This window comes from Equus przewalskii, chromosome 25 (assembly GCF_037783145.1).
Source record: "Equus przewalskii isolate Varuska chromosome 25, EquPr2, whole genome shotgun sequence".
NCBI lineage: Eukaryota > Metazoa > Chordata > Mammalia > Perissodactyla > Equidae > Equus > Equus przewalskii.
Genome location: NC_091855.1, coordinates 4,745,262 through 5,316,015, shown reverse-complemented (window position 1 = coordinate 5,316,015; position 570,754 = coordinate 4,745,262). Strand labels below are relative to the sequence as shown.

The following is a 570,754-nucleotide window of genomic DNA, read 5'->3' as shown; positions in this document are numbered from 1 at the left end:
GGAGGTGATAAATGCTCACACTCTCTTCTCCTGACTTCCCATCTCAAGCCAGTGCCTCCCACTGGCCCAGCTCAACTGGAACCACAGGGTGACAAGGCCCTGTTGATGCAGTCACAGAGGCCAGTCTCCCAGGAACACAGAGCAGTGCAGACAGAGAGAGGGAGGAGGGAGCAGAACAGACAGGGAGAGTCAAATTCGGGATCACCAGCCCAGCTTCCATGAGCCTTAATGTTCCCATCTGTAGAATGGAGATGCTCATAGTAGTGGTGCTTACCTCAGAGGGTCGTTGTAAACATTCAATGAGATGGTGCTTGTAAAGCATGGAGCACAGTATCTGGCCCATGATACAGGCTCCATTGTTGCTAGCTGTTATTGTTACGTTAACGGAAACCAGCTGAGCTGCAAAAAGGAACGCTTCTTCTGTGGTTGTGGTCCTGATTCCAGGAGGCTCCATCCCCTAGGTCAAGAAGGTTCCTTGTTGCAGAATAATCCAGGCAGGCTCGTGTCTGGCGCACACTTAGACACCTAGTCACGGCCGCTGAGCCATACGCTGAGTCAGAGGAGTGGCAGCAGCTCTCTCTTCTTCCTCAATCTTCTGTTTAGCCTCGTGATACTCAATATGTCAAGCCAGATGACGTCTTCACCTGTCTGATGGAGGTGACCAGCTTTATTTATAGACTCCAGTTCTCTGGGGTGAGTAGTCCCAGGGGTGGGGATAGATCCTCTCTTTCCTTCCTGGAGGAATGACAAATTGGGGTCTTCACAGAGAGTCTGGGACTGGCCCAAACCCCAGATTCAGGCAGCTATGGCTCTGAGCTGCTCAGCACAGTTTTTCTCACATTCTTTTGTGTTGATAAGGGCATTTCCCTCACCGCAACTGTCCGCAGGTGGGGCCCAGGACCTGGCCTGGCCGAGCATAATGCCTTATTCTCTTGGACCTGAATTGATCCAGGAGCCCAGAGATGGCAGTTTCCTCTTTAAAGAAAGGAAATGTGCAGAAATAATTTCTTGCTCCCTTCCAGATCTAGAGTTTCTAGAAATTAAAATAAATGAAAAAAGAAACCCTTAGTTTAAACACCTCAGTGATCAACCTCAGGTCTTATTTCACTCGAGGCAATGTAGGCACAGTGGTTCAGAGGACAGGTTTTGGAGTCCAAAGTCCTGGTTTCCAATCCTGGCTTGTCACTTAATGTGACCCTAGGCAAGTTTCCTAATCTAAGCTCCTCTTCCTGCATCAGCAGAGGGGGTAATTGTTGTGCCTTCTCCCCTGGAACTCAGCAACTGGTGGCTGTGTAGGAACTGGAGGTGATGCAGTCCGGAGGGCATGACGTCCTGGGGGTGGAGTAAATAAGGTCCTGTAAGGAATTGCTTAGCACAGCCCCTGGCACATAGTAAGCACTTAAAAGTGTTAGCTATTATTTGTATTTTGAAGTGAACCTAAAACGCATCGACTCCATGGAAGTGCTCCAAGCCTTTCCCAGCGCACCAAGTTCTACACAGGGTTACGTGGGAAAGGTCACAGAGGTTTCAGCTGCTCATCTTCACCTCCAAAATAGAGTCTAGGCCAGTATTCAGATAGTGACCACAATTCGACTCAGGATGTAGCATGAATCAAGAAATACATTTGTCAGGGTCAGCAGGATTCAGCTAGAGAAGGTTTTGACCAATTAAACTTATCTCCCAATGTAAGAGAAGTAATGGCTGTGTCTGATCCTAGAAAAAAATAGGTCAGTGAGGGCTCAGTCGTCGTCCCCTTCTGGTGTGATGGCTTTGAGAGAGACAGGGAGAAGCTGAGTCAGCTCCCGTGGGCAGGAGTGGGGTGGGGTCTGTGTCTGATCACGTAATGGGGAAGCTCTGGGCATGTTACTACTGTGCTGTCGGGATGTCGCCTAGAGACCCAGCCCTATCCCCTGGCTCTCGCTTGGATGAGGAAGATGCTGCTCCCGCAGCTGAGCTGTGGCCAGGAGGAGCCACGAGCATCTGCTGCAAGGTCTCTCCTCGCTGCGTAAGTGGAATAATTTTCTTTTTGAAGTGCCTGGTGTTACAGAGTGCTTCATTCAGTTGAATTATCCTTAACGCCATAGCTGCTATAATAGGAAAAAAGGAAATAGAGAAAGCCATCGTCACCACCCCACCACTCCTGTAATCTGAATATTTCATTTTTCCTTTTTCCCTTCTGGTCCTTGCTTGTATGACTATGTGATTTTTATATAGCTGAAACCATAGCCGAAACTCTATTTTGAATTTTTACTTCACTGAGCTTTAAAAACAACACTTGTAGACTTTTTCTTCTCCACATAAAGAAAAATTTGTAAGTCTGCTGCAAGATCCCACACCCTCCCCTTCATCATGCTCTCTCATTCGATTATGAGAAAAAGTTTAAAAGCAACATGTATACTTTTGGGGGCAGGTTCTTCACTGGTATTTCCATCATTTTAGAAATCGCTGTTTTGTTTCATGTGCAAAATTTGATTTTACTCTATTCCTCTCAGTCTTGTTGTTTTTTGCCTTTCCCAGAAACTTCTGATCTAAATATCAGATCCTATTGTCTCTGTGAAGCATCAAACTCTCTTGGAAAAGCACCCTTTCACAGTGTGGGTCCTAGGCTGCCCCCCCACTGACAAGAGACAAATCTGGTAGATGCTTTCTGGGTGTGGCAATCAGGGCCACCCTACAGCGGGGGCAGTGGTTCTAAAGCAGCAACAGAGCCCAGCAGAGAGCTACTTGCCTGGGGGGTGTTGGGCCTCCGGAGAAAAGAAAGGGGACCCTGGGGTCACAGGCCCCCAGGCAGAGATAGACTCTTGGACAAAGGCAGGAGGGCGAAGGCAGGAAGGCGAAGGCCTCCCATCCCTTGGAGGAGAGGGAGAGAGTAGTGAACTCACCCTGCCGTCTGGCTGAGCCAGCTAAGCTTCCGGACTCAGAATGACACACCACAAAAAGGACAACGTGTATCCCCCAGGGTGCCCCTCCAACTGCTCTCCCAGCCCGGGAGAAGCTCGCCTCCCCGCAGAGCTGCTCAGAAGCCTCCAAGCTCAGAGGGGCTGTTGTTTTGAGAGGAGGAACATAGGTCTGGTCTGTCAGAGACAGTCCCACTTTATGCCTGCTGTCCTGGCGTACTAATTGATGGTACTCCCTCACTCTCAAAAGCATAAACGATACGGCACAAATGATGTGGTCACCCTAGTTATTGACCTAATATGATTCTAGGACATCTAAGATTGACTGAGAGCTGTCACATTTGGTGGGAAAAATCTGTTTGGGTTAGAAATATGTGAGCCTGAAATTGAGAGGCTGGCGATGAGCTGGCAGCCGCGGTGATGCGATGACGGAGACTGTGTCCCTCCCCTCCGGCCCGTGGGAGCAGGGCCCGAGCAGCAGGGACATCTGATGTGTGGAGGCGGAGCCACAGCAATCAGGAAACTGGGCTGTTGGACAGGGCCAGCAGCAGCGGGGATAAGGGTTGGCATCTACCTATTTCCCATAAATGGGGAGAGAGAAGGGGCTGGTTGAGTTAGGATTCCAAAAAGCCCTGATGGGGCAGGGACCACACATCTCTGTGGTGTTACTGCATGCTTTGACTTTTCCAGTAGCCAGTGTGTCCTCCACAAACAAGGGTATCATTCAAATCAGAAAGCAGGCTACATCTTCTGAGTCCAGCATCACGTTCTTCCCACTGCAAACTGCCCTACCTGTGTCCTTTGCTTCTCCTCAGATCCTGCCCCTTGGCTCTCATTGGCTTTTCTGAATCAGAGGCAATGTGGAACAATCCTTGCCCCAAACAAGAATGCTGGTTCATCAGGGAAGTTGGGAAGCTGAGCAGCTGAGGCCACAGCTGGTGCCTGGAAGCCCTTCCGGCAGGGTCCGGCTCTGTTTTTGCTGAGTATATACTTTTCAGGAGGCAACACCTGTAACTGTTTGGCCACACAAAATCACTAGAACAACATTTAGCTGCTGTTGGCTGGAGCGGGGCTCTGGAAGCCATTTTGTCAGACGCAGCAAGTTTCTGCTGCCCTGCTTCCCACAACTCAGCATTCCCAAAGCACGCTCCGTCTCGCCTACCCACACTTTAAAAATCTGCCCTTTAACACCGCTCATCAGGCCGTGCTGAGGCGGCATCCCACATGCCACGACTAGAAAGACCCACAACTGAAAATATACAACTATGTACCGGGGGGGAGGGGGGGGCGGGGAGGGGGGTGCTTTGAGGAGAAAAAGGAAAAATAAAATCTTTAAAAAAAAAAATCTGCCCTTTAAAATATCTCCCCAAGAAGTGGCAAGTACTCTTTTGCCCATGTCTGCTGACATGGTTTTTGATTTGGGCAAGAGGAGGGGGAGCATGTGGAAGCATCACTCTCTGGGATGTCAGAGTCTCCTTGGAAAAGCCCTAATTAAAGACTCAGAATGATTGACAGGTGGTGGAAGCTCACGAAAAGTGCACTTGACATGCAGCAGAAGTCAACGTCTGAGTTGCAAAAAAAAAAAAAAAAAAAAAAAAAGCAGTTGGAGACCTTGAAAAACCTTTGCAGGTAATACTGTAATTTTGTTTCTTAGTTGTATGTTTATAAAAAGACTCTGAAATAGCTGCCAAATGAACCCAGCATTGACACGCTTTGACTATCTTAAATGGGGTGTAATATAACTTGGTAGCAAGTTATTATTTCAAACTTAATGGAATTTATTTTCTATCCTGTGCAGTCTTGTTGAAATTTAGTCTTTGAATGTATTCATTTGGGATTAGGAATCTGTGAACAGGGAAGTCTGGTTTACTGCTGAGGACACTAAAAGCTTAATGAGAAGGCAGCCCCCCAGAAGATGAAGGGATGGAGAAAGAAAATTAACATGTGCAACTTTTCTCCTGTGCTCCATATTTGTACATGCAATATCCAACTGCACCATTTAGGGTAAGAACGAGGTCACGTTCCTTTTAATATCTAAATTACATGACTATGAAACTTGATCTGCTAGCACAAGAGCGGCCTTCTTCCCAGCCTCACCACTAATGATCTCAGTTTAGTTAATCAGTCTCCCAGAGCCTCAGTGGTCTCATCTCTAAAGCGGGGATAATACCAATAGCATCCACGTCATAAGGTCATTGTTCTGATTAAATGAGAAAATACACGTGAAAAACTTAACATAGTCACTGCGGCATGGGAAGTGATGATAAATGTTGTAATCTCTCTCCAGCACAATGGGCTGATTCTGCTTACATGTGTTCAGAGGACAGAAAACCAGAAACTCAGCTCAGGTCTCCAAGGAGAGGTCTTTCAACTGTTGGTGCTTTTGGTGCCACAAGGCGTCGCGGGCTGGCGGTTCCAAGGGCCAGGCGGTTCTCTCTGGCTTCAGTGGGGAACCGAGCTCACCAGCTCGGAAACAGCATTCCAGGTGTAGGGCACAGAATAGATCCCCTCCTCCTCAGTGTGCAGCTGTGATTGTCCCAGACACTCCAGATCTTGGTTCCAAATGCTTCTGCTCTTTCACAGCACCTTCCTAAAGAACTTTCTATGATGATGGAAGTATTCTATATCTGTGCAGTTCCACATCGTAGCCACTAGCCACATGTGGTTACTGAGCACTTGATTACTTCTTTTTCCCCCAGCTTTATTGAGATATAATTGATATAGAAACACTGTGCAGGTTTAAGGTGTCCAACATGATGATTTGACACATGTATGCACTGCAAAATGATTACTACAATAAGGTCAGTTAACCGCACGTCAATCCTATTTCGCCATTTTGATGTTGTCATTCCTGTAATTACTTCCTAGTGAACACTTGAAATGTGGCTACTTGACTATGGAACTGAATTTAGATTTTATTTCATTTTAATTAATTTAAACTTAAATTTAAATAGTCTCGCGGCTAGTGCCTACCATTTTGGACAGAGCAGCTCTAGGGCTATAGCTTTCTGAGCCTAACACACACATACACATATACATCTAGCCATTTTCCTGAGGGATACGTCCACAAAGCTGCTGGAAAAGTCAGAAGGGGTTTCAAAGTCAGTCACATGCTATTCTTGAAATCAGCCCTCTTTCAACACCAAAGAATCAGCTCAGGTCCTTTGTGTTCCTCCTTGCTGGGGCCAGAGTTCAGGCTTCACAATACCTGACAGAGGAACGAGGAGGATGAACAGTCTAAGAGCAGAGAGATGCTGCAAGTGTAGCCTGCCTCAGGAGAGGACATTTGTCCCTCAACCTCTGCAGGTTTCCCTGTGCAGCCACAAGAGTGGAAGAAGCCCCTCTTGAGTCCATCCTAGTGCCCACCTTGTTTCCTGCCTCAGGATGCCTGGCAGGTGAATTTCCGAGTACTTTGGTCTCATGGTTCTTAAGAGATAATAAAAAAAAAAAAAATAAAACCATCTAAGGTGGTGTGAAACAGAGTAAAGGAAACCTCATTTAAAATGGGGGTGGGGAGTGCCCAAAGGGGGAGCCTTCACACACTGCTATTTGATGTCAATTACAGAGCCCAATAGGAAGATGTTAGTCCTAGACCCGACAGGAAGAATCTCCAGCAGGAGGGAGGGGCATTTCCTCCTTGCCCAGCAACTCAGCCAATGACAAAAGGTCACCACCCTGAACTCGCACTTTCCACCAATGGATTTTCCTTCAAAACACTGCCCCCCAACTTCCTCCTTTTTCTCTATAAAGTAACATTCCTCTCCTCTGTTTGCTGGACATGCCTATGGCTTTTGCTATAGCTTGCTTCTCCTGAATCGCAGTTCCTTTGCTTTTCCTGAATAAACCCATCTTGCTGGTAAGATAGCTGGCTGTTGTATCTGCTTAGGTCAACAGTGGGTGCATTTTTCTAGATCTAAGCTGTTTAGTCTTGGCCATAGTCATGTTGCTGTAATGCTATGCCATTTAAACCTCATAACACCACTATGAGGTAGATACTTGTCTGAGCCAGAACTTTTGTGAAAGTAGAGTCTGATACAAAGTCTTCTGTGCAGGTAGTTTATTTGGTAATGGAACCGGAGGAAGCAGATGTAAGGAATAGAGGGAGTAAAGAAGGAAGAAAGAAAGCAGTGGTGTATTGATAAATGTTTATCAGCCAGCTCTCCGGAAAAAACAGTAGCCCTGATTTGTGACATTTGCATTTTCCATGGCCAGTTTCAATGTGACAGCACTGACTGCGGAGTTGCGAAGAGTTGAGCACACCCAGCTCTCGTGAGTCAGTGTGAGCTGGCTCCAGCACACCACTGAGGGAAAGCCAGTATCAAGATGCATTAGAGTTGGCCGCTGTTATGGGTGACTGCCACTCAATCCTGAAGATGCTTCTGAGGAACGTTGGAAAGTGCCTTTTAAAACTGGCTTCTTTGAACAAAAGGAGGAGGCATTTACCTCTCGGCTTCCCTCCACAATGGTCAGGGACAGCCACGTGGGCATTAACTTCCTTGCACTTCTCCATTACACTTGCTTGAATGCTGAGTAAATTTCTTTGCATGTTTTAGTAGTTTCAGAGAAGTCCTGAAGCAGGAAATAAGAGGCAAGAGTTTTGTACCCAAAACAAGGCACCACCAGGTTGTTTCTGCCTGAAGTTTGGTGAATCCTGGGTAGGATAAGTCACTGTGACAGCAGCGGGGGTAAGAATTGGGGCCGAGGGGAAAAACTGTTTTCAAAACAGTCCACCTCTTGCATTACTCATATTGGCTCCCCCCACCCCGTTGCCTGTTCCCCAGTAAGCCCCCTCCCTTGGGGAGTGAACTTCAAAGTGCCAGCCAGCTGTAACATCTGTAAAGACTTAACGCAATGCATTAGCAGAACTAGCTCTGGGCTCTGCTATGCGTTGTTTCAGAGATCATAACGGACAGCCATCACTTCTCTCTGCTGTCACCCATTCTAGACTTCCCTCACGCTCAGCCAGCTTTTAGCTGGTGTAGGTAGCTTACTTGGTAGAATAACCTAAATGTTCATCTCTGAGGAATTGAGCCCTTATCTGACTTACCCTTGTTCAGACATGGTTGTTGCATGACCATTCACAATATCAGTTAATAAAAGCAACAAGAGATGCCCCAGTGGATCCCCTGGTTCCACACATATTCCTCCACGCTCCCATTGTGTGGTGGCAACCTTTGCTCCTTATAGTAATCAGAGTTAATTACTCCCACCGCTGCAGTATCTCCTTTTTTTGCCTGTTGGTCTACAGTCAGGAGGAGCCTAAGATGACCAAGAAGTAGTCTTGGCTTCAAATTCAGTGGAACTTTTACTGTGTCCCCTCATTTCCAACCCAGGGAGTCAGGACGTATATTTTGGAAGAGATTAGGTTTACAGGGTGAGGAAACACAAATTCCAGAAATGAGTCATTGTGAATATGGTAAAAGAGGCCCAAACTAATTTGTTTCCTAATTCCTTTGCCTGTGTATTTGAGCTGTTATGTCAACCACTGGTTTGGCACATAGATAGCATTTTGGAGGGCAGTGCTCCAGCTCCACAGGATGGCATCCCTGAACTGGCGCCTTAGCTGAGCCTTCAGCAAGCCATTATACGATTCTATTAGGTGGTGGTAAGCCCAGAAGATCTCATGGTCATGCATACATTAGCCTAACTTCTTTATCATAAATTGGGTCCCTTGATCTGAGGCGATATTGTGCAGGATACCATGAAAATAGATCAGACATCCTAACCTGTATGCATGTGGAAGGTGGGGCTGGCAGAGGCTCTGTGGGTAGGAAGGCAAACGCATATCCAGAGTATGTGTCAATTCTACCATGGACAAATCACAGCCACCTTCAGGGTAGAAGTGGTCCCATGCAAAGAAGTGGCTGGCAGATCTCCTAAACGGGTAGTGCTTTAGAGAGGGCTCTGTGTCAGGCTTTTTTTTGCTAGTAGGTTGACTTTTAATAGTGAAATAGCAGATCAGCGTTGGTGAGGGAAGTCATCTTGTTGGGCCCACGGAGAACTCTTATCCCTGCCAGCATGGGGCATGTCTCCTCAGCAGTGGCGCTCTCTTACGGGCATTAATCTGAGAAGATCTGTACACTTCCATAGGTTTATCCACATGCCTGATCTCCAGACTTTCTTGTCTCCAATCTTTCATTCTTGCTCCTTACTAGTCCCTGAACAACCAGCCAAGCCATTTTGCCACTGGCCCAAAGTACAAGAATATTGAGTACATCCATACATCACACCACTTCTTCCTCCTTATAAGGTGAAACCAAGAGCTGTATTCCCAGTTCTGCCAATCGAGAGGATTTCCTTTCACTACTGCCCTTCAGGGCCGCTCCTGAGTAGGAGTTCAGGGCAGAAGTAGCCCATTTCCGGCTGGCACCCAGATACTGAGCAGACCCATCTGTGGATGAGGTCTGAGAATCTTCCTCTTTCATTGGTGTGAGTTAGGGGAGAGATGTTAGTAAAACAAATGTTAGGTGCCATGACAGTCTGGGTCAACTGTTCATATAATTTATTTCTGCTTTCAGAATCTACTTGAGCCTGATCCTGAATGTACAGTTCCCACAACAGTGGACTGCTGCTGCACTACGGACCATGTGATTTGATGAATCTAATCATACCTAGTTCATGATGGGCAACTCTGGTCACATACGCATTCAATTTCTACCAGTGCCCAGTAGCTGTCCAGGAGTTGTTGTTTCTCGAAAGGCAAATATTTCTCTATTAGAGAAGGCATGGCATTGCTCCAGCACCCTAGATTCTCCTGTCGCGTCTTGTCAGACCCCAGACACCATCCCCATCTTCTATGGACATCACTAGCCCATTGTACCCATTGGTCATATGACCTAAGTGGCAGGGCAGCTTATACCATGCTCTTGATTGGCTGTAGAGTCCTCTTTTTCTCTGGGCCCCACTCAAAACTGGAAGCTTTTTCATCACTTGATGTATGAGTTGGAACACTATTTTCGCCAGCCATATTTATGCCTCTGAAATCCAAAGAAGTCCACTAAGCACTATGTCTTTTTCTTAATGATAGAGAGTACAAGATACTACAATTTATCTTACACCTTAGGGAGAATTTACTAGTGCATCCCAGATCACTGTACCTTTAAAAAACGTGGATGTGGCAGGCTCCTTAATCTTTGTGGAGTTTTTCTCCTAACTCCAGGAACACACGTTTCTTTCTAGGGCATCTAAGGTAGTTTATTTCTTGCTCCCTAGGTATAATTGGCATTGATATTATCAACATGGTGGACGAATGTGATGTGTGCAGAATATCAAGACCATTGAAGTCTCTGCAGACTCCACTGTGAAAGAGAGCTCTTAGACTAGAAACAGTGAGTGTACACTGCTCTCCTTCCCATGTTAAAAAGTAAACCACTTTTGATCCTTCTTAACTGATAAGGATCGAGAAGAATATATTTGCCAGATCAATGGCCATATACCAAGTGCCAGAAGCTGTGCGGATTTGTTCTCGTGAAGATATTATACCTGGCACAGCTGCTGAAATTTGGGTCATCTGTTCATGAAGTTTATCATAGTCCACTGTCCTCTCCCATAATCTATCTGGTTTTCGCCGGGGCTAGCCAGGTGACTTGATGGGGATTGCCACTCATACATAATTCAAGTCTTTGATGATGGTCCCACATTCTTCACTTCCACCTGGGATGTGATAGTGCTGCTGGTTTATTACCTTGACTAGGTGTGGGAACAGTTTTAGGGGCAACCATGTAACTCTTCCTCTTATTCTGGCTCTCATTACACAGGTCAGGGAATCAATGTGAAGGTTGTGCCAGCTATGAAGAATATCTATCTCAATTATATATTATAAACAGAATTCCGTTTATCATCTGACACATCTTCCCTACACTCTATATATAGAAACATGACTGTATTTCAGGTAGCACAGACCTACATATTCCTATTTCCCCAGTATATAGTTACCCTAGCAAATAGACACATGTACCTTTAGGGGAAGGATTAGGGACAATGTTTACTATACTTGACTGTTGCTGTAGATTCCTTCCTCAAGCAGACCTAGCCTTCTCTTAAATCAGTAGGCTCCGGGTTTCTGTACTGACCCAGACATGGAAACAGGGTGAGGGATGGTTTTCCATTACTGCAGCTTATGCAGGTTTCTACTCTCCAGCTGTTTCATTTTATTGGTTAAAAAATGTACGTAATCCTCTGGTCTACTCTCGATCTGTCATTCCTCTCTGCCATGCTATGATTGCTACAGATACTTGGTGTTCAAGGCATCCCAATTGCCACTCCAAGTATTACTGACCAGTAGATAATCACATCCACCTTGCCTCTAACAATTAAGCACTGCCATTAGCCATTCCAGAATCCTCTTAGTTCCACTTATTCTGTGGAACCCAGCTCAGTGGCAGATTTTCCCATTTCCAATACTGACCTTCAGAGGACAGCTAACCCAAGCTTTTCGTATATTTCAAGGTCCCTCTCAGCAATATATTCTTCATTGTCTTGGTGAAGGGAGTGTCTCTGGGCACTCCTGGGTTGTAGTCAGTTGGTGGATTTTCAGGTCTCATACAATATATCCTTTCTACCATTCGCACCTTCCTGAGCCTTTTGATCCTGTCAACATTCTGCTAGGGCAATTCCAGCATCTGTACCTCATTTTCTGGAGGCCAGTATTCTGTCTAAGCTTCAAGGAGCCATCCCAGTAGTGTATAAGAACTCGCTCCAGGTGTCCTGCCAGACCAGTGTACCCTGACTTACATGAAAGTGTTGTATGAGCTTTTCATACCAGTGATCTTCCTCTGTAGAAATGAAGATTGATGCTAAGGCAGCTGGGAGTTTGTGGGGCCTTGAAAACCTAATAACGGAATCCAGAAAGCTCAGTTTCTAAGAAGCAGAAACTCGCTTCCGCTTAATAAAGGAGATAAGGTTTGACATTAGGCTGCCCCAGCGATTGATGGCTGGCGGAAGGGAAGCCACTTGTTCCTGGTACGTCAGCTTATGGCAAGACTTCTGCGACTCTGGCAACTGCAAGAAGTGGTCAGCGTCACTAAATGGTCACCTTAGTCACCATTCTTTATGTAATGTGATCATTCCTGTGGTTCATGTAGGGACAGACACCTGAGAATTTTAAAATGACATTATTGTTTTTATTAGATAGCACATTGAAATGAAACTTATTTACTTTGAGAATCCTGAATGAATTCCCATTGCTAATTTGCATATAAATGGAGTTGTTCGGTTTAAACCACATTTCTTTCTTCCTTGGATTTCCTTTATTGTCCCCCAAAATCGGCCTCTGAGGAGTTAAATTTTGATGCCCAGCTGAGGTTAGGAAGTGTTTTGGTGTGGTCCCTCAAGCATAGTGATGATGATGATGGTGAATTCTAATAGGGCGCTGACTATGTGCCAGGCATTGTTCTAAGTGCTTTACCTATGAAGTCACTTCAATCCTCACAACACTATGAAGTAGGTATAATGTTCCTATCCTCTCTTTACATATAATCTTTTCTTCATCACTTCTTGAAGATACCACCTACCGATGAAATGAGCAGGATTGATGGGGGCCAGCTCTTTCACCTGAGCCACCTGGAGGAGAAGTCTCGTCACAGCCCCTGCTGGAGCTGTGTCTTCTGAGTACCCTACATCACTTGCTCAGCCGTTTGCTTCCATTTCTCATTTATCTTTCTCTTGGATCTAAGCAAGCAGTAAATATTTAAGCAGTGTGGATGCTTGTCTAGCAGCCTGTCTGTGGGAGATTAAAGAAGGCCACAAATTAATTAATACTCCTATTGCGAGGTAGAGTCTAATTCACCCCACACCCTCCGCTTGAATCTGAGCTGGTTTCAGTGACTTGTTTCACCATGCAGTGTGGTAGGAGTGTTGTTCTGAGACTTCTGAGCCTGGATCAAAAGAAGCCCTGCAGCTTCCACCTGGGTTTCTGGGAGCCTAAGCTGCCGTGTAAGAAATTTGTCTCCCCTGAGACTGCCATGCGTAGGTGCTCAGCTGACAGTTCTAACGGGCCCAGTCCTACAGCCAGCCCCACCAAGGTGCCAGACCTGGGAGTGAAGCTGTCTTGGGCCCCTACATGAGCCTTCCTGCCAACTGGCTACCGTCAAGTGACCTCCAGTGAAACCACATGGAGAGAGCTCCGCCTGAATTCCTGACCCACAAAACCATGAAATTTAATAAAATGGTTGATGTTTTGAGCCACTAACTTCTGAGGTCGTTGTTCCATAGCAATGGACAACCAGAGCACTCTCCAACTTTGAAGAGTGACCGTGGCTGTTTGGGATGGTGAGGGGAGCGGGTGTGGTGGAGCAGAATGGGTTTGGGGAAGCATGTGTGCACATATGTTGGAGATTTGCTATGACCTTTGTAACTGTGTTGGCCACTGAGCTTCTGGCAAATAAGAGGAGAGAATGCTGACAATGTTCGGTTCCAGTCATGTGTGCTAGTTGAGGCCTCCTTGCATTGCTGTTCTTGGGGCCATGAGATACCCCACCCCCTTTTCTGCTTTAGATGGTTTGAAGTGGGCTCCTGTTCCATGCAGCCCAAAGAGCCTGAATTAAGACTCTGCGAGGCCCCTCTCTGCCCCCATGTGCTGTGACTCAGAGGCTGTGATAGACCACGACATTGAATCCCTAGGAAACAGCACCTGCTTTCCACAGAAAAACGATGGGGAACACCCAGCAGGGAGAAAGATCCACAGGATGCTGCCCTTTCATCCTTAATCTTTCTCTAGAAAATCACTATTATAATTGTGGGAAGAAACTAAGGTGTGTAGACCCAGTTGAAGTGGTGATTTGTGATGGAAATCCATAATTTCTCCTGGAGACAACAAACCCAAGTGATTACAGCAGCCTCCTGGGTTCCCTGGCTGCCTGAGAGTTATGTCTTTCATATCCTGCAAGGCAGTGCTTACAGAAAGACTAATTATTCCCACATAATCACCCACAGAAAGCTTCCTGGCATGCAGCTAAAAAAGAAAATATCACCACCATACAACAGGTAATGTGAGAAGAGCAGGGCGGATGCTGTGGGAGCAATAAGAAGCCTGATCTGTCCCCAGCTCAGAGCTGGATGTGGGAGCTGGACAGTCTGAGGGACAATTCACAGTTTGCATGGGGCTTAGGGAACAGTTTGTGTAACTTCTTTGTGCCTCATTTTCCTGATCTGTAGAATAAAGCTAATAATAGTACCCATCTCATAGAGTAGTTGTGAGGATTAAATCACCTTGTATGTGCAAAGCCTTAAGATCAGTGTCTGATGCTTAGTAAAGGAACTAAAACTTAGTCACCACCATCGTCATTGTATTCCATGTCCATGGCAAAGACTGAGTGACATGATTTTGTCTACAGTGATGGGCAGGGAACAATTAGGCTTCCACGTGACCATAGCATCCAGAGGTGAGGATGGCGAGGATAATAAATGCTGTGAATGTGGCATTCTGCAAACACTCTGCTCTGACTCCGCAGCTTGGGGCAATGGGGGCCCCTTGGGTGCCCTGGGAGATGAGAGGGAAATGGGACCACCAGGCTGACGGCCACCACACTGGGTTTGGGTCCTGGCTCTGCTATGAATCAGCCAAGTGTCTTGGAACCAATCATCCCAACACTTTGGGCCTCTGTTCCTGTTCTGTAAAATGAGAAGATGTTGACTCCTTTCTACCTCACCACGATACTTGGAGATGGTCCTTTCTTTCTTCTCCCTGTTTTTAAAGCTACCTACTATTTAATTATAGCAAGTTTTTGTAGTTTGTCTCCAAAATTTAGCTCAAATCTGTTCACTTCTTTCTATCTCTGCTGCCACATTCTTCGTCCAGGCCACCAGCATCTCCCGCCTGGACTGCTGTGATGGCTTCCTAACTGAGCTCCCCTCGTCTGCTTCCTTATGAACTCTTTCCACATAGCACCCACAGCAATCTGCTTAAAATGCCCTCTCCAGCTTAAAACCCTCAATGCCTTCCCTTTATATTTAATACCACTCCTATGATCTACAGGGTGCTAGGTGATCTGGCTTCTGCCTATATCTCTTCCTCTGAGGCCCCTTACTCCTTCTTCCACTACAATCCAACCCTGGGCTTCTGCTGGTTTCTGGAACACACTGAGCTCTTCTCTGTCTCATGCTATTCTCTTTGCCTAGAATGTTCCTTGCTACCCTTCATGCTTACATGCTACAGAATTGTCCCTTCGTAACCTTCAGTTCTCAGCTTAACTACCAGCTTCTCAGGCAGGCCCTCCCTGACCATCGTAGTTAAAACAGGTTCTCCCACTGTTTTTCCAGCAGAGTTTCTTATTTTTCTTCTTACCGCTTAATCACAATTTCATTCCCTTAATTTGTTTACTTATTTTTTAATTTATTTTCTTCACTAGAATACAGACTCTGTGAACACAGAAGCTGTTTTTCTCTCTTGTTCACCATTTTATTACCAGTACCTAAGACAGGGTCTGATTCATAGAAGGTATGTAATAAATATTTGTTGCATAGATGAATGATTGCTTCTCCTCCTACAGATAAATTCCACATATCCTTCAAGGTACGAGACTGTTGGCCTCAACTCAGGCCTTTCCTGGTTCTGGAAGATTGTGTCTAAGCCTGAACTCAGTCTACGTAAACATTTCAATTTGTATTCACCTGCTGACTACTTGAAATACCAGCTTTTGACAGCGAGCTGGCCTGGCAGCCTGTGAAAACTGCCGGTATACTTTCATGAGCCCTAATGATAGACTTCCATATTTAAGCCTTTTCTAATGTAGGACTCCTTGGGTTACAAGTAATGCAAAACAACTTCAACTAATTTAAAAAGAAGAAGAAATTTTAACCAAAGGCTTTAGGGGCATCTCACAAAACTGGAACGCAAGAAGCAGCGGGGCCTCAGGAAGAACTCGCACAGAGAACTGGATGCCATGGGGAACCCAGGTGTATCCTCTCTGCTTCCGAGTCTGCTCTCGCTGCTCATCTGCTCCTTCTTCATTCTCCATGCACAGCTTCCTCTGCAATCAGGTGGCAGGTGATGGTCAACCCCAGTTCTGAAATCCACATTTCACTGCCAGATTCCTGGGATGACTTCCCGGCTTCTAAGTCCACATTTCTGAGGAGACATTCTGATTGGTTCTGCTGGATCCAGGGCCCACCTCTGGTTGGTTCATCTGTAGCCAGATGAACCAACCAGAGCATGTTTCATCATCATGGTTTCCAGGAGCCGTCCCACATGAATGGGAAGAGGGAACCTAAAGAAGGTCATTATGGCTTGGAAAGACATCCCCCAAAGTGTTACTAAAGTCCTATAACCAACACTCATCTGTCCAAGGTGAGTCCCCAGAGAGCCATCAAGGGGATCTGAGTCTTGAGAAGCACAGCCGCACACAGCCTTGGCCCCTCCCGTCTCTGCGTCTGTGCTTGTGCTGCTTCCCTGCTTGAACATGAGCCTGTGCGCCCTTCAGCCTCACCACACGGCCCTTGTTAGGAAGACTTCTCCCGCTGCTACAATGATCTCAGGACCTCACTGATCTTTCTCCTGGCCCGTGTCGGAATACTTATTTATACTTAGAGAACTGTGACTTGGTCTCAAAGATGGAAAGGACCTCCTGTGGTCGTCTGATCAGGCTCCTTGTCTTCCTGTGATGAGAATAGGGTTATTTATACTCAGATGGGGGTACTGTAACCTAGAGTGGTTCAGTAAAGGCTCGAGCCTACAAAGCTAGCTGGCATCACAGCTTGAGCTAGAATCCAGCCTTCTGCTTGCAAATTTAGTGCACTTGTCTTTAGTTCACGAATTTAAGTCCCATCGGGTCTCATATACTGTGATGGTAATAGCTTACATTTGAACAATTCCCTGGAGCTAACAACTCTGTGAGATAGGTGTAAGGATTTTGAGTCTTTCTTTGGTTAAGAGAATTGTTCAAGGCCATACAACTAAGATGCTAGGAAGTGTCGCTCAGTTAGGATGATGGGAAAACAAAAATGTTGATGTGACTTCCGCTCTCTGCAGCTCCCAACTGAAGAGCTGGCGTGCCAGCCTGGAGAGGACCAAAGCCGTGGTCTGCAGCTGTTCTCACAAGAAAACCGGTGAGGAGACCACGTGCAGAGGGGAGAATCAGGGCTCGCCAGTGTGCTGTGCTGAGGGGCCCGTGCTGGGGCGGGGAGTGGGAGCTGTGTTCAGGGCGGGGAGGGGTTTTTCCCGAGCGTTTGGGAGGAGGAGAATGGGGTAGCTGTGGTTTTTAGGGGCAGATGTGATCTTGTAAGTCTAGTGTGTCTAGTGTGTGAAAGCCCCAGAGAGGTGGAGGAGAAAGAAGGTTGAGAAATTACTACTGGAGAGAGGCATGAGGAAGAAAGGGAGAGAGGCTGGTGAGGAATTACTTGTAAAATGCTTGTTTAGTTTTGGGAGGGTGGGGGAGGTTCAGTTTGAGGGAAGCGTCAGATTAGGGAGTTTTAATGATGATGCTTGAAACTCTGATGCCCACTGTGGGAGCTGGGTTGGGCCTGACAGGGCATTGGCCAGGAGCTCAGGAACTCGGTTCAGTTCAGGTCCTGCGGTAGGGCAGAGCTAGCACAGAGAATTAGTCCCACAAGAGGCAGGAGAGTGTAGACGGGGTCAGAGAGCACTGAGGGCTGGTCGGGCAATGAAGGTCCCTTATCCATTCTAAGAGCAGGACCAGGGCAAGAACAAAGACCAGTCTGCGGTTGGAGCTATGGGAACCAGGTGCACGTGAACTGAGGGGGCCCTGGGGGACTGCTGGGTCTGTGGCTGGCCCTTCCTGGCACCAGCTGCCAAGATGTTAAGTTGGGCAAGCTTAAAGGGACAGGAGCCATGTGCGGAGGCAGAGGGGTGAGGAGACTGCTTCAGGCTGGTTGGGAGAGTCGTCGGCAAGGGAGAGGGAGCAGTGAGAAGGAGGGAATCTCTCCCGAGATGGTACATTTCGAGGCACAGAACCATGAGGATGAGAGAATTCACATCAGATGGATTAGATTTTCTCCGCTGTGATGTGAAGTTATCTGCAGAAAGGGAGCAGGTACGCATGGTTGGCGTTGCATTAATATTTGTTGAGTGAATGAGTTAATGTGGTAATTTACAAAGGAAAGCCACAGCTCTTTTCAGTTTTCTACGTTACTCTGTGAGATCATCTTGTTCTACTTTTATGAAGGACATTTTCCTATTATGTCAAATCTTATGTCAAAATAAAAGATTGATTATTCATATTTTAAAATAAAGTTCTTTATTTTCCAAAATAATTTATGTTTACCTTTCTTTAAGTAAAACAACTTCATAGTGAACTGATTTGTAGAGCCTTATGTCCAAACAAGTATGTAGCGTAGAAGGGATAATTGTAACAATGACTTCTATTTCAAGAGATATGAGGAATTAAGACAAACTCAATTAAAATTTGAATGATTTCTTAAAAAAACAAAGATAGCCCAGGCTAACCCTCCTTTGGGAGCCAGGTGGGATCTGAGAGAGCAGGTGACCTGCCCGAGTTCACAGCCGCTTTACAGAAACGGTGAGAACCCGAGTCTCTGGGCTCCACTCAGGCTTCTCTCTCAGAGAGTTCTCTACACAGATTCCCTTCCCAGTGTCTGTCCAGCAGGCCCAGAAGCCCAGGGGACCCTGACTCTGTCATCAGGGCTTCCCAGGAGTCAGGGACCCCCTGCAACTGAACGCAGCATCTTATGTGGAGACTCAGTTTCTAGAGAGAAGATCCAAAATTTTCATCAGATTCTTAAAAGGTCTCTGGAGCAGATATTCGATTTTGCCACTCCTTTTCTTTTCTTTCATGAGTCATCCTTACTGTTTTTTTTTTATTTTGCTTTCCTTTTTAAAAATTATAAAGTTTAAGAAAAGTTATCTTTATTCTATGCACTTAAGGTAGTAGTATAGTATGTAATGTTAATACTGGCTAACAAGGAGTGCTCATGAAATGCTTGGCTTTATCTATACTTGTTCAGCTCTTTCAGTGATTTACTGCTGTTAGTTCCATCTTGGAGATGAGAAATCTGAAGCTTAGTGAGGTTAATAACTTGTTTTTAGTCCAAAATTGTTAAGCAGTAAAGTCAGAATTCAAACCCAGTTTTTTTGACCCTAGCATCCTTTATTTATTAATTACATTGTATTGCTTCCCTAAAGTTATTAGAAAAGATCTCCAAAAATAAAAAAGTGCATCAGATTTTTTAAAATTATGCCCTCAAGAAATTTGTTTACTTTTTTGTAAAAAATAGTGAAAAATTTCTCCTTTTGATCCCAAAGCTCCTTTGAACTCTAGACTTTTGCACCATCATTAATTCAACATTTGTTGAGAAGATACTATGAGGCAGACATGGTGTTTGTTGCTGGAGATAGAGGAACAAGGTATGTTCCTTATTTATGAGTTTGAAGGAAACAGACATACAAACAGATAATCCAAGCACTTAGAAATGTTTTTCTATATATTTTTTCAAATTTTCTACATGCATTGCTTTTCAAATCTGGGAGTAAAAATGAGTTGGTTGTTTTAAAAACAACTAATTCTATTGCTTTCTCCCTACCTCTTTCAGACGAGAAAAGCATTATAAGAGTTTCAGGTCAGTGTAAAAATTATGTTGAGTAGACACCCACTGAAATAAGGAATGTGCAGAATTTCTATCTTGATTGAAATCTTGTAGACCTTGATAAATACTTGTTGGTCCTTGAATCATAAATTTCTAATTTTTAAAAGCTGAGCAATATATTCTAGAAATATTATTTTGAATACTTCTCACCCCAATGTTTTTTAGTTACAACACAACAGCCTCAACAAGTCAAACAAATTGGATTTGAAATGATACAGAGTAAATGCTATTTTAATGATGATGATAATTAAAATCCTTCAAACTTAAGGAATTCAATTAATGGAGAACTTGAGTGCAGAGTTGGTTAGGGAAATTCAGAGACGGGAAGGGGCAGCCCTCCATCTTTTCAGTGGATAGTGACCAGGAGTACCCATGGAACTGTCTCCATCTTGGCTCATTCTGACGTGGGAGAGCCTGCTTGCTGTATGATGACCCTCGCTTTGAATATGCAAGTGAATCAGATGGAATAGGTCTGCAATGCACTTCAGTGAATAGATTTCATAAACAGACAGCCTCTACCATCAGGGAAACTACCTGTGCTTACAAGTCTTTAAGGGTATTCAGGTCAGATGCTGGGGAGGAGGGTATGTGCTGAGCTCAATAAAATGGCCCTCAGAGGTTCCTCCTTCCCATACTTGCCTGATCACACTCTGGTTTTCTTCTGAGCTGTGTGTGTGGCCAACTATCCTTATATAGCATCTGGAGAATAGGACGACCCTCTTAGCCCTGTTTCCCTTGCATACAGTTGGCTTTTCCTCTAGAATGTCTGGAAAGGTAACACACTTGTGCCTGCCTATCAGAAACCTAGGCTATTTTCACTGCAAGGCTTCATTGCTTGAGGCCAAGTATCACCTCCATCCAATACACTTCTGAGATCTTTATGTAAATGAGTGGTGGAATGGTGATTCACTTACATGAACTCAGTTTACAGACCCCATTTTCAGAACTCGAACATCTGCTTCTCATACACATCTGTGCCATTCTCTATGCACTGGAATGGGTTGCAGGAGTCAGTCTTTCTCTAGAAGGATGGGTGTCTGCAGTGGTTATTAGGGTGGGATCAATCTGGTGATCACCCTGAGTTCTTGTCTTGAGTTGAGCCGTGAAAGTCTTGATATGATATGTAAAATGTTCCTGACCTTGCCACAGGGGAACAGATAATGCTATTTTCTCATGATTCTCTAAGGGCTCAGGCAGCCGGGTTGCTGTCACTCCCTAACTCCTCAGCAGAGATGAGAAGGGTTTCAGTCTCCCACTGTGGATTCAGTTTCTACTTCATTTAATGCCTAAAATCTCTTTCAAATCAGGATTGTTTGAACAATTCCCTTTCTCTATGCCTCTTGTGATTTTTGCCAATGGGCAATGAATAACATTTAAATGTATTCTGAGAAGACTAAAGTGCTCTGAATTAATTTTTTTGAGATATAATTCACATAATAAAAAAAAATCACCCTTTTAAGTGAATTTTAAACACAAGTCACTAGTCTTTAGTATGTATTCACAAGGTTGTACAACTACCACCACTAATTCCAGAATATTTTCATTACCCCCAAAAGAAAACTCTCAACCGTCAGCAGCCACTCTTCATTCTCCCCTCCCCCCAGGCCCTGTCAACCGCTAACCTACTTCTGTCTCTAGGACACTCTGGATTAATTCTACATCTATAATTTCGAGTGAAAAGCAGCTGATAAATAGCTGAAATCAGCTTCGGGGTAAGTTTTTGTGTGCAGCGACATTTTAGATAGAGAAATAAAGTTCCCAGCAAGGGCTGAAATAAAGATGAAAAGCTGAGGATCTGATGGCCAGGTGCTTCAGTGGAGTTATGCTAGAGTGGAGCGTAGGTGGCAAAGAGGGGAGGAACCCACCTTTTACATTGTAATTCTTGTTATTTGTTTATTTTTTTAGTTCATGGAATAACGTACTAAAAGACTAACAGTTTGAATCCATTTAATTCAGGATCTTTTATAATTTAACAGAATTGAATTGAGCTAAAAACTACTTACAAACTTGAAGAAAAGATTTGCCAAAGTAAATTTACAGTTTAAACAAGGTCGCAGGAGTGCAGATTATCTTATTGGAGAGAGGAAACTATTTTGGCATTTTTAGAAGAATCTGTGTACATTCTCGTAAGGAGAAGTCGAAAGCCTGGCAAGGCCTGGCTTGACAACACTGTGAGTTGTTAATTTTTGTATTATTGGCATTGTAAGATGGAGGTAACTGTGACGTAACTTGTTAATTTGGCAACCCGTTAAGCTGAGTGTGGACCATCAATCAACACTAAGAGATGAGAGCAGAGGCAGGCAAGGTTGTCTGTAAAGACATGGAATCATTCCCAGATCAACAAAACCTGCCTGGGACTTGATTTAAGCTATTAACATGTCTGAAGGAGAAGAATGTCCTTCAGAAGGAAGGATGGTCAGTGGTGGAAGCAAATAAAAGGGGAATTGCCAGAGGCCAATGGTGGCAATGGTTGCAACGTTGGCAGTGCCATTCAAGCCCCGTCTAGAAGTTGCCCAGCTCCAAGGACACAGTCTGTCCTGTCTTGGTGGAGATGGATGCAGCAGAGCCTGAAGCTGCCCAACATCTGAGTAATAGAATCAACTCCAAATCTGGTTCCACGCTCACCGAGCAGCCTTCTTCCTAATTATAATCTGGGTTTCAGTGCAGATTTTACCTCCAGGGGCATAGAGCACAGGCCAGATCACTCCAGTATATTGGCAGATGTATTTCTTATTTATGAACTATTTCATATTGTGAATACATGTTAATTCATAACTCTCTGGTGGGGTCACCCATGATCCTAAGGCCCCTTGAGCTCTGTCGCCTGGACTTTCTGAGCTGACAGGGCGGGACCCTGGGACCTGACCGCATCTTGTCGCTGAGAGCAACTTGAACCATTCTTAAAAGTGATTAGGACACATTTTCAAAAAGTCAAAGTATTTACTCACCAATCTCATCTCATTTTTATTTAAATTCCCTCTCCAAGAGAGGCAAATACGCTTACTCCCACTTTGCAGGTGGGAAAGTTGAGAAGTGAAGGTTTTCCAAGACCAATTAATTAAATTTTGTACTAGTTTATAAGCTCTTGAAGTCAAGGATTATCTATCCATTACGTATTTCTATTTTCTCAAGTCACTGAGAAGGATCCTTGGTATTGAGCTCCAGTTAAAGGTAAACAATTGAGAGTATGAATCCAGGTTAGTGTTTTGGGTCTCATTTAAATGGGCTAATCTTCATAATTTTCCTTATTTGAAGCCTGGTTTCTTTCAGACTTGATTTAATTTTGGCCTTGGTTTTCTTTTTTCCCCCTTGAATGAGTACTTGGTGTGAAACTTTTGTTGGGGTTCAGCGAAAATTCTGTCAGAATACCGAGGAGTGGGTTTGCCATTTCCAATGAAGCACTGGGAACACATCCAGGCTCAGTGACTCCTGAGTCTGCTCCTTGGACTTAACCAAAGGAAACGATTCAAAAGAGGAAGAAAAAAACATGTGTAAGAAGTTCATTGTAGCATTGTTTACAATGTAAAAAAGCCCTGAGACCATTTACAGGTCCAAACACAAGCCAAGTAAATTATGGCCTATCTCGCAGGCTACTGACCAGCCATAAATTAACTATGAATATTATGTAGCAACATGGAAATATGGAAGAATGATTACCAAATATTTCAAGACAAAAAACACAGAACACTTGTGTGCCATATATCACAGCTGGGTGAAAATAAGTGTAAATGTATGGAATGCACAGATTGCACAGAAATGTAAAGACACTGGATTAGGGATGTAGATACTTTTAAAAATTTTCCTTTCATATTATCTTATGCATCAATAAACATTATTTCATTTTGCAATAAAAACTGTCAAATAAAATTATAAGACAACGAGAGTGTCATTGAGGAGGTTCATGACTAGCTTTATTTGGACACTTTTGGGGTAGTATTTTCTTTACATTGGAGTCATTTGGTTTCGGGAATATTCTTCTAGAATAAACACTCAGGTTTCATTCTTGTCAAAAGTATTTTCAGGATAATCTATGTATTAAGATTTTGTAAGGTTGAGGTAAACCTTTCTTAAGGGCTCTCTTTGATTAAAGCATAATACTGACTGATGCACTGTCTGGTGTACTGGGCTAGGACCAGGGTCCAAGGTCATTGTTATCACTCTGCCACTAGGCAGTCCACGGAGCTTGAAGAAGATGTTCAGCTCCTGTGGGCTTGGTGCCTTCCTGTGTCAGAGGACCTTCTCAGATGGGTGACCTCTCAAGAACTCTTTAACATTATGTATGTTAATCTTTGAATATAAATTTTAAGTTCAAATTTATATTTCCTAATTCTACGCTTTGTCAGATAACATATTTTAGTTCTGGAACTACTCTTGATTTTTCTAGACAAGTTTAATGGAGTCCCAACTCTGGGAAGCTTTTCCCAAAAAGTCAGATTAAAATCGTAACATTCTGATGTTTCATCTTTACACCTGGCGCTTTGGGACGGTTTAATTTTTGGCGTTCAAAGAAAGTGGCTACTGTGTTCAGCAGCTGCACCACTCTGTTTGCCCAGGGAGATGGTTCTCAAATCTAAGTGTGTATCACAATCCCCTGGAGGGCTTCTTAAAACATATATTGCCAGGCCCCAGCCCCACAGTTTCTGATTCAGAAAGTCTGGGATCAGACTTGAGATTTTGCATTTCTAATAAATTTGAGCTGATGGCAATTACATTAGCCTGGGGACCACACTTTGAGAACCACTGCTCCAGAGAAATACTTCTGTAGCAGCACAAGGGGACGTTTAGAATGAGCATGCTGTCCTTGCAGCACTATTAGGAAATGCAAAGTATTGGAAATCACTGAAATGACTATCGGTAGGTGAATGACCAAATAAACTGTATATTCATTCTATGGAATATTATACAACAGGTAAAAAGAGTGAGGCAGATATAGTTGTGCCATTATGAAGTGACTTTAGAGTTTTACCTCTGCAATCAGAATGTCTGGGTTTGAAAACAGCTCTTCAAATTTGAAGAAAATGTAGAATCTGCTTTATGATTTTAATTTAACAGGTTACAGTCATTTTATTTTACTTATAAAATAACTTTTTAAAGAGAAGAATGCCTTTAGCTATATGCCTAATTTAATGTGGATCTGAACTTGTTGAGTTAATTAGAACCAGATCAATGAAGTCAGAGTTAGTGGGCAAATCATCACGAAGTCAGGGGTGACAGTTCCTACAATAAATGTTCTGACAAATGTATACTTTTATTTTTAGCAAGCATTTATGATCTCAAGGTTATAAGTCAAAGTCTTTGGCTTTATTAAAGCTCTTTGCCTTTCATAACAAACAGACTAACAATTTAAAATGCGTGCTGTCAAGATGCAAAATAACTACAAATTTAATTGACCTTTATGATAACTGGAATGTAAATATTTACTAACCTTCCCTCTTACCCATCATAACAAAGGGTAATTGTTAATTCATTGCATTACGTTTGGAAAGCACTTTCATCTGAAGCCTCTTGCTATCGAGGCTGATGACTTCTTGTCTCAACTTAATTTTGGCCAAGGGTAATTCAAAATATGTGGGGCTATAATTTTTAAGTCTCCAACATCTTCAGGCTGTGTGCCTGTGGAAGTGTGGTTCTTTACCTCTCTCTGCGCTTCAGTGTCCCCATCTGTGAAAGGATGATAACAGTATCCACCTCAAGGGGTTGCCGTGAGGATTAAATTAGATAGTATGTGTCGGCATTTGAAGCAATATTTGGCACACAGCTGCAACTAATATACATGGGAATAGCTCTCTAGGGCACTGTGGGTGAAAAAAACCAAGTTGTCGAAGAATGTCTACAGTATGACACTATTTATATAAAAAAGTATGGTTCTGATGCTTTTCATCGGTGCACGTCCATGCATATCAACAAAAACAACAGGATCTGGAAGAAGATACTGCAGACCAGTACCAGTGCTTACTTCTGGAGACAGGAGGGAGGGACCGCGTGAATTGGGCACATGGTCAAGGAGGACTTCCCCTTTGTCGGTAATGTTATTTTATTTTCACACAATGGATTTATTTAGTAATACTTATGTAATTAAAAATTACTAAGACGACCTACTTGTCTCCTCTCAGAGAAAGTCACCTAGTGAGTTGATTAAGGATTACAAAAATACTTAACATTTTGAAGTGAAAAATGAAAAAAGTAAAGGATTGTTATGTATGAAAATGTTCTTACCTTAATAAAACTGAAATGTTGTTCTTTTTTATTCTGAGTAATAATTCAGACTGCTGTTAACATTTAATTATTTATTTTGACTGTTAATGGAAAACACCAATCTGATCTTAAATTTGTTCTCAGACTTTTGCCTTTTTCTCCCCTTTAAAACAGTTATTAATTTTTTTAATTTCTAAGAAGTGCATTTTCCATTCCCCAGGTAAGTTGTTTGTTATTAGTAGTTTGGCAGAAGTGACATAATATTATTTTCCTTTTGTACTGTATTTATTCACGGCCAGGATCAATCTACATAAATGAATACTGTCTCTTTTACAATTTTTTTTAAAAATTGAGCAACATCTGAATTTTCTTCTCCTTCTTCTCCTTCTTCCTCTTCTCCCCAAAGCCCCCCAGTACATAGTTGTATATTCTAGTTGTAGGTCCTTCTAGTTGCACTTTGTGGGACACCACCTCAGCATGGCTTGATGAGCGGTGCTAGGTCGGCACCCAGGATCCGAACCGGCAAAACCTGGGCTGCCAAAGCAGAGTGTGTGAACTTGAGGAACTTTAAAGTAGTGGCTGTAAAGCTTTAGTTTGCACCAGAATCACCAAGGAGCTCTTTAAAATGCAGGATCCTCATTGCCACTCTAGACAAAATGGGTCAGAGGATTCTGATGCAGGTGGATTGCGGCCACATGTCGAGAAGCATAGCTGGGGCCCCTTTGGTAATTATCTGCTGTGCCAAATGCTGAGCCCAGGAGCTGCCTGGTCTGAAGTGTTTCCTTTTTCTTCTTCATCTGCCCAGAGACTAGGAAACAAAAGAATACCATACTAGAGGACAGAAATCTGGCTGCCTAGGTACTGAGAGCTTCTGGAATGGATAGTTAAAATATCTCCAGGTTAAGAATCTTTGTGCATCCTTGAAGTAAAGAAAAGGGCAAGTAGGATGAAAGGCTGACTCTGTTTTCTTTCTCACATCCTCACACTAAGTATTGGGTCCCCATTAGGACTTCCAGCCCTTTATGTATTCAATGAGATGATCTTTATTCAGTTCCTCCTTTTTAGCAAAATGTACCCGGCCTCAAGAGCTCAAGTTCATGCATTCTTCTGGGCGATAGCTAATTTATTTTATGATTTAATTTATGATCATCTGTTCTAGGTAGCATCTGCTTGCCAGGTGTGGTCAACAGAGTAATGGGCCCTCAAAGACATCCATGTCCTAATCTCTGGAACTTGTCAATACGTTACTCGACATGGCAGAGAGGAATCAGGGCTGCAGATGGAATTAAGTTGCCTCTTTAATTGCAACCTTAAGAGAGGGAGATTATCCTGGATTGTTCATGTGGGCCCAGCGTAATCACAAGGGTTCTTAAAACTAGAAAAGGGAGGTAGAAGAGGAAACCAGAGTGGTGTGCTGTAAGAAGGACTCAACCCATTGCTGCTGGCTTTGAAGCTGGAGGAAGGGCAACACTAACCAAGGAATGTGGGCAGCTTCTAGAAGCCAGAAAAGGCCAGGAAATGGATTCTCCCCTGGAGCCTCCAGATGGGGCTGCAGCCCTGCTGATGATCGTAGCCCTTGTCAGACTCCCGACCTCCAGAACTGTAAGATAGTAAATGTGTGTTGGTTTAAGCCACTAAGTTTGTGGTAATTTGTTACAGCAGCAATAAGAAACTAATACACCAGGTGAGTCCTCCTGGAGTCATAGCACTGCAATTTAAAACAATGTTTTTTTCCTTGGGAACATTGGTCCTTATGGAAGACAAGTTTGGGAGATCCCTGGGGGCATATGGGAGCCCGGTGACATCCCTCAAATCTAACACATATGCTGAGAACATCTATGCAAAGACCCCTCTCCAAGGTCAGTGACCCTGACCTCCTCCCTGTACCCTACCTTCCCTCCTCCAGTGCACCTCCCCCTCCCCGCCTGTGCTTCTGAGCCCCTCTGCCTTTCCCGCCAGCATCCTTTCACATGCACCCAGTGCAGTGTTTCTGCACCGATGTGAGGAATTCTGCACAGCTCCCTCCTCCCACAGGGAATAAGGACGACTCCTTCTCCCTGGGAAAAATGGTAGTTTAGGTCTGCTGAGGTCAGACTTAGAATGAAAAGAACTTGAAAACCACCATTTTAACCTTCCTAACTCCCATGATAAAATTCAAGGTTTGGTGTTTACTTATTTAGGCTACTTAGAAAAGTAGGTTCCACATTTGTAGATTTTGGGGCATTTCAACAGAGTGAAAAGTATTGGTTCTAGTTTTTCTGCAGGAGCTTTGATTTTCTAAAAAAATTCTAGAATGTCTCTTCCTGGGAGGAAGATTCAAGCCACAGTCAAGGCACATCTTTTCCCCCCTCTGCCATACTTTGCTCTCCTCCTCTTGCTTTGTTACTTCTGCAGAAAAGCTGGACACCTACATTGGCAGGAGGTGAGTGGATTGTTACAAGTGGGTGACCCTTCCCCTGGGATCGCTTCACTTGCCAAGCAAGCTAGCTTCCTCTCTTTCCTCCCCACAGCTGCGTCTCCTGAGACTGTTGGGATGACATTCACATTTATCAAGAGGGTGATTTATCCCTCCAGAGTGAGGAGAACAAGATCTCCCCCAAAGCCTGCCTGTTCCAATAAATACTCAAGTTCAATGCCTCCTGAATAGCAACTCTGTTTATTAAGAAGGAGCTGGAATGAAAATTCTGAGGGTTGGGTGGATAGGCAGCCCGCCACCCTCAAAGATGGGCCATGGGTCGCCTGTGCTTTTTCCGGTACCCAGGCAGTTGTGTGTCCGCTGGGAGCCCTCTGTGAAGGCTGACTCCCTCCGCAGAAGTCAGATGGCTCCTTTCTGTTGGGTGACAGCTTGGTTTTTTCTGCCTTCTAGGAAACAGCACTGAGGGACCTGCCATGTCCCTGTGTCCCTTTGTTCCTTTTCTCTAATGAGTCTCCAGCCCCAGGGGCTGCTGTGAAGAAGATGCTGCTGGGCTGCTAAACTGAGGCGCTGTGAGTGAAGGGCTCCAGCGGAGGGCACGCTCCCCGCCCTGCATGAGCGCTCAGGGCTCCATCCGTGCCCCCTCCATGTCTGCCAGTCTCCCCTTGAGTAATCTGATTCAGAGACCAGCAAGCAGCGTCTCTGAGAGAGCATGAGAAGAGCTGAGCACCTGACTAGCTGTAGGCGGGGCCACCATCCGCATGGAGGGGCTGGAAGAATCGAAATCTAACCTAAAGCAAACAAGGCTAGTTTATGCTGAGTTTTAACCTGGGCAGAGGTCAGAGCTCCTATAGAACCTCAGTCCCTCCAGTGAGACGGTCCAGATGAAGGAGTGGCCTCAGAGAAGCTCCCTCCTGCTCGCCTTTCGGTACCTGCAACCTGGACGCCCTGGCAGAGCCCCGCAGCTCACGCAGCACCGCAAACCAGTAGGTTTTCTTTTCCTTTTTTTCCTACTCAGTGGAGAAAAAGCCTCTGCCCAGTGCATTTCTGTCCCCTCAGCCTCCATCACGACACCTGTCGCAGGACTGGCTCTTTCTTAAGGAACAGAAGAACAAAGGAACCTGAGGCTCTGCGCACTGTGCCTGCCGCCTGAGGTCACCACTGCAGGGAGGAGTAGGGCGGGGCGCGCCCAGGAGAGGTGGGAGGAGCTCCTTCTAAACTTTCTCCTGGGAGACAGGCCAGCACCTAAGTTTTCTGTTCACAAAGAAGCGCTGCTAGGCAGGTCCCAGTCTCCTCATGCTTTTAATCAATAACGGACTTACTGACCCCTAGTCCATTGGGGCTGCTGCAGACGACAGTGCACACACACCTTGCTCGGCACGGCTCCAGGGGACGCGCTGCACATCGCAGGCATCCAGGTGTTGGACTGGATTAGATAGTTTGCAGCACGCGGCAGGGACATCTTGAGGAAGGGGCTCCTTTTCCTAATTTAGAGAATCAGGGCCCCAGCCCCTCCTGCCAGACCAGGCCACCCAGAGTCTTTCCGGTGGACTGACCTGGGCCTACTTCCTGCCCCCAGAACAGTTGGCCAGAGGCTGCATGCTCAACATGCCCCCAGACGTCTCGCCTCCTGTAGCCCTGGACTCTTGGCCCACTCGAGCCTTTTCTCCTAACTATACAGATACAATTTTTCTTCTCTTTGGAGAATCTTGAAATGCGAGTGCAGTCATAACTTCAAAGAATTTTTAAACTGCTACTAAAAACATAGTTGTTAGAGTGAGCTTTGTAACAAGCCTGCGTTTGGACTCCAGCGGTCCCTTTCTATGAATCGATCAATCCATCCATTCCTCAATACAGTTAATTCCACAGAAATGTTTACTGAGCATCTCCCTGTGCCAGGCGCCGGGTCGTTCATGTCTCTGCTCTTATGGATCTTAGAGGTCTCTGGAGGAAGGCAGATATTAAAGGGATACTCACACTGATAATTGTGTGCAGCACTGATGAGAGCTGTGAAGGAAACCTGCAGGCAACCGGGAGGACTGAACTTGTCCAGCGAGACAAGGAGGGCTGGGCCCCAAAGAATGAAAAGAATGAAGTTAACCTGGCAAATATGAGGAAACATTCCAGCTGGTGAGAACAGCATGAACAAAGATCCTGGGGCAGGACATTCCGTGAGAGGTCAATGTGGTTGGACATGAAGCGATGGGCAAGGAAAGCGTGCTGGGAGACAAAGCTGGGAGGGGCCTGATCATGCCCAGGTTTAGAGACATGGTGAGAATCTTGCACTCTAACCCAAGAACAGTGGAGGGTTTTAAGCGGATAAGGGACAAAATTAAATTTGGTTTTAATGTTTAAAGCTGTGGCTCTGGCTGACAGGAGGAGACCAGACTAGGGTGGGGACAAGAATTGATGGAGAGAGGAAAAGAGTATCAGTTGCCCTGTGGTTTCATGGAACAGCCAATTAATCCCAGGACTCCCTTCTCTCTCCTTGGATCTGTTTACTTTGTGGCTCTGTTCTGTTCTCTGCAATGCAGCCTGCCAGGAAGTTTCTCTTTTCTCCTCTGGATGTCCTCATTGTTCTACTGGGACTCTATACCCCACCAGGAAGCCAATGAATTATTAAAAACAATTTGTTTTCCAAGAGATGGCATTTGGTCTCAATGCAGATATTTGTGTAGTGCAAGGAAGCCAGAGGGGCGCCCACACTCACTAACTATGGGTCCCAAGGCGCAGCCCAAGTGACAGCAACCTGAAAACCCAGTCTCTCTGCCTCTGAATGGAGGCAGAGGCAGCTGGCTCACCCGCCCAGTGCAGCGCCATGGCCAGAGCCTGTGTCCCGGCCACTGCCAGCACCACGCCCCCAGCTGGACCCTGCTGCTAGCTGCCAGGGAAGCCCTGCTCTTCACACTTGTCCAGGGCCAGTCAGAAAGGCAGCAATGCTCCCCTGCCCCAAGCTCATTCGTTCAGGGTGGAGGGCTGAGGAGATGCTGAGCTGACGTCAGGGGCCGGGGAGTGTGTGTGGGGGGGGGGCACTGTGCCACCTCCCTGGTGGTCAGCCTAACTCCTCCTGTTACCCTCTGTCCCCACCCCAATGTTCCTTGCTTTCATCTGCTGTGGATTTTCTGCCTACCGACCAGGAGAGCTGCTCATGAATTAGGAGAGGACAAACCTCCCAGTTCCCTCCAGGGATCCAGGCCACTCTAAATAAAGTCACTTCTGCCAGCATCTTTGATCCTTTTCTTCCTTCCTTTTAGGGTTGCTGGCAGGACTACCCAAGGCCTGTTGATCCTGTTAGGGTTCACTGTTCCTTATAATTGAGCATTCTTAAGTATCCGGATATACAGTTCAGCAGAATAATAGGGAAAAAAAGAGAGAGACTTGGAGAAATTAAGAAATGTTTGGGGCCAAGCATTTTTTCAGAAAAGTGGATCTCCTGAAGAGGGGAGGGAACCAAAGGGGACACTGGAAATGTCCCACTGGATGTGATGGTCGGATCCAGAGGCTTTTGTCATGTGGCCTCTGAGTGAGCCCCAAGGTGCTGGTCCTTCTTGGGGCAGTGCGCTTATGGCTGACCAGGGTCAGCTATGCCCACAACAGACACCAAGGGCATCTTGAGGCAAGGACATCTTGGTCTAGCGCCAGGGTCTTCTGAGCACACACCACTGCCACCAAGACCAGCTATGCTGGAGACAAAGAGGATCCAGCCAAATTAGCCGGACACTTGCAAAACCCTTACCATGTGCCACATATTAACATACTCTTAATATATGTCACCCTCTAAGGTAACTACTGTTCTTCCTCCAATTTTACAGATGAGAAAACTGAGGCACAGGAAGGACACTGGGCCCCAGCAGCCTGGCTGCAGAGGCGTGGCCGGCGCCCCTGCGTCTGCGTCGCGGTGGGCCTGGAGTGCGCCTGCGCGGAGCCGGCCTGCTGCTCTGGGGGCTCCCCGCCGACCCCGCATCTCTCTCCCACGAGGGAGTCTCAAGCAGGTTCGTGATCCAAGCCTGGCCTGACCAGGAATGCCCCCGGCTTCAGTCGAAAAGCCTGGAATAGCCTTATTATTAGTAGTAACAACAGCCATCCTAAATACCACTTAGGGCGTGCTTGCTGTGTACACGGCTTTCACTAAGCCGGTCATAGGGAAGCCTGCTCACAGAGGGACAGGGCAAGTGTTGTTCCGTCTCCGCTTTCGATGAGGAAAACGCGGCTTGTGGCGGATGTGCTACTTCTCCAAGGTCGTGGGACAGGGGCTGGAGAGCCTGACCCCGGAGCCACTGTGTGGTCTTCTCGCAGGGCCGCTCGCGGCTTTCTATCCCGAAAGCGGTCACCCGTCCCGGCGGGGGCAGGTCTGGGGCAGCGGGCTTTCCCGGTAGGGCCGCGTGTTTTGGAGGTAGACAGCCCTGAGGTTAAGTACTGGATCCGTACTGGCGCCATTTAGGAGCGTTATTTAATCTCAGTGTCCTTTCCTGTCACCTGGGTCTAATTCCACCTTCCTCACGCTGGGTTATTTTGAGATCAAAAGAGAGAATGCTGGATTTCCTAAATTTCGGGCATTCACGTACTGCCTTTACGATTTTTGTCATTATTTAAGATTTTTCGTAAGTTGAGGAAAAATAAATATTTTAAAAAGGAAACTATATTACTACCATAAATGAAAAGCCAGAAATAGAAGACAATTAAAAATTCATAATCCTTAAAGTAAAAAAAAAAAATTCTTGTATATCTTTAAAATGATCCGGCAACACAACCAGCAGTACAGATGCCACAGAAAATACTGGAATTTTGTTATAAAGTGCAGAGGTCAGAGCGCAGCCCACAGCAAGCGCTCATTAAGTGGAGCCATTCCTCCCCTGCCCCTCTGCTTTCTCCTTGTCCTTCTTTCAATGTCCGTTCTTGTCCGTGCACGGTCATGTTGCCCCAATCTGTATGACTGCACTTCTGCCTTGTTTCCTGTTAGAACGTTCTAGAACTGCCACTATGCCATTCTCCTCCAGCCTGTTTGGAAGGGATTCTGACCTTCCAAGCTGTTGTAAGCCTGTCTTTGCAGGGCGTTAGACCCTGCAGCAGGGCCTGCTGTGAGCAGAGCGGTCTTGTGCGCCTTGACGATGTGGCGTGCTGGACACTGAGCATGACCGCGGGCCTGGTCTGCCTGCTATTCTGGCCCTTTTGATTGACCCGGACCGTTTGGACACTGCACGCTGAGCTACTCAGCTATCCTCAAGGGACCAGCCTAAGTCGCTGCTTTGTCAAAAATCAGTTTAATACTCCAAAACAGAAAGAGAAAGAAATGGTCTATAAAGTGATGTTCTGATTTATGAAGTTGGGTTTTTCATCAGTGAGTTTTTAAAAATTTTATTTTTAATTTACATACAATAAAATCCACTCTTTGGTGTACAGTTGTGTGAGGTTTGAAAATGTGTGGAGTCTCGAAGTTGCAATCAAGGTCCGGAACAGTTTGGTCATTCCCCACCCCTCAAATTCCCTCAGCTCCTGCCCCTTTGTAGTGAAATCCTCCCCCACCCTTAACCTCTGGCAGTTGCTGAATTGTTTCTTTCCCCTCAGTTTTGCCTTTTCCAGAATTCCATATGCATGAAATCGTGTGCTATATAGCTTTTTGGCTGCCTTCCTTCACTTAGCACGATGTATTTGAGGTTCATCCGTGTCATCTCATCCAACCATAGCTGGTTTTGTTTAGTTGTGAACAGTATCCCATTGTACAGCTATACCATAAGTTTCCATCCGTTTCCCAGGTGAAGGACATTTGGATTGTCTCCAGATTAGGGTGATTACAGATAAAGTTGCCGTAAACATTCATCTATAGGGTTTTGTGTGAACATAGCTTTTCATTTCACTTGGAAAAACCGAGGAGTGGAATTGCAGAGCTGTATGTTAAGTGTATGTTTAACTTAATCAGAAACTGCCAAGCTGTTTTCCAAAGTGGTTGCATCATTTTACCTTCCCACCAGCACTGCGTGAGAGCCCCAATTCCTCCAGCTCCTTGTCAACACTTGCTATTGTGAGGGTTTTTTTCCTTAAAATTTAGGCATGGTAATAGATGTGTAGTAGAATATCATTGCTTTTAAAAATTGAGATATAATTCACATATCATAAAACATTCTTTTCAAGTATAGAATTCAGTGATTTTTAGTGTATTCATTCATGAAGTATGAAATCATCATCACTATGTAATTCCGGAACATTTTCATCACCCCAGATAGAAACCCCATGCCCATTAGCAGTCACTCTCTGCTCCCCTCCACCCAAAGGCCCTGGCAACCCCTAATCTACTTTCTGTCCCTGTGGATTTGCCTATTCTCGACATTTCGTATGAATGGAAACATACATTCTTTTTGTGACTGGCTCCTTGCACTGAACACCTTTTCAAGGTTCATCCATGTTGTAACATATCCTTCCTTCCTTTGTATGGCTCGATAATATAGCTGATTCTCTTATCCACAGTAGTTGTGTTCTTTAAAGTCACTGCAAACAAAGAATTAGTGAATATCGAACCACTACTCTTAGGAGAAATATGTATACATATGTCTATCTCATAGACTATAATCTTAAATCCTAGAAATAACTCCTGGTAGACTCTGTTTTCTTTATTTTACAAAAAGGAAACTGAGGTTGAGAAGTGTTAAGTGACTGCTCCAGGCCGTCCCGCTCGAGTCGGGTTTCAAACCCCTTGCAGCGGACCCAGACTGGAGCTCCTTGTACGCGCTGCACTGCCCCCTACCGTCCGGTCCTCCGCCCATCTCTGCACGAGGCTGAAACAAGGAGGCGGGGTAGCCTTTTCCCGCTCAGCTGCGAATGAGCGCTTCAGACGGTACAATTTTTTTCGCTGCTCTGCGCATGCCTGAGAATGACTGCGAAATCGCCGTGAATATTGATTTTGAAATTACAAATGAGTTTTAGCGAGTAGGCAAATTTGCACATAGAAATTCCGTGAATAATGAAGATCGATCGTATATCATTGAGGTTTTAATTTACATCTTTTGTCAAATTTGGGAAGTTTTTAGACACCACTTCTTCAAATACTTTCCCGCATCCATCTCTTTCTCCTCTTCTTCAGGGACTCCAATGATATGAATGTCGGGCCATTTGACATTGTCCCACATGTGTGTGACGCTTGTTTGTATTTTTTTCAATCTTTTTCTCTCAGTTCTTCAGACGGGATAATTTCTACGGATCCACCGTTAAGCTTACTGATTTTTCCCTCTGTCATCGCCGTTCTGCTTTTGAATCCACCCAGTGAGTTTTTACCCCCCGATACTGTATTTTCAGTTCTAAAATTTCCATTTTTAAAAATAATTTCTATTTCTCTGCCGAGAGGATCTACCTTACGTTCAAGTCAGGAGTGTCACCTTCGCCGTGTGGAGGAGTTACAATAGCTGCTCAGGACCGCGTCTGGTGATTGTCTTTTCCCTTGCGAGTTGTTCGTATTTCTCTTGCTCTTTATATTTTGAGTAATGTTCGTTCAGTTTTCAAGGCCTTAACTATGCTGTCTGAGTCTGTCTGCCTCTTGCGCCAGCCATTCAGGGGTCAGCCTGGGAGTTGGGTGGGGGTTTATATCATAGTTTAGTTCTTAAAGCCTTTACTAGGCTTCTTTCAGAGTGTCCCCCACACACCACTTGGGGATCAGCTGGGGCCTTGTGTTGGTCCACAAATAGAACTAGGACACATCCTTCTGTAGCTTTCTCTTCTCTGGCTTCTAGACATGGCCAGAAGCTTGGGATTCTCCCAGAGTTTTAGTCTCCTATGCTCTTGCGCAGTTCTGCGCGACCTGGCCCACCTTTGCGGTGATGTGGAGAGAGCAAAGAGAGAAAAAATAATAAGAAGGATTCCACTCACACTCCTTGCGTACAGGTGCCCCGTTGCCTGATTTCACTATTCAGACAGACAGGTTTCCTTTAGGGACTCTGGGTGCCTGCACGGAGGCCACCACCATCCCTGCAGCAGGCAGATGTCTGCAGGGCTGGAAGAGAAAAGAGAGAGGAGAGGTGGGAATTCCCCTCACCTTCTGCAGCTCTCACGGACCCGTTTCTTGATCCTCTGACCAGGAAAATGGGTTTCTCTCAGGGTTTTTGCTTTCTGAATCTGCTCCATGGTTCCCCAATTCAGCCTTCCTTCAGGTCACAACTAGGAGATAAAGGAGAAAGAAAAACCTAAACCAGGAGATGAAAGAGAAAGGAAAACCTAGGAAACTCACAGCCATATTAATCATTCTTTAAGTGGTGACTTCCCTCCCTGTGCCCGTTCTTGTTTACTTTTCAGAGCTCTCGGGTAGTCGTTTTCTGCGTTCGTCCAGCGTTTGGTTGTGACTGCGGCGTGATGGGTTGTATGGGCTTATCCCATTGCAGTGTGGTGAGTGTTGGACTGAAGGATGCGATCAACCCTAAGAACATTTTAACATCACCAGTGTTGAATAACAACAAAATAGAAGCCACTGTCATGAAATCACAAAAACATTCATAGAGAGCAGCACCGTAACAGGTTGAAATGATTTAAACGTTATAAAGGAATGTAAATTGGTATAACTTTTGTGAAGGGTTATTGGCAATATGTATAAAAACCATCTAAAACTGCATATATTTTGGCTAAGCAATTCTATTTCTAGGAGTTTAGTCTAGTGTGACAAATTCACAAACGTGTATTTATTTATAAGGATACTTACATAGTATCATTTATAACAGTTAAAAAATTGGCAACAATTTAAATATGAAATAGGGAAATAAGCAAATTCTGGGATAACTATAAAATGGAAGGTTATGTAGTAACTAAGAATTTCGATGGAGCAATGTGTATATTGATATGGGAAATGTTCTGTTAGAAAAAACAGGCTATAAAGCAGTGTGTATAATGTGATACCAATTTTAAAAAGTGTATATATCTATGGATATATTTATCTATGGAGATATATATATATATATATATATATATATACATGCATACTTTATAGAAATGCATATGTTTCTCTCTCTATATATATAAATGCCTGGAAAACTTAACTGACAATCTCAGTGAATGAGATTTAAGATTAAAGATTTTTCTTTTTTATTCTTTTCCTGTCTCTTTCCATTTTCTGTCCTCAGCATAAATGAAGTGTCATAGCAGAGTCTGATACTGCTTACTAAATACGCATTTGCTTCCCCGCATTTTCCCACCTCTCTTGCATGTCTGAGGTCATGTGATTAGGTTCTGGCCAATGCGATATTGTTGAAGATGATTTAAGCTGCTCCCAGGCCTGGTCCTTAAATCTATGCATGTGGTGAGCTTGGAAGCCACAGATGCCAGACGGTTTAGTTACAAGATGGAGGAGAGGCGCACCCTGTACCAGATCATTCCATGTGCGAGAAATAAGCCTTCGTTATTCAGAGTTGTTGTGGTAACTAGCATTCATTATTCGACTGATACAATAGTGTAATGAGGAATTACTAGAATACATACGAGGAGAGTTTCAGAAACTCTCAGAGCCTTTGAAGTAAAACTCATTTGCCCCAGATGTCAATGGGTCAGAAAAACTTTGAAAAAGTTTTAAAGATTAGGACAAATCAATTTTTTTCCCTTTAATTTAGAAGATACCAACTTGTTAATTTATAGGGATAAATATAGTGGTCAAATGTAGCCAAATATTCTTTTTGGCTGGTCAGCAAATTCTAAACCTTGAGGAAAACCACAAAGGAAGCCAAATTACTACCAGAAGGCTTGTTGGTGAGCACAGTTGGGGCAAAACAACTTGGCTCGTGGTGATGGTAGGTTGGGTGGATGGCAGGTTGGCGGTGATGGCAGGTTGGTGGTGATGGCAGGCTGGTGGTGATGGCAGGCTGGCATAGTGGTCATGCCCGCAGCCTGGGGATTGAGGCCCAGATCTGCCATTTATCAGCTGTGAACATTTGGACGAGGCACTTCACTTATCTGAACGCCAGTTTTGTCCTCTGGTAAAGGGCGGTGATGACAGTAGCTGCCCCTTAATCGTTCCTTTGTATCACAGTGGGAATTCATTTCCACTTGGCAGCAGCTTCTTTTTCTGCTTAATTCAAGGCAGAAATAGCTCCAGGGGCTCTGGGCTCTCTGGTAATTCAAGAACTTGTGGCCTATTTGCCGGTGTGCAGCTTTCGGCAAACGGCCCCTCTGGCTGAATGGTGTGTCATAAAGGTCTCACAAAGCACAATTTTGAAGAGTTCATAATGAACATGAGATGAGAAGGTGGGCAGCCCTGATAAAGAGGAGAGGGATGAGGGAAGCAATGGGGGATGGGGAAAAGTTTAGATACTCTTTATTAGGAAACAAGAAATAGGTAAAGACTTGTTTGTCCAGTGGGGGAGAGCTGGGTAGGACTATTCAGGAGGAAAGCAGTGTGGGGGAAATTGTTGGGTTAACTCATATGTGAAGGGTCACTTATAAGAGGTTTTCTTGTGGTTATGGATATTTGGGAATGTTTGTGTTTATGTTTTCCAGGTGGAAACAGAATGACTTGGATCAGTAGAAATAGAAGAACCTTTTTTGTCCAGTCTGATACCTGGTGATGCAGGTATGACTCAGGAGTGACAATAACAGTGTTGACTTTCCTGTAACTACAAGAGTCACACAGAAACTGGTGTGGAGCCTGGGAGGAGTTTGTGCAGAGGCAAATACCTGAGCCCATTTGGGGAGGGGGTTGAGCTGTGAAGAAAAGGCAATGCGTTGAGGCTGCAGCCAGAGCCCTTGAGGGCATGGCAGCTGCCCATTGTCTCTCCCATTGGCATGGTCCAGAAGAGCAGAAAAGAGCTAAGTGTTTATGAACCTGTTCTCTCTCCTGCCCTGTCGTTCCCTCCCAGCAGGGAAGGAAAGCCTAGAGGGAAGAAAGTGGAGAGTTGATACTGAGTGACTCCATGAGAGGAATTACCAAACCTGGCACTTCTCCAAGAGTTTGAACAGCACCGGCAGTTAGCCAAATCCAATAACGTTAGGGAAGATGTTCAGCTGGGTCCGTCTGAGATCCACACTGACGCTGGGCCTGGGATGGCCATCTCTGGGATGTGCAGTGGGGAAGGTGAGTTGCTGGGGAAGTAGCGGGTTGGGGAAGAGTTCTGTCACCTGACAGCCATCTGCAGTACCCAGGGGCAGGTGAGCGAGGCTGCGGGAACACGCTCCGCGCTTTGCCAGGCTAAAGCCCCATGCCAGGAAACTATTAACTACAGGAGAGAAAGAAGGGAATCCAGGAGCCGGGAAATCACAGATCTCACCGCCCACGACATGACGCCTCTCTCTTTTCAGAGAGGGTACAAACTCGTGCATGGGAGGAATATACTTAATGAAACGAGATTAGGGAATACCAGGAAATTAAAAATCACATCAGGAATAGGATAAGAATCCCACTGCTCTTTGCCAAAGCCTTCAGTAAACAGCAGCTGTGTAGACGCTAGGTGGATAACTTGAAAAAGGAACTTGCTTCCTACCCATGGTGTGTTTAATATTGCGGATTGTGTGCAAAAACTGGGGGGGGCTGTGGCAGGAACTGAGGGCAGAGCAGCTCTTTCTGCAAGGCACAGCGAAGCGCTGGAGGCCAGATCGCTTCAGTAAAACTCTCCAATTATTTTGGTGGTTTACTCATGTTCTTGGGGGACAGGGACTGGCACGGAAGTGAGAGGCTAGAGGTCTGGCGTTTGATGAACTGGATTTAAGCCTGGTCTGTGCTTTTACAAAGTACGTGACCTTGAGCCAATTCTTAAAATTCTTAAATCTCAGTTTGTGAATTTTTAAAATAGAGATAACAGTAGCTGACATACTCATCTCCTTGGATGTTGGAAAGATCGAATTAGATAAGGTCTGTGAAATTGCTTGGTAAACTGGAAAAATCCTATCTGCATTTCTATGATTAGAGCGATAACCACGCTTGAGCTGGATGCTGTATTGTCAAAGACAAGTGTAAGCAGTGGCTTCCAAGACCACAGTTGCAGTTAGTTCTTTGTTTTTTTCAAAGGTATGCTTTCTGGTGAGGAAGTTTGGCCTTGAGCCAACATCTGTTGCCAATCTTCCTCTTTTTTTTCTCCCCCCCAAAGCCCCAGTACATAGTTGTATATCCTAGTTGTAAGACATTCTAGCTCTTCTATGTGGGATGCTGCCAAAGCATGGCTTGATGAGCAGTGCTAGGTCCACGCCCCAGATCCAAACCAGTGAACCCTGGGCTGCCGAAGCGGAGTGCACGAACTTAACCACTCGGCCACAGGGCCAGCCCCAGTTAGTTCTTAATTGTATTTCTCATTAAAACTCTTCTTCCAATAGCATCTCTGGCTTTTGGAAACTGAGTTGTATTAGTTGGTATTGACAAACTTATGTTGAAATTCTGAAATGCCGCTTCACTGAAACAGAAGGCAAAACCTCCAGTGGAACCTGTCTTCATCCCATATTTGGCTTGGGGAAGATGCTCATAATTATTATAAAATGCATAAAACTCAAAAAGTGTTTTTTTATTTTTTTATTATTATTTTTTTTAAGATTTTATTTTTTCCTTTTTCTCCCCAAAGCCCCCCGGTACATAGTTGTGTATTCTTTGTGTGGGTCCTTCTAGTTGTGGCATGTGGGACGCTGCCTCAGCGTGGTTTGATGAGCAGTGCCACGTCCGTGCCCAGGATTCGAACTAACGAAACACTGGGCCGCCTGCAGCGGAGCGCGTGAACTTAACCACTCGGCCACGGGGCCAGCCCCTCAAAAAGTGTTTTAAAGTTATCTCACCTGTAGTCAGGTTGGGCAATAAAGAAGGTACCAGCATGATGAAAGAGACATTAGGACTTGAGATACTGAATGAATTACAAAATAAATTCAGACTGGAATCAGGGCCTCGCAATGAGATGCAACTTATTTCAGGAAATTCAGTTCTGTTTTGCGGTTTTAATGGGTTAGCCACCTTGTATTGCAACAGAGCTATTCCTCCCTCGCAATTAGTTACAACCCTGCATTTTAAGGGGCTTACCGTTAAACTGGAACATTCTCTATAAGAACATGAAAGCTTTGCAGGGAGGAAAATTTTGATAATGAGATGCTGATGTCACCCACTCTTGAGGCAAGATATTTCAGTCAGTGGCATCTCTCTAACCAGGATAGCAAAATGTGCAATTTTAAGTTGAGAAAAAGAATGGCACAGATTCCTTACTAAGTCTCAAAGTATTGGGACACAGGAAAGGATTTTCCAGCCCACAGATATTTTGCGACTGCTACGTGGACTCATTGCCAGGAAAGATGCAGAACTGGCAGCTGCCCTTGGGGGCAGGGGCAGGGCTGGCAACCGCCCGCAACAACATGCTGTATACAACATTGGAAGAGCACTCACCCATTCATTCATTCTGCTGATATTTATTAATATCTGTGTGCCAGGCACCTTGCTTCCTTCTATAGGGGATATAAATTCTCGAGATATAACCTCTGCTCTCAAGATGTTTATAGGCCCTGTATTCTCACTCTGGGTTACTTCTTTTTTTTTGTTTGGTGGTGAAAGATTCACCCAGAGCTTACATCTGTTGCCAATCTTCCTCTTTATTTATTTTTTCCTCCCCAAAGCCCCAGTACATGGTTGTGTATCCTAGTTGTAGGTCCTTCTAGTTCTTCTGTGTGAGCCGCCAACACAGCATGGCAACTGACAGATGGGCAGTGTGCTTCTGCGACCTGCGACCAGGAAGCAAACCTGGGCCGCCGAAGCAGTGTGAGTGCTGAACTTTAACCACTAGGCCATCAGGGCTGGCTCTGGGTTACTTTTTGATGGTCTTAAGGAGACATAAATATTGTTTAAGAAATTGAGGTGATGGGGCCAGCCCCGTGGCCGAGTGGTTGAGTTTGTGCGCTCTGCTTCAGCAGCCCAGGGTTTTGCCAGTTCGAATCCTGGGCGCGGACATGACACCGCTCATCAAGCCATGCTGAGGCAGCGTCCTGCATGCCACAACTAGGACCCATAACTAAAAATACCCAACTATGTACTGGGGGGGTTTTGGAAGGAAAAGGAAAAATAAAATCTTAAAAAAAAAAAAAAGAAATTGAGGTGAAAGTCACCTAACATAAAACTAACCATTTTTTTTTTTTAAATATCTTTCTTTTTTTTTTTAAAGATTTTATTTTTTCCCTTTTTCTGCCCAAAGCCCCCCGGTACATAGTTGTATATTCTTTGTTGTGGGTCCTTCTAGTTGTGGCATGTGGGACGCTGCCTCAGCGTGGTCTGATGAGCAGTGCCATGTCCGCGCCCAGGATTCGAACCAACGAAACACTGGGCCGCCTGCAGCGGAGCGCGCGAACTTAACCACTCGGCCACGGGGCCAGCCCCTAAAACTAACCATTTTAAAGTGAACAATCCAATGGCATTTAGCACATGCACAATATTGTGCAACCACCACCTCTATCAAGTTCCAAAATATTTTTATAACTCCAAAATAAAACCCCACACCCATTCAGCAGTTACTCCCTGTCCCCTCATCCCTCCAGCCCCAAGTATCCTCTAATCTGCTTTCTGTCTCTACGGAGTTGCCTATTCTGAATATTTCATATATGGAATGATAGAATGAGTGACCTTTTGTGTCTGGCTTCTTTGACTTAGCATCATGTCTTCAACATTCATCCACGTTGTTGTAGCCTGTATCAGTACTTCATTCCTGTTACAGCTGAATTACGTTCCCTTTTATGTGTATAGTGCAATTTGTTTATCCATTCATCATTGATGGACATTTCAGTGTCTGTTCTGCCTTTTGGCTATTGTGAGTAGCGCTGCTATGAACATTCACGTATAAGTGTTTGTTGGCACGCCTGTTTTCAATTCTTTTGGGTATATACCTAGGAGTGGAATTGGTGGGTCATATAGTAATTCTATTTTTAAATTATTAAGGAGCCACAATGCTGTTGTCCACAGTGGCTGCATCATTTTACATTTCCAGCAGCAGTGCACAAGGGTTCCAATTTCTCCGCTTCCTTACCAACACTAGTGATTCTTGTTATTTTCCACATTTTTGATTATAGCTATCTTAGTGGGTATGAGGTGGTATCTCACTGTGTTTTTGACTTGCATTTCCTTAATGACTAATGATGTTGAGCATCTTTTCATGTGACACTAAGTATTTTCACAAGGTAACCAAGATACCTATGAGTAATGATACTGGGTCATCTAAAAGGCTTTTCGCTTTTGTCCTTGGGAAAGGGTGGGGCCTGAGATCATGGGACATGGCACCAGCATACTTGGGAGGAGGAGGTGGAGGAGTGAGGTGAGGGCAGGGCTGGGGCATGGCTTGGGTTTGGGGAAGGGAAGCAGCTGTGTGAGAGCATCTGGGAGAGGAGACGCCTAGGTAACCAGGGGTGGGCTGAGGGCTTTGTGTATTGGCGACGTTGGAGAGATGGCAAATTTATGTTGTGTGGTTCCAGAGAGAAAGTGTGGGTGGTCAGGACAAGCCTCCCCATTTCACAATTTCTCTAAGAGCGACTACTCCGCTGTTGAACAAATACTCTGCTCTGCTTAGGGAGAGAATTATGCCCCGGTCATTAGGAAACACCTACCCGGGAGTGTGAATGAAGAGCAGTCCTTATCTGAGGTAAGGGAAGTGAAAGTGCCTTGAGAGAAGCAAGAGTCCTCTCCAGACTGTGACGTGATGAAACCACAATTTGGGGGTGTATAGAATGAACTAATTTTTTCAGGATTGTTTTTAAATGAAGAATTCTTGGCTATAGCTTTGGAGTGTATAATTTTTTTTTTTCATATTTAAGTACCATCTCCACACTTGGCAAAAAACCCATTCTCATTAAGAGAATTGCTTTGGAGCCAATTTCCAGAAATAGGATCCAAACTCCCCTAAGGGATCCTTCCACTCACTGGATGATACCCTGAACTCTGCCCTGGGAGGGAGGATTTCATCTCTACTCTATCCACACCGCTTCCTGCCGCTATGTGGAATGAGAGCTGTGCTGAGTGTCCTGGCTTTCACAGTTAGGCTGAGCATCTTCTGTGGCTAATTCCACCCTTATCATTCTGTTGAAGCCACTCTCCCAAAAGGGAATGCTGTCTTCTTAACTGTGGGATCCAGTGGCCTTTTCTTAGTCCTTACTTAACCTACTTAACCTGGTTACCATCTGTCAATCACTTTCTGTGTAGCCGACACATTGCTGAGCACTTCATATATTTGTAGCGTGGTTGCAAATTTAACTCAGCTGTAGCTTGGATGTTTAGATAAAAATTCATATCTTCATTTTGTCTCTAAGAAGTTTGGCCTTCTTCTCAAGCCTGAACCCACTGGGGGAAATTATTTAACTGTCCAGTCCAATTGCAAGCTTAGTCCAATCCCATAAATTAAATCTCTCCCTTAGGTAGCACTGAGCAATTTCATCTATTGGATGAAAACGCTCAGCTTCTCAGAGAGCCTCCCTCCCTCTGCTGCTTCTTTTCTAAAATGTTGTTAGGGATATGCACGGAGGGGGCAGCTTTCCACAGTCCTAGAACAATATGGAAGAACCAGAGTCCTTAGGGGTGATGTCCTTTTCTCTTCTGGGCTCCAGGCCAATGTCTCTTGTCCACTGGGTGCAGCTTGCTCCTCTGACGTGGATGGCTAAAGTCGGTGGCTGTTCTCTCTAGCTCTGGGTGGGCTGTGATCCTGCTCCTGGCCCACTTAGTCTCTCTTTCCATATAGCTGGTCGAGGGACTCCTTTGAGACCTGGCTGTAACCCCCAGTGGCCCCAGCTCAGGAGGTCTGCTTTGGAGTCCTTCACCACGTCGTGGAGAGCCTCTCTGAATAGCTTTCAGGTCAGAATCTCAGCTATTGTGGAAACCTACCAAACCAATGTGGAAACCCAGGGCAGCTTGGGAAAGCTAAATCTTTCCCTCAGTATTACCTTCATTTACCTAACGCGCCTCCCCCTCTCAGGGGGAAAGCCCAGAGAGAGGAGCAGTGAAACATGCATGCCCCACTCTGCCCTCCCGCTTCCCTCTAGCTTCCTCTTCCCACAATCCTGTGGGGCTGGAATGGAGTTGACTGGCTCCCCTTCCTCTTCTAATCTGGTCATCATTTACATAAAACTCTAGGGTCTAGCCCTGAACCTGCTTACATGTCTACTGTCTCCTAGCAAAACCCTAGTTTTAACCTCAGAAGTTTAATGTTATCTCTGTCTTTCTTTTGCATCCCTTCTGTCACAAACCTTGTCAGCAGTGTGGAATCTAGGTGAGGCTACGTTCCACCCAGTGCTACTGGACCAGAATCTGCATTTTAACCAAGTCTTCAGATGTAAGTGTCAACGTTAAAGTTGGAAAAGCAATGGACTCGGACATAGGCCATGTCATCAGAGACGAAGGAGAAAAACACCTTAATAAATTCAAAACATCTTTCCTGTCACATGTATATCATTTAATCTCACTTAATCGCAATCTCTCAGCTCATTAACCATATCATTCAGTCACAACCGTCCTGTGAAGTGGACATAATGCTCTCTATTTTACAGTTCAGCAGACAGGCTCAGGCAAGTGCAGTGAAGTGCTGGCAACGTCACGGCAGAGAAGCCGGATCCGAGCCTGGTCTGACTCCAGACACCTGTTCTTGACTGGGCCTTACTCCCCACACTGGATTGTTTACCACATTCCTCTTAACTAATGTTTATTTCCCTCTCTGTGACTAACGCTGCCTCGTATCTTACCCCTGTGTTTCCCTCCGGATTTCTTGAGTTTCCTGGCTGTTTGTCTCTGGCATCTAGGTTTTCTTGGTACTGAACTGTTTGGCTGGATTTCTGACCCAGGCCTTCCTGGGTTCTAGGCTATATCTGTAACCTGTAAATATTCATGTCTCCTTAGCTTCATGTCTTTTTGTACCATTCTAGACTGAATACTGGGCAATTGTCTATATTCTTCTTCTGCAGTGACGTGGAGAGTATCGATGAGGAAGATATGTCTTAAGCTGGGCCTCAAAGGTGGGTGTTAGTTGGAAAGTGGAGAGAGAGAGGAGATTATTACAGATGAAAATTCGAATGGGAAAAAGTTCAGAGGAGGAATGTGCATGCGCTGTTGAGGAGACAAGAATTTATTGCTTTTGCCTAGCTGAAATCTGGCGTGATAATGCATTACTCTGAATTCTGATTCAGGCGCACTTCTTTACCCTTTACCACCTATCTGGTTGTTGATTCCCACCCTGCCCAGACTGTCAGCTTCAGAATATTCCTGGTTCTCTTAGTCCCAGCTTCCTACTTCCAAATCCCTTTGTTTACCATCACCAAACTCCCTGAGGAATAGCCAAATCTTTTGTTCTTTGTGATATCTTCTTTTTTCTTGTCCCTTTCTTCCAGGACAATCACTACTATAATTTCGGCTCATATTGTTTGGTTATTTATGATAACCTAGTAAGTGACTTCTCTGTCTCCTGCTTTTTCATCTCTAATCTGGACTACCCACTATGAGACCCTTGGAACTAGTTCTGGGCAGCTGCATTTCAAAAGTGGGTAAAACATATGTTCATTTCCTGTTCTAAAGTTGCCAATTTTGCACTACTAAATATAAGAATAGAGTTCAATTCCTTAACGAAACACATTTAAGTTCTTCCCAAATGCGGCTTCCCAAATGCCGCTTATCTTAGCATACCCAAAAGCAGGTTCTCCTTTTAAGAAAGGCTGACTTGATCATTGTTTTCTCAGCATTTCATGCATGTGCCTGCTTATGGACCCCTTTTCCTACCTTGAAATTCTCTCCTGGAATGCCCCTCCACTTATTTAAATCAGACCCATCTTTTTAAGGCAGAAGATCTATCCATCCTGTGACTCCTCCCTTAGTCACCCCACAGCACAGATCTAGAAGATTGCTCAGTATTAAGAGTCAAGTGCAGAGTTTCCCAATCGTGGCATTATTGACATATTGGGATAGATCATTCTCTGTAGTAGGGGACTGTCCTGAGCATTACTGTCTGTTTAGCAGCATCCCTGGCCTCTACTCACTAGATGTCAGTAGCACATTCTCCCCCAGTTGTGACAACCAAAAATGTCCCAGACTTTGCCAAATGTCCCCTGGGAAGGACAGATTCAATATTGCCCCCATTAAGAACCGCTGGTCCAGTGTAATGAAATATCTGAACCAACGGGGCTGTCAAAATTTGCAGAAAGGTTAGAGAAAGGAGTTATTTTCTGGGACACAGAAGTCATGTCACAGGATGTCTTCCATCCTAATTAGAATATTGACTAGGAGGACACCATTATATGCCTATATTCTGTATAAGCTTCAAAATCTGTCTCTACAGACTCATCCTCTTTGTCTGTCTGTCACAACCTTTAGAAATAAAAATACATCTGATCCATGCCTACTGCTAGCTTATAGTTTCATTATCATGTTATTTAAGTTTAAAAATGGTCCTTTTTGTATATGAAATTACTAAAAGAGAAGGTAAAATGAATATGCTGAACATTTTCTAGAGAATATCTAATTGGTACAGAATTTTAAAGAAAGAAAAAAGAGAAGGCTTAAATTGAGGTCTGCATTCAGCATGTCTGTCATTCAGAGATACAGTAAAGAACAAAATTGAAACTTAATGTATACGTCGTCGCGGAGATGCTTCCATAGCTCCCAACATTTATTCCAAGCACACGCGCCACTGATTTAATCTATACTTACTTCTAGATCCATTTTTGATATTAAAAATTGACTTTAATACCATTACTTTAAAAACAAAATCCTAATTTTAAATTGGATTTTTTTCTTCCTCAAGCTAGTACAAAGCATTTGGAATGTAGAATGAATTAGGAATTATTGTGATGGTAGAAACGTATCCAGTTGGTTTATGTCTCTGTGAGAAACAGGATATATGGACGTGGGAAAGTATTAACAATAACGAAAAATAAGACACCACATAAACTGTAGGGGACGTGGTTCCTAGAGCTGACTGGAGAATACACTGCTCTATGCTAACACCTGTTCTTAGTCTTTATTGTGGAGACTCTAATAAGGACCAGACTGGCGGGGGCCATTTTGTCCGTGAGAACCCTAGGTCAGTAGGATTGGGTAACTGGCCGTCTTTCGCCTAAGCCTGAGCAAGACCCCAGTCGAATGACGGGGTCCAATCAACTCTTTCTAGACTCTCCCCAAGACGTCTTGTATCTTGGGTGCTTTGACTACTCTTTTAAGCCACCAAGACACCCTGCAACAAGGGACAGACAATGCTACTCTTTAGATCTGGTACTTCCAATTGAACAAACGGGGAGCTAGTTCAGCTGTGGAAATAATTTCAAAGAACTCCTTATTGTTAGGGAAAATCCCGTTCCCAAGTTCTCATGTTTCCATTCATTCTTTCTTTTAAATTAATTAATTTATTTTTATTGAAGTGTAATTGACATACAACGTTATATTAGTTTCAGGTGTACAACAATGATTCGATACGTGTATATATTGTGAAACGATCACCTCAGGAAGTCTAGTTAACATCTGTTACCATACACAGTTACAGAATTTTTTTTTCCTTGATAAGAACTATTTTTATACTCTTGACAACTTTCAAATATCCCCATCAGTATTGTCAACTATAGTTGCCATGCTGTACATTACATCTCATGACTTGATTATTTTGTAATTGGAAGTTTGTACCTTTTGTCTCCTTTCACCCATTTTGTCCCTCCCCCTTCTCCCACCTCTGGCAACCACCAATATGTTTTCTGTATCTTCGAGCTTCTTTTGTTTTTTAGATTCCACATATATTTGTCTTTCTTTGTCTGACTCATTTCACTTATCATAATGCCCTCAAGGTCCATCCATGTTGTCACAAATGGGAGGATTTCACTCCTTTTTATGGCTGGATAATATTCCATTGTGTATATACCACATCTTCTTTATCCGTTCTTCTGTCCACGGACACTCAGGTTGTTTCCATACCTTGGCTGTTGTAAATGATGCTGCAATGAACAGGGGGTGCAGATATCTTTTCGAGTTACTGTTTTCACTTTCTTCAGAAAAAGTGGGATTGCTGGATCATGGGATAGTTCTATATTTAGTTTTTTGAGGAACCTCCCTACTGTTTCCCATAGTGGCTGCACCACTTTACATTCCCACCAACAGTCCTCAAGGGCTCCCTTTTCTCCACATCCTCTCCAACACTTATTTCTTGTCTTTTTGATAATAACCATTCTGATAGGTGTTAGGTGATAACTTGTTGTGGCATTGTGGGGTTTTTTTTTCTTTTTTTTTGGTGAGGATGATTTGCCCTGAGCTAACATCCGTTGCCAATCTTCCTTTTTTTTTTGCTTGAGGAAGATTTGCCCTGAGCAAACATCTGTGCCAATCTTCCTCCACTTTGTATATGGGATGCTGATGAGTGGAGTAGGTCTGTACCTGGGATCTGAACCCGCGAATCTGGGCTGCCGATGCAGAGCGTGCGGAACTTTAACCACTCGGCCGTGGGGCCAGCCCTCATTGTGGTTTTAATTTGCATTTCCCTGTGATTAGTAATGTTGAGGACCTTTTCATGTACCTGTTGGCCATCTGTATGTCCTTACAAAAATGTTTATTCAGATCCTCTGCCCATGTTTTGCTTTTAAAGATTGGCACCTGAGCTCACATCTGTTGCCAATCTTTTTTTTCTTCTTCTTCTCCCCAAAGCCCCCCAGAACATAGCTGTATATTCTAGTTGTGAGTGCCTCTGGTTGTGCTATGTGGGATGCCATCTCGGCATGGCCTAATGAGCGGTGCCATGTCTGCACCCAGGATCCAAACCAGCAAAACCCTGGGCCGTCAAACCTAACCACTTGGCCACGGGGCCGGCCCCCCTCTGCCTGTTTTTAAATCAGATTTAAAATTTTTTTTCTATTGAGTTGTATGAATTCTTTATATATTTTGGATATTAACCCTTTCTCAGATATATGATTTGGAAATATTTTCTCCTGTTCAATGTGTTGCCCTTTCATTCCTTTGCTGTGCAGAAGCTTTTTAGTTTGATGCCGTTCCACTTGTTTATATTTGCTATCTTGCCTTTGCTTTTGGTGTCAAATCCAAAAGCCATTGTCAATATTGATGTCAAGGAGCTTATGCCTGTGTTTTCTTTTAGGAGTTTTATGGGTTCAGGTCTTACATTCAAGTCTTTAATCCATTTTGAGTTGATTTTTGTGTGTGATGTAAGAAGGTCCAGTTTAATTCTTTTGCATGTGACTGTCCAGTTTTCCCAACACCACTTTTTGAAGAGACTATCCTTTCCCCATTGTGTGTTCTTGGTTCCTTTGTCTTAAATTAATTGACCATATATGCGTGGGTTTATTTCTGGGCTCTCTATTCTGTTCCCTTGATCTATGTATCTGTTTTTATGCCAGTACCATGCTGTTTTGATTACTATAACTTTGTAATATAGTTTGCAATCACGGAGCATGGTGCCTCCAGCTTTGTTCTTCTTTCTCAAGATTGCTTTTGCTATTCATTCATTCTCCAGTGGGTATTTACTGAGATCTAGGGATTTGGGATTCGGGATTCAACGATGAACAAAATAGAGAAATCCTCAAGGAGGTTACATTCTGTTTCAATAAGGAACGTCTAACTCCAGGAGGCAAAAATGATGGGTACCGTTTGCTCTTCGCTCTGCCACTCTCTCTCGCTCCTCTACAAGGGAGGCTGTCTGACTGCTGAGACCAGGGAATGGGTGTGAACGTGGGCCTCTGCCCCCTTCTCTCTGTCTGAAGCACCTCTGGCTGCTCCTTCCTGTAGAGTGCTTACCTGGGAGGCTGTGTCTCTGCAGTTTGGGTTGGTAATTCAGGGCACAGGGAAAAGTATTCAAAGCCCCATTGTGACTGCATACCCAAGCCCCGTTCTCCGTATCAGTAATCCAGGTGATCACTAATAAAGCTGACATGTTGATCTTCCATTATTTTTCTGTCTTTTTCTTACTTGGTTTAAAAGTCAGAGAAGAAAAAGGGGTGATTAATTATCAGCCTCAAACTTTCCGCACCCAGCCTCTCAGTCAATATCACAAATATTGTTAAGAAAAAGCAACAGCTCTGCTATTTGTTACCCATGAAGGAGGCTTTGGGAGGACCTGGCTCCGTTAGGGGACAACAACCCTTTTCTGCTGTGTATGAGCAGATGACAAGTGCTTAGAAAGCCTCATCCCATGCGGTCCTTCTGGCCAGGAGTTCTGGCCACGTGCTCGCTGCGACAGAGTCAGCCTGAGTGACTGCATGTTCAAATCCAGAGGCCAGGAGTTCCCCTGCGCGGGGACGGTGAACGATGGGGCCTCTTAGTATGTACTGACCTCTCATATGTGGCACATAGCATGCACGCGGCTTGCTCTTTCACGCAACGTCCCTCTTCCTGTTCTGTAAGGGTTCTTGGTGGCGTCTAGTCAGCTTACTTATTTTACAGATGAGGAAGCTGACCCGGAGAGATTAAGGTTTCAACGTTTACTAACCACTGTTCCGCCTCCCTGTCACCCCGCCCCCTGCAACCCCGTTAACAGGGGGCAGAGGTTGGGCCAGCACCTGTCCCATCCTCTTTCTGCCACATCACAAACTTCTCGTAAGAACAAGCAATGTTGGGATAGTCCTTGGAGATTATTTTGATATTGTAAAAATGTAATTTAAAAAACACCTTTCTCCCCTCACAAAAGTAATACTCTTCACTTTGAAAAGTTTAGAAAACACAGACAAGATAAAAGGTGGAAGTAAAAACAACCCATGATCTCTTTACCCAGAGGTAACCACTATAAATATTTTAATGTGTTTACTTTCTTTTTTTAATGTATGCAGATACAAATATACACCTGTGAAATACATTACAAAAGAATTGTACTACATATACTGTTTTACAACCCACTGTTTTTTCGTTTAACAAAATATTTTGTAAATCTTTTCATGTCACTAAATAGTATTTTCACAGCTCCATTTCTGTGTTTGCTATGGTATTTCATTGTGTGGATATGATTAATCTCCCAAGGTTGAATACTTAGGTTCTTTTCAATGACTAACTGTAATAAACAACAGTGTGATGAACATCCTCATAATTAAGTCTGTACACACTTGCCTTTACTATACAGATAAGAACACTAAGGCCAAGGAGGCGTAGTGACTTTACTTGTCTGAAGTCACGTGGCTACTAACGCCAAGTTTACCAGCTCCAGATCCTGTGCCTATTTCACACTCACATTTCCTTCTGCCTTCTAAGACAGGGTCCAAGGACTAGCCCCTCCTCTGGGTCCCACGCTGTTGTGTAACATGTCATAGCATGTCAGCCTGGTTCATTCATTTTTTCAACAAATATTTATTGAGCATCCTGTGTTCCAGGCAGTGGTTCTATGCCTGGGGGTGGACAGTGAACAAGACAGCTGGATCTTTGCTTTTATGGAGACTTTATTCCAGTTGGGAAGACAGACGGTAAGTAAATACCTTTGTAAACAAGATAATCTGAGATAGTGATAAGTGCATTCAGGAAAATAGAACAAGGGTGTATGTTTGAGAATGATGGGGGTAGAGGGTGAGCGGATGCTGTAGGTGCCTTGGCTGGGTCTGTGTGCCCATCCCCTGCTCCTGAGTGCCTTTGCCCTCACACAGCCTGCCCCTGTGACTGTCTTCAAAGGTCTGCCTTTGGGCCTTGGAGCCAGTTCATGGGCAGGTGCGAGAGCTGGGAGTGCCTGGGAGGTCATGTTCACACGATCCTCCTCCGGACAGCCTTACCCAAGGACTGACTGGGGCAGGAGCGTGAAAGCCCAGCTCCCCTGCAATGAATCCAGACAAACTCTCAGTCCTAATTTACACCAGCACTCCTGTGGGATCAGGCTGAGGCTGGCACTTTGCCTCAATTCACACCCTTGCATGGTTTCTTCTAACATCTCATCCTGTGTCACCCACTCCCTAACTGGATTCCCCAGGCGGTGCATTCTTAATAAATCACCTGCACACGAATCCTCATCTCAGGCTTCGCTTCTGGGAAACTTAACCCAAGAAGTGGGGATTGCTTGATCAGACTGGTGGGCAAGGAAGATGATGCCATTTGGGCTGAGGTCCAAATGACCAGAAGAAGCCAGTCGTGAGAAGACCTGGGGGCAGAGCATTCCAAGGGAATGAGCCAGTGCGACTTCAGAGTGAGTTAGGGAGGGAAAGGCGGGAGAAGCCCCCCATTCACTCGGCTCCAGAGCTGGAGGCTGGTCTGCAGTTGGTACAGTTTTTCTCATCTCCACTTGGCAGAGGCAGAATTAGGGGGAGTTTCTTGGCCTTGCCTCCCCCAACACTCCAGCACAATCTGTGGAGTGAGGCCTGAAAATGGGAAAAGCCCATCTGACAGATAGTTGGCCCTAAAGGAAACTGAGGCCAGTTTGTGTTTTTCTGCTGCAGCCCCTGAACAGCATCCTCGCTGCTTAAGAGTTGTTTGCAATGATCAAATATAGCCAACCACTGGAGGGTGGCGAAGATACTGGGAGAATCAGGCTCAGTTTCTGTGTGTACTTGGTGTTTTAATTAAAGGAAGGCCTCATGGCAGAGCCTGGTAAGAGACTGATACGATAGCAATTTCCTCGTCTTGAGAATCCTCTCATTTTAAGTGTAATTGTGTGTCAAGATACCTCACAAAGCATGTGAGTGTGACCCTGGCCAGGGCAGTGAAAGAAAGCAGATAAGACTCTGGATACCCCTGTTAGGAAAACCTTGCTGGGCAGACGGACGACCTGTAAAACTGGGATCCAGATAATGCTACTGCGTGTCTTGGATGGGGAAAGGAAACTGCCTTCCTAAGTGAAAAGCAGGAAGAAGGAAGCTCTTTTTTGCTTGAGCCTCCTTGGAACTGGTTAATAAGGACGCCCTGAAACCTCAGAGTGTGGAGCTCAGCTCACCTGGGATGTGGCCATGAAGGCCCCAAGGCATTAAATTCATCTTCTTTGGTGATTCTTCGTTAGAATGAATCAGTGACCCTTCATCATTCATGTAATTGGGCTTTGATTTAAATGTATAGAAATAAAAGAATGACATAAATGAGACTGAGGGCAAGCCCCTAGTGACCACGATAAAATATCACGTTCTTTAAATGAACCTACCCTTCTTGGATAGTTAAGGTATTCTGATTATATTTTCATGCCAAGCCTTTATTTCTTGCTCCAGGTGCACTCAATGAGGGATAATCGGTGCAATTTCTTCCTGATTCATGTTATGCTTTGTGCTTAATGCAATTTTAAAAGGAAAGTTTTAACAGAGTATTGATCATCTAGGCCTAGAATCCCCTAAGATTTTTTCCCATTTGGTTCTATTTCATTTTGTCAATATTTCTGTTAAGCAATCTGCATTAATTTCAATGAGGAGATGCTATCCAGTGACCTTTCACAAACAAATGGCGACGTGCCAGAGCAGAAAGGAGTGTTCTGCCAAACTCTTCTTGGCTAACTTAGCCACTCAGTCGACTGGCATCAGCGTTGTTCTCTTATTTTCCATAAGAGGAGAAGCAGCCTACAAGGAGGAAAGGGCCCCCGCTGGTTAAACAAGGAGACCAGTAACTTGCTTTAGTCCCCACGTAGCTTAGGGCCTCTGTGCTGTAAGTCACATGCCACCAACAGTTTGTGGGATCTTCGCATGAGATACCAAACTGACTGCACTGAACGCCCGAAGTAAATAGGAGAGAACTTTGTCTCATCAATCTCTGAGGTTGAAACCAGCAGGAAAATGGGGGAACGCCATTTTCCCATGGCAGAGTGGATGACATATACATTGCATCAGAGGTACAGAGCTTCTCTTTAATCTACGTTCATGACTTTCTGCTCAGTTGTGAGTTCTACATGGTTTATTGTGTGCTGTCCAGAGTTGCAGCCAGAGGAAAATCAAGCTGTGTGTGCATCTTGAGGGGAAAAGTAGTCAGGGAGGGAGAGAGGAGTGAAGGCTGGTCACCGGCACTGTGGGGCGGGGCACCCACCCCAGAAAGCAAAAGATAGTTTGCCACCAGAGGCTGGGGTCAAGCCCACCGTGTCACCATTCTCTAGATTTACCAGAGAACTTTCTTCTTCTTCCTTTATCTCCCTTTTTTTTTGTCTCTTCCTCATGTAAGAGGAGGGGAAGAGGCCCGAAGATGGGGATTGCGGTGGGAAGAGGAACTCTGAATCACGCATTTCATGGTACTGGCTGCTGCTACATAGTTTTTGATTGTCACCATTTCTGGCAGGTAAACAAGTTGAGAAAATAATAACAGTGGTAAATGGAACCTTAGAAACCCCTTTGCCTTACAGGAATTCCACACTTTGTCTTACAGGTCATTGTTTTATTATTATAAAGTAAATTCATGCTAATGGTAAAAATATCAAATAGAAAGACACAAAGTGAAAAAAAAAATCCTCCTCACCATCCCCCACCCTCAATTCTCATTTTCTTAAAGTAATCATTGCAAAGTTTCCTTTGGCAATTTGCTACATACATATTTTCAAGCACCTATATTCGAATTGTTTTTACACAAACAGGATCATACTTAACACGCTATTAGGCAACTTGATGTTTTCGCAATCACAGTTTTGAGATCTTTCCAAATCTGTGCATACAAATAATAGGTTGACCATATACTTTATCCAAAAAAAGATGCTTGTTGAGTGATGGGGGTGCTATTAATAATTCAATAGAGGGGCCGGCCCCGTGGCTGAGTGGTTAAGTTCACGCACTCTGCCACGGTGGCCCAGGGTTTCTCTGGTCCGGATCCTGGGCGCAGACATGGCACTGCTCATCAGGCCATGTTGAAGCGGCATCCCACGTACTACAACTAGAAGGACCCACAACTAAAATATACAACTATATATTGGGGGGATTTGGGGAGAAAAAGCAGAAAGAAAGAAAGAAAGAAAAAGATTGGCAACAGTTGTTAGCCCAGGTGCCAATCTTTACCATAAAAAAAAATTCAATAGGACAACACGCAGGAACTGGAAGTGTTCTGGGTGAATTAGAACATTTGGTCAGACTATCTATAGGTCATGGTTTGAATCTCATCTGAGTAAGTTTGTCTGTGAATTTCAAGGTTGCGAGAGGGAACAGAGGTGGAAGAATCCTCAGAGAACAAGAGCTAGAGATATTTTCATAAAAACCATGGAAGGCTTTGGGAAAACAAACAACTAACATTGCTGAACTCCAGCAAGTTGACAATTTTTGTCTTTGAGCTATATGCGTGGGAAACTGGGGGAAGACGTTAAAAGGAGGACACATTCCCTGTAAGAGATACGAATGTTTTAACAATGTCAGCACGGCAGCAAGGTGGACCAGAGAATGACCAAGATCTCCTTCAAGGACACAGGGGATTGGCAAGAGTAAATGAATAGATTAAGGGCTCTTGCCCATCCTATTCCTATGTAACTCTGTCTACCCTGCAGATGGAGTTTACTTCTCATACCTCAGGTAGAGTTTTGCATGCACTGAGGGTGCTGGGGTGGGGATTGGGGAGACTAATACTGGCTTTCTTGTCCCAGGCTTGAACAATCTCCTTAGGGCATTTTTGGTCCTCTGTTGAGTTGTGCTTTGTGCTTCATTTAACGTTCAGACAGAGAGGAGCTTGGGGTGTTTTCTTTGATAGAGAAGCAGCTGTGAGCTAATTGGTGACCAGAGATTGGAGGAGCTTCAGATCTCTGGCAATTGGAGCTCTCCCAGGCAGGAGGACACAATGTAACGTTCAGAGGGGAGGATGGGTGTCACCGATCTCTGTTTGATGCAGCAGATTGTTTTTTCCCCAGCTATGTGGAAAGCACTAATTTCATTTTTATGTGACTTGCACTTATAGTTTCTCGTTTCTAATGGGATATTTTCCAAATTCCCATCACCAAGCCAGCTGGCCGTCACACCTGCGCATGCCTTTTAGAGAATCTACCTAGCCCTGTGTCCTTCCTTTTAGTTTGATCTTTGTCAGACAACAATTTTGTTGACATTGATTAGAGATCCTCTTTTAACTCTATGACTAGAAGGGGATGAATCGAAGTATTACAAATTCAGAATTCAAGTATGATGATGTAAGAAGTATGGATAAAATTATTGGGAAGTTATTTTTCTCATCTCTGGGTATCTAACCAGATACAAGTGTTATGTGACTATCCATGAAATTGGACACCACCAGTGAGTTATACTGGAAGGATTGGGGATCCAGTAGACCTAAGTTCTGATTCTGGTTCTCATGCTGATCACTATACAATCTTACGCAAGTCTCTGGGCTTTAGTTTCCTCCTTTGTAAATGAGAGACGTGGAAACAGTTGATTTCTAGGGTTCCCTTCAGGTCTAACATTACCTGTGATTTTGATACTTTGTTTTCTCACAAAGTGAAAAATCACAAAATGTTTTTCTTGACTTCACATTCAATTTTTTTCTCTTTTTTTTCTTTCCTGATTACCACTTCAGAGTTTCCCTGAATGAGGCACAATTTGGGGCCCATTACTCTTCCTTTCTTCACCGTCTTGACAGGCACCATTAGTCTTGAGGCATGAGCAGATTAGGAGGCTGCCTTTTAAACGTCAGTTGAGAGCTACATCCAGATGTTACCCACATTGGCCTGCCTCTGAAATCTGAAATTTTATCCTCAGGAATTTGTTTCCTGCAGATCAGTCACCTGCGCTCTATTAATACACATATGCCCTGTGAGAGGCAACACATTAAGCTTGTTTCAGCTTAATTAGAATGCATTTATCCAGGTTTTTGAAATGAGCTGGCTAACTGACCACAGCGCCCTGGAGCAGGAGAGAGACAACAGGAACATTTTTATAGGGCAGAGGAGTGAATGATACACGGGAAATCGGGGCAATGTCTGGTGTTGCTACCTGGTGGGAGTCAGAGTCAGAGACAATGGGAAGCTGGGCAGGGGCTGGGCGGACGGGTGGTTATTAGAACGCTGGAATGGAAAAGACTGTGGCTGCTGGCAAACAAGGAAGTCAGCAGACCTCAAGAACCCTCAAGAACGAATCTGCCTTGCAATTGTCCTTAGCCTGGGTCTGTCCATGTTAATCTGTATGAAATTAGTGCATTTCCTTCTTGCTCAGCGAGCACTTGAGAGCAAGAACGCATGGAAGGGAATCACATTGTATTAACTTGTGACATTTCCCCGTGGCTCCTCTGGAATCTCTTTGTTTTAATTTTGCCTCAATTTCAGATCTATAATTAGAGTTGAGAAGAAAATGTTCTGCACAGGAGTTTTGCTAACACCACCGTTTTTGGAGAGGAAGTTTTTTTAGAGGTGAAGAATACGGTAAATTTTCCCCCATCCCTTTATAAAACACGCTCTCTCTTAAGAATCTTAGAATGGCAGCTTGCTGCAGTACTTTCTAAAAGAACTCATTTCTGTTAAGGGGGTAAAAAACCACCCAGACTCTCTGTCAGTGTTCCCGGAGCCCACCCTGAAGCCTCCGTGAGAGCACAGGGTTGGAGGTGTGTGCTGGGGATCCACTTTTCTTCAGTGCTATGCTGGCTGAGGGGAGGTTTCATTTATTTGATGTGTGTCTTTGTTTCATGCTGTTCTGACATTTTATAGGACGTGGCTTTCTTCTGGTGAAAGTAGACTCTACAGTGTCTTTTCTCTCTTCACTAATTCATCTTTCTTAACCTTACAAGCAACTCTGGGTGTTTCAGTGATGGAGTGGTTAAGGAAGCTTGGTGAAAGTGGTATACATCAAATCTCTGTGTTTCCTAAAGAAGTGGTACTTATGAGAGGATTTTGAAAAGGTTGGATGCAAAAGTGAGGAACACTCCTCAACATTTACAGATTCTAGAGTCACTATCTCCTGAATGGAAGTGATTCTTTCCTTCTGATCCCACCAAATTCAGATGCCATATTCAGGATGAAAAGTATTCTGTTTTCACTCTATCTTGCTTTGTTTACTCTGCTTTCATTAATTCTTCCACCTTGTTCACTGGACAAAAAGAGGCCAAGGGACTAGACCAATTCGTTTGGCCAACTAGTGAGGAGAGCAGAGCAGACAGGGAAATAGAAGCTCATCTTCTAGACTTAGGTTGGGCAGACACCCTTCAGCCCAGGCCCACTGCCCTTACGGTGGTAACATAATCTCTTACACCTAAGAATTACTTACATTTCAGTCCTTTTTCCCCTGCAGGTTTGGCTCTGTTGATTTTTTTTTCAGTCTCTTTCTTCCCTATTGTTCAGATTTGTTAATTTCTATTTTTCTACCTTCCAGTTCACTGATTCTTTCCTCTGTCTTCTCTATTCTGCTGTTGAACCCCTCCATTGAGCTTTTTTATTTCAGTTATTTATATTCAGTCATTCAATTATTGGAATAATGGAGGAGAATAGAGGGGACAGAGGAAAGAATCAGTGAACTGGAAGATAAAAAATAGAAATTTTCAGTTCTCAGTTTCCATTTGGTTCTTCTATTTCTTTGCTGAGGCTTTCCATTCTTTTATTTGTTTCAAGCGTATTCATAATTGCTTGTTGAAGCATTTTTATCATAGCTACTTCAAAATCTTTCTCAGATAATTCTAACTTCTCTGTCATCTTGGTGTTGGCATATTTAAATTTTTTTTTTTCCTTCTGTTTGAGATCTTCCTGGTTCTTGATAAGACTAGTGATTTTCTATCGAAACTGGGCATTTTAGATTATGTTGTGAGACTCTGGATCTTGCTTAAACCTCCTGTTTTCACTAGCTTTATCCGACTCCATCATGGCAGGGAAATGAGGGCCTTGCCTCGTTATTGCCAGACTGAGGTGGAGGTCCAGCTTCACACTCTGCCACAGTTGACACCTGATGGAAGGGGCTCCTCATTACCATTGGATGGGAGTTCCAGCTCCCCTTGTGGTCTCCAGTGACACTGCAGTTGGGGTGATCTTGTTACCACCAGGTGATGGTGGAAGTCCTGACTCTCCATTAGGCCACTTCTGACACCCCCAGTGTGGAGGAGGAGAGGTGCCTCCTTCCTGCCTGGTGGAGGTGGAAGTGCAGGCTCTCCACGTGGTCTCCACTAACACAACGGGGGTAGATAGAAGAGGAGAGAGAAGACTCATTGCTGGCAAGGCTAAGAATTCTGGCTTCCTACTTGGCCTCCTCTGACACCACCCAGGCGGGGATATTGGGGTCCTCATTAGAGCCTGGTGAGGATGGAAGTCTAGGCCCCTCATTTGGCTTTTGCTGGTATGGATGAGGGTGAGTTCACAGTTTTTCCTGTGGTGCTATGTTGGAGTAGAACAGTTATTTCCCAAAGGTTTCCTGTCTTAGATCACAGATTTAAATGTAAAATCTAAAATTTAGAGAGCTTTTAGAAAAAACATTGGAGAACTTATTGGGTATCCAGAGCTAGACAAAGAGTTCTTACACTTGACACCAAAAGCATGATCCATAATAGGAAAAACTGGTAAATTGGACTCCAGCAAATTTAAAAACTTTTGTTCAGTGATTCTGTTAAAAGGATGGAAGACAAGCTATAGACTGGGCAAAGATATTTTCAAACCATGTATTTATCAAAGGAATAGTATCTAGAATATAATAAAAAAATTGGAAAATGGGCGAAAGACATGAAGAGACATTTTACCAAAGAGGATATACACATGAAAAAGATAAACACATGAAAAGATGTTCAACGTCATTAGCTATTAAGGAAATGCAAATTAAAACCTCAATGAGCTATCACTACAGGTCTACCAGGATTGCTAAAATAAAGAATATCAACACCACCAAATGCTGGCAAAGTTGTGGAGAAATTGGATCACTCATAAATTGGTGGTAGGAATGTAAAATGATACAGCTACTCTGGAAAACAGTTTGGCAGTTTCTTAAAAAACTGAGCATGTAACAACCATACAACCCAGCAATTGCACTCCTGGGCACTTATCCCAGAGAACTGAAGAGTCATCTTCACACAAACCCCTGCACACCAAGGTTTATAGCAGCTTTATTTATAATAGCCCCAAACTGGAAACAACGCAGCCCTTCAGGGAGCGAATGATTAAATAAGCTCTGGTACATCCATACCACACAATACTACTCAGCCACAAAAAAAAAAAAAAGAAAGGAAAAAGAAACAAAATACTGATATATACAACAAGCTGGATAAATCTACACATAATTACGCTGGAGGAAAAAAGCCAGTCCCAAAAGTTTACATACTATATGATTCCATTTATATAGCATTCTTGAAATGACAAAATTATAGGGATGGAGAACAGATTGGTGGTTGTCAAGGGTTAAGGAGGGCATGGAGGAGGAAGGGAGTGGACGTGGTTATAAGAGCGCAACATTCAGAGATGCTTGCATGATGTTCTGTGTCTTCACTGTATTCTAGTCACGATATTGTGCTACACTTTGGCAAGATGTTACCTGTAGGAGAAAACTGGGTAAAGGACACAGGGGATCTCTTGGTTTTATTTCTTACAACTGTATGTGAGTCTTCAATTGTTTCAAAATAAAAACTTTAATTAAAAAAAACCCTAAACACCTAGTGACTCAGACAAAGAGGGCAAAGGTTTTCCAGACGAAGGTAACCAGTCAGAAATTCTGGAGGTGAGACTGAGAGATTGAGTGGTTCCAAACCTTGGGTCTTTCTGAACCACCAGGAGGAGCCTCCGGTTATGCCCACGTGCTTTGGCAGGTAAGGAATTGTGCATGTGAGAGTCTTTTTAGAACTACAGGCTCACACCCAAGGCAGGCATCAGTTGACTGTGTTACTAGCTACCACTCTTCCAGGGGAACTGTGCACTCCAACAGCAGGAGGACAGCTTGCCAAATGGCAAAGCCCCTACAGAAAGGGCTCACCTCGCCAGACCTTCAAATGTAGCGTGGGTGGGGAGCTGCTTGGAGGGGCTGTCTCTGGGGTGGCTGGCTTACACCTCCTGCACCTTAAGGAAGGTCAGAGCTGACGGCTTCCGGATGCCGCCTTCATTCTCAAGTCTGGTCACTTGGCGGTATTTCTTTTTATTCTTTCGTTTTGTGGCTCATTTCAGCATTGATTCTCCTCTACTCAGCAGGACAAAAGAGAGGCCAGAGGGGGGCTGTGGGGTCACAGCAGCATTTAACCAGTCTCTGCTGGAGGGGAGGGGAGGACGCTGATTGAGCCTATCTTTTGGGAACATTAGGAATCTGAAACCAGGCTTACTTGCCTTCTGTCCCCTCTCCAAGGCAGCACTGTGCCGTTTGCTACATATACCACCCACCACGCAACTCCATTGTTAATGTTCCTTTTTTTTTTTAAGGTGTGACTAACCTTCCCCACAGAAGAAAATGATATTAGTTGTTCAATTTGTTAGCGATTTCCCTATCCCTGACTTTTGGTTTGCAAGCCCAGCGTGCAGTCGTGGCAGAGGTACATCCATATAGATATTTCCCCAATATGCATCCAAATTCCTTTCTAAAGAAACAATGGAGGTATCCTAACAGTTGGCCACCAGCAGGTTGCAACAGCAGGCATTTATGGGTCATCTGCCAAACGCTGGGAGAGGTGCTAGGGTATAAACTGCTTAGTGACACAGGCTGTGCCACAAGGGCTTTATGATTTGTTAGTAGAAAAGGGAGCTGGCCTGTTTTGAGTATCTGCTGTGTGACAGGCAGGGCATTAGTAGCGTTACTCAATGCTCTCCACCTTTCTGCAAGGCGGTGAGAACCATTCCCACTTTACACACATGGGAACTTGTGCTCAAAGAGATCAAAGAACTTGCTCAGGCTCACAGAACCGGTAAATGGTGATGCTCAGGTGTGAACCAGATGTGCATATGTCATACTGTCTCTAAACAGAAAAGAGAACAAATCAGTGAATGGGCAGGTGCTAAGTAAATGCCCAGGAAGTGGCAGATGACAGGCGGTGAGATACCTGAGGAGAGAGAGATGGCTACCTCAAGAGTGAGCCCTTCGTGAATACGAATTGAGAACTCTGTCTAAGCCGTGGGGTATTTTCCGTATTGTTTTAATTGGATGTGAGAGCTCTAACAGCAAGTCAAGTCAAGTCCGTCTACATACTTTGGAATGGGACACAAATTATCCTGTTGACAAAACAGGAATCAATGCTCTCCTTCCGTTTATATTAAAGGAAAAGTTCCTTCACACTTTGCTGAGAACTTTCCACTGAAAAGAAGTGTTTCTCTGTTCCATCTCACTCCAGGACAGTCCTGCCTGTTGTCTTCCTTCCTTCTCATTTCCCAGGAGAATTTGTTCTTGCCAAATCTTGGTCTTTGAAGTCAATCAATCCTCCAAAATGTAGAAAATACAGAGTGAGTACTAAAATAAATTGCTGACAATAAGCCATTATGCAAAGAAACTCTTCATTCTTTGGGCCTCGATATAGCCTAAGAAGAATGAATGGGGAAAACAAACCAACCAGCCTGAGGTCTGTGTTAAAGGGCAGACAGGATTAACGTGGGAATGTTCAAACAACCCACCTCCTTCCAGCTCTCCAACAAGACTCCTTCAGTCGCGAGCCTAGCTCCCTTCCTCTTCCCCCAACTAAAGAGGGAAGATCCTTTCTTGCCCCCAGAGAAACTAGGTCAATCCACAAAATGAAGGAATGGCCAGCAGGAGAGAGGAGAGGGGAGGATCAAAGCGTGGAGAGGGAGCACGTGGAATGGGAAAGCAGTGTGGTTGGGTGGGATTATGGATTTGGATCTCCTTCACAGATTTCAAGGAAGTTGAGGGAGGGATTTGAGCAATTCTGTCGTTACTTTAGGTTGTTGGTGGATAGTTTCTGCACTTCCAGGAGCCGGAGTCACTTCTGAAAGCCCCGTCAAGCTTAGTACATTCCAGGACGTAGAGATCAGCAAGGATTGGCTCACCTGGCTCCCTGGGTGGTTGGAGGGAGGTGGGAGAGCAAAGTAAATCAACTCAAAAATAGCCAACGTGCAAGGATCACCTGGGAGTGAGCTCTCAGTTTAAACTTTTGAAAGTGCCATTTTTAGAGGAAAAAAAATGTTGACTATCAGCAATTTCATATGATTCAATCACATACATTCTCCTAATCTTAAATCCACTTCTGCAGTGTTTTAAAAGGATTTTGAACTGAAAACGTTGGAAGGAATGGACTTTGGTGTCAGAAGATATTTGAATGCTAGAGCTTTTTCTTACTAGACGTATGATCTTGGACAAATTAGCTCAACTCCTCTGAGCCTCAGTTTTTGCATGTGAGAAACACATATAGGAACGCATACAAACCTCATAGGGGTGGAGTGAGAGACTCTAAGGCATACAGAGCTTTTAGCCACATTGTAGGCGCTCGTGTTAATTTGTCCACTGAATCCACTTCATGGAGGTCTTCAGCTTTAATTGCTTGAAATGTTGGACCACAGAGTTCATCCCCTGGATTTTCACTAACTCCAGCCTCAAAATCAGTTGTCTTAGAGGAAGAAAGGGCCCGATAACTCATCTAGCCCAATGCTGCATTTTACAAGCGTGGAAATCGAAGCCTGCAGACATTTCCCTAGGTCACAAAACTGGCCAGGGTCAAGATCCCTGCTTCCAGGTCCAAGCCGCCAGTTAGAGACGACTGACTCAGTTGCCCAGGATATTTGGTCTGATCTTACATCTCACTATGCTTTCATCCATCTGCCAGAAATCCAGGGCAGGGAGGAGGGCGACAAAGAGAACCCTGAACGTGCCCAAAAGTCCGCTTTTCTTTCAGGCACAGACGACTAAGGGCCTGTGTAGACTGTGTGGTTCCTTCCTCCCAGGAGACCCAGAGCTGCTCTGAGGCTTAGGCAGGAATGGCAGATTGATTTCATCTCACCACCAATTAGTATTAGTTGCCTGAGGAGCTGCGTTGAGAAGGATTCTGTGACTATTCCCAAGTTCAACAAGACAGAGTTCTATGATTGATTAATGGTGTCTGCTTTGGGTGTGGAGGGGGACGGTAGTAACACGAATTCCTGGGCCCTATCTCAGATGGGTTCTGCTGAATGAGACTCTCCAGGGGTGGCACTCAGGCATCCGCATCTTTAATAAGCTACCTGGATGTATGAAGTTTGAGAACCACTGACCTAAAAGACAAAACAAATTTTCCTCAGAGCATGCCATAGGTCCCCTGGGACCTGGCCCAGAGGGTTCCGCCCTGCAGTGGGACCAGTTCACCAGATATGTGTGACTCAGGGGAAAAGATCCCATACAGCAGTGGAGGCTGGGCAAATGCCAATTGGGCAGAGCCCTCCTCAGTCAGCCATCAGTCTAGCTGGAACTGTCCTTGTGCCTTGAAACGGTACCTAAGGCACTGCGGTAATCACAAGAAAAGCAGCAGTTAACATCTATTGCAAACTGGTTGTTCTGGGTTGACTCGTGTCCCTCCAAAAATTCCTATGTTGAAGTTCTAACACCCAGTACCTCAGCATGAGACCTTGTTTGAAAAATAGGGTTGTTGCAGATGTCATTAGTTAAGAAGAGGTCCCACTGGAGTAGCGTGGGCCCCTAATCTAACATGACTGATGTCCTTGTAAAAAGGCAAAAATTTGACAGAGAGATAGACACATGTAGAAGGAAGATGGCGCGAGGTGACACAGGGAGAAGACGGCCATCTACAAGCCAAGGACAGAGGCCTGGAACAGATCCTTCACTCGCAGCTCTCAGACCCTACCAATGCCTTGATTTCAGACTTCCAACAGTTTCTGAACTGTGAGACAATAAATATTCTGATTTTTAAGCCATCCAGATAGTGGTTCTTTGTTACGGCATCCCTAATATACTGGTCAGACTAGTGCCTAATACATGGCAAACTAATACTCTGGTTGGAGGACCTCAGGTACTGTTATCACCCCAACTCCAGAGATGAAAAGGCCAAGGTGCAGAGAAGTTTTAAGTAACTTCCCAAGATCATAGAGCTGGCTGTGGTGGGATGAGGATAACATCCAAGTGTAGCCTTCTCTGATCCCAGGGCTGGCTGAACTAGTTGCCTCTCATGGGAACAGCTTCCAACTCCTTGATACTGCACCTCCCTTGCCCCATCCTGCCTCCCTGTCCCCTGGGGGGTGCACCATGCTGACCTGGGTTCTAATAGCCAATAGCCAGCCGCCTCACTTCTGTGCTGTCACTGCCTTGGGTGCTAGTGAGCTTACCTCCACCTGAGCTTCCACCGCATAGATGTGTGTCCTGGTTCAACGAGATGAATAATTTACTGAAATAAACATTATAATAGCTGAAAACATGAAAGAGGAACAAAGTATGCTATAAAGATGATCCATGCCTAAAATATTAGGAGAACAAAAAATGAAATCACCTTTATTTTTTCTTTTCAGTGGGGAGTGAGGCTTATAGCTGTAATATGGTTGTTTATACTGCTATAAAAAAGAGCTTTGTAATCTGTACATTTGCTGTAAAAATGTTCCAGAGGCCTCAGCTACTGTTTTTTCTTCTCAAGCTTCTTTATGCCAATGGGATCCTTCAAAGACTCAAGCTGAGTAGACTAGAAGGTCTCTCATAAGGGGAAGAGCCCTGATTATAATGTATTGCTATATTCATTTCTATTGACCTGCGAATTTTACAGCTGTTAGGACGCGACCTAAGAGCTAAGGCTGCTCCTTGGGGAGGAGAAATGGTGGCTATATTAATTGGACAGAGACTTCCAAAGGCTTCCAACCCCATGTGAAGTAATTGGTCTGATTTTTATATATATTCATTAATGTTTTATATCTGATTCAGAAAATACAAAGTCAAAAGAATTTAAAAAATTTTTTTAAATTGCAGTAACATTGGATTATAACATTATATAGCTTTCAGGTGTACATTGTAAAATATTTCGAATTCTGTGTAGACTACATCATGTTCCCCACCCAAAAACGAATCACAGTCCATCCCCTCACGTGTGAGCCTAATCACCCCTTTTGCCCTCACCTCCCCTCCGCTATGGTAACCACCAATCCAATCTCCATTGCTATGTGTTTGTTTGTCATTGTTTTTATCTTCTACTTATGAGTGAGATCATATGGTATTTGACTTTCTCCCTCTGACTAATTTCACTCAGCATAATACCCTCAAGGTCCATCTATGTTGTTACAAATGGCTGCATCTCATCATTTCTTACGGCTGAGTAGTATTCCATTGTGTATATATACCACATCTTCTTTATCCATTCGTCCCTTGCTGGGCACCTAGATTGCTTCCAAGACTTGGCTATTGTGTATAATGCTGCTATGAACATAGGGGTGCGTGTATCTTTATGCATTTGTGTTTTCAAGTTCTTTGGATAAATACCCAGCAGTGGCATAGCTGGATCATATGGTAGATCTATTCTTAATTTTCTGAGGGTACTCCATACTGCTTTCCATAGTGGCTACACCAGTTTGCACTCCCACCAGCAGTGTATGAGGGTTCCCTTCTCTCCACATCCTCTCCAACACTTGTTCCTGTCTTGTTAATTATAGCCATTCTGACCAGAGTGAGGTGATATCTCATTGTAGTTTTGATTTGCATTTCCCCAATAGCTAATGATGTTGAACATCTTTTCATGTGCCTGTTGGCCATCGGTATATCTTCTTTGGAGAAATGTCTGTTCAGATCTTTTGCCCATTTTTTAATTGGGTTGTTGGTTTTTTTGTTCTTGAGACATATGAGTTATTTGTATCTTTTGGATATTAACCCCTTATCTGATACATGGTTTGCAAATATCTTCTCCCAATTGTTAGGTTGTCTTTTCGCTTTGTTGATGGTTTCCTTTGCTGTGCGGAAGCTTTCTAGTTTGATCTAGTCCCATTTGTTCATTTTTTCTTTTGTTTCCCTTGCCCCGTCAGACATCAGACTTGAAAATATGCTGCTAAGACTGATGTCAAAGAGTGTACTGCCTATGTTTTCATCTAGTAGTCTCATGGTTTTGGGTCTTACATTCAAGTCTTTAGTCCATTTTGAGTTGACTTTTGTGCATGGTGTAAGGGAATGGTCTACTTTCATTCTTTTGCATGTGGCTGTCCAGTTTTCCCAACACCATTTATTGAAGAGAATCTTCTTTCTCCATCATATGCTCTTGGCTCCCTTGTTGAATATTAGCTGTCCATAAATGTGTGGGTTTATTTCTGGGCTCTCGATTCTGTTCCATTGATCTGTGTGTCTGTTTTTGTGCCAGTACCATGCTGTTTTGGTTACTATGGCTTTGTAGTATAATTTGAAACTGGGGAGTGTGATACCTCCAGTTTTGTTCTTTTTTCTTGGGAATCCTTCGGCCATTCAGGGTCTTTTGTTGTTCCATATAAATTTTAGGATTCTTTGTTCTATTTCTGTGAAAAATGTTGTTGGAACTTTGATAGGGATTGCGTTGAATCTATAGATTGCTTTAGGAAGTATAGACATTTTAACGATGTTAATTCTTCCAATCCAAGAGCATGGGATATCTTTCCATTTCTTTGTGTCTTCTTTGATTTCTTTCAACAATGTCTTATAGTTTTCAGTGTACAGATCTTTCACCTCTTTGGTTAAATTTATTCCTAGGTATTTTATTCTTTTTGTTGCAATTGTAAGTGGGATTGTATTCTCGATTTCTCTTTCTGCTACTTTGTTGTTAGTGTATAGAAATGCAACCGATTTTTGTATGTTGATTTTGTATTCTGTGACTTGACTCTATCCTTTTATTGTTTCTAAAAGTTTTTTAGTGGATTCTTTAGGGTTTTCTATTTATAAAATCATGTCATCTGCAGATAGTGACAGTTTCACTTCTTCTTTTCCAATATGGTTCCCTTTTATTTCTTTTTCTTGCCTGATTTCTCTGGCTAGGACTTCCAATACTATGTTAAATATGAGTGGTGACAGGGGGCATCCTTGTGTGGTTCCTCTTCTTAGAGCGATAGCTTTCAGTTTTTCTCCATTGAGAATGATATTTGCTGTGGATTTGTCATATGTGGCCTTTATTATGTTGAGGTATTTTCCTTCTATCCCCATTTTATTTAGAGTTTTTATCATAAATGGATGCTGTGTCTTGTCAAATGCTTCTCTACATCTATTGAGATGATCAGGTGATTTTTATTCCTCATTGTGTTAATGTGGTGTATCACATTGATAGATTTGAGGATGTTGAACCATCCCTGCATCCCTGGAATAAACCCCACTTGATCACGATGTATGATCTTTTTAAAGTCTTGTTGTATTCAATTTGCTAGTATTTTGTTGAGGATTTTTGCATTGATGTTCATCAGTGATATAGGCCTGTAATTTTCTTTTTTTGTCTTGTCCTTGTTTGGTTTAGGTGTCAGGATAATGTTGGCTTCGTAGAATGAGTTAGGAAGCCTCCCCTCCTCTTCAATGTTTTGGAAGATTTTGAGAAGGATAGGTGTTAAGTCTTCTTTGAATGTTTGGTAGAATTCACCAGGGAAGACATCTGGTCCTGGACTTTTATTATTTGGGAGGTTTTTGATTGCTGTTTCGATATCCTTACTGGTGATTGGTCTATTCAAACTTTCTACTTCTTCTTGGTCCAGTTTTGGAAGGTTGTATGTTTCTAAGAATTTATCCATTTCTTCTAGATTATCCAATTTGTTGGCATATAGCTTTTCATAGTATTCTCTTATCTTTTGGATTTCTGAGGTGTCCATTGTAACCTTTTCTCTTTCATTTTTGATTTTATTTATTTGAGCCTTCTCTCTTTTTTTCTTGGTGAGTCTAGCAAAGGGTTTGTCAATTTTACTTATCTTTTCAAAGAACCAGCTCTTGGTTTCCTTAATTTTTTCTATTTTTTTTAAGTCTCTATTTCATTTATTTCTGCTCTGATTTTTATTATTTCCTTCCTTCTGCTGATTTTGGGTGTTGTTTGTTGTTCTTTTTCCGGTACCTTTAGATGTGCTTTTAGATTGTCTATTCGGGATTTTTCTTCTTTGTTGAGGTATGCCTGAATTGCTATAAACTTCCCTCTTAGAACCACTTTTGCTGTATCCCACAGATTTTGGCATGTCGTATTTTCATTTTCATTTGTCTCCAGGAATTTTTTGATTTCTCCTCTGGTTTCTTCATTGACCCAATCGTTGTTCAGTAGCATTTTGTTTAATCTCCACATTTTTGTGGCTTTTCTGGTTTTCTTCCTGTAGTTGATTTCTAGTTTCATACCTTTGTGGTCAGAAAAGACGCATGGTATTATTTCGATCTACTTAAATTTATTGAGACTTGTTCTGTGGCCTAATATGTGATCAATCCTGGAGAATGTTTCATGCGTATTTGAAAAGAATGTGTATTCTGCGGTTTTTGGATGGAATGTCCTATATATATCTACTAAGTCCATCTGTTCTAATGTGTCATTTAAAGTCAGCGTTTCCTTATTGATTTTCTGTTTGGGTGATCTATCCATTGGTGTAAGTGGAGTATTAAAGTCCCCTACTATTATTGTGTTACTGTCTATTTCTCCTTTTATGTCTGTTAATAATTGCTTTATATATTTAGGTGCTCCCATGTTGGGTGCATAGATATTTACAAGTGATATGTTTTCTTGTTGGATTGCTCCCTTTATCATTATAAAGTGCGTGTCTTTGTCTCTTGTTACAGTTTTTGTTTTAAAGTCTATTTTGTCTGATATAAGTATTGCAACCCCCGCTTTCTGTCCTTTGCCATTTTCATGGAATATCTTTTTCCATCCTTTCACTTTCAGTTTGTGAGTGTCTTTAGGTCTTAAGAGTGTCTCTTGTATGCAGCATATACTTGGGTCTTGTTTTATTTATCCAGTTGGCCACCCTATGGCATTTGATTGGAGCATTTAGTCCATTGACATTTAAAGTAGCTATTGATAAATATGTATTTATTGCCATTTTGTTACTTTTTTTTTCTGGGTGTTTTAGTAGCTCTTCTCTGTTCCTTTCTTTTTCTCTTGCTCTCTTCCCTTGTGGCTTGATGGCTTTCTTTAGTAGTATGTTTGATTTCTTTTGTCTTATGTTTTTGCTTTCTTATTGTAAGTTTCTGATTTGTGATTACCATGAGGATCCTATTTAATATTCTATGTATATAACAGTCTATATTGAGTTGGTAGAATCTTTAGCTTGACCTCTTTCTAAAAGCTTTACTTTTTTCAGTCCCCTCATCCCACATTTTATGTTTTTGAAATCATATGTAGTCTCTTGATTAGTGTGTGTCTATCCATTACCCTCTTATCATTGAAATAGGTGATTTTAACCTTCATATTATCTTCACAGGTAGTTGATCTGCTACCTTTACTATACTTTTACCTTTACCAGTGATTTTATTGCCTGGTTTTCCTTTTGATAATTTTTTTATGTCTATTTGTGGTCATTTCTTTACCACTTAAATAAGTCCCTTCAGCATTTCTTGGTGATAAACTCCTTTAATTTTTACTTGTCTGGGAAGCTCTTTATCTCTCCTTCCATTCTGAATGACAACCTTGATGGATAGAGTATTCTTGGCTGTAGGTTTTTTCCTTTCAGCACTTTAAATATGTTGTGCCATTCTCTTCTCGCCTGTAGGGTCTCGGCTGAGGAGTCCACTGATAGCCTTATGGGCTTCCCTTTGTATGTCACTTGTGGCCTTTCTTTTGCTGCTTTTAGGATTCTCTCTTTATCTTTTAATTATAATATGTCTTGGTGTGGGCCTCTTTGGGCTTATCTTGTTTGGAGCTCTCTGTGCTTCCTGTACTTAGATGTCTGTTTCCTTCCTTTGGTTAGGAAAATTTTCATCTATTATTTCTTCAAATAAATTTTCTGTGCCTTTGTCTCTCTCTTCTCCTTCTGGGACACCTATAATCCGAATGTTAGCGTGCTTGATATTGTCCCAGAGTTCCCTGAGACTGTTCTCATTCTGTCTAGTTCTTTTTTCTTTTTTCTGTTCAGCTTGGGTGATTTCTTCTAGTCTTTCGTCTAGCTTGCTGATCCATTCTTCTGCATCCTCTACTTTGCTATTGAGTCCCTCTAGTGAATTCTTCATTTCCAGTATTGTATTCTTCATTTCTGATTGGTTGTTTTTTATATTTTCCAGTTCTTTGCTGATGAGCTCACTGTGTTCATCTGGTCTTCTCCCAATATCTGTGAGCATCCTTATGATATTTTGTTTGAACTCTGTCGAGTAGGTCACTTGTTTCTGTTTCATTTAGTCCTTTTTCTGGGGTTTTGTCCTTTTCCCTTGATTGGAAAGTATTCCTTTGTCTCCTCATTATGCCTCTTTCTCTATGCTTATTTCTATGTATTAGATGAGTCAGCTATGTCTCCTGATCTTGGAGAAGTGGCCTTATGTATGAGATGCCTTATGAGGCCCAACAGTGTGCTTCCCTCTCATCACCAGCCCAAATGATCCAAGAGTGACCCCTTTGTGGGCTACTTGTGTCTTTTTGCAGTGGCAGGGTTGCTCTTACTGCAGGTACCCAGGGAATCTAGACTTTCCTTCCTTGGCCAGCTATTTGTAAATCCGGTTTGGGGAGCCTCAGCACTGTTGGCTACAAAGGCTATCAGCACACTCCTGTTGCAGTTTTCCTCTTAACTGGGTTGGTACCCAGTGTAGCTGATTGCTAGACTCAGGGGCTTACAGTTGTGATAGCCTTCAGGCCTAAAAGGCTGTTGTCAGTTCTTTTAGGAGTGCAGCTGAGTGGGGCTAGCCCTAGGCAAGGGAGCACTCAATTGTTTCAGGCTTTGGAAGGTGGGGCTGATCCTTTTTCTGGCTATTTGAAACACAGGTCTTCTTGCCGCTAATAAGCCTCACCCCCCACAGGACCACAAATACCATCAACACAGTCCTGGTCATGCACACTTCCCAACCCCCTGGAGCATACCCCAACACCACACTGCAGAGGCCCCCTACCTCTCCACCAATGCCCACCACAGTTCACCTGGTCCTCACACAGCCTTTGCCCCACAGAGGCGGACACGCTCTCCTGCCTGTAGAGGATCAAGGCACCCAGTCAATGCAGGCCAAAAAGTAGCCTAAGGGCTTGCTGTTGGGTGGGGCCAGTCCGTAGGACAGGTTGCCTGCCCTGGCTGAACTGGATTAAATCTGTGCTCTAGTGGTTGTGGCAGACCCTTGGGCTAACAGGCCAAAGGAAGAAACTCAGTGGTGCCCACAGGGGTCTGTGTCAGCATGCGAGGACCAGGTCAGAACAACGGCCCCTACCAATGTCTCAGTCTCCAGAGAGGCCCCTCCTCTCACCAAGATGCCCCAGAGCCCACAAGGTGAGTCTCATTTCACCAAAGGACTGTCAGCCTTCTCTCTGGTGATTTTAGGTTGCTGCAATGAGTGAGTTTGTGCGTGGGCCCTTTAAGACCCGGGTCTCTTCGGCTTTCGGCCGGCCGGCTGATAGCTTTTCTGCGGGTGTCCTCGCGCAGTTAATAGCCAGCAAAGCCAGACAGTAAGACTCCCGTCTCAGTTGGGCTGAGTCTGAAGGATGCTTATAGCAGTATTGCCCCTGCTCTGGACCTCACTCCTCCAGGGAGGGCTCGTACCTTAAGGTGGCTCCCGCCTGGCCAGATAAGAAGCTCCGCTGCTCCCAAAGGGGGCTATTTTCCTTTCCAGCAGGAATTTCTGCCTCTTCTGCCTTAGTCAGGACTGTCCCTTGTTGTGGGGGTTCTTTTTATCCGGTTTTCAGTTTTGTATCCAGGGTAATTTTTCCAAAAATTGTTGTAACCTGGTTGTGTTCGTGGGAGGAGATGAGTTCAGAGTCTGCTTATGCTGCCATCTTGACGAGATCTCTAGTGAAAGCCTCAAAAGAATTTATAACCAAAAGCAAATGTAGAGTGAGCCTGTTGATAGTAATTCAATTGAACTAGCATGGTTAAATACATATAATTGGCTTTTGGAATACATCCATTTGACGCAAGAAGGGATGTGAGTGTTTAACTGAAGGACGAGGGAACAATGACAGGCATTTTGTCCATGTCACAGCTTTGCGAGGGCAGATGGAGCAGGAGGCTCCCTTCCAAGTGTTGTGAGCAAACATGAAGAGAGGTGAGGCTTGGGAAAGTGACCTGAAATTTGCTGAAGTGGTTTTTAGAGGCAAAGAATGAGCATTTCCAAAAGAATCACCATTCCCTCACAGGGCAAAGCCCTCATCAAAATCATGCTCTGTCCTCAGAGTGAATCTCCAATGCTCTGCTCTTCTCAGCCTTCTGTGGCCTCCTGGGTCTGTGACTTCTTCCCCCTCGAGTCCCCACTGGCCCTCGTGGGACATCTAGGCTGGCATCTCACTCTGCCTGGTGTTGTAGTTATCTGCGGATGCTCTCTGACCACCCTTCCACGCCCCCAGATTCTACAATTGCAAACTCCTTGACCCGGTGGCCTGGTCACTGGGCTGCCTGGGGAAAGTGGAGCCCCTGTTTCTCAGAGGAGCCTGCAGGAGGAGCCAGCTTTCTCTTCCTGGCTTTCCGACCACTGCTCACCTGCAGACGTCAAGTATGACGGGAAACCAGGGAAACAGAGAGTCGACTATTTACTCCGAGACACTGAACTTGTTCACGCTCACCCTGACATGTGTTAACTACTTGTTAAAACCCCGATGACCTTGTCCTTCTAAGTGTTAGGCGTTAGAAAACTTCCAAATGCTTTTTTCCTTGAAGGCAGAGTGTAGGGAGCAGATTCTCACCCCTTATTGCATGAGTTCAGTTGCCTTTCTCTGTTAGTTAGGGTAAAACTAGCTGCTATAATCAATAAACCTCAAACGTTTAGTGGCTTAACACAAGAAAAGTTTATTTTTCCATCATGTAGCAGTCTGGTGTGTATAATCCTGATCACCGGGAGCTTTCTTCCTTATGGTAATTCAGACACCCAGCTTCCTTCCATCCTGTGGATCTTCTGTCTTCTGCTTCCAGCTAATGGCAAATTCTGAAAATGGTGCACCTCAGTTCTACTTACTCTCCGTTGGTGAGAACTAGTCCTGTGGTCACACCTGGATTCAAGGGGTACTGGGAAATAAACCTGTGGTTGGACAGTCACCTCCCAGCAACAAATTCGCACTACAGAAGGGAGAGCATAAATTTTGGGGGTTAGCCAGCAGCCTCTGTCACAGTATGCTGTCTTGGTGTGGGTGAGAACCATGGTGTTAGCACACGTATCCCCTTCTGCTTGTCTCACTCCAGTCCAGCAGGTGGAGTTTCCAAAGCTGTCCTCGAGTCGTTCTGGAGCCCGGTTCTCTCTCGTCTCCACCATAAGACCTAAGCCACGCCTTTGGGAGCTTTGGCAGGGTGTGGCTTGGGCTGTTGTAGAAGGGTTTGGGTCACGGTCCCCATGCACCGCCTGCGGCCCTACTAGCCCTTCCCTACTCTGCACCTTTCCTCTACCTAATTACAAGTTTGGAAAAGGGTCTGCTTATTTCTTCCCCTGTTGACTTTGCTAAAATAAGTATCTTTTTATTTTTTTAAAGATTTTATTTTTTCCTTTTTTCTCCCCGAAGCCCCCCCGGTACATAGTTGTATATTCTTCGTTGTGGGTCCTTCTAGTTGTGGCATGTGGGACGCTGCCCCAGCGTGGTTTGATGAGCAGTGCCATGTCCGCGCCCAGGATTCGAACCAAAGAAACACTGGGTCGCTGGCAGCGGAGCGCGTGGACTAAACCACTCGGCCACGGGGCCAGCCCCAAAAATAAGTATCTTTTTAGAAGACCGTGTCCTGGTCATGCTTATTTCTCTCCCGGCACTTAGGATTGTTTCCACAATAGCTCTAACACAGAGCCTTGCTCATCCAGCTTCTCATAACTGTGTTGAATGAATAGATGAACAAACATTACCAGCTTAACAATGTCCAAGGGAAGTTAAATGTCAGGGTCCTAAACATTTTATACACCAACTAACCCATGCCCCCCAAGTAAGGAGAATAGGGCTTATTAGTGCTAACATAAGATGGGGACCACCCAATGAAAGGAAGCCACCCCACCCATGTTCTTTGACTTTAATGATCATGAAACATTATTTTTGATGGGTCTTTTCCAGGTGCTATTTGTTAAGAAGAGAATTTTTTTCCCCTGGCAACTGAAGTAGCTAGTTACTTAGGATTGTAACTAAGTATACTGGTTTTCCAAATTGGGCTGGCGTAGTGTGAATCACTCTACAGGAAGCTTGGTTCTTAAACCCATTATCCTGAAGATGGGCCTAAATGGAACTTTAACCTACTCAGCTAGTCCTCAGTTCCTAGTAAGGTGGAGCTGCTTTTCCTTTCCCTTCAGCCTGGAAGGCATCTGGGAGGTGACCTGCAGTCAAGTCCCTGGGGGAGCTTGATTGCGCCCAGAGTGCAGTCTTTCCGTGGATTCTGGAAGTGGAGGTCCCTTCTCGCTGTGCTCCTCTGCCTGTTGTGGAGCCTGGCAAATGAGGTGGATGGGGGGTGGGGGAGGGGCTCAGGAGGGCAGGGGAAGGAGAAGGTTGGCTGTTAGTAACTATTTTAGAGATCTACCAGGGAAATTGAAAATATTTAATAGTAGATGCCAATCTGTGGATGGGAACCATAAACGTGCTACCACTCACATCTGAGAGTGAATAGTAGTACCTTTCGTTCGTTTACTGGAAGTAGTCTCTAGGCAACTGAGGTTGTCTTTAGTGACTTTCATCTCCCCTTCTATTCATTTAAACCCCCTTTAACACTTTCATTAGGAATAATACCATGATACATTAGTTTCTCTGCATTCAACTCTAAAATGCAAATACTCCTGAAAAGGGTCACAAATAAAGCTAATACACTGTAAAATGATCCTGGCTTATTAGATGCTTTTTCTTGATAGAAGGAACTCCTGATGAATGCTGGGATTTTGGAAGTGGGGGGAAAATCAAGGAGATGTTGTGGCTTCTGGGCTGAAGCCGTATAGTAGCTGGGAAGCCTTTAACCTATACTTCCAGTCTGGGGAAACAGATGCATAATTACTTGGGTAAGTATAAAAAAAAAAAGCCTTGCTCATCTGACATATTTTATCCTACAATATAACGACTCTTTCCGAATGGATGGAATTTTCACCACAACACACTAGGCTTAGAACTATTTGACAATAACTTATTCATATTACGAATAAGCATATAGTTGAGTTTGGTTGGAAGTTAAGTTAATCAAAAAAATCTGATGTAAAATACACACATGCAAATTGGTACAACCTTTTGGGAAGGCAATATCCATTAAACATTGGAACGTGCGTACTCTTTGATCCAGCAGTTCTACTTCTGGGAAATTTTCCACTGAAATGCTCCCACAATTATGGAAGGATATTGTCGCATAGGATGTTTCCTTAAGCATTGTTTATGGTAGTGAATAATTAGAAGCAATTCAAATGTCGCTTTTTAGGGAATTGTTTAAATAAGTCATATAACAGTCAAAAAACAGAATACCAAGAAACGAAAAGAATGAGACGTTTCTGTAGTGACTGATACAGAAAGAAGTCAAAGCCATGTTATGATGTGAAAAAGCAAATGCAATACAATATGTACAGGGAAGGTGATATATTTCCCTCTATGGCTGTCCAATCTCAGAAAAGGCCTGCAAGGACATGAACCAAATTGTAAGTGGTAGTTGTCTTTAGGGGATGGGACTTCTAGGTTCCATTTTTATTATTTCTGTACTGTTTGAGTTTTCAACATGTATTACTTTTGCAATAAAATTTTTTTGGAAAACACACCCTGTTGAGGTGTGGGCTTAGTTTTGGTCACAAGCGCTCTTCACCAGGAAATGCTGTTTCTTCTCATGCCTGCAGTGCTGGGCGTGTGTCCACTTCTGTCTCTGTGTCCTCCCTCTGATCTCCTGTCCTCGTGCTGTGTGGGGTGCTCTGGGGACCCGATCTCCTTCCCGCTGTCAGTGCCTCGGTCTTCTGGGATTTGATGCCTTTGCTTTAAATCCTCTTCCCCTTGCTCTCCCTTCCTCACGCTCGCTCTCCCTGGTCCTCAGTTTTCACTGTGCTCTTCCCGCCTGTAGTTCGCGCATGCTCTATGCTTTATGCTCCACTGCTTTTTCATGCTTTCTTTCTCTGAAGATTCCATCTTCTAAAAGCCATTTTTCTCTAACAGCTGTTGTTTACTGCCCCTGACTCTGAGTGGGGTAGAAAACTCCCCCTCACGTACTGTGGCCGAAAATCTCAGCTCGCCGGCCTTCAGCTGCTGGCAGGCACACCACAGCTAAAGAGGCTCTCAGGTGCCATAGTTTTGCAGTGATTTCTTGACTTTCTAACTGTGCATAGCTAGAGAGACAACTGAAACACTGTCAAGGTGGAATGTAATCTGCTACCTGCCAGAGGAACAGCCGGAGGATTGAGGTGACGAGCCTCCAAGATGGCCTCAGGGATCCTTACCCCCTGCTATCTACACCCTTCTGGAGTCCCCTCTTACGCTGAATCAGGGTTGACCTGTGTGAACAATAGCACACTGAGGAAGTCATAGTGTATGATTTCTGAGGCTAGATAGTAAAAGACATCGCAGCTTCTTCCTTGGTTTCATGGACTGCGTGTTCCAGGGGAAGCCACTCAGCATGCTGTGAGGACACAAGCAGCCCTGTGAAGAAGCCCACATGTAGACGGACTGAGCCCTCCTGCCAAAAGCCAGCACCAACTTGACAGCCATCTTAGTGAGACACCTTGGAAGGAGATCCTCCAACTCTAGTCAAGATGGTGAAGTCCCAGCGGACATCTAGCCTCATGAGAGACCTGAGCCAGAACCATATAGCCAAGCCACTGCCAGGGTCTTGACCCACATATATGAAGTTATGAGATAATAAATGATTCTTCTTATTATAAATCACTAAGTTTTGGGGTGATTTGTTCCACAGCAGTAGATGAATAAGATAAAAGCCACATCCCAAAGACACGAACTAGCCCATCTCTCCATGGTCTTTCTGTGTTTACTTTTTGTAAAGTTAAGGCTATAGAGAGAAGTAACTGAGAGCACAGGCTTTGGCAATAAACTTGGTTCAGATCCCAGGACCATGAAATCCTAGTTTTGTGACCCTGGAATTAGCTATTTAACTTCCCTGACCCTCAGTTTCCTCATTTTTGAAATGGGGAAGCCTGAAACGATAAAACTCCTAGGAAAACATAGAGGGTATGTTTGACATTGACATCTGTCTTGGCAATGATTTTTTGGATTTCCCACCAAAAGCAAAGGCAACAAAAGCAAAAGTAAACAAATAGAACTACATTAAACAAAAAAGCTTCTGCACAGCAAAGTAAGCCATCAACAAAATGAAAAGGCAACCTAAGGAATGCAAGAAAGTATTTGCAAATCATATATCTGATAAGGGATCAACATCCAAAATATATAAGGAAGTCATGAAACTCAATAACAAAAAACCAAACAATCTGATTAAAAATGGGCTGAGAAACTGAATAGACATTTTCCAGAAGAAGACATACAAATGGCCATGAAAAGGTGCTCAACATCACTAATCATCACGGACATGCAGATCAAAACCTCAGAGAGATAGTACTTTACACTTGTTAGAATGTCTATCATCAGAAAGACAAGAAATAAGTGTTAGCAGGGCTGTGGAGAAAAGGGAAGCTTTGTGAACTCTTGGTAGGAATGTAAATTGGTGTAGCCCCTATGGAAAACAGTATGGAGCTTCCTCAAAATATTAAAAATAGAACTACCAGAGGCCAGCGCAGTGGCACAGCAGTGAAGTTTGCACATTCTGCTTCGGTGGCCTGGGGTTCACTGGTTCAGATCCTGAGTGTGGACCTACATACCACTTATCAAGCCATGCCGTGGCAGGCATCCCACATATAAAATGGAGGAAGATGGGCATGAATGTTAGCTCAGAGCTAATATTCCTCAAAAAAAAAAAAGAAAAAAAATAGGACTACCATATGATCCAGAAATTCTACCTCTGGGAATATAAGCAGAGGAGACAAAATCGTTCTCAAAGAGATATCTGCATCCCCATGTTCACTGGAGCATTATTTACCATAGCCAAGATATGGAAACAACCTAAATGTCCGCTGACGGATGAATAGATAAGGAAGATGTGATATATATACAATGGAGTATTATTCAGCCGTAAGGAAGAAGGAGATTCTGCCATTTGTGAGAACATGGATGGACTTTGAGGGCATTATGCTAAGTGAAGTAAACCAGACAGAGAAAGATAAGTACTGTATGGTCTCATTTATATATGGAATCCAAAAAAACCAAACTCATAGAGACAGGGAACATATTGGCAGTTGCCAGAGGCAGCAGATGAGGGTTGGGGGAAATGGGTGACAGTGCCCAAGATGGACAAACTTCCAGTTACAAGATAAATAAGTTCTGGGAATGTAACATACAGCATGGTGACTATAGTTAACAATACTGTATTGTATATTTGAAAGCTGTTAAGAGTAGATCTTAAAAGTTGTTATCAAAAGAAAAACAATTTTGTAACTATGTGTAACTATGTGAGGTGATCTGTGTTAACTAAATTTACTGCAGTGATCTTTTTGCCATATATACATATGTTAAATCATTATGTTGTACACCTGAAACGAATACAATGCTAATCAATCATAGCTCAGGAAAACTGGAAAAAACTGAAATGGGGGATAACTATGGTATCCATCCAGCAGAGCTGTGGATTAAAATGATATATGTAAAAAAAATTACCCCAGATCCTGACACAGAGTAAATTTTTAATAAATATCATCTTAAAAAAAGACAAAGAGATCCAACAGCATAGGCAGAAAACTTCTCTCCATGTTTCTCCTATTGATTATTTTCTGGCCAGATGTATCTAAAATTAACAACAATTTGAATTCAGTTCAACTGTGCTTTGCTATTAAATTCATTGCTCATTCACTGTCTTGCTTTTATGTGAATGGAAATATCCTAAGCTTAGAACGGGACACAGGAGTCCATGAGAATGCCTTGACCAGTACATTGAATGAAGAGAAATCCGAGAATGGTGCCTGCCTTCCTTTACAGATATGACAACACTGTTCGGATTTTCATTATGAAAATGGGCACTTTCTCAATAGACTTAAAATTTTCTCTGATTCAGAGTATCAGAGACACAGTTGGCAATGTTTCTCCCATTACTATAAATGCACATTAGTGGAACTTTACTACCAACAGATACATCTTCCAGAGATGCTGTGCAGTTTCACGGTGGAATGAATAATTCAGAGCTTATGTAGACCCCAAATTCCAGGCTTAAATTGTTAATGAATTTATCAGTGTAACAGATTGATGCAGAGTTGCATCAGAATATAAAACTACTAAATATTTATAGTGATTCGGTATTCAATTACTGAGTGATTCCACTTTCCCAAGCTAATAACTTGAGCTTTAAAGGGAGTACGTTTTGTCTTTGTAAGAATATTTTTCAATCTTGCAACCAGTTAATTAAGTTGTTTAGGAATAGAACTTGTAAAATTCATGTCAAATGGCAGAATCAAAAGATTTATTGAAATTGGAGATATGTTCAAGAAAATCTATTGCTGGGTCAAAAGAAGTCCTGCAAGAACTAGTTTTAAATAACCCAGTAGGATAGATATCCAGCATTACTAGTAAGCATTAATTTTATTTAGAGTAAGTAATTGGAGAAGTTTTTACATAATCTTTCTTTTTTTGAGGAAGATTATCCCAAGCTAACATCTGCTGCCAATCCTCCTCTTTTTGCTGAGGAAGATTGGCCCTGAGCTAACATCTCTGCCCATCTCCTACTTTATATATGAGATGCCTGCCACAGCATAGCTTGATAAGCAGTGCATAGGTCTGCGCCCGGGATCTGAACCAGCAAACCCCAAGCCACCTAAGCAGAGTGCTTGAACTTAACCGCTACACCACTGGGCCAGTCCCCATAATTATTTTTCTTGTTAGGGATTTTTCTGTTACTGAACTTTAGGCTATTGTATACAAACTTTGTCTTGTGGGAGGAGACTAATACTTAAAGTAGATATTAATTAAATTATATTAGGTGTCCATAATGTGCAGGTTTTTAATGTTTGTTGAGACAAAATTTACCCAATAGTAGACTTTGGCAGACAAAGTTAGTCCTTCAGCCAGATCCACTTTGTGTCAGTCAGCATATTTCAGTTACAGAAATAGAACCAGTAGGATACATATACATGTATGTGTGTGTATACATATCCATGGTTTGCATACATGTATATATGATTTTTAAAACAGAGATTTCACCTTATACAATTGTGGGAGCTGATTAAACAGCCTCTGTAGGGGTGTCACCTCCTATCTGATGGTGCGTCCTGAAGTCTGCAGGACAGGCAGTTGGGAAGGGAAGATGGATAGAAACGAGGGGAAAATAAGGACCAGCTGGCATCCATGAGCATAAGCTGGAACCCATGCCAGTTCTCACTGCCTCCCACCTTGACGTCATGAGTGTCCTGCAGGAGGAGCTGGTGTCCTTCGTGGAGCTAAACGCCCGTCTGACTCAGGAGTGGGAGAAGATGCAGGAGGATCCAGGACAGGGTGGACTTATCTAGAAGTTACTTTATCCAAGGGTAAGTTATAGGCCTGGCCCCTGCCTCACATCAACGAGGTGAACCAACAGATGAGCAACAACGTGTGTGAGCTACAAAAAATGCCTGCCTCCACCTTCTGAGCAAAAACAATAAAAATGGCCACTGCTCCACTTTCACACTCCAAATCTTGCATGAAGTATAATTTTTGGCCCTCCCTAACTGGAAACCTAGGTGGATGGGAATTCTGAGAAAGGTAGTTCAGTCTAGCCATGTCGCCATATCTCAAAGCCGCCACATCCTTGGATCACATGTACAATTTGTTTTTGTGCCTGCTCTCCCTACCTAGTTTCAGTGTGCTTGAACCTCTCAGCCAGCACCTGCAGCTCTTCTTTTAGGGGGATGAGCTCAGGCTACTGGAGTTGCCTTCCTCGGAAGTGCCTGGGAATTTACTTCCCTCCAGGGCAACTCTTGACCTAAGACTGACCAGTGTATCAGTCTTCAGTTTATCCCAATAACTGGGTCCCTGCTTTGGATCTAAGTTTCTCAGTAATAAAATTCCTTGCTGGTATCTCATATGGTTCAGTGGCTGACATTTTTTTCCAGAACATTATTTTTCCTATGGCAAAATCACTGAGAGAGGCTGTGCCTCTCTGAGATTGATTGACCATCTTTATTGCTGGCCTGACCTATACCTGATTTGACAGACACCCTAGGTCCTAGATCCCCCATGCTTTTCTTGTGAGCTGATTATCCAGGTCTGGGCTCACCATAGCACTTAGCTCCTACATGCCCCTCTCCAGAATATCAACTCTGGCCTCTGCTTATATGTTCAGATCTTGGCCCTTTGGCCAACCAGCAGGGCTTCTGGACCTGCTTGTCTGGGCCTTCCCCAGGCTGATCCATCCTGCTCTGCCTGAGCCCTGTTTCTGACCAAAAAAAAAAAAAGGAGTTGGTAAAATAAAAACTTTTGGTAAGTGAAGAAATATGGAAGCCAAGGGTTGAAGAATAAGAATAAAGACAGAAAAAATATTTGTTCAGCAGTTTCCAGGTATCGTTCTAGATGTTGGACACATTGAAATGAACTAACCGAAGTCCCCGCCCACATGGAGCTTACCTTCTCATGGGGGAAGAGAAAGACAATGACAATAAACAAACAAAAATATAAAATATGAAGTAGAAATATCTGCTAAAGAAAATAAAGCACGGTAAGGAGGTAGAAAAGGACGGTGAGGATGTGGTATTTAGAGAGGGTGGTCTGGAAAGTCCTCTCAGGTGGGGTCACATTTGGGCAGAGACCCAAGGAAAGGAAGAAGTGAGTCCAAGGTATCCGGGGAGGAAAATTCCATGCAGAAAGGACACAGTGCGAAGACCCATTAGCATTCAGGGCTAAGCAGGGAATTCCTGCAGCCTCCGGGAATTTGATAGCGGGCCCCCCGCTGAGCACTTCACATACATTATCTCTTTGAATTCCAAAACCTTAATGTTATGATTAGTGTTGCCACGGACGTTTTTATAAACATGAATTTTTCTTCATTTATTTCAATCATTTTCATAAGATAAATTCCCAGGAGTAGAATTTTAATTCAAAGAACATGGACATTTTTATAGCTCTTGATATTTTATTACCAAATTGCCTTCCCAAAGGAATGGCCCAAGAATTTACATTGCCACTGGGAATGTCCAATATAGCAAAGAAGTTAAGTATTAGAAAGGCATGTTTTGTTGCAAATGTCCACCCTCAGGGGGAGAGTTTAATATTTCCCCAAAGTATAGGGTGGAAAGATGTTGTTGGCTGAACTTTTGTGCTTAGCAACGCCTTCTTTAAGGCAAATTCACTTCCAGTGCACATTTAATCAAAATCCACAGTATTAAACCTACACTGGCTTCTCAAATTACTGAATTGGGATCAGAAAAGGTTCACGTTCTGCCTTCGCCTCTTAGCAACTCAGTGGCTTTGGGCAAATTTTTAACTGTGCTGAGACGCGGTTTGCTCATCTATAAAATGGTGATTTGTACTTGTAAGGGTATAATGAGAATAGAAATGGTATAGTGTACATGGATGCGCTTTCTAACTTTGGAGCATTCTAGCTCCAAATAATATTTGCTAGGCATTCTCCATCATTGGTCTGCAAACAAATACGAAGCTCAGTGTTTATTATTAAAATATTTTAGTGGATGTCTTTCTGTGTGGCTTTCTCTTCTGGTAAGTGAACTCCAGTTTCCTTGGGGCACCCTCACCCCTACCCCCAAGCCCCACCCCCACTCCCACCCCCGGAACCCTCCACCCAATCCACCCCCAATCCAGGTGGTATGTGGCAAGCTGACTTGGGGCTAGGCTCTTGAGGTGAGCACATGCCTTAGACCTAAACCAATCAGCATCTCACTCCACCCTCTACCCCAGTGACTGGTTTGGGGATGGACATGTGACATAATGAGAATAATCTTGGAATATTCACTGTAGCACCCAGGAGAGTGTCCTCCTTTTTCTGCTCTAAGAATAGGTTGAGTACCTTGCCACCACAGAGGAGGAGCCTGCATGATGATGCAGCCAAAGCAGAAGAAAGTGGAGCCAAGTGATATGAAGAGAAAACCCTGACAGCATTCTCTGAGCCTCCGAGTCCAGCCCTGCTTGCCTTGGACTTGCCAGTTACATGAACCAATATATTCTTTTTGCTTAACCCAGTTTCAGATAGATCTTCTGTAATTTGATGCCCAAAGATTTTGGAATTATACAAAGCCTGTACGTTCGTGTAGCACTTTTTGGTTCCCAAAGTGTCTTACATATTATGAGTTTACCATTGGTTTCTCCCATCCTTCTGGTGAGATAAGCATGGAAAGTGTTATGATGTAATTTCAAAGGTTGAAGACCTGGGGCAGCGTGTGTGGTGAGCCAGTTCAACACTCGGGTGGACCTACTGTTTCCTCCCTGTGGGACTTGGGGCAAGTTACCACCTTCCCTGAATCTCAGATTTCTTGCCTGAAAAACTGGGGAAACAATGAGGCCATCGAGATTCTTCAGTGGATTAGATGAGACGGAGAGTATGAAGCGCTTAGTGTAGTACCTGGTCATGGCAGGTGGTCAGCTAGAAAAAAGTAACCAGTATTTTAATTTCTGCGAGATCCCAGAGCTGGCGATTGCAAGTGCAGCCACCCAAACCAGGCCATAGTCCACTGTGTCTCCTACCCATGGTACTCTCTCATCCTCTCATGGGCTGGGAATCCGTGAATCACCACAAACTTCTGTGAGTGCTTGATTCTGGGGAGCTTTGGAGTAGTAGAGAAGCATTTTGATGGCTATTAGGACCAAAATAGGCACAAAGTTCCCCCAGGAGGCATGGACTTGCCATCTTTCTGGAGTCCTCCAACCCTTTCCCAGAGTGGTTTTATACCATGAATTCTGATTTATAGAAATAGTGAAGGATATTCCTAGAAAACCTATTAAGAAAACTCATAAAGATTAACCAAATCAATAAGGCAACATGGGGGAAATGTATCAAATAACTGGATATTTATCTCCGTGTTGAATAAGTTGGCAAAAAGCAACAGGCCTCTTACTGAAGTTGCTGATGTCATTTTTCTTTCCTTTAATATAACAGAAACGTTGACATGCAAATTGAGTAGTGGGACAACTGCCAGATATTTTAAGTGCTTGTTGCCTCGCTTGAAATGGATGAATAATTGCATCGTATGCCTATAGATTAGACAGGGGGTGTTTTCATGGATCTGTTTCCTATGTCTCTGTTTTCTTATGGTTTTTGCCCAACAAACTCATTAATGTTTGTGTTTAATGATCTGATTGAGGCATCCACATACCAACTGGTTAACGTAGTTATTAACTTTCCATTTCCAAGGCAGTAAAATACCCCAATACCGTGTATCTTAAGTCCAGAAGGAAAATCATTATATGTCCTAAACCTAAGGCACTCAATGAAGAGTGTTTAACTTGCTGCATTCAAGCATTTCGCTGTGGTGACACAGCATATATGCAAAAAATGAGGAAGATGCAACATTATTATGAATCCGATATGCCCAGTTTGGTTATTGAGGTAATTGCATTTTTACTCTGCCACCACTAATCTTCTTGTTTTACTAGTTTTGGTTAAAGTGTCGGGAAAACCCAAGATGATATACATGCTAATTGTTATTAAAGGTTTATACAGTTTCTCTTTAGAAAAAGCAGTCTCCAGGGATGTTTCTGGCACCATCACATGCATGGAGATTATTCGTGATTTTGCTGCCTCTGGTTCCTTTGCTCTCTGGAAAAGTTATATTCAAAGCCATTTGAATCTTTTAGCACTTCAGTAGTCATCTGTTAGCATCCATAGAATCAATATTGCTTTTAATATTGGCATTGTTACCTGGTGACTCTAAATGAGATTCATTGGAACTCGTTCCAAAATCCAAATATTTAGAAACCGACTGCCTATGCTCTGTTTACAGAAGACGTCATTAGTGGGGGCTAAATTTAGAAGTGGGGCAGTGATGCGCTTGGTGACTGCTCTCTTGAGATAATTGTAGTTGAAGAGCAGTAACCAAATTATTTTCCATCTCAGAGATATTTATTTATTTATGTAACCAAAGGGATGCACAGAGTAACCAGCTATCTAGATACCATCTTCTTGCACAAACTGGACAAGGTGTGTTTTCAATGAGCCCCCAGAGACCTGGTTGGAAGCAGAGATGGAACTGCTGGAGCACGCATCACTGATCTGCGCCCGCAAATCAGGGCTGAGGGATGACTGATTGTCTTACTGCCTTCTTCTTGGACCTAGGAGTTATAGTTCAGTCTCTCTGTTCCCTCTTTGCAAGTGAAAATTGTATTATAAAGGATGGTTTGTGTATTTGCCCTAAATCCTTTTTGGTTCTTTTTGTTTTATGACTACAGTACTTCACTGTAGATTTTCTCCTGTTCCAATGCCTTCTCTTTGTCATTTATCATGCTGACAGTTTAATAGAATTGCAGGCCTGGCAGATGGTGCTGGGATGTCCTTTCCTACACAATGCTAAGGAGCTTTAACCCTATCAGGGAGTCTCCTGACACACGATTGCAAGAAATGGTGCTAACAATCCTGATATGATGAAGCAGCAACCAGAAGGAGAGTAAAAGCTTACATGCATCAGCTTCCTGTGGCTTTATCTCCAGTGGTCCTGGGGAAGCTGATGAAGGGGGCTTCCTTAGGATCCCTTGGGAGCCAATATGTAGGTAGCTATACTATAGTGGTACACTTAGGCTAATAAAATTCATTAGAGGGGATGAAATGGATTTTCTGGGAATCCCTTCATAGGGTACGGGTTATCTTCCAGATAATACCAAGAAGAACAGGGTTTAATAAGGCAGAATGAATATGAAAAGAGGTTACAGCCTAATCAATTAAAAAAACTTGCTACTCATTGAAAATTTACTATATCCCAGACAAGGATCTAAGTACTTTATGGGCATTAGTTAATTTAATCTGCTCACGAACTTTTCAGGCAATTATTAGAATATACATTTGCTGAGCTTTCCTATATACCAGGTGCTGTGCTAAACACCTTACAGGCATTAGCTCATTTTTTCTTCTCAATGACTTTACCTCTCAAATCTCTTTCCAATATCTATCTGCTTCTGCCAGTCCATACTGCCACCACCCTAGACCAGGCCACCAACAGTATTTTAAAACATTTTTACATGAAATAAAGAGTTTATGGAAATGATCACAATACAATAAGGCACCCATATTTTAAGTATGCATACATACGCACCCCCATGGGGTCTGCCCTGATTAAGAAGGGAACATTCTCCCACAAGCCCCCTCCCAGCTGATATCTTCTCAAAGGAAACCCTTATTCTGACCCTTATCACCATAAATTGGTCTTGTCCTTGAACTTCATATAAATGGACTCATACCGTATACATCTGGAGTTTGGCTTCTTTCTTGTCACATCGTCTATGAGAGTCATTCATGCTGTTGCGTAGATCAATAGTTTGTTCTTTTTCTCAATTGTGTAGTTTTCCATTCCATTCCATTATATGAATATACAACAATTATTTGTCCATCTACAATTGTTTCTTGCCTAAATTAGCAATTAGCCCCTTAATTTGTCCACTTGCGTCTCCACTTGCCTTCTAATTTTTTCTCCACTCCATAGCCAGAATGGTTTACTCTGTCCTTTCTAAGAGAGATGTGCACATTGACTCTGGCAAGTGCTCGTATTCTAACTAGTCTGGGTTGCGTTTTGGGATGAAGAGAATCCAACTTAATAATTTCAATGCAACACACGTTTATTGTGCAGCCAAGACACGGCTTCTGTTCTTTAAGAGTACATAGGAAGTTCCTAGGAAGACAATTGTATAATCTAATAAATTCCGTTCAGTGTGATTGGTTGCACCATAGTGGCAGAACACTAGGTACAGGGGGATCACAAAGAGGGTGAAATACTCCTCAAGATTCCCTTCCTTGGTGCTGAGTGCACTCTCACTGAGAAACCTTCTAATTACTGGTTGGCCTCCAAGACGCCTCGATATCTGGAAGCGGGTCCTTAACAGGAGCAGAAGCAGATCAGTCAAGAACATCATTGTTAAAACAACGCATTGGGTTTCTGGGTCCACGGATTGGTTTGTTTTGTTGCCATGTCATGTGCTTGGCTCGTATGATCCCATCCATGAGAAACGGGCCAATTCCACGTATATGGACAGCAGTGTGCTCTGCTTTGAAATGCTGAGAATCAGACCCCACAAATGCAGTACTGCCAGGTGACATTGTTGGGCACCAGGAGCCTCCCTTTCTGACATCTGCAGTTCTAGAGCTTTCAGCTGTGTTCAGTCCGGCACTCTGCACAAAGTAGGCCCTCAATGCGTAATTTTCCATTTGACCCGACAGTGAAGTTGAATAAAAGGCTTATCTGCTTACTTAGAACGGGTGTTGAAGAGAAGACATGGTCAGCTTCTGATTTACATAGCAAGATTTTTTATTTAGTTGATGATGCCAGGTAAATCTGTCTACTGAAACTCTCAAATAGTTTCTTATTTTTTTTCTAATCCTGTCGAGAAGATGAGGTTTTCCTTTATGACCAGATTCAGTTTACCAAGTGGAATCATATAAAAAATGGAAATTACTTGTTGGTTTTATTTGTCATTAGTTTTTGGTGAGTGAAAAGTTAATTTTTTATTTCCGTGATTGTAAATAGCTTTGCTCTGAATTTGGTAAAAATTCAGCAATAGATTTTAGAAGTTCGTTTATTGAAATATTTACAGAAAAGTACACAAATCCTATACAGCTCAGCAAATCATCCTGAGACTATGCCAGTGCAAAGTTGAGCCACAATACATATTTCACATTGCTTTTTGTTCTGCTTTTTTTCCACTTACTGTCATTTCATATGTCTAGGTACTAATAGAGTCTAAGTAACTCTCTTTCAAAGTTTACCGTGTTTATATGTGTAATAGCCATGGGACCATTTCTTCTCTTGTTTGGCCACTATTTGTACAATTGACTTCTTTCTTTCTTTTGATTTATTTTCTGGGAATGTGAAATTACCAGTTCAAAAGTCATGCATTGTTTTAAGGCTCTTTTTATTTAACTTCAGATGGCTTGCCATAATATCAATGAATAGTACCTTGAAAAATACTTATATATACTTGCACACTAATGCTGACCATTGAGTTTTATAATTTTTAATTTATTTTATTTTGTTTGATAGGAGTAAAATTGTATAAGGGACTTGATGTGGTCTATCTCCATTCATTATTTTCCTATGAGTTGGCTAATAAAACTTTGGCAAATTAATGTAAGGATATCTTCTAACTATATTTAAGGTTGTGGTTGTGTGATATGTTAGTGTTCAAGTATTTGAATTTAAAATTAAAGCAAAATATTTTTGAATTTTCATGAAAAATAAAAAGAATCGTAGTGATTATTTTGGTTTAGGATCGGGTTTGAACTGTCATGTGCTTAAATTGAAATTCACTCAGCACCTACTTTGGGGGTTGGTTAGTTTTGTTGACATGGAGAAGAGGGTCCTATTAAACCCAAGGCCCTGTTTAGCTTTTTTTTTCGATTTACCATTTTTTATTGAGCTATAATTGACATATAACATTATATTAGTTTCAGGTATACAATACAATGATTTCACATTTGTATATATTGTAAAATGATCATCACAATAAGTCTAGTTAACATTCATTACCACACATGGTTACAGTTTTTTTATGTGTGTTGAGAACGTCCAAGATCTACTCTGTTAGCAACTTTCAAACACACAGTATAGTTTTATTAACTATAGTCACCATACCGTATGTTACATCCCCGGGACTTATTTATTTTATAACTGGAAATTTGTACCTTTTGACTCCCTTCACCCATTTCCCCCACCCCTACTCCATTTAGCTCTTTAAAAAGCAGAGTAATAGGGCATTTACAGAGCAAGTTTGATGGGACTGAAACCTTAAAGCTTGGCCTGGTTCGCTTGCTGGTTGGCTGTTAGTGTCCCATGGTCCAGGGAAGAGCACGTATGGACATGTTGCTAGGAACAACATAGCCTCATCCTTTGTGAGGGAAAAAGCTACCAGGAAAAGAGCTGAGGCCTCTAATAAATGATGGGAAATGGGCATGGATTATGAGTTAGGCCTTTGGACATGAAGAGCCTGACTGAGTTGCCCACAAGTTATCTCGACTAGTTTTACCAAGGAGATCAAGCTTCTAAAATAAGGTAAATGACTTCTTGGGAGGCAGCGTGGGGCAATGATGGAGAACATGGGCTCTGGAGACAGATAAACCTGGATTTGAATCCTGCCTTTTTCACCTACTAGTTACGCGACCTTGGAGAAGATTCTTAGGTTCTCCAAGCCTTATTTTCACAGTCTGAAAAATGAGAATCAAATCTACCTCAGAGAATAATTGTCAAGATAAAATAAGATAATATACATAACACTTGACACATCACACGTGCTCAGTGTATGTTGGGTATTGTTCTTTTTCCCTGGAGAGACGTACAGACCATCGCTTCATGAAGACAGTGAGGGCTGCCCAAAATGGGGCACTAGAAGAGAATTTGTTGCTTCTGTGTCTTGCAAAAGTAGCTTCAGGAGAGGAGACAAGCCTGAATTCCTCCCTTCCATGGAGCTTCTAGAACGTTTCCATAGCAGATGGCAGAGATGTAAGCAGCAACTCCTGACAAAGAGTGTTTAAAACCATGACTATTTTTTCTATCTTCAAAAATGTCCAACTCTATTGTTTAGGTGTTTTTCTTTCTTTTAAGCAAGAAACAGGTAATATAAACTAAATATAACCTATAATAAAAACTATTCACTCATCTTTGGCTTTTGTTTTGCAAGTCAAGTTTTAGAAAGCCATGTGGTCCTTGCAGGTTTGCAGGCTGCTAAAACCTCAGAGCAGTGCCCAGGGAGAGCACTGCTGTTGTGTAGAAAGGAAGGTGACCTTGAGTTCCTGCCTCTACATACTGGGCTCACTGGATGAGGATGACCACTTTCATGACTTTTGAGAAAAATGGCAATCGTGGATACTACTTCTAATACCAAGGTGCTAATCCGAGTCATTTTGTGTCTCAGATGTAAAACAAAAAATTGTAATCCATGCTTAATTCCTCACCAGAGTTGAGGTATTGGGTACTGATAACTATAATCAGCTTTGAAACTTCAAACGAACTGTTCTTGTAACATCTGCTGGGTAGGTTTCTCTCCTGGTTCTGGGAGCTATGGATGGAGGAGTGGAATTCTTTTCAGCACACCTTTTAGCTGCCTGTAATGTGTTAGTGGATGTGGTCAATAGGCAGCCATACCCTCTGCACGCCGACCGCAGCTGTGCAGCCAGAGAGCCACTCCTGGAGTCCTCTGGAAGACAGCATGGAAAGGATGTGAGGAAGCTCTTCTTCTCATGAGACCAAAAGTGTCATTGACTAATGTGTCTAGACACAGTTCTTCACAGAATGAGAAGCCCGGTGTCCATGCTTAATCTCAGATCCTCCCGACAATATGGCATTGTGGAATTGCAATGAGCTGTTCCTGCCACATTTGCCTGATCTTGCTCCTCATTGATTAGAAATGAAAAGATGAAGGAAAAGGCACTTAGACAAGGACATGAGAAATACCTCCCAAACTAACTTTATCTTAAAATTTTAGAATATCACGAATAATAAATGTACACATGGATTTTTGGAAAATGGTATCTATAATCATATTCTTGTTTTTTTCCAAAACTCTGGATACTCTTTGTCTTTATTATAATATGCACAAGAAACTATAAATTCATAGACCTTTTCTATAGTGATCTAAGAACTATAGACCCAGAAAGAGTCTTAAGCATTCAGTCCAATTTACTGTATTTATATTATTATTTCTACTCATTTATTTATTTTTTATTGAGGTCATATTGGCTTTTAACATTGTGTAAATTTCAGGTGTACATTATTATGTTTCAGTTTCCATATAGACTGCATTTTCTTCACCACTAATAGTCTAGTTTTTATCCATCACCATACATATGTGCCACTTTACCCCTTTTACCCCTCCCCACTCTCCTTTCTCTGGTAACTGCTAATCTGTTCTCCTTATCTACGTGTTTATTTATCTTCCACATATGAGTGAAGTCATATGGTATTTGTCTTTCTCTGTCTGACCTATTTCGCTTAACGTAATACCCTCAAGGTTCATCCATGTTGTTGTAAAAGGCATGGTTTGGTCTTTTTTATGGCTGAGTGGTATCCCATTGTGCATACATCTATATCTGTATCTATATCTAGATATATATATACACCACTTCCTTATCCAGCCATCCGTTGATGGGCGCTTGGTTTGCTTCCACGTCTTAGCTAATGTGAATAATGCTGTGATGAACATAGAGGTGCACATATCTTTTTGAATTAGTGGTTTCATATTCTTTAGATAAATACCTGGTAGTGGAATAGCTGGATCATATGGAATTTCTATTTTTAATTTTTTGGGACATCTCCATGCTGTTTTCCATAGTGGCTGCACTAGTTTTCATCCCCACCAGCAGTGTAAGAGGGTTCCCTTTTCTCCACATCCTCTCCAACACCTGTTATTTCTTACCTTGTTAATTATAGCCATTCTAACAGGTGTAAGGTGATATCTCATTGTAGTTTTGATTTGCGTTTCTCTAATAATTTGTGATGTTGAACATCTTTTCATGTGCCTATTGGTCATCTGTATATCTTCTTTGGAAAAGTGTCTGTTCATATCCTCTGCCCATTTTTCGATTGGGATTGCCCATTTTTCACTTTTTTGTTGTTGAGTTGTGTGAGTTTTTTATATATTTTCAAAACTGACCCCTTGTCAGATTTCTACTCTAAAACTACCACACTTGTGATGGAGTGTAAACTCCATGAGGGCAGGTGATTTGCCTAGTTTACTGCAGAATTATGAATAAAAACAGCGCCAGGCAGAGATTAGATACTTAACAAAAATTTATTGAATGAGTGAATGAATGTCTTTTTTTTTTTAAATGAAAGATACCATCTCAAAGGTAACTTTAATTTTCCCAGTAGATCTACTAGGGTTGTTTTTTAAAAATCTTTTTTGATATCTGCAAATCAATCAACGCGATACACCACATTAACAAAATGAGGAATAAAAATCACATGATCCTCTCAATAGATGCAAAGAAACATTTTACAAGATACAGCATCCATTTATGATAAAAACTCTAAATAAAATGGGGATAGAAGGAAAATACCTCAACATAATAAAGGCCATATACGACAAACCCACAGCAAATATCATTCTCAATGGAGAAAAACTGAAAGCTATCCCTCTAAGAACAGGCACCGGACAAGGATGCCCACTTTTACCACTGTTATTTAACATAGTATTGGAAGTCCTAGCCAGAGCAATCAGGCAAGAAAAAGAAATAAAAGGGATCCACATTGGAAAAGAAGAAGTGAAACTGTCACTCTTTGCAGATGACATGATTTCATATATAGAAAACCCTAAAGAATCCACTAAAAAACTTTCAGAAACAATAAAAGGATAGAGTCAAGTCATGGGATACAAAATCAACATACAAAAATCGGTTGCATTTCTATACACTAACAACGAAGTGGCAGAAAGAGAAATTAAGAATACAATCCCATTTACAATTGCAACAAAAAGAATAAAATACCTAGGAATAAATTTAACCAAAGAGGTGAAAGATCTGTACACTGAAAACTATAAAACATTGTTGAAAGAAATCAAAGAAGGCACAAAGAAATGGAAAGATAATCCGTGCTCTTGGATTAGAAGAATTAGCATCGTTAAAATGTCCATACTTCCTAAAGCAATCTATAGATTCACTGCAATCCCTGTCAAAGTTCCAACAACATTTTTCACAGAAATAGAACAAAGAATCCTAAAATTTATATGGAACAACAAAAGACCCTGAATGGCCGAAGGATTCACAAGAAAAAAGAACAAAGCTGGAGGTATCACACTCCCTGATTTCAAAATATACTACAAAGCCATAGTAACCAAAACAGCATGGTACTGGCACAAAAATAGACACACAGATCAATGGAACAGAATCGAGAGCCCAGAAAAAAACCCACACATTTATGGACAGCTAATTTTTGACAAGGGAGCCAAGAGCATACGATGGAGAAAGGAGAGTCTCTTCAATAAATGGTGTTGGGAAAACTGGACAGCCACATGCAAAAGAATGAAAGTAGACCATTCCCTTACAGCATGCACAAAAATCAACTCAAATTGGACTGAAGACTTGAATGTAAGACCTGAAACCATGAAACTTCTAGAAGAAAACATAGGCAGCACGCTCTTTGACATCGGTCTTAGCAGCATATTTTCATACCATGTCTGACCATGCAAGGGAAACAAAAGAAAAAATGAACAAATGGGACTACATCAAACTAAAAAGCTTCTGCACAGCAAAGGAAACCATCAAGAAAATGCAAAGACAACCTAACACTTGGGAGAAGATACTTGCAAACCATACATTGGATAAGGGATTAATATCCAAAATACGCAAAGAACTCATATGTCTTAACAACAAAAAACCAACAACCCAATTAAAAAATGGGCAAAAGATCTGAACAGAGATTTCTCCAAAGAAGATACACGGATGGCCAACAGGTACAGCAAAACATGTTCAACATCATTAGCTATCAGGAAGATGCAAATCAAAACTACAGTGAGATATCACCTCACTCCTGTCAGAATGGCTATAATTAACAAGACAGGAAACAACCACAAGTGTTGGAGAGGATGTGCGGAAAAGGGAACCCTCATCCACTGCTGGTGGGAGTGCAAACTGGTGCAGCTGCTCTGGAAAACAGTATGGTTTCCTAAGAAAATTAAGAATAGATCTACCATATAATCCAGCTATTCCACTGCTAGGTATTTATCCAGAGAACTTGAAAGCACAAATGCATAAAGATACATGCCTCCCTATGCTCATCACAGCATTACTCACAATAGCCAAGACTTGGAAGCAACCTAGGTGCCCATCAAGGGATGAATGAATAAAGATGTGGTATTTATACACAATGGAATACTACTCAGCCATAAGAAATGATGAAATCCGGCCATTAGTGACAACATGGATGGACCTTTAGGCTATTATGCTAAGTGAAATAAGTCGGAGGGAGAGAGTCAAATACCATACGATCTCATTCATAAGTAGAAGATAAAAACGACAACAAACAAACACATAGAAGCAGAGATTGGATTGGTGGTTGCCAGAGGGGAAGGGGGCAGGGAGGAGGGCGAAAGGGGTGATTAGGCTCACATGTGTGGTGATGGATTGTAATTAGTCTTTGGGTAGTGAACATGATATAATCTACACAGAATTCAAAATGTATCATGATGTACATCTGAAAGTTATATAATGTTACAATCCATTGTTACTGCTATAAAAATAAAAATTAAAAGAAAAAACTAAAATCTTTTTTGATGCTTACAGGAATTAACAGGGGATGTGGTCTATGGGGTTTTCACCGCATCAGAGGGATCTGCAATATGGAAATACTGGGCAACAGTGATTTCGCACCTTCCTCTGACTCTGGCCAGGCCCCAACATCCCCAGCTTCTCCTCATGTTAAAGTAGTTTGCGAGAGCAGGTTTCCAGCTTTCCCTAGAAACCTGTTTCCATTGACTTTTTTTTTCTCCTGCATCTAACCTAAAACTACCCTTCTACAAAGAGCTGGCTTAGTTTTGTTTGAGCCTTAGTGCAGAAGCAGAAAGAGTATGTCAATATATTTAAATTTCTATTTTTGGGAAGACTACATTCATATTCTTGGAAGAGCTATCTTGCTCCTCCAATTTTTCTCTGCTAACATCAATCACCAATATTTACAGAGTCTCTATCATGAGCCGAACACTCTGCTTTCCCACAGCTTCATGCATTAGTTACAAGGCCTTTGATAACGTTTTCCATACTTTTCTAAATATCCTCTAATTTGTTCACAACTTGCTTAAAATAGGAATCCACACAATTAGGCATACAATGGTGAGTGCATTGGGAAGAAGAGCTTGTGCGTGAGTTTTTCAGGAAGACCCAGACTCCCTTTTATTCCCACCCAGGAAAAGGGATAGTGGTGAACGAAGCCCCTATGCAGATGTGGCACGAGGAGAGTGGGTCATAACCCCACAGACAGAGTAAGAAACTTGATGTTTTCCAAAATGTCTCTGCTGGGATATAATTTTTCTTTCATAGAAAATAAATAGCACATTATAATCAAACTTTCAAAATGTTGGGAATTTTCTTGCTTTGTTTGGCTCTGTGTTAGAGAGTTATTGCCATAATTACGCTGTGCAGCAAACCTCCCCAAACTCAGAAGCTTACAAAAACCAGTGCTTACTCTCACGCTCACGGTTCTGAAGGTCGACCAGTCAGCTGATTCAGCTTAGCTAGGCCGACATTAGCCTAGCGTGGAGTCAAGCCCGGGTGACCAATAGCCTTTTAGCTCTTGGTCAATATATAGCTATTGGTCACCCGGGCTTGACCGCAGCGTGTGGGTGGGTTCCTATCTGCCCCATGTGTCCTGTCATCCTCCTTGGCAGTGGCTGCCCAGAGCATGTTCTTATGAAGAAGGGCAGGAGTGAAGAGGCAAGCATGTTGAAGACCTCTCTGTTCACATCTCACCTGCCAACATTCTTTTGGTTAAAACAAGTCACAGGGCCATGTCCAATGTCAATGGGGACAGAGGAGGATACTGTACCCATAGTGGGAGGAGGCAGGGAGTGACTATTTGCTGAACAGGAATCTACATTATCATCCAGCTCACCTGACTGCAAACTTTACAAGGGCAGGACTTGTGTCTGTGTTGCTCACCACTGTATCCCTAGGGCCCTGCAAATGTAATGGCTCAATGAACGTTTGTCAGATGAATGAATGAATGAGGAAGCCGATAACATAGACCCGGCAATAGCAGACAAGGAATGGTATTAATGACAACAGAGTACATATTCTCCTTATAACAAAGACATTCATTTTAATAAAAGACATTTTAAAATGTATGACACAATTTGTACCAAGATAACTGTAATAAGCACACAAATATCCTCATGTGTCTTATGCCTGTGTCTTTTGTATTTGTCTTACCATCAGCACTGTTATGGCCAGGAGCTCCTTCCCCACTGGATAAACGTGAAGGTGTCCTGTGACTTGCTGTGACTGAAGAGGCTGCCCAGTGATGAGCTGTTCTGCCTGGAGCATCCTTGCCTGACCAGCGCGTCTGCAGAACATGAATCACCAGCGGAGATGGCCGCAGGCCAACCTCCCCTGTTACTGTGGTCCTGACCAGCTGGGTCACATGGCTTGAAGCTGTGCTGCAGGGAGTGCTTCAACTGTCTCTGCTGTCCACCCTAGTTAGCATCAGCCAAGACGGCTCGAGCTTCCCCATGGCCCCGTCCTTGCTGATCCCGACACCTGGTACTGGGAGCTGAGCCCGCCCGGCTGCAGCATCACCTGGCAGTATTAGGGATTCTGCTTGCTTATCCACGTGGACTGTAGTTTCTGGGAGCCACTGGCAAATTGCCTCAGGAAGCCAAATAGTTTATCTAGGGAAGCTCCAGTCTGGCTGCTTAAATAAATGGTTGGACTATCTTAAATTTGGTCTAGATTGAAACCTCGTGCAGAAAAAAGCAGAGTGATTGATTATTTCAAACATCTCAACAGAATGTAAATTTGGTGCAGGCAACTTGTCTGTCTTGTTCAACACTATCATCCCAGGGACCAGCACCAGGGCTGGCTCAGGGCACATATTCAGTTAGTATTTTCTGAATGTAAGAAAGAAAAGCATATGCAGTCTCCAAATTATTTATATTTGGCTTTACAATAAGTTTTTCTATATGCTATAATCCTTCTTGGAGATCCTTCTTGGCTCAGACTCTGTCTTGAGTAAGTATGAAAAGAGATGGTAATAACGTCTACAGTGAGGTTAATTGAGCAGAGCATATATCTCCTACAAATAAAAATTCCATGGAGGACTTTTTAGAGAGTTTAACTGAGATGCCAGAAGCTACTGTGTCTCTTCGGACAAGAAATCTGCACCATTGGCATCTCTATTGCCATGGTTTACTGCAGGGAAATTTTCTGGAGCATGTGTGTGTGTGTGCGCATGTGTGTGTGTGTTGCTGTCAGCTGACACCCAAGAAGCAGGCAACTGCAAACTTTGCATAGTTAGCCATGACTTTGTATCACTCTAGAGAAGGTGATGTGTCGAGGTTCCCCCTTGAGAATAATGCCCAGAAGAGGCTGTGCTCAGGCTGACGGCAGCTCTGCTCATCCTTCCTTTGCCTTACACTTTCCTGGATGGATTCTGTTCATGGAGCTCTGTAAGCAGCCGTTCCCTTGACAGCTGGAGAGAAAAGGGACCCAAGCTTGCAGCTCTCTGATCACTATGTAACTGCTCATTGAGACGATGGGATGCTCATCCTTCAAAGTGACATTTGTGAAAGCCACGTCTGTCACTCACAGAGAGGCTGCCCAGCAGAGGGCAATGAGGAGCTCTGTTTCCCAGTCTTCAGTCTTAGCAGACAGCACAATTCCAAAGGTGATGGCACAGCACCCCACTTCTCCAGTTCAGTGGGACAGCTGCAGAGAAGAGCGTGTATTACCTGACTCCCAGCAGAATGGTTGTCCCAGCATGACTCTCCCACATAAAGTGTGGGGAAAGCATCCTGGCCCTGGAGAGTCTGAATAGAGCCCAAGAGTCTGCCTGTCACCCTTCAAGAGTCACCTTCCTCTATCGTACTTGATGAAAGGTATTGTCAGTTCCACTGGGTTGCTACCTGGCCCTTAACCATCTTTCTCAGCGCTGCCCTGGTTTCTGCTCAGAACGACAGGACTGTGGGCCGCCCTGCAGTGCTGGTCCCTCAGGGAAATTATAATTTCCCTTACTGCTGTATCCCTAAATTAACCACAGAGTCCCTAACTGAAGGCAGCTGTGTGTACAGACTTTTAGCAATGGTTTTTGGGTAACAGAGGGAAAGTATAGCACAGCACGGCACAGGGTAACACTAAAAATGGAAAAACAAGGAGCTACTAAAGAACAGTGCTATTCTTAAATGCTTGACCATTTACCATAGGGAATGTTTTTTCTGGCTTCCTCACCTTGTTACGGGTTCTCCCTCTTTGCTTCTCCTCACTTCCTACACGAACCTGCAACACCCATTCACTATTTCTTTATTATGCCTAGTAACTTAGCTTTCCATACCTCCCTTCTCCACCCCAAACTATTTCCTTGGCCTGCTTTTGTGAGGTCAAAAGCTTAATAAGAGCTTTGTTAAAAGATGAGGCCTTATACACAGGCCTCTACCTCCAGCTATACAAAGAACCAGCAGGAGCTTTGAAATTACATTTTTTTTCTTAATAAGGTAAGGGTTAAATTCTTTGGGAGGACTCCCTGACGAGTTTGGTAAGGGGAAGGAGAATAGTGGGAAAATACATTAATTTCCTCTTTCTTCCTATGTCTTTCCTGCTATCTAGAGGATGCCTCCAGGAATAAAGTGTTATCTTCTACCTCTGAGTTATGTTAAGATGTTGACCTTTAAAAATCCACATGTAAGCTTAGGGCAGAGATTGATCTCATTTAGGATGTTGCCCACTCTGATAAATCCTGGGAAAGATTCTGCCAACAACCTGAGTGAACTGGAAGCAGGTTCTTCCCCAGTTAAGCCTCCAAATGAGAACACAGACCACAGCGTGTGAGACTCTGACCAGGACTCAGTGAGCTACGCCTGGACTGCTGACCACAGAAACTGTGAGATGATACACAGTTCTTGTTTTAAGCCACTCTGTTTGTGGTGACCTGTTATGCAACAATAGACAGCTCACACATGCACTGACCTCATGGAGTTGTTAGAATTAAGTGAGTTAAAGCATGTAAAGTGTTCGGAATAGTGCCTGGCACACAATAAGCAGAGGTTAGTTATTAAAAATATTTTAAAATTTTGTAAATTTCTTCTCACAGTCAGTCAGTCAACAAATATTTATTGGGTGCTTACTATGTGCCTACATAATCCCCCTTTTCAAACTCCTTACAGCCTACTTGGAAAACACTTCATTAAAAACATTTACAACTAGGGGCCGGCCCGCTGGTGCAGTGGTTAAGTTCACACGTTCTGCTTCTCGGTGGCCCGGGGTTCGCTGGTTCGGATCCTGGGTGTGGACGTGGCACCGTTTGGCAATAGCCATGCTGTGGTAGGTGTCCCATGTATAAGGGAAAGGAACATGGGCATGGATGTTAGCTCAAAGCCAGTCTTCCTCAGCAAAAAGAGGAGGATTGGCAGTAGTTAGCTCAGGGCTAATCTTCCTCAAAAAAAGAAGAAAAGAAAAAAAAAGAAAAAAATTTACAACTATAAGGAGTGTTTTGAAGGAAAAATCCAGAAGGCTGTATAAAGATAGCGGGAGACCTAAGGTTGACTTAGGGTGAGGGAAGTTTCCTCACTTTCATTGAGGAAGTGCTCAACAAGCAGCAAATAAAGGCTGAATAGGAGGAAGGGATAAACAGTGGGAGAAGATTAGAACAGCACTGTTCAACAGAACTTTCTGAGGTGATGGAAACGTCCTGTCAGTTCTGTCCAACCTAATAGCCACTTACCACCTATGGCAATGGATCTCTTAAATGTGGCCAGTGCAACTGATGAACTGACTTTTAAATTTCATTTAATTTAATTCATTCGCGTTTGTCTTCCCACATGTGGCTAGTGGCTACCGTATTGGACAGTGTAGGGAAAAGAGAATAACATGTGAAAGGATCCTAAGGCTGGAGAAAATATGTTTTATTTAAACAACTGAGAGAAGTCCAGTTTGACTGAAGCTAAGACTATACATATTTATAGTTCTGTTATTCAGTCAAGCATCAACAATACTAGTGAACACCTGTATGGCACTTATTCTGTGTCAGCTGCTGCTCAGGGCGTCTTCCATATGCAAACTTATTTATACCTCACAACAACCCCATGAGTGAGAACGTTCGGTACCTGTAATGTGCTACCTGCATTACAAAGGCATGGTGTGGTTCGACAAACCTGCCCAGGGTGACATAGCTAGTAATTTGCTGAGTTGGGCAGGCAGGGTCCAGAGTCTACGCTTCAACTATTGCATGATGATGTCTTTCATACAAATAGAAAAGGATCGTAACCTGCGTTTGTGGGCAGAAGATGCTGTAGCTCTCTCCTTAGGCCACTGTGCCTGTGTATATTGTAGGCATGAAATATCTTCTGATGGAAAAAAAATATTGCAAAGTAATAAAAACCAATATGAATATGTAATGAGCTCTTTTTCAGAAAACATGTTGTTATGTGCAATTGTATCCTTTGGAAAATCTTCGGTATTCCTACCGTTTATGACATCCTTACCAACGCATGGAGGAAGGAGAGGTTTTCAACACGGAATTCACCTTCTGTGTTTTGCTGTAACTTGATCAATCATTTAATAACTGTTTCCATGAACCTGGAGAGTTTATGCCATAGGGCATAGTTATGATTTTTTGTTTTATACTGGTCATAACAACAAAGCTATCTTTGTATAAAGTCTTAAAACTTTAAGAACCGCATTTCTGATTTGCCAAGGTAAACAACGGGTGCTTAGATCTGTCTTAGGTTCTCTTTGTATACCTCAGCATGATGCATGTGAGACATTAAGGACTATGACAAGAAGTGGCTGCTTCTTTCGTCATGGATTTTTTGAAACTCGTAGCACTAGAATATCTCCTCTGGAGGGATGGTGTACTGTCAGCACCTCTGGGTGAAAAGGAGACTAACTATAAATGAGTCCCAATCCATTTTGAACATTTTAACCAAATTGTGAATCCAATAGATATTTGGAGATTACGCCACCAGAGGGAGTGGGGTTACATTTTTTGAACTTTCAATCCCATCACTAAACATACTCTACTGGTTGATTGCGTTACATTAAAGGTGATTTCATACATGATTAAAAGCCAAAATCTGGTGAGGAGGAACAGATGCTCCGATTACCCTCGGCTTTGTGTGATTGGATTCCTGAAAATTAGAGGTATCTAGAAGAGTTATTGTCAGTGTTTGATATGAAAGAATTCAGGATTTGTCAATATTACCAAAATGCCAAGGAAATGCTATAGTGCTTGCTAAATTTAGGACATTTAGAAAAGCAACTTAAATAGTAAAAGAACCTGGGGCTATAATTTGGAAGTTATTTTTATCTACTACAATTGTTAACTCTATCACCTCACCTGTTAGTTGGAGAAGATTCCTTTCTCTTGTATTTGTGATTTTAAATTTCGAGATTGGTTGAGCTTGTAAATAACACAGACAACCAAATACAATTCTTCCTAAAAATTTAGAAAGGAATATTGGTTTAGAAAGTAGATGAGCTTAGAGAGACCAAAAGGAAAACAGCTGAAATGAATTAGTACATTCAATGGCGTCCAGGAAAGAAAATGGCCAAGTGAATACAAACCTGATCTTCCTCGCTGACGTCTCAACTCTGGCTGTACCTTAGAATCACCAGAGAAAAACCAAAAAAATACCAGTGGTGAGTCCCCATTCCAGAACAATTAAATCAAAATTCCAGAAGGTGTGGATTCAGTTAAAACAGAGAGAGCTTATTAAAAATTACATCTAAATTATTAAATTTCCTGAAATCGTGTACTTGTTTGTGCCCTGTGCATGAATGAATTAGTCTAGTTCTTTCTCTTTTTCATTTGCAGACTTCAGTTCATCCTTCTTCACCTAAATTAGAAGATCCTTCCTAATTCTACAGGTTAAAATCCTAAAATGATGATGTACGTCATTTGTAGAGGTTAAATGCTAAGATGACAATGGTATTTTAAGATTAAGTTCATTCTGTGGTGGTAACTTTTGAGTGAATAGCCTATTGCAGAGTGAACACACCAGGGCCTTCGTGACCTAAAAACTGTGAGAATGTGACAGAAATAATATTTTACAAATATTAAACTGATGTAGCACAACTTCCATCTTGAATCAGTTGGCTCTTGCCACAATAATGCTGTGTAACAAACTACTCTCACAGGCATATAACAATAAGCATCTATTTCTCACAAGTCTGCGGCCCCCTGGGGGTTGGCTCATGTGCACCGGGCTCTTCTGGGTTACTCTGCTTCAAGCTTAAGGTCTACTCCCCATCTCAGCCTTCTTAGATGAGTGAGCTAATTACTTCTTCTCTTTCTCTTATCTTCCTCCTCCCCTTTCTCCTCCTCCTTTTTCTTTTGAGGGCGAAGAGTTTGGGCCACTAATTCAATCTATCACGTGCCTGAAATCATGTTTTATTGTAACCATTCACCTCTAACTCAAACCTGTGAGGCCTCCAGGGTAGGAGAGGGTAGAGGCCACTTTCTTGACCTCTTTAGCAAGAAAATGGTCTGGAAAACTATGATTTGCAGAAAGAGAAGATTCACTTAATTCCCTTGACTTCCTGTTAACAAACAAATCCTAGGTTTGATGAATATAGAATGTTCTTCCACAGTGTAGGGAAGATGGCCTCTCTGTCTTTAAGAGCTTGGCCATGAAAACTACTGCTTCATAAATACTGGATATAATGTATGTGAAGTTATAAGAAAAGCCCACTTTTTTCCAGCCCAAAGCACAGTGGGTATGAGAGAGAGACAGCTGTAGGAGGAGAGCAAGGCTGGGGCGTGAGCATTCTGATTCTCCTCTCTGGAGAAGTATCAGACAGGGCGAAGGGGTTGGGAGACCGCGGGGCAGAAAGACTGATTCTCATTTAGGATCTGAAAGGGATCTTGCGCTGGCTGCTCTGCCCTAGCTTAAGGTAAGTACACCAAAGTGGGCACCATCTAATTAGGCAGACAGCGACCATGGAGTTGAGTTTCCCTGGGGGCTCTCCATTCCTGGGTAGCATGGAAGAGACTCAGGAGTTCTTGAAGTTTCTCCACGGGCAGAGGGGTAGAGGAGGAAGCTGGGATCAGAGCTAGCATACCTGCCCTGAGGCCAGCAGTGGGGAGAGGAGAGCCAGAGGCTACAGGAGGACTGCCTAGTCCAGGTCTAGATCAAGGGCATGTCGGAGACTAAGGGTGTACAGAGACCCAGCAAAAGCCAAGAGAACTCTGCATCTCCACTCTCCCAGGGGGTTGTGCAAGCCACATTCCTCCTTAAACATATACCCAGATGCTGTCTTACATGTCAGGGAAGAGGGATGGAAATAAGGAAGATGGACCATTACTCCTAAACAATGAACAGTACCTATAGGCATTACTTAAATTATATATCTTTATTAAGCTTTAAACTAGATTGGACTAAACAGACATTTTTAAACCACAAATCCAGATGATAGGGGCTCAAGAAGGAGACCAGATTATAGACAAAATAGAGAACTGACATTTTCCTCTGCATGTCTGAGTTGCAGTGTAAGTGAAATTTGCAACCATATTATTGCAATAAATTTCTTAATTTTATTAAGGGGAAAGGAATTAATATTTGTTTAACATTCAGTTTATACATTGGGCTTGTTTTTTTTTCTTATTTAGGCCTTACAAAAACCCTTTCAGATAGATATTATTATGCTAATTTTAAGAAACAGAGCTAGAGGCTTAAAGAAGTTAATTATTTGGACCATACCCACACTAAGAGGCACAGCGGGGGTTCCAATTATGTTACTTATGTGCTCCTCCTTACATGCATATATGGAATGTACGTATATGGAGCACTCCATTTATTTACAAATACAGGTGTTGCTTCTAACTTTTTTTTTTTTTAAAGATTGGCACCTGGGCTAACAACTGTTGCCAATCTTTTTTTGTTTTTTCTGCTTTATCTCCTCAAACCCCCCTTGTACACAGCTGCATATCTTAGTTGCAGGTCCTTCTAGTTGTGGGATGTGGGACGCCGCCTCAACGTGGCCTGACGAGTGGTGCCATGTCCGCGCCCAGGATCTGAACCCTGGGCCGCCACAGCGGAGCACACGAACTTAACCACTCTGCCAAGGAGCTGGCCCCTGCTTCTAACTTTTGTTTCACAACAAAATCCTGGTAGAGGGAAGTACAGGAAGGAGGCATCCATAGATGGGGTGGGAGGTCCCTCATGATCTGGAAATGCCAGTCAAAATCAACACATAATAAATGAGTTCAGATTGATGTGGGGTTGGTGAGCCGAGGAGTCGAAAGAAAGATTTCTTGGACTCTCAAGATCTGGCAGTAGTGCTCTTTTATTTAGAGAATAGTGTGGAATAGCATGCGGACATGACCCACGGGCAGGCAGAGCTGCTGCTGCTGCTGGCATGGGGACAGGACCCACGGGCAGGCAGAGCTGCTGTGTGGGGTCAGGACCCACGGGCAATCAGAGATGCTGCTGGCATGGGGAGCTGCTGCTGCTGCCCCCCTGGGTAGAGAGTAAGGCTAAATTTAAGGCATAGGTATGTGAGTTATCTCTTTACAAAACAAAGGAAAGAATACGTAAAAAGTTAAAATGGTATCAGTGCAGGTGGGGTCTGGCTATTGGGTGGTCCTATAACTTTTAGATAAGAATCAAACCGGATTAAGTAAATGGCAGAAGTCACCTCTTAAATATTACCTTCAGCTAAAGACAAAGGAGAATGTTGGTGGGGGGGGCGGGGGGGAGTCAGTTACATGAGATTGCCGGACAGTAACCAACCTAAGTCCTTGCCTTCTCTATTAAGAGTTTCCAGAGATAAGGCCATCTCGCCTTCCTGGCACCGAGAGGGAGGCATCTTTACAGGTGGAGGTTTCCCTTACAAAGGTAAATGTTTCCCAACAAACGGCGAGCAAACTCTGCTCCTCAGAGTTGCTTTTATTAAAGGTAACCAGCTCCCTTCTCATTTGCAGTTTTAAAAGTAACCAGCCTAAAATAATCCTCATCAAGATGTTGCAAAAGGCACTTCAGATACAAAGTGTTTCTAAGGTCAGAATCTGAAAGTACGGTTATCTGACCCTAAAGCTAACTAACAGTATTCATATATATGTTTTCTTCTTGGTGAGGAAGATTGGCCCTGAGCTAACATCTGTGCCAACCTTCCTCCACTTTATACGTGGGTCACCACCACAGCACAGCCACATGAGCGGTGTGTAAGTCTGTGCCTGGGCTGCCGAAGCAGAGTGCGTGAACTCAACCACTATGCCACTGGGCTGGCCCCGATAATATTCATATTAAGGAAAACATGTGTGAGTTTAAAGTGGAGGTGGTCAGCATGGGCTCTGGACAGATCGGAGTAGAGAGGGCATCTGCTCATAGCCTCAGGGATGTCCTAACTGGGATTGACTTCATTAAATTTTGTAGCACACAACTTTCCTTGCTCTGAATCTAGATTCAGCAAATTTCTGATTTTGTCCTGGCATTCTATAGATCTGAATATAGGCTGAGAAAGTATTCATCTTGCCAACTTGCATGTTCTGGTTCAACTACTTTTCCCATTATGAACGAGTCTTTTAGCAATCCAGCTTTTTCATCAGTGGATTGTGAGTTTGTTTCCTGAGAGCTCCTCCCAAGAAGACTGCTCTACTCCTGGTGTACCAAAAAATTCACATCGCTAGACCTGCAAGATTGAGATTCAAACTCTGAAACGCAGAGAAGCCCCAAGGTGGGACCTCCAGACAACATGCCCAATGTCCTCCTGGACACATTCTGAGCACTCCTACAAACTTCAACAATGTAAATGATGTTTCACTGTTTTATTTAATATATAAAAATTAATGTCACTGCCCAAATTCAAAGAAAATTAGTTTAAAAAAATGCTAGATGTCAATGTCTAGATTTTAATGAGATACTTTGGCACCAATGAATCTCCAGAGAGAGGAAAATGTTAACTTCAACCTATTTGCGCATTTCAGGTGGGGATTCCTGATCAAACCACTGCCAGGTAACTGTCCAGTGTAGGCTGGAGTTCTCCGGTGTTGGAGAGATTGTACTGCTTCCCGAGGCAGGAAGCACCTTTACACAGCTGGGACCACCAGGATGCGGTTCCTAAACTGAGCAGAAGCCCTGGGTCCTTGTTCCATCCAAACATCATATTTCATTTTCATATGATAATAATGCTTTACTTTTATTGAGTTCTTACCACATGCAGACAACATGCTAAGTCCTAAGTGCACCATCTCATTCATTCTCATGACAACTCTAGAAAATAAGCTATCCATTTACTCCTATTTTACAAATGAGGAAACTATGGGGACTGTGAAGACCTAAAAATATTTGAAGGATCTAGTGACCTTTTTGCGTCCTTCCCCCGTCTTCCTTCCGCATTTACTCTGTGCTAGCTACAGTGATTGGTGTGGGATATAAATGCAGGCTGGATTCTTGCCGCTTAGAACATATTGACAATAGGGAAGACAGCCTGTAACAACAGAGTGCCAGAGGTGCCATGAGGGAAGGAGGTACCAAGCACAAGGGGACACAAAGGAGGGAATTTCAATCCCACCAGGGGACCCAGGAAATATTTTAGTGGAGGTCGTGTTTGAGCTGAGACATAAAAGAGGCTCTCCTGGCAGAGAAGGATCATGGAATTGGGAGGGGTGAGGGCAGTCTGAGCCTTCTAGGCACAAGGAGCAGCCAAGTCTAGAGGTGAGAAACAACCAGGAGTATCGGTCAGCTTGGGAGAAGTGTAGGGTTGGAGGGAAATCTCAGAAAAAACCAAGTCTGGAAAGTAAGAGAGGGGTGGTTTGACCGTGAAAGGCTTGGTACTTACACTAGAAAACTCACCTTAATCTTGCAGATGATGGAGAATTAGCAAAGGATTTTTCATTGGGATAGTGATGTGATGACACTTGTGTTTCAGAAATATCCAGAACAGTGTGGAAGGCAAATTGGAAGGGCATGAGCCTGGAGGTGAGGAGCTCCATCAGGACACTGGGCATTAACCCAGGTGAGAGATGGGGAGGCCTGGGTCACAACAGGTAGCAGTGGGATGCCAAGGAGAGAGGTGCTCCTCACCTAACACTTCTGCAGGCAGCCCAGATTCCCCGATGGCCTGAGCGCCCTTCCTCTCTCAGAGCTCTGCCTGAGACCTGAGGGAGTTTGGTCTGGTCCTAGCTCTGTCTTCACACAGCTGTGTGCTACTGGACACATCACCAAAACTCTCTGGATCTCAGTGTCCTCATTTGCAAAATACCAAACATGCTGGATGATCTCCAAAGCCTCTTTGAGCCCTGAGGCTATAAGCCATGGTTTGGGACCTATCTTCATTATCCCTGGAGAAGGCCTTAGTTTCTTTGCATCGGTCTCAAACTGGATACTGTGAAATGTGCCCCAGACTGAATCAGGACCTCTAGTGTGGAGTGGATAACTGAGCAGAAAAAAAGCCTTAAAGATTAGTTAGACAACAGGTTTTCATATTTCTTTTTAGCTGTGGAATGTTTCCTTCAAATGAAATATAATGCAGAAGCTCAATATGCAAAATAGATGAAAGTCGACAATCTCAGGTGATGTAGAGGTGAGAGCAGGGACCCCTGCCTTGTTCAGTGTGGCAGCTCTTGGGGGCTCACAGGGCCCGGGGTTGACTGTTCAGACCCCGGGCAGAGCCAGGCTTGGGTAGGGCGTGAGGTCATCCAGCTCCAGGGCAGGGAATGAGCCGTATCACGACCTTCATGGTCATGCGGTCGGTGACAACCCAGGTCCCCTGACTCTTTATACTGTTGCATGATGAGATAAAATCCACAAACTAATACTTTCTTGAAAAGTATAATGCCAAATACCTTGCAAAACTCCTTGGCAGACAAAGTTTGGCAACACTTGCTTTAAAGTTTCTCCCACATTAAAGGTTATGATAATGTTCTAAGGGCATAGAAGGTTGAGGCCTCAATCGCCCATATGCCCTTGTTTGGAAGGGGATCACGACTTGTTTTCTGAGGAAAATTTTGACCCTGCTTGGATGGAGGTGTCAGAGATGGTATATTCTTCAATGTAGGCATGAGTGCTGTCAATATCCATTAGATAACATCAAAAATATCTTTAGACTTTTGCTTGCTAAAGAAAGTAAATGGATCTTCCTTTAGGGAGTAACACAGAATAGTTGGCTCCAAGGACTTGTCTATGATAACCAATATCAATCAATTAATAAGTCAATCAGTTATGCAAATATCTATGAAACACCTATTGTGTGCCTGGCACCATGCTAGGCATTGTGAGTACAATGGTGAGCAAAAACAGAGCCAGGAGCTGCCCATATGGAGCTGATGGTCTAGTGAGAGAGACAGACAAATAAAGAGACTTTCCTGAAGAAGCAGCTTCTAGCTGAAGACGTGAAAGAAAAGTCCCAGACAAAGACAAGGTCAAAGGATTGAGAGAGAGAGAGAGAGTGTTCCAGATAGAAGGAATAGCATGTTTAAAGATCCAGAGGTGAGAGAGAGTGTGACTTTTTTGTCAGTCTCACAGAAGTTCATTTGAGACAGCTGGAATGAAGGGAACAGAGAATCGAGGCTGGAGATGTAGCTGGCCAAGGGTATTCAATGATTAAGGGTCTGGAATTCAGGCTAAGAGCCCTGTGAGCCATCCAGGTGTTTTAAGCAGAGCTTTGTTTTAGAGACAGCAAGCTGACTGTGGTTTGGAGAATGGATTCGCATAGGGCAAGTTAGAAAGCTGTCCATGTTCCAGGCTAAAAGGAGTGTCTCCTGACCTCGGGTGGTAGCACTGGAAAAGGAAAGAAAAAGACCAATTGGGAACTACTATCTACAGGATTTGGGGATACTTACCAGTTTCTCATTTGAGGACTCAGTATATACAGAGACTTCCCTGAAGGAGAGATAGCCCATGAGTCTCCAAACATTGGTTTGGGATTAGTTAAGAATTATAAGAGGGTACTGTATTTGAAGTGCATTGGCAGTGTGACTTGACTCATGAGTGCTTTCACACTGTGCCACCAGGCTATATGTTTTTATATCTTCCTGTGGATGTTTTTCAGGCTATTGCTAGAATAAGACATGGGACCCTCTTTAGGAACATCCCGGGAAAACTTGCTCTCAGGGTGCACGCCAGGAATGAATTGTGCTTCTCCTGACTTTGTTATGAGCTCTGACCGGGATGAGTAGTGTTAGTGACCACAAGCACCTCTTTGGTTGGTGTCTAGGAAGTCCCAAACCAAATTATTGTTGCTTCTAGCAAGGTATACTAGCCCTCCTGGCATTTGTCGACCTCATTCTGGCTTCATTTTCTGGTTTCTATTTTTGTTTACTTTCTTCCTAGTTCGTTACTTGCTTATTATTATTATTTTAAATCTTGCAATGTAGTATCTTTACAAGCCATCTCAATTCCTTTTTGGAATGAAATTGAGTATAAATAATTATAATAATGTGAAAAGCACTTCTTGGATCTCTGTGCCACCGAACAGTTAGGACACTAATATTGGATCTATCCTCTCGAGTGCTTAATTATGAACTGAAAATTTAGATTCAAGTTTTTGGAAATCTAAGGGTTTCTCTTCACTTATAAACAAAAATATGCATTTCTTGGTCCTCTTTTCTCTGGATTATAATTTGAGCATCACCAACTTCTTCCTTCTGATTTAAGCTGAATAGTAGTGTTTTCTGTTTTTGTACGGAGTAACTTATCTTCACCAGTACTTCCATAATTTTTCATATGGGAGAATCTTTGAGTATTTGCAAAGATTTGTTTAAAAATATAAATGTGGTTATATTGAGTTAGTCTTTTTCTGAGTCACAGAAATAACTCTTTCTCTGTCTCTTTCCTTCGATAGTCAGGCTCTGTTTTATATACCAGAAATATGGATTTAAAAGGTTTATTCATGTCCCAAAGAAACTAGAAATCTTGTGGGGAGGGAAGCCAATCAGATCTTTGCTGTATAGTACAATAAATGGCCCTGCAGCAGCTGAGCACAGTGAATGCCTGAACCTTCCAGGTCCCCACTTTTTGTCTTGGTTGTGGGAACAGCTCTGCTGAGTCAAATGCACTGCATTTCTTTGTTCTGTGTCTGATTGTACCAAAGTTCTGCAGACCTAGCCTGTGTGGGTGCCTAATTTCTTGCTCCCCATTTCAAAGTCAGAATGTTTGGAATTAAATGTCATGCAAAAGGCTGCCGCTTCAGACAAAACCTCATCATGGCAGGTAACCTTTTCATGGCAGATTTTGCTTAATGAAGTCACTTCCACATTGCCTTAGTTAAGCCGTGATTGGAAGATTGCTCTGCTGATCTGGAATCAAGGAATTCTATTAAAGCATACGTTCCACAGAAGGGACATTCTCATCAAGTCTCTGATTATTTACTTTGCAACACTGGCGTGGATTTACATCGGTGGATGTGGTAGAATCCAAAAATGGCCACAGTTTTTTGCAGCAATCCCTTCAAGAAGCAGAATCTATTTCTCCATCTCTTGAATCTGGGCTAACCTTGTAACTTGCTTTGGCCAATACAATACGGCAGAAGCAACATAGTGCAAGTTCTGAATCTGGGCCTCCAGAGGGCCTGCAAACTTGACTCTTACTCTTGGGACTTCACTGGTGTCTCAAACAAGCCTGGACGAGCCTGCTGGATGATGGGATATGTGGCCCAGGCGTTCTTGTCTCCCCATCCACTAGACATGTGAGAGAGGCCATCCTCTAGACTATTCAGTCCTCAGCTGATCCGCCCGCTGACACAGATGCACAAGTGAGCCCAGCCAAGATCAGCCAAGCCTGGACGGATCAGGAGAACCACCCAGCTAACCGACAGATCATGAGAAGTAATAAATGGTTGTTATTTTAGGCCACTAAGGTTTGAGGTTGTTTGGTGTGCAAAAAAAGCTAGACAGCAGGAGTACAATTGCGACTTTACTGCAGTGGTATGCAGGTGCTAGTCGACTTGAGGGCACAGCAGAATGAAGCCAGGAAGGGAGTTAAAAGAAAAGGAAGAAGAGTAACAGGCAGTCATCACCTTCTGTATGCCCAGACGATGATTTTTGTAAAACCTAAATCAATGAAAAAACAAGTAAACAAATCTTCTGAACATTATAGTAGGTTACAGATAAAGGAAGTGATTCAAACCTCCTAACTGATCATGATTCCCAAAAGGTTTGTCAAAATGAGCCCATGATATTTATCGCAGTGAATTTTGAAAGTATCAACCGTATAATAAGAAAATGTATAACTCTATTTATTTACTCACATCTAAAGACAGCACAAGCCATTTATTTACCCCTGCCACCAGCACCCAAAAGATGAGGGGTAATAGTTCAATTTGACTGGTTGCCAAATTGGGTAACTAACCAGGTACTGATTATACCAGAAATGTAACTCACATAGACTCTGGAAAATAGGTATCTTCTTGGGTTTCAATTTCATTGAACAGAGCCCTTGATGGCATCCCTTCTGTCTGCTGAGCCCGGGGTTCAACTAGGGGAAGATAGAAGGCAGAGAAAGAAGAGTGCATGATCAGCTTGGGAAGGAGGGGGGGAGGGATGGGGATGGTGGGAGCTGTCAGAAGGCCACCCATGAGAAGGTGGCAATGGGAGTGTCAAGGAAAGGACAATGCACTGTGCAGGGGAAAGGCTGCCACCAACTCACCAAAGGGCCCTTGGCCCACTGACTTAGCTCTCCAGCCTCAGTTTCTTCATTTATAAACTGTGTGCTGGGCAAGTAGTTACATTTCTGGTCTTGAGACAAGTCAACCTATCCTGGGGAGTGTGTGCGCCTTGGTCCTTCTTCAAGAAAGTGGTCCTAATGAAAGGTTTTGTTTACTACAATGATTCCTTCAGTCCTGAACATGTTTTGATTGTCTGGTGTGTGCCAGGCACTCTGAGAAGCACCGGCCACACAGTAGTGAACAAAAATGCAGTCGCTGTCTTTGAGGACTTAAGGATACAGTGTGGAAAAGACCACGCAGTGTGGACAGTGCCCTAATGGGGCAAATACCTGGTCCTTTCGGGAAGGGGCATGCTCAGAGAAGGCTTCTTAGAGGAGAAACTCCTTTAGAAATAGCTGAGGGATGAGAAGCACTGGCCAGATGAAGAAGCATTTGTAACAATTATCCAAGCATGGATGGTCTTACCACTTGCTTCTACTACATAGAGCCAAATGATACATATACCCAGACAACTGTGTGCCTAGAGTACTTTATTAGCTTAAGAATCTGAAGATTTCAGGATTACTTTGAGATGTTACAAAACTTTTCATGTACTCGTTGTCCTGGAGCCCTGTTGTATTATTTATGAGAACATGGAGAGCCAGAAGAATTAGAGACCTTTAGTCAGACTTCATCACATTTGCTGGAAAGGAGATAATTGCAATTACTGAAGAGATTAATGTGCAGACAGGCGGCATTCTCCAATACGTTGCATATAAAACCCCAGCCACACTGGAGAATAAAGAGCTAGAATGGGTCTTAGGGTTTGTCGTGTGTACATGTGTGTGGGTGCATGTGTGTGTGTGTATTCGTCTTAAGATCAGTAACATCCTATTTCAGAAAATTTGGAAAACGAGAGACTACTCATAATCCTATTACGCTAAGAATCACTTTTTGAATTTTGAGTATCCTAACAATATTTTTCCTAACAATTCAAAGGCACGCTACTGAGCTGACCATCCTTTGGATCTGACTGACTGATCTGACTGATTGCTCTATCTTGTGGGTGAGAGGCTGCATAAGCCCCAGCTTCTCAGGGCAGTCCATCCAGAAGAGAATAGAAAAGAATTTATACGCCACTTTGCTGTCCTGTCATCACAGGTGTGCCCTTGTTGCATCTATCCCCAGCACTTTCAGCCTGCACACGCTTGATGCAGGCGGATGCACTTTCATGTCCCAGGATCAACAGGGGAGCCCTGGGGCAGGAGGCTGGAGGTGCGTGGCGTTGGCAGGAGGTGAGGCACTGCCAGGCTGTGTCTATGTGAAGTCAATGGGAACCCACACAGAGTTGGTCACTGCAAAGGTGAAGCAAGAGGAAGTGAATTGGAATATAAAATGTATTTGATACAACCTTTTAGCTTCTCTCTTGAGAGGTGTACTCTTTCTGATAAGTTAGGAGCCTCTTCTAATGCCAGCTGGGCTGCCAGGAAAAAAACAGACAAACATCTACTTCAGTCCTGATGGTCTGCACTATCTCGGGGTATTTGAGGAGCAAGCGTTATTGATGGGTATCACTGACATGGAAAATAATGAAGAAATAAAACCTTGTGAACGTATTTCTTGCAAATTAATAGTTCTTGAAGCTAAAGGCAAAGTCATTCCTGAGATTACTTTTGGCCGTAATTTTTCAAGATGTGGACGTATTGAACTGTGTTTGTCTTCTGGACTTTCTTTGTCTTATTTATGCATTCTGATGAGTTTTAAATTTTCTGTTCTCTCTGATTTTCCATCCCACTCATAATGTTTCTTTCCAACAATTTATTTTGTCTTCAGTATTGTTTATTGACAGATTGCTTCAGGAACTGATGATACTTAAACATGCATAGTATGCTCTTGGAAAACAAAAGATAAAGAGAATAAGATTTGAGAATTAAATGTAGTGTTTACGGAAGGAATTCAAATTCCTTTTGATTTAAATTTTTTAGTAGCTTCACTTTTCATGTGTCAAAGTCATCTTGAATTTTGGTGATCGTGCCAGAGGGAAAGTGAGAATTCTGAGGGGATTGTATTAGCTTTGCCACGACAGGATCACTGTCCTTTTTGTTCAGAGCTAGAATCAGTCAGATAGCTCCGTACAACCACAAGGGGGCAGGAAGTGCAATCCTGTGGTTTGTCTAAAATGGGGGAGAAACATAAATATTTGGCAAACAGTATCAATGACTACCACAGCAGGTTTGGCATTGTTAACAGGTAATGTTGCAGAAAGCCTTCTGTGATAAATAATCTGCAGTAGGTTTGAGGTTGTGACATGCATGGCATTTTTAGACGTTTAAATTACAGAATGTCTTATATGTAAGATGAATATACAAGTTTGAATGTATAAACATCAACACAGGTGTTGAAAAATGTTATAAAAATCTTTAATAGCTTTAAATTACTGTAAATCTTACTCTGAGTCCCCTTTCCCCATAAGAATGGCGGAAAATGCCATCTCAGTGTGATTGGGGCTCCCCTGCTGCAGGGTTATGAGTCAGGGGAGATCCTTGGCCAAGCTCGAGTGTCAGGGAGACACTCTGTCTTCTGTCCTCTGGTCACTGCTGAGATGTACACTAGTCAAACCCCCCTTGCATCTCTCTCGGCCTGGTGGCTCTGCTGCTTCTGGGCCAAGCTTGGAGGCACCAGAATCTCTGCTGAGATTGGGAAGCCCAGGGCTGATGGCCTAGCCTCCCTCAGGGCACCACCCTGTGACTCCTGTGAGGCCACCTCACTTGCTGGGGACACTCTCGTCAAGCAGGACCCTAGTCCCTACCATGACAGACTTTGTCGCTTTCTCATTCTGAAGCAAACTCTCTGTGTCCTCAGGTCTTCTCAAGGGACGGGAAGAACTGGTGACCCTGGGCTGCTTCTCTCTCTGCAAAGCACTTATGTTCTGCAACCCACCTGGTCCTTTGGTCAATGTGATTCCAAGATTTGCCTCGAGCGATCATTGTCATGGTTGAAAGGATTAGAGGAGACTTGTGAAAGCAACTGCCACAGAGAAATTCCTAATAATGTGAATGAAGTGTTAAAGTGTGAGTTAGTTTTAGTAATAAATAGTGGACAGGGCAGGGGCAAGGTGGCGAGAAGGAAATTAGTATTTATTGTGAGATATTTTCATGTGTTATCTTACTTAACCATCACAGGAACACTATTAAGTAGACAGTATGAGCCCATTTTTACAGAGGAGAAAACTGAAGCTCAGAGGCTATCATTCTGATCTCTATCATTCTCTATTCTCTGATGTCTGGGGGACAGCAGCCTTAATTTGTCACCATTCTTTGGAATCACTACACAACCTCAAAGTTGGAAAACTCATGTCTGTTTCCTGGACGGATTCTAATATCACAGGCAGTGGGACAGGGATTGGCCACGGTGGAGTGTTAGGTTAGGTATGTGCTATTGTTAGGTGAGGGAGTTAGGACATAAAACATTTGGGTCTATGTATGCATAGAACAAAATAATAGTAATAGCTAGCATTTATGATGCTTATGATATGCCAGCTACTGTTATAAGCTCTGTATGAATATCAATTAATTTAATTTTCACAATAGTTCCATGAAATAGGTACAATATTCTTACTTTACAGACGAGAAAACTGAGTCAGAGAGTTTAAGAAATTCATCCAAGGACACACAGCTAGAAAGTGTTGAGGTCAGATTTGACACCTCGCAGTCTGGTTCCAACATCCACACTCTAAACCACTCTACCATATGGCTAAGGGAGACAGAGAGGAAAAGAGGGAAGGGAGTGATGACATAGGGAGGGTGGGAGGGAGAGAGAGAGAGAGAGTCAGACACAGAGACAGAGACAGACAGACACACACAAAGACACAAACACAGAGGTCATAGACACATTCTAAAATTTGAGTGTATTTGTTGAAATTACTTAAGACTTTCTCCAAAGGATTTCTAAGCATTTCCAAGGAAATGAGCCTCAAACATAGTCCTATGATGGAGCTTGCTACCAGAGGTCAATGGAGAGTGGACTCTGCCCTGACTTCTTAGAGAGATACTGAGTGCTGGGCCCCCAATCCCTTTCAGTCCTGCCATCAGCTGAAAGGTAGATCAACAACGCCTACCGTTGCCTGAGGATGGAATAGAAATGCAATGTCAGCATTCCAAATGGGGCAGCTAATGACTGGGTGGTTAAATACTCAAAACGGCTTTCCTGAAAGTGCAACATGAAGACTACATTTTTTTCTTCCCGGATGCCAGGGCTTATCACCTGGTTGGCTAGACGCCAGACACTTTTAAACACAAACACTGTGCAAACTATGTGGGGTCAACTCTTCGTAAATAGCGCTGATGTTTGTACAAAGCAATGTTGGCCCTGGGGTATTAAAGCTCAAACATTCTTGGCTCTCCAAGCAGTCAAATTAGTCTTAACTCACGGGAGTAGGGACACTATATTATTTTCCCAGAGGAAAAAAATGATCATTTTCCCTTCTGTCAGCGTCTTTCATTGGTAACTCCAAGTAGGTGGTCAAAAACATCGGGTGACTTGTTCCTGCCATGGACAAAGGACTAAAACCCAGATTTTCGGTGCCCTAGCTGCTAATCAGAGTAAGGAAGACTAGAATCCACAGATTCTATTTTACTAACCCTTGCAAAGTATGAAGGCTGAGATGGTATTTAAAATGAGTTTATGATGGACCATACATCTTTGAACAGAATTTATGCCCAGTGATTATCTTTAGTTTTTAATGTTATTCCTTGGTATAGTTATCGTAGCATTAGACACTAAGATTGTAAGTGACTATCACCTGAACTATTTTACAAACGATTTGGCATTTTTTTTTACAACACAAATAGCCAAGTTCTGTTTACTCAATTAGTATTAATGTCTAATCTGACTTGATTAGATGATCAAAATAAATATGGTCCATATATTAAAACTCATCTGGAATCACAGACAGATGCCCTGTGCTTAATGAATTAGAAATATTCCTGAAAAGTTGTGTGCAAACCACATTTTTGTAAGTCAAGTTAGGATTTACTCAGAAAATTGATTTACCAGGGAAACTGGCAACATGAAGCTGGATACTATGAGGAACCACTTTGTGAATCAAACAACTACCTTTGATCTCCACTTGTTGAATTATAACTTCCCTCATTTTTTCAGAATAGATTTGAGACACACTGATAATTCACACTTTGGAAATTTGAATTTGTGTATTTGGGTTTGTGAGAACTGGTAAACTTAGCAGGCAAACATATAAAAATGTTTAAAAAATTCTCCTTCCCTCAAAACAATTTCTATGAATTTTTAATGATGTCTAAAACGACATTTGGAAGGTTAAAAAACTCGTATCATATGCACCAAAGAGTGCTTATCACCAGCAGAAATTTATTTTTCATTGTTGATTAATTTGTAATTGTAGAATTTCAGTTCCATTAAAAAAAAGTGTGTCCTAGATTACAGCATCTCATTGCATTTAATGTTTTAGTCACCCAATTACAGAGGATTACAGAGGTATTTGTAAATGCTCTGCTATTTTAAAATTAATTTCCAGGTCAGTCTGAGAATTTTTATAATTTCTTTTAAAAAACATAAACTCCTGTGGGTATAATATTTACATTATTTAAATTTATGCTGAATTTGCTGTTTGTACGAATGATGAGATCCACTTAAAGACATTTCTACCTATTTCTCTGGAAATTTCTGAAAACAAAACAAAACTAGGAAGAAGGCAACAACTTACACAATAAGTGTAATTTAGAACTTAATACATTAATTATGGTAAGATAAGTTATAAACATTAATAGGACAAAACCACTTGTCTTTAAAATCTGTGCTCATTTGTATTCCTGTTAGAAGGTTGTGGCTTGAGTTGTTTTTTAATTTCTCTCTTATTGAATTTATATGTCAATATGCTATAGATTATGATATCAAGTACATATTAGACATCATATAGGCAAATTTGTTTTCTAGAAACTTTGAACAAAAGGGACACAAACTAATGTGATCAACCCATTTTACCCTGTGCAATGCGTACAATTTATATAAGGTTTGCCACAGAAATAAAAATAATGAAAATAATGAAAGTGTGCTGAAAATCCCCTGGGGCTGGGGGCAGTGGAGTGTAAAGGCATAAGGCTTTCATTTTGGCCTTAAATGTTCGGCTCCCCTCCACTGCCCTGGAGCTGCCTTTTGCTTTAAGTTCATTCTGACCTTTCAGTTCCTTCTACCCTTCCTTCTCTCCTAGCCCAGAAAGCAGGTGTGGGAGGAAATTGGTTTCTTTATGAACTCTCCTCCCAGCCACAATCATCTCAGATTCACTCCACTCTCAAGATCCTGTGCTAGGCTTTGTGTCTGGATGAAAACCCTTAAGACGTGAAATTTAATACTGCATTTTCATATGCTCAATCTAATTCATCTTTTAAAAAAAGTTTTCATATTTCTTTCCTCTTAAGGACCCACACACAATGTGGAAAATGCTTGAAGGCAGAATGGTGTGTTAGATTCTTTGTTGGTTTCTGAGGGGGCAGTGAAGTCGACTTGATTTTGTCTTTTCCCCCCTAAGCTTTAGAAAGGTGAAATCTATCAGGGATGTCTTAAACCGGCTCTGGGTGGAAGGTGGACATAATGCCCTTCATGCTGACACCCCGCTCCGACTCCCACACACCCTTTAGTTTCTAAGATGAAACTTTGAAGATTATTTTTCAGGAAGCTGTGACTGCAAGTGATGAACAGAAGAATCATGCCCATTGCTCACTAATTCTCACCCGCCGAGTCTCTCGCCAAAGCAGAAGAATCACACTCGAGGAGAGGGTGTTCACTCTGAATGCACAGCTTCAAGGACGTTTTAGACTCTGATGGAAAGTCTCTAGCCTAGCTAAAACTTTCACCCGTCCAGATATTTACAGTTTGAAGAGCTTCCCCCCTGATGTTTTTGGCAATAAAGGACAAAATCATTTCTCCTGAGGGCATTTGGAATTGGCAAAATAAACATGCTGTGCTCAGCTACGTCTCCAAGCCTTTGAGGTTTTCCCTCGGAGGGTGGAGGGTCTGGATGTAGACTGTCAGACTTGAGGGTTTGATCTCTTAAAGTCTTTGTGTCCACAATACTTAGATAACCACTTCACGTACCACCTATGGGGTCTCATTTTCTTGTCATTTCTTGCAAAAAGACTCTACGTAGTCTAGGCAAGTTTCAAAAATTGATTAACGCCTGGGAACGCTTGCAGATCAGCAGACCCCAGGTGGTGTAGATGCGAGCGTAGACCAAGCCCTGGGGGCGCCCCCAAGGTGTCATCTCCCCAAGCGACAGTGTACACCTCTCGCATTAACAGCCCTTGGTTCCGCTTGGGTCTCTCCACCTACACCGCTCCTCGCTGAGCCCCCGCCACCGTCTCACCTTCTCCCCCCACGCCCCTGGACCAAGCGTCCCTTCTGGCAGGAGGGGTTGGGGGATGTCTACTCTTCGGGGAAGGGGCGCAAAAGGGTTAATGATGAGAGTCGGCGGCCAGGTGGGGCGCGCATACCCGCCCCCGGCCGCGGTGGGCTTCAGAGGTGAGGGGGCGCTCTTCCGGCAGCATTGCGCCGGGTGGCGGGCGGGAGAGCTGCCAGGCTGACGGAGAGGCCGGCCCGCGTGGGGGCCGCTCCGCCGCCGCCGCTGCCGCCGCCGCCGCCGCTGTGATGCGGAGCCGGTGCTGCGCCGGGCGGTGGAGTCAGAGCCTGGGCACGGAAGCACGAGCTGCAACATCAGCACCGGCGGCGGCGGCGGCGGCGGCACCTGCACCAGCTCGCGGGCCCCGCGCTGCGCTCTCCGCCCCGCCGCGCCCGGGGCCGCCGCCCCGCGCTCTCTATGGATGTCAAGGCGGCCCCCAACGGGGTGGCTACCATCGAGGACCGGATCTTGCGGATCACTGGCTACTATGGCTATTACCCGGGTTACTCCAGCCAGAAAAGTAAGACGCCGAGAGGCTGCCCTGCTCGAGGCGCCGGAGGGGGTGGCAAGCGGGAGGGCGCGCGGTCCGGACACCTGCAGCCCTGCCTGCGCCGCCAACGCCACCCCCTTGGCTTTGGGGCCGCTGGGCGAAAAGTAAGCCCGCTGTCCTCGGTGCTGAACCATGAGAGAGAAAGGGGGCCCGGGCCGTTTGCGCCTAGGAGTTTGGAAACAGTCGCAGCCTCGGGGGTGAAAGCGCAGAGGGGACCCCGTGAGCGCTCCTGACGGCCGTCGGCCGGCTCACCCCTGGCTTATTTACGACCAGAGGAGGCTAACATGGCTGTTTACTTAGCGGAAAGCCATCCTTTGGGGCTGTACTCCCCGAAAGCCCCCACTGAGTGCCAGGCTGCGGGCTGGGCGGTGGGGACGCAGGCTGGATGGGCTCGGGGGTGGGGCTGGCGGGGGCGGCCGACCCAGACATGGGTCCCGGCGCCGGCTGGGTCAGCTGGTTCACTCCGGGCTGCTGAGACGTGGCCAGCGCGGGAATTACTTCTGTTAAAAGGTCTTTGGGAGGTTCTCCGCCCCGGGCAGGGAGTGAACCTGCTTAGGTCTCCAAGTCCCGGAGCTTGGAGCCAGAGACCCGACTCTGCAAACGACTGGCGGTGGGGTAGGTGGGAGGGGGAGGAGTGCCAGGGCCAGCCGCCCGCGCTGCCCGCCGCACGTCGCGGCTCCCTCTGAGGCTGAGCAGGCTGTTCTGTTCGGTCCCGGCTCGCTTCCGGCTAAGCGAGGTCATGCGGCGCGGATGCTTTCACGGTTCTGGAGCAGTTTGGAGGGAGGGCGATGTAGGTGCGCTCTACGCTGTCCCCCTCCCCCAACACACAAACCCACTGGCTGTATGTGCTGGCATTAGTTCTGCCAGTGACCGAAGTGTAGCTCGTTTTTCTCTGAATTGGGGGAGTAGCTGCGGCTTAATTCCCATGCAGGTGGGATTTCGCTTTTTCTATATCAGTGCATTTCTGTCGCAATAGATGGAGCTTAATTGATGTTTTTGCTGTTATTTTTAACCAGAAGTCTTGGAAGCTCCTGGATGCATTTCTGATCGATATTTTTCTGTGACATTTTGGGGTACAACCAACGTTACAATTTCTCTGAAGCAGACAAACCCTGACACATACCCGAGAAAACACTTTTTTTTCCCGCGTAACTTTCTCCCCCTCTGTGCTCCATGGCTACTGAATAAAAATTCAAGAGCTTTCTTCCATGGGCTGTCTTCAGACAGATATTTTCTAGTTTAATATTTCATTTGGCTTCAGGAAAGGCCTATCTGATTTGGATGGTTTCTGTCTAGCTGTTTTTAGCATTAGAGGCTTACATTATTCATTTTCCATACAAAAGTAATTACATAGTGCTAGAATTTTCTGGAAAGAAAATAACACACTATGGAATGCGGTTTGAAGTCTTTGTACTCTAGACTCGAAAACTTATTTTTTTCCTATTGGCAAAGGGCTTCTTTTTTTAACCCTAGAAACTTAAATGAAGGCACTAGGATACCATGTGGAAATTACTTAGATTTTACCTTTGAATATTTTGATTACGAACCATGGGATTTTGATTGCTTAGAGTATGTAGAAGCTGTCTGTGAAATTACAAGACTCAGGGCAGTATATTATTATAATTTTTCTAACAATGGAGCTTTGGTTAATAAAGAAGAAACCAAAAAGAGTACTGGAAAAGTGACATTTTAAATAAAGACGTGTTCGTATGATCTTTTTGTACTTGCTGAAATAGCTGCACGTGTGTCATTTGCCATATAATAACAGGACAAAAAGAGGCAGACCATTGGCCGAGACAGTAACTGAAGCTAAAGGGATAAAGATGCATTTGGCGTAGTTATTTGTGGTGGGCACTTCCCTAGCTTCAGGCCACAGAGTGCAAACAGTGGAGGCAGAGAGTCTCACAAGGACAGAAAATTATGTGATAGTCAAATAACTTTCAGAAGGTTCTCGGTTTCAGAGGTAGAAAGAGATTGCCATTTTGCACAGTGAGAGACTAGGAGAGGAGAGAGCTGGAAGAGGGCCAGGCAGCCGAGCGCCATGAAATAATCCTGCCCTTAATGCAGCCTTCAACTAGTAAACAAACACACTGAAGCAAACCAGTGCAATATGGTCAATTGATTTAGCTGTTACCGGGAATGAGCAACAGCTAGGGGGACGTCTGGAGGGATATATTTAGGAAAAGGCTGTGCTGAGGGATATATGATATGTGAAGGCAAGGTGACTTTCGCATTTTCTGACTGATCGTGTATGAAGCCTTAAGGATGGGATGATCTGTCTATGCCATTTAGCTTTTCAGAGGAAGGTGGGGACTTACCTCTGAGAATGTCCAGCAGTGATTAGCCTCGGGTTAATGCATCTTGCTGCCACCCCTGCCGATCAGGAAGATGAGTACACAGTCCTGAAAAAATTCTAGTAGTCAGGCTGATACAAAAAAGAAATATATTTATATACACACACACACACACACATATATATATATACACACACACATGTATTTATATATAATATATATTATATATGAAATATATACAAAAGGTATATATATACATATATATATATATGATTAAACATGTTGACAGAGATGGTTACAGCATTTGTCTAGCCTCAAGTTACTTATGGTCTGGTAGGGGAAATAGATTCATTCAGTCAACAGGTGTTATCTGGGCACCTCCAACGCACCAAGAATACATCAGTGAACAAAACAGAGAAGAGTATTTTCTTTTTTTAGAGCTTAAGTTCTAGTGGGAGGAGACAGACAATAAATAATAACCAACCAAATAAATAAATAATGCAGTATATTTCAAAGTGATAGCTGCTTTAAAAGAATTGTAACAGGGTAAAAAGGATAAAAAATTCTGAGAGGGTAAGCAATTGTGGCAGTTTTAAATAGGGTGATAGGTAATGCCTGCCTGAGGAGGTCACCGCTGAGCAAAGGCCTGAGGGATGTGAGGGAGTTAGCGAGGTGGACATTGAGAGGAAGATGATCCAGGCAGAGGGAGTGGTTCCGAGGTGGAGCATGCCTGGTGTACCAGGGAAACAGGAAGCAGGCCTGCATGGCTGAAGTGGGGTGAGCAACTGGCAGAGTGACTGGAGACGAGGTCACTGTAGATACAGAGGCTCAGATGAAGTAGGGCCTTATAGAGCATCGTATGTCCTTTGGCTTGTACTCTGAATGAAATAGAGGAGCCTTTGCAGGTTTTAACAGAGGTGTGATGTGACTTGACTTACCCTTCAAAAGAATCAATTTGACTGCTCTCTTGGGGCCAGGGTGGGAGCAGAGAGACTAGTTAGTGCGTTGTGGTAATAACCTAGGTGAGAGAGGGTGGTGGCTTGAACCAGAGTGGTAGCAGCAGAGGTGCTGAGAGGTGGGCGGATTCTGGATATATTTGAAATTGGAGCCAATAGGGTTTCCTGATGGATTGGATATGGTATCTGCAGGAAGGAGAGGAGGCAAAAGTGCTCCCACTTTTCTGGTTTGACCAAGTTTGAGTTGCTGATGGCTGAAGTGTGGAAGGCTTCAAGGTGGAGAAGTTTAGGGGGTCAGGGGATAAGGAGAACATTTTGGAAAGGCTCAATGTAATTGGAGATGTAGAATAAGCCTGGAGTTCAAGACATCTGACTGGAGATATAAATCAGGGATTTTCCAGCATTTGGAAGTTATCTAAATCCTAAGACTGTTGAGATCTTCAAGGAGTGAATATATAGAGAAGAAAAGAGGAACAAAGACTGAACGTGGGTGCACTCAGACAGTAAAAGGTTGAGGAGGAGAGGAGGAACCATTAAAAGATACCAAGCAGGACTCCCAGGGAGGTGAGAGGAGAACCAGGAGCATGTGATAGCCTGGAAGCCCCTGAAGAGTTTCAGAGGGAAAAGATTAGCTGAGACCACTGCTGCTGAAAGGTCAAGTAAGATGAAGACTGATAACTGACCATGAATCTGGCAACTGGGCATCACTGGTGACCTTGACAAAAGCGGGTAAGGTGGCATAAAACGGATTAGAATGTGTTTAAGACAGAATTAGAGGGAGGAATTAAAAACACAAGTATAGACAACTCTTCATGGATTTTTGTGCAAAGAGGAGCAAAGGAAATGCGAATAGTAGGGTTAAAAAGTTTTTTTAAAGATGGGAGAAATAACAGCATGTTTGCATGAGTATGAGAATGATTCGATAGAGAAAGAAAATTAGTAATGTTAGAGAGAGAGGGTATCGGGTCTAGGGCACAAGGGAAGGGACGGTACTTTAGACAGGAACATGGATAGAGGGCAAAGTGTGTGGGTGAGGGTTCTGGAAGGTGGATAACTGAGGTGGTGGGAGTCTGTTGAGATTCTCTTCTGGTTGCTTTGGTTTTCTCCAAACAGGAAGTAAGGTCATCAACTGAGAGTGAGGAGTGGGGAGGAGGTTGTAGAACAGAGAAGGAATGAATAGTTACATAGGGAGAGTGATGGACTGGGGAAATACAGTAGGTTGTCTGGCTGCCTTAAAGAGCCCATTTAAAGTTTCTGGTCACAAGTTTAAATGGAGACCAGTCAGTAGGTTGTTGTATTCATCGACACAGTGGAGGCATGGAGAAAGTGAAGAGAGGGATTTAACCAGAGTTGCAGATTATCCAATGGGTCTAATAAAATAATAGGGACAAGAGAGTTGTGAATGTATGCAAGGAAGGTGTTATTGTAATGATTGACCGTAGGATTTAAAGCTGGTAAGTAGAGAAGAGAGGAGATCAAGGTGATTAGGGAGAGTGAAAAGGTGGTGGGATCAATGGATTGGAAATCTCAGTGGGATCAAGGGCTGGCGGAAGTTAGCTGGCAGATCAGAGGTGGTGGTCAGAGAGAGGGGTGTGCTGTAAGAAGTTATTCGTTTCCATAAGTCAAGACAAAGGATAAATCTGTGTATGTTTTCCTATATTCCATACTCGATATTTTTGGGGAGAGCCTTCTTTCTGTGTTTGTATAAGGAGGCAGTATGTTGATGTACAGTGAATTAAACTGTAGTGGTTTGGAAATTGATTCTAGTCTTAACCCTGCCAGCAACTAGCTCTGAGACCTGGGACACTTCTGTGTGGACATCAGTTTCCTTGTTTGTAAAAAAGAGGAGAGAAGTCACTATCTCAGAACAGCCACACAGTAGGTCAGCTTTGACAGCTTTCAAAAAAGTCCCACCCTCCACGGTAGCCTCTCACTCAGTGAACTCTGGTATATTTTCTTCACCCCATCTTCCGTCTCAGTGGCCAGTGACTCTCTTTGTTCCATATCTTTTGTAGCCATTGGCCTTTTGTTTTTTCTATACCCCATTGAGGCCAGGTTCTGTGGTTGTTTTCTATTGGTAGCTGCAAATTTATAGTAAAACTTCTTCCCCTTGCTCTGATCCCGGGTCTGTTCATCCCATCTCCAAAAAGAACTCTACCAACTTCTGGCTGTCACAGCTCTCTGACTTCTCCCACTGCTGCGATGACTTAGCACCTCTCGAGGTTCCAGCCTCAGTGGTCTCTTCTCACTCTTGACTTTCCCTGAGGGAGCTCATTCGTCCCACGGCTTTCCTATCTTCTATGTGTCTGCATTTCCAGGTCCACTTTTTCTGAACCCAGACCCATATTTCAGACTTCCTACTAGAATTCCTACTTGGATGTCCTCTGGGCACATCACACATAAAACTAAATTCATCATCCCATCCTTAAAAGTCTGCCTTTTCCTTCTTCTTATGCTTGTTAGCATCCTGTATCTGTATCTTACCAATCGCTCAGAAACCTGGAGTTATCCTCAAAGTCTGCCCTTTCCCCTTACCCTACATTCAATTAACAAGTCCTGTCTATTCTACCCCAAATAACTGCTTTCCACCCCTCTGGTCTCTGCCTTAGTTCCAGCCATCACATCTTTCACCCAGCCTCAAATCCTTCTAATCCAGTATGCACACCTTAACAAAACTTAATTCTCTAAAATGCAAATCTGTTCATCTCACATCCTTGATCAAATGCCTGGAATAAATCTTCATTTTCTGTGGAATAAAGTCCAAACTTCTAGTATGCCACAGTCTGAGCCCAGCTTACATTGTTCTATTTTAGCACACATTTTCTCCCCTAATTGCCAAAGTAATGCACGCTTAATGCAGAAAATCTGGAAGGCAGAGAAGCAAAAAGAGATTAAAACAAAATTACTCATAATTCCACCACCCAGAGGTGATTAGTGTTAATATTTTGGTTAACACTATCCTTTCAGTCTTTTTTATATCCATAGACACATGCAAATGCTTTTTACTTCATACTGAACATTTCTCTCATTGGTCTATATATTTTTTTTCAAAGAGGAAACTGAATGAATCAAATGGCTTTGTTTTCTCCCAAAGACCGCTCCATGATGCTTTTTTTTTGCAGGGGAAGATTCGCCCTAAGCTAACATCTGTTACCAATCTTCCTCCTGTCTTTTTCTTTCTTCCCCCTAACCCCCAAAGCCCCAGTACATAACTGCGTATAGTTGTAGGTTCCTCTGGTTCTTCTGTGTCAGCCACTGCCACAGCATGGCTACTGACAGACAAGTGATGTGGTTCTGCACCTGGGAACTGAACCTGGGCCGTCAAAGCGGAGAGCACTGAACTTTAAACACCAGGCCATCAGGGCTGGCTCTATATTTTTAACAACTTATTTTAATGTATGCATAGTCTTCCATATATTTAAGCACCTTAATCTACTTAAGTTGTTGGACTTTTAGTCCAATTTTTCTTCTTAATTTCATATCCCACATGGCCTCCACAAACCCTGGTCATGGTCTCGTCAAGCAGCTCGTTGTTTTAGTAACGTTGTTGTCCCCGTGCCCTTCTGCTGCTCACTGCCCTTGTGCACTGTGCCCGAATGGCTTGCCTCCCTGAGTCTCCTTCATCTCTCTTTGGAAAGCTCCTGTTTGTCTTACATGCACTGTCCTCTGCAAAGCTTCCTGATGGCCCCAGGTTGGGTTAATCCCCCCTGTCCTGTGGCACTGCGTACTCACCTCTGCTCCAGGACTTAGCACACTATTTTGGGCTGTTTACTTTACACAAAACTGTCTCACCCACAGAGCCTGGGGAGAGCAGGGGCTTATCTGTATTTTCATCTTAGGCAAAATGTCTAGCACATTCTGGATGCTCAATAAAGTTCATTGTACTAATGAATCAATGATTATAGTGTCCTTTGAAGAAATTGGAGAGAATTATTTTCACACAGAAAGAGTGCACAATGGTAGTGATTCGAGGGAAAGAAAGAAGTCACCAGCTATGGAGGAATCAAGCAGATGTGCCTATTCAGAGAATGAGAACACCAAATGGATTTTATGATCACGTTACCTTTATGGCTGTAACTTCTGCGTTTGCATCCTTCTTATTTCCTTAATGACGTTTTCTGTACTTGAATGGAGAAAACAGGCAAATTTTTATACAGAGTAGTATAAAGTTACTAGAATTATAAGCAATAAGTTGTGACCCCCCCCTCCCCTTTTGAAGTGGTTACCATTGGTTTTCATGGTACAATATTAATATAATACAAGCCCTCTAACTGGAGTAAGTTATAAAATTGTCTCTTACTAGAGAAATGAATGCCATAAATATTTCTCCTAGTTCATATTCTGTTTATACCCTAATAATAAACTTTATGCTTCTTTTTATATGCGAGGTAGTGTTTTGTAAACAGTTATAAATAATTACCATTGATACATAGTATTGAGAAGACTTTGTAATACAGTTTTTTTGTGTTTTGTGAGGAAGATTGGCCCTGAGCTAACATCTGTGCCAATTTTCCTCTGTTTTGTATGTGGGACACTGCCACGGTATGGTTTGATGAGTGGTCTGTAGGTCTGCACCTGGGATCTGAACCCACGAACCCCGGACCACCAAAGCAGAACGTATGAACTTAACCACTATGCTACTGGGCCAGGCCCCATAGTTTTAAACTGTAATGTGTAAGGGCTATGTTTATACTGAATATAATTGTACATATTATTGACGTTGGATAATGTGGTAGTTTCTATAGTGTTTATTCTGATCTGTTTTTCATTTAAAATATAAATTTATGTATAAACTGGATATTTGTATTATAAAATACTACTACTATTAGCTAACACGTGGGTTTAACATTAAGTTTCAGATACACGTTCTTTAGAAAGCCTGTCTGAGAGCTGTTTGAGGCCATGAGGTCTGGTGCAAAGGCCACAGGACTCTGTTCTGCTTCTTGCTAGCCTTTTAAACTTGCATAAGTAACTCAACCTCTCAGATCAACAATTTTGTTCCTGTAAAGTGGGAATAATAATAGGTGCTTCACAGGTCATTGGGAGGATAATGTAAGATAACGTATATAGAATGTCCGGCATGATACCCACTTCAATGTATGGGAGCTGTTAGGATTATGGAGGAAACCAATAGAATCAGTTTCATGATTTCAGAGAGCCTTGCTCACTCCTTCTTTGTCAATAAATGGTTTACCACTTATTTTTTTTCATATTCAATGCTGTACTTTGGATTGTTATTGAAAATTGTGTTTCAGCAATGTTAAAGATAATTTACAAATTATCCAAGTTCCCAGTGGTTTTTATTTTTTGCATGTTGTTTTCTACTCCTTACCCATTTCTGGCTTGCGCGGTGCTGTAATTGAAAGGGGCTGTCTTACCTGGATCGCCCCTGGGATAGTTTAAAATGGGCTGGCAGTCATTTGTCGCAAGATTATTCCCAATGGGTAGATGCAAAAGAGAGGAGACAAACTTAGGGCCTAAGGTTGACGGGATGGATCTGCATGGCTGGAGATGCAAATACCCAGACATCAAAGTAGAGGGGATTACAGGGATGGGGGCGGGGTGCTGGGAGAATGGGGGGAAGAGAGGGAGAGGGGAAGGGAGGAATTCCAGCTGAAGATAGACGGCAAGCCCTGGGTTGGGAAGGGTTAGATAGGATTGGGAGGGCAAACAGGTGGAGCAGAAGTGAAGGCTGAGATTAATTTGGGGCCAGTCTGTTGTAAACTGCGTTGTTCCTTTTATATGTAGAGTCTTAAAGGAGAAATTCCTTTTTGGGCAATTTGTATAGCAGCAAACATAACAGATAGGGTATTTTATGTTCTACTTAAAAAAATGCATCATTATTTTATAAAACATTTACAAACTCCACATAGTCTTTGGCATTATAACTTTTTAAAGTTGTAAAGTATTTAACTACTTACGGACATAGAGGAATAGAGAGAAAAAGGAAAATAATCTTGTCACCCTAATACAACTGTTATTTTGGTTAATTTCCTTCCAATCTTCCTAATGCATATAGGGCTTCACTTCTTGATTTATTAACAACATAAACTATAGTGTAGTCACAATTCTGATAAATATACAATTTTGTGCCCTGTTTCTTTTCCACTTAACATTTTAGGATAAGCGTTTTCATTTTCTTGCATTTATCTGCTGTGAGAAGCTGGAATTGGATTCCTGTTTCTGAGGTCTTGGCTTGAAGAATTTGGGCAAGCTGGTTCTCAGTTATTCAAGGCTACGTGAAATGGACAGACCTGGAGTGTTAGTGAGGGCTTTGGTTTCTAGTCACAGGATTCCCCTTGAACTGGCTTAAGCAAACATGGAAGCGATTAAAAGGATACTGGGAGTCTCCCATGGATTTTAAGGGCAAGGACAAGGTGGGATCAGCTAGCTTCAGGTCCTGGAATGTTGTGGGGAAAACAGGGAACTCTCTTTCTCTGCCTTTTATCTCTTTGTTCTGGCACATGTTCTCCATTCTTTTCTCTTGCTGCAGGCTGGCTTTCTCTATTTCCTCTTCCAAATGGTTCAAAATAGCCTCTGTGAGCAGTTCCAGTGTTTACATGTCCTCTATTCGAGAGAGCAGACAGACTGAGCAAGAACCTCTTACTTCTAGATCCAGATTCTCAGGGAAAGCGACTTGGTCCAATTTGTGTCAAGTGCGCACTCTTGAGCCTATTGATTGTGGTGGTTTGGGGCAAGGTCAAGTTCCTCAATCATGGCTGCCAGAGGCTCTCTCCTGTAACCCTGTTGACTGTGGGGGAAGATATAGTTTCCAGACAAAAGGAGCGATTGGCTGGACAGTCAACTTAATAGCTATTGGGTTCACAGAGCTTTGCATAAAAAGTTTTTCGTATCAAATCATAGGCTTCAAGCAAGATCCAATCTTTTGTTTCTTCTAGTCCTGATAGCCCTTAGAGTGTATCTAGATGTTGTTTAGTGAGGTTATAGATACTGTATTCCTACAAACTGAGAAAATCCAAGTGTCTTTAGGGTATAAGTCCCTAGGGAGTTCTGTTTAAAAGTAGCCAACCAGCACTATAGACTGCTTAGGGTTTTTGAAGTGCTACTGGTTACATCAAGTTTGGAAGACATAATTCTTTTTCTAGGTCAGATAGGGGGACACACCAATTCTTTCATACTCAAGGTATGGTAATTGAGGATGACATTTAACATTGTATATTTTAAACAGGGATTGAAGATTACACTATTTTGCAGTCTGGGATTTTCTATATTTAGTCCTGGGCTCATGCCAAGATGGCACCAGTGAGGTGTCAATAATGGTTTTATGGTCCTGAAAACCAGACATGCTAAGAATTCTTTATCTCTTGTGACAGCTGAAATTCCTAAGAGTGTTAGAGCCTGTAGGTTTTTGCTGCTGACCTTGCTAAGCTCCAAGTCACGTGACTTTGGCGTCTCTCTCGTGTTTTGTTCATATCCATGTTGAATCATAGGCGTTCTAGAGGAAGATCCAGATTGAGTGGTTTGGGAGCCACTTTCAGCCCCATCTTCCCTGCCGGAGTTAGGGTGGCAGGTTCTAAAGAAGGAATGTGCACGTCTAAAATGTAGTACTATTTCCAAGGGGCTTTTTCATTTATTTTTAAATTTATTCTTATTATTTATTATTTTTTTATGGAAGTAACATTGATTTATAACATTATATAGGTTTCAAATGTACAGCATTATAATTCAACATCTGTATATACTGCATTGTGTTCACCACCAAAAGTCTAGTTTCCATCCATTACCGTATAAATAACCCCTTTACCCTTTTGCCCTCCACCCCACACCCTTTCCCTCTGGTAACCACCACTCTGTTTTCTGTATCCGAGGGTTTGTTTTTTATGTTTCACGCATGAATGAAATCTTTTGGTCTTTATCTTTCTCTGTCTGACTTATTTCACTTAGCATAGTACCCTCAAGGCACTTCCACTTGTTGCAAATGACAAGACTTCATCTTTTTACGGCTGAGTAGTATTCCATTGTATATACATATCACATCTTCTTTATCTATTCATCAGGCAGTGGGCACTTAGGTTGTTTTCAAGTCTTGGCTGTTGTGAATAATGCTGCAATGAACAAAGGGGTGCACATGTCTTTTCAAGTTAGTGTTTTCATGTTTTTTGGATAAATACCCGGAAGTGGAACAGCTGAATCATAGGATAGTTTAATTTGTAACTTTTTCAGGAATCTCTATGCTATTTTCCATAGTGGCTGCACAAGTTTACATTCCAACCAACAGTGCACAAAAGTTCTCCCAGGGACTTTTTAGAACAAATATATTTAGAAGTTGAGCACTTTTTATTTCTCTTTAATTTTTTAAAAAAATTGTGAGCACCTGCAGTGGGAGCTTTTTTTCTCGCTCCTTTCTATTCCATATCCACGTTGCAGCCGTGGTGATCTTTTAAAAGTATTAACTAGGTGATGCCATTCCTCTGGTTCAAGTGTTTAATGGCTTCCTGTATCTCTTTGGAAAACTATAGAACCCTGCACCTGGCTTGCAAGGTCCTACCTGGTTGGGTTCTTCAGCTGGCACCGCCCTCCCATGCCCTCCCATGCCTTCCCTGTGCTCTGGTTGTACTGGCACCTACTCCAGGCCTTTCCTCCCTCCAGGCTGACGAAAACCTCTTCCTCCTTCTCGGTGCTGTGACCTGGCTGGCTCCCAGCCCTCCCCAGCTCTCATAGTCAGTGCCACTGCCTCAGGGAGGCCTTTCCAGCTTGGCAACTCTCTCATCTCATGTGCTTCTCCTTTCCAGCACTTTCTACAAACTGCAGTTACAATTTGTGTTGAATCTGTGACTGTTTAGTGCCTTTCTTGCCCACTGTCTATCTGCTCCCTCAGGGAAGGGATGGATCTATTCTGTTCAGCACTGTGTACCCAGCACAGAGAACGATGCCTGGACACTCCATGAATATTTACGGAGTGAGCAAACCTTGTTAAAAATTTAAAGTAGATTTTTTTTAAAAAATCGTTTTATTTGGAATATTTTTAGAGTTACAGAAAAGTTGCGAAGATAATACAGAGAGTTCCTGTACACCCCTCACCCAGCTCCCCCATCATTATCACCTTATATTACCCATGTGTATTTGTCAGCACTCAGAAACCAGTGTTGGTACATTACCATTAATCAAACTCTAGGCTTGCGTTGGCTTTCACCAGTTTTTCCATTAAGGCTCTCTTTCTGTGCCAGGATCCAGTCCAGGGTGCTGCATTGCACTTAGTTGTCACGTCTCTTAAGTAGGCTTCCAATCAATGTATTGAACTTGAAAAGATAATTTCAATTTTATAGGAATTTCCTGGCTGATTTTTTAGGGCCTGCATCAGATCACATTGGAGAATTTAACTACTAGTTTTCAAGGTGACATTGGATTAAATTCATGTTAGAAATGACCTGTGACTATACATGGTAATTACATACCATCTTAGAGGACTGTTCTGTAAGATAGAACAGTAGTTTTTAGCGTTTCTGGTTTTTAATATTTTGGGGGACACAGAAATATTTGAAACTCTAAATAAAGCTATAAATTACTCTTTCCCTCCCCAAGATGCACATATACACCAAACGTTTTCATGCAGTTTATTTTATTACACTGGAAATTTATTACTTCACAGGAACAGGCTATAAAAATGATAATTCCAGTGAATTGTATCTGTTTTTCTATTTTATGAGAAAATGTGCAAAATTTAATGGGAATGTCTGAAAAAATTGAAATAATTCAAATTTGTTAACCAAAATAAAAATGAACTTCAGTTTTATTCAAAAGTGAATTTTAGTGATAAAGCTTTTATAGTTTGGATTGAATAAGAAGCTGAAATTTTGGAGTGGTCTTAGGCATGGGAATACGCAGCTCATCTTTGGCATCCAGTTGACTTCAACTTGATTAAAATATTAACACCTCCTAAAGACTCTGACTCCCAAGGGAATGAGGTAGCAAATGAAGTTAGAGACCCCATAGCTTCTTTTGTAGGAAGAGGGCGGATTTGTATCAAGAAACACCAGACTTCTCAAAAACTCTTCACGTTGAATTAATGTCACATCATTTCATTTGTCCTCAAGTCAAGGAGATCGTCTTTGAGGCGAGATCTGCATCATTCGTGCTGTCTTTGTCAGCAAAGGAAGGATGATGAATCTACGTTTCAATTTTAAGGTTGTCTAAGCAGAATTAGCTTTCAAATACATCCTGCTGTGTATCTAGATAACTCCAGATTGTCTGTCTGCACTGACATCTTATGACATGTTGTCACTCTGGATCCTTATTTTCCTGAGGACTGTGTTTCCAAAAGAACTTGTGGTTTTCAGCTGTATTATAATAGAGACTTTAAAGCTTTCAATGAAAAAGTGTACCATGTACATAGCTATAAAGTAGCAAAGTGAAGAATGAACTTCTCCTTACTGAATTTTCTGTTCTAGGGATGGGCTTCCCTTTTCTCTCCAAAGTGGTGCAAATGTCTTCCCAAATGTCATTCAAAGATTTCAGGTCATGGTTTCTGGAAAGATATTAGCTTCCAGGTAGTTAAGGAGAACCCTACACTCTCTTCACTGGCCCTGATGGAATTGACTTTCAAGGCAATAGAAAAGGCTTCTTGTGGGATCATTGATGATATTTTGGGTGCTTCTACATGCTGATGTATAAGGCAGCAAGTTACACTAATATGCAAAGCTACTTTCATCACCAAAGCAGCACAACCTACTTCTCTCCTCAGGTTCAGTTTGACATTGCAGCTTTTCATGTTTCTTAAAAGCTCACAGAATAGGTATTCTCCTTAGATTCATATACAGATAACAGAAAATCAGCAGTTGGAAGAATTAAGTATATAGCTATTTGTTAAAGGGAAATAGCATAGCTGCTGGTATCTGCAATGTTTGCATCGAAATTATGGCAAATGAGCAAGTTTGGGGAGACGACTTCATTTGATAAAGGCACTGATCCATTTTTATCCCTGGCTGCAGACCACAAACCAGTTTATCCTTTTCCAAGACATGCTAGTTACCAAGATCTCCCCAGGATGAATTTGGCTACAAGTAAAGAAAACTGAGCTTTTGGCTTAAGTAATGAGGACATTTATTCTCTTTTATAGCAAGAAGTTGAGAGGTGGGGTGGCTGACTTAACGGCTAATGCTGTAATGAAGTGCCTAGATTCTAATCTTTGCTTTCCTGTTTTCCATCTCTTTGTCTGTGTGTAGTACTTTGTATGATATTTTCTTGACTTTATTTTCAAACTCGTTTACTACGTTTTTCACTTAAAGTTTCATTTAAAGTTGTAATGGCTCTCTTTTGTTTTCCTAATATTTCTTAAAAAAATATGGTATCTTGTTCTTGTTGTATGGATATAATAGCTTCTCTTATTCCATGAGGATATTACTAATATGTTTTTTGAAGTTTTCTTCTCTTGAATGGGCTGTTTATTCCAAGTTTAAATTTAAAAAAAATTTTTATTATTGTTAGTCAATATTCTTGGATGTTTTTTGATTTTTGTGTATCTGCTTATATTTTAGAGTGGAAAGCCTTCAAAACTATATGGAAGCTGTGAGAATGGTTAAGGAGGTCAAGAACTATGAAAGGTCTTGCCCCACTTTCAAGCTAACGGATTAGTCAGCTACAGTTTCATGGATGCTAACAGAAGACACGAGAGTCCTAGGTCGCATACCAAGGACTTTATTACTCTCAGTTCAGCAAGCAGCATGAGCTTCATGCTCACGGTGGTTCTCCTTGCTCTCCAAGTTCCACAAGGACAAGACAGAGCAAGCAAGGTGGATCCTTACTATGTACTAGGTTTGTGTCACAGCTGAGGAATCCTGAGCTTAGGAAATCCCAATCATTTATTACGGCCTGCCAGCAAACCTACCCAACATTTGCTCCAGAGGGAGACGTTAGCAAATAGACCTGCCTTCTGTTCTAGAGGGAGAAATTATCTCTAGCTTCCAAAGTGTTCATTGTACAGGATTTTTAAAAGGTAGTCCAGGATAAAAAGCTATCGGATCCTGCACAAGGTGTTCAGAAATAGAAGAGAGATCCATGGAGAATTGTCTCCCAACAGGGGCTTGTCTATTATTACTTTACTGTCAAACAGCTGGGCTGTATCCTTGAGAACCTTCAATCTTGTTTTCTTTTTTTTTTTTTTTTTTTTTTATTTTTTTTTAAAGATTTTATTTTTTTCCTTTTTCTCCCCAAAGCCCCCCGTACATAGTTGTGTATTCTTCGTTGTGGGTTCTTCTAGTTGTGGCATGTGGGACGCTGCCTCAGCATGGTCTGATGAGCAGTGCCATGTCCGCGCCCAGGATTCGAACCGACGAAACACTGGGCCGCCTGCAGCGGAGCGCGCGAACTTAACCACTCGGCCACGGGGCCAGCCCCTCAATCTTGTTTTCTTAAGAAAATGTTCCTTTGGACCATGGAAGGCTTTTCTAACCCTCTGACTGGCTGCTAGCATTCTGGGAACCAAGTAGGAAAGAAGACTTGGCATCTTAGTGAGCAGTTTCATAAGTTCACTTAATTCCTCCATGATTTTGGTATGGTACCTCAATCTTCTACCGTGTCTGGTCTTCCTGTAAACTTCTGTTTGGGCCTTTCCAGAGAACAAAGCTCTGCTCTTTGCCAGAGTGAAGGGAGGCATAGTCAAATGCTGTACAGAGTGAGGGTGGGATTAAGAAGCCATCAGCCTTCTTAAACAGACTTAACCAAGGCTGCTGATTTTAGCCTCATTGTCATCCCTCTTATAGTGGTAACTGGTAACTTTGGAAAATTCTGTGTTGTAAATTGGACTAATATTCATTTTCTCTACCCTCAGCATAGGTTTCAGTTTTTTCAGGCCTGACAAGTAATTTTTAACTTTTCAACTTCTAAAATGTTGTTATTGGCTCCTCTGCTAATTCTCATGGATTTATGCCTTTAAAAATTCACTTATTGTCATTTTAGTGAAATTTCCTGAATGAACAAATAAAGATTGTGTATTCAATCTACCATCTTTACCAGGAAGAATCCTTGTAATTTCTGTTTCTATTCTTCGAAATCTTCCAATTTAAACTAGATCTATTGTAAACCAAGATAAATGTCATATTCATAGTGGCAGAGTACATTATATTTATTTCCTCCCGGGGGAAGCTATTTTAGCTGTCATAACATGGGGGCAAAGAATATTGTGCATTATCTGTTTCTTGATCCAAACGCTGGTTTGATGATGTGTTTACTTTATGAAAATATCATCAAGCAGTGCACTTAAGGTTTGTGCACTTTTCTGTGTGCATTTATATTGCAATAAAACGTTTACATTAAAAATTGTATATAACATGACTATATATCAGAGCATTCCAGTCCATTTTACCCTTGTTTTTAATAAAACATTGAATTGTAACTTAAAAATATTTTTCAAATTTTCAAAGTAACGTAAAATAAGTAATTACCTTTGTGTGTTCCAAATTCACTAAGTCCTAAGTGCATCCCCTAATCCCTTTCCAGTGTGAGGAAAGTAGTTCTTGAACACTTTGCTGCATATTAGCAACACCTGGGAGTTCTAACGACCATCCCAGTGCCAAGGCTGCATTCCATTCCAATTAAAACAGATTCTCCGGGATTGAGACCCAGGCACCAGCACTTTTTAAAGCTCCCCAGAAGAGTCCAATGAACAGCCAAGACTGTGTACATGGTCAAGACTCTTGCAAAATCAATAAAAATGAACAAATAGAAAAAATAATCATGCACTGAAATATCACAGTAATGTCAACTTGCTGTAAAGTTTTCTCAGTCCTTACTCTCAACTTCTGTATTATCTTGTCACAGACCGATAACAGTTCATGGGCAGTTCCGGTCTGCAGGGCACACTTATGTAGCACTGACTACTCAAAACCCTAGAATGCTCTCTCTCTTTCCTGGCACAAGCTGGGTGTCCATATCCTCTCCTCTCTGTGGGAAGACTCTTTTTGGAGGTTGAGGTGGCTTTGGACTTGCGCCTGTGGTATGTGCTCCCACCATTCTCTACAGCCCCACTGACACATTGCATCTACTCTGATGCATTTCTGGGCTCTGAAAGCATGGGGTGAAAACCATTGTTAATAACTTGTGAGCTCGTTTGAGGTTTTCCAAGTATTGTTTCCCTTCAGCTATGTTAATTCAGGAAAAGCTCTTGACTACTAAAATCTTAGCATGTAACCTCATGTATATTTGTAGTGGATCTAATCTGAAGTTATATGTACAGGTGAATTTCAGGGGGAAATCCACTAAAGAGTCTCAGGAAGAAAAATTCACTTTGCTCTTAGTGATTTTGCACCATAGGCTAGACCGCAATGATAACTCTCTTTCCACTTGGGCTGGAATCTTCAAAGGACAAGCGGAGTTTCACTCAGAGGTGTGTTGGGGCTGCCTGTTTGCAGGACTGATGAGAGGAAGTGGACTGCCCTAATCTGCTTCTCCTGGACACTTGGCCCAGCAGTCTGGCAACATGGAAACCTACCCGTGTGGAAGGAATCCCATTAGTTTTAAGAAGCATGGAATAGAGAGCAAGGTTTGGAATTGGTGGGACCTTCGTCCTAGAGAGTCATTGAGAATGACTCAGATGAGTCTTCTGATGAAGACATCTTCTCCCCTTCCATTTGGGAGGTTATTTTGATGGTGATGCAGTTGAATTCTGGTTGAAGCAGATTATCTGATTGCCATGGTCCAAGACCTCTCTTGCTTTTTTTCCTTTCTAAATACTGGTTCACCTGTTTCAGAGAAAATGACACAGTTATGCTTATTAGACAATCAAAGGCCGCATCAGCTGTTGTTAATTCTACTCTTGAGCAGTCTTTAATGGAGTCATCTTCAATGTCCTTATTACTCATCTTGACTTCTGTTACATTCTCATCGTATTTGCTAGGAGAGTGGAATTTCATGATGGCTCCCCCAGGTGTGACTTAGATGTGTCTCTCAGAAAGGAAGCAGAAAGGAGAGAGGGGATGTGCGCTGTGGCTTTGAACTTCAGTACCCCTCCCGACTCAGGTTGCTTACGCGATAAGGGATGGAGAATGAGGCAAAGTGTCTGATGTACTTGTTTATAGAGTTCTATCTTCTTTAAGGTTTTATACTCTGTGTAAAGCTCATGCTTGTAAACCCCCTAGCACACATCACACCTGGCACATGAAAGCTTATTAGGGAAGAAAATCAGGAACAGGAATCTCAGCATATGCTATAACTTAAGAAGGAGTTACCTATCCTGTGGCTTTTAATATAAAATCAGACTCAAAGGTGTGCTATGTACAGCCACAGCGGGATTGTAACCAGCATAAGGCTGAACTGTGTGCAGAGTAATCTTTGAGGATTGAGTAGAGATGAAATGTTTATGAGACTTAAAACAAGCACTGAAAGAAATAGCAGGAACCTTAACTTATCATAGCACGCGAAGGATTGAGGCTGTGAATTCTGAGCGATGCTACTACCACTGTCTGAGAGTTGTACAGCCTTTTTACACTTGAAGAGGCAATAGCATACATGGTTTTACAAAAACTCACAGCCTCTCTGTAAAGTGGGTGTTTCCACTATGTTACAGATGAGGAAATTAAGGCCCAGGGAGGTTTCCTTGCCCAAGGACGCAGCTCCCAGGTGTCAGGGCTCAGGTTTGAACCCAGAGCTGCCTGCTTCCCAAACCATACTCTCCACTACAGAGAATAACAAGAAATTGTAAAATTCAGATCGTAAAATGGTCAAATTCAGACCCTCCGGTGGCTCATCTCCTCCACCTCATCCTGAAGTCGTGTAAGAAGATAATGAACTTCTGCTTCATTTTTAGCCATGCCCTGAACACGGAAGCACAGCTCTGGTAAGGGGGTTAGCCTCAGGACTAAAGCGGGCCTCTCCCTCTCCCCCAGGTCTGAATTTTAACTCAAATGGATGCTGTGCCTGAAAGCTCTTTTTGGAAAGAAGAGGAAAGATAGCAAAAGATGGCCTTGAGAATCAGGCTGCGTGTGTGTGTGTGTGTGTGTGTGTGTGTGTGTGTGTGTGTGTGTGTGTTGGGGGTGGCGAGGGGGGAGAGAGAGAGAGAGAGCGCAAGCTCTACTAACATCCAGTTGGTATCTGGAATCTCACCTTTTTCTGGGGAAAGAGGGAGGAAGCGCAGTGGAGAGAAAGGAGGAGACTGCCCCCTCCTGAGCCCCGCCTGGCTCCTTCGGGATTTTGCCTGGATATTTGAGAGGTTATCTTTCTGGTCACATCGAGGAAATTTACTTCCAGAAGGCAGCTTTTCCTCTTGAGAAAGAGTCTCTATTTCCTGCATCCATAAATTATAAATAAATAAGCCAATTCAGAGGAGGGAAGGAGAGAGGACGTTGTCTATTCCTGTGGCAAAGTATAGAGGTCTGTAGTTTTGAGTCATTGGTGCCTGGCACAGTACCTGAGAAGAGTGTAGAACAGTATTTGTGAAGTTTTAGCTATGCATCAGTTTTAACTGTCAATGCTTGCTCTAATATCTGATGAAATTTCTCTAGTTACAACTTCAATCATTGGAATGTTGGTACTGGCTTTGCTGTTGTCCTCTTCAGGAAAAAAGAGTCCAATATTGCTTTAATATTAGCTCTATGGGTCTGGTAGTCTAGCCTTTCATTATTTACATTACTGAGGCTTCTTCAAGAGGCAATGCACACCTCTACCAATGGCCCTGGAAATGCAAGTGTGGGTGTAGTGATGTCTCATTCAACCAGGATTTGAGCATCGTTAGATCCACCCCCGTTGTGGGTAAACCGTGCTTGTTTCCAACACTTCTGGATGAATGTCTTTAGAAGGACCTTTCCAGCTTTCTCAGCTGTGGCATTAATAAGGTCAGTGGTTTTAAAAAAAATAAGTCAATTGTATTTATGCCTAGTGGGGAAACATTTATCTTTTAAGATGAATTATTCCTACCTTTTTCTACCTTCAGTGAGAGTTGAACATAAAGTCCCTGATACTTGATGGCAACCCAAAACAGAAACTAAATTTAAGAGAAGCTACCAAGAGGTTATAACACCCTACAGAGCTATTGAAATTGCTTTGGAGTTTTGAGGTTGTTGCAGGAATATCTTATTCTAATTCCTTTGAGAATCTGACAAGTAAAGAGTGCAAATTCAGTTTTAAATTTTTTTTGTTATACACTTGAGAGAAATGTTCTAAGTACATTAGGAAAAAGCCCAGATGGGAAGAAATCGAGCTTCAAACCCTGTCTACTCCAGCCTTTTAGCTCTTTCTCTTGGTTGCTCTGTTTTGGGGAGTTGCTAGTGGCTTAGGTGAGACAAGTTTTGGTTCCTCACAAAACCCAGAAACCGAAATCTCTCAACTTCTTGGGCTGATTTAGGGGAGACTGAGTTTGGCTCTGCCCTCAGGATGCTCAGGCAAGTAGAAAGAGCAGACCCCCTCCCTTTGTACCCAGGACTGAACCTTTTTGACACTAACCCAAACACCATTGCCAGGGGAGGTCACATTACCCCCATCGGCTGGAGGGGTGGCTGTGGAATGATGATATTCAGTCCGGGTCACACACCCTAGTTGACAGAGGAGGGATGGGCAGGGTGTAGGGAAACCAAAAGGGTCAAAAGCCCTGGGGCTGGTAGAGTGGGCTGCGAGTGCAGGGGAGTGAGCAATGCCTGCAACACAAGGAGAGTGATGGCTGTGTGGAGAGGACTGACTGACACGACCTGGGTTGAATGGAGGACAACCTGTGATGACTTTCAGGGAGGGAACTGGGTGCAGATATCTTGATATCATTCTCCTCTGTCCTTCCCATCTCCTGCACGTGGGTCCTCTCCATTGGCTGAACAGCACGGAAGCCAAAGAGCAAGGAGTCCCACACCTGGAGGCACGTAGCTCAGCCTCCAGGCCACAGAGCAGGGCGGAGAGGCACACAGACTATGACCAGCGCTCCAGCATGGGATATCTTTTATCCTGCTCCTTTTAGGTTTAGCTGGCTTAACTCTCTGCCCTGTGTCCGTTCTAGAGGAGAAATTAAAAATTTCTCCATATAGCTGTTGTGAACGCATATGTGGAAGGGATATGTGAAAATGTGAAGGAAACAAATGTTTTGTGATTTTTTAAAATGGCTTAGGTAAGCTGTCAGTCACGTTAGTTGTTTATCGTTTTTAGCTAGGTTATTTTTCTACCCTCTTGCACACTCTCAGAATAAGCAGTAAGCAGCCCAGTGCTTTGTTATAGAGAGAATGATGAGAGAAATACTACAGTGTATAGAATTACCTATCGTGAAGAATTTGCTTTAACCAGAAAATAGATCATTAGTCCTGCCAACATCTGATAGGGGCACAGCAAGAACTTGGTATTCTAAATATTTCCTTTATGTAATTTCTAAATATCAAGATGCCTGACATTCAGTAGACAAAAATTTCCAAGTATTTAGCTGATTTTTTATTCCAGTTTTTTATCCTTTTGTTTTCAGTAGAATTACATCTCAGAATTTCAAGATAACTGGAGAAGTCTTGTGAAACATGGTTATGACTTGTAATGATCTCTTGGCTCCTAGTCCTTGTGGATTCATAATCTCCACAGCTGGATTTAACCATTTGACCCTCATCTCTAGATTTTCGTTTCACCAAGGTCCTCGCACCCATCCTCTTTCTTTAGGGGGCTGGGGAGTGGATGGAACTGAGAAATAGGCAAGTGGCTCCCAGGCTCTGTGCCCTGTGAGTCTTATTCTGATCTTGTGTTCATTCCAAATGTGAAGCCTTGGGCTGGCTGGTGGTGCAGTGGTTAAGTTCACACGTTCTACTTCGGAGGCCCAGGGTTCACCGGTTCGGATCCCAGGTGCGGACCTACGTGTACCACTGGTCAAGCCATGCCGTGGCAGGTGTCCCACATATAAAGTAGAGGAAGATGGGTACGGATGTTAGCTCAGGGTCAGTCTTCCTCAGCAAAAAGAGGAGGATTGGCAGCAGATGCTAGCTCAGAGCTAATCTTCCTGTCCATGTAGGGGCCAGTTTCAGATTATAACCGGGAAGCTCCGGAATTTGTGAACCAACACCCCTACCTACTTTTCCAGTTCTTTTATTCATGCTGTTCTCCCACTCAAATTCCCGATTATAGCCAAATTGATTTACTTACTAATTCCTGAACTTGTCCTCTATTTTTCTGCTTTTCACTGAACCCTTCTCTGTACACATCCACGTGTCCGTTAAGTTTCCCTGACCCACACAGGTAAAGTGATCACTTTCAAAAAAAATTCTCATGTTTGCATTAATTTTGGCACCAGATCATGTGCTACTTGTGTCCCTTTTTCTATTATTAGACTTAACTGTCAAATCTTTTACTGTTGTTTAATGCTCCTTGCTTTTATATATATAACACTTCAGCTAGACTGCATTTAAACAAGCATTGGACCTTGACGGCAGGGACAGTATTAAATTACATTTCACATAGCAAGAGCATTGATTTGGAAAAATTTGCTTGAACCCAGTTTCTTTTATGGGTTTTTGATAAAGAGTTGTTTTTTTTTTTTTTTTTTTTTTTTTAAACTCTTAGACATATGTATTGCTGGTCCCTGACTAGAAGATAATTTGGGCACATGGAATGTTTACGGAACAAGCTAAGTTTGGGGGATCCTAGGGGTATACAAAGGAGGAGACATTCTCCTTATTCTTCATTTGCCTCCCTGCTGAACTCCCACTTGCTCTTGAAGCCTCGTGCCTGTGCCCCACCTTCCCAGAGCTACCTGGGGAGAGTGAGTTCTTCCTCCGCTTGAACTCAGAACCTCTGTTCTGGAACATTGCTTTGTTTCTCTTTGTTGATTCATCTGTTACTCCCACTGGCCTGTGAGTTGCCAAGGACATAGATTTTGGCTTAGTCATCCTGGTATCACTGGCATTAAGCACAGTACTTTACCCATAGGAAGAACTCATTAACTATCAAATCAGTGTGAAAACACAGGGACTCATATTCAAGCTATAGAATTAGCGTTGCTACAAAAGAAGGTTGCTACAAAATAGAAAGGCATGTATTAAGTTTCCAATGAGTGGTGCAAACGACGAGCTGCATGGATTGGGAAAGAGTGTTTGAGGAAACTTAAGGGAGAAACCTTGGACGAGGCAGAACTTGATGGAGGGGTTAGATTTGGCTGCATGTATGAGACTGAGGAGGTTGTTCCTGGCAGAGGCAATGGGCTAAATGAAGGAACGTGGACAGCGCATCACTGAAAGTTTGGGGTTGCACATAACCAACTCTAGCTAGTTGAAGTCAAAAAGGAATTTATTAAAGGACTTAGCTCACACATCTCTGACCAGAGAGTAATACTTAGATGCTAAGACACATGCTCATATCCTAATATTAAGGAGTCTAGAGATGTGAGTTTTCTAGCTTTTATCTTGGGAAGGTGGAACAAGTAATGAGTGAAATAATCAGAACATAGGGTAGTACCTAACTATGTTAGGCGACGTAAGTGATTTTGTGCCTGAGCGTGTTGGAGTGACAGAGATTAGATCAGGTAACCTAAAGCAGTGGCCTCTGGAAGAGTATTAGGAATTGAAATTGGGAAGATCAGTAAGAGCCAGATCTGGGAGATCCTTGAATAGCCCAGCAGAGATGTGAACTTGTCTCCGTGTGAAAAGGGAGGCATGGAAGATACTTGAGTGTATGTGTGAGGGGGTTGGGAATGAGAAATATTCTGGAAAATGTCATGTTTTGGCATTTCTTGAGGGCTTGGTGATTTAGTCACAGGAGAGAGTGCTCATGTGGAAGGAGGACCTGGGACCTGGCACTAAAGCCCCTTCTGAGGAAGACTGGCCTTTGGGGAGGCAGAGGTTAGCTTGGGGGACAGGGAAGTTTCAAGAAATGATATGGGGGAGGATGTGAGTGCCATCTGGCTGTGACATCAGTCACCTCATTGATTGCCAGGTTTGATTGAGCTGACCTGGTTGGCTAGATGGTGTCCTCTTCCTTCCTCCCTCCACATTCATGTGCATCCCCTCCCCCTGAAGCTGTGAGATCAGAGAAGAAAACATTCCGCAATAGCGGAGGTCCTTTCTTTGGTCAAGGGCATGTAATTGCGTGTGTCCTCTCCCACAGCATGAGGAGAATCCCTCTACTAGAATCAAGCACGCTCTCAAGAAGTAGTGTGACCCAGTAAGAGGCTGTCCTCTCCTCCTTCGTAGCTCCCTTCTGTTCTTGAAATTGCTGCTAGAACGATTTCCCCAAATCATGAATTCCATCAAGCCCAGCATTCCTACACGCTTCCCTGTTTCCTGTAGCAGTGACTCCAAAAGTGCAGGACAAGTAGTCCTGGTGAAATGCAAGATTATTCAGGTGGTACATGAGCAGGGCATTAAATAACCTTAAAATACATAGTGAGAAATTTAGTCCTTTTAAAATTCTCTTTCAATCTTTCTACTTTGGACACTGAGGAAGTATAAGACTAGTATATGTAACACTTTCTTGTCTCCATTTTTAATAAAGAGAACAGGCCTCAAGCTAAGTGTTCCAAAGGCAAGAACATCATGCCATAATTTTAATAGCATCATTTTCTTTTAAAAATTTGTGGCACATGATTTCAGTTTTTCCTATTATGGCAGTGATGTAAAATTTTAATGTTTTGGACGTTAGATGATATTTAGGAATTATCGTTGATTTTCTTGGGTGTGGTGATGATATTATAGTTATGTTTTTAAGAAGTCCTTATCCCTTAGAGATATGAAACGATATAGTATCTGTGAGCTACTTATCACGGATGAAGTAATTCAGGGTGTGTGCTGGGGGAGGGGTGTGGTAAATGGGGAATAGAGGAAACAAGATTAGACATGGGTTGTTCTTTGTTGTGCTGGGTACATGTAGGTTTATTTCATTATTGTCTCTACTTTTGTGTATGTTTTAAAATTTCCGTAACAAAATGTTTGTAAGTTAAAAGAAAATTTCAATGTTAAATAAATTGATGAATATAGAAAAATAAGTCAATTCATAGAAAAACTAAAGCAGATAATAATAATATAAGTGGTATGTGGAGAAGGAATTAGTCTAACTACCGAAGTTGACAAATACCGGCCTGGAAACAGTTCAAGCTCCTCACGGGGGGATCTGACGTCCTTCTTATCAGAGCCCTTTCTCACCTCCTTTCTTGCCACTCTGGACGCAGGAACAATGGGCCACCAGGAGTTTCCCAGTGTGCCATGCTCTCACACACCTACGTCTGGATGCAGACTATTCTGTTTCTCACAATGCCATCCAAACATGTTTGCTTGGAAAATTTCTGCTCCTTCTTTAACTCTCAGCCCAAACAATGGAATCAAAAGAAAAGAACATTATGAGAGGCTCTGAAGCAAGAGCTGAAATCACTTGGGACCAGCTGTGACTTGAGACCAGGATAAGAAGGAGTCAAGGGTGACTCCAAGGGTTTAATGGTAGAATGACGGCAACATTGACTGACTAGGGAGTCCGCAAGGGGGAGGTGTTCTTGGATGATCACTGGTAAGTGAGGTTTCAGGCATGTGAACTTGGGGTGTCCTCCAAGACTCAGAATGTCGATAGCAGCAGAAAACTGGGCAGCGGTCTCATCTCTCCAAACAACTCTTGAATATTCAGTGGATAATTATATGGCAGAAATATTATAAAATCATTTTGCTCTTCTCTCTCTTTCTTGTCAGTCACAATTGGAGTATTATTCTACTGGCAAACAATGAGACGGAGCAAAAAAAAGGAGAAGGTGTGAAATGCAAATCAGTCATTTACTGCTTTTTAGGGGTGTTAAAAAAGGCTCAAGGTTGGGAGAGTTAGAAACTATTGGTTTATGTATACTTTTCCATTATTACTGAAGTGTCATTATATTCCTAATCCATTATTTTCTCTGACTTCAGCTTGCTGAGAAGTAGCTGTGGTTAATGTGGCTTCACCATGGCTTGTCAACTGCGGGACCAATCGGGGACATCCTACGAGACCTGTCTGGACTTGATGGCCTTTTAAATAGCTTGATCTTTAATGAGGAGCAGCAATATGATTACAGCATCTGAGAGGATGGGGTGGGCCCTCTACTCCAAGCCTGGGTCACCCCGTGGGGATAGTGAATAACACTGGTTCTGTCTTCGAGTTTCTGCAGCAAAAATCAGCTTCTGTATTAGTTTGTTAACGTGTCAACCATTCTATTTTGGTTCTTTGAGAGGCAGTTCCCTGTACTGACATGCGGGACGAGAAGGATTTGATCTAATTTTAGTTGGAGTAAATATGATGCTGCTTTCCCTTTGTATTTGGACTTTCCATTAATAGAATGATGGTTTAGTTAGCCACTCTTCTTTCTTACTCCTGTCTTATTGTCTCACCTCTTTTCACTGGCAGCAGAGACCAGGGATCAGCCCTACTGAGATGTTTTTGCAATTGTCATCATTTTACTTTGTGGGCAAGAAGCATGTTTTTCTGCGTATTTAAAACTGAGAAATACACGATTACCACTTTGGGCCTCCTTGTGCATACAGGATTTGACGCTCTTTGCACTCTGTAATTTATGACATTTTTGTAGCTCACTGTTAGGGCTTGCACAGAGCAGAGAGGATGAATCTGTAGAGGAAAAAGAAAAAGTATTTAAGTACACCAACATGCGGCAGTTACTCAGTGAAGTGCGAAATCTTGCGGTGGTTTGTTTTGTTTGAAACAGATTTTGCTTATCAGGACCCACGTGCTCTCAATTTGTACCAACTCAGTGCTTTGGTATTGACATTTTGAACTAGGAAGTTCTAGGATGTCGTGTTTGGTTCCTCATTCTCTGGTAAAGTGTTTCTTCAAATGCCAGATTGCTCTCGTCTTAGACGGATCTTGGAGTCTGTCTCTGAGGTTATTTTAACTTAGAAACTTTTAATGATATGTGTTATTTCTTTCATGTTTCACTTAATTCAGCCCAACATTTTATAAGTAGATTCAGATTTATTTTAACATGTGAAAAGAGAGAGAAAAGAAAAGAGTCAGTAAAATTAAACACTTTTTCAAATTGAGGCAGTTACTTGGTTTGTGTTCTTGTTTAATGTGCATTTTTATTATTTGGTATGAGCCTAGTGTTCATAAAGTTGATTTGTGAATATATGAAAAAATAATAAGAGATGCATCAGAGTTGTGCGTGCAATCTCCATGGTACACTTAAACACACTCAACAGCTGCCCTAAAGAGCAAATTTAGCATTTATCCAAATTGGAAAGCCAATGAGAGGTTAACGATGGGCATGGCTGGAGTCTGCCTGTATTCGCATGTTCATTTAACAGAGACTGTTGCTCCAACGTATCCCCTGGTGGTGTGGATAGATTTATGCCTGTCAGCTGAGGAGAGCGTTTCTCATTTTTCGGTATGCATCAGAATCATGCCAGGGCAGCTTTTCCACAACACAGATCTCTCAGGCCTTGAGCCCTGGAGATTCTGGGCCAGTTGTTCTGGGACAGAGCCCGGGCATCTGTGATTTGATTATCAGAATCACCCGGGGAGCTTTCATAACACACTGATGCCTGGGCTGCATCCCAGGACACTGACTCAGCCTCTGGAGGCGTGAGGCCTGGGAAATCTGTACTGATGTTCAAAAAGAAGGAAACCCCTGACAGCTAGCAGGGATGGTCCTTGACACACATCGTTTAATGTCCCAGAACATGCAGAGCTAGGGTGGAGTGAGGTAAACTCAGGAAAGACCATGGAAAAAGATGCGAATTCTGTCTGTCTCTAGTGAGATTGCCCTGACGTTGGAGGAGGCGGTGGAGGGCCAAGTGGCTGTGAGCTTATGTCAGTCCTGCTTCCATTAGCTCTAAGTAGAGGACCCCCGGGCTTGTACGTCTTCATGGGTATGTGATTTTCGTCTGCTTAATTAACATCATTCAATGCATATCCACTCTCATGTTCTTAAAATATTTATCATGAACTAAACAAACAAATTCTCCAAAAATTATTAGGACTTGGAAAGAACAAAAATCCTGGGTCTGTGTTGGCCGTGCTGACAGAAACCAACACGTGATATATTTCGTGATATTTTCTGAAGGAAAAATTTGCTATGAAATATCTTTATCAGTGAGTGCAATTTTATAGCTTATTTTCAATTTCAGTACGCTATTTACAATGGCCATAACAGTATGTTTATTTCTGTCAGAGACGTATGGGGAATTTGGGTTCCCTTTTCCCTCATCCCATTTATAGAACCAGACCATGAAAAAGTTAAAGTCAGTAAAAGCATTGGGCTAGGAAGATCAGACTTGAGTTCCAGGGCTTTCTCTTTGTATTAGTCCTGTGATCTTGGCCAAGCCACTTAAAGTCTCTGGGTCTCATATTTTTCACGTATAAAACGATAATAATTTATCTACAAGCAGGAGACTAGACCAGTTAAACTCTTGAAGCCCTTTCTAGCTGCAGGTTCCTTACTGAGTCTGAGAGGAGAGAGCAGTGGCTAAGGCAGGGTCCAGTCCCAGCGAGTGGGCCGGGAGGGAGCCGGCTTCTGAGCTCGGGAAGGCCGCGTATCCCTCCCAGTTGTGTCCTTCAACCACAGGCGCCTCTCCAGTCTTGCTCCTGGTTGCTATGGTTTTCCATGTCTCCTGGTTAGTAGACTCATGGATTTACTATATAATGTGTGATAAAGCCTCAGTGGGACTCCTGAGTCATTTGTGAGGAATTGAAGACAATTTTACAGAGTTGCTTGCTGGCTTGAAGAGTTGCTCTGCTAAAAACTTGTACTTGTTAAGACATGGATATACATTTATGATTAGGAAGAGTTTTAATGAAACATTCATGACTATTTCCTGCATTTCTCTGGAAAAATAAATTCCATCACAGTAATGTTTTTTACTCAATTGCTTATTAGAATGCCTTCTTTTGCCTAGGTAATATAAAAATATAGTTAATGTTTCTTCTATTTTGCAAAGATGTTATTGAACCCACAAATAAACTCTGGTCTCTTGAGAAGAAAAAGCTTCAAGATTTTTACTCTTTAAATTACTGAAGTAAAGGGAAATGATTACATTGTAATATTCTTGCTGCTTGAGAATTCCGTAGAAAACAATAACACTTGATGGATTATTTCCAGTGCTGGTTTGTGAAGCATATACTGTTGCCATGCTGCAAACCCTGTATATCTCTTGTTAGCTGTCTGTGCTGGATGGCCTGGATTTGCCCCTGCAGATCCACTCTCTGCCTTTTTCCACCCTCCTCTGTGACATGGGAGGCTGAACTGTATTGTATGACTTTATCTACCAGTGTCTCAGTCTGCTCCGGGTGCTATAACAAAATACCGCAGATATTTATTTCTCAGTTCTGGAGGCTGGGAAGTTCAAGATCAAGTGCCAGCCACGTCTGTTTCTGGTGAGGGTTCTTCCTGGCTTGCAGATGGCTGCCTTCTTGCTGTGTCCTTACATGGAGAGAAAGGACTCTGGTTTCTTCCTCTTCTTTTAAGGGCACTAATCTCATCATGGGGGCTCCACTCTCATGACCTCATCTAAAACTAGGTACCTCCCAAAGATCCCACCTCCTAGTACCATTATACTGAGGATGTTGAATGTTACTATGCAACATTCAGTGCATAGTAACCAGGTTCCCTAGTCCTGCCCTCTGGACTCGAGCTGTCCTCGTTCAATGGAAGACATTAGTAGGCAGGACTAGAGAGTGAAGTTAGGGTATCCTTCTCCTGGCTCCCACCTGTTGGGCTGCATCTACTGCTGGGCATCCTCCACTCTTCAGCTTTTGGTCCTGCTCCCTTTCCCTCCGCGTTAGGCCTGGGGTGGTGCAGCTCCGTCATGCTGTCTCATTGTCCTCCTGCAAATCCTGACTCTGCCCCGCTCTTCTGTAAACATTCACTTATCAAACACTCTTCAGCTCTCCATTCTAGAGCCCAGTCTAGTTCCTTCTGGAATCCTAACGGATTCACTGTCTGAAGAGTTGATTACAAAAGATCGCTTAGCACCTCCTTGCAACATCAGTACTCTGTTTGTTGCACTTGGTGCTATTATAATATTTACTTTATGACTTACTCAGGGGAAATGGCTACTGAAGTGATTTGGCTGTGAAGCCACAAACTGCCTTGATTTAAAAATACGTTTCCCTCTATTTTCTTCTTTTAAAAATAACAGTCATTGCATGTGAGAGTGTGACATTTTGTATCTTCTGGTAGGATGATAAATTGCCATAAACTTGATGGAAAGAAATTTGCAGTTTATAGTAAGGGCCCTCAAAATATGTAACTTGTGGACCTAATAATTCTATCTATGTGTATCTATCAATCTATCCATTTATCTAAGAGAAGAAGTCAGAAAGAAAAACTACATATCAAAAATTCTTCGGCAATTAACCTTTGAGAAAGAGATTATGGATGGCTTTTTTTTTCTTATTCTTTTCCATATTCTACAAATATACATTCCTTAAAACTAAATATGACTTATCTGTATTTAGGCACATACATTACTATAAATGAGAAAATATTCTTTAATGTAATACCTTCAGAAAAACAAAGACTATTTTTAAAGAGTGTAGCACGATCATGATGTTATTGGGTAAACCTTTTTGGTAGCAAAACAAAGGAGCTGAGAGGGGAGTCCAAACCCTCAGAGCAGGGTAGGGGTGGCGGGCAGGGGACAGGGCTCTAAGCCCGTGGCTGGGGCATTTCACACCCGTCAGGGCATGTCTTGGGTGGCTGCCTTTCCTGACCTTTGTTCTCTTCTTGCCAGATGGACCTGGTTGTATATTGCATTTTCGTACTTATCTTTAAAGAGAGAAATTTGCTCTGCCTTCACATCTACCTAATGTGTTGGTTTGTCTATGTCTCTTTCAGGAATCCATTTTTTCTCTTGCCACAATCTTTTTTCCTTGCCAGGCAGGGATTTTTAAAATATTCTTTCAGATCAGGCTATGGGAAATCAACTTTACTGCTCACTCTCCCTCAAAATTATGCAAAAGCTGATCCGACCTCCTGGTTCTCTGTGTTCTGTAGACTTTCAGATGTGGAGTTATAGAGCCAGATCTGTAGGAAGCAGGGCCACCCCTATGGTTTAGCACACAGCCTGTGTGCCTCCGGGTCTCCTGTTGAGAGGAAGATATCTTGTTGGGGGCGGGGGGAGTAGTGCACTCTCTGATTTTAGCAATCAACGCTTTAGTAGATTAGTCTGTCAGGTAATTAGCTGTTGCTTTGGAAAGGAGAGTGCAGAGTCCAGAAGGAATGTGACACAGTCGAGCCTGAGAAGGAAAAGGAGGGAGAAGGCCAGGATGCTCGGGATAGTACCCCAAGCCTATGTGAACATGAGATTCCAGCCCAGCAGGTGAAATCTGGGGAAGAAGCGCTTGGAAAGGGGAGTGGGGAGATGTTGAAGACGGATCCTGCCTTTTGTTGGTGAGCAATCATGACCAACAAGCCACTAGAATTGGGTGTTGTCTCATTCAAGGAAAATGGCACAAAATGGTAACAGTCATCATCATAACTTCCATTTACTGAGCATTTGCTATGGGCCAGGCACTGTGCTGAGCATTTACATATGTTATATCTTTGATCCTCTCAATGATGCCATGAAGTGGATTTTATAATTCCTGTTTTATGAGCGAGGAAGCAGAGACTCAGAGAAATGAAGGAACTTATCCAAGCAACACAGTTAGTAAGTGATTTAGCTGAGGTTTTTTGTTTTTTTGGTGAGGAAGATTGGTCCTGAGCTAACATCTGTTGCCAATCTTCCTCTTTTCGCTTGGGGAAGATTGTCACTGAGCTAATATCTGTGCCATTCTTCCTCTGTTTTGTATGTGGGATGCTGGCACAGCATGGCTTGATGAGCGGTGTGTAGGTCCAAACCTACAAACCCTAGGCCACTGAAGCAGAGCACACGACCTTAACCACTATGCCACGGGGCTGGCCCCTCGAGCTGAGTTTTGAACCCAGAGCCTGTCTTCTGGCTGACTCTGAAATGGGCATCCCTAGTATGGGGGTTCCTGGGTTTGAGTCCCACCTCTGATAGTCACAACGTTACCTTTCACAAGCATTGAACATCTCTACTTACCAGCTTCTTGTATTAGAATTCATAATTTTCATGTAATTTACAATGTGTTAGGTGCATTAGAGTTTGCAAAGTGCTTTCTAACAGACCCTTTAATTTTATCCTCACAGCAATTCTGGGCAATATCAAACATAATACCTATTCTGTAAACCTGCTTTATTATTAGACTTATCAAATTGTCTGAATAGGAGAAACCTCCATAATCTCTCTACATATAGAAGTTGCTTTGAGGACAAGACCTGTAGCTTGCCCTGTTCAGCCTGCTCACAAACCTGGACTCAGAGAAAAAATTCAGGAAAGAGACTCCTTTGACTGTTCCCAGAGGCAGACACACCATGAAGCTGGAGCTTCACTTGCATGGGCTCTTCCAAGGCTTGGGAGTGGCCCTAGAAATGAGTGGGCCTCCTCTCTCACACTCACCCTCATTCATTGCAAATGGTGTTGGAGTGATTGTGGAAGTCTGGGGATCCAGTTCAGGACAAGCTGAGTTGAGGATACATTTAGTTTATGTCTATTTAACTACTTATTATTTTCTCTATATATGTTCTGGCCTCTCTGGTTTTCTTAAACTATTTCTTCCCAAATCATGCCTCTCCCTCAATGCTTTATGGCAAAATTCTCACTGATAATTGAGGTTCATGTCAAATGCACTTCCCTCCAGAAGCGTTTCCTGATTATCTTACCTGGAACTCATCCGCCCTCCTCTGCATTCCTACAGGTCTCTCCTTTGCCTTGTAGCATTCATTTGCTACCAACTTAAGTGTTTTTTCCTCAGGGCCCCAATGGACTGTAAATGCCTTCAGCATCCTCTCACGTGCCCCTTTGAAATCTCTTTACTCTGTGGTTATGCTTTCTAGTATGATCTCTCTATTCAGTCTACACATGCACTGAGAGCAGGCATCCACTCCTCTTCACTTTGTTCTCCTCCTCCAATACCTTGTCGAGCCTCGCACACAGGAATCTCTCAGCAGCTCTTTGTCAGTGGAATAGGTCTTCTTTTTAGCTTTCACTTTCAAAGAGAAAATAGAAATGGGAAGAAATGTTATTTATTATAACATCAAATTGTTTTTCAAAAGATTATGTGCTCAGCAAAGGTGATTGTATTAATTACCTATTGCCACATAATAAATGATCCCAAAACTTAGGTGCTTAAGACAAACAACCTTTATTACCTTACAGTTTCTGCGGGTCAGAAATACAACTGAAACTTAGCTGGGTCTTCTTGGTCTGGGTCTCTCATAAGACTGCAATCACCTCAGGGCTCACCTGGAAAGGATTTCCTTCCTAGCTCAGCCCCATGGTTGTTGGCAGGATCATTTCCTAGCAGGCTATTGGACTGAGGCTTCAGTTTCTCATGAGCTTTTGGCCTGAGGCCTCCTCTGGTCTCCTGCCACATGGGGCTCTCCATAGAGCATCTTGCAACATGGCTTTGCTTCATCAGATCAAGCAAGCAAGAGGGAAAAAGAGAGAGAAAGAGCAAGCTGGAAGTCACAGTCTTTCATAACCCCATCTTGGAAGGGAATTCCATAAATTTTCTGCCCTCTATTTGTTAGAAGCAAATTAATAGTTCCAGCCCATACTCAAAGAGGTGGGGACTACACAAAGGGCTGACTACCAGGAGGCTGGGGTCGTTGGGGCCATTTTATTTTATTTTTATTTGTTTATTTTTAAAGGTTGGCCCTGAACTAACACCTGTTGCCAATCTTCCTCCGTTTTTTTTTTCCTTTTCCCCAAAGCCCCCCAGTATATAGTTGTATATTCTACTTGTAGGTCCTTCTAGTTCTGCTGTGTGGGATGTCACCTTAGCATGGTTTGATGAGCAGTGCCATGTCTGCACCCAGGATCTGAACCCGTGGAACCCTGGGCCACTGAAGTGGAGTGCGTGAACCTAACCACTTGGCCACGGGGCCTGGCCCAGGGGCCATTTTGGAAGGCTGCATGTTGGGTAGATAATTGTATTTGTGTATGTTGCAACACTTCAACATACAGTTAAGTTATTGCTAGCTGTCCTGTGCAGACTGGCTTTCAGAAGTGGGAATGCAGCAACGCAGTGGAAGAACAGATATGAAAAGTAGTTTGAGGATGCATCATCTGGATCCTGAATGTCAAGCTAAGAAATTCAGATTTTGCCATAAAGCCAATGGGAGCCACAAATCCATTTGAGCACAGGGCTGATCCCATTAGAGTTGTGCTGAAGAGACCAATAACAAATAAGGAGATTGAAGTAGGAATCAAAAGCCTCCTAACAAAGAAAGGCCAGGACAGGTGGCTTCATGGCTGAATTCTACCCAACATTCAAAGAAGAACTAATACCAATCCTTTTTATACTTTTCTAAAGAAAACAAGTAGAGGGAATACTTTGAAATTCATTTTATGAGGCCAGCATCACCCTGATATCAAAGCCAGACAGAGACATCACAAGAAAATAAAACCACAGGCCAATATCTCTGATTAACAGAGATGCAAAAACACTCAATAAAGTACTAGCAAACTGAATTCAACAAGATCATCAAAAAGATTATACACCGTGATCAAGCAGTATTTATCCCTGGGATGCAAGTTTAGTTTAATATGTGGAAATCAATCAGTGTGAGACGCCACATTAACAGAATGAAAGATGAAAACCATGTGTCTCAATAGATGCACAAAAAAACCTTTGACAAAGTTCAGCATCCATTTGAGATAAACACTGTCAACAAAATAGACATAAAAGGAAACTTCTTCATTATGATAAAGCCCATGAGAAGGCCACAGATAACATCATAATCAACAAAAAAAAAACTCTAAAAACATTTCCTCTAAGATCCCGTGCAAGGCAAGGATGCTCACTCTCACAACTTCTACTCAACAAAGTCTTGGAAGTACCAGCCAAAGCAATCAGATAAGAAAAACAAATAAAAAGTATCCAAATTCAAAAGAAAGAACTAAAATTATCTCTGTTGGCAGCTGACATGATTCTGTATGTAGAAAACACTAAAGACTCCACAAAAACATTGTTAGAACTAACGAACAAATTCAGTAAAGCTGCAGGATATAAAATCAACATACAAAAATTAGTTGCATCTCTTTACATCAACAGTGATCTATCTAAAAAGGAAATCATGAGAAAAATTCCATTTATGATAGCATCAAAAAGAATAAAATATTTAGGAATAAATTTAACCAAGGAGGTGAAATGTCTGTACACCGAAAACTATAAAACATTGATGAAAGAAATTGAAGATGATACAAATAAATGAAAAGATCTCCCATGTTTATGGATCAGAAGAATTAATATTGTTCAAAACGTCCATGCTACTCAAAGTGATATATGGATTCAGTGCAATCTTTATCAAAATTTTAATGGCATTTTTCACGGAAATAGAAAAAACAATCCTAAAATTCATGTGGAACCACAAAAGACCCAGAATAGCCAAAGCAATCTTTAAAAAGTAGAACAAAGTTGGAGGCATCACATTTCATGATTCTAAATCATATTGCAAAGCTATTTTAGCCAAAATAATATGACACTGGCATGAAAACAGACACATAGATCAATGGAACAGAATAGAGAGCCTAGAAATAAATCAAAACATATATGTTCAACAATTTTCAACAAGAGTGCTAAGAATACACAATGGGGAAAGGATAGTCTTCAATAAATGATGCTGGATATCCACATGCAAAAGAATAAAATTGGTATCTTACACTATACACAAAAATCAACTCAAAATGGATTAAAGACTGAAACATCAGATCTGAAATGTTAAAACTCTAGAAGAAAACATAGAGAACAGGCTCCTTGACGGTGGCCTTGGCAATGATTTATTGGATATGACACAAAAGCTCAGGCAACGAAAGCAAAAAGTAAACAAGTGGGACTACATCAAGCTAAAAGCCTTTGGTCAGCAAAGGAAACAATCAACAAAATGAGAAGGCGAGCTAAGAATTGGGAGAAAATACTTGCAAACCATATATCAGATAAAGGGTTAATATCCAAGATATATAAGGAGCTCATACAACTCAATAGCAAAAAACAACCCGAGAGAAAAATGAGAAGGATCTGAAAAGTTATTTTTCCAAAGAAAACATACAGATGGCCAACAAGTATATGAAAAAGTACTCAACATCATTCAGAGAAATGAAAATCAAACCACAATGAGAGATCACTTCATATCTGTTAGGATGGCTACTATCAAACAAATAAAAGATAAGAGCTGGCGAGGATGTGAAGAAAAGGGAACCCTTGTGCACTGTTGGTGAGAATGTAAATCGGTACAGCCGTTATGTGAAAACAGTACGGAGGCTCCTCAAAATATTAAAATAGAGTACCCATATTAAAATATGGTACCCATAGTACCATAGGATCTAGCAATCCCTCTTCTGGGTATACGTCCAAAGGAAATGAAATCAGTATCTCAAAGAGCTATCTGTACTCTCATGGTCATTGCAGCATTTTCACAATAGCCAAGATGCGGAAATAATTTAAGTGTCTGTTGACGGATGAATAGATTAAGAAATTGTGGTGTATATATACAATGGAATATTATTTAGCCTTAAAAAAGAAAGATATCCTGCCATTGCAACAACGTCAATGAAACTGGAGGACATTATGCTAAGCGAAATAAGCCAGAAACAGAAAGAAAACAACTTCATGATCTAATATGTGGAATCTAAAAAAAGTTAAATGTATAAAAGCAAAGAGTAGAATGGTAGTGTCCAGGGGCAAGGAGGTGGGGAGAATGGAGAGATTTTGGTCAAAAGGTACAAAGGTGTAGTTACGTAGGATGAGTCAGTCTAGAGATCTAATGTACAGCCTGATGACTGTAGGAAATAATATTGTATTGAATACTGGAAATTTGCCAAGAGAGTAGGTTTCAGGTACTCTCATCACACACAAAAAAGGCAACTATGTGAAGAGATCATATGGTAAGTACCTGACTGATCATTGCACTATGTATATGCATACGAAATCATGTTGTACACCTTAAATACATACAATTTTTAATTTAAAAAAAAAGTAAGGAGTGGAATGGGAGAAATCAAAAATGAGCTCAGAGCACTAGCCTGAGAGACTGGTTTATGGTTATACTGTCGTAAGGGAGACTGGAGCACAGCGAGGAAATCGGGGCTGGGAGCAAAGACGATAAAGTCTGACAGAACGTGTGTACAGTTTCCACTGGCAATGAGAGAGCAGGGATGTATTTTTGTGCCCCCAGTGCCTAGAATAATTGGCTGCTCCTCTCTACACACGCGCTACTACACTTTCTCCACAGGCAGTTTGTGCAGAAACGGGCACCAGTTTGGTGTGAGTCTCTGATGAAGTGGCCTTCGGTTTTTGGCTTCAGAGTCAGATAGGAAGGCTAAAAATAGGGTGTGATTCCTTGTCTTGTGACACCACCAGCCACTGTCTCCTGTGACCTGTGTTCTGACGGCTCCTCTCCTCATGGGTGCTGTTGCTATTTTCCAAAATGCACCAGGCGGTTGGCATTTTCCCATTGAAGAAGGCACTGGTTCAGATCCTGGGTGCGGACACGGCACTGCTCATCAAGCCATGCTGAGGCGGCATCCCACATGCCACAACTAGAGGGACCCACAACTAAAATACACAACTATGTACCCAGGGGCTTTGGGGAGAAAAAGAAAAAATTAAAAAAAAAAAATCTAAAAGCAAGCAGTTGTGTAATATGGCTAAAAAGTGTCCTGTGGGTGAGCTGGGGCTACGGAGAAATTGTGGTTATTGTTGCTGCACAATATTGTTCCCTTTTCCATACGCTGTTGAAGCTCCGCTCACCTTTGTTTTCTAAGACAGAATTGCTGAATTACATCCCATGGCATACCTCATGCTGCCCAGAGAACTTCTGCTGTTTTCTGGAGGAACAGCCCCCTCTCCTCCCCAGTTCTCTGGGTTACCAGCGACGTGTGGAAGGAGCTGGCTGCCCAGACTCGGAGCGGTTCTGGGCAACTTGCTGCGTCGTGATGGATTCCTCGTGCATCTTCCAGAATTTGGCAGGGAGCACAGACTACTTATATGGGATTTAACAGAAAATTGGTCTGAAAGGATTGCGGGGGGATGTGTGGGAAGGATAGGTCTGCCAGTGCCATAGAAAGGTTATCTTTCTAAACCTAAATATGCTCATTGTCTGCGTTTTCCAATTCCACCCCCCCCCCCACCACCATTTTCCTATCCCATGAGAATGTGGCCCAGTGTGTCTATTGGATTGCCGAGTACTATTATTATTTAGAAAACACTCTTTCTGTTGGTGTTGAAATTCCTTGCAATTCTAGTGTGGCGGTTTCAGTCCTTGGTACATGTTACAATATGTAGGGAGCTTTAAAAAATTCTTTACCCTTTCCCAGAGCAATTAAATCAAAATCTCCGGTGTTGGGCCTGGGGCATGGGTATTTGTTTACAAAGCTCTCCCAAGATGCCAACACACATCTAAGGTTCTGCCAAGACTCAAGTGCGCACCTCGGGCTGGGGACTGCTGCTCCGGCGGGCTCCCTGCCGTCCCAGCCGGAGCCTGGTAGAAGGTGCCCGCTTGGCGACGAACGGCCGCGTTGATTTTTGCCTGACTCAGTAATTCTGTGTTTCCTTTTTACAGAAATTCTGTGAGAAGAAACTTGGGAGGCGAGATCGTTAGAGGGGTTTGGGATTCGTCAGAGAGGTCCTTCCCGAACAAAGCAAGTGGAGATGCGGGTTGTTAGTTGGAAGCGTAGTAATATCGTGCTGAGGGTCAGTTATGATTTGTAAAAATCGTCCGTGCATTTAGGAAGATAGAAAGCATGTCCAAGTGCCTGGTAAACAAGTTGTTTATTTGCTGTTTTCTCAAAAAAGTGAGGGGGGACTGCCCAATAATTGTGTATTAGACAAGGAATTAACAAAATGTCACCACCGTACGGCTTCTGTGGAGCCCCTTTTGGGGGTCTCACGTCGGCCTTTTCTCTCACCCACCGTCAGTGGACAACTGGACACTACTTGCTGCAGAATTCTGGGTCCTCTTGCCTTTCATTTTTATGGACATCTGGAGAAATATTTGATGAAGATGGAAAATAACTTCCTCAAGAGAAAAATCGGTGATTACTTTCTTGTTACTGAACATGCTTTAAAGCCTGTTGAATTGTATTTTATTGAGGGTGAATTGATCCTTTCTCAGAAACTCTTCTACAGTGGGGCATGGGGTGTGGGATCCCTCTGATTGCTGCTTAGAGACTTGTTTAAAGGAAATACATCCAGTATCAGAACAGACCCTACCGATCCTATTTATTAATTGTATTAGCACTTAAGCCTCCCACTTAGCTTCATTTATTATTCACTGGTTCCTGCTTTCTCTTTTTTAACACAGCTAAACAGTTATTTCCTATACTTTTATTTTTTTGGTGAGGAAGATTGTCTCTTAGCTAATGTGACAATCTTCCTCTATTTTGTACGTGGGATGCTGCCACAGCATGGCTCGATGAGCTATGTGTAGGTCTGTGCCCAGGATCTGAACCTGTGAACCCCCGGGCTTCTGAAGTGGAGTGCGTGAACGTAACCACTAGATCACTGGGCCGGCCACTCAGATACATTTTTGAGCCTTAAACTTTTGTTTGTTTGTTTAAACAATTTTTTTTTTTGCTTGGTCCTGATATTCCCCCTGAAACCCACTGCTCCCGTGGTCTTTCCAAACTTCTGTGTAAACGGCAACTCTATCCTTCCGGTTGCTCAGGCCTCAGACTTTGGGATGGTCAAGATCCCCTCCTAAGTCCTGCACAAGGACTGTTAGCTCTTCTGTCAAAACACATCCCGAATCTGGTCTTTCCTGCCACCTGCACTGCTCCCTTTGTCCAAGTCACCTCTTCTCTCTCTTGGAATATTGCTATATCCCCCTGCCTCTTCTTCCTCTTTCTGCCCTTCATCCTCAGTCTATTCCTAGCTCAACAGCCAGAGAAATCCTTTTAAATATTTTAAATATTAAGCAAGGTGATAGCATTCTTAAATCCCAAGTCCTTCAATAGCTTTCTGTTTCACTGACTGTAAAAGCCATAATCCTTACAATGTCCTCTAAGGCCCTGAATAAGCTGGCACTTCTGTGACGAGGTCTTCTATTTCTTTCTCCCTTCTCTAGCCACACTGACTTTGTACTCTTTCTAGAACAAATCAGACTTTCTCCCACTACTGAACCTTTGCAATGAGTGTTTCCTCTGTCTGGAACACTCTTCCCCCGGGTATCTCTATGCTGGCTCCCTAACCTCCTTCAGGTCTCAGTGAGGCCTTTCCTGATAACCCCAATTACAAATTAAAATTGCAACCCCTCCATCATTCTTCCCTGCCCTATTTTTCTCCAAAGCACTTGTCATCATTGAATACACTACATATATCATCTATCTATCTATCAATCTATCATCTACTTTCCTACCTTCCTGCTATCTATCTACCATCTCTCTATTGTCATACAGCTAGACCAAGCTCTCGGGTGGTAGAATTTTGGTCACTGCTGTGTTGCTAGGGTCTAGAACATTGCCGACACTGCAGATGCTCAGTAAGCTTTCGTTGGTTGAACACAATGAATGTCTGCTAATTTTTAACTCTAGTGATTCTGGCTTGTGACCTAGTTACTAAGCTTTTGTGATACGTGCAAACAGAATTCCAGATTCTAGGAGTAGTGTCTTGTTGATTAACTGATTACAAATCTTTTAAGGGTGATTATTTATTCCAATGGGCTAGTAAAGATCATCTGAAAGCATCAAAATGGTCCTCCAGGTTTCCTCAAATTATTGCCAGTTGTTAGAATATTGTTCTTTTTTTCCTGATTCCAGGAAATATAATATAATATCAGCTGAAATTTCATACTGAGAAATGTCTACAAGGTAGAGAAAAATTTCAAAAACTACAAGGAAACAAAATAGTAAATGATACAAGGAAAAAAATAGTAAATGATTTTGTTATTATAAACAAAATAGTAAATGAAATGTAGCATTTCATTTCATATCATTTCAGATGGATGTCACCCATCTGAAAGGTGAGATTATGAGTGACATTTTTTCTTATTTTTTCATGTCTGTACTTAAAAAATTTTGCACAACAAATATAAATTGTATTTGAAATGATTACAAAACCAAACTGATTTTTAAAAATTAACTAGGAAAAAGATGTTATCTATCAGGCTTTTAACAATGTGCTTTCAGTTTTTACGTATAAACACATATATCTAATTTTTTTTTTTCTGAGGAAGATTAGCCCTGAGCTAACATCTGCCAGTCCTCCTCTTTTTTGCTGAGGAAGCCTGGCCCTGAGCTAACATCCGTGCCCATCTTCCTCTACTTTATATGTGGGACGCCTACCACAGCATGGTGTGCCAAGTGGTGCCATGTCCGCACCCAGTATCCGAACCAGCGAACCCCGGGCCGCTGAGAAGCGGAACGTGCGAACTTAGCCTCTGCGCCACCAGGCCAGCCCGTAAACACATATACCTATTGAGAGCAGAATAGATGAGCCAAGAATCATTAGTTCATTCATTCACTGAAAAATATTAATTGAACACCTACTAGGTACTAGGCACTATGTCAGACACTGGTGACAAACAAGACAGCAGGGTCTTTCAGCACCTTTGCATTGCTTAAATTTATACCAGTCCCCCAGAGCGTGATCCAAATATGCTGTGCAGTAATACCAACTGAATTCATGGAATTTATCTTCTAGAAGGAAATACAGACTATGACAATCAAATAATAATGAGCTTATTACAGATTTTGCTAAGAGCTACGAGGGTGGGGTAGGTGGTCACAAGACTGATGCAGTGTCGTTTACACCAGCGCCTGAAGAGTGAGGCTGAAGCAGCTACACAGGAGTGTTCCAGGCAGAGGGGGAGAAAGGGGAGGCCAGGAAGGTTGGACCATAGTGAGCAAGGGGCAGCATCCAACAAAATGACGCCAGAAAGGCAGTTGGGGCTAGCTCATGGAGGGCCTGGGGCTGTGATCAGGAGTGTGGATGGTGCTCTAAGTGCAATGGGGGCTGTGGGTGGTTTTCAAAAGGGAGGTGTCATGATCTGATTCTGTTTTAAGGTCTCTCTGGCCACTTAAGGGCCACTTATCCCTATAAGAGTGGAAACAGAGTAAGCTTTGGGAGGTTTTGTTGCAAACCAGTCAAGAGATGGAAGTGCAGATGGATATCCTAATCCTAAATAGCTGGATGTAGACACATTTGGGAGGCAATGACCAGGGAATTTGCTGATAGATTAGATGTGGTGGGTGAGGGAGGGCGGGGGTGAGAGGGTGATGGGGCATGGGAGGCGAAGGAAAAGGATCAAACTAAGGCTGACTCCTAGGTCTTTGATGGAGCAGCCAGGTGCCTAGGAAGGACTATGGGAAAAATAGGCTTTGAGAGGATTAAAAGAATTTTGTTTTGATAGTATTAAATGTGAAATAGCTATTTCCATCCAAGTGAAAATGTCAACTAGGCAGTGAGAAACATGAGCCTGGTGTTCACAAAAGAAGTCTAGACTGGAGATTCAAGCTCGGAGGACATCAGTATACAGACTTTGTGACGCACGGGAACACAGCCCAGGGCTCAGCTGAGTTCCAGGAGTTTTATTGACTCCACTCAGGTAGCCCAGGTGTGTAACTCCTCTGATTCCCTGAGGAATGGTCTAGCCCTCCCTCTCTACTTTAAGGATGTTGAGGAGTAATCGTGGACACAATCCAAAAAGACAACACAAAATGTACTCCATGGGCGCTGGCCATGTCTGGCACTGCTCTGATGAGTTACAACTCCTTTGATGGAAGACGCTTAGGAGCAGCAGAATCAAGTTGGCCAAAAGCTCTTTGACACGCCTCCCATCAAGAGGTGGAGTCTGTCGCCCTAACCTTGAAACTCTTCAGGCTGTACGGCTGCACTGACAGAATAGAGCAGAAGCTTAGAAGTGGTGCTGGGCCAGTTTCCAGGCCTGGTCTTAAGAGACTGGCCCCTTTTCCTTCCTGTCTCCCGGAACACTTGCCTTTGCGGCCCTGGGACACGTGTAAGAAGTCTGACCACCCTGCTGGGGAGACTACACAGAGGGACCCTGACGCTGCATGGAGGACAGAGGAGGCCAGCTGAGCCCAGCATTCTAGGCTTGTGAATGAAACTGTCCTGTATCCGTCAGACTAGACCAGCTGTTAGGTGAATACCCTCTCATGACCCCGTCTGATGATCCTGGGGCAGAATTCCCAGCCCACAAAATCAAAAGGTATAGTAACATGTTTATTGCTTTCAGCCACAGAATTTTCGGGTAGATTGTTATGCAGCGATAGATAATGAGAACCCTAGGAGGCCCCTGGGCGTTCAGGTCAGTTGTTCTTGGGCAGAAGACCCACTGCCCTTTGTACAAGAACAAAACTGTTTCTTTGCTGGTATTTGAATTACTCATTTTTATTTGCAGCTAGTAACATGTTGATTTTTTTTTTTTTAGCATATAAGAGGCAAAAAAGAAAACTTATTTAAGAAACTGTCAAATGGCTAATAAACAGAATTTCTTTTTAAGTGAATGTAGAGAATAACCCCGTTTACCTAGCCGTCTTCCCACAGGTCTGCTATTGTCTGCTAACCTTTATACTTGCAGTGCAATCAGTGCCGTTCATAATGCTGACCTTAATTTCCTGTACTTTGATTTTGAGTCTTATTTTAGTGTTAAGTGTTGCGTAGGTGATACCGAGGACAATGATGTAACTGATGGGAAAGTGCCAAGAATCACAGTTAAAGGATGTTAAAGCTTATTTAATTGCAAAGGATGCAGAAATTTACCTCTAGACAGGTAACCACCCAAGTCAGATAATGCGCCCCGTTCCCAGAGAGAGGCCCAGGCCTTCCAGATCCCCAAGTTTCCCACAGGGACTTCGGCTGCTGGAGAAGCCTCAGCAGGGCCTGAGGATGTCACTGGGTTCACACTCAGGTGTTGTTGCCTCTTTGTTTATGTCCTCTTCGCCAGGGCTAGGACTAGGGTGAGGGAGGGAAGTGGCCAGGGCACAAAATTTAAGGAGGCACTTACTGTCAGGGCATGCAATGCAGGCTCCGTGCCTGAGCGTCTCCTTAAATTTCGCACCAAGGCCTCTCGCTCCCCTCCCCCTAGTCCAGGCCCTCCTCCCAGCCCCTCCCTCCCGTTCTGGATTTCCTATATGCCAGCCTCCTCACCAGGTCCACAGAACTGATGCAGAACAACTTGGATGGAGTCTGGCAGGTCTGCTTACCATGTGGCCAGATACATCGTTGCTGTGGCCCAGAATCACCAAACAGCTCTCCAGGCCCACCTGTGCAGCAGCATCTTCCCTGTGGCGTGTAAGGACTGAGTGCAGGAGGCCTGGGCAGAGGATGTGGACCTCTGGGTGAAGTTGGTCGTGAATCCTGGCAAGGCCCAAGGCTTCTTCATGAAGGGAGATGTGGTTCTCATGCTGACCCGGTGGTATCCTTGCTCTGGCTTCACCAATACCATGCACGTGGCGCCTGTGCCTTGATGGGTTCCAGAGCCCCTGTCCCATCCCCTTTCCCCAACCCAGCCATTTGGCCAGCAACGCTTGTAGTACTCGCTTGGGGCTGTCGTGTGGCCCTGGTGGGCTGGGGCACCAGGGAAGAAGATTAACGCCTCTGTGAAACATGGCTGTTTCTAAGATCCCACCTGGCCCCCGCCCTGAAAACCAACTGTGTCCACACAGATGAGGTGCTAGTCCTTACCCGGCTGCCTACCCTGCATGCCTGCACAATTGGCCAGAGCCAGACACTGGAAACAAGCAGTGGCTGTCTTTGTCCAAGATGCCTTCTCCATCCACGTCCCCCTCTGGTGATCACTCTACAGTGTGTTTATTCACAAGTTCATGTTCCTCGCCCCCCTGTCTTCAATTTGGAATTGGTAACTTATTTGTCTGGCTTCCTGGAGGTACCTCTGTATGTTCGTCCTCAGGTCATCTTACAGATGTCTTTAGAAAATGGCTATTTTTATGTGATTTGCCACGAAATTTGTTGTAATAAATCATTCTATCATGTGGCAACAACAACAACAAGTTTGCTAAGAAGATACTATTTCTGAGCATAACTTTAGCACTGGGTGAAATGGAGGTGGGCTTCCCGGCGTCCCTGGGTCTGAGGGCAGAACCAGGCTTTAGTCTCACAGGAAGTCCATTTCTGCAAATGTGGTTTCCTAATGTTGCAGTGGGCCAGAATAGGATGATTTACCCAGGCTTCCCCAGCCATGGAGGAAAACAAAGAATTGCCTCTACTTGAGATGCTCGTGGTTGTCTGCAGATGAACTTGACTTGAATGGACAGATTATTGCGTGAACTTCCCTCCTGAGTTTGTATCTCCAGGCCCCTTGAGGTCTTGGTCTACTTTTAAAATGCCCTTATTACCTGCTGTTGCTGTTAATAGGGTGCATGAACACATCCTTCATCTTAGAAACCTGTTGATTATTTAAAATTTGCTTTTGCCCAGTGGAGACTGAGCTGTAAAGCGAATTTCTATGGTAAATTGTAATCACTGTTTGCTAAAAGAGCTACCTTTAGAGTCTGGACTCTGGTATAATTCGATGCGCTATCACAAGAATCTGAAAGCCTGGGAAAAAGTTGCAAGTGTGACTTTGAAACTGTGGCTGAAATAGTTTTGTTTTGGCCCTTGACTTGTTCTTATAAGGAACAAATCAGGTATACAACAGATCAGGCAACAATGGCAATCGTGAGTGAATTAGGTCTTAAAAAGATGAAATAGGGAAAATACGAAAAATGAAATAGGACTAATAACTGGTATAGTAAATCAGGCTGAAAAAATTAGGTCACATTAAGGAATAAGGTGTTTTATAAGCTTTCTGGGATAGTGAGCTTCTGTTTTTGTCAACACACGTCTCTAAGGTATTAGCCATATGATGAGATATCTCAGTCCTTTCTCTCTTTCAGATTTACATCTTTGCCAAGTATTTGTATTACTTCGATCAATTTAAATTTGTGAGACTGATGATCCTTATAGAAGCCAGTGCCTTGTCATGAGATCCGACACTGAAAATACCATTCTCAGGGGCTTACTGTTTCATACTCTAGAACTCAAGAAGTTTCATATGTTACCAGAAAGGAAGTTTTCTCTCTGTTCTATTCACACTCACCTGGCAAATACTTTCAAAAGGGAAGACATATGAAGTGATTTAGGCTGCTGTGTTATTGATACTCTGGAGAGAACAATTAACTGAAGTTCAGAATAAAACATTAATTACTGAGATGTCTGTAACTGTTGAGTCTCCTCTGATCATTGGCGAGACACACACCTTGCCCTGGCTTATAATTTATCTCACCTATGGCTTGTTTTCTGTGCCATGAAGAATTCCAGTTCCTACATAAAGTTTTCTCTAACTTACCCAGGATCACATTTTCCCCTCAACTGCTGCCCTGAAAACTCTTGAGCCTACTATTAAATATCTCAATTTATTTAGAACAAAGTGGCACAGATGATGTGAAGATGTGTGTAATTAATAATAATAAGCAAATACTGAAAGATGTCTATATTATAGGCAGAACATTGTGCTGGTCTTTTTTTTAAATGTAATTTTTTTTTTTTTGCGGTAGATTAGCCCTGAGCTAACTACTGCCAATCCTCCTCTTTTTTGCCGAGGAAGACTGACCCTGAGCTAACATCCATGCCCATCTTTCTCTACTTTATACGTGGAATGCCTACCACAGCTTGGCTTTTGCCAAGCAGTGCCATGTCTGCACCTGGGATCCAAACCAGCGAACCCCGGGCCGCCGAGAAGCAGAACGTGCGAACTTTGCTGTGCCACCGGGCTGGCCCCTAAATGTAATTTCTTTGTGTGTGTGTGTGTAAGTGTGATTTTTTTGCAGGAATCTTTTCCTAGCAAAAAGGTCATAAGAATTCTATATTTTCTTCTAAAAATTTCAAGTTTTGTTCTTTCGTATACAAGTCTTTGATATACCTGGGATTAATTTTTGTTTATGATGTGGTATTGACATCCAAATTTATTTTTCCCACATGGATAACCAGTTATCCCAGTGTATTTATTGAATTATTCATCCATATATTTTCCCAGTTATTTGCAGTTCCACTTCGCCCATATATACAGGCATGGGTCTATTTCTGAGTCCTTTATTCTATACACTTTGCTAATCCTCTTACCAGTATCACACAGTCTTAGTTATTATCGGTTTATCAGCAGCCTTGATATTTGTCAGCGTTGATTCTCCTATCCTGTTGTGCAAAATTGTCTGTGCTATTCTGGGCTTTTTACTCTTCCATATAAATTATAGAATCAACTTATCAAATTTCTTGAACAATTTTGTTGATATTTTCGTTGGAATTGCATTTAACTCAAGAATTAATTGATTCTTGAACATGGTTTATCTCTTTGTTTATTCATGTATTTTAAATTTCCCCATAATGTTTTTGTAATTTTTCCCTTATATCTTTAAATACTTTATTGCGAATGAAATCTTCTTCAAATTTTATTTCCTAATCCAATATTGTGAGTATAAAGGAATGTTATTGATTTTAGAATGCAGATCTTGTATTTCACAATTTGGCCAATCTTTTTATCAGTTCTAGTAATTTATTCACAGAGTTTCTTGGATTTTCTATATTGACAATCATATCATGAACAATAAAGGACAATTTTAGGTCTTCCTTTTCAATTCTTATTCCTCTCAATATTTTTCTTGATTTAATATATTGGCTAGAATGTCTGCAGGTCTTAATTAGCTGTCTCAATAGCAGGGATCCTTGCTTTGAAAATGAATTTAAAAGGAATATTTCTAAAGTGTTACCATTAAATGTGATGCTTGCCATAAGTTTTTGATAAAGATCTTATCAGTTTATCAGCAAAATTGCTGCAATCCTAGGAAAGGTATACAACAGCAGGGTTATGGGCAGAAGCTCCAGTCCTCACTTTGCGATTGGTCGTGATGTTTGTCCTCACACTCCTCTGTAACCCATTTTAGAGTCCGTTCATGCTTGGGCAGTGTCGAAGCAGGTCTAAGTTGCTTACCTGGTCAATGACCCAGATCTTCATCCCTCTGAGGTCTGAGCCTTTGTCTATTTTTATTTTTAACACCTGTGGGCCATGGTTACTGAGATTTCCCATTTAATATGATTGCAGGGCACAGAAACACCCCAGTGGATTCCCTGGTTTCTAGACACTCTCCTTGATTGAATAGCAGCAATCCTAGATCTTGATTTATCGTGATCAGGGTCAATAACTCCCCGCTTGACAGTGATCCTTTCTTTGGCTCCTAGCCTCCTGGAATGAGAAGTTCGCTATGACTAACTGGTTGTCGTAGCTTCAGGTTTGCCCTGCCTCCTCTGGTGGAAGCTTCCCCTCCCCTGGGAACCAGGAGGTTCACACGCAGATGCTGAGGTTGTGGCGAGGAGAAGCACACACTCAGCAAGTGGGTCACTGGGAAGAATGGTGACAGGGCCCCATCCTACTTCCACTGTTCGTTTCAGACCCATGTATTCTAGTTATTGCAGATGAAGCCCCCTGATTGCCACTCCAGGCTTGATGCCATGAGGGTAATTGTTTCCACCTTGTCTCTGATAATTAAGTGCGACCATTTGGCCTCTGCCATCCCCAGACACCATCAACACCACATATAGATTGTGTTGAAGTCAGAAGCCCAGTTCCATGGCAGTATCTCCTACTGTCAATTCTAACCTACAGAGGACAGCCATTGCCTAGCTTCCCAGTGAGTCTGGCAGGCCTCTGACCTGCACATTCTGCCTTTGGGCCTTTCTGGAGACTACATTCAGGTGGTAATTCTCCAGCCTCACTTAAATGCATTCTAATATTCTCACCTCTTGGAGTCTTCTAACGCCTACTCAATACTCTGCCAGAACAATTCTATCATCTCTACCCCTTCTACTGTAGGCCATTGTCATGTTCAGTCTTCTAGGGGCCATTCTAGGCACAGTTTTGGAATCATCTCAGGTGATCTTGCTGGAACATTAAGCTCCCAAATCATAGGAAAAGGCTGTTATATCAATAAATTCGTCTTCATCTCAGCTATATTTGCTGTCTCCTATTCCAAACCCTGAAGATCCATTCACATCTGTATCATCCATTCTCTAGGTTCCTGCTTGCACACATTGGCAGGTTCTGCGATTCTATGAGCACGGGTCCTCCTTCTTACTGCAGCAGGGGCTTTTGTTCCTTGGGCTGTGGCGCAACCTAGTATGGAGGCAGTGAGGGGAAGTAGGGTAGCTCTTGAGGTGGACAAACCTTATCACGTGAAGCACCTGTCCTGCCTCAGGTGAGTTACTTTGCAGATCTCCAGCTGAGAGGAGGCTGTTCTCCAGAAAGAGGGAGGGTGCTGCTTCTTCCGGGGTGGGGGAATTCAAAGAATTCTAGGAGTACAAGACTCCCAGGTCTTTCTACATCCAGATCTCAGGGGATCACTCTTATCCTATCAGGGCCCTGCTCTAGACATAGGAGACATATCAAAGCCCTCTTGTAGCTCTGCATCTTTAATAATAAGTTCTATTATTTATTTAGAGATGGTGACATTCTTGGAAAGTATGCAGACTGAAAGAAATCACTTTCAAAATGGTATCACATGAAACTGCCCATTCCACTGAAGTTCTGAACCTAACTTTCAACACAATCTGCCCTATGGTTGTCGTTAACTAAAGCCAGCCAACCCCAAAATCCTTATAATTCCCAGTCCCCCCATACTGTTCGCCTTTCACCTGTGCCTCATTTCCATCTGCTATGGGTATCACATGATGGTGATGCTGATCATTGGTGAGCCACTCGTTCCAGAGTCCCATCCTAAGCATCTGCTTCCTACAGCAAATCCTGACACCAGTTCTCTGAGGTTGGGTTCTTCCCGAGAGTGGAGGCGGGGTTCCAGGCTTACATTTAGGCAGTGGTAGTTGAGAGGTGATTCCATGGAGCTGGTGTGAAAGTTTCAAAAGAATGAAAGAGGAGGAGGGAAAGGCAAATGCAAATGTTTATCATCAAGTGGTCACTGCTGTGGGCCACTGTCAACACAATCATCCCATCCTTCTGCACGGCCTATAGGACACAACTCAAATCGTGCACTTGGGGGATGCAAGGGAGCATTTATCCCATTGCTTAGAGGTTGCTGATTCTGTACTTACACGACCCTGAAGGTGAGTGCCTTCCTGAATTTTGTGCTCCAGGCACCTTACATGCCTCATCCTCATCCCAGCCCTGCCTCCCAGTCTGTGAATATGTAGAGTTTGATGTCTATAGAGCAGACCCTACTGCATTTTTTGTTACTATCAATAAATTCAGTGCAAGAAATTAACATCTACTGAATGTTGGAAGATAATACATGTTTTCTGATTTTGAGATAGTAAACAGACGCATTGTTCAGGGTTTGAAGGGAGGGATCCCAAGTCAGGCCACCCTGAGCTAGGCTTCTGAATAGCGGAAATGTGGAATACAGGGGGATTCGTTTTCAGCATGACTTGGAAGTCTCCTGGAAGAGTTGGGGTAGATTCTGAGCTGGTGTCTGAATTTGCACTACTTGATTTGGTTATGCTCAGCAACTATCAGTAGACAATCGCCTCTTCTGCAGTGTAGCCATTTAGCTCCATTTAAGGAGAAGTAAAACAAAGACATTCCAGTGTGCTATGAAGCTTGTGAAATGGGATTCTGCGTGCGTGGGGTTTAATAGCTGTGCAGAGAGAGGCCTGCTGCTATCGCTGTGACTCTCCCTGGATCGCCAGTGTGTGAAGCACGGCGCGCAGTGCACCCTCTCTGAGAAGGCAGAAGATGCGCCTGGACAGAACAAGGTCAGTTGGTAAAATGAAAATGCCCTGCACCGGGCCACACCATCAAATTTTGACTCCTTCTCTTCTGACAGCCTGGCTCCTTATTGCTTCTTCCTCGTTCTTGCCTTCGGTGTAGTCCTGCACTTCCCTTTCCCCTTTCTGACAACTTTTTCCTTTACCACATGTTAACTTCTCACCACCATCTTTTTCTTTTACTTTTTAAATTTCTTTCTTTCTACACTTTTCCTTTATTTATGCTTCTGAGGAGGAATGTAAGAAAAATGAGTTATGGCAGGAAAAAACAGTAACACTGCTATTCTCTGCTAGTCAAGCATCCAGGGAGATGTAGTAATTTTTAGGGGAATTTGGAGTGAGGGAGGAAAGTGTGGAGCAGGGAGTAGGGGGCTCCTGCAGGGGGCGTTCACACGTCAAGCAAATGCCACCTGGCATGGGAGTTGCACTGGGAGCCAAGCTAACAAGGCGTCAAAGGTGGAGATAAGAAGGGTCACATCTTAAGAGCTGAGGGGTCGATTTTTCAATTATATTTTTTACTTATGCATTTTAATGTTTTAGAGTTTGTCCCATCCCTTGAAGTTAAACGACAGGTGAGACACTCACATATGGAAGGAAATGCAGCAAGAATCACACATTTGATTTTCTGCATGGGAGTTAGATGCCAATTGCCAATAACAAGGGCGCGACCCATATCTTCTACTTCCCCTGTTACCACCTTCTGGCAAAGTGTGCGCCTCGTTAATAAGCATCATGTTGATGATTCAAAGAGTAAACTATATAAATGCTTAAAAAAACTTAAAGATCCTGATTACATTCAGATGTCTTAGGGGGTTGGGCTGTGGATTGGTGAATTTTGGTATCATTCTAAATTGTCACTGAAATATTGGTATCTGTGACTTTTGGTGTTATTCTAATCAGGGTTTGGCAAACTTTTCTGTAGAGGACCGACAGTAAATATTTTGGGCTTTGCAGGCCGGTGGTCTCTTTTGAGACTAGTCAACTCTGTGGTTACAGCTGCAAAAGCAGTCATAGACAAATGTAAATGACTGCGAGTGGCTGTGTTCAATAAAATTGTCTTTACAAAAACAGGAGGTGGGCTGAATTTGGCTCCGGAGCTGTAGTTTGTCGACCCCTGTTCTCAGTTGTCACTGAGATGCTGGTGTCTGGCAAAGCAATGCTAAATCACATTAGCTATGTAGAACAGGGATTTTCAGTTTCCATGACAAGCATTTCTAGGCGTTGCATGAAAGAGAGTGCAGTCTCATTTAATTTATGTTCATTCCATCACATTCTGGCCCTATTCCACCCCCACACCTGGGGTCCAGATGTTGGAACATGACAGCCCGTGCTCCAAGCTGACCTGAAACCACCTTTATACGTTTGAAAACCATTGACTTAAAGAGTTCTGGCACAAGCTGCCGCAACTTTTCCTGACTGAGTCCCAGCAGCAATTCTCATTTCATCAAAAACATTAGGTTTAATGCGCTCAGAACTGGTCAAGCGCTAGCAAGAATAATAATGGTGATAATAATGATGATAATGAACAGCGCTGCTACCCCTAAGTTCTTTGACTCAGGCGGGCCACAAGATGGAGGTTGCAAGCAGCGTTTTTGGCTTTTATACGCCCGTCTCTGCGTGGGAAAGACTCACCTTCGCATTTAGAGAGAGTCTTGCATAGAGTTGGTGTGCAAAAAATGTGTTCAGAGTTTGGTCTAGGTCTTCAGTTTTGCCGCTATGGGTTATCCTATCCTTACCTAAACTTAGAGCAGAGAAATTGGTTTATGCCATTGCCTGTGCAAAAGAAAATTCTGAAGTTGAAAGTAATTGTTTTAAGGGCTAGCCCAGATAGTAATTTATTTAAATATTAAATATATTTGATTGACTTTGTTAAATATATTTGATTGACTAAATCACACATTTATTGATGGACTGTTATGTGAAAAAAGGCCTCTGACAACTGCTGGGGGCTATCAAAGTGCGAAAGACGCCTTCTCTGCTTTTTGGGGATTTACAATTTATAAGCAAGACGAACTTTTGAAGTTCAGCTGGTGCTTTGAGCTGCAGCCTGGGCCTCCTCGGGCAGGCCAGGTTAGGGGTGACTGTAAGAGTATCACCTACAGGTAAAAACAGGGTGGCTGTAATTCCTACCACTGGTGCTGGACTTCCAGCTCCATTCAGGGTGTCCCGCAATGACTTACTGGAGAGTGCTACAGCCCCAGGGCCCTCCCCACCATGGGGAGTTGACCAGTTCCATCCTCTTCTTCCCCTCCTGGTGTGGTGTGCGGTGTGGTGTAGCTGGCTGTTGAGCCAGCTGTGACTGTCTCTCTGTGATTCCTGTCACACCTGGGCCAGTGCCCTCTGCCCTGGACTGTCCTGTTCTGTCAAACCCACTGGTACTGTGGGTCTTGTTGGGGCATCTGGACACTGGATCAAGCTGCTCTTTATAAATCCTAATGTTTGTTAGGCGTTGTGTGCCAGGTGCAATGAGAAGGGTGTGCTTCAGAGCATCACAGTGGGGTGCCACGTCCGGGTCGGAGTTGGGCCATGATATGGAGAGGCTGTAGTGCATGAAAGCCAGGATTCTGGTTCTAACCGCCTGGGTTGGACCTGGCGCTGACACTCACAGGTTATGTAATCTAGGGCAAATTACTTAGCATCCTAGAGCCTTGGTGTCCTCATGTGTGCCATGAGGATAATACTAACACTCTATTTCATAAGATTGCTGTGAGGGTCGAATGAGTAAATCAATGTAGAGCCCTTAGAACAGCACTTGGCTCGTAGGAAGCACTATATAGCTGCTATTTGCTCTTACTGCCTGATTGTTATCGCTTCAGCCCTCAGGGGGAGTGGACAGGGTCTGTGGTCCAACGATCTCTAATGCTGTTACCTCTGGAATTAAGCAGTTTCATCACATCAGATGATTATAATGTGCATGTGTCATTTTCTATAACTGCCATGACTGGAAAAAAGTTGGTAGGCACTGCTTTTACATGGTTCCCATATAAGCCTCAGAAAGACTCTAAGAGATGCTTCTATTTTTGTGTCCATTCTATAGATGAGGAAACTGAGGTTAACAATTTGCCCCAACTCATACACCTAGAAAATGGCAGAACCTGGATTCAAACCCAAATCCATCAGGCTCAGGAAACTTGATTTCTGGATGAAATGCCACACCAGTGATGTGGGGACAGCTTCTTTTCCCCATTCTGTCTCACTTTGTCATATGCTCCCAAAGTTCTGCTGCCTGCTGTGGCCAACGCCTCTCGATATTTGTGAATACAGATGGTCCCCGACTTACAATAGTTCGATTTATGATGTTTCTACTTTATGATGGTGCAAAAGCAATACTCAATAAGTAGAAACCATACTTTGAAGTTCGAATTGTGGTCTTTTCCTGGGCTCGCGATGTGTAGTCCGATCCTCTCCCGTGAGTCTGGGCGGCAGCAAGCGCAGCTCCCAGTCAGCCACGCGATCACAAGGGTGAACAGCCGACACACTTACAACTCTTCTGTTTGTCACTGTCAGTACAGTATGCAGTAAATTACACGAGATAGTCAACATTTATTATAAAATAGGCCTTGTGTTAGATGATTTTGCCCAACTGTAGGCTAATGTAAGTGTTCTGTGAGTGTTTAAGGTAGACCAGGCTAAGCTACGAGGTTCGGTGGGTTAGGTGTACTAAACGCATTTTCAACTTATGGTATTTTCAGTTTACAATGAGTTTATCAGGCTGTAAACCCCCTGGAAGTTGAGGAGAAGATCTATGTATTTTGTGAATGTCTCCCCAAGCTGCTCTTTGTCAATAACTTAGTCAAAGGTCAGAGGGGCAATGCTGATGGGGGACTGACGTGTCTTCTTTTAGCCTGACTTACGTCTTGGAAGATACCAAGTGGCTCCATGTAAGTAGATGCTGAAAGGGAGAGGGGGAGGGGGAGGGGCTCCAGCTGGGCCCCAGTTCTCTCTGTACTGCAGGGTTGCACTTGCTTTGGATCCTGACATGTCAAAGGGTCCAGCAAACATTGTACCACAGAGGCTATATTTAGGAGGTTTTAATAGGAAGCATGGCTCCGCTGTGTCCCTTAGGGTCCCACTAGGGAATACACATCATGATTAGCAAGGCCGAGGGCTACACTGTTGCTCCACTTGCAGGCGATTGGAAGAGCAAGTCTTCTTTCTTCTCAAAAATTAATTTCTGGGTCAAATTCACAACAAACTCAGATGCTCAACTTACATTATTTTAACTGGAGAGCATTTCATGCAGACTTAACTTGCTGTCAGCTGCCCTTCACCTGCCCTGGGAAAGCCTCTGACAGTCACATGCCACATCCATGTCTGATGGAAATGTAGGCTTTCGTTTTTGTTTTGCAATGTCCTGTGCTTCTTCCATGGTTCCCTCCTTCTGTATTTCTTTTTTTTTTAATTTTTATTTTTTTCGGATGTACATCGTATTTCAAATTCTGGATACATTACATCATGTTCACCACCCGAACACTAATTAGAGTGCATCCCCTCACATGTGACCCTAATCACCCCTTTTGCCCTCCCCCCTCCCCCCTTCCCCAATGGTAACCACCAGTCCAATCTCCAATGCTATTTGTTTTTTTTTTTTTTGTCGTTTTTATCTTCTACTTATGAGTGAGATCATAGGGTATTTGACTTTCTCCCTCTGACTTATTTCACTCAGCATAATACCCTCAGGGTCCATCCATGTTGTCACAAATGGCTAGATTTCGTCATTTCTTATGGTTGAGTAGTAGTCCATTGTGTATAAATACCTCATCTTCTTTATCCATTTGTCCCTTGATGGGCACCTAGGTTGCTTCCGAGTCTTGGCTATTGTGTATAATGCCGCAATGAACACAGGGGTGCAAGTATCTTTATGCTTTTGTGTTTTCAAGTTCTTTGGATAAATACCCAGCGGTGGAATAGCTGGATCATATGGTAGATCTATCCTTAATTTTCTGAGGATACTCCAAACTGCTTTCCATAGTGGCTGCACCAGTTTGCACTCCCACCAGCAGTGTATGAGGGTTCCCTTCTCTCCACACCCTCTCCAACATTTGTTTCCTGTCTTGTTAATTATAGCCATTCTGACCGGAGTGAGATGATACCTCATTGTAGTTTTGATTTGCGTTTCCCTGATAGCTAATGATGTTGAGCATCTTTTCATATGCCTATTGGCCATCTGTATTTCTTCTTTGGCGAAATCTCTGTTCAGATCTTTTGCCCATTTTCTAATTGGATTGTTGGTTTTTTTGTTGTTGAGCTGTATGAGTTCTTTGTATATTTTGGATATTAACCCCTTATCTGATATGTGGTTTGGAAATATCTTCTCCCAATTGTTAGGTTGTCTTTTCGTTTTGTTGATGGTTTCCTTTGCTGTGCAGAAACTTTTTAGTTTGATGTAGTCCCATTTGTTCATTTTTTCTTTTGTTTCCCTTGCCCGGTCAGGCATCGGACTTGAAAATATGCTGCTCAGACCAATGTCATAGAGCGTACTGCCTGTGTTTTCTTCTAGAAGTCTCATGGTTTCGGGTCTTACATTCAAGTCTTTGATCCATTTTGAGTTGATTTTTGTGCATGGTGTAAGGGAATGGTGTACTTTCATTCTTTTGCATGTGGCTGTCCAGTTTTCCCAACACCGTTTATTGAAGAGACTCTCCTTTCTCCATGGTATGCTCTTGGCTCCCTTGTCGAATATTAGCTGTCCATAAACGTGTGGGTTTACTTCTGGGCTCTCAATTTTGTTCCATTGATCTGTGTGTCTGTTTTTGTGCCAGTACCATGCTGTTTTGGTTACTAAGGCTTTGTAGTATAATTTGAAATTGGGGAGTGTGATACTTCCAGCTTTGTTCTTTTTTCTCAGGAATCCTTTGGCTATTCGGGGTCTTTTGTTGTTCTATATAAATTTTAGGATTCTTTGTTCTATTTCTGTAAAAAATGTTGTTGGAACTTTGATAGGGATTGCGTTGAATCTATAGATTGCTTTAGGAAGTATAGACATTTTAACAATGTTAATTCTTCCAATCCAAGAGCACGGAATATCTTTCCATTTCTTTGTGTCTTCTTCAATTTCTTTCAACAATGTTTTATAGTTTTCGGTGTACAGATCTTTCACCTCTTTCATTAAGTTTATTCCTAGGTATTTTATTCTTTTTGTTGCAATTGTAAATGGGATTGTATTCTTAATTTCTCTTTCTGCTACTTCATTGTTAGTGTATAGAAATGCAATGGATTTTTGTACATTGATTTTGTATCCCGCAACTTGACTGTATTCCTTTATTATTTCTAAAAGTTTTTTAGTGGACTCTTTAGGGTTTTCTAGATATAAAATCATGTCATCCGCAAAGAGTGACAGTTTCACTTCTTCTTTTCCAATGGGGATCCCTTTTATTTCTTTTTCTTGCCTGATTGCTCTGGCTAGGACTTCTAATACTATGTTAAATAAGAGTGGTGACAGTGGGCATCCTTGTCTGGTTCCTGTTCTTAGAGAGATAGCTTTCAGTTTTTCTCCATTGAGAATGATATTTGCTGTGGGTTTGTCATATATGGCCTTTATTATGTTGAGGTATTTTCCTTCAATACCCAATTTATTTAGAGTTTTTATCATAAATGAATGCTGTATCTTGTCAAATGCTTTCTCTGCATCTATTGAGATGATCATGTGGTTTTTATTCTTCATTTTGTTAATGTGGTGTATCACGTTGATAGATTTGCAGATGTTGAACCATCCCTGCATCCCTGGAATGAAACCCAAACAAGTCTCAATAAATTTAAGAAGATCGAAATAATACCATGCATCTTTTCTGACCACAAAGGTATGAAACTGGAAATCAACTACAGAAAGAAAACCAGAAAAGCCACAAAAATGTGGAGATTGAACAAAATGCTACTGAACAATGATTGGGTCAATGAAGAAATCAAAGAAGAAATAAAAAAATTCCTGGAGACAGATGAAAATGAAAACACAACATGCCAAAATCTGTGGGATACAGCAAAAGCGGTTCTACAAGGGAAGTTTATAGCAATTCAGGCATACCTCAACAAAGAAGAAAAATCCCAAATAGACAATCTAAAAGTGCACCTAACGGTACTGGAAAAAGAACAACAAACAACACCCAAAATCAGCAGAAGGAAGGAAATAATAAAAATCAGAGCAGAAATAAACGAAATAGAGACTAAAAAAACAATAGGAAAAATTAGTGAAACCAAGAGCTGGTTCTTCGAAAAGATAAACAAAATTGACAAACCCTTAGCTAGACTCACCAAGAAAAAAAGAGAGAAGGCTCAAATAAATAAAATCAGAAACGAAAGAGGAGAGATTACAACGGACACCTCAGAAATACAAAAGATAATAAGAGAATACTATGAAAAGCTTTACACCAACAAATTGGATAATCTAGAAGAAATGGATAAATTCTTAGAAACATACAACCTTCCAAAACTGGACCAAGAAGAAGTAGAAAGTTTGAATAGACCAATCACCAGTAAGGATATCGAAACAGCAATCAAAAACCTCCCAAATAATAAAAGTCCAGGACCAGATGGCTTCCCTGGTGAATTCTATCAAACATTCAAAGAAGACTTAATACCTATCCTTCTCAAACTCTTCCAAAAAATTGAAGAGGAGGGGAGGCTTCCTAACTCCTTCTACGAAGCAAACATTATCCTCATACCAAAACCAGACAAGGACAACACAAAAAAAGAAAGTTACAGGCCAATATCACTGACGAACATCGATGCAAAAATCCTCAACAAAATACTAGCAAATCGAATACAACAATACATTAAAAAGATCATACATCATGATCAAGTGGGTTTCTTTCTGTATTTCTTTTCTTCACATCTTCCTTTCCCCTACTGAAAAAACAAAGAAAACAGCTGTGAAGGTGCTTTAAAAGTTAAAGAGCTTTACAAACCTGAGGTGCCTGCAGATACCACGTGTCTTCCACATCTGTGTGGTCCTGGAAGAGAAGGGGAATATTTGCTCAGTCCCTGTTAAATGCTAGGCACTGGGGGCCGGCCCGGTGGCACAGCGGTTAAGTTCGCACGTTCTGCTTCCCGGCAACCAGGGGTTCGCTGGTTCGGATCCCGGGTGTGGACATGGCACCGCTTGGCAAGCCATGCTGTAGTAGGCATCCCACATATAAAGTAGAGGAAGATGGGCACGGATGTTAGCTCAGGGCCAGGCTTCCTCAGCAAAAAAGAGGAAGACTGGCAGTAGTTAGCTCAGGGTTAATCTTCCTCAAAAAAATAAATAAATAAAATAAATGCTAGGCACTGCATTAAGCTTTTTGGTATATATTTTATTTAATTCTCACAATAACCTTGCAAGAATATTATTCTTATCCTTTTCTAAAGATGAGACAATTCAGGCTCAGACAGATTATGTACGTTGCCCCAAGTCACACAGATAGTCAGTAGCGAATCTGAAAATGAACCCACACTCTGAACTCTTTGCTCTTTCCACCCTTCCTTCCCAGACTTTCTAAGCTGCAGTACTCACTTATGGTGGGAAATGCGCAAGAATTACCCAATTCAAGGGATAAGTAATACAAACCTGAATTTGGAGAAGCTGCCGCTTCAGCTGTGAGTCCAGACCCCTAATGGCACTTCACGGAGCCCTCCTCCAGCTTGGCTCGGCTGGAGGCTTCTGCTGCCCACGCTGCCCTCTACCCTGAGCTCACAGGTTCCTGGGAATGTCTGTCTTGTTTATTGTCTACAAAACTGGGATTTGGAACAGAAGTTTCTCTAATAAGTCAGTTTATCGCTGACTGAGGTGATTAGAATCATCTAATACTGTGCAAATTCATGCAGAGCATCCAGCTGCCTTAGAGGAGTTAAAAAGAAAGTCGGGGCCGCGCCTTCCAGGTGTGTAGTCTGAATGGTCATTTTCACCTCCAAAAAGGTGGAATGAGCCTTTTTCTCTGAGCCTCGCTGAGACTTGCACAGTTCAGAGTCCTTGACCCCAAGCGCAGGTCTGGCCCTTTTGCACAGTGTTCTCTGAAATAAGGCCTAGATCATGAACAGACTCTGACAAAGATCAAAGACAGAGCTCTCCTTTTTCAAGTGGAAACCTGCTTACTACGGACAATCGCAGAGCTGTGAGCACTCAGGGACTTTGTTGCAGGAAGGATGGACTCACATGAACCCGAGTGTAAGACACTAGGTATTGATGCCAAGAAAGGCGAGAGCAGAGGCTATATTTGGGGATAGTCAGTGGTGGTGGCAAGGGACAAATTTTGAGAAGCTCCCTGCCCCATAATATCAGCCTCCCTAAACTATTGTAAACAACAAATAAACAAGCAAAAAGTAAAATTCATTCAACACACATTTCTCAACCTTGCTACTCAGAGTGTGGGTGTCTGCAGACCATCGGCATCACCTAGGAGCTTGCTAGAAAAGCAGCCTCTCCAGCCCCACGCCAGGCCTGCTGAGTGAGAATCACGCCCAGCTGAGTCTCATGCTCCCTGCAGTTTGAGAAGCCCTGGTTTAGAGCGTCTTCTGTGTCACAGTCGTAGGCACTGGGGATGACTTACAGCAGTCACCTTGATGGGTGGGCTCTCTGCTGTCATGCGCTGACATGCTCGTGGGGTGGGGGTAGGGTGTGCGAGGAACAGACAACAAACAGTAATAAATTAGCAAGATAAATATGGACAAATGAACCTCGAATCTTGTGTGACGTGTGAAGAAAAGCATCTTTAGAACACTGGTGTTTTTATTGATCTGCGACCTATAATCTGAGTAAAAATTAAGCAATCACCACTTCAGGACTAGGCCCTTAGCCTGCACGTCCAACCAGCTTGCTGTTCTATGAATATGGAAGAATAGGAACTTAGACTGACAAGGCTCCGCAGAAGTGGTCAGAAAAACATTAAATTGTGTACTTGAAGGAAATGGAAGTGGAATAGCTGTTGACCCGCCAAAGCAAGCAACTGCTACGTGCAGGAATCAATAGGCAAGCCACACTACAGTGTAGACATGTTAAATAAGGTGCCAGGAGCCTAAAAATGTGCACTAACTGGAAGGCCTGCTCACGAAGAAGACCTTGATTTAACTGGGATAATAGGATTGTGAAGTTCTGGCTGAGGTACCAAGATAAATAGAAAGTCTACTTCAAAAGGAATTGTTCAACCACAGGCAGAATTTAGGAAGGGAAGTCTGAAAATCACTTACATGACTCATTAAGCCCCTCACCTAAGTCAAGGGTAAGTGAATTGACGATTCAAAATGTAAACAATTCTGTGAGGGGGATTTCTCTGGGGAAAGCTGTGTTGTGATTCCACCTAAACTAAGCAAAAGGAAGGAGTAGGGAGGTGCTCACCCCCCTTATCTCAAACCTGAGGAGAAGACTCCCGGAGAGCTTAAAGCGTGACCCTTGTGCATAGACAGTCTTGGTAGACTGCTGTCTGTCACTCACTCACCCATCCCCGCTGGGAAATCAAAGGAGCCAGAGAGAGAGGATGGGGAGTGCTCTGGCAGAGGAATGACGACCTGCTGGTGTGTCTGAATAATCACTCTGATGATGGAGATGGAATGTGGATCCTAGGGACCACATGTGCAACCAATGGCCTGGAATAATTCTACTGAGATTCTCCGGTCTCCTGGGAACCCATGAAGATACTCACAATAGAAAATGTCAGCTCTAAATGTCCACCGACACCAGAAGAAACAGCACTGTCTTCCTATAGTATTTGTCAAGTGGGAATTTGCCTGCTCTTTTTCTTCTTCCCCCTTGAAGCTTCAATCCTGGGTGGGACACAGGTCAGAAATAGCTGCTGGCAAGTGAGGGAGAAGGAATTTAATACAGAAGATGTATTTTTGCAGACCATCTTTCCCCAAAAGGGGGCGGGAAGAAGAGCAGCTTGCTGCTGGCCAGGGATCTGGGAGGGGCGCGTGGAAGAGAGGAGTCTTAACTTTGAATGACAATTGGTCTGTTGATTACCTTATCCAACTAGACACTTTTAAATACTGAATTTGGATTGCAATTGTGATTTTAAATGACAGTAGATTGTTTTTTAACCTAAGCATAACCTTAAAGTCAGGGGTAAGGAAGGACCCGACTGGGTTTAAAAAAGGACAGTGGGTTTGCGACAACATGGATGGACCTTGAGGGTATTATGCTGAGTGAAATAAGTCAGAGGGAGAAAGTCAAATACCCTATGATCTCACTCATAAGTAGAAGATAAAAACGACACACACAAAAAAACCACATAGCATTGGAGATTGGACTGGTGGTTACCATTGGGGAAGGGGAGAGGGGGAAGGCAAAAGGGGTGATTAGGGTCACATGTGAGGGGATGCACTCTAATTAGTGTTTGGGTGGTGAACATGATGTAATGTCTCCAGAATTTGAAATATGATGTACATCCGAAAAAAATAAAAATTAAAAAAAAAGACAGTGGGAAAAACAATTTCTTGCGATTAAACCCCATGAGTCCTGCTTATTCAGGCACCGATTATAATGAAGAATTAGCAGAAAGAGAAAAACTAGTAAGTTCCAGAGAAGAATTAGCTAGAAGGTGACTTGGTAGAATGCAGTCTTGGATGATTTTTGTCCGCATCTGGAAGCACATTTTCTGTGGAATGACCAAGCTGTGTAGGTGGGGGCGGTGTTGCCTGTATCAGTGTCTACCAAAGAGTGGTCACTTTAAGGGATACCCAGAGGAACAATTTGTTTTAATATGTTATATTAATCAGAATAAACTAATTCCTATCATAAACTATCTCGAAATCGAAGTGAGTTAAGACAGTCAACGGTTATCTCTCATCTCACTTGGCAGACCACTGTGGGCTTTGGCGGGAGCGGGTCCTCTGCTCCACAGTCCTTCAGGGCTCAGACTCCTTCTATTTGGGACTTGAGGTTCCTCTAGGTCCTTGAGTCCGCTTTCTCCAGCCACAGACAAAGAGAAGGCATTCAGGATCACTAATGTGCCGCCACTCACTTCTACTCACATTCCGTTGGCCAGAGTCAGCCATGTGACCCCACCTAACTGCAAGGGAGGCTGGGAAATGTGGAGCAGCTGTGTGACCGGGAGGCAAAGGGAACGGAGTGGGGGAGACAACACTGTGTCTCTTCACGAATACTTGATGAAGAGAATAACTCATCGCATCCCTGATTTCACAGATACAGTATGACTGCTTAGGTGGAACTCCAGTGGTGGAGGGGAGGACTATAACTGACTTCCCGCCAAACTGCCACAGGGATCACCTGAAGGCAGGTTCCTGTGGGGAAAGAGGTGGGGTGGGGGGTAAAAATTACTGCTCATAAGGACTTTGGAGAATGTGGTGGGAAAACGCCGTTATGTAAACTCAGTGTGGTTCAGGTCTATTCAACCTCTGTAGCTTTCTGTGCAGGACATAGCAAAAGAGGGGCAAAAACGAACTAAAACACTCTTTCCCTTCAGGGCATTTTACTTTAATTAATCTTAAAATGAAGCTACATAAAAGGAAGCCTTTATTGTTGACTTATCATTAACAGTTATTTTTTGCATGAGAAAAATAGTATTTTCAGGAGCAAATGTTTATAAATCAATCGGTCATTATTCTTTGTATTTTATTTTCATTGTTAAATTTTATTAGTTACTGATTATTAATATTTATTTCTTGTGCAAAAATATTTTCAGAGGTGAGTTTTTATCACTTGGTTATTACGCTTTGCATTTCCTTTTCAATTTCATGCTGTGAGAGCACTGATTTCTTTCCACTGCCTTTGTCTTTATGGTCACTTCCTACATTTGACGCTGACTCTGGAGCCAGGACACCTGGGGCAGAGCCCAGGCTACCCTTCGCTAGCTGCCTGACTTTGGGCAAATTTCCTAATCTCTCCAAATGTTCTCATCTGTAAAATGACAGCAATAACAGTACCGACCTCACAGGTAGCACTTATAAATGGTGCCTGCCATAGGCTAAGTGCTCTGTATGTTTTTGGTGTTGATCCTTGACAAGTGGGACTCATTTTCCTTTCACAATGGTGACATAGTTTTCTTTTGGCATAATACTTTAAAGTAAAAATCAATGAGCCTTTGAAAAGAGAAACATTAATGCATAATAGCCCAAGCCATAGAGCGCTGTGACAGAACTGCGATGTTGGTAAGCAGATTATCCAAGTGTAGACTCACTCTCTCGTGCGATGATTGATGGCTTCCTTATAAATCAAGCAGTAGATTTGGCTTGAGTTTTTGCAAATCAATCAGCAATGAATCGAAGCCCTTTACTGCGAGTAAGTATAGTGATTTGCTACGGCACCATCAGAACAAAACCGCTCTAAAACTGGTACTCAGAGAGGCTTGGTTTCCGAACAAAGTGAAATATGAAACAGCGTAAAGACAGGCACCAAATCTCTCCTGTTAACTGCGGGAAGCCAGGAGGAAGGCCATGGCTTTGGCTCTGCTGGCCACGTGGGTTGCTAACAGCTGAAGCCCCGAGTTAGGCAGAACTGCTCTATGCCCCAGGTGGCATCCAGCTGGGTGGATTCCCCTCGAGGAGGATGCCTGCCCGGGGAAGCTCTGGGGCTGGAAGAGCAGTGAGAACATGTGCTCGGCGTGACCAGGCGCATTCTCAAGGGGAAGGAGACTAGAGTGGAGCGGAGCGTGCCTCTCCATTTGCCCCAAATTGACCAGTCCCATCTGTCACTCTTCTTCCTCAGGGGCAGAGAGTGTCTTAAGAAAAATTCCTTTACATGGAGGCAGACAAGCTGTTCCTCTCTAATAAAACCCCAGATTGTTAGGGTGCTCTATTGTTTGGTCGCCTTTGTTATCTTTTTATTGACAATGTCTGCACTGCTCTTTCTAGTATTAATTAACTGCGTATGACATCGCTCACTGGAAGCTCCTCCACAAGTGTGTCACTCTTCCAGTGATCCTGGCGAGGTTCCGCTTCTCCCCTCACAGACAACCCAGGGCAGGCTAAGGCATGTTTTCTTCATGAGGGGAAAACAGTGTAGTGGAGCCCTGATTTAAAACAAAAAATCAATTCATGGGTGATCTTAGTTGCTATGATGTAGCTGGTGTGTGTGTGTGTGTGTGTGTGTGTTGGAATAGACAGGAGGTAATTTTGCTGTTTCTTGGCCCTTACAAATCATAAGAGAATTTACACATTAAGCAAACTTTCAAAATTGTTCTTGAGCCTTCCTAGAAATTTAGGTAAATCTTTGAAGTAGGACGTAGCAGTCTTTCACTGTTAATTTTACAAAATGCCAACAGTCCATCTTCCATATCTTTTCAAGATATGCTTGTATTATTTATGATACGAGTATTTAATTTTTAATGAGTCTTTCTAGATTTTAAGTGCACAAAATTATCAACTAATAAAACCGTGTATAATTTTCTGAAGCTGAAAAACAATAGCATAGAGTTACTTATTTATGCTTTGTTCTGCTAGTCTTATTATCAGGCAATGAAAAAGCGTGTCATATTTTTGCAAACTGTTTAACAATAGTCATTAGTAGTAATTCCCCACAAGGCCAAGTGGGAAGTAGTTTTATGTTTTCAAACGTTTCCTTTGGAAATGAAAACACTAAATACTGGCTTATACAAAATTACTTTTGCAACATGGGAATTTTGATTAGAAAAAAAAGCCATTTTCTGTACACAGCTCAGTGATAGCATATGTTTTCAAGATTCTAATGATATACTCAGGAAACATTCATTAATTAGCATCTAGCACAGTCATATTTTAACTCTGTGTGACCCTAGGAAAATCATTTCACATTTCCAGTTTCTACTTGTCTTTGCTGAAATAGAGATCATGATACGTTATTAAATAAAATCTTTGAAGTTCTCTGGGATGAAGAGTATGCTAATTCTTTATTCTTTTGAGATTATAATATTTATAATTTATTTAAGCATAACTTTTGAATTAGTCCATTCTGTTGAAATAATTACAAATTTGGGGATCTGATTGGTGTCTTTGGGACCCAATGTTTTCATGTGCTTTGTAATGTCAAAATGTCCCTGGTCTTGCAATAAGAAGATGGGATCTTCATTTTTAATGACCATGCTGTTAGGCACTGTCAACTCTTTTGTAGAGATTATATCATTTCATTGTTCTGGTTAGCATTGGGCTTAAAAAAAATTGCAGCTGTAATTTTAGCTGTGGGACCAAACATTTGTGTCATTGGTAATTCACAAAACTTTTGAAGATCAGATATAAATACATAAACTTGATGGCAAGATGTGGAAGAAAATAAAACAAAGTGTACCAAAAAGAAAAACTACATTTTGAAAGAGTAAACTTGTAATGTAGGAAAAGTAATCTCACAAGATGTTTTATTTGAGTAGTGCAGAGTCAATATGGAAAATATGGATAATGCAGGAAAATAGAAAAAAATTAATCACTCAAATGCTCTAGCACTCAAACAGAATGTGTTAACAATGCTGAGAATATTCCAAATCTGGTTTTCTGGCGCACTTTCTTTTTCCATTGTTGTGAGCTTACTATGGATACTGTTTTGTATGCTGCTTTTTTCATTTAATGTTACAGCATACGTCATTTATAGATTATCCCAAACTTTTCAGAAACTATGTTTTCATTGGCTACATAATCTATTATGAGGTGGTATAAGATAACAGAGACTTTATTGTTATTAGTGTGACTGCTGCTCAGATGTTGACTGAGCTTTGGGAGTTTATCCTCTCTTCCCAGTTTATTCTCTGGTCCTTTCTGCCTAGTCTGTTAAACAAAACTAAGACGTTGGTACATTTACCATAAAAATCCTAAAGTTGGCTGAGCAGGACTCGTGGCTCTGATAGACAGAGCAGCATAAAAATCAGATGGTAACATGGTAATTATATTATTTAATTACAGGACAGGTGGGTGCATATTTCTCTTTAAAGCTGATTTGTTCAGATTCAGCAGCTTCTGGATCCTAGGAGAACTTGAAACATTGTAGAATAAATAAGTGGAACTACACTAGACTAAAGAGCTTCTGCACCGCAAAGGAAACAATCAATAAATTGAAAAGGCAACCTACAGAATGGAAGAAAATATTCCCAAGCCATATTTCTGATAAAGGGTTAATGTACAAAAAATATAAAGAACTCAACTCAATAGAAAAAAGCAAATAATCCAATTTAAAAATGAGGAAAGGACCTGAATAGACATTTTTCTAAAGAAGACATACAAATGGCTAACCAGTACATGAAAAGATGCTCAACATCACTAATCATCAGAGAAATGCAAATCAAAATCACAGTGAGATATTACCTCACACTTGTTTGAATGACTGTCATCAAAAGGAAAAGAGCTAACTAGTGCTGGTAAGGGTATAGAGAAAAGGGAATCCTTATGCATTGTTGGTGGGAATGTAAATTGGTGCAGCCTTTATGGAAAACAGTATGGAGGTTCCTCAAAAAATTAAAAATGGAACTACGCTATGTTCCAGCAATCCTACTCCTGGGTATATATCTGAAGGAATTGAAATCAGTATTTCAAAGAGATATCTGCACACCCATGTTCACTGCAGCATTATTCACAGTAGGCAAGATATGGAAACACCCTAAGTGTCCATCAATGGATGAATGGATACAGAAAATATGATACATATATATATAAAACGGAATATTAGTCATCCATGAGAAAGAAGGAAATCCTGCCATTTGCGACAACATGGATAGATCTTGAGGGCATAATGCTAAGTGAGTAACGTTAGAGAAAGACAAATACTGTATGATCTCACTTACATGTGGAATCTAAAAAGCCCACTCAAAAACACAGAGAGTGGACTGGTGGTTACCAGGGGCTGGGGTGAGGAATCAGGACATGTTGTTTAAGGGCACAAACTTGCAACCAGTAGATAAGTTCTGGAGATCTAATGCACAGCATAGTGAAGATAGTCAATAATACTGTATTATAAACTTCAAAGTTGCTACGGGACTAGATCTTCATTGATCTCACCACATAAAAGAAATGATAATTATATAACGTGATAGAGGTGTTAGCTAATACTTCAGTGGAAATCATATTGCTATATACAAATGCATCAAACCAATATGTACACCTTAAACTTACACAATGTTATAGGTCAATTATATCTCAATTTAAAAAATAAAAAATAAAAGTTCATTTGCAAAGAAAAAAACAAGGTGTGCCTTTGACATCCCCATGGCTTATGGTGATAAACACCAGCAGCATCTGCAGGCCGAGCACAATGTGAAAAGACAGAAGGTGGTAGTTTGTAAAAACCAATGTCCTAAATGAAGTTTCAGGAATTTAAAATTTTTCTCTTACCTCTTTCCCAATAAATGTCTAATTTTGTTAGTAAGCTAACCACTTACGGTCATTGTTTATATTTGTTTTAAATTTAGCGTAGAAAGTCCTGTTGTAATTTGGGTGCAGTTTTCAAATCAACGTGACTGTCATTCTGACACACTTGTGACCCTGTTGAGTACACTTGGTTCCAGGCTCTGTGATACATAGACAGATAGTCAGGGGTCTGTCTTCTCAGGTTCTCTAGGCATTTTCTTCTTTCTCTGTATATAATTTCCTTTCAGGGTTTATCAGTCAGCTTTTCTTGTAGTGATGCTCTGTAACAACCTCAAAATCTCAGTGGCTTACAACAAAAATACCTTTTGTCTTGCTCATGGGGCTGTGGTACTCACCTGGACTTGGTTGGCTTTCAACTATAGGCCTGACTCAGGACTGCTGCACGGGTCTCTTCTGGGGTTCAAACCGAACAGGCAGGGACCACCTGTGGTACATTTTCCCTGTGGCAGAGGCAGAAGTTCAGGAGAGCGACCCCCATGCACAAGCGCATCTGGAGTCTCTGCCTGTAGGACTTTCACTGTATCCCACTGACCAGAGTGAGTCATGAGGCGGATCACAAGGTCAAGGGGTGGGGCAGAACATGCCACACACTATCAGGATATGGCAAGGACATATACTACTGCGATGGGGGAGTGACAAATTGAGCCTGATAATTCTATTTACCATACAGTGCTTAACATGTTATGTTTGGGGCTGAGATATTTTTCTCTCTCTTGGCTTCCATTTTTATAAGGCAACTCGTCTTTTCTGTGCATTTTTAGATGTCTTTTTCATCATAGACTCTTCTGCCTTGATAGCTTTACACAAATTTTATAGGCATGGAATTCTTCACAGTGATTCCTCACAGGATGTTTGAGTCGGAAGGTACCTTAGAGTTTCAGTCCTATCGTTTTGCAGATAAGAAAACTGAAGTCCAGAGAGGTTAAGTGACTGGCATAAGAACACACAGCTAGTCAGGACAATGTATTTGAATGTGCACATGGGGGGCAGGACATTCTAAAGTTCCTGTCTCATTTTATGCCAGCTCAGGGCCACTTCCCAAGGATTCCAGCTGGCCTGCCTGCACTGGAAATACTAAAAACAGAATAATAGATTACCTGCTGCAGAGGGAGTACAAACAAGTCCCACTGGCAAGCTGGCCAGCAGGCAGCCAGTGGCTCTCCTCCCCCAGCAGATGTGACAGAGCTCGGGACTGCCGGGCTCTGGAGAAGTCTCGGGTCTTCTCAATGTCAGATTGACAAGCTCTTTCTAAAACAGTTTCACGAATCGCCGCAGTGGCTGGGAGGTTATAGCAAGGTATTTTGTGTGGAAACCTGGGCATGGTTCTGGAAGCCCTTCTGAGCAGGAAAGAGGCATGAAATTAGGAAGCTGAGATGATTTGTGTGTGTGCAAGTTAATGTGCTTCCACATTGTAACTGAGAGCAAGAGCACATCCACCTTGTCAGTGTTTATAAAGTTGTTAATAATTTCATTAGTGTCACCTACCATCGGAGACGCCCAGTGAAACTGAGTACTTCATCGACATCCGATAATATTTATTAGGAGCCTGTGTGTGTGTGTGTGCGCACATGCGTGTGTGTGTAAGCCCCTCAGCTTGATGCTTAACTGCTTCATTGGTTTCCTTCCATCTGCCATGGCCAGGAGCCAGCTGTGTCTGCTTGTTTCATTCTACACATATGGTGCTTTAGAATGAAACTATTTACATGAAAATTTAAAAAAATATTTTTTTGGAGGGAAGAACTAAAATTTAGTTAGCTGCTTTTTGCTGCCTGAGAAGTTGGTTCCATTATCTACTCTGTTCTTTTTTATTATTATTATTTTTTAAGATTTTTATTTTTCCTTTTTCTCCCAAAGCCCCCTGGTACATAGTTGTGTATTTTTAGTTGTGGGTCCTTCTAGTTGTGGCATGTGGGATGTCGCCTCAGCATGGCCTGAAGAGCAGTGCCATGTCTGCGCCCAGGATTTGAACTGGCGAAACCCTGGGCCACCGAAGCGGAGCACACGAACTTAACCACTGGCCCACGGGACTGGCCCCTCTACTCTGTTCTTGATGCTACTGTTTATATGATTTTGATATGTTACATTGATGTCAATTTGAATCAAGTTGCATAGATAGAAATGCATTAGCTTCATCTTACTTGATAATACTTCTAATCATTTCTAACTTTGAAAAAGTTATATAAAAATTAAAATTCATAGTTCAGAATCAGCAGCAGTTTATTCTGTAACTGAGGTGATCAAGCAAAGGGTCACCAACCTGGTGAAAACAGCAAATGGTGACTCTGTATCAGAAGTGAAACCTTCAATGAGGGGTGGAAAATTCTTACTCGGCAGAAATTAAAAGTCAAAGATTTAGATTAGTTTATAATTATTCATAAGTTCACTGCAGAAATTTGTATACTATAATTTATGTATCACTTTCATTTAATTCCATTTGGAAATCAACCCCATATTTCTTTGTATTCCTTTTTCAAAGGGTGAGCTTTGGTCTTCTTCATCTAGTGGCTTCTAGACCATTGGATTTCTGGGTGACTTTGCTGTGGCTGATATTCTGACTGAATCTATGATGCTGTATCACGGCTGATTTGGGATTTTTTATTATAGTGGGTCACCACATGCCAGACTGGTTAACGATTTGAATCTGTAAAGTTGGCCAGAGACTCTGACTTCACTGTGATCAGTGGGCCGTTGGGAGTAAACGTGGCGGGAAGATCTTGACTCTTTTTTCTGTCTTTACACTCATTGAGGCCTCAGCGAATGCTTCCTCAATGAATGAAGTCTTTTGAGTTTCTTTTAGATGACTTAAGAGAAACCTGAGGGCTGAGCACACACATGAAAACCAGAGATACAACGTGAAAGCTTGTTTGCCAAGATTTTTCTATGGATCCAAACCTGGCAAATATTCTAAGTTGTACTAAATGTATAAACTGACTAGGGAAAGGTATGATTACCTTTAAGGGAAGTATTAGCAACTAACATTTATTGAACACTTACAAAATGCCAACATCTCTGATAAGCATACATCACCCATTTAAATCCTCGTAACAGCATTTTGAGGCAAGGAGCCCATTTTTTCTCTGATTAATAGATGAGGAAAGTTTCATTTCCATAAATAATGTACTTGTTCAAGGTTATATAGCTAGTAAGTGGTGGAACAGGAATTCAAAGATCAATCCTCTGAATTCCAACAACATCTTCAAGATTTCTGGTCTTTTCATTAATCTGCAATGTATGACAGTTGAATCCTTAAAAGGTCATTTTTTCAGAATTTTTATCTGTGCATCTGAGGCACATAATCCTGAGGAGTTTTATTTATATATTATCTGAAGGATGCTACAGTCAGAACATTGAGAACATGCCCAAAAAGACCTTTTTGTCTCAGGTCCAGTGGCCAGAATGGTGAAAGAAATGGGAAATTTAATGAAGTCCAAGCCTGGAGGGTGAGAGACAATGAACCAGGTGGGCCCACAGATCTGGCGATGAGGTCATGGCTACTGTAAGGAGAGAGTGGAAAAAGAAAGTTTAGAAAATGAGCATGGAAAGGAGGATCAGATGTGATTTTTCCCAGGTACCCCCCCTTTCACTATTAATTGATTTGTATTCTGTCAATCAGAGGTCCCTGGCCGTGTTCTCAGGATTTGGGAAGTTAGACAGTTATACAAAAAGATGGGGTCGGGCCTCGGAGAATTCCCTCCCCTGCTTTCCAGACATCAGCTTCTAATTTTTTTTTTTAATTCATATACCTTGGTTTGTTGGGTGCTTTTAAAAAGGCAGTTTCTCAACTATGGCCTCATTCCATCATCAGGGAAAGCAGGCAGAGGAGCTGCACAGTGAAGTAGCTCAACCATCTGGCATCGAGGAGAGGAGAATGGTGCCCTCGGCCGGGAGCCAGTGCACCGCCACAGCCAACTTCTAGGCTAAATTGTGACGTCTGGCATCATCTCAGAGATGTTTCACATGGTGTAACACTCCAGGTAGCTGAGGTCTAATTTTCCAATCATCAAAACATTTAAACTACTTGTAATCATTTAGGTGAATGTGATTGACTCATATAAATTAATCATTTTGATTACATTTCTAAAAAATGTTTGCTTAGTCTGCTGGTGATGGTTATGGGTAAACTGTTCTTGATAACAGAGGGTAGTTGTGATAAACATTAGCTACTTGAGTTACTCTCTAGTACTACATGGATGGCCTCGCAGAGATTACCAAGGTGTGTTGGTCTTACCTGGGTTGCTTTGCCTCCTGAACTCTGTTATGATTTTCCTCCTTCCATCCTTAGGGAAGATGAGTTCTGGGAGATATATTAACCGGTGGCAGGAATTTAACACTCGGCTTCTGTGACTAATGCGTACCGATTTCTCAGGGCCTAGAGTCAGCACTGGCTTCTGAGAAGCTCCATTAGAGATCCGGGCCACATGGCAGTGACTGTGTGCTGTCCGCTTTCATGTTATCCCGAAGGAACTGGCCATTGCCGCAAACAATGAAGGAACTGTTAATTAGTTTGATGTTTCAGGTCAGGTTAGAGGGATTGTTTCTCTAAAGCCACTTTTGTCATAACTTCTATTAAATAAAAAAGTACTATTCTTTACACAGCCTGTTTTTTAAAGTTGAATAGCCAGCATCTATGGTGGAAAAGTAAAGTAAAGCCAAATATACAGGGCTGGCTTTTCTAAGAAAAGACGTCCCTCAACCGTGGCAGAGAGGAAGAGCCAAGCCTTGATGGCAGCCAGAGCTGGATATGAGTTCTGCCTTCATCTCCTAGTAACCGTAAGACTTTACGGTTTCCTGGCTTTGTCCCATACTAACCGGGAGACTCAGCAGGATGACGCCTGTTCTCTCATCATAAGATGGGTCCAATGATAACTTCCTTGTGGGGTTGGTGAGTTATTTATGCTGTACGTGCATAATGCATGTGCCTAGCACATAGTAAGTGCTCAGTAAAAATGAGTTGTTATTTAACATGCATGTTCATCTTCAAGGAAGACAGTTGTCTTCAGGGAAGCCACAAATAGGCTGGTTTCACCACAGTTTTTATTGCAGGAATTATTCTCTGAATTTGATCTTGAACATTACATTTACTTCCATGATCCGGAAGAGAAAATTTGAGAAAAATTTCCCCCCTCCTGCTAATTCACTGTTCAAGGCATTTTGCTCCCTGATGGTGAGAATGTGGCCGAGACTACGTGTGGTACAGCATGTTATATAAGCCTCAAGTGTATTTCTTTGGTGTTGCTTCCCGGGTGGGTTTTCCTGTTTCTAAGTGTCATTATGCAGGGAGACACTGGGATAGATAGGATTGGAAAGGGGATTATAGGGCCAAAGCTAACACATGCTACACAAAGTGAGGTTAATTATGAGCATGTCCCGTGAAGCACACATACTCACATCTGGAAAAACATAATTATGTGATATACAAAATCTTGGACATTGTATAAAGTGACAACGTATAACTTCAGGAAAACAACGGGCCCCAGACGACGCCCGTGGAACTAACTTTAGCTTCCCATTCCATGTTGACAGGAAACATCACCCTGCTGGTTTCTCCATGCACATTACTGCAGTATTTGTGCAATTCCATGTTGGTGTCCAAGCCCCTTTGGTCTGAAGTGACTTGCCGGCTAGGAAGCGTATTTTCAGCCCCACTTATGGAAGGCAGGGGAATTTGAGACTGCGTCAGAAATTAGTTTCCAGGGTTATTAAATGGAACTATGGGGTATGAACACAAACGGAGGCGAAGCGGGTGAGGTGAGATTTCCAGTCAGGTAGATTTACAGTTAAGAAGGGCAGAGCCAGGAAGAGATCTGACTTTATAGGCTTGGAGGAGCTAAAGCTCGGAGAAAAGTCGTTAGAAGAACATGAGGGAAAATTATCCTCTCGCTAAGAACCATCTCTGCCGTAAAAGCAGTCAGAGGCCCTGAAATGACGCTGGAACTGGGGATGAGATGGGGAGCAGCAGCCTGTGGGGAATCGGTGCGGGAAAGCCTGACCGGAGATTTAAAACTGGCCAGTGGAGTTTGAGCATGTGGAATCTCAGGGCCTCTGTTTTTCACACTAGAAAGTCTGAAGTGAAGAAATCCTGTCCCCTGAGTGTGCAGGACAGAACAGTTTTCGGAATAACTCCTTCCCATGGTTTTGTTTTGTTGCTTTTCGTTATTCTTCTCCCCAAAGCCCCCCAGTACATAATTGTATATTTTAGTTGTGGGTCCTTCTAGTTGTGGTGTGTGGGACACTGCTTCAGTGTGGCCTGATGAGCAGTGCCATGTCCATGCCCAGGATCTGAACCAGCGAAACTCCAGGCCACCGAAGCAGAGCGTGCAAACATAACCACTCGGCCATGGGGGCCGGCCCCTTTCCCATGGTTTTAAATGCACCAAGATGGCGATAACAACCAGGTTTTACTATTCTATGCTGTGACTTATGGGATTATAAACTGCTGTGAAAGCTCCAAGCATTCACCGGCTTGGGAAACGTACCAGCCCCGTATCCATTTGCTGGGCTTGGAGAAAGGCGCCTGTGAGATTTGACTTGTCAGTCCTTGCAAAGTCAAACTTGACAGTTTATATGCAAACCCCCTTCCCACTAGCCCTACCCAGAGCCAGGGATTCCCCCACTTGACAGCTCAGGGTGCTTGGAGAGCTCACAGGAAGGGAGAGGCCACAAAGGTGGCAGAGTAACCTGAGAGCTCAAGCCCTGGCCTTGCCTTTGTCCCCACCCTCAGAGCGCTTGATGTCATACTTTGTTTTTTTGGGAACCTTGATCATCAGTTACGAGGTGGTGTTTTCTCAATGATAACGACTAAGTTGGAAATGCAATATTTCTGGTTTCTTAATTGCTAAAGCAAAACAAGCCATGCCCAACACCCCACATCCTTACCCCACAGCCCCAAGCGAGCCCGAACGCTGCAAGCTGGCCAACTGCCACATTGCATGGTGAGCGAACCAGCAGTTGTCCTGTCTCGTGGCCCTTGCACGGCCACCGCTCAGCAGATGGGAAGAGCCTTGTGCCCCCTGTGCCCTGGCTGGTGAACTGCCCCCTGAAGTGCACCCCGTGCCGCTGCTGGGAGGCGTTTTAACATTCTGTTCGCGCAGGCAGTCTGTGCAGGTTTCAGTTTCCCTGTTCTGGATGCGTCCCCTGGGAGCCCGCGCGACTGCTACGGAGCTCAGCGCTGGGTTAGCGGTCGTACAGTTTAATTTTTGTTCCTGTGGCTTTTTCTGCTGTACTTTCTCTTCTAAATTCAGAACTGGAGCCCTTGGCAAAGGAGGCAGATGGTGCTTTTAAATGATTAATGCAAAGCATCAGTAAAATACTGAAAAGATGGCTGCTTTTTTCAAAAAAGGCTCATCCTCAGAGTCTGGGAAATTGTGGTAAAAATCCATTTAAAACTTATGTTACATCGGATCTTATAAAAAAAGGGAAGAAAATTCATTTTCATTTCTTTCAAGAGGTGACAAAGCACTGTTAGAGAATCTCTAAGCACCCAGGCGACATTGTATCTAGTGTCCTTTGTCCCCTTTCCATACCTTTCAGAGGGGCCCTGTAGTAGGTGACAAGCTGGCTCTTCCAGCACTGACTTAGTTTTTCTGGCTGAAGGCCTGCCATTGTGGTTATGTGCAGCCTTTGTTCAAAGAAGGTATTTCTTACTAGAATCCACGAAATCACCTTCCAAAATGAGAAAGGCATGTTGCCGTGCAATAAATGTTAAAAGAAATAGGTAACATGATGGATGTGTGACACTAACATTATGGAATTATTCTATGAAATTTGGGCTGATTGCATCTGCATGGATTCAGAGCCTGATCTTGTATTTCTGTGGAAGAACGTTTACTATTCTGGCATGTACTCTTCAGAGAATAAAGTCACCTAGCTCGCATAGAGGCAGTTTCAAGGAAAACATGCACATTGGGTTCTATGGCTGAACTCAAAGAACTCAGTTGTGAAAAGGATGGGAGCTGCCCCGCCCCGCCCTGCGGGTGAGTTGGGCCCCTGGCTCCTCTTGCTAATGGAAGCCCAGCAGGGGTGCTGGGGTCTGTTAACAAGATACTGATGCAGAGCAGCAAAATGGCTTAGTAGGAAAGGCTGTGAGTTGTTCCTACCAGGGTTGCTGCCAGCGAGGACTGATGCCAATATTCTTAGGATACTTTAGCTGCCCTGCTCTCTGAGTCAGGGGTGATGTTTCTTGGAAATTCCTCAAAACTTAGGATTCTTTAGAGTAACTCAAAAATGAGAACCAGGGTTAACTCTTCTAGAAGTATCCCCCATAGTTGAGATATTTAAGTTTCCTTTTTCCTCTGTGTATCTTTTTCCTGTGTATAATTTGTGGTAATCCGCAACTCAACGAAATGGAGACCAATTGTGATGTGCCATTGATGCAAAGGGTGTCCTTTAAGAAGAGCTATTTCGAGAATTTGGACTTGAAGGAAGGATTATTCATGGGGGATGGTTAGTGAATCCATGAGTACTGCTGACCAAAAATAAGAAATTAGCTTTGTGAATTCCCTTCCCCAGGCGGTTTCACGGCTCACTATTCTATGGGCCTTGCTGTTCACAGGACAGTTTTGGAGAACATCATTGCATTTTTGGAAAGATATTTATTTCTTTCCTTGCCTCTTTAACCAAAAATAGGATTCTCATTATATTCTCTTAGAAATAGTTTCCTCTGAAGAGTGGGACTAGGAGTCTAAGCTGGGAAGGCAAATTTATTTTTAAAAATATATCCCTATATCCTAGTGGATAAACTGAAAAAGGCATTTTGGTGTAGGTAAAGCCAACAGAAAACCCTAAAAATTTACTGTTTCATCCTTTTTTTGTATTGTCTCTATCTGGTTTTGGTATCAAGATAAGACTGACCTCACAAAATGAGTTGGGAAGTGTTCTCTCCTCTTCTATTTTCTGGAAGAGATTATGCAAAATTAAATGTTTGGTGGAATTCTCTGGTGAAACCATTTGGGCCTAAAGATCTCTTTCTCAAGAGTTTTTAAATTATGAATTCAATTTCTTCAATAGTAATAGGACTGTTTATATTATCTATTTCATCCTGGTTGAGTTTTGGTAGTTTGTAGTTTTCAAGGAATCTGTCCATTTCCTCTAAGTTGTTGAGCTTATGTGCATACAGTGTTTTGTAGTATTCCCTTTGTATCCTTTTAACAGCTGCAGGCTCTGTAGTGACAGCCTCTGTTTCATACTTGATATTGGTGACTTGCGTCCATTCTCTTTTTATTTTTGTTGGTCTTGCTAGAGTCTTATCAATTTTATTGAGTTTTTCCCAAAGAACCAGCATTTTATTTCATTGATTTTTCTCTATTGCTTATCTACTTTCGATTGCATTTACTTCTGCTATTGTCGTTATCACTTCCATCCTGTTTGCCTTTGGGTTTATTTTGCTCTCCTTTTTCTAGTTTCTTGATTCATTGGAGACCTTTCTGCATTTCTAATGTAAGCTTTTCTTAGTACAATAATTTACCTTCTCAACATGGCTTTAGCTGCATCCTACATATTTTTATCTGTTGTATTTTCATTTCACTTCTTTTTAAAAGTCTTTTGAGACTTTCTCTTTGTCTGATGGATTATATAAAAGTGTGTTGTTTAACTTCTGCACATTTAGAGATTGTCTTGTTTTCTTTCTGTTATTGATTTTTAGTTTGATTCCATTATGGTCAGAGAATACACATTATGGTCAGATTTCATTTCTTTTAAATTTGTTAGGTTTGTTTACGGACTATCTTAGTGAATGTTCCTTGGATGATTAAAAAAAATGTATTCTGCTGTTGTTGACTGTAGTGTTCTGTTTACAGCAATTAGACCATGTCAGTTGATTGTGTTTTTCAGATCTCTGTGTCCTTGCTGATTTTCTGTCTAGTGGTTCTATTATTTGGGTAGAGGCTGGTGTTGAAGTCCCCAACTATAACCGTGGATTTGTCTATTTCTCCTTTCGGCTCTGTCAGTTTTTGTTTCATGTTTGTTAAGGCTGTGTTCTTTGGTGAGCACACATTTAGGGTCATTATGTCTTCCTGGTGGATGGATCCTTCAATCATTATGTAATGCTCTTCTTTGTTTCTAGTAATTTTCCTGAAGTCTACTTTATTGGATATTAATATAGTCACTCCAGCTCTTCAAAATTAATATTTGCATGGTATATCTTTTCCCCCATCCTTTTACTTTTGACCTACATGTTGTTGAATTTAAAGTGAATTTCTGTTTTTTTTTAAGATTGGCACCTGAGCTAACAACTGTTGCCAATCTTCTTTTTCTTTTCTTTCTGCTTTTTTTCTCCCCAAATCCCCCTAGTACATAGCTGTATATTTTTTAGTTGTGGGTCCCTCTAGTTGTGGTACATGAGACGCTGCCTCAATGTGGCCTGATGAGCAGTACCATGTCCACACCCAGGATCCGAACCATTGAAACCCTTGGCTGCCGTAGCGGAGTGCACAAACTTAACCACTCAGGCACGGGGCCGGCCCCCTAAAGTGAATTTCTTATAAACAGCATGCAGATGAGCTGTGTTTTATCATCTACCAATCTCTAAGTTTTGATTGGTGTAGTTCGGCTGTTTACATGTAAAATAATTATTAATATGTTAGAACTTAAGTTGGGAAGACAATTTTTATTTTCTTCTGAAGATTTTCTTATTCTGCCTAAATTTTTTGTTAGACTAGAGCCTCTGTGAAGCAAAAAAGCTATCACCTCTGTGCCTTGGCTTCACTAACCTGTAACTACAAAATAAATGTGGACTTTATTTTAAGGACCCAGTCACCTGATTATCACATGCTTTGCTCATACATGTCCTCCACTTATTTCTGAGGGCTCTGTAGTACCTTCTCATGCTCAGGATGGGTTTCCATGCTCTTGGACTCTCGCCTAACCTGCCTTGGCTGCCAATGACTCTCCCCGTATCTCCACCCAGCAGCACACAACTATCTTTGGTTACACCAAATATAGCATCTAACCCAGGAGATACACAGAGGTTGAAATCTAGTCCACTCCCAGCTCCTCATGTTCTGTGGCCTGGCTGAGGCCGCACCTACTTGGAAGAGTCACCATTTTGTAAATCACAAGGGCACTGTATGGGTTTAGAGTGGCCCTGGGCCCCTTGCTAATACCCTCCCTACTTAACAATTAGCCTGATTCAACATGGCCAGGAAACCACTTACCCCCCATCATCCAGAGGGCTCTGGGCAATCAAACCTTTGTTCGGCATTTGAGACCTTTGTTGCCTATAAATTCTCAAACTTTTAGAGATCATACTCCACTTTCTGTCAAATACATGGACACATGCTCATATCCCATATTAATTTAATATTAACTGTATGAGAGGATTTTTGTAAATTTCCATTGGAAATTATTTGGCAACTCATTTGATTTATGATTAGCAATGATTTCTTGGCAATTGTGTATATTTGAGAATTTTTGCAAAATGAGATAATCTGACCAATTATTTCCAAATGTAATGACATTTTAATGAATACTAATTTTAACAATTAGTGCTGTTGACACAATTTTACATTTTGAAGACATTTAATTAAAGATCTATTAATACTGACTTAGCAGTTTGCTTATTACTTATTTTGGAGCCAATAATCTTCCCCCCAGTTTTCAAACACTTTTATAGGTTCTTAAAGTGCTTGCGTCTGCAGTTCCCAATGCAGAATGGGCTTTCTGGGCAACTGCCTCACAGTCCAGATTTGACTGATGGGAATCTGGAGAGAGGTTGTCTTTACCTCATCTGTAAGGCTGTTTGCTGAATCCCCATTTCCTGCCCCTGGTTTAACCCTTTTCCAGGACATGACAGCATGCACACTGACTCCCTTTCAGGGCCTCTCTACCCCTGTCCACACATGTGTCTTGCCCGTTAGCCTTCCAGAGACATCAGATTACAATGTTGCAGCATTTGTACATTTCCCCAAATCTGGATTTTTCTGTCTCAAATAATACCAAGTGTAGAAAATAAGTGGTCTGGTCCACTATTAATCATTAACTCCCTGAGGCCAGGGACATGGTCTGTCCTCAGTGCCTAGAATAGTACTTGGTGCATAGTAGGCCCTTAATATGTATTTGTACATATTTAAATAATTTTATAATAAAAATAACTTAAAACAGTGCTGAGGATTTCCAAAATTTTTTCTTTTAAAAGTGGTTTCAAGTTTGAGAATGACTGCTTTGAGGATAATATTCCCCACAAAGCTGTAACTCTGCTCACCCATGAGGCAAACCTTTACATTCTTGTTCAGATCACTTAGCTCCTTGGGGTGGCAGCCTCAATCTGCCCTGTTTTTAGAAAGGGATCCTTGCAATCCTTTTGCCCAACTGAAGGTCCATTGGCTTTCCTGGCTCTAAACCAAACGTTCATCTGCCACAAAGGAAAGTCAAGGGTTCACACTTTCCTCAAGTGGCTTAAAACTTCTTGCAACTTTTAAATGGTACATTTGCCAGTTTGACTCATGTAGGGTTTTAAAAATCTTGGAACTCAGTAGCAGCCGGGGACACTTTGAGAAAAAGGCAATTTAGAATTCTTGAAGGGAGGGGAGAGCTAAAGTTAAGAAGTTCAAAGACTTCTCATTAATTTCAAATATTTATGCTGAAAATCACTGTTCTGTAAGTGAGCTGTGAACTTGTAGCCTCCCTAGGTCATGTTCAAGAGGACTGACGGTTTGAAACAGCTAGAACTTTAGTTTCCTTTTGCTTATAGCATAAAGTTTTAGGTAGGTCAACTTACAGGTGAGATAAACCAAGATGGTCTTGTTCTTAGAGCCACATGGCAGGGAAACCAAAAGGGTCTGTGTTTTTGTTGTCCATTGCTACGTGACAAACCATCCCAAAGCCTAGTGGCCTAAAATAATGATTTCTTATTATCTCTTATGGTTCTGGGTTGCCTGGGTTTGATTGGGAGATTCTTGCTGGGTATCTCATGCAGTTTCAGTAGGAGCTGGGTTGGCTGGAGTCATTTGAAGGCTCAACTGGGGTAATCATCCCAAATGACTCAATGACATGGCTGGCAGTTGATGCTGGCATTTGGTTGGGAATTCAGTAAAGCAATTGACTGGAGTGCCTACCTGTTGCCTCTCCATGTGGCTCAGGCTTCTCAGGGCATGGTGGCTCGGTTCCAAAAGGGAGCATCCCAATAGCAAGTATTCCAAGAGATGCAGACGGAAGTTGTAAGACTTATGACCTAATCCCAGAAATCACAGAATGTCACTTCTGCCATATTCTGTTGGTCAAGTAAGTCACTAAGAGAGTCCAGGTTCAATGGTAGGTAATTAGATACCAACTCTTGATAAGAGTGTGCCAAGGTTACCTTCAAAAGTAGAAAATGAGATGAGAAATAGCATTGTGTCTATTGAGATGTTCCCTTTGGAAAATACAAGCTACCATAGGGTGGAATGCAGATAAGATGCATGTTTAGAAAGTGTATCATTGACTATTAAAGGATTTTAAATCTGTACATTATAAACCTGAAGCACAAACATTAATAATAATATTAACTATACTTGTTAATAATATAATATATATAATATAATAATGTAGTTAATATTATTAACTATACTTGTATACCACTTTGTGTGTTTCACACACTAATCTAAATTTTTTGTAGGTACCAAGTCATTTAATCCTCATAACAACCCAGTAGATGTCATTATCACAAATTTATAGAAAATGAAACCAATGCAGGGAAAGGTTGAGTAACTTGCCCAGGGTCACAAGGCCAGTAAGTAGCAGCTATTCTGGCTCTAGAGTTTGTACTCAATCACAATATCATCCTGCTTCTGAATATTTGATATTCTTTTTGTCTTAGTTTTTTTTTTTAAGTTAAAAATATTCTCCAGTATACCTAGTTGCATTAAGGAGAAAAGATTTCTTTCTTTACATAATTTTTGACTACAAATGAGCTAGAGAAAGTAGGAGTGGCAGGGTATCTCTTGCAGCGGCTATTTTGATATTGGCAGAATGCATTATCAAAGTATAAATTCCAAAAAGTTAAAAACGTGACTCATACAAACATGAAATGAACACATGTCAAAAACTTATTTAACTAATTAATGACAGAACTAGCAGGATGGGAAAGCTGGTTCAGAGAGAACTGGAGAAACTGAAGTGTTTATATTACTTGAAAGAAAGGATGTTTGAATAAGATTGATAATTTAGATTTAAAAAGTGGTTAATTTTCTACGAGACAGTGAAACCACAACTTTGAGGTTCTCTTCTCTTACATATTATTTGTGTCACTGGAATAATTCATTTGCATCGCTACAGGACAAGTTACATCACTGTTTTCTGCAGTTAACATCTACCTTTATAGATCTGTAAACTATCCTAATCCATAGCAAGCAGCAGGGCGAACAAGAGTGCAAATCCCTGGAAAATCAGATAATCCCGGGCAGTGGTCAATAATGCCTAGCACTGCACAGAATGGGTTCTCAGAATCCCTTTGCTCATGTCCAAGTCTATTCTCTTTGTTCAGGGAAACCACCACTGGGTGAGTCTTGGGGAGAAGCAGGGTTTCACGCTCTCTCTGAATCCCAACAGCAAGGGTGCAGGCACATGAATTAGCTTTGCCCAACTAGATGCTCTTGCTTGAGACTTTGAAACTTGAGTGAGTCATACAAAGAAGCGATGCTGGCTTGAATTCATTTCACTGCTAGTAAGCGTTTTGCCAGCAAAGACCCTCTAAACCAGGCTGTTCTTATGGCATGCCTTAGCAGTGCCATATATCTCCCAAATATCTTGCTTTCAGCCTAGTTTCCTGGCTAGATACTACAGCTCTTACATCAATTCTGTGAGGTGCCTAATATCCCTTTTAACAAGTTTCGTTTCTTCTTCAGTAGCAGGAGATGGTTTCTGTTGCTTACAATCAAGAACGCTGAAGCATTAGTAGATAGACTCACCAGGGTTAACCAACATTTGCACAGTTGTCTTCTCCTGCTGAAATAGTTCCCTTCACAAGATCTTTTGTGCCAATCTTAGATCAATTTTTGTGTTTTGTTTAAGGGAAAATTCCCTTAGTCTTTGGTTAAAAATACGGGCTGATGGTAGGTGTTTTCTTTTCTATTTTTAAAAAATCTACCTTATTGACTCCATGTCTCTGTGAGTGTGAGAATTAGTTATGTGATGATGTATGTATAAAAGTCTGCACAAAATAGATACTTTAATATACAATGGAGAGCTTTAATATTTCACAAATCAGTGTACATCAGAAATTATTGTAATAATTTACTCTTCCTGAAAGTTAACTTTGTAAACAACTTTTGTTCTAAGTCTTCACTATCCAGATTTTTATAATGACATTTGAAGGTTTTCCTGCTTGTAGCCATCAACAATCTTTCGCTATCTATCCCTGAGTCCTTTTACACATTTATGAAATCATGATTTATGGAGTCATGTTAGGATCTTCTAGAGAGTAAACAGAGCTTCTCCTGCCAGGAGAACTCGCACAAATGTACACATCAAGAATGGTGGGAGAGGATGTCTGCTTCCAGCCAGAATGGAAGCAATGAGGACCAGATTTATCCTTTAGCCTACAACAATTAAAAATCAGATAAAACCTGTGCAACCACTGTTTTCAAGACCCTGGATTTCAGCTAACGAAGGACAATGATCCTTGAAAGAGGGGAAACAAATGAGTCAAGTCCCGGAATCACCCCAGCTTATTGCCTAGAGAGAATTTCTGGTGTGCAGCGTAGGAAGAGGGAACCCACACAAAGTCTAACAGATCCCCTGAGCCAAGGAGATGGAGTTAAGAATCTGGAGAACTGGGGGAAACCCATTTGGCTATATTTCAAAGGACAGAGTGCCAGAGAGGAGAGACATAAAGAGATCTGCAGAGGATCCCCCTTAAGTTTTCAACCAAGTCCTGATCAGTACACATATTTGAGGAATCTACCCAGGGCCAGGGAAAGAGTTTCCACAGGATTCAAGTGTCTGAGGCTCACACGGGACTGGGAATGGCGCCTCTTCACAGCAGCTGGTCAGGAGAGCTTCATAATTCATGGGCATTGGAGAGGACTCAGTAGGGTCTTGCCTCAAGAGTAGGAAATAATTAGCCCTGGATAAAAACTCTTCTGGTCTTGCCTAACAAATCTTAAAAGCAAGACTGAAAAAAAGATCAAACTGTCTCCAAGTACCTGAACCATGTCTCTGAAAAAAAGCTCAAGTATATTTGGAGGAATACAAAAATATCCGTCACCCGACATAACTAGGAAAAGAAATGATAAAGTCATACAGAACCACAAAAGACCCCAAATAGCCAAAGCAATCTTGAGAAAGAAAAACAAACCTCGAAGCATCATACTTCCTGATTTCAAAATATATTACAAAGCTACAGTGATTAAAAGTATGGCACTTTAAATCTACTTTAAATATATGGGCACAAATAGATTAAAAGTAAAAGTATGGAAAACCATATACCATGCAAATGTTAATCAAAGGAAAACTCAGTCAAACTCACAGACAAAGAGGAGAATGGTGGTTGCAGGGACCAGGAGGGGGAGGAATGGGGCTCATTGTTTAATGGGTGTAGAGACAGGTCAGTTTTATAGGATAAAAAGAATTATGGAGAGATGGTGGTGATGGTTGCACATTTTGAATATATTTAATACCACTGAACTGGACACTTAAAAATACTTAAGATGGTAAATTTTACATTATATGTATTTTATCACAATAAAAAAACTGGATAAAAAAAGAAAACTCAAGTAGCTGGCTATATTAATATCAAACAAAGATTTCAGAGCAATGGGTAATACCAGGGATAAAGAAGTTCATTTCATAATGATAATAGGGTCGATTCAGCAAGAGGAGATAACAATTCTGAGTATTTATGCACCTAATAACAGAGCTTCAAAATATATGAAGCAAAAACCAATAGAATTGCAAATAAAAATCAAAACATTCACAATTATAGCCAAATATTTCAGTATCCCACTCTAAATAATTCATAGAACAAGTAGGTAAAAATCAGTAAGGATACAGAGGACTTGAACAACACTATTAACCTAATATGGTTATGGCCAAGTATGACCTAATTGATATTTATAAAGCATTACACCCCAAAACAGAAGGATACACAGAGAATATTTACCCAGATAGACCATGTTCTGGCCATAGAAACAAGTTTTAAAATAAAAGGATTTAATTCATACAGAGTATATTTTCTGTTCTCGGTGGAATTAAATTGGAAATCAGTAACAGAAAGGGATCTGGAAAATGCTCAAATATTTGGAAACTAACACATTTCTAGAAAAAATGGATCAAAGATTTCTTCTTATAAATTTTAACTGAATGAAATGAAATGAAAACACCCCAACTCAAAATGTGTGGGATGCTACTAGAATAGTACTTAGGGGAAAATTTATGCACTAAAGGCTTCTGTTAGAAAAGAAGAAAGGTCTCAAATCAAAGACCTCAGCTTCCATCTTAAGACACTAGCAAAAAGGAGAAAATAGAACAAAGTAAGCAGAAGACAGGAAAATATAAATGTCAGAGCAGAAATCAACGAAATAGAAAACAGAGCAGTTGCTCAGAAAATTACCCTGACCATGAAGGAAGTGGATTAGCAGGGAGAGAAAGAGGAAGGCATCCACTACATTTGTCCCATTTTAGCGGTATGGTCATAAAGCATGGGACAGGCGTGAATGGCATGGTAGAAAGAGAGCTGGATGTGGAGTCTGGCCTGGCTGTCGGGTCTGGTACTGCTTCTAATGGCCCTATGACTTTAGACAAGTCACTTTCGTCTCCGAGTCCCATGCAAAATGCGGACATTGGTACCTTTCCTACTAGCCCTGGAAGGTTGTTGCGAGGGCAAAAAGACAATGCATATGAAAGTACACAGAACTGCTAAAAAAACATGAAGTGTAAGGTTTGGTAAGTAGAACTTTGGAATTACTAGATAAACCAAAGCTTGGGGATTGTATGTGTGGATTTCATTTACATATGTCATCTTTGTGTTCTTTTATAATGGATAATAAAAGTTTTAATGTAGCACTTGGGACAACACACAATGTAGTGGGATTATGAGTTTGCATGTGCAGAGGACATGTAATTCTTTTGTTTTTGTTTATAATCAATCTGGTCTTTCTTAGAAACTCCCACCTGCATGGGAGGGGGAATGAGAGAGTTGTCCACTCTCCTTTGAACTGATTGGACTGTCATTTAAATAGGCCATCTAGATCATGCTTGCCTCTCCTATGTCTGTCCCCTTTCTCTGACGTGGTCTCTGGATCGGGTGGGAGGGCGGCTCATGGGACCTTGTCACAGCAAAGTGCCGGGTCCTCAGATCCGCCATGCATGTTGTTTAGATTTTGGTGCTGGGGCCCCTTAGTCCCCGCCCAGCTAGCTCAGACTCACTGATGGGAGCTGTGTGTGGGTTTCTGCCACGTCAGCCACTGCCTGGAGCCCTGCCCACACAGTGAGCCCCATGGCAGGCCCAGGATAGATTGGAGGGTTGCTGAATTGGGGTCCTTTGGAGGCCTTTCAGGCTGTTCCTGGGGGCCCAGGGAACATCTGGTTCCAAACCACAGGGCACAGGCTGGCCAGGAGAGCTGGGCGCTGAGTCACCCTGCCTACCCACCCCACAGCACCGAGCTTATACTGCTGGGCCAGCCCCTTTGGTAAGGGCCAGGCTGAGTCTCTCGCCAGATTTCTGGTTAGCACTGGGAGTGAAGTCCCTCTTCCATCTGGCTCCCCGTGCTAGGTACCACTCCTGACCTTGTCTGGGCTTCAGTCCCCAGAAGAGGAGTTGAGAGGAATCAAGACACACTGCTGACCACTTTGCTTCCCTCCATCCCCACCTCTTGCTTTCCTCCCAGATTCTTCTGACCAGAAATGTTGACTTTTACTTCCTTTTTTTTCCACTGCTTCTTATCTTCGTTTTCCCTGGAGGCCCTGAGGCCTATGTTAGGTGGGATATGCTCATGACAGAAGGATGGCTGTGAAATTCAGGCGACCCAGTGCAAGATGAAAATGCAGACCCCCTTTTTCAAAATATATTAAGAATTTCAGGACAACAACATCAGAGCATTGAGCCAACAAGCACGGCGCTCTGTGCCACTACACTGGTCACACACCTGGGAAGCTGGCCCTGAATGGGCGATGGAGGAATTTAGTCAATTTGGTTCATCTGCAAAGCCTGGAGCCTCTTCCACCCTTGGGTGATAAATCGCACCTGAAGAAGGATGCAAGGGGTCCAAGATCTAAGTTAAGGACAATGAAAATATGTTGGTTTAATATTCCCAAGGATCTTATCTCTGTGTAAAGGATGTTCAGAGGGACTTTTCCTATTATCCTGGTCATTTCACCAAACCCGAGAGAGAAGGGAAATCTTTGTTGCATGCATTCTAAATCCACATAGGTGCCTGTGAGCTGGCTCCATTTGGGAACAGACAGCTTCCTGCCAAGACCACCCAGAGACACCAGTTACACTGGAACCAGCACAGGCACTTCCCACCCCAGATAATAATAGAAAAGGGCGGAATGGAGGAAGTCTAACATGGGGAGAGGAGCCATTCTCTCTCCTCCATCTGAAGTGTGGGGGCAGCAGGAGAATCACCAGAGGGTGGGTAGCCTGGAAGAAGGGCAGCTGGCTGGACTCTTACCATTGCCATCCGTTCCTGGTGCTTCCCTCAGGGTAGGGTGTGTGAGAGGATTCTTTGGTGGAAGTTTAACATGGTTTCTCTGAAGCTTGAAGGCATAAGGGGAATGGAGCAATGGATACCTGCATCTGGTCGAGAGATGTCTGAAGGCCCAGTGGGATAGCCCGTGCCAATGGGGTTTGAAAAGACCATGGCGTGAAGTATCTGGGAGGAAGAAGGGAGCAACCTCCACCCCACACCCATCTCCTCAGCCCTCAGAGGATGTAGAAGAATACCTCTGAGGCACCTATGGCTCCCTGTAAAGGCTCATGGAAGTTGGTAGAGAGTCAAAAACCATGGGGTGCCCAGGTGCTGCTGGGCCAAGTGTGGGGCATCCAACCAGGAGAAAGAGGATATGGCTGCTCCTGAAGGGGAGTCCTCAGTGATAGCGGGGGCTTGGGTGCAGCTGACTACTGTTCCAAGACAATTGTACATAACACCTTGCAGAGACCACCTCTTTATTGGAGGCTTCCAGTATTCATCAGAGATGGTCCAAATCATAAGGAGGCCACAGATACAGCCCCACCATGATCATGTGGCTTTGTCATGTGAGCAAAATCACTTTTCTATCCCTGCTGTCCTCAGTGTTAAAGCAAAGCCCCTGAGGAGCCTGAAGTCTAAGGGAGGAGTGGAGGCAATGTCAGCGGCAATGTGCAGTGCTCAGAGAGAAACAGCCCCTGGTTAGATGACCACTTCTTGCCATGGGGCTTTTACCTGACTCTCAAGGTAGTGCGCCTCTGCTCTTCCACGTCTGCTCTAACCACAACAGGATCACATGTGCTTTCCTGAGGTCTCAGTGTCTCTTAAGCAAGATAGGAAATGGCTGTTTCAGATCCTGATGAGTAAAGGCCATTTCCAGCTCCCTATAAGATGGAGGGTGTCTGTCTCAGTGCTGGGTATCCACCTGGCAGGAGCTGACTGCTGGACTCCAGAAGGCTGCATCTCCCTCCGAACGCCTGGAGCTGCAGCTAGGGGTGATGGAGGGAGGCGGTTAATAAGGTTGGGGACTCCTCTTGGGGACAGCAAGTTTGAGTTACACTTTTAGGTAAACTCTTAAGTCAGCAAATTGTCGTGAAACAGGATTAGGAATTAGAACAATAAAACCAAAACCATAGGGGTCAGCCTCATGGCCAAGTGCTTAAGTTTACAGGCTCCGCTTTGGTGGCCTGGGGTTTGCTGGTTCAGATCCTGGATGCAGACCTACACACGGCTTGTCAGACCATGCTGAGGTGGCATCCCACATAGAAGAACTAGAAGGACTTACAACTAGAATATACAACTGTGTACTGGGGCTTTGGGAGAAAAAAAAAGAGGAAGATTGGCAACAGATGTTAGCTCAGGGCCTCACCAAAAGAAAAAAAATCCCAAACCATCAAAATGTAAGATATTCCCTTAGGAACTCTCTACCCCTCAACGAACTTCATGTCTCTCTCGAGAGTTACTTTCCCGGGATTTCAGTGAATGCCTTGGCTCCATCTCCATCTGAGAAGTGGAAGTGATGGGAGGAACTGTTCTGGGAGCCTGGAGCGGAAAGGTGTAATTAGAAATTGCTTTCCCTATCCATGTATCTGGAAAAAAGTAATGGATTCCTGGCCGTGAAGGAAAAAATACACAAGCAAACAAACTCACACATACACATATACACACAGAAAATGTTTTTTAAGAGCTGACTTTTAGAATCTCAGTGTTTGGATTCTGTGTTCCATATTGACTTATTAAAATGGTAATGAAGACCAAATTCTATACCTCAAAAAACTGCCAATCCCCTCATAAGTGCTATGTGATATTTTCAGTGTGAACATAGGATTTTTAATATATCCACTATCATGTTTGAGAACTAACACCCTTCCATTTTTTTCTGTTTTATTTTTTATTGAGATTATGATAGTTTACAACCTTGTGAAGTTTCAGTTGTACATTATTATTTGTCAGTCATATTATAGGTGCACCACTTCACCCTTTGTGCCCCCTTTACCCCCTCCCCCTGGTAACCACTAATCTGTTCTCTTTGTCCACGTGTTTGTTTATCTTCCACATATGAGTGGAGTCATACTGAGATTGTCTTTCTCTATCTGGTTTATTTTGCTTAACATAATACCCTCAAGATCCATCCATGTTGTTGAGAATGGGATGATTTTATTCCTTTTTATGGCTGAGTAGTATTCCATTGTGTGTGTGTGTGTGTGTGTGTGTGTGTGTGTGTGTGTATACCATATCTTCTTAATCCAGTCATCTGTTGATGGGCACTTAGGTTGCTTCCATGTCTTGGCTGTTGTGAATGATGCTGCAATGAACATAGGGGTACATGGGTCTCTTTGAAGTGCTAATTTCAAGTTCTTTGGATAGATACCCAGTAGTGGGATGGCTGGGTCATATGGTATTTCTATTTTTAATTTTTTGAGAAATCTCCATACTGTTTTCCATAGTGGCTGTATCAGTTTGCATTCTCACCAGCAGTGTATGAGGGTTCCTTTTTCTCCACAACCTCTTCAACATTTGTTATTTTCTATTTTTGTTATTTTAGCCATTCTAACAGGTGTAAGGTAATATATTTTAGTGTAGTTTTGATTTGCATTTTCCTGATGATCAGTGATGATGAGCATCTTTTCATGTACCTATTGGCCATCTGTATATCTTCTTTGGAGAAATGTCTGTTCATATCCCCTGCCCATTTTTTGATTGGGTTGTTTGATTTTTTGTTGTTGAGTTGTGTAAGTTCTTTATATATTATGGAGATTAACCCTTTGTTGGATATATGATTTGCAAATATTTTTTCCCAGTTAGTGGGTTGTGTTTTTGTTTCAATCCTGTTATCCCTTATTCTTTCTGTTGTTTCCCTTGTTTGAGAAGAATTGGTGTCCAAAAAGATCCTTTTAAGACTGATGTCAAAGAGTGTACTGCCTTTATTTTCTTCTAGAAGTCTTATGGTTTCAGGTCTTACCTTTAAGTCTTTGATCCATTTTGAGTTTATTTTTGTGAATAGTGTAAAAGAATGATCTATTTTCATTCTTTTGCATGTGGCTGTCCAGTTTTCCCAACACCGTTTGTTGAAGAAACATTCTTTTCTCCATTGTATCTTCTCAACTCCTTTGTCAAAGATTAGTTGTCCATAGATGTGTGGTTTTATTTCTGGGCTTTCAGTTCTGATCCATTGATCTGTGTGCCTGTTTTCATACCAGTACCATGCTGTTTTGATTATGATAGCTTTGTAGTATATTTTGAAGTCAGGGGTTGTGATGCCTCCAGCTTTTTTCTTTTTTCTCAGGATTGCTTTAGCAATTTTGGGTCTTTTCTTGCCCCATATGAATTTTAGGACTCTTTGTTCTATTTCTGTGAAGAACGTCATTGGGATTCTGATGGGGATTGCATTGAATCTGTAGATTGCTTTAGGTGGTATGGACATTTTTAACTATGTTTATTCTTCCAATCCATGTGCATGGAATGTCTTTCCATCTCTTTATGATATCATCAATTTCTTTCAGGAAAGTCTTATAGTTTTCATTGTATAGGTCTTTCACTCCCTTGGTTAAATTTATTCCAAGATATTCTATTCTTTTTGTTGCAATTGTGAATGGCATTGTGTTCTTGAGTTCTCTTTCTGTTAGTTTGTTATGAGAGTATAGAAATGCTACTGATTTATTAAGTTGATTTTGTATCCTGCTACTTTGCTGAATTGTTGATTTCTTCTAATAGCTTTCCAATGGATTTTTAAGGGTTTTCTATATATAAGATCATGTTGTCTGCAAACAGCGAGAGTTTCACTTCTTCATTGCCTATTTGGATTTCTTTTTCCTGACTAATTGCTCTGGCCAAAACTTCCAGTACTATGTTGAATAAGAGTGGTGAGAGTGGGCACCCTTGTCTTGTTTCTGTTCTCAGAGGGATGGCGTTCAGTTTTTCCCCATTGAGTATGATGTTGGCTGTGGGTTTGTCATATATGGCCTTTATTATGTTGAGACACTTTCATTCTATACCCATTTTATTGAGGGTTTTTGATCATAAGTGGATATTGCATCTTGTCAAATGCTTTCTCTGCATCTGTTGAGATGACCATGCAGTTTTTCTTCCTCATTTTGTTAATGTAGTGAATCACGTTGATTGACTTGCGGATGTTGAACCATCCCTGTGTCCCTGGTATAAGTCCCACTTGATCATGGTGTATGATCTTTTCAATGTATTTCTGTATTTGGTTTGCCAATATTTTGTTGAGGATTTTTGTGTCTATGTTCATCAGTGATATTGGCTTGTAGTTTTCCTTCTTTGTGTGGTCCTTGTCTGATTTTGGGGTCTGGGTGATGTTGGCCTCGTAGAATGTGTTAGGAAGTGCTCCATCTTCCTCAATTTTTTGGAATAGTTTGAGAAGGATACATACTAAATCTTCTTTGAATGTTTGGTAGAGTTCTCCAGAGAAGCCGTCTGGTCCTGGACTTTTATTTTTGGGGAAGTTTTTGATTACTGTTTCAATCTCTTTACTTGTGATTGGTCTATTCAGATTCTCTATTTCTTCCTGCTTCAGTTTTGGGAGGTTGTAAGAGTCTAAGAATTTATCCATTTCTTCTAGCTTGTCCAATTTATTGGCATGTAGTTTTTCATAGTATTCTCTTATAATGTTTTGTATTTTGTGGTATCCATTGTGATTTCTCCTCTTTCATTTCTGATTTTATTTATTTGAGTCTTCTCTCTTTTTTTCTTAGAGAGTCTGGCTAAGCGTTTGTCAATTTTGTTTATTTTCTCCAAGAACCAGCTCTTTGTTTCATTGATCCTTTCTACTGTCTTTTTTGTTTCTATTTTATTTATTTATGCTCTAATTTTTATTATTTCCCTCCTACTGACTTTGGGCTTTGTCTGTTCTTCTTTTTCTAATCCCGTTAGGTGTAGTTTGAGATTGCTTATCTGAGATTTTTCTTGTTTACTGAGACAAGCCTGTATTGTGATGAATTTCACTCTTAGAAACACTTTTGCTGCATCCCAAATGAGTTGGTATGGTGTTTTTTCATTTTCGTTTGTCTCCAGATAATATTTGATTTCTCCTTTAATTTCTTCAGTGATCCATTGGTCGTTCAGTAGCATGATGTTTAATCTCCAGATCTTTGCCCCTTTCCCAGCTTTATTCTTGTAATTGATTTCTAGTTTTACAGCATTATGGTTGGAAAAGATGCTTGATATTATTTCAATCCTCTTAAATTTGTTGAGGCTTGCTTTGTTTCCCAATATATGGTCTATTCTTGAGAATGTTCCATGGACACTTGAGAAGAATGTGTAATCTGCTGTTTTTGGATGGAGTGTTCTATATGTATCTATTAAGTCCATCTGGTCTAGTTTTTCATTTAATTCTACAATTTCCTTGTTGACTTTCTGTCTGGATGATCTATCCATTGGTGTTAATGGGGGTGTTGAGGTCCTCTATTATTATCGTATTGTTGTTGATATCTCCTTTTAGTTTTGTTAGTAGTTGCTTTATGTACTTTGGTGCTCCTGTGTTGGGTGCATATATATTTAAAAGTGTTATGTCTTCTTGGTTGAGTGTCCCTTTTATCATTATAAATTGCCCTTCTTTGTCTCTCTTTACCTGTTTTGCCTTGAAGTCTACTTTGTCTGATGTAAGTATGGAGCACCTGCTTTCTTATATTCACTATTAGCTTGGAGTATCATCTTCCATCCCTCCACTCTGAGTCTGTGTTTGTCTTTGGGGCTGAGGTGTGTTTCCTGGAGGCAGCATATTGTTGGGTCCTGTTCTTTAATCCATCCTGCTACTCTGTCTTTTGATTGGAGAATTCAATCCATTTACATTTCAAGTGATTATTGAAATGTGGGGCCCTAATGCTGCCATTTTATCACTCATTTTCTGGTTCTCCTGCATTTCCTTAGTATCTCATCCCGTGAATTTTGGACTACCAATTCAGTTAGGTAGTTTTCTATGTTGGTTTTCTTCTTATTTGTAATTTGTATGTGTTCTAATTATTTGTTTAGTGGTTACCATGTGGTTTGTATAAAACATCTCATTGATGAGATAGTCCATTTTCTGATAGGCTGTTATTTCGCTAGACCAAGCCAGTTCCATCCCTTTCCTTTGTGTTTGTGTGGGGGTCTTGTGGTGATGAACTCTCTTAACTTTTGTTTATCTGGGAAAGGTTTTATTTCTCAATCATACTTGAAGGATATTTTTGCTGGATAGAGTGTTCTTGGCTGCAAGTTTTTCTTTCAGATGTTTGAATATATCATTCCACTCTCTCCTAGCCTGTAATGTAGCTGCTAAGAAATTTGTTGACAGCATGATAGGGGTCCGTTTGTAGGTTATTTTCTTCTGCTTTTCTGCCTTTAACATTTTCTCTTTGTTGTTGACTTTTGCAAGTCTCACTACTATATGCCTTGGGGTTGGTCTTTTTACGTTGGTAAAGTTTGGAGAACTATTAGCTTATGTCACATGGATTTCCAGCTCTCTCCCTAGGTTTGGGAAGTTCTCAGTTATTATTTCTTTAAGCAAGCTTTCTGGTCCCTTCTCCTTCTCTTCTCCCTCTTGGATATCTATAATCCTTATGTTGCATTTCCTAATTGAGTTGAATATTTCTCAGAGAGTTTCTTCATTTTGTTTTAGTTTTAGTTCTCTCTCCTTCTCTATCTGAAGCATTTCTATATTCCTATCCTCCAAATTGATAATTCTTTCCTCCGTATTATCAGCCCTACTGTTCAGGGAGCCCAGATTTTTCTTAATCTCCTCCATTGTGTTTTTCATCTCCAACATTTCTGATTGGTTCTTCTTTATACTATCAAGCTCTTTTGTGATGTAGCTCCTGAACTCTTTGAGTTGTCTATCTTCTCTTTTAACTCATTGAATTTTTTAATGATAGCTATTTTGATTCTTTGTCATTTAGGTGATAGATTTCTGTGTCTTCAGGATTGTTTTCTGGGTACTTGTCATTTTCCTTCTGTTCTGGAGATTTAACATATTTTTTCATACTTCTTGATGGAATGGATTTGTGCCTCCACATAGAGATGGAGTTTAGTTACTGCTTCCACTTGCTGCCACTGAGGGGGAGGGGGCAGCAGCTGTGTAATCTTCACTGACCAGAATCCCTGTCAGCTGTTCCTGACCGAGCCTGTGGCCCTCCTTGGGATCAGAGTGGCCCTTTGGGGTCTCCCATCAGCTGTGGGAACAATCACATGGGGGCTTCAGATTGCTGCTGCCTGCTCCCACAGACCTGCCTAGACACACTCCCTCCTTAGGGTCTGCAGTGGTGTTATGGGCTTTCATGGCAGCCCAGAGCTAGTTTGCCCAGACTGACAGCTCTGCCACCATCTGGTCCTGCAGGCTCTCACTTGCCCCCACAGGGCCACAGCAGAGCTATGGGTATTTAATGTAGCCAGCAGGTAGCTCACCCAGCCACGCCACTTCTGCTCCTAGGTGATCCAGCCTTTGTGCTTGGTGGATGAGGGCCTCTCCACTAGGGCTGACCAGAGAGTCTCTGTGTGGCCACTATGGGACTGTGGATTTTCTTACTGGTCCACAGGACAATCATGGGGGCCTTTGGACTGCAGTCACCTGTTTCCAGAGTCACGCTGAAGCGCACGCCCACCCTCAGGGCTGTGGCAATGCTATGAGCATGTCAGCCAGGAGAGAGTCACTTGCGGGTACTAGGCTGTCTGGGGACTGGAGAGTTTTCACCTATCTCTGCCTCCACCCTGGGGGTAGTCCATCCACCTTCCGATGTATAGCAGTGCAGGGCTCTCAGGTGTCCTGAGGTGCTGTGTGAGTATCCTCCATTGATTAATGAATGTCCTTTTAGTTGTAGTTCAAAGGGAGAGAGACAAAGAAAACTGCTCACTCCGCCATGTTGCTGATGTCACCAAATCCTTCTATTTTTATCCTATTCCTTGTAACATAGTTCAGTTTTCTCTCTTTGCATACAACCTTGTTTTGCCTTCACCTGCAAGGAGCCTAGATTAAACGTTAACCAAAATAAAAACTCAGCCCAGATGCTCTAGGCAGTCATAAGCTTAAGTGAAATGATTTGTTTTGCTTTTGCCTTTTCTAGATATTCAGTTAGAGTAAATCTCCACGTATGTAGTACAAGGAATGACTTTAAAATAGCAGAGTGGAACTTTTTGGAATGTAGTAACCAAAGGAAAAGCAGGATTTTAAATGAGTATAGTCTGCAGGTCATCACTCTGAGTCATGAGGATGTGCTCGTCTTGTTAGCGGGTGTCTGACTGTCTCTGTACCTCAGTTTTCTCATGTCTAAAGTGGAGCTATTTACTACTAACTACATGGAGATGTTAATAATGTCGAATGTTTATTTATCTAAAGTGGTTAAGAACAAAGTGTTTGAAATGAAAGCTTTGCCCTACCTCTTATTAGCCATGTTATTCAGAGAAAATAACCATCTTAAGCTTTGGTTTCTTCTTATGAAAAATGAGGATAATTTTATGTACTTTATGTAGTTTTTATGAGTTAAATGAGATAATTTGCATTAAGTGCCTTGCACTGTGTCTGACACATAGGTTTTTAGTATATTCTGACTTCTATAAACATCCTGCTGAATCAGGTATACTAGGTAACAGGAGACAGAGGAGAGCTGGGCAAGCGAGACAAGGGATGACAGATTCCAAGTTAAAAGGCTTCTGGACCGAAGTAAAAGCAGGCCAAAAGAGGGACCCACAATAACAAAGGAAACTGCCCACAAATGGACACCAAAGCTGCAATACAGAGGCCACTGCAAGTCGTGTTGGAAGGACCCGGGAGTGAATTTTGAGTTCCGATTCCTCCTCTCCTACGTTCTCCAAGGAAACATGCTGAGCACCCACATTTCATGCAAGAACATGTCATGGACTACAGTTGGCGTTATGGTCATGGTAGTTTGGGGAAGCTTTGGTGTGTCACCAAGGGGGACGACTGTAGGCGCTATAAGGCTTGGGCAGTTTCTGAGAGGCTGGTCAACTTATGTCCACAATGAACCCTGGGCAAATGGGAAGCAAAGTGCATTTATTATGCCTTTAATATTTTCAGTTGCAAAACACTATGCTTTTCAGATTATCTCTAGGGAAGGATGAGTTCTTTGTTCCCAGTCCATCACAAACCAGGACATAGTCTTGCTGCATATAACGAGCATGTGGCTTGAGCTACATGGGACTCTCCACGTGAGCTTGGCATTCTGAATTGGCCTACATTCTCTGCAATAAGGGAGATCCACTGATCACTCACTTGGATGTCACAGCAACGTCAAATTGCTATGAACGTTTCTAAATTCTTACTCTCAATTTCTATACTTTGTCGCAGTCTGATAACAGGTATTTTGTGTGGTGCTGCCCTATCCTATCATAATCCTACTTCCAAACAAAAATGATAGCAATGATAGCAACAAAATTGAGTGAAGATAAAATTTCAATCACAACAATAGGAAATTCAGCGAGTGGTCATATCAACCTAACTGACTGCCCTTCGTTTTATATCTAAATCCTCTTGGCACTGTGGAAGGAGTGTGGGTACCGAAGTGAGACATCCCAGTATTTCAATCTCAGCTCGGCTGCTTACCAGCTGTCTGTCTGTTGGATAAGTTGTTTCTCTGAGTCTCTGTTTGTTCAACTGTAGAATGTGGACCTTTGGACCCACAACATAGAATTACAGTGAGGATTAAATGCCTGGTGTTGGTGAAGTAACTGGCACAGTGCCCAGGTAGGAACCAGCGAAAAGGATGGTTTTATATTGCATATTTGGGAATTTATAGTCAAAACTTTGCAATTTTAGTTGACTCTCAATGCAGCCATGTAAACTATAAACATTGTGTTTCTCCCCAAAATCCAGAAGAGCCTTTCCATATGAACTTGGACTAGGTTCATTCTATTTAGAAGCAACACTTCTGATTGTGCCTTAATTTAAAAGTTCTAGAACTCTTCAGACCTAGTTTTACATAAAATATATAATACAGCCAGAACACTGAAAACAACAAAGTTTCCCAAAACTTAGTATAAATAAAAACTTCTTGCGCAGCTTGTTAAAGTGCAAATTGCTGACCCAGCCTGCAGTACCTTTGACACAGCTGTTCTTGAATGAGGCCCTGGAATTCACAGGCAACACCTGGCCCCCACCCCAGGTGATTTTGACACGGGTGATTCGTGAATAATACCTCAAAAAAAAAAATCGAAAAATCATTGTCTATACAAGGGTAGCCTGAGAGATTCTTGTAATGGACCTGTTTTGTATCTTGACCGTGGTGGTGGTCACACAGATCTACACGTGATAAAATTGCATAGAACTAACACACCACACACACAAGATCTGGATCGTCAGTGGACTGGGGAAGCAATGTCAGCATTCAGATATATTTGATATTTTGAGCTCCAAGAGTTAATATGCCTGATTTTTCTTACCTACCAGTGAAAAACAGTTTTTCTTTAATAAACCAACAAATTATCCAACTGTTGGCTTGGTCAAGCTGGCTTCATTAAATTTCTGTGATGTTTTCTTGGTCAGACATAGAGTTCTACAACTTGAGCCTAAAAATAACATGCTTTCAATTTTCCATGTGCAGGCACTCCATCACTTTGAGTTAAGCGGATGGATTAAATGTACTGTTTAAGTTCACTGGGGAAAGCAAATGCTCCTAAAAGTGGATCGCTTTCTTCACTGAAATAGGCTTTTGTTCTTGAAGCTTATGCTAGACACTCTCCGCTATCAATAATTTAATTCTGACGAAGGATGTTCAAAGATTTTGGGTCGTCTCTACCTATGGCAGCTGTCATTTTCACGTGAATGCTTTGACTTGTGTATAATTAATTTGCATATAATTATACAAAAGGTAGAGTTGGATATTTAATGACATCGAAGAGTCACTATAATGTTTTTCAATGGCCTAATAGTATTGTGGTTATGTATAAGAATAGAATTCTAATCTTTTAAAGATACATGCTCAAATCGTTATGGAAGAAATGATATAATGAATTGGGATTGACTTCCAGATAGCCCAGGGAGAGGGGAAATAGATCCGGGTACAGATGGAGCAAGATTGGCCATGGGCTGCTACTTGTTGAAACTGGGTGATGTTACCTGAGTGTTCATTATACCATTTTCCTTACTTTTGCATGCTATATGAAATATTTCATAGGAAAATGTTAAAGAAAAAGGTACTCAAAATTAGAAGCAGCCTTAGTGGTGTACATAAGACAAAGTCCAGTGTTTTGGGGTTGTGCCTGGTGGAAATGTGAGCTAAACCAATAGACCATCCCATTTTCATCCACGGCCATACAGCACTCCTGACTTTCTCCCCAAGGAAGGATGCACTGACACTCGTTAGCAGTCCCTGATGGCATGGTGTCCAACACTGCCCCACGCAGTCACCACTTGCCCTCTAAAATTCTTGGCTTTACATCTTCAGTGTCTTTATTTGAGTGTACCATAACAGCAGGCCTTTGTTCTGAGATAAGCTTCAAGAGAGCAAGACAGATGTTTTAGGGGGCATTATTGCTCACATGTTAATTTCCTTTTTGTTTTATTTATTCTCCAAGACTCTCAATGTCCTAATAGAATGAGTAATATCTTTTTTTAAAAAATTCAGTTATTTAGTGAAGTGGAGTATCTCAAAAGCTTCCATGCTTAGGATTTCTTCCAGGTTCTCTTTCCCTGTGTGGGGCAGGGGGTGAAGGCAGCCGCCAGACTGGCTGTACCAAGCTGCTGTGGAGCCCTGAGAGACAGGCTCGGACCAGACACGGCCCACACCCTCCAGAGTGTGCCCCTCACCCCTTCATAATACCCTCCTGTATCTGTAAAGCACAGTCTCTCTATCCTTGCATTTCTGGATAGTAAATCGTGCTTACATAGTATCTATTCCTTGAGTCATTTTGAAAAGACACGAAGTTTTGGAAGACAAGCCCCCCCGCCCCCCAGGGCACACACATATGCAAAGTCCCACAAAACAAACAAACAAAACACTAGAATCACTAAACATCCTCATTCTTCCAGCACACATTCCTTGTGGACCTCCTGTGGATGGAGTTTACGCAGCTTAGGGGTTTCAGCATGTTTGGAGACAAAATATGCATGCTTTTGGAAAAATAGGGAAACCATTAAGTAACTTATCCACAGTCCCGAAATAAGTGGCCCCAAATTATGTCAGTAAGTACTTGGAAAATGCAATATATGACTAGTAATCATAGTTTTTAAAAATCTCTTAAAAATAGAGTTCTGTGGCTTTTTATAAATTATCTAAAATAGGTACAGTAGTCTCACAGGAGTCAGATTATCATTGCCTTGCATTTTAAGTGAAAAATAATAATAGCTCCTGTTTGCTGAGAGCCTGCTCTGTGCCGGGTGCCCCGCATCGATTATTTTTTCTTGTCGCGCTGAGCCTGTTGGGCAGGAATTATTACCTCTGATTTACAGGTGAGGAAACTGTAAGGTGAGGCTGCAGAATGCAGTAAATGGCAGCGGACCCTGCAAGCCCGGGCCTGGGCTGAGACCCCACGCTGCCTGCTCGAGCATCCCTGCCGGGCCCAGTCGCAGCACAGCCCACGGGGCCGTGGGATCCAGGAGGAGAGGGTCTTTGCATTCTGGCTTTTTGCTTATTAAGGCATTTGACACCACCCGTTCTGGGGTGCAGGGCCCACAGCAGCTTGTGGAAACCAGGCACTTCCCAGTTAGACCTGGGAATGTGTGGTTAGGACTGATAGTTCCCTAAACCAAGGCTGCGTTATTTCACTCCTACCACCCAAAGAAACCTTCCAGTAGTCAAAGGCCGGGAGAGAGAAATGTGATTAGCAAAGTGCTAAACCTTGATGGGCTGGGGGTCCTTCTGCCCCTTGGGTCCCTAAGGGCCCTGCAATGGAACTTCTCAAATGTGGGACCCCCTGGTGTCTGGTGGTGGTGTGTCTCATTGAGATTTTACAACACTTAGAAGTCTAAATGATTCCATTTAGCACCTGGAGCCACCTGAGAAGTCTGTCCCGAGCATCTCTGAGTCCTGTTCTCAGAAGCCAGGAGCCTCACCTCCCTGCAGGGTGCGTAAACCATGAATGTTCCCAGGACAGTCTTGTATAAGAAGAGACACAATGTCACACACACAAACCCTGGCCATCATCATCATCTTCATCATCATCATCAGTGAACTAATTACAAAAGAAATTTTCATTATATTTTCTTTTTTTGTGTGTGTGAGGAAGGTTGGCTCTGAGCTAACATCTGTTGCCAATCCTCCTCTTTTTGCTTGAGGAAGATTGTCATCGCTGAGCTAACATCCATGCCAATCCTCCTCTGTTTTGCATGTGGGATGCTACCACAGCATGGCTTGATGAGTGGTGAGCAGGTCTGTGTCTGGGATCCGAACCCAAAAACCCTGGGCCACCAAAGTGGAACACGCAAACTTTACTATGCCACCAGGCTGGCCCCTATTGTATTATTTTTATAAGTTGAAAAATGGGAGTGAAAGTTGCTTGTGTGTGTCCAGTTTGGAGGAAAGCTGTCCACAACACGGCTGTGAGATTTCTCCCCAATCACACCAGGGACAGCAACTTAAAAAAAAAAAATATATATATATATATGAAAATTCAAACATGCATAAAACAAAGCCTGTCTATGTATACTAATGAATTTGGAAAGGTAAATCTAGTGGAATTAGGCAGACTTTCAGTGATTTTTGCAAAATGAAACAAAAGTTCATTTGGCTGAAAAGGTTAATTAAATCTACCTGTTCATTATTTTTTTCTTAAACATCTTTGCATGTAATAATATTCACCAGAACATGGGCAGCCAAGAGGACGCCAGAACAGTACGTGGCAGGATCCAACTAGGAAGGCAGTGTCAAGCCCAGGGGCGGACGAGAACCCACATACAATAGGGAAGTCGAATCAGATAGAGGAAGAAGTGCACAGAGGTGTAGGTCCAGGTGGCCAGTGTCCAGGAAGCCCGGGAGAGTAGAGAGGGGTGGGGAGCCAAGTAGACTTGCTCAGAGGAAAGGCTGTCTTAGCAGAGGTTGTCTGGACCACTTCTCTGCCTAAGACAGAGGCCATTTTGCTTTCAGTTCAGATTCTCACTCCCTGTGGTACTCACTGTGGTATTGAGATGGATGTGGGCCATATAGATAGGAGATCAACAAAAATTTGTGGAATCAGTAAGTGAGTGCAGGTGAGGTGGTGCCTACCCCTCGGGTATCAAATAGATCCTAATGTCCTCCAAGGTGGGGAGGTACCAGCATTGCTGGAGGGGGAAATTAACTTCATAGATTACTGAACCTTCATTGCAGACATATTACAAAACCTCAGATTTTCTTATGTGGAAATTAGTTATGTATATTTTTTCCTTGCTCAAACTTTCAGCAATTTTAAATCTTTGCTCTAATAGAATTTCTCTTTTCCAGCCACCCCTAGTATGTGCTGATCCTTCCCCACTTATGAATATTATAATCTAATAAGCCTTATCTCTATTTACTTTGGAGTTGAAGATCCAATTAGTTGCACGTGGAAAAGATTAATTCAACCACTCCGCCCTTAGAGGTAGGGAGTGCCAAGCAGTGGGTGTGTTCCCATTGGTGTCACATTCTGCTGGAGCAGTTAGCATTTCATCACCCTTTGAGAAAGCCCAATCTAGCATGGCTTACAGTAATAAAATGTGCATTATGAGCCCAAAGGAGAGTGTAGAGAGAGGATAATGTGTTAGAAGCTGAGGTCTGAACATGAATATTCTAAAACCGGGAGCCTTTGGCAAGTACTGCTGTCCACAGCCCATGCATTTGACAGCTAACTGGGTCATTTTACCATCGCTGCCACCTTGCTATTAACTCTTTTCCAGTTGTCTGTTCACAGTTCTGGACATTGTACATTCTGTAAGTGCAATAATTCACAGCCTAGAGTCAAGAGATGATGGCAGAGCTTATATCCTTTCAAAGTAATGAAATGTCAATCATCAGTTAACCCCAGAAAAGGAGGAAGAAAATAAAATGAGGAATCCGCGAGCAGGTGCAGAATAGGGAATAGGTTGGAGGAAAAGCGATCGACCGCTGTGACATATCGTCCCAGGTATTGCTAATCACTGACTGTAGCCAGTTTGGAAGACTGACAGCCGGACAGTCAACAGAAGCACATATTCTTTGGACGTTAGATGGAAGTGTTCTTCTAGGGTTCCTTACACGGCGTAGATGAATAAGATCTCTCTCTCTCTCTCACACTCACACAGATGTCATCTTCCTCTATCTTTTACTCACGCAAAATGTGAATCTAATTCACAGACTACAAAAAACAGCAAGTGAGCATCTGACACAAAATATCTTCCATAAAATCTTTTAAGAAGATACTAATCATTGAATTGTAGTGTTTCTGATTATAACTGAGTACAATGACTACAGAACTAAATTTTGGCTCTCAAAGCTCTGAATAACTTGATGATAATATTTTTTCCAAATGAAATAAATATTTTAGAACTTAGGGCAAATCCCCATTGGACTCCGATTTCTTAAAATGTCCCACTGATTAGCAGTTGCCAGAATTTTGGGGAAAATCATATTCTGATATTTTTCCATTTTATCTCATCCGAGACATCTAAAATGCTTTCTGCATATCCTGTGGGCAATTGCAATATTGTCACACAGAGAGGGACACGAGTCATGTTCATGGTCAGGTAACAACTAGCGATTGGAGAGGTCAGAGCCCCAGGTTTCTAGGTACCAGTCCAGGCATGACCCCCCCACTCGCTGCTGCTCATTTGCCGCTTGGGTTTTGTCGCGGCGAGCTGAAGGTAAAGCAGGCTGCTCTGTGGTCACTGCGACATCATGGGGATGCACTATGGCCACTGAGTCATCTCAAGTTCTCCAGCTGCGAATCTCAAAGATTTTACTGCATAGACTCTCTCTGAGCACAGCAGCTGTTCGTATTATAAATAATTGAACTCTTTTTTTCTACATCATTTTCCCATTTGGAAAAAAAATTGTTACTGTGAAAAACAACTACCCCTTTTCTTTTCTTCCTCAAACTTCTGCTTGCAGGTGGGGATACAAGGCTTATTAATGCAGCCGGAACTCTGAGAGATGTGTTGCAGTTCTAAGCAAAGGCTTCGATTCTGACTCTCAGGAGATCACAGCCAGAGGCATCGTGCTGTGCCTGAGTTTTAGAGGCAAGCTTAGTTCTGAGAAAGGCAGGACAATTAATTTGATACCATTGTTTAGAACCTTCCATGGCTGATTGTTTTCAAAGATGGCTGTAACATTTCTTCCTCAACTTTTCCGCAATGTGACTTTCCTGCTTCTCCCATTGAGAGGTGGAGTCTATTTCCCCATCTCTTGAAGAAGGGCTGAAGTTTTGACTTACTTTGATCAACAGAATACAATGGTATTAATGTTAAACAACTTCCAAGGACTTAAGAGGCCTTGCGCTTTCAACTTTAGACCTGAGGACAAAGACCTGCCCTGAGACCATCCTGGAGGAATGCCAGGCCGGCCTCCTGGAGGATGAGAAGCGAAGCGGAGGAGAATTAAGGCACCCCGGCCAGCAGTCAGCATCAACTGCTGGACATACCGAGGCCATCTTGAACCTTCTGCCCCTCAAGCTCCCCCGCTGAAGGCAGCTGCATGCGTGAGCTCAGGTGAAACCAGCAGAGGAACTGCCTGGCTAACCTCAGAATCATGAGACAACATAATGCATTGTTGTTGTAAGCTGACAAATTTGGGGCTGATTTGTTATACAGTATAGGCTAAGGATGTCTTTGAAAAGAGGGAGAGAGAGCACAATATTTAAGAAGAAAAAAATCTACAGTAATGTCACCAAAGCCCTATGCACCATAGATGAGAAATCAAATCCAGAGAGACTCCCAAGTGCCCCAGCATGTTATATCATATATGCCGCAGATGTCAGTACTTGTCATATGGCAGACATGTCTAGGAAAGAGTCCTTTTTCTAAAAAAAACCATTGGTTTCATATGGAATAATAATGATACCTTACATAGCTGTTAGAAATTTTCCACACTGGGAGAAAGTATTGGAAGGCAGAGAGAGCCAGCCATTTCTCAGAGAGATGCTGATTCTGGGCACAAGACTACACAAGGACTTATTGTTAATTTATTTTTGGTGAGGAAGATTGGCCCTGAGCTAACATCTGTTGCCAATCTTCTTTTTTTTTTCCATACCAATCTTCTTTTATTTTGTAAGTGGGAAACTGCCACAGCATGGCTTGATGAGCAGTGTGTAGGTCTACGCCCAAGATCTGAATCCCGGAACCCTGGGCAACTGGAGCAGAGTGCACAAACTTAACCACTATGCCAGGCCTAATAACTTATTTTATACTAAAGGCTCATAGGCATTGAAACGAAGTGTGAGTCAATTTGAAATATTATACCATTGAAGCTGGATATTAAGATAGTGAAAGAAAGAATAATTAAGAATTTATCTCTTTGGGAATTTTTTCCATTTCTTTTTAGTGGGGTTCTCTTCCTTTCTATCAGATTTGGAAAAAGAAAACTTTTCTTTTTCCAAATCTGATATTTTATCTATAGCATAGGAATGTGACTGAAGAAAAACAAGTGATTTAGTTCTTATTGCTATAAATGTCTAGAGTGATTTGCCCTGTGTTGTCCCAGCTTAACATACTGATATGAAGTCACTATCTTCTCCACCCCTTTTTACATGTGGATCATCTCGGGAGAAGTCTAGCCATGAGAAAAACTCTACCAATTTAATATTTCAGTAAATGTTCTCCCATAATAAGACAGTGACTGAAAAATTATACAAGTGTGTGACTTCATTTAGTAAAATACTTTTGTATCTTTATGTGTGTGTTTTTTCTGTTATTATGCACAACTTATTTTGGGAGAAAAAGGAGCTGAAAGAGAGAGATATCTATTAAGTATCTCCTGTGTGCTTGACATTGTATTTGTGTCACCTCACTGGATCCTGACAGCAACCCTGTGATGGAAGGGCGAGACTCAGAGAGGAGGCACAACTACCAAGTGGCAAAGCCAGCATTCAAACTCAGGTCTGTGTGCTCCCCAAGCACACACCCTTCCCACTATACCATGATGTTAAGTGTTTGCAGAATGCCAGCCTATATGGCAACCTTCCCAGAGATGGGGCACCCACTGCTTCATAGGGCAACTTTCTTGGATTTTAATGATTCTTATGGTGACTAGAAAGACTTTCCTTATACTGTAGAAGGATATATGCTAACAGGGTCTTGAATTGAGTGGGGATCTGGTTGATTAGATAATGATCTCTCCTGTTTTTCGATTCTCAAAGTAGCTAGCTGGATTTCAAAATAGGGGTGATAACCATGGAATAGAGTGAAGCTAAGCAGTTCTTTTGGAAAATTAACAGTATCTCCCTTTATTACATATTGAGATTGTTGTCCACATCCTAGGCTATGGAACTGATAATCACCGAAGCGTCTTAAAAGGTACTTGAAAGTTCATTGCAATGATATAGCAGAAATGTATTTTTAAAAATCCATAGTCAGATTTCTGTCTTGACTTCTGAATATAAAACTTTCATTTTCAAAGCGCATCTTTCCAAATCAGTAGGTTGAAGAGCTAGGATTTCTGACATTGCCTACACAAACCTATAACATGTCAATTGGACTGAGACCCAAGCTAAACAGTAGCAAAGCCAAAGCAGCGTGGCTCCTGATGTTAGCAATTTCTGGAGTCAAATTATCTATGTTCTAGGAATCTGGAGGCTGAGTCTTTTTCATATTTACATATTTATATATCAATCAATGCCCTTCCTGTCACCTTTGGTTCTGAAGTTCACTTCATAGCCTTTTCTTTAAAAACTTAAGCACTTTTCATACAAACAACAGATAGCTTGTTTTCAAAATGTAATGTGGATTTTGAAATAAATTTTTTATTTTCCGTGCAGTCTGTGAAAATGGTTTTTATGGTGTTAGAAATGAGTGTTGGCTTTTATCTGCTTGCATGAATTTTCTGATGTAGGATTTTCTGGATGACTCTTTGTGGATAGATTTTCCTTCCAACTAAGATAAGAGGATTCTTTATTGCATTCCGCTAACCCCATTTAGCTCAGCCTGGGTTTTCTTCATCCCAACTTGTAAAACCTGTTACTCTGACAGAAGCTCTTTAACTCTATCTGTAGTGCCATCTGCCTGGTTCCTACAGTTGGAGGACTCAGCTGCTGGTTTCCACAGAGCTGTTGGCTCAACATATTGATTTATAAATCTTAGGATGAAGAATATGACACACAGAGCAATGAGGGTGTCACAAGAACATTTACCTTGCCTTAATTACCACAACCAGAATTTTCACTCCCGCAGTATTTCGGAACTAAAAAGCTTTTCCTCTAATATGAAATAATTTTCTTTTCTAATTCACATATAAATCATAACTTTACTGCCTCTGTTTATTATACTCTGGTTGTAGCGTCAGCCTTTCAAAGAGTGTAGTATGAGAAATGAAACCTGCAATTAAAGGATACCACCACAAGGGGGCGATCATGCTTCAATAGTGGCCATAGTTAGGCCTGAGCATATAGATAGAGGTGATTTTTTGCCTGAGAATGATTTTTTCTTCCTCATTTTACCACTTTGTCCACTCTGTGTTATTTTTCAAAAAATAAAACTCAAACGTGAAAATTTAATGTTATGAAACAACACTGAATTTAAATAAATATAAAGATTTGAAAAATAAACATTTAGATATAGACAATGCCTTTCACACTGATCTTACTGTTACCTCTTAAATTTTAATATAAGCCTGCTCTTAGCTTCAGACTTGTGTGTGTTGCTGCTTCATAACTCATCTTAAATTTTATCTTGGATTGAAACTTTCTCTATTCTCCTAAAAGGCTCTAGGTTCAATGATTTTAACCCTGAGATAATACCAGTATGACATCAAAACTTTATCAGCTCTTTAAACCCAAATCTCAGCAGACTTGTAGCTTTGCTCTGCTTTTGCCACAAGTAAGAATGTTTAATTAGAGAAGTGCCTTCGATGTATGTTTCCAGTTTCAGAATTAAACTCATTATCTCTTGGACTTCTGCATTCTTTTCTTCTTAGAGGTTTCAGGTTATAAGTAACAGAAACCAACTCTGACTCTAACTTAAAATAAATGAGATTTTGTTGCAAAGATACAGGAAATTCCCTAGATTGAAGGCAGTGCTCAAATCACAGACTTAGGAAAGATAGGTATTGAGTCTTAGGAGCACGAACTGATCACCTGACAGTCTTGCCTGGGTTGGCTGCTGGAACCAACGGGCCCCGTCTCATGTCAGCCCCGGGCTGCTGTGGCGTGGGAGGAAAAGGCTCTGGCGGAAGAAACTCAGGAGTCTGCTTTAGCCTCCACAGTGGAGGGGCAGGTGTCTGGACTGACCCTCCCACCAAGACATCTCTCAGTAAGAAAGGTGATTTCACACAAGAAGTCAGAGTACTTGAGGAAATAATGCTGGCTGGTCAAAAACTGACTGGTGTTCACGATCGTCCTGGAGTGTTCAGCAGAAACCCCTTCTGTGTTATCTCCAGACACGACGTCACGACGTGGTGACCATTTATTAGAGAAGAGGCTGTGTAAGGTCGTGTGACCCCTCTCCTGGGGATTCTGGTTTTTAGGTCTCCGGGCTCTGCTTCTGAGTCTTTGAACAGGCCCAAAACTCTGGGTTGTCATCCTTTCCTCAGTAAAATTAAGAGGTTGCACTAAATGTTCTCTTCTGTCTTGTCAAGGTCTCCCCTTCTATGAATCTAAGAGAGAAAACGTCCCTTCTCAAGAGGCATCTCCCACCCTGCTTTAATTTAAACAATATACTTTCTTAGCATTCCACAGCTGACTGTCGCCACTGCCCCAGCACCAGCTGCATTCCCAAAAGCTCTGTGTCTTTCACCGTGCAAGATGATATTTTGATCTGAAATTTAAAATCCTTTTAAAAGGGTACTGGTGTCTTATATGTATCGGTTGGCTAAACTCATAGTTGCAGCTGCAATGTTTTTTGACAGATTTATGAGATAAATATAGATAGCTGCCACTGTAGAAGCTTGTGGATCTAAATAATGAAACAGGGAGAAATAAAATAATGCACGCTCATATTGCTACCATTTTTCAGGGGTGCCCCTAGCTCAGACAGAGGTGTTTTTATTAAGTTTAAATTATGCACCCAGAAGAGTGTTTCATGAGAACAAACCAAAATAAAAGTCACCTTCCTTATTTCTATACAGTTGGGGACGTCCATTGCAATATTTCCGTTATCTTGTCTGATATTTAGACTGTGGTTGACCCAAAGAAAAATCATGGAAACACGTAGACGGCTGATGAGATGAGCCTCTGGAGTCCTGGGCCCGAGGACCACCACCCCAAGCAGCACTTGAAAAGATGGAAACACTTAAGTCAGTCCCGCATGGACAGGGCCTTTTTTGTCCCGAGACTCGAGCTGTGTGCTCAAGGCGCATCAGGGCTCCCAGCCGCTGGGCCGGCGTGGCAGGCGGGGCGGGGGTGGGGGCGGGGTCCAGGGCCTGTTTCACTGGAATGGGTTTTGGGAGGAGCCTTTCTCCAACTCCTTTTACAGTCTCTCCCTTTTCTCCTGAGTCAATCAGTCCCGCATTCTCCCATTGTTTGTTCTGCACCCTACCTCAAACTGTGATGTAAGGGCAGAGGAATGCAATTTCAAATTTTTCTAAAAATGTCGAATTTGATGAAGTTCTTTTCATTAAGTTAAAACATTTTGAGTTTTGCCTTCTTTGTACTTGCTGATGAAAATTTAATTTGCCATATTAAAGGATAAATATTTTGAAAATATCTAGTATGCTGTAGATTTTCAGGGACTCCACAGTAATCTGTGGGTGATTATTTGTTGAGGTGGCCTCTGTGCTCCTCACAGATGGGGAGAGACACGTTGGGACAAGCTGCCGTTCTCTCCCCAAACGACTTAGAGAAACTGCTGTTCAAGATACACACGTGGGAAGTGGAAATGACTGGTTTACAGTCATGAGGCTTTTTTCCAGTAACTGTTAAGTAACAATGCACAGTAGCATAAAGGACCACTTTAGCCCAGAAAGGTTGAAGCAGGGAATCATCTTTGTCTCCTTATCCCAGCCCTTCCAAGTATAGGTTAGGAGACAAGGAAAAAAATGATATGTGAGAAATTACCTGGTACCCTCAAACTTCCTTTCACGGTTGGAGTTGGGTCTCCGGACCTATTTTGACCTCAGTCGGTTCCGTACATTGAGAGAGTCCACGCCTCTCCCCTAACGGGGTCTTCGCTGCGCTCTCCACAAGGCGTGGAGGCCGTCCCGGTGCTGCTCGCCGTTCCTCTCCCCTGCAGACAGCGCGTCTTCTGCAGCTCGCACTAGAGAGTCGTCTTATGCTCCCACACCCCACAAACTGCCGGCTTGCCTCTGACTGCTGTCTGATCGTTACTCTTCCTCCCTTTGTTAAAAGTACATTTTTATACTGCATCTCAGGCGCACGTCTACGCCACCTCAAACTCCTCTTCATTTCTGTCTCTCCTCTTCTGGCCAAATCCCTATTGTCTGTAACGTTGGGACCTGATTGCTAGTCTCCCTTCCCGCTTCAATTCTGCCGTATCCTCAGACATTTATTGAACATCTGCTAAGTGCCAGACGCTGATCTCAGCGGCCATGAGAATGACCCATCCAACCAGTTAGCTTCGTATTTCCTGGGCTACATTAACTCTAGAGACTGTCCTCTCTGTGCCATCACAGCCGCTCACTCCCGGGACCACACCCTTTCTCTTCTCATTCTCAGGAACCCCTCCTTTCTTGAATCATAACTCCTTCATTACTCTCTTCCGACACAACACACCATTCCTTTAACCTCATAGAGACTCATTCCCATATTATTTCTTCCAGGTCATCATTACGGACCAGAAAATTTATTATACAACAGGGATTCTTAAGCAAGTGAAAGCAGACACTACAATAATTACACCAGCATGGTCCTGGGCAAACAGGGACGTGTGAGCCTGTGTGAAGATTACCTTGCTGAGTGAACTTCCTTTCCCATCCAGCCTGTGGTCAGCCGTCTACACTGATTTCTCGCCAGCCCCTGTGACTCCTCCCTCTTGCGTTCTTCTACAAAACCCCAACCTGAAGCCTGTGGCTGGTTGCCTTTTCCTCACCTACAGCCCTGCAGACGGGTTTATCTGCATATTCGGTCCCCTCGCTGAGCCCTCAGAGCCACTCCATGGCTCCCTTTCCTATTCCTCTACGCAGTGATTGCGCGTCGTCGCTACTGTCAGAAGAGATCCCGCAGCTCAATACTTGATCCCCTCTCCCAGCGGTGAGCTAGAACCCTCCACGACTGAAAGAACTGAGCGTGGGAGCTGTGAACTCCCTCATCTTTCCCTTCCTGACGTCTCATTACGCATTCACTTCTAACATGCCTGTTCTTAGTCCCTTATGTCTCAAATATGTGTGTCTGTTCTTCTGCTCAGCCGCCTGGGGGTTAGATCTTCTGGTCTTGCACCAACCCTGTGCACATCTCCATGACTAACCTCCCACGTGGTTTCACAATTACCTGAGTAGGTGTCATAGCCCTACCAAGCTGGAGCCTCTCAAAGGAGAGGACTGAATTATTCATCTCAGTAGCCTCAGGGCCTAGCAAGGCTTTCCTTAGATGTTTGCTGAATGAGTAAATGCACACGGGCAGGCAATATCTTTGTATTCTTTCTTGGTAGGTCATCTTATTTATAGACAGTAAGAAAAACAAACACTTCAGGGCAATTTATATCCTTGGTTAATTAAACTAAACAGAGGCTGTGTGATTTTACTTGTAGGCAAAGTCAACAAATACAATGGTTTCATTCTATGCAGGGACTGGATTCACAGCGTTCCTGAGTTTATAGTTTATTTTTAACGCTTTCAGTGGGGAAACACATTTTAGCTGGTCTGGCGGAACATCTTAAAAGAGTAAATAATAAATTAAAACATTACTCAGGCCTGGGACTTTTATTTGTTATTGTGTTTTGAGGCGAAACTCTTGTAATTTCTGGTTTACCTTGTGGTTGTGTCAGGTCTATGACCTGAGCGATTTTGGGGGAACTCCTTCTTTTGAGATAAGTCAAAGAATACTGATATTTAGAAAAATAATCTAGTTTTGTATAAAGAAAAGCTGTCAAGTTGCTTCTTGACTCGGAGTATGTAGTCCTCCTCTTGGATGCTAAGTTTATATCCCCAAATGTCATGTCTTATATATAAAGATCCTGCTACGGTCCTTATGTTAGGTATGTTACGTGAAACTTTTTCTCTCTGGGTGATACATTTGTGCCTAGTCATCCTTTGTAGAAACATTTGTATGATTGGGAATCAGAGATTGTGGCTTTTGAGCAGAGAGAAACAGACCCCTTACCGGGGGAGTAGAGCAGTGGGGCTACAGTTCAGTGAAGATTGGGCAACATTTTACAATTTATTTGTAAAATGTATTTGAAACAATTTCCTATATTCTTATAGTAGAATAACGTTTATTATTTTAATTCTTAAAAAGTTAGGCAAATTCCATTTAACAGCTCATCCCTACATTTATTGGTCACGTACCATAGGTCAGGCACCATCAAAGTTGGACTGAATAAGCAAACCTCCCTGCCCTTCTTAGGTTCTACAAAGGAAGGCAGCCACAGAAACGGAATTGTTATATAGTGTGATAAATGCAAAAATAGAGTATCTACCTAGTTTGATGCTGGCACAAAAGAGGAAAAATTTAACTTGGCAACAGAGATTCCTATGTAGAAAGAACAAAATGTATGATGGTATAAAGGCGTGAACCAGTATAGAGCATATTCAGGAACCTACAAATAGTTGGTCATGGCTGGTGCTTAGAGAGAGTGAGGATGGGGAAGCGGGGAAAGGCTGGAAAGGGAGGAAAGAGCCATGAGATGGATGACGTTGCGCGTCAAGCCAAGGACTGTGAACTTTATTCTACAGGCAATGGAGTGAGCATCACTGAAGGGTTGTAACAGGAAGGAAATGACCAGGTCTGTGTGTTTAGAAAGGTTATGCTGGATGTATTGGGGGTTGCTTGAAGGGGGAAATCATCAAAAGCAGGGGACAGAGTGGGGAGGTTCTGGCGGTTGTACAGGTTATAGATTTTAAACTTAAATCAAGGTAGCAGCTTTGAAGATGGAGCAGAGAGGAGAGATTAGAAAGATACTTAAGAGGGAGAAGGAGCGGAATTTGGTGACTTCATTGAATCTGGGAGGAGGATTGGATGAAGGAAAAGAAGGCATTCTGGATATTTTCTGGGTTTTTGGCTTAGATCATTTATATGAAAATGTGTCTGTGCCATCCCTGAGAAGGTGGAGGTGGTAGGAAGTATAAAATCAAACCAAAAGCTGTTAGTTTTGAAACTCCCCAAAGGTGGGAATTACTGCTCTAACCAACCACAACCAACTAGCCACAGACGTGTCTATAAAATTTTTTAAAATTATTTAAAAATTATTTAAAATTTTTTTTAAAACTATGGTATATAAATATGCAATTGTTTTCTTGAGAGAAACTAACAAATGTCATAGAAATTAAAAATACTCCTCTCCTACCTTTTTTTGAAAAAACGCTATCTATTTGTTAAAGCAGTTCAGAAATAAAATGAGCAAAGAAGGTCATTAAAATGGGTGTAAATTCCCCTCTCCCCTGCTCCAGGGTTGGGGGGACATGAAGATGACAGCCAGGTACCGTTACAAACCTGGTATCGAGACTTCTCATGGAAAATATTGTGTGTAAGGAATCAGCTTGTTAATATCAATTGATATTGATATTTTTCAACCTTGAAAAACGTACTCTAGGCTAATATTAACTTGAGCTAGGAGCTGGTGTATTAGATTCGAGTCTTGTAAAGTTGCAGTTCTGCCTTTCACTAGCTGCATATTTCTCTGTCCCCTATTTAATCATGAGTAATACTGTAACACCAGGCAGAAACAAGGTGAAGTGAATCGCTAATTGGAAGTGACCTTCAGGGTCAAGCTGTGCTCCGTGAAAATAATCTCATAGTGTGCAGACAATTGATGCCGCCTCCTGTTACAGTCATGATTTCACTTTAAGATAAATGGGCTCTGAACCTTGGCATCCAATAGCAGAGGACACAGCCTGAGGAGCAGGCATATTCCTCTCAGAAAGTGCAGTGAGGAATGCTAGACCCTGGTTAATACACCTTATTGTCCCTTACGGGGCTTTCACACTCCAGATATGAAAGAAGAGCTGTGCCTTCAATCTACGGTAGAGACCGTTGACATTGATCCAAGATCTAGGGTGGAACGTCCATATGCTGTGCTGTGTACCTGTTTCTCTAAGTGAACTCCAGAGCGAGAAACCTGGATTCTTGTTTAAAATTAGAAACAAACACAGATATTTCTTGCCTGCTTTTCCCAGTCTTATGGAGAATAAGTGTGAACGAGTTTTTAAACTCTAACTTCACTGCAGGCTCTAAGTTAATTAGATAAGTGTTTTTCAATAATCCTAAAATAGCTCTGGGGTGCATTGGATTTATTTGATCTTATAGTCGTGCTGCATACAGCTTAATTTTCTTTCCTTGGCTTTGATGAGTCTGTGCCTTTTCATACCTTGATTTAAGCCTCTGTTGATGTGTGCATGTACCTCTGTGCCTCCCTTCTATGGCTTCTTCTTGACTATGGTTATAGACATTCCTGACCTAGTCTTGAAGAAAGGCTCATAGTGGTTCCTTAAACATTATATTAATTCTGAAAGAGAGGCTTTTGTACCAGTGTTGCTGCTATTAGGCTGGACCAAATTAAATTCTCATTTTTGTAGATCAAAAATAGCCTCATATTGACCATTTCATACGATTCAGTCGATAGTTTAATTCAGTGGTTCTTAGCCAGTTTTCTTCATCTAATCTGGTGGGCGAGGTTCTCATACCCCCAGCCTTGTCTTTATCTTGTGTTCCCTTATCTGAGAAGTGGCATCATCATCCATCCAACTCCAGAACGAGAAAACTGAGAGTTGTCAAAAGTCTTACCTTCTCCTTCATTCTCCACTTCTCACCGATTTCCAAGTCTTACTCATTGTTTTTCTCAATACTTTTTGAATCCAACTACTTCTCTCCGTCACCGCTGCTCTCTTGGTTCAAACCAGTGTCATCTTTGGCCTGGACTAAATACACTAGCCTCCAAACCAGTCTCTTCCCCTCCATTCCTACCCTTATTGCTCTAGCATTGCTGCTGCAGCTAGAGAGATCTTTTCAAAATCTGGAGATGACTCTCTCCTTCTTAAAGCCCCTCAATAGCTTCCTCTTGGCCTTAAGATAAAATCCACGTTATGCGACCCACTTCTACATCTCATCTTCTACTCTTTCTACTATAGTCACACTGGTCTATTTCAACTCCCATAAATATGTGACCTTCCTTCCCATCTCTTGGTCTTTGCACATTCTGTTCCATCTTTCTCTCACTCTCTCATCTAGGCAATGCCAATCTTTCAGGACTCAGCTTAAACTTTGCTTCCTCAAAGAAGCCTTCCTTGACTACCCAGGGTAAGTTGAGTTCCCTGTCATATGCTCAAATAGCATCTGAATCTCTTTTTCATGACACTCATCATTCTTGTGAACTTAGTCAATACTATCTTTACCGTCACACTGTAAGCTCCTTGAAGGTAGAGACCATTTCTGTCTTGTTTACTTGTTTACTGCTTGGCACAGGGCCTGCCACATGGCAGAATTTAAAAATGTGTTTTAATGAATAAATGACACTCTCATAAACACTTCCAGCTTTTGAAATAAGATTCTTAGCTTTTTCCTGTAAGATTTTCATTGCCCTCTTAGTAATTCCACTCTTTTTCTTCTCTCTTTTTAAAGAGAAAACTAGTATTTATGCTAGGACAGTGATATTATTTTTGACAAAAACTTGAATCTGTTCTAAATTTTTTATGCAGATAGACATAGACATAATGTCTATAACATGCAGATACTGTTATTATTAGTAACTGATGATTGTGGCAGAATTCACAGTTGATTCAGCATTCTATTGAAGCTGACATTGCAGTTGAGAACAATTGGTCTAATCTATCTAGAACATCTCAGTGGTGAAGCACAAAGACACATTGCAACAGGCACATCAAGTTTTAGAGATGATTTCTTTAGTTAGTGTCTTCATTTGGGGGAAATGTGGAATGGAATGGATCACTAGACGTGCCAGCCATATTTTTGTGCCTTGAGTACATTGCTCATTGTGTTTGAGGTGGGAGAGGCAGGTGAGGTGGAAGAGATGAAGCATGGAAGGACTTGAAGGCAACTCTGCTAACTTCTAGTTGGGGAGAAAAGACTGACTTCAAGGAAGCATCTAGATAAGAAAACAAGACAGTGTTTCACTTAGTGTCTCAGTAGCAAACAGACGCTACTTTGAAACTATTGAACATAAGAGGGTGTAACAGGCTATTTTCAGAGGTGTAGACAGCATTGAGGGGACCAGCAAGGGATGGTGAACTCTCCAGAGTCTGGTCAGAGTGGAAAACTCTTGTGACTCCTTGGCCTGAAGGGGCAGAGGGACGGAATGGTGTTACCCAAACCCTGAGAGAGCCGGGGTCTTGTCAGCGGGGCCGCCAACAAGAGCTGTAGCCATGGAAGAAGAGCTCTTTCCGTCTCTTGCTGGAGGCTCCCATGTCCAGACCCAGCCAGGCGTCAGCTAGTGAGGGAGACCACGTGATAGAGTGGGTGGAGGTCAGCGTTCCAGGATACCAGCGTAGAGCAGAGAAAGGCAGAGAATGTATCTGGGTGGGGTGAGGTCAAACAGAGAACCAGCACAGATAGTGTATAACTAGTGTTAGGTTTTATAATAATAACTGTTTAGGCATTAGGATTAGTATTTCTTACTATGGTAAATAAGTGAATTAAGGACTTAGCATATCTTCTAGTTCCTGGCGTTTTTTATCCCATTATTGAGTAAAAGCTATTTTTGTGATTCCATATGTATGTACTGTTGGGTTGAATTCCAGTAGTTTTTTTTCTTTGTCAATTAGTTTTTTGGTACTAATAGCAAACATTTATTAGCAAACAGTCTTCAAAGTCCTTTACATATGTTAATTCATTTAATTCTCAGAATAATTTGACGAGCTAGGTATTAGGTAATATTGCCTAATTAGTAGGCAGCGCAGAACTATACCTTATTCTTTATCCTTTATCCTTCTTCCCTGTGCTGCTGAGGTACTGCTGGTGACCTTCTATTGCTACTGCAGAGGCCACTGATGTCTAGCCCTCACTGGGATGAGGCACTGGCTCTTCAAACTACTGCAGGAAGCCCTACTGGGGAATTTGCGTGCAGAGTGAGTTTCTGCCAGAGTATCCCTAGGTCGGGAGTGACTACAGGGCAGGCTGTCTCTCTCATGCATGTAACATCCTCAATAGATGAGACAGTTTGGCTGACTTTCTATATAAGTGCACCGAGAGCTGCAGAAGCGAGCTCTTTCCTTGCACAGAGGCCTATGTTTTTGTAGCGAGAGCACATCTCGCTACTGATGTAGTCCTCCCACCTCACCTTGGCCCTCTCATGCTTCTTTCTTCTTAATCCATTCTTCCTTGTCTCCTGCCACCAGAGCAACAGGAGCCAGAGGGTGAGGCGACACCTCTTCTTGTCAGGGAGGTGAGTCCTACTGTGTCTTGTCAGGATACATAAGAACAGTAGCCAGAGTCCTCAAGGAGGGAGGCCCATCCAGCCCTGGGGGTCAGGGAAGCTCTGATATTTTGTGCCAATTTTTGTGACTTATGAGCACTTTTCTGGAGCAACAGTCCAGCTTTCATCAGAACCCCTGATCTAGTCATTGACTCTGATTGTATAAATGGAGAAGCTGAAGCCATCGGAGTCAAGGTCCCACACAAATGTCATCAGAACCAGGACTGAAACCAGGCCTTCTAACTCCTAGTTGAGAGGTTCCCCCACATAGGAAACCATGAGTTTGGTCGAGATGCCAAACTTGCTACCAACCTCTTTGTGATCCCGAAAAGTTAAAACACTTGTTCAAGGTCATGCAAGGAAATTTTGGATCCCTACATCTCTTCACATCAAAAAAAGAGAAAGTTTTGAGCTCTCTATTTCTAAGTCCAGTGTGCTGGAGAAAAGGTGAGGGGAAATATTTGGGAATCAGGGTCCTAGTGTTTGAAACTGGGGTGGCAGCAGTGGAAAGTTCCAGCAGGGAACCTCAAGGATCTTTGGGAATCTGTGGCTCAGTGCATCATGCCCACATTTGCTTATCCAGAGAACAAGACATAGCCTGTTCTTTTGAAGGAGAGAATGAGCCCTTTAAGGTACCTGTTAACAACCTGGCAAAGAGTCACCATAAGGAATACTGAAACAGTATGCAAGTCATTTGAAAACACATCGTGATATTTCCAGCTTCTTAGAGCAATTCTCTTTGGAATGAATGGCAGAGAATTTCCTGAGTAGTTTTTGAGGCTAATACTAATAAATAAAAAGGAGCAAGAGCTAAATTTAACATTCATGAGAGAGAAAAATGTTTAAGGAGGGAGTTGTGCACAGATTCAGCCCCTAATTATATGAGAAGTAATTATCTGGTATTGTGTTAGTCCTGTCCTAATGGCTCACCTCGCCCACTGCCCGCCTGTTGGCAATTGCCACCACCATTAGCCCTTTGGGCAGAATAGGTAATGAAAGGGACAAAGGAATTACTCACATCTGTCTATTTGGCCACTTGTGAGCAGTTTTTCTGAGCATTGCACACAGCAACTTAGCCCTGTGCTGGGCTGTGCGCTGTTTGTCACTTATTCAGGGTAAGGGGCAAAGGACGCTCATTTAACATAATTTGCCACCTACTATCTTTTCTAATGAGATGGCGAAAAGAAGAAGGGAACAGATATTTAAGCATCTATTATGTGCCAGTTACGATGCTCACACTTGCTCTGTTATCTCATTTCCTCTCTGTGAAGATGATACTATTAGCTTCATTTTACGGATGAGGAAAGTGACCTCGGAGAGGGTTATAGAAGTGGTGGGTGGCAAAACCAGGATTTAAATCTGTCTACTTGACTCCAAATTTCTAGTTTCCTTTTACTTTGATGTGACATCTGCCTCAACTGAACGGCTGTTGGTTTGTTCTGTATGTGTGTGTGCAAGGCTGATATAAAGTGTAGCTTGATATGAAAAATATGTGCGTATGTGCGTGTGCAGTTTGTAAAAGTAAAGACAATGTATCCCAACAACCCAAAGAAAATGTAGGATTAGGACTCAGAAAATCCTCCTCCTCATTGGTTGTGGCCACTGTCCACTGCCTTCATTGCATACAGCATATTACTTGCATCTCATGTGCCCAAATGTACTCATCCATAAAGTGAGGATTAGACTGAATCAGCCGGAACGTTGTGCAGATAAAGTGATTAATAATAGAAAAGCTCTTTGAAAGGAGAAAATGTTCTACTGGCGCTGGACTTTGCTGGTCTAGAGCAAATGAGTTTTGAAATGTCTCAGTCTTAAGTTGTTTAAATTAGATGAGGAGTTGACATTATATGTGTATATATGTGTGTGTGTGTATGTATATATATATATTTTTTTCTTTTTTTGTTGAGCAAGATTCACCCTGAGCTAACATCCGTGCCAATCTACCCCTATTTTTTAGTATGTGGGCCACCAGCACAGCATGGCCTGACACACAGGTGTAGGTCCGTGCTCAGGAACTGAACCTGGGCTGCCGAAGTGGAGTACGCTGAACTTAACCACTAGGCCACCGGGGCTGGCCCGACATTATATTTTTCACTATTGCTGTTAATGTGCATACTTATGAAAGAGGCACAGAGCAAACATTTTGATAAACTATCATTACCAACTTGTAGAATGAGATCTTTTATTTGACTAAATTAAAGATGCCAAACAGTTGTATGAATTTTCACTTGAGGACCTGTCTTATGTGAGGACATATCCAGTCACAACTGGTAACAGAATTATTATTATTACTTAAAATAGAAGGAAGTAAAATGAACAGAACAGGCTCAGGTCTGATAGCAATTTTCTATGAAGCATTCTGTTCTCCAGACAGACTGTAGTCTCATCAAGTTCATGGACACAGCTCTGTCTCTTGGTGGCTGTGGCATATTTGGTCTTCTTCACATGTCTGAAATATTGAAGATATACTAAATTTTTTATTCTGTGCAATTGAACCTTTCATTTTACATAAAAATCTCACATACTCTGGACTCAAAGAAAAGTTAACTTTGGGGTATAGATTATATTTTAGAAGAATTTGTAATTATTTTTAAAGAGAGCTTTTTCTTTTTTAAAGATTTTATTTTTCCTTTTTCTCACCAAAGCCCCCCGGGACATAGTTGTGTATTTTCAGTTGTGGGTCCTTCTACTTGTGGCATGTGGGATGCCGCCTCAACACGGCCTGATGAGCAGTGCCATGTCCACGCCCAGGATCCGAATCAGTGAAGACCTGGGCCACCGAAGCAGAGCGTGTGACCTTAACCACTCAGCCACGGGGCCGGCCCCTAAAGAGAGCTTTTTTAATGAACAAAACTTTGTGCACCTAATTTTTCCAGTTTTCTGGATCTATGCATCCTTGAAATAGATCAGCTTGTTCTCTATTAATTGGTTTGTTTACTGCAAAGAAATACAATTTCTTCAATTCTTTCCCCAAAACAGAGCTACCTTTTTGTTTTGCTATAGTTTTCTTGAGATACAATGGCTTCTTTTACCAGGCTTATATTTATCCTATGGCAAATCTTAATTTGTAAGAGAAAGCAGTTTACCTCTAAGGCTTGATTAAACATGTGAGAATGTCTGGCCTGCTTTCACAAGCCACACTTTTCTAGCTGAGATTAAGAGATTCTTGCGTTTGGTTGTGTTTACTTGCTGACCAGAGTTTTCTCGAACATTTGCTATTCATGTTGGAAAAATGGGGTTTAACGCAGAAGAATACTAAGATAAACCTTTGAAGTCCTCTTTATACCATATTCCTCATGTCCCTAAACACTGCTATTTATGATTTCAGTGCTAAAACATGGAAGAAATTGTCCCCAAATCCTCCATTTTTGTTCTTTTGAATCAAGTGCACTTTTTCATCAGGTCAGGAGGCTAAGTATTCACGGGTGGAAAGAACATCCCTCTTTATATATATATATGAGGAGGAAACACTTCCCAGTTCATTTTATATATACGTATATTAGTATATAGTATATATATAGTTTATATATTATAATATGCATGTATTATATATAGGGAGAAATTTGTAAACGTATATTTCTAGTCACTCTACATACTATTAAACATTTTCCTTAAAAAAAGGTCTATATCATCTACATGCACACAACATGGATTTACATCTTACTTAAAAGAACTATAAATGCCTAAAGGGCAATTTTTCTTAATCGGCTCATTGATTCCCCACTTTAATTAATACACTTAAAAAGCTTGTTCAGTGGAGCAGCACATTCTCCTTTGTATTCTTGGTTGGCATCTGCTGTCGTCCTTCTGGGATTCATTTATAAAAGCAGCATGTTCATGCTCTGAGGTCCTGGGATGAACTCCTTTCTCTGGGTAGCTCTTTGAAACTTAACCTATCAAGTAGTCTTCTAATGCTTTTATCTACTCAAACCTCGACAAGAATTATTTTGGAAGATTTTAGGAAATACTTTCTAAAATGACACATTTGTACACTTTGTTACGTAACGGTGGGTTGGTAAATGAATTAAAAAACAAAACCAAAAACCTCCTCTGTGACTTGGGTAAGGCACCAAAAACTTAAAAAAATATGCCTATCCTTCAAGATAGCAATTGCACTTCTGTGAGTTCACACTAAGGAAGAAAATAATCATGAATGTGCCCTAACAAACTCTTTATCACAGTGAGTTTATAATAATGAACATTGAAAATATCCAAATGCCTGTTGCTAGGCTGTGAGCTAAATAAACAGTGGTGCATCTTGACACTGGAGGCACGATGAGGGAAAGCAATCACAGAAAATAGCCAGTATTTATGTAACGCTAGCAAGGTGCCAGGTACTGTTCTAAGTAGTTTATTTATACTAAATCAAATAATTCTGTTAACAATCCCTATGAGGTAAGTGCTGTTATCATCATCCCCATTTTACACGTGAAGAACTGAGGCACAGAGAATTTAAGGACCTTGCCAAAGTAAATGGTGAACCCGCATTTGGATCCAAGCAGTGTGGTTTAAGAGCTCATATTTTACCCACCAATTTATGCTGCTTTATGTAGATAAAGTAGATTACAAAGTATCTATACAGCATCATTCTACATTTGTAAATGTGTGTATGTCTATATATACACACAAACACATACCCATACATATATGGATTTTTTAAATGTTGTTTTTGCTTATGTGAATTTTCTAAGTGTTCTATAATGACCATATTCTTGGCATTAAACAAACTTTAACAAATTTTTCAAAAATTGAAATCGTGCTAAATATGTTCTTCAAACATAAATGAATTAAACTTTAAATTAATAACAGAAATATATCTGAAAAATCTCTCAATATTTGGAATTAAGCAACACACTTCTAAATGATCAGTGGGCCCAAGAGAAAGTCATAAGGGAAATTAGAAATATTGAATTGAATGAAAATAAAACACAACAAATCAAAATTTGTGGGATGCATCTATAACCACCTTTAGAGGGCAATTTATATCATTAAATACTTGTATTAGAAAATAATAAAGTCTCAAATCAATAATCTAAATTTCCACCTAAGGAACTTAAAGAGAAAAAGAGAGAGAAAGAGAAAATTAAACTCAAAGTAAGCATTAAAAGACAATCATAAAAATAAGAAATGAAATTGAAAACAGTAAAATAATAGAGGAAATCAATGAAACCAAAGATTGGTTCTGTGAAAAGATCAGTAAAACTGAGAAACCTCTGGCCAGACTGACCAGGAGAATAGAAAGAAGACACAAATTATCAATATCAGGAATGGAAAAGGAAACATCACCTTAGACCCTTGAGACATTAAACAAATAAGAAGGGAATATTACAAACAGGTTTATGCCCATAAATGTGATTAGATGAAATGGACAAATTCCTGAATTATCAAAGCTCACAGAAGAAGAAATAGAAAATGTGAATTGTCTTATATATATTAAAGAAATTGAATTCATATTTAGAAAACTTCGAGGCCCAGATGGCTTCACTGGCGAGATCTATCAGTCACTTAAGAAATAAATAAGACAAATTCTACCCAATCTCTTCCACAAAATACAAGAGGAAGGAACACTTTTCAATTCATTCTATAAAGCAAGCATCATCCTAACACCAAAATCAAAGACGTTAAAAGAAAACCACAACCCAACATCATTAGTCATTAAGAAAATGTAAATTAAAACAACAATGAGATACTACTATATACCTATGAGAATGGCTAAAATTTAAAAAAAAAAAACCTGACAATACCAAGCGCTGATGAGGATGTGGAGCAACTGGAATTCTCATCTGTTGCTGATAAGAAGGCAAAAACGATGCAGTCACTTTTGGAAATAGTTTGGCAGCTATCCCACATCTAAATTTACCCAAAAGATATGAAAACTTGTGTTCACTCTAAAGCTTGTACATGAATGTTTATAGCAGCTTTATTCATAATTGCAAAAAACTGGAAACATCCCAATGTCCTTTAACTGGTAAATAGAAAAAGAACTATAGTACATCATACAGTGGAATACCGCTTAGCAATAAAAATAAATAAACTACTAACTAATGCAACAACATGGATGAGTTTCAAGTGCATTATGCTAAGTGAAAGAAGCCAGATTCAAAAGGTTAAATGCTATATGATTTCATTTGTATGAGTTTTGGGAATGAACAAAAATTATAGAAACAGCAAATCAGTGGTTTTCAGGAACTAGAGGTTAGAGGAGTGGTTTACTACAAATGGGCACAAGAAAAATTTGGAGAGTCATGGAATTGTTCTATATTTTTATTATGTCAGAATGGTATTGATTGTTACACTTTAGCCTCGTAACCAGAAACTTTACTGAATTCTCATTCATTTTAATTGTTTGTGGATTCTTTGGGATATTTTATGGCACTCACAAATAAGAACATTTTGTTTCTTCCTTTCTAATTCTTCTGCCTCCTCATTTATTTTCCTTATCTTATTTCACTGGAAAGGACCAACAGTATAATGTTAAGAGTAAGAGTGATAGACACCATCCTTCATTCCTGACTTTATTGGGAATGTTTCTAAAGTTTCACTATTAAGCTGAGGATTGTTGTCAGTTTTTGATACATATCCTTATGGAGTTAAAGAAGTTCCTTTTGGTCCTTGTTGGTTAAGATTTTTTTTTTAATTATTACAAGTGAGAAATTAATTTTTTTAATGAGGAAAATTGGCCCTGAGCTAACATCTGTTGCCATCCTCCTCTTTTTGCTTGAGGAAGATTGTCACTGAGCTAACATCTGTGCCAATCCTCCTCTATTTTATGTGAGATGCCACCACAGTGTGGCTTGATGAGACGTGCTAGGTCCATGCCTGGGATCTGAACCCACCAACTGTAGGCCTTCTGAAGCAGAGCATGCAAACTTAACCATTATGTACTGTCCCTCTTTGTCTCTCATTGTCTTTTTTATCTTGAAGTCTGTTTTCTCTGATATAAGTATGGTAACACCTGCTTTCTTTTGTTTGCCATTAGCTTGGAGTATCATCTTCCATCCCTTCACTCTGAGCCTGTGTTTGTCATTGGAGTTGAGATGTGTTTCCTGGAGGCAGCATATTGTTGGGGCTTATTCTTTAATCCATCTCATCACTCTGTGTCTTTTTATTGGAGAATTCAATCCATTTACTTTAGGGTGATTATTGATATATGAGGGCTCAATGCTGTCATTGTATCACTTGTTTTCCAGCTCTCTTGCATTTCCTTTGTTTCTCATCTTGTGTGTTTTGGTCTACCATCGAGTTATGTGGTTTTTTATGTTGTGTTTCTCAAAAGAGAGGCCATGTGTTGGGAAACAAGGGAAACCTCAATAAATTTAAGAAGATTGAAATCATATCAAGTATATTTTCCAACCACAAAGCCATGAAACCAGAAACCAATTACAAGAAAAAAACTGGGAAGAAATAAAAGAGGAGACATTACAATGAATGCCTTAAAAGTAAAAAAGAATCGTAAGGAAAAATTACAAACAATTATATGCCAACAAGTTGTATAACCTAGAAGAATGGATAAATTCCTAGAAGCATACAACCCAACAAAATGGAATCAAGAAGAAATAGAAAGCCTGAACAGACCAATAATAAATAAGGAGATTGAACCAGGAATCAAAAACCTGTCAAGGAAGAAAAGTCCAGGACCAGATAGCTTTGTGGGTGAATTCTACCAAACATTTAACAAAGAATTAATACCAATTCTTAAACTCTTCCAAAAAGTAGAAGAAGGGACACTTAAAAACTTATTTTATGAGGCAAGCATCACGCTGATGCCAAAGCCAGACAAAGACACCACAAGAAAAGAAAACTACAGGTCACTATTCCTGATGAACATAGATGCAAAAATACTCAATAAAATCCTAGCAAACCAAATTCAACAGCACATTAAAAAATCATACACCATGATCAAGTGGGATTTATCCCTGGGATGCAAGGTTAGTTTAATATATGCAAATCAATCAATGTGATGCACCATATTAACAGAATGAAAGAAAAAAACCACATGGTCATCTCAATAGACACAGAAAAAGCATTTGACAAAATCCAACATCCATTCATGATAAAACCTCTCAACAAAATAAGGATAGAAGGAATTTGACACAAAAGAGGCCATGTATGAAAATCTAACAGTTAATATCATGGGGGAAAAAATGAAAGCTTTCGCTCTAAAATTCAGTACAAGGCAACATGTCCACTCTTGCCGCTTCTATTCAACGTAGTACTAGAAGTGCTAGCTAGAGCAATTAGGCAAGAAAACAAATAAAAGTCATCCAAATCAGAAAGAAAGAAGTAAAATGGTCTCTGTTTGCAGATGACTTGATCAAATATGTAGAAATCTCTAAAGTTTCAACAAAAAGCTGTTAGAACTGTTAAATGAATTCAGTGAAGTGCAGGATACAAAAACATATAAAAACCATTGCATTCTATACACATGCAACACACTATCTGAAAAGAAAATTAAGAAAACAATCCCACTCCCAACAGCAACAAAAAGAATAAAATACTTAGGAATAAATTTAACCAGAGAGATGAAAGACTTGTACATTGAAAACTATAGAACATTGATGAAAGAAATTAGAGAAGACACAGATAGGTGGAAACACATCTCATGTTCACAGATTGGATGAATTAATATTATTTAAGTGTCCATACTACCCAAAAACATCTATAGTTTCAATGCAATTCCTATAAAAATTCCAATGGCATTTTTCACAGAAATAGAAAAAACAATCTTAAAATTTGTATGAAACCATGAAAGACCTTGAATAGCCAAAGAAATCTTGAGCAAGAACAAACCTAGAGGCATCTCATTTCCTGATTTCAAAGTATATCACAAAGCTATACTAGTCAACACTGTATGGTACTAGCATAAAAACAGACATGTAGACCAATGCAACAGAATAGTGAGCCTGGAAATAAACTCATGCTTACACAGTCAACTAACATTTGACAAGGGAGCCAAGAATACTCAATGAAGAAAGTATAGTTTCTTTCATAAATGGTGTTGAGAAAACTGGATATCCACATGCAAAATGATGAATTTTGACCTCTTACGCCACTCACAAAAATTAACTCCAAGTAGATTAAAGACTTAAACGTAGATCTGAAACTTTAAGACTCCCAGAAGAAAACAGGGAAACAGCTCCTTGACATTGGTCCTGGCAATGATTTTTTAGATATGGCACCAAAAACAACAAAAGGAAAAATCAACAATTGAGATTACATCAAACTAAAAATTGTGCAGCAAAAGAAACAATCAACAAAATGAAAAGGCATCCCATGGAATGGGAGAAACATTTGCAAACCATATATCTGATAAGGGGTTAATACCCAAAATATATAAGAAACTCATACAACTCAATAGCAAAAAACCAAATAATCCAATTTAAAAATGGGCAAAAGACCTGAATAGACATTTTTTAAGAAAAGGTATACAAATGGCCAACAGGTACGTGAAAAGGTGCTCAACATCACTAATCATCGGGGGAAATGCAAATCAAAACCACGATGAGATATCACCTCACACCAGTTAGAATGGTTATTATCAAAAAGACAAGTGATAACTAAGTGTTGGTGAGGCTGTGGAGAAAAAGGAACACTTGTGCACTGTTGGTGGGAATGTAAATTGGTACAGCCATATGGAAAATAGTATGTAGTTTCCTCAAAAAATTAAAAATAGAACCTCCTTTTGAACCAGCAATCCCAGTTCTAGTTATATATGCAAAAGAAATAAAATCACTGTCTTAAGGAGGCATAGCACTCCCATGTTCACTGCAGCATTATTCACAACAACCATGATGTGGAAACTAAATGTCTTCAAAAAAGGCTTGGATAAAGAAAATGTGATATGTAAATATACAATGGAATATTGTCTAGCCTTAAATTAGAAGGAAGTCTTGCCATTGTGACAACATGAATGAACCTAGAGGACATTATGCTAAGTGAGATAAGCCAGACACAGAAACATAAATACTGCATGATCTCTTATTTGTAGAATCTAAAATAGTTGAACTTGCAGAGGCAAAGAGCAAATTGGTGGTTGCCAGGGATTGAGGGGGTGGGGGAAATGAGCAGATGTTGGTCAAAGGGTACAGAATTTCAGTTCTGCACAATGAATAAGTTCTGGAGATCTAATGTACAGAATGGTGACTATAATTAACAATACTGTACTGAATACTTGACAGTTGCTAAGACAGTAGCTGAAGTGCTCTCACCACAAAACAAAACTAACTATGTGAAGTGGTGGATATGTTAATTAGTTTGATTGTGGTGATCATTTCACAATGTATATATATATATATCAAAACATCAAGTTGTATAATTTAAATATATACAATTTTATTTGTCAATTATACTTCAATAAAGCTGGAACGAGTAAATAAAAGTGCTATTGGGATATATTTTTCTCATGCTATCCTTGATTGGTTTTGGTATTATGGTTACACAAGTCTCATAAAACATGTTGGCTATCCTCCTCTTTTTTCTAGTTTGCTAAACAACTTATACAAGACAGGTATTGTCTATTTAAAAAATTTGGTAAAACTTGCCAGAAAAATTGTCTAGGCCTTTTATTTTTTGAAAGTGTGGAAGTACTTAGAGAAGTCCTTTGACTACCAATTTAGTTTATTTGGTAAAATTCAATATCCATTTATGATTTTTTTAAAAAAGAATTATTTTTGGAAATAAAGATTCATAATCTGTTAAATACTGTAAACAAAAAACCTACAGCAAATATCATAACACAGATGAAATGTTCAAAGCTTTCTGTCTACCCTGAGAGTGAGAATAGGCAAGAACATCTCTATTACTACTTCTATTCAGCCTTGTACTGGAGATCCTAGCCAGTGCAACGAGACAAGAAAAAGCATTTAAGATATAAAGATTGGAAAGGAAGAACTAAAATCTTTATTATTTCCACATGATAAATTAATATGAGAATTTATCAATGCTGTTATATTATAAATATACAATTAGGTCATTGCAATCCTATATGTGAGCAATATGCAGAAAACGAAAAAAACACCCTCAATATCATAAAAAATCAAATATCTAAGAATAAATCTAATAAATTACATGCAAGATGTCTGTAGAGAAAACTATGTAATATTATTGAGAGAAATTAAACAAGACAAATAAATGGAGAGATATGCTGTGGAAGACAATAGTGTAAAGATGTCAATTCTTCCCAAACTGGTTGATAGATTCTGTGAAAAACCTATTAAACTCCCAATATTATTTTTAATAGTTCCAAATGAGAAAAAAAATAAAAGTCTATTAACACTAGAAAGGATAATTAAATGTAGTGTATTTGTAGAATGGAATACTATTCTGTGATGAAAATGAATACACTACAGCTTTACTAAATGTTTGTATGAATCTCACAAACGTTATGTAGAATGAAAGAAGCAAGGTACATAAAAATTGCTGTAGCATCACATTTAAATAAAGTTCAAAAAACAATGAGGCAAAACTAAACAATAGAATTTAGAGATGCAAATTTAAGTAGCTAAACTACGAAGAAAACCAAGGATGTGGTTCTATTTGGAGGGAGAAGATGATGATTGGGAAGGAACATGAAGGGGGCTTCTCAAGTGCTTCTAACGTTCTATTTCTTGACTTGGGAAGTGATTAGATGGTATTTACTTTGTTATAAATTATTTATGTCTTTAGTTTGTGCACTTTTCTAAGTCTATGTTATGTTCTATGATTTTCAAAAATAAGGGAATTGGAGGCCAGCCCCATGGCTGAGTGGTTAAGGTTCTGCATGCTCCACTCTGGTGGCCCATGTTTGTGGGTTCAGATCCTGGGTGCAGACCTACTCCACTCATCAGCCATGCTGTGGATGTGTCCCACATACAAAATAGAGGAAGATTGGCAAGGGATGTTAGCTCAGGGTGAATCTTTGTCACCAAAAAAGAAAAAAGATGAACTGAATGAAATTCTTTTCTTTCTGAAGTTTGACTCCAGGTCCAAGCATCACAAATACATCAGATTTAAAGCTCTTGGGAAAGGACATATGTCTGGTCCATGCTCAGATCCTGATCAGGATTCTAACCAACTCTACTGAGTGACCATAAAACCTTGATATACTGACAAAAAATGTTAAAGAACAAACAATATTGTGTTGTTGGAAAACACTACTCTTATGTAAACCTAGTCTTAATACCCAACTTATTTGGTAAGCTCAGTGCTTTGCAGAGAAGTATAGATATTTTTAAATAAAGTTGAATCCAAAAAGAAGGCACTGTTGAACTTCTTGCTTTTATTATTTCCCCTGAATGGTCTGTTCTTTGAGAATCAAAGTAAGCTCCCATCCTCATTGTCAAAAAAATTTTAAATTAATAAAACAGCCTTTGGAGGAATGAAACATATACTATTTTCTTATTTTTATCATGTTTGGAGTACTCTAATAGGCAGTTACAAAAAATTGTGTGATATAGTTGCATAGATAATGAGCCTTTCTGGAAGCGTTTATCTCAATAGACTTGTCTGCATTTCCCGTGACTTCCTAGAACACTGGCTCCACCTGGAGGTGGAGATTTGCACACAAATAATATGAAAAATGAGTAACTGTAGTCTAATACAGGACACTTCCTTGGGCTTTTGAGTTGTAAGTGAAGGTTTTACACTTAGGTTGTGTCCTCTTGCTGGTGTTCAGGTATGAGCAAAGAAACATTGACCCCTCTCCATAAGGGGGCTCCAGAGAACCTCTTGAATAGGAAGTGAATGTAATTTAACACCGCAGAGCAGGGAAACTTGTCAAAGTGGTGAAGCAAAATGGATTATTGACAGACAAACCATATTTTCCAAACAATAAGTGAGAAGCTGTCTCAAAATCTTTTTTGGAAGGTAAGATGATTATAAATTAAAAATTGATAAATAACCAGATACAGGCAGTAAATGTGTGAGAATTTTTAAGTGGTTCTACTAACCATATATAGCTCAATTGATGACAATTTGATGTTGAGACTAAAGGAGTGAAAGGCACTTACTTCGTGAAAACTAAATGGATTTGCCATGTATGAGCAGCTCTTTAGGAATCCTTCCATGTTGGAACTTTCTTGTACTAAGGGCTTTAATTGGGAACCAGAAAACCTATTGGACACAGTGTAGAGAATTCCAAATGCAGTTCATTGAACTTTTTCTGGAAATTAATAAGGAAGTGGACAAAATGTAAACTTTTACTTGGCTGTCATGTTTCATCTTACTCCGCTTTTCCATTCTTACCTACTATTCCGCTCCTTTACATATTTTACTTTTCTGTCAGACTGTGCTCGTCGTAGTTTCCTTGACACAAACCATAGTGTCCCGCATCTGAACTTTGTTAACTCTAGAATACCCTTTTTTCCAACCATCTTCTTTTTATTTCTTAATTTTTTCCAGCTTTATTGAGATATAATTGACATATACCATTGTATAAGTTTAAGATGTACACATGATGATTTGACATATACCATTGTATAAGTTTAAGATGTACACATGATGATTTGATATACATGGATATCACAAAATGATTACCACAATAAGGCTAGTAAACACATCCATTACCACACAGTTACCTTTTTTTGTGGTAAGAACATTTATGAAGAACTCTCTTAGCAACTTTCAAGTGTTCAATACAGTATTGTTAACTATCGTCACCATGCTGTACATTACTCATCATTACAGAACTTACTCGTCTTGCATAACTGAAATTTTGTACACTTTGACCAACATCTGCCCATTTCTCCCACCCTGCAACTCGTGGCAACCACCATTCTACTCTGTGCACCATTCCACTCTGTGCAATCAGGAAGTGTGATGCCTCCAGGTTTATTCTCCTTGCTCAAGATTGCTTTGGCTGTCAGGGTCTTTTTTGGTTTCACACAAATTTTAGGATTATTTTTTCTATTTCTGTCAAAATCATCATTGGAATTTGGATAGGAATTGCAATGAATCTATAGATGACTTTGGGTAGTATGGATGTTTAAACAATATTAATTTTTTTGATCTATGAACAGGGATATCTTTCCACTTATTTGCATCTTCTTCAGTTTCTTTCATCAATGTGTCATAGTTTTCAGTGTACAGATCTTTCACCTCCTTGGTTAAATTTATTCCCAAGTATTTTATTGTTTTTGAGGCTAATGTAATGAACTTTTGTCTTTATTTCTTTTTCAGAGAGTTCATTGTTACTGTATGGAAACACAACTGATTTTTGTATGTTAGTTTTTTATCCTGCAACTTTACTGAATTAATTAATTAGTTCTAAATGTTTTTTTGAAGAGTCTTTAGGATCTTCTATATATGAGATCATGTCATCTGCAAAGAAAGACAAGTTTTACTTCTCTCACCATCTTCATCTGACCAAATCCTACCACATCCTTCCAGACTAATCTCCCATGGGGCCTCCTTTGTATGACCCACACCTCCTGTAGCATTGATTATCTCTTATGAAGAATCTGTCACATTTGCCATCATATTATATGAGTATTTTTTCACCTCTATTTGATTGTAACTCCTTAAGAGAAAGGGCTGTTCTCTGAACTTTTGCATTGCCCCAACAGAGCCCAGCTGAATGTCTTTCACCTGGTGGGCACTAGATAAACATTAGTCGCATAAGGTAATAAACAAAGATAGTCTTAAGAGTGTAATGTTATGTGAGTAAAAATTACCATTGGGCTACAAGATAATTAAACATAAATGGTGAGTAGTTCACATAAATGACTGCAATTAATATTACTTTTGCATCACCAACATGAGCTTCAGGTTTTCTGTTGATTATGCACACTCTAGCAATGTAGTCAGCATTCGTGTTCTTAATTTTCCCAATAGCGTGTCCGTCATTACACCTGCCCCAATAGCATTTCTGAATATGACCCCACAACATCTATGAAATCTGTTGCTAACCCTGAGCTCCCACCCTTGGCTGCGGACTGCACTTCCCTTCGACCTTCAATATATAAAAAGAAGTTAGGTGTCAGTTCATCATAGTGAGTGTATATGATCTGCTAACTTCAGCGCTTAAGTTTTCTGCCTTCAGTATAGTTCGTTACCCAAAAGCCGACATGGCAGAAACTGAGTATGAGGTTTCATCTTTTTGTTCTCTTCCTTCTTTCCTTCCTTCCCTTATTCTTTTTTGTTAATCCAACATTTACTGATTGCTTAGTATAAGCCAGACACTGTGCTGTGCCCTCATTTACATCAATGAATAAGATGTCATTGCTCTTTCCTGGGTCGCAGTCTAGAGGACAAGAAAGACATGAAAATGAATAAAATCCCCAAAATGTGCTAAGTTGTCTCTACTTTCTCATCTGCTATTCTGTCCTCAATCTATCCCAGTTAGATTTCTGTCCCGCCATCACTATAGATACTGCTCTTCTTGTATTTATTTTCTCTTCCTCCCCACTAGAATATTAGTCACATGAGAACATAGACCTTACCTTTCTCATTTGCTACTGTATCTCCAGCTTCTAGAACACAGTAGGTGCTATAACTTACACTGGTGAATAACTTACAATGTGAATTTGTACAGAGTGTTAGGGCTGTTGATAGGAAGAATCAACAATTCATTCCAAAAGACGCTGACTGGGCTGGGTGGGAACGCTTGATTTTAGGCTTAAAAGTTGAGGTAGAGAAGGAGTTTAGGATTGCAGAGAGGGAATGCTAAAGGATATTCTAGAAAGAAGGAGCAGAGTGTGCAAAGATCTAGAGGGAAAAGAGAGGATGGCTTGTTGAGAAGTAAATGGTATCACCCAGTGTGGGCAGGGATGAAGCTGTTAGAATGCTCTGAAATTTGAGCCATACCTTTAAAGTATTGAAAGGTCTTAAGCAAAGGAATAATATACTCAACTTTTATTTTCAAAAGATACCTCTGGAAACATTATGGAAAATGGCTTGGGGGGCAGGGGTGGGCAGTGAGGCCAGGGACAGTGTTTTTGGTTGTTTTGTTGTTTTTGTTTTAATAACTGCCTCATTCCTAAAAGTATTTTAGCGTTGGAGACGGCTTCGCGCTCCATTAGAAGATTCACGCAGGTCTCCAGGTCAGTAACGATGCAGACCTGGAGTAAACTCGTGGCAGAGGGCTAGAGAGTGGGGGATTAACTCCAGAAAAACTTCGGCAGTAGAACTGGCTGGATCGAGTGAGTGTGTTGGGGTGAGAGGGAGAGAGAGGTGTTGATGGTGGTGTGGAGGTTTCTAATATGACTGGAAGATGATTCTGTTAACTGAGGCAGAACCAGCAGGTTTTAGAGTGAGAAGATATTAGTTCGTTTTGAAGAATGTTGAATTTGAAACACAGGATATTCAGATGGAGAAAGAGGGGACACAGAAAAACAATGGTTTTTTTATGATGTAATTTCATTTAATTTCTTCATAAAGATAATCTTCATTGCAGCTAACGAATAATAAGCACCCAGTGTAGTTTGATGTCATCTCAGCTGGCTTCCCTATGTATGGTTACTTTCCCTCATACTAAACGTCAGATGGCCACAGCACTATTTAACCAGACTTTTCTTGCTGTCTATTAGATTTGAGAATGGAAAAAATTAAATTAATTAACTTACAATGGTAAATAATGAGAAGCCCTTTGTAATAACTCACCATCCTACTTGAATTTTCAACTCTTTGTCACTTGAGGACCTCAAAAGATCGACAAATGAATACCACCCAGTAGGAAGAAGAGCAGGGAAAACCAGCTTGCAGTTAGGTAGCAGCCCAGTGGTTACCCCTAGATGGACTCTTGCCCACCTTGATGTCCAAATGTGGTTGCTCGGATTAAGAGGTGGTACCAACCTCATTATAAAGAAAACATACCTCAGAGATGCAATCATCATTAATTTCATCCTGGTGGTCTTTAAGGGCTTTTTCAATAGAAACTATAAACATACATGGTTGTATTCTGTTATTATCCTTGTCTGAGTAAGAAATATAAAGAACCCATAATCTCATCAAAATAACCCATTGTACCCTGTAATTTATAAAGCTGTCTCACGGTGATGCCACAGTTAAAGATAAAATCCATTCTGCAATGCAACAATTTGAGTTGTTTTTCCAAGGTTTTAATACAATGCTCTTAGCTGCAATCAAACCTAATTTATTCCAAATTTTGCTTGCAAAGGAAATACTGAGTCCTGCGTGGTAGTTAGGAATAAAAAATAAACCGATGCTTTTTTTTCCTCTCCATCTATCTCATAATCTCTCTTTTCCACTAACTTCTTTTTTTCTCTCTTTTCCTCATTAATAACCCCTCCTTTAAATTCCTGATGTATTTTTAAAATACCAATGAATGGGCCATACCCCAGACCAGTTAACTCAGGAGCTCTGTGAATGAGATCTATCGGGAAACTCACCTCGAGTCGAGAACCACCCCTCGGTAGGAGCAAGTCTGTGTGATGACTCCACAGACTTGCAATGTGACAATTCATCTCTGTCTCTACAACTTTAATCTGAATGCACAGCTGCTTCAGTTTTCAAATATTGTTGAAAATATTTTTTTCCTCAAATTAGGGTTCTCTTGTTTATGTTTTTCATAAATTACATTTTAGTATATTGATGAATTTTTTTCTTTTTGCAAGTAAAGAAGGACTCTATCACTAATAGCTGATCAATTCCTGGTGACTAAGTTAAGGCCACTAAAGGAGATAACCCAGAAGGCATTGAGAAACAGCGCCTGCCTGTGTGTGTCTCACAGGAGGGTAGCTCCTTTTGGCTGGAGAAGAAAGGGATATAGGAGATGGCGGGAGAGGCCAATTAGCTGATCCTGGGAAGGCGGAGGGTTAGCTCAACTGACACACAGACCCTAGAGGAGGAACGAAGGACAGAGCCTGGAATTCAGAAGAGCTCACTGGGTTCTAGATGAGAAAGGTGTTCAGAGTGAGGAAGGTGTTTCATGTTTAGAATAGGACAAAGAACACCTTGCTCAAAGAGTTACTATTTCATGGAGACCAATCACGGGCGGCTCAAAATTCTACACACAACCAATATCTAAATAGGGCCAGTTAGAGCCAAAAGATATCCTCAGATTGTAACTCAAGTACTATCCTTGGTAGCACTGCTGCCATGTGGTTACGAACTTTCTCATACCTCATGGTTTATGGTATGATTTTCAACCAGGAAAACTTGTGCTAGTTTGCTAGGCCTGCTGTGACATAGACTGGGGGCTTAAACAATTATTTTTTATTATTATTTTATTTTATTTATTTATTTTTATTATTTTTTATAACTTTTTATTATGAGAAATTTATTTTCTCACAGTTCTGAAGGCTGGAAGTGCAAGGTCAAGGTGTCCACTGGGTTGGTTCCTTCTGGGGTCTCTATTCCTGCCTTGTGGATGGCAGTCTTCTTCCCATGTATTCACACAGGGCTCCCTCTGTGTCTGTCCGTCCTAGTCTCTTTTTATAATAACACCAGTCATATTGGATGAAGGTCCATCCCAATGATCCAATTTTAACTTAATTACCTCCAAATCTCCAAATACAATCACATTCTGAGGCACTGGGGGTAAAGACTTCAACATATGAATTTTGGTTAGGACAAAATTCAGTCTGTGACAAACCTAGACAGAAAATAATTCTTAATAAGTCTGAAAATATAATTAATAAAGACTTTAGTATTGTTTTTTGTTATCTTGGGATCTACATTTTAACATGGATATGAGGTTATCAAAAGCCATGAAAAATAAGTGAATATCCTCGACATGGGTCAGAGCATAAGGTCTTGTGCCAAAATGGAACTCTCCTTTTGACTTTTGGAGCCAAGATCAGCATTGTCATATAACTTTGATTCTGGATGAGCTTCTGACCGCAGGCTTGCCTGCCTGCAGCCTATGCCAAAAGCAATTCGGAAAAAAGGCACTCACACTGAACATCCGTGGTTCCGAGGCAGGAAGCGTGCAGGAGACTAGGGAGCTGTTAAAAAGGCAACCAGAGTCTTCTAATGGCTTTTGGTAATCGGCCCAGCTATAGTAATTTGATTTTTTCAACTAAAAACCCCAGGATACTGCCCTGAATGACTGAACTCATGCTGGAAATAGCATCCTTTAAAGTGTGGCTCCAGGGACAGCCCGCAAAGTATAAATAGCCTTAGGAATTAATTTTGAGATATGGGCCAGGTAAGTAAGTAACTGACTCCTTGGTAACAGTAAAGCATTTTTAGAGATGTAATGACTATTTTCATCTCTTGATAGATTTCTTTCTTGAAATAATGACCCAGTGATATGAGAATTAACACCTCCTTACAACGTCCAATTTCTATCTAGAAACTATGGTGCAATATAACTTATTTGGAACGCTGATGTCTGGTAACCTCACCCATCCTGAAAACAGCCAAGAACCAGGAAAGCACCTCACATGGGCCCTGAGCAACGCACCTGATGTCACCTGCAGTGAAGAGCGTGCACTTGGTCTCCTGGAGATCTGCCCTGACCCACCCTCATAACTGATTCACTCCTGGTTTTCATGCCGTTCAAATGCACGTGCTCATCTAGTTTCCAGGCCCAAAGACCAGGAGCATCAGATTGTAAGGACGTCTACTACACAGCCTGCAGCCGGGAAGGGTCATCTGGCTGATCAGGAGGAAAATTTCAGAAAAGTCTGTAACAAAACAATAATTTAAAAAGCAATGAATTTGGAGGTGTTTAGCATATGGGGCAAAGAGCCTGCTCCTGCCAAGTGGCTTGTGAGTCACTTGTTACATCCTAGAGCACCAACTGGGATTTGCAATGTCGACCATGAATAACGAAGGAGTGTGTCGGAATCAGTTCGTTAAGCAGTATATGAATGCTTTGGAAAGGTTCCGTCCAAATAAAAGAAAATAAGAAGAGCTTTAGTACTGAAAAAGGTAATACTGTGCTACTTGAGGAAAGTCATTCTTTTGCCAATGATGCCTGAGCCAAAGATTTACCATAATTGTTCATTTCTAACCAAGGACATTCTCTGCTCTCTTCTTCAAATTCCCTCAAAGTCTTATCCCTGGGGGTCAGGTCAGGAGAAGGCCCTGACCTTTCTCGAAGGCCATACAACCTGGACTTGATTTCCCATGTTACTTCGACTTTCCATCCAGCCGGGCAGGGCAAAGCCAGCAATAGCTGCCACGAGAGACCCAGTGGTGGGAGGCCTAGGGGTCTGTTCAAGGTCTTTGTCTTTGCTCAGAGTCAATGATAATACTGCCTACTCTTAGTTGCAATAAACATGTAACTAACCCCCCTCACCCGCCTCTTTTATAGCATTTTGAAAATCTGGGGTTCTTCTTGTATGGATAATGTATACTAATTCATTTGTACTCTTTTATCCAAATTTCTGGAGGAAATATACATGTTGCATGTAATATCAAAGGAATTTGCACAGTGTTCTAATTTACAGTTAAGGCCTAAAACTCAAAACAAAAGACCCTAACCCATGACTGGGCTGGGCATCTCCCCCCACACCCCCCAGGCAGCTAATGAAGGAGTTACAGAATCTGCCCACAAACCCTCTAACCCTGAAGAGACCCCCAAGAGAGAGGACAGAGGTATCATTGTCTTCCTCAAAGCCGAGCAAGATAAGGGGGCTCCTGGAGAGTTACTCTTAGAGACTGACAGTGCTTTCCAGAAGGGAAGACTGGCAGATGGGTTTTTACTCAACCCACAGACCCATCTTAGTGTCTCTGCTAGGAGAGAAGCTGGGAAGAGCCCTTCAGGCACCAGAGAGGAGGCGAGGGGTGGGAGCTGTGAGCATATGGACTGGTGCTCGAGTCTGATCTAGAGACCCCCGCCGGAACAGCCTGTGCCAGCAGGAGATGGCACCAACCACCCCCAGCCCATCCAGTTTTCCAGGGCCCCCGGGGGACTATTGAAGAGAGATGCTGAGATTGTGGCGGCTCTCCTAGGAGTACCAGAAATAATGGAGGAGAGGAGATGTAAGAAGACACGGGTAACCCTACTCCAGGGACCCGGAAGGAAAATGAACACCACCCAGAGAAAACTATCCCCAGCCAAACCCAGCTCCCCTGGAGTTGGGGTAGGAGGAAACGATGGGGCAGAGTCTTATAGAGGAGTGGTTGGTTGACCGTGGGCGCTGTCTCCGATCTCCAGCCTGGTTTACTTGGGTGCCACCAGATGCCGGTGGGAGAGGAGGAATCTCAGAGGCAGGTGCCCCTGCATGAAGCCCTGTGAGCCCCTCCCAATCTAGTCTATGATGAGGAGAAGGCTGCTGAATCAGATACTAGACTGACGTTTTTCAACCGGAGTGGACTCATTTCAAAAATCAAAAGTGACAAAAAATTATGTCATTAAGATATAGAAAAAAGAAAGAGTAGTTGAAAGCAGGAAAGACAGAAGATGTCTGTGATTCTAACTGGGAGCCGATTTGCAGGTTGCCTCAGCCAGGTCTGCACTCAGCCCTGAGACGGGTAGGAAGAGCTGGCCTTCCAGCCCCAGACACTGACCCAGCCCCGAGCCACTGTGCTTGCCAGGAAAAGGTGAGCGTGGAGACCGACCCAGGGCTGCTCTCGGTCGGAGATATTGACAAAATATTTAGGAACCCAGCTTTTAAATAATCTTCTCCTTCCATTTCATAGTATTTTTTAAAAACTTGCCACAATGGTAGAAAAGTCTTTTGCTGAAATGATTTTGATAATTTTTGTTCTATTTCATTTATAAAAGGAAAAAATTCAAATACGACTCTGTGGAGTTTTCTTTAAGATGTGCATTCCTTTCTGCTGGATCTAGTGGATGTTTTACTTCTTGGAAACATAATAAAGATACGTCAGTTATACACTTAGATGCCTCTACAAACAAGTTAGTCGTAGATTTATCTGAAGAATGCCTGAGCTATCTTTTTCACCACAGAACAGGGTTCCTCCCACAGTGATTGAGTTCATGATTGGGGCCCTGTTGGTTTTGTGCTCCGACCTTCCCGAAATCTAATTTTTTTTTTTTTACTATTGCCGTATTCTCTGTGCCCAGATATACTCTTAAAATGTAGTGCAATCAACTTAATAGATACTATTATTTTTCCAATATTATAGATGAGGACATTGAGACACAGACAGGTTGAGTCCTCTGCCCAAGCTCGCTCAGCTTGTTTATCGGAGGAGCTGAGATTCAGGCTCATGCAGTCTTCCAGTTAAATCAGCTGTGTCTGCATCAGCGTTGGTGCAATTGTTTAAACGTTCTTTGCCAATGAAGCAGGCAAGAACGGCAGCTCACTGCTGTGTGAGTTCGCACTTCTTCGATTACTGATGATGCTGCGTGTTTTGTTTGTAATAGAGTATTAGTGTTTGCGTTCCTTGTTTGGGAACTGCCTGTTTATGACCCTTGCCCATTTTTCTATTGGTATTAAGCTTTTCTTTTTGATTTATGAGAACTCTGAGTTTTCACCACTTGACTATGTGCATACCTGTGGGGGAAGAAGGGAGTGAGTTTTGCGTGTATGCCAGTTAAGAAAAATTATGTAGTCATCTCTATCAGTTTTTCCCTTTCATGGCTTTTTTGTGTTGTTTTATTTAGAAAGGCCCTCTCCTCACGTCCATCCGTGTTTCCTTCTTATTCTTTTAGACTTTCATTTTTTTATTCAACATTTTAATTATAAAAATTTTCAAGCAGTAGAGTTGAAAGAATTGTCCAGTGAACACCTGCATACGCACCATCTAGATTCTACCACTAACATTTTACTATGTTTGTTTTATGCATAGCTGTCCATCTATTTATCATCTTTTTATCAATCCGTTAATCCAGCTTATTCTGAGTGCTCTTCAAAGTAAGCTGCAGACAATACACTTCCCCTTTAGGTACTTCAGCATGCATATCATTAAATTCTGTACTTGCTTACACTTTCTTGTTTTGCTGTAAAATTTGCCCACAAACCCTGTGTTCTTTCAGTGAGTTGACAGATGCATACACTGTAGAACCCAAACCACATCAAAACCTAGAGCCTCCCCACTACCTCAGAAAGGCCCCCCACGATGCCCTGCCCCCACTCCACCAGAGGAAAACACTTTGTAAATTTCTTTCCGCCATAAAAGTCTTGCTTCCTCTAGAATTTCACGTGACTGGAAATATACAGTGTCGAGATACAGTTTTCCACGCGTTGCTCACATTTCTGCTTGCTACCAGAAGCGCTGATGGCCTTTGTCCCAGCCTCTTTTCAAGGATGTTTGTATAGTGAGCGGCTTTGGGTGCAGAGATCGCGTCCGCCTGGTGAGCAAAGAGCCGGCGTGCTCAGTGGCCGCAATGGAGGATGCAGCTTCACCAAGCTCAGGGTCTCCACTGCCCATCAGTGTCACCTAGCTCTTCACGTCACCCTATGGGAACTGGGCCTAGGAACCCTGTGCAGGAAAATGCGGATGCTCTGGCTACTGCTATACCTGTGAGTAATAGTCATTTGTCACTGATCCAGGAGTCTGCGTCTTCTAGCAGCTTCCGTGAAAAGATGGCAGGCTAATTGATTAGCTTCCAAACGGGGTAAAATCTTCCATCTTTCATCGTTCTCAGCGTGTACTCTAGTTTCTTCCTCTCAGCGTGTTTTTGAGATTCACCCACAATGTTGCATTTATCAGTAATTCTTTTCTTTCTTTCTTTCTTTCTTTTTTTGGTGAGGAAGATTGGCCCTGAGCTAACATTTGTGCCAATCGTCCTCCATTTTTGTATGTGGGGCGCCTGCCACAGCATGGCTTGATGAGCAGTGTGTAGGTCTGCACCTGGGATCTGAACCCACGAACCCTGGGCTGCCGAAGTGGAGTGCATGAATTTAACCACCACACTACCAGGCCAGCCCAAGTAATTCTTTTCTTTTTATTGCTGAGTAGTATTCCATCATTCCACAGTTTATTTCTCCATTCTCCTGGGCTATGTCCAGTGTTTTTGGCTATTATGAATAGAGCTGCTATGAAAATTCTCGTGTAAGTCTTTTTTATGAATATCTGTTTTCCATTGGGGCAGGAGAAAGTACCATGGAGTTGAATTGCTAGGTCATAAGGCAGGCATACGTTTAGTCTTATTTTAAAAACTGCCAAACCTTTTTCTGAAGGGATTGTGCCATTTTACATTCCTCCCAGTATGTATGAGAGGTCTGCTTGTTCTGTTACTGCCAACATTTGGTGGTGTCAATCTTTCTTATTTTAGCCATTCTGGTGGCTAGAATAGTGGTGTCTTACAGTGGTTTTAATTTTCATTTCTCTGATGACTAACGATGTTGAGTACATTTGTTTGGGTTAATTGGCCATTTCTATATCTTATTTTATAAAGTGTTTAAATTTTTCCCCCCTTTTGGGGGTTGTTTACTGAGTTCTTTATTATTTCATTGATATCAGTCATTTGTTAGACATATTTCTGTCAGTCTATGGCTTGCCTATTAATTTTCTTAATGGTATCCTTTAATGAGCAGAAGTTCCTAATTTTGATGAAGTCTATCAAACTTTTTATGCTTACTGTTTTCTGTGACTTCTCTAAGAAACCTTTGACTATCCACAAGCCACAGAGATATTTTCTCCTGTGCTTTCCTCTAAAAACGCTTCTAACGCTGGCCCCCGAGCCTGCCTCCCTGGCTCTGGACCCTCCCCACATCAGTCCTTCCTTTGGAAAGCATCCAGCCCTCCCCACTTCCTCTTGGAACTGAGGGTGGAGGAGGGGAGCAGCCGCATCAGACCAGCTTAGCCTCCTCAAACCTGCTGGGGTCCTGGGGAATAAATGCTTCTCCATCTTCTTAACATACATATCGCCTTTAATCCCCAGCCTGACCCCGTGAAGGCATTATTAGTTCCATTTACAGATCCAGAAAATGAGGCTCACTGAGGTGCAGTAACTTGCTCAGAGTCCCCCAGCTCCACAGCCGGAATAAAACTTGCAACTCCCTGATTCCAAAAACCGTGCTCCTCACCACTCCCTTAATCCTGAGACCATGCTGTCTGCTCTTTGTGCTCTATTGTTACAGACTCGATCGAGCTTTACTCCCGTTTTGTTCAGCTCTCACTGTAATCCTCTGAGGCTTCCCGGTTGTATTGCTCATGTTTCCTAATTGGTTTGTCTTACAAAACAAAGTGACATATTGAAAGTAATATGAAGATTAAACAGGGGCCGGCCCCTGGCCTTGTCGTTAAATTCGGTGCACTCTGCTTCAGCAGCCTGGGCCTGGTTCCCAGGCACAGACCTACATCACTTGTCAGCAGCCATGCTGTGGCAGAGACCCACATAACAAAACAGAAGAAGATGGGCACAGATGTTAGCTAGGGCAAATCTTCCTCAAGCAAAAAGAGGAAGATCAGCAACAGATTTTAGTTATGGGCTAATCTTCCTCAGCAAAAAACTAAATAAATAAAATAAACAGGCTTTGTGCAATAAATTGCTGACTCAACTTTGAAATACCTTCTTGTCTTTTCTTTTTTGTGTGTGTGAGGAAGATTGTTGCTGAGCTAACATCTGTGCCAATCTTCCTCTATTTTATGTGGGACACCGCCACAGTGTGGCTTGAGGAGTGGTGCCAGGTCTGCACCTGGGATCCAAACCTGCAAACCCCAGGGTGCCAAAGCAGAGTGTGTGAACTTAACCACTACGCCACCAGGCTGGCCCCTTTTTGCCTTTTATTGAAGGATTGTTTTAGGCAAATATTAATTTCTGTTTTCCTTAAAGAAAATTTTAAATTGGCCCTGCAAAATTGTGAAAGCTACTTGGTGGGAGGGGTGATGTGGTTACAAGCCTCTGTTCCACATGACGGAATCCTGCCTTTGCTAGTGGCCCACTTTCTGTCCTAACTCAACTATGTTATTCCAACTCTTAGTGAAAAAAAATAGAATTTACCTTCTAGATCTGTCTTGCCATGCTGGATAAGGATCCAAATAAGGAAATATGTTATTCATTTATTTTTTCTCTTTGGTTTCCAACTCTAAAAAGCATATGTCAAGTTCTCTTAAGTAGATTTAAGCATAAATGAATCTGATATATGATACAGGAGAGAGCTGTCTATTTTTATGAGAAAGAGTCATTTTATAATTATATAGCAGTAGTGTTAATATCACCCTGATTTAGCATGTTTCACAGGGGTCGGTAGCATATCTTTGTGAGCGTAGCAGGGGAAGGTGCCAGGGGCCGATTTTTCCTCCATAAAAGACCGTTACAGAGCATGTGGGTCATGATGCATGTTGTCACGGCGCAAGTTTTGGGTTAGAGCGTGAGATCACTGTTCCTGTTATAGTTTTTTTGAGATCACTAGTAACTGGCATAATTCTTGATTTTTCATTTTTAAATGTGGGTGTCAGAGCTGGGCCAGAGTCCCCTGCCCGGGCCAAGTAGAATGTTTGCAGGATCTTTGTCCACAAGTGACCTGGCTGAGCTTGGCCAGCTGCAAGGTGGTGGCAGGAGGTGAAGGACCTTAGGAGTGGGCAACAGGTAATGGAGCACTTAGGAAGAAGTACGTGACCTCAGGAGGTGGGCATGATGCTGTGACTCAGCCCACCTCAGAGAATGTTCTAGACATATTCTCTAGGCAAAGTAGATCACTTAGCTCCAAAATGCAGCCAAACACCACATGTCTAAAACCATGGGATGTTTCTGTTTCTCTTTTCTCTTAAGTTGGGTCCTCCTCAAAGCAGGTCCTGATCTAAGGATTGCAGTAAAAGGAATTATTAAGGAAATGTTCCAAGGAGCAAAGGAAGCAGGATAGGGAAGGGGAAGAAACCAACAAAGGATGTGGTTTCAAGTGATGTCCCTCACTCAGCCTGATTCTGTCAGGAGCTCTGCAGAGTTAATCGTACCAGGGTTTGTCCTGCTTCACAGGAAAGAAGCTGGGCTTTTAGACTTCCACATCATATCCTTGGCTCCCAGCTGGGGGCACTGAGGTGGAATGGGAGGTCGGTCACCTCCCAGGCACTTCTGGTTCTCTGCACGGGCAAGGCAGTTCCGGTGCTCAAGGGCAATCCTCTGAAGGTCAAGGTGCTTGAGGATGGGTGCACAGAGCTGATGAAAGGAATGGGTGGGTTACCAAACGTAGCCAGTGTCCGGGGCCGGCCCAGTGGCACAGTGGTTAAGTTCACGTGTTCCGCTTCTCGGCGGCCTGGGATACGCCAGTTCAGATCCTGGGTGTGGACATGGCACCACTTGGCAAAATCCATGCTACGGTAGGTGTCCCATGTATAAAGTAGAGGAAGATGGGCACGGATGTTAGCTCAGGGCCAGTCTTCCTCAGCAAAAGGAGGAGGATTGGCAGTAGTTAGCTCAGGGCTAATCTTTCTTAAAAAAAAAAAAATGTAGCCAGTGTCCACTACAGCTTCTGTAGCTTCCCAGTCTTTCTGGGATTAGAAAATATTAAATATGAATCAATAGAAGTCAGGGAGGGCTACGTAGGGTATCCTCGGATCTGCTTGTTCTTCTTCACCAAGGAAAATCAGAATGAGGCCTGTTTCCTTCACCAATGTAATGGTAGAATGCTTTGTAAGGTGCTCTCAATTCTCTTCCTAGAAGGCCTAAATCAAAGGTTACTCTTACCCTTGCTTCCTCCCGTTGAAGAGTTAGTAGCTCGTGTTCTAGCCCCGGAGGACTACATGGATCCTGCTGTTCTAGAACTTTCTGCATCACAGTTCCCTGTTTGGAGTCTCTGTTGCCCTGGGGGCAGTGTTTTGGGCATCTCTGTATCCTCTGCAAGCCCAGCCTCCCCTAAGCAGAGTGCTGTGCGCAGACCAGGTTCCCCAGAGTGGAGCATTTTGAAACCACGTTGATAGTTTTCTTGCTTCTCTGAGTGACTGCTATCAGTTGAAAAAAAATTAGACATGCGTTTTTTGGCCATCATCCCTGTTTTATTGTTTGTGTATCAGTTTTTTCATTGCTATGCAACAAATTACCACAAACTTAATGGCTTAAAATAACTTACATTTATCATCCAACGGTTTCTGTGGGTCAGGAGTCTGGGCACAGCTTAACCGGGTCCTCTGCTCGGGGTCTCCCAAGGCTGCAATCAAGATGCCAACCATGCAGTGTTCTCAGCTCGAGTGGGGAAGAACTCGCTTCCCAGCGCATTCAGGGTGCTGGCAGAATTCCTTTCCTTGTGGCTGTGGGGCTGAGGGCCCCGGCTTTCTGCTGGCTGGGGGCTGAAGGCTGCCCTCAGCTCCTGGAAGCTTATAATCATATCTAGAGTGACGCCTGCATGATACTGTGCTCAATGAAGAAAACAAAACTCGGCAGAACCTGGGGAATAGCCCAGTTCAAGTTCTGGGTTTCTCGCTTCACATATACTCATGTAGAGACTGGGATATGAGGAGACTGTTACCCTCTTTGTGCCTCACTTTCTGTCTGTACATGCACCAAAGGACTTTTCCATGACCATCTCTGAGAAAATCACCTTAGTATGTTCAGTGTCACTCAGATTCTGGGATCAGAGAAATCAATTTTGAATCCTGGCTCTGCCACTTACCGTCCAGATGACCTTGAACAAGTTACTGAACATCCCTGAGCTTCAGTTTTTCAGCCTTGGAATTGAGATAAAGTGGTGCTTGCCTCATAGGATTGTCAAGAGAATTACATGAAGAGGTCTAAATAAAGTGATATACATGGGCCATCATTATATGGCTGGTGCAGTAAATGTTAGGTATTATTATTATTTAGAACTTGAAGTTGTGGTGTGTGTTAAGCAGACATTAGGGTGACGAGAAGAGTCTGGCTAGGCTGCCTGGGAGGCCTGAGCTGAGGAGTGGGATGTTTTCAGTCTGGCAAGCGTCCTTTTCTCTATAAACTTCTGACTGTTTTCAGTCTTTAAGGTGGTGTCTGTGTGTGCATGTTTGAAAGTGTAAGGAGTGGATGACAAAGGGGAGGAAAGGAGAAGATGAAAGAAAGATCCTGGAATGGTTTGACCCCACACTGAAGCGGAAACGTGTCATTAAGTCGGCCCACAGAGGAATGGGGTACACATGACTCTGCCTGCCACCTTCTTGGCAAACCAGGGAAGCCAACATCACTTCTTGCTCTCACTGCTTGATTAGGCTCTGTTTGCAGACCTGGAGTCTCATGTGTCACTGTGGCTGAGTGCTTCCAGGTCAACGGGACAGGCCTGGAGGTCAGGAAGCCTGGTTTTCATAGAAGCACCTCCCTAGTACCTGATGCATTTATTGCCACACGTGGAGGGAAGCGTGGTTTTCATTAAGAGTTCAGTGTAATCCGTGGTTCAGAGCTGGGCTTTCCAGCTTCCTGCCCCGTGCTACCTGCTAAAAGGGTGTCTCCCACCATTCCAGTGATAGAAGAGAAGACAATGGCCTTGGACATAGTCGTTCTTTAGCAATTTTGAGATCACAAGCCAGGTGCTTGCTGAACCTCGTACATCCTTTGTACAGTTATCACCAGTAGCTGCCTTGCCAACCAGATACTTGCTTATTAGTAACTGTTTCTCTAGGTGATGGGCAACACTGAACCATCCTTGTTCTCTTTTGTGTTTATAGACATTTATATTTACACCAAGTTTTATCAACATTCTACTCTATGTACAACATCATATTGCTACAACAAAAATTATTTCAATATAAGCTGAAAATCCAAATGTTTATTTGAAATCTCCAAAATATTGAATGTTGGCAACCAATTGACAAAATAAAAACACTGTTTGGGCGGAACAAATGAAACTTACCCATGGATTATGTGGTGCCTGTGAGATGCCAATTTGCCATCTCTCACAGCTTTGCCTCGTGGCCCAGGACAGTTTGTATTCTCTTGTCATGGAATAAGAAGTGATACTAACCTGTCACTCCTAACGATGGCCACAGCCTGATTTCACCAGCAGGCCAATTTGTGGAGACTGTCAAGTTCTGTTTTTAGTTACCTGTGGCACTTTCCATTGCCAGAACCGTGCAGAACTAAAGGGTTGATGCTATCCCAAATGTGTCACTGACAAACTGGAGAAATCTGAGCAATCGTGTCGAGATGTCAGGTGAGTGCAACTCGGTCCTGGCTCCGTGGTCCCTGCACTGTAATGACAAGGCTCTTACTGCGGGGTTCCCCCCACTGCTTTCAGAGGTTGCTGAGCCAAGGGTCCCTTGGCAACAATAACAAAGGGTTAGGAGGCTTCAGCAGCAGCATCCCTGCTCTTGGCAAGACTGATACTGTGCTTGTCTGGCCTTCCCATGAACAGCATGAACCTGGGCTCTGGCAGCAGAATGCTGATTGGTACTTGGACAAAAGTGTTAAGTCTGTAGTTGGGCAACATTTAGTGCTGAGTTTTACCAGAGGACAAATGACCCCTGTCCTGCTATTTGCTTTGCTGCTGCTAAATTGTCTTCTGCAATTTTGACACTGCTGAGGAATATTCTACATCTTGCCCAGTAAAACTGTGAGTCAGGGGGGTCAGCAACATAGTGGAGTGAGCTGTTCCCTTTGTCCCTCCCTCTTTGAACTACAACCAAATGGAAGTTCATTGATCAGGGGAGGACGCCCAAGAGACCCGCACATCTCTACATCTGAAGGGAGATGGAGTACCCCTGGGGAGGTGGTAGAGATAGGTCAGCACTCTCTGGCCCCCCCACAGACCTGTACGTGCATGTGACTGCTCCCTTGGCTGGAGCACCCATAGCACCACTGCGGCCCCACAGGCAGGAATGTGCCTCAGCGTGACTGCAGGAACAGGTGACAGCAGCCCTGAGCCCCCATGTGATCACTTTCCTATCTGGTGAGAAAGCCCATAGTGCCACCACAGTCCCCAGAGAGTGGCTCAGGCTCGGACTCATTGGGGAGGCCCTGCAAAATGGCTGCTGTGGCCTAGGAGGAGATGGTAGCAGATCTGCACGCCCAAGCAAAAGAGTTCCTGGCTGCTGCAAACAGCCATAGTACCACTGCTACCCCGAAGTGGGGAGCACGTCTTGGTGGGATTGTGGGAGCAGACAGCAGCAGCCCTGAACCCCCACGTGATCACTTTCTCATCCAATGGGAGAGCTCACAATGCTGCCGTGGTCCCAGGCTCAGACCCAATGGGGAGGCCCTGCCTACCAAGGACAACAGCTGGTGTGACCTCGGAGGAAGCAGCAGTGGATATGTGCACCCAGGTGAATGAGTTCCCAGCTGCTGTGAATGCCCATAGTACTGCTGTAATCCCAAAGAGGGGAGCACGTCTTGGTGGGATTGTGGGAATAGGTGGCGGCAGCCCTAAGCTCTCATGTGATCACTCTCCCATTCAGTAGGAGAGTCCACAGGGCCGCTTCAGTTCCAAGAAGTGGCCCAGGCTCCAACAGGCCCAGCTGACAGGGATCATGATGGGCTCAGAATACACAGTTCCTGCCCCCCACCCAGTGGCAGCAGGTGGAATCTATGACCAGATACTATCAACGTGCAAAGGCACAAATCCATCCTGTCAAATAATATGAAGAAGTATATTAATACTCCAGACCAGAAGGAAAAAGACAACCACCTGGAAATCAATCTTGAAGGCACAGAAATCTACAATCTAAATGACAGAGAATTCAAAATAGCTATCATAAAAAAACTCAGCGAGTTACAAGAGAACTCAGAAAGGCAGATTAATGAAATCAGGAACGAAATTAAGGAACAGAGGGAATTATTCACAAAAGAGATTGAAACTATAGAGAAAAACCAATCAGAAATGTAGGAGATGAAAAACACAATGAATCAGATGAAGAATCTGGAATCCTTAAATAATAGACTGATATTTTGGAGGATGGAATTAGAAATATAGAGGATAGGAATATAGAAATGCTTCAGATGGAAGAAGAGAGAGACCTAAGACTAAAAATAAATGAAGAGATTCTCTGAGAAATATCCAACTCAATTAAGAAATGTAGCATAAGGATTATAGGTATTCCAGAGGGAGAAGGGAGGGAGAAAGGAGCAGAGAGCTTGTTCAAAGAAATAATAGCTGAGAATGTCCAAAACTAGAGAAGGAGCTGGAATTACAAGCAAAAGAAGATAATAGAACTCTTACTTACATCAGTGTAAAAAGACCTTCTCCAAGGCATATACTAATAAAACTGGCAAATTCAATGACAAAGAAAAAATATTAAGGGCAACAAGGCAGAAGAAAACAACTTACAAAGGAACCCCTATCACACTTTGAGCAGATTTCTCAGCAGAAACCTTACAGGCTAGGAGAGAGTGGAATGATGTATTCAAAATTCTGAAAGACAAAAACCTTCAGCAAAGAATACTCTATCCAGAGAAAAATATCCTTCAGAAATGATGGCGAAATAAAAACTTTCTCAGGTAAATAAAAGCTGAGGGAGTTCTTTGCCAGAAGACCCCCCCCCCGCCCCCCCACACACACATAAGATATAATCAAGAAGGTCCTCATACCTGGAAAAAAGAGGAAAGGGTTTACAAAGCCTTGAGCAAGGAGATAAACAGGCAGACAAAATCAGAAAATTGTAACTCTCTAGGAGAACAGATTAGCGAACACTTAATTATAACATTAAAGATAAAGGGAAGGAAAACATCAAGAATAAATACAATCACTTCATTTTAACCACAAACTCACAACACAAAATGGAATAAGTTGTGACAACAATAACTTAGAAGGGGATGAGGAAAGGGATGTAATCTGCTTAGATTAATGGAATAAAAAGCTATCAGAAAATGGACTATCTCATCTATGAGATCTCTTACAGAAACCTCACAGTAACCACTAAACAAAAAATCAGAACAGAGACATAGATGATAAATACAGAGAAAACCATCATAGAGAGCCACTAAACTGAACTGGCAGTCTGAAATACACGGGATAAGGAACAAGGGAAATATAGAACAACTGGAAAACAAGTGATAAAATGGCAGCGTTAAGCCCTCATTTGTCAATAATCACTCTAAATGTAAATGGATTGAATTTCCCAATCAAAAGACATGGAGTGCCTAGATAGATTAAAAAACAAGACCCAACAATATACTGCCTACAAGAAACACATGTCAGCTCTAAAGAGAATCATAGGCTCAGAGTGAAGGCATGGAAGATGATACTCCAAGCTAACAGCAAACAAAAGAAGGAAGATGTTGCCATACTTATATCAGGCAAAGTAGACTTCAAGATAAAAAGGACAATGAGAGACAAAAAGGGACAATATATAATGATAAAAGGGACACTCTACCAAGAGGACATAACACTTATAAATATATATGCACCTAACACAGGAGCACCAAATACATAAAGCAACTATTAATTGACCTAAAGGGAAATATTAACAGTAACACAATAATAGTAAGGGAACTTAACACCTTAATTTCATCAATGGACAGATCATTCAGATAGAAAGTTAACAAGGAAATAGTGGAACTAAATGAAAAACTAGACCAGATGGACTTAATAGATATGTATATGGAACACTCCATCCAAAATCAGCAGAATACACATTCTTCTCAAGTGCACATGGAGCGTTCCCAAAGACAGAGCATATGATGGGAAACAAGGCAAGCCTGAACAAACTTAAGAAGACTGAAATCTTATCAATCATCTTTTTCCATCCATAATGCTATGAAACTGAAATCAACTACAAGAAAAAAACTGGGAAACATGTGGAGACTAAACAACAGGCTACTGAACAACCAAAGGATCATTGAAGAAATTAAAGGAGAAATCAAAGACTATGTGGAGGCAAATGAAAACACACCATACCAACTCTTATGGGAAGCAACAAAAGCAGTCTTAAGAGGGAAATTCATAGCAATACAGGCCCACTTCAGCAAAGAAGAAAAATCTCAAATAAGCAATCTTAAACTACATCTAATAGAACTAGAAAATGAAGAACAAACAAAGCCAAAAGTCAGCACAAGGAGGGAAATAATAAAAATTAGAGCAGAAATAAATGAAACAGAAACCAAAAAAAATCAGTAGAAAGGATCAATGAAAGTAAGAGCTGGTTCTTTGAGAAAATAAACACAATTGACAAACCCTTAGTCAGACTCACTAAGAAAAAAGAGAGAAGGCTCAAATAAATAAAATTAGAAATGAACAGGAGAGGTTACAACAGACATCACAGAAATACAAAGGATTATAAGAGAGTACTATAATAAACTATATGTGAACAAATTGGACAATCCAGAAGAAATGGAGAAATTCTTAGATTCATACAACCTCCTAAAACTGAATCAAGAAGAAATAGAGAATCTGAATAGGCCAATCATAAGTAAAAAGATTGAAACAGTAATCAAAAACCTCCCAAACAGTAAAAGTCCAGGACCAGTTGGCTTCTCTGGAGAATTCTACCAAACATTCAAAGATTTAGTACCTATCCTTCTCAAACTATTCCAAAAAATTGAAGAAATGGAGCACTTCCTAACACATTTTACAAGGCCAACATCACCCTGACCCCAGAGCCAGATAAGAACAACACAAAGAAGGAAAACTACAGACCAATATCACTGATGGACATAGATGCAAAAATCCTCAACAAAATATTGGCAAACCGAATACAGCAATACATTAAAAGGATCATACACCATGATCAAGTGGGATTTATATCAGGGACACAGGGATGGTTTAACATCTGCAAATCAATCAATGTGATACACTGGGTTAACAAAATGAGGAATAAAAACCACATGATCATGTCAATAGACACTGAGAAAGCATTTGACAGGATCCAACATCCATTTATGATAAAACTCTCAATAAAATGCTTATAGAAGGAAAGTACCTCAACATAATAAAGGTCATATAAGACAAACCCACAGCCAACATCATACTCAACAAGGAAAAACTGAAAGCCATCCATCTGAGAACAGAAACAAGAGAAAGGTGCCCACTCTTGCCACTCTATTCAACACGGTAGTAGAAGTTTTGGCCAGAGCAATTAGGCAAGAAAAAGAAAAAAAAGGTATCCAAATTGGCAAGGAACAAGTGAAACTCTCACTGTTTGCAGATTACATGATTTTATATATAGAAAACCCTAAGGAGTCCATCAGAAAACTATTAGAAATAATAAACAACTACAGCAAAGTTGCAGGTGAGAAAATCAACTTAGGAAACTCAGTTGCATTTCTATAGTCTAATAACAGACTAACAGAAAGAGAACTCAAGAATACAATCCCATTTACAGTCACAACAAAAAGAATGAAATATCTAGGAATAAATTTAACCAAGGAGGTGAAAGTCCTATAGAATGAAAACTATAAGACATTATTGAAAGAAATTGGTGATGACATAAAGAAATGGAAAGATATTCCATGCACATGGATTGGAAGAATAAACATGGTTAAAATGTCCATAATACCCAAAGTAGCCTACAGAATCAGTGCAATCTCAATCAGAATCCCAATGATATTCTTCATGGAAATAGAACAAAGAATCCTAAAAATTCATGTGGGGGAACAAAAGACCCTGAATAGCTAAAACAATCCTGAGAAAAAAATCCTGAGTTCAAAATATACTACAAAGCTTTAGTGATCAAAACAGCATGTGCTGGTACAAAAACAGACGCACAGATCAATGGAACAGAATTGAAAGCCCGGAAATAAAACCACACATCTACAGACAGCTAATCTTCGCCAAAGGAGCTAGGAACATAAAATGGAGAAAGGAAATTCCCTTCAATAAATGGTGCTGGGAAAACTGGACAACTACATGCAAAGGAATGAAAGTAGACCATTATCTTTCACCATACACAAGAATTAACTCAAAATGAATTAAAGACTTGAAGGTAAGATGTGAGACCATAAAACTCATAGAAGATAATACAGGCAGTACACTCTTTGACATCAGTCTTAGAAGGATATTTTCAAATACCGTGCCTACTCGGGCAAGGGAAACGAAAGAAATAATAAACAAATGGGACTTCATCAGACTGAAGAGATTCTGCAAGGGAAAGGAAACCATGAACAAAATGAAAAGACCACCCACCAACTGGAAGAAAACATTTGCAAATCATATATCTGGCAAGGGGTTAATCTCCAAAAGATGCAAATAACTCATAACAAACAACAAACAACAAAAAAGCAAACAACCTGATCAAAAAATGGGCAGAGGAGATGAACAGACATTTTTCCAAAGAAGATATACAGATGGCCAATAGGCACATGAAAATATATTCAACATCACTAATCATCAGGGAAATGCAAATCAAAACTACAATGAGACACCACCTTATACCCATTAGAATGGCTATAGTAACCAAAACAAAAAACAACAAACGTTGGAGAGGATGTGTTGAAAAGGGATACTGCTAGTGGGAATGCAAACTGATGCAGCCACTATGGAAAACAGTATGGAGATTTTTCAAAAAATTAAAAATAGAAACACCACATGATCCAGCTATCCCACTACTGGGTATTTATCCAAAGAACTTGAAATCAACAATTCAAAAAGACTTATCTGCCCCTGTGTTCACTGCAGTATTATCCACAATAGCCAAGACGTAGAAGTAACCCAAGTGCCCGTCAACTGATGAGTGGATAAAGAAGATGTGGTATATATATACAATGGAATACTACTCAGCCATAACAAAAGACAAAATCGTCCCATTTGCAACAACATGGATGAAACTTGAGGGTATTCTGTTAAGTGAAATAAGCCAGACAGAGAAAGACAAACACTGTATGATTTCATCATATGTGGAAGATAAAAAATACATGGACAAAGAGAACAGATTAGTGGTTACTAGTGTGGAAGGGGTAGGGGAGTAGGCATAAGGGGTGAAGGGGAGCATTTATATGGTGACTGACAAATAATGTACAAATGAAATTTCACAATGTTATAAACTGTTCTGACCTCAATAAGATTTTTTTAAAAACCTGTGAATCAGGCAGGGTCTAGGGAGGGAACACATGACACCCTCAAAGGGGTGATTGAATGGAGTGTGATAAAGGCATGAGTTACAAAGGTTTGGCCAGGGCTGAGGGAAACCAAGAAGGAATGGTGAAGCAGAGAGCTGTTTGTGCCCTTAGACATGAAGCTACCAGGGACAGGAGTGGCTTCCTAGAAAAGGTAGCTGTAACTCTAGGAGAGGGCCACCTAATGGGAGCTGTGGTCTTAGAAGAGCAGAAGCCCTGAGAACCGTGGCCCAGGGAGGTGGCCTCTCGTTCCTCCTGCCTCCAGTCTCCTATCAGTGCTTCACATTGGCCAATCCCAACCAGAAACTGGAAGGCACGGGAGCCTAGTACACTCCAGAGGTCAGCATCTGGGAACACAGCAGATTGGAAAGGATGGAGAGTGAGTCTGGAGGGGAAAATAGAGAATACCTAGCACACCTTGCCAACTCTTAGAAGATGCTCCAATCACAGCATTTCCCAGGGGGCAATATCAGTTCATTTCTAAAGGGCATTGGTTAGTATGATGACATAATTATTAATGATCTATAACCTCCACAAAAAGACTAGGGAAAAAAGAGGCTCAATCCAAGTTATAGAACTCAGACTATGGTATGAGTTTCTATGCTTTTTTAAAAGGTGCATTTAGAGCTGTTGGAGTGAACAGTGGCAGCAAACCCCTGAGCCAGAGTCCCAGATGTCTGCCTTCCTGCTGTGCTTAAAATAATGCTTTTGATTTGAATGGGTTTTAAATCATGAGTATACTTTGCAGCTCACCACAGGCCTCACCACTCCCTAACGTTACACCCAGTTCTTTATGTTCCTGTCTGGCTGTCGAACATCCTTGAGTTTGTGACCCTAAATTTAAATCTCAGGGAAGTGGTTCTCAAAGTGTGGCCAAACTGGGAACTTGTTAGAAATGCAGATTATCAGACTTTACTCCAGATATACTGAATCAGGAACTTCGAAAGTAGGGCCAAGCAGACTGTTTTAACAAGGCTTCCAGGGCATTCTGATGCTCGCTGAGGTTTGAGACACTGCTCTAGAGGTCAGGGCCCTTATTATCCTGTCGTATAGGGCATGTTCAGTCTAGATCCGTAGCCTTTCTATTCCTGCACACGCAGTAGCTACTAGCTTGATGTCCTGACTCAAGTTCTTTAGGAAGCTGACCTCTATTATCAGTAGTATTGGGACTGATTCTTACTGATTTGTTGTTGCTGCAGCTATTTACTGGCTTAAGATCATTGCATTGCCAAGATCATGTTGAAAGGTCCATAAAAGGTGAGAGTGGAACTCAGAAGTGAATAACATTGGGTCATGTGTCTGGCTTCTCTACTTTGGGTGGTAAAACACTGTAATAAAATAGATTCTGGAAATTCTAAACCTTGAGAGCAAGAGCTGACCTGACAGGCATGAGGAATACATGAGGTAGGGCCCTGAAGAAGACGAGAATGCACTGTTTCCTCATGTGCCAGGAGGTCACTGTCCCCTGCTGGGGGGCTGCTCTCTGCCTCGGGAGCCCAAGCCCTAGAAGCCTTTGCCCAGCCAAGCAGAAGAGAGGCCTTGGTTTGGTGCATGGTTCTTCAAACCATTTTGTCTTGGGTACCTGGAGACTAATTGTCTTAGGGAAATAGGCAGCAATAAGCCCGTCAGGGATCAAAAGGCTCCTCCCAATCCCCACTCACTGCTGCCTCAGCCTGTGATCCCAGGGGGTAGCCGTGAGCCCCAGAGACGCTTGGTGGGTTTTGAGGTACCTGAAAGAGCAAAGACATGACGTTGCCCAGCTGGCCAGGGACAAGTCATTTCACGTCTGTGGACCTGGATCTGTAAAAATAAAAAGCCCGAGAGGGCTGCTCCAATACCCTGTAACTCTGTGCACATGGTACAGGATTGGTCCATCCGATTTAATTTTGGGTGAAACTATTGCCTGAGAACATCTCCAGTGCAGAATAAATGGAGCGATTCAAATTGGCAAGTGTTAGCCAAGTGGATGCGTTAGTTCTTTATTGCTGCAACAAATTACCCCACGATGTACAGCTTACAACAACAGATATTTATTGTTTCACACAGTTTCTGAGAGTCAGGCATCTGGGAGCCGCTTAATTGGGTGGTTCTGGCTCTGGGTCCCTCATGAGGGTGCAGTCAAAGTGTTTGATGGTTTGATTGGGCTGGAGGAGCTGCTTTCAGACTTACCCATGTTGGCAGAAGGCTTCAGCTTCGTGCTACATGGGCCTCTTCTCGGGGCTGCTTACGCTACCGTGGCTGGCTTCCCCCAGTTCCAATGATCTGATACAGAGAATGAGCACAAGGACAGGGTCATTTATAACCTAGCCTCAAAAGAGACATGCCATCAGTTCTGCCATGTGCTATTGGTCATACAGACCAACCCTAGTTCAGTGTGGGTGGGGACTACACAAGGGTGTGAACACCAGGAGACAGGGACCATGTAGTTCCTGATGGATCTGCTCCCCAAATTGTGACTGGTGCAGGTGTCAGAACAGCTGTGAACTATAAATGCAGACAGTGGGAGCCAGTTGAGAGCTGAAGCTTTTTTGTTACTTGTAATGCCTTCAAATGTATTCCAGATACTGCTTTTTGATGTTTCATTTGCATACGACTGTGACAGCATGGATCAGTTATATGTGCATATGTACACATGCCTGAAGATAGGGGCCTGCAAACGTTCAGCAGCCAAAAAGACTTTGCACGTCGTGTTTCATCTATGCTTTCTTGCCATGCCTATTCCTTCTAACTGAGTCCCACTTTTCTAGGATGCTCAAACGTATTTGGTAATGCCTCACAAACACGTACGCAAGTCAAACCAACAGATCTTCTGCTTATTTGCATGTTAGCATAGCTGAGCGGAGACATAGAGCTCCCCACGTTTGGCGGCCTATCTCTCGGTGATTTGAGATGGAGGCAGCAGCGACGTCTGCCTACAACTGTGCCTACACCGACCCAGGGCACCGCTTCCTGCTGCTTCAGCAGCTTCTTGCAGTGACTTTTCATTTATAGTAGATCTGCTCTGTCACGAAATTAGATGTCTCTTATTTTTTTCATGATCATATTGCCAAAACACTTTACTCTTATTTTGAGGGGAAACAGTTTAGTAAGCTAAGACCTTAATTGTAATTTGTCACTGAATTGTTTATTATTCTCGAATTTAAGTAAGCAGTGATGTTATAGCTGAGGTCTGTACCCTCAGCTGTATCCTAATTTACAGAGGAAGAATTCGTGGGGTGACTGAATGCCTTGGCACTGAGATTGATCACTTAGGATCAAATCCTGCTTCCCCATTTACCAGCAATGAGATGTTGGGCAAGATACTTGAAAATTGTGCCTCGGTCTCCTGACCTGTGAAATGGGACTACTGCTAGCGTGTGCGCCATAGTCAGGATCCGGCTCGCAGGAAGCACTGTCTGAATAACCTGGAGCTGCAGCTGTTCTTCAATTCCAGCTGCTCCCTTTGAGGCCTCTGAGTGGTGCAGACACAGCTCCTCGGAGGAAATTACACCCTCCACTGCCGAGACCCAGGGGTGCTGCCCTGGCTTAGGCCATCTTCAAGACTCCTTTGTCCCTCGTGGTAGACTCTGGGGACCCGGCCTGCTTCCCTTTCTTAATTACGCCCCACCTCCTTTGTCCCTTGGATTCCTTCCCACTCGTGGCCAACTGGACCGGGAGAGGCTCGAATCCCACCCCTCTGCTGTCCTGCCAGCCAGGCACGCTGTTCCTTCTCCTTTTATGGATTTCCCTGCTAATCCCTGCAGGGAAGCAGTCCCATATGGGGAGGTAGAAAGCCAGAGAAACCTTCCCAAGGTCATGTGACTCAAGATCCTGCTCTACAGTCTCTTGGCTTCCCTTGGCCTCCCGGTCCATGATGCCCAGGAGCCCGGCAGTCCCGTCTCCTCTCTGTCCTTGGGAGGGATATCGGGCCTGCTCATCCTCATCTCTTCCTCTTCCTTTCCGGGTCTTGCTGACCCCATTCTGCTTGAAGGCTCTCCTTCTGGATCTATAATCCTGCAATGTTCAAACGGGGAACAGGGGTAGAAATTAGCCTGTTTATGTGTTAGAAATGTATATTGGGTGTCTGTTATGTGCTAGGCACTCTTCTAGGGTTTCTTTGCCTGTCTTTGCATCTGGGGCTGGGGTGGTGGGGACAGGTGACATCCACGTCTATGGAGCCTTGCCCATGGAATCAGCCTTCATGACCCTTAATGTTTCTCCAGAGAACCCTGGCAACCAGAGCCATCACTGGATTTAAACTGGATCTCAGTTTGGGAATTGGTGTTGGAATTAGGAATCAGTGATGTGCCCTTAAATTGAAAAAAGAGCAAAAATGTCAGAAAGTCCCTTGGAACCTGACGGATAAGGGCTCCTCTTTTCCTGTCTGTTCTCTTCTTTTTACTAAAGGAGTTCTTCCCTCTCTGATTAATCGTGAGCCCATCAAATACGTGCAATCATGCCCAGGAATCTATTGTAGATCTGACAAAGACCACTGTCACCGTGACGAGCACTGAATCAAAGTGGTTCCACACAGATGTTTCCATTTGATAAAGAAGCACTTAAAGTAATGAATCGGAACATTTAGAAAGCTTGCACAGTTGGCATCAGTTTTATTAATAAAGCATTACAAGAACAAATATTTCATATTGAATCATAGCTAACTGCTTCTCTGAAAAATAGTCTAAATTTCTCCCCTCAAAGAGAGGCCTCCATCTGAGACTCTGAGTGCATTTAATGGGTATTAAGTTATAAAGTGCTCTTACTCGAGGGCGCTAGATGACTGTGATCTCTGCGGGTTTTTTTTTTTTTTTTTGAAGAAGAAGATTAGTCCTGAGCTAACATCTGCTGCCAATCCTCCTCTTTTTTGCTGAGGGAGACTGGCCCTGAGCTAACATCTGTGCCCATCTTCCCCTACTTTGACATGTGAGATGCCACCTCAGCATGGCCTGATGAGCGGTACATAGGTCTGCACCTGGGATCCAAACTGGCAAACCCCGGGCTGCCGAAGCGGAATGTGTGAACTTAACCACTGTGCCACCACCAGGCAGGCCCCTGTGATCTCTGTTTTGAAGAGGGAAGAATGGAGACACCAAGGAGAAAAGAACTTGCCTGAGTTTTCATAATCATAATAGCTACTTCTCATTGGGCATTTGCCATGTGTCACACACACTGTTAACATTTATGTGTATTCTCATTCAATTCTCAAAAATCTCCACAAATAGGTACTATAATTGAGACTCAGAGAGGTCAAGTAACTTTCTCAAAGTGACACAACAACTTACCCAAGTTCATACCACTGTGCTCTATCTGTAAATTAGTAACAAACACAGAACTGAAACCTTTCTCTTTCGGTACCTCTCCAACTCTAGTTTTCTTTATCTAATTTTTTCAGAATGCTTAAAAACCTCAAATTCCCCAGAATAATGAGTTATCCACCAGTATTATTATGCCAACTAAATCCTAGTCGGGACCTGTTTTCTGAGTTGGGGCTGCAGATTGTGTGGAGAGCTATCCAGCCCCAGGTGGTGGTGTGAACTGTCTGCCACTGCACAGAATCTCCTGTGTAATGCTATTTGTGGCAGAGTGGAGAAAAGCAAGGGCCAGCACAAATCTTGTATTTTGGGGGAAACGATGCATGCATGATATTGTGACAGTCTTTCTAGCATTCTAGCATCCCTTAGCCTGAGGTAGTAGGGTAAATTATCTCACACCAAAAAAGAAACCCAAGTCACTGATGGCAATGTGTTGTTAATATAGAAAGTTCTTGGAAAGAAGAAAAGACCCATAGCATGAAACAGCCCTCAGTTCTGACTCAAAGCTTAAGTTGATCTGTCAGAAGGATCAGTGCTGGAAAGTTGAGCTCAACACATTCTAACAAAGACGACATCCTGACAAGATCAGAGCCTAGGGAAGGACTGAGCAGCCGTGGTGGCAGTCTCATTCCCCTGCCCTCTCCATTCCCCAAAGGGGAAAGATAGAGGGAAAAATGCATTCCTAGAAACTGGTTCCTATGGAAAAGACCCGGGCAGAGAGGAACTCAAGGAGAGTGAACAAAAGCTATTTGAGTCAAAGACCCAGATGATGCTTAAACTTGTGTTTTATGATTCCTTGACAGCTTTGGCTTCTAGTCGAAACTGAACTGGGACTAAGCACCTGCCATATGTAAGTCTCTGTGTGCGGTGCTTTGAGGAAATAGATGTGTTTATCCCTCATGAAGCATGCTGCCTAATAGCCAAGACAAGATGCACCAAGAAGGGAAGTCACGGTGGAATGCTATAATTGTGCTAAGTCATTTATACTAAGAATGTCAGGAAGCACAGAATGGGGGGAGGATAAACTCTTACTGGAGGATTTGGATAGGATTTGGCACATGTCATTGGGGCAAGGAATATCAAGAGAAGAAGTGAAAATTAAGGCATAGAAGTGGAAAGTAAAAACAAACAACAACAACATTTAGATGAAACCAGTGGTGCCATGTGGCTAGAATGCAAGATGTGAAGGGAGAGTAGTAGAAGATGAGGGTGGGAACGCAGGTAGGGAAGAGAGGGAGCAGAGCCTATAATCTGCCCGGGGGCAGGCAGCACTTATTCCGGACACCAGGGGAAGCTCTTGAACAGGAGAGCGACAGGATCAGCCCTGTGCTCTAGGAAAATGATCCTGGCAGCAGCATGGAGCAATGCCCTCTTCTTTTGTTCCTCAGGGATGCTCCTCATGGATTATGGGGTTAGGGGATCTCATGCATTAGGATATAAATGGGTAGGAGGGTCACCAAAGAAATAACCATACTAATCTATGACAGTGACCATTTTTTTTTCTTTTTTTTTTTTTATTAATGTTATGATAGATTACAACCTTGTGAGATTTCAGTTGTACATTTTTGTTAGTCATGTTGTGGGTACACCACTTCCCCCTCCGTACCCTCCCCCCACCCCCCCTTTTCCCTGGTAACCACCGATCAGATCTCCTTCTCAATATACTAATTTCCACCTATGAGTGGAGTCATATAGAGTTCGTCTTTCTCTGACTGACTTATTTCGCTTAACATAATGCCCTCGAGGTCCATCCACGTTGTTGTGAATGGGCCAATTTCGTCTTTTTTTATGGCTGAGTAGTATTCCATTGTGTATATATACCACATCTTCTTTATCCAATCATCAGTTTCTGGGCATGTAGGCTGGTTCCACGTCTTGGCTATTGTAAACAATGCTGCGATGAACATAGGGGTGCAACGGACTCTTGAGATATCTGATATCAGGTTCTTAGGATAGATACCCAGTAATGGGATTGCTGGGTCATAGGGTATTTCTATTTTTAACTTTTTGAGAAATCTCCATACTGTTTTCCATAGTGGCTGTACCAGTTTGCATTCCCACCAACAGTGTATGAGGGTTCCTCTTTCTCCACAACCTCTCCAACATTTGTCGTTCTTGGTTTTGGATGTTTTTGCCAATCTAACGGGGGTAAGGTGATATCTTAGTGTAGTTTTGATTTGCATTTCCCTGATGATTAGCGATGATGAACATCTTTTCATGTGTCTATTGGCCATATTCATATCTTCTTTTGAGAAATGTCTGTTCATGTCCTCTGCCCATTTTTTGATCGGGTTGTTTGTTTTTTTGTTGTTAAGCAGTGTGAGTTCTTTGTATATTATGGAGATTAACCCTTTGTCGGATAAGTGGCTTGTAAATATTTTTTCCCAATTAGTGAGCTGTTTTTTTGTTTCAATCCTGTTTTCCCTTGCCTTGAAGAAGCTCTTTAGTCTGATGAAGTCCCATTTGTTTATTCTTTCTATTGTTTCCCTCAACTGAGGAGTTACAGTGTCCGAAAAGATTCTTTTGAAACTGATGTCAAAGAGTGTACTGCCTATATTCTCTTCCAAAAGACTTATTGTCTCAGGCCTAATCTTTAGGTCTTTGATCCATTTTGAGTTTATTTTGGTGTGCGGTGAAAAAGAATGGTCAATTTTCAATCTTTTGCATGTGGCTGTCCAGTTTTCCCAGCACCATTTGTTGAAGAGACTTTCTTTTCTCCATTGTAGGCCCTCTGCTCCTTTGTCGAAGATTAGCTGTCCATAGATGTGTGGTTTTATCTCTGGGCTTTCAATTCTGTTCCATTGATCTGTGGACCTGTTTTTGTACCAGTACCATGCTGTTTTGATCACTGTAGCTTTGTAGTATGTTTTGAAATCGGGGATTGTGATTCTGCCGGCTTTGTTTTTCTTGCTCAGGATTGCTTTAGCAATTCGCGGTCTTTTGTTCCCCCATATGAATTTTAGGATTGTTTGTTCAATTTCTGTGAAGAATGTTCTTGGGATTCTGATTGGGATAGCATTGAATCTGTATATTGCTTTAGGTAGTATAGACATTTTAACTATGTTTATTCTTCCAATCCATGTGCAAGGAATGTCTTTCCATCTCTTTATGTCATCGCCTATTTCTTTCAAGAAAGTCTTGTAGTTTTCATTGTATAGATCCTTCACTTCCTTGGTTAAGTTTATCCCAAGGTATTTTATTCTTTTCGTTGCGATTGTGAATGGGATAGAGTTCTTGAGTTCTTTTTCTGTTAGTTTATTGTTAGTGTATAGAAATGCTACTGATTTATGCACGTTAATTTTATACCCTGCTACTTTGCTGTAGTTGTTGATTATTTCTAATAGTTTTTCTGTGGATTCTTTGGGGTTTTCTATGTATAAGATCATGTCGTCTGCAAACAACGAGAGTTTTACTTCTTCGTTCCCTATTTGGATTCCTTTTATTTCTTTTTCCTGCCGAATTGCTCTGGCCAGCACCTCCAGTACTATGTTGAATAGGAGTGGTGAAAGTGGGCACCCTTGTCTTGTTCCTGTCCTCAGAGGGATGGCTTTCAGCTTTTGTCCATTGAGTATGATGTTGGCTGTGGGTCTATCATATATGGCCTTTATTATGTTGAGGTACTTTCCTTCTATACCCATTTTACTGAGGGTTTTTATCATAAATGGGTGTTGGATCTTGTCGAATGCTTTCTCTGCATCTATTGAGATGATCATGTGGTTTTTGTTTTTCATTTTGTTGATGTAGTGTATCACGTTGATTGACTTGCGGATGTTGAACCATCCCTGTGTCCCTGGTATAAATCCCACTTGATCATGGTGTATAATCTTTTTGATGTATTGCTGTAATCGGTTTGCCAAAATTTTGTTGAGGATTTTTGCATCTATGTTCATCAGTGATATCGGCCTGTAGTTCTCCTTCTTTGTGTTGTCCTTGTCAGGTTTGGGGATCAGAGTGATGTTGGCTTCATAGAATATGTTAGGGAGTTCTCCATCTTTCTCAATTTTCTGGAACAGTTTGAGGAGAATAGGTATTAAGTCTTCTTTGAATGTTTGGTAGAATTCTCCAGAGAAGCCGTCTGGTCCTGGACTCTTGTTTTTGGGGAGGTTTTTGATTACCGTTTCTATTTCCTTACTTGTGATTGGTCTATTCAGATTCTCCATTTCTTCCTGATTCAGTTTGGGGAGATTGTAGGAGTCTAGGAATTTGTCCATTTCTTCCAGGTTGTTCAATTTGTTGGCATATAGTTTTTCATAGTATTCTCTTATGATCTCTTGTATTTCATTGGTATCTGTTGTGATTTCTCCTCTGTCATTCCTGATTTTATTAATTTGCGATTTCTCTCTTCTTTTCTTGGTGAGTCTGGCTAGGGGTTTGTCAATTTTGTTAATTCTTTCGAAGAACCAACTCTTTGTTTCATTGATCCTTTCTATTGTCTTTTTTGTTTCAATATCGTTTATTTCTGCTCTTATTTTTATTATTTCCCTCCTTCTACTGACTCTGGGCTTTGTTTGTTCTTCTTTTTCTAGTTCTGTTAGGTGTCGTTTGAGGTTGCTTACGTGAGCTTTTTCTTGTTTAGTGAGGTGAGCCTGTATTGCGATGAATTTCCCTCTTAGGACTGCTTTTGCTGCATCCCAAATGATTTGGTATGTCGTGTTCTCATTTTCATTTGTCTCCAGATAATATTTGATTTCTTCTTTAATTTCTTCAATGATCCATTGTTTGTTGAGAAGCGTGTTGTTTAGTCTCCACATTTTTGCACCTTTCTCTGCTTTTTTCTTGTAGTTGATTTCTAGTTTAATAGCGTTATGATCAGAAAAGATGCTTGATATTATTTCAACTCTCTTGTATTTATTGATGTTTGCTTTGGTTCCCAAAATATGGTCAATCCTTGAGAATGTTCCATGTGCACTTGAGAAGAATGTGTAACCTGCTGTTTTTGGATGAAGTGTTCTATATATATCTATTAAGTCCATCTGGTCTAATTTTTCATTTAATTCTATTATTTCCTTGTTGATTTTCTGTCTGGATGTTCTGTCCATTGGTGTTAATGGTGTGTTGAGGTCCCCTACTATTATTGTATTGTTGTTGATGTCTTCTTTTAGATCTATTAAGGGTTGCTTTACAAATTTTGGTGCTCCTGTGTTGGGTGCGTATATATTTATAAGTGTTATGTCTTCTTGGTGGAGAGTCCCTTTTATCATTATATACTGTCCCTCTTTATCTTTCTTTATCTGTTTTGCTTTGAAATCTACCTTGTCTGATATTAGTATAGCGACACCTGCTTTCTTTTGTTCATTATTAGCTTGGAGTATTGTTCTCCATCCCTTCACTCTGAGTCTGTGTTTGTCTTTGGGGCTGAGGTGTGTTTCCTGGAGGCAGCATATTGTTGGATCTTGTTCTTTGATCCATCCTGCCACTCTGTGTCTTTTGATTGGGGAGTTCAATCCATTTACATTTAGAGTGATTATTGAGACGTGGGGGCCTACCACTACCATTTTGTGTCTTGTTTTCCGGTTTTCTTCAGTTTCCTTTGTTTCTCGTCCCATGGTTTAATCTGTTCTGATGTAGAGCTGCTACTCTCTGTTGTTGTCCTTCTACTTATCTCCTCTGCTCTTGGTTTTGTAGCCCCTTTCCTTTTTTGGATTTTTCAGGAATGAGGGTTTTCCTGAGGATTTCCTGAAGAGGTGGTTTTGTGGCAATGAACTCCCTTAATTTTTGTTTATCTGGGAAAGTTTTTATTTCTCCATCATATTTGAAGGATATTTTCGCTGGGTAGAGAATTCTCGGCTGTAGATTTTTGTCCTTCAGATTTTTGAATATATCATTCCACTCTCTTCTAGCCTGTAAAGTTTCTGCTGAGAAATCTGCTGATAGCCTGATGGGGGTTCCTTTGTAGGTTAGTTTCTTTTGCCTGGCTGTCCTTAATATTTTCTCCTTGTCATTGACTTTTGCTAGCTTCACTACTATATGACGTGGAGTTGGTCTTCTTGCATTGATAAAGTTTGGAGATCTATTGGCTTCTGTCACCTGAAGATCCATCTCCCTCACCAGATTTGGGAAGTTCTCAGCCATTATTTCTTTGAATAGGCTTTCTGCCCCTTTCTCCTTCTCTTCTCCCTCTGGTATACCTATAATCCTTACGTTGCATCTCCTAATTGTGTCTGATAATTCTCGGAGAGTTTCTTCATTTCTTTTAAGTCTTGCTTCTCTCTCCTCCTCTGCCTGCAACAATTCTATATTGCCATCTTCCAAATTGCTAATTCTTTCCTCCATATTATCGGCCCTACTGTTCAGAGCATCTAGATTTTTCTTAATCTCCTCTATTGTGTTCTTCATTTCCAATATTTCTGTTTGGTTCTTCTTTATCGTATCAAACTCTTTTGTGACATAGCTCCTGAACTCGTTGAGTTGACGGTCAGAATTCTCTCTTAACTCATTGAGAATCTTAATGATGGCTGTTTTGAAGTCATCATCATTTAGGTTATATATCTCATTTTCTTTGGGATTGTTTTCTGTGTATTTGTTACTTTCTTTCTGTTCTGGAGATTTAATGTATTTTTTCATATTGCTTGATGTTGTTGATTTGTGCCTCCACATGGAGATAGAGTTTAGTTGCTCCTTTCACTTGTTTCAGCTGCTGCGGTGGGGGGAGCAGCTGTTTATACTTCACCAACCAGGAACCCTGTCCGTAGTTGCTAACTGGGCCTGGGCCCCTCTCCGTAGCCACAGTGGCCCTTTGGATTCCCTCCTCTGCCGTGGGGGCCGTCACAGGGGGGCTTCAGGCTGCAGGTGCCTACTGTTGCAGCCCACCTAGATGTGCTCTCTCCTTGGGGCCTGCAACGGTGTTATGGGCTTTTCCAGTGGCCAGGGGTGGGATCACTTATATTTGTCGCTCCGTTGCTGTCGGCACCCACCGAATCTCACTTGTCCTCTATGGGTCGCAGGAGAGCTATTGGCATCTTCTACAGTCTGTGGTTAGTACACCTAGCTATGCTGCTTTTGCCCTGGGGTCTTCCAGCCTTGTGGCTGGTGGCTGGGTGCCTTCTACTGGTGCTGTGCAGAGGCTTTCCCTAAGGCTGCTGTGAGCCTGTAGGGTTTCCCCCTAGGCTACTAAGCTGGGTCTCTGGAACTCTCTCCAGCCCCAGTCCTCTCTGAGATCTCCGGCAATCCCTAGTCTCACGGGGCGGGCAACGGCAGCTGGGGGTCGCCCCGCCCTCTGGGATTCTCTCTGGGCCTCTCCCGGAGCCGTGAATGCTCAGCGTGGCCCCTCTGCTAACGGCAGACAGAGAGTTTTGTCTGCTGCCCGGGCGGAGCTCCGGCGCTTCCCCTCCGGGTCGCAGAACCGGCCTTTGAAAGTTCCCCCAGCCCCGGTCCTCTCCGAGATCTCCGGCAATCCCTAGTCCCACGGGGCGGGCAACGGCAGCTGGGGGTCGCTCCGCCCCCTGGGCTTCTCTCCGGGCCTCTCCCGGGAGCCCTGAATGCTGGGCGTGGCCCCTCTGCTAATGGCAGACAGAGAGTTTTGTCTGCTGCCTGGCGGAACTCCGGCGCTTCCCCTCTGGGTCGCAGAACCGGCCTTTGAAACTTCCCCCAGCCCCAGTCCTCTCCGAGATCTCCGGCAATCCCTAGTCCCACGGGGCGGGCAACGGCAGCTGGGGGTCGCCCCGCCCTCTGGGATTCTCTCCGGGCCTCTCCCGGAGCCGTGAATGCTCAGCGTGGCCCCTCTGCTAACGGCAGACAGAGAGTTTTGTCTGCTGCCCGGGCGGAGCTCCGGCGCTTCCCCTCCGGGTCGCAGAACCGGCCTTTGAAAGTTCCCCCAGCCCCGGTCCTCTCCGAGATCTCCGGCAATCCCTAGTCCCACGGGGCGGGCAACGGCAGCTGGGAGACCTCCGTACCCTCCGTGACTCTCTCTGGGACCCTCTGGGCGCCCCGAGCACCAGGCTGGGTCTCCCCGCCAATGGCGGGGAGAGACTCTCCCCGCGGGCTCAGGTGTGCAACTCCAGAGTTTCCCTCTGCGTTTAGGAGTAATTGCGGGGGGTTTAGGTAGGGTTCTGGTCACCTGTTTCCACCGTCGCTCCTCTGTTGTGTTCTCGCTCCTGCCCTAGATGTGTGTGGATCCTCTGGGGGCGTCCGTTGGAAGAAAGCCGCTTGCGGGTACTAGGCTGCCCGTCGGGGTCGGAGAGTTTTCACCTATTTCCACATCCTCCCGGAGGAAAGTCCGTCCGCCTTCCGATGTATAGTCGCGTGGGTGTCTCAGACGTCCTGAGATGCTGTCTGGATATCCTTTGTCAAGCGATAAGTGTCCAAATAATTGTAGACTCGAAGGGCGAGAGACAAAGAGGACTACTCATGGCGCCATCTTGGATCTTCCTCCGACAGTGACCATTTTTAAATGTTGACAGTTTATTATGGTGATAAATGGGAAGTGACACTGTTGATAACTGGTTGTGACACTCAAGCATGTGGTGAGAGCCATTGGTGTAGAGTGCGAGTCTACAGGTGTTGGCAACAAGGACTAGGACAGGGTCATGGAAGCCTGTGGGGAAGGCATTGGCGGGAATGCAGCTGCCCTCATCTTTTAGGGCTGCTGTAACAGAATATCCTAGACTAGTGGCTTACAAACCACAGAAATTTATTTCTCACAGTTCTGAAGGCTGGGAAGTCCAACATCAAGGCACCAGCAGGTTCCATGTCTGGTGAGAGCCTGTACCCGAGTACACAGATGGCTGTGTTCTCTCTCTTTCCTCACATGGTGGAAGGGACAGGGGAGCTCCCTGGCATCTCCTTATAAGGGCACTAATCTCATTCATGAGGGCTCCACCCTCTTGACCTAATCACCTTGCCTCCAAAAACCATGACATTGGGGATTAGGTTTCAACATATGGATTTTGGGGGGACACAAACATTCAGTCCATAGCAACAGCTTTGGATGGGTTGTACTACAAGGACCAAGGAGGTGAAGAGACGATGGTAGGTAGCACAGAGCTGTGGAGTGTGGTTGTGTGTAGGATAAGCTTTATAGGTACCCTCTGTGAGTGGCAGCCCCTGGAATGATGTCACACACTTGGCCGCAGCCCTAAATACCCACCACTCTGCACCACTCGGGGTTTCATGACACTTCTGGATACTGAAGCCCTAATTTAGGTCCCTAGACCACTGGATGTGAAAATGGCCTGATGCCTCATTGCTATGCTTCTCAGCAGTCACCTCATAGTGTGCTTGCTGAGGACCGACGCCTGTCTATCTGAGCTCCTCCACAGCTCTTGGCACAATGCTCCCCACTTCCCCAAATAGAGCAGGCACTCAACTATTTGTTGAATAGCATACAATTTTAGAAAAATAATATTTATAAGTTGTTTATTTAACATTTATTTTATTTTTATTTTTGACGACGAAAATCGGGAGGTGGTTCAGTGTCAGTTCGACCTTTCTGATACATGCTAAAAACACACTGAATTAAGAGGGTGACTCTACACAGCGGAGAAAGACATTTCCAGAACAGCTCAGGTTAAGCTCTGAAGAATCAGAGCTGCCCTTGATTTAGCTGTAGGGGCCACGATGGGGCACAGAATCAAGGGCTCTGACAACACCTTAAAACATCCTCTGGTTTGGAGGCATCTGGTATCATCAGCAGATCTTAAAATAAGCAAGAATACTGGGAGCTCAGAATCCTTCCCTTCTCTCCAGCTTCCTATTATAGGTTGAATTTCATCTCCCAAATACTCGTATGTTGAGGTCCCAACCCCGAGTACCTCAGAGTGTGACCACATCTTGTAACAGGGTTGTTGCAGATGCCATTAGTTAAGCTGAGGCCATACTGGAGTAGGGTGGGCCCCTAATCCATTATGACGAGTGTCCTTATAAAAAGAGCGAACTGGGACACAGAACACACACAGGGGGACCACCATGTGAAGATGAAGGTAGGGATGGGGGTGAAGCGTCTACAGGCCAAAGAACTTCACAGATTGCTGTTGAACCATCAGAAGCTAGGGGAGAAGATGGAACAGATTCTCCCTCGCGGCCCTTAGAAGGAACCAGTTCTCTCGACACCTTGATCTCAGACTTCTAGCCTTCAGAATTGTAAGACAATAAATTCCTGTTGTTTCAGCCACTCAGAGTTTGTGGTGCTTTGTTACAGCAGGCCTAGCAAACTAAGACACTAACCAAGAGTGGCCCCAGCCCTGATAAGGTGACCACCCCCGGAGGGGCCTCTCCTCTGCACAATGGCAGCAGGCACCATCTGCTCCCTGGCACCTAGTACTTCAGAGCAACATTTGCAGGAGCTAGCCAAGGTCTTGAGTAGGAAGCAGGCAAGGAAGCTAAGTGAACTTGCATTTCCAGCCATTTTGTTTGGTATCTAAATATGTGGTGATGGAAAGCGAAGCAAAGGTCCAGAACTGAGCTGCTCTCACTACAAGGCTGGACACGGAGCGGGCAGCTTGGGCGGTGGTCCCAGGGGCTCCCCTCCTGACCCCAGTGAGTCTCTCCACGTTAACCGCAGGAGTAAAGTGAGCCATGCCAAGGCGCCCCCTTGCTCTCCAGTCGCTGGGTTCTTTAGCAGCGGAAATAGCCTTGTTGCGCTGGGTCCTCTCTTTGAAACAGGCTCCCTTGTGAATTTTTCCCCCGTGAGACCTGACTGTTCTTGCCACAGTTAAGTCCTCTTTCCTGCCTTATTTTCCGGGGTCTTGCAGGCGACTGCAAGCACTTCAGGGCAAGGGTTCTACTTCTTCTCTTCCCTAAAGCTCCAGTACACTGAACACACAATTTATTTAACAGTAACCATAAAAGGCCTTTGAAAGTAATCCTTGTAAATGGCCTTGTGATTTGGTAATATTGAACTTCCAAAGGAATGTGTACTTGAGGCTTTTTTATATTGGAGGCAAATGCTTCTAACAGTCTGAAGGGGTTGCTTGCAATCTAAAGAGGTTACTCAATGAAGGGGAAAATGCCTGGAGAAACGAATCTTCCATGAGGCAACATTAGCACTAAATAAAAAAGGAAATTAGTGCTTAAACTGCTCTAGATTAGACCTGTTTGCAAGGTGAACTGTCAGCTTTCGTTCAATATCACAAATCCTTCCCCCTTCTGCCCGCACTCAGAATCACAGAGCCACAGCAGAGAAGAGATGTGTGTACATTTTAGTGTAAACCAGGACTCTCAGACCCAGCACTGTTGACATTTGTGCAGGATGGTTCTGTGGTGGAGGGCTATCGTCCCGTGCTTGTAGGATGGTGAGCAGCATCCCTGCCCTCCACCCACGGGATGCCATAGCACCCTGCCCCCTACGGTTGCGACAGCCAACAGACATCTTCAGACTTGACTCGGTACCTCAAGAGGCTAAATCCCCCGCTGTGGAGAGCCCCCGATCTAAATGAGGGAAGAATGTGCTTCAGAAGCATTGATTTTTTGGATTCCTCCTGGGAAGGAATGAGGACACATCATAGTTGGTTTTTAGTTACCAAGAGCAAGGTATGTGGCTTAGATATTTCTGAGGAAACTGGAGGCACCAGGAAAGAGCACAGGATACCCCAATACCCATCCAAGGGGTTTCTTATCATTACTTCTTACCCATGGTTTACTGACAATCATTAAAATATTAGCCCTGTGGAGTTCATAATCAAGCTTGCAAAGGCTTCTAGAAAATTCTGGTCTCATCCACACTAAACTTATGTATCTGATTTTACCCATGTTGGAAATGAAGTGAGGTCACATCCCATTTAAGATTCACATTAGAGACTCAGAGACCCCATCTGCCTGTGGCAAGAACATCCTTTTCTCCCGCTAGAGCTTCCTTCCTGGGGGTCCTCCAGGAACCTAGGATGCTTCGCAGTCTAGTGTGCCAGTACGGTTTATCATTTCCTCCGGGAGAAGAGACCTACTCTCTGGCTGTTGCTGCTGTGTAGCCCTGCCCACTGCTTCACGAGGCCAGGGTCCTACTTAGCAGCTCTTTTTCTTGCTACAGGAGGACGGTAAGCCTCTCTCTCCCTTAGTGTTGCACTCACCCTGGTCCCTTAGCCCCATTGGGCCCAGTGTCTCAGAACTACAGAACTTTAGGTAAGCGGGGATCTCAGCTCACTCACATACAGAGACACTTTCCCAAACCACAGCCACGGAGCGCGAATGGCTGGTCTAGCTGGCTGCTGTGCCTGGAGCACGCCCCTCCTTTGACTGTGAGGAGGAACACTGCTCTCCTCATGTCCAAAGAGCTGTTCTGCTTCCTCTTGCTGCCTCTGTGGAGAGGCTGGTACTCAGACAGAGGTGCTCCTTCAGAGAACACTTTCAGTATCTGCAGCTGCTGCTGTCCCTTGCCTATCAACGCTCTGCAGAGAAAGGTGGGGACATCAGACACTCACCAGTGCTGACTGGGGGCGCTGGCTGGGCTCCATGAGGCTCAAGGTGGTTCATGCCCCCTCCACCATTCCTATTCACTCCTAGGACAACTCATTTCTCAGAATGTCCCACTGGAGACTCCCCAGTAAGCTACTTCAAAAGTAAAACAGTCTGGCGTTGATATAATTGGCAAGCTCTGGGCTATTCAGTCTTATTAAACAATTTGTTCGCTTATTCAGTCAGTCCACTGACATTTTTTGAGCACCTACTATGCGTGAGATCCTGACTATGCATGTGGCGAACAAGACTGACAAGCTCCCTGTCTTCACGAGCTTGCACCCTAATGGGAGAGACAGGCCATACATGAGTAAACACATGAATGAAGATGGTTTCATACCGTGACATGTGCCTAAAGGAAATAAATGAGGTAATGTATGGAGTGAGACCAAGAGGGGAGCAACTTCAGACGGAGGCTTTAAGGAGGTGATAGTTGATCTCTGACCTGCAGGACTGTGAATTCCCAGCCAGCCGAGGAGCTGGGGAAGAGGTCCCGGTACAGGGGGTGCTAAGGCTCTGACACATAAACAAGCTTGGCCAGTTTGAGAACACTACAGGGGACCAGAGAGTGGGCGGAGGGCCATGAGATGGGGCTGGAGGGGCGGGCAGGGGTCTGACCACGGAGGGCTTTGAAAGGCAAAGAAAAGAGTCTGTATTTAAGCACAGGGAAAGCCATTGATAGCATCTAAGCACGGGAATAGCATGATCTGGCCGACATTTAAAAAGACCACACTCTGGTTGCTGTGTGGAGAATGTGCGGGAGGAAGGGCTGGAAGCAGAGAGATCTGTTGGCAGATTAATATGGCGGACAGTCTAGAGATGATTGATGTATGGATTAGGGCAATGGGCCTAGAAATGGAGGGAAGTGGATGTGTGTGAGGTACTTTTTGGGCAGAATCAACAGAACTTGCTAACGAATTAGATGCAGGGAGTCAGGGAGAATGTTAACTGGCTGCATGGTGATCCTATTGGTTGAGACGTGGATGTCTGAGGGGAGAGGTGTGTTTGGAAGTGAGAAGAATAAAAAGTTCTGTTTGGGACATTGTAAGTAAGATAATATTAGACATTCAGGTGAGGGTACCAAGTAGGAAGCTGGATATGTGATTTTGGGAAATCCACGGCTGGAGACGATTTGGAGTCATCAACAGGTAGATAACATTAAAGCCACAGGCCTGGACAAGGTCCTCTGGAGGAGGGAGTGTGGTCAGAGATGAGACGGGGCCCTGCACCAAGGCCTTGGACACCCCAACATTAATGGTCAGGTGGAGAAGTCACACTAGGACAGCACACTAAGAAGAAACTGCTGGAAAGCGGGAAGGGAAGCCAGGAGAGCATGGTGTCCTGGAAGCACGGAGGTGAGTGTTTAAAGACGGAAGGAAGGTCGAAGGCATCCAGTGCTCTGAGTGGGAAGGAGAGATGAAGGAAGGCATAGAAACATCGGGGCACACCTGAGGCCGCCTGGGCACAGGAGAGATTTCTTACCTGCCTGCCTCAGGAAACACTTTTGAAAATATCAAATCTATGAATTAACTATTCATATTAGTTCTATTTGGTAAACTGTGTGTGTGTGGAGCGGGGGTTGCTATCTGCTTTTGAGTAGGGAAACAAAAAAACATATATTCATTCATTTCACCAGCATTTATCTGGTGTCCATTACATGCCAGTCCCTGGAGATACAGTGGGGAAAAAATAGACATGGTCCATTTCCACAGTCCATGAGATGCTATGGTGGGCGGAATAATGACCCCTCAAAGACGTCCACATTCTAATCCCTGAATCTGTGGATGTGTTACCTCACAAGGCAAAGGGACTTTGCAGATGGGAATAAATTAAGGATCATGAAGCAGAGAGATTGTCCTGGATTATCCAGGGGGTCTCCATCCAAACACAAGTTCCTTATAAGAGGGAGGCAGGAGGGTCGGAGTCAGAGACAGAACTGTGAGGATGGAGGCAGGAGTTATGTGGCGCCATGAGCCCAAGAAGGCAAGCGGTACTAGAAGCTGGAAAAAACAAGGAAACGGTTCTCCCCGAGAGCCTTTGGAAGGAATGCTGCCCTGTCAATCAATTTTAGACTTCTAACCACCAGAACTGCAAGGTAATAAATTTGTGTTGTTTTAAGCCACTAACTTTTGGTAATTTGTTGTAGCATCAAGAGGAAACTAATAGCTATGCTAATCATATTAGCACAGGGACAAAGTGAGGAATTACGAATTGTGCTGAGAGCTGTGAAGAGAAGGAAAAGGCGTGGTAGACGTTTCTCCTGACTAACGTTAGGGAATCAGCATGGCGTCTCTGAGGAGTGACATGAAGCTGAGGCCTGAAGGACAAGGAGGAGTTAGGCAGATGCAGAGGGGCACAGCTCGTGTGAAAGGGCTTGGGCGGTCAGGGAACAGAGAGCAGGCAGGGGCGACGGGAGCAGAGTGAGTGACCGGTAGGGTTGTCAGATTTAGCAAATAAAATTACAAGATACCCAGTTAAATTTGAATTTCAGCTAAACAATAAATAATTTTTAGCATAAGTATATCCCATGCAATGTTTTATCGGATGAGTAGTGTGAAGGAAACTGGAGATGCAGAGGTCAGATCATGCAGGGCACTGGTGAAGAGCTTGAATAAAGCTTGGATTTTATTTTTCAGGGAAAAAATGCTTTGTACACTTTTTTTTTTAAAGATTTTTATTTTTTCCTTTTTCTCCCCAAAGCCCCCTGGTACATAGTTGTATATTCTTCGTTGTGGGTCCTTCTAGTTGTGGCATGTGGGACGCTGCCTCAGCGTGGTTTGATGAGCAGTGCCATGTCCGCGCCCAGGATTCGAACCAACGAAACACTGGGCCACCTGCAGCAGAGCGCATGAACTTAACCACTCGGCCACGGGGCCAGCCCCGCTTTGTACACATTTTTTAAGAGCTCAGTTTACCCTCTCCTTTTAAAGAAATGGTCACATGCCATTCATATTTATGTTTTTAACTTGAAGAATTTTGAAAAGGAGGAGGAATATTGTTTTGAGGAGAGGCTGAACTAGAAAAAAATGGGGGGCAGTCCCCACTTCTCCCTGCAGTTTTCGTTGCAGACGTCTCTGAGCACCCTCCTTTTCACTGAGCCTGACTATGTTCTCAAAGTCCCTCTCAAGTTTGCCTTTTAAGCAGCCACTGCTCATTCACCAGATGTGGCATCCAAGCTGAAACTCACTGTATGTCATTGAATCGAAGATTTTAAGAGGCACCAATATTTTCTGTAGCTCTCTGAAAGTAATGGTAATTAAATCATGACACATTATTTTCTTATTGTTTTGAAATTTTATTTTTATGTTTATTGAAGAGCTCTTTGGGGCTAATTTAGACACAAAGCATTAGCATCTATCTCTCTTGTGAATATATGAAAAGTTAAATGCCTGAATTGTCCAAATCACTCATCAATGCAGTTTTTAAAGTCCATAGCTTCTATGCTATACTGTCCTCTGTGCCATCAAGAGTGATGGGGGGTAGGGGGGCTGGCCCAGTGGCGCAGCGGTTAAGTGCACACATTTTGCTTCTCGGTGGCCCAGGGTTCACTGGTTCGGATCCCGGGAGCGGACATGGCACTGCTTGGCAAGCCAAGTGGTAGGCATCCCGTGTATGAAAAAGTAGAGGAAGATGGGCATGGATGTTAGCTCAGGGCCAGTCCTCCTTAGCAAAAAGAGGAGGATTGGCAGCAGTTGGCTCAGGGCTAAACTTCCTAGAAAAAAGAGTGATAAGGATGTATCATTTCTTCACTTCATTATTGTCCCCCAAATTTTCTTCTAAGCTGTTTCCACTGTAGGGAGGAAGAAGTATCCCTTTAGGTCCTTCCGGCTGGTATAAGAATTAAATTGACATGAGACAGAATAACAGGAGAAAATCAAAAAAGTTTAATAACATGTATACATGGGAGAAACCCAGGAAAACTAACTCTCCAAAACAGCAGAAGCCACCACTTAAATACCATTTTCAGCTAAGGACAAATAAGGATGTTGGGGATAGTAGTTTGAGACTTCAAAGGGGAGGAAGGCAATTTACATGGAGATGGAAAAGCAAATGTTTGATAAACAAATGTTTGTTGGGCCATCTGTAAACAATGAGACCTGAAAGAGAACTTTGATAAAAATGGGCTTGCTGGTGCCTTCCTGTCTATCACACCTAGTTTATATTATATTATAGTTATCTTACAGGACAGGTCTTCTATCTTAAATTCTTTTAGGTTATGGGGAAGGTCGAAGTTCCTTTCAGAGTCTTTTGTTCTTAAAAATAATCAAGCCAAAGGGACACATTTTGAGGTGGCAAATTCTGATCCCCCACACCACCCATAGTGCCATATATGATGTTGGCAGTTTTTTTATCTTGTATCAGTGGAAGGTTTTCAAGCCACAGTCAGGATTCCTTTTCCTGCTCAGATAGTCCCTAATGGTTTATTGACTGAAACATCAAGAGATTGAAGTTGTCCAGTCATGCCACTAGGAATTACACCACAATTGCCACGTGGCTAACAATGATTATAAGATGCCATTAACTCTAAGACAAATCCTGATTTCAGAGGTGTTAGACTGTGAAAAAAATCTACATCTTATGAAATATGGTAATCACCATTACTAGGATGATCTTTAATATTTCAAACAGCTATAATCCTCTAGAAAGATGAAATTATCTGTTAAGCATGAATTAATTTGTTGTTTATACGAAATCATCCCTGAAGGAGAGATGTCTTTTTTATTAGCACCCAGTTATCAGTGAAGATACCTTTATCAGCAATGATGAGAGTTGAGCATAGCAAGAAGTGGCGACTGGAATCAAGGTTAATTAGGGGTTTATCTACATAAGGTTAAAAATCACCTCCCAGTTTCACCTTAGAAAGTGGCCTCATTACAATTTTACTTATTAATGGACAACTGTGGGATAAACTAATGAAATGAAGTAAGGCAATCAAACTCTAATGAAGCTCTAAGGTCAAGCATTCCAGATATGTAGATGTTCCAGAAACAGAGACTGTGTAATTATGTTAACACAATAGTCATTTATATTTATAGATTAGAGTTGATTGCATAATTCTCAATTAAGGCCCAAATAAGATAATATTTAATAATTCCCAAACAATGACTTTTAGTAAAACAGAGGCTCATAAACCCAGAAGTTACTAATACCCACCACTTTTAAGACTGCTCTGTTCCTCAGTTAATCTAGACAAATGAGTGTTATTTATCTTCATAAAGATGTCCATGTCTTCATAAAAAACAGTCAAAGATGTTCACAAATTGTTACATATTAACATGTAGCATCTTGCTCTATGTAATAGCTATAGCGTTAAAATATTATAGGTGATCCTGTTCTTTTTTATAAATCAAGTCATGTTTTAATTGTACCACAGGATATTGACCTTTAAAAGAACCATGGGATGAGTCATTTTCTAATAACTCCTAGTTTATTAGATTTTGTGAGTTTGAAGGCTTAAGTATTGAGTTTTCTTGAAATAGGTCATGATTATGACTGGCTAATTACAAATCTTTAGCTAGAAAGTGTATCTACATTTCCACCTTTGTTATTTTGGAGGGGTTTTTGTTTCATTGTTGGTTTTTGCTGTCCGGGCTCATCCAGTCCAACATGCTCATCTTACAGATGAGGAAACTGAGGCCCAGAGAGATGAGGCTCACCTGGCGGTTCAGGTCCATAGCGTCTTATTCTGGGGCCATCTCTCTTGACTTTGGTAAGATTTTCAGTGAAACTGAGGACGGTATTGTTTATCACCACCTTATTTTTAGAGTAATTTCTATTTTTAAAGTTAGCATCTCCATGATCATCTTTCCTCTGAGTAAACAATATGCAACATGTTTCCGATATTGAACAGAAAAGGCTTATATTTTATAACTAATTACCTTTGCTTCCTCTCTAAGCCTAGTTAGTATTTGTTTACACGGCATCTGTTTCTTTACATCACTGTATTGATTTTCACTTCTGTGGCAACGCCTTCAGGCAAGAAAAAATGAACTTTTTAAAAGACCAGAAAGTCATTATATTGGTGTACACAGTCAGCCCCATTAAGCAATTAATTCATAGCTCACATAAACTTTTATTTTCTATCATTTCATAAATTCCAGAGTCTACCACTTGTCTGCCTTCAGTCCAGTCCATGTAAGCTCTATTTTTATCTTACTATCATTTGTAAAACTTCACCTGATTCCTTTTGAGTCTCAAGTGGTTCTTTTTAAGAACATAAAAATGTTTATCTTTTCTAGGTACTATTTTGATAGAGACAATCTATGTTTGGTTCAAACTTATAGGAAGTATGTTACCCAGAATGATATATCAGGGCTCTCTGTGATTCTACTTGCCATATAACCTTGGTTGTTTTACTTAACTCCAATTTTCCCATCTATGCAATAGGGATAATGCCTCACTGAATAAGGAGCAAATAAAATATCCTTTTCAGTACTCTGAAATAGTATTTAGCTCATGTCAAAAGAAGATGTTACTGGAATTTGTTGGGTGTGAGGGACTAGTACCCAAATTAAAAAAGAGTGTTACTCTGAGTCACATTTAAGAGGTAGAAAATGCCTAAGTCTGCACTTGGTTCAAGCCCCGTGTGTCCATGTGTGCTTTTGGCTTGAAGCTTTCTGACATTTTCTCCTGCCTTTCTAAAGTCTGGAGGCATTTTATATTTCTTTTTTGCTTGGTACTTTTTGTGATCAGAGTTTAGACAGGCAGAGATGGATTCTTTATCTTTCCCTTATTACTCAGTCAGATTCATGGAATTTCAGTTGCCAAGATGTTGAGAACACCATGAAGTCAAGATGTTGGAAACACACAGACCCATCCGGAACATTTACAGTGCATATCAGAGGATAAGGAAACCAGAGGAGACCCTTGGAGAGAAACCTTGCCCTTCCCTCCTCTCTTGTGCCTGCCTTTCCAGATTAGGGACTTAATGATTTCTTATGAGATATGGGTTGTTATGGTCAAAGGAAGGGATTGTATTGAGAGGAGAGGAGAGAAGATTTTAATAGAGAAGAAGGATCTGGCTTTTGTCAGCTTTGAGGAAGAGTTTCCTGCTTAACCTTGGACTTGAGATGATGCCTCACACACCCGTGATGTCAATGGTACCATGAGCTGAGAAGAGTTTCTGAAAGTTCTTCTGGCTAGATCAGCCTGTGTCTTCCCTTTATTACTCCCAGACATCTGAGAGGCCAAGTTTTTAAGGCAGGAGGTTTGCTGGTGGAAATGGTAGACTCATGTATGGGTAGACTCATGATGAGCAGACCCAGGAGACTAGCAGATTTAGACCATTGTCATTTAATGCAATAAATTGAGGTCAGCACCTGTCCTCTGCTGCATCTCCTAATAAATTATCAGGACTCTCACCAAGATGGCAATATTGTTCCTGAAATTATTTTAATATGAAATTATAGAAGCCTCAATATGAGATCATATTTCAAAGTTTTATCTGACACTGATGAAACAAATAAATATGTCCTTTATTCAACTTGTGTTCTGGTGAATAGTAAACGGAGCATCACCATGAACCAACATGAAATGTTATAGATCCAAGCTCATCTCAAGCAGAAGATACTGTACTAACATGGGGGTGGGGAGAGGGGGGATTTCTCAATGAATCTTCTGTCTTTTAAATTTACACACATAAAATAAAAGAGGATGAGAAAATGGTTTCACAAGAGAAAAATGTGAAGTGGGATAGCTTGTGTCATTAATGAGGCAAGATACATTTGGGGCAGAAAACAGGCAGTGTGTTGATTCGGGGCATCTCTCATTATCTCCTGTCAGGTCAAACTGTGCAGCTGACTTAATCTTCCACATAGCTAATGAGGTTGTTTTTCAAATTGTTTTCTAAGTGCTTGCAATAGCTGATTAGGTCAAATATCATCAGCTTCCCTTGCTTAGGGCCATTGAAATGGTCCTGATCCCTTCATTTACAAGTGACAGATCCTTATATCAGACTGGGGAGGGGGGTGGTGAGGGCGGGGGGGCGGTTCAGAAAAAACAAAACAAAACAAAAAACCAGAATTTATAGGCTCATGAAACTGAAAAGTCCAGGGGACCTACTGCGTTAAGGTGAGTTCTGATATGATTGCCAAAACAATCATGGTCCTGTATCTCTCCATTTCCTTTGTGCAAGGATGAGCCCAACAACTCCAGGCTCATGTTCTATCAATTTAAGCAGTTTCAACAACTAAAGGATATTTTTCCCATAAGGTTCTGGCAAGAGTCCTGGAGCCAGCCCTCCCTGGTGTAACCCGAGTCTTGTGTGGCTGAGTTCTGGAACAGACTGATTGGTCAGTACTGGGTCATGGGTGGGGCATGGGGAGGGGTGTCCAGCTTCACCTAAACCATATTGACCTAGGGTAGAACAGAGGTGGTTCCTCATGGGAGAATCATAGGCCTATCGTGAAGAAGCGGTTTGAGTCGGGCGAGAGTAACATGTTCCCTCCAGCCACCTGCCTCTCTTTACAGTAGCCCTTTTCCTATCAGAAAGGCTCATTTTTGCTTTAGTCCCACTTAACTCTGTAAAGCACCAAACCAGCTGGCTTCATGTCCTAATCTCCTCAGGAAATGTTTGTAGGAATGTTCATATTAAATTTTATTAAAACAGTAATTTCAAACCTGTATGATGGTATAGTCTAATGGCGCTAATTCCTTTTAGAGGCGATTTTAGCACCTCCATCAGTTAGCCTGGAAGATTGAGGCTGCTTTTAGTACAGTAATCCTGGCTGGAACCTTCCTCAGGAGGATCTCATTTTATATATATTCATATATTTGCATGTGTTTGCATATAATGTGCATAAGACTGCAGGCTTTTCTATAAATTAAAATTTTTATCATCCAGCGAAGGTCAGGATTTCTTTATTTCTTGTCTCTTCTCTTCTGTCTACCACCTAATACCTGTGACTGAGTATCAGAAGCTTATAGCCAGAGACTGCACATGAGGTTCAATGTTTCTGCAGCACACTGCACTGTATTGTCTTCCATCATTTCTACTCTTTGTAAATGATCTCCAGAGCCTTTGGGAACAGGGCATGGGGAGTATGGCCTGAAGTAAACATATGTATCACATCTCCTTTGTTAGTGTGTGGTGGTGCAAAATCAAGAAAAGGACAAATTAATTTTTTTGTTCTCTACGACAGTGTCAATAGTTTCTGAGAAACTTTCATCTCATATCCTCTTGACCTAGCTAAATATAACCATAGGACAATAGTAGGTTGTTTGAGAAGTAAATAAAATAAGGACCTAACGGAATCAGTAGAGTGCACCAGTCTGTCTCTGGAGCTAGACTTCCTCAGTTTACATTCCAGCTTCATCGCCTGTATGAACTTGGGCTGGTCATTCACCTACATACACGCTTGAGTTTCCTTATCGGTAAAATGGGATCATAAGAGTACTTAGTTCATAGGATTGTGATAACAATTAACAAAAGTTAATGTATATAAAGCAATTCAAAGAGTTCCAAGAAATTGCCTCTGCCACACAAAGGGGCTGATTATGATGCCCCCAACCCTCAGTGCCTGGGTGTCCCATACCCCTGCTCTGTTGGGGTCATGTCGCCCCTCTTGGCAGCCATCTTGGGCAGGATCTCTTCTAAGACCACCAGGCGCCTCCCTCCCTGGTCCCCAGCACATAGCGTTTTGCGCAGTGGTTGGATGAAGGGCTACTTACTCCCAGTGCTACTCCTTCTAACCTGCTGACACACGGGGCCATCTCCAGCCGCAGAATTCCGCCTTGGAACTTCTCCTGGGGAGACTCAGGCTGTGGTGCTCATGAGCTTCAGACCCCAGAGGACACATCCCAAGTGCCCCATTGATCCCTGTGTTGCCCATCCCCCCCCACCTGAAGTGAGGGAGAAGCATGTTCCTCCGCCACTGGGGGCAGGGGCGAGGGGCCACACAGCACATTGACAGCTCTCTCCAGAGCCATCTCTTCTACAAGCAGGTGCAGCTCACGCGCCCTGACTTTAAGATCTTGGGACATTTGACAACTTTTATATTGTTCTCTGCCATTGTGACCTCATCCAAAACTGAGGGAGGATGAGTTCAAGTTTAGGATTCTACTTTAGCAATTATTATTGTCATCAGCATCCAGAATCTTACAGAAAAAGAAGCACGTGAGCTGGAAATGCATTGACTAGTTTCAGAGCACCACGAAACTATTTGCTGTTTACTCTCAAAAAAGTCACATGGCTTCTCTAAGCCTCGGTTTCCTCATCTACAAATTGGGGTTAATATCACCTGCTCTGTGTAAGGTCCAATGAGATAATGTACGCAAAACTCATTATAAACTAAAAAGTACTTTTACATATAACGAATTGCGAGGAAATTTTTCTTAGAGCCTTACAATTTGTTGTCTGGTTATGCTGTGGTTAATGAACATTAGTCTGTGTTTTGTATTTTTTTGGCAGATATAATTTTTCTGGAAAACAAAATATTTAGAATCATTTTTGTATAACGTAAAAATAACCAAGAGAGCTCTTTTGGTCTAGGTAGTTCATAAAAAGTTTCGATTAACTTGTAAGTTGCCAGATTTTGCACATAAAAATACAGAACGCCCATTTAAATGTGAATCAGATAAACAATGAATAATTTTTAGTATAAGTCTGTCCCGCATATTTCACGAGATCTTATGTGGTAAACCCCGCTAATGAGTATCAGTGGGCTGTGAGCCGAAATCATTACCTAATTTATTTTTATATTCCCAGATCCCAGCACAATGTGTGACCCACGGCAAGTGTTTAACAATGATTCTGGAATAAAACAATCGTTAGAATGTGTGTTTGGAAAACTATTAGTCACGTGACAAATTACTTTCAGCAATCCTTCGAAGCTTTGGTTTCCTCATTGGTTAAGCAAAGATAATAGTAAGAGCCTCTCCGATTAACAGCAGGGTAACATGAAAGAGGGTGTATGAGCAGCCTTTACAAATTATTACAGCATCTACAAATGTGTTATAAAAGCACAAGGAGCAGAGCCGCTGAGTGAGGTATTTTCAGTGTAGCCTCTGCAATAAAGAGCAGAAAGGAGTTTTCAAAACGTTTAATTAGAATCTACAGAAAACAGTTCCTCCTGGGCTGCGCCCGTTTTCCCCCAGGGGAGGCTGCGCCCAGTGTTTTCACTCACATGGGAGCCTGCAGGGGAGTTAGCTGTGCCAACCACGTCTAGTTTCCCCGCATCCCTACGTGCCGCTCTCTGCTCCCGTCACGTCTCTGGCTAATTTGGTGTTTGTGAAGCAATCATGAATGTTTACTGTAGAAGTTCCAGATAATTTTCTTGAAGCATCTGTTAAAAGCATGCAAAATCTGCTTCAACAAATCTACAATAAAATCCCGAATGGAAGTAGAATCTGTTTTTCTTCACCAGGTGTAGCCAGGACTGTGAGTGAAGCCCCGACTCTCCTGGCTTTGTGACCATCTTCACAGGCGTGGAAGCCGTGAGCAGCGTTTAGGGGCCGTGTGTTGGTGTAATTACGCACGCTGGCTTAAATTGTTTGATGCAATTTTTCAAACATTTAAATTTGTTCTCAGAAATCAAAACAGCTCATTAGCTTCCAAGAATGCATTTGTAGTTTCTGGAAAATAATTTCTTTTGGCATTTCGAATGTGGCATATTAAGCTACCATCCTTGAGGCTTAAATTTCTGAATTTCACGTTCACATTTGCTTGCTTATTAAGCGTCTGTCTCCTTTACTGGCTCCATTTGGACCTCATCTCTCAGTGTTGGAGGTTTGGGGGTTTAGTACTGTTTCCTCTTGTAGCTCTCTCGGGTGTTAGCTGATCTCACACAAACTTATAGCTATTTTTCAAAATCTCTCAGCTGACGATTCCCATATTTCTCCAGCCCAGTGTGATCTTCTGAGCAACAGATCAGGCATCCAACGGACTTTCTGACATCCCCACTTGGCTGTCTCATCGACTTCTCAAACTTAACACACCCAAGTGTCTCACTTAGTCTCCCGCCCGCCCCCTCAATCCGCATGGGGCCTCCCCTTTCCCATACTTGTTCTTCCTCAATCGTTTAGTGATATCCACCTGGTTGCAAAAATCAGAAATTTGGGGATTATTCTTAACTCTTTCCCTCCCTCATCTCCTGCCTTCTACCCCTCTCCTGGCTCGGGGTGGATAATCCATCACCAGATCTTGTCAGGTCTATCTCCAAAACTGTCCTGTCTCTGGCTGTTTACCTTCATTGTCACTCCACCGCTCTAGCCGAAGCCTCGCTCATGTCTCATCTGAACTGCCCACCTTATTAGAGTCCACTTTCCACACAATTATCCCAGTGGTTCTTTTTTTTTTTTTTTAAAGATTTTATTTTTTCCTTTTTCTCCCCAAAGTCCCCCGGTACATAGTTGTGTATTCTTCGTTGTGGGTTCTTCTAGTTGTGGCATGTGGGACGCTGCCTCAGCGTGGTCTGATGAGCAGTGCCATGTCCGCGCCCAGGATTCGAACTAACGAAACACTGGGCCACCTGCAGCGGAGCGCACGAACTTAACCACTCAGCCACGGGGCCAGCCCCCCCAGTGGTTCTTTTAAACCATAAACAAAATCAGCTGACTTCCATGTTTAAAACCACCCAACAGCTTTAAATTACACTTGGGAAAAAAAATACATAAAGATGGCCTTTCCAGCTTTATCTCACACCCATATGTTTCTCACTCACTGCATTGCAGCCACATGGGAATTTTCTCAGTTTCTCCAATGAACCGTGCTTCACTCTGCCCCAGGACTTTTGCATATGGTTCCCTTTCTGTGGAATAGTCATTCTCCAGCCCCTTCACTCCTTATCATTCAGATCTTTCAGTTCAAACATCACTTCCATACCTGAGACTGTAAGTACCACAAAGATAGGAGCCTTGTCCATATTGTTTGCTGATGTATCCCCATCACCTTGCACAGAGCTGGCACATACTAGGCACTCAATACATTTTGCACAATGAATGAAAAAAATGAAAGAAGAAAGGAATGAATGAATGAACTCTAGATTAGGTCTGGTCCCTCTGTTATACATTCTTGTAACAGCCTTCCCTTTCTTTCATCCACACTTATCACAATTTACATTTTATTAGTGAGATTACCTGTTTGGTTTCATCTCCCCGTCTAGACTCACAAGAGCAGGACCATGTCTGTTTTGCTTCCCACTTTGTCCTCAGAGTCTAGCACGTTCCTAGCACAGGGCGGGTGCTCACTACCTTCTCGGTCGTGGTTGTCGCTGCTAAATTTTCAGTCCTTGTCGCACTCAGCAGCCTTGGGTCCAGCTGAGCATGCCTGCCTTCTTGGAGCACTCCCTTCCCCTGCTCTGGGCTCCAGCTCTCCTGCCGCCCACATCTCTGGTCTCGTTTTCTCATTCTCATATGTGGGCCTCTTTTCTTCTCTCATTCCCTTAAAAGTTGGTGTTCCAGCTGGGGTAGATCACACCAAGGAATCCTACTCAGCAGTAAAAAGGAACAGGAGCAAACTGTTGACACGCACGACCGCCTCGGGTGGATCTCAAGGGCATGCACTGCAGGAGTTTTGGACGGTGATGAAGCTGTTGCGTATCCTGCTGGTGGTGGTTAGACAAATCTAGACGTGATAAAATCCTGGGTGAAGGGTCACAGGATGTCTCTGTATGCTTTTTGCAACTTGTATGTGTTTAAAATTATTTCAAAATTAAAAATTTTTTCAAAAAAGTATTCTTCAGAGCTCTGCAAAGGGCCTGCTTTACTTTACTTCCTGCAGCCTCTCCCTGTGAGTTCTCAGCTCCTCCCGTGGCTGTGGTCTCCGCAGTGATGCTCCTGGCCTCCATCCCTCTTTCCTGGGCTCCAGTCTTGGCCATTCAACTGCATAGCAACCATACAGATCTATCTGTGCTGGTCATGAGTAGATTGATGTGTATGTGGTGGTAATTTCTGTGATCAGTAAGTGAGAAAATTCTGTTTCGTTTCTATTTATGGAACGGTTTTAATCTTGAAGATTCTATACAAATTAATCACCTTTCATCAAAGTCAGGTTGTATACCCTGGTTTCACAGTCTTCCCATGTATTTGCACAATGAAATCAACATTTTTCTATGGGTTGTACTGCATTTGCTTCCTTCCGGTTGCTCTATAGAAATACTATGCCTCAGTTACATTTACATAGATAGATAGATAGATAGATAGATGGATGGATGGATGGATGGATGGATAGATAGATAGATAGATAGACAGATGGATAGATGGATAGATGGATAGATGGATAGATGGACTTCTTTAGAAAGTTAATGTTTCAGTTTAGCAACGCTGCTGCCCTTAAGTGGAAAGCCGTCTTGATTTCCCCATTCATTTTTCATAGTTTCCTACTATGCCTAACAATTGATTAAGAGAAAAATTTTAGTGGAGGTGAAACATTGTTTGAATGTGTGGCAACTGGTTTCCCAGGGAAACAGCACTTCAGTACTTGTAGCTTTCAGCAGCATCTCCAGAACCGCCTCTAGACACCAGCCACAGAAGAGTGTTTGCTGTAGAACAGAAGACTCAGAACAAACTCAGAGAAAGCCTGTGGACAGCAGAGCCATTTCAAAAGATGAAGAAGCATTCTGCAAGGGGGGGTGCGCTCAGCGTCCTACAGGGTTTCTGAAGGGAGCTCGCCTCTATCAGACGCTGAGGCTATTTACTAGGCATTGCCCTTCCCCATGTGGCTGGATTCGGTGTTCCCCGTGCTCACCGTTTCCATCACTGTGTTCATTCTCTATAGAAATCCTTGAAATATAGCTGAAATTAGCCGTTGCCTTTATACGGGTGTTATTTATATAATTGACAGTTTGGAGATGAAAATTACCTTAGGGAAAGTTTGTTAGATTTCTCCAAAGGTAAAACTCTAAAAAATTGCTTAGATTTGACTTCTTTAGGTGTCATTTTATTTGGAGCCTGAGGCTCCTGTTACTGCATTCTTGTTACAGAAGTCTCTGTCTTTGACTTCCGTAATGTTCCCGTAATTTACTTAGCTGCTGTCCTTTTAACAATGTAGATTGGGAAAGTACTTAAAGGAAGATTTCTATACTAGAGTCTAGAATTGAAGAAATAAAGGAATACTAAGGGAATTGAATAAAGTGTACATTTTTCTACATAGTAGAATTGAGACCCTCGTCAGCCTAACTGACATTCCATGTGAACTTGGGCTGAGTCTAATTCTAAAGAATGAAGGAAAACAACATTCATTGTTTAGGATGAAACTGTCAGTCCTTTTGACTCACAGACGTTAACTAATATTGAATCTTATAGACTAATACATTGAAGTCTGGTTTCTTTATTTTTTAGGAAAAGAATTAAAATTCTCTCTTTACCAACACTACCTGTATTAGGTTAGACATCAGATTTTTAAGTTGTGGGTTGGTAAGCAGGTAATGTTTTTATTTAATTAGGAAATATTTTAGAATTAGTTTTGCTAAGAACTGCTTCATAAATATTGTATTCAGGAATGAGTAGTAATTATTACTCAGTTCATCTTAGAGACTGTATATTTCATTCCTATTTCTGTAATGAATAACAATAAACATGAAACTAAATAAGCAAAAAGCTCAAGTAAGCTGTAAGGTAATGTAAATTTACATAAGGTAATATAAAGTTTACTAAAAAATGCTTCTTTTTAAAAAAGCAGTTGAATTATTTCAAGTAGATATAATTTCGTAAACAATTAGCTGACAAAGTTTTGCTTAGACCTGCTCTAAGGAGTAAATGCTATTGCTGGATGGCGTAGTCTCCGTCAGAGGTTGATATATAGAAGAATGCTTGCAAAGGGGTCTGGTAGGCTAAACGTTCTTCCTCAATCTTATTTCATTACTCCAGATGTATTCGCCAGATGCTGTTTTGAGACAGCAAAGCTAAACTCCAATCTGGCCTATGTCCACTTGATCACAAAATGTGAAATACTTGAATGCCAAATAATGGGGTTTTATGTCCATCCTAAATCGAGTTATGGGGCCTAACATCTTCCATTACCTCCAACTGGCAATGCTGGAAAAGTAAGCACACTGCTTTCCCAGCTGCTGATTTTACACAGAAAAGGCAGCGTGTTGAAAACCCTCCGTTGCATTTGCCTTTGGATCGGCTTGTGATCTAATTTGCTGGAATGTTCGATACCACAGATGAGCAAAGCATTTGAGGACTGCATTGTTACCTTGTCCATTCTCTTGCCTTTAGCCAGGAGCCCCCCCACCAAACTTTTCCAGGGGATAAAACCCTCACATTTTTCTTAAAAATCTTTCAAAGAGGAAAGTTCTACACTCCTCTTTAGAAACACCACTCTACTGATTATCTGTCCTTATTGTTTGGAATTCCTTCCTTAGGCTTTATGTTAACCAAAATCTTGCCTGTCACATTTGAAGTTGATGCTCTTGCCTGGAGAACACGTTCGGTTTGAATATGAGTATGAAGTTGTACCTCCGTTTCTTAATCCACAAATGACTAATCCATGTTTGAGGATCTCTACAGTTCCATCCAGCTCTAATGGTCCTTTTGGTACTTACCACCACACTACGCAGCGGTGGTTCTTGAACCTTTGGGGGACATGGATTTCCTGTTGAGTAGCCACGTAAAGTTATGGAACATCTCTTCAGTAATGTATACATACACACAATTTTTGGATATAATTTCCCATTTGGGACCTCCTGAAATCCCAAGATATCCCTGGACCCTGGGTAAAGAGCCCCTGACAGAGCACACATCTTTTTAGGTGTGGTCGGGTGGAAGCTGTAAAGGCATTACTGATACTTCATACATGACTGAGTTCTTTAAATCAAATATATAAAGTCTTTTAACATTTTATTTTACAATCTTGGGCATGTGATCAATCTGTTTCACTCATGTACTAAGAGTAAAGTAAATGTCAGACAGAAACACTTAGGGCTAGTTTTAAATCTTCTTCTGGATCCCACTTGATATGATTTTATTCCTAAAATGCAAAAAGAAAATAAATTTCATCATAAGACAGCATCATTATTTACCCAAGGACAAGCAGACTCCACTGTATTTAGATGACATCTTTAAAGTCCTTTCTGTTGCCTACACATCAGGTAAGAGTTTTTATTTCTGGATAACAGAAACATTTAGTTTTTGAAAAACAAATAAAATCATCATGATCTATAAATGCATGCAGTGTGTCCCAGGTTCCTTACTACACCACCTGGCTAACTCCGTCCCCCCTTGGGCTTCTGGTTAGACATCACTTCCCCAGGAAGGCTTGTCTGAGCCCCACGCCTGGTTAGATGCTCCTGCCATGGCTCAGGCAGACCCACTCTACCTCTCCTATCACAGAGTTTATGTAGACCATTGCTACTGCCCATTTTCTGGTCTATATTTCCCAAAAGGCTTTAAACTCTGTGCAGGCAGCAATATTCTCATTCACAATTATTTTCCAGGTACCTAAGAATGTGCCTAGCACATGCAGGGTATTGAGTAAATATTGAGCAAATGGATGAACAAATGCATAACACATTGTAGATAAAGGACATCTCTGTTTTCTTAATTTTATTATATCGAGGCCACATGGTTTATAATATTATGTAAATTTCAGGTGTACATCATTATATTTTGGCTTCTGTATAGGCTGCATCATGTTCTATCCATCACCTTACATATGTGTCTGTTTACCCCTTTCACCCTCTCCCCACCCCCTTCTCCTCTGGTAAATACCAATCTGTTCTCCTTATCTATGTGTTTGTTTGTTTTATCTTCCAAATATCAGTGAAATCATATGGCATTTATCTTTCTCTGTCTGGCTTATTTTGCTTAGCATAATACCCTTGAGGTCCGTCCACGTTGTTGCAAATGGCATGATTTTGTCTTTTTTATGACTGAGTAGTATTCCATTGTATACATATATACACCACATCCATAGCTCTGTCTTTCTTTTTAAAGAATAATTGCAGTTAGAATGAGCTCAGATTTCCAATATGGGGTTTCTGTGCATGGAAGTCTGACCTATGTATCATATATCTAACCTACATATCAGCATCAGAAAGTTGAGACTCAATCAAGTTATCTGATTTAATATTGACATTGTTTTTGCAAAACGTGGAAGACCACGTTTTCATAACGTGCAAGGCAATGGCTGTAGCTCTGGTTGGAGATGAGAGAGGGGGTAGAGGGAAGAGAGAAAAGGGGCTAAGGCCTCACCAGCTATGACCAGGACAGGAGTGGAAGAGGCTGACCTACAATGGCAAGATTAAGCAAAAAGGAATCTAGTCTTTCTCCAAGATTGGGGGGGGCCTGCAGATGAGAGGTAGGGGGACCTGGAATATATGGGCGAGGAGAGGCAGGGAAGCAGGGATGGTCCAGAGCAGCAAGAAAAGGGAGTTGGATTCAAAATGAACTGCAAATAATGGAAAGTGGCCAGGTAAGATGTGGAGACTGGGAAACCCCTGGATGCCATGGTGCAGAGGGGGGTCTCTTCTGGGGAGACACAGCCAGCCTGCCTGATATCTGCTTCCCTGGACGGCTCATCTTCTGGAGATGCTTAAGTCACATCAGTCTTCTCACGGAGTACCTGGTGTTTTTCACCACAAGTGACAAGAATCCTCTTGGTGTGCTTTTCACAGGGGGCGTATATACATCACAGAGTTCAAGTGTTCACACTTTTGAGGGTAACCCAAGGGGGCTTTTAACTATCACAACTTGATGTGTAAGCCTTGCAGCACATTTGACATCAAACTAGCCAGTCTGCAGTTTTCAATTTCTCCTTCGTAATTCTGTAAAATTATTTTCTCACCAGCACGCTAAAGCAGTGCATGGTATAAGAATGCTCTTGGTTGATGCTCGGAGTAGATCAAGAGAAGTCCTATCAAAATAAGAGAATAGGTCCAGAGTTTCAGTTTGGGAAGATGAAAAAGTTTTGGAGATGGATGGTAGTGATGGTTGAACAACAGTACCAGTGTACTTAATGCCCCTGAAGCGTACACAATAAAATGGTAGATTTCATGTTCTGTCACAATTCCACAATAAAAGGATATAAGAGAATAGCAATAAGAGCTTGATATGAGGAAATGGTAGTTATTTCCCAGTTTTATATTAAAAATGCAGAGACAGAATGACAGAAGAAACATCCAGAGTCAGACGCTCAGTTAGGAATTAAACCCACCACTAAGCCCTGGGAATCCTAATTTCTGGTACAGTGTTCTTTTCAGGCAAAACTCCACATCCAACCCTACCCTTTCACTCTGTGTAACTGCAATTCTAAAAGCCTCAGAAAGCTGTTTTGTGAAGAAGATCGATTTCACAATGTGCACAGTGGATTTTTAAAATTACGTCCTGTGATAGAAGCCCTTAGTAACAAATTCGTCATATGTCCTACTAGATTTTTTCTTGAAAATACACCCTTTAAAGCAGCATTTAACACTGAAGAATATGAGCAGTTTTTATATTTTAAAAGAAAGTTTCTGTTTCCTGTTCTTTCGGGGATTCTCACTTAGATCTTTTATTTGGGACCATGGTTCCAAGTGCATTGATATTTCCTGAAAGCAACTTTTTAAGGAAGTGAGGGTGAAAAGCCATAATGCGTTTCATAAGCAAAGTCTATGATTTTGGTCTTCATGAAGTCTTCACAAAATTTAAAATTTTTACACTGAAATTTCCCGTAGAGTGTCTAGTCCCACTTTCTCATTTTACAGTTGAGAACACACAAATCTAGGAAGGTTAAGCGGCTTCTCAAGGTCACCCAGCCTCCTCCCTTCATGTTGCCTCACAAACTCTCCTAATGCAGTTGTTTAGAACAAGAACCAAGTTTTCAAACAGCTCATATACCACCTAGAACGCCTTGTGGGAACTCTCTGTTCTGAAATCTCCACCACGCTCCCATTTTCAGCCCTAGAGAGAGCGGGACAGCGCATATGCCATTTTCCTCTGCCGTGACAGCTCACCTCTTCGTGACAATGATTGCTGAGGTAGAATTGTCACACAAACACACGTACACACGTGTACGCACACACACACACACACACACTCTGCTACTTTTAACTCTGTCTACTTCCGATATCTTTTTCAACTTGTTCTTAGAGTTACTGTAAAAATCTCTGTTGCTGTTCTGTTTCTCTCTCATTCCTCCCTTTTTTTCAGTTTTATTCCTTAGGAAATAACAACTGTACTCTTGAAATTCCACCATTTGTGAGCTAAAAGAAATGTTTGTCACTGTTGATGAGCAAGGAATTGATGCCAATGGTTTACCTGCATCGACAAAAGTAGTCCTAAGGTTTGATGGGAAATTAAATGAAATACAGATGAAGGGTGTCAACACTGAGAGTCTTTGGGAAATACACACTTTCCCCTCAGGATCCCCTCCTATAATTGTCTACAACTTCTTCCTCTTCCTTAAATTGAATCTACTTTCGCTCAACCGCAAGCTTTCAAGGTAAACATAAACTGGTTTTAGGCAATGTTCTCTTGTTTGCTTAATGACTCTGCTTCCCCACTGCAAATGTACAGTATTTTACAATATTATCCACCAAATGGGATTTTAGCACCAATCTGCAGTCAAACCACAATTTACAACCTTGTGTATATGTGGAAATGCATTTAGAGTTGAGCAAAACTCCAGTTCATAAGTCAGATTCTGCCTATGGCATATGCCTTGAGTTTACTAAAATTCAATCAGTGAATAGTTTTTGAGAGCCTCCTAGGTGGCAGGCACCGTTCTGGGGCTGTGATATGCTGCAAATAAAACGACAAGATACTTTATCTCATCTAATCCTTACAACAACCCTACTAGGTTGATGTTACTTTCCTCCTTGCCAATGAAGAAACTGAGGCTTGAGAGGAAAGCTCGCTTGTTCCAGGGCACAACACTGGTGAGAGGCAGAGCAGACGTTCCATCCTATGTCATCTGACTTCCAAGTCTGGGCTCTTTCAAAAGTGCTGTGGTGCAGAAATTGTGCTCTAAGGAGACCATGCCAGAAACCACTCTGGACCTTAGAAGATCTTTGGAAACTATGCTGTCAGTAGCTTCTGGGGAAAGATAAGAATTTGTGCTAAATCTCAGATGGGAAAAAGTTTCCTCTGCCTATTGCTACATTAGAAATGTCTCTGAGTGAATGCAATTCCAAGTTACTGGGAGATCAAAAGCTATCAGTGGGGCAACAGAAACTCCAGGAGGACAGGGAAATACTGGAGCTTGTGACTGTGAGGGGCCCATGGGTGAGGAGAGAAGGGGAGGTTGGGAGAGGCACAAACTGCCATCTGCTCAGAGGCACAAACTGTGTGTGACAGACTCTCCTGTTGCCCCTCAACAAGACTTTGTAAATATCAAGCCTCAGATATTTCACTTTGATCTAAACCCCTGATGGAGGCAGACACACAATAAGTTAAATAATTACTCTATTAAGATTTGCCAAAAAGCCTGGAGAGCTGATTTTATTCCATGCACCTGCTGACCAGCCCAACTCAGCGTGTCTGTTAAGGTCTCCATCCAGAAGTCAGAAACAGGGACACGAAAACAACCCTGTCCTTGCCCAGATCTTAAATGTGATAGCTCCCTACAGTCAACAGCATCCGGTATTCATGAGAGAACTCAAAGTAATTGCCAGTGCAGTTTGCATTCCATGCTCACATTTCAAAGACGCAAAAATGAGGAAACTGTTGATGCATCTGGCGTTTATTGACTTTTCTGCTGATCACCCAATTTTACAAGTATTTATTGAATAGTTATTTTATGTACAACATCTTTTCATAGAGGCATATGAGACTCAAAACAAGTAGAAATTGGTTCTTGTTTTTAATTAAGGCATTTCTAATCTTGTCAATTTATTCATTTCATCATTAAACAAATGTTTCTTGAGTATGTGCAAGGATGCTATACATATACACATTAAAGTTATTGAACATAGTAGAGCATAATTAGGTGCTACACTTAGTTTCTCCTCAAGGGCCAGGCAACTCAACAAATGTTCATGAAAAGCTAGTAAATGCCAGGACTGGGGATACAGAAATAGCCAAGACAGAGCCGATGCTATTGAGACACTGACAGCCACGGAGAAAAATAAGTAAACCAGAAATTAAATACCATATAGTGTAATTAGGTAAGTGGAGCATGCACAGAGGAGGGCAAGTGGTCAAGGAACGCCCTTGAGGGAGGGCAACACTTGAACTTAGTGTTAAAACTTAAATATAAGTTCATAGAATGTGGGCCCGGGGTCTGGATGGAGAGAAGTGGTCAATGGCATGGCTAGAGAAAAAGGCAAGCTTGTGACCTGCTGTAACAGTCTCAGAAGTCACAGCTCCCTCCTCTCCGACTGCCCCATGAATTCCAGCAACTTCAGATGCCCCAAACTTTGATCTCTACTTCCTCTACTCAGTGGTACCTCAGGGCTCTGCTCAGATTCAGCATTCTGCACCACAGGGAGGAAATGGTCCCCCAACAGAAGCTAGAGATCATGGGCAGACCTTGGGCCTTTCTTAGAGATTGCACTCTTGCGCCACCTGTTGGCCAATGATTGAAAACAGTTGCCTCATATGGTTTGTCCAGTTTTGTTTTGTTTGCAGTCAGAGGGAGGACAAGTCCTGTACAAGTTACTTCATCACAGCTGGAGCTTTCTCTTATCTTGAGTCCAGCTTCACTTGACCCTGATGCTGTGTACCTTCCAATTTCTCAAACCTCTGCTTCCGTTCCTATTGCTTCCTCTTCCTTCACTTCCTCTACTGAGGACACAAGTCCCCTGTGACATCTTTATTGCCATAGTCAATGGGTATTTCTTCCACCTTCAGTCTCCCTGACCTCTTGGTAGTATTTCAAATTACTAACTGGTATCTCCTTTTGAAACTCTCTTCTCTCGGATTCTCATCTCTTTGACTCTGCTTCTGTCTCTGATTCCTCCTTCTGTCTTCGGTTTGCTGGTCTCGCTTTCTCCATCACCTGGTGGCAGGTGTCCCCAGGACTATTCCACAGGGGGCTTATTCTGGACCCTCTGGGCATCTACTCTATGTTCATAGCTTTAGATAGTTAATTTCTTGTCCTTTCATTATCTCTTTTATGCTAATGATTCCAACTTTGTGTGACCAATCCTGTCTTCTTCACCCAAATTCTTGTCAGAGTTCTCCAGGTGCCTAGTAGATATTTGTGTTGGATATCCCACCTCAAACTGACCGGGCTTCTGTCTCCTTTTTCACCTGATCTTATGCTCTTCTCTCCTTTGTCTACTATATTCCATCTACACTGACCAGCATTTAGTTCCTAGAACAGACCAACTTCTTTCCCACCTCAAGGTCTTTGCATATGCTGTTCCTGCTTCCTGAAGCACTCTTCCCTCTGTTTTTGCATGTCTCTCTTCTCCTCATCCTAAGGTCTAAGTTTACCTGTAATCTCCTTGGAGAGACTTCCCTTGACAGTCTACTTAGACACGACTCTGTTATTCTCTATCACTACTGCTTCTTGCTTTCTTCATAATATGTAGAATTTGTAATTATTTAATGCTGTATTCACAGGTTTATGTGTTTGTTCACTTACTCTAAGCTTCACAAGGACTGAGACCATGTCTGTTTTATCAGTTAAGCCCTGCTTGGCAACTAGCATGGTACCTGGCGCATAGGAGGTAGTCAGTAAATATCCGTTGGATGCATGAGTGAGCTCATACCCAGACTCACTACCCTCTTCTTCTCTATGGAAGGATCCTCCACCCCAGCTTTCCAGTGTTAGGCATCGATGTTGGAGACAGAAACATATAAACCACAGTCTTCCATACTCCTGCAACCTTTTGTTCAGATATTAGTAAAGAAAAATAAAGTTTCTGAGACAAAGTGAAGACTGAGCTAAGAGAAACTGAGGGTTAGGTTCTGTGGGATGGGGTTTTGGGCAAAGGAGCTGGCTACAGGGGTTTTAAAGCTGAAAACCACAATTGGTCTCACAGCCTAAATAGCACTTCGTTACGGCTTAGCTTCACTGTTGTTGAGCCCAGATGGTACAGGCGACCCAGAGACCACAAGTAGTCATCAGGCTATTTTCCAGCCGGTTTTGACCAGTTTCCCAAGAAGCGATCACCCTGGAAGTGCTGTTCCTCTTCTGGGGCTTGCAGTTTCTCGTACCCTCCAGGCCCAGGTTCCTGCAGATTCTCCTTTCCGTCAAGCCCAGGATTTGTCAGTTTATTAGCGCTTTCCGTGGTGGGTTATAATTGACCTGTTTTCCAGCCTCTTTGCCCCAGTATACTGTGAGCCAAGGCAGAGAGACTTGGTCTTCACCCTCTTTGTAGCCCACGGAGCCTGGTTCAATGTCTGGCACCCAGGAGACCCCCTCAGGAAATGTTGATGGATGAATGACTACGGGTTGCCAGATCTCTTCTAGCCAAACAAATAGTGGCCAAGAAAATTAGTCTCGGAGCTACAAGTTTGTGGGTTAAACCATAGTTTTCTCTCTGATATCAGATAACTTCCATCCTCACGTAGCAGCAACTCTGTGCAATCCTGGGGCTGAGGAGCACGTGGCAGTCAGTTATGCAAGAACACGGGCCTAATGTGGAAAACTGGAGGGGTAAGGATGGCAAGAGGAGATGGATTCATGGAATGTTTATCAGGTGATGCCAGCAGGACCCTTGGTCTTATTCCAGGGCCTGTATAGTAAATTTAAGTCATCTTCCAGACAGGGTGAACATCAGGGGAAGCAGCTTCCACTCAATTAGATACATTTAGGGTTGCGAGAGGAGAGCATGCCTAACAAACTGCAAGTGCTGCCTCCACCAGAGAATTTTTAAACGTATTATGCTCAGCTGTCAGCACCAGCGCAGTAAGCGTTCTAACGCTTGCATGGCTCGTGTAATTTGCCTCACATGGGTGAGTACAGTGCTCCCGGGGGATAATTTACTCTCGTTTGCTTACCAAAGGAACAGAACAAATACTTTAATGTTGATCCCTCATCTTTGGCCAAGAAATAACCTTTATGGTGAGATTTTGATTGAACATGTGCAATAACCATGGGAGTCAGGGAAGTGATTAACATGCTAAATCAGTTCCCCTGCATTCTGGGTAGGAAGAATTCAGGGAGCTTAAAGAAAGTTTCACATCTTCTCCCATTACCTTACAAACCCATCCATGATTTTTATGAATCTTTTGCACTGTGAATAAAGGATTATCTTTCTTCTAAACAGAACTACCCTGAATTACCTGGCTTTGCCGTCTTTTCTTCCATCCATCCATCCACACGTGTCCATCCTCACCTCCCACATAACAGATTTGGGATGGTTTGTCTGCTCCCTAAAATAATACGATTTCTGCATTTTCAAAATCTCTGTATAGAAAATACTTCCTTTCTCTTTGTATTTGCATTCTGTCGACACTTCCTGCATGAGCTTTCTCACCTCCCACACCTTCCTCAGTAAACGCCAATCCTTTTGCCCCCACTGCTCCAAACAGTACTCTCTCCATCATCAACAATGACTGTCATGTCACTAATGCCTTACTTTGTACCATGGGACTTCTCCCACTCTCTTCCTTCAGCTGCCATATTGTTATATGCTCCTGGTTTTTCCCCCACCTTTTTGGCTGCCTTTTTACAGGTTCATATCCCTTTAGTTACTGGTTTTCTTTAATCTCAGCCCTGGTTATCTGCTTTCCTTAGTGAGCATTCTCCCTCTGGTTGAGCTCATCTCCTCCTGTCTTAGTTTCCTAGGGCTGCCATAACAAGTACCACAAACTTGGTGCCTTACATAACAGAACTGTATCATCTCACAGCTCTGGAGGCTTCAAGTCTGAGATCAGGTGGTCTCAGGCTCACTTCCTTCCGAGGCCTGTGAGAAGGAATCTGTTCCGTGCCTCTCGCCCAGCTCCTGGTGATCTGTTGACAATCTTCGGCATTCTTTGGCTTGTAGAAGAGAAGCATCACCCCAGCATCGGCCTTCATCTTCAAATGGTGTTCTCCCTGCACGTGTGTCTGTGTACAAATGTCCCGTTTTTACAAAGACACCAGTCATATGAGATTAGGGCCCAGCTAACTGACCTCATTTTAATTTGATTACCTCTGTAAAGATCCTGTCTCCAGATAAGGTCACAATCTGAGATATGGGTACAGGGCTTCAAGATGTGAATTGTGGAGGATACAGTTCAACACAGAACCTCTCCCATGGCTTCAACGACTTGTCCATATACAGGTGACTCTCAAATCTGTGTCTCCAGCCTAAATCTGTCCTCTGAACTCCAGATCTATGTGCCCAACTGCCCACAGTCCATCTCCTCTTGGGTGACTCTCATATACCTTAAACTCAACATGTCTAAGACTGTATTCATCACCCTCCTGGCTAACTAGGTCCTTCTTCTCGCTCAGTGAACGGTGCTTTATCAGTTCAGTTGTCCTGTACAGAAACTGATAGTTAATCTTGACTCCTCCTTCACTCTCATTTCTACAACCACATCTAATAATTTCCCAAGTTATGCCAATTTGATCTCTGCAATACTTCTCAAATCTACCTCTCTTTGACCTTACTGCTACCACCTCTTCAAGGCCACTATTATCTCTCGCTCAGACCACTCCAGTGGTCTCTTAAGTCCTTCTGCTCTGATTTTACTCCCTCTCAATTCATTTTCCACATTGCAGAGCAAACTTCTAAAAACCAAAATCCCGTCATTGTTCTGCTTAAAACCATTCAGTGGCAGTGAGTGCCGTTGGAAATAGACATTGGGCCCAGTTGGTGTTAGGCCTTGAACTGGACATTGAAGGACGAGTAGATCTAGGTAAGTGAGGTATGGGGCTGGGTCTCCCCATGGTGGGTTTAGGTTCAAGGATTGTGCCAGCCTACCCAACTGGTAGGTGTGGACACCATAACAATTATGAAAACAACTTGATGCTAGTTGTTTAGGCTTCTCCATATTGCCAGAGACAGAAACTCGGAAATAGTTGTATTTAGATTGGGGCTTAAATCACAGCAGAGCTGCTTAAGCAGCTGCCTCTGTCAGTTCCTGCCTTGCCCTCTTCCCCAAGTGGCAAATGTGTGTGCTAACAGCATTAGCTGTACCCTGGCGTGCTTGTCTGCCTGTTTATTTCTTTCTGCTCATGAACAAGGCATAAATATTTTGTGAACTGATCCATAGGCTTATGGTTTAAAAGCCCAGTTCCCAAATGGGAAGATACTGTGGACCATTGGCAGTGGCAAGAGGCTGAGCAGTCGGCTGGCTCCCGGATTAAAGGCTGGCTTGTCCACCCACTCAGCCCTCAGCGCTCTTCATAGAAATGACTGTGTAATTGGCTGTTTCCCTCCTGGACCATAAGAAAATGAGGGCAGGCATCATCCTTCTTGTCTTCCTTGTACTTAGCAGAGGGCTAGGTACATAGAAGACATCAATAACTTGTTAATTAATGGGTTATCACAGAATTAGGTCAATAGCCACAGGTCTTTTGGTTCCAAAAGAATTGGTTTTTGGACTCTGATTAATTATAAGCCTGCCTTATTAATGCTTTGTCAAATCCATCAATCAAGAAACTCACCAAGGCCATTTGGAAGGGAATGTATTCCAGAAGCGCCTACCAGGAGGGAATTTGTAAGCAGAGGGTTTTGACAGTCAGTAGAGAATATTTATGAAGATTTTCAGGGCAATAGTGATGTTGCAAGAGGGTGGTAGTGATGCTGCAAAGTACCTAGGGATCTTAGTCCGCTTTATATGCGCCTGTCTGTGGGTAGATACCTTAGTTCAAACCAGAAGGAAATGAGGACTTTGGGGGCAGAAGAGACAAAGGCTCACCTGGAAGAAAGTCAACATGAAGGCTTAAACAGAAGCAAATGGGACAATTCAAAGAAGCAAGCTCAAGTTGTGAAAATCCAGAATTAGAAAGTAAGTTAGAACCAGTTACTTCTTTTAACAAGAAGTTATTATTTCAAGCATAAACATTCTCACTGCACCTGAAATATGATTTGAAAATACCATTACATTATTTGTGTTTTAGGAATAATATATATGGTATGATAAAAAGCAAAATAGTTGTATAGTCTTAATGCCAGCATCTTACCAACCAGGAGAAGGGGGTGTGTATCCAGGCATATAATTTCCAGAACTGCATTTTCTGCTGTAGGAGGAGCTGAGCTGTAAATTTACACCAGACCAGGAGGGCGCTTTTAGTTGTATTTTCTTCGTACAGCACAGCATTTTCTTAACTATTTTGCTTCAATTTATTGAGCTGATCTCTTTGGGAATGTTCTAAAGTGGATCCTAAATTTCTTTGGGTTTTCCTGGGTTAAAGAGAGTATTTCAGAACCATCAGGACAGGCCTTTTCACCATGTGGCCAGTGACATTCCATTTGCTGTTGGTGTCAGAGGGACAGGAGTGACATGAGGGAGAAGTGAGGTTGGTGCATCTTAGAGATGCTCCCTTTCCAGCTTCCCCTGGGAATCAGCCAGCTCTCTTCGGGGGGGAAAACTTGTCCCCAGCTGTTCAGCAAAGGTCACGGTCAGCTATACCTCCTTGAGAATGTCTGCCTTGGGTTCTTACAGGGAGGCTGGCAAGAATTCCAGAAAATCTCCCTAAGTGCTTTCAGTGGGCCCTTCTCTGAGGACAGAGATTGTCACCCATAGAGATAACTGCAATACAAACAGAAGTAGTGAATGAAGGCATGGAGAGAAAGGGGAAAGGACAGGTGAGGAGGGAGCTGGGGGTGGGCACATGGGAAGGCCCTGGAGAGTCGGGATCAGACAGGGCTCTCGACTGGAAGCCTCAGAACTCCGTTATGACCAATTGGTTAGCAAAAGGGAGATGTACGAGGTGGACTTGGGAGAAGAGACTGGCAGGACCTTGGGAAATGTGCAGGAACGAGAGGCCTTCAGAGCCAGGACAATCTGCCAGGACGTGTGTGTCACCATCACCGCCCGACACCTGATCCAAAGCCTGCTGCCTCCGCTCGAGGCACTTCCGCCTTTCTGGCTTCCGGGAGGTCCCACCTTTCGGAGAGGCGGGTCTGATCCGCGGCCACAGAGGCTCCGGCTCGCCTGCGCCTGCTGCCAGGGGCAGGGAGAGTTATTTGGTTTCCCGCAGCTTCCACTGTGGGCCATGGGACACTTTCCCACAAAATGTAATAGGGGGAGCTCCCCCTGAATGGGAAGGGAACGGGGTGCTGGGCAGTTAAAAATAGGACAGAGGGCCAAGGTGTGCACATTAAAAACACTCAGGGAGTTGTTAACTGAGCTTGGAGATTTTAAAAATTATTTGTTCTTTTGCAATGAAAAACGCTTCATATTATCTGGGAAATTATTTAAGACCAAAAAAGTTTTAAAGGCAATTTTGTGGTACTTCTGCTGATTCATATCTAGGATCAGCCAAATAGGTTCAAAATTCTTTCTTAGGTACCTTAGGAATACTCAAAAATCCATTTCAGATTTCTATGAATGTTCAGCCAAAATCAAGGTTAACCCATAATCTCATTCTACAGATGACAAGAGGTGTAAGGAGTAACAAGGCTGGATAGTCAGAGACTGCGGATGGGCAAGATAAGAGGCAGCTGGAATTAGGAAAACAACTTCAGACCTAACAAAACATGCCTGTGACTAGGGCCCGAGCTGCGGGAAGGGGGCCGTCCTCCGGCAGCACTGAGGAAATAAAGGCTTGGTGCTGGAGGGAGACAGGCCCAGAAGTGATCTAAACAAGCAGGTGTTGAGGTCGATATTTGATTTAGGGGAAGGCAGCCAGAAGAAATGCATCTTGACCCCAACCTCTTCCTTAGAATATAAATCTAGAACATGTGCCTGACAAATATAAGGGTTGCCTAAGCAAGAATGGAGCTCCTCTGGCATACACAGGCCCAGGGTAAGGGGTGCTGTGTTTGCCTTGCACAGGGGTGAGTTCACGACCCGAAAGAACAACTATGACCAGTTTACATGCATGAGATACTATCATTATTGATGTTCTCTATACTCTTACCATGTGAATTCCTGGATCTTAGCGGGAGAAAAAGGGTCCTACTGCAAGACACGTTTCTAAACAAACACGTTTTTGTTTGAACAACTCCTGAGTAGGAGCCCTCCTTCCAGGTTCTCTGGGTTCTGTGCATCCTGCCCTCTCCTGCCAGTTTTGCCTTCACGAGTTCCCGCTTCCACACCATCGTCCCTCTTCACAAAGCCTCCTCTGCTCTCAATACCTAAAAGGGCTAGATCCCCATTGGCCGTTGTTGGAAGCTGCTCCAGGCTCTCTTCCTATCCAAACCCTGCCTTGCTCTGGGATCTGCTGGAATCCATCGTGCTGTACTAAGCATTTTCTAATGGTCCAGGCTGAAAGGAATCTCATCACTGTCTGAACAATAATTGTCCTTATTTTCTGTACTGCTGACCTGCTTCCCCTTCATGTTCTTAGGTATTCTTGTGAATGAATATCCTCTTATCTTCCCAACAAGACTGTTAGCTTCTTGAATACAAACAGAGCTCCACCGCACTGGTTAGCTGAAATGGGAGGGCAGCGAAGAACACTGGAAAGAACAGGGGCTTTGGAACTGGGCGTGCCTGGCTTTTAAACTTGGGCTATTGGAGACTCACTTTCCTTGCCTGTAAAATGGGGATAGTAAAATCCACCCCATGGTATTGTTGCGATGTCTGAAGATCATATATGTAAAGCTCCTGGCACGTGGTAGGTATTAAATACATGTGAGATGTTATTTTTACATTGTAAATATAGAGAGCAGTGATATACTTTTTAGTTTCAAAGTCAGTTATAAATAGAGAAATTAAGTCATATTCCAGATAGAATGAATTAATACTGTTTTAGGGACAAGATGTGTACAGCAGAAGTATAACAATTACTAGTCCTTTCTTCCAAGTACAGATTTTAAGTAAATAAAAATGAATTAGCTTTTAAAAGGTTTTTTAACAAGTCACTTTAATATGCATGTATAAATACTCAACTATTTCTGATTTACATCTTGAAAATCTAGCTTTTAGGTAATGGGCATTTGATTATCATTTGCAATAAGATAATTAGCAAGTCTTAAAAAAATTTTTTTAATATGAAACATGTAAGTCATACCAAAAATATGGATAATAATATAACCAACAGCCAGGTCATTTTAAAAGATGTTTCTCTGTGAAATCATAGTGTTCAGAGCTACAGAGAGTGGATAATACTTGGTAAATAAAACGGTACTATGCTGGGGGTTTCACTCTTTAGAGAATAAAGGGGTACAGACTGAAATGGAAAGTTCGCATATTGCTTGTGCATTAACCATGCAACAGGCTGACCTCTTTCAATAATTCTAGGGCTAAATGTTTACCTAAGAAGAGAGTAACTTTTTGGCAAATCCCTTGTGGACTTCTATGAAAACTCAACCAATACTGACGACAATAAATATTCCCTTACTACAGGGAATATTTGCTGCCATTGTAATTCAATGAAATATGAGTTTAAAAATAAGCTTAAATCCAGCTTTTCACATAATCTTTTGTTGATTATTGATATCTTATCTCTTTTTATAAGAAAAAATGTCAAAGTGCTAATAATGGCTTCCAACCAATTCCAAGCCAAAATTCAGAATTATATGTCTATCTTTGATGCTTCTTCAGTGATTATAACATGTTCACAGGAAAGAACGTGGTTATTTAAAAGAAACACACATAAAAAGTTAGTTTAAAATAGTCAGAGGTGGGTTTATGCTTAAAATATGATTTGCAAGAGATTAGTTGGAAGAATCGTCAATGGGGAGTCCCCACAGGATATCAAAGGAAGGGAGTATTTTCAGAATCCCCCTGCTGGAAGCCTACCTTAATGAAAAGTCATAACTCAAATCAGGCAACCTTCTCCTTCCAGATTTTTCTAATCACTCCTTCCCTTCTCCCTTCAAGAGTAGTGAGAGCTGTTGTATACTTGGATACTGCCCTAGCCCCTGCGGTTTCTCATGCACAGCAGTTCTCACATGTTCACTTGCATTGGGACCACCTGAAAGGCTCCTTAAACCACAAGTTACCTCCACTGCAGAGTTTCTGATTCAATAGATCTGAGGTGGTTGCTGAGAATTTGCATTTGTAACAAGCTCCTAGGTGATGATGGGGCCAGGCGCTTAGAGAGCCACTGCCCTATAGCTCTATACCTTGACCATCTTTTTATTAATTATCCTAATTTGAGTTTGCTATCTCTTCCTTCTGGAACCTTGACTACTATAAATGGCTATAAAAAATTAGTTGAAAACAGATGAAGTTTGTTTTATAGTTGAACATAATTTGCAGGTGCTTGTTTGAAACATCTTTAAATCAAAGAAGAGAAAACTGTAGGAATTCAGGAAATCATTTTGTCCGATCCTTAAATTTCAGAGCAGAAAGAATGTAGTCAAAGAGAGGTCAAGTGATTTACCAGAGATGACACAGCCAATTGGTGTCCTGCCTTTCAGGGAAGTCTTTCCAGAATACTCTGCTGCCTCTTGTCATACAGCAACTCCCACGGACCTGCCTCCCCACCCCCACAATCCATCCCCTGGATTGTGTAGTTGCCCTTTGGATTTCCACGATCTCTGCTTGTAGGTTTGGGCACCAGAGCTACACGTGGTTTCTCAGGTAAGCATGCACCATAGTTTGGGACAAGTCGGGAAAAGATCTCTAGCTCAGTTTTCAACATAGTGCTGGGTAGAACGAAACATTTCATTGGCTTTCTGTGCTCACAGGAGATAAGAGTCAATGGCAGGGCCCTTGTTTGAGTGATATGTGAGAGTCTGGTCTATCTATTATCTTCCAAGTCATCTTGCACTCACTCACACGGAAACTTACCTGACACTTTGCTTCTCCCCATCTACTTTCCAAAGACCTTTTTCTAGTTAATCTTTCTCGACCTGGTTTCTCAGGTTGTTATCTGAGAACCCCACAGTCTACACTCCATCTGTTTAGGCCATCACTTCCTCAGCAGCTGTAGCTCTTCTTTGCCCTTTTTCCTCTGAAGTTTTAAGTGGACACCCAAGGGACTCTGTGCCCAGCTCCGTCCATCCTTTCCTGGGAGCTGCAGCCTGTTGCAATGTTTTCTAGTCGCAGAAATTGGACCAGGAGTTGGTATAAGACACAAATTCCATCCTCAAGATCTTTGACTCTGGGCAACTCGATTTCTCCCAGGAATCTACAGCTGTGAGATCGGACACTTGGGAACTCTGAACAACCGAATTTTCTGCAGAGAAAGGCAAGCGGCAGCCAAGCGAGGAGAAATGAAGCTAGCACCCAGAAGAGAGAGATGGGGAGACTGTTCGACTCCACCACACCCAGGGGTCCAGTTATTGCTGAGGTTTAGGGACATTCCTGGCTGTCCTGTCCCTTGTTTGTTAAAAACTCCCCATTTTTGCTTAAACTAATTCACTGTGGATTTCTATTATATGAAGTCAAACAGTCTAACTGATAAAGTATCACTAATGGTCATTTTTGTTTACCTGCTCATTATTAGTTATAATAGTCTGGATTTACTGGGTACCTTCTTCGGGCCATTTAATCTGCACAACACTCCTCAGAGGTGGGTATAACAGGAGAGAAAACTCAAGCTGAGAGAGATTACGTGGCCATTTTCTGGCTCAGTATCATAAAGCTATCTACATGCCTGGGCCCAGATTCCTACCCGGTCTCCCCAGATTTAAACAGTCTGAGTTCTTCACCACTTCCTTCTGTCTGGATCTCTGATTGACCAAAGTTCCTTTTCAAGTAACAGGCAAAGGTAAAAGGGCGGGATTTTCAATGCTCTTTTGTACTCAGAATCCAACTCTTACAGCTGATCATCTTTCTAAGCCTCACAGTGTGTACTCTGCACCTCTGAGTATTTGCTCCCATGGTTTCTTCTGACTCTATTGCCTGTTCCTCAGCCTAAAACTCTACCTGGCAAAGTCCCGCTCATCCTTCAAAGCCAACTTTGCTGTAACCTCCCATAGAGCCTTCCCTGCTCCAGGCTGAATGGATCACTCCCTCCCTTTCTTCTTGCTCTCCAGTTCACGTTCAATTATGGTTAATTGGCTACACGTCTCATGCTATTACTATGTTGAGAGCTCCGTGCAGGCACGGACTGTGTATTCTTCATTTGTCTAACTCCTGCTCCTGACTCAATACCTGCCCTGGAATAGGGGCTCAATGTCTACTTGTTGAGTTAAATTGATCTGGGGAGCTTGCAGAGCCTAACCAGTGCAGATGAAGAAATTGTATTCGTGTGCCTGGACAAATATGAAAAAGGGCACAAGATGGTCCTACTGCTATGGTTCAGGTGAGACGTCTTTACAAAAGAGAGGGGGGACCATCTGATGTGACTAATGAGAGACTTCCAACCCATCACACCTAATACAGTTTACTCTCAATACCTATTAAAGTCTGAACACTGTTCACTAACTGAATTTGCAATGCCCAGGCACTCGCTGTGGCATATATAATAGAAAATAGATATGATTTATTTATGATCCTTGACTGCATCCCAGGCAACACTCTGAATATTTATTTTTTTGTCGGGGCTGGCTTTTTATTTATTGAGTGGCATAAGACCATATAGGATGGGACGCTGTCTTTATTTCCAGGCTTGGAGATGGCTGTTTCATGGCCAAGCCCTGAACACGCCTCTGGGCCTGGCTCTGAAGTTTAAAGTTTGCCTTTTCAGGACAATGATTAAAATGTCTCCAGTCACTGAACTACTCTTGGGTCTCTTCCACAGATCAGCCAGTGGGAGGCAGGTGGCAGCAGGCAATGGGTGTTAAACTAAATTGCATAAGGTACAGGAGGTACAGGAGGCAGGACATAATACCCCAGCAAAAATGAGGAAGCAAGAAAAATCATTAGTTTGGCTTACAAATCCAATGCTTGCTAGTGACACACAATTTACCAATATTTTAGGTAACTATGGCCAATGTTATATCTCAACGTACTACCCAACCTATTTCAGACTTCCTCCTTTCCACCTACAATTACCAAATGATCACAAAATGAAATCTAATATTAACCTAAGAAAACATGAGAAGGCACACCATGTAAAAATATAAAAGATACTTGAAAGACAAATTTAAAATAACTCTCAGAGTATTTGAGTGTCAGCCCCTCTTGAAGAGCATGAATAAATGAGAGTTCACTGAATTTTAGAAAGCGTCCTGTTATTGAATTTGAAATATTCAAATAGAAACATACTTATGAAAGTTACAGGAAGCATTTTGAATACATAAAATAATCTTATGTATTTTTGACGCTTTTATAATAACAATATTAACATAGCATTAATTTAAGCATAGTAATCGGTATGTAGTGCTTCTGTTGATTTTTTTAGTAGCTGTGCACTTTATATTTTTTATCCAAGATTAAATAATAAATTTTAATTGGTCAACATGAGACACTTAATAATAGATGGTACAGCTAACTACACTTTTATATACCTCTACTTATTTTTCCCAAGATTGAGGGGAAAAAAAAAGAAAGAAAAAAAACCAAGATGCACTTTCGTCCTAGATGAAGAGGCTGAGTTGTGGAACTGACACTTGCTTCTCAGTTACACTGCTATTCTACTTTGTTCTCGTTAGAGATGATGGTTCAGGAACTGCAGCTTTCTTTTTGGGGGCACCACTGCTTTTTGAGGTTCTGATTTGAGTGGTTAAGTGATTACTCACATTGTACAAAACATGATGTATTCGAAGCCAAATTAAAGCCAAGATGCCACTGCTATTTCAAGAGGTGGCTCTTCATTGGACAGTTTCTACCTCCTCTCTACCATCTCGGAAGCACCACACCAAGACATAGCCTCCATGTCCCAGAAGGAATGATAGCCTCTGTTCTCTACCTCATATCAGTGAGAATAAGGAAACTCACAACTTACAAGGAAGAACAAACACAAACACCCCAGAAAGTGGTCAGAGCAATACAGCTATCTTGGAGCTGATGCCCAGCAGTGTCCAAGTTTATTCTGGTATTCTACATCTAATCATCCCAACTGATCTTCATCCAAGTCAACAGATATTGTCTGAGGTCACATAGAACATTTTATCTGGTACTTAGAGATTATTTTAAAGAAGAGTAAGAAGACAGATACAGAATAATTATGGACATAGGTATACACAAGGATTGACATACACATACACATTTCCCAGCTCTGACAACTGAGATGACCTAGATTCAGGGGAACCCCAATAACAATGAGCACACTCACAGCCAGATGTTGGTTTCTAAACACCATTCTCCAATAAAAGGAAATAGGAATCCTTGGAGAAATGACTGATTCTAGGATTGGGGCAGGGAAAATGAAAGATAAGCCTGGAGCATTTTGTAGTGCCAGAAAGTAAGGAAGAGTTCAAAAAACAAAAGAATGGGGACATGTCAAAGGAATTCAGAAGCCAATCTGAAAGGACTCCCAACAGCCAAAGCTGGAGTAATTTGAGCAAAAGAATAAACAATCCAGTTTTGATCATAAGCCAAAGTATGAAATAAATATACATGGGTCCGTACTGATATAAATAAATGATTGAGTGGATAAAGGAAAGGAAAGACAAATCTTCTCAGAAGAATTCCAAATAATATACGTAGACCTTCCCCCACCAGAAGAGAAAGCTGAACTTCCCCATCCCTCTCCCCAGACTGTGGGCTGGACTTAGTGACTTGCTTCCAAAGAACAGAGTGGAAAGGGGGAAAAGACAGTGGAGCATCCCGGCGAGCACTCCCTAGGCCCTGTGACCAGGGTTCACATCGTCACTGATAAATCATATTGGTAGCAGATTGTGGTACGGACACTTCACCTTTATGATACTCTTCCCCAAAATGCATAATCCAAATATAACCAGGAGACACACCATCTGAAAAACCCCAATTGAGGGACAGTCTACAAAATAGTTCAACAGCACTTCTCAAAACTGTCAGCGTCGTGAAAAACCAGGAAAGACTGAAAACCTGTCACAGACGCTAGACGGCTAAGGAGACATAATGACTAAATGTGTTGTGGTGTCCTGGATGGGATCCTGGAACGGAAATAGGGCATTCATGATAAAAGTAGTCAAATCCAAATGAAATTCGGAGTGTGGATAATAGTAATGTGCCAGTGTTAATCTCTTAATTTTGACCTTAACTGTCAAGGTTTATTTAAATGTACCAGGGTTATGTAAGATGTTAACATTACAGAAACTGGATGAAGGGTATATGAGAACTCTAACTATCTTTGCAACTTTTCCATAAATGTACAATTATTCCAAATTAAAAGTGTATTTAAAAAGAGAGACAAAGTGAGTTTGTGTGTGTGTGTGTGTGTGTGTGTGTGTGTGTGTGTGAGAAAGTCTCTGACATCATGCAGCTTATGCAGGTGGAGACAGTCAAAGCATTCACAAGAGAGAAAGTTAGGTATTGAGGCAGCTGGTGCATGACTGCTGTCAAAATGAGCTCAGATGTACAAAGTACAGATGCACGTGATCAAACAGCAAAGACTGCACGGACCAATCAGGACCTGATCTTAGCGTTCAAGGATTTGAGTAGATCCTGTGTTCCAGGTAGAGAAACTGCCCAGTCAAAGGCTTAAAAGCCATCAGTACCGAGAGTAAGGTGTCAGAACACAGCCAGAACTAATTTGAGGTCCCAGTACCAAATGAAAATATAGGGCCCCTTATTCAAAAAGCAGAAAAATGGCTTTTTCCTTTCTTATTTTCTCTCTCTCTCTCTTCCTTCTTCTCTTCCTCCTTATTTCTTTCTTTCTCTCTCTTTCCACCCCCATGCCACAGCGTTTTTTATTTGCTATTTAAAGTCTGCTCCCTTGGACATGGGGATACTCGCTGGATAAGTGCAGACCCCCACAGACACTGGGGGCCTCACCCTGAGACCCCAACCTTCCGCACACCAGTGCCTAGGCCCCTATAAGGTTGCTAGGCAGGGACAAGGGGTGAGCAGCTGAAAACCCAACCCAGAAGGCGGGGAGACAACAGGAAGCAAGACCATTCCCAAGCTGAGGCTCCAGGCCACCTGTGTGCGCTCCATTATCCCATCAGAACTCACTTACAAAACACAAATTGAAAGATAAACGTATTTCAAATTTCCAGATGATGACTGTGCATAATCAATCCCCAGGTGTGTGTGCCTGGCGGGTAGGGGGACTTCTGAGCACAGCACCGTGTGTGACTGCCCTGGTCGCAGGCCCTGGAGCCAACCCTGGGTTGGGGGTTCACGGAACGTTAATCAGGATAGGAAGGGACTTAGCCTGTGGAGGATCCTGAAGGCTGGCTTTTGGTCTATAACTGGATGGAGGCCAGAGGTGACTGAGGAGATATAAATAAGTTGGATTTTAGTCATCAATCTGATGGAAAAGTGTATAGTGGATTTGATAGGTGACGTTGCTGGCAGCTTTACCAGCCAGAAATTCAACAGCCAGCCTTAGGAAGAAAAGGGAGGAAGCAAGCATAAAAAAAATTCGGCTTTCCTTAAGGTAAACTATTCAACTGTGTTGACAGTTCTAATTCAGAACAGATTTATGAACCCAAACACCATCTTCTGATGTTCATTTCTAGTTAATGACTTTATCTAAAAAGACCCTTTATCTTAGGAACACAGACCTGGTAGCATTTTCTTCTTAGGAACCCCTTTTATGAGATTAGAAATGAGCTCAATGGATGTTCCATCAGGACCGTGATGTTGCCACTATACATTTCACTGCCAAGGCATTTCAATCTGTTTCCGATTTTTCCTACAGGCAGTTCTCACACGGGTGTGAACTCTTTCTTCTCAGGTACCTCCAGATCATCAGCTACTCGGTGTAAACCAGGAGCCAACTGCCCCAGTTCACACAGTGGCATCAGTAGACAACTGTCCCCTCTGTCTGTTACTGAAGATTCTTCTGCTCCTATTCTTGAACTTCAGAATCGCGGATCCTCTGGAGTTTGTGGACACAGAGTGGAGAGGCAGAACAGATCAGGTATGCTGGTGACCTCCTTTTAATTAGTAGTATGTCCAGGTAACCTTCCAACAGCCATGACAGATTTCGCCACTGGCACAGAAAGCAGAGATGCTGCGTGGACTCTTAGGAGTGGGCGTGGGGAAGGTTTATCAAGTGGGAGGAGCAGGAAGAAGGGAAATGTGCAGATTCAAGCTAGTAGTGCTGTTCAGTGTAGCAGAGAAACCGAATACCCAAACCTGTCTTTGAAGAGCTCAACACATGGTTAAACAGTGATGTCTAAGGAAGCTTGTAAAGTAACTAGTTTTCTCATCTTCAAGATGTCAAGGGGCCGGCCCAGTGGCACAGCGGTTAAGTTCACATGTTCTGCTTCTTGGCACGGTGGCCCGGGGTTCACTGGTTTGGATCCTGGGTGCGGACATGGCGCCGCTTGGCAAAAGCCATGCTGTGGTAGGCATCCCAAGTATAAAGTAGAGGAAGATGGGCATGGATGTTAGCTCAGGGCCAGTCTTCCTCAGCAAAAAGAGGAGGATTGGCAACAGTTTGCTCAGAGCTAATCTTCCTCAAAAAAAAAAATGTCAAAAGCCAGCATCTTTTGCCTCAACACTGGGATTCAGTAAGAGCACACACTGTGCCCATTCTGAGAAGAATAAAAGTACCAGTAAAATCACAGACTCTGCTCTTATCCTCATCAGGACTGCCAACCCTGGGAGTCCTTCTAGTTTTTCCACTTTTACATCTCCTTCAGGACCCTTCACTTGCCTCCCTGGTCAGCGTTTACTGATCAGTCGAGACCTTTAGCCTTTTCCTCATATCCACCTGACCACTCATCAGCTCCTGAGTTACTTGGGTTACTGGAATTACTAGACAAATCTTGTAACTATATCCATGAGTTTCCCAGCAAATTTATAATTTTCAAATGAAGCTGGGTCCACTGGGCTGCTGCCCAATACTGTTACTTTTTGGTAGTGGAGATCTATTGCCTTCCCCAGAGAATGCTCTCAAGCCCCGAGTCCATACTCACTTCTCATCGTATGACCGCACTTGTACTTCCCGAAAAGAGCAAAACAATTGTGTGCCAGCAGATGCTTCCCTCTCTGACTCAGTCCTCTCTGGTCTTTTGTTTGCCCGTTACCATCATTGCAGGACTGCCTTTGACTTGTGTGTTTTCTACCGTTCCAATGTTAACTCTTTTCCTGTATCCATGATCACTGCCTCTCCATCTCTTCACCTGCATGTCCAATCTCTCCTTCTCCATTTGTTCCTTCAGCTTGACCAGCAACATATTAAAATCTCTTGCGTCCTTAAAAACAATTATAACAACAGCAAAACAACAAAATACTCCATCCAAAATAAATGGGTAGTAAAAAAAAAAAACAAACCCCAATACTTTGAGAAAAATGGATTAAAAACAGAAGAGAAATGGCAATTCAGGGGACACCGTGAGGGATGGGGGGCAAACAAGGGTATAGAGGAGATATGAAAGCTTCTTCTAGGGGCCTACTGATTACTAATTCAAGAAGAGGTTTTTTATATGAGAAAAGATATTTTTCAAAAAAGTGACAATATTTTAAAATGGTATCTCAGCAATTATGGGCGCCGAGGCTAAAACTGTTTTAAAAAAAAGTAAAGAAAATTATATCTTAAATCTTCAGGAAGTTTTAATTGGCTTTAATAAGTTGCAGTAATATTCCTATTATCCCAGTTATCTGCGGAACAGAATGTTCCAGTTAATTGAATATGCTGGTTAATAAAGACTTGCCTTATCTATCATATGTAGATTACAAATTTCAAAGACTATACTATTAAAGATCACATGGGGCATAATTTACTCTTTCTGTGATGATTTGGAGGCACTTGGGGATATTCCAGGGCACCACAGAGAAAAGAGAAAAGGAGAATAATCTCAAAAGCGGATCACCATGCTTCATGAATGTTATGGTGCTTAACCTCAGAACGAATCCTGTGAGATGGATATTATCACTGCTTGACAGAGAAAGGAGCTAAGACTGGAATCAAACCTGTCCTCAGGGCCATAGACTGGCAGGGCTAGGACTTACACCCGGGGTTCCAAATTCCTGTGGCCTCTACCATCAGTTTGTATGACTCCAACCAAGGTTCATAGACATGGATGGAACTTCTGGTAAATCAGTTTTAACGACATATACAAAACTGTAAATCTAAGCAGGACTATAGAAAATCATGTTAAAAATGGTCAGAAAAATAAAAGACCTCTGGAGACCCAGTTGTTCTATGGTATCTCTGGGTGGTAAAATGAAAGAATTGGCAACAATGAAGTCTAGTCATCAGAGGAAGAATGGGTCACTAATATGGAGGGGTGTAGGGGATTTTGGTGTCATCAAAGGTACTGCCCATGGTTTGATGGTGGGTCAGAAGCAGTCTTCAAAGAAGGTGACGATGCAGGCAGGTGTCCCCTTAAAGGGATCCTTAGAATCTCTGTAGAGTTGTCTCTCCTCTATGAGACAGTCCCTGAGAATAACGTGGTCCGAAGTGTAGTAGGGGCCGCCTTTCTCCTAAGAGTACACTTTTCTCTGAACCCTCATGGAAGACTGCCATTACCGCCAGGAAACAGAACTTTTTCTCCAAACCACTCCTGAAACTTCCAGCACTTGAACAGAGATCCCAAGCCTGAAACCTAGACAGAATGAAATTTAGAATAAAAACTTTAGGCCCTGGGTTCAACCTTGGACAACTGTAACACAAGCCTTAGTTTTTGCATCTGTAAAATAGGAATGATAATACCTACTTAACTGGGTAAGTTTGTGTTCCCTTCCCAGCCTCCCAACTTATTCTACCCACTCATTCATTTGAGCTTTTTACTTCTACTCATGCGTGGCCACATGGTCATAGAGGGAATGTGCAGAACAGTTATCAAGAGCAGATATTGTCTGTGCACAATCGAGGGAGCTGGCTAACTCCTACTTCCAGACTCATCTCAATGTCACTGCGTCATGGAAGTTTCTCCTGATCATTTCCCGCCCCACCCCTTAACAAGTGCTTCTCCTCTGCCTCCACAGGGCCTTGTATCTGCCATAGTTGGCCCTTACCACATTGTATTAGGTGTGTGTGTTCTGGCTTTCCACTGGGCCGTGAGCTCAAATCTTTCATCTTTGAACCCCTGCCACCTAACTAGCTCTTGGTAATCTCCATGGAATTTTGTTGAATAAGCAAATAACAGAATATCAGTTTTCATCTTCTGGAGGCCTAGGCCCTGAGAATTCAGCGCTGTTTATAAGACTTGGGGGTCATGGGGTAATTGCTGTGTTCATCCTTACTTGGTTTATATTCCCCAATGAAGAATTCACTTTCAAGCCTTGGTACCCACTGTCCCCAAATAATTACATCAGGAAGCCTTAGCTGGGAGAAAGTCTTTACCCCAGTGGGGCAGTTGCACCTGGCCCATTAAGCAGTAGGAACACGTTCAGAAGAGAGCCAGCAGGTTCTGGAAAGGTAAAGTGAGAAACCCATCCATGATCACTTGCAATCTGTGTGCTGCACCACTTTCTTAACCCCCACGATAAATCTTGTGCTTAAGGGAGGTACCTGGAGACACAAGATAATCTTGCAGACAATTCTGCCTCCCTTCCCCTAGGATTCTCCCATTTGGGATCTCAGCATGGGGACTCAGGGTGACCTCTGCTAAAATTTAACTTCCTGATAGATACATAAATTCATTGTGTTGAACTTGTTTTCTCTATCAGGGAGAAGGCCTTTGTGATTGTCACTTTCAGAGAGCTTTGACTATTTTAGTGTGAAAAAAATGCTGCTAATTTTTCTCAGTAAATATAAAATTACAAAGCAGAACTCATTGTGCTCTCCGAAATACATTAGACAGTAATTTGTTCTGAGGTGGGAGACGACTTTGTGTAGTTAGGACTTGCTCTGTTCTTGGGTCATGTTGCTTTTCAATTTAATAGTCATCTTTGCTGTAAAGAAAAAAAACAGCTCAGTGGAATATAACAAGTACTTATTTTTCACTCTCTTTTTATGTCAGAAGATACAGGCTGCTTTGGCTGGATTCTGCTCATTCTCCTACGTAGACCAAAAAGACAGCTCTTTTGGGGATTTTCCATTCCACTGATAGAGAAGAAGAGCAAGAGAGCTGGTGGGACCTTATGATGCCTCTCAAAGCTTCAGCTGGGAGGTGGGACACCTCACATCTGCTCATGTTTGATTAGGCAAAACAAGTCATGCTGCCAAGGCCAAAGTCTTGGAGCTGAAATGTGTGATGCTTTTACAAGGAAGTGGGTAGGGTACACTGGAGAATGGCATAGCATCCACCAAGTTCATGAGCATAGTCATGGCCTGGTTGAAGGTCCAGACACCTACTATACCTTATAGAGTAGAGATTCCAGAGAGAAAATGAGCCAGAGTTATCAGTCTCTTCAAATGATGGTAAAAAAGAAAAACACTGATGGTTCTACTGTCTGCCTCTTTGATTGCTGTTTTATAACCTGATTTCCAGACATTTGTATTCCTTTCCTGATTTCAGGGGATGATGGAACACAGACTCATCCTGAGAACAGCAGCCAAGAAAACAGAATCAAGGCTCGCTGCCGGTCCTGCACGTCTGCGGTTTTGAAGGCTGTCTGGGGACTCTTGATCATCTTGTCAGTGTCATCATCTTGGGTTGGAACCACACAGATTGTAAAAATTACTTATAAGAACTTCTACTGCCCATTTTTCATGACTTGGTTTTCAACAAACTGGAACATTATGTTTTTCCCAGTCTATTATTCTGGTCATCTGGCCACTGCTCAAGAAAAGCAATCTCCAATGAAAAAATTCAGGTAAGTTTCATGTTAACTGGCCAATAGGAGATGTTTTAAAATAATTTCATGCAAATATCCACAATTTCGTCTCTTTGGAATGTGAGCTGAGTCTACTTGAGTAGTGGGGAGAGGAGGATCTCAGGTCAGCAATGAACACATGAAGGCTAAGAAATAGAATCAGTTCCACCCTAGAAAAAAGAAAATTTGAGTGTCTTCAACATGCCAGGCATTGTGCTGGTGCTTTTGTATCTTATCTTATTTAATCATCATTGGTGGTAACATCTACCTCTTAATGTGGTGTTTTTTTATCCCCATTTTAACAAAAGAGGAAATGGATTTAGAAAGGTTAAATGACTTATCCAAGGCCACACACTTATAGATAATGGAACCCAGATTTAAATTCAGATCTATTTGTCTCTGAAAGTCATATTGTAAAAGAATACCCCAGATTAATTGTTACAAAAACATTTTCTCAGTATTCTGGGTACTGAGGTGCCTAAGCAGATGAAATGACCTCGTTTCACGCAAAGGGAAGTTTGACCCTGGGATGGTTTAAAAGATGCCATTCTTTGCTGGCTAGGAGCACGTGGGGCCACGTCTGTTGGTCTGCCACCTGCGAATTTGGTAATGCCATGGTTCTAGTGGTCGCTCTGTGCTCCGTGCTTCTTCAGCCCCATCACGGGGAGCTCAGGAAGCCAGCAGGCCGAAATCATGCAGACCTGCACAGGATTCAAGGAAGGCAGAAGCAGCATTTGGGTCAAAGCGCCTTTGCTAATGGACAGCTTCTTGAAAAGGAAAAACCCAGAGCTAAGGAACAACTTCCAGAACAATCACTCTGATCACCGAGAAAAAACAGTGGTCAGGACCTCAGAGGGTGGCGGGGTGAGTAACAGTTCTCCACCAGCTTATTGCTCCTCAGCAGAATGACAGTAAATTTGTCTTGCAGGAGCCAAAGTGACCTTTCTTTCTCGCTCCTGTACCTAATGAAAAGAAGGAACGACTATTAGAATTGGTGCAGTATAAGATTGCTCTTAAGCACTTGAACTGTGAAGGGTGTATCTCCAACTTCCATTTTCTATCACTGTTTGGAAGCGCCCGGGAATATTAGAGTCATGCTGTGAGGTGATTTGGTATGTGCGCCCGTAAAAATTCAATCATAATTAAAGAAACAAAAAACAATTTAAAAATAATAAATGTTTTCTGGTTTAGAGGAAAGAAAAAAGCCTTATGCCTTTTTGTAATTACTGAAGATACTTTGTACTTCCCATCAAAATAGGCATGATCTTGGGGCATAAGGGCTTTTTAAAAAATTTTTATTAAGATTGTGATAGTTTACAACCTTGTGAAATTTCACTTGTACATTATTGTCAGTCATGTTGTAGGTGAACCACTTTACCCTTTGTGCCCTCCCCCAACCCCCCTTTTCCCCTGGTAACCACCAATCAGTTCTCTTTGTCTGTATGTTTAACTTCCACATATGAGTGGAGTCATGCAGAGTTTGTCTTTCTCTGCCTGGCTTATTTCACTTAACATAATTCCCTCAAGGTCTATCCATGTTGTTGTGAATGGGACGATTTTATCCTTTTTTATGGCTGAGTTGTATTCCATTGTATATATATACCATATCTTCTTTATCCAATCATCAGTTGATGGGCACTTAGGTTGCTTCCACGTCTTGGCTATTGTAAATAATGCTGCGATGAAGATAGGGGTGCATGGGACTTTTGGAATTGCTGACTTCAAGTTCTTTGGATAGATACCCACTAGTGGGATGGCCATATGGTATTGCTATTTTTAATTTTTTGAGAAATCTCCATACTGTTTTCCATAGTGGCTGCACCAGTTTGCATTCCCACTAACAGTGTGTGAAGGTTCCTTTTTCTCCACAACCTCTCCAACATTTGTCACTTTTTGTTTTGGTTATTTTTGCCATTCTAACAGGTGTAAGGTGATATCTTAGTGTAGTTTTGATTTGCATTTCCCTGATGATTAGTGATGATGAGCATCTTTTCATGTGTCTGTTGGCCATCCGTATATCTTCTTTGGAGAAATGTCTGTTCATGTCCCCTGCCCATTTTTTGATTGGGTTGTTTGATTTTTTGTTGTTGAGCTGTGTGAATTCTTTATATATTATGGAGATTAACCCTTTGTTGGATATATAACTTGTAAATATTTTTTCCCAACTAGTGGGTTGTTCTTTTGTTTCAATCCTGTTTTTCCTTGCCTTGAAGAAGCTCTTTAGTCTGATGAAGTCCCATTTGTTTATTCTTTCTATTGTTTCCCTCATCTGAGGAGTTATGGTGTCCAAAAAGATCCTTTTGATACTGATGTCAAAGAGTGTACTGCCTATATTTTCTTCAAGAAGCCTTATGGTTTCAGGTCTAATCTTTAGGTCTTTGATCCATTTTGAGTTTATTTTTGTGAACAATGAAAAAGAATGGTTAATTTTCATTCTTTTACATGTGGCGTCCAGTTTTCCCAGCACCATTTGTTGAAGAGACTTTCTTTTCTCCAGTGTATGCCCTCAGCTCCTTTGTCGAAGATTAGCTGTCCATAGATGTGTGATTTTATTTCTGGGCTTTCAATTCTGTTCCATTGATCTATGCACCTGTTTTTGTACCAGTACCATGCTGTTTTGATTACTGTAGCTTTGTAGTATGCTTTGAAGTCAGGGATCGTGATGCCTGCAGGTTTGTTCTTTTTTCTTAGGATTGCTTTAGCAATTTGGGGTCTTTTGTTGCCCCATATGAATTTTAGGGTTCTTTGTTCTATTTCTGTAAAGAATGTCATTGGGATTCTGATTGGGATAGCTTTGAATCTGTAGATTGCTTTAGGTAGAACGGACATTTTAACTATGTTTATTCTTCCAATCCACGTGCATGGAATGTCTTTCCATCTCTTTATGTCGTCATCAAGGTCTTTCAGGAAAGTCTTGTAGTTTTGTTGTATAGGTCTTTCACTTCCTTGGTTAAATTTACCCCAAGGTATTTTATTCTTTTTGTTGCTATTGTGAATGGGATTGAGTTCTTGAGTTCTTTTTCTGTTAGTTCATTGTTAGTGTATAGAAAAGCTGCTGATTTATGTATGTTGATTTTATACCCTGCAACTTTGCTGTAGCTGTTATTTCTAATAGTTTTCCTCTGGATTCTTTGGAGTTTTCTATCTATAAGATCATGTTGTCTGCAAACAGTGAGAGTTTCACTTCTTCATTGCCTATTTGGACTCCTTTTCTTTCTTTTTCCTGCCTAATTGCTCTGGCCAAAACCTCCAGTATTACGTTGAATAAGAGTGGTGAGAGTGGACACCCTTGTCTTGTTCCTCTTCTCAGAGGAATGGCTTTCAGTTTTTGCCCATTGAGTATGATGTTGGCTGTGGGTTTGTCATATATGGCCATTATTATGTTGAGGTACTTTCCTTTTATACCTGTTTTATTGAGAGTTTTTTATCATAAATGGATGTTGGATCTTGAATGCTTTCTCTGCATCTATTGAGATGATGATGTGGGTTTTGTTTCTCATTTTGTTAATGTAGTGTATCACGTTGATTGACTTGCAGATGTTGAACCATCCCTGTGTCCCTGGTGTAAATCCCACTTGATCATGGTGTATAATCTTTTTAATGTATTTCTGTATTTGGTTTGGCAAAATTTTTTTGAGGATTTTTGCATCTATGTTCATCAGTGATATTGGCCTATAGTTTTCCTTCTTTGTGTTGTCCTTGTCAGGTTTGGGGATCAGGGTGATGTTGGCTTCATAGAATGTGTTAGGGAGTGCTCCATCTTCCTCAATTTTCCAGAATAGTTTGAGAAGGATAAGTATTAAATCTTCTTTGAATGTTTGGTAGAATTCTCCAGAGAAGCCGTCTGGTCTTGGACTTTTATTTTTGGGGAGGTTTTTGATTACTGTTTCAATTTCTTTATTTGTGATTCACCTATTCAGATTCTCTATTTCTTCCTGCTTCAGTTTTGGGAGGTTGTAAGAGTCTAAGAATTTATCCATTTCTTCTAGGTTATCCAATTTGTTGGCATATAGTTTTTCATAGTATTCTCTTATGATCTTTTGTATTTATGTGGTATCCGTTGTGATTTCCCCTCTCTCATTTCTGATTTTATTTATTTGAGTCTTCTCTCTTTTTTTCTTAGTGAGTCTGGCTAAGGGTTTGTCAGTTTTGTTTATTTTTTCAAAGAACCAACTCTTTGTTTCATTGATCCTTTCTACTGTCTTTTTTGTTTCAATTTCATTTATTTCCGCTCTAATTTTTATTATTTCCTCATTCTACTGACTTTGGGCTTTGTTCTTCTTTTTCTAATTCTGTTAGTCATCGTTTTAGATTGCTTATCTGAGATTTTTCTTGTTTATTAAGGTGAGCCTGTATTGCAATGAATTTCCCTCTTAGGACCATTTTTCTGCGTCCCAAATGAGTTGGTATTGGGTGTTTTCATTTTCATTTGTCTCCAGATAACATTTGATTTCTGCTTTAATTTCTTCAGTAATGCATTGTTTGTTCAGTAACATGTTGTTTAGTCTCCACATTTTTGCCCCTTTCCCAGCTTGATTCTTGTAGTTGATTTCTAGTTTCATAGCATTATGATCAGAAAAGATGCTTGCTATTATTTCAACCCTCTTGAATTTGTTGAGGCTTGCTTTGTTTCCCAAGATATGGTCTATCCTTGAGAATGTTCCATGCACACTTGAGAAGAATGTGTAACCTGCTGTTTGTGGATGGAGTGTTCTATATATATCTATTAAGTCCATCTGGTCTAATTTTTCATTTAATTCTATAATTTCCTTGTTGACTTTCTGTCTGGATGATCTATCCATTGGTGTTAATTGGGTGCTGAGGTCCCTTACTATTATTGTATCGTTGTTGATGTCTCCTCTTAGTTTTGTTAATAGTTGCTTTACATATTTTGGTGCTCCTATGTTGGGTACATATATATTTTGGTGCTCCTGTGTTGGGTACGTATATATTTATAAGTGTTATGTCTTCTTGGTGGAGTGTCCCTTTTATCATTATAAACTGCCGCTCTTCGTCTCTCTTTATCTGTTTTGCTTTGAAGTCTACTTTGTCTGATATAAGTATGGCAACACCTGCTTTCTTATGTTCATTATTAGCTTGGAGTATCATCTTCCATCCCTTCACTCTGAGTCTGTATTTGTCTTTGGGGCTGAGGTGTGTTTCCTGGAGGCAGCATATTGTTGGGTCTTGTTCTTTAATCCATCCTGCCACTCTGTGTTTTTTGATTGGAGGGTTCAATCCATTTACATTTAGAGTGATTATTGAAATGTGGGGGGCCTAATGCTGCCATTTTATTGCTTGTTTTCTGGTTCTCTTGTATTTCCTTTGTTTCTTGTCCCATGATTTTTGGACTACCAATGCAGGTAGGTAGATTTCTATATTGGCTTTCTTCTTATTTGTAGTTTGTGTCTTTATTCTTGTTATTTGTTTAGTGGTTACCATGTGGTTTGTATAAAACATCTCATAGATGAGATAGTCCATTTTCTGATAGCCTCTTATTTCCTTAGATTAAGCTGTTCCATCCCTTGCCTCTTTCCCTTCCAGGTTGTTATTGTCAGATTTTTTTTCTTCCTTCTTGTGTTGTGAGTTTGTGGTTAAAATGACAAGATTATGTTTATTCTTGGTGTTTCCCTTCCTTTTATCTTTAATGTTATACTTAGCCTTTGCTAACCTATTCTGATGGAGAGCTGCAACTTTCTGATTTTGTCTTTCTATTTATATCCTTAGCTCTGGGTTTTGTAACCCCTTTCCTTTTTGTTTTTGATTTTTCAAGTATGAGGGTCTTCCTGAGCATTTCTTGTAGGGGAGGTCTTGTGGCAATGATCTCCCTTAACTTTTGTTTATCTGGGAAAGTTTTTGCTTCTCCATCATATTCGAAGGATATTTTCACTGGATAGAGTATTCTTGGCTGCAGGTTTTTGTCCTTCAGAGTTTTGAATATATCATTCTACTCTCTTCTAGCCTGTAAGGTATCTGCTGAGAAATTTGCTGACAGCCTTATGGGGGTTCCTTTGTAGGTTGTTTTCTTCTGTCTTGCTGCCCTTAGTATTTTCTCTCTGTAATTTACTTTTGCAAGCTTCACTACTATATGCCTTCTTACATTGATAAAGTTTGGAGATCTATTAGCTTCTGTCACATGGAGTTCCATCTCTCTCCCCTGGTTTGGGAAGTTCTCAGCCATTATTTCTTTGAACAGACTTTCTGCCCCCTTATCCTTCTCTTCTCCTTCTTGGATACCTATAATCCTTATGTTGCATTTCCTAATTGAGTCGGATATTTCTCGGAGAGTTTCTTCATATCTTTTTAGTCTTAGTTCTCTCTCCTCCTTTATCTGCAGCATTTCTATATTCCTATCCTCCAAATTGCTAATTCTGTCTTCCATATTATCGACCCTACTGTTCAGAGAGTCTAGATTTTTCTTAATCTCCTCCATTGTGTTCTTCATCTCCAATATTTCTGATTGGTTCTTCTTTATAGTATCAAGCTCTTTTGTGACATATCTCCTGAACTGATTGAGTTGTCTATCTGTATTCTCTTTTAACTCATTGAGTTTTTTAATGATGGCTATTTTAAATTCATTGTCATTTAGGTTATAAATTTCAGTGTCTTTGGGATTGTTTTCTGGGTACTTGTCATTTTCCTTCTGTTCTGGAGATTTAATATATTTTTTCATACTGCTTGATGGCATGGATTTGTGCCTCTGCATAGAGATAGAGTTTAGTTCTTGCTTCCTCTTGCTTCTACTGGATTTCGTGGGGGCGGGGGGCAGCAGCTGTGTAATCTGCGCCAACCAGGATCCCTGTCAGCTGTTGCTGACCAGACCTGGGCCCCTCCTCGTGGTCACAGTGGCCCTGTGGAGTCTCTCATCAGCTGTGGGGACAGTCGCAAGGGGGCCTCAGGTTGCTGGTGTCTACTGTCACAGACCACCTAGATGTGCTCCCTCCTTAGGGTCTGAAGCAGTGCTATGGGCTTTCACAGCAGCTGGGAGCAGGTTCACCTAGACTTGCAGCTCTGTCATTGTCAGGGCCTGCAGGATCCCACTTGTCCACTATGGGCGACAGCAGAGCTACAGGTATCTACTGCAGTCTGTGGTTAGCTCACCCAGCTGTGCCACTTCTGCCTCAGGACCTTCCAGCCTTGTGATTGCCAGGTGGAGCCTCTCCACTAACACTGCACAGAGGCTTTTCCTGTGGCTGCTGTGGGACTGTGGATTTCCCCTTGGACCACAGAGCAGGCTTGCTGGAGCTCCAACTTTCCACTGCCCACTCACACGGACTCACTGGGTCTCCCTTGCCCGCTCTGGGCCACAGCAGGAGTTTGTGAGTCAGAGGTGGCTGGCGGGTTGCTGCACCACCCAGGATCCTCCCGCCCTGGGACCTCCCAGCATTCTGAATGCTGGCCAGGGCCTCTCCGCTAATGCGGAGTAGAGGCTTTCCCTGTGGCTGCTGTGGGACCGTGGATTTTCCCACTGGGCTAAGGGGCAATCGTGGGGGGCTTAGGTAGGGCTGTAGTCACCTGTTTCCAACCGTGACTCCGCCAATGCGCACACATGCCCACCCTTGGTGCTGTGGCAATGCTATGAGTGTGTCTGCTGGTAGAAAGTCACTTGCAGGTACTAGGCTGTCCAGGGGTCAGAGAGTTTTCACCTATCTCCCCCTCCTCCTGGGGGGAAGTCCGTCCACCTTCCGATGTATAGCAGCACAGGTCTCTCAGGTGTCCTGAGATGCTGTGTGGATAGCCTTTGTTGACTGATGAATGTCCAATTAGTTGTAGTTCGAAGGGGGAGAGACAAAGAAAACTGCTCACTCCACCATGTTGCTGACATCATGCAAGATCCATAAGGGCTTTTTTTAATAACAATATTTAATAAATGATTGCAGGGAATGTGATTATCAGATTAAAATTCTCCCTGTTTGAAAATGCCTGCATTTACCCATAGCATGTGTGTTTTCCTCAAATGCTCACGTGGCTTAGACAAACAAGCTGATAAAAACAACAGAAGTTTTGTATGGGAAGTAGTGCCTTAGAGCACCTCAAAGGAAGCCAGGCAGTTTGGTTTAAGATAACACATTTACAACAAGGGGCTGCTGCTGCTGGAAATGTCGTTTTGGGAATGAGCTTCATCCTCACCACATTTCTCACGTCAGACTAACTCTGAATTTAGTGAAATCTGTGATTTGACAAGACACCTCCACCTGTTAGTGCAGGTAGAGGGAAGTTGACCATTTCTGAAACCGAATCAAAGAGCTTTTATTGTCAAGCAGAAAACACTCTCTTTGAAGGGAATATTCTCCAGAGGCCCCTTGCATATGACAGCCAGACAATTCTGAGATCCTTGATGGTTTAGTCCCTGTAGACTCATTAACACCATCTGCCAAGAAGTCACTCCCAGAAGCTCCCATGCAGAACGAGGGGAAGAGAGGTAGTGTGAAGACTGGAAACAGAATTCATCCCTTAGCACCAGGACCTCTGACTATTGTCTCCTTTTCTCTTGAATGGTGTGAAAGCATCTCCAGTTGTCTTCTTATCACTTAAATCAAAAGAAGTTTCAGTAAATTATCAAAACTAGATGATAAGGATTGTTCCTTTGGAAGTCGTTTTTTGATATTTGAATCATTCCATTTACATACTACCAAGAGACTTCAGTTGCCTCAGGTGAATTGGAAATTTAAGAAGAAAAAAATTATATAACATAGCTTTGGCAAGAGTATTTTCTTAACGAAAAAATCTCTAGAAAGCGTGAAAGTAGAGCCAAAGATAAATTCATCTATGTCAGGCACCTACGGAATGTGCTTAAAGATGCCGCGTGACATACAGAAAGGGTTCTGTGACTGGTAGCTGCTGTAACAGGATGAGCATAAGTGAAGTACTAGTGTCTACCCGACTTCTAAGCTTCAGTCCAAGTTATGCCACCTGTCAATGCCTCGTCCAGAAATTCTGATCTCATCATCCCAAGAAGAGACCTACTGTTATTAGTTTCTCCATAGAAATCCATTCTCTTTTGAATTTTTGCATTTCTTAGCACTTAGTGCTTACATAGGATAAGATTCTACACAGGTGACCTGGCATTTGAAGGAGAGCACTTTTAATTCCTGCAACCGCATTGACAAATGGGGAGAAGGTTGGCAGTGAGACAAGGAAAAAAGAGAGGAACAATGAGGAAGTCAGTCTCTGGGCAGGCAGCAGCGCTTTGCCTGGGGAATCTCCCTGTCCAGAGGCCTCTGCTGGTCTGTGCCAGGGTCGGAACATTCACTCACGTGCATGTAAGTCTTGGCTTGAGAGCACTCAACCTAGCATGATGGTGGGCTCTGGGAAGAAAGAACCAGCACCAGCTAGGGCCAGTGGTAAGAAAAGAAATCCTTGGGGCCGCCCCGAGGCTAAGTGGTTAAGTCCGCTTGCTCCACTCTGGCAGCCCAGGGTTTCACCAGTTTGGATCCCTGGCAGGGACATGGCACCGCTCATCAGGCCATGCTGAGGCAGCATCCCACATAGCACAACCAGAGGGACCTACAACTAAAAATACACAGCTATGTACTGGGGGGCTTTGGGGAGAAGAACAGAGGAAAAAAATTGGCAACAGATGTTAGCTCAGGTGCCAATCTTTAAGGGAAAAAAAGGAAGAAAGAAAAGAAATCCTCTAATCGGAAATGGGTTTGTTGTGGTTCTTCATAAATGTGTATTTAAAAAGTCATTTATTAGTTGTCTACGTCAGGATAAACCCACAGCTCTCAGCTTTGCTCTTCCTGGTAGACTCTCACAGAGAGAGAATACAGAATACAGGTGCCTCCTTTCATGGTGCCTCAGTTTATTGCAGATATTGCTTTTTTTTTTCCCACAAATTGAAGGTTTGTGGCAACCCTGTGGCAGGCAATCTCTTGGTGCCATTTTCCAACAGCATTTTCACTCTGGTCTGTGTGTCACATTTTGGTAATTCTCACAATATTTTAAAATTTTCCATCATTATTATATTTGTCATGGTGCTCCATGATCAGCAATCTTTGATGTTACTATTGTAATTGTTTTGGGGTACCACAAACTGCATCCATATAAGACAGCAAACAATTAATAAATGTTGTCTGTGTTCTGACTGCTCCACTGACTGGCCAGTCCTCCATCTCTCTCCCTCTCCTCTGGCCTCCCTATTCCCTGAGACAGCAATATTGAAATTAGGCCAATTAATAACCGTACAATGACCTCTAAGTGTTCAAGTGAAAGGAAGAGGCGCACCTCTCTCACTTTAAATCAAAAGCTAGAAATGATGAAGCTTAGTGAGGAAGGCATGTTGAAAGCTGAGACAGGCTGAAAGCTAGGCCTCTTGTGCCAAGCAACTAGCCAAGTTGTGAATGAAAAGGAAAAGTTCTTGAAGGAAATTAAAAGAGTTACTCCAGTGAACACACAAATGATAAGAAAGTGAAACAGCCTTCTTGCTGATGTGGAGAAAGTTTTAGTGGTCTGGTTAGAAGATCAAACCAGCCACAACTTTCCCTTAAGCCAAAGCCTAACCCAGAGCCAGGCCCTCACACTCCTCAATTCTGTGAAGGCTGAGAGAGGCGAGGAAGCTGCAGAAGAAAAGCCTGAGGCGAGCAGAGATTGGTTCCCGAGGTTTAAGGAAAGAAGCCGTCTCCGTAACATAACAGCACAGGGTGAAGCGGCAAATGCTGATGCAGAAGCTGCAGCAAGTTCTCCAGGAGATCCAGCCAAGATCATTAATGAAGGTGGCCACACTGAACAGCAGATTTTCAATGTAGACGAAACAGCCTTACATTGGAAGATGCTTCATCTAGGACCTTCATAGCTGGAGAGGAGAAGTTAATACCTGGTTTCAAAGCTTCAAAGGACAGGCTGACTCTCTTGTTAGGAGCTAATGCAACTGGTGACTTTAAGTTGAAGCCGGTGCTCATTTACCATTCCCCCAATCCTAGGGCCCTTAAGAATTATGCCAAATCTACTCTGCCTGTGCTCTGAAAATGAAACAGCAAAGCCTGGATGAGAACACACCTGTTTAAAACATAGTTTACCCAATATTTTAAGCCCACGGTTGAGACCTACTGCTTAGAGAAAAGATTCCTTTCAAAATATTACTGCTCATTGACAATGCACCTGGTCACCCAAGAGCTCTGACGAAGATGTACCATGAGATTAATGTTGTTTTCACGGTTGTTAACACAACAGCCGCTCTGCAGCCCATGAATCAAGGAGTAAGTTTCACTTTCAAGTCTTATTATTTAAGAAATACATTTCTTAAATATAGCTGCCATAGAGAGCAATTCCTCTGATGGATCTGGGCAAAAAAATTTTTAAACCTTCTGAAAAGGATTCAGCATCCTAAATGCCATTAAGAACATTTGTGATTCATGGGAAGAGGTCAAAACATCAACACTAATAGGAGTTTGGAAGAAGTTGATTCCAGTCTTCATAGATGACTTTTAGGGATTCAAGACTTCAGTGGAGGAAGTAACTGCAGATGTGGTGGAAACAGCAAGAGAACTAGAATTAGAAGTGGAGCCTGAAGATGTGACTGAATTGCTGCCGTCTTGTGATAAAAGTTTAATGGATGAAGAGTTACGGTTGAGCAAAGAAAGTGGTTTCTTGAGATGCAATCTACTCTTGGTGAAGATGCTGTGAAGATTGTTGAAATGACAACAAAGGATTTAGAACATTACATAAACTTAGTTGATAAAGTGGTGGCAGGGTTTATGAAAACTGACTCCAATTTTGAACTAAGTTCTACTGTGGGTAAAATGCTATCAAACAGCATCACATGCTATAGAGACATCATTTTGAAAGGAAGAGTCAATCAATGTGGCAAACTTGTCTTATTTTAAGAAAGTGCCATGGCCACCTCAACCTTCAGCAACCACCACCCTGATCAGTCAGCAGCCAGCAACAGCAAGGCAAAACCCTCTGCCAGCAACAAGACTATGACTTGCTGAAGGCTCGGATGATGGTTAGCAATTTTTAGCAATAAAATATGTTTTACTTAAGGTGTGTACATTGGTTTTTTACACAGAATTATACTGCACACTTAATAAGTTACACTATAATGTAAATATAACTTTTGCATGCACTGTGACTTGCTTTATTGCGATATTAGCTTTATTGCGGTGGTCTGGAACTGAACCCGCAGTATCTCCAAGGTCTGCCTGTACAGAAACTCGTGCCCAGGATGGTCTATGAAAACTGCTGCTTGATCTACGTGTGGTTCTGATTCAGAGCAACTCCACGGCTGTAGGCTTGAGAGAGGCCATCCATTTTCCTGTGTGTGTGAGCACATGTGATTTGTTTACTTTGCAAAAGATTTTGTCTTTAGTTTATTTAGTCCCTTCATTGAATTTTTATTTCTTTCAAGTTAAAATTTACCTTTGAGGGGGCCAGCCCAGTGGCACAGTGATTAAGTTCACACATTCTGCTTCCGTGGTCTGGGGTTCGCCAGTTCGGATCCTGGCTGCGGACCTACACACCACATGTCAAGCCATGCTGTGGCAGGCATCCTACATATAAAGTAGAGGAAGATGGGCATGGATGTTAGCTCAGGGCCAGTCTTCCTCAGCAAAAAGAGGAGGATTGGTGGCAGATGTTAGCTCAAGGCTAATCTTCCTCAAAAAAAAAAAAAATTTGCCTTTGGGAAGTCACATTTTCATTTTACAAAAATCTTTCCTTTTTGGTTATCTCCCACATAAAAGTAAAACCACTACATGGGTTTCTATGTATGCAATATACATTTTCCACCTCTCTGGATTTGCTGACCTCCTGCCCGGAAGCATGTTTACTGTGAGGTTGGATATTGAAGGCCACACCCCTGTGCTAGAGCCTCACCACTTTGTCCCTCCCTCCCTCTACCTGGTCCTCCTGTGGGGGGCGGGGTGGGGGGGGGTGGTAAGTTGCTTCGCACAGGTGAGGCAAACTGGCTAGAGAGCACCTTGGTTTGTGATGCTTTGAGGCAATTATTTCTCTTCAGCAAAACCTGGAAGAGAAACCAGTGCTGGTGCTATTTAGAACCACATAAATGGATTTCATTATAAATGAGCAAGCATTAGTAACTTATTGCTTTGAACAAGATATTTATACTACCCTTGAAAATGCAATGCCTGGCACATAATTGCCCAATAAATGCTTGGATGTTAGTGAATAACTGAGTGAAAAGAATACAGCTGAATTCTCCCAGCAGCAATTCTCCTCCTAGTCCACGGCCGACTAAGCACTAGTCTTCTAGCCCTTCCATCCTTGCCTGTCTGGATCTCTAGCTTAAATATTTTGATTAAAATGGCCCCTTGGGTTAAATAATAAATTTAGTCAGAAATCAAACAAATCACAGATTTAACTGAAGTGCCTATTTTATACAATGAATTGAGAGAATTCCTCCAAAACAGGCAAAAGTTTGTATATAAATACAACCTGAATTTTACTTTTATTTTTATTTTTTTGCCTTTTGGGGTTATCACAGAAGCTTTCTCCATTTTTCCTGCCTTCAGAATGCTAGATGAAGAAGAAATTGGTTAATTAGGCAGATAGATAGAAAGAAGCATAGTGCTGGAGGAATAAGAAAACCCCAAGCTGTGTGTGGCTTTCCTGAAAAGTGAGGCGGCTGGTTGGTCTCTATCCGATTCCCATGGTACCAGCCATCTTGATCCTGCCGCATTCACCCATTGGGAAAGAATCTTCTTTCTCTTCCAATAGCTAGTAATTCCAGCAACTCCTCGTGTCTGTATTTCCCCAGGCTTCTCTGAGAATGTTCAGCAACAACCAAATGGCTGCCCAGCAATCTCGAGAGAATAGGTAGGAGAGGCCTGGCTCTGGGCCTGGGGAGATGGGGGCAATTTTCCATGGAACCCTTTGCACTTGTGTGGCCTGTAGGTGGCGGAACTGGGTTGCATAGGTTCCACAGATGAACGATGGGTCTTGAGTGTTTGTGCTCTTGCCTGAAAATGGCTGTCAAGAGTTAAGCAACAGAGAGGTGTCACAGTTAGTACCTGACTATTAACCTCTTTTTCTTTCCTAGGGAATGCAGTCGGATTTTTGGTGAAGATGGCCTGACGTTGAAGCTCTTTCTTAAAAGAACTGCTCCCTTTTCTATTCTGTGGACTTTGACTAATTACCTGTATTTACTGGCTTTAAAGAAGCTGACAGCCACAGATGTCTCTGCTCTGTTCTGTTGTAACAAAGCCTTTGTCTTCTTGCTGTCGTGGATCGTGCTGAAAGACAGGTTCATGGGCGTGAGGGTAATGGCACACTTGATTCAATGCGTGAGGCCGCCCTTAACGTAAATCCTGGGCGTCAGGAGAGCTGCTTTGTTTCATGGACTTTCTGTAAAACTTTTCCCATTGGTTCTGAGTACGAATTGGAATTTGAAGATGCATTAAGATGCCCAGGCAGTTACAACAACATGAAAGGACAAAGAGATTGTTTTCATTGGGCAGTCTGCTAATTTCAACAGGAGGCACTAAAACTAAAGGGAAAATAAGTTCTTTTTTTAGAATTAATGGTGTGATCAACGCCTTCTTTCCTCAGGAAAGAAGAATCTGAGAAAATTAGCCACAGTAAAGATTATGATTTGCTTTTTTCCGATCAATATATGTTGGGACAACTCCCTCGTGCTTTTTTCTTTTTGCCCCCAGAGATAGATTTAATTAATATTGGTGTAAGCAGATAAAATTACCAAACAGTAATTAAAGTCACTGGTGATGGCACAATGCTGTTAAAAGTGGCTATATATCTCGTGTGACTAATCTAGAAGTGGAACTAAAAGCAACAACTTGTCCTTTTGGGTACAAATCCTTAATTGAACTGTATTAAACTTCCAACCACTTCAGTTCTGAGTTTATTCCTTTCAGAAGTATCATAGATTTAAAAATAAATTTTTTTGTATGCTTGTTCTGTTAGATTGATTGAAAGCCATGCTGCTTTAAGGAGCCAGATCTCACTCATATAATCTGGCATGCTCCCATGATGAAAATATTGAGAAAATCATTCTTTAGAAGGTCCAGATAAATAGCTTTTTCTCAGAAGATAAACGCCACACAATTATTGTTCTCTGAAAGAGATGTCCAAGATTGGATTTGAAACATACTTTGCTATCAAAATATTGCTCTATTTGCAATGATTCCGGGGTCCTTGCCTCCATAAATGCTGAAATTAATGTCCATATTAGAGAGAGAGTTTGTGATAGCCATTAACCCTGAAAACTCTTTTTTCAAATAACCCATTAACAAATTCTGGTTGTATCTTTGGAGATGCTGCTCAGAAATTCAAAACTGAAGCTTGACATGAGCAAGAAGTAGAAAGTCATTGTAGAAGATAAGAAAGTGATTCAGTCCATGATATCATTAAAATATACCCAGATGTGGTACCACACTCTCCACCAGCTGATCTTAGATTTGACCACCAAAGGGCTTAGCATCATGTTTCTATATGTGGACCATTGATGCTGGCTGTCAGCATTAGGTACCCTGACAAGTCCTTGAGAGCAGGGACTTCCCAACATTGCTCACTGCTCCATCAGAATGGGCTACATAATTTGTGGGGCCCAGTGCAAGAAGAAATGCAGGGCCCCCTGTTAAAAAAAATTATTAATAATTTCAAGATGGCAACAGCAGAGCATTAAACTGAGGTTGGGGCCCTTCTAATCATGGAGACCTGTGCATCTGCACAGATCATATGCCCACGAAATCAGCTCTGCCTCTGACACCTAGAGTATACAGGGGACAATCAATAGATATTTGAAGATATAGTGAATGAACTCGTGCGTATGAGATCACTCTCTTTTCTCTCTACTACCCCTGTGGATCACCCATGAGAATTTGAAGGGCCTTGTTAGAAGAGGGGGAAAGAGAGGAGATTTAGGGGCTTTTCTGCTCTTTTAGTGGCTTCTGAACACCAAAGGAAATATACATTTACTATTAGATTTACCAGTGAGAAATCAATTGTATTAGAATGAATAAACGCATTTAACCATGAAAGTTACTGATGGAAGAGGTCATATCAAAAGAAGTTCAATATTTATTTGAGATCTTTTAGGGAAAAAAAAAGTCAGCTGTGTAACTTGTATTGAAATCACAGATTTAGGAAATCTGCCTAGAGGCTATAAACCGTTGCCTCTCTAAAACTGGCCCCCAATAAAATGTCCACATCCTAATGCCTGGAACCTGTGAATGTGACCTTATTTGGGAAAAATGGTCTTTGCAGACATACTTAACTTAAGGATCTTGCAGAGAGGAGATCATTCTGGATTATCTGGGTGGCCTTAAATCCAATAACAAGTATCCTTATAAGAGACACACATAGGAGAGACACACAAAAGAGAAGGAGGTGATGTGGCCACAGAGACAAAGACTGGATTGAAGTAGGCGCAAGCCCAGGAAGGCCAGGGCAGCCACGGAACCTGGAGGAGGCAAGGAGTGTATTCTGTCCTGGAGCTGCCATCGGGAGTGTGGCCCTGTGGGTTCTGAATTTCTGGCCTCCAGAACTGTAAGAGAATAAATTTCTGTTGCTTTTAGTCACCAAGTTTGTGGTAATTTGTTACAGGAGCTTCAGGAAACTAACACAGCATCTGGGACTAATAAGACCTGAGAGAATGAATGCTAAGTAGCCAATAAGTGCCAGCCCTGGTGGTCTAGTTGTTAAGATTCAGCGCTCTCACCACCACAGCCCAGGGTTTGTTTCTGGTCAGGGGACCACATCACCCATCTGGCAGTTGTCATACTGTGGTGGCTGCCTGTTGCTGTGATGCTAAAAGCTATGCCAGTGGTAGTTCAAATACCAGCAGCACCACCCATGGGGAACAGCTTTCAGCAGAGCTTCCAGACTAAGACAGACTAGGAAGAAGGAGCTGGCTACCCACTTCCAGAAATATTGGCCGTGAAAACCCCATGAAGAGCAGCAATAGCAGCAGAGGATCAAATGATACAGTGCAGGAAGGTGAGAGGATGGCCCGAAAAGACCGGTCAGGGTTTCACTCTTCTGGACACAGGGTCTCTAGGAGTCAGAATCGACTCCATGGTGCTAACAGGAAAGCCAGTAAGTACTTGTTAATGAGTATACACATAAATTAAGACATCATAAGTATATACGTAAATTAAGACATCATAAATGGCACAATGGTAAGCAATCATGTCAGACATGCTGGTAGAAGTCAGATATTTTTTGATTTAAATGACAGGAAGTGTTCCACTTCTTACTGTGAAACATTAGAAAGTGTTTAATGGAATGTTCCAGAAGAATGTCAAGGTGTAATTTTAATGATGCCTGTAATCAGGCCGTGGTATATGAGAAGCACCAAAACATATTCAGCATTTTGCTGTTTCACAATATCAGCAATTCTTTCCCTCCTGAGACATGCTGAGAACGTGTATAATTAGGTCATTTGAGAAATTAAAGGAGGGCAAATAGAATACTGACAACATAAATGCAGCTTTTAGTGCCGACATCCATAAATACTCTAAAGCGCAGCCTGTAGATGGCACCCTGCTTGGATTACTCTTTTTTTCAAAATAGTTGAAGGGTTGCTTTCAGTCATCAAATTAAAATTTATACTCTTGACTCTTCTAAGGCTTTGGTAGTTTAAAAGCAGATCATTTGGGATTATAATTCTCATTGCTTGAGACGAGAATGATCGCATTTAAGATGAACTCTATGGCCTTCTCTACTTCTATTTTTCATGTAAAAATAACAGTATGAGCAGAATGAGGGATGCTTGACGTTATCATATCAGTAAATGTGAGTTTATCTGGAGTACTAGTTGGCCAGAATATCAGCAATGTTCACATAAAAACTAATTATGTATTATGAATAACTTGTTAAAAATATTTTGTTTCCTTGGACTATTTATTGAATTACAGATGAAAAGGTAATGCACCGTACATTTAGTTTTCTATTATGAAATCATTTCAACCAATTTGCCCATAAACTTCGATGTGTTAAAAAAACTCTTTCATGAGTAGTTGCTTATAGCCGATGTATGGTCATTCCACGGAAATTAGTAAACTTCTTTAAAAGATCATTTTTTTTTTAATTGCAAAAATGTTGGTGAGACTCCAACTCTTGCAGCTTTGAAGATGGGTGTTTTTCCATCTCCAGGATCCTGTCCTTTTTACTAAAGTTCTTAAACCCATGAGCACCAGAGAAACCATTTTAAGAAAAACACGTTCTCCTCAAAGAAAATGAGCCGCTGGCTGGGGTGTTTTCTCTGTTGCTGGCATCTATTTCGCTCCAATGAAAAGTAAATGTCAGACTAGAAAGTTAAAACCCTTTCTTTCAGATCTCGTCCCTCTCTTATTTTTTATATTATTAATTGAAATTTTTCTTTCATTTAAAATTTCCTTGAACATTCAGAGAAAATTGATGGATGGTGAGTAGTTCAGCAGACCCCAACTTTTTTTTTTTAGCAGATTTAGGAAATAAATTCATGTCCCTTCAGCTTGGCACCCATGTATTTTTTAGCTGTAATTGGGTCCCTATGCAGTTAACTTCCCAAGCTGTGGCTCTTTTGGAGACTTTCCAAGATCCACCAAGGACCAACTAGAGTATATCAGTTACACTGAATCTTTTCATTGCTTGAACTGCACTTCTCTGAGTTGAAATTGGGCTCCAGAGCTCTCTAAATCAGGACAGTGGAGCTGAGCTACTGCTGATTAGTGACAATATTACATATTTAGATAAGATTCAAGATCATCTCTTGTTTCCATCTTGCCTTTGGTTGACATTTATGTAGTAACTGTTCCTTCGTATGCAGTGCGGAATCCTCTATCCAGAATCTTCATGCTTCCTGGAGGAGGTAACAGAGGATGGGTAGTGAAACTCACCACTTTCATTCCCCTCTTGGCAGGAAGATGACTCATGAATACAGAGAAGAGAAATCTGGGTTGTAATGGCTCTCCAATTTTATGCCCACAAGGAATCCATAACCCCCTTAACAAGGTGCAGTCAACAGCTCTGCTTTATCTTCCGCACACACTCGTCAGTCTTTCCTTATGGGATTTCTTTCCTTTTCCATCTTGGTCTCCTTTTGAGATCATTTTCAGATGGATTTTATTTATATAAAAATAGATGTGTCTGGGGGCTGGCCCCGTGGCCGAGTGGTTAAGTTCGCGCGCTCCGCTGCAGACGGCCCAGTGTTTCGTCGGTTCGAATCCTGGGCGCGGACATGGCACTGCTCGTCAGACCACGCTGAGGCAGCGTCCCACATGCCACAACTAGAGGAACCCACAACGAAGAATACACAACTATGTACCGGGGGGCTTTGGGGAGAAAAAGGAAAAAATAAAATCTTTAAAAAAAAAAAAAAAAAAAAAAAAAAAATAGATGTGTCTGTGTGGCGGGGGGTGGGGGTAGGAATCTTAGTCTGAGGCTCTGTACCCCTTGGCTTTGACCTGTCCTGGGGATGACCCTCATCCCCCTCACGCACATGCAGTATCTGAATGTCTAGAGACTGCTCACCTCTTTCATTTCGCACACTTCAACTCTTGTCCAGTTTCATGGGTCTGAGTAAGACAGATGGTTCTTCTTCATGGAACCTTAAAGGTAACATGTGGATAAATTTAAAGATTCTGTATAGCCATGATTCCTTGAAAATGGACTCTGTCTAAATATACTCAGATAGAACAGGATGATCATCAGTGCAGGTCTCATTAGCCAAGCTCCTAATGTGTGTCCCATCTTCAGCTGCTGACGTTTAGTCTTGAACTTGAGTACAGCCCTGCCCCTGGCAGCTGAGCTTTGAGGGCCTCCATTGTAGAGTCAGCTGTAGGTATTGTGATGCAAGGGTCCACTGTGAGTCAATGAAGCTCCCCCATGCTCCACCCAGCTTCAGAAACAGACTTAACCACAAGGTAAATTAAGGAAAGATGTTTGGTTACAATTAGAAAAAGAAGCAATTAAAGGTTCATCTCAATATCCTGAACCCTAAGAGCTGGTATTGTCATGTGAATAATAATTCTAGAAACCATTTGTCGATGGGAAACACAGTGAATGCAAAGAGACTGGTAAACCCTCATGGAGATCCAGAGAAGGGCCAGGCTCTTGTGGATTTTGAGGGCCTGAGCCAAAAGAGGAAAAAAAGGAAGATACAAGAAAACAAAATCAGCCAAAAGCCATGTGCTTCTCTAGCCTTTATCTGGACAAACTAATTCTTTGAGAGGTGAAAGAAACCTAGCTTTCAGGGTCACAGGTGGTAAATAGCACAGTGGGGTCACCTTTAGATGCCGCTTTAGGAACAGGCTCAAACAGCCTCATGGTCCCCTCTGATTGGCCCTGATAGGCTCTCAGAGGGGCCTAGGCCTGCAGAGGAAGGCAACTGGCTCAGGTGATGGCGTTAAGTGGCATGCTGGGGTGATGGGCGAAACGGATCCTCTTCCTCAGGACACTCACCCCAGGTGGGCACACCGTAATGTGAAAGGACAGAGAGGTTTAGGAAGTTAAAAATGAGGCATTGGCACTCCTGTGGTCACTAGGGTTACTAACATGCTAACCCAGATCAGATTCAGGTAATGGTAGCAGTGGGTTTTCCTTCTTATTTAGACACGGCTGGTGGGCTGTGGAGCTGGAACTGGAATGGGTGGTGAGGTCACGTTTCTCCAAATCCAAGCAGGTGGTGCCATGAGACGGTGCGTTTTGATCAGAAGAGTCCCTCATGGATGCTAATGTTCTCAGAAGCATTTTTGTAGTTGTCAGCACGAGGATGTGCAAATATGAGCACTTCTGACACAATATTTAAGGCACAGGCTTCCTGCTGACATATTTCCAGTGTCCTGAGCCGGAGAAGAGTCATTTTATGTTTTTCTTTTGAGAAAAACAGAGTATTAATACTTCCTTGATGACTGATTAATTCTGAAAAGGCAAGTGACTCAGATCTGTGTTTAGGTTATCATTTTCTGGAGATTTGCACAGTGTTTCCTCTGCAGTTAAGCAATGGTGCCAAGGAGGGCCACTGTGGGATCATCTGAGTGACCGCTCCAAATAAGCCTTCCACCCATTTTCCTGCAGTTTCTAGATTAGCTGAACTCCCTTCTCTTAGTTCCAACTGTGTAGATAAGAAACATATTGAAAATTTCTTAAAACATGGCCCTAGAGAATTGTTCTATCAGATAGTTGTGAAATTTAAATAAAAATGTGGAAAATAGTTTAACTTATCTCTTCCCCCCAGGAAACCTATATAACCTGTAAATTATTAACCTATATATTACCATTTGTACCACAGAGAAGAATTTTTCTAACGTCTCAAATATTCAGATTTTCATGCTTTTAGAACTTAGCTAACAGCATTGTCTGGCCCCCTGAAGTGAAAAATGCTTCTCTCCATGAAGGCAATTGAAAGAGACACTGGTGTAATTAATATGTCACTTCAAGTGCTCTAGGCTGATATTTTCACAAGCACTTGAATATAAAATGTAATGGAGATCTTAAGAGGCTCATCATGGTTATAATGTTGAATTGCTAGAAAATTATCTTTGTCCATATTCAATTCCTATCTTAAGAAAACTTACAATCGAAATATTGTGCCTATATATTTTTACTAATGGATGTCTCAGAAAAGGGCGAGTTCCCGACTAAGGCCATATCCTGGAGCTAATAGTATTAAATGATCATCATTTTCCAGACAGTATTTTTGTTTTTGCCTTTTTCTTTTTGGTATGGGCTGTTTGTTTTCATAATTTCCTAACCCCAGAATTATATATTATATACAATTGCCTAAACTCAGAAATTATAAATTATGGAATAATTTTAATAATTTTAAATATGAAACAGCACATCATGCTGAAGTTCATTAGGCTTAACACTGCGTTCTATTAACCCTGTCTTGGAGAAACAAACTGTTTATTTGACCAAGAAAATACAACTGATGCTTGCCCAAAAGAAAGCAAATATTAATTTAAATTTACTATCCTACAAGGTCAGTCTTATGAGGGAAACCTGTTGGCACACTTGAATACTGTAACCCATGAGAGTTATGGAAACACAAAAACAAGCCAGAAAATGCCTGTGTCTAATGTGCCCTTTCATTTCTCTGAAATCAGACTGCCCAAAGAATTGTTGCAAATCCCTGGCTGAACCGTAAATCCCCAAATCAAAGAAAATGATAACCCCTATGTAATTTCCAGGGCTAGATAACCCCTTCGCCATGTTTATTTATGAGTCTATTACTTCTTGTTTGGAAAATTCCTTTGCGACTTCATAGTGTGTGTATTAAATTCCATTCCCTATAGTTTGAGGCAGAGTCTGACTAGAATGCACGCCTGGCAGCTTTAGAGGATGGATATGCACTCAGCAAGAGAAACGCCTCCCATCAAGCAGCCGCCCCGGAGAAGGCTTTATGAAGACAGTTTTTCACTGCTGACATGTCAGCGTCTGTTCTCAAGTACTCCTGCTGTTTTTCATAAAAGACGCTTTAGTATGGAGCTGGCTCTGAAACCAACTGTGCGCTTGCTTTTGGTGGTCATTAACAAAACAATTGCTTTAGCAGCATCTAAATTATGTGTGTCATTGTTATCACACTTTGCACTGGCCTGGAGCGAGTCTACAGTTATGTGTTAAAGATCTAGAGTTTGCTGTCATAAATATTTCGCTGATAATGTTCGCAAGAGCCCCCCAAAAATCACATATGTAAAAAAGCCATCTACAGAGGAATTGACTTACTGGGGAATACTCAGAACTGAAGCCTAACAAAATTAATGGCCATGTGTGTTTAAATTTCTCACAAAGGTCTGTGTAGATTTTAAAGTCAATGAGACTATTTCACTAGGAAGTGACTTATTGTTCCCTATTCCAGGGTTATCTTACATGTACTGTAGCTTTGACCTGTTTTCCAGTAGAACCAGTTCAAGATAATTAAAGAAATAGATTCAAAGCAGCATTTCACTAAGGGAGCGGACTCCTGTTTTGAATATACCAAGGATCATGTCAATTTACAGTAAACCATTAATATTTCAATCAAATTATGAATATTTCAGTTATGCAGTTAATTGAATGAAATTATCTTTCTGTGGTTTAATTTGCATGTAAACAAAAAGAAGAACTGGCCTCCATTTGACATTCCAAGTGACAGTGCAAACTCGGCTCACGCCTTATGGATCACTCTGAGAGATTATTCACTTTTTTTCCCCTTGGCCTGAAATTTGCCTCTTAGCGGCGTCAATATGGTGTCTCCCCAGTCAAGTCCTGCTTGTGTGGAGAGCTTCAGACACATGCACTGATCTAAAGAGCTCATTAAAATGTATGCTGAATTGTTTGAAGAAAGAGAATACAGTACGGATGAAAATGCTTAGAAGTGACTTCCTATTAAATTTATTTCAATAATATGGGTATTAATCTCTAGGAAGTTGAGATAAAAAGTTAAACAAAAATTACTAGCCCTCAATTAGTGTGTGAGTCGCTTTTATGTTCTCTGCCTGGAGGTCTCACGAGCATACTGATTTCTTGTTAAAACTGACCCTTCCTACATTTAAACATGATGTATAGGAGGTAGCTGGGTTTGAGGAAGCATTTAACGACTCTCATGAAGTCTTCAATTGCTTGCTCTAGGATATGAAAGCATCAATTTTTTTATTTCTTTGCTTTCTCTTCGACAGATAGTTGCCGCAATAATGGCGATCACGGGCATCGTCATGATGGCGTATGCAGACAACTTCCACACTGATTCCATCGTTGGAGTGGCATTTGCCGTGGGCTCAGCCTCTACTTCTGCGTTATATAAGGTATGCTGTGCACTTTTTATGCAGTTAACTGTCATTCGTAGCTTAGACAAGTAATAAAGTAAGGAAGGACAAAGAAAATCTTTGCTAGAAAAAAATAAGATAGTTTAAATAATAATGAGTACTTGCTGCACGCTGGACACTTACCAGAAAATTTCACCTGTGTTAACACACCCTTATGAAGCATAGGTAACCATCCTCGCTTTCCAGATGAGGAAACCGAGGCTTTGAAAGACTAAGTAATTTGCCCAAGGTCATACAGCCAGGAAGTGATAGAGCCTGGATTTAAACTCTGGCCAACCCCAAAGCCTGCGCTCCAGCCCCAGCCCCTCACAAACCATGGAGCAGCTGTAGCGGGCCTGAGGAAGACCTCTCCTCTCTTGATGTTTCTTTACTTTAACTGTCCATGGTCATTATTTTAACTCCAATGAGGTGTTCAAAATAATGAACAACCTTGAGAGCTGAGCATTTGCTACATGTTAACCCCTTGCCACAGGGGCTCATGTTATGGGCAAAACAAAGAGGCCCTTCTCCTCTCTGATGGGTGCTCTGTGTCTGCACTGTGTACTCACTGCTCTCTCTCCACTGGAGCTGCCTGTCATCAGTGAACATTCTATTCAGAGTCATCGCCCCTGACTTCAGAAGTGAGTACTAACAGAGCAGATCTAAAAGGTTATTCCCTAAAGCTCCACTTTTCAGAGCCAACTTTCTGGATGTAGCTAAAGGCCCGCTCCACTTTCACCTCTCTCGCTGTTTCAATGAGAAAATGCTCTCTGAAAGGCAGAAAATGCCCTTTGCATCCCTCCTGGATGCCTGTTCTGATTATTCACCAACACTGCGGCTCAGAGGGCATTGAGTCTATATCCATATTGACATTTCCTGGCCCATTGATTCTGTGACAAGCTTGACAAGTGTTCACTCAATCGCCGTTAGTGTCTAACTTGCCCCCAACTGAGACTCCACTGACATGTCTGATCTGACCAAAGACTAGCATGTGCTCGGCTCTCTTGATTAAGTCTCTCAAGAGAAAAAATAACAAGTTCAGTTGAAATTGAAAGCGATAACTGGAATTGTTATGTGACTGGGATGGCTATGTTATAGAGAGAATTCTCCTGACCATGTTACAGATGTATTCACTCTGGGAGTGGTAATATTTGCTGACATGCACAAAATCATATGTGCACCATAGAAAAGATCTGCTCCATCCTACATTGTTCGAGGATTAATATAGGAAGCAGAGGGGTTAAAAAGCCAAGAAATATGGACTAGAGACCCGACTCCTCCCCAGCCTGATGTGTGACTGTAGGTGAGCCGTTCACATATCCTTGTCATTTTTCTCTGTACACAGATTTATAATCCAGAAAAAAAATGTTTTAATCTAGAGAATAAACATAGTATTTGTGAAAATATTTTAAGCTCAGAGAGAAAAGCGTTGATAAATCCAAAGCATCATTATTATTTCTCTCAGCAAAATAATGCCAGGCTCTCCCTGTCCAATTTATTTTCCAGTATCTGTCAAAATAAGGGTGAAATGAATCCCATGCTTGAAGGGAAGAATTGATGGCATCTCAATCCTAGAAGTTTTTCTGGGCTTGTCTGCACTCTTATTTATCATTCACCCTATACCCCTCACTGATGGTGGTGCTTGACACAGTATACGGTCCCCCAGCAGTTTTCAACACCATAAGGAATTCATTTTCTGGCATTTGCTCGCTCATATGAAGGCTATAGGGCTTTTTAATTCCTTATCTCAACAATGCATTAGGTGCCATGGCGATGGCAGAGTAAGAGAAATGGAGGATAAGCTCTGGGCTGGTGAGTTCACTGTGTAGAGGAATAGAGCTCACCTTTCTGACCCAGCTCTCCAACCGTGTGGCTTAAGAGTCTCTTTCCCATTCCAGGTTTTGTTTAAGATGTTTCTTGGAAGTGCCAACTTTGGGGAAGCCGCACACTTTGTCTCCACTTTGGGTTTCTTCAATTTGATCTTCATCTCCTTCACCCCGGTCATCTTGTATTTCACCAAGGTGGAGCACTGGTCCTCTTTTGCAGCTCTGCCGTGGGGCTATCTCTGTGGGATGGCAGGGCTGTGGCTGAGTAAGTGGTCCCAACTTGCCTTCCATTCCCTTTGTCACTCACCTTTTCTTGGCTTAAATTATCATAGTAGGATTATTCCCTCAGGTACCTCTGTCCTCTATTTCCCAAACTTACCTAAGATTGGTTAATGGTGAGAAGGTTCTTTGTAGGCTATTTCTTGATTAGATCAGAGTTATCCAACTGGTATGTCTCCCATGAGTTAAGGTGTGAGCCGGAGGCCCAGACCACTCTCATCACCAGTGGTCTCCGAGCAGCGTTGTCCATTCTGCATGACGGACTGTATGATGTTATTGTGTTCCATGCACAGTACGTCACGCAGAGGGAGAGAGGGAATGGTATATTCAAGCAACTCGAAGTGGATCCAAATGGCTGGAGCACTGAGCGCAGGGAGAATGGGGAGGGAAGTAGGAGATGACATTCAGGAGGGAAGCAGGTCGTGAAGGGCCTGGAAAGCCATGTTGAGGGGGTTGGATTTAAAATCCACTTAGTAATCTTTAAGCAGGGAGGTGACAAGCTCACATGTGCATTTAAACAGCCCCCTGTGGCCGTGTGTGGAGCACAGGTTTGAGATAGGAAGCCCTCATTAAGCAAGGGAAGAAGCAGAGTGAACTTGGTGGCTGTGCCTGATAAGGAGGCTATGCCTACCTAGTAGACGACCAGTAAAAAGTCACCTGGAGTCTTTTTAATGTCCTGTCTCCAAACTCCCCATAACTCTGGGGCTGTCTGCTTCACCTGAGCAACCAGGGGGCTCCCCCTTTCAACTATGTTGTCGCTGTCACTTGATGTGAGAGGAACTGAAAAATAACAAGCCTGCTCTTCTCTCACCAAGCAGTCAAACAAAAATCACCACCCAGTGACTCAGCGTCTCTTCACTCAGGATCACATCATTTTCGCTCTGCTCCTCTTTCCTCAGACTTCCTAAGGATGGCCCCCTCTGCCTGTTCCACGTTTACCCACCACATTCAACCTGCAGGACCTCTGCCAACCCTCAGTTGACTTCTTTATCAATGTGACGTAATCCGAAACATAATCTGAAACAGCACTGCAATTCCTGGGAGAAAAAAATGCCCTTATTGCATTCCCACGTAGGCATTGAGTCACCTTTTTCTACTCTGGCCTCAGCACGTAAGGGGAGGTCTTACACGAGACAAGAAACCTTCAAGGGAAGGATCAAATGTTAATTGTTAGTCCTTTGAATTCTACTTCTGAAGCCCAAAAATATGTGGTTATGACCTCTCATAACCTCTGCTGAATTGATAGAAACCAACAGCCCTGTTTCCGTAAGACCAAAACATCCTAATTAAAAATGCCTAGTAATTTCCTGGCCAAAAACAATGTAACTGGGAACAAGCATAACCAAAATTTCACTGGCTCTTGGCCCCAGCTGTGTTCACGTGATCTCCAGCTTACCGCAGTCGCCCTCTGCCCGCGTGTATCCTTTGGCGAGTCTAATACATGCTCCTAAGCAAGCCTGCTCAGGGTGGGCATCACCATGCTAGCTGGACACTGGAGTTCTCCACCAGCAGCGTGGTCTGCACACTCCATGAGAGCCGCTCCACCAGGCCCACCCCAGGGCCCTACAGTCCTCACTGTGCCAAAGCTGCTGTCTGACACAATGAGGAGATAGCCTCTCTCCTGACTGGGTCACACCCCCTGGTTTTCACAACCTTCAGTGCTCCTCCGTAACTACAGCTTCTATTTGCTTAGGTTCACGTTGCCTCACTCCTCTCAGGTTGGCCTTTCAGGCAGTGCCTTCACCCACATGCAGGTCGGCCTCATCCACTCAGCTGACTTATTTGAGTCCCACTTGAACTCGGGCTAGGCCCCAGGCCACAGATAGCATGTTGAATGATATATTCTTGTCCTTAGGTTGTCAAAAGAGAATGTAAGTATTCCATCCAAAGAACTAAGGAAAAACAGACAACACATTTTGGTAAAGCCCCCTGATTCTTATTGAGTGAGAAGGTCTCAGTTCTCACCCAAGTACCAATACTTTCATTCAATCCGCTAAAATCTCCAGTCCAGCCAATCAAATCACAGATGGGGTGTTGAGCAGAGTCTGTGCTGCATTTATCAAATCCCTGACGTGTTAGAATGTGCCGTATTTGCTTTCAGGGATCTGAGGAGAGAGTGGAGGTGCCCACTGCAGCCCTGCCCTGAAGGAGGAGCAGTTATTAACTTAGAAGCCCCTCTCGCTTGATTGCCGCTACTATTGTATGAAAATGATGAAGGAGCCCAAATCTTGTGGAAGTCAAACCCATTGTCTCTAACTACCAAGCTCAATTGTCTCTAACTACCAAGCTCAAGTGACTCCAGATAACTAAGTTAGAGAGCTGAAGTAAAGCAAGAACTATGGATAACAATAGAAGAATAGACATTGTCCTAACCAGAATTGTTCTAGAACTATCTTTGGTTCTACACAGATATGGGCAATGTAGTTGAGTCATTTCCATAGAAATCCTCTCTGAATTGAGGACCTTTTGTAGTTATTAACACTCATCTCTCTGACCCCTAAAAACATTGGATTGAAATCTGTTAAAGTAATGCTATGTAATTTACAATTGTTTTTCTTTTTGAAAATCTGTATTTTTGTAGAGGGCAGATGATTGTTTTAACTAACTTTATATTTAACCAAAAAGGTCCAAATATATTAATTAAGGGGTATCAAGTTACACCTTCTGTTGGTTCTGTGGTCCTGCCACAAATCAGGATGTGGAAAAGGCTCCTGGGGGTCGGTGAATTACATTGAACACACCTTTGTGAGCCCATGTGATGCTCATCACAAGAGAAGAGGATGAAAAGGCATAGGCTGTCCAGCATAGGATAGAACTTCCTTTAGGCAGTAACACTAGAGCCTTTTAGTCATGCGGGAAAATGGCATAATATCGCAAAGTAACAAACTGATAAAGCCCAGATTCAATCGATTGCCTGCTTTCGCCTTCTGGCTGGCCCCAACCTACCTTTATAGTGCTAACAAGTGGTGAAGTGAAGTGATTATTTCACCTCTTTGCATTTCCTCCGTACCCCTTTGCCAGCCAATTGGCAGGAGATTAGGGAAGCCAGGGTGGCAGAGGAGGAAAAAAAGATTACGCCTTATTCAGGTGCGATAATGCTTGCATCCATCTCCAGAATTAGAGGATTAATTGACCAAAGGTGCGAAGAGTCAGAAGGCATGTTTAACGACGACATTGATTCTTTTACATTAAGAAGAAAAGAGCCTAGCCTACCAACTCCCTTCATCCTGTCCATCCTCCTTTACTTTATAGCCTTCAACATCCTGGTGAATGTGGGCGTGGTGCTGACGTACCCGATCCTCATCTCCATTGGGACAGTGCTCAGCGTTCCTGGAAACGCAGGTACGGGTACGGTTTGACACGTGCACAGTAAGTCTCCTGCTTGTGTTTGTTTTACACCCTCAGTTGTTTCTTTGAGCAGTTGTGAATTATGTCCCTTGCCTGGGAAGATGTTTTTAAATATCATGAAGGTGGCAGACAACAGAATAACTATGCAGCAGATTTTAAATTTGCAGCTACAAACACTGTTTTCACTTGGTCGTGCTTTCAGAATTAAACACCAAATGTATCATTTGGGCTTCATGTAATCTCCCTGACAACCTAATTTTGTGGTATTTTTAGAGGAAGTCCCGAGGAAACAAAAGGCATCCCAGCATAGGACTCGCAAGTAAACGTCACTAATGAAAGTGTGGGAAATGTACAGGGTGTTGGCTCCCCATCAGACTATCCATGGGGAGCTGCAGAAGCTTCTCCCAGGGGCAGAGCAGATGGCCCTCTGGGACAGATATAGGAAGAGCAGTTTGACTCACTTCAGGGACAAGGGGAGAAGCTATTTTTCCAGGATAATCTTTCTAGTGAAAGCTGTCAGTGGAACAAGTAATGAAAGTGGGTTATCTAGGTGACTGTACAGTCCTTCTAACTTTAAAATTCAATGTTTCCAAGTCTTAGGTAATCTCCTTTCTTTGCCCCAGGACAATCAGCAAATGTTGAGTGAGCACTTACTATGTGATCAGGACTGTAGGAGAGACAGGAAAAAAAAAATGGCATTATATAAGAAGCTTTCACTGAATTTGGAAAACAAGACCAACATACATGAAATAACAGAACTCTACAAAGTAATTTATTAGTAAATGCCAAATTGTGGGAGACAGACTCCAAGGACTATAAGATATTCAGAGGAAAGGAACATCAGGGAGGAGTGGAGTTATCAAGAAATTCATTCATTCATCCATGGATTCATTCATTCATTCATTCTGAGCGCTTGGTGTATGCCAGGAACTGTGCTAACATTGTTGATAGATGCCACCTGAATAACACACTCCCTGCTCCCAGGACCACGTAGTAGAGAGAGGGAGACAAAAGGAAATGAGTAATTACAGCGTAGAGAGAGAATTGCTTTGCTGGAGGGATGGACTGAATGCTCTGAGAGCACACAGGAGGGGCATCCAAGGCAGCTTCCTGCAAGAAGCCTAAAGGGAGAGACCTAATGAGGGTTTCGCTGGATGATGTGGACATGAGGAGGAAGGGCATTCCATGCAAAGAGAACAGCATGTGCATGACCAACAATTCCACTGCTAGGTACATACCCGAAAAAATGAAAACAGGGACTCAAAAAGATACGTGTGAAAGTGCATGGCAGCCCTGCTCACAACGGCCAAAAGGTGGAAACACCCAAATGTCCGTCAACTAATGAATGGATAAACAACCTGCGATATATACAATGAGATATTATTCAGCCCCAAAAAGGAGTAAAATACTAATACAGGCTACAACCTGGATGAACTTTGAAAACATGATGCTAATGAAAGAAGCCAGGCATAAAAGGTCGCATGTTGTGTGATTCCATTTAGATAAAATATCCAGAATACGTAAATCCATAGAAACAAACAGCAGATTGGTGGTTGCCAGGGGCTAGGGCGTGGGGGTGGGTGCTGCTTAATGGATGCAGAGTTTCATTTTGAAGTGACGGAGATGTTTTGGAACCAGATGGAGGTGGTGGTTGTACAAAATTATGAATGTACTAAATTCACTTTTAAATGGTTAATTTTAAATTATGTGAATTTCACCTCAATTAAGAAGTTTTAAAAGAACAGCATGTGCAAAGAACTAGACATTAACAGGTTTGGCTCATTTTAAACATCTTCAGTGGTCCAGTGAAACTGGGCAAGGGTGAAGGTGTGCAGAGGAAAGTCTTAAGAAATAGAACTGCAGAGGTAATTAAATCAGGTCACGTGAGCCTTGAAGGATAAGTATGATATAGACAGAAGGAAGAGAAAGCAAATGAAGGGAACAACATAGGTAATGGAATAGAAAAAGGAAGATGAGCTTGAAAGAACAAGGGAGACTTTTGGAAATCTCTGGAAGTAGCAGTGACTTTGTTCATGTGTTTTCAGAGCAGCTTAGAAACAGCCATAGACTGTGTCTGACTGGGTATTTCTGCCCTAGCTGTGGATCTCCTGAAGCAGGAGGTGATATTCAATGTTGTCCGCCTGGCTGCTACCATCATCATCTGCATTGGGTTTCTGCTGATGCTATTGCCTGAGGAGTGGGATGAAATTACCCTGAGATTCATCAACAGCCTGAAGGAGAAGAAGAATGAGGAGCATGTGGATGACATCACTGATTCCAGCGTACACCTGCGAAGCAGGAGCAGGGCCAATGGGACAGTGTCTATCCCACTGGCTTAAAGAGGACACATTTTGAATGCACGTGTATGTATATTCTGTGAATATAATAAAATTTTCTCGCTACCAGTACACTCAAATGACAGTATTAACTCTGAATTTGGATAAGTCATATGTGAAATAACGCCAAAATAAAAGTTTACATTTCTATGCTTATCAAGGAACTGGTGTAAATAATCATAATAAATTTTTTTATTAAAACATTTTTATCTTGCTCTATTTCTTCTGTTTTGGCGGTTTTCCCCCTTATTCACCAAATTTCCTGGAAACATGAGATTCTGTTAAGTTATTGGCTTGTCGTTACCATTTCTCACCTGGAATTGAGACCTTTTTGTTCCATCAGAGAATGTTGCATAAGAGGAAACCACAAGAAAAAGAGACACGCCTTGTATATATGTAAGTCCAATAGGAACCTTAAACTTGAAAGCTGGAAAGTAATTAAATATCAACAGTGTCTTCTATCCGCAAGACCCACACTAGGAACAATGAAGGTGTGAAGATATAGAAGACCCGTCAGTCCTTTCAATGTGCTTACAGTGGTAAGAGCCTATGAGAGTTTACAAATATCTCTAATATGAGGCAGACATTTGAAAATGGCACAGTGGTATGGAGAGGACAGCTGTTACCAGTCATCTCTAAAGTCCCTCACCACCAAGCTTTTTGAAAGAGGTGTTCATATTTGCTGTCACTTCTTCCTCCATTCCCGTTCATTCTTCAACCCACTGCAATCCACCTTTAGCCCAATCATCCTCTGGGAGTGCATGCACCAGTCACCAATGACCTCTCTCTTGCAAAATCATATTGACACCGTTCAACCCTTACTTTATTGTCCACTCTGCAGCATTTGACACAGTGACCACTCCTTTTTCCTAAAATATTCTTGTCACTTGGATCCCGTTACAGTCCCCTGGCTCTCTTTCTGCCTCACTGGCTGCTTCTCTGGGTTCTTCTTTCTAGGCTGGTCTCATCACTGTCATCATTGTCTTTGGCCTTCTTAGCATCTCACTCCACACTCTCTCCCTGCAGAATCCCATCTGCTTCCAATGTCATCCATGTAACGACGGCTTCAAAATCTTCATCTCCAGCCCGGATTTGTCCCTGAGCTTCAGATCTGACTACCCAAATGCCTTCTGCAAGCTCACTGGATGCCTCATTGTTCACACCAAATTCAAGACCAAAGTTGAATTTATCATCTCTCCATCCCAGATCTATTTCTTCCTCTTTCTTGTTCCCTGTCTAGGTTAATGATAATATCATTCACTAGCTGCCCAAGCTAGGGATCAACCTGTTAATCTGCCTCCTCCTAATGAACCTTCTGCCTCCCTCACCCTCCACACCTAAACCGTAAGTCCTATTGATTCTCTTTCTTAACATTTCTTGAATCTATACACTTCTCTGTATGCTACCTGTCCCAGGCCCCCATCATCTCTTGCCCTGATTAATGAAATATTCTCTTTACTGGTCTCTCTAAACTCCTGGTCTTGCCTCTCTCTACTCCCTTTGTAGCCTGCAGAGTGACCTTTCTAATAATAAATTTGATCATTCTACTCCCTTGTATAACACCCTTGAGTGGCACCTCATTGTCCTCAGAATAAGGTCCAAACACCTTGCATGTCATTCAGAGCTCATCACCAACTGGTGCCTGCCTGCCTCTAGAGAGGCATCATCTAATAGGACTTTCAGTCACGATGGAAATATTCTATGTCTGCACCGTCCAACATAGTAGCCTCAAGTGGCTACTGAGCACTTCAAATAAGGCTAGTGCTGTTGGGGAACTGCACTCCTAATTTTATTTACTTTCAATTAATTTGAAATTGGCTATCACTGGAGAGTGCAGCTCTAGAGCCTCATTCCACCACACCACGCTCTGCAGGCCTCTGGAATCTCTACGCTTTAGCGGCACTACACTTCTTGCACTTCTTCAATCAAGACACGCTCTCTTTATATTCTCTCTCATCACCTGAATAATCCTTACCCGAGCTTTACAACATGATTTACTCGTATTTTCCCAGCAAGTCTTTTCTTATTCCCCAAGCTGCACAATGGGGCTTCCTTAGAAGGCTGTGCTTACCCCCATTATAGTACTGATCGCCCTGTGGGGTAATTGTCAATCTTCTTTTGGAGTTCCCCGTAAACCATGAATTTCTTGAGAGCAGAGGCTGTGTGGCCGCCATCGTTGTGTCCCAAGCATGGTGCCTGGCACTTACAGACATTCGGTAAATGAAGTCATGGGTTGCCTTTCACTGGAGATACACCCCCTCCCCCGAGTTAAGGACAGGCACTCGCATAGATGGGATTGGCTACAGTAAGGACCAGAAGGGGTTAAATGTGCCACGGCCTTTGTCGTGTTTCCACAAAATACCAACTTGCTGAAAGGATAGAGGGCACTTCCTCCCTGAGAGGCTGGGTAGGACATCTAACAGTCTAAGTGAGACACTCCACTTTCTGGGAAATTTTGTGTGAGAAGCCAAGCCTTTCTGGCATCTGTTTTACTATTCTCTTTTTATTCAAGTGTCCCCAAAAGTGTAGGTGAGACAATCCCAGGGCAAGAAAAGAGGACCCAGGACATCATACCTGGGCGTCATGGTAAATAAAAACCGTAATGTTTTTTCATTTCTCTGTCCCTTTTTGAAAAGGCAATGCCAGTCTCCTGGCATAGATAGATGACATGATATTAGCTAAAATAATAACCATGACACACTTTAAGCTTCATGAAAAATGGTACAAAATAAATGAAATATAGCATTAGTAAATATGAATTAATTCATTATCTAAGTAGAGTTGGCTTTGACTATTTAAATGCCATATTGGGACATTGCCCTCGCCTTGTTTTTAAATTACTGTTAAATAGCAGTAATCGCTGACTAACCCACTCCAGCATCTCGCCATTACTTAGCATGACATTTAAAATTGCATTTTGACACCTTTAAGAAATGAGTTGTTTTGCTCTTTTTGATGATTCATTTTGAAAAATGGAGTCAGCTACCCTGGAAAGCACTAATTCAACTTATGACTGATCACTGTAATTAGCTCAATCTATATTAAGAAAACACTCCTATTATGGTATTCATTCATTTATTCATTCAAAAATTATTCAGTTCGACTCGCAGCTCTGAAGTAAGGTATTTTGTTAGATCATCAGCAACTGGCCTCTGCCCGCCTCTAGAACAGCACTGTCGGAGAGAATTTTCTGCAGCCAGAGGAATGTTGTCTCTCTGCATTGTGGGGAAGGGGGTGTAAAATGCATAGGACGTGGTCCCTGAGTCCAGGAGCTTCAAACTCTAGGGGTAAGTTATTACCATGACAATGGAAATAATAACAACAACTCAGAAATTTACTGAAGTTGCTTTGGGAATGTGAGATATTCCCTTGAATTCAGGTAAAGTAATCATAAAGATGCTATCTTTCCTTGCTAGTCTTATGTTCATTGTGGGAGTCAGAGGGTATCATGTATTCCAGTCACTGAATGAATATGGCTGTGCCTCGCATGTGCCTACAATGTGCCTTCAACGAGCCAGGTTCAGCCAGGTTTTGAGGATACTGACAAAGTCTCTGCTCTCTAGGGCGGATGGAAGTGCCTTGTTGAGGTTACTATTATCTTGTCTCTTTCTCCAAACCTCGTCCCTTCCCAAAATCCAGGAGGCAATGGCTTCTGTGGGTGACTGAATGGCAGCTCAGTTCAGGGACTGAGAGCCCCCCACACTGCAGCCCCCACTCCACACCCGTTAGACGTGCAACTTTGGCTGATTACTAACCTCTCTCTGCCCCTTGATTTCATCATCAGTTAAATGAGGACATCAGTACCTATCATTTGAGGTCATTGGGTATATTAAATAAAACCATGTGTTGAAGAGCCTAACACACTACCTGACAGCCCAGAAGTGCTAACTACTGTTACGGTTTCCTCTGTCCATTTGCCTCCCTCCAGGTCCGTATCCAGAGCCCTTATCCACAGCCCTCAGCCAAGCAAAGTCACAGAGCCTGGTGCCAAGCAGGGAATTGTACCCAAAATAAACCAGAGAGACAAAAGAAGCCTGGCATGAGGGACACTCGGAGGAAGCAAAAAAGGGTACCATGGCTCCATTTGCCTGGTCCCCTGGGCACCCAGCATGCGGCATTCTGGCCCAGTCAGTGGAACTAATTGCCTGACAAAAAGACAGACTGGCGACTTGGGCTCTGAAATTAAAATCACTTCAACCACGTCCTGGGCGCTTCACAAACAAATTATAGGCAAATCATTTTTGTTCATCCAGGCTTTGCATGCCTATTAATTTTGTGCAGGCACTTTGTCAAGATCCACCAGAGGACAAATGATTTGGAGAAGGACAATGCAAGCGATAAAAGAGTGAACAGTATAACCAGCCAAGCGTTAGAATGTTCCTGATATTTAAGTACAAATCCTCTTTCTTACCTATCCATAAACCCCTGTCACCAGTACAAAGAACACGTAGTACAGGCGATGCTGGTTTATCTGGCTGGCTAGAACAAGAAGTCTCTATTTCTAATTCCTTTTCTTTTTCTCCACCGACCTCCCCCCCCACCCCACCCCGCCCCACACCTGTAGCAATTGGAAGAGAAGTAAAAACGGGAGAGTACAGGAGGTGAAGGTGGGGCGTGCCAGTGCCAAGAACTAGAGGCAGAAAGAGCAGAAGCCCGTGTTTTAAAGCTCTGATTGACCAGTGTGCCCACACCTGTATGACACAAAAGCACAGGCTATTTTGTCACTGCTTGCTGGAGACGGGAACACGTGATTCTCCAGGAGTTTGAGCGATCTTAAGAGCAAGAATTCTAACTTGGGCTCCAGGGATGGGCTCAGGGGTTGTTCCAAAAATCTCTAACAGAGTTTTCAAAATAGTGTCAACTTAGCTGCTTTATTCTGGAAGGATAAAATCAGAGAATTCGGAGGCTCTAAAACCACACTGTTCCCTAAGTTAGCCACTACCCACGTTTGGCTGTTGAAATATGGCCAGTCCCAATGGAGACGTGCTGTGTCAAACGCTCTTGACTTTGAAAACTTACTATGAGAAAATGAATGTAGGCTACTTCATTAATAGCTTTACACTCATTACATGTTGAAATAAGAATATTTTGGTTATGTTGGATTAAATAAAATATATTCTAAAATCCCATTTCACCAATTTCTTTTTACTTTTTAAATGTAGCTACTAAAAATTTTAAAATTGTATATAAGCCTTGCATTGATGGTTCACGTTGTATTTCTATCGGGCAGAAATTCTCTGAAAGGTTAAGAATGACTTGCTGAGAGGGATAAAGATGGAACAGTGAGGGAAATTTAGGAGGAGAAAACAGCTTTGGAAAGAAACAATTATTTGCTCAGATTCTGTCAGTCAAGACAAAAATATACTAAGTGTTTTTTATGTCATGATACAAGTTCATGCTTCCAGCAATGGACAGAGAGAGGGAAGGAATAGGAGCAAGGACAGCAATTTGTACTTGTGAACAATTGGAAAACTACGTGAAGACCTGGAAGAACGAGTAGGTTGAAACTAGCAAGGAACTTTCATCTGACACCAGGTTTTATTGATGTGGACGTGATGGACACTGCTTTGAATTCTGGAAAGTGAAAAGACAGTGATGAAGATCATAGCGGAAAAGAATAAATTATGTTGGAAAAGACTAATTTGACTTTTAGATATTGTAATCAACTTGCAGAAAAGAAGCTAGATCACGTTCTTTAGAAGGCAATAATGGAGTTGCCTACTGTTGTGACATTAGTAAATAGGAAGTAATAAAAGTGAAAATCAGGAATTTATTAATGTAAACAGTTTCTGAAAAAATCATAAGATTAGAATAGATTTGACCTAAAGGTAATAACTTACTCTGATCAGTAATTAAAAGATGCTCCCCAAGCTAGGGTGGTCTCCAGGGATGGGACAGTTAGCTAGTCATCAAGGAACTTCCATAAAACAGCATCTCCCTAGAAGTCACCAACGTTTTGGGTCTGATCCCCTGCACTGTGAACTCAGAAACTAAGTCTTGTAAGTGCCCTAAAGAGTAGCTCAGTGACTGTCAAATTATGATGCTGATACAGCAGCAGCAGCACCTGAGAACTTGGTAAAAATGCAAATTCTTGAGCCTTATCCCAGACCTAGTGGAGCAGAATCTCTGGAGGTGGGGCCCAGCAATCTAGTTTTAATAAGCCCTGCTTAAAATTAACTAAGCGCATGCTCAGGTGAAGAAGGTGATTCCAATGCATGCTAAAGTTTAAGAACCACCAGGCTAATGACCACTGGACTGCAAACAGAATATGTAGTCACTGATAATCATAAATTGAGCTGTCATATGGACTCAAACTCTCACATTCACAAAGCTAGTACAACCTTTCCCTAAGAGACAACCCTACCTGGCAAGCTGAGCAGGTAGATTTGGTACCTGAAAATGAAAAGGTTGTTGGTGATCCTGAAACCAAAGCAAAGAGGGTCAGATGTATGATTCAAACTCTTCTGTTCTGTTTTCGATTTCCATTTTAATTCCCACTCCCTGTGAGGATGGGTTCATTCCTGCTGGACAATAGCAGGTGGGAAGGAGAGGAATCCGAACAATCCTCTGGTATTATTGCTCCCATCTCAAGCCAGTTGCACAGTCCATTAGCAGAACGTGTTCTCCCAAATCCTGGATTGAAGTTCCCTCCAGTTAATGATGTTAACAAGGATACATCATAGACTTGCCAGCATTTGATTTACAGACACTGGTTATGACCAAAACAGTCAATACAGGAACACATGGTACCCAGAAGTGTCCAGCAGATAGACCAACCAATTTATGAGCTTATTCTTTGCTACACAAATCCCTTCTAAACTCCTTTTCTCTCAAGGGAAAAGCTAACAAGTCTGGAGTTAATCCTTCTCTGATTACTTCTCTCACATATGGATTTTCTTGTTATAATATAATTAGGGATTCAATTTATGTATGTAACTGCAAGTGATGCACTGAAATTCAGTCTTTTGCAAGACCTCTGCTCTACCTCCATCAGTGTCCTTGGCTTATCTCACTCTTAAATTCCCAAGAAGGCAGAAACAAGGTACTCTCCATCTTCTGTATCTTGTTGGTTACGTGCTTTATCTGGGCAGGTTCGACCAAAATTTTCATCTTGTTATATTTTATTTTCATTAACTCATGTTAACGTTAAAATATTTCCAGTTTTCATCTTTCAAAAGCCTTCTATAGAAATCAAACTTTGACTTGCAATTTTTAAACTTTACCTATATTTCTATTTTTAATAATTCTAGTTTTTGTCAGGTAACACCAGTCCAATTCCTTTCTTTTACATAAAAATTTCCCCTGTCCTTCAACAACCCTGAACATGATCCCATATCTCTGATCAGTGCTGACTGGACACTATAATATGTTCTGTTTCATGTTGATCACCTACCTGTGGGTGACAGGGTTCTTGTCTTGGAAATGTTGACATCATCGATTATATTTGAGCTGGACTCTGAAGCTCTTCCTACTCCTGGGCTTGAAAAAGTACTATCTTCAAGATGTCACTGCTATTACCTCATCTTAATAATGGTGTTAACTCCTGTCACTTAACTCTCTGTGTCCCCAGAGGCTCTCTGGCACATCCGTACCACTTCTTCATCCTTATCTTCTCTCTTTACATCTACAATAATACAAAAGTCCACACTCACAATATGGATCCTGTGGTTCTGTGTATTCTACAGTGTCTTCTGAATCATCAGGAAAAACCGCTGTTCGATATGGTTTGGAGTGAGTATATATGAACGGACTATGATTCTTAGAAAACTGGCAATCCAGCTCTTCTAAATGAGAACAATATATTAACAGGTATGTATATTTAATGAAGACAATCTATTGCTAGACCATAAAAATGACAGCTCGTGTTGTAATTAAATAATATAATTTATAGAATATATCAAATGAAACCAAGACTCAATCATCTATTTATTCTGTCAAATAGTAATATCATTTCTGGTATCTGTTGACAAATCATCAAAATCTTATGGAACTAGGTAATTCAAGAAAGCATTCATGAGCTTTTGAAAACAGAGTCTGTCCTGCTCATCTTTGAATGCACAGCAATAGGTATTCAGTGGGAGGAAGGAAGAAAGGAATCTCAATCCTGCCAAGATAAAGATTTACTCATTTGTTAAACAAGTACTTATTGACATATTTTTAAATTACTTAGAATTCCATCTCTCGATGTGTTGGCAAGAACCAGTATCACTGGGAGGGAGAGAGATTAAGAGCACTGGCTAAAAAAAATAAATCAATGATCTTGGAATATTCTGTTTTTCCTAAAGTATATGACTGAGGAGTGGCCCAGGCTGACGTGGAGGAGAGAGGTGTCCTGATCTCTTTACAGATACACCCTAGCTTTGTACTAGAGTCAGAGTCTTGTGAACCAGCCCAGGCCACAGGCAAATTCTGTTTTAGATATGATATTTTGTTTAGCTACTTCAAGAAGAGTTCTGGTTAGAGACATGAAAAGATGAGGAAGGGAAGAATAATTCACTTGGATGATGGCCAAGAGGTCTGGGCTCCTCATCATAATTCAAATCCATGTCCAGCATCACGAAATCTCAGTTGGAAAAGTCCTCATGGAACTTACATTCCAGCCCTGCCCAGTGCCCACATCTCCTCTACCCCGTCCCAGAAGAGCAGCCATTGAGTCTTTGCCTGAGCACCCTGGGGAAATGCAACTGTTGTAAGGGGCCCATCCATTCCAAACTCTTGTTACTGTTGGAGGTCCTCCCTGAAATGAGCTGACATTTGCCTTTTTGAGACTTCCACCTGATGATTCTGTTACCTACACAAGCAAGTCAAATTTCTCTTACACAGAGGTATGTCATATTCCTCCTGGATTTTTCCTTTAAGCTAAATAATCATATCTCTATGGGCATACCATTGCACTTCGACTTATAAAAATCCTTTTTCAAGTTAATTAACACATCTATCACCTCACACATTTACCTCTTTTTTTTGGTGAGAACATTTAAATTCTACTCTCATAGCAAATTTCCATTATACAATACAATGTTATCAACATTGTGGATACATTGTATTGTATACAATAACATAGTCAGTATGTTATATATTAGATCCTCAGACTGTATTCACCTTATAACTGAAGTTTGTACCCTTTACCAGCCTCTCCCTATTTCTCTCACCCCCTAGCCTGTGGCAACCACTTTTCTACTCTCTGTTTCTATGAGTTTGACTTTTTTTTAAGATTCCACATATAAGTAATACTATGTGGTATTTGACTTTTTCTGTCTGGCATATCTTACACTATACACGAAAATCAACTCAAAATGGATTAAGGACTTGAATATAAGACCTGAAACAGTAGAACTCCTAGAAGAAAACATAGGCAGTAAGCTCCTTGACATTAGTCTTCACTATGATTTTTTGGATTTGACACCAAAAGCAAAGGCAAAAAAAGCAAATTAAACAAGTGGAACAACATCGAATTAAAAAGCTCCTGCACAGCAAAGGAAACCATCAACAAAATGCAAAAGCAACTTAGGGAATAGGAGAAAATATTTGAAAACCACATATTCAATAGGGTTAATATTAAAAATATATAAGGAACTCATACAACTCAATAAAAAAACAAATAACCCAACTAAAAAATGGGCAAAGAACCTGAAAAGACATTTTTCTAAAGAAGACATACAAATGGCCAACAGGTGCATGAAAAGATGCTCAATATCACTAATCATCAGGGAAATGAAAATCAAAACCACAGTGAGATATCACCTCACACCTGTTAGAATGACTATCAAGAAGATAAGAGATAACAAGTGTTGGTGAGGTTGTGGAGAAAAGGAACCCTCATTCACGTTGGTGGGACTGTAAACTGGCGTACCCAATGGAAAACAGCATGGTGGTTTCTTAAGAAACTAAACATAGAACTACCATATGAGCCTCCAATCCCACTTCTGGGTATATATCCAAAGGAAACGAAACTATTATCTCACAGAGATATCTGAATTCCCATGTTCATTGCAGTATTATTCACAATAGCCAAGGGAGGGAAACAACCTAAGTATATATATACGCTACATTTATATGCCAAGTGATATAAAAATACTTTTTAACATGAGGTGCCCCAACGCAAACTCACTACTTACTTTGTGGTTTAACTAGCTCATGGTGTAGTGATAGTATCACTTCACTTGCCAATGTTACTTTATCTGCACTACTCATTTATTTCATCTGTATTTGTGTGTGTTTGTGAGGAAGATTGGCCCCGAGCTAACATCAGTGCCAATCTTCCTGTATTTTGTATGTGGGATGCCACCAGAGTGGCTTGACGAGCAGTGCTAGGTCCATGCCCAGGATCTGAACCTGCGAACCCTAGGCCGCTGATGTGGAATGGCGAACTTAACCACTACGCCACCGGGCTGGCCCCTATTTCATGTGTATTATTTACCCTCCTGAATTATTACCATCCTGCATTATTTACCCTCTCCAAGTTTCAATTCCCACATCTGTGCAATGAGAACAATAATACTACCAATCCTTAAAGAAGTGCCACAGGTATTAGCACACAACGCTTAGCACAGAGTAAATGCTCGATAAGAGTAAACTATTATTATTTTCTTTAAAAATTTAGGGCAAAAAAAGGATGATTTTCCATTTCTAACATTGTCTCCAGGCTTCAAATAAACTCAATTTGAAGATGGAGAATGAAATCTCTGAAATGGTATTGAGAGACATGTGTAAGTTAGAAGGCAAAGACTTTGATGAGTATATTAGTTAACTAATGATGCATAAAAAATTACTTCAAAATTTAGTGGCTTAAAACAACATACGTTTATCATATTAGCGTTTTGAGGGTTAGGAAGCCAGGTGTTGCTAAGAGAATCTGTCACAAGCTCAGTCACGTAGTGGCTGGCAGGACTCAGTCCTTACTGGTTGTTGGACAGAGACATCAGTCTCTTTTCCCATACGTGAGCCTCTCCTAGGGCAGCTCAGTACGTGGCAGTTGGCTTTTGTCAGAGCGAGTGAACAAGATGGAAGCCACAGTCTTTTTGTAACCTAATCTCAGAAAGCATACCCCATCAATTTCACTGTTTTCTATTTGTTAGAAATGAATCAATAAGTCCAGCCCACACTCAAGGCAAGAATTGAAGGGGCTACACAAAGGCATGAATAGTAGGAGGCAAGGATCACCAGCAGCCATTCAGAGGCTGCCTACCACAGTGAGGTTATGCCATCTTGTCAAAAGGGGCTGAGGAAGGGAAGTACGAGGGCACACATGTGCGTGCACACACACACACACTAGCTGTCTATTCCCGGATTCAGCTTTGAGTCTGAAAGGTAGGGGCCATCACTGATAAGGTCCTATAGAATGTCAGAGTGGGAAAGCATCCTAGACCTTATCTAAGTCAGCACCCTCACTTTACACTTGAAAAAGACAAAACCCAGAGGAGTGAAGTGTCCTGCCCTAGATTGCACATCAGCTTGTGGTAGATCTGTAGCCTGAACTCAGGCTGACTCCTGGCCCACGGCTCTTTTCACTAGAGTGAACCTTCCATCTCATCCTGGGCAAGGGCATCAGTTTTCACAAAAGTAGTAGCTTTTGTTCTCTCTTTCCAAAATAGTGAATCACATTTGCCATTGAATTTCAAGGCCAGTGCCTATAAAAAATGGCAAATCGATAAACAGGTATCTTTGGTTGTTCTAACCATTGTTCTTCTACTATCTTCATTTTTATTTGGATAAGAAATTAAAAGAAGATTCTCCTATTACAAGTAAATCAGGAAAGTTTCATGCCCAACAGTGTAAGTAAAGCACCATTTCCCTAAAAAAGCACACAACTTGTTAAAAGAAAACACAGAAAAGTTGAAAATTAAGCCAGAACCCAGAGCATCATTTTTAAAGTGCCCATTTGCACAGTAGTAATTTGTAAAAGTCTTGCAATTTGTGAAATGAATGTTTTTCTTCAATGTGAATGCCTTGATTCACGAAACATTCCAATTTAATTTCACCATCAGCTATCTTTTAACCTAGGTGCATGATTAACTGAGGGGTCAATTGATCAAATAATAGCTGACTGGCCAAAAAGTCACTCTTAGGTTTGGCTGATGGAAAAATGAACTGTTGCATGCTTTCCTCTGTGTTAAGTGCAACACAAATTATTCATAACACTGCTGGGAGGTACAGAGAGTTAATAAATCATAAGAATGCCTCAATGCTAGTTGCTCATATTCATGACATCTGACTTGCTGCAGTTGATGGTGGGGCTAGAGAGAATCAAGAGGACTTGATATCAAAAGCAGTGAGATTAAATCAGAATCTTACAGATCTATGGCTGTTTTCACTTTGACACATGAGGTTTCTTTTTCTACTGTAACCCTGCAACTATGCTCTTTATTGTAAAGGGAGGGGTGGTTAAACCTAAAACAAAATGGTCTTATCATCAGCCAGTGAAGCATGCACACACAATACTAGAGAATGTTGGGCCATGCTTTAATTCTGGTCCAGTGAAAAATTCCTAGCCATGTCAAGTCGATGGTGACATCTCTAGTCTGTCCAGTATGTCTCCAAGTGCTCTCTCCTTGGTACTGGATCTTGATCCCGTCTCGTGAGCAGGATCTCTCAGCAGAAGATTCCCCTTACTCCCTCCTTCTCACACCCTCTGTCTCTCCCACTAACCCCAGGTCCTTTTTACCCCCATTTTCCCTCATCAAGGCCCTGTCTTTCCTGTGTATTACCTTTGTTGTGAGTTATACATCATTCTATGTCTTTCCCTGGTCTTTATCCCCAAATGGATAAAATTGGAAGGGGTCAATTCATATCCTCACTGTAGTAAAGGAGAGGAGAGAAACCATCAGATAAAGTCTCTAAAAGACAACTAGCACTTTTCAGCTATAAGGGTTAAACCCCAGCCAGCACATTTTTTGTAATGTACTTTGCTAAGAATATGTATCTCCTTCCTAGCATTGTGTTATGTTCTAAGGGTTCACCTATCTTCAGGGCCTTTGGAAGTGACAGTCTCCATTTGGGATAAACAGAGGGGATAAAAATCTCCATCTAGGACTCAAGGCTGCTGGGTCCCTTACATTTTGAGGAGCCTCATTCAGCATGAGAGGGGCTGTATTCAGAGAACTAGGAGAGTCTGAGATTCAGATGGGGAGGAAGGGGGAAGGGGAAAGATGCTCCTTCCCCAATCTCTAGTCTTCTCACCACTCCCTCCACTGCCATTGCCTTTGCAAACAAAGAGGAAAATAAAGAAACCCGAGTACAGGTTACTCAAGAAGTGAAATGGGATCAAAACTGTCCTTCTCACTGAGGATGGAATGAATCTCAAATTCTTCAAATAAACAAAGCATTGCCTTCTCCCATCCCCAGTTTTAAGGAGGACAAGAAGGAAGAAGAAAGGAACAAGAGGAAGATTATACCCACTGTAGAAAATAAACTATACATCTTTGCATATCTGAGGGTAATGAGCAAATTCTGGCTGAAAAGAGTGTTGTATGAGGAGAAAGAGGCAGACTCTGGGGGAATGAGGAGAGGCTTCTCCAAGGAAATCTTTGAAATGATCTTTAAGGATAGATGGGAAATTATTTATTCAGAGACTTTGGACATAAAAAACATGATTGTATAAAGGATGGACTGTAATTTTCCTTAAACTACACTTAGGGGCCTTTCTAGTCAATAGGGTAGATTAAACTGATGTGAGAAATCTCCCTTTTCTTCAAATGCTGCATTACAATAAGCTTCAAACCAGGAAAGATAAATCTTCCAGTGTCAGAAATAATGAACTAAAAGTTAGAGGGGTGAGAGAAAGCTGGATCCAAACAGCTCATCAAATTATCAGATGAGCCAATAACATCTTAGGTTGGGATTCTAAAGCTCTGAGAAGGGGATTCTGGCCCCAGGTTCTGTGTGTGCTCAGACCTAGAAGTGAACCACCTGAATGAAGCTGAGAGTCACACACAGCTGCCCCACGCGGGAATGCCAGATAGAAGTACTCTGTACACTGACTTGAAGATCATGGGAGGAATCTGCCCATCTGCCTGGGACTGTGTGAATGGGAAAGGAGTTGCCATAAATATTGGGAGCCAAGTTGGTGACCTACATGGGTGAGGCATCTGAATTCATACTCCCTGCAAGTTGCAGGCATTCAAGGGCAATAAATCAGTATGAAAAATGGTCTGGAGCTGGCAACAATTTCACTATGGAGACAATTCAACAAAAGGATACTTCCGCCACTCCAACCACACAGACCTCCACAGAGAACAGCTACTGCTGAAGCGGAGTTCATTCTCAAAAGGTGCACCCACGTGAAAAAAGACGTACCAACGCAGCAAATGGGAGAATTTGCAATCAAGAACTCAAAATAAGGGAATCATTTCTGAAAGACTCCCAAATAAAAATTTTCAAATGTTCAAAGAGATAAATCAAGGAATAGAATAGAACCATAAGGCAGGAACAGAACAGTTTGAGAAAGTGCACTTTGTAATCAGGGGACAAGTTGAACCCTCAGGTTCAACCAAAGAAGCAGAACGAGTAGGAGACAATATATTAAGAGATTTACTACAAGGAATTGGCTTACGCAATCGTAGGGGCTGGCTAGGCAAGTTCAAATCCACAGGAAAGGCAGTAAGGATGGGAAGATCGAGAGCACCTGGAACCCACGGGCACAAAGTGGTTGTCCACAGGTGGAATTTTCTCTCTCTCTCTTTCCTTCTCCACCTCTCTCCTCTCCATGCCCCCTCCTTTCTCCCTCCCCTCCTGAAAACTCAGGCCCCCTTTTAAGGCTTTCCAACTTTATATTCCTTTTACTTTAATCACACACTCTTGAGATCCATTCCCACACACAGTCTCCAGATTTCTGTCTATGTCAAGTGGAAAAATCATGCAGTTCTTTATGTGTGTATTGCACCTCCCCATGGGAAGGCGACAGAGATAATAAGTAACTTCACACTTGTTCAATATGTACTAAAATGTTGGAGCGTGCAAGTGAGGGACTCTGAGCTTCAGCTTCATTAGCATAATGAAAATCTACCTCTATACCTCAGGAAAAAATGACAAGTTGGAACAGTGGCTGCCTCATTGGAGGACAGAGCACTGGGAATCAAATTTAAGAAGACTTAACATTTTCTTGTATCTGGGGGAAGGAGGAAGGAAGGACAACCACTGAAAGATTATGAAGAGTATGCATAACATCCAAACCAAGAGAAAGAAACAGAAAGAATGAAGGAAACTCAACCGGTTCAATCCTGTTTAGGTAGAAGAGAAGAGTGAATCAGCACAGATCATTCACTGATTCATGCATTTGCTCACTGGGCAGAGTTTTATTGAATATCAGTCAGATGCCGGACACAGTGTCCCTGCTCACACTCATAGCAGAATATTCAGGAAATGCCTGCTCCCTAATCCAGGAAAACAGGAATAATTACCTCCCAGTTTATGTCTCTCAGTCTATCTTGTAATGGATTAAATGAGCAATATTTTCAACAGTGGGTCTAGTCTATAAACCCCCAGGCTATTCTGGTTCTCTCCTTCCAAAATCCTCATTCTTTCCAAGATTTGGCTGCATAAAATAAAAATGAGCCACAAGGACCCACACTCAATACTTACCATGAGGCAATATACTTCTTCAGTTCAAGTGTAACTTCCCAGTCAAGTCTCTCAAGGATCTCTGACTGCTTCTTCTTCTTTTAGTAGGAAGGTTTAAAATCCAAAATTCAAAAAATGAGAAACTGATGCCAAAACTTAGAAAACATTGGATTGAAGTACTTTTTCCCATTTCCTGAACCAGTGCAATATGAAGGAATTACAGAATTTTGGACCTGGAATGAACACAAGAGATTGTCTTCTCTAACCTCATTCTGGAGGTGAGAAGTGAGGCTCAGGGAGATTTGCATAAGATTATAGGGCGGGGCAGAAGAGGCCAGCCTGGATACCAAGGCTCTACTAACCCACGGCGAAAGCCGAGAAATCTCACTCAAGGAATCAAAAAAGATCCCCTCGTGCTTTCAACTATTTATTAAACACCGACTATTTTCTACTCATTCTTCAGATGCTGAGCAAATGAATGACCTGGTCCCTACTCTCTAGGAGTCTATGATGCAAGATGGAAGACATATTCTGCGCTGTTCACACAAAGTAATATTGCTCACTTGAGTTCCATATTTGCTTTTATTGTTTGCTTTAAGATAACAAGTGAAGTGACTCATGGGGATCTGTAAACAACCTCACTCGCTCAGGGTTTTCAAGGACACCAGATGAAGTCTGCTCTGTACTTAGGGGCTGAGCTTAGGGAGAGTCCAGATGATCCCCTAGAATCCCTGTAAAATGCTGGCTTAACATGGGGAACAGCAAATACTCTTCCTTCCTTATGCTCCAGGCCAACCCTGCACGCCATACTGAAAAGTCTTCTGGAAGGGAAACCAAGACATCGAGGCTGTAAGGCCTTTGTTGACACCCAAAATATTGATTTCCTCATCTATGAACTCTACCACTGGGCTGTTGAAAGGACAAGAAAAGGTAATAAATGAGAAAGCAGAGGTTGGGGAGTGTTTTCTTCTACTTAGTTTAGAGAGGTCAATCACCTCACCTCTCTGGGGCTTGTTTCTCTGACCTGTAGACTGGGCTTATTGAGCTAGATCAAGGGGGCAAACATAAGTGCCCTCAGGGGCCTGGCAGATAACAGAAACAAGCAGAATGGAGCAGCCTTGCTGTAAAACAAGAGAGTTTGCTGGGGGCCAGTGCAAGTCTGTATGAAGAACACAAATCAAACAAAACAAAGCAACACCCTATGAGAGCCAAACCGTGGTCCCCAGATGACACACTCTCTAATGATCCGTAAAAGGACAGCCTTGAGTATGCATGTGCCCAGGTATTTAAGTTGCAGATGAAGACAACTCCCCACCAGATCCCTCACCCTACCCCAGGAAAAATCACATAGCTCAAGGAGAAGGGTTTAGAGAGCCAATAAGAGTGGGGTGGGGGTAAGAAGTGGGGAAGTGGTACAGGGAGGAGCAGGAGGTAAAGAGAGGAGAAGGACCTTGTGGGGTGATGGTGATACCTTAATGCAGACAACTGGTAACAGTTAATCTATTCTGCCAATGCATTCCCAGAAACCCGTGGTTTTCTCAGGAGTTGAAGAGTCTCTAAGGAGATCTCTGAGATGGAGCATGCTCAGGGACCCTGAGTCTTCTGACCTATGCTGTGTTCCTGCATCGCCAGTTCTCTGTGGATAGTTTCCTTCTCCTTTTGCAGATTGTTTCTAAACATGGCATGCTGTGTACTCTTGCAAAAGTGGTTTTGCCACTACTCCCATCAAAAGGCAGAGGAGTCAACTTCCCCTCCTCTTGAATCTGGGATGGCCCTGACTTGCTTTGACCAATAGAATGCGGGAGAAGGGATGCTGTCTGACTTCCAAGCTGAGGCCTTAAGAAACCTTGCAATTTGCATTTTCACCCTCTTCAAAGCTCTGAGCTGTCCTGAAAAGAAGTGGGGGCTACCCTGCTGGATGGAGAGACAAGTTGAGGAGAGCTGAGATCCTCAGCCAATAGCCAGAACTGAGGCCCTGGTATGTGAGTGAGGCCATCTTGGACATTCTAGGCCCAACTAAAAAGCTAGCTGAATAAAGCCACAGACTGACCCCAGAGGGAGCAGACGAACTGCCCAACTGAGCCCAGCCAACCCACAGAGTTGTGAGAAATACTAAATCATGTTGTTTTAAGCCACTACTCTTAGGCTACATAGCACAAGATAACTGAAACAGACACACAAAGTTATGGCCACCAGACACCACAAGGGGTCTTTGGACAAATCTTTGACTTTACGAAAGTCAAGCCCTGACGAGGCATTCAGAACTGGAGCTTGTGTTTCAGAAAGTCTGCCTTCAGTGGCACCTGTATGGTTTTCCGCAATAGGATGGGGTTCACTTGAGAATTGGAGAGCTTAAAAAGTAGCATAAATATCATCAAGTTTGAGCTCTTGTTCAATAGAATCTAAGGCCAGAGAGGTTGCGAAGCTAGCTCAGGGTCACACAGCCATCCAGTGGCCAAGCTGGGACTTGAATTCAAGGCTCATGAGTTTTAATCTAGTGCTCTTTCCAATAAGATATGCTGCCCCTACCGTTCCACGAAAAGATTCCCACCGCATCAGAATTACAAACAAACTCCCAGGCAAAATAATAGACTCAGGAAAGAATGATTGGCCAATATTTTGTGATCCATTAGGCAAAATGTAGTGTGCTATGGAATAAAAAGCACAGGCTCTGGGGTCAGAATATGTAGGTCTAAGTCCTGAATCCTCCACATACTTCCTGTGTGATCTCTTTGAGCCCACTTCTCATCTGTGAAGTGCTCTCAGGGCTGTATACATGAAAGTGCTTTACTACTGCTAAAAGCACTCTACAGATGTCAATAGGAACTATTAATAGGAAAGCAGCCTGTACTTAAGACTGTATGCTATTTCCTTGGACTCCCAGGAGAATTTTCTGAGCATTGACTTTGGAGTTGAAATTTGCCTGCACTGCGAAAATCAGACTAGAAATTACTCGAAAGAAAGCTTAAGCCTGACCACCTTGCCTGGAAACCTTCTCCTGGACCCCCACAGCAGGCGGTATGACAGTGAGGACTGACTGAGCTGGGGGAGGTGGACAGTCAGCGAGGCCTGAGTCAGTTCCACACCAGCTGCACACCCCACCCCACACTGGTGTGTCATGAGGCAGTGTTGGTACCTAATCACCCTGGGTAACAGAGTTGGACAAGATTGAAAGCGTGATCCCAGGCTGCAGGGCAGGGCTTCCAAGGCTTCAGACCACGTGCCGCCTCTAGACTTTGCAAGCGCACACAGAACATCTATCAATCTCTTGGACCCCTGGATGTAAGGAAGGGTGGTTCCTAAGACGTCTGTTCCCAAACCATGACTAAGCTTGCCCCTGTCCCAGGCACTGGGGAACAGCAATGTCTCCAGGAAGACCATCGGATCTGCGCCTTGATGATCACCCTTTCTTTCCAAGGCAGAATAATATGACAATGCTGTTAGGGATGGGGGATGAGACATGCTAATTTCTCCAAAGGAAAAGATGTGACGTCCACTTGCAAACCATCACCCTGCCCCAGCTCAGTCTATTTTCTGCAGCCATTCTTGTTTATATTTCCCAACTGTGAACATTCTCTGTGCCCCAGCAACCTGACACATTTTTTTGTCAAGTGAGATATTGCTTCACTTCACTCACCCTGATCAAGATTCACCCCGTGGAAAACGTAAATTTGCAAATCAGGATCAGAAGCAGTGGCTGTACTATCAGCGCCGTGTGCATGTGAGAGAGATGAAAGGGGTCTGGCAGCAGAACGAGGGGATGTGCTAGGAATACATGAGGCTGAAAACTTAGCTTGAGAATGCGTCAGAGCCCAGAATCAAAGAGGGCAGCCTCAGGGAGGCACCCACAGAAACTGCCGCAGGGGTAGGGACGCTCAATTTTCAGGAAAGACAAGGCTTGTTGAAAGAACAGGGAGAAAGGACTCATTTGATAGGAAGGCAGGGTTAGTGCTGGGGAGCAGTGAAAGACAAGGGTATGCAAGTCAAGGCTGGGCAAGACTGTGGTTGCCAACAAGGCTGGGTGCACAAACACCCATTTGGGGGGATATGGGTCCCAGGCTTGTGGGTCTCCCTGTCAATAGCCCCTTCTCTTCATCTTCCAACATACTCTAACAGCTGAATCGCTTACTTTAGAGCCTTCCTTTATCAGAATGCAAGCTCCATAAGGCATGGGTTTCTTGCCTATTTTGTTCAATAATCTGTCTCCAGTTTCTAGATCAGCAAGTGCCTAAGAAATATTTGTTGAATGAATTAACAGATTCAATAACTTGTGGCAGGTTGAAAGGAAAAAGAAGACAACGTCTTTTCATCTCATTAATAGTCTTTAACTTTGCTGTGGAAACAAACTAAAGAGCCACAAAATACAACTTCCTCTAGTGCCTGGATTTGGAATGCAAGAATGTTTTTGGATGATGGATACAACTTGCTGTAAAAAATGGAAAGGCCATTGCCTTAGGAGGCAACAGGTGCCTAAGTGCCTTAGGAGGCACTTCCAGATCTTCACTTTCGTATCTCCCTCCCTAATTATGTTCGGGTCTAATTCCTATAATAAATCCCTTGTCCCACCATTCTCATAAGGACTCTGTTCTTCTGCCTAAACCTGGATTGAAAGTTATTGATACCAGATGTGGTTCCAGGAAAACAGAATGGTGAGGATGAAAATCTAGAATCAGTTCTCTAATTGGCTAGATTTAAAGGTATTGATGGACATGTTTCCATTCATAAAAGGTACACAGATAGTAGAGAGTAACAAAATGTTTCCTAAAGTACTATCTATAGTCACCTGGAGTCAAGTCCCTATAGAAGGTAAAGGCTTTGGGTGACAAAGTAGCTGCTGCTACAGAACATTTTCATGGAAATATTGTATAAGGACCACAGGCTTAGTTGCTTGCTTCTAAGTGAGATGGAGAGCTTGGAGGGAAAAAAAGATGATGAGTCTAGGGTTTTACATTTCCAGCTAAAGGTCTGCATAAGTTATCAGAAAGCTTCTATGACTGCTCTGAAAGAAACTAGATCGCCATAGCCACAGGGCTGAGATTTCTGAAAGTCAAGCTTAGAGGCTAATCCTGTAGGTGGGGTGCCTGCCTACAAGATAAAGTATATGCAATAAATCAGAGGCAAATATACAGTGCCAGCTCCTCATGGCTAGAATGCTCTTCTCTGGGAAACAAGGGGTGAAAATGGGAGTGGCTCCTCCCACTATTAGATTTAATAACCCGCACAAAGAGTTTTGGTTCTTTATGTTGATGCTGCAACTTTGAGCTTAATGGTTCTGTAAGGCATCCTGCTCAAGGGAGAAGTGGTTCCACCAGTAAACACAGTCAACGTGTCATTAAATTGGAAGCTGAGATTTCGCTCTAGTCAATTTGGGTGCTTCATGCCGATGAACCAACAGTCAGCTCTGAAAGGCTGATCTTTACAGGCTGCATCAGCTGAGCTTCCTTGCCGTTTGGCTTCCAGTTGATTTTGGCCAATGGGAGCCACTGGCAGAAGATTCAAAGGATGAGAGGAGAGAGAGATTGGAGTATTTATTCACCTGACGCCCTCTCTCCTGGCTCGTGGGTGGACAGTGACTGTATTCCTCTGGTAAAGACCACAGCTTCCATCAGATGAACCTCTCCTACAGCTGTAAGTCTCCCTGGGTTCTGGAAATTGCATCTTTCCTTTGACCCTTCAGGCCTAGAGTTAGGAATGGCTTCCTGCTATTGTTAGATCCCAGTGCTTAACCCCGCCCACACCTGTGCCCCTTTGTCAGACTCTCTTCAGTCACCCCTTTTGAATATGCCAGCCGTCCTGCCAGCTCGCTGACTAATATACATACAGGAAAGTTGAGATCTGAATCTCATTCTGGTCACCTTATTTGATTCTCATTAGCTCTTATAATTGTTAAGTTGATTGCCTTGGTCTTTCTAAGTACATAGTCATATCACAGGTGAATAATTCATTTTGATCAGTAAAAGAAAAGTTTTTTAAAAAGTAGCAGAACAGTTAGACAAAGATTTCTCAGAATACAAAAAGCAAAATGCATAAACAAATTTGAAAGGTTAGACTTCATTGAAGTTTAAAAACTGTTTCTTTTCAAAAGATATTCTTAAGAAAATGGAAAGGCAAACCATAAACTGGGAGAAAATGTTTGCAAAGCATATATCCAATAAAAAAAAAAAACCTTTTCCCAGAATACATAAAAAACACTTATAACTCAAGAATAAGAAGACTTAAAAAACAAAAGAAAGAAATTAATGGGCAAAAAAAAGTAAAATAGGCAAAAGACTTGAACAGATATTTCACCAAAAAAGATAGACGATGTAAAATAAGCAAATCCAAATCCAAATTAAAATTACGAGATACCACTACACACCCACTAGAATGGCTAAAATTTAAATGGCTGAAAATTCCAAATGTTGGCAAGAATGTGGAACAGCTGGAACTCTCGTATATTGTTGGTGGGAATGTAAAATGGTACAACCACTTTCAAAAGCAGTTGGCAGTTTCTTAAAAAGTTAAACATATACTCAACATATGATTCAGCAATTCTGCTTCTATGCATTTACCCAAGAGAAAAGAAACTTGTGTCCACACGAGGCCTTGTACACAAATGTGCATAGCACCTCTAGTCATAACAGCCAACAGTTGGAAACTATTCAAAACAATCCCATCAACAGTGGATGGATCAATGAATTGCGGTGTAGTCATACAATGGGATATGATTTAACATCCCAAAGGAAGTAACCGCACATACACGCAACAAAATGGACGAATCTCAAAAACATTATGCTGAGCTATAGGAGACAAACACTGTATGATTCTATTTACGTGAAACTCTAGAAAGGACAAATTCAATCTACTGCAACAAAAGGAGATCAGCTGCCTGAGGTCAGGGGTGCAGGAAATGGAGAAAAGAATGACTAGGATGGGGCAGAAGGGAACTCTGGGAAGACAGAAACGTTCTGCACGTTGACTGAGGCAGTAGTTACAGAGGTGTGTACATTTGTCTGAACTTGTTGAAATGTACAATTAAAATTTATGGGCTTTATCATTTGTAAACCATACTTCACTAAGCAGGTCAGAAAAAAAAAAGAAGCAGGACAAATTGTTGTAATCGCAGCCTGCTCTGACACTCTTCACAAATCATCTGTGGAGTGCAGTCACAGTTGTTCAGCAGCAGCCTCTGGAACTGGATTAGAGCCAGTAAACATGCTCCCGGATGCTGGAACGTCAGTCACGCTGAACAGACCATACTTCAACTCTTGTTTGGGGGATTTGATATATCCCTGACCTTAAATAGCCCCTCCTACCTGCAGTGGAATACTGCATTCTACAGATAAAGAGCTGGAGACAATCTATTATCTTACTTTCTCTCACACACAGTTTAACATCAATAATTTTTCTTCTGTTATCACACAAAATTCAAAACTATAGGAAAGTTATGCAGGTTAAAGATTACAAATGAGGAAGTGCACCCAGATTTAAAGGTGGCTAGTTACCTCCCACACAAGGAATTCCAAAGAGACAATCTTTAAGTTCCAGTAGAAATAGCCAAAACTCAAGTTCTGTCTCTAACCAAGCTTCACCAACACATACAAGAAGAAATTTTGCAGCTCTCAAGACAAATCAGTGGCAACGCTACTTTTTCCTTGCTACACTCAGCAAACAAGTGTCATCCTGAGCCAAGAATTTGTCTTTGACTAAACAGTCTTTATTTTTTAGTTATTTCCATTTTATCCTCCAGGGGTGAAGCGAGGAAGCAAACTCTCTGCTAAACAGACCGTAAAGTGTGTCCCTAGTCCAAGACTTACACAGCCACAGCCTAGACAATGTCAGCTGGGGGTTTTTAAAGCTTACCTAGGATCTGGACTGAGGCCAAAGGAATGATATTAAAGTGGCACAGCATGAGGCCCTGAGGAGGATGGCATCGAAGAGAAGAGGCTTGGCAGAGAGGCTGGTGAAATGCCTAGTGTAGACTTACTTCCCTAGAATCTGAACACCTGGAAATTCAAATAACAATTTTTTGCTGTATTATTCAAGGATATCTGAAGTTCATGCTAAAAAGGCAAAGGTATTCAAGAGTGTAAAGTGTTGTGTGAACCAAAGAAAAGCTCGGGTTTAGTATAATTTAACACTGAATCTATTTATTGTACTCTAATTCTTAGAAAAAAATAGTGTTTTATGATAATAATCTCAATAAACCAGGGTATTCAATTTATTCATCTAGGGGCTCCTTGTAAGCAGGGACTATATAACTTTTATTTCACCCCAATCCCTAGCACAGTGCCAACCACAAAACGTGCTTTCAAGAAATGTTCATTGAATAACGTGAAAACATGCAATATGATTCAATTTTTTTTCAAAGGAAAAGAACCCCATATACATGTTCACATGAACATGCAAAAAATGCAGCAAGATGCACCCTGAACTGTTACCAAGGAGTACCTCCTGGGTTTGAGGAAATGGGGGAGAATGTCACTTTTCCTTTAATACATAGCACAGTGCTCACGCTCATAGGCTCAGGAGTCACTGGCATCAAATCCCAAGCCTACCACTTCTCACATGCGTCATTGGGAAGTTCTTGACCTCTGTGCCTCATTCCCACATGTGCGAATGGAGATATGATAGTTTCAACCTCACAGGCTGAGGATGAAGATTGACATAACACATGTAACACACCTCAGGGTGCTTGACACTTAGCAAGTACTTGATTTCTGTTAGCTATTATTAGCATATTGTTTGATTTGTTACAGTGATTAAACAGTACTTTTGAAATGAAGGGATACTATTTCACAGCAAAAAACCTTTTAAAGGAACTAAATTATAACACAAAAAGAACAAGGAAGAGGGGGAGGAAAACGACAAGAAGAAGGAAAAAAGGAGGAGAATGGGGAGGAGGAGAAAAATAGCTATCGATTTCATCCTGGCGGAATCTCTCCGTGAGCCTTCTGACGTGCTCAGATGGGCTGGTGCTCCATGCTTGCTGCACAGCTGTCATCTCGGATTTTCCTTTCACCTTCAACTCCAGGATTTCTCTTGTCTATCACTTCCATTGAATCACATTTTCCTGGGTCCCAGGCTTTCACCTCTCTTCACGTACTCTCATTTTGGTGGGTCATAGCCACCATTCTCTTCTTAAGAAAGGGCGCATGTCAGGTAAAGTTTTTGAGACATGGCGTGCCTGAAACGGACTTTATTAAACTCTCATTCTAAATTGTGCTGGTTTGATTAGGTATAAAATTCTACACTGGAAATCATATTCCTTCAGAATGTTAAGACATTGCTGCATTGTCTTTTAGCTTCTGACGGTCCTGTAGGGGAGTTTGGTACCATCCTGATTCTCACTCTTTGTTTAAAACTTGAGTTTTCTCTCTGGAAGCTTCCAGGCTCCTCTCTTTGTCCCACGTGCTCTGAAAGTTCACAATGACTGGACTGAGTGCTTTCACCCTCGTGCTAGGTGCTCAGCGGAACTTTCCAGTCTGCCAACTCATGTCCTTCAGTTCTGGACGATTATCATCCATTATTTCTCTGATAACTTCCTCCCTTCTGTTTCTGCTGCTCTTCCTCTTTAGAACATCAATTTTTTGTTCTCTATTGTTCCCCATTTTCCATCTCCTTATCTTTATTTTTTGCTGAGATTTCAAACTTATTTCCCAAAATTTCTAGTTTTTTTCCTCCTATGATTTCTTCAATTTCCAAGAACTCTTTTACTCTCTGTTCTTTTTTTACATAGCATCTGTATTCTTTGCATAGATGTAAAGTATTCTCTTAGATCTTTGAGAATATTAATAGAAGTTTGAGCATTTTTCTCCAGTTTTCTTCTCCCTGCGAGGTCTTTGTTTCCTACAATTTATTTTTTGTTTGGGTTTCTATCTTTCATGTTAAAGATTGTCCACAAATTTCTGGAATCCTTCCCTGTCTGTCCATATTTAAAAGTGGGGCACGAAAAAGTTGATTAGATGGGCTTTCCTGGAAGATGATACGGCCCAGCCATGTCACTGGGGACTCTGGTGTCAGTATCTCTAGGCCTTTTCTCTTGAGCTGGCCAGAGTCCCCAGAGATGCCTCTTCCATTTCCTGTGTCAGAGAAGCTTGAACTCTAGGCGGCAGCAGGGACAAAGTCTCAGCTCTCAATATATAAACTTTTAATTGATCACCCTGTTTTAGGTACAACATACAACAGTTACTGGTGTCCCCAGGCCAGAAACCCACTGTTCCAGAGTAACTCTCTAGTCTTTTTCTGGGGTGGGGAGGATTGGGGAAGGGCAACAGAATTCTAACTGCCTTAAAAAACCTTTCAAATTATTCTTCTCTTTAGCCCTGCCTTCACTCCCACTTCTTGATGTCTCTAGCACCTCCAAACTTCTGGGCCATTAACTTGTTTAGAGATGGGAAAATTGGGGTGCTCCCAGGTTCTTTTTTTTGCTCTTTTCTTATGGTTTAGCTTCTTCAGGTGTGCTAAATAAGTTATCATTCATCCATGTACTTTCCAATTTGTGTTTTTCTCCTTTCCCTGTCTTACGTGGGGTTTTGCTTTTAAAAACATATCTTTACCGCTGTTTAGTGACATTTCAGAAAAGAGCAGAGATACATGTGTGTACACAATCTACTTTTCAACCAGAAGTCACCCACAAAGTTATTTTCAAAGAAGAAAAATTCAGCAGGATTCAGTGATATGTTGTATATAAGAGGTGAAGAAAGAAATAAATCAGACGTAATTCCAAGATTTCTAGTGTAGCTGATCAGGAAAATGTGATGCTATTTACAGAGACAGGGAAAACTGGAAAGAGAACAGATGGGGTAAGATGATAGCAGATGGTTCTGTTGGGTGTAGACATATTGAAATTGAAGTGATGGGAAACATCGAAATGGAGATGTTATGTAGACGATTAGAAACGCAGTAATGGAGCGTGGGGAAGGGTGAAGCTGGATACGTAGATTTGGAAATATTATATTTAAGTCTGTTAAATTAAGTAAGAATAGGAAAATATTGAAGAAGTAAGCACTTAGAAAGAATAGCAGGGTCAACACCCAGTCTTGAAGAATATCAAAGAAAGAGGAAAAGAAAAAGAAAGGAAGTCTTTTCACTGAGAAAAAAACAGCCATATGGTTAGAAATGAAAGATAATCAGTATTGTGTGATGTTGTGAAATCCAGTAACAGTGTGTGAGCTTCGTCCGCCACCAGGCCAGGAAGTGGCTGAGTCCAGGCAGAACTTTGGGACAGGGCAGAAGGCAAAAAAAGGGTCATTTTAGGGTATTAATATCCCAACTGGAGCTCAGGAATATGGACTCTACTGGGGCCTGTGACATCAGTACACTAGACTAAGGGAAAACGACAGGTGAGATCAGAATCCCACATCTCAAGGTCAGAGCAGAGGCCCAGAGCTGGCGAGTCCATGCAGGCCCATGTGCTGCGAGAGGAGCGAAGGGCAGTAATTGGTGGAGGTTCCAACAGGGAGGTATTGGCTATCTCAGAAATACAGGTACAGGGTTCAGAGACCCAGAAGTGGAGGAAATCAGGGCAAGTTGCTGAGACAAAGAAGGAAGCACACAAAAGCAGGAGCTCAGACGTTGAGTTGCCATCCTCAGAGGTGGAGCAGCAGCGAAATCAGCTTAGGGTGAATGATAAACCGCTGAAGCAGGATCTCCTAAGAGCCGCCCTCCCAGGAACAGGCCTTAATCCTGGCTTTGAGCTGGACTAAGCTAAAAGGCGGCAGCTGAAATGAAGACAACTGATCTATTAAAATTTAATATCCTATAACCCGGCAAGTCCAACTTGGCATTTACCCTAGAAAACTACTCACACCTGTGCCCAAAGAAGCATATTCAAGGATGCTCATTGAAGTGTTGTTTGCAATCAAAGAAGTGAAAACAAACTGAATGTCTATCAATTAGGGAGTAATTAAGTATGTGTATCCATACTGAAATAACGCATAGCAATAAAAAAATAATGAGGTAGTTCTTAGTGATTGACATGGGAAGATCTCCAACACATAATGGTGAGTAAAGGTGGTAAAAATGTGGCACAGGGGCCAGCCCTGTGGCTGAGTGGTTAAATTTGCACACTCTGCTTCAGTGGCCCAGGGTTTGCTGGTTCCAATCCTGGGTGCGGACCTATGCCGCTTATCAAGCCGTGTTGTGTTGGCATCCTACACAGAAGAACTAGAACATACAACTTGCGACTAGGATATACAACTATCTGCTGGGGCTTTGGGGAGGAAAAAAAAAGGAAGATTGGCAACAGATGTTAGCTCAGGGCCAATCTTCCTCACCAAAAAACCACAAAGCAACACAATATTATGAACTATATGAAATTGTTTATGTTTTTGAGAGAGAGAAAAAGATCTGCCAAATGTAGAGGGTTCTGGAGGAGTGAAACCTGTCAGTACAGTTTGATCATTACATTTTGACATATTGCATCCTGCAAAGATGCTGAGACAGAAGAAGTAAGAAAAGGTGAATGGGTTTGGGTAGAAGGAAGAGAAAAAGACTGCAGAGAGAGGGAGCTGGATGGGAAGTCAGCGGGAGGGTCTCTACGCCTTTTAACTTGGGCTTTAAAGATAGGAGAGGGACCCTGAAGCTGGCACTGAAGGAAAGGCACAAGGAAGACTCTTTAGACCAAGGGACAGCTGGGCGTATCTGAAGGTGGAAGGGAAAGTCCTCGGAAGGAGGGAACTGCCAGTGCTGCGGAGGACACGGGGCGGAGGGCAGGGGCTATAGGAGGCGAGGGTCTGAGGGGCAGCCCACGGCCCACCGGCCCCCTTACTTTACAGTCGAGGAAACTGAGGCCCGTGGAGGTGCTGTGGCTGAGATCACGGTTAGGAGTTTCCACTCCATCTCTCAGGAGCTCAGAAGCTGCTTTGAGCTGCTATTTCCTCATCCTTGAAGCAGAAATGAAAGCTGCCTACTTCCCAGAGTCATGAGGCTTTACTTCTATTTCTATGATTATTGTTATTAACACTTATAAACATCGACCGTGCCAGGCGCTCTTCTAGTGCCTCGCACATAGTAACTCATTTAATCCTCATAAGAGCCCTCTGAGGTGAGAACTGCTCTTATCCTCTTTTTACAATGCAGAACTGAGGTGTAGAGAGACATTAAGTTACACACCAAAAAGTGGTGGAACCAGGATTCAAAGCAGGCAGCTGCTTCCTGAGTGCAAGCTCTCCATCTCTCAGTCTACTGCCTCTAAATTAGGCCGTGTAAAGTGCCTGATACCACACCCCGTGTGTGGCAAGAGGTGAACAGAATAGTAGCTATCAGTGCCGGTTAGAGAAGGAGCTGGCGCCAGAGGGCAGGCTTCTTGGTGTCCGGGCTCGTTCCTTCGCACCACGCTGTATTGGTCACCTTGTTCTGAGCCACCCTGGAGAAGAAGGGAAAATGACAAAAAGAAAGAGCCACTGTCTCCGCAGAGGAAGTCAGGGCCCAAAGGACTCACAGTGAGAACTTCCCAAGCACCGGGGCCTTGTGGCCATAAGTCAAACCCCATTTCAAGCAGTGTTCCAATCTCTTTTTGTTCTCCTGGAACTGGGCTATGTCAAGTATTGCTTAACACAAAGAGATCACGAGTCACCATTTGGTAACGTGGAGACTTTTCACTCCATTTTATAGTTGCAACACGATAGATTTTTGCATCTTCTGTTCTGGACCTCATCATGATGTTCAGACCCAGGACAGCAGCTCCAGACCACGCTGGCCTTTCAATCGGCTGCTGCATCCTGCTCAGGAGCAGCTGGAAATCATCTCCAGTGAAAGGCTGTGAAAGGCACTGGAGCGCTCCTTCCCCTTCTAAGTGAGGAGGTCACCACTTCGGCAAAACAGATGTCCTCATTTGGAGTCTCGGTGAAAGGCCAGAGATCGATTAGGATTGTAACCGGGCATTCAGGACAGCTGCAGCTCAGACCAGCCCCGGGAGGCAAGTGGTCCTTCGGCTGTGTGGGTGAGGGGCTGCCACGGACCTCATGGCACACTTCCCCCAACACGCATTTTGGCTTTTAAAAAGCTGCTTCTGCATCCAAGATTTTCTTCAAATGGAGGGACTCGAAATGCGTCACTTGAGTCTTCATGATGTACAGGACGATAAAGACAACGCAGATCAACGGCTGCAAGATCCGAAATGGTCACTGCTTTTCATCCGATAATAAAACTCATTAGGGGCTTAATGAGAATTTAAGGGGTTTTTTTCTTTATGTTGTTCTGAAGATCTAGCACTAATTAGAAACCCAGAGTTCTTTCCCCAGAGCCTGGGCAGCAGAGAGGGGAAGTCCAGTAAGATATCTGTTCTTCTAATAAAGACTCACGAGCGCCTGCTATATGCAAGGGACCACATTACCTGTGAGGAGGGTGGGAGACGGTACAAAGACGAGGCTGAGGCGTAGCTGCTGCTCTTCAGGAATTTATTTATTTATTTATTTTTTGAGGAAGATTAGCCCTGAGCTAACTGCTACCAATCCTCCTCTTTTTGCTGAGGAAGACTGGCCCTGAGCTAACATCTGTGCCCATCGTCCTCTACTTTATATGTGGGACGCCTACTACAGCATGGCTTGCCAAGTGGTGCCATGTCCGCACCCAGGATCCAAACCAGTGAACCCCTGACCGCCAAAGCAGAATGTGCACACTTAACCGCTGCGCCACCGGGCCAGCCCCTCCAGGAATTTATGATTCGTGACACAATACACGACAGAGCGAGGATTCTAGACCAGTCAAAGCGCCTGAATTCATATCCTAGTGAACACGTGCTCCGTGACTTTGGGTGAGCAACTTGGTCTCTCTGAGCTTCCATTTCCTCATTGGTAGAATGAGGTTAATGATAGGACTTCATCAGAGCGTTGTTGCAAGAATTAAACGGTAAAATACATTTAAGAAGTGTCGTAGAGTGTCTAGTACACAGTTGGAGCTCAGCATATGTTATTATTGTTATCGTAAATAACCAAGAGCAGACAAGAATCACATTAATCATGGTTTTCATAAAGATAAAATGCAGTGTTTTGAATAGGAATATACTTTGAGGGGTTTGGCTCCCTATAACATTGGAAGTTTCACAAAACATTTGACAAGAAGGAAAGCTCTAAGTCCTCCCAACCTAAGGATTCCTCCTCTCCTCAGTGCCACCTACAGTCCCTGCGTGTCCTGACTGCTGCGGGCCCTAAGCCGCTGCGGGTCTGAGCTGGCCCCTCCTCAGCTTTGGCCCTGACTTCACGGCATGGATCCCCAGGGCCGTGTCCCTCCAGGTGCAGAGCAGTCTTCCCGGATCTTAACTTCTCACTCCGACTTCCCCGCTCCCCTGACCACACGGCTGCCCAGGCCAGTTTTCCACTATTCACACTGCACCCTCATTTAGCCTTGAAATCTTTCTTTTTTACTTAAAAACTTGCTTCTTTCATGCAGACCCTCTTCCTGTCCTGCAGAAACAAAATAAGATCGGAAAAGACGCCAAAAGTCTGGCAACTCCTTTTCTCTCTCAGGGGTATTTCCACGTGTCCTTCACTGACCCGGCTGGACTGGGGGTTGGGGAAAGCAGCTTAGGAGTCCCTTCGGGGTGGGGTAGCCCCGCACGCACATGCTCCGAGCCCCTGTGCCTGCCCTTAAGAGCAAACCACAGTTATTATTGGCTGCATCTCACTTTTTCAAAACGGAGCGGCCTATAAACTTTTTCCCTGGACCAGATGTCAAGGAAATGTAGTGACAGTGCAGAGAACACGACAGACACTGCCGGAGGAGTCTGCCTCCGGGCCCCCAGGGGAGCAGCAGCAGCAGTTCAGCCCTGGGCTCTCCCTGCAGAATTCCAGTTCCCGGGACACATCTGGATGTTTTAGAGTAGCTCACCAGGCCAGGCAGAGTGCTAGCAAGAACAGATTGCGTGGGAATGTCATCAAATCACTTGGTGCTTTGGGGTCTATTCTGGGGCTCAGCCAGATCTGATTGCATAATAGGCCCATTTGACATAAGTGGAAGTGGAAGCTGGCGTTTCTTTGCTTGTTCGGAACCTTCAGCAGCTGGCTTGAAAGACAAGCAGCGTCTCAGTATCATCTGGGAGGAATGCGGGCAAGTGCAGGAAAGGAGGGGCCACCCCTACCACTTGGCCGGCCCCAGAGGGAAGCTGGGAGCCCAGAGCTGAGCCGGTGCCCTTGGCTCCATGCCGACACCTGGCCACCCTCCTCTTGCTCCGCCTCTGCAGTCCTCAGGCCTGATGGCTCCTTCCACGTGGAAACTGCAAAGGCAAGGTCAGAAGCCTCTACCAAGGCCGAGTGGAGGGAAATCTGAAGGAGGCACATCAGCCTCTTCTCCATCTCTTTTCAAATGAAGGCCAAGGGTCTGGAGTCTGAGGCTCCTCTGTCAGCGAACGCTTGGCCTCTTTGGTGGGAGTCAGATTTGGCATGGTCACATCTAATTTGAAACTTTGGGGTTGAGACAGTTCTATTACATTATAATTAAGAGCACAGGCCTTGAAACTATCACGCCACGGATTACTCACTGATTCTAAGGGAAAAAAGCGCAGAATCGACTGTCCCCTCCTGAGCCCATGGATTGAGCTTGGCATCTGGCCTCCGCATGGATGCAGGGTGCCGGGTACAGGACCAGCTGGAATCCGTGCTGCTGAACCACTGAACCTGCATCTAACAAGCCTTTAGACCTAACTCCCAGTTTACAGAAAATCCAGGGCTGGAGGAACAAGCTAAGCCACACCAGGAGGAAACAATCAGATCCAGAATATGGCACATGCCACCGGACAACTGATTCCAGTCCTTTCAGCAAGTTAGTGGCATGTAAAAGGTGGGAGGATTGCTTTAGATGAAAAGATTTGACATTTTAGAGACACAACAACCAACGAAACAAAAGGCTGTGGAGTTAGACAAGTGGGTTTACGATTGTCTTTACCACTTACAGGTACGTGGCCTCAGACAAGTTACTGAACTTCTCTGAGCCCTAATTCCTTACCCACAAAAAAGAAAACAATGCATTCTACTTCAGGGCTGTTGTGAAGATAAACAGAAAAAGCGTGAAAGCCTTTCGCCAGCGCGTGGGCATACAGAGTCCTCAAAAACAGCAGCTGTTCGCGTCGTCCAGGAGATCTGACGATTGAAGAAACTGCTACTGGGGAACGCCGGGCGCCCGCGGCGATCTTGCTGCTTATCGCTCACCAGCCTCTCTACATGGTGATGCCTAACCCGCCCGATGGGAAAGATCAGCTCCCCAAACACAAAGCCTGTCCCTGAGTTCAGACTGGAAAGGTCAGCAGAGGCGGGAACGTGTGAGAGCGTGGAGGGCACCGGCCGGCACTGCCCTGCCGCGTCTCCCGGGCCTTCACCGGGTCGCGCCCGGGACCTACACCCCCCGCCCTCCCCTGGGCGGTCCTCCCCAGCGACAGAGAGGCCGGGAATCGCTATCCCAGCTGCCCGCCCCTCTGGGGAGAGATCTCTCAGGTGTGTTTTCCACACTGTTTCCGGAAACCCACAGCACGATTAAGCTCCCTCACTCGCCCTGGGGCGAGCTAGATAATACCCCCTTATTAGCCTTTCCCTTCCCGGAATTACTTTCCCACCTGCCACCTGTGATTTCTAGGATCGCCTCCCAAATAAACCACTTGCACTGGAAGCTTTGTCTAAGGGAGCCCAAACTAAGACACCATAACAATGAATTTGAGGTCCCCAGTTCAGATCCCGGGTGCGGACATGGCACCGCTTGGCACGCCATGGTGTGACGGGCGTCCCACATATAAAGTAGAGGAAGATGGGCACAGATGTGAGCTCAGGGCCAGTTTTCCTCAGCAAAAAGAGGAGGATTAGCAGCAGATGTTAGCTCGGGGCTAATCTTCCTCAAAAACAAAAAGAATTTGGATTTTACCCAAAGGGCGGGAGGAAGCTGTTGAAGTGCTCGCTAAACGGCAGCTATCAGTGTCATTCTAGAGCTCTGAGCTCTGGCCCTCCCTTGCCATTCCACCATCAGGGCTAAATTTTGAATCCAGTAGGAGCAGTAAGTGTTGCATCTCCTTGCGGTTAGATACTTCCCATGTAGTACCTGGCACTGTGGGCTGCCTCCAGCTTCTCCTCCCCAGCAGCCTCCCCAGCCTGCTTGCCACCAGGAGCGACGGGTGAGGAAGCTGGAGGTACCCGGAGACCTTGGTTACACAGAGCCAATGCATTGTAGCCATCTTGGCTGCAAACAGTTAAATAGAAATCAGCTGCTTCTTTCTGCTTGGAAATATCTGAAGTCTAAGTGTAACATCCTGCAGAGGGCATCATGCTAGTTATAGCAGGAAACATCTAGAAGGGACCAAGGTCTGAGGGAGCATCTGGCTGCCGGTGAGTCGAGCCCCAGGGGACCTGCCTTCCACAGGATAACTGACAGGGCCCTGGAAGAGCCACGTGTGACCCACACCGCTCTAATAGAGAGAATCCTACCCCCTGCCCGGCTTCAGCGGCTGTGCCTGCGAGCATGCTGGCGAGACCCACAAACCCTGGGCAATAAGCTTAGGCAGCTGCCAAACTGTTGCAAGGCTTCGCATCCTGCTCTTGGACCTGCTTCAGAGAGAGTAGGCCAAGCGGCTGTTGCAGTGGCAGATCCTTGGGAAGATGTGTCCACTAGAACACCTCTAGTAACAGTGTTTTCCCCTTCTCGTGAGGAGCAGATGGAGTAAACAGACCGGGCCTGTTGTTCTAAAGCAAGAGCTCTGTGTCTCACTAGGCTACGAACTGGCAGCAAGGAGGCAAGTTTAAGATGAGCAAATCCTTTGCCCGTATCCCTTTGTTTAGCAATTATGCTGATTTGCTTTTTACTTGTATTTAAGAAAGAAAAAATAAAGCAGAAACTTGCCCTACAGAGTCCCAAAAGAGAGCATAGAGTTAGGATTGGATGTCATCAGGACACATCATTTCTGCCGCAAGGAAAGCGTTGAACGAGGTCAGAGTGGTCACCTGACTCTGCTGGCAGGGGCTCAGCCACAGGCAACAGGGGGCCCTCTGTCCTCACTGCGCTGCCACGTGTCCTGAGCCAGATGGGGTTCTGGGTACCTGGAGGAATGAGGAATCTGTCAGGCAGAGGGCCTGAGCAGTGAGGGACGTATCTTGGTCTGCTTGGCATTGCATTTCATGGGAAATGAAAGTAACAAAAGAGGGAATGAAGGAAAGGGAAATCTTTGGGGAAGGTGTCCTCTAAATTTCATCTCAAAGCAATTTTTAAAAATCAAAGTACAGACTTTCCCCAGGCAGGGAGACAGCCTTGGTCTGGGCAGGCCGCAGAACAGGTGTGCTTTAAAACCCATCTCTGATGACCGAGATTTCTGTGGTCGGGCACTGGCACTGGCGGGGCTAGTGTTCGGTTCAGTGACACCAGCTAAAGCTGCACCCTGGGCCCCTGTGGCCCACTCTGCACTTCGGGGCAGCTGGTTCCTCATCCTCTCCACCATGTTCTTACGCTGCCTTGAAATCCAGAAGCTTACGTCTTCACCTATGGGTTCACAATTTAAATTTCTCAAAAAGAGGAACTCCAAAATTTGTTTATAGTAGGCATCACTAAGGGTAGGCCTTTTGTCTTAGTAAAAAACTGCATATTATTTGATTTAGGCCTATATCCTGATTGTTTAAACCAGACAGAGACCATGTATTAAAGATTAAATTTCAGTGTAAATTCTTGAGACAAACATCTATGGACAACAGTTAAAATGTCTTATTTTAAGGAAAGAAGGAAGGAAGGAAAAAGGTTTTTCTAAAGATGTCTTAAAAAGGATTATTATAGCCAAAGGTTGATGTTCTCCCAATGAGAGAGAGAACATACAGAAATTCTTTGTCCTAAATTAAATCTGTTAGCAACACATTTTAAGAAACTCGTGCATGGCTGTCTTTGGAGTAGCAGGTATGTGATGGTTTGGTTTCAGCATTTAATTCAATGATGCCCTTACAGATTGTAATTAACCGGTAAAGATATACATTTGATTCAACGGATCGCATTTGACAGTTTTTACAAGAAGCTTCAATTCACATTTTTTCCATTTGTTTTGCTTCAGCACTTCCAAACCAAGCCGGTTGGGTTGCACCATCACCCTCACACCCAATGTGAGGATAAAGATAGAGTGAAATAATCAGTGGGAGGAAAATGAAAGTTTGGGTCATACGTCAACTCTGCTTAGTTGGCATCCAAACACGTAGTTCACATTGCTGAAAAGCCCCCGGTGACTGCTTATCCATTACAGACCAATTGCAGAAAAGGCTGTAACTTTATTAGAAGCATAATTTAGGAATCCTGTAAACATTTAGGATTTAAACCCTACTTGCTGAATGACCAACTCAGAGTAATTAACACGTGTGAAATTAAATCCAACCCTAAGGAATATTTATATACGTGTCATTTTCAATGCTTTCTGAAGCCTTTCCCAGAAGACTGTGTGCCAAAGGATCAAAAGGCAATTTAACCAACCTGACTCCAGCCTGCCACCATCCTATCCTAAGGAATATTGCCTTAGCGTTTGCTTAATATAGACCATCCAAATGTGTATGTCCATGGCCCATTGCAAGCCATTTGTCCAATATTAGATTGTTTAATTGTTAAAATTTACTTCTCATTAATGCACACAGCCATCGAGCATTTGGCTGGTTTTCGACTTGTCTGTAGCTGCTTAGAACCTCCTGCTCCTGCTCCTGCCCCTGCAGTCACCATTTCCTGTTTGGTTCACATCGTCCCAGGTGAGCTACCTCAGAAAAATCTGCATTTCTTCAGCCCAGAGCTGTCTTATCAAGGTGGGGGAACAAGAGAGTGTGGATGACCCTGGGAAGTTCATCAAAACTTGGGCAAAAGCTGGCGAGTGACATCAGCATCATGGCAGAGTGAGGTATCCCAGAAATCTTTCCCCTCCAATATACAATAACAAAAAAAAATCCATAATCCAACAGAGGACATCCAAACAACACAAAAAATGCCAGAGAAGGGCCGGCCCCATGGCCAAGTAGTTAAGTTCAGGCACTCCGCTTCAGCAGCCCAGGGTTTCACCGGTTCGGATCCTGGGTGCAGACATGGCACTGCTCATCAGGCCACGCTGAGGCAGCATCCCACATGCCACAACTAGAAGGACCCACAACTAGAATATACAACTGTGTACTGGGGGCCTTTGGGAAGAAAAAAAAATGCCAGAGAGACCCATGCATCCATACGATGGAGGGTGGAGAGACTGGAGCCCCCCTCAGAGGAGGTGGAACAGGGTAAGAGAAATCTTCACCCCCTCCACAAAAGACTGTGATCTGGGACTGCAGGAGGCCTCCGAGACAGACAGAATGGGTGAGGTGATGGTCGTTTGGGGGAACATCAAGGACTCCCAAGGGCCCTTGCAGCCTAGAGGGAAGCCCTCTACAAGGGCAAAAGCTTTTGCAAGGGGGGTGACCTCATCAAGCCAACACTCCAGGTGAGCAGAGGGAGACAACCCCGAGAGCACGCAGGAGAAAGCACCCCTCCCCCAGCCACTCAGTGTGGCTCCAGCTCCTGGGATTTTGGCTGAAAGCAGAGGACTCAGAATACATGGCTCTTGACCCCACCCAGTGGTGATGGGCAGTAACTGCAACGAAATAACACCAGGATGCTAAAGAACAGGACAACTCCCTCTAGCAATATCAAACACTATATTAGCTCTCCAGACAAGAGAGAAAAATGACAAATGCCCAGAAATCAGTCCTGAGGACGCATAAATATGTAATCTAAATGACAAAGAATTCAAAACAGCCATCATCAAAAAACCCAACGAGGTAAAAGAGAATGTAGAGAAACAATTCAACAAGTTCAGGAGCTACTTCATGAAAGAGATTGAAACTATAAAGAAGAATCAATCAGAAATGTTATAGATGAAAGACACAATGGAAGAAATAAAACAAAATACAGATTCCCTGAATGCTTGAGTGGACATCATAGAGGAGCGTACCAGCATTATTGAAGATAGACATGTTTAAATGCTCTAGTTAGAGGAGGAGAGAGAACTAAGACTAAAAAGAAATGAAGAAACTCTCCAAGAAATATCCAACTCAATTAGGAAATGCAACATGAGAATTATAGGTATTCAAGAAGGAGAAGAGAAGGGGAATGGATTAGAAAGCTTGTTCAAAGAAATAATAGGAGAGAACTTCCCAAACCTAGGGAAGGAAATCCATGTGGAAGAGGCTGCCAGATCTCCTAAATATGTCAATATAAAAAGACCTACTGCAAAGCATATGATAGTGAAACTGATATCGAACCTGAAGTGAGTTTGCTCACCCGTTGCACAGCAAGGCAATCTCTGATGCCGAGTTTAGTGGAAGAAAGTAGGAATTTTATTATTGCACAGTGCTGAGCAAGGAGAGAGGGCAGCTAATGCTGAAATCCCAAACTCCCTGAAAAGCTAAAAGGAAGGGTTATTATTTGGGGTTTTAGGTAGGGGAGGGGGAGCATATGGCCTTGCTGGTTGGAGCTTTCCCACCAGCCTGTCTTTGGCCCTGAGACTACTTGCAGAGGGGAGGGAACCATGACCCTGCTGGTCAGCAGCTTTCCCACCAGCCTGTATCTCTTTGCTGGGTGGAGATAATGAATCCAGGTGCTTATCCTTGGCAGTGTCTGTCTCCATGGAGGATAGTGGATTCTGGAGCCAGGAAGCCAGAGAGTAAGCAGGGAATGAGTGTTTTGGTTTTAACCCCATATATACTGGGTTTAATTTAGGGAAACTGATGTCAGGGTAGGTATCAAAACTGAATGACAAAGAAAGAATACTAGGGGCAGCAAGGCTGAAGAAAATAATCTACAAAGGAACCCCCATCAGGCTTTCAGCAGATTTGTCTGCAGAAACTTTACAGGCTAGGGGAGACTGGAATGATATACGCAAATCTTTGGAGGACACAAATTTTCAACCAAGAATACTCTATCCAGTGAAATATCCTTCAGAGATCATGGAGAAATGAAAACTTTCCCAGACAAACATAAGCTAAGGGAGTTCATAGCCATGAGACCCGCCTCCCCCCCAAGATATCCTCAAGAAGGCCCTCATATCTGAAAAAAAAAAGGGGGGGAGAAAGGGGTTACAAAGCATGGAGTAAGGAGTTAAATAGGTAGAATCAGAGGAGGTTAGCAAATGCTCAAGTATAGCATTAAAGAGAAAGGAAAGAAAAACACCAAAAACAAAGATGATCTTGTCATTTTAACCACAAACTCATAACACAAGATGGAATAAGATGTGAGAAAAACAACTTAGGAAGGGAAGAGGAAAGGGACTGAATTGATTTAGTCTAAGGAAGTTAGAAGCCATCAGAAAAGGGTCTATTTTATCCACAGGATCTTGAATACAAACCTCAGAGTAATCACCAAACAAAAAAGCAGAAGAGAGACAAAAATAATAAATAAAGAGAAAATAAAGAAACACAACATAAAAAACTACATAACTCGATTGGTAGACCAAAATACACAGGATGAGAAACAAAAGAAATGCAAGAGAACTGGAAAATGATTGATAAAATGGCAGCATTAAGCCCTCATATGTCAATAATCACCCTAAACCTAAAAGGATTGAATTTTCCAATAAAAAGACACAGAATGGTGAGATGGATTAAAGAACAAGCCCCAACAATATGCTGCCTCCAGGACACACATCTCAGCTCCAATGACAAATACAGGCTCAGAGTGAAGGGATGGATGACAATACTCTAAGCTAATGGCAAACAAAAGAAAGCAGGTGTTGCAACACTTATATCAGACAAAGTAGACTTCAAGATAAGACAGGTAAAGAGAGTCAAAGAGGGGTAATCTATAATGATCAAAGGGACATTCTATCACGAAGAAATAACACATAAATATCTATGCACCCAACACAGGAGCACCAAAGTATATAAAGCAACTAATAACAAACCTAAAAGAAGACATTAATAATGTCACAATAATAGTAGGGGACCTCAACACTCCACTGACATTAATGGATAGATCATCCAGACAGAAAATCAACAAGGAAACAGTAGAATTAAATGAAAGGCTAGGCAGATGGACTGAATATACATCTATAGTTAACATTCCATCCTAAAACAGCAGAATACACATTCTTCTCAAGTGTACACAGAACATTATCAAGAATAGACCGTATGTTTGGAAACAAGGCAAGCCTCAATAAATTTAAGAAGATTGAAATAATAACAAGTATCTTTTCTGATCACAATGCTATCAAGCTAGAAATTAATTACAAGAATAAAACTGAGAAAAGGATAAAGATGTGGAAACTAAACAACATGCTATTGAACAACCAATAGATCATTTAAGAAATTAAAGGAGAAATAAAAAAAATCTGGAGAAAAATGAAAGTGAAAACATACCATACCAACTCATATGGGGTGCAGCAAAAGCTGTATTAAGAGGAAAATTCATTGCAATACAGGCTCACCTTAACAAACAAGAAAAATCCCAAAGAAGCAATCTCAAACTACACCTAATTCAATTAGAAAAAGAAGAACAAATAAAACCCAAAGTCATCAGAAGGAACAAAATAATAAAAATGAGAGCAGAAATAAATGCCATTGAAACAAAAAAGACAGTAGAAAGGATCAATGAAACAAAGAGCTTGTTCTCTGAGAAGATAAATAAAATTTACAAACCCCTAGCCAGATTTACAAAGAAAAAAAGACAGAAAGCTCAGATAAATAAAATTAGAAATGAAAGAGGAGAAATAACAACATACACCACAGAAATACAACAGATTATAAGAGAATACTACGAAAAACTATGTGCCAACGAAATGGACAATCTAGTGGAAATGGATAAATTCTTACACTCTTACAACCTCCCAAAGCTGAATCAAGAAGCAATAGAGAATCTTAATAGACCAATCACAAGCAAAGAGATTCAAACAGTAATCAAAATCATCCCAAAGAATAAAAGCCCAGGACCAGATGGCTTCCCTGGGGAATTCTACCAAACTTTCAGAGAGGACTTAACACCTATCCTTCTCAAGCTATTCCAAAAAACTAGGGGAGGTGGAATGCTTCCTAACACATTCTACCAGGCCAACCTCACTCTGATACCAAAGCCTGACAAGGACAACACAAAAAGGAAAACTACGGGCGAATATCACTGATGAATACAGATGCAAAAATCCTCAACAAAATATTGGCAACCCGAATATAGCAATACATCGAAAAGATCATATACCATGATCAAGTGGGATTTATTCCAAGGACACAGGGATAGTTCAACATCTGCAAATCAATCAATGTGATACACTACATTAACAAAATTAGGAATAAAAACTACATGATCATCTTAATAGATGCAGAGAAGACATTTGACAAGCTCCAACAGTCATTTATGATAAAAACTCTTAACAAAATGGGGATAGAAGGAAATTACCTCAGCATAATAAAGGCCATATATGACAAACCCACAGCCGACATCATACTCAATGGGGAAAAATTGAAAGCCATCCCTCTGAGAAGAGGAACAAGACAAGGATGCCCACTATGACCACTCTTATTCAACATAGTACTGGCAGTTTGGGCCAGAGGAATTAGGCAAGACAAAGGAGTAAAAGGAGTCCAAATAGGGAGTGAAGAAGTGAAACTCTCACTGTTTGCAGACAACATGATCTTACATATAGAAAAGCCTAAAGAATCCACTGGAAAACTATTAGCAATAATTAACAACTACAGTAAACTTGCGGGGTACAAAATCAACTTATAAAGATCAGTTGTGTTTCTGTACTTTAATAAGGAACTTACAGAAAAGAGCTCAAGAATATAATTCTGGGGCTGGCCCCATGGCCAAGTGCTTAAGTTCTCAAGCTCCACTTTGGCAGCTCAGGGTTTCACTGGTTCGGATCCTGGGTGCAGACATGGCACCGCTCGTCAGGCCACGTTGAGGTGGCATCCCACATGCTACAACTAGATGGCCCTATGGCTAAAATATACAACTATGTACTGGGGGTTTTGGGGGAGAAAAAGCAGGGAAAAAAAAGATTGTCAACAGTTGTTAGCTCAGGTGCCAATCTTTAAAAAAAGAAAAAAAAGAATACAATTCCATTTACAATTGCAACAAAAGAATAAAGTACCTAGGAATAAATTTAACTAAGGAGGCAAAGGACTTATACAATGAAAACTAAAACCACACATATACGGACAACTAATCTTTGACAAAGCTGCCAAGAACATAAAATGGAGAAAAGACAGTCTCTTCAATAAATGGTATTGGGAAAACTGGACAGCCACATGCAAAAGAATGAAAGTAGACCATTATCTCACACCATAAACAAAAATAAACTCAAAATGGATCAAAGACTTGAAAATAAGTCCTGAAACTGTAAAACTCCTGGAAGATAATATAGGCAGTACACTCTTTGACATGGAACTTAAGAGGATCTTTTTGAATACTGTGTCTTCTCAGACAAGGGAAACAAACAAACAAAATAAACAAGTAGGATTTCGTCAGACTAAAGAGCTTCTGTAAGGCAAAAGCAACTAGGATCAAAACCAAAAGACAATCCCCCAACTGGGAGAAAATTTTGGCAAATCATATATCTGATAAGGGATTAATCTCTATAATATAAAGGAACTCACACAACTAAACAATAAAAAAACAAACAGCCCGATCAAAAAATGGGCAGAGGATATGAACAGACATTTTTCCAAAGAAGATATACAGATGGCCAATAAACACATGAAAAGATGTTCAAGATCACTAATCATCAGGCAAATGCAAATCAAAACTACACTAAGATACCACCTTACACCTATTAAAATGGCTATGATCACTAAAACTAAAAATATCAAATGTTGGAGAGGGTTTGGAGAAAAAGGAACCCTCACACACTGCTGGTGGGAATGCAAACTGGTGCAGCCACTATGGAAAACAGCATGGAGATTCCTCAAAAAATTAAAAATAGAACTACCATACGATCCAGCCATCCCACTACTGGGTATTTATCCAAAGAGCTTGAAGTCAGCAATCCCAAAAGTCCTATGCACCCCAATGTTCATTGCAGCATTATTTACAATAGCCAAGACATGGAAGCAACCTAAGTGCCCATCAACAGACAAATGGGTAAAGAAGATGTGGTACATATATACAATGGAATACTACTCAGCTGCAAAACAGAACAAAATCATTCCATTTGCAATAACATGGATGGACCTTGAGGGAATTATGTTAAGTGAAATAAGCCAGCTAGAGAAGGATAATCTGTGTATGACTCCACTCATATGAGGAATTTAAAATTATGGACTAAGAACAGTTTAGTGGATACCAGGGGAAAGGTGGGGGGGAGGGGGGAGTGTGGGCACAAAGGGTGAAGTGGTGCACCTACAACATGAATGACAAACATTAATGTACAACTGAAACTTCACAAGACTGTAACCTATCATTAACTCAATAAAAAAAAAAAGAAGATGTGGTAGATATACACAATGGAATACTACTCTGCCATAAGAAATGATGAAATCTGGCCATTTGTGACAACATGGATGGGCCTTGAAGGTGTTATGCTCAATGAGGTAAGTCAGAGGGAGAAAGTCAAATACCATATGATCTCACTCATAAGTAGAAAATAAAAACAACAACAAACAACAAATAGCAACAGAGATTGGATAAGTGGTTACCAGAGGGGCAGGCGGGAAGGAGGAGGGTGAAAGGGGTGATTAGGCACATGTGTGTGGTGATGGATTGTAATTAGTCTTTGGGTGGTGAATATGATGTAATCTACACAGAATTTGAAGTATATTACAAGGTACACCTGAAAAAGAAAATAAAGTTTTCTCTGGGCGTTATCTTGAGCTTTAGAAAAGTTTAACTAATCCCTTCTCTGCCTTATCTTAACAGATTTATAAACTTAGATTCTCATTTCATATTCACAAATTCTCTTACAAATAACATCATATTTTATCATCTTTACACACAATAATGCATATTCATAACCATTCTTGAACTAGGAAAGAATCATTATAAAGTATCACCAGCAGTCTGAGAAGAGGTCAAGGTTTTTTGGTGGGTGAGAGCTTCTTAATGTTTTCCAACTCTTCCAGTTAAGAAATTATGTCTGGGGCTGGCCCCGTGGCCGAGTGGTTAAGTTCGCGCGCTCCGCTGCAGGCGGCCCAGTGTTTCGTTGGTTCAAGTCCTGGGCGCGGACATGTCACTGCTCGTCAGACCACGCTGAGGCAGCGTCCCACATGCCACAACTAGAAGAACCCACAACGAAGAATACACAACTATGTACCGGGGGGCTTTGGGGAGAAAAATGAAAAAATAAAATAAAAAAATAAATAAATAAAAAAAAGAAATTATGTCTTACATATAACTATATAGGTGAGGTTAAATTCTCCTTTTCCCCTTTTAATGAAATTGAAGTTATTTTTCAGTATCAATCTAATATAATCCTTTCGGCACACGAAGATTTTTAGTGATCGACCTTAGGCATCACTGTTTTCTCAGTCAATAGGCCCAATTAATTCACTCCTTCTTCACTGGTCCGTTCTATACTAAGTGTAAACTCCTTTAGACAGAGCTATGTCTAGTTAATGGATTCTGACCGATGGGTAATAAGGACCGTCCTATTACATGTAGACGTGTAGCAATACTTCCTCAGGAAGAGAACGCTGGCTGAGGTTTACTCCGAGCTTGCCGTATGTCAGGTATTATTCTAAGAGCTATAAACGGAATCAATTGATTCATTCCTCACAAAGTACTATGATTAACCACATTTTACAGATGAGGACATGGAGGCATGGAATACATAATCTGCACAAATTACAAAGCTTGGAAGTGGCTAGAAATAAAAAGAGAAACACACATGGTGTAAATCTTCAGTTCTTTAACCATGTCCTCAACAACTAACCAACTTCCTCTACAAAGGCTCATGTTCTCCATAGAAATAGTCTCTCAAAATTAAATAATAATAAAGCAAAAAATGAGAGCTGAATCCTTCTCACTGGTCCAGATCCACGAAGTGCACAGTTTCCAGTATAATTTCTACTTCACTTGTTAGTTTGCAATACTTCCCCCTGCCCTTAGAAATACTTAAACTGATCGTATTCAAAAATAAATCCGACTAGATATTGTGCAAGAATTGTCATCTTTATAATTAAGATAGTCTCTAGTTACCAGAGGTAATTTTGTTACAGCTCCTACTAGTATATGATTCTTTCTTACAAGTCTCTCTGCCACAGAGAAAATTGTGTGTAAAATGCCACACAAGTGGAGGAAGATTAAGCTCAGACATCTTTTCAGATGAACTATATCGGTATCAAGACTGTCCAAACTCATGTTAGCTTCCTAGAACACGGGTTCTGCAAAAATGGAAAATGAATGTCTTTGAACTTCTCTACGGTGATATGACGAAAACAAGTAATCTGTGATCATGAACAATTAGAACTGGAAAGTGAGTTCTGTTTCTAAACCTAATAAATAAAATAAAAGTCACCTATAATCCCAGTATTCAAAAATCACTACTCAACATTTCAGCCATTTCCTTCCAGTCTTTTTTTTCTGTATTTTTTTTTAACATAGTAAATGGCTATCTTTGAAAGCTCAAGTTTTACGTGAACCATACATTCAAGAAGTTTGTTCCCTTGTCCCCAGGAAAAGATTGCTGTTGCCTCCCCACACTCCCATAACACGTCCATCTCCCTCAAAGGTTATTCAAGTTTTTGACAGAAAAATCAAATTATTTTAGCCACTCTGCTGTTTCCTTTCCTATCTGGAAGATAAATTCTCCATTTAAATTAAAGATTAACAAAGCCTTCAATGATTAGCACGCACCCCTGTTTCCAAAGGTGACTTGGCTGTTCTCAGTTGGTAGTGATTGCAGATGGTGATTAAAGGTGCATGCAGGGGAAGGGTCAAGTTTAAGACTTCTCTAACCCTCTGCACTCCATCTCTGTTAATGGCCTTCCTGGTGTTAGAGATTTGTTTAATGATCAATAGTGGCTTCTATTCCTACCACTGAGTCTTTCAGAAAGCAGTATAACTAGTCAATGTTTAACTGGATTCTTTGGGTCTGAAATGGCAAAGTAGGAGTTGAAGGGAGGTCTCCATGGAAACAGGCCACCAGGAAGTGGCCAGAGGGTCAGTGTGTGGTGAAATAGAGCCAGAAAGATGTCACGAAGGAGATGACTGCTTTGTAAGGCAGGGCTAAACTTCTGAGTACCTTGATTACAGCAAGCTGCATGAGTGGCCCCCAAACCACATCCTTCATGGTTTTCCTCTGAATGTCTTTAACGTGAAATGGGCCTGAGCCACTCGAGGGCTCACCCAAGGGTGACCAAAGTAGCACCTTTGCAAAACAAAGAGGAAGAGCCTCGCTCAGCTGGCCCTGTGGACGTTGTATTCAATCAGAAGCTGGAAGAAAAGAGTTCATATTCGTTGACGAGACTGCAGGACCGGAGTAAAGCTTTGGAAGGGCAGCTGCCACCTCTACGAGAGACCTGGTATGGAAGGTATTCTGCAGGTAAACGTGAAACCCCACTTGATATTTGTGTATTTGGGCCAAGGAGAGCTACTGATAGATTTACCTGTCTATCTCATCATCTTAGAAAGTTTCTAAATTGCTGAAACGTAAAGGAAAATCTTTCAATGGGAGGCTGAATATTTGTCAGTTCTAAGTATTCTGGGTACGTTAGAATGGTACCTTAGATGGGGTACATTACGCTGTATACAAGGGGCTTTCACCATTCCACATGAGAAGGAAAAAATCATTTTGTTTCAGCTTAGTTTATAGTACTTCCAATGTTTATACCTAGCATTGCCAGACGATTAAAATTGTATAAAGATGTGATGAGTTATAACAATCATATGTTTCAGTTAGATTCTAAATTTAAATCATTTTCTCCAGTGCTGTTGAATGCATCAGGCTTTGTTGTTTTGAAAGCAGCGCTTTAAGAGTGAATCCATTCTAATGTGAATTTGGAAACCACCTCACACAGAACTGATTGATTGCAGCACAGATGAGTACATGAATCACCCTCTCGCCAATCTCATATTCTTCATGGTCATCTGCAGAACTGAGAGAATTTTTTCCCTTTATGATTAGAAGCTCTGAGACTGAAGTGGCTGGGATAAATTTTCCTGGGATATTTTACAAAACATGTAAAATGTTTTATGACAATCACAATGATAATTAGTGATGAACACAATGATAATTAAATAAACATTCTAACTAGGGAAGAGAAATATACGCGTATAATGTATACCTATGTATATATGTATGTAATTTCCTCTTTCCTTCTCTTTCTGGATCAGTAACAAAACTAAGTTCCCACTATAGGTCAACTTGACCTCAAGGTCTTGTATTCTCTTTCAGTAACTAGGAGACCTTACCTAGAATAATTTTCATGGCTACTTTCTGTAGAACTGACAATCTTTGATTGGTTCTATATGGTCTATTGTGTTTTTTCGTGAGGAAGACTAGCCCTGAGCTAACATCTGTTTCCAATCTTCCTCTTTTTTTGCTTGAGGAGGATCAGCCCTGAGCTAACGTCTGTGCCAATATTCCTCAACTTTATATGTGGGTCACTGCCAAAGCATGGCTGACAAGTGGTGCAGGTCTGCACCTGGGATCCAAACCCGTGATCCTGGGACACCAAAGCAGAGTGCACCAAACTTAATCACTATGTCATGGAGCCAGCCCCAATATATGGCCTATCTTATGTTCAACTTCCTAAGCACATGAGTGCAAATTTTCCTCTTAGTTTCATTGGAGAATTCCTTTTTTATTCAAACCCGCTATCCAGAGCCTTAAGATTTTGGTAACTGAATGGTAAAAGCTGATTCTAATGCATTAGAGTCCCAACTGGGAAATGTTCTCTTTTTTGAAATGGTAAAATCACATTAAAAATAAATAACAAAGGGATGGTGGGCATTCTGATCACTATTTTCAAGGGGCCCATATTCTATCCCCAGCTCCACCAAATGCCAAATAGCATAACTTTGGGCAAATTACTTCATCAATCTTCTTCACCTGTAAATCAGGTAAAAATAACTGCCTGACACAGCCTGTGCCATTTTGGGAGAATCAAATTAAACTATGGGGTGATATCACTCAAATCATAGTATGACAATAAGGAGTAGTCATGCTGCTGAAAAAAGTTTTGCTGAAAATATTTGCATTTTTAAATCCAACATGTTTTTTGTTGTCATTATTGTTGCTTCTGTCTTGCTCAATGAGCTAGCATCTCTTGAAAGAAAATAAGAATACAGTGAAGTTCTTAAGGAGGTCATTCAAATGTCTTAAGGATAGAAACACATAACTACCCAGGGATTTTTCCATTTGAAATGTAAAGTAGGACTATAGGATAGTCTACACAACAATCTAGAAATCAGAATGCTCCCAAATTGTTAAGAGGAAAGGACGAGAGAGAAAGCTTCATTCAAGCAGGGTTGGTCATGGTAGTAGTCCCAAGGGCCCAGGACAATGAAGCTAAAAAATCAAATCCATAATAGATCTCTCAAGGCTCTCTCTTTCCTAATGAGGCTTAACTCTGTAGCCCGGGTTGTTGTATCAGGAAAGAACATTGATCCGTTGTATGATAGTGGCAACTTGTGGGAATTTCTTTCCCTGGTTGGGGGGCTATTTAATTGGGCAGATACAACGCTAAGTATTGTATACTCCTATGACACACTCATGCTCCATTTCTTTATCATCTCTCTATCTCATACCTATCATCTATCTATTTCATCTGAAGAGAGAATTTGTTTTCATTTCTTAAAGCTGTATTTTTTCTGATTTTCTATATTATTTGGGGGAGATTTCATGAAATTAAAACAAATCATTGTTTCTATTTTCCAGGCCAAATTTTATGTTTGAATAACATTTGTAGTCAAACACTGTTAATTGTGTGGATCATCCTCTAAATATCAATCTGGGAGGGAAATGAGGAAAGCAGAAATTAAATCCTAGGTCTAGGCTAGTATTTTATCTTCTGCATCCATGTAGGGGTGCTGCTTTATGTGTTTCATCTTCACATTCAACCCATAGGTTAGACACATACAACTGAAAAGGCCCAAAATTTTATTAACAAAGTTTAAAAATTAACAATCAGCCTAATTTAATAGTAAATTGTTTTTAATGGTTTGTTCTTGTTTCTCCCCTAACCCTTCAAGTGCCCAGGGCCATGTATTTTGACATCCCACTGGAACAGGGAGAAACAAGTATTATTAAAAGGCATCCACCCCGAAGACTTCAAGTAAGATGAATTTAAAAGGCTTCATAAGGAATTTCTTGGATTTAATGGTAACATCCCTTTTTAACTCTAATCATAAAAGAGGGATATTGATAATGACCATGCTAATGAGAATGAGAATGTTGTCAATTGCAAACACCATATTTCTTCCGTATTTCCTTTTGTAATGGTTTAGAACATAGGCATGATGGGATTCAAGGGACCTGAATCTTGCCCTAGTTAGTTGGATGACTATGGGAAGTCACTTGTAATAAACAATAATAACAATAACACCTACTGTTACTGTTTAATTACCACCTACTGTAAGGCAGATACACCCTAGACAATTTGATCTGGATTCATTTAATCCTCATACCCCCCTATAAGAGAGGATGTATTATTTTTGTTTTATACATGAGTTCAGAGAGTCAAGTCACTTGCCCAAGGACAACAGAGGCTGGATGTCAACCAGGTCTTTCTCCAGAGCCCACGCTCTTAACCATCAGCATAGATGATCTCCATGGCCCTCTGTCCCTAACCTTTTATCCTTCTAAATGTTAACTGGTTGTTGAAATTGAGGACATTGGATTCCAAGGCAGCAAAGCAAGAGCTTTAAGTGCATTCACCTTAATAAATATTTAATGAATTCTCTCTAGAGAACCATAAATTCCGAGAACTCGCATCCTAGAAGGGGAAAGAGATCTGCGTGGGTCCTTGACAATGAGCATCAGCTAAAAAGAAGACTGGGGGCTCTCTTGTGTGCAGGCTCTGTCACTGACATTTAAAAAGGGAATTGGAGCCAAATCCCACCTGTCACGCATTTCACCGGGGTGTCTGGACCAATCCCAGGAGTATTTGAGCTCATTTGTTGGGGATTATTTCTGTTTCAGTCAGTTTTCATTTACTTGTCTTCTTCAGAGGCTGATAATCATTATTTGAAGTGGTTATATCCTTTGGGTACAAAGAGAGCATCTTCTCCCAAAATATTAGAAACCTCAAAATATTGTTTGGCTGATAAAAGATAAAATATAATTCTATCAAATTAATATCTAATTTTTGAATTTTTGAGCATATCTCTAGCTAAACTGGACAACTTAAAAACTTATGTTTTATTTCTGAATCAAATGCGTGCTTTCAAAGGAGTGTCTTGATATATGTTCCTGTGGAATTTCTGAGCTGAATAACTCAGAGCCATTACTATAACTGGTGAAAAGTATTGAAGTAGCAGTTGACAGTTTATAAAGTACTTTCTACATCTATAGGCTTTGATACTCTTAAGTCAATTAAGCCCAAAAAGAGACCTTTGGTATTTCAGAGTAAAATACTGCACCCCCACATCCTAATCAACCACCTTAAAAATGAAGAATCAAAATAAATGAATTGTTTGAGTGCAAAGACTATGTCTTATTCAGTCTTATATCTTCAGTCACTAACACTTAATATCTATCCCACAAAAGTTTGTGAATGAATGAATAGATGATTGAATGACAATGAGACCCATTATCCCCAACAGGAAAAAAAATCAAATGCACTCCTTGCTATTGCAGACCTGAAGCATCACTGTATGGGAAGTCCGGTTGACTAGCCAAAACAACCATGTGATGAGTTATAGGGATAGAGGAGTGTTTTATTGAACCCAAGAGTTGGGAGGTACCTGGACTTCAGGGAAGAGCTGTGCCTTGGAACCTTAAAGGCAGAGGAACTCTGTGTGTGTCTCCCCTAAGCTCTTCTCCCTGCATTTGCTTTACTCTCTCCCTGCAGATTGACTTTCTCTGCTCCTTAAGACCACTTGGTGAAATATGGCCACCCTGAATTTGCACCTTGTAGTTTCAGTCAAAGGACACACTGGCCTGGCCCTCTTGGCTCCAATTCCAAATTCCTGAGAGAAAAGATCTTATTGGCTCATTTTTCTCGTAATTCCAGTTCTGGTCCAACGAGCTATGACCAGCGGATATGCTCATGCAGTAGAAATGTGGGCAGAGAATCCCCCCGCCCCATAGGTTCTGGAGACACCTCCTAGAGAAGAGGGAAATCACTGGGAATTTGGCAGACACTCCCAAAGATATCAACTATAATTATCTTCACAAATAAGGCTCAGCACATTTTCTACCACAAATGGGTTTTTGAGAGAATAATAAATGCTGGGTTCCCATGACATGCTAATTAATAGCCTAATCTCTGCCAAAGAAAATTCTAAAAGTATTTCTAATTATTAAACCAAATCTAATTGTATCCTAATAACTTGAGTGCATATTTGGCATTCTCCACTTCCTGAACATCTACTCCTCAAGTAAAGAGCAGGTCATGCACTGAGGTCCCCCACGCAGAGCTGCTGAGAGCTGAGAGCCTCTGCCAGGGAACTTGAGTCAAATGTGCTCCGTCGAAGAGCTGATCATCACTGTTCCTCCGGCTGATTCACCTTCTTGTCCAACCATCTCAGGTCCTACCTAAAGTGGAGTTAGGTCCCCTCCTGCCCCATATCATGTGTCCTCCGGTGATTCCTCAGATGACTTCCTTGTCTCCAAAGATTTGCTTAAATTTCACCTTCCCATAAGGCTTATCATGACAACCAATGGACAGTTGCAACTCTTACCCTGGCACTCCTGATTCCCCTGACACTTCACTCTCTTTTCTTTTCCCCAGAGCACTTATTTCCATCTAACACCAAGCAATTTACTCATCTATTATGTCCATTGTGTATTTTCTTCACTGCCTCCCTGCCAATACTAGAATATCATCTTTATAGAGGCAGAGATTTTGTCTGTTGTCTTCACTAATGTATCCAAGTTTCTAGAACAGTCCCTGGCACGTAATAAGTGATCAATAAGTAGGTATTGAATAAATGCTGGACGAATGAATGGAGAGGAGAGAAAGGTGAGCATGAATACTGCTAGTAAGGGATAAGGAGGGTGGTTCTGACCTGGATGGTTTCATTATGTCATTTAATCATTAGACAAATTGTTACCAACTTATTCCCTTTCCTTGCCTTTTCTAATCCTTTGCCCATTTTCTATTATCTTTTTCTTTGTGATCTGTGAGAGTTCTTTATATATCTTAGATGAGTCCTTTGTTAGTTATATATATTGCAAACATCTTCTCTCCATATGTGATTTGCCTTTTCATTTTGCTTGTGTGTGTACAAAGATTTCCACTTTTACTGTTGTCAAATTTCTCAATCTTAATCTTTGTGTTTTGTATTTCCTGTATTTTGTCTAAGAAATTTTCATCTTCCCCAAGGTCATGAGGATATTCTTCTTTCTTTCCAAAATGTATAATATTTAACTTTTCACATTTAGTTCTTAATCCATCTGAAATTCATTTGTGTGCAGGAGCAAAACTGGAATCTAATTTTACTTTTTTTTCCATTGGGTTAATCTTTTGCACCAGCGCTCTTTATAGAATCATCTATTCTTTGGCCATTGAATTAAAATGTTACTTCTGTTATATATCCAATTTCCAGAGCTTCATGAATCTGTTTCTGGGCTATCTCTTCTGTCACATTGGTCTATTTGTGTCTTTCCACAGGGATTCCAGACTGTCTTAATTATGTACCTTTAAGCTAAGTCTTTATATCTAATATGGCAAGTCCCCTCACATCCTTCTTCTTTACAACTGTCTTTGCTATTTATGGTCCTTTGCTCTTCCATTTGAAGTTTGGATCTTCCCATTAGTATTCTGATTTAATGCATTCATAGATTAATTTGGGGAAAATTGATCATGTTTACAAGATTGTCTTCTGAACCACAAGCATAGCACAAATCTTCATTTTCACTCAGATTTTATATCTTTCAATAATGTTTCATCATTTCTTTACAGAGGTGTTGTGTGATTTTTTTAGGTTTGTTTCTAGGTACCTGTGTCAGTTGGGGTCCAATCAGAGAAACAGAATGGTTAGGAGAAACATATATTAAGAGACTTATTGCAAGGAATTGGTTTACATGATGATAGAGGCTGGCAAGGCAAGTTTGAAATCCATAGGGCAGGCCGTCAGGAAGGGCACTCTCCAGGATGAGTGAAGCTGCCATCCACAAGTAGAATTTCCTCTTCTTCAGGGAAGCCTCGGTTCTGTTCTTAATCCTTTCAATTGATTGAATCAGGCCCACCCAGATTATCTGAAATAATCCTCCTTACTTAAAGTCAACTGATTATGGACTTTAATCACATCTACAAGATAATTTTGCAGCAACACTTAGATTAGTGTTTGAATAACTGGAGACTGTAGCCTACCCAAGTTGACACTGGCCAACAATATACATTACAGGGGTTTTTTCCTCCTGTTATGAATGAGGTCTTTTTTCCCATTTCATTTTCTAAATGATTATTATTTGTGAATTAAAAAGTTACTGATTTTTGTATATTGAATTTTGTGTTCCACTACTTTATTAAAATACCTTGTTAATTCTAATTGTCTATAGAGTCTTCCAAATTTTCTACATAGACAATATCTTCCATAAATAAGAATAATTTTTCTTCTGTCTTCACAATTCTTATTGCTTCTACTTGTTTTTTTTTTGGGTTTTTTTTGTTTTTTTTTTTTTTACTTTTGCATTGGCTAGAACTTCTCTTGTAATGTTGAATATAAGCAGTGATAATGGGCATCCTTGTCTTATCCATGACATAAATGGGACTGGTTTGAAAACCAAGTACATTTGCAATAGGATTTTGATAGATGCTACTTAGACTCCCAAAAGGAAACAGATGGCACACTCAAATTAGGATATTCAAGAAAGTTTTCTTTGCAAACAACTATTTGCAGAGATTTGGATTAGGGGAACCACAGAGGACATTGCAATAACCACTATTGGCAGCTGAGGGGTAACCACCTCTAGGCCAAGGGACTGGGAGAGTGAGAGATTCCTGGAACCTGGAGGAGAGAGTCAGGTAGAGGAAGCTCCTTTGAGAAGAGCAGTGGGACACAGCCAACACAATATGACCTTGCAGGGAGGGCACCAGAGGAAGAAATATCCCGATCTCATTCTCTTTCCTCTCTCAGATCTCCTGCCAGGGCTCCTCAGTGGCTGAATCCAATGGAAATCTAGAAGGCAGGAGAAACTGGTTAGTCCTTACATGCAGAGAACAGAGTAGAGATATGTGGCAAGTGGATATGGAGAAACAAATGGAAGATCTCTGGCACAAAGCTGTTTATTAAATTATTGACATTCCCTCTATTCCTAGTATACTAAGAGTTTTTCTTAGGGCTGAGTGTTAAATTTTATTGATTTTTTTTCTCCATCTATTAAAATAATCTTATGGATTTTCTTTTTTAATCAGTCAATATAATGTATTACACTAATAGATTTTATGATATTGAACCATGCTTGCATTCTTGGCGTAAATCCTACTTGGTCATGAGATACATATATAAATACAGTGGTGAATTTTATATGCTTGGGCTTTTTGTATCTATTTTTGTAAGTGAAGTTGTTCTATAACTTCCCTAGACTGTCTTTTCTCCAGTTTTGCTCTCAAGGTTGTACTAGTTTTGTAAAATGAGTTGATTACCCTTCTGTCTTTTCTATTCTCTAAAACATTTGATATAGTTGCTGTTGTTATCCATTCCTTAAAAGCTTAATGAAACAGGCCTGTGAAACCATCTTTGGTCACCTGGAGTTTGGAAGCGTAAGAAATTTTCCTACTAAATTTTTTAGTTCATTTAGGTATCTTATTTTCTTCGTGATTCAATATTGCAAATTTATATTTTTCCAGAAAATTATCCATGTCCCTAAGATTTCAAATTTATTGTTCTAAAGTCTTACCTTCTTCATAGTCAATGTTTTGATAATGCTTGTAAAACAAATCTTCCAGCTTACATTTTGATGGAGCTCTTTTATCCCAGGTAGAGACGGGGAGAACAACTCAGCCCCTGATTTCAAGCTGTGGTCCTGGCTCTAGTTTCCCATCTTATATGGAGCATTTTTAGGTCCCTTTAACCTAAAGAAATAACTCACAGCCATCAGGAGCCCTAAATGTGTTTTGAATCAGCTGCCCACTAGTATGGGCTTCTGTTCTATGAAGATGTATGTCTTGTATCTTTTTGGTTTTATGTTTTATTTTTCATTGCTAGATGTTTGGAGCAAAGAATGTTATTTCAGTATGAACTCACTGCAATGCCTTGACCAGAAATTCCTCCCAGAACCTTAAAGGACACATTTTTAAGTCATTTTACCAAACAAACTGTAAAGTTTCTTTGAGTGGCCCCTGCCCACCTTTCTATCCCGCTGGTAAACAGAAGCAACCGTCTCAGGTTAGTGTGTCACCAAGCTCAGTGATTTACGCCTGATTTAATCTCCAGTCCTGCTTCCCCCAGCTGACACTTCAAATGATTATCCAACTATTTGCTTTGTTTGAGAAGCCAAATAACCCAGAAACTGTTAGATAAACGATACATTTTTTTATAGCATGATATGAATAAAGGTGTCTTTCTACCAATTCTCTAGGAATTCCTTCCACTGTGTTCTCTTTGAAGATGACAAAGTGAGGCTTCTTGCTTCCCAGGTGGGGAGAAGGATCATTGATATGAACCCAGAATTCTGAGTCTATTTAATTTGGCTGGTTTGTTTAGAGAAGCCAAATTTCCAACAGTTTTTTTGCAGTGCTTCCCAGGCTGAGTACAAATGATCTAGTGGAGGGACCCTATTTGCAATGTAAGTTGCTGCCATCTAGTGTCCCTGGTGGAGGAATAGTGTGATTCTTAAGTTCTTTCCAAAGGCTAGGAATAAGGTAGCTGCCTGGAGAGAGTTCTTACAGACATCTACTATTTAACCCCTATCAGAACCATGAATTTAAATAAAATGAGGCTGAAAATAGAAGAATATATATTCACCCTTTCAAAGAAAAACCTGGCCCTAAGAACCTATGGATAGATTATTTTAGATAGCTGAAAATATTTAAATAGCTGGCTTTTTCAGGCTCAATTTTGCAAGAAGTCTCCACAAACAAATCCTCTGTGGTCTACTCTAATGTAGTTCCTTGATTCACCTGGGCCATTTGGAAGCCAGTGGACCCCACCCTAGGAAATCATCAGAATCCCCTAGAGAGTTTTGAAAAAATATATATTCCAAAGAAACAATTGATAAGCTGGACTTCATTAAAATTAAAAACTCCTGCTCTGTGAAAGATAAGGTCAAGAGAATAAGAAGATGAGAAGAGAAGATGTACAGATGGCAAGTAAGCATATGAAAATATGTCCAACATCATATGTCACCAGGGAAATGAGAATTAAAATAACTATGAGATATCACTATATACCTGTTAGAATGGTCAAAATCCGGAACACCAGCAACACCAAAAGCTGGTAAGGATGTGGAGCAACAGGAACTCTCATTCATTGCTAGTGGGAATGCAAAATGGTACAGCCACTTTGGAAGTTGGTTTGGCAGTCTCCTACAAGCTAAACATAGCCTTATCATATAATCCAGCAATCATGCTCCTTGGTATTTACCCAAATTAATTGAAAAGTTATGTCCACACAAAAACCTGCACATGGATGTTTATGGCAGCTTTATTCAAAATTTCCAAAACTTGGAAGCAATCAAGACGTCCTTCAGTCATGGAATGGATAAACTGTGGTACATTCGCATTACGAAATATTCAGCACTAAACAGAAATGAACTATCACTCCATGAAGAAACATGGAGGAAACTTAAATGTATATTATTAAGTGAAAGAAGCCAATCTGAAAGGCTACATACTATAAGATTCCAAGTATATTAACATTCTAGAAAAGGCAAAATTGTGGAGACAGTAAAAGATCAGTGATTGCCAGGGGTTGGGGGAGGGAGGGATGAATAGGCGGGACATAAAGAATTTTTAGGGCAGTGAAAGTGCTCTGTATGATACTACATTGGTGGATACATGACTATGCATTTGTCCAAACCCATAGAATGTACAGCACCGAGAGCGAACCCTAATATAAGCCAGGTACTTTGGATGATAATGATATGTGAATGTAAGTTTATCAGTTATAACAAATGTACACTCTGGTGAGGGATGTTGATGAGGAGGTTTTGCTCATGTAGACACAGGGAGTATATGGAAACTCTCTGTACTTTTGCTGTGAACCTCCACCTTTGAGTTCTTCAGAGAAGAAAGCCAGACACACCTTTCTCTTACGGGGATTGATCACCTCCCATTACCTGCTTGCTAAGTCATTATGTTTAGAAAACCCACTTCCGCCCCTGAGGTGAGAATGGGACAGAGAACCACCTCCCACCACAAATGCAAATTGCCTGGCACAAAACTAACATAAAGATGAGCTCTGCCCCTTTGTCTCTCCCCCCGTCTCCATATCCTGTGCCCTTCTTTTCCTCCTTGCCAGGTGAGCTTTGGGCTGCTCCAGCAGAAAGGACTGCTGGCTGCTTTCCCTGGAACAGCTCAGGCCCAGGCCCAGGGACCAGGAAATTGCTCTCCAATGAAGTAGTGGGAGGCACAGGTCATGCCCCCACTGTGAGTACTGGATGCTCAGCATCCATTTTCCATGGACTCTCCCTTTCTCTTCTCACTCTGGTCACCTTGAAAGCCAAGCTAGCTTCCAGGTCTACCCCTTAATAATATGACAAATGAGACTAAACTTAAAAATAATTTTTAAATAAATTAGCATTTACCTTTAGTGTTGGACTGATGTGAGAGTGGTGCTCACACTGTCGGCTATAGCATGGCATCCTCCCGGTTTTCTTCCTACTCCTGGAGCCGTGGATTCTCAGTCTCCTTGGCAGCTCATCCCCGTCCACCAGCCTCTCTGTGTTCCACCTCCTCAAGTCTTCAGTCTCTGGCTCTGCTCTTCTCGCTCTTGACCTCCCTCTCACTATAGTTTCAGTTGTTCTCAGCCCAGGGGTGATTCTCAGGTATGTGTCTCCAGCACAGACCTCTCCTCTGAGCTCCACGCCTGTATATCTAATTATCTACTCAGCCTCTACACTGCTATGTCTCAAAGGCGTCTCAAACTCAATCTGCTCTAAACCGAATTTGTGTCTTCCTGCTGTATCCCACCCAAACCCAGTCCTCCTCTAGGATTCCCCATCTCAGTGAATGATAACATTATTCACCCCTTGTGTTTGGATGTCATTGGACACTTCACTCTCTCTCGCCAGCCATAACAATCTTGTTTGATCTGTTTTAAATGTTTGTGGAGCCCATCAGTTTCCTCTCTGGGAGCCCCCAGCCTCCTAACTGCTCTCTCCACACCCATAATTGCTCTTCTCTAGTCTAGTTTCCACACTGCAGCTACTGTGATTGTTTGTTAAAAAGCAAATGTAATCATGTCACTGCTTTGCTCGACACATGTCAATGGCTGCCCACTGCTCTTAAGGAGACCAAGGTCTTCAGAATGCCCCATGAGGTCCTGTGTGAGCGGGCCCCTGCCTACCTCCCCAGCCTCCTTTGAGCCATTCTTTCTCTCACTCTGAACTGCAGTTGACTGACTTCTTGCAATTCCTTCAACAGATCATGCTGTCGCCCACCTCAGAGCTATTACTCACGTTGCTCCCTCCACCTGGAACACCTTAGTCCCCTAAAATTTCCAAACTTCCAACTTCTGCTGAAAAGTTACTTCCTCAGGAAACTTTCTTGGGCTACTTCCTTACTCCTCTCCCCCTTGTATTAGTTTTCTAAGGCTGCCATAACATAGTACAACAAACTGTGGGACCTACAATAGAAATGTATTATCTCACAGTTCTGGAAGTTAGAAGTCCAAGATCAAGGTGTTGGCAGGGTTAGTTCCTTCTGACTTCTGAGAGATAGAATCTGTTTCATGCCTCTCTGTTAGCTTCTGGTGGTTTGCTGGCAATCTTTGGCATTCCTTGGTTTGTAGAGGCGTCACCCCAATCTCTGCCTTTTTCCCATGGTGTTCCCCCTGTGGGCTTGCCTGTGTCCAAATTTCCCCTTTTTATGAGGACACCAGACATATCAGATTAAGGGTCCACCTGACTCCAATATGTCTTCATCTTAATTAATTACATCTGCAAGGACCTTATTTTCAAAATAAGGTCACAGTCTGAGGTACTGGAGGGTTAGGACTTCAACATATGAATTTGTAGGGGGACACGATTCAACTCATACCACCCCCATTTCCAGTTGTACCTCCAGTTATAAATTGTCATAGTCCTGCCCTGTAGACTTTTTCTTCAAAGCACTGATCACAGTTTGTAATTATTAATGAAATATTCACACGAACAAAAGCGTATTTGTTCCCCCCCATCAATTTTTTAAAAATTATTTTATTGAGGTCACATTGGCTTATAACATTGAGTAAATTTCAGGAGTACATGATGATATTTCAGTTTCTGTATAGACTGCGTCGTGTTCACCACCCATAGTCTAGTTTCCATCCATCGCCATACATATGTGCCTGCCCCTTTACCCTTTTCACCTTCCGCTACTCCCTTCCCCTCTGGTAACCATCAATTTATCCTCCTTGTCTATATGTTTGTTGGTTGATTTATCTTCTACATATGTGAAATCATACAGTATTTGTCTTTCTCTGTCTGACTTATTTCATTTAGCATAATACCCTCAAGGTCCATCCATGTTATAGCAAATGGCACGATTTCAACTCTTTTTATGGCTGAGTAGTATTCCATTGTATGTATATACCACATGTTCTTTATCCATTCATCGGTTGATGGGCACTTGGGTTGCTTCCACATCTTGGCTATTGTGAATAATGCTGCAATGAACATAGGGGTGCATGTATCTTTTTGAATTACTTATTTCATGTTCTTTGCATAAATACCCAGAAGTGGAGTAGCTGGATCATATGGTATTTCTATTTTTAATTTTTTGAGAAATCTTCATATTGTTTTTCCTAGTGGCTGCAACAGTTTGCATTCCCACCAGCAGTGTATGAGGTTTTCCTTTTCTCCACATCCTCTCCAACACTTGTTATTTCTTGTCTTGTTCATTATAGCCATTCTGATAGGTGTGAGGTGATATCTCATTGTAGTTTTGATTTGCATTTCCCTAATAGTTAGTGATGTTGAACATGTTTTCATGTGCCTGTTGGCCATCTGTTCATCTTCTTTGGAAAAATGTCTGTTTATATCCTCTGCCCATTTTTTGATTGGGTTGTTCATTTTTTTGCTGTTGCATTGTATGAGTTCTTTATATATTTTGGAAATTAATCCCTTGTCAGATATACGATTTGCAAATATTTTCTTCCAGTTGGTGGGTTGTCTTTTCATTTTGTTGATGGTTTCCTTTGCTGTGCAGAAGCTTTTTAGTCTGATGTAGCCTCAATTGCTTATTTTTTCTTTTGTTTCCCTTGCCTGAGCAGACATGGTATTCAAAAAGATACTGCTAAGACTAATGTCAAAGAGCACACTGCCTATTTTTTCTTCTAGAAGTTTTATGGTTTCAGGTCTTACTTTCAAGTCTTTAATCCATTTTGAGTTAATTTTTGTGTACAGTGTAAGATAATCATCTACTTTCATTCTTTTGCATGTGGCTGTCCAGTTTTTCCAACACCATTTATTGAAGAGACTTTCCTTTCTCCATTGTATGTTCTTGGCTCTTTTGTTGAAGATTAGTTGTCCATAAATGTGTGGTTTTATTTCTAGGCTCTCAATTCTGTTCCATTGATCTGTGTGTCTGTTTTTCTGCCACTACCATGCTGTTTTGATTACTACAGCTTTGTAATATATTTTGAAATCATGGAGTGTAATACCTCCAACTTTATTCTTTTTTCTTAGGATTTCTTGGCCTCTTTAGGGTCTTTTCTTGTTCCATATAAATTTCAGGATTCTTTGTTCCATTTCCGTGAAGAATGTCATTGGGATTCTGATTGGGATTACATTGAATCTGTAGATTGTTTTAGGTAATATGGACATTTTAACTGTTTATTCTTTCAATCCAGGAGCATGGAATATCTCTATTTCTTTATGTCTTCCTCAATTTCTTTCAGTAAAGTCTTATAGTTTTCAGTGTATATGCCTTTCACCTCTGGTTAAATTTATTCCTAGTTATTTTATTCTTATTTTTTGTGATAGTAAGTGGGATTATATTCTCTTTATTTTAAGATTGGCACCTGAGCTAACAACTGTTGCCAATCTTCTTTTTTTACTCCCCAAATCCCCCCAGTACATAGGTTTATCTTTTAGTTGTGAATCCTTCTAGTTGTGGTATGTGAGATGCCACCTCAGCATGGCCTAATGAGCGGTGCCATGTCCATGCCCAGGATCTGAACTGGCAAAACCCTGGGTCACCAAAGTGGAGCGCCCAAACTTAACTGTTCAGCCACGGGGCTGGATCTGGGATTATATTCTTGATTTCTCTTTCTGCTAGTTCATTATTAGTGTATAGAAATGCAGTTGACTTTTGTATGTTGACCTTGTACCCTGCAACTTTACCGTATTTGTTGATTATTTCTAATCATTTTTGGTGTGTTCTTTAGGGTTCTCTATATATAGAATCATGTCATCCACAAATAGGGACAGTTTTACTTCTTCCTTTCCAATTTGGATCCCTTTTGCTTCTTTTTTTCTTGCCTAATTGCTCTGGCTAAAACTTCCAGTACTATGTTGAGTAAAAATGGCAAAAGTGGGCTTCCTTGTCTTGTTCCTGTTCTCAGAGGAATGGCTTTCAGTTTTTCATCATTGAGTATGATGTTGGCTGTGGGTTTGTCATACATGGCCTGTATTATACTGAGGTACTTTCCTTCTATACCCATTTTATTGAGAGTTTTTGTCATAAATGGATGTTGGATCTTGTTAAATGCTTTCTCTGCATCTATTGAGATGATAATGTGATTTTTATTCTTCATTTTGTTAATGTGATGTATTACATTGGTTGGTTTACAAATGTTGAACCATCCCTGCATCCCTGGAATAAACCCCACCTAACTGGTATATGACCCTTTTAATGTATTGTTGTATTTGATTTGCTACTATTTTGTTGAGGATTTTTATGTCTATGTTCATCAGCAATATTGGCCTGTAACTTTCTTTTTTTGTGTGGTCCTTGTCTGGTTTTGGTATCAGGATAATATTGGCCTTGTAACATGAGTTAGGAAACATCTCATCCTCTTCAACTTTTTGGAAGAGTTTGAGAAGGATAGGTATTAAATCTTCTTTGAATGTTTGGTAGAATTCTCCAGAGATGCCATCTGGCCCTGGACTTTTGTTTCTTGGGAGGTTTTTGATTACTGTTTCAATCTCTGCTTGTAATTGGTCTATTCAGATTCTCTCTTTCCTCTTGATTCAGTTTTGGGAGCTTGTATGAGTCTAAGAATTTATCCATTTCTTCTAGATTATCCAAGTTGTTGACATATAGCTTTTCATAGTATTCTCTTATAAGCCTTTGTATTTCTGTGATGTGTGTTGTAGTTTCTCTGCTTTCATTTCTGATTTTATTTATTCAAGTCTTCTCTCTTTTTTTCTTAGTGAGTCTGACTAAGGGTTTGTCAATTTAGTTTATCTTCCCAAAGAACTGAGTCTTAGTTTCGTTGATCCTTTCTATTGGTTTTTTTTTTTTTTTGCCTCTATTTTATTTATTTCTGCTCTAATTTTTATTATTTCCTTTCTTCTACTGACTCATTGCTTTGTTTGTTCTTCTTTTTCTAATTCTTTTAGGTATAGTGTAAGATTGTTTATTTGAGATTTTTCTCATTTCTTGAGGTAGGCCTCTATTGCTATAAACTTCCCTCTTAGTACTGCTTGTGCTGCATCCCATAAGTTTTGGTATGTTCTGTTTTCATTTTCATTTGTCTCCAGGTATTTTTTGATTCTCCTTTGATTTCTTCATTGATTCAGTAGTTGTTCAGTAGCATGTTCTTTAGTCTCCACATATTTGTGATTTTTCCAGCTTTTTTCTTGTAGCTTATTTCTAGTTTCATACCATTGTGGTTGGAAAAGATGCTTGATATGATTTCAATCTTCTTAAATTTATTGAGGCTTGCTTTGTTTTCCAACATATGGTCTACCTTTGAGAACGTTCCATGTGAACTTCAGAAGAACATGTATTCTGCTGTTTTTGGATGGAATGTTCTCTATATGTCTATTAAGTCCATCTGGTCTAGTGTTTCATTTAAGACCACTGTTTCCTTGTTGAATTTCTGTCTGGATGATCTATCCATTGACATAAGTGGAGTGTTAAAGTCTCCTACTGTTATTGCATTGCTGTCAATTCCCTTTAGGTCTGCTAATAGTTGCTGGATATACTGTGGTGCTCCTGTGTTAGGTATGTGTATATATATATAAATAATTGTTATGTCTTCTTGGTACAATGTCCCTTTTATCATTATATTATGCCTATCTTTGTCTCTTATCTTTTTTGTCTTGAAGTCTGTTTTTCCTGATATAAGTGTGACTACACTTGCTTTCTTTTTGTTGCCATTTGCTTAGGGTATCATCTTCCATCCCTTCACTCTGATCCTATGTTTGTCCTTAGAGCTGAGATGTGTTTCCTGGAGGCAGCACATTGTTGGGTCTTTTTTTTTTAATCCATCCAGCCACTCTGTGTCTTTTGATTGAAGAATTGAATTTATTTACATTTAGAGTGATTATTGATTATATGAGAGCTTAATACTGAGATTTTATATTTTGTTTTCTGGTTGTTCTATATTTCATTGTTTCTTTTTCCTTGTATTTCTGACTGCCATTTCAGTTTGGTGGGTTTTGTATGTTTTTATCATTTTTCTCTTTATTTATGATTTGTAACTCTGCTCTGATTTTTTGTTTTGTGGTTACCATGAGGTTTGTATAAAAGGTCTCATAGATAAGATCGTCCTTTTTCTGCTGATAGCATCTTATCGTCATTTGCCTATGTAGGTTCTGTCCTTTTCCTCTTTTCTGTCTATGTTTTTGTTGTCACTAATTATTCTTTTTTGTGTTGTGAGTTTGTGACCAAATTGAAGTGGTTATAGTTATTTTTGATGCTTTCTTTCCCTTTATCTTTTCTGTTATAATTAAGTGTTTACAAACCTATTCTGATATAGAGCTGCAATTTTCTGATTCTGCCTATCTATTTATCTCCTTGCTCAGAGCTTTGTAAATCTTTGCTTTTTTATTTCAGGTAGGAGGGCCCCATTCAACATTTCTTGTAAGCCAGGTCTAGTGGTGAATAACTCTCTCAGCTTTTATTTGTCTGGGAAAGCTTTTATTTCTCCATAATATCTGAAGGATAATTTTGCTGGATGGAGTATTCTTGGCTGGTAATTTTTGTTTTTCAGTATTTTGAATATATCATTCTACTCTCTCCTAGCCTTCAGGATTTCTGCTGAGAAATCTGCTGAAAGCCTGATGGGGTTCCTTTGTAGGTTATTTTCTTCTCTCTGGCTGCCCTTAGTATTCTTTGTTTGTCATTGACTTTTGATAGTTTTAATATTACAAACCTTGAAGAAAGTTTTTTTTTTTTTTTTTTTGCATTGAGGTAATTAGGAGTTCTATTAGCTTCATGTACTTGTATGTCCAGTTCCTTCTCCAGGTTTGGGAAGTTCTCAGTTATTATTTCTTTGAATAAGCTCTCTGCTCCTTTTCCCCTCTCTTCTCCTTCTGGGATACCTATTATCCTTAAGTCAGTTTTCCTAAGTGAGTCAGATATTGATCGTAGAATTTCTTCCTTTTTTTGAAGCCTTAGTTCTCTCTCCTCCTCCACCTGAATCATTTGTAGGCTTCTATCTTCAAGCTCACTAATTCTCTCTTCTATATGGTCTGCTCTATTTTTAATGCTTTCTACTTTATTTTTCATCTCATTAATTGTGTTCTTCATCTCCAGTATTTCTGGGGTTTTTTTCCTAGAGTTTCAATATCTTTGGTGAAGTATTCCTTCTGTTTATTAATTTTATTCCTGAGCTCATTGAACTGTCTTTCTGAGTTTTCTTGTAACTCACTGAGTTTCTTCATGACACTATTTTGAATTCTCTGTCAGTTAGATTGTAATCTCCTGTGACTTCAAATTTGGCTTCTGGAGGGTTGTCATTCTCTTCCTGTTCTACTGTGTTATGGTAGTTCTTCATGATACTTAATGAATTGATTCTCTGCCAGCACATTTGTGGTAGCAACCGCCTTTCTTATTTGACTATGGCTTTGGTTACTTTGGTTCTGAGCTGCTTCTGGTTGTATTTGCTTTCCATCATCCACTGCCTCTGCTAGAGTCATTGTCAGTGCCTTCTTTGTGTCACTTATGCCTCTGAGGTTGCTGGTGCCTTGCTGCTTATGATGTCGCTGCAGTCTCAAGTGTTGCCACTGGGGTCACCAGGCCATGAGCACTTCTGCTGCTTCCGGGATTGCCTGGGTCTTATGTTCCCCCACTGGCTCTCTGTGGGATCTCCACAGGCTCAAGTGCGGGTGCCCAATGTACCACCCACACTGCCACTCCTGGGTTATTTAGGGGTGCTGGCAGCACTGCTGCCAGGGGCCTTGGTTCTTGTATGAAGCCCCCACCGCTGGTAGACCCAGTGTTGGGGGTGCCACCACTGGGGGCTGAGTCACGGTTTCTGCTGTGGTTCCTGAAGCCTCAGGTCACAAGTGCCACGTGCCACCATCGGGGGAGGGACTGGAGCTAATCTGCAAGTGTTGTTGCTGGTCCTGCAGCCTCTGGGCACTGGTGCACACCAGTGTGCTTTTTGAGACCTCAGCTCAGGGCACACTGCTCCTGCAAGGGAAATCCACATTTCGGATACTGTCCCAATGCTGGAAAGACCAGGACGACTGCCAGGGGAGGAGGAGGCTGGGTCACTGGCACTGCTCTGTGTCCTGCATCCTCAGGACATGTGCACCATCCATCACCACTGTGGGGAGCCAGGGGCTAAACCACAAATGAGTGTCATTGCTGCTCATGCAGCCTCTGGTCACTGGTGCTGGCATGTGCCAGTGTACTTTGAAACCTCAATTCAGGGCACCCCACCCCTGCCGGGGAAATTCAGGTTTTGGATGCTGTCCCCACTGCTGGAAAGACCAGCACTACTCCCTGGCGGTGGGGGGCGGGGGGGGGGGGCGGCAGGGGCTGGCTCACTGGCTCCACTCTGTGTCTTGAATCCTCAGGGTGTGTGCACCACCCACCACTGCTGGGGGGTTGGGGGCCAGGATCTAAGCCAAGAGTGCTGTGTTTGCCCCTATAGCCTGTGGCCACCAAAATGCACGACAGTGTGAGGATCCACATTTTTGATCATCACTGCTGGGGAAGAGCCTGTTCCCCTAGTTCCACTGCCTCTGGGAGGTCCAGTCCACCCACCTTCAGATACATAGATGCATGGATCTCTCAGGCATTCTGGTAGCTGTGCAGGGACTCCTTTGTTGGTCAATGGATGTCTGAGTGGTTATAACTTACAGGGGAGAGACAAAGGGAACAACTCAGTCTGTCATCATGCTGACATCACTCTATGCCTACCCCCATTGGTTTTAAGCTCCATAGAGACCATGCTCATTTCTGTTGATCGTTGCACCCCCATGCCTGGAATGTAGCAGTCATTCAGTAAGTACTCACTGAGTGGACAAATAAACTCTGGGAGCCTCAAGGTCCCTGATTGCATGTCAATGTGAAGAGACCAGCCTCTGTCTCCCAGGCCTGCTCAATCACTTCCCAGTACTCCAGCTTCCAGAGCACTGAGTCATCAAGGCAAGTAGGACTGAAGGCAGATCCACCAGTTCATCAGTTGTGCCCAGTCTTAGTGACCCCTTGAAACTCCAGCATGACCTCCTCCATAAAGGCAAGCCCCTACTAGAAAGAGCCATGTCTCATATTTTTTAGCACATTGCACTTCCATTTTAAATGTGCCTCATAGGAACAAGTGATTACTACTGAGGAGGCTGAGGGGGCTTCTCTGGAGATATTACAAATGAGTCACTTCCCTAAGGACTAGAATCGTTCGTCTGGGTGGTCAAGGGATGAGTAAAATAGAGTAACTTCCTGGTACCTCTTTCATCTCTAATATTTTAAGATGCTTGTTGTTTGATAACTTTAGACATGCTCCCTCAATGCAGACAGCAAAGGATTCTTAGTCTTTTAACTCTCTATTTAGATCAATAAGTCACTGGCAACAGTGCAATAGAACAATCAAGAACCCGGGTAGGTTGAAAAGCCTTTTGCACAGACATGACCGTAATCCTGTTGAAATCGCCTTGCCTATGTGCTCTCAGGAGTAAGTGCTACTTTTATAAAGTGTTAAGATAGTTTAATGTCTGGCTTTTATGTTTCATCGTCTCATGGCATGAGGAATGCTGAACGCTCTAAATGTTGGACTTCTAGAAGCTTGAACCCGTTGACCTGCCACATGTAATTACTTCTGAAAGGCTCCTGAGCCAGCAAGAAGCCTGGACAGCTCACAAAGCAAAGGTGAACTGCAGTGATAGCCGAGGGGTGGGGACAGGCTGGCTCTCCCTTTCACACACCCCTGCACTGAGGACTTCCAAGACACAGCAAACTATGAAGTCAGTCAGAGTCAGAACTTTCCAAAGCTATCCATTCTCTGCTGGGCCCGCCTCCGACTGGCAACTACTCTGGCCTCTCAGATGATCTCTGGGCCCTTCTCTGCTTCCTGTGAAAACAGGCAGATGTAGGTGAAAGAGAGGAATTTTATTTGGAAATTGGTGATTCTAGAAGTGTTCAGATTTGTGAAAAATCCAGCATAACTCTCCCCTTTCATTCTTCCCCTCAGTTTGAAATTTCTTCTCATTCTCAGTTTTCAAGGAAAATCATATCTATAAGTTGTTCTTGACTTATTTACCACAACCTCACCAAACAGCAATCCTGGAAAGGGTCTTCTCTAGAGCGTTTTCCTTTTATAAACTTGTCACACTCTGCTGAGAAAACTGCCTTCATGTAGGAATCAAAACTGTGAGGTAGGAGTAGACGTTTGCCACTTTCCACTCCTGATTCATTGTGGAGCCAGCTAGATGCTGCTGCGTGGCTGGTTGGTTTGGCAAAAGATGTCCAGGTGCTTTTAGATTCTCAGGGCCATGACTGTGATGCTGACGATGCCTGTGGAGATGGGCCCCTCCCTGAGGTTCTCATCAGCCAACACTGTCATTGTCCACAGGGCAACATAAAAGATGTCACTGAACACATTTGACTGCCACATCTTCCCTTTCCTGGCCACAGCAAGTGAGGAATGAGAGTATATCCACCCTGGTTGCCCTCAATAACTGTCTGTACACTCCCACTGGAGTTTATGAGGCTCCAGGGCGAGATCACCAAAGTTACTGATAATCAACTTCAAATCCTTCCTAAACTGCAACATACCAGGGTTTGTATTGGTATGTGGGATACACGTTATAGAAATAGCTTCCATTTAACCATGCAGTGGCTCCTCTCTAATTTCACAGGCAGATAACTAGTCAACGGCAGAAGAGGCAGGAGAGAGAGGCAGGCCTCATCAACCAGAATACATTTCTGGGGAGATAGTAATAAGCATCTGTTGACAGGGGAAGTGATATCTTGTCAAAATGAGTTGTGGAAAGATATTTCCATTCAAAGTTTGCAAAACTCTACAGGAACCTTAAAAACTACATTATATACACAGCAAAGCTCCACTTCATTCACTGATAGCTACACAAAGGACTTGTCGGGGAACTGCAATAATCCACCTTTGATATCATGAGATCTCTATGGATTATGATTAATGATTGATTAAGATCTCACTCTCTTCCAAAAAGGATTTCAAGCTATGGATTTCAGAGTCAGTAACAAATTACCCCATAGTAATGAGTGTGTCATCTTTCATAGCAGGAATCAGAAAAGAAGATGCAAACTCCAATTCATACTTCCGGGAAAAGACAATATTTACATAAGATGCAAATGCTGGAAATGAACCGTAAAAGACAAGAGGTAAATATGAACAGAGAGAAGAAGAGTGTCATATTTACCAAATTTACTTGACATAGTCACTGCCCTGGCACATGAATATGGTTAAGCATTCCTCTCCAGTCTTTACTTAGCACTTTAAATATAGTCATTGGAGCCCAAAGTTCAACTCCTGGAGCTGGGAAGAATGGGCAAGATCCCTTCTGCTACCAGCCCCGCTGAGTCTGTTCTATTTTCACTCCTCCAAGGGATGCGCCTGTGTTGCAAGGCTCCCTCTTTTTTTTAAACAAATTCCTACTATGACATTCTGGCTCCAGTAGGAAATTGGGGTCAAATAATTTTTTCTGGTTTAGTAAATGGAGGGGGGTGATTTGGTCTTTTTGATACCTCGGCATCTCTCCACAATTCATCCCATAGAATTATCTTACAAGAAAGATCTCTTGTAACAAACCCCTTTACAGTAATGTCTTCTGTGACTGTTGTATTCCAAATTCCTCACTCTAGCAAATAAGCCTAAAGTCATTGTCTTCTGCAATTCCAAATAGATCAGCTGGCCTACAGGGAAATGTTTTTACAAAGGTCTTCATCTCAATACCTTTTTGATACTGTGGGCATGCTCTCCATTCTCCTAACAAGCCTGTGCATAAAGAGAGTTTCCATATCTTCTAATGGGAAATAAAAAAAAGTGTTCTGGTTAGGGGACCACTGATGTGTGCAGATAAGCACACAACTTGCAAAGTGGCTCATCTGTTGACCTATTCTGGTGGAAGTAGCTCAGGGGGAGAACATTAACCATTTATAGCTGATCATTTTCAGGCCCAAGTGGAGTTGAAGAAAAGTCTTCACAGGGAGGCGAGAATTAATAAGCAAAATCTGAGGGACCATAAAGCCAAGAAAATCCTTCAAAGCATCCCAATAAATGATGGTGGTGAACTCCTAACCTTGTTGCCTGATGAAACCTTGAACAGAAGTCTAGGTGAGTCACGTAATTTTTTTAGCAAAATAAAATATTTGAAGTGTTTTTAAAATTTCATCAAATAAACTTCCGGTAGCAGGGGTGGATAGCAAATAGCCTGCTGACATTGTACTTCCTGGAATGTAATGATCATATTGTCACGTAATTTTGGGTGGCCAAGAGGAAAAGACAGAAGCTTAAGCACTGTAATAAGATGTGTCTTTTCAGAAGTTCACTGTCCTTTCCCTGAATTGTTGCAATCCCTGCTCCATCCTTAGGAGGAGAAAAGGCAAAGAGCCTCATCTTGTAGTTAAAGAGAATGAAGCACATGGAGATGTATTAAATGGTGATTGGGTATCAGCCAGTTTGGTGCCATTTGCAGCCACTCTCTCTCCTACCCGCCTCTTTCCCCTGCAGCCCTCTTCGGCTCCTTCAGAATGTCTAAAGCTGAATCCAGTGTCACTGCCCACCCCAGCTTGCTCCTGCTGCACGCACTGTCTCAGTCGGTGAGGTCTCCATGCTGTCCGTCACTCAGGCCGAGACCTGAGCCTTTCCACCTTTCTGCTCCCTCTCCTTGCACTTGTTTACTCACAAAGTCCCGCTGATGTCACCTGGCACTGAAACGTCCGCTCTCTCTTCCATTCCCAATGCCACCCTTAGGTCGTCATGCCACACTAGGGCTACTGCTACGGCCTCCTGACTGCGCTCCTCCCCCAGATCTTACCCTCCTTCCATTAACCCTCCACCTTGGTGGTTCTCAGTGTGGTCCACAGACAACCAGCACCAGCATCACCTGGGAGTAGTTAGGGCTCTTGCCAGAATGACTGAATCGGAAGCTGTAGGGGTGAGGCCCAGCAATCTAGGTTTAACCCCCCGCCCCAGGTGATTCTGGTGCCTCTAAAGTTTCAGAACCACTGCTCTGCTTCTGTTCAAAGTATTGTCCAAAGACCACAGCATCTGCATCACCTGGGAGCTTATTTGAAATGCAGAATCTCAGGCTCCACCCCAGACCTACTCAATCAGGATCTGCATTTTATCAGGATCCCAAAGTGATTCTCATGCACAATAAAGTTCTGGAAACACTGCACTAACAGCAGAGTAATCTTATAAAATGCAAATCTGACCATAGCACGCTTCTGCTAAAATTTTTAAAATCCTTCAGTGAGTCTCCCTCAGCTGAGGACACAGTCTGAACTGCTTACCCTGGTTCTCCAAGCTTTCAGCGTCTAGCCACTGCCGCCCTTCCTGGCTTCATCTCCTGCCACTCTTGCGCCCAACCCCCACACTCCAGCAAGGCCAGATTGCTCAGCGACCTCAGATTGCTCTGTGATTTCCAACAGAAATCAGTGTTCATAACCTCTGTGCTGTGTTGCCTCACCAGTTAGCATCCCATTAAGCTTCCCCTCTGTGTATTCCGCAGGGCAAGCTCGCAGTTGCAGATGTACAGCATTGTTCCGTCACGCAGATTACTGTGCTGTGGGCCAAATCCCCACAGCAGCAAGACTGACCACTGAGCGAGAGGGCTACAGAGATGTTGCCTGTGCCCCTGGAGGTCTCGAGCTTCTAGGATGCAAAATTGCCAGTTGAAAGAGACGCTGCTTCTGCTCAGAGGAACAAGATGCTTAATCAATAAGTTGGTTAAATAAGAAAAGGCTGAATAATTGAAAATCTACCTGGGGCATCTATTTAACCTATACTCCCAAGTCCAAGAATGAAATATGTGCTGTCGTCACATAGACAAGCAACTTTTGCAATTTAAAAAATACTGGCAAAACAACCAAGAAAGGTGTCTCAGCTAAAGGTAGACACTTAGAGTCATCACTTGAAGGCAGGCCAAGAAAAATCAATGTTGGTGAAGCTTTTAGAAGACACGCAGGTCTGGGGGAGGGCGAGGAGAGCCTGTGGCACATGGGGAAGGTCGTTTCCTCTGCTCTCCTGATGCTTTTTAAAGCTGCTTCATTTCGTTCCAGCTACAGTTTACCAAGTGCTCACTGTGAGCCAGGCCCTGTGGTCCACCCTAACAGGCATTATGGTGTGCAATCCTCACACTGCCTGGAAGGCAGGAGTTACTATGAGCCCCCATGTGACAGAGCCAGGATTCACGGCCAGCTCCTTCTGACTCCAAAGTGTGCACTCCCTCCCACCCCCTCTTATGGCCTCATCAGTACTCCAGGGACTCGCAGCTCTGTCCAGGACAACAGGGGAAGTGTCTGCAGATGTACAGGTCCTGAGTCCTCAACCTTATCTTGCAAGAGAAGGCTGCCCTCTGCAAAGCCTACCGACCTCACCCCTACACCAGGCATGTCCTCGAGCAGTGGTTCCTTCCTGCTTATTCCCAGAGAGCATCTTTGATTTCTCCCTCTGTCTCCTCAAAGCAGTTTACTTTGCTTTCTCCTAAAAGGGGAGCATAGCCAAGATCATAGACTTACATGAGTGTTCTGCTAGTCGGGTGCTGTTAATTAAGGCTCCTCTGTCCCCGTCTCCACTCATTTAATGCTGTATTTGCCCCTTCTTGTTTCCTCTTTTGGAAGGTGGGATGAGAGTTTAGGCCTCCTGTGAGATAAAGTTGGTCTTTGTCTTCTGCTGCCTCTTTAAAATGAAATCAGCCTCGCTTTACATAGCGTTTGCATACTTCTATATAATTAATTACATATAACATATAGTGACATATAACTTACACAGGTGAACATAACTCTTTTGGGTGTACAGTGCTATGAGTGTAAACATATTTATGTGGCTCCTGCCCTTTCCAGAAGCCATGATATGAGTATAGAGGGTAGAAAAAGCACTCGCCTGGCAATCAAAGTCCTCATTTGAGCCCCAACAGTCCACTTACTAAATTGAAGCTCCCTGGGGGCAGGGACCTCTGCTTGTCCTAGAACAGTGCCTGGTTCAGAGCAGCCTCTCAATAAATATTAACTATTTATTTGTCTACATAGCTTTATTCTATATAGAGAGTATAGCTAAATTCCAGTTATTTAACCTCTGTGAGCCTCAGTTTCCACATCTGTAAAATGAGTATAAACCATCGTCTACCATGTAGGTTTTATGCAAAAATTATTCTAATATGTATAAAGGCACATATGAAATGTAAATTGCCGTCTAACTGCATGGGAATATGGACAAAACTGAAGGAAGATGGAACTGATGTCTTACAGTGAAAATAACTCCATGCTTCGGGGAAAAGCCACCCTAAACACATCATTTGAATGTCATCTTCACAATTCCGGTCTTATCTGGCCACCTGTACCATTATTTACTTAGTATTTTTCTTCAAGATATCTTGTTTTGTTTTTAAAATTTAGCCTTGGGGGCCGGCCCTGGCCGAGTGGTTAAGTTCGCCCACTCTGCTTCGGCAGCCTAGGGTTTCGCCAGTTTGAATCCTGGGCACAGACATGGCACCGCTCATCAGGCCATGCTGAGGAGGCATTCCACATGCCACAACTAGAAGGACCCACAACTAAAAATACACAGCTATGTACTGGGGGGCTTTGGAGAGAAAAAGGAAAAATAAAATCTTTAAAAGAAAAAATTTAGCCTTGTCTGTGAAATAATCATGAAATTATGAGTTTGATATAGTGGCAGCACATTTTTCTAAAACACGTTATGAAATGCACAAACGTGAAACATTTTCACTGTTTTCCATGATCCTTGTACTACCTAAGATCACTCCTGCTTTCCCCACTGACCTCTGTTGCTTCTCTCTTCCTCCAAAGTAATTTTGAAGTAGGATTCACTTTCCTCTATTCTGCTCACCTAAAACCCATCTAGGTTTTTAAAGGCTATGTTTTTATTTTTAGTTTTTTCTTAAGTCTAGCAACTACAGAGAAAAACAGATTTATAAAAATGTAACACATAATAAGACGTCACTAGCTCAGAAGTTCTCAAATGTCAGTGCTTTGTCTACAAAACTTTATATACAGGACTTCACAGGTGATCTAAGGATTTTCAAGGATGAAACTAAACGTGAATTTTGCCTTACACTCTAACTTTAGATCTGAATTATCTTAATACTAAGAGAGTTGTGGGACTTAAGCTATTGCTAATATTACCCTAGATCCCACTGTTAACAAACGTTCTCTTCCGGTTTCAAAGCTCCTGCCTCTGGCCGGCAGGAAATTCCTGTTCCCAGTCTGAGCGATGCCTCCAGTAGTTCTGGGCTCATTTGTAGGGCAGAGATGATTGTCACCATCTGGCCCCAAGGAATGAAGACTTTCCCAGGTCCTAGTTAACAATACTTCCCGCCTCCCAAAGTTCTCTGATGGCTTACCTTTCATTCATTTATTCATTTACTCATTCAACAGATACTTACTGAGCAAGGTAGATGTGGTTCCTGGCTTTGGAGCTTATACAACTGTACAGACAATAAATGGGAAGTCAAATGAGAGTATAACTGGGAGACCTAATAACCTGAGGAGTTGGAAGTTTCCATGAGGAAGTGATGTTTAAGCTGAGACAGGAAGTAGCTGGACCAGGGGGGCAGGAATGCATGTGAGTGTGAGGACCAGAGCACTGGAACATTCAACTGCAATTGATAACAGCACGTGCAAAAGCCCTCAGGTGGGAAGGAGGCTGACGGATGCTAGACACTGGTGGAGAAGAGAGATCCAGATAGAGAATGACAGGTGGTGGCTCTGCAGGCATAGGCAGAGCCCAGAGCACACAGGGTCTTCTAATCATGTCAAATTAGGACTTTGAACTCTATCTTAAGATCACTGGGAAGCCATTGAAAGGGCAGGGGAGCAACACAATCAGGTTTATATTCTAAACATCACTCTGTCTACACTGTGGAGAATGGATAGGATAGGAGTGCAAGAGGATGTGCGGAGCCAGGGTAGAAGGACAGAGCAGCAGCACAAGTGAGAGACGGTGCTTGGACCAGGAGAGTAGGGTGACAATGGGATGGAGACAAAGAGCCAGATACGAGATATTTACAAGGTAGGATTGGCAGAACTTGGTGATGGAGTAGACGTGGGTTTGTGGAGGAAGCGAGAAGGCCGGGAGGGTCCTTGGGTTTCTCTTGAAGGACGAGGCCGATGACAGGGCAAAGGTAGGACCATTTGCTGGATTAGAGGAAAAGAGGAAAGGTGGGTTTGTGAGAGAAAGAAAGGGTGAGTCCGATGTATTGCCAGGAAACGTCAAAGTGGAGGTGACCAGTTGTACAAAAAAGTTTACTACAGCTCAGGAGAGAGATTAGGGCTGCAGACATAAATTTGCTATAGTTTTCTGTCAGTGCTGTGTAAGTAGACAATGATAGTAATTATAATAATACTCAAGGGAGAGGAGGGCAGCCCCTCACGAAGGCGGAAAGGAAACTAGTGAATCACAAGGGGGAATCCTCACATTGAAATGCTTGATTTTCTTCCACAACAGTATGCAACTTTAGATAGCAAAGGCTTAAATAAAATCTGCCATAAGATTTAATAAACAGGAGCCAGCCCCAGGACCAAGGGGTTAAGTTGCAAGCTCTGCTTTGGCAGCCTGGGGATCACCGATTTGTATCCTACGAACCACTCATCAAGCCATGCTGTGGCGGCATCCCACATAGAAGAACTGGAATGACTTGCATCTAGGATATACAGCTATGTTCTGGGGCTTTGGGGAGAAAAAAAGTAAAAAGAAAGAAAGAGGAAGATTGGGAACAAATGTTAGCTGAGGACCAATCTTCCTTGCAAAAAAAAAAAAAAGATTCAATAAACAGTGTCATTAAGATGACATCCAGAAAGTTATGGCTGGTCCAGCCAGGCTGAAGGGAGACTCTGAGCCTTGACTCAGGATGGTTTCCCCAGCTCAGGAGTGGTCGTTAAGATTTTGTTTTCTTAAAAGCGGCCTTCCTTGAATGAAGCGCCCTTTGTTCTGAAGTGCGTTCTAAAAGAGCAGTGAGGACTGCTCAAACAAAAAGCTAAAGCGAATGCAGACAGACATAAAATTCCACACCAAAAAGTAAATTAAACAAATAAATTAAATCTCTTCTAAAAAGAAAATAGGAAGTAAAATAAAACGCCTGACCCTTTGAACTCCCCGGCTCTGCAGGTCTGGGTGCAGCCCAGTCAGCTGTGTTTCTAAGAGGCTCCCTTGGTGATTCTGCTAAGAAATCAGAGTTGATGTGAAGGTTAGAAAGTCTATACATCATGCGCCTAGCACGCAGTAGGTGTTCAGTAAATCACACTCGGTGACATCGCCTGTGCAATATTCTCACCAAAAATGCTTAACCTTGATTTAATCACAAGGAAACAGACAAGCCCAAATTTAGGGTCATTCTGCAAAACTATTGACTTGATTATTTAAAATAGTGTTAGGAAAAAAGAAGATAATGAAGGTGGAAGAGGAGATGTTCTTAAATAAATACCTCATTGTCAGGGAAAAAAATTAAGTGAATTTTTAATTTTTTGTAGGAAATTCACAGAATGCAGAACTTTTGGAACATCAAGCAAGGAATGACTGTTGTCCCCGGAAAATTGGCAAAATGGAAACATGGCTCCGTGAACAAGAGGCCCGGGGACAGCTGCTCGGGGACAGCTCCAGCTCTGACTCAGACGAGGTGGGGAAAGTTGAGAAGAAACCGAGAGCGCTGGTGAGGACCAGGACAGAGAGAATCCCACTTTTTGATGAGTTTTTCGATCGAGAATAAGAATGCTGTTCACTCACCGAGACACTGAGCGCATGGCAAGCTTGCTTTCCTGTGAAAATTCTCCAAGTTAGTATATGAATTGTTCTGAGGAAACCAGTTCACTTTCTTTTCATTTGGAGTCTTACAATTTACAGATGTGACATATATTGTTAATTATGCTGCATAACTGCCTCAAAACTTAGGGGCTTAAATAACAGCCACTTATTGTCCCCCTTTTCTGTGGGTTGCTGGGCTCAGGTGGGTGGTTCTTTGCTGGGGTCTTGAAGTCTTTCATGTAGATGAAGTCCAATGGCAGCTAGGGCTGGAGTCATCTGGAAACTCAAGGACACTGAGACAGCTGGAACTTGCCCTTCTCCATATGGTCTCAGAGCCCCTTCACATGGTTTCCCCAAGTGCTATCTCCAGCAGGGGAGTGAGTTTTCTTTTATATCAGCCCAGGGCTCCCAAAAGCAAACATTCCAAGAAGAGAGAGTAGAAGCCACCCTCCCCTTAAAGGCTAGTCAAGGAAGGGGTTCCGCGTCATTCCCACCACGTTCTATTGGTCAGAGCAAGCCACAGGCCAGATAGCAGTCAGTGAAAACAGCGTGAATTCCAAAGCATGGTCCACTGGTGCCCATCTTGGAGACTTGCCACCCAAAAAAAAAGCAAATTAGATCTTATAAAACTAATAGATGAGAGAGTAGATTTGATACAAATAAAAATGAGTTTTTAAAGAAAAGTCACAGTAATGCCATATCAGAGACTAAGCTCACACAGGTCACTTTCTTGGGAGTCAGCAGCTTATCACCTCATAGCAGGTGACAGGAAAAGAGGTGGAACAATGGCAGGTGTGAAATAATGGTTGTTGTGAATTAAAGCTCAAAATTAAATGATCTCTTAGATTATGAGGTAGATCTTAGGTCTTTTCAAAACTAAAAGGAACTTTATGCTCAATCCAAAAGTTACTCCATTTACAAAAATCAGATTTTTAGGCAATTTTAAGAGCTTTTGTGTAAAATTAGGCTGTACTTTTAGCATAATCTAAAAACACTTAAGCCATCCAGAAGCTTCTAAGGATTTAGTGAAACTTTAAAACAAAGCCAAACAAAAATGCCCTTTTAAGCTTTCTCTAGGAAATTCCAAAAAAGAAAAAAATAGCGCGCCCCCACCCTGAATTTGACATTCTGTGCATTCAGATCAGTCACTAAGAAGACAGAAGGACAGCTGTGTCAAAGGATGGACATGCGCGTTTCTCCCACGAATGGAAGGCCATTAAGTTACCGGGGGTACTTCTACTCCCAGTTCTTTGTGAGAAGTATTCTTACTTTTCATGTGGTAGGCCAAAAGCATATTTCCTGCAAAGGAACACAGAAATTGTTTGACCAGTCAGCCTTCCTGAAAAAATAAGATCCTTGAGAGGAGAAATGAGTCTGACCTATTCATAATGTCCTCACATATTATGGTTTATCCAGAAGGTTCAAACCAAAGTAGACAGTCGGCTCCCAATGCTGAAGACAGCAGGGTCTAAGCAAGTCTTCATCACTCTGGTGTATGGCTTGAAATTGGACGACGCCTCATTCCAGACGCTCAGGGGCCTGTGAGCTACATGAGGGCACGGACTACGTCTCCTCCCTGTGGTATCCCTGCTTCCTGGCACTACATCTGGCCCAGAGTTTACTATTAAATATTTGTTGAATTCATTAATTTATGCGTTGAGTGAACTAGCGAATTAGAGGGCGCGTGTTTCTCTCCAGCCGTGCAGCTGCTCGCTCTCATTTCCATCATCTCCCAAATCTTAGATGTACGAGGTTGATTATACAGTAAAGAAAGGCAAGTTTTTTCAAAAGTTCTTAGAATTTATCCATCTAATTGGATGGCATAAATTAGACATTGCCTTGGGATGCATGAGCTAGACACACCTGTATGCCAATGAGTACACCATAGCTCAAAATATATTTTGAAACTCTATCAGTGTGTCAGCCGCAAAAGAAAATCTATCACAATGACTTCTCTGTTTGAGTTTATTTGCCTACTCCATATGGAACTCTCCCTCACTCAAGTATAAATTCAAGATTGTGAAGTAATATTAACAATAATGGAGACAGCAATAACCGCTAATGTGCATAGACTACTTATTGTGTATCAGGCACGCTTCAAATGCTTTACATAGTTAATCCTCACAACAACTTTGTGGGTCAGTATTAATACCACCCCATTTTACAGATAAGAAAACTCAGGCACAGAGAGGTTAAATAACTTGCCAGAGTTCCTTAGCCGCCCTTTGGAGCAGACCGCTGCTTACCAGGGGCCGCTTCCCTCCTCTCCCTAATTTCACCTCCACCCCCCCAGCTGTGTTATGTGGCATTCCACAGTTTTTTCCTATTATGTGGTGGATTTCTTGTTGTTCTTATTGTTTTTGTTTTCATTTTTTGGTTTTTTGGAGAGAGAATGCTACACCGCAAAGGGCGAGAGCTTTGTGGGGTTATTTTTTTTTTTTAAAGATTTTATTTTTTTCCTTTTTCTCTCCAAAGCCCCCCGGTACATAGTCGTATATTCTTCGTTGTGGGTCCTTCTGGTTGTGGCATGTGGGACGCTGCCTCAGCGTGGTCTGATGAGCAGTGCCATGTCCGCGCCCAGGATTTGAACCAATGAAACACTGGGCCGCCTGCAGCGGAGCGCGCGAACTTAACCACTCGGCCACGGGGCCAGCCCCAGTGGGGTTATTTTTTAACAAGGAAGAATTTCCTTGGAGCCTGATAACTTAGCTATGGGCACAGGGGAGATAAGAACACCTGCGAAATGTCAGGAGGGGATGTTTCCCAGGAATGGGGAGAGGGGTAGGGAAAGGCAGGTAAGAGAGGACAGACAGACTCAACCATCTTCACAGTGCTGCCTGGGAGCAGGGTCGGTGAGCAGTCCCCGCCGCCCCATCCGGGATGGACCTCAGCTGCACCTGCGCCTGGGGCTGGGGGTGTGGGTCTCAAGGCTGGCCACCGTTTGCAATCAATCACCTGGCAGATGATCAAAAACTAGTAACAGTTAGGACTTACGGGGTCCACCTTTGATGCAGCTGGGTCGCGGTAGAGTCCTGGCACCGGGCTGGTGTTTTCTCCTTAAGTTCCAGGTGAATCTAACGCGCAGCTAAGGGTGAGACCACCGCTTCAGCAGTGTGAACTCTACCGGATAGATAGATCAACCGCTCTCTTTGAAAGCAGCAACTTTGGGGGTAATTTTTCAAAGGTAAGAACATGAGGCCTGGAGCACCACAAACAGAAAGAGAATGTTCGTTTTGCTGGTAAATGTCTGAGAACACCCATCCTTGAGTTAATCTTGACTCTGTTGGGGGAACGTGAAGCCATCAGTAAACACAGCAGGTGCTGGTGAGAACTACAAAATTCAGCCTGCAGGCAAAGTTGTCAATTTTCTTCAACTGAAAATCTCCTCGGCTTTGGAAAGAAAAAAGCTTGTTTCTGGCCAAATGCATGCTTTCTCTTGTGAAAATAATATTTTCCTTCTTGCTCCGAATTTTTCATGAGAAAGAGAAATGTCTTTTGTGGGGGGCATATCTTTTGGGCATGCTTTTCTCAGGCAGAGTCATTCTTCCTCTTCTATCTAGCTTGATAACTGTGAGTTACTTTACCAGGATTTAACTAAGGACGACTCTTGCAGGAGTCATCTGTGAAATAGTCTTGTAAACAAATAGACAATGTTTTCTGCTTACACAGAGTCTGTAAAAACAAAACAAAACATCAGCTCTTCACGCCGCTCCCTTTCTTACCAGGAAAGCATATGGTCACCAAATCTAATTAATACCAACTATTTCCTACCTTGAACAAACAGCAAAAGTCTGTTTCCACATTTTACTGCAAAACCTCACTGGTTTAGAATACTGTAGAGGGGGTTGGGAGAAAGTGCACTGAGGGGTAGATTAGGGAAGGTCACACCATTAAAAACCCGAATTGCATCTCATTTTTAAAGAAATGCTATTTTATTCAAGTACAGAGTAAAGAAAATTGAAAACAAGGTCAACAGTTAAGGTTTGCTTTTAAATATATACTTCACGATAAGTCTGCCACTCACTCATTCATTCATTCAATCAAGCATTCAACAGACAGGTTCTGAGTATTTACTACTACATGCCAAGCGCTGTTCCAGGTGTGAAAATACAGCCATAATAAGACAAAGTCCCCACAGCCATGGTTACATGCCGGTGGGGAGACCATGAGCAAACGGTTGAATAAGTGATACGATTTCAGGTACTATCAGGCATGACGAAGAGAAATAAAGCAGGCAAGATGACAGGCAGGGAGGGACTGCACTGTTTCAGGCAGGATGCTCATGGAAGGACTCTGTATGAAGGAAGCGTGTGAGCCGTGAGAGGAGCTGTGAGCGGAGCTGTGAAAAAAGTTTTCCAGACATTGGAAGAGCAAGTACGAAGGCTCTGAGGTGAGATGAGCTCGTCATACTCTAGGGCCAACCAGCAGACCAGAACGGCAGAGTGAGCACGGGGAGACCGACGGGGCTGACATCAGAGAGGCTGGCAGGACCTGGATGGGGAGGAGCCCAGATGACCCCAGCAAGACGACGGGTCCCAAGCGTAACAGAATTTCACAGACAGAGGGGCTGGTCCTAGTTCAGACTCCAATATGATCATGAACAGAGGCGCATGGCGATAGATGGTGGACCTGGGGCTGACCCTTGACCCAGCTGAGCCAGGCAGAGAGGACTGCCGTCTCTGCTGGCGGCAGGAACCGCAGCAAGCGAGTTCAGGAGCAGCGATGGGTAGTAGTGTTCTGTCCTGTGGGCCGGAGATGCAAGAGCACTGACCTGCAGTAAACAGAGAAGAAGAGAGAAGGGACCCTGTGAGGCCCTGCAACACATCTGTTCTTCATTCCCAGCCCTTCTAAGACCCTCCTGCCCTTCGTTCTGAGACTGTATCCTTATAAATTCCACCTTCTGCTTGGGCCAGCACCAGCTGATTTCTGTTTCTTAAAACCAAAGAATCTCAGCTAGTCGCTGTCTTAAGTAACACCCCCTCCTGGCTTTAGGGTATAACGGTACAGTGCTGGAATTGATGGGAGCGGCCAGTTCCCGAATTACGAGGGTCTCTTCCCCAATCTATATCTAGTGACACCATGTCAGTCATGATGGGGGTATTTACACAATAAAAATTGGCAAATGTTACAAATCAGGGCCTTTTTCTCAGAAAATTGGACGTTAAACATTTACCAGCACACCTGTCTGGAGGTAAGACCAACAGGCTGTAGTGTCACGGTTCACATCCTGGCTCTGCCGCTTCCTGTCTTAGTAAGTTATCGAACCTCTTGGCCGCAGCTTCCTTATTGTAAAATGGAGATGTTGACGGTGGCTGCCTCACAGTGTTGTGGTGACAGTGAAATAAGATCACACGTGTAGAGTGCTTAGCACGGTGCCTGACATGTAGAGCCTGCTCAGTACATGGTCGTTAACTAGCAGTGATATTCCCATTGAAATTAGGAATAAAATAAGAAATTTTTGTGGCTCTAGAAGTCTGGTTTGTTCAACAAGACGTAGAACAAAGCCAGAAGTATGTAGCTATAGAACTGTGAAAACGAGTTTACCATGAGGCACAGGTGATGTGATTACGTGCCTAGACCACCGAAAGGAATCAACCGAAAAACTTCTAGAATTAATAATCGAATTAAATAGGTATCTGGATAAAATAGATACATTTTTAAATCAACAGCTTTTGCAAACCATTTCTTGGAATTTTTCCAACAAAAATAAACACAGACGTGTGCAAAGACAAATGTTCAAGGATAAAGAGTGGGTTCACTAATCTTGAGAGGAATGTTTCAGGGCGCACTTGTTGGAATGTCCTTTCTTTCTCTGTAACTCTAGCTCTCAAGCTTCCATTTTCATTACTGGTTGAAACTGTCCTCTTGCCAGTTCAAGGTACTTTAGTGGCTTCTGGCTTAAAATGCAAACTCTTAAGATTCTCCCTCCCTCTCTTTTTCTCTCCCCAGCAAGAGTCCATGTTTGGGGGAAGTACAGGCCTTGCTTATGGCCCTGTCTTTATGGGGCGTGGGCAATACCTCATCAGTGCTGTCCTTTGTCCTCTCTGGCCACAACCGAAAGATATTGATCTTGATCACCTTGGGCGTTGACTCCCTCTTCTTAACATGCACCCCAGCCTCCCTGGCTGATGTTACTTCCGCCATATTCTCGGCACTGGCTTTGTACAATGATTGCTTGTGAGGAAGCTCAGTGGTTTTCTTCTGCTGACTTGGGCCCCACCTCAGCTTGGAGGGTGCTATTTATCCTCCCAGAATCAACTATATCTTCTATGCAGTCCCTGGCGTAGGCTCTCCATCTCACACACTGCGTGAAGGAGTCCCCTTGGGTCTCAGTTCTCAGCTCCCTGCTTGGAAGCCTTGGAAACTTTGCAGATATTCTCTCCATGACCTGCAGGAGTCAAGGCTTGGGGGTGCAGCTATCTCAGGCCCGCTCTACCGAAACACGTCTTGTTGCCATTGTTATTCAGCTACAGCCCCCAGATGTTGCTACAAGGCAGGTTGCAAGCCATCCTCTGCTGGAGTAGCAGACAGGCAAAGGCAATAGACCCTGAAGCTCATCAAGCTTAAGCTTCTGGGCCTGTCACTCACAGTCCCCTGCCCTAGGAGGGGCCCTGGCAATTCATTTACATGAGTCTCCATATTGCTCCCCTAGGAGCAGACAAGGATTGAGCGCAAGTGGTTGATCTAGTAGAGGATCCCAGGAAATACCAGTAGGGAGGCAGGGAAGTGAAACTGGGGAGGCAGCCATTCCCGGGGCATAATCAACAGCGTCTACCCTGGATAGTAGGAGCTTAATCTTGTTGGGGAATTGTGTGCTTCAGAGTGATCTCATCTGAGAGAGAAGTGTCCTGGGGTATTTCTACACCACCTCTACTCAGTCATGGTGGAGGACTCCCAGAGTATGGCGGGAGGTGTCTTAATTCTCTGCCACTTCCCAAATGCCCTGTGTCCTCAGATTCCATCTGCCAAGGAAAGTTCTCAGGCCCAAAGATATATTTCCTGACAAAAGCCAGGCCAAATGAAGGCCTGAGAAGATATGCATGGGGGCACCAACAGCCTGCTGCAACTTGGTTATATTTTTGTAAAAAGTGCAAAAGTAACTTTAATTGATAAAGGCTGCCATCTTTTTTCACTCCAGTGTCCCTTCTGTCATTCTTCGCTTCTGATCAGGTGGCATTGGAAGTTACCAGCCATTCTGAGGATCTGGCTAAGGGAAGTTGAGGTGGGGATGTACTTAGTTGAGGTTTAGTGGGGTATGTTTATATGATTCACACTCATTTCCATGTTTAGTTGAGTTATTGCTAATCATTGTGATGAAGGGATGGCTTCCAACTGCCTGCTGTGCTGATCCACGCTGATCCACACAGAGCTGTGGGGCCAGAGGTCATGTTGCAATGTGGGCATATCCCCCAGTGCCTGCACTGGAAGTATGTGACTAGTAGAGGAGAAACAAGGTTTTAAATATACTAGCCAGAGCTAGTCTGTGGTATGTCAGGTAGTTAATTCATAAAAATATTATATTGTTTTTCTGATTTCCGGGATATTTGTGGTATTTTTCAACTTTCAAAAGTTTATGATTTGTTTTAATTTCTTTTCTCATTCTCAATATTCACTTCCATACCTAATTTTATATTCACATTTTTATTCATTTTCTTAAAGAGGACCCTCCAAAAATATATGTTTCTGTCCGCTCCACAGACAAAGACATAGCTTTTCTGCTTTTAGATCAACAAATCTTCCTGAGGGCAAGAATGATAGTCAAAATGTTGAGCTATACTCAGCGCACTGGCAGCAGCCAATCAGAATGGCTCCAACACGGTCTTCTGAACAGGATTTACTGAGCGAGAATCTGCCTGGAGTCAACATGAATCCTCCTCTTGTGCTTTCACACCAAAGCAGAGGCCAGGAAGAAGGCCACACATGCGCTTCTAAGCTCTCTTGCTTTCTTCTCTCAGTTTCTTCCAAAATACTTGCCTCCAATCCAAGAAGGAGTTTTCTTTCTTCCCTGAATGGTAGGAAACCTGTTACCAAATTGTCATCTTACAGCCTCTCACCCCAAGTCCAGAACATAAACATTATGTTCTCCATGTTCTCAGACTTTCCAGCTCTAGCTCTTAACACCTAAAGAGAACTTTCTTCAATGCAAAAGTCATCTTCTCTCTCAAGAGGCTGACTTTTTAAATTTAGGATTGAATAGCACAAAATTTGAAATAATATTAATGTCAATCTATAGTGATAATTGAAAAATTAGAGTATATCCATAGTACGGAACCTCAATAAAGTTGATCTAACATTTTTTACACAGAGAATTGGTTTTTTTATTTGAGGAGATGTCCATGATATATTACTAAATAAGTAAAGGCCAGTTACAGATGATATGTATAAGGTGTAACACTTTTTTCATGTGTATACATGTTGTAGAAGCCAGAGAAAAAGGATGAGACAAAACACTCCAAATTAACAGTGTTTATAGTAGGGTGAGATGGAGTGTATCTTAGGTCGATTTCCCCAGAACTGAGATGATTTGAGTGCAAGTGATTTATTAGAGAAGAAATTAATAGGGGGTTGGGGGAAGCAAGACAAGGAAGGGAAAGAACCCAAGTAAAGGTGCAATTTCAGGCAAAATTCTGAAAAGGGCCACTTATCTCACAGGGGACTCTGGAGTGCAATTTACATCTCAGAGTTGTTGAGACTGATGCAGGGAGCTGGGTATTCATACTCCCGCAAGCTCCAGTCACTGGCTAGGGATGCCCTGGGGGAGAGTGACTGCCTGGCACTTCCAGCCCTCTGTTCACGGTGGCAAGCAGCTCCAGGAGCCCAAGGGCAGTTTCCTGAAGAAGAGTCTCAGGTGCAGGCCATTGGAAGTGAAAGCATATGGCCCGAAAGGAAGGGGACACCAAATGTCAAAAGGTATTCAAGGGGACGTAGAGGAGAACAGTGTATGCTCTGGAGTAGGAGGAGGAGATGGTCCAGTGCAATTTATATATTTCAGTATAGTTTGAACCATTGCAAGGTGTAGCAAAACAGATATTCATGCCAGATGCCAACATGCATACTCAATTACTAATATTTTGAATTAATGAATACATGGATGATAGTGGAAGTGATTTTGTTTTTCCAGGAAGTAAATTAAAAGATTCCAAGAAAGTCTTCAAAATTATTTATTCTCTTTGACCCAATATTCTATTTATAGGACAAATTCCTAAAGAAATGAGTATGTAAAAATTATTTGAATACAAAGACGTTCAATGCAGCATTACAAAAGTGAAAGACTTTAAAATAAATATATTTAGTAATTTCACAGAGATAAAAGATGCTGACATAGCCGTGAAACAAAAACAAGTGTTTATAAATTCAACAGATGAAAAAGACACAATTTAAGATCTTAAAATGTAAAATGCAATTTAAAAAATAGAAACCTCAATAAATGAGCTGAATTGCATAACTGACACTGAAGAATAATTTAGTAAGCTGAAAAAATTTGTGCAAGGAAATCTCCAAGAATGTGGAAGAGAAGGGTAAACCATGACAGATGGATCTAATAATTCCCCTCCCTTAGAAAAAAGATACGACATGCAGAGGAACAAAGATGGCAGTAGACTTTCACCAAAAACTATGCAAGCCAGAAGATGATAACTTTAAAGTACTAAAAGGAAAAAAACCTGTCAACCTAGAATTTTATATCCAGAGGAAATATATTTCCTAAATGAAGGCAAAGTGAAGACTATTTTAGACATTCAAAGGCTGAAAGAATTCATTATCAGCTCATCAGCATTGCAAAAAAATGTCATAGGAAGTTCTTTAGGCAGAAGAAAAATGTTATCAGAAAGAACTATGGATCTACCCAAAGGAAGGACGAGTACTAGAAATGGTAAATATACGTGGGTAAATATAAAATACTTTTTTTCTTATTTTTGAAATCTCTATATAAGTTAATTGACTGTTTAAAGAAAAATAATAACAATGCATTGTGGAGTTTATAATATATTTATACAGAAGTAAAATGTATGTGTTGACAACAAGAGCATAAAAGCCAGGAAGGAAGAAATGGAAGTATTCTGTAATAAGGTTTTTACACTATATGTGAGCAGTATAATATTACTTGAAGGTAGATTGTGATATGCTAAAGTATACTATAAACCCTATAGCAACCACACACACAAAAAGGGAGGAATAGCTAGTAAGCCAATAAGAGGAGATAAAATCAAATAATAAAAAATAATCTAAGAGCTATGCACAAGAAACAAACTTATATAAAGACTCAAATAGGTTAAAAGTAAAAAGATGAACAAGGTATACCATGTAAACATTAATCAAAAGAAACCTGGAATGGCCATATTAGTATTAGACAAAGTAGACTTCAGAGCATATAACAGGCATCATCACCATCAGCAGCCAGTTATATATCCTTCCAGTTTAGCAAGGACAGAAATAATAGATCGTATTACATGCCACCCCCAGCATGAAAACCAAATCCCGAAAAAGAATCTGACGGCCCTGCTGAGTCACGTCCCCACCCTTTGGGAAGGTAGGTCCAGGTGATTGAGAGCCTCACAGAGTCACATGGAACTGGGATGGGCAGTTCCCCAAAGAAAGGCTTCAAGGACACTGAATAAAAGCAGCAGATGTCTACTAGAAATGGATGCGTAGGGACTGGCTGCCTCCCTGAAACACCACATGTGTAAAGTGTAGCAAGGGCGTAGTGCTGTCCCAGAACATCAGCATGGTGATGGAGGAGCTTGAGAGGAGACGGTGGAGGTGCCTGATAGTTCTAAAAACAATGAATTGCCTCTCTAAGAGAATGGGTGAAGAAATAGATTTTCCCCAGAATTTATCAGCATAAACTCTAAATTTGGGGATTCTAGGAGTGAAAAAAGACGTTAACCTTGAATCCAGGTTTTCAGTAAAGAAACAGAAGGCAATTTTACAATGTCCTATTTTTTGTATCCCAATGGATTTATTCAAATGTTCCTGTTACCCTTAAAAATTCCGCCCCCCCCCCCCCCCCCGCCAAAAAGCCTTCCAAAATATAATCCAAGCTTCATCCCACCACATAAAGGTGGGGACTCTCTACATCTACTTCCAGTTCATAAGACTTTGGGAGGCTTACTGAGGCACTAAGACTTAGGATCAGGGTGGAGCATCTCCAACCACGGATTACTGGAATCGCAGGGGAATTTGGGAGCTTTCATTCCACGCTTTCTCCCTCAGGGGATGAGATAACCACAGCACTCATAGGTGATCTTCAGGAGAGACTGGTTGACCAACTAATTCTTACACATACTGATTTAGTTTAACCAGTAAATGTCTTCATAACTATTTGAAAAGAGACATTTTTCATGCAGTGTATTTTACAACATGACGCACACACACAAGCCAACCACTACCCATCCTCCCAAAGAAGAATCGAGAAACCCAGTATTTCTCTGCAATGGGATCTACCCATCATAGACCTTCTTCAGTCTAAGGGTTGTAGAAGTTCGCCACCTACTGACCTTTTGCTGAAGTGCCTTGTTCTCCATGAAATGGAGATTGCTAACAGCCAGCCACGCCAGCGATGGACATTGAGGCCGGTAGACTTTTGAAACTATTTCCCAGCAAAATACTTCCCATATAGGGAAGAGAACCAAAGCTGGAAGATCCCACTCAAACATTAAATGTGCTCATGGGCATCTGAAGGCCCTCTGCTGGCCATTCTCATTACATGTACTCCTTAGTTTAAAAAAAAGGTAAAGTTAATCACAGAAAGTTGGGAACAGTGAAGATTTTTTCCTAAAATCTCTGCTTCCAGTCTTCTCGCCCACTCCAGCATTTCTTCCGTGCCTGCTTTCCTCCCGGGGGTTCCAGATGCCAAGGCATTCCTTATTAGCCTTTCCTGGAAAACAGGTCAGGGGATCTGGCCCTGACCTTGTCTTGTTCTGAGCTGACTTCAGTTTTTTCCATTATTCTTTTCAAAGTTCCTGTTATCTAGCTTATGGCTTCTTTCCTGACAGTGTTTCAGAGGTGGTCCTAAAAATAGGCTATAAAGCACATACCAAGGCTTTGAAATACTAGCTAATTACTAGCAGTCTGGGAGCTCTTAGAGCAGGCTCGGTAAGCCACCCCAGTTATTACGCAGTGCTCCCTGCAGATCACCGAAGGCATCAGGACAGGATGCATCGCCCACCGAACCCTGAGGACGGAGTCTGTCCCGTGACTTATTCTTCCTTCCCCACTCCCACTTTTAATCTTCCCCATTGCTATTTCGTCTTCAGAATCTGTTGGGCTACTCTGCATCTCTTTCCTTTTCCCTGCAGGCTAGGATCTTCTCTGTAGACATTGGAAAATAAAATATCTGTCCATCTATCTAGGTGCTGGGGGACGCTGGACCAGAGGATTTTTGCAATCCCTTGTGGTTGTCTGGGTCTAGGGTGATAATTCACTGGAGAGCTGACTTAAAACATATTAGCACAGATGCAAATGTGCTGAAAGTTATTTTGATAAATGAAAACTTGTTTATAAGGATTAGCCTATAAGAACGATGACTTGTGAAGGGGTATGATTATAATAATAATAATATTGATCATTAGCAAAACAACATGAAGATTCAAAGACAAGGAATAGGGAGATTGTAGCAGATACAGACAAGAAAAAGCATTGCCAGAGCCAGAAATCTTTGAATCGTGGGTGACAGTCTCTGCCACAGTTTCTTAATCTAAATGGTCAAGACATTAACAGAAATCCTTGATGAGATGTCGCTACATCAAACCCTGAGCAGAAACTCACTATTAATTTGTTAAGGTTAATTTAAGCTTTGTAAATACATAAGTATATTCCAGAATAGAATTACTTCTCAATCAATACCTACTGCGTTGCTTCTCTATTGCTGCATAACAAGCCACTCCAAAATTTAGTGGCTTCAAATAATCATTTATTTGCTCAAATTTTGCAATTTAGGCAGGGCTTGGTACGACAGCTTGTCTCTGTGCCATATGACATCGGCTGGAGCACTTCTGACACTGGAGAATCCACTTCCAAGATGGCTCACTCACATGCCTGGCAGACTGTTCTAGGCTTTCAACTGGGGACTGTCAGCCCGGGGCTTCAGTTCTCTTCAACAGGAGTCTCTCCATGTGGCTGCCCGGGCTTCCTTACAGCATGGCAACTGATCCCAAGAAGGAAATGGAAACTGCCAGTCCTTTTAAAAACTGGACTTGAAACTGGTGCAGTGTCACTTTTGCCATATCAGTTGGTCAAAACAGTCAGAGATCTAACTCAGATTCAAGAGGATGGGGAAACAGACTCATCTCTCAATGCAGAGAGTAACAAGGAATTTGTAGCCACAGTGGGAAATAAATATATATATATATAATATTATAAATTTATTTATATTTATATATTTACTTATACATAAATTTATATATATACTTATTTCCTAGTATGGCTATAAATTCTTTGTTACTTTCTCCCTTGAGAGAGGGCTCTGTTACCCCATCCTCTTGAATCTTCATATATTATATAAAATATTATATATTATATGTATAAATATAAATATGGACATATAAATGACATACCTATGTCATTTAATCCTCCAAACCCTATGAAGTGATCATTATTTTTTCCACTTTTAAATTTTTCCCCTATTTTTCATATTGTAAACTTAGCCTCAGAAATATTAAGTAACTTGACTAATATAATGTGGATATAGAGAAATTAGGAAAAGGAACTGAGGAAGTTTTCCTTTTCCTTAACCACCCACGACCAATTGTAACTTCTGCTTCACACAGAGCCCTGGAGAAGAGAAGAGCAACGAAGGGGCGTGGAGGAGAAGACAGAAGGGAGAGCTGCAGAGACTGTCAAGACGGTTGTTTCTCCAAACATCACACTAAAATGCAAGCTCCATGAAGGTGAATACTTCTGTCTGGTTTGTTCATACCATAGGCCCAGCGCTAGCCTACCACAGGTTCTTCACAAATACCTGCTGAATGAATGAATGAACATGTGGTATGAAAAGACTGCTTCAAGTTTCCATGCAGCTTAATATAATTAGGTGGAGAATTTGGAATTATATAAACCTTTTACATAATTAAAAATAAAATTAAATCAAAGATAAAAAAGCAATCTCTAAATATTGAAAACAAATGGTTTGTGTATAAAATTGGTGACATAACCACACAGAGAATGATTATTTCAAGTAACTATTAAGCGCAGCACTTTGACTCCAGGTCTTGAGCGGGATAAAGGACGAAAGCCTAAAGATTAAAAGAACCATGAAGAAAGCAAACTGTCTCGGTTATCTTACTGATAGTGGTAACATTTGAAACAATCATATACATGTTGTAGAATAAAACAAATAGATAATTATGAACCAAGATTTTCAGCATAAAAGAAAAGACGGATAAATGTAAAATCAAAGAAATTCAGTAAAACTCTATCCTCTAAAATTTGAGTTGGGAAATTTCAATATAAACGCATGATATTTTTTCTTTAAAAAAATATATGTTCTAGCTCTAGCTACTAAAAAGGCCTGGAAGCCACAACAATCCAGTAGCCATGAGCACCACCCATCCAAATTGCATTCTCTAAAGACCATTTCCTACTAAAAGGAATCAGGGCTGTTTGGAAAAATGACTGATTCCAGTAAGCAGCAGGAACGTGCAAGATGATCCTGGACCGCTTCCTTGTGCAAGAAAGAAAGGAAGTTGTCAAATACTATTGATACCTTATTTAAAAGGTACAGTCACCACCTGAAGGGGTTCCAACTGGCCAATTTGAGCATAAAAAAATAACTGCAATGGATTAAAATATGAAATTTATAAAAATCCGTTAGTTCATGATAACACTTAAAACATGAATATACTGATCACCTTGGAGATTTCTACCACACCAACTCATTATTCTTAAAATTAGTAAATAACAGGAAAGAACTAGCAATTAATCCTGCTTTTCCCATACAAATTGAATTTTAGCATAATCAAATAGTTGGTGAAAGAAAATTCTTCTTTATAGAAACATTCCTACTAATAAATAAAACAGAATGGCAAATAGTCTCTTCAATAAATGGTGCTGGGAAAACTGGACAGCCACATGCAAAAGAATGAAGGTAGATCGTTATCTTACACCATGCACAAAAATAAACTCAAAATGGATCAAAGACTTGAAGATACATCCTGAAACTATAAAACTCCTGGAAGATAATATGGGTAGTACACTCTGACATCGAACTAAAAAGAATCTTTTCGAATACCATGTCCTTTCAGACAAGGGAAACAAAAGAAAAAATACACAAGTGGGAATTCATCAGACTAAAGAGTTCTGCAACACAAAAGAAACTAGGATCAAAACAAGGAGACAACCCACTAATTGGGAGAAAATATTTGCAAATCATATATCTGACAGGGGGTTAATCTCCATAATATATAAGGAACTCACACAACTGAACAATAAGAAAGCAAACAACTCGATCAAAAAGTGGGCAGAGGAGATGAACAGACATTTTTCCAAAGAAGATATACAGATGGCCAATAAACACATGAAAAGATGTTCAATATCACTCATCATCAGGGAAATGCAAATCAAAGCTACACTAAGATACCACCTTAGACCTGTTAAAATGGCTATAATCACTAAGACTAAAAATAACAAATGTTAGAGAGAGTGTGGAGAGAAGGGAACTCTCATACACTGCTGGTGGGAATGCAAACTGGTGCAACCACTATGGAAAACAGTATGGAGATTCCTCAAAAAACTAAAAAGAGACCTACCATATGACCCAGATACCCCACTACTGGGTATCTACCCATACAACTTGAAATTAACAATCCAAAGTAACATATGCACCCCTATGTTCATTGCAGCCCTATTCACAATAGCCAAGACATGGAAGCAACCCAAGTGCCCATCAACCAATGTTTGGATAAAGATGTGGTATATATATATACAATGGAATACTGCTCAGCCAGAAAAAAAGACAAATTCATCCCATTTGCAATAACACGGAAGGACCTAGAGAGAATTATGCTAAGCGAAATAAGCCAGTCTGAGAAAGACAAACACCAGATGATTTCATTCGTATGTGGAGTATAAACAAGTACTGGGACAGAGAAAACAGTTCAGCAGTTACCAGGGGAAGGGGAGGGGAGGGCATAGGAGGTGAAGAGGCACACTTATGTGGTGACAGTCAAGAAATAATGTACAACTGAAATCTCACATTGATGTAAACTTTTATGAACTCAATAAAAAAAACAGAATGGCAAAATTAGAGTGACACCATGTTGCAACTCCTAGTAAAATAATGGATTTAAGCAGTAAACATCAATGGATACTAAATCTTTAGAGGAAAAGCTGATGAGAGTTTTGTAATAAAGAGGTCAGGCTGACACCACCTGAACCCACTGATCAATATTTTTATTTTTTTTATTTAAGTATGAATTAAGAGCTGTGAAGAGTCTAAGATTTTACTGTACAGTCATGCGCCGCAAAACGCCGTTTTGATCAACAATGGACCACGTGTATGACAGTGTTCCTGTAAGATTAGTACCATATAGCCTAGGTGTGTAGTAAGCTATACCATTTAAGTTTGTATAAGTACACTCTATGATGTTCACACAACAACAAAATTGCACAATGATGAAATTGAACAATGATGCATTTCTCAGAACGTATTCCCATCGTTATGTGACACATGACTGTATTTGCAAGCTGACAAATTAACCTGCCACATCTCAGGGAAGCTGAAAGAAGACACAGACTTTGGGTGAAAGGTAGTGATGGTCAATTTTATGTGTTAACTTGATTGGAACGTGGGGTGCCCAGATATTTGGTTAAACATTATTTCTGGGTGTGCCTGCGAGGGTGTTTCTGGATAATATTAACATAACATTCGAATCAGTAGACTGAGTAAAGTAGACTGCCCTCCCCAGTGTAGGTGGGCCTCATCAATCTGTCAAAGGCATGAACAGAATGAAAGGCTGAGTAAAAAAGAATTCTGTCTTCGAGCTGGGACATCAGTCTCCTCCTACCTTCAGACTTGGACTCAGCTGAAACTTACGCGACCTGCTCTCCTGCGTCTCAGGCCTTTGGATGTGGAATGGAACTTAACACCATCAGTTCTCCTGGGTCCAGCTTGCTGACTGCAGACCTTGGCCTTCCCAGCCTCCATAATCATGTGAGCCAATTCCTCACAGTAAATCAATCCCTACACCCCCGCCTCTCTCTCTCTGTCTCTCTGTCTATCTCTGTCTCTCTCTCTAGACTTGATTAGATTCAGATACACCCTATTCAGAAATACATATATTTCTCTGGAGAACCCAGATTAACACAGAGACCAAGGACCATCTATTACTTACAGCAATAGCAACAGCCAGAGTATCATTACTTTCACACTGGTTTGCTGATCCTCAACTCTAACAGAGCGAGACAAAGAGGGTCAGATGAGCCTTACACATAGGGGCTTGCACCAGAGGAAAGGAAACTCAAGATTAGGGAATTCTAATATTTTTATACTGTACATTAAACTTGCCTGTCCTTTGCTCCAGTGGGAGACACTATCTCTTTCTTCCAAGACTGCTCACCATACAACATCCTTGAAAAGATAATGCAGACAAATGGCAGTTAGAGCCTCTTCATGCAAAAGATAGAGAAATGCAAGAGCTCCATGGAGAGCTGTCTCTCAACAGTCTAATCAGCAGATCAATTTTAACATCACTAAGATGGGACATGATGTGTCTCCTGATGTGGTGCAGTAAGAAATACACAGCACCACCTCGGAGTTATTCTTGTCAAAGAGGGTACATCTGAATCTAATCAAGTCTAGAGATCTAGCTACCAGTTTGCAGGAAATACAGGGGATAAAAGAACAAGTAAAGAACAAGTCAGACGAGGAAGCAATCAACCAAATCTACAAGACCTAGGAAACTGTATGCAATAAATGACCTAGTTTCTCCAAGGAATAAATGGAATTTTAAACAGTGGAAGGAGGAGGAACAGTTATGGATCAAAAGAGACTTAGGAAACAATGCAGTGTGGGGACCGATTTGATCCTAGCCTAAATCAACCAATTATAAGACAGTTTTTAGGCAATGGGGAAGATTTGAGCATGGGCCAGGAATTAGGTATTATTAAAGCTATATGAAAGAATTATTTTTGTTAGGAATGATAATGGCATTGAGGTTATGTTTTTAGAACTCCTTGTGTGTTAGAGTTAGTTACTGAACTATTTATGGGTAAAAGGATATGATGTCAGCATTTTCCTTAAATTACACCACCAAGAACAACAACAATGAACGTAGAAGGAGGAAGAGGAAATGAGTCTGACAAAATGTTATTAATGGTTAAAGCTAGGTGATAGTGCATGACGTTCATAATACTATTTTCTTCCACGTAATGTTGAAATTTTCTGTTAAAAAGTTTGATAAATAAAACAGTGTAAGAATGAAAAAAAGAACCAAAATAAGTAAAAGAAATTTATTGAAACCTATAAGGTTGTAGGAGGCCCTGGCAGTGTTGCTTTAACTCAGACTTTACTGGACCACCTCAGGTCTGAAGCTTGCCCTTGAAAGGAGAATAACTTCCATTTTTCCTTTCAATGTGGAATAGTTCAGACCCTTTGTTTGTTGAGAAGATAAAAGTTCTTATGGGAAAAAAGTGAGGTCCAGGAGAGGAAGGGAAGTAGAGAGAAACAGATGAGGGAAGGAAGAGAGGGAGACTGATATGGATGGATCCCCTTCTCTCAGATTTTATAGTCTAGTAGGGGAGGCATCCATTAATCCAATAGGCACACAGATGAGTGTATAATAATCAGTGGAGATAAATCTATGAAGTAAAAGAATAAATTTCTTTAAGAGCAAATAATACAAGAACTTGGGAGGCAAGGACAACCTCCCTAAGATGTGACTCTTGCGGTGCTGAGATCTGAAGGGTGAGTGGATGTTAAGTAGGCAAAAGAGGGGAGCTGTTCCAGGACAACCAAGAGAGAAGGCCTTGACCTTGGGATGCAGAGAGGAGAATGTATCGAAGGGGGCATCAGAGTACACAAAGAGGGGAGACAATCCAGGAGATTCTTACAGTGGCCCTGATGGAGATAATGGTGGCTTACACTAGAATGGTGAAATGGAAATGGAGAAAAGTGGATCTATCTGAGAGATATTTAGGAAGTAAAGTTAACTGCACGTGGTAATGGATTAGATATCATGATAGGTGTGAATGTTTCGTATTGTGCTGTTAGTAATATTTATGTGGTATTATTGGAGGAGGTCATCAAGAGGACTTGACTGCAAGTTGATCCATGAGCTGGGTCCAGGCAATTGAAGGCTTCTCACTCCCTACCTTGTCCTTAGAAGGGCAGCCATTTCAAGCAGGCAGTCTTGAGAGAGCAAGGTGGTGTTGAGACCGTCTGGACTGAATACATGACTGAATCCAGTTAAGGCTTCTGTATAAACTTTTCAGATTCTAGCAGGCAGCTGCAGAGACCTACTCATCTTATGGCCTCCAAGACAAGCCTCATAAGTAAGTTCCCTTACTTATTAAAGCTGCCACCCACCAATCTAGAGAGGTCTGCCTCTTTCTTCGATCTCTCCTTACCCTCTGTATGGGGCCAGTTTCAGATCTCACCTGGGAAGCTCCCGAGGTTGTGAACCAACAGGTATCCACCTAAAGCACTGAGTTTTGGGGGCTGCTGTGCCAGTGCACCACTAGATGAATTGAGTTACAGGGTGCCAGGAAAAGGGACCATGAGCTGGTCCCAAAGAAGGACTAAGTATTAACCCTGGGGAGACTATTAGAAGAGAACTGGGGCTGCTGTCTAGCTTCCCAACACCCCCACCCACCACATTCACAGACATTCACACCCACTGTCCAGGCTCTGAAGAAAGAGGAATCGCCTGAAGTCGGGAGATCTGGCTTGAGTTCCAGTTCTGGTTCTCACAAGCTGAGAGACATTGGTCAGTTCAAGTTTCTGGGTTGTGAACTCAAGTGCTGCCATTGAAGTCTTTGGACCCGCGGGCCTTTGAGTCCTATAATGGGCACCTGGGCTGAAATCTTGAGGGGAAGAAGCCGGAGGAGGTGGGAGGAGTTTAGATGTGGAAGTGATGAGTCCTACTACAGTAATCCTTTGGGAGCAGACTGGTCCTTTCTTCTTGTGAAATCACCCACATGGTCGTTTTTATTGTTCAAATGCAAAGAAAAGAAACTCTATGAAATATTTCCATTTCAGAAGAGGGTCTTTGCTTTAAATTTGCATAACCAAAACCTGGCAATAGTGCAGGTAAACTCTGGGTAATATTTGGCATTACATTTGATAGGTTATAAAAGAAGGGTAAAGTCATTTAACAAAATATGTATCTCATGTAAAGGATCAATAGAACCAGTAACTGGGCAGCAACAAGATCCCACACCCAGAACACGGGGAAAACACCATACTCCTGTCACCACGTACATCCTTGTTCTAAAAGACGACCTGCCTGTACAGGAAAGACCCCTACCCTCAGGTGAAAGAAACCAACCAGATCACCATCAGTTTTTCCCAGAGTAAATTAAGCACAGAGATGTTGTCTTAAAAATTACATTCTCATTCATCACTGATCGCTATTTCTCTATTCACTTTTAAGATTCAAAGAATAGGTCTGGTGGTATGGAAGCCCCAATATACACGAGTCCTATTGTTAGGCTTGCTTTCACCCATGACCGTGTCTCTGTTTTCCTGCATAGCATCCCCATAGGGAAAACAAAGTCAAAACACTACAAGAGTGGTCAATGCAGTGTTTATTGCACAGAACACTGGATTTAAAGACAAAAGACCAAGGGCTAAAACTCTTCATGGCCTCTTACTAGCTGTGTGATCACATGCAAACTTCACACCCTGCCTCTCCCTTTCCTCATCTGTGGAACTGTGATGATAAAGTCACTTACCCACCAGGTGATTCATGACGAACATATGCAACACTCTTTGTGAAAGTACTCAGCGCACGTGATTAAATAAGTGTTGATTAATAGTTTGCTTTCTTTCTCCTGAAGAGAATATTTTTTTCAGTCATCTGTCCTTCTTTCATGAGGAAAACTGAAGAAAGGAAATAGAATTTAACCAGGGATTGTGGTGCACATGCACTCAGTCTGTCTCTGGTCACTTCTCAGTCTTAATTAATAAGGACAGCAGCCAGCCAAACCCAAAGATCTGAAGGCCTGGCCATCAGCTTGGCATCCTGGGGGCAGCCTGCTGCAGCTCTGCCTGATGGGCCAGCGTTCTAGTTTTGATGCCACCCATTTCAGACACTAGCACAGCCTTGACGTATGAATGTTGATGAGCAAACTGATACATTTGTCCTGTAATTGCAGAAGTTGGCAGCCAAGTTTCAACACACTGATGTGCTTGTTGATTTTGAAAGCTTTGATGGGTCCTAATGACCAATTCAACCTTGCATATGACCAGGAACGACTGACCACAGCTTCTAAGGTAGAACTCCCCTGGGCTTCAGTAAAAACATGCTAATCCAGTGTGTTTCAAGGTGTGGTCTCTGGGCCACCTACTCCTGAATGTGCTGGTGACCTCATTAAAATGCAGACATTCCCCAGAGCTACTGAATCAGAATCTCTGGGTGTGGGCCCCGGGGTCAGCACTGTTCACCAGCACCACAGGAGTTTGGATGCTCATAGAAGTTTGAGAAGGTTAAGCCAACTCAAGGTTATGATTCAAACTACTAAGACTCCAAGGGCTATATCTAATAGACAATACTTCCATCCAGAACAAGATTTAAGTATATTGAACTCCTGAATTCCAAAATATCAATTATGATTTTAAAAAATGAGTGTAATCTGAGAAGTGTAAACTGACGACAAAATCTGATTTTACCTACATTAATCAAGCACATTGGTTGCACTAAAATGGGCAGATCTGTCCCTTATGCAATGAAATGACTGACTTTAATGTCTTCGATAGGGTGTTACATTACATCAGTCTCTGATGATAAGAATAAGCCCAGTAGATAATCACTTGCCAAGTCAATCACTAGCGGTAACAATTGAATATGAACCTTCTCTTTGCGTTTTCACTTGCCTGTTTTAAACTCGGAATTGAATTTAAGTAGGGAAAACACTTTATGCTGAGTAACAGAATTTCCACTTCCCTCAGTAAAGGCCAAGAATTCAGCTGGTGGAGCTAGCATAGTCCCTGGGGCTGGGACCAAAGAGGCAGCCTGTGTGATTAGAAGAATTGACCAACTAAGTAAATATATCGAGGTCAATGGGAGCCAGGTTTTTCAGTGCGGGAGAAGGGAGTTACAAATAGGTAAAAGAAGCAAGGATGAAGCTTGTGGTGTCAGATTGGAATTGAAGGTATCAATGCGAATGCATGGCTTTTTAATATAGATAGATGATAGATAGATAGATAGATAGATAGATAGATAGATAGATAGATAGATAGATAGAGGTGGATGTGTCTATACATGTGAGTGTGTGTGTATATATACTCCCTGTCTGCATATTTCCTAGCCTGCTGAGAACTAAAAGCAATGACACCCCAATACCAATGAGCACCAAGATCATGGTTTCCAAATTACATTCTCCCCTAAAAGGAACCAGGACTCTAAAGAAATAACTGATTCCAGGGCTGTGGCAGGGAAATGGCAGATGAGCCCAGAACATTGTATTGTGCCAGAAAGTAAGGAAGGGGTCAAAGAATGATGGGGACATGTCAAAAGGATATAGGAGCCAGCATGAGGGAACTAACAAATAATAAGGGTAACAGGTAATAACACATTGAGCAAAACAAAAGTTCATGAGTCCATATTTATATAAATAAATAAGTAAATATATAAATAAATGAGGGGAAAAGAAAAACTCTCCTGAGAATGACAAATAATAAATATAGAGGGAATCATGAATTAGAAAATCCCCATTTGGCAACTGTCATGGTAATAATTGATTCAATGTGAATCATCAGTGGGTCACAAAACTGATGGGTGAAAACTTGATGAGCAGGATATTTACATCATCTCAAAGCATCTCTCCACAAAATACTCATTCATTGCTTATTAATAAATAAGTACATAATAGTTGCTACCTTTATAATAGAGTAACCAGGCAGATACCATCTTAACCAAGTGATCAAAGTGAACAGTTAGCGGACAAAGAAATATCATGTGCCTCCCGATATAATACACTGAGAAGAACACACAAACACTGCTTCTGGAGTAGTCCTGCCAGAAATATATAATCTGAATCTAATCATGAGAAAACATGAGACAAACTCAAATTGAGGAACATTTTACAGAGTAAATTTTAAAAACTGTCAATGTCGTAAAAGATAAGGAAAGACTGGGAAACTGTTCTGGATTGAAGGAGATCAAAAGAGATGAAAACCAAATGTAACACATGATCCTAGATTGGATCTTGGACCTATATGATATTATTGGGTCACTATTGGGACAATACATAAGTTTTTAGTCGGTCTATGGATTAGATGATAGTATTATTCAATATTAATTTCCTGTGGGTATGTACGACAGAGTCTTTACTTTTAGGAAATACACATTGAAGTCTTAAGGGGCAATGGGGTTATCATGTCTATAACTTTCAAGTGGTTTAGAAAAAAATTAATAAATATATGTAGAGAGAGGGAATGATAAGGCAAAAGTAGGGAAATGTTACTGTCGGAGAGGAAAAACTTGTCCTCTATCCTCTTAGATTCTCAACCTGAGGGCTGCCAATTAAACTGACAAAAGACATGTTAACAGGAGAAAAAGATTTATTCATATATACATGGGAGCCAGCAAAAAAAGTAGCTGGCTCATTAAAGGTTTGAGTTAAAGACTTATATACCTAAACTAGTGCAGGAAAAAGAGAGGGGAGAAAAGGCTTTTCTGGGAAGAATAAATAGCTTTCTCTAGGAAAGACAAATGGGTTTTTAGGAGAACAACTGCGAGATAAGAAGTTAGCGACCATGTTTGTCCATCCAGGTATGAACGGTCTTTCTGTCTCCTTCAGCGCCATGAAGCTCCCCCGGGAAGGAAGTGGGAGTAGGTTTCACTCATGTTCTTCCTTCTGGGAGTAGGTACCCCCGAAAGAAGAATTTATGGCAGCTTTATTTCCCGGAAAATGCTTTTAATCAGATAAGGAAAGCTCCAAGAAGTCTTCTTTTTGTATCTGTTGATTCTCAAATGTCTTGAGCTTAAAATAATCTTTATGCCAGCTCTGGTGTTCTGAATGGTCCCCACATTAACAACTGGGAAATCTTGATGAAATGTCTATAAAAGTTCTTTGTGCTGCTTTTTGCAAATTTTTTGTAAACTTAAAATTGTTTCAAAATAAAGTTTTTAAAAGTATATATACCCCATCCTCATAAACTGGGAATGTAATTTAAAAAGATATTGTCAGCCCATTTGCTTTATTAAAATGCCAACTCTGGTGCATGGATTAAATGTAAAAAGAAAGATTTAATTTCCATAAATTAGTGACTAGTAAGCCTCTCTCCTTGAGGAAGAGAGCCCTGTAAGGCACACGAGTAACTCGATCCAGGCGGAAGGAGGTATTATCCAGGAGCCTTAGAGCTCTTCAGTAAGAACGGCAGCCCTTCCTGTCAGATAACAGATCTCAGGCTGAGTGTAGGATGACCACTGGGCTAAAGGCTCCGCTGACAGCTTTCTGGGTTATAACCCACGGCAAAGGTGACCTGGCGTCCACAGTTGGATTTTCTTGCCCAAATCCCTATCTTAGAAACTAACATAATGTTCAGATCTTCACATTAAAATAAGAGGTCCTTGTTTTTTTATTTTGCAAAATGAAAGTCCTGATATGTTCCACTAAGAAGAAGAATAATATAAGCAACTCACATGTATTAAATACTTAGTCTGGATCTGGCCTTCTCATAAATATGTTACCTGCATTATTGTATTTAATCATCTCCATTTCCTTGTGAAATAAGGACTATTATTACTCTCTTCATTTTATAGAAGAAGAAACCAGATCTGAGCCCTTCAACTCTCAGGATCACAAGGCTGCCAGTGGCAGCATCAGGATTTGAAGCCCAGCTTTCTACTTTCCAAGCCTGTGTAATGGACCACTCTACAAGATGCTGTGCTGTGCCTCAGTATTCCGTGGTTCCCTCTGGACTCCAGCTTATGGTAATAACTTAGCGTCAAAATCCTCTGATAAATACATCATCTTAGTTTTAAGAAAATCCTGAGATGCCCCAATGGAAAACAATTTAAGGTAACCTTCTCAATACCAACCCAAGGAAGAGGGGAACTGCTCTGCAAACAGGAGCCAGCTTAGGTTCTAGCTGACTCACATTTACTGCTTAATGCCTTGACTTGCCTCACCGCTGTGGCCAACTGATAAGTGTTGAGCTATCTTTAGCTGCTTTGCTTAAAGGGCAGGAGGGAGAGGTTGTTTAGAAAAGACACTGACAAATACTCATCTCCAATTTTAATTTATTTTCCTTTGTATTCTTACTGAGAAACTCTTGACTCAGTCAACATTCTTTCTTCCTCGGTTGAATGTTAAATACATCAAATGGCTACTCCTGAACAGTATCTACTAAAACAAAATGGGAGCATCCAAGAGCTGGGACCAAACTACAAGAAAATCCTGATCCCTAACTCCTAGTTCCGTCCTAGGAGCTCTCACACATTTCTTCTGCCTCAATATGCAAAGGATGATATTCAGAGTGTGACACATCTCCTTGCACATTTCCTGGAGGATCAGCTAGAAACCTACTCATTTCTCTTTCACTCGAGAAAGGATAACAGAATCAAGCAAGCTTAAGTGACATTGTTACAGGGGTCATTGATTCTAATTTATGAAAAAGAATACCTTTGGGAACTTCTGCGTCAACTATTGTCAGTAATAAGGCACAAATAGCTATGGATATGATGTATATTATTTATATATACGCTGGGTTAAATTTGTTGCTTCCTTTTAGGACTGTTGCATTTTTCCCCTCTTCTTTTGCAATTATTGCATTTTACCTCGATGGCTACCATAGCAGACCTGAGAGAAGGACAGTGAAAGCAGAGAAGTCTGTTAGGAATTGCTCCTTCCCAGGGCCAGCCCCGTGGCACAGCAGTTAAGTTTGCACGTTCTGCTTTGGCGGCCTGGGGTTTGCCAGTTCGAATCCCGGGTGCGTCCCATGTATAAAGTAGAGGAAAGTGGGCACGGATGTTAGCTCAGGGCCAGGAATCTCGCTCTTAAACAGCTTTATTGGGGTATAATTGACAAATAAAATTGTACATATTTAAGGTGTACACTTAATGTTTTGATATATGTATACATTGTAAAGTGGTCACTGTAATCAAGATAATTAATATATCCATCATCTCATATAGTTACTATTTCCTTTTTTCTGTCTTTCTTTTCTTTTCTTTTCTTTTTTTTTTTTTTTTGTGGTGAGAACACTTAAGGTCTACCCACCTAGCAAACTTCAAGCACAAGTACAGTATTCTTAACTGCCGTCACTTGGGTGTCTATCAGCTCTCCAGAACCCATTGATATTGCATAATTGAAACTTCGCGCCCCTTGAGCAACATCTCCCGTTCTGCCCCCGCCCTCCCAGCTGCAGACCTCTGGCAACCACACTCTACTCTCTGCTTCTGCGAGTTGGACTCTTTCTGTTTCACGTGTAAGTGAGATCATGCAGTATTTGTCTTTCCGTGTCATTCCCACAGAAAGGACATTATCTGGTTGTAGGACATTATCATCCTGGCTCTCGTGGCCTGACTTTCGCGGCCACCTTTGACTCAAAGGTGACAGGATAGGGGCCAAGGTCCAAAAGGATCAGAGGATGGGCTCCTCGGCCCAGGTGGCGGCCACTACTGTGTGTTCTTGTATTTGGGTTCCACCCTTGTATTCCCAGACCCCAGAAAGCTGGGCAGGTTGATACTACAAGCGCCACCTCCAAACTCTGCCCTTGGTCCACTTGCATGAAATAGGCTCCGAATGCTTTGGCATTAAATAACAATAATGATAATGAGGATAAATTTGAGAATATCATGTTACGGTGACTGCTGTGTAATCATCACCACAAATTTATGAAGTGACTTATTATTCCCATTCTCCAGACGAGAAAATTGAGGTTTAAAGTATTTAAATAACTCATCCAAAGTCAAATCCAGGCAATGCTTTCTACCTCACAACTCAGTTTTGATGGGGCTGAGCTCTCTCATTGTCCTTCTCCTAACCAAGACCCAGGCGGCAGCTCCGGTCCCCCCGCCACAGCCCTCCAATATCGCATCGGTCCCTCATGGGAAGAAATGCAAGGATGGCCAGTATTGAAGTTATTCATGAAAAGGGACTCAGTACCTCTACAAGTCTCTTTTCTCCTTCCAGGCACGTGGCACGTGACCCCTTCCATGATGCACATGCGGTTACTTGGGAAGCAGACTGAGCTGGAGATCAGCATGCAGGACATTTATCTTAGGAAGTGCTCTTAGGAGGCAGGGTTGAGAAGAGAGGGACACTGAGCTGAGACGCAGCCTCCACGAAGTCTCAGCCAATCCCACAGGGAGCAGGCAGCCAGGCCTTTGCACGCCCAGATCAACCAGGCTTTACAAACAGGCTGCTCTGGGAAAGAGGTAACATAGGGCAAAGGAGCTCTGTTTGGCTGGGGTATCTCCTGAAGAGTGTGACCTCTGAGCCTGTCTGCCAGTAGCACTCCTGGCAGTGCGGGAGATTTAGGACTTCACTTCTGAAGCGGGACAGGATTATCTTAGAGGGAGCTTTGTTTTTTGCTACCTCTCACAACACACACTCGTACACACACACGTAAAATCCATGGCACTCACCAATGCCTTTGAGAATTTTTTTTCCAGAAGAGAGACAGAGATGCTGCAAAATGCTGATTATGGCCTGAAAAGAGAAAATTGGGCTGCTGAAAAGATCCAGCCACATTTGTAACGTTTGAGTTACTCCTATTGCCCAGTTTTAAACTGCTTACAAGGAAGAGGACTTCTCCCCTGCTTCATAATGAATCTTTCAGAATTCGCCTTCCATAGCTGCCTCACCATACAGCTGAAGGGTCATTTAAGGGTTCCCAAGTTCCCACCTGAATGTGTGGCCTGCTGGCTGCTCGAGGAGTGCGGAGCCCTCGAGGGCTTCCCTGCAGGCCTTCAGTGCGCGTCTTCTCTTCCCCTCCCTAGACTTCTGCTATCTTGGACCTCACAGACTACTTGATGCCTGCAGCACTGAAGGTTCCCTTCTACAGTGCCAGGAGCAATGTCTGGCACATAGTAGGTGCTCCATAAATATTGGTCAGATGACTGAATATTGTGCTCCAGTTGGGAATTTAAACATCTGTCTTGACGCCAGCCACCACTCCACCACTCCACCGCTGCCTCCGTGTTTGAGCTCCACGGTTTCCCATTGTCTGCCCAATGCACAGACCCATTTTCTAGGAGTTAGGTTCAGACCTGGAACCCAACTATTAAGATTATTTCCCAGGCATCCCTCTACCTAAGTATCCAAATACATAAACTGGTAATTAATTTAGCTAAATCTCTGAGGTTTAAAAAAAGGGAGAGGCTCATACACGTAACCGTTCAAAAGAGAATTCAGAAAAAAAGGAAAAGAGAATTCAGTACTTTGCAATTAAGTCAAACACAAAAGTCAACCATATTTTACACTTGGTAAAGGCAAACTAAACTTAGCAAAGAAGCTAGCTGTCTTTCAAGGTAGATGTAATAACTTTTGCTGACATAGAATTTGTGGAAAAAATGTCCTTATAACATTTAAAAAGTTCTCTTTGTAAAAGTAAAATCATTCTGGATTAACACTCAGAAGCCTCTACTTCAATCCACAAAAATCTCGGCCTGTATTCTTTCCCATTCTTCTGCCTGTTTAAATAACCAGATTCTTGGCCCTAGCTGCCTGGAGCCCCTTTGCCTCTGTCTACTTTTCTCTATATAAAAGTGACCCTCTTTTTTGGCCTTGACTCCCCTTGCTGTCAGTAGGCGGCTTTAACTGAAAAGGTGCATTCATGTTCTTGGCTTTGCCAGTAAATTGACTTTATAGCTGACTTGGCAAGGTTCTTGAGGTGGGAGAGACTGAAGTGCACAATCAGGTGGCCAAGGAACAGGGAAAGCATGCTACAGATTAGAAAAACTTGAAAATGGACACTGTAAGTTTTAAAAGCATTATTAGTTTCAAAGGACTGAAGTTATTCCTCATAACTGAAGGTATGTACACATAACTTTAAAGCAAAATGTGTCCAACTGCATTTAAAAATTATTTCACTTGAGATAAAACATATAAATTAGATATCTCAATTTCCATAAAAAATTCTTGGTTCACATTCTTTGGTCTAATTTAGAATTCAGGGTTTCTTGTATTTGGATTTATGCGTCTGAGCAATTAAACGTTTGACGTGATAAAAAGTCTTTATTTTCACAACAAATACAGTAGGTCTTTGCTTATTTCTGTAAAAACAAAAATGCAGGAAAATAATTCAGAAAAACATATCTAGGATCTGATTCTCTAGAGTCTTTACCTTGTCAACATCTTTGGCATAAAAAATAATTTAGCGATCACCTCTGCATATTGCACAGACTACAGGGGGTTCTGTGAGCGCCACAAAAGCCATTCAGCTGGCTCTCTCTTCCCGGTACTAGCACGATGCCTGGCCCAGAGTGGCGCCCAGTGACTGTTTCATGGATAGCTGAACAGAGCTATTGGCTCACAGCAGAAAACAATCCCTTCTGACCTTACGACATAAAGGTGAAGACCATCGGCGGGGGACCGCCACTTTCGTGAAGAATGCAGGGAAGAAGGGAGAAAGGGAGGGAGGGACACACAGAGAGACTGATGGCCTGTTAACACCTTTGATATTCTGATGAGTTTAAGTCTGAAAACCTTCTGTCGTTCACCTTAAAAAACATTCTGCATCAATTAATACATTTATGGAATATGCATTTATTTTATGCCTGATATGTTCCAAGCACTGTTCTAGGCAGTGAACAACACAGTCATGAACAAATTCCCTACTGCCATGGAGTTACACTCCAGTGAAACCCACACCACTACCCTGAAAGGCAAATGTTGATAACCCCATTTTTATGAGTAGGGAACTATCCTAGTACGCTTGAGATCCCTGACCTGTCCAGGGTTTTAGGTGGCACAAGTTTTGCACATTACCATCCTACTCTATTTGAAGCCAGCTTTATAGACTAATCCACTTATTTAACCTTGTATCACCAGCAGCTGATACTCTAATTCAAGCAAGTTTTTACCATAAGGAAAAGGGTCTATTAAAAATATACATATATATACACACACACATATTATATACTCGCATATATACATATGCACACATATATACACAAAAAAATAATTTCCTAGTATTTCCATTTTTGTAGGCTTAGCAATACAAAGAGATATTAATATGACCTGATTTTGCATCGTTTTTAAGTATTTTTACATATTCTAATTAGACTGCAAACTAGATTAATAATCAAGGTAGTTTTTTTTCTATGAACTCCTTTTTCTTAAAAAAAAGTATTTCCATGGGCTTATTTGAAATTTGACAAAGTAAAAGTTTACTGGAAATACAGCAAGAGTACATGCTAGAGTTACATGCTAGAGTACACTTATAAAATTTTAAATTAAACATAAGTGAATTACATAATAAGCGTATTCATTTCAACTTTCACAGAACAAGGCAATACATAAGGAAAGTTTGTTTTAAAAAAGAAATCAATTTCAGTCCTCTAGAGAGATATTATAGACCTAATTATTAGAAACCAATTAGATGTTAAGAAAATTCACTTAATCCCAAATCTTTCAACAGATTTTACAAATTAGACCTATTAAATATTTTAAGAGTATTTAAATATTATGCTGAATCAAACAGAGAAATTTAAATAATTTAGAAGGATTCATTAAAGGTTTAATTTTACCCAACAGAATTCAACATTGGACTCTCTTTTAGTTTCATCAAGCACCAAGCAAGGTGGGAAGAGAACTAGATCTAAGAGAGTTGGGAAGCCTGGGTTCAGGTCTCATCACTGCTGTGTGACCTTGGACAGAGCTGTCATTTAAGCACTTTGAGTATTGGCTTATCTTTCCATATCAAAAGATCTTTTTAAAGAATGAAAGTGGGTGAAACTGCTTTGAAAACTGTAAGAAGGCAATCTCACTGCATGCGATTTATTACCACTATTACTCTATCGCCCTCCAGGCAATGGAGAGAGGACGTTAATCACAGGTCTGCCCACCCCGGCTGAGCAGATCACATCCCAATAGCTGCAGGCATGCCTCAATCAGGCCAGGCCACTGATGCTCTCCTCAGCAGGCTGTGCAAAGACATCCAGGTGCTTTTCTGGGTCTCCAGTCGGGTGCTCTTTTAAACAGAAAGAAAGTTAGACTCACTGGTTTGAGAAGCACAATTGGTAGTTCATGCTCTACGTACATTTAGTGCAGCTGCGGTACAAAAACACTCAGAAAATCGTCTCCTGATTTTAGGCATTGCTGGCAATTCTAGTCAGCCACGCACGTAGTTTAGAGTTTCTTTAACAATTCAGACAATGGCTGCGATGAACTTATCCTAAATTATTTCTCCATTGATCCCTTTTTGACCACAACGTTGGGGTGTTTGAATACAGGATGGTCCTTATCTTTTCTCCACCTTGTTTTCTTCCAAAAGAAAACACTTGTCTTCACTTGGTTAATCATCTCTATTAAAATTTTGTGCCTGTATCACCACCTATTCTCTCTTTCCTGCTTACCTAATTATCTTTTCTGCCATGTTTTCTCGATTTTATTTCAAAAACCCAACCCTTTCTCCTAAGAGTCATTCCTTTGTCACGGTTGGCAATTTCACCATATTTATCAACTCTATTTTTTTCCCCAGTAAACATCTGTCTTATTATGCCCATATGAAAACACTAGGCATACGCAAGACATGCCCCTACTTTCAACCTTACCTCTACTTTTCCACTTATTTTCTTTAGCCATTTGTCGGTACCTCCAAACTTATCTACTTGGGTGTTAACTGTCCTTGTACAGAAATCTTTCATCCTCTTTGAAAGAGTAACTGCCTCTGTGTTCACTATATTTACTCTCTACTTCTTATGCATCTCAATGCTGCTATTAATAACAATTTCCTAGAAACTGAAGACTTAATACTGGTTATATGATGATTAAGGATTATTGTGTGTGTGTGGGGGGGGTGTAATGGTAGTGTGGTTTTGCTTTTAAAAGTGAGACGTTACCACTTAAGTTGTGAAATATTTATAGATAAGATATAATTTCTGGGATTTGTTTTGAAAAACTATGAGAAAAGGTGGTGGCATCCCCCCATGGAGGGATTATACTCTTCCATCCACCCATTTCAATATTCTCCACAAGAAAAAGGCACAAAGATTTCCTCTTAACTGGCTACAGTCTGGGCTACTCTCATAAGATCTAATACATGACTTTTGCCATTTAAATGGTGCTACAAAACCCAATACCAAAATACAAAATTATTATATACTATGTTATATATATTAATACCTATCATTTACTATGTACTAGGCTACCGGGCACTGTTAAGGTGATTTACATAAATTATCTCATTTATTCTTCACAATAAACTTATCAGGTAGTTTTCACTGAAGTCTCAGAGAGGTTAAGAAACTTGCCCAGTATCATCAGGATAGAAATAAACACTTTGAATGTTCACCATCAGTTCCAAATACGAAGAAAATAATGATTCCCACAATAACTCAAAACACAATGCTCACATCCATAACGATGTACTTCATTTCCAAATTATAAGCTATCAAGTAGACTTGGCCAAAGACAAGGTTGAAATCAGTTTACATTTACCTAGTTAAGTCAATACTGGGTGGACTTACAAATTTTATTTCATTTGCATTCACAATAAAATCAAAATGCTAGCTGACTGTGCAAAGAGTCACTGTTTACAGCCACAACTGGAGGGAGAGAGGTAGGAAAGCTTAAAGGCAGCAGGTTTAGCTTTAAGGTGGTAGTTTCAGCCCTCTTAAAATGACCAATAACCATGTACAATTATGGGAAATCTGGCCCTAAAGACAATCATGATCAATCCTCTATAGATTAGGGCATTGAATCCTGAGTAGTTCACAAACACACACAAAATTTAGCGATTACTTTACATATTAGCTTTAAAAAATTTCATGCAATTGTGAGTTTTAATGCAGCACAGTTCCTTAAAATTGTCAATATTGTTTCCTTAATGGAACTAGTACATTCCTAAAGACACATGCATTTTTACAAATTCTTACTATTGGCTTCAACCGAAAAATTGAAGGCATTTTCCTCTGGAAAATATTTAAGTCCCAGAAAATAAAACTTCTTGAGAATGCCTACTTAAGATGAATTTTTTCTTCAGTTTGTGCAACCTGCTGGCTTTTAAAAAGGGTGAGTTTCTTTGGCGTGAAAGGAAAATACAGGAGACATACAAATCTTCACAGTTGTAAATGAACAAATGAGGGTACACACTTCCTGGAAGACAAATCTCACTAAGAGCATGTTTACTAAAAAACCTCAGTCGGGGGGACCAGAAAAGGCTATAAAACGTTTTTAAGAAATTTCAAATCAATTCACTGTGTAACAATTTCAGTAACAAATATCTTTATACAATCTATTTAAAAGCTAGGTCCTTCCCCTAGCATGTTAAATCATTTTATTTACAAAAACGTACATACAAAATCTGATAATTGAGGTATTAGAAAAGTGAGATATATTCATACATCAAAGAGGTACTCATGAATATCCATCATAACTGAAAATGAGCTTATTTCTCAGCATTATAAAAATGTTACATTACAACCCCAGCATTCTTTACATGTCTTTAATTAGTAGAAAATAGATTTTGGCACTTGGGCAGTCTGCGTTATTCCTGGGTCTTTTCATATGAAGATAAACACTGATTGCCATTAATAGAACCTGTGCTTTGAGCTCTTCCCAGCAGCGCTAACTGGCTGTCCCAAGCCGGGCACCGCCTGGGGCCAGGTGTTTCCCATCCCCACTCCTGCCCTTCTGATGAATTACCACTTACTAAATAAATGATCAGCTAGAATCAAGGATGACACACCATGGCCAGAGAACACAGCAAAATTAACCTGGCTCTCTCAGGAACAAAAATACCTGCCCTTGCATCAGCATTAATGATCTTCCAAAAAGAAGAGTAAATAATACACCTCCATGTTCCAGTATGACCACCGGTTAAACGAGAAATGACCAACCTCATTGAGAGGTGAAAAGATTTCAAATTCACCTAAAATAACAAATTAACTTTAACTTCGTAAAATGTTTTAATGCTAAAAAGCTATGGCAGTCTCCTCAGAAACCCATTTTTGGCAATTGAATCTCTGCATCTCTGCAACCCAAAGAACTTCCAAATAATAAAAACTAAGAGGGCTGCTTTTCTCAGAACGCCTATGTCTCAAGGCGGGGGCAGGGAGAGGTGGTGTCAGCCATTGTAGTAATAATGAGATTGATTGTCAACATAAACAGTACAGCTACCCTCTTTTTGCTCAGAGACAATTTTTAATCATAATCCTATTTCATATTTCAATAAATTAGTATGGTCTTAAAAATCCTATTCAAAAAATGCTTTCCTCAGTTATTACTGCTTAAATATTATCTAAAGCTATGCTGCCCAATACAGTAGCCACTAACCACATGTGGCTATTTAAATTTCAATTAAAGTTAAAAATTCAGTTCTTCAAATCATACTAGCCATTCTTCAGGGACTCAGTAGCTACATGTGGCTATCGGCTACCACAGTGGAGAGCATAAAGAACATTTCTTTCATAAAAAGTGCTACTGGATAGCACTGATCCGAAGAAAGTGCAGTGTGCTATGTGCTCGTGCGATTTTTCAAACTCATTTTTTAAAGTATCACTATCTCTGGGCTACAGGTTAACAGTGATCTCTGTTCATAGGTGTGAAAGACCAGTACCAATCTTCTGGTCCTCAGAATTTATGAAGTATTTCGAGTTCCATATAAGGCCCAAGTAAAACATGAACTCAGCAAATTCACAACATGACATAAAAGAACAAAGTGAAGATTCGGCATGCACGATGAAAGTAATTTCGCAGTCATATGACTAAAACAGACCTCTTCCTTCCACTGGCATCCATAAACCTTTAAATACAAAAGCATCCCTAACTACCATTTAAAGCTTCTCACAAGAACGGGGCAAAAAGCCCTTTAGATATTGCTCTGGTGTGTTAGCAAGGGGAAAAAAAGCATTACTTAAGTACAAAAAAAAACATAGTAAATTTTAAAAACTGCCTTAGAAATTAATTGCTATGGAACAAGGACAGAAACCCCCCACAAGTTTTGGTTTAATGTATGCAAAAATGCTCTCCTTTGTATTGATATCTGACACGAGTTGACTAACTTTGAATACTTTTAGGGAAATCAAGTTCATGCTGTTATTTTCAAATTTGCCAGAACACAAAGTAGAGAGAGAACAATTGCATACAGATCACTTCTTCCAAATAAGTCTTGGATGAGGCAGAAAGTGGGGAACAAAATAGATTGCTTGGGTTTTTTTCTTAGTAGGTAAAACAACTCAATCATAAAATGCACACAGCTGTATCTAAAAGAAAAATGCAAACACAACTTAACCATACTTTATTTGACTGCATCTTATTCAGACAGCTTGCACATTTCAAATCCCATTAAATCTCTCTCTCCAAAAGGATACGGGACAATAGAAGAAAATTATGCAGCAATATCCAGTCATCAAACAGCAGTCCAAGATTTTGAGATACATGTGATATCTTATAGATACTCAACTCATATCTGACGTCAATATAATTTATGGTTATGTTTTTACAAACCTGAAAGCCCTGTAACATTATAGCACTCATTTAGTGATGTCATGGTGCACTGAAAAGTAACTCTGATGTGCCACCGATCTGCTTTTATCTATGCTCCTGGGAAGCGATGAACTTCATGATTTCTAGACACCATAATAAATATACACATCCAGTCTTACACATGTCAGCCAATACTATAACACAGGGCAAGATAGTTAAAACATGTGACAAACAAATTCCTTTACATAGATTTGTCGAGCAAGTGGGGAGGGTAATTTGGGGAAGAGGCAGAAAATATTAAAACCAATTTCTTAATAGTAATTTTTTTTCTTTTTTTATTTTGCTGGCTTCGACTTTGGAAACTACTGTCTGATTTTTGACCTGTGGACTTCTCTAGAGCAGTTTCATCCTAACATAAGGGAAATATAATTAGCCCACACATCAAAATGGTAGTATACCCGTTAGCTTCTTCAATACTAACATATATAGCTTCATGGTAGCATGTATAAAAATGTTCAGCAGTACCAACTGCCAAACCAGTGTCAGTGGATAGTACAGTCAGTCTTAAAGAGACAGCACCCCATTAAAAGAAAGTTGCACCAATTTTGCTCAGTTTTAGCCAAGTGAACTTACTCTATCAATTTTAAATGGAATTGTTTTAAGATTATATAAGAAAAATGAAAGCCCAATATCAAAAAATAATGTTTGATGTTCCTTCAACTGGAAGGGAGACAATTTTGGTGCTGGGTTATCAAGCTAGAGATTAAAATTTTGCATACCCAATTAAAGACATAAGGTAGACAATGATACTCAACACACTCCAGTTGAACAATACAGTGACCATTTGACTTTTTAGTCACATGGTTAAGGTCATGTTTACAAACACCCAGTAGATTCAGCAAAACTTGGTCAATTCTGGGGGGAAAGGTCAGTAGAGATGGTTTCATTGACAACCTGCCAAAAACATAATGGTTGAACTGCAAATCTAGCACGTATCTACTTTAGAACTGTTCCCATTAGTGAGTCAAGCAAATGCATGTTTATAACAATCATTACCTAGGAACCAGCAAGTCAAATATAAAGTGGTGAAATAAAATTTGATAACACGAATACTGAATTGTTTTATTTAGTTCAGTTCCCTCCATATTAAAAATAACTAAAGCATCACTGATTGGCATTCCTCTAAATGCTAGAGCCCAAATGAAGTTTAACTAAAAATACACTGAATATTGTGTGGTCATCATATTTTTAATGTAACCAGTATTCTGCCCATTAAACTTTCAAGAGCGATATAAAATGAAAAGAAAAAGTTTTCTTTAAAAATAAGAAACTATAAATATAAATGATCCCACCAGCAGGAAGATTTTATTTTCACCAAGTCTGTGTATCTTTATTTTAAAGGTACTTGTTACCATGTTCACTTTCAAGACACTACACTGAGCAAGGAGCAGCTTTCCTTTAAAAAAAAAAAAAAAAAAAAGGCAACAAACTTTCCTGAAAGGGGGCTTTTACCAACTGTTAATGGAGGTAGGGTTTTTTAAAATACAGTAATTATAGCCATAAAATAAAATTCAAACCAAATCCTAGAAGCAGAAGTAAAGCATATCCAAATTCAAGAAAAAACAACAGATTCCTACAAAACATTTTTCACAGAGAATGAATTTTTTTTTTATGGGTACCTAGGTTTTCCAGTTACATAAATTATCCATCACAGTTTTCCTGACTCAATTGAAAGCAATTAACTTTAAATTTTATTACACTGCACAGATTGGCCAAAAGACAATGTAACTAAGGAACACAGTGACGGCAATTAAGAAAACCCATAGAACTCATTCCAAAAAAAATTTCCATTTCTCCCTTTTGCTTTTCTGGGAACAAAGCAAAGCTCCCCCAAGAATTTGCTCAAATAAGTGAAAAGAAAATAAAATCAGTTTAAAACAGATACAATAAACCTTGAAATTTATTTCCAAGACCAAGAACGAAAAGTGAAACACTTTTAAGAAATGGAAGAAACGTGAATCCAAATCACCTGGGAAAAGAGGTCCAACTACTTTGTAAAAGCTGTTCTTCACAGCTTAGCAATAATTGATTAAATAAAATCATACCAATTTACATTAATTTTCTATCCTTTTCCAAAAATTCCCTCACAAAAAAAAAAAAGTGCATCCAAAACCCAGCAATTCCCGGCTCCATTAACTTTTCTCATCCCTTTTGAGCCATTTCTCAGATTTTCCAAGTAGATTCAACTTCTTACTGTAAGGAAAGAAGGGACTTCTAAAGTAAACCACTCTGCCACTCACCTGGAAAAAGTATCCAAATTATAAAAATCTGAAATAATTTATTATCAAATTTAGAATTTAAATAAAAACAAAAAAGTTTGCTTGCAAAGGCCTTAAAGAAAAGGAAAAGATAGCATGCATTCAAAAACTAGAGATGAAGACAAATATACTTATCTACACAGGCACTGGCAGACGCGATTTAATTATCTTTACTCACTGTAAGACACACCCGACCCTACATAACATTTTATTCATTCACTAATCACTGAGGTACCAATATTCAAGAATGGAAAATTTAATATTGGAAAAATAAAACCTAAAATTGAAGCTTTCTCCCATCCCCTTCAGAAAACTATGGCAGGTTTCACGTGTAATGTTAGTATACTCAGAGAATTTTACAATCTACGTTGGCTTTTTTAAGGAACAAAAATCATGTTCCACTTACTGGTTCTGTGATAAAACAATCACTGTGTAAATAACATTGTCAGCAGACTTTGCAAATAAACAAATCTTGGCTATCAACTGGCACATTTTGTTGGTACCAAAAGAACTCTCTAAGTTTAAAACAATCTCTTTTAATTCAGAACAAATGCGCCATGCCAAAGTGCAACAAATATTGTGCGACACTCAATGAGACACCGACAGATAAGAGCTGCATGGAAATTACTAAATCCACCTGCAAAGCAATTCTGTACAAATTGCATTGCATGCAAAGGTCAATTCTGCGTGGTTGGACAGTTGTTCCTCGATGTCAGTTTCTCAACGCAGCCACAATTTAAGTCGCAGTGCATCAACTCCATTTAAATAGTATCTGAACAGCCTCTTATCTCGAACAAAACCAAGATTTTCATAAAGTTTCAAAGCAGACTTATTGGTTATTTCTGTTTCCAAAACAACCTGCAAAAAATAAGAGAAAACTAAGTTACAACTGTATATATTTGCAAATAAAATTTGACAAATCACTTACAAAATAAACAATTAGATCAAATACTTAAGAAAAATGTCAGATTTAATTGTTTTAAAATTGATGCTGGAAACAATAAATTAATGATGTACAGAAAGAACCCAGAAAAACAGTCATCAAAATTTTAATAGTAATTATCTCTTGGGGCAAGAGGGGGTGGGAACACTGGGGACATTTTCTGTTCTGATTTTTGTGATGTTTGGAATTTTTAGCAATGAGAATATGTTTTACACTAAAATAAAGATGAATTATTTCCTTGTGGAGAAAAGTAGTGTGATAAAAAGATGAAGGAAAAAAAAATCAACAACCAAAGAAAACAAACCAGTACTTAAAACTACTCAGACCGACCTCCAACTCCTATATTTTCATTAATTTGACATCATTTACCGTGGCAACAACTACTATATTTGTCTCGAGTCTAGACCAGAGCCTGCAAACTACAGCCCTTTGGCCAAAAGTGCCTACTGTCTGTTTTCGTAAATAACGTTTTATTTATTTTTTTTTAAAAGATTGGCACCTGAGCTAACAACTGTTGCCAATCTTTTTTTTTACTTTTTATTCTTCTCCCCAAAGGCCCTCCCCCAGTACATAGTTGCAGATTCTAGTTGTGAGTGCCTCTGAGGGGTTGTGCTATGTGGGACGCTGCCTCAGCATGGCCTGATAGCTGTGCCATGTCTGCACCCAGGATCCGAACCGGCGAAACCCTGGGCCGCCGAAGCAGAACACACGAACTTAACCACTCGGCCACGGGGCTGGCCCCGTAAATAAAGTTTTATTGAAACACAGCCATACTTATTTGCTTACATGGTATCTACAGCTGCTTTCTCAATACAAAAGCCAACTTGAGAGGCTGCAGCAGAGACAAAGCCTGAAATATTTACTATCTGGCCCTTTGCAGAGAAAGTTAGCCAAACCTAGACCAAAGGCACCCAAACTGGAGTGTACCTGGAGGACTTGTTAAAATACATTGCTGAGCCCCACCCCCAAAATTTGAGTAGTTTGGGTGGGGCCCAAGAATCTGCATTTTTAAAATGCCCGGTGATGCTGACGCTACTGGTTGGCAGACTGCATTCTGAGAACCTCTCTCTAGACATTATCGATATCAACACTTAACAGAGGAACACATAAAGTGTTAACTACTATCCGGGTGTTTTTTAATATTACTGAACCAACGGTCCTGACAATGAAGAAATGATACTTTTGAAAACTGATTTTCTTAATTTCTACCTTCCTCTACCAAAACATCCTTTATGCCATCCTCCAACTTTTACATATATAGCTCTATCTGCCCTTCTTCTCAACCTCCCTTATTGAGAATTATCAACACAGTGAGCCACAGTTACTATTGGGATGTCATAGCCCTTAGATGTTTGGAGTGGGAGAAAAAAGGGCAAAGCATAATCAAACAAAGGTCCCAGTGAAGTCTGAGTCTCTTCCTGTTCTCTCTCAAGCTATCAAACAACCTGACAAGAATTCAAGCAACAGATGTAAATAACAAAGACTATACCTCAACTCACGGTATCCAAAATTGAGCTCAGGATCAACTCTTCCTCTATAATTCCATATAACAGTAACAAGATCTCCATCCCACCAATGTCTCCAACTTGAAACCTAGAAGTCATCTTTGAACCTCTTTCCTCTCCACCCCACCTACATACATCCAAGCACTGAGTATTTCAATACTTTCTCTTAAATCTCTCTCAAATGAATCCTCTTCTTTCTATCCCCATTGATATCACTCTAGTCCAAGCTGCCATAAACTTTCATTGTAATTACAAGCAGCTCCTAACTCAAAAGTTCCCATTCTCTATGTTATTAATTCCCTACTTAAAACCATTTATTGACTCTCTTTTTCCCACAAGATAAAGTCCACAATCTAAAGATAATCTAAAGAGACCCAAAACACCCTTCAAGATATGGCCTCTACCTAACTTGCCAACTTGACTTTCGGTCTCCCCCTTTGCTTTCCATGATCAACACTAAGCTTTCAGTTTCTGGAACCCACCATAATCTTTCCCACCTTAGACCTTTCACATAAGTTGCTTTCTGTGCCTGGAAGAATGCTCTCCCTATCCTCCCTGCTTTTGGCCTTAGCTTGTCACTTCCAGACTGGGTGGAGTGTCCCTTTCCTTTCACACTACCCCGCAGCACTCTACACTGCTCCTCATTCACCTATACTCTCATACAATATTTGATGAGTTTGTCATCTCTCCTAGCTGGTGAGTTCAATAAAGGCAAGGATCGATGGGTATCTCCTTCACAGCTCTTTCCTCTACACCTAACACACTACCTGACACACAGAAGGCTCTTACATATTTGTTAATTATATACATCCTAAGCACTTTTTATTATATTACATACATTACATAAATATTAAACAAAAGAATTTTCAAGCTTTTAAATGACCAAAGTACTTAAAGAGAAAGCATCACTTTAAGGCAACTATCTATGCAATTAACTCACAAAACCAAATCACACGCTAAATCCAAACTTTTAAAAGATCTAAAAACAAGTAAATAATAGTTCAGGAACAAAGGAAAATATTCCTAGGAAGGCCTTAAATAAAAGTCAGACAGCAAACAAATTGGTTTAAGATAAGAATAAAAAGTCAACAATTTCTCTTTGCTCTTAAAAAAGTGGAATTTAAATTTTAGTAATGTATGCCATCCTCCAGTCTGGAACACCCAGTCTGGTGACTACAAGATTTCAGTTTTGAACAATTCTCTTGGGTAATTCCTAGAATTCTGTTTTAGGCCAGCACCTAATTACGGCTAAAAGGTTAAATTAAAACAATTCATATAAGAAGCAATAAAGATGCAACAACTCAAAACTTGAAACTGATTTCATAGAAATGAAAAGGTGATGGTTTAAGGAAATAGCTAATATTTACTGAAGGCTTACTAAATGATATGTACATTTTACATGCATTTGTCATTATGTTACTTTCACAGTAACCCTATGAAATAGATATGATTATCTCCAGTCTACAAAGGAATGAAACTGAAGGCCACCAGTAGATGAAGGACAAACCAGGGGCCGGCCCGGTGGCACAGCGGTTAAGTTCCCACGCTCCGCTTCTCAGCAGCCCGGGGTTCGCCAGTTCGGATCCCGGGTGCGGACATGGCACTGTTTGGCATGCCATGCTGTGGTAGGCGTCCCACATATAAAGTAGAGGAAGATGGGCACGGATGTTAGCTCAGGGCCAGGCTTCCTCAGCAAAAAGAGGAGGACTGGCAGTAGTTAGCTCAGGGCTAATCTTCCTCAAAAAAAAAAAAAAAAGGACAAACCAGACTCCAAATCTGAACCAGAGCTTAATAGTATCCATTCTTCTTTACCTCCCCAGTCGTTTCCCAGAGTAAAACAAGACAGCAAATGAGAGACCTATCCTACTTACAACATGATAAAGGCAATCTAAGTCCACGTTCATTAATATTTGGCAATCTAAAATATTCAAAACACATCTGAGGAGAACTATGGCTACATAAATACACACTTGCGGTCTGGTAAAGAGTTGGATTCAGGTTTGTTGGCACCCTAACAGATTAATAAAATAAAGCCCAATTACATAGAAAAAAATTACACAAAGGGATAATCTTGGTTAAAATAAAAAGATTTTCTTGGCGCACTCACATTTTCCAAACAAAGAGATCACGTATTCATATTGACACAACAGAAAATGCCAGAAAAAAGTAACTACTTTTTAATACATAATTATTTAAATTCTTAAAGATATATTAAAAGAGAATCTGGGTTTATACTGGAAATTCACTGTAAAACTATTCTTTTAATCCACATCATGGGAGTATTACATAGGAAGCCAAAGGATAATGAGGTTATTTTGGTCCTGAAGAAACTTGGCAAAGTTGAATTCTGCTTAACAGAAAAAAAAGGATTACACTGAAGTTCCACGGATTCTCTTAGCAACAAACCATTGTCAGGATAAGCCAAACCATCACTGTTTAGAAAGCCTTTTCTAATATTGGAGGCTGGAAGCTCCTGGAGGGAGGGCAGGCTTGTTCACTGCTAGAACCCAAGCACTAGTTCATTATCTGACACCTCACAGGCTGTACACTGATACTGCGGAATGACAATTTTATTGCTCTTTATAACATCCCTTTAAGATCAAATTACCATGATATTGGAGAGACAAAGAGATAGACTCTAAAAAGTTAAATGACTTGCCTACAATCACACTACTATACTAAGTGACAGAAGATGGATCTAGAACCCAGGCTTCTCATACCCAGTTCTTTAATTAAGCCAAACTACTCAACCAAATACTCTTACAGCTTAAATAACTTTTTTTTCCTGCTTTATCTCCCCAAATCCCCTCTGTACATAATTGTATATCTTAGTTGTGGGTCCTTCCAGCTGTGGCATGCGAGACGCCACCTCAACGTGGCTTGATGAGTGATGCCATGTCCGCGCCCAGGATCTGAACCAGTGAAAACCTGGGCTGCCGCAGTGGAGCACGCAAACTTAACCACCGGGCCACGGGCCCAGGTCCTAAATAACTTTATTTTACTGTCTTCTTATCCTTGCACCTGTGTCTCACAGCCAAAATACGTTTCCAGTGAAACTAAAATGTTAAACATAAATTATTAAACACAAAAAGCTTAAAAGTCATCTTGTACATCATGATAAAATGTATGTTACTTTGTTAACATGTTAACAAGCTTACCACTGGTTATCTAAATAAACTAGGCCACTGTTGGTGGGAATGTAAATTGGTACAGCTGCTATGGAAAACAGTATGGAGGTTCCTCAAAAAATTAAAAATAGAAATATCATATGATCCAGCAATCCCACTTCTGGGTATACATCCAAAGGAACTGAAATCAGGATCTCAAAGTGATATCTGCACTCCCATGTTCACTGCAGCATTATTATAATAGTCAAGATATGAAAGCAACTTAATTGTCCACCAACAAATGAATGGATAAAGAAAAAGTGGCATATATACATGACGGGATATTTTTCACCCTTAAAAAAAGAAATCCTGCCATTGTTACAACACATTGGATGAACCTGGAGGACGTTACACTAAGTGAAATACATCAGACATAGACAAACACTGCATGATCTCACTGATATGTGGAAACAAACAGTCAAACTTAGAGAAGCAGAGAGTAGAACTGTGGTTGCCAGGGGTTGAGGGAAGGAGGAAGTAGAAAGATGCTGGTCAACTGAAAATGTGTTAAGGTCACATACTACATACAAATTCCATTAAGAAATTTTGATTCCAGTGTATTTTCATCATATATGAGTTAGTTCTGAGTATTAGTTTTGAGAGTTACTATCATGGTAATCATACCTTAAATCTAAAAAACAAAAAAAAACCTCTGAAATTTAAATTTCCAGAGATGAAGATTTCAAGAACATCTACAGCTTAAACAGTAAAGCACTGTTCATCAAGCTAATCAATCACCTGCCCCCTTCTAATTTATTTCAGAAGAAAGCACAATAAAAGTAAATGGTCACCATGTGGGTTCATTATTTTAGGTACACAAATCCTACTTTAAAAATTACATTTTAGAAAACTTATTCATGCTATTTGTATGTATTTTTCTTACCATTTCTCCTAATGTAAAACAAGAACCCAAGCTGCTCGTCCTGGTAGCCACTACACAGTTTGGCAGCCAGAGCATGCGGGGGCATAACCAAATTCAAGCCAGATCAGCAATATGGGTAATGCATTTCTTATTCATGAAGCAATGAACCCACTTGTTTTGTTTTTTTGAGGCTGTAACTTTTTAGTCAGCTTCAAAAATATAGAAAAGGAAAAAGATCTTGAGCTACGCTGTTTTAACAAGTCTAATTCTGATATAAAAAGTTAAGAAAGTCATAGTAAGGCAAAATAAAAATATCTATTAGACCAGGAGAGTACATCATTATTATATGGGCAAAAACATAATCTACATTTCGACTCTGTGATTACTAACTTTGGTTTAATTTACTCTGAATTTATCTTAAAATGACAAGTGCCAACCAAGAGCAATATAAACATGACTCAAGGTCACAGCTCAATTCTGCAAACAAAAAAGAAAGTAAAAATAGACCGGATGTACATGGTAAGGCTTCACACAGATTTCCAAATGCTTCTCTGTTAATACGTTCATAGATTTAAAATTTTTTCCTTTATAAAAAAAGCAACACAACCAAAATAGTAGAAAATGTAATTTAAAACCCTTCTCAAATGTCTTTCTCACAATTTGCCAAAATTTAACACTTTAAAAGAAAGGAAGGTTGGCTTAACTTAATGAAAGTAAAATAACATTAATTGTTTTATAATTGGTCATTGTATTTTTAGAGAATTATAATTTCAAAGTTTTCCTCAAAACAATGAATTTTATACAAGACTATTTTTACATACAATTTTGTTTTTACCAAAAGGTATTTTAACAACTTAGTTAACCCTACAGATACTTTTTTCTCATCTTACTATGTACAAAAATAACTAAGACAATTGCTATTCCTAGAAAGCTTACAGATCAGAGAGAAAGACAAGCTAACAAAGTTAAAAAATTCCAAAGTGCTTTAAAAAAGAAAAAGAAGGAGAGGCTGGCCCCATGGCCAAGTGGTTACACCCATGCGCTCTGCTTTGGCGGCGCAGGGTTTCCCAGTTCGGATCCTGGGCACTGACATGGCACTGCTCATGAGGTCATGCTCAGGTGACATCCCACATGCCACAACTAGAGGGACCCACAACTAAAAAAATATACAACTATATATTTGGGGGGACTTGGGGAGAAAAAGCAGGAAAAAAAACGAAGAAGATGGCAACAGTTGTTAGCTCAGGTGTCAATCTTTAAAAAGAAAGGAGGAGAAATACAGATAAGATGTTGGAAGCATAGAACTAATCATTCAACAAGTATTTATGAATCATGTACTCTATCACAAATGCCACACTAAGTACTAACAATACAGCAGTTAAACAGGAAAAGGCATCTCTGCTCTCCTTAATAGCTAAGGCACAGACTCTGAAGAAGCAAATTTAAGCAAAGTATTACAAAAAGGGAAGTCAAGAAAACCACAGAAGGTGCGACTGCTTCTGTCCAGAAGGGTTAAGGAAAACTTAAAGGAGTTGCTGATATTTGAATTGAGTCTTAAAGACTGAGGAGTATTTTAGTAAGCAGAGGAGGACCAAGAGGCTACCAAGTCTAGCAAATACATCAGTGAGAAAGCAGTTACACTGAGTTGGCGGGGGGGGGGGGGGGCGGGGAAGAAACCAAACTAAATGGGATGAAACAGTAATATAAGGAAGTGGAACCAACAAACACACTACTATCAAAAATTAGAAGGGAAAAGGGAATAGAAGAGTTTGTTGCTTATATGGTTTAGAACTCAATGAAAGGGAGAGTGAAAGCCTTATGAAGAAAACAAGAGTTCTCTGTCTCTTCATACAGCAAATCCTTTATCTGAACAATGTGGGACACAGATAACTTAAACCACGGAAGAGTTCTCTAATCCAGAGGCAGAGCTATCCAAATTGCAAAAACTATCCATTTAAAACTGTACAACAGGAATAAGTTCATGGAACTACCCCCATTTCAGCCTAAGATTTAGTAACATTCACTGCTTCAAAATTAAGAAAAATGAATCAGAATTAGATTTTTAGGCCCACAATGAAAAAAGCATTTCTACCATAAAATGTATCACTAATTTGAAACTAAAACAATATAACCAAAATCTCCATATCATCCCTCAGAACTTTCAAAGAAAAACCAACACTATTTAAACATTTGACCAGTTAAGGTAAAGGACACAGCCTGTCTCCTAGGTAGCAACTACAGTAACTCAGAAAAGGCTTAATCCTAAGAAACATGACACTCCCTGCTCTTAACACCCCTGTTCACTGGGAACCACCCTACTCACTAGCAGGAGAGGATCAAAACATGGTCTTACCATCCCAAAGATTTCCCTAAACTGTCAAGCAACTTTTGCTAAGCCTGACTTCCCTCTTGATTAGCTGACTAAGCCAATGTGGGTATGGACCAAACATAAAGACACATACTCAAGAATGCATGCAGTACAATTCTATTCTACAAATTTTAGTTATCAGCCATGTAAATGATCAGGGTCATTGCACCTTTTACTTTTTGATATTACAAGCTGTGAACAATATGACATCCCTCACCATGTGTGAATTATTTTATTTGGAGTAAAATTAAATATCCTTAAATCCCAGGCTGACTTCTCTGTGCTGCCCAGTATGTCTGTAGGCCTTCTCATACAACCACCATTTAGTATGATCTGTCAGAATACAAATAACATGAACATGGAACGTGAGAATACTCTGCGGTAAATCTCTGTATTCCGACATGGAAATGTGTTCATGAGATAGTTAAATGGCAAGAATAATCATTGCAGAATAATAATTATGATTTCATTTGTATAAAAAAAATATTACACATTTGCACACAGGTGTGCTTAGAAAATGGGAGGATGCATATCGAAAAATTAATAGTAGCTATAAGCGGAAAGAAGGATGAAGAGTTGAAGAGCGTGAGGACACGAAAGAAGGGACTTTGTATCCCAAAATACACACATACACGATGGTTAATGATAGTGTATAAATTGTGTACCAAAAAACCCGACTTTTGAAAAAAGTAACCAAAACAAGTTACTTACTGTTGTCAATCTGCTGAGGAAAAAATTACCTAATTTCACTTATTTTGAGAACTCTCTAAGGCACATTTGCCCTCCAACAATAAAGACAACTGTCACTCATACTGCTCACAAAATTACTAGCACAACTTTGCTCCTCCTTAGTCCCACGGCTATATTAAAGACATCTATACTTCCCTGGTTCATACTTATTCCCTTCCACAGTACACAGTAGTAAATCTTAACAATCTCAACCATCACCCCTGTTTATTGAGCACCTATCATGTGTAAAACACAGTGCTGTAGGATACGAAGAAATTATACCTGCCCGTCAGGCCTTACCAAAAAGCTAAAAAGAGAAGCTGCTGTTAGGTAAATCTACAGATAGCTCTACATATAAAAAGTCATTGTCTTCTTTCCCCCAAGCCTTATCATTATTTAATGCTGAGAGATTTTTTTCAAGTGTGAAATGTCCTTCATCTGGGCTGACAGTTGGCCCATAGTAAAAAAAAAAAAAAAAAAAAAGTTATTTAGAGAGAAACTAAGGCTAATATGCAAGTAAATTACAATAAGGTTTGTAATAAGAGCTACCTTAAATGACTTAACTGATAACAAATCCTCTGAATACCAATTTACTGAAAATGTCTAAGAATTCACCTTTACATTTTGTCACAGAACAAATTTTAGCTTCCATTATCATCTTAAAACTTGTTCTGCGTCAAAATTCAGGTGTTTTTAAATGGTATATAATTTTCACTACAACCTGCATTTGTATAAAAATGGTCTTCAATGAAATATGCAGTACAATTTATTACGGGATATTTATAAAAATACCCAGGAAACTACTCAGGACAAAAGGTCTCAAACATTTAGAAAAACTTACCTCATCACAGTCTCCTTCAACCATGGCATAGATAGCTTTCTTAACCAAGTTAGTACCTAGAATATAGAACTGAGTATTAATGAAGGAAAAATGTGATTAGTTTCTTAAAAATACCTAAATTATGATATTCATAACAAGCATAGAAATGTCAAATGCTGGGTTCTACCTTGAATGCAGACAAATTATCTCAAATTAAATGAGAAAAAATTTAGATTATAACTGAGAGGCCAACAGAACCGACACATAGCAATATAAGATTCCTCTTGAAGGACCTACCTCCTGACATATCCCTTTTCCTCAGGTGCAATTATTTGCTCCAGAACAAGGCAAGCTATGGTATGGTCTGAGCAACCCAGGAATTCCTTGAGCTGGCCAGCACTCACTGCGTGACTCTTGAGCCAATCTTGCCAAAGATCACACCAGAACTGCTGTGACCCAGAGTGGGCTCAAGCTACTGGGTGGGTTCCGACAAACCCTATAGTGAGCTTGGGCACACGAAAGTCTGGCACTCCCAAATGATGTCAGTGGTGTGTCTGTAAATGTCTAGAAAAACGTATCCTAGTTTAGGGTCAGACATATTTGGTATATCAAAGGGAAAACAACTGTCAAATCTGATTTGAAGAGAAGAAAGAATCCAAATTTTTCTAAGAAATCTCTTAATTTTCAAACCATGAACACAACCAAGCACGAATTACATGGGTCAAAGTACGCCTGAGGGCCAGGATGCAACCCTCAAGCCACTGGTTTCTGCCCTCTAAACTAGCCAGACAACTGCCTATCACTTGCCCTAAGTCCTTATCAACTCTTTTTAATCCAAAGACTCAAACTTGGCTTATATAACAAGCCCGATTCATTAAAAATCTCAGTGGTAAACTATAACACTCTAAGAAAAGTTGGTTAAACCTAATGTATTAAATAAACCTATCCATAATGATTTCTTATGACATCTCAGATTGTATCAAACAGTCTTAAATTGGACAAGAACAAAGTTAAAAAAAAAACAAAACTGCTAGTAATTAAATCCTGGTACAGGCATCAAATCTTCTTTCATGAGTAGTTCCTTAGCTTCAGTATATCCCAGAATTTGACATGCTCAGACAAGTGATTGCCTACCTGATCCTCCATCTTGAACAAATCGCCAGGAGGTCCTAGACACTGGCATAGTGGTTTTTAACCAGGCTTACATTACAGTCACCTGGGGAAGCTTCAGCCCTACTTCTAACAGGACAAACAAGATTCTTAGGGGTAGGAGCCTGCACATTTGCTTTTAAACCATTCGGATGATTCTATAACCATTATAAACCACGAGTATAAGAGTAACAGAAAATAAAAGGAAGACCCAGGAAAGAGAAGAGTCTGGGAATAGTAAATAACAATTCTACTTTCTCCTGGTACTCCCTGAAATGCTAATAATGTTTGATGACTAGTACTAAATAATAGTAACAATTTCTCCATAATTTTGCCTTGATTGAGGTCCACTTAACCCAAGTATAGACAGCTGCATGAGGGCTGTGACGAACTGCCCTAACAATGCTACTAAAAACTGCAGTAGGGGCCGGCCCCGCGGCCAAGTGGTTAGGTTCGCGCGCTCCGCTTCGGTGGCCCAGCGTTTCGCTGGTTTGGATCCTGGGTGCGGACATGGCACCACTTGTTGGGCCATGCTGGGGTGGCGTCCCACATGGCACCACCAGAGGCACTAACAACTAGAATATACGGCTATGTGCTGGGGGGCTTTGGGGAGAAGAAAAAAAAACATTGGCAACAGTTGTTAGCTCAGGTGCCAATCTTCAGGAAAAAAGAAAACTGCAATACTTACTATAATGGAAAGCATTTTAAATTTGATTAAAAAAATGCTTGGAAGTGAAAACTATCACCTGCTACTTGTTAGAAAGATAATCTCTCAAACAAACTAATAATGAAAACAATTCACCTTGAAAACACTTTGAAAGTACTTTGAAATAAGAACAATTTTCTTCCTTAGCTTCATGCTCATTTCTACGTATTTATATTTAAGTCTTTTGTTTCAAAAAACAAAAATGAAAACAACTCATGCATTCTTTTAGTGACATAATATTTTCCTTACCAATGCCATTTCTCCTGTATTTGGAATCCACAGCTAACATGGCTATATAACCTCTGCGGAACATCTTTTTGTGCATATCCAACTTGCAAACGATGGCACCTACACACTCCTCCCCTACCATGGCCTTGAAAATAAACAAACAGTTATGAAGAACAACGTTGCCAGCAGGTCCTGCACAATTACCCAGGGAAACAGCAACCAACAACTGGTCAGCATTTTTGAGGGAGGAAGAGATAATAATGAGACTTCTAGTAAGAGGGCAATCATGGAAGTTTCAGAAATCTAAATCCCACAAATCCTTCAAATGTTCTAGTTTTAAAATCGTCAACATTCCTGAAGACATGAATTTCTCATGCTTATTATCAAAGTCTAGGGGGAAAAAAAGCAAGATTTCCACAAGGTAAACATTCAACTGCTTAATAAGAGGTGCTGATAATTAATTGCAATAAAGACCTACGTGTTTAAGATTTGGGAAGGGTGAAAATATTTTTCTTAAGAAAAAGCCTATTCATGAGGATATGATAAAATTTTGTGAAACCTGCTTATCAACAGAGTACCATAAACTTAAATTTAATAATAAAGTTTTAGTGAAAGACAGATATGACATAATATTTATACCTAAACAGTAGAGTTAGACTTTTCAGGTGGGAAAAAAAAAAAATGTTTCTAAGCTATTCCTTAGATCCTATCCAAGGGGGTTTTGTTACTGAAGGCCTACAAAGACTAGATATATGATGGTATCATTTTTAGGACACTCCTGAGAATGTGAATTACTGTCATAAAGCTCACAGAATATCTAGAACTCAAAGTCAGAACTTCATATTAAAACAAAAGCTTTAATATGACTTTACAGAGCTATTTTAATAAAAATGTACAGCTTTCCAGAGTGTTAAAGGTTACATGTTAAATAAATGCTAATCATCTGCCATTTTCATTAAGATTTCCAGTGTTGCCACTGAAAATGTTTTTAAAAATTCCATCACTGACAAAAAGTTCTAGTATTCTGGTAAATATAAATAGGGCAATAGCTCCAACTGTTTAATAACGAGTCAGCCAGAAATATTTGTTTGCTGTTAAGAGTCCTCATTAAAAAAAAGACGAATACTTCAAATTATCTTTTAATAAAATTAACTTTTCAGAAGAAACTATTTCAACAACAAAAAGTAGGAATGGGTTAAAAAAGAAGGAAAACCCAATTTGTATTTACTACCTACTTTAACTTGAATTTGTTGTGACTTTCTTTAGTTCATCATTCTGTAAGTTGATTAAAAGGTCTTTAACTGTGGAGAAATCTTTTAGGCAAGATAATTCTAATCCACTTCACACAAACTTAAACTAGGCCAGAAAAATCCTTTTGAAGGGATATTAAATTCAACAATCCACACTACTTCATTTCTGTTTTATCACACAATCCAAAACTATTTGGGGCCAATAAACATCTAAAACTGTTATTTCCATTTCCATTCACAAATAAATCTGGTTCTTTCAAAATTCTTTTCAAAACGAAAATTTCTTTCTGTATTAAGACCCGAAATATACACAAAAGTTGCCTGGCTGAACAATTCAGTTTTTTCTGATTTGAAAATAACTCACTTCAAATGTATGTGTGTGGTTGTGTTGTGTGTGTACACCACCAAATGGTACATTAAAAAATTTCTGACCTGACCACATAAGCCAGGGGAAATGGCTATCCATATAAATCTGACACAAAACTGTAGGACCACTACACCTCATAGCTAATAAACCACCCAAAAGAAAAAATTAAAACCACTAGACACCATACAACTGGACAATATTTTCAAATTGGATAGGAATTTCAAACAAATCTTCTTTGTCCTTTGATCAAGAAAGTAATAAGCAAAGTATTATATTAGTTCACTCTTGGACCATACTGATTTCTTCCTAATTAAGGATCTGTAGGAGCAAAAATCAAGTTCTATCCATCACTTAAAAATAAAAGCCCAATACAAGATACAGTTTAATAAATAAAACGTTGGTAGTGAGGAAGGCCAATGCTATATTTTTTCCCAATAAACTGCTGATGATATACACTTACAAGAATCACTAAACTGCCTGTCAATTTTTCCAAATAAAAGCTTCTGCACATACATTTGTAACTCATGATATTAAATATGTTCTTTTTCAGAGATGTGAACTGAAGAATTCCCGGCAAGATCAAGATTTAACACTACAAAGCCAACTGCTTGTCAATCTATATAACTTGAAAAATATAAATTGTATGAAATACAGATTCCCAAATTCCAGAACACTACAAATACAAAAACAGCGGAAGCAGGAAAGTTAAATTTAGAATAAACGGAAGTACTATAGTACATCAATAGTAAGTTGAAGAAGTTCAAAAAGGCACCAACAACTGAAAATACCATGAACTCAAGAGGCAGAGACAAATTAGTTAAGTACAGAGTAACTGATAGCTCCTCCCATTTGTATAGTACTGTTACAATTATTAGGAAGAGTCATAAGAAACTGTCACTTTTGTTAGTCAAATGTGGTCAAGTACTGGCAATTTTCTAAGGTTCAACCTCATATTCCATTTGATCTATTACAGGTTACTCATGGAAACCAGAAACATTCTGGAGGTTTCTAATCTCTTGAGATTGATATTTGTACGGACAAGTGTCCCTTGGCGAAGCATAATCTGGTGATGCAACGATCTTTGCCGAATGGGTCAAGGGTATGTCATTTTCCAGATTCGTGTTTCCATGATGAGAGGCCAGGAGACCTGGGTTCAAACTTTACCACTCTGCCACTAAATGTCTAGAGATTTAAACATTTTAAGTCACTCTGGTCCTTAATTTTTTTTCATTAAAAAAAAATAAAGTTGAGCTACATTACCTTTAGGATCCTTTACAGTTCTAAAACGATGTGATTTAAAATAAACATACACACTTATATTTCTTTTAAATTAGTTCTTATGGGAAATTCAAATTTTTAAAAAGCCAATAGAAAGGCCCCAGTTCTAAACGGCCTCTGGTTGTTTAACTGTTGTTTTACGCTCAATACCTCCAGATTCATACTTGCACTAGTAAATCTTACAGGTCAACCACTTGTACATATTCAGTGTATAGATATTCAGAATTTAATAGTAAACTGGCCATTAAGGGCTAAAGTACAAATTAGCTGATGAATTTGGAGGAGTCTATGTAAAACCAAAACTAAAGTTTACTAACAAGTTTAGCAGAGTCTAAATTGGTAGACAAGGTGAGAGGCCTAGGTAAAATCACAACTCAAAAGCTGACTAAATATCATATATACACACTATTTTCTGAAATTAACAGAAATATATGTATATACTATTTCAATTTAAAGTGTGACTCAATTGTATGCTTTGTGGGTTAACTTACAACTAAATCAATCTACAACTTTTAGCAATTACAGTGGCATTTGATATGACATTTATAAGTACTATAAAATCATTGACATAGACATGACTCAGAACTTCGTTTTGATACAATGATTAGAATCCTGTAAGAGCAGTTTTGTAGAATATAAAATAGTTCCTACAGTTTAAACCAACATACCAAATAGAAGTTTAGCAAAGTAAACAGAAAAATAACAACTATCATTATCAACAATACTGATGTTCTATTTTCAAATTACCGCCAAACTATGAAATCAAAAAGACAGGTTTCTAAAGTATTGTCAAAATGTCTTACAGGGAATTACTAAATGCAACCAAATGAATGCTAAAACAATAAAAAATGGTAGTGGCTTTTGCTTCACATATCATGAAATACTCCTTAAAAGCACACTGCCTTTCTTCAGTAGAAAGTAGAAATGACGTGCGTGTGAGGATGCGATGCGAAGCACACACCTGTAGTCACTATTAAGTGAAAGGTTTCAGCCAGACTGAAATTGATGAATATTACTGGGAAGTAACTATTGGTAATGCTACTAGTATGTAAATTTTAAAAAATCATTCAGTTTGTTTGGTAGTCAAGTCTTTCCTGCTTGCACATAAGTCAAAAATTTTTGTGAATTATGCTTCACACAAGCCAGTGTTACCACTAGTATTTAGGCATATCCATGAGCAGTTTCTCAAAAAAAAAGACCAGGAACAATTTCACACTTAGTTTCCTACATTCCACAAAAGGGTATTTTGTTCAAGTTTCAGAAGTCTCAGCCACCAGAAGTGTTAGTAGCGCCTTCTGCAATGGAGCACCAGAAAGCAGGCTGGCTACAACTGTTAATCGTCCTGTTGAAGTAAAAGGAAACAATCTCCGCAATTACGGCATGTGTTTGTAAGATCTGATTCTCCAACGTGGCCACGGCAAATCTACTGACAATCACGTTCACCAAAACATGTTCATGCATACACTCTTCCCTGATTATGTCTGTAATTGAGAGATTAATAAGGCCTGTATCCGAACAGAACCATGTTCAAATTAAATGAATGCAAAGCGCTTTGAGGATGAGGGAGGGTAATTAAAGACGGTTAAACATGATTATAACTTAATGTAAACAGGACACAAGACCCCCAACACGATATCGTACAGGCTTGTTGCATTTACATCAGTATCACGTCAACCCGGATCGTGAGGCTTACCTTCAAAACAGTTTCCCGCAAGAACTAGGAGTGGGAACACGCACTTTACAGCATAAGGTACTACGAAATGCAGGAAGCATCCACTGCCACTCAGCCCTCACACTCCCTGCCCTGCACGGCCTGGATCTCGGCTGGGTTCACCCTCTTTCCATTCCATCCACTTACCAAGAAGCACAGCTGTGGCCAGTTGTGGATAAAATATCTATAGGTATAAATGGAGTAGGGTTCAGACAGATCTTTGGTGATCAGTCTCATGATATCGGGCATTTGCAGCTCGGATTCATATCGGACATAGCGTATCGTCCGATCCTCCCCAGGCTCCACCTCCCGGCCTGAGGGGCTTCTCAAACTGCAGCCGGCGGCCAGGGACGCAGCCAGCAGCCGCACCTGCCCGCCGTCGTCCTGCTCCCGCTCGGCGCCCCCCGCCAGTCCGTTGCGGGCCGCCGCGGGGCCGCTCGCCGCCGCCTCGGCCGGGACAGGCAGCGCAGTCCGTGCGCGGCCGGGGAGGCAGCGCGGGGGGCTCTCGCCGGAGCGCACGCCGGGCCCCGGGGTGGCAGTCGCTCTGGGGCCGCCGGCGGCCGCCGCCTCCGCGGCGCTCAGAACCTTGCTCTTGAGGGAGGCGGCCGCCCGGAGGTGCCGCAGTTCGGGGCCGATCAAGCCGTTGAGCTGCTGCTGCTCCTGCGGCGGCGCCGGGCAGCGGAGGCACGGGCGCCGCGGGGCCGCCGCCTCGCCGCCTTCGTGCTCCTCGTCGTCCTCCTCGTCCTCGCTGCAGCAGGCGAGGGCGGCCCCCGCCGGGAAGGGGCAGCGGGGCTCGGCCGCCGCCGAGGCCGGCGGTGCGGGCGGTGGGAGGAGGCTGCTAGGCCCAGGCGGTACCTCCGCCATCCTGGAGGCGACACAGACCGAGAGGGGAGGCCATGAGAGCCGGCCGGCGAGCGCGGCGCCGGGGGCGGCGGGGCGCCGCGGGGGGAACAAAGGCAGAAACCGCCCCCCGGCGGCCCCCGGTTCCGCGCCCCCAGCTCGCCAGCGCCGCCCCGCCGCCCGCCGGCCACCGTCCCCGTCCGCCCGCGCCCAGCCGCCAGCCCTGTCACCCGCGGCCCCTCCTCGTCCCCTCCGCGCGCCTCACCCCGCACAGGTCCCCGCCGCCACTGCCGCCACTCCTCTTCCCCCTCAGCCGCCGCCGCCGCCTCCACCGCCGCTGAGCCTCTCACTCCGCCGCCGTCGCCGTAAAGCGCCTCGGCTGTTACCCCGGGTAAAGTTTCCTGGGCCGGGCTTTACGACACTTCCCTGCCTGCCGGCTGCCGGCCGAGGGAAAGGGGCGTGGAGGGAGGTGACCTGAGCAGGGGCGGGGACGGAGGTGTCCCCAGCGGGCTTGGGGGCGGCCGCGTGCTAACGGGTGGGGCTGCGGGGCCGTGAAGTTGGGGAGGGCTTTGCAGTGGCCCGCTCCCACCGCGCTCCGGTCGGCTCTGGGGTGCTCAGCCCGCCGAGCTGGCCGGGGCGGCCCGGTGCTCCAAGCCCGCCCGCCCGTCGGGCCTGCTGACCCGGCCGCAGCCAAGCCTTCGAAAACGCTTTTCCTCCGCTGTGCGACGTTTAACTTTTGCCTGCCCTGACGGGGGCGGGGGGCGGTTACCCGAGTCCCTTAAAAATGGAGCCAATCAGGGAGAAAATCGAAAAGGAGAGGTCGTGAAAAGCTTTGAGCTGTGAAAATATGGGAATGGCTGTTGAAACCTGGTCGTTTGCCACGTGGATTAAGTTTAGTCTTTGCCCCTTTGAGGCAGGAGAAGGTGGACAGGTGGTCCTCTTCCTCCCTCTTTAGCCCCTCCACCCCGCCCAGGAAGAGTGCAGGTAAATGTGATTAACAGGTGCTGAGCAGCTGCAAGCACCCCTGGGGAAGAGTTGGAGGGAGATGGTGGAGGAGAGTGAGCGCAACTAAGAAGCACAGTCCTCGACTGGTGACAGGAATTGGGACTGGGTGGGAAGCGCCGGTGAGGAGGCATCTGGCCCCCGCCCCCGGTGCGCCGAGCGGGCGGCCTGGGCGGAGCGGAGGCAGGGCCGGCGCGCGGCTGCGTGGGGCTCCGCCCTTTGCGCTCGGGGCCGCGGCTGATGGTTTTTCGGTGTATCTATTCCAAGAGAGAAGCTGACGGTGCAACTCACCAGCACACAGAGCACATTAAGTTTTCAAAATCCGGTTGTAGCGCTGCTCAGGTGTGCAGCAGAGGGACATTTTCAGGGATATAATTCTGTGACTGATTATGTTTGCAACTTTTTGCCGTAATCTAAACTCTGTAAAAAGTGGGATACGCTGTAGCATAGCTGTTAGATACAATTGTTAGGGTACAAGATGTTAAGGTAAAACCTGTCACCTTCCGTCTAGAAGTTCAACCTATAGTGATAAAAATAATAATAATAAAATGTGTTACTATGTGCCAGGCACAGACTGTCCTAAGTATCTTACATGTATTTATTAACTCATTTATAGGTTTTTATAGAAATACACTTGTACACAAATAGACATATAGAAGCTTATTTATTTCAGCTTTGTCTATAATAGGAAAAAATAATTCGAAGCCACCAAAGTATCTATCAATACAGGAATAACTGAATGCATTTATGATACACAAATACTATAAAATATTACTGTTAATTATGTTACTGTTTAAAAGATTAAAATAGATATATTGGTACTCTTCCAGTCGCTATGGCTGCATTGCAAGTTACCACCACAACATCGTAGTATAAAACAACCATTTATTATGCTCCTGGATTCTGTGGGTCAGGAATTCAGGCAGCGCATAGCAGGGATGATTTTTCTCTGCTCCGTGATGCGTGGGGCCTCAGCTGGAAGACTCAAAGGCTGTAGGCTGGAATCATCTGAAAACTTTTCCCTCCCGGGTTGGTAGTTGATGCTGACTGGAGGGTGCAGGCTGGATTTTATGTAGACCTCTCCATGTGGTCTCTTAGTATGGAGTGATTTGGGCTTCCTCACAGCATGATGGCTAGGCTCCAAGGGCGAGTATCCCAAGAGAAAGACAGCCAGGCAGAAGCATGTCATCTTTTATGACCTAGCCTTAGGCCATATATTGTCAGTTCTGCTGCATTCTATTTATTCAGGCCATTACAAAGTCTCATCTAGGTTCAGGGGGAAGGAAAATAGACCCTATCTCTTAATGGGGAGATGCAGGGTTCTCAAAAAGCATGTGGGACCAGAAATATTGCTGTGGTCATTTTTGGAAAATACAAGTTGCCACAGGTGCATACATTGAAAGACCTCCTAAACACCTTAAGGGGGAAGAAGAGACGAGAAGTATAATAAGTATAATGTGATCCTGTTTATGGTTTTTAAAAAGTACAAAACAAAAGCATATTTCCAAATGTACATACATTCTTTAAAAATACATGTATTTTTCAAGTGACATAGTTTGTAACCTAGGTGTTCAGCCAAAGAAACAATGATCTGTTCAAGTTATGCAAGATGAACTGGCCAAAATGGCCCCACACAATTCCCGAAGACATATTTAAGTGCAATTTTTACTTAGAAGAATGTCTATCACTCATGAACTGTGGAATATAACCATTCCCTAAAAAAGATGTGACTCCATTGTAATGAATGAGCGGCAGCAAGTCTTCACGTTCTTTACATGTCATAACTTGGCATTGAGCTTTCTCACGCTGAGGGGCTTGACGATACTGACTTGATGTTGTCTCAAAGTTATTTTCAGAAAGGTGAGAGTTGTAAAGACCTCCTTGAGGTCAGGAACTGAGTCTTACTCACTTTGTATTCACCTAACACACCAAAGGGGACTGAAGTGTTTTGCCTGAGTTATGCTGTTCTCTCATTCAGCAGTCTAGGATGTTTATAATTACAAAGCAAATCCTGGCCTCCTTGCTGAGTAATAAGCTGATGAGATTTCTGAAATCTAGGGGGCCGGCCGCTTGGCCCAGTGGTTAAGTTCTCTCAATTCACTTCAGCGGCCCAGAGTTTCACTGGCTGGGATCCTGGGTGCAGACCTAGCACACTCATCATCAGGCCGTGCTGAGGCGGCGTCCCACATAGGTCAACTAGAAAGACCTGCCACTAGAATATACAACTATGTACTGGGGGGATTTGGGGAGAAGAAAAAAAAAGAGGAAAATTGGCAACGGATGTTAGCTCACAGCCAATCTTTGAAAAGAGGAAAAAGAAAAAGATTTCCAATATCTAAGTTCCAGTGACTCCACTTTATACCCCAGTATTAAAATCCCAATGACAACCTTCAAAGTCAGATGACTTCTCTAAGAAATCTATCTTTATACTTATGAACTCTTTTCTTTTTGTTCATGTTTTTGAGTTATATGCTGATAATACGGTAGCATTATTTTAGGCATAGAAATAGGATTAGTTCCCTCCAGTGCTTTGGGCACATTTGCCTATAATGAGAGTCTGTCTTCCTGAGCAATGTCCTCATAGGGAGGAGAGTCTCAGAGAAGGGGAGGGCGACCAGTGGTACTCTTCTATCTGGATCATTGGTGTTTTCACTGCTTTGTAATGTCCTACGATGCAATCGTCACTTTTTTACTATTGTCTTTGTTCTCTTTTGAACAACCGAAGGACACACCTTAATTTTTTTCAGAAGGCTGAAAGATCCTCATTAAATCCATTAAAATAACCAAGAGCAATTTCAAAACAATATCCTAACACAACTTCCTGGAGTTAGCTTAGAAGGGGAAAAGTTCCTTCCTAATTCTTTCTAACATCTAGACATTTTTCTCTTATTGGCTAAGCGTAGAGCGGAAACCTAGCTGTGTACCTATCTGAAAGGTGACTGTAGGAATGAAGACATTAATAACGGAGATGCTTTAAATTCCCTTGACTCAGCAGGATGACGTGTTATGTACCATAGGCACACATACTGAATAATTTAAGTATTTGTGTAGTTTTATTTTACATGCCATGTGGTTCTTAATCCTACTAATCCTATCTGTTATACATAAAGGCATGAATATGAGTGTTCTTAACTTTGTTTTATCCTAGATGAAAAAAAGGGCATACATGACATATGAGGACTATCGAATTTAATCAAAGGATCAATATTAGTATGTTGCTTTACCACCTGTGATCCTGGAACACTGTGAGATTCCAAGGTAAAGTGCTTTAGTCAACAATTTGATTCTTCCCTTTGAATTCGGGGGGTGACAGTCTGCTCTTTAGCCCTCTTTCCCTTTGAGAACAGTGGTTGGCAGGCCCAGTTGTAGGCACAGATTTTGTCTGTAGAACTGAGGCTTCAGGGTAGTATGAAGAACCAGAGAGAGCAATGGTCAAATGGTCCCTCTTTCCATTACTTTTAACCTCATACTAACTTTTCATAACCTGCCCACAGACATGGACAGGCTGATTCTCATATCTCCACCTGAGCTGGTAAGAGGTGCTGGGGAAAATCATTTATTCCTCCATATTAAAGTCATTGAAAATTCTTGGTCTCCAATTTAGCTAGGCCTTCAGCTGTCAGCACTCTATAACTGTTTTACCTATCTTCCAGGCTAGCTTCATCTGCCAGTGACTATCCCTGGCCGCTGCTTGCTTCATACTGTCCTTCTAAGCAGATGACCTGCCTCCATTTCACTAAGAAAAGTGAGCTATCCATAGGTGCATTCCTGTAGCTTCCACCCCCCTTGCCCATAAATGCATCTGTAGCTGAACTTACCCTTCCCTCCTTCCCCGCAGTCTTAGAGGGTGGGAGATGGCCCAACTCTTCAAGACTAATGCCTGCCTCCACCCATGAACTTGATTCCATCTCTTTCAGTCTCTTTTGGGACCTGACCCATCATTGTTTCTCTCTCCTGAATCTTCAGCAGTACCTTTGCTAGCTACTGCCTCAATGTGCTCCATCTGGAGACTTCTGCTACCATCCTTTCTCCCAATCCTTTCATCGCAGTTAAACTGCTAATCTGCAATAGGTAGCCACTCTCTCCTCTCAGGTGCAAGTTTGCTTTTCACCCAGTTGGTTGCCTTCTACCTCAGCCCTTCCACAAACACCTCGTCGTCGGCAAAAGACACCCATTGTGTCCCAAATGCTAGACCCAGTAGGTTCCTTTCAGCTCTAATGTCACTTTATTCCTCCCTAGCATTTGATCCGGCTATGCTCTTCCAGAAACTCTTCCCGTGGCTTCTGTCATACCACTCTCCTTGGCCCTCCTTCTCTGAACATTCCTTCTCAGGTTTTCTTGATCACAGTAGTCTATAATCATAGTAGTAGCCAGCAATTACTGTGGGTCTACCATGTGTTAAGTTTGTTATAAGCAGTAGCCCATTTAGTTTTCACAATAACGCTGTGAAGTATGCAGCATGAGTTGGTGGTTAGAAGCCACAATAGAATTGGATCACCAGCTTATTCCTGAGTCAGTCACTGGAAAGGGGCTGGGTTTACTCTTCTATCAATTAGGCCTATCTGAGGCTGAGAGTGAGATGAGTTTCTCCTGATACATATGGCTGGCAGGTGAAGGAATGCTACAGTAAACTTGGGGTTCAAATCCTGGCTCTGCCACTTGCTAGCTACATGGTCTTAGACAACTTAATGTCTCTGAGCTTCAGATTCTTCTTATTGAATATGAATAATATTACATGCCTCATAGGATTCTGGAAGAATTAAATGAATTAATACATGTAAAATGTTTAGACTAATATAAAGCATATAGTAAGCCCTCAGTAAATATTAGCCAGCCTCCTATCCCAATCATCCATCCTCAGTATTTCTGCCTCTGCTGTCTTCATAACATGCAAACTGATCGTCAGTCTTCTGCTTAAACCTCTTCAGTGACTCCCCATTGCCTAATAATCAAATCTAAACTTTAGTTAGGGTGCTTTGGCCACAAATAACAGAAAAATCAACTCAATCTAGCTTTTAAAAAAAAATAGGAGAGGGACTGGCTGAGTGGCATAGTGGTTAAGTGTGCACGCTCCACTTCGGTGGCCCAGAGTTTGCTGGTTCATAATCCCTGGTGCAGACCTACACATGGCTTATTAAGCTATGCTGTGGCGGCATCCCACATACAAAATAGAGGAAAATTGACACATATGTTAGCTCAGGGACAATCTTCCTTAACAAAAATATAAAAATAAAAAATAAGGGAGTGAATTAGATCATGTAAAAGACTATCAGAGTCAGGGTGAAGTTCAGGGTTAGTTGGCTCAATGATATCAGTGAGAACCCAGGTTTTTTCTCTGTCCTGCCCTTCATAGAGCCAGCTTCATCCTAAAGCTCGTTTTCCTCATGGTTGTAATATTGTTGGCAAAAGTGTTTGGGGCTCTGTGTATCTTGATCGACGGCTAGTGAGAAGAAGGGAGAGGCTTTCAGTAACTCATGAAGAGTTACTTTCCCAGAGGCCTCTAGCAAACTTCTCTCAGTGTCTCCTTGATCAGGACTGGTCCATGCTATTCCTGAGTCAGTCAGTGGAAGAAGACTAAGTTCACCCCACTTAGGCTACCTGGGGCCAAGGGTAGGTGAGCTTCTTTGGAGACACAGAGGTGTGTGGAGAAGGGGTGTATACCAAAACCAAATTGAATCTCTGTTAGAAAGAAGAACGGGGAGTGGATGCTGGGAGGGCCACATTGTATGTTCACTGAATAAATGAGGCCCTTTTCATGATCTTACCTTAAAGCACAAGTTATTTCTTGTTATTCACAACTTCAACTCAAAATGTTCAATTAATAATGATTGTATATATGAATGAATGAACTTTGAACTGAGCTACTCCTTGTATTTCCCCAAGTGTGCAAAATGACGTCTGGTCTCTGTGTCTGGGATTATGCTGCTACTGTACCTTGGAATCATCACCCCCGTCACTTCTAATCTCTCTCTGTCTCAGACACACACACACAAGCATGCACACACACCTCCTCTCCACTTGCAAGACTGACATCTCTCTCCTGTGTGAGTGCTCTAAATTTTTGTGACCAAACTTGTTCCCAGCACTTCTTTGCTCATCTGTGGCTTCTTCTAGAATAGGAGACTTTTGAGGGTGGGAATTATCTTATTCTTTTTACTGGTAAATGCATAATATGTTATTCTAAATGCATGAATCAAAGATTGACCTTGCTCTGCACCTTTTCAGATTGTAGATGTCTCTCTTGGCATAAATGCCTTTAAACAAATTTATTTACATAGGACTTCTCATCCCTAGAAGTAGTAAGAGAAGTATTTTCTATGGTCTTAAGGGTCTAGTGGTGTCTTCTAGGATCTTTTGCTTAAGATTTTTTGCTTAAGATTTAAGACTTTTTGCTTGGGATACTCACTTACAGGATTGACTGGGGGTGCATATTTGGCTTTCTCTAGTTGATCCTAAGTTGAAACAAGACAAAAATTAGGGAAGCTATCGGTTGTTAATCAAGTCTTGGCCATTTGGGGCCATTTGATACAGAAGTAAGTGTTTGGACTCCCAGGTTGTCATTAGAGAAAGCACTCTGACTGCCTACAAGTCCGACTTACAGCAGGCTGGCTCCCTGGGCTGTTTATCACAGGGAAGCAGTTGGTGGACAGGTTGCTGCAGCTGTGGATCAGAGCTCTAGTTTCCTATGTGGTCTGGCTATTGTTAGGGAATATATTCAGTATCTCAGGTTAGAAGTCAGGACAATGGAAGAGGGCCCAAGAGAGGGCTCTGGGGTGCTAGAAATATTCCATGATCTATTTTTTTTATCTAAGTACTAGTTATTACATGAGTGTATATTGTTTGTGAAAATTTATTGAGCCATAAACTTATGATTTATGTATATATGCTACATTTCAATACAAAATGTACTTTTTAATAAAGAATTTCTTAAAAAGGAAAAAATAATCACTTACAGATGCATTTTTTATTGTTAAAATGAACACTTTGAGGCAATATGTTCAATGACGGCGCAACAGTCTGTACACACAGCCGACTGAATTGTTTGGGCGGTAGCTCATCAAGAGCCTGCATGAACTGCTTTAGTGGAGAGACACTCTCATCACTGTGGAGACTGAGTCCGTGAAACCAGTCCGGGTGAGGTAAGTGAGTTTGTAGAGTTTGTTTGAATGTTGCATTAAAACACAAACTACGTGAAACAAAATGCTTGTTTTATTACTTTTCTTCTGAAGGAGAAAATATAGAAACAATCAAGACATTTAAAAGCTAGGTTTAGAAAGCGCAAAAATGCTAAGAATAGTCCTGCAGTGCTCATGGGTAGAATGGGGGAACCAAGATGAGTGTAATGTATTTGTGCACTGCAATGGAAGTCTCCAAGCGTCTGTAAACACACATCGGCTTCTCAGCGTTCCCACAGGGGAAACCTTTGAAGTCCAGGGAGTGGCTAATGGTCCCTTTGATCTTCTTAGTCTTTTTGCACTTCAGGGAGCTTTGGAGCAGGGCAGTTTTGCTTGTCACTGGACCTATTGTTAAGCAAAAGCAAAAGCACCTTCCCAGATCTGTCGAGACAGGTGGTGCTGGTGAGGGACTTTCCCAGCCCAGCCCGTGGCCTGCTGCCTACGACCTGACTGTTTCAAGAGGGCATTCGGCCCAAGTTAGCCTCTCCCCCGTCCGTGTCAAGTAACTCTACAGTTGATTAACTGCCTCTAGCCTACGATTTGGTCTTTTTAAAAATGTCATTTTATGTATGCTTGGCATAATAATATGTGCATTAATTTACTTTCCAAACCATTTCATAAAATATTCTTTAATAAAATTGTTTTTCCCTGAGAAATATGAAAACTCTGAACATGAGAATATTTGAGAAGCCAAATTCAAGATGATTATAGTTTTGCAGTGTCTTCTGGTAGCATCTGCATTAAAGGTTATTGCATTATTAAACTATTCCGTATAAAATATTTTAAAATACATATGTGCTATATGAAAAGTATTCATGCCTACCCTTTAGTTTTAAAACAATTTTTTTTTTTTTAAAGATTGGCACCTGGGCTAACAACTGTTGCCAATCTTTTTTTTTTTTTTTTTTCTGCTTTATCTTCCCAATCCCCCCCACGTACAAAGTTGTATATCTTAGTTGCAGGTCCTTCTAGTTGTGGGATGTGGGACACCGCCTCAACGTGGCCTGATGAGTGGTGCCATGTCCGCGCCCAGGATCCGAACCCCGGGCCGCCACAGCGGAGAGCGCGAACTTAACCACTCAGCCACGGAGCCGGCCCCTAAAACAATTTTTGGAACAACTGCCTACACATAAATGAATTCATCTTATTATAAAGAGTTTTTGATAACTCTTAATGTGTTTTAACAAATGTAATACATGCTCATTCTGAAGGAAAGTAGTGAAAAGTGTAAGGAAGAAAAGTATTTTACATGTGGTAACCCTCAGAAATAATCACAATATATTTTTGATGCATTTTCTTCCAATCTTTTCATTATGTAAATATAAAATATGTACATTTCTTTTCTCTTTATGTGGCAGAGATTAGCTTATTCTGTATATATAGTTTGTATACTTTTAAAAAATTTACTATATTATTATTAATAATAGTATTTATTATTATTTTCTCATGTCTTTAAAGATTATTTATAACTATTTTATGAATCATAATTTATTTACTTCCCTATTATTGAATAAAGGTGTCTTTTTTTTAAGGATTAGAAACAGTTGGTCAGTATATCAGAATTTTTCTTTTCCAGAAGGGACTTGAAAAATTGATCTGAAAAATCTCTTTAAGTATATACACACATGCATGCATTCGTTCAGTAAACATTTGTTGCTCCCCTGTTAGGTATTGTAGGTATCAAGTGAACAGGGCAGACTCAGCCCTTGCCCTCACCGAGAGATGAGAAGGACAATTAAACCAGAGAATTTAATAACGTACAGAAAGAGCCATGATAGGGAAAGCAGTGATTATGATAAGCGTACAAGGGTTGGGGGGGGGGGGGACACAGAGAGGGACCACTAAGCTTTCCAAATTAAGGCAACATTCACCTAGAGGCTTGAAAAGTAAGCAGGAGTTAGCTGGACAAAAGAGACAAGATGGGCCCCACCTGAGAGAACCCCAGAGGCAAAGCCTGGGGAAGATGAGAATGCCTGGGAGGTAGAGTGAGGAAGCAGAAGGAAGCTAAATGTAAGCTGATGCCAGGGCATAAAGGGCCTTGTCAGCCACCATAAGGAGTTTAGAGGTTATCTCCAGGGGCAGTGGGAATCTGTTGAAAGTTTGCTCTTTGAAAAGATCTCTCTCTCTGCAGCCTGGAAAGTGGATGGGGATGGAAGGTAAGGGAGACAAGGGTTGCTGCAGAACTGCAAGAGGAAGAGGCGCTCATTAGCTACATTCTAGCTTAGGAGGTCCCACGTGATGGCTGGGGGAGAAATTTGGTGATACATCCTTCTTTTCATTCAGCCGTTCATTGCATTTGGTTTCTGACCCTTTTCGACCAACCCAGCACACGTTAAGCACTTCATAAATGGTTGTTGCTTTCTTTGCTCTTTTGTGTGTTTGGAGGAATACATAACCTGACTCTGCTTTTCTCTTCTTCTAAAGAATGAAGTGTTGGGAGAGAAAGTATCCATCCAAAGGAACTTCCCCACTCTTTTAGGGTCTGGGGGTCCCTCCACTTTCCGCCAATGGCTTAACTGGATGCTATATTCTGAGCTAATTGCTGAAGTCGTATTTTCCTTTACAAAAGTTTTCTGAGCGAGCCCAGAAAGCCCACAAAATTCCTGATCTGTGTAAAGAGGCAGTGCCTTGATTCTGCCAATATTAGAAACATGGGGACTTCCCCCATTATAACAGCAATACATATTCAACATAAAAATGTGAAAAATGGAGAAAAAAGCCACCATAGTGCCACCCCCAAATGACAACTAGTACTAATATTTTGAGGCATTTCATTTCAGTCTTTGTTTATACTTTTGGGAGAATTGTTTTTATTTAGATCATTGTGGCAGACACGCAGACACATACATACATATATATTTATATCCTGAATTTTTAAAACTTAGAAAAAATTCACGTTATTTTAAATATTACATTAAAATTTTAATTGTTACAGAATAGTAGCTACCAAGGGAAAAGGGGGAATGGGGGGCACAAAGGGTGAAGTGGTGCACCTACAACATGACTGACAAACAATTATGTACAAGTGAAATTTCACCAGATTGTAAACTATCATAATCTCAATAAAAATTAAAAAAAAAATTTTAATTGTTACAAAAAATTCCACTGTATGATTGCATTCCAATCTAATTCAACACATAGCCATGTTTAGGTTGTTACTAATGTTTGCACCTGTAAATAATGCTATCATAAGTAGTTTGGGCATAAAATTTTGGTGATACTTAGGATTGTACTTTTGAGATAAATTCCTATAAGCAATCCTAATAATCCTTTTTTAAAGCTTTTAATATATATTGCCAATTTGATTTACAAGAAAAACAGTGTACCAAATTTACATTTCAACATATGAATACCTATTTTAATTAGGCAAAATTAAAAAGAAAACTTTGCTAATTTAATAAATAAGGAAATTTTTTTCAAAAGAATTAAAAATGTTAATAGTGTTTTTATATACTCACAACTAAGCAAGCTAAAGGGAGAAACTGGCTGCAAGGATATTAAGCCAGACCTATACTAGTAGATTAATTGGTTGCATCTTCCAAAACTTGGTAAAGTGGGTAGGTAGTATCAAGGTTTTAGTGTTCCTTGACATAATTCTAAGTTTTTCTTTATGTATTTCTGTCTGGCTCTGCTTTAATTCAGAGATTTAAAAGAATAGAGTGTGGCACAAACCTTGACACTAGTGTTAACCTCCGTCTGTGTCGTTTGAATACAAGGCGTTGAAGTTCATTTAGTAGTGAGTTAATTTTAGGTGGAAAAGTTAAAAGCTGAATATTAAACTGATAAAAATAATAATGACTAGAGAAAACACAAGAGGGCAATCTTATGCAACATTAAAATATGTTCACATAAGGTAAAAGATATGTCAACATTTTTAATCAACTATGCTTTTTTTCAATAGACACTTAAAGTCTTGTCAATATGTATTATCATTTTATTAACAGTTATAGAAAAGTGACTTTGCAAGGAAATGCAGTGTTAGCATCCACACAATGAATTCTGCATATATTTAAGTTATGTTTTTTAATCCTGGAAAGAAGTGAATCTATTTTCCATTGACCCCTACGTATCACCTGGTTTCAGTTTACAGAAAAGCGAAGAAATAGATCTGCTATCAAAGAGATACCAAAAATTTTTTTCCCCTAGATTCACTGTACATACTTCTCAAAGTAGAAATAGTTTCGTTTTTTTCTCATTAGGATTGTGTAATCCATTAAATCTCAATGAAAGAGACTATTTTTTTTAAAAAGTAAACAATTAATGAATTGCTAAAGGAAGAGAATGGTGCACTGATAGATCAGGAAACATGTATGATCTTTTACATGCTTTAATTTTCTCACACTTAAATACGACTGTAATTTCAGTTAACTCGAGGCCCTAAAAATTAAGGGCATGAGAAAAATGTGAGGTTTAAGGCAACTGCATGCACTTTTGCATGTGCAGATTCTCACAGATCTTGGTTTCATCTGCAAAGCAGAGCAAAGATAGCATCTGTGTGGTACTTCCCATACTGCCATTGACCTTCTCACCTCAAACTAGTGTGGAGCGTAGCATGCCAAACAGCATAGAAAAATAAATGAAATAGAAGTAGGTGTTTTCCTGAGTGTACTGGTAAGAGCAAGCCTTAAGAATTCTGTGATCAAGTACCTGGTACTTAGAAAAGCAATGTAGCAAAGTAATTAATCACATAGTTTGAATCCTCAGTTTCTGCCACATACTAGCTGTGTGACTTTGGGCAAGTTCTTAGCCTCACTTAGCGTGCTTTATTTTCCTTATTTGTATAGTGCCATTATAATGGTACACATCTCATGAGACTTAAATGAATATGTAAATGCTTAGAGCAGTGTCTGGTACAAGGCAAGCTTTATATAAGTATGGCTGTTATGTAAGGGAGCCTGAGAAAATCTCTAATGGCAATAAGAAGCAAGATATCAGAATATGAAATACAGGCAGTAACCCTGTTGGGTTCATAGAAGAGAGTCAGCAGAAAGAAGAAAAATTCAGATTATAGCCATTTTTTCAGGCTACACTTGGCTGAGAATTTTCCCCAGTTCCTAGGGAGGAGGAATTGGAAACTATCAATAACAGTTTATTGAATGCTGCAAGAGTTTTACTCATGTTAACCATGTAGAAAACTGTATCTGCTTCTTCCTCCACTATGAGGACAGTTAGTCATTCTAAAGTACTTTTGTTTAATGCTCTTAAAACTCTTTAGTAAAGAGCCGTCCAGGTCCAGGACTGTTATTGACAGGATCTGAACTAAAGGGCATTATTGGAACAGTGGAGTTATGATATGGGTGTTCTGAGAGGGCAAATAAGATAAGCAGCACCTTATAGAAGGAGGCACTTTAACAAACCTTATTTCTGCCATTTGCAACATGACTTGCAGTGGAAGATTGTTCAATCAGGTCATTTTCATATTCAGAAAATCATCTCTCTTTGGGGGGAGAAAAACCCTGACCCTGAAATCAGAAACCCAAAATCCATTCCTACCACTGCCACTGCTGCATCCTGAGAGCAGGCAAGGGGTCTGTCCTGGTCCTGTTCTTAGTTTCTAAGTCGTCTGAAAAGTCTGAGTAGAAAGGTAACTGAGGGGAGGGTGATGTCAGCAACATGGCGGAGTGAGCTCACCCGGGACTCTCTCCCCTCCAAACTACAACCAAAAGGAACAACTGAATTTCAGCGAAAAATTGTAATAACAAAGAGATTGTCAGAGACCCACAGCAGCCAAATGACGGAGGGCGGAGAGACTGGAGCCGCCCTTGGAAGAGCTGGAACGGGGTAAGAGAGATCTTTGCTCCCTCCCCTGGAGACTGGGATCACTGAAGCAGGGGAGGCGCCACCCATCCACCGGATCATCCAGGACTCCCACCACCCATGCAGCGGAAACCTTCTAACAGGGGAAAGCCTTCGCGTGGGGGGACCACATCAAGCCAGGGCCCTGGGAGACCAGACAGCCAGAGCTGATCAGAATCCAGGTCTGCATGTGAGAGAAAATGCCCCTCCACCCCCAACCCGCACTGCATGCCGCCATCACAGCTGAAGGCACAGGGCTCAGAACGCGCTGCTCTCAACCCCCATCTAGTGGCAACAGGCTGTAACTGCAACCAAATAACAGCATCATGTGCAAAAACCCCTCCTCTAACATCCAGCAATTTATAAAAGCTCCAGTCCAAAAGGAAAACAATAAAAACACAGAATTATGTCCTGTGGACTTAGAAATAGGTAAACTAAGTGAAGATGAATTCAAAATAGCTATCATCAAAATACTGAAAGAGATAAAGATAGAGAAACAAGTCAACGAGTTCTGGAGTTACTTCACAAAAGAGATTAAAACTATAAAGAAGAATCAATCAGAAATACTAGAGATGAAAAATACAATGGATCAGATAAAACAGAATACAGATTCCCTGAATGCATGTGTAGACACCATAGAGGAGAAAATTAGCATAATCGAAGATAGACAGGCTGAATGGCTCCAGACAGAGGAAGAAAGAGAACTAAGAATTTAAAAAAATGAAAGAAAGTCTCTGAGAAATAGTGGACTCAATGAGGAAATCCAATTTAAGAATTATCGGAATCCCTGAGGGCGTGGAAAAGGAAAATGGAACAGAAAGTGTGCTCAAAGAAATAATAGAAGAAAATTTCCCAAATCTAGGGATTGAGGGAGAAATGTGTGTGGAGGAAGCTTTCAGATCTCCTAGATTTGTCAATGTAAAAAGACCTACTGCAAGGCATATAGTAGTAAAAATGGCAAAAATGAATGACAAAGAAAGAATACTGGGGGCAGCAAAGCAGAAGAAAATAACCTACAAAGTAAGGTTTCTCTGCAGAAACCTTACAAGCTAGGAGAGAATGGAATGACATATTCAAAACTTTAAAGGATAAAAATCTTCAGCCAAGAATACTCTATCCAGCAAAAATATCCTTCAGATATGAGGGAGAAATTAAATCTTTTCCAGACAAACAAAAGCTAAGGGACTTTGTAGTCAAAAGACCTCCACTACAAGAAATCCTCAAGAAGGCTCTCATACCTGAAAAAAGAAAAAAGGGAGAAAGAGGTCACAAACCACAGTGTAGAGAGACAAATAGACAGAATCAGAATAAGATAGCAAATATTCAACTAAGCATTAGGATAAAGGGAAGGAAACCACCAAAGCAAAGACAATCTTATCACTCTAACCACAAACTCACAACATGAGTTGGAATAAGAGATGAAAATAATAATTTGGGAGGGGAAGAGGCAAGGGACTAAATCAGTCTAGGCCAAGGAAGTAAGAGACCACCAGAAAATAGACTATATTATACACGAGATTCTGAATACAAACTTCAGGGTAGCTACTAAACCAAAAAACAGAACAGAGACACAAAACATAAATAAGGAAAAATCTGAGAAACCCAGCATAAGAAATGGCAGAAGTCAATGGGTAGGCTAAAACACACAGGACGAGAAACAAAGGTAATGCAGGAAAACCAGATAACGAGTTACAGAATGACAGCATTAAGCCCTCATGCATCAATAGTCACCCTCAATGTAAACACCTTGAACTCTCCAATAAAAAGACACAGAGTGGCAAAATGGATTAAACAACAAGATCCAACAATTTGTTGCCTCCAGGAAACACACCTCAGCCCCAAGGACAAACACAGACTCAGAGTGAAGGAGTGGAAGACAATACTCCAAGCTAATAGCAAACAATAGAAAGCAGGTGTCGTAATACTTATATCAGACAAAACAGATTTCAAGATAAGGCAGGTAAAGAGAGACACAGAGAGCCAATATATAATGATCAAAGGGACACTTCATCAAGAAGAAATAATGCTTATAAATATCTATGCACCCAATACAGGAGCACCAAAGTTCATAAAGCAACTATTAACAAACCTAAAAGAAGATGTCAAAAATAACACAATAATAGTAGGGGACCTCAACACCCAATTCACATCAATGGAGAGATCATCCAGACAGAAAATCAACAAGGAAACTGGAGCTAAACGACAAGCTAAAACAATTGGACTTAATAGACATATTAGAACACTTCATCCAAAAACAGCAGAATACACATTCTTCTCAAATGTGCATGGAACATTCTCAAGGATAGACCATATGCTGGGAAATAAGGCAAGCCTCTACAAATTTAAAAAAATTGAAATAATAACAAGCATCTTCTCTGATCATAATGCTATAAGGCTAGAAATTAATTACAAGAAAAAAGCTGAGAAAGGCACAAGGATGTGGAGACTAAACAATATGCTATTGAACAAGAAATGGATCATTGAAGAAATTAAAGAAGAAATCAAAAATACCTGGAGACAAATGAAAATGATAACATGCCATATCAACTCATATGGGATACAGCAAAAGCTGTATTAAGAGGAAAATTCATCGCAATACAGACACATCTTAACAAACAAGAAAAATCCCAAATAAGCAATCTTAAACTACACCTAACTGAATTAGACAAAGAAGAACAAACAAAGCCCAAAGTAAGCAGAGGGAGAGAATTAATAAAAATCAGAGCAGAAATAAATGCTATTGAAATGAAAAAGGCAGTAGAAAGGATCAATGAAACAAAGAGATGGTTCTTTGAGAAGATAAATAAAATTGACAAACCCCTAGCCAGACTTACAAAGAAAAACAGGGAGAAAGCTCAAATAAACAAAATCAGAAATGAAAGAGGAGAAATAACAACAGACTCTGCAGAAATACAACAGATTATAAGAGAATACTACGAAAAACTATATGCCAACACAATGGATAACCTAGAGGAAATGGATGAATTCTTGGATTCCTACAATCTTCCAAAGCTCACTCAAGGAGAGGCAGACAATTTGAACAGACGAATCACAAGGAAAGAGATTGAAATAGCAATCAAAAACATCCCAAAGAATAAAACCCCAGGACCAGATGGATTTCCTGGGGAATTCTACCAAACTTTCAGAGAGGATTTAATACCTATCCTTTTCAAGCTATTCCAAAAAATTAGGGAGGATGGAACACTTCCTAACACATTCTACGAGGCCAGCATCACGCTGATACCAAAGCCTGACAAGGACAGCATGGAAAAAGAGAACTACAGGCCAATATCACTGATGAACATAGATGCAAAAATTCTCAACAAAATTTTGGCAACCAGAATGCAGCAATTCATCAAAAGTATCATACATCATGATCAGGTGGGATTCATACCAGGGACACAAGGATGGTTCAACATCTGCAAATCAATCAATGTGATACACCATATCAAAAAACTGAGGAATAAAAACCACATGATCATCTCAATAGATGCAGAGAAAGCATTTGACAAGATCCAAAAGCCATTTATGATAAAAACTCTGAACAAAATGGGGATAGAAGGGAACTACCTCAACATAATAAAGGCCATATATGACAAACCCACAGCCAACATCATACTCAATGGGCAAAAACTGAGCGCCATCCCCCTGGAAACAGGAATGAGACAAGAATGCCCTCTATCACCACTCTTATTTAACATAGTACTGGAGGTCCTGGCCAGAGCAATTAAGCAAGAAAAAGGAATAAAAGGAATCCAAATAGGGAGAGAAGAAGTGAAACTCTCGCTGTTTGCAGACGACATGATCTTATATATAGAAAACCCCAAAGAATCCATTGGAAAACTTTTAGAAGTAATCAACAACTACAGCAAAGTTGCAGGGTATAAAATCAACTGATATAAATCAGTAGCATTTCTATATTCTAATAATGAACTAACAGAAAAAGAACTCAAGAACACAATGCCATTCACAATCACAACAAAAAGAATGAAATACCCTGGGTGAATTTAACTAAGGAAGTGAAAGACCTATACAATGAAATTACAAGGCTTTTCTGAAAGAAATGGATGACGATATAAAGAGATGGAAAGACATTCCATGTACATGGATTGGAAGAATAAACATAGTTAAAATGTCCATTCTACCTGAAGCAATCTACAGATTTAATGCTATCCCAATCAGAATCCCAATGACATTCTTTACAGAATTAGAACAAAGAATCCTAAAATTCATATGGGGGCAACAAAAGACCCCGAATTTCTAAAGCAATCCTGAGAAAAAAGAACAAAATGGGAGGCATCACAATCCCTGACTTCAAAACATACTACAAAGCTACAGTAATCAAAACAGCATGGTACTGGTACAAAAACAGGTGCACAGATCAATGGAACAGAATTGAAAGCCCAGAAATAAAACCACACATCTATGGACAGCTTATCTTTGACAAAGGAGCTGAGGGCATACAATGGAGAAAAGAAAGTCTTTTCAACAAATGGTGCTGGGAAAACTGGACAGCCACATGTAAAAGAATGAAAATTGACCATTCTTTCTCACCATTCACCAAAATAAACTCAAAATGGATCAAAGACCTAAAGGTGAGACCTGAAACCATAAGGCTTCTAGAAGAAAATGTAGGCAGTACAGTCTTTGACATCAGTATTAAAAAGATCTTTTCAGATAGCATGTCTTCTCAAAGAAGGGAAACAACAGAAAGAATAAACAAACGAGACTTCATCAGACTAAAGAGCTTCTTCAAGGCAAATGAAAACAGGATTGAAACAAAAAAACAACTCACTAACTGGGAAAAAATATTTGCAACTCATACATCTGACGAAGGCTTAATATCCATAATATATAAAGAACTCTCACAACTCAACAACAAACAATCAAACAACCCGATCAAAAAATGGGCAGGAGACATGAACAGACATTTCTCCAAAGAAGATATATGGATGACCAATAGGCACATGAAAAGATGTTCATCATCGCTGATCATCAGGGAAATACAAATCAAAACTACACTAAGATATCACCTTACACCCATTAGAATGACAAAAATATCTAAAACTAATAATAACAAATATTGGAGAGGTTGTGGAGAAAAAGGAACCCTCATGTACTGCTGGTGGGAACGCAAACTGGTGCAGCCACTATGGAAAACAGTATGGAGATTCCTCAAAAAATTAAAAATAGAACTACCATACGATCCAGCCATCCCACTACTGGGTATTTATCCAAAGAGCTTGAAGTCAGCAATTCCAAAAGTCCCATGCACCCCAATGTTTATTGCAGTATTATTTACAATAGCCAAGATGTGGAAGCAACCTAAGTGCCCATCAACAGATGATTGGATAAAGAAGAAGTGGTAGGGCTGGCCCCGTGGCCGAGTGGTTAAGTTCGCACGCTCCGCTGCAGGCAGCCCAGTGTTTCGTTGGTTCGAATCCTGGGCACGGACATGGCACTGCTCATCAAACCACGCTGAGGCAGCATCCCACACGCCACAACTAGAAGGACCCACAACGAAGAATGTACAACTATGTACCAGGGGGCTTTGGGGAGAAAAAGGAAAACAATAAAATCTTTAAAAAAAAAAAAAAAGAAGAAGTGGTATATATATACAATGGAATACTACTCAGCCATAAAACAGAACAAAATCGTCCCATTTGCAACAACATGGATGGACGTTGAGGGAATTATGTTAAGTGAAATAAGCCAGATAGACGAGGACAATCTCTGTATGACTCCACTCCTATGAGGAATTTAAAAATGTAGACAAAGAGAACAGATTAGTGGCTACCAAGGGAAAGGTGGGGTGGGGGGTGGGCACAAAGGGTGAGGGGGTGCACCTACAACACGAATGACAAACAATAATGTACAACTGAAATTTCACAAGATTGTAATCTATCATTAACTCAATAAAAATTTAAAAAAAAGAAAGGTAACTAAGGCATTTAAAAAGCTATTTAAAATATTGTACTTTTGCTTTGCATTATTCCATCTATATTTTAGTTTCCACTCTGGAGTGTTAAAATCTTGCAGTATCTTGCTAGGAAGAATTAATGATAGTAATCTAACTGCTTGTGCACATTTCTACAGAGAGCATTTTGGAATATCAATGAAAATTTCTATCATATCCTCTCGGTGCTTGAGCAATTCTGAGTGCTAGTGGGGTTTGAGAGACGTCCAGTGTGCCGGAAGGGTTTTGCCAGGGAAGGCTGCCTGACTGACTTTATTCTAAGTAATTTTGTCTTGGTAAATTATCTAAAGTCTACAGCTTTAACTCTCCAAATTTTGGCATTTAATTTCCAGATTCTGGTCTGAGTGGATCAGACCAACCAAATTGGTAAAAGACTGATGAAGAAATGTAACAAGCACTGTGCAAAAGATAAACACAAACCCCATCCTCACTGAGCTTGAAGCAGAGAAAGAGTCAACAAATAATCGTACACCTAATTATTAAATTAAAAACTCTGAGTAAAAATGTCCTGGAAGCCATAGAGCATGTGAGGGGGCATGAACATCAAGTAGATCATGAGGAAAGACATTTTTTTCAAGGTTTACAATTTGGCCTTTTTGTTTATTTAGTGACATAAATGTTATCAGAATGTAACAATTTGCTGTGTCTGTCTCCACAATGGATGTAACTGTTCCATAGACTGATAAGTGACAGTCTGCTTATGAGAATTCTCCAGCTTCAAACTGCATCATCACCTTCTGCTTTTTCTTTTCTCTTTCTTCTTCTTCTTCTTTTTTTCTGGGGGGGGAGGAAGACTGGCCCTGAGATAACATCTGTTGTCGATCTTCCTCTTTTTGCTTGAGGAAGATTGTCACTGAGCTAACATCATGCCAGTCTTCGTCTATTTTGTATGTGGGATGCCGCCACAGCATAACTTGATGAGTGGTATATAAGTGTGCCCAGGATCCGAACCAGGGAATCCAAGGCCGCTGAAGCCAAGCGTGAGAACTTAACCACTACGCCACTGGACTGGCCCCTCAACTTCTGCTGTTTCTACACTTTGATACAAGCTATTTCCAATTGTTGACGTATTCTTTCCTGAAATATGCTAATACCACAGATCAAATTATATAAAAGTAAGGAGTTCTTTCACCCTCCGAGACTATGTCTTTCACTATGTGTTCATGTTATTGAAGTCTCTGAATCTGTGGGTTCTTTAGTGGCCCCCTACAAATACTCATGGCAAAAACAAAATAAACTATTCAGGAGTTGATGTATGCTCTTATCAAAGTCCTGTGCCTTTCGAATGAAGTAGCAGGAAATAGCCACCCAGCAGTGGTATGAAAACTCATAGCCGCACTATTCACAGTAGCCGAAAGGTAGGAACAACCCAAACGGCCATCAACAGATAAATGGGTAAACAAAGTATGCTATATATGTACATATAATGAATATTATTCAGCCTTAAAAAGGAATAAAGTCCTGACACATGCTACAACATGAATAAATCTTAAATGCATTATGCTGAGTGAAAAAGCCAGACACAAAAGGACAAATATTGTGTAATTCCACTTATCTGAGGCACCTGGAGTGGTCAAATTCAGAGACAGAAAGGAGATTACAGGTTAGCAAGGGCTGAGGAAAAGGGAGTGTGGGGAGTTATTGTTTAATGGGTACAGAGTTTCTGTTTGGGAGGATGAAAACGTTCTGGAAATGGGTAATACTGATGGCTGCAAAACACTGTGACTGTAGTTAATGCTACTAGGATGGTACACTTAAAGGCAAATTTTATGTAATGTCTATCTTACTACAATTAAAAAAACACAGGGGACTGGCCCTGAGGCCGAGTGGTTAAGTCTGCGTGCTCCGCTTTGGCGGCCCAGGGTTTCGCTGGTTTAGATCCTGGGTGCGGACATGGCACCGCTCAGCAGGCCACGCTGAGGTGACGTCCCACATGGCACAACCAGAAGGACCCACAGCTAGAATGTACAACTATGTACTAGGGGGCTTTGGGGAGAAGACAGGAAAAAATAAAGAAGATTGGCAACAGATGTTAGCTCAGGTGCCAATCTTTAAAAAAAAAATACAAAAACAAAACGAAAAATTACCAAAGACTATGTAAAAGGTAGGGGGAAAATACAGTCACCTGTCCAGATGCTGTCACTAGGGGATGCCTAATGCCCTGTGTATCAGCATTGTTTCTATTATAAAGCTAAAACATTTTAAAAACCTTCTTAATTTTCTCTTTTCACACTCAATCTTTTCACCCCTTTTAGCTACCTCATAGCTGTTTTATTCTGTCAGCCACAGATTTTCTGCATGTAAGTAGTACCATATTATCATTATCATTCTTATTGTTAATTCTTGGGTTGCTTTCATTGTGTTGGTATCCCATTTATATTGAGTGTTTGATGTACCTTGTAGTAGCCTGTAAAACATGGATTACAAGGAAAGTATGCTAGGATAGTGCTGTGGACAGTATAATAATTTTGTGTGATTTTATTGTGCTTTCATTCTTAGTATGTCAACACTATCAGATGGAATTGCAGCTTTTCAGCTAGTTTTGTTCCCCTAAGACATGACATGGGTTCCCTTTGACCTCAAGAGAATGCCTGGAATAGGATAGGGTCCACAAAGAAACTGTCCTTCCAGCACAAGAAAACACATTCACAAAGTCATTGGAAACATATGCCAAATCTTTTTATTCTTCTAACGTCTATTTAGCCTTGTAGAAATGTTTTAATCACCACTAAACTTGCTTACTATGCTACCCATTGGGACCAGGCCAACCTGTTTTGATTTATAAGAAAAAAACACAAATTCATGAGTTTTAGAATTAGCTAACCCTGTTAAAGAAGTTGCTTTTTGATTTAAAAGGATTATAAGAAAATACACCATTGTTCTTGAAATAATGGAGGTTATTTACAGATTTATTATTTTTAAAGTTATCAAATAATATATTTTCATTTAAAAATCTAACAAGAAAAGCAAATAGAAAACAAGTATGAAAATTTTCCACTCTGCCCATTGCAGACAACACCTCTTCTCTGAAATAACCAATGTTAACAGGTATATCTTTTGTCTAATATATATAAATCAAAAGTAATAAATAAAATATGTTACGAATATAATAAGAACAAAAGGCATTGTTCTACAACTTGGTATTTCACTCATGTATTTTCTAAAATATTAAGAAAAAACTAGACTATTATTTAGATTTGGTTTGTAAATATTGCCTCTTGTTTCTTCATTCATGGGACAAGTATGAACCATAGAAAAAATCTGAAGTGGTGAAAACGATCCTGTTTATGTCTGTCTCTCCTCTCTTGCGGTAGCTCCTTCAGACCAGGAACTGTGTCTGCCTGATCTTTGCAGCCTGAGAGCCTAACACAGCACTTGGGGCAAAATAAGTGCTCAATAAATGCTTGTTAAATATTGTTGACTCAACTGGGCCGTATCCATCATCTTCCACTGGTCGAATGCGGTCCGAGGATGTGCATTCCAGGCCACCACACATTGTTAATACAGTATGTGAACCCAGACTGTCTAAGACACCACTACAGACAGCATGGTGAAGGCCGTGGGCTGCCATTTGCCTTAAGAACTCAGAAGCCAAAGATAGGAATCACGCACACATAGTTTTCCTCTCCCAGAGTCCCCAAATTCAGGGGTCGAGGTGACATTTCTCTATGTCAGATTTCTGAAATCCTAGATCCTAAAATCTGAGCATCCCAGATGGTTTTCATAAACAAGAATTTGGAAGGGCCTTTTAGGTTTCTCTATACCGGTCTTTCAAAATATCGAGTAGAGGAGCAGCTGTGTTCCCAGGACAGTGTGCTTACAGCAGAGGTGGAATTGCCACATGGTCTAAATGTGGATTAAACACAAAGAATAAACAGAAATTTAGCTGTACTTAATTGTTTCATACTTTCGCCCAAAACTTCATTTAGCCCTCCAATTTCAGTCTTTAAAAATTAATATTTTGGGCCAGCCCAGTAGCTTAGTAGTTAAGTTCGTGTGCTCTGCTTCAGCAGCCCAGGGTTCGTGGGTTTGGATTCCAGGCGTGGACCTGCACACCACTCATCAAGCCATGCTGTGGCGGTGTCCCACATGCAAAACAGAGAAAGACTGGCACAGATGTTAGCTCAGCAACAATCTTCCTCAAGCAGAAAGAGGAAGATTGGCAACAGATGTTAGCTCAGGGCCAATCTTCATCACCAAAAAAAAAATAATATTTTGAAGTGTATTCCATAAAATAGTATCTTAAAACTTACAATAATATATTTTAGCAAGTTCCTAACCTTGGATCCACTGCTAATTGTGTGGCTTTGGTCAAGAAATCACTTGATTCCTCATTATTATCAAAATAGTCGTTTTAGTCAAGATAGTCAAGATAGTGATAAATAATCAGTTTCAACTTGCCCGACTTTACTCTTTCATCTTTGGTTGTGGTTTTGTGTAGCACTTCATTGAGGAGGGCTCTGAGGCTATGTCTCAACTGCATGTGAAAGTGCCACGATGACTCAGCAACGTCTGTCCTGGGCGTGACATACGTGTAGTAGTATATGTAGGTACCACTTTTTTTTCATCCTGTTCTAAATTAATTTTAAGATTTCCTCAGCTCTAAAAGTCTAATTCTGTTTAAAACACAGAAATATGGGGGCCAGTCTGGTGGCACAGCAGTTAAGTTTGCATGTTCCGCTTTGGTGGCCTGGGGTTCACGGGTTTGGATCCCGGGTACAGGCATACTCACTGCTTGTCAAGCCATGCTGTGTCAGGCGTCCTTCATATGAAGTGGAGGAAGATGGGCACAGATGTTAGCTCAGGGCTGGTCTTCCTCAGCAAAAAGAGGAGGATTGGTGGCAGATGTTAGCTCAGGGCTAATCTTCCTCAAATAAATAAGTAAATAATTTTTTTAAAAAAGAGATATATTAATGACATTTTATCAATTAAAAATTATAATTACATACACGTCCTTTGTGTGTAAACATATTTTAGCATAGAATAAGTTTTGGAAATATACTCATCGAATTGTTACCTGATCATCTCTGGGAGGTAGAAATACAGACATTTATTTATTTTTGTCTTTATTTGCTAATTTTTCTTCAATGATCAAGTTTTGCTTTTGGAATAAAATTGTGAAACTTTGTTTAATGTCTGATTCTAAAACAGGTACTTAAGCGCATTTGCAAATTATAAATTTTAACAAGTATAAAATTAAACTGATTAAATCATGTTAGATGGATCATTCATTTATTATAATAAGTAAAATGAGTCTAATGATCACCAAATAGTATTTTATGTACATATTTAATATTAGCATCTCTCCAAGAAAACTTTCTATTAGCATTTTAAAGTGAAAATAATTTATACATACTTTTAGTAAAATTTCCAATAGTACAAAAACATATAGATTAAAAAGTAATCTTCCTTTCCTCTGAGACTTCCAGACTTCCTCCTGAAGACAATGACAATTACTGGTTCCTTGCACATCGTTACAAAGCCGTCACATGGTATATAAGCATAAGGATGTACTTATTCACTCCTCTCCCCAAATAGAAGCATCCTTTGTATAGCATTGTATATTTTTATTTACTTTCTCTTGATAATATGCATTAGAGGTCATTTCCTACCGGCCCGTGGTGTTCTACTGCATTCTTTCTAGGGACTGCACAATGTTCCGTGTCGTGGATGAACCATAATTTGTTCAGTTAGTCCCCTACTCATTGACACTGATGTTTCCAAAATGTTTTCATCTATTTCAAACAATGCTGCCTTGAATGGAGTTGTTCAGATATCTGTAAGCACTCGTGTGAGGATCCCCGGAGGACAAACTCCTAGAAGCAGAATTGTTAGGTCAAAGGTATGCGCATTTAAAATTTTGGCAGATGTTTTTCAAACTACTCTTGAAAGAATTTGTGCTAATTTGCATCCTCACTAATTATGTATGAGAATGCTAGTTCTATTAAATCCATGCCAAAATGGTATATTATCAAACTTGGATCTTTTATCTAATAGGTGAAAAATGGTAATTTCTTTTCATTGGTATTAGTTTAATTATGAGTAATGTGATATCTTTCCAAATTTTTTATCCTTATTCTGAGAATTGCCTGTTACTGTCCATTCCTCATTTTTCCATTGTGTTTTTTTCTAAGAGCTTTTTCAGAAATGGTTAATGAGTTAACAGGCGATAATAAAACATTATCTAAAATCAGTTTCTTATGAGTTGTCATTGGTTTCTTTAAAAACATAGATTCCATTTCACTTAGTTCAATAGACATCTAAGGGAAGCTTTCGAAATGCAGAGCTGTACGCTCTGGGGGGAGACAAAAAGATTAAATGGATCAAGAGTTATCTCAGGTAGCTCACAATTTAATGTGGAAAATGTAAACAAAAAGATACACCCTTAAAATAACATTAGGAGGCTGTAGGAGAGCACAAGAGATTACTTTAGAAAGACTGACGTCACGGAAGGCTTAATGGAGTGGGTGCCATGGGAAGCGGGCCTTGAAGGAAGATGCTTTACTTTCCTCGGGCTGCTGTAATCAGGTACCACCAACTGCGTACTAACCATCCAAAATTAAGGTGTGGCAGGTCCGTGCTGCCTCTGAAACCTGGAGCAGGCTCCCTCCTTGCCTCTTCCTAGCTTCTGGTGGTGGCCAGCAGTCCTTGACACTCCTTGGCTCATGACTACATCAGTTCAGTCTCTGCCTCTGTTGTCACCTGGCCGTCCTCACATTGTCTTTTCTCTGCGTGTGTCTGTCTGTGTCCAAATTTCTCCTTGTTATAAGATCACCAGTCATACTGGATTAGGACCCACTCTAATGACCTCATCTTAACTTAACTTGATCATCTACAAAGATCCCATTTCCAAATAAGGTCACACTCACAATACAGGGGTTAGGACTTCAACATGTCTTTCTGGGGGACAAATTTTAATCCATAACAATGGGTAAGACTTCAATACAGTAGAATGGGGGCAGTTGGTGGAGGGTAGGTATCCTAGGAGAAGAGAATAAAATGAGTTCAGGCTTGTCATTAGGATGCACAGGGCACGTCCAGAAAACATCAAGCACTTTGTGCAATTTTTCGAGAGCATGTTGCAAGTAAGGAAGCTATGGGAGAGGATCTTATACCCATTCGCTTTCCACCACTAAAGCTTCCATCAGAGAGTGCCTGGTTCAATCATTGGTGCCTTAGGGAGATCATGTTGTGGCTGCGTGGAGGTTGAATTGAATGGGGAAACTAGTGGAGGCAGGAAGGCCAGACAGGAAACTATTGCAGCTGCCTCAGAGAGGTCAGACAGCAAACAACGAGCTCTAAAGACAGTGCATTAGGGCATCTTCACTCACGCTCAGACTCTCTCCAACTAGGGTACAAAAGGGCTGCCTGCTTGTGATTTGACAACTCCCATAATCCAGAGAGATCTCCCCACCCCATCAGACGAATTGCTTGAAATATGCTCATATATTTCTTCACCTGACCGGGTTGCTTTATGAGCCGTAGTATTGCACTTTGACAAAGGTTATACGTGTTGCTTACTCTAAAAGAGGCCCAGGGTTGTTTATGACTTTTTCGAAGGCCTTTCTTTTTGCTTTTTTCTTAGCATTTTCAGACTGACTCGCCAAAATATCTTGGACCAGAAAATGAAATTTGAAAAGCATCTTCTCCTTCAAGTTCTTAAGAGCTTTTCTGCACCTTTTGCTCAAAAGAGGGTACAGTATAAAAGTGGGTTAATGGCCAAATCAAGCAGTGCCAGCCAGGCAGATATTGTTGCATCTACGGAGGAAGCGTCCACCCACTGTTTACCATTGTGCTTGCCTGCGATATGCTTACAATTATGTAGGGGATCCAGCAACAAAAGAAAATAAAGTCACCAGAAAGAGATGAACGGTACCATTGTTTTCAGGAGCAGGGGCGTTACACATTTCAAAATGTCCTGTTTTCTGCTCCAAGGGGAAGAGGAGCCGGGTACATATAAAGTATCAGCCATCCTTTAAGACTAAGTAGCGTTCCTATCTGGGGCTGTTTCTCTTGAGATCCTCAAACAGGTTTAGAATCTTCTTGGCTCTTCTTTACAGAGAAGGCTATACTTGGCCTCATCTTTCTCAGTAATTGACTTACAACGCCATGTAGCCAACTGGCTTGATCCCTAGCTACTTCTGCCGCTTGAACAATACAATGTGCCAACACACAGTAGGGAACGAGAAGACCAAAACTTTCTAAGCCTCACATGGTTAGCCTGAGTACCCAGTGTTGCACGTAGCCAGCAGATATTCAAAAGGCTGTCATCTTACAAGGAAGAAACCATGAAAAGGCAACTTAAATTCAGATCCAGCTCCCAGTGCTTATACTTGTTTTAAAGATACTCTATGTGCTGTGCCAGACACCATGCATCTGTTGTACACGCTGTAGCCGACATGTGTGCTCAAGGTGTGCAATAGAACAAAAAGCTCTTGCCTGGACAGGAGGGAGTGAATGCAGTAGGCTGAGTTCTGATAACACAGCATTTATAACCTCAAGGTGGTCCTGGCGGTAAAGCTGAATTTAAAACATAAAAACTATGCTAAAAATGTTTGACTCAAGATTAGAGACTCCTGATTATCATACATTTTCTTAAGGCAGTGTTATAAATTCTAACCCCAAATGTATTCACTGGCCTCTGGAAGAGTCAGATATAGGTTTTTCAGAGAGTAATTTGACTTTAAGATAGAATTGGTTTTGTACACAAGAATCTACCGTTTGTTCATTTATTCAATATTTTTAGCACCTTTCATTGGTGGGAGCTACAGTATCCCCTAAGCTATTCAATTATCTTTTAGAATGAACAAATAGATGAACACCTTAACAGCAAATATTAGTGTAGGAAAATCTACACAAGCAATTCTTTTTTAACCATAAATAATAACCATACTGGATTATCCTTGTATCCAGGAACATTGAGAAATAACGATCACTTTAAAAATCTTCTTTCTCTTGGGGCCGGCCCAGTGGCCTAGGTCAAGTTCACACGCTCTGCTTCAGCGGCCTGGGGTTCAGAGTTTCGGATCCTGGGCGTGGACCTAGCACCACTCATCAAGCCATGCTGTGGCAGCGTCCCACATAAAATAGAGGAAGATAGGCATAGATATTAGCTTGATGACAGTCTTCATCAAGCAAAAAGAGCTCAGGGCCAATCTTCCTCACACACACACACAAAGCTTCTTTCTCTTAAAATATAATAACAGGAAAGAAAAGCATTCAGGACCACTCTTTCTTTCTTTCTTTTTTTTTTTTTTTTTGCTTTTTCTCCCCAAATTCCCCCAATATATAGTTGTACATTTTAGTTGTAGGCCCTTCTGGTTGTGGCATGTGGGACGCTGCCTCAGCATGGCCTGACGAGTGGTGCATGTCCGCACCCAGGATCCGAACCAGTGAAACCCTGGGCCACCAAAGTGGAGCATGCGAACTTAACCACTCAGCCATGGGCCCCGCCCCAAGGACCACTCTTTCTTAATATTGTGTGTACTCAGGAAATAAAAATGTTTATTTAAAGAAGTATATTGTGTGTACTCAAGAAATAAAAACATTTATTTAAAGAAGTATATATGTTTTGAGGTAATAGCATCAACTACAGTAAGATTTTAGAGAACAATCACTTCAAAATTACCCCTTTTTCCTTTTCGCCTCCTTCATTTATTTTATCTGTTTCTATTTTCTTTTTCTTTCATGCTCTTCCTTAATTTTGGTTCTTTTTTATATTACTTCTATCTTCTCTTGTTAAATTTTCTTTTTTTCTCCCCTCTTTTCTTTTTTCCTCTTAGCTTTCCTTCTTTTTCCCATCATATTTTATAAATGTAACTTCATATGCAATATAAGTGTTTAATTAAATGTTAAACATCTATTAAATAGCTATTAAATATTTTAATAAAAACTTCCTAAAATCTATGCCTGCAACAAATAAATGAATAAAACTCATCAGGAAATTGAATTGTTAAAAAAAATGAAATTGTTTTTTCTAACTTTTTTGAATTTTACATAACCTTTACAGGTAATTGACTCCACCTTTCTTATTCAAATATCAGAAGGTAAAACTAAGAAGAAAATATAAAATTACTATTTAATCAAAACCAATTATAATGAAAATTTAAAAGAAATCACACAGCTTCAGTGACATTGTCTCTCTTAATTCTATATTACCAAAGACAGCACAACTGGCAAAATATTTGCCCATATTTGTCACCCTTGGTTCATAAGAAATACAAACATTATAGAATAAAAATTCTTGGTGACAGGAAATACAAAAATCACAAGAAGGTTTCCTCAGAAAAATGGTGTCCACAGATTAAAGCAAAACATTTGAGATACTAGCCAAGCGTGGTGACTTCAAAGCTTGTTCTGGGCACAGCTGTGAATCTGCTTTAGGTATAAAGCTTGCAAGGACTGGAGCATCCTGAAAACATTCCAGAGTAACTTCCCAGTTTGACAAAAAGTAATTAAGAGCCCTGAAAAGGAGAATAGTTTGAAACCTGAAGCCTAGAAATTCATTTCTAAGATGTTCCTTTCTTGGGGAACCTTTTCTCAGACAAAAGCACGACTGGACACTCTTTACATTTTGTTCAGGAACTGAGTTTAGTAAACTATGAATGTTCAGATGGAGGCAGAATGGCAGACGTAGATGGATTCTAATTTGTAAATGCGTTAAACAGCAAAGATCACACCAGTCACACCCGGTGTCCTCTCCTTTAGGTTTTGCTGCACGGATGACTCGCCACCTCTCCATCTCTTTCATTACTTTTGGTCAAATTGCATCAAGGCTGCTTCATTATCATCTTCCATCTAACTGCTCACATTCTGAGACTTCAATATGCTCCAAGGATGACACTTCTGCTATAAATAGACTGGGGTGCAGAGTGAAGTATTATTCAGAATTTGATATTTCACTACAAACACAATGTACTTCTGTACTGACGTGGAACGAATTCTACACCCCCTTTGTGCATTCCCATGAATTCCTCTCTTCTTTCCTTTGTCTCGGGGATGCCATTTTTTTCTTCTACCAAGCTCAAAAGTTATTGTCCATGTTGTCTGTGCCCAGCATATACCTACTAAGATTTGCAAGCTTCTTTTTCGACATGGATCCCTTCCCTGCCAAATGTAAGTTTTGGTTTTACTGTACACTGGGGCTTTCTTCCTTCTTGCTCTCATATTATAATACAACTCATCAATTGTCCAGCAATAATTCATCAATGAGGTAAATTGTCCTCGTGATGGCTCATCCATGAGCACCAAGAATCTATTCCTGCTGCTTGTTTGGGGTTTCCTGAGACTCTCTTTTCTGTCAAGAAAACTTCAGAAGAGCAGAGCCACGTTCTGCCCGCTTGGACATTAACAAAGAAGGGAAGCAGGGCCACCTGCGGGCAGGATTCCAGCCTCTGCTCGCCTCAGCTGAGAGGCTCTACCACCATGTTTAAAATTCTTCCCTTCATTGTCAGGTGAATCCAGAATGGATTACTTGTGCTGTTTTTGTGCTAATGTTTAATCCTCACAATACAAGGTAGGAAGAGTAAAGGTGTAATCAATCTGTACCCACTTCTGAAGGAGGAATGAGGCACAGGAGGAAGATGAGCTTTAAGGTGCTTTCCAGCATTACTATCACCATCTAAAGCATCTATATTTGTGACTATACTTAAAGAGTTTTATCAGGGAAAATAATTATGCATTGGATCTGTAAGTGGGGATAATAGCACTTACCTCATAGGTCTATAATAAGGATTAAATGAGATGATGCTCGTAAAGCACTTGACATAGAGCCTGGGTTAGTGCTCAGAAATGCTAGCAGTTACCAGCGTTCACTATCAATTAATGCATTGTCCATTAAGCAACACTTCTTCACTATTTAATACAAAAAAATCACGTAAAGCCTGGCAGTGTTGTAAGTGTTTAAACTAAACATGAAATGATTTTTTAAAAGCACGTTTTTTCCACAAAATTTGTTATTTCATTGATTTTCCCAAACACATGTACTTGGTGAATAAAGTAGGTTGTCACTTTTACAAATCTAATTTTTTATATTACACTATTCTCAGTAATATGCTGTCTTGATCTTGAGACAAAGTGTTAGAACTTAAGATGATCAAAAACAAAAAAAACCCAATAATAATAAGAGGAAGTTTTGACTTTCTCCTTTTATCTCACTCCCTTAATGTGACACTCTATAAGTATTGCCCTATTTTTCCGTTCTGATATGCTGAGGAATCTCAGAAATCAATTAAATGCCCAAGAAGCACATTTGTGATATCTGCTTGGCCTGACATCCAGCAGCCGTAATATTTCTCCCTTTGGACACATAATTTTTTTCTTTCTGTTAAGTACTGTAGCCTAAGACTATATGAGCCTAATCTTAAGCAATTTTCTCTCATTGTATTTGTGTTCTTTAAAAAAAAAACCAGAAACAGGCAATCTAACACACTGCTGATGAGAATATAAATTGATATGACATATTTGCAGGTCAATTTAACAATTTTTATTAAAGTTTTACATATGCATACTCTCTAATCCTACAATTTAACTTCTAGGAACTTCTCCTACAGAAATATTTGCACAAGTGCACAAAAACATATACACTAGGATGTTGACTGAAGCGTTATTTACAATGGAATAACACTGTGCTCAACTCGAAAGTCCATCCATAAAGGGACTAGTTAAATACATTATGATGCATGCAGATAGTAGAATACTATACTGTTGTTAAACAGACCAAACTAAATATGCATGAAGGGGCTGGCCCCATGGCCAAGTTGTTAAGTTCTTGCGCTCCGCTTTGGAGACCGAGGGTTTCGCCAGTTCAGATCCTGGGCACGGACATGGCACTGCTCATCAAGCCACGCTGAGGCAGCGTCCCACATGCCACAACTAGAAGAACTCACAACTAAAAATATACAACTATGTACCAGGGGGTTTTGGGGAGAAAAAGGAAAAATAAAATCTTTAAATATGCATGAAAAAATATGGAGGAATGGACACAAAATCACTGAGTGGTTATTTCTCTAGCAGAGGTATTAAGGAGGATGTTTATTTTCTCCATCATATATTTTACTAACAGCTGAATTTTTAAAATAAGAAGAAATTGCTTTTGTTACCAGGAAGATACACACACACACACACACACACACACACATATATAATAAATACATATAGAAACTCAAAGGAAAGTGCCAGGCAAACCAGAGTGGTTGGTTGAGATAAAGCAGGAATAGCGTTCCATCTCCTGACTTCAAGTCTAGTGTGCTTTTTTAAAACAATACCGCTTAGACTCTTGTGTAAGCCACACATAGCATTGGTGTGTGTATCTATGAATGGGGGCGGGGGCATTAGATTTGGTCAGCTCTTTGTTCTGTTTAAATTTAGCATCTTTATGACTCCAGGACTCCTCCTTCTTCTGTCCCTACCAGTCCCATCCTTAATGAGTCACTCCCTGAGCCCATCCCCTGAGCACCCTTGAACAGACTGTGGTGAATGAGCTTGTTCTCTTGAGGCAGATCCAATTGAAAATTAGTGGCTGCCTGTAGTACTGTGCTGCAAAGGATTCTGAGGACAAATCTGGGACATGGTGTCATGATCAGTTAGAGATGCTGGCCACGAGTGAGGGTGATACCACGCGTGTATCTTGCATCTGCTAACTCAGACCATGACTATCATAGCGAGTATCATCCCCAGAGCTGCCAGCACTTTCACAGCTTTTCCCCAGGATTAAGGGCTCAGGACATTAAGACCTTCTTGAAACTTGGCAAAACAAAAAGCAAACCCCCAACACATTAAGCCGTTGTGTTCTGAGTAGTCATTTCCATCACCACTGTATTTGGGCTCTCGGAGTGGCTTTGAGAAGTACAGGAGGATTATCAATTGCCCAGAACTCTTCTACTCCTTTGAATGGTTCGTTTTTCCTCAGGTGTCAAGAATTGTTATAATCTTATTTTCTGTATTATCACAATGTCTTGGAGTGATAGATCTATTTTATTCTTTTGCTGCTGAGCATAACTATACTCAAACAGACCCTGTTCTTATTCTCTGATCTCCAGAAGACTCTATAGCTTTAAAATTTGGCACCCTATCTTTTTATGCTTACTTCTGCCATATATAGATCTACTAAATTACTCAATATTACCTTATTTTAAAGGCCATCACACATCCTATTAACGTTATATTCCAAACCCAATGCTTGTATGTTTTATCTTCTTCTCAGTTGAATATGCGGGAAGGGACCAGGGCTATACAGCTGACTACTGAGTCTGGCTTCTTTCTGTGTTCCACATTTTTCTTAGGGTGTAGCCAGTGAGCTTGAGAGAGGACTACAAGTTTACAAAGAAGAGAACAGAATTTAACAACAATGCAAGCATTCCTTTTCTTTCTTACTTTTTGTTTAGGATACACGAGAAGGTAAGGATGGAACATCTGACTTTGGGTTCAGAACAACGAATAATTATTTTGATAGCTTATTCCAAACCACCACATGTATCTCCTGGGAAAGCTATGCTCAGCTTCAAATTTCGTAATAGGGGTTCTCACAAGTCTGATCTTTATAAATCTGATTCTTACAAGGACTGTTTCAGGTTGAGCTGGATCAATAAAACAAGACCAGCCCATAAGATTTCTGAATTTTCACTTGAACCGGTCCAAGTCAGAAGCAGGAAGCTGGAAATGATTCTGAGAATTGTAGGGCACAAAGGCAAGGATGTTTGTGGTAGTACGAAGTGCTGTTAGTTTGAAGGACTGGTAAATTTACTGAATCCTAACCAGTTACTACCTAACTCGTTTAATTCCTAATTCGTTAACCCATTAATTGCAACCCAATTCCTCCTTTTACAAGTCAAAGGTTACTTGATATCTCTATTAAAGAAATGTGAAAATATCATCCCTTTAAAATTCACTTTCACACAGGACCAGATTTTGCAAAATGCTAAATATACTAAGAATATACTAATATTTTGCTTAAATTTCACTCTAAGCCCAATGGAACCTTAGGAAATTCTAATTCTCTCTATTGCACACACATGCACACTCACAAATTCTTTTTGACTAAAACTGAAATTGCAAGCTAGTTCTCATGTGATTTGTATAAAATTATCCTTATCAGTATTTTTACACATATCTCCAAAAGGAAATCCTTTTTCAAAAAGCTAATCCCATTTATGTCTGTAGGAACTGCAGTACAAAATAGGAAGTCCTTAGACTTGGGATGTCACACATCAGACTAGCTGCTATTTTCAAGGAATCCGAAGCTCAAACCACAAGGTTGGCGCACCGTGAAGTCCCCGCACTTTGCCGCCCTTGTTCAAAACTCCAAACTCACAACTTCACTGTGAAGTAATCTCTAAAACAAGCTGCGGCAGTGCGAAGCCACGTGCGTGTCAGGCTCCTGTTTGTGCCAGGGTACGTAACAAGGTTTTTGGGTGAAGAGGAACAGGAGTCATACTCTTGATTTTTATCAACTGTCCAGCTTACTTTCAAATTTTTTAATTGGCATGTAATTCACATACCATAAAATTCATCCTTTTTAACCTGTAGAAGTTAGTAGATTTTTGTATATACAGAGTTGTGCAACCATTATTACTATCTAATTCTGAAACATTTTCATCTATCCCAAAGAAATCCCGTACCTATTGGCATTCACTCTCTCTCTACCCCAGCCCCTGGCAAACTCGAATCTGCTTTCTGTCTCTATACATTCACCTATTCTGGGTATTTCATAGAAATGGAGTCATACAATATATGGCCTTTGGTGTCTGGCTTATTTTACTTAGCATAATGTTTTCAAGGTTAGTCCATGTTGTAGGAAGTATCAGTACACCATTCCTTTTTATAGCTAAATTTCATTGTATTGATATACCATATCTTGCTTATCCATTCACCTTTTGATGGACATTTGGGTTGTTTCCACCTGTTGGCTACTGTGAATAGTGCTGCTATGAATATTCATGTACAAGCATATTTGAGTGCCTGTTTTCAGTTCTCTTGAGTATATATCTAGAAGTGGTATGGTAACTCTTTGTTTAAGTTTTTGAGGACCTGCTCAACTGTTTTCCACAGTGGCTGCACCATTTTGCATTCATTCCAGCCACGTATGAGGGTTCCAAATTCTCCACATTCTTGCTAACACTTGTTAATTGTCTGTCTTTTTGATTCCAGCTGTCCTAGTGGGTGGAGTAGTATCTCTTTGTGGTTTTCACTTTCATTTCCCTGATGACTGATGGTGTTGAGCATCTTTCCATGTGCTTATTGGCCACTTGTGTATCTTCTTTGGAGAAATGTCTATTCAAATCTTTGCCTATTTTTCGCTTGGGTTATTTGTCTTTTTATTGTTCTGATATTTTTGTGCATGCATGAGTTTGTCAAGAGCCAGACCCACACACTATCAATATTTAAGAATAAAGGAGAATTACTATCAGATTTCAAGAGGGAAAAAAATCCAATTTTTCTTTTCTTCCATCATAGAAAAAGATCTACTTACTAGATTTCCTTCTTTTTTTTTGTGAGGAAGATTGGCACAGCTGGAAGATTGGTCCTGAGCTAAAAGCTGTGCCAATCTTCCTCTATTTTTTGTATGTGGGCTGCTGCCACAGCATGGCTTGATGAGCAGAGTGTAGGTCCGTGCCTAGGATCTGAACCCCCAAACCCTGGGCCACTCAAGCAAAGCGCACACACTTAACCACCACGCAACCAGTCCGGGCCCTAGATTTCCTCTTTAAACACACAGTAAAGGGACTAAATTTTTCATATTTTTATATGGGTTAAAAGTATTTGGATAGTACGATTTTATTCATAATGTATGAATTAATACTATCTACCTTACAGGGTTGACATAAGAATTGAATGAATATTTAGTTCACCGCTATATCCCTGGAGCTTAGTACGGTGCCTGGTATGTAATAGAAACTCAGTAAATATTTGCTGAGTGAATTCAGAAAGTACCCAGTGGAGTCCACCAGCACATAAACAAGGATGAGTTCCCTCTCCTTCCTCTTCAGGAAACGTGAAGGAGGAAGGAATAACCACACTAGCAGACCCCTTTGAACTATCTCGATTGTGGGACATTATGACTTGAGTCACCTGCCACCTAAATGTTATGAGACGTATGGAGCCAAGTGGCTTAAAGGCTGTGAATGCTGGAGCTCTACCGGTCTTCAGTGAGAAAGGAGAGTTTGAATAGGTTGGAGAGCGTTTGGGTTTGGACAGGTAAAAAGACTCCTATAGGCTGTAATTTTCCTAACTTGGTGACACTGAGTCATTTGTCAATGCGTGTTCTGACTTGATGTTCTGAGTGTCTGTGAATTAGACTCCCAGTGAGGAGGTGCCCATCGTCACCGCCTTAAGTGGAGAGTGGAAAAGCTAGCATGCCAGGCAGCTCAAGACACTGAGGTAGCTTGAAGACAGGGACGTTGTTTGGTTTTTGGAAATGGTTGCAGGCCACTGTCATGATTGCTATTTCATAACTGATGTTTTGATTGATAATTGAAATTTCAGTTAACCTTTGTCTTGCTACCCCCTCCTCCATATAACTAGTTTCATTCTCCAGAAATATTAAGAGAATATCACATAAATCAGGAAAATTCATTAGCCCCCTTCAAATGTTATTAATGTCAATGCACATACTCCAACAGGACTGAAAAAATTCCTGCTTACACATCTTTATAAACAGTATTTGATGCTGGACCTGAGAAAGGAAGCTGCTATTGTTAGTGCCATGGAGTTGATTTCAACTCCCAGTGACTCTGTGGACAGCAGACTGGACCCCTGCCCGCTCTTTCTGCACCCATCCTCTCCCCTTCCGGCATTATATCAATACTCCATTGCTATGCATAGGGTTTTCTTGGCTAGCTTTTTTGGAAGTGGGTGGCCAGGTCCTTCTTCCTGGTCTGTCTTGGTCTGTGAAACGTATCCACCACAGGTGACCCTGCTGGTATTTGAAACACTGCTGGCATTGCTTTCAGCATCACAGCAACACGCAGCTGCCACAGTATGACAACTGACAGATAGACGCGTGTTGTGGCTCCCTGACTGGGAAACAAACCCAGGCCAAAGAGGTGAGAGAGCCAAATCTCAGCCACTAGACCATCAGAGCCACTGGAAAGGAAGCTACTTATTGCAAATTGGAAATTTCATTCTCTGTGATATAAAATTATCTGTTAGGAGCATGACAGTTTGTAATACCTGGAAAGAAGAAATGACTTACTCATACAGTTCAAATTAATGCTCCATGAATAGCTAAAGGTACAAAATAAAAATCATTAGTTTTTTACACTTAAAATAAAGAAAAAGAAGAAATATTTTAATTTTAAAAAGTACTCTGATAATCAACAAACTTCATGTTGCACTTTTTAAAAGATCTGATTTTTTAAAAAGATGTTTTTAGCATTGCTGAACACTCAAAATAGTAATCTTTGAAACAAAAGGAAACTTACCTCTTATAACTATTAGACACAGGGCAAGCATTGTGAATCTCATCTCTTTTAGTTCCAAACCTAAACTGTAGTTAATTTCTTTTCTTGGGGATACACCGGGCAGAACTGAAAGACCAAGGTATTCTGATAAATTTGATGAGCTCCCTGAGGTCAAAGATTTGGAATACATCTTCTAGCAATGACCCGAGGCTTAACATCTGCTAATTCTGTGCTAGTATAAGACGGTTCTTACCTTACTGGGTCTGAAAAGCAGAATTTCCTCTTAACCTCTGGTATTTCTTAGTGGTTACTGCCTGTGGTATGATCGCCTGATGGTGTGCTTTTAGCCAGCAGTATGTCTTCGTGGGGTTTGTCCGTCCTAAAGAACATTCAAAGAAAAGGAAAGGTTAGTTACATATAAGAGATCTCGTTAGCTGAGATTTAAGGCAGACAGAGAAAAGCTAACGGAAATAATGTGCATTGTGAAGGAAGTGGTAGCAGATGTAATGATGTGAAAAATCATAGAAAAAATAAAATTGAAAAAATAGTTTATGAAAATAGGTAAATGGCTGTTTTAGCCAGTGGTCAAATTCTTGGAAATTGAAGCTACAAAAGATAATGATATGTCTTTGCCAGCACTCTGTTACTCAGAAACAGCAGAGAGTTTTTGTCTAATAGGCTGTGCAGAGAGGTGGTAGAAAGCCATGGAGACATCACCTCTGGGACAACTGGGTGCCATGGGGGCAGCTGGAGGCCTGCATGAGCAGGCAGAAGCAGCTCATGGCTCGAACGTGACTGGTCACGCCTACGGCTCTCACTGCAGCTGGTTCTAAATTGAATTTTGCTTCTTGGGTATGTTTTTCACTTGGGAAGTTCAAAACAAGATCAACACAGGAACCTATGGTATTGACATGTTTCGGATACTTTGTGGAATAAATAAAAGAGTCTTCAGGACTCAGGCATTGAAATCAGTTCATCTGCTTTATTCCTCAGGCTCTTTGTTATTTTTTAAAGCCTGTTCTGGATTTTATTTCATGAAGTACTGTGTTCCTCTGAAGTTGTATGTGAGTGCTACCCACATAGGGATAAGGACGTGCTTTCAAACATATGTGATAAAACTCAGCTCTTGACAGATATGGCTTTTGTAAATAGTATCTTTCCTCTCTTATATTAGATACCTAAGAATCTGGAAAGTTTTTCCAAAAACATGTTCTTCAGAGTCATAGCATCCCGCAAGGATGATTATGCTTTTTGTGCTCACAAGAGGCAGAAATGGAAATTGTTGAAACAGTTTGTCCAAATGATCTAAGAAATTCACGATTGAGCTATAATTTAACCTGAATTGCCAGGGCCCTATCTTAATGATTTCTGCTGCTGTTTGTTCAAATAAAAGGATATTGATTTTGAGGCAATCACAACTGAGATGTAGGTCATATTTCTAATAATTTTCTCAGCAATACTGTTTCATTTCTCACCTGGAAGTAAAAGCATGTGTAAATGTGTCAAAATTGTATACTTTGGTAGTACAGTCTCTACATTTTCATAAATTAAAAAAATTATACGATAGGGGCTTAATTATTAATTAATGGGCTTAATTCTTAATTATAGATGGAGTCAAAATAAAAGATTTAAGATATATTAATATATAAGATCCTTCTTAGACTTACCATTCCTTGGAGGAATGGCAAGGTGAAGAAATCAGAGAAGCTCAAAGAGGTAAAATACGTTATGATATTGAGACTGAACTCAAAAGCGAAACAACACCCATGCCTCTATCAAGTAAACCAAAGCAGTGGGGTTCATTTAGTTGGTTAACTGAACTTTTAAATTCTGAATTTCCTGATGACCATCTCCACCAACTAGTTCTTTTGCTTGAACTAGAGAACTATCCACAGGCGTCGACTATTTACAGTAAACAATTACCCCACATTCACTTTCCTGAACTAAAGAGAGGATTTAGTAAGTTATGCTAGATAACCTCCCTGGAATACTATAAAAATTACCAAAATTATGATCATAGAATTTCATTTTTATGGAACAAGTAAAAATAATTAAAAAAAATTACTAGTTGAAATTAATTCACTCTCTGAGGGAAAACCAAAAATAAGCACAGAGAAAGAATATCAGAGTATACAGAGGATTATACAGAATACATAGAGAAAGAATTTCTTGTTCAAGAATTCTAACTGAACAATTAAATTTATATTGACTTTAACATCAACGGCAAATATACATTTAAATATGCGTAGCTTATTATTGTCAATGATCTACAGCATCATGTTATTATTGACACTTATAAATAATAGCAAAACAAGCATCTTGATGAATACAAACTATCATGGAAATACACTTTGCTGTTGTGTCCTTCTTTTCATTTATCAAAGTGTTTTAACATTTATTATTCTCCTTTATTCTCAAGTTTTAAATAATGAATTATTTTATAACTTACACATATTCACATAATTAAAAATCTCTTTCCACTAAAGAAAAACCAAACAAATATCCACAGACTCTTCTACCAGTGTTTTTTAACCCAAGTTGTTTGCCAAATGTTGCTTGTTTTGCAAACTGCCATTTCACTGTCTCCACTTTCCCTTGTTCTATCCTCTGGAATGCTGCTACCTTAGGAAAACCTTTATTCCCCTGATCGGGCTTCTTTTATGTTTTCTTTCCTTCTCCCATTGCCTAGGACCACTGAAAGCCTTCCTTGGTGACTATGGCATATTCTTCCTTGTGTTAGTAAACACCCATCATATGGTTTTACCTCAAGATGTTAATGTGCCATTCAGGCTATTTTCCATATTTCCCTAATTTGTGCCTTTCATTCAGAACATAATGTGGAGCAGAGATAAAGATTTAATAATGAATCAAGTTTAAAATCAATTGTGTTTGCTACATAATAAAGGCTGTATCTATTTGTGCTGATTTCTTCTAAGACATCAGAAATACTATATTCCATATTTTCACGTTTTTATTACAACTGCTCCTTTGTTGCAACAGCTATAAATGCATAACAATATGTACTTAATAAGTATTTGTTGTCAGCATAAAAATATCCTTAAGATACTATCTGCTGAATTGTCATTAAGATGAGTCACCAGTCTACATGAAACCAGAGACTTACCAAGATGACAACTTGTCTTATTTTTATGCTTCTTCATTTAACTTTTTCCTCTGCCCAAATTGTCTTATTTATTTTTGTGATGTTTTCACTTAGGCAGTGGGATCACTTACTTCTCCAAAATTATTGGTTGATAAAATCTTAGAACATCTGTGTTGAGTCTACTAGCTGTGTGACTGTACGAGTTATAAGAACTTACCATCTCATTGGTACTCTAATACCTGTGGTTCAAGATTTGCACATTCTCTATTTGTACGTTCAGTTGTTCAGTCAAAACCCAGATTATCTACTACCTCCTTCTTGAAATCATCTTGTGGGAATTACCCAGTTGTGAATTTTCATAGAAATTATTTGCGGCAAGTGACTGCCTTGTGTCTGCTACAGCCTTTGCTTCCGCCCCTGCCATTCGTGCTCCTTGCACGTCTCCTGATGGCTGTCACGGTCCATTCTGAGGAACTGTGTGATCGACCAGGAATGAAACAATCACACTGTCGTTTTTACCTGTTCTATCTTTTTAAATTGGACTCTGTGGATGAATTTGTAACGCACATGTGGATTACTGGCTCTGCGGTGAAATGGCTATGTTGTTGGTGCTTTCCCACTGTCTTTTCTTCAGTGGTGGAAATAGGCTTTAGGAGTGGATTTTAGGAGATAGTGATAGTTGCAAGGGTAGTCTTCACAGTATTATAACCTCCTTTAATGTCTTTATATGCTACAGTCACAGATGATATTTGAACTTAATCCAGTGCCATTTCCATCTTGTTCAAATGAGAAAATGGCTCTCATGGGAATTCTTTTGACTGTTTCCACCTGCTACATGGTATTAGCAGATTAGAGCAAACATTGGGACGTGCCCCGTGTCATCGAAGTGAACAATAGCACGTTTGTTTGCCTTTTTGCCTTCAAGGACTTTTGAAGGTCGACGTTTGAAGAGAGTGTTTTGTGAACATAAAAATAGTCAAGGTACTTAACCGAAAGGAGGCTCTTCCAACCATATAACTACAAATAAGGAAGAAAGCCTAACATGACAGTCCAGTTCTCCTTGTGTCTGCTTTTTCAGTGTGCTGAGGGCTTCACCACCCGTAGACATCTCCTGCTCGGAGATGCCCTGTCGTTGAAATGCCCAGATCACAGTGGAGCTGTGACCGGTGGTCAGCAATCCTATCCCACAGTTGACACTGGAGAAGATCAAAAAGGCGAAGTGGTGAAAGAAGCGTTTTTTTCTTTCCACAATTTTGCATTCCACAGACGATTGAAATGCGCAGATTTCTCGATGCTGTTGCTACACTAAAAAATGATGACACAATAGTGGTCAAATCATTTTATTGGATGGTATTCCTGAAATTTCTCATTTCCCCACTGCATGGTAGGGATCTGTAGAAATCATGCAACTGGCTTTTATTTCCTTTTCTATAAAATGGAAAGAGTAAAGGGTGCCTCATTCTTACCTAATAGGACATTTTATACACGTTTAAGAAATGTTCATTTAAGAAATGAAACCGACGGCCAGACAGTTCTTAAGATCCATAAATATCTTCTTATTTTTGACATCCATAACATTAGATGAAAGAAAATGCTTTTTCTTTTTACTTCTTACTAAAGAAAACAATGATGTTTTTAAAAAGTTGATATACCATGACAACAGGCAGAAGACACTCAAGAGTGGTCTGTGAGGATTAATATTACAGTAAACAGTAAGTGGATAATTGAAAGAGCGATTAGTTTGGGTTGTCAAAGGGTTATGTGGGAGATATAAGCGCTAATATTAGAGACTTGTGGCTAATTCCATATGCCTCCAGAAAAAGAAACTGCACTTGGGCTCAGTTATTGAAGAAGAAATTATTTTTAACAATTGTGTCATGCCTCATTTTGGAATTCATTAAAAAAAGCTCAAGCTTAAAATCAGTGAAGCCTGAGGAATACAATCTCCATAGGAATAAGCATTCAAATGTATAAGGAAACAAGGGGCTTCGATGAGCAGAGTCCTGTCTCATGGCTGTGGAGTTTTCCAGAGGTCCCGGGGAGGAGACATGGCCAAGCTTCAACTGGACACAGGTGCAGCCGTTCTCCCGCAGAGAAGGAACAATGTTCGGAGTCAGCCGGTACTGGTTTGTCATGCCCCATGGTGACCGCCAGACGTTCGCAGGCTTTTTTTGTCTGTTCTTTGTGTGCTACTTGACTCAGCTAGAGCCAAAAGAATCAGCAGCTGAAGCTGGAGCCTAGCTTTCTGCAGAGAGCGTGATGTTTGATGTTTCTGGACATTTGTGCAACACGTAACCCCTGCGCCGAGCTCCTGCTGCAGAACAAGCACTTCCCACATGAAAGAACAGACTTGCAAACAGCACCTTCCACATACCATCCTCCTATTGAGGCGGCCAGCAGACAGCGTTTTCTGGCAGCTGGCTGTCCATCTGGTGTTGGATGTGTGGTGGGAAAGCGCAGTGGGGCACTCGGGGAGATGGATGTTTCTCCAGGTGATAAGCCAGCGTTCCGAGAGCAGACGCGCCTGGGCTCTCGCCCTTCTGCCCGCAGCTGCGTCTCCGCCCAGGATGGCAGCTCCTCCGTCTTCTGAGGGCGGCGCAGCCAAGCTCTCTCTATGACCTACCTGGCTTTTCAGTGATTTGCAATTTCTTGATCACTACAAACATTGCAGCCACTTTGTTCTGGTGGTGTCAGCGTGAATGCATCAGTGAAGTTTTTCAACAACTTCCATTCTTTTTAATTATTGTTCGTGCCTGAAATTTTCCTTTATTTTTATTCATTTGTGAACATTTTCTAGCCTCTCTGTTCCAGAAAACTAGGAGAAACACTTATGCTAGACAAAAAGCTATCACCTTGCAAACTGTGTCAGGGCAAAGATGTTTGGTGGTTTTTTTGTTTTTGTTTTTGTTTTTTTGAGGAAGATTAGCCCTGAGCTAACATCTGCTGCCAATCCTCCTCTTTTTCTGAGGAAGAGCAGCCCTGAGCTAACATCCGTGCCCATCTTCCTCTACTTTATATGTGGGACGCCTACCACAGCATAGCGTGCCAAGCAGTGCCATGTCCGCACCCGGGATCCAAACCAGCAAACCCCGGGCGCCCAAGCAGAACGTGTGCACTTAACTGCTGTGCCACCGGGCCGGCCCCAAGTTTTCTTTAACTTTTTGATAATCTTCAGTTTGCTATGTTTGAAGTCTATAAAGAGTTCAAATATCTGTAGACACCTTGCTGTATTATGCATATCCAGTTTAAGAACTGCTCAGACAGATATCTTCTGAAACAACTACAATTTTAACAAATCGTGTTTAGTGTCTACAAAAATGTTTTGTACTTTTGGCAGATAAGTGCTTTACAAGTAATAAAATGTGAAGAAGTGTGAATTATTCAAATGTCAGAATGGTCTGAATTCCCTTATTATAAATAAAGTGACTATTTTTAAAACAATGTAAACACCAAACTTACAAAAACCAATCATGTATACACTTTAAGACATACAAAATATTTTAAATTTTATTTTCAGTCTTAATGTGTGATCTTAAAGTAAACCTCATTTAGAATTTGATTAAAGAGAGGCATGCAGGGGCTGGCCCCGTGGCCGAGTGGTTACGTTCGCGCGCTCCGCTGCAGGCGGCCCAGTGTTTCGTTGGTTCGAATCCTGGGCGCGGACATGGCATTGCTCGTCAGACCACGCTGAGGCAGCGTCCCACATACCACAACTAGAAGAACCCACAACGAGAAATATACAACTATGTACTGGGGGGCTTTGGGGAGAAAAAGGAAAAAATAAAATCTTTAAAAAAAAAAAAAAAAAAAAAAAAAAAAAGAGAGGCATGCAAAGGCTACACTAGAAAAGGAATAACTCTTCTCAGCTGTGATTGTCAGGAAATCCACTCCCCTAGGAAGGGGAGAGGCAGCCCTGGCGCCCTGGCCTCTCGCTGACTTAGAGCACCTCTTGGGAATCCATGCGCATTTTGCTGCAAAGGTGACACCAGCCTTCTCTCTCCTTATCCAGCGTGGTTTTCTCTGTTCTATTCCTCCTCACGTTCTCTTCCCACAGGCAGTGGGAGTGAGCCCATCACAAGGCCATCATGCCTCAGGGAGAGTGAGGCATTACACGCCGTAAAGCGTTCCCGAGCTTTACGGGTTGCAGTGTGGAGAATGGGGGTTATGTTGCAAGAGCACAGACCCTGTTCAAAATCAGTGAACGCCTCTTTCCCACCTGGCTCCGTAGCCACCTGCTGTCAAGTGTTGAAGCCCCTTCCCGACACGGCCTCTTCCGTGGTCTTCACCTTTGGGTTTTCGCGTTTGATGATGTCTGATCATGATGTTCTTTGAATTTATTCTGTTTGGCATTCACCGAGCTTCTTGAATCTGTAAATTTATGTTTTTCACCAAATTTGAGAACTTTTCAGCCATTATATTTTCAAATACTTTTTCTGCACCAGTCACTTTCTCCTCTCCTTCAGGGACTCCGATGACACGAGTGTCAGAGCATTTGGTGCTGTCCCTCAGGCACCTGAAGCTCTGTTTTGCTTCCTTTTTTCTCTCTTCCAATTAGATAATTTATAGTGATCTGTCTTCAAAGTTTACTTGACTCTTTCCTCTGTGATCTCCATTCCGTTATGAGCTCTTCTAGTGAATTTTTTATTTGCGATATTAGTGTTTTCAGTTTCAAAATTTCCATTTGGTTTTTTTTAATGCTTTTTATTTCTCTGCTAAGAACATCTATCCTTCCATTCATGATTTCAAGAATGCTTACTTTTACCTAATGGAGATTATAAAAGTCTTTGTTCTATAGTTCCAACATCTGAATAATTTTGAAGTTGGCGTTAGTTAATTGTCTTGTCTCCTGAGAACTGGTCAGATTTGCAAGGTGCTTTGTATGTCGAGTAATTTTAGATTGTGTCCTGTACATTTAAGACATTATGCTGTGAGTCTCTGGTCCTGTGCAAATCCCTGGGGAACACCAGATTTCCTTGCTGGTTTCAGCAGGGTCTGCGCCTGGTAGGTTTAGATCGCAGGTTCCGTCTCGCCTGCCTGGGCAGTGGCTCCAGCAGCAGTTCAGTTCTCAAAGGCTGCGCTGTGCTTGACTGGTGCTGGTTTGCTCACAGAATTAGGGTCATTCTCCAAATTGCTCTTCTCTGAGATTTCCTTCACAATCTTCAGTTCCCAAGGGTCTCTTTTCCAGGCTCCTCTGAACACAGAGATGAGCTTCTTTAAAAATTTTAGCCTCCTGTGTGCAAGGAGCTCCCAGTTCCACACAACTGGACCCACCCTCAGGGCAAAGCAGTAAGAGAAAAATAATGGGGATTCCTCCACTCTCTTCACACAACAGTAACCCCTTTTCCTGCAATGACAGTGCAAACCCCTGACTGGCCTCAGGTTAGGACTGGGAGAGAAAGAAGAGAAAATAGAAAAACAGGGTCCCCTCCCTCGCTCTTCAGCTCGTACTGATGCCTCTTCCCAGTCCTCTGGGCAGCGTTTGTCGTCTGCGTCTGCTGAGCATTCGCTGATTTGACCCACCCTCCAGGAAAAGCTGAGGGATAAAGAAGCAAAAAAATCCCCAAACCGAAAAATGACCCCTCCCCCCAAAAAAAACTCAGCAGAAAAAATGACCACCCGCATAGCAGTTTTTCTTCAAATCTCCCCTCCTTAAACTGCCTAGTTCTTTTTTTACTTTTCAGAGTCCCCAGGTAGTTGCTTCTTGTCTTTTGTCCAGAATTTTTACTTGTATTTAGTTGCAGAGATAAAGGTAAACAGGTAGTGTGATTACATATATATAAAGATAGATGTAATTATATATAATACTTTTTTTAAAAGGCCAGAAGGTCAAAATTATCATCTTGCTTATTTTAGACTGGTGAAATTATGTTTTTTTTTCTCTGTTTCCCATTTTCTAAATGTTTTATAACACATCTTCATCAACCCTTCGTATTTTATCCTTCTTCTTCCAAATCTTTATTTAGTGAGTCTTTTCTGAAGGAGCACGTAATTTACAACCATTAGAAACCATTAAACTCTCTACCAGCTGGAATGCTTTCAGCTGCATGAAACAGAAATAACCAACTCAGTGGTTTAAACAATGATGGAATATATTTTCTCACATAACAAAAAATCCATAGGAAAGTAGTTGCAGGGTTTGTTGGCTCTGTATCTTTGTATTATTACCTGCCATCCTTATATTTGGCTTTGGCCTCAGGCTGGTTTCCCTCATGGTTGCACAATGGCTGCAGCAGTTCCAGACATCACTTCTAGACACAACAATATCTAGAGACTGAAAATGGGCCATCTCTTTCTTTGAATTAGTATTCGGTTTGACTGTAAATGACAGAAAATCCCAAATAACAGTGGCTTAAGTATCGTTTCTATTTTGTTCTTCCATGTAGGGTCTCCATTCCCAAGGTCATCCGTGGTCCCAAGTGATTGTATCACCTCTAGCTATCACATCCACGTTCCACATAGCAGAATAAAGGGAAGGAGGAAGAGTAGGTAAAGGACACTTGCCAGTTGTCTAATAAGGTAGATGCTCAGGAGTTGCCACATCACACTTCCACTTTTATCTTTTTTTTTCTTTTTTTGAGGAAGATTAGTCCTGAGTTAACATCTACTGCCAATCCTCCTCTTTTTGCTGAGGAAGACTGGCCCTGAGCTAACATCCATGCCCATCTTTCTCTACTTTATATGTGGGATGCCTGCCACAGCATGGCATACCAAGTGGTGCCATGTCTGTGCTTGGGATCTGAATCAGCGAACCTGGGGCCGCCAAAGTGGAACGTGCGAACCCAACTGCTGCACCACCAGGCTGGCCCCTCCACTTTTTTCTTTTTTTTTTAAAGATTTTATTTTTTCCTTTTTCTCCCCAAAGCCCCCCAGTACATAGTTGTATATTCTTCGTTGTGGGTCCTTCTAGTTGTGGCATGTGGGACGCTGCCTCAGCGTGGTCTGACGAGCAGTGCCATGTCCACGCCCAGGATTCGAACCAACAAAACACTGGGCCGCTTGCAGCGGAGCGTGCAAACTTAACCACTCGGCCACGGGGCCAGCCCCGGCCCCTCCACTTTTATTCTATTGTTCAGAACTTATCAGGCCAGAATGGGCTACAAAAGAGGCTGAGAAATGTATTCTTTATTCTGGATGTCCATGTGCCCAGCTAAACTTTCTACTACTATGGACTAAGTGGAGTGTGCCCTGCCACATTCTTGTACCTCTCAAAACCTTTCTCAGAAGACACCAGCAGACTTCCCCTTAAGTCTTCTTGACCAGAAGGGCATGTATACTTGCTCATATATACTTGCTCATGTATAGGCCAATCCTGGCAAAGGAATGGTACCATCATGATTAGCATATATCAATCAGGACTCATCATCTTGTCTTGAGGCTGGGGCTATCCTCTCCTGAAGGTCATGGCTTCCAGGAAGAGGGCAGGTACCTGAGAGAAGGCAGGATTCTCAGGAAGGAGGAGGGGTGCAGGAAAAGGAGGCCACATCAGCCAAGCCAATCAGAATTCTTCCACAGGACTTTCCAATACTTGGTTGGTCAAATGGATGGTAGAGAGAAGAAGGGAGTTCCTCTCTGAGCTCTGAACTGTGAGGACGTGATCCTGGAACAATGCTCCTGATGACTCCCAAATTCATGCCTCTGCCTCGAATCTCTCCCTTATCTCCGCGAATTTCTTCCAACATCTCCAGCTGAATGCCTCGTTAACCCACGGCCCAGACAGAATTCTTCATTTTTCTCCACCCAAACTGATCTCCACCCTGCGTTGCTGTCAGTGGCACCGATTATCCAAGCCAGAAATCTGAAGGTCGGCCTCAACATCTCCTCCCTCTCTCGCAAACACAATCAACCACGAAAACCTGTTCATTCTGCTTTCTAAATATTTACACGTCTTCTCTCTATTTCCACTGCTGAGGCCCTAGTACAGCTCTTTTTCACAAGCTCTTACCTGGTCTTCTTGCCACCAGTGTTCAAAACTCCCACCTGTCCCCTTTGGTTCCCCCACACCTGCGCCCTGGGTAGAAGGGGCTTTTTCCTTCAGTGCTTCAGGGCTCGCTCCTGCTCCCTCTGCCCTTTCTCTGGACATTCCTGCTCTCCAGCCACACTGAACAGCTTGCAGTTGCCAGAACCTTCCAAGTTTGCTCCAGGCTCTAGCTCAAAGATTGCTCACGTTTTCTTTTTTCATCACGGCTAGCTCCTGTTCATGGTTTCAGTGGGACTTGGGTGCTGCCCTTCGGGAAGCCCTTGGCAACAGTTTTCACCCTTGCCTCCCTGGTTGAGATCCTCCGGACATGCTGTCACAGCACTGGGGCGTATGCTAGCAGAGGACTCGCTGCCCTGTGTTGTGAAAACAGATCCTTTTGTCTTCCTTCCCCACAAAGTACAAGTTCTTTTAGGTACGAGAGTGAGTCTTACTCACATTTGTATTCTTTTTCCTGGTTTGAAGTCTGACACATAGTAGGCCCTTAACAAACATCTGCTGAAGAATGAACGAATGGAAGAACCCAGGGAAGAGGCACCATGGACTTCCGTTCTTTGGTTCTGTGAACCCATCCTCTGCTTGAACCGCGATGGTTCTATGAACCACAGCTAGATCACGTCTCATGTAAACACTGTATCCTCACTAAAATTTCTTTTGCCATCAAAGCTGAAAAAATAGTCACTTCTTCCTCTTTACAGATGAGGAAACTAAGGCACAGAAAAGTCAAATGACACTCAAAGGCACACAGATGGGCCAAGCCGGGGTAGGATCCTGGGCTGCTCTGTCCTGATGCAGGGTTTTTCCCAGCTCCTAAGCTGACTCCTGAAGCACCTTAGTCTCAAATACTTCGGTCTTGTTTCTTTGAGGAATGTGTTGAGTGCTTCTAGCCTCAGGAAATGACACTCCCAGCCACACACAACTCCTAGTAGATATGTATCTCCTCTCTGAAATGACTTTACTCTGTATTTCAGGCAGAAGGGTAAACAAAGCACCTTCCAATTCAGCTGCCCCTGCCTTCCTCCACGTACTTCGGAAATTCCGAGGAAGGAAAGTTGGCTCCTCCTTGCCTCCGTCTGGGAGGGCGAGCATGGTCTCTGAGATAGGCTCGACTTGGTTGGATAATGCGCCTCCCTGGTAGGTTTTTATAAAAACCATTCCCAAGTAAGTCATGAAACAAAAGTATCTGACGCTAGAGGTGGTGGGGCGGGTGTTCAGAAAATAAAACGCAAAGTGGAGAGCTGGTTCCACAACAACTTTTCATAATAATTTGGGATTCTTTTCAAGCCAAAGCTGGTTTTAGTGCTCCCGTCAATTTCTTTCTTTCTTCCTTTCTCTCTCTGTCTGCCCCATGTGTTAAAATGATCTCTCCTGATTTACTCAAATTACTGCTTGTGGCATTTACACATGTTTAGCAAGTCAGCGTGACTGGGGTTTCCTTTAGTTATGTGGTATAACCCAGGGTAAATATTTGATTTATTTGAATTGCTGGATTCAAAATACTGTTTGTCAAATTATTGTTTTTTATCATCTCTCAGAAGTTTTCATATTTCTTCTTGTAAGCAATTGTTAAAGATGTTACTCTCCCCAAGAATAACAGACAAAAGCCGTAAATCTGAACACGAAGGGGCAAACTGATGGTGCAGACTTTCCATCTTCCCAAGGCTTCTCTGGGTTCCACTTGGAACCACAGACCGCACGCTGTGTGTATACATGCCCTCTATGTGTGTGTACGCGTATATTTGAATACAATTATATAAGTATAGCTGCCATGAATGCTTTTTGGGTATCAGATCAAAGCATCCTCAGAAACATTCTCTAATAAGAGCAGGAACAATTTTGAGAACTGTGGGTAAATTCCAAAGAAGGCTGATTAAAATCACGGCGTGATCAGATGCTGCTTTTTCATGTCAGGTATTTATCACAGAATTTTAGCTTTCTTAAAAAAAGAGACACATCAAAGTGTTTACTAATAAAATCTGCATCAACTTCTTACTCACTTACAGTTGAGAAATAAAAAAGTCTAGGTGATGAACCTGAAGTATGTGATTACACAATAGAGAAGAAGCGATTCGGGGACTGACGATTCTCCTAAATTCCAGGGCAGCTCCACCTGCCTGGTGGAGGTCAGAGCATCCTCAGAGATGCTTTCCCCCTGCCCTTCCTTTCCTGCAGCCTCCAAGAATGCGCCTCCAGGCAGCCTCAAGCTTCCGGTAGGGGTTGCTGTTGTCTAATCCAAGGCTATTGTTCTCAGTAGAATTTGGTTATCGCTTCAGATCATTTCTAACCTTTGCCCTTTCCCAGGATTTAATCTGTTTAAATTGATATTGGTTATTTGCTCTTGAGTTTACTGTGAATTTAATCTTATGTTACTGTTTAATATTTTAAAGTGCTATTTTGATTGCTGCCACTGCACTGATTAGCATTAATTTTCCCCAGAATGTGTTTGGAATACCAGTGAGCTTGTTCGGGAGAATGAATAATAATTTTATTGACTTAAAAACAATGAAATATTTGATTACTTTATAAAAATGCGTAAAGTGAATTTTGATGAGATTGGTTGGTTCTAGAATCAAACCAAGACTTTTGGAGGAATTGAAAATAGGCCTTAATACTCAGGTTTTGCCTTTAAAATTTTATTTTTCTGCTGGTAGAGATGCATTGTATTTGCATTTTTGAGCCTGGATAATTTTAATTCCATTTTTATTGTACAAACCCAAGAGGAACAATTTACTTTGTTTTCACTGATTAGTTATACAATTATTCTTTTCAGATACTACATGAACCATGAACCATAATATTATATTCCTTGCTAATACATTTTGGCAAAAGTATTTACATGAAAACACAATACATAAACGTAATGACTTTCTCAAATGAGTACATTGTTGCCATAAAGCAATCACCTTTATTTTAACACAAGTAAAATTCATTAAATTTTTCTCAATTAGCAAAGCGACTTTTCCGAACGAACTAGTGAAGGAAAAACCTTGCCCGTTTTATCCTAACCCAGCTGATTTGCCTTTTATTACCAGACACCTATTTGAGGAGGAGAAAAAAAAGTGTTTAATTTTAATAAACTTGATGCAATGCTGACTCCCAGGGGATTAGGTCTGTTCTGATACACTTACTTTCTTTTCAGTGGTTTCAAAGTCAAAGTTAGATTCAAAAGCAAAAGCCTTTGAAGCAAAGATAGTACCTTGAAGACTCTCTCATGTTGAAAGGAGGAACTTGGAGACCCAAATGAACAAATCCTTTGAATTGCAAAACTTAAACAAAAGAATATTTTATTTTTCCCCCTCACTAAAATGTTTAAATCCCATCGTAAGTCTAATAACTAGATCATGTCTTTTGACACGGATAGTTGAGTCGAGCCTTGTATCTGTAAGTGCAAATGTAGCTTTTTGGAAAAAAATACAATTTACTTTGAATTCACATTCCTATAGTATAGATTTCAGACTAATTTAACTTAACTGCCCCTTTCTGAAGTAATGTCTTAGTTCTAGTGTTCATTATTCATTTTATATGTAGAGTGAAAACATCTTTTTTAGCCCCAAGATAAGTAAAAAAAAATGAGAGGAGTTATGCACACACTGAATGACTCAGAATATGAGATTTATAGTATCTGTTAGATATTTGTAATAAAAATGCAAAGACTCAGAATGTTAATTATCCTATATATTTATGGAGCCCCTGCTCTTAAAATAGTCAGTATGACTGAATCTAATTCTTGGAATACCTGTTTAGCATTCTTCAGGTGGATTGTAAAATGGTAGTTAAATAATATTTCTAAGGGTAAAATGTTAAGACTGAAAATTCCAATATGTAGTACTGTTTTTCTGGGATAACTGATAAATAATACAGTTTCTGTCTTGTAGGAAGCTAGAGAAATTGTGTATTAATCATAAGGAAAGTTATCAATCTCTTTCTTTGATATTCTAACTAGCTCTTAAGTTGACGGGGATGGAATCTTAAAAAAAAAAAAAGGAATCACACCAATAAATAAAAGGTATTGACATTGTCTAATAAAAGGAACCAGGCTCCTTGGAAAAATGGCTGATTATGGGGATGAGGCAAAGAATATTCAAGATGAACCTGGAGCATCCTGTGGTACCAGAGAGTAAGGAAGTCTCAAAGAAACAAGAAGAAACAAGTGAAAAATTAGGCATGTTACAGGGAAATAGGAGTCAGCCTAAAGGAACTGCCAATGGACAAACCTGGAACAATTTGGGCAACAAAATAAATCAGGCAGTATTAGACTATAATCCAAAGTATAAAATAAACATCCATGAATCCACAATTGAACAAACAAATAAACAAATAGGGGAGAGAAGATAAATCTTTCATATGGAAGAATTCCAAATAATGTATGTAGATACTCACCACACTCCCTCAAAGAGGCAGAATTTCACTCTCCACGCCTTGAGTGTGGGCTGTGCTTGGTGACTTGCTTCTGGAAAGTAGAGGGTGGGAAGGGGAAATACGCAACTTTACAGAGGAGAAATGTGGCAGCGCTTTCTGGGCCAGGCAATCAGGGCTAAACAGCATCAGTGATGTCATATTGACAACAAGTACCCCTGATTGATTTGACGAGAATGGCACTTCACCTCCATGGTCTTCCTCCCAAATACCTATAACCCCAGTCTAACCACGATAATAACATCAGACAAAGCCAGATTGAGGAACATTCTACAACGTACATGATTAGTACTCATTAAAATGGCCAGAGTCATCAAAAACAAAGAGAATCTGAGAAATTCCCACAGACCAGAGTAGGTTAAGGAGACATGATGACTAAATGTAACGTGATACACTGGAACAAGATTCTGGAACAGGGAAAAGATAGTGAAACAGAATACACTGTGTAGTTTAGTTAATAGTAAAATACCAACTATGTCAGTTCCCTGTTGGACTTCAAGTTTTTTCTTAAATGGTTTCTTTCTTTTTTTTTCTTTTTTCTTTTTATACCGGGACCTCCTCCAGTAGTTACATGAAAAAGGATGCATAGGAAACAAAGTTTTGGGATCTTGAATCTCTGAAAATGTCTCACTTAAGTGATATTTTGACTGATCCTAGAATTCCAGAATGGAAATTATTTTCCCTCAGAATTTTGTAGGCAATACTCCATTTTCTTCTAGCTTCCTGTGTTCTCTTGAGAAGTCTGATCTGATTCTCAATCTTGATTGCTTATACCTAATCTGTTTTCTCCTCTCGGAAATGTTGTGAATCTTCTCATTGTCCTTTGAGTTCTGAAATCTCATATTAATGAGGCTATTATAAGTCTATTTTTGTTAATTGTATTGGACCTTTTCAATGTGGAAACTCATGTCCATTCAATTTTGGGAAATTTTCATGAACGTTTTTGTTGATGTTTTCTACCTCTCCATTTTCCCTGTCATCCTGTTATTCAGGTGTTGGATCTCTTGTATTTCTCTAATTTTCTTAGGACTACTCCTATTTTCTATTTGTCTGTTGATCACATTCTTGGAGTTTCTCAGTTTCTCTTCTAATCCATTTACTGAATTTCTCATTTCTGTTATCATACTTTTAATTTCCAAGAATTTTTTTTTTACATTTCCTGAATGTTCGTTTTTAATAGAACCTCTCATTTCATGGATGTAATATTGTCTCATTTCTATGAAGATTTTGATGATAACCTTTAAAAAAGTTTTCATCTCTCTATAGTCTTTGTTTCCTCCAAGTTACACTTTATTCATTTTTTCTTTTGGTTTGTTTTGCACTTTTTTTAATGTTGGAGGTTTTCTTCAGATATTAGAGACTCTTACTTGCTTGATAATAATTGTCATATAAAAGCTCAGTGGAAATTCGGCGCTTAGCCTGGGACATTTGAAGACTATGGGTCTCACTGTAGAGTGATTGAACTGCTCTGTTCACGAGAAGTCCCACCCCACATCAGTATATCTAGGTCTTTTTCTGAGATTGGGTCAGATTTCCAAAAAAGAAAGCTTATCACTCCTGCCTAGGTGGTATAAACCTCACTGTCCATTTTCTGGGGGCCAAATAGGGTAAGCCTGCTCGTGGCGGTTTCAACATTTAGCATCTCTGCATATTTCACCTAATCTTCTTATTTTCAATATAACATCTGTACCACTACTGTTCCTAGAACCCCCTAGGCCAGAGGCCCTACTTTTTGTCTCTCTAAGAGGATTAGGTACCAGTTCTCTGCCAAGTAGGAGGGATGGAGGTTCGATTACATCCTAAGCAGTCTTTCTGCCATTCCTCCTGTCTTCAGCTTCAGCTTCACACACATTTTCATAAATATCTGGGGCCGTCAATCCCTGAGGCATTAAAGATTCAGTTGTGCAAATCTTGCCTTTTTTTCCTTTCCCCATCATTACTGTAAGACTTGACCTTCTCTGGTTTATGAGTTGAGATACCTGTATCCGGCTTTCCGGCTTCCAACGTCTTGTTGCTATCATCTCCTTTCCCATTGTTTTTGTCTTTGAGCCTTTACGCCTCTTTAAAAACAAAAACAACTTCTTTCTGGTTTTTGTGTGTGTTTGGTAAGGGTGTCAGAGGAAATGTGTATGTTTAACCTGGCATCTTCAGGTGGAAGTCCAACATGCCGTTACCAAGACCTACCTTGGACTGGACTGTGCTGGGAACAATGGAGGGACACACAGAAATTCTGTTGGGCATGCAACCAAATCATTGTCAGGTCTCAGTTTTGACCTGAAATCTAGAATTGACTCTCAGAATTGAGTCTCAGGACTGAGTAATTCAAGATGCTGATTTTCCCGGAACTGAAAGTCAAATCAAAGGTGGAAAGAAAGTGGATCGATGTACTAATTGTGCCCATTAGATGAGAAGGAAACCTTTATCTGAGTACTTTATGTACTGAGACTTCTACACCTGTAGTAGTCTTCCCCCTTCTTTTCTTTCACTAGTAGACGAAAGGACATTAATGAAGAAAACGGAAAAAGGATAGGCTCTTTTTTCCCTGAGCTTGTCCAAAACAGTCTTGGAAAAACAACTCTTCCTTGAAGAGGGCTTGAAGGTCTCGGGATCAAATATAATAAAGTGAGGGTCACACAGTCGAAAGTCCATCAGAGCCACACAGGCCTTGTGTGGGATCACATTAAAGAGAAACAAGGGTGCATGGTAACAATATATGGCGGGAGGACCGTGGCCTCAGCGTTAGCGGGACTGTAGGAAGCAGTAGGAGCTGCGGAGACCTGGAAAGGGAATCCCTGCTTAAGTGAGTTCTTGCTACAGAACTTTAGCCGACGCCTTGTAGAAATGAGCAAGCCAAGTTTCTACAAAGAGAAGAAATTTGTGAACCAAATTGAGTTGCAGCTCTCCAATTTACAGCCTACGGCACTGTCTTCTATTTGCCCGAGGTTCGTTTTGCGAGATTGGATAGGGTCATTCATAATTTTCATGGTAAACGTAGCCCTAGAGATTGATGTTCATCTCTGGAGAATAGTAAGTTTATCAAGATGTGAGAAAAGGCGATTTAGATCTACTTAAAAAAATGGGCCCAGAAATCCTGTGCGCTCTCTGCCACGGAGCAACACTATTTTCTCACACAGAGTTGATCCAACCGCTCAAAACCAATGTGCTTTTCCAAGGTACTTCTGATCAAAATGATCCTATAATATTTGCTAGCTGCATAAGAGAATGAAGAAGCTCCCTATCCATTAATAAGAAAAGATTGACAGGATACATTATTAGGTGAAAAAAGCAAGGTGGAGAACAATATGTCTAATATGATACTTTTTGTGTTAAAATAAAGGACAATAGAGATATATTTTTATAGTCACTTATGTATGCATGAAGAAATCTAGAAGGTTATCTTAAATGTTAAAAACCACTGCTATCCTATGGAGTGGGAACTGAGCAGTTGGGATGGCTTTTGCTGTATACTTTTTTCTTCAGGTATGATATCACCTTTTTGAAATATTAATTTAAAAAATATATTCTATTTTAACCATCAATCCATATCCAACTAACCTGAGTTTGAAAAGCGTATTTTGTTGGCTCATGTACTGACGAGTCCAGGGCCAGGGGAGCCAGCTGAAGCACGGCTAGATAAACCAGGACTGTCTCTAACTCTCAACTCTCACTCCTGGGTGTCGCCATTCCCTCTTGCAGCAGATGGCTGCCCCCGAGATTCAGGAAAAATGGCCACAAGATGCATGAGTCGTAGGCTTATATTTTTCTGATAACTTGACAAAGAGGAAGAGGAAACATTTTTCCTTTTCTGGCAGTGAAGTCCCCAGAAGAACTCTGGACCGTCTTGGGTCATATATCCCTCCCTGATCTCTGAACCAATCATTGTGGTCAGGAGCTAGAACATTCTGATGAGCCAGGCCTAGGTCACGTGGGGGTGGTGAAGTTGCCCTCGCTTGTACTGCATAGAAAGGGGAGGAAAATTGCCCCAAGCTAGGGGTAATGACAATGAGCCCGTATCTACTATAGAGCCACATGTGCTTAAAACCAGAGCAAAACTAAATCCATGTGGCTCAGACCTTTGTATCTGGACTTGCTGCAGACCTCAGTGAACCGCAAGATACGAGGGACGTGGAAAATGGCCATTAACCATCTCAAAGCATGCTCTCTATTTCTGTGGGCTGTGAAGTTGAAACTGGAATATGACATCCTTCTCTAAGACTCTACCTCATTAAAGTTTCTGTTGCAAACTGGGAAACACATGAAACCCCTTCTCCTCACAGACTGTTTATTCCCTCTTGGTATAGATTGTTACAGAGTCTAAACATAAATGATGAGACAAAAGGAAATGTTTGCCAAAAGAAGGAGTAACGCAAGAACCTCAGATTTCAGAACTGCTGAATTACTCTTCACAAAACTGCCAAATTTTTAGAAAATAAAAAACTCAGCTAAGCTCATTAAATAGTGATCTAACCTGATGACTGAAGACTAAACAAAGGACGTCCAGTTAGCGAGTTACCTAATACATCTTGCAGCTTTTTCCAAATCTTGGGAGAATCTATCTGCTTCAAGAGAGAATGCAGGTGAAGTCAAAAATAGCTACACATTATGCATTGTGAGAGGAAACAGGGTGAGCTAAGCCACCTGATACCCTTGAAATATCAGTTTCCTCATCTGTAAAGTAGAGACAATAGGTTCGTTTTGAAAAATTATTGGGGGTTGTGTTTGTGCCCTATTACTGCTGTAACAAATTACCACACACTTAGTGGCTTAAAACAACACACATTTATTCTCTACAGTTCTGGTGGTCAGACATCCACAATGGGTTGGCAGGGATGCGTTCTTTCTGGAGTCTCTGGAAGGATAATCCATTTCCTTGCCTTTTCCAGCATCTAGAGGCTGCCTACAGTCCTTGGCTCATGGCCACATCACTCTGACTTCTGCTTCCTTAGTCGTATCTTCTTTTCTGACTCTGACCCTCCTGCCTCCCTCTTATAATAACCTTTGTGATTACATTAGCCCACCCAGATAATCCAGGATAGTCTTCCCATATCAAGATCCTTAACTTAACCACATCTTCACGGTCCTTTTTGCCGTATAAGGGAACATCCTTACAGGTTTCAGGGAGGAGGACATGGACATCTTTGGGAGGCTATTATTCTGCCTCCTACAGGAGTATAAAATGAAATATCTGTGGGGGCTGGCCCCGTGGCCGAGTGGTTAAGTTCGCACGCTCCGCTGCAGGCGGCCCAGTGTTTCGTTGGTTCGAATCCTGGGCGCGGACATGGCACTGCTCATCAGACCACGCTGAGGCGGCGTCCCACATGCCACAACTAGAAGGACCCACAATGAAGAATATACAACTATGTACCGGGGGGCTTTGGGGAGAAAAAGGAAAAAAATAAAATCTTAAAAAAAAAAAAAGTAGCTGTCAACATCTTTAAAAAAAAAATGAAATATCTGTGAACTTTCTTAGCATTGTGCTTGCCATGTAGTAGATACATGATCAATACCAATTTGCAGTTTGTAAGCTTTAATAATTCAGATATTTGATTCTGCGTCCTGTCCAGCATTGGATTGTTAGATGCTCAATATCCTAGTAGGGGCAGAATACATAACGCTATGTTCTCATGGATGCCAACCTAATTTTTTTTACATAATGAGCTTTATGTACTGACCTTAGAAGACACTTTCCGTTCAAAAATAAAGGGCAGTCCTTGAATGGAACTATTTCAAACAGCAAAATAGTCAACATGCAAATTCTCCTCCATTACACTTTAATGAAGACCAGATACAACATAGGTTGTGGAGCATTTCCAGAGAATACTCAATGTCCTAAAGAGTGTTACATTTTGTAAAATGTAGCAAAAGGACTATTTTATCAAGGTACATTGCAGGAGGTCAAGATTTGGCAAAAGATGTTTGTGCCTCAGCAGATCTCCTCGTTTATATTTGGGTTAACAGGTTCCCAGGGCATCCCAGTATCCTTTTTGCGGGGAAGTTCCTCCTGGCTCCAAACTTTACTGAGTACAGACCATTGGCCCCAAATCAGGGTGCTGAATGCTGAATTTTGATGTTTTTCTCCTGACCCATTATACTGCCAGGACTTCGATGGCCCGTCGAGACCCCCCGTCACTTTGAAAAGGTGTGTGGTGGCCTTTGAGGACCTCCCAAAAAGATTCAGGAAGCTTCGTATGTCTAAAGAAAGGTCAAGATGAAGGCTCTACTAATTTCAGTGAAAAAAATAAGCACCCTTGATACCCGGAGGGGTCAATCTTTGCAGTAATGAAGTTTATATTTGGTACAATGGGCCATCCCTACGATGTGTCCTGCGGTTAATCACAGTCTTGGTGTAGTCACCTTCCTAGGAGGGAATGCTAATGTAATACTCACTGTGTTTTCTGCTGTGGGCTGGGAATTATCAATAGGTCATAAATAAACTACCACCACATAGGAAAGACACTAAGATTATATATACTCCTACTACCTCCAATTACAGTAAGAGCAACAATTATAAGGTTGTACTCCTACAGCCACCCTAGGGAGAAAATGAGAGGAAAATGTTCCATTAGCTTAATGAAGAGAGCGCAGCAGAACTGCAGTCAAATTTTCTCACTCTTAGCACCTATGGTGTGCCCCAGCACACGAGGGAAGCTTGAGACGCAGGGGGACAATTAAACTTTCTGACAATTAGCCCCTGCAATGTATGTTCCTTGAACCCGAAGGAGACATTTCAAAGAATCACATTTACATTTTTCTTACCTCTTGCCTATGAAATTTGAGTGAGTCATTTGCTTGTGGAAATGGAGAGAATCAGGACGAAAAGTTTCTTCTACAGATGTCTGCAAATGATCGCTGGCAGCCTTGCGGGAGAGCACACATGGCTGAATGGCACTGTTTGTAAAAGGGAGGGTTAAGAAAGACGAAAGTAGAGAAGTGTTCACGCCAACGCAATTAGGAAAAAGGGGCCAGATCAATGTGACTTAAGTCAGCTTCAGTGTTAGCTGCGCCGGGGTGGGGAGACCACAAGAGGGGAAAAAATAGACGTGAGGCCTCTCCTTGCAAGTGCTGAAGAATCAGGTTTGCTTCCTGGAAGGCAATGTGTTAGAGAGACAGCTGATCTTCCGAGGCTGGCTGCCCTGTGCTCAGATTCTGGCGCCACCACTTAACCTCAGCAAACTCCACTTCTCCTCCTCTGCAAAACGGAGGTACGAACCCTCACAGGTTATTGGGAGGGTTAAAAGAGAAAATGCCTGGGACTAATCAACAAGAAGTCCTTAACAGATAACCGTTATTGTTACCTACGTTCAGAATCTGCCTAGAATACCGTGTGTTTGTGTGGCTTCCATCGATATTTGTATGAGAAGGACTCCTCCTGAAGTTTCCTTCTGGAGGACAAGATTCAAACTGTGCTTGGTGGTAGTGAACAGTTTACTCAGTTTCATCTTAAGGAAAGGGAAAAATAAAAGCTATTTGTGGAATTTGGAGATGTAACTCTCGGAACTGTTCTGCAAATTACCCGTAAATATATGGATAAACATGGGCAAATAATGGGACCCCATCATCCAGAGCATGAGGGGCTTTTGCTTGGGCCAGCTTCTCCACCCAGTGAAGCGGGATACTGACTGTGACCGCCCAGTCCGCTGGTGCTGTTGCTTCTTACGGGCACGTCAACTCACCATTGAAAATGGGTGCTCTGTGGTCCAGAAGGCGCCGCCCGTGCTTCGAGGAGGCCTCTGTGGGCAGGACAAAGCAGGTCTTAGATGAAGGTCAACTCCTCTTGGGAGCTGGCTTAACCAAAGCTGTAGCTCCAGCGGAGGCCTCTCCGTTTTATACCCCATGTCCTCTAGGGCACCAGTTGGCCTCAGTACCTCTGGGTCAGGACTGGTTCAACCCTGAACCCTCTCTCCCTACCCTTCCCTGGAGTTCACGCCTCCAAGAATTGGGCAACTTCTCAGTTTAAATCCTTAAAGCACCCTCAGAGGGGTTTCCTGGATGGCAAATTTCCAATCTCTGACTTCCAGGAATAGCTACTGACAGAAAGCTGGAAAGGAAAATGGCGAGTCAATGGCAGACTATCTTATTGAGAAATAGTATTCCCTGGGAGACAGTGTTTCAAGCACTATTTCCTTAGTGTCTGTGGATTTTGCTGGTGTTTCAGAAGGTAGTTCGCAATTGCAATTAGGCTTCAGGGGTCTTGTGAAATTACTGCAACTGTTTGAAAATCACTTAGTTTGTATCAAGATATTGAGTTTGAGTAGAAGTGTTTGCCGAGTACACCTTCATCTGCCCTCGAGACATCTGCCGTCCTTGTGACAAGCAAGGTCACTTCTCTTTCCTGAATGGTGTGGATACCACTTTTCATAGCACTTGCTGCTGTTTTCCCACTTGCCACAAGCTTTACTCTTGCCCCTTACCGCCCCCCCCCCGACTTCTATCACCATTATGCATTGGTACCCCCTTCCACCCCCAAGAACTCTTCATCCTTCTTTCTTCTCTCTCCTTTTTTTTTTTTAACTCTAAAGAACTTATCACTACTGATATACTACACATTTTACTTATTTTCGTGAGTTGTTAACGTCTCTGAAGCAGAGCCCTAGGGTGTCAGACGCTGGAACACAGTTCAACAAAAACTGCAAGGGACAGTGCAATAGAGTCATTCATTCTCTATTGTATTACAGATCCTGGAGGAGGAGCACAGCCAGCTTTGAGGGGCCACGAGGGGTGGTCAAGGCAAGGTGCAGGCAGAGAGGCGGCAGGACCTGGGGCCGCAGGTGGAGTACTTGGGGGTCCCCAGGCAAAGGCCAGAGTGGTCAATTCAAACCTAAAAGAGCGGGTTTTGGTCTTATCCAAGGGACACACAGGAGAAGGCCCTGGGAGATGGGGGACAGCACACATCTCCAGGGTCATTGGGGGTCATATCAGGAACTTAGATTTACTGGTGACTCTGTGGGCAAGCGCTCGAGAGAGGGGCTGGTGTCAGTCCAAGGCCCCGTGGGCAGCTCGGATGCCAAGGCACGATGGATGCCACGCAAAATGGCTGCCAAGGCAGCAATACCGTGGAGTGGCTTAGCTAAACTCTCAACACTTACGTCTTTCTTTTCTCTCTCCTTGGTACAGTATAAGCTCCATGAGGACAGGGGAGTTGCTTTAGTCACTGCTGAATTCCCAGCACCTAATATAATGCCTGAACTTAGTAGATGCTGAATAAACAGCTGCTGAATGAAAGAAAAGTCTGTAGGGGGAATTTGTTAAAAATCTTTGTGTGTGTGACCCAACCAAGAAAATTCTGTAAGGGGAAGAATTTTGTAACTCCACAACTTGTCATCCTAACCATGAGCCCTATCATCATTGTCACCACCATCACTGTTTCCCATTATTAATAATTTGTCTCACCTCTTTCCCAAAATTATGTGGCCACAAATGATAAAAGTTGGGTTACACAAAATTTGGTTTATATAGACAATAGAAGCATAGAAGGTGATAGAGACCTCCGAGATCGTCGTCTTGCCTTGCTCCCATGTTTCTCAGATGAGGAAACTGACAGGAAACGATATAATCATGATTGCACAGCTAATCGCACTGCCTGAATCTGGGGGCATTTTAGTTTTAGAACAGAAAATTCTTGTGACTTTATAAAAAAATTTGAAAACCTGTCCTCATCAGGATAGCAGCTCCCATAAGCACGCAGGCCCTAATTCCCCCTGTTTGCAATCTTGAGGTAATGATTTGGACTACGCCACTTTATTAGAGTGGACCATGTGAGCGGGATGAGTAGGGAGTGGTTGCCGCGCTGTGATTTGAGAGGTAATATGGAGGCCCTGTAACCCAAAATACAGAACACTCTCAGTGTCCAAAATTCCACCGTTGGCCTTTATGCTAAGCTTTACTTACTCTGCAATCTTACTTGAAAAGCAAATCCTCTGAATGGCCAAACACATAAGGTCCCTAATACTTTAGTGGGGACAGAAACTCTGAAGTAATCCCAGAAATCTAGGAGCACAGGAGCCCCGAGATTCTAGAATCGGGGAAGGAACAGAGTGGAGACAAGGAATGTGTTCACAGATGAAGCAAAAATGGCGAGGGTGTACTGCCCACCTAAGGCCAGCTCTGCGTTTCCTCGGCAGTTAAATGGGTAAAAAAAAAAAAAAAAGCCTTTATGGTGAATGGTGGGATATGATGCAGAACTAATCATGTTGTACAATGGCCCTGGGAACAGTGAGACACAGTTATTTAACAATTGTTAATTTTACTAAGAGATAGCATCCTTGGATCTCCTTCTCACTAAGTGAATATTGATGAACATGCAAAGTGAACTTGAGACTGGTGTGGTACATCTCTGGATGTTTCTGCAGTTAAGGTATTTGGCACAAAACAAAGCACGTTTGGGGGGTAAAGATGAAATGAGAGTGTGCGGTGATGTGTCGAGCGCTAGGTGGTCCCTTCCTGATGCAGGCAATGAGGGGATGCATTGTCTGTAGAGAAGCTAAACCTGATACTAAGACTGACCAACAATTGGTCTGCTTTTTATTGTCATGCGCCAACAATTCTAAACAACGTTAGAGGAACCAATCCTCTCCCAAACCATCTCGTTTGTCTAAACAACTACTGTGATTATTGTTGAGATGAAATAAAATATATGAAAGCTTCAAATTAGCACATTTTGATAACTTATCCTTTAATAAACAATGCACCCTGCATGTAAGTTAATTTGGAGCATTCCCAGTTGTACTGTTGGCCCCATGCATGGACTAGGCTGCACCCATTCCTTTCCAGAGTAACGACAGTTGAGGAGTGTTGACGATCGCTTCGAAGGCAGTTTCTATCTCCAAACTTTGTGGTCCTACATAATCCTGCGCTTAAACACTGTACTTGAAATTAACAATTTAGAACAGTGATTCTAAATATGAAGAAACAGAACTTGAGTTACTTCAATTCAGTCACTCCGGGTAGTTTTTATTACAATAGTGAAACAGCGTGCTAACCCTGAGGTGTAATGTGTTTGCTTGAGAAGTGTAAATTGTATTTTAAACATCAAATCTTTTACTAAATTTGAATAATATTCCTTTTTATTGCTAATCATTTGTTTTAAACTAAAGAATAACCCAAGAAAATATAACATTACATCAGTGGTATGACTTAGTTGTCTAAATTATACTTTTTGCAGATGTTTTGGTTTTTATTAAAATTCACTTAGTTACTGTAATGTGATTATTCATTACTGTGACAGATAAATACCTAGGTATAAATTCACCCCTTTTAAAGTGCATTAATGTGATTTATAAGTATTAGTCTATTTTTCTTTATTTGTTCTGTAATAAATATTTCATTTTGTATACAAATACAAAACATAATACATGGTATATTCAACAAAAGAAAGTTTTCACTATCTGCACTCTTTTTCTGGCCATCATTCTCATTCCTTTTATGATTATTACTGAAAATAATGTTTTCCTATGGAGGTGATGGGTGTTAAAAAATAATCCCCTCCAGGTGTCAAATCCTGTAGTTATGCCCCTAATGCCTACACTGATGCTACACTGAGACTTCTACTAGGATCTCTAGTAACTGGTTGCAGCTTTGCAAGCATGCATTGCACTTTGGTTGATTTTTCCAGTGATTTCTAAGCCAATGAGCTATAGAAGAACAATTTGAGTTCTATTTCTAACTCCATCAGAAGATAAGAATACTTATTATTGTAATTACTTTGTCTTTACTAGTTAAATTAACATTCAGCTATTGAGGTTGCTGTGCAATGTATATTATTTCCCTATTGTGTGCTCAGAGCAGTCTTGTCACAGTAACAGCATGCTAGCATGAAAGCCTCAAAACAAATAGGTAAATACACGCCTTTTATGAATTAAAATGGGGTAATTATGTCAGCCTTACTGCATTTGTGGGTGAATAGCTAAAAACAGTTGAAGTAAAAATGTCAGGAAATATTTAATATTAAATACAAATAATCACAAGATTGTCATGAGAATGAGCTACAAAACATAATTTTTAGTTTCTCTTGAAAGAGTATCCAAATTGGAATATGAAAACACAGGCACAAATATTCTTATTTTCCCTTTATTTTAAGCAGCCCCAGTCCTCTACACTGCAGGTACAATTGCTAGAATTTTCCTGTCAAAATAGATCTTTGCTATAAAAGACCACGAAATTATTTTTATTTTAAAAATTTATCTTTATGCTTTATACAAACAGAACCAAAATAAATCCTGAGATTGAAAATATTTTGGCTTCCCAGAAACATGTAGGATTATTTCTTGCGGGGCGAACTTTATTATGGAGATTCGTTTAAAAACAAACACCAGAACTTGCAACTGCGCCTCAGAATAGTCTCTTTGGTTAACTGCACAGTCATCCCAGTGATTCTGCCATTGTGCCAGATCTTTCTGGAATTCCTTTTCCTTGTGAATGGCCTTCAAGTTGTGTGGCATATTCTTCCAAATATTTGATTTTTAAAAATTGAGCCCCATGAATATAAGATGCTTAAGACAAAGCGGTTTTTATTTAAAAAGGAGAGGCAATTGCAGGCTCATTTTTCTTGTGTAACTTCTAAATTAGCTTTGAAGGCTTTTGCAAACAGAAATCCCCTAAATATTTTCCAGTTTCACTAGAATCATCTCCAGGGGAGACCGACTTGAAAGACAATGTGCGTTTGAACACATGGACTGGTAGAGTTGATAGTGATGTGAGTCTCATTTTTAAAAAACGGTCAAATGAATTCTAATGACTTTTGATGTAAAGCAACAATCAATGGCATAACTAAGTTAGCTGTGTTTGAACAAGAATGAAACGCTTAAAGTTAGAAGTCAACAGGGAAGTCTGACATAATCAGTTTCAGGATCATATTAAATTTTCTCCTATCTTTTCCTCTTAAATTTTGCCTAGAACATTATTGATGGTGAATTAATGACATTATTTTGCACATATTCTTGATCTTGTTTTAAAAATGGTTTGAGGAAACTAACAATAAAGGATATAATAGTACGTATAATAGTATAACATTAAGAAAGATCAAAATAATAGAATAGTGTAGTACAATAGGATACAAGAGGATAAAAATTTAGATAAACTGAAGCAAAGGGAAGGTAAAGACAGAATAGTAGAATGAGTACAACACAAAAATAACTAAAAATGTATACGAAAAAGCTCTGGCAAAGGTTAAATAAAAGTCAAAATGTCAGCTCTCAGCTTTTAGTTACCAAAGCAGAGAGGAAAATTGTGTTACAAGTATATATGTGTGTGTCAGTTCATTTTGTGTGCATGTGTGTGTGTGTAGCAGAAGTGGTGGGCCGGTTAGCTTAACTAGATGAAAATCTAAATCTGACTTTGCCATTAACATAAAGTTTTAATTTCTCTGTGCTGCAGTAAATGTGGGGATTTAATATTTCACTTCTCCCTACTTTGGGAGCACATTACAAAAAATAAATAAATAATTAGAATGTTAAAAATGGTGCCCTACTTCCAGTTCATAAGTCATGAAGAAACTAGAAACAGCTGATATTATTTAAGGGCGAGTCAAAGGGAATAAACGAGCCTCACTCCCGTACCAGTCTCTTTATATGTGCTATGCATGTAATTCATCCACGAGTCTTAGAAAGTGAGATTCCGATTTTACAAATGAGGACCCTGGGCTCAAGGTTTCTTTAAACAGAGATGGCATTTGAACTGCGCCTGCCTAACCTGAAAGCCAGTGTCTTCTCCACCGACTGCACTGCTTCCTAACCCCTCCGAGGGCTTTACTGAACAACCATCTGAGGTAGCATAATGGAGGGTTTTCCCTAAGCATCAATCTTTGATTTTCAAAAAGGCCCAAGATAACTTCTGTGCACTCATTTGAGTTTCAACCTTTCTATTAGCCATTTACCACCCGAACTATTATTTACTCAATGTTTTTCTTTATATGAATTGATCTTTAAATTTAAGGAGGAAAGTTTATATCACTATTAAAAATGTTAAATCAGTGGGCTTGCTAGACATGGAAAGAAATATAAAGAGAAATAACTATCAAAGATGTGAGTTCAGGGGCTGGCCCGGTGGCGCAGTGGTTAAGTTCACACAGTCTGCTTGGCAGCCCAGGGTTCAACGGTTCAGATCCCGGGTGCAGACATGGCACCGCTTGGCAAGCCATGCTGTGGTAGGCATCCCATGTATAAAGTGGAGGAAGATGAGCACGGATGTTAGCTCAGGGCCAGCCTTCCACAGCAAAAAGAGGGGGATTGGCAGTAGTTAGCTCAGGGCTAATCTTCCTCAAAAAAAAAAAAAAAAAAAAGATGCGAGTTCATGCAGCGCCTAGGAAGCTCTCAGGCACCACCAACTGGGCATCCCAAGGGACCATCCTGTGCAGGACTGGGACGTTAGGAAGCTCCTCCCTTCCTCAGGGGCAGGGGAGTGGTCTTCAGTAGGAGTTTCCCCGAGGGTCACGTAGGCGTGGATGTTATCATGTCGGTCACTCTTCCACTTTCAGACATCAGAGAGGCATGGTATTGTGGTAGAGACCCAGCCCTAGGGAAGACGAGGGGACATGCCCTTTGCTATTAGAAAGCGGCAGCTGCAGCTTAGAGTACTTTATTCAGCGGAGCTAATTTGGGCAAAAGGGCAGGTAGAAGAAAACAAAACAAATGACCCTATTCTGTGAGAAGAGAAGAAATTATTTTCAACTTTTTTTTAGCATTACTAAGATTTAAATGCCCTTGTTCTGAAGCTTCAAATTTCCAGGAAGCCAAATTTGACAAATCAGATAACGTGTCATTAAATCAATGTCAATCTGACATTTAAAAAACATTCATGTTGTCAATTAAATCATTTTTCTATTATTTTTATAAATAATATTTTGAGAAAATCCAAGAGATAACAGCTGGTAATTAAAGCATTTCTATATCTTTCAGAGTGTGAATTCTGGGAAATCAAGCATTTAGTTTAATCTTTACATTTTTTTCCTAGAGCCTAGCATAGCATATTGTCTGATAAATGTGTGTCAGAATATTCTGAATGGATTTATTTCCTTACCAGACATCAAACTCAGGTTTAATTAGTGGTTCATCTTATGAAGAAATGACTTCCACATGTAGCAAATAGTTATGAATGGCACAGACTATTTCTTGGACAATATAAAGCAAAGCCTTGCAGACATTAATTGAGCTCTGTTAATAGTTTGTGGGTTACTACAACATTTGTTCAATGTTCCTGTTGATGAATTTTATTTTTGTTCAGTCCCACTTTTGGCAGAACATGACTTTTTCCCCAAGCCTTATAACATGTGAATTTTGAGTAAATGTCTTTCCATGAATAATGATGAAGTTTAACAACTCAGCAAACTTTATAAAACACTTAGACCTACTCAATTCTACCATTTTATTAACTTAACTATTTAGCCATTTTGTTAACTCAAAGGACCCATTCAAGCAACGAAGTAGGCATTCCTGCAATATAATGTACAGTGGAACATTCAAAACCAAGACCAAGTGGAGAATTCATATAATTTTGATAATCTGGAGGCATAACTAATCATAGGCAGAGACAGTTGCATGAAAAGGTCATTTCTTAATCTTTGATTTAGAATGAAATGAACATTAATTGAATACCTATGCATTTAGAACTTGGTATCACTCAATGCTCACAATAACCCAATGAGGCTAGGAGGAAAGTGAAGACCACAGAGTTTAATTAATTTATCCAGGACTCCCCAGCTTGCAAATGGCAGAGCTGTGATTTGAAATCAGGTCTGCATGACCATCAAAGATTGTATATTTCCTCTATACCACTCTGCCTTTATGGTTAATGAAAATGTTCAAAATAAGCACTTGGAATTCTTGGATACTGGCAACTCTATTGCCTCAGTATACAGGAATCACTGAAAGCTGTGGAGTTACTGGGTGAGCGGAGTCATAGCATATCAGGTCAATATTACATTGAACAAAGTCAGGATAGACTGGCGAATGGTGCGGAGCTCACAAAGCCCTTGTAGAGCGAGTTCCAGAAGGGAATTTCTAAGATGGGAGTGCCAAATGCTTTAAGGTTCACTGAAGCGTAACTGCAAAGAACGTGTCCTATGACGGGCAGCATCTGCAGGCCTCAGCTGTTGCTAGTCTAACAGGTTGAGCAAAGCTCTGCACAGTGTGTCTGAAGAGAAGTGTCATAAATGGTGACAAATTCTCTGAATAGTGCTAGACACGGGAATCACAGGGCAGAATCCATCTGTGCTGAACACAGCCTGAATCACTGTTTGCACAATGGCCTTTTTATACGCACATGCAAAACCATACACTCAAACATCATTGATTTTAGGTGGGTGGGATAATCTGCTTTATTACATATTTAACATTTTGCTACTTCATTGAATCAAGACTAAGCTTCTTTTGTGTTACTGTGGCACTGGGAATACAAAGATGCGAAGGCGAATGTCGTTGTCCTCAAGAAGTTCAAAATGTTGGTGTGGGAGGTGGGGGTAAGATTTGCACAACTAATATGTGAGACCAGTGCTCTAGAGCTTGCATTTCTCTTGTTTTAGTTACACACCCACACACACACACACGTTTGTATATATTCAAATGAAACAAGCCTAGGAATGTGTTCCAAGGTAGTTCTACTGTATGTGAACTGTCCTAAAGAAAAATTTAGCGTATCAATTGACTAAGTATAATATACATTAGCATATCAACAGATTATATAAGTTCACTTATATCTTCTTTATAGTCCTATTTATACATCATATTTTCTTCATGAATAATGCAAATAAATCTCATACTAGCACATGTACATGAATTCAATGTTATCGAGCAAGGGAGGCCGAAAGGGGAAACCAAAAGTGGGGGAGTGTGTACTAGGCATGTAGGAGTGCTTTTCTATTTGTGTGTCTATTACGGCAGAAATTAAATATAGTAACAATCACTTTCCTTAGAAATTTATACTTATCTACATATCCAAATCTCAGACATTTGGAAGCAAAAACTTTTCCCTTGCATGTATATACTTACGATATTAGATGTTCAGGTTTCTAGGATTCTGTTTGTCAGAGAGATAGACCTACAGAGATATAATATTGCCCTGGGGATGCTCTTCTTTGCTTTGTATGCCTGGTGAACTTCAACCATCACCTCTTCAGACAATTTCTGTATTAACAATGTACGGAAGTAATCTTCCATATTGCAATGTTAACACATTGTAA

At 41.7% G+C, this 570,754-nt stretch overlaps 3 protein-coding genes and 2 long non-coding RNA genes across 22 annotated transcripts; 3 read left to right on the top strand and 2 right to left on the bottom strand.

Annotated features, from left to right (window-relative positions):
• Positions 1 to 34,016: 34,016 nt before the first annotated feature.
• Positions 34,017 to 98,212, top strand: LOC139079413 (uncharacterized). Of its 6 annotated transcripts, none has more exons than XR_011533033.1 (5): positions 34,017 to 37,450; positions 38,524 to 38,596; positions 38,886 to 39,097; positions 52,285 to 52,374; positions 97,710 to 98,212. It is a non-coding gene; the product is annotated as an uncharacterized lncRNA (long non-coding RNA). The 6 variants fall into 6 exon arrangements; XR_011533034.1 differs by lacking the exons at positions 52,285 to 52,374; positions 97,710 to 98,212 and adding exons at positions 43,536 to 43,607; positions 45,213 to 45,395; XR_011533031.1 differs by lacking the exons at positions 52,285 to 52,374; positions 97,710 to 98,212 and adding exons at positions 43,536 to 43,607; positions 45,210 to 45,395.
• A 22,423-nt stretch (positions 98,213 to 120,635) lies between these two features.
• Positions 120,636 to 367,932, top strand: SLC35F4 (solute carrier family 35 member F4). 8 transcript variants are annotated; one of them, XM_070594254.1, is made up of 9 exons: positions 164,042 to 164,385; positions 331,279 to 331,464; positions 335,957 to 336,254; positions 349,972 to 350,030; positions 350,254 to 350,473; positions 359,813 to 359,938; positions 361,837 to 362,029; positions 365,296 to 365,385; positions 367,489 to 367,932. In XM_070594254.1, the coding sequence occupies exons 4-9, from the start codon at positions 349,984 to 349,986 to the stop codon at positions 367,728 to 367,730; spliced, it is 918 nt and encodes a 305-aa protein (XP_070450355.1). In that variant the 5' UTR covers positions 164,042 to 164,385; positions 331,279 to 331,464; positions 335,957 to 336,254; positions 349,972 to 349,983; the 3' UTR covers positions 367,731 to 367,932. The 8 variants fall into 8 exon arrangements, with proteins under 8 accessions (XP_070450350.1, XP_070450352.1, XP_070450351.1 ...); XM_070594249.1 differs by lacking the exons at positions 164,042 to 164,385; positions 349,972 to 350,030 and adding an exon at positions 120,636 to 121,012; XM_070594251.1 differs by lacking the exons at positions 164,042 to 164,385; positions 349,972 to 350,030 and adding an exon at positions 120,778 to 121,012 and having other exon boundaries at positions 367,437 to 367,932.
• Positions 354,056 to 355,952, bottom strand: LOC139079412 (uncharacterized). Its single transcript, XR_011533030.1, has 2 exons — positions 355,686 to 355,952; positions 354,056 to 355,014 (listed from the first exon to the last, which is right to left on the bottom strand). It is a non-coding gene; the product is annotated as an uncharacterized lncRNA (long non-coding RNA).
• Positions 367,933 to 413,251: 45,319 nt separating the features above from the next.
• On the top strand, positions 413,252 to 445,302 carry CCDC198 (coiled-coil domain containing 198). 6 transcript variants are annotated; one of them, XR_011532589.1, is made up of 7 exons: positions 413,293 to 413,685; positions 416,337 to 416,419; positions 434,573 to 434,659; positions 436,049 to 436,150; positions 436,943 to 437,102; positions 443,477 to 443,778; positions 445,164 to 445,302. XR_011532589.1 is itself a non-coding variant. In XM_008531690.2 (6 exons), the coding sequence occupies exons 1-6, from the start codon at positions 413,463 to 413,465 to the stop codon at positions 443,710 to 443,712; spliced, it is 888 nt and encodes a 295-aa protein (XP_008529912.2). In that variant the 5' UTR covers positions 413,252 to 413,462; the 3' UTR covers positions 443,713 to 443,805. The 6 variants fall into 6 exon arrangements, 5 of the variants coding, with proteins under 5 accessions (XP_008529912.2, XP_008529910.2, XP_070448963.1 ...); XM_008531690.2 differs by lacking the exon at positions 445,164 to 445,302 and having other exon boundaries at positions 413,252 to 413,685; positions 436,052 to 436,150; positions 443,477 to 443,805; XM_008531688.2 differs by lacking the exon at positions 445,164 to 445,302 and having other exon boundaries at positions 413,289 to 413,685; positions 443,477 to 443,805.
• A 33,996-nt stretch (positions 445,303 to 479,298) lies between these two features.
• NAA30 (N-alpha-acetyltransferase 30, NatC catalytic subunit) lies at positions 479,299 to 500,144 on the bottom strand. The gene is made up of 5 exons (XM_070593500.1): positions 500,008 to 500,144; positions 499,050 to 499,767; positions 494,318 to 494,441; positions 492,235 to 492,290; positions 479,299 to 482,677 (listed from the first exon to the last, which is right to left on the bottom strand). The coding sequence occupies exons 2-5, from the start codon at positions 499,764 to 499,766 to the stop codon at positions 482,540 to 482,542; spliced, it is 1,035 nt and encodes a 344-aa protein (XP_070449601.1). The 5' UTR covers position 499,767; positions 500,008 to 500,144; the 3' UTR covers positions 479,299 to 482,539.
• Between the last annotated feature and the right edge of the window lie 70,610 nt (positions 500,145 to 570,754).

What these genes read in the sequence shown, in the direction of transcription:
- SLC35F4 (XM_070594249.1), top strand. Translation starts at nt 120,910, where the DNA reads ATGGATGTCAAGGCGGCCCCCAACGGGGTGGCTACCATCGAGGACCGG. An exon ending in ACAGGTTCATGGGCGTGAGG is followed by an intron (nt 350,474 to 359,812) that starts GTAATGGCACAC and finishes TCTCTTCGACAG; the next exon opens with ATAGTTGCCGCAATAATGGC. An exon ending in CAGCGTTCCTGGAAACGCAG is followed by an intron (nt 365,386 to 367,488) that starts GTACGGGTACGG and finishes TTTCTGCCCTAG; the next exon opens with CTGTGGATCTCCTGAAGCAG.
- CCDC198 (XM_008531688.2), top strand. Translation starts at nt 413,463, where the DNA reads ATGGGCCTGAGCCACTCGAGGGCTCACCCAAGGGTGACCAAAGTAGCA. An exon ending in ATCCACCCCGAAGACTTCAA is followed by an intron (nt 416,420 to 434,572) that starts GTAAGATGAATT and finishes TTGGACTTCTAG; the next exon opens with AAGCTTGAACCCGTTGACCT. An exon ending in TGAACCGTAAAAGACAAGAG is followed by an intron (nt 436,151 to 436,942) that starts GTAAATATGAAC and finishes GATCATTTTCAG; the next exon opens with GCCCAAGTGGAGTTGAAGAA.
- NAA30 (XM_070593500.1), bottom strand. Translation starts at nt 499,766, where the DNA reads ATGGCGGAGGTACCGCCTGGGCCTAGCAGCCTCCTCCCACCGCCCGCA. An exon ending in GGCCACAGCTGTGCTTCTTG is followed by an intron (nt 494,442 to 499,049) that starts GTAAGTGGATGG and finishes TTTATTTTCAAG; the next exon opens with GCCATGGTAGGGGAGGAGTG. An exon ending in TTGAAGGAGACTGTGATGAG is followed by an intron (nt 482,678 to 492,234) that starts GTAAGTTTTTCT and finishes TATTTTTTGCAG; the next exon opens with GTTGTTTTGGAAACAGAAAT.